Source organism: Galleria mellonella, unplaced genomic scaffold, assembly GCF_026898425.1.
Source record: "Galleria mellonella isolate WM207_F2 unplaced genomic scaffold, CSIRO_AGI_GalMel_v1 utg3104, whole genome shotgun sequence".
In the NCBI taxonomy this organism is placed as follows: Eukaryota; Metazoa; Arthropoda; class Insecta; order Lepidoptera; family Pyralidae; genus Galleria; species Galleria mellonella.
Window position 1 is genome coordinate 1 of NW_026442072.1, and position 480,110 is coordinate 480,110.

General features: G+C 35.3%; 1 protein-coding gene and 1 non-coding gene across 3 annotated transcripts; one reads left to right on the forward strand and one right to left on the reverse strand.

The window, feature by feature from the left end:
- Window positions 1-9,504: 9,504 nt before the first annotated feature.
- On the reverse strand, window positions 9,505-9,588 carry Trnal-cag (transfer RNA leucine (anticodon CAG)). Its single transcript has one exon. It is a non-coding gene; the product is annotated as a tRNA-Leu (tRNA).
- Window positions 9,589-35,944: 26,356 nt separating this feature from the next.
- LOC113510286 (kinesin-like protein CG14535) lies at window positions 35,945-439,688 on the forward strand. Of its 2 annotated transcripts, none has more exons than XM_052895783.1 (8): window positions 35,945-36,129; window positions 104,788-105,155; window positions 336,253-336,415; window positions 419,767-419,973; window positions 430,068-430,161; window positions 434,353-434,550; window positions 435,496-435,711; window positions 436,013-439,688. In XM_052895783.1, exons 1-8 carry the CDS (start codon window positions 36,037-36,039, stop codon window positions 438,709-438,711), a joined length of 4,038 nt encoding a protein of 1,345 aa, XP_052751743.1. In that variant the 5' UTR covers window positions 35,945-36,036; the 3' UTR covers window positions 438,712-439,688. The 2 variants fall into 2 exon arrangements, with proteins under 2 accessions (XP_052751743.1, XP_052751745.1); XM_052895785.1 differs by lacking the exons at window positions 35,945-36,129; window positions 104,788-105,155 and adding exons at window positions 253,183-253,315; window positions 267,394-267,548 and having other exon boundaries at window positions 436,013-439,687.
- The last annotated feature ends 40,422 nt before the right edge of the window (window positions 439,689-480,110 follow it).

Here is a 480,110-nt window from a genome sequence, read left to right on the forward strand (position 1 = left end):
TTGCTCATGCCTTATTACATTTAGAATGCTTAGCTAAGATTAGGTACTTTGCATTAAATGGCGTTCGACATTATTATTAGCAGAAAGCAAACAGCAGATTCTAATCAAATGTCTTCAAGATGCAATATGGCAATGAGGCCAATACATTTTGCAGCATATATTCTAGACCCCAGGACTCTAGGAGTCGAACTTACTAAAGAGGAAGAACTTAAGGGTATGGAGTTTATCTACAATTTAAGCCAACACTTAAGTTTGTCAAATGTAATGGCAGATTTGGCGTGTTATAAAGCTAAAGAAAACTTTTGGGCCAGAGGATTTGTATGGAGCTCATTAGATAGCATTGAGCCCCTAATATGGTGGAAAGGTATTTGTGGTTCCACTGAGTTAAGCAAAGTAGCGATTCGTATTCTATCAGCTCCCTGTACTTCGGCAGCCACTGAGCGTTCCTTTAGTATCCAAGGCTACATACATAATAACAAAAGAAATAGACTTACAACTGAAAGAACTGAAAAAATTTCATTCATTTGTTATAACTGGAATCTTAAACATAAAGCTGAATGCGAGGACATTCAGTTTAATGAGGAAAATACCTTAGAAGCTTTCATTGAGCAAGTAAATGAACATAACAGTTTAGACGAAATAGAGCCTATCGAACCTATACAATTCATCGCTTGTAATAACTCTGAATCTGACAGTGATTGACTGTAGTTTTACATTTTACTTTCATCTCTCTTTCTTAATAAACTCAAAATCAAATTAAAAGTTTTTATTCTGTAGGCTGCATAATAATATTGTCTATGTCCAGTATAGTGGACGTCTTGCGGCTGAGATGACGATGATGAAGTACAAAATCATAAACACCCAAAAATTTGGGTGTTTATGGGGTTTAAGCCCAATAAACCCAAAACACCCGGTTTTTACCCACCAGACTTTAAACCCACCCAGGTGGATTGCCCATCTCTACACCTGAGTCCTCAGGAATGGCAACACATTTATCATGGGCGAGAAACAGTGTACTCTGTTATGTCCATGGTACTGCTCATGTCTATAGGCGACGATTACACCACTTTCTATCGGGAGCCGTCAACACTTTTGCCATTCTATGATTGCATTAAAAAAAAACTCGTTTTGGGTAGTTGTGTAAAAAATAAAGTATATACACTTAGTGGTTGGTCTGTCGGTATGAATCCCGTGTATCATATAACACATTATTAACTGCACTCCTACAACTGCAGCGTCGGGTTACGTAGTATTTCGTGAAGGTTGGACATAATTAGACTGAACTCCGTCTACACCGCTTCTATTATACTTGTCCACGACAAGCTTCGATGTCCCGTGTTTTGGTGAAGAATCCATACAAAAAAAAACACAAAATAAAATATATTACATCTACATACATATATTTAAAATATATGTATTACATAGACAAAAGAATGCATTATTTATTTATTTATTTATTCATTAGTACAAATATGTGTACATGGCGGACTTAATGCTAAAAGCATTCACTCCCAGTCAACCATAGGCAAGTGTCAGAATACTCGAATGCGGTACTAGTAATTATTGATATACATACATACTAAAATTACATATATAAACGAATAAATATATATGAATAACAAATATACTTACACATATATGATATATACTATATTATACACGAAATTGAGAATAAATATAAAGCACTTACTGCTCGGATAAAGATAAAAAGAGAGCGTGGACGCTTTTTTGAAAGACGGTTTAATCGGTAGTCTCTTAATGGCATTAGCCGTTATTTATTTCAGCCGTTAGCTGTCCACTGCTGGACATAAGCCTTCCCAATGAGGGGAGTTTTTCCAGTAGTTGCCATGCTACTATTTTAATGATATTTTAAGAGGGACGCTGCTGCCTACCTCTATCTGTCGACCATTAAGTTCCTTTAGTCGCCACTTACGACATGGGAAGGGAAGGGGTGGCTCAAAGGGGGGGGGGTATCATGGGTGAAACAGTATACTCTGTTATGTCCATGGTACTGCTCCTGTCTATAGGCGACGGTTACCACTTTCCATCAGGTGGACCGTCAGTTTGTTTGCCATTCTAAGTTGTATAAAAATAAAAAAAATCTATGCCGGGACCACACGACGATAAACACACACACAAAAGCATTCATACAGTTTGTTAATATTACATTTGAAAAGCGATGGTGATCTCAAAAATTAACTAAGTGATTTTGCAAAATTGTTTCACCTTTAGAAAGCTATATCATCAGTATGGGTTTTTTTTTATACAACTTAGAATGTCAAACAAGCTGACGGCCCACCTGATGGAAAGTGGTAACCGTCGCCTATAGACATGAGCGGTACTACGGCAACACCCCCAAGGGGAGGCTTATGTTCAGCAGTGGACAGTTAAAGGCCGACATGATGATGTTTATTACATTATCTGTGGTATTGTTACAAGCTTTATAAGTACCCTTTGTTATTTTACTTTACTAAAAGTACTATATAATATTCACATAATATATTAAGGAAAGACATTACTGTTGCGAGTCAAACGACAATGTTGTTCCGTTCCAAATCGCGATTCGCATGAAAATAAATATTTACAAACACAGAAAGTAAACATTTGCGTCGTCTCGGGAGACTGCTTACTGATATACATACATACACGTATACATACATACATGGGAGTTGATCTTTTATTTACAAAATTGTCATTTCGTACGTTGTCATACGAATTGTCTATTTTAAAAGATATTGTCTGTTTTAAATATTCATTCTGTAATATACTAATGGATTTATTAATGTATGATTTAAAAAAAAACACTTCTTATGTATACTACGAATAATTCGACTTTTCCACGATTGCAAGTATCTAATAGCAATTGCAAGGCTCTAACTGTCTCGTTGTTAGCAATACACCCTATCAGGTCGACCTCCACGTGGTATCCCCTGGAAACCATCGTGTTTAATTCTAGTGCAATTCATCACGATGGGCTAAATGATCTGCTTTCCCAGTCAGCGTTTACCGACAGCGCAGGCGGGGTTACCATTTCATTAGCATCCATTATAAAAATATATATATTAGATACTAGCAATCGAGTCCAGCCAGTAAATCGATTTTTTTTTTAAATAAACCATAGCCGAGTGGGAGACTTTGTACAAAGTCGATGGCTTGGAGTACCTCTGTCCCATTCGTGTTTCTACCGTGAAGCAGTAGTGTTTGCATGGCTGTATTTCGGTTTGAAGGGTGGGATATGGCGTGAATTTACATGGTATAAAAGAATAACATCTGAGTCCTCAGGAATGGCAACGCATGGGGGGTATCATGGACGAAACAGTATACTCTGTTATGCCCATGCTACTGCTCATGTCTATAGGCGACGGTTACCACTTTCCATCATGTGGGCCGTCAGCTTGTTTGCCATTCTAAGTTGTATAAAAAAAAATTATCTAAGTTTTAGAAAGGAAGACTCTTGTTATTATAATATATATCTTCGTATTACTTATTTGCATAATATTACATACATAAAAATTGTATAACACAATACATGCAACCGGTCCTCTATACGGCCTGTTTATTGGATCTTAGCAGCTCATCCTGCCCGCATCTTCCTCAATAAAATTTCATGGAGGGAGATGCTGCTTAAAATAGATTACAGAAATACTTTCAATTTTTTTGCAAAAGGATCGCTTGAATATGAAATATGGTTGGTTATGAAGAGAATGGCCCATTTTTATTTAACTTTTTAAAGGTAAGGATCTAAATTCGACTATATCTTTAATGAATGTATTTTTCATGCAATTTAGAATGGTAAACAAGCTGACGGCCTACCTGATGGACAGTGGTAACCGTCGCCTATAGACATGAGCAGTACCATGGACATTACATTACTGTTTCATTCATGATACCACCCATACGTTGCTATTCCCGAAGAATAAGATGTTATTCCTCTGTACTCTGTAAATTTACTGCCATATCCCACCCTTCAAACCGAAACACAGCCATGCAAACACAACTGCTTCACGGTAGGAACACGAATGGGACAGAGGTGCCCAAGCAATCGACTTCTGTACAAAGCTTCCCTCCGGTGAACAATACACAATATAATCACCAAATCTAAAGTCGCTTAATGAAAAGGGATTAGTGGCGTAACAATTACTGGCAAAATCCCCCTTAGGGGAGGCCTATGGTCTATATATATAATTATTTATGACTGTTCTTAAGTCCCTTTAGTAAGAAATTATAAATCTTAACGGCATTACAATTTAGTTAATTTAATAGTTAACTAAATGTAAACCTTTCAAGAGTCGATTGAACACGTCAATATAGGTGCACCATTATCCCACCGTAACAAGAGCAGATGCATCAACCCCGTTTTAACGGGGCTTGTTAAAAATAAATATTTCGCTTTGACCGGCATGGTAATGCATGTAAAAAATTAAATGCCCACCGGCATGTAAAACTCCGTGCGTTTCGATGACAGAAAACACAAACATACAAATAACACACGTGCGTCGACATACGCGCATGCTCCGAGTCATGAGCTTCGAGCGGACATCGTAATCAGACGTACGTGAACTTTAATTAATTTAATTAGTTAATTTGTAATTAAATTTCCACCGTTAATACTATTTATGTGTATTAAATTGAAATATGGTGCTGGTGAATTAGTAACGAGAAGATACTACTTAGGGTTAAGGAAAAGAGGTTAATTATGAAAACTATTGAGGTGTGAAGGGAGAAAATGTTGGGACACTTGTTACGACACGAGGAACTTATGAACATTGTAACAGAAGGTAAGATAGAAGGAAGGAGGGGAAGGAGGAGACTAAGACATAGTTATATCAGGCAGACCAAGGAAAATGTTGGTGTCATGTCGTATCAAGAGGTGAAAGAGACTCGCTGAAAATCGTAATGAGTAGAAAGAAGTTACCGACAAGAGCGCAGCTCTTAAATAGGAAAATATATTGTAGTTGTAGATCTTATAAATGGCAGAGCGACCTGCCCTTCCTACTGGACACAGAAGTTAGAATCAGGAGTGAATGTATAGAAACGAATGTAACAGTTGGATATGGTGGGTCTTGGGGAACGAAATTGTTTTTTTATACAACTTAGAATAGCAAACAAGCTGACGGCCCACCTGATGGAAAGTGGTAACCGTCGCCTATAGACATGAGCAGTACTATGGACATAACAGAGCACACTGTTTCGCCCATGATGGGGTGTGCGTTGCCATTCCTTAGTACTCAGGTGTTATTCCTCCGTACCCAGTAAATCCACGCCATATCCCACCCTTCAAACCGAAACACAGCCATGCAAACACAACTGCTTCACGGTAGAAACACGAATGGGACAGAGGTACCCAAGCAATCGACTTTTGTACAAATGTTAGAATAATTCACATAATTGAGTGAATATTCTTCAGTGACATAAGAGTGTGGTTAATATAAATGAGTACAGTGCTTTACGTTACAGCGTCTCGCCTCGCACTGCTGTTTCCAGTTTGCTGAATCCATAAAGACTAATTGTCTAAAGTATTGTACTACACCATAAAGTACCGTATTCAAACTGAAGAAGACTTCTGGATGAAGTTGAAATAATTGTCAGAAATGACAAATAAATTAAGTTCGTAGAATTCCGATTACACAAACCTCACACAAGACATCACTTAATTTACTGAATCACTTTTTTATGCAACTTGGAAAGTAAACTAGCAAACTAGCTGACGATTGAAAATATTATTGATATATATATATATATATATATATATATATGGAATATCCCTTTTGTAACATTTCTTGTACACTTTGTAGTTAATTATTCATATATATATTAATTATATTCAAAATTATATATATATATATATATATATATATATAGTAATATATTGCCATTCGTGATCATACATGATGTGTTTTAATAGGCGATGATGAAATAGTAACTCTGCCTAATCGGTATAGCTGAGGATGAAGTGAGGCCAGTTGGCTAGCCGTGGTGAATTTACCAGGAATCAATCATGTTTTCTAGGGAGACCGCATGGAGCTCGACTTGATAAAGTGTAAAGCTAGGAATGAGGCTTATAACCTTTATTATTTATAATCCTTGCCTCCTAGCCTTAAAATGCTTCTGTAATGAAATTTCACAGACATATCTCAAATCTGAAACTGCACTGTAATACAAGTAAATTATGAGAAACAATTTGTACGATTATGTACAACGAACATTTTACAATACCATCAATATTAGCTGAGATTTGGAGGGAAAGGATTGTTAGCAATGGAGTTTGACAGCCCCATTGCTAGCAATATGCCTTATTAGGTCGACTTCCATGTAGTTCCCCCTGGAAACCATTGTGAACAATTCTTGTTGAATTCGTCACGATGGGCTAACTGACCAACTTCATTCTCACCTATCATCATTCACTGGTGCCCCGCCGATGTATACCGATAGTGCGGATGGGGTTACCATTCCATTATCATCCATTAAAAAAAATATTAGCTGAAGTAAAATGGCGACGTGGTATCCGCTTCGCTGGTTTCCTATCGCTTGGGCTTGGCCAGTTCGATTTACAGACGCCATCTTTACCATTACCGCTCTAAACCGATTCTATTCAGCGGTTACATTGTTGACAACTTAAATGCCCATGACTCATGTAAGATAAAGTAGGTTTAATTATAAATCACTACCTTTTTGTACCTCGTTTACTTTATAATTTTTTTAATAAATTCCAAAATATGTATATTGATTTATGCATCGGGCATGGTTGAGGAGTCCAGAGTGAATGAAAACTTCGCTATGATAATACGGTATAGTTAATTGCTTGGATTCGTGTTTTAACTGTGAAGCAGTTGTGTTTGCATGGCTATGTTTCAGTTTGAAAGGTGGGATATAGCAATGAAATTTCAGGGTGCAGAGACGAAACACTGTAGTCCTCAGGAATGGCAACACATGAGGAGTAATCGATGATAATGGAATGGTAACCCCGCTTGCGCAGTCGGTATACGCTGGGTATCAGAGGGAGACTTTGCACAAAAGTCGATTGCTTGGATACCTCTATCCCATTCGTGTTTCAACCGTGAAGCAGTTGTGTTGCATGGCTGTGTTTCGGTTTGAAGGGTGGGATATGGCGTGAATTTACTGGGTACAGAGGAATAACACCTGAGTCCTCAGGAGTGGCAACGCATGGGGGGGTATCATGGGCGAAACAGTATACTCTGTTATGTCCATGGTACTGCTCATGTCTATAGGCGACGGTTACGACTTTCCATCAGGTGGGCCGTCAGCTTGTATACCATTCTAAGTTGTATAAAAAAAAAGATAGGTAAGTAATTAAAAAATTAACTGCAATAGTTTCCAGGGGACCCGAGTGCAGCTCGACCTGATAAGGTATATTGCAAGCAATGGCGATGTTAGACCCCCATTACTAAGAATCCCTTTCCCTCCAACACATGGTTATCATGATGTAACACCGCCATATTCTGCTCAGATTATTGTTGTTCATATCTATAGATGAATTGGTAACCCAATTTCCAGGGGGGAAAGGGATTGTTAGTAAAGGAGACTGAAAATCCTATTGCTAGCAATATAACTAACCAGGTCGACCTCCCGCGGTTTCCCCTGGAAACTATCATGGTTAATTCCTGATGAATTCATCATGATGGGCTAACTGACCTATTTTCATTCTCATCTATCACCCTTCACTGGTGCTCCGCCAGCGTATCCCGTTAGCGCAGGCGGAGTTACCGTACCATTTTCACCCATCAATAAAAAAAAACCAATTTTCATCAGGTGAGCCATTAGCTTGTTTGCCATTCTAAGTTGCAAAAAAATTCCTCTTTTAAAATTTTACCGGTACTTGGACAATAGTTATGTCAGCTATAAATGTTACATGTATTTTTCTATATTACTCATTCATCGAACTCTATTCAAATTTTAAACTCTACGTACAAGGAATTACATAGAAGCAATGATAAATTAAAAACTGTAAATCGTATGATTGTCTCCTTTCTTCTTATGCAACTACGATTAGTAAACAGAAGACGGAAGATACACCGTCAGTTGCTGCTTTTCTCAATTCATAGCAGGCTAGTGTAAAGAAAATCTTTGATGTCAATGACAAATTTTACATTACTAGATTATATATTCGACACAGTTTGTGTAGAAAGTATGCAAGCGGATTGTATCTGAATTTGGTAGGGTTATACGGCCGTGTAACATTTTCTATTACACTAGCCAGCTATGAATTGTCAATTTTATCACTCCTATGTAATTCCTTGTTTTTAGATCAAACTTTAATAAAAAAAAAACATAAAAAAATAAATAAAAAAATCGATTAGTAACTCGATACCCGTGATGTTAGCGAGTGCCGAGTGCCTAGTTCCGTGAAATAGCCATTTGGCGCATTGTGTTTCTTTGAAAATGCGGCTTCAACGTTGTAAGTGGTCTCAAGAGTTTCTATGCTTCACCTGGCTAGAACAGGCATCCGACGTGGATAATATAGCATTCAGACATGCAATACCTAAGCAATGGGATGGAAAAAGCATATTATGTAGTTTTAAAGACATAAAATGCCGCTTTAAATGCATCCATTCATCCATCCGTCCATCGAAAGGATATACTTACAGGTTGTTCCCATGGAAATGTTAACAAAATCGGTACAGTAGTTTAGAATTTAATCAAACTATCAGGTTTTGTCAAAATTTATGTCGGTTTTATTGTAGAACACATTTTAATTTTATGATAATTGAAATATCCATTTATCTTCGTGGAGCACAAAATCTACATGTAAAAATGGGATTTGCGTTCTAAATTTAAATATTTAAGTACCAATTACAATGTAAGGTATCTAGTAGTATCGTCTATCGATGTGTGTGTGTGTGTGTGTGTGTGTGTGTGTGTGTGTGTGTGTGTGCGAGCATGCGTGCGTGCGTGCGTGCGTGCGTGCGTCCGTACGTGCGTGCGAGCGTCGTGCGTGCGTGTCTCTCTCTCTCTCTCTCTCTCTCTTTGTGTGCGAGTGTGTGTGTGTGTGTGTGTGTGCGTGTGTGTGTGTGCGTGTTTGTGTATGTGTCTGTGTGTGTGTCTATTTGCGATTGAAACCTCTTTATTTTGCGGAGCAATAGGTATACATATACTTGTTAATTCGAATGAATATAATTCTCATATTATTTTATCTAAATAGAAGTCGGATTTATTATTCTTACACTTACATTATAACATTATTATCTTATCTAAATGATTAATTAATACAACTATGTAGGTACAGTATTTTTAGAATAATATTAATACAAACAAGATGCAGTTAGTGTCTAGCATACATAATGCACCGTATTGTGTGTTAATACATTCCCGAGATAAATGCATAATATCACGAGTTGTTAAGAATACAAAGACGGTCAGATGAAACAGTAGATGTTCTGTTAGTTGCTTATCATTTTCTGTGACGTAATGAGATGTTTCATTACTAATTGCTATGGCGGAAACTAGTTAAAAATAGAATACTCTTTTTATTATTGAACAAAAATTTGTCAGAAGAGGGATTCGAACCCTCGCCCAGAAGACTGGACTGCGACCTGAACGCAGCGCCTTGGACCGCTCGGCCATCCTGACATGATTTCATTTGCTGAAATTTTAGATTATGTTCTATAGTAGTTATAATATTCTTCTCGATTGTTCGATTTTCCAAAAACTGATCACCAATGATGATACAGGAATCATAATCAACATATATTAGATAGATAGATAGAGTCTTTATTACCAACAACGTTAAAAAAAACAATAATAAAGAAAAAAAAATCCAATTAATTTTGCTGGTATTAGGAGCCGTCTCAGCTGTTGCTATGTATGCACACCTCCAGCGAGATGTACCAATGGCGGCCCCTTAGGCCGCCTGAAAATCAGCGCTATATAGGTTATAGGAGGTTATAGGACGGCTCACCTGATGGAAAGTGGTAACCGTCGCCTATAGACATGAGCAGTACCATGGCCATAACAGAGTGTACTGTTTCGCCCATGATACCCCCATGCGTTGCCATTCCTGAGGACTCAGGTGTTATTCCTCTGTACCCTGTAAATTCACGCCATATCCCACCCTTCAAACCGAAACACAGCCATGCAAACACAACTGCTTCACGGTAGAAACACGAATGGGACAGACTAAGTAAGCAGTCGACTTTTGTACAGTCTCCCTCTGTTCACTTATGTCTGATATAAGTCACTAAAATAATTATTAATAGAGAATTTATTAATTAATTAGAGGAATTTATACCTATTTGCATTTGGCATGTAGTTTACAAATAAAGGACTCGTTCACACTGACCGGAAACGGCGTTCGTTGCAATAATTCGCGTGTTGACTTAATACCTGTAGCGAGTGTAGCGCAGCGTCCGGCGCGGTGCGGTGCGGCGGCGTGCCCTTTGATCTGACACGCCACGCGCGCTACCAGTTACTTACTCCGCACGTGCTTGTAGTTTGTAGGGTTGGCAACAGAATGTTATTAAACGAAAACAATGAAAATATCTCACCTTCTTGTATATTATTTGATGTTATTTGTATATTAAATATATTTTAAATATGGAAATTTATAATAAGATTTGTATGATCAGATATTTATATATTTGGATAATTGTCACCAGATTTAACTTCAACGGTTGGAATTAAATAAGTTTTTTTTTAATCGGTGAAAGTGAGGATGAAGTCTAGTCAGTATACATATATATATATATATATATATATATATATATATATATATATATATATATATATATATATATATATTAATAAAAAATCTGTTAAAATGCACATTGAATTTTTTACGTAGTTTTCAAAGTATGTAACCTCTTTCATTATAATTTAAAATTAAGTTATATAAGCATTCCAATTAAATTTAAAATTTACATTCTTGATAAGAGAAGACAAAAAAAAATATTTAAAACTGACGCAATTATACTAAACATAAAAAAATACAACTAAAAATGAGAACTTTCTTTATGAAGGCGGCTGAAAAATGAAACGTTTATTTATTTTATTTTGTTCTAATTCTACATAATTCATTTATTATTCATCTTTTAATTAAGATTTACTTAGTATATTCTGTCTCTTTAGCAACAAATATGATAAAAAATTTATATCATGCACGAGTAAATATATAACTGTAACAAGTTTGTGCCAACCCTAATTAGCCGTCGGGCAAAAATAACTTTATCAGTTAATGTTCGCAAATGGTCATCCAAGTGCCCATTACAGCACTTCAGCAGTCACTGAAAATGTTTGTGAATTTTTTATACTTGTTTACTGTTAAAACAGATCTGCGCCGACAAATTGCTTCAAAGTTTTAAGCGTCTAGTTTCAATTAATTCGCTAAATATGTATCAAGCGGGTAAACTACATCATAAATGGTTTATTTATTTATTTTTTTATGCAACTTATTATTACTTGTATGATAATGGAATGGTGGTTCCGCCTGCGCTAACGGTGTACGCTGACGGAGCAGCAGTGAGGCATGATAGGTGAGAATGAAAAGGCAGGTTAGTTAGCCCATTGTGATGATACACCTGGAATTCAGCACGATGGTTTCCAGGGGTACCGCGGGGTGGTCGATCTGATAAGATATATTGCTAGCAATGGGACTGGTAGTTGGCATTACTAACAATCCGTTTTCCCCTTGTTACGTGAAGTTATTAACATCCATTTAAGTGTATTTGATTAGTAAAAACAAAAAACATAGACTGACGAACATTCATTTAAAAATTTAAATTTAAAAATATAAATCTGCCAATGATTATTGATGTTTCGAGTCTGGCTGAATCGAATACATACCAAGTACTCAGATAATCGATTACTCAATATACGGAATACGGAAATAACGACACTCGAATATAGGTTTCGAGTACTTGTCTCGAATAGTAGTTGCATGTTTGTAGTAAATTTTTGTTCCTGTTTTATGGTAACGTTATTTTATTTTTAAATATCAAAAGGAAACTAAAATAAGAATCAGTTAAAAGAAAATATCCAAGTCTGATGAAGTACTCGAATACCCATACAAGTACTTACTCGAGTATTTGTCAGTGTTTGGAATCGAATCGAATCGAGTTATGATTCGATTATTTTAACGAACATCAAAAGGCAGAGATCGGAACATTATTAAAGTGTTTTATTTCCACCGTACAAAGTTATATAAATTGATCCAGCTACGTTCCCACATTTAATATCGTAACTGTGATATATTACTATTGGATTAACAAGGATATAGTGTTTCATATTAGACTATGATGTAGTTCCTAAAATATGTATGTCAAGCCAACATAACCCATTCATTAGAGATAAGACGATGAGAACATATGACTTGGTAAAACGAACAGATAAACGGGTAATTATCTCTTATAATTAATTATCTCTTGTGTAACATATGGGTTAACAAATTTGATAAAAAAAAAATATATTAAGATAAGAAATTATATTTAGAACAGGTAGAGTTGTACAATGGACTTTGTTTAGAGGAATTGTTTGACACGAAACCCGCGGCCACTGTCTAACATCGTATCGCCACTGATAGGGAGTTCACCGCCATACCTTAGAACTTGAATGGTGGAATACAGCGCGGTTTCAGAGATGCTTCCTGCCACGAATGCTTAGGTTATGATATGTAGTCTCTGTCAAGATTTTACCAAGAGACTACAGTATGGAGTTTTTCAAAAAAAAGGGGCAAAGAGGTTTCTTCATGGTCGGCAATGCGCGTTTAATGCCCCCGGTATTGTAGGCGTTCATAATCTACGGTAACCGATTACTTGGTGGCTTACTTGGTAACGTTTATTGACACCTCAGTGGCATAAAAAAAGAGATAGAAATTTCATTCATTGATTTGGAAAAAAAGATGGTATTGAATTTAATGGAGTCATCGGCAGATCAAATTTTTCAAGAATATTTTCGATTCCTAAATTCAGGGGCAGCCAAAAATATAAACGTAAATAAATTTTGCATAGGGATAAAATCAAATTGTTCTTGATTTTTTATTACTGATACTTTTTGGCATGTGTTATTATTGATTAATAATTTATTGTAATATTTTTTTAAGTCACGAAGTACCAGATGGAGACTTTGTACACAAGTCGATTGCTTGGGTATCTCTGTCCCGTTCGTGTTTCAACCGTAAAGTAGTTGTGTTTGCATGACTGTGTTTCGGTTTGAAGGGTGGGATATGGCGTGAATTTACTGGGTACAGAGGAATAACACCTGAGTCCTCAGGAATGGTAACGCATAGGGGGTATCATGGGCGAAACAGTATACTCTGTTATGTCCATATCTCATATCTATAGGCGACGGCTACCGCTTTCCATCAGGTGGGCCGTTAGTTTGTTTGCCATTCTAAGTTGTATAAAAAAAAGCTGTGTTTATTTCAATTTGAATAATTGATAGGACGCGTTAGTTTTTAAACTATTTTCTCAAAGTTTTCACTCCTTTACCTTTCGCTCACAGATCAACACCTTATTGTAAACACAGATAATTTAATACAATATTTAGCTGAATACAGTTTGGAACTTGTGGTCTATCGTTTCGGACGAATTCACCTTTAGAAGACTGCAGCGCCCGCATTGTGGAATTTGATAAAGCCGTAATTTTTGCGCACAATTACCCGACACCCTAAAGGATTATCGGTACACTGTAGGGGTAATACCCCATGCCGATATCTGGCCGATAAAAAGAAATAATGCGACTATCATTGTGGGGATGATTGTACAGTCAGCATGTTAATGAACTACAGTTTTTGGTCCATAAAATAGAGGTAGTATGGATTTTTCATGTTTACTTTTTCAAGTTTTAATAAGACCAGCGGGAGACTTTGTACAAAAGTCGATTGCTTGGCTACCTCGGTCCCATTCGTGTTTCAACCGTGAAACAGTTGTGTTTTCATGGCTGTGTTTCGGTTTGAAGGGTGGGATATGGCGTGAATTTACTGGGTACGGAGGAATAACATCTGAGTCCTCAGGAATGGCAACGCATGGGGGGTATCATGGGCGAAACAGTATACTCTGTTATATCCATGGTACTGCTCATGTCTATAGGCGATGGTTACCATTTTCCATCAGGTGGACCGTCAGCTTGTTTGCCATTCTAAGTCCATTGCTAATTTTATGTTATAAACAATGGTAGTCTATGGGGAAGGCCTATGTTCAGTAGTGGACAGTTAATGGTTGATATGATGATGAAAGAAAAGCAAAAAACTAATAATTAATGGTGATATTTCTAAATAGCTATTTTTTCCAGGTAACATCCAACAATTTAGCAGAGGAGTGAAACAATTAGACAATGTTTTATTGAATTGAATTCTTCACAAGATCTCATAAACAATACTCTACACTTAATATAGCCACGCCTTTACTTCCAGACAAAGATGTACTGTCAAAGGTCTCATATGTTTTCAATAAAATGAATATATCTGACCAATTCCAAGTTCTTGGAACATGCAATTTCCACTGCAGTTAGTACAAGGGTGCGTTGTTTAGAACTACCGTCACCCACGTGGCAGATCAAACGCACCGTGCACCGGATGCGTCGGATGCATCCAGGGATGTCTGTGAAACGTTTATATTCTGCACTCGGTACAAATATACGTGTCAATTGTTCGGTATATTGATTTGTCTGCTATTGTTTTTTTAAATTATTTTGTTAAATTCCTCTAGCATTAGTAGTAATATCAAGCGTGCAACTGCCAATATTTGAGGATCGATTACTCTTATTAGAAGAGGTTCTACGACTTTCCCTATTAGTCATCTATTGTTATTGAAAGATGAGCTTTTTTAGGTAGAAAAACCTGTGACACTATCACCTTTCCATCATCTGTGCTCGCACTTTTTTTATAGCTCGCTGCTAATTCCTATCAATGAAAGGAATTTCAAAATGTCTTTTGTAACGACGTTTTTTATCTCCTCAGAATTTAGAGTCTGTTTTCCAAAGGAGATATATCGTTTATGTATGAGTGAGCTGTAGCCACACATTAAGTGCTGTGGCGTTTCTTTCTCATTGTGACAAAATCTGCAAACAGTTTTTGGGGATAAGACTAGTTGGGCCGTGTGATTTTTTAGATTCATTTTATTAGTCGTCTCTCTCATTTTCGCTTATTCAATTATTTTGTTAGGAACTATTACGACAATGTTATTGTTGTCTTCGATGTAGTTACGAGATAAACGAGGTTTGTTTCTTATCTTATCTATCGTTGTTAATTTATCAATAATTGTTTTTTGGTCAGTAATTGTTAGGAGATAATTTACTAGTACTGTTTTTGTAAACATCGATACTACAATTATCTAGTTATTTAATTCTTCACTTATTTATTCTCACCTATGATCCCTCACTGATTATCATTAATTTCACCAAGTTTTGGTGACATTCTCACAGAAATATATTTTAAAGGAATTATTAGATATCAGCTGACTGACAGCGGTCTGATGATACTTGTAGTTCCGATCGTAATAATAGTTGACTCTTGGTCAATTATTTTTTTGTTGGTATTTTCATTAATTTTTTAAACAGAACGGTGTTAAACTGGTATGTTCTAAGCAAAATGTTTAGAACATTGCGTGCACAATGCGGATAATATTGGCCTCCTGTAAACGCACTGTCTTTCTAAACGCCGTGCAAGTTAAATACCCATCAATGCACTACTGCATCTTCAAGTCCCCTAGTCGAAGCGTAAAATAGCGATAAAGTGCAGGGGCGAGGGTGCACTTTCTAATTGTTAGGGACGTGCTTCGTAAGAATGTGGTCGGAGCACGATTAAAGTTTTACTAGTCTCTCTAGGTGCATCATTATTTATTTGTTGTAGTGCTTAGTATTTTTTTTTATGGGATATAAAAGGAATAGTAACTCCGCGACCGTTGACGGTATATGCTGGCGGAGTATCAGTGAATGATGACAGGTGAGCATGAAGTCAGATCAATCGGATGTATTGACGAATTCATCGGGAATTAACCACGATAGTTCCCAGGCGGATAACTCGGAGGTAAACCTGTTATCTTGCTATTAATAGGGACGAACCTCATTATTATAATAAAATCTTTACCTAGTATCTGGTAGTATGATTTATTAACTGCAGAACAAAGCGCCAGTGATACTTAATCAACAATTTTTGACCTTACAACACTATAATTTATGACCTTAATAGAGTATTTTAAAATGTATGTCGGGACAACTATTTTTTCGTGAGGAACCCTCATGGAGCTCCATTCTTTTTGAGGGGACGAATGGGTTATGCCAGACTCTTTTCGGTGAAAACACCATCAGTGTTCTTTCTTTTTGCTTTCTATGTTATTGTATGTTATGTTTATGTATGTTTTTTTTTTTACAACTTAAAATGGCAAACAAGCTGACGGCCCACCTGATGGAAAGTGGTAACCGTCACCTATAGACATGAACAGTACCATGGACATAACAGAGTATACTGTTACGCCCATGATACCCTCCATGCGTTGCCATTCCTGAGGACTCAGGTGTTATTCCTCCGTACCCAGTAAATTCACGCCATATCCCACCCTTCAAACCGAAACACAGCCATGCAAACACAACTGCTTTACGGTTGAAACACGAACGGGACAGAGGTGGCCAAGCAATCGACTTTTGTACAAAGTCTCCCTCTGGTACATATACATACTGTATAGATTCGTATATCTAGGTATATCAATTCGATCAGATACCAAATGTTTTTGGTTCCCTCTATTTTATCAACATTCTATCTTGCGAACGTGTACAATCAGTAATAATGCTGGACTTAAAGAAGATTGAATCTGAAATATTAAGCAGTTCTACCCATTTTCAACGTGGGATCCTCGGGCGAGGCATCTACCCCAGCTCTTAAGTTTTCCTTGAATTGAAAGTGGTTGTTCGTGCTCTACTCAGAATAATTTGTATTACACGGTAGGTACAGCAATATAAAAAGTAGTTGTTTTTTTTTCCATTCATATACTTATTTCATAAACATCCAAATAGGTAAAATGAAAAATACTTCAATTGAGTTTATATCCCAGTCTGTGCACGTAATATTATAATAGACGTTATATATAATTGTACACACACACACACACACACACACACACACACACACACACACACACACACACACACACACACACACACACACACACACACACACACACACACACACACACACACACACACACACACACACACACACACACACACACACACACACACACACACACACACACACACACACACACACACACACACACACACACACACACACACACACACACACACACACACACACACACACACACACACACACACACACACACACACACACACACACACACACACACACACACACACACACACACACACACACACACACACACACACACACACACACACACACACACACACACACACACACACACACACACACACACACACACACACACACACACACACACACACACACACACACACACACACACACACACACACACACACACACACACACACACACACACACACACACACACACACACACACACACACACACACACACACACACACACACACACACACACACACACACACACACACACACACACACACACACACACACACACACACACACACACACACACACACACACACACACACACACACACACACACACACACACACACACACACACACACACACACACACACACACACACACACACACACACACACACACACACACACACACACACACACACACACACACACACACACACACACACACACACACACACACACACACACACACACACACACACACACACACACACACACACACACACACACACACACACACACACACACACACACACACACACACACACACACACACACACACACACACACACACACACACACACACACACACACACACACACACACACACACACACACACACACACACACACACACACACACACACACACACACACACACACACACACACACACACACACACACACACACACACACACACACACACACACACACACACACACACACACACACACACACACACACACACACACACACACACACACACACACACACACACACACACACACACACACACACACACACACACACACACACACACACACACACACACACACACACACACACACACACACACACACACACACACACACACACACACACACACACACACACACACACACACACACACACACACACACACACACACACACACACACACACACACACACACACACACACACACACACACACACACACACACACACACACACACACACACACACACACACACACACACACACACACACACACACACACACACACACACACACACACACACACACACACACACACACACACACACACACACACACACACACACACACACACACACACACACACACACACACACACACACACACACACACACACACACACACACACACACACACACACACACACACACACACACACACACACACACACACACACACACACACACACACACACATACACACACACACACACACACACACACACACACACACACACACACACACACACACACACACACACACACACACACACACACACACACACACACACACACACACACACACACACACACACACACACACACACACACACACACACACACACACACACACACACACACACACACACACACACACACACACACACACACACACACACACACACACACACACACACACACACACACACACACACACACACACACACACACACACACACACACACACACACACACACACACACACACACACACACACACACACACACACACACACATGTGTATATATATATATACATACATACAAATAAATAAAATACGTTTATAGTGATAGAAGATGCTCTTTAAGTCTACTCTTAAAATTATTTGGGAATTGACTCTCACGAATAGACGAGAAACGAGAATTCCATAATCTAGCAGCATGGACCGTAAAGGATCCGCTATAGTGCGTAGACTAGTAAGGAGAGGTTTCGAAGATAAGAGACTTCATCGGACGACAGGATACACCATGGGTATCTAAGAAGTAAAATTCTCACGAATTTAGGACAGAGAAGAGAAGAGAAGTTCTGTACAACCCTACAGAAGAGAATATAAAACCGACGTTGTGTTAAAATCTCGACGCCTGCGAATTGGTAGCCATTTTAATTTTGTTCTATAGGTAAACGGATTAGTACTTAATCTTCTCGACAATTATCCAGTCCTAGGCAGTGTCAGCACGACCGTGGATCGTTCCACGACTTCTAATTATGGTTTACAAATAAGCTCTTTGTAGGCAGTTAACACGTACCACGGTACGTACGTTAGCACCCCTTGCACACTTGATGGGGGTGTAAACGTATGTAATTGTCAACGTGTAGGAATGTGGCAGTAACTCGGATTGTGTGCTCTGGGGAACTAGGGATGAATTTGTCTCTAGTACAGAGAGTTTTCATTTTAAGTAGCTACAATGTAAAACCGAAATGAGTTCTACCAGTAAAACCAAATATTTTCCTAACATGTGTTTTTTTATGGGTGATAATGGAATGGTAACCCCGCCTGCGCTAACGGTATACGCGGCGCCAGTGAGGGATGAAAGGTGACGATGAAAGCAGTTCAGATAGTCCATCGTGACGAATTCATCGATAAATAAGTCACGATGGTTTTCAGGGGGAACCTCGTGGAGGTCAACCTTAGAAGGTATATTGATAGCGATGGGGACTAACCTCCCCATTACTAACAATCCCTTCTCCCCGACAGTTAACGGCTGCAATGATGATGATGAATGTAGAATAAATGGAATTTACCTTACCGATAATTATGATACCGCGTGGAGGTCAATCTGGAAGGGTATATTGCATGCTATAGAAACTAGCACTCTTTCTGTAAACAGGTCTTTTACTTTTTTAATTATTTTAATTAAATTTACAGACACCTATTGAATTTAGTGTATTCAATTCGTGCTTTGTAAAAATAGTTAATGTTTATTTTAGGAGAGCATCTTTTTTATCGAACTTGGTTAGAAATAATTGTTTAAACCACTGAATTAAAGTCCAACTTCATTGTTTATGATGTGAACATTTTGAAGGTTTCATTTTGAAATTGAATAGTAGTGAATAGCTTTTATGTTACCGCCATCTAGCGTAAAACAAAGAGAATTTGTTTCACTCGAGTAGCCTCAATATTACTCTAACGCAACAGATGGCGTGCATACCATGTTAGTTTCGTTTTTATATTACTTCTACTATCTTTGAATAGATGGCGGTATAACATGATTTTTCAAAAATGGATATTTAATTAAATTGTGCATAAAAAAATCTAATTCAATTGTGGCAAAACTAATTACTTTAATTTAAAAACTAAATATCTGAATCCGTTTTTTAAAACCTTTCTATGGGTCGGATATCTTTTCAAATAAAAAAAAAAAGATTTATTAAATTGGTTAACAACTGACGGAGTTATGAGGTAACAAATATATAAAAAAAATCATACAATCTCCTTCTTTCTGAAGTTGGTTAAAAATAAATTTGATAAAATCAAAAGTTTCGTTTCAATCGTTTAAATTAATATGCATTAAAATATAATGTGTAATTACTTACTAATTTTTTAATAGAAAATAGTGTTTTTTGTTTTTACTTTTTTATTACACTATAATTATCGGAAACCTTTAACAACTCATGTGAGTGTTAAATAAATAAATATGTGTGATCTTGGTAGGTTACCATAACAATCCATATCAGCCATCAAAACTTTGCTGACGTGGGTGGACGCTGGGTGACGAGTAAACCCGTCATTGCACTACCATGTAGGTACGTCCTCCTACCACGACCTGCAACACCGTTTGGATTACAAAGCGTTCATGACAAAAAAAAAAAAAACTTTTCTTTGTATTTCGGTTTTTATCACAATTTTAGTTTAATTCCAAAGATTTCAATCACAACGGAATTCCCGGTCAACAAAGTGTTAATAGATGTCATTTATATCTAATATCCGTGTAAGCATAGTTTTACTTATTTTTCTCAAACATGCTTGAAAATGTGAGCATTATTTTGACAATCTTCTTAGAGATAAATCAAAATTGCCGTACTGGCCAGATACATGCGGACAGCGGCCGGCAAAAGTTGTATGAAAATCCATATCTGTCGTGTTTTGTGGCCAGATAAATTACTATGTAAACTCATATCTGTCCTGTAATTTAAAAATGGAATGACCTTTTACTTCGAAACATGGCTACCAAGGAGGTAACTAATAAAAGGTTTTATTTAAATTTCGAACTGGCTTGCAAATAGAAAGCTGTTTATTGAAGAAGAAAAAAACAAAGGAACATTATGGCGCGTGAAAAATTAGTATTGTTCGTTATTCGTCATTGAACTTAAAAAGTAAAATTGTTTTTGATTTCAGCGCATAGTTTGCGAAAAGTACTATACAAGTCTTGGCCACAACTAGGCATTGATGGACTCACGTATCGTCATAGTCGTAGAATACTGACGGATCTGACGAATATTACATATATAGATCCGTCAATATTCTACTACTAGTATGACGGTTTGTGTGCTTCGGCTACGCCTCGGCCCACATTTGCCCATCAATGCCTCAGTTGCTGGCCGCTGCAGTGATGTACTATAAACGAGCTGTATGCTTTTCGCCATTTTCGTGGCATAAAAAAGCAATATAAGCGAACGAACAAATGGTCAGATAAAGTTAAAGACCGACCGTATCCTAAACAAACCTATGTCGAAATCTAATGAACTCATGGATCACAAAGTCACATGTTTGTACTTTTGACATTGTCTAGTGTGTCTCGTAACAGCATCCATTAGAACGTCTGGACTGGAGTCGTAGATGTTAATAAATCAGCTGTCGGGTCGGTACTGTGCTCAGAGGATGGCCAAGTATGTGAGATACATTTATAACAGACTATCTATTTACCGCGGCTTCAACCGCCTCTTTAAATTCATGATCGGAGCTTGACACGACACGATTACTGGTAAGTAGTAACCTAGATACCTGACTTTAAATCCACGTTTTTTTTTATACAACTTAGAATGGCAAACAAGCTGACGGCCCACCTGATGGAAAGTGGTAACCGTCGCCTATATACATGAGCAGTACCATGGACATAACATAGTATACTGTTTCGTCCATGATACCCCCATGAGTTGCCATTCCTGAGGACTCAGGTGTTATTCCTACGTAAACTAGTATATAAAGTATCTTAGGTGAGTAGTTATTTTTGGATAAAACCTATACATGTATTAAATTTCATTCAAATTAGTTTAGTAATTTTTGCGTGAAAGTTTCACGTTTATAATAGTAATAGGATAATGTAATGTTTAAAAAAATCAATCAATACACATCACCATCATCATCATCATCATTCCAGCCATTATCCGTCCACTGCTGGACATAAGCCTCCCCCATAGACTGCCATAAAGAACGGTCCTGAGCCACCTGCATCCACTGACTCCCTGCTACGCATTTGAGCTTGTCACTCTATCTAGTGAAAGGTCATTCTACATTGTTTTTTTCCGTAAGGGGTAGTCACTCAAGAATCTTTCTTCCCCATCGGTTGTCGGTTCTTCAAGCTATGTGACCAGCCCATTGCCACTTCAACTTGCTTATCCTTCGGGCTATATCCTTTACTTTGGTTCTTTTGCGGACATCCTCGTTTCGTATTCTATCAAGTAATTTATACACGATTGAGATAAAAAGATATATTTTTTTTTAATTATTATTATTTCTTTTTTAAATGATAACAATGGAATGGTAACTCCGCCCGCGCTATTAGTATATACTGACGGGGCACCAGTGAAGGATGATAGGTGAGAATGAAAAGGCAGGTCAGGTAGCCCATCGTGATGAATACACCTGGAATTCAGCACGATGGTTTCTAAGGGGGTCCATGTGGCGGTCGACCTGATAGGGTATATTGCTAACAATGGGACTGGTAGTGCGCGTTACTGATAAACCCTTCCCCCCTTGCATTGTTATTAATAAGAGCAACAATAATATTTATATTTATTTGTTATTGTTATTAATGTGGACTTTATAATATATCACATCTAGGGGGAAAAGGATTGTTAGCAATGAAGTTTGACAGCCCCATTGCTTACAATATACCTTATTAGGTCGACCTCCACGTGGTTCCCCTGGAAACCATCGTGAACAATTCTTGTCGAATTCGTCACGATGGGACCTACTTCATCCTCACCTATCATCTTTCACTGGTGCCCCGCCGGTGTATACCGATAGCGCGGGTGGGGTTACCATTCCATTATCATCCATTTAAATATATATATATATATATATATATATATATATATATATATATATATATATATATATATATATATATATATATATATATATATCACATCTCCATATTTAGAATTAACAGAATTTGTCATCGTGCCTCCCACCAAACTGTTTATAATTACTCCTCTCCATCCAAAGGTTGCCTGGAAGAGATCGCTCTTAGCGATAAGGTCGCCCATTGTTTTCTCATTGTGATTATTTCTTGTAATTGTTTATATCTATAATAAGTTTACTGTTGTAATCTTTTGGAGGAAACAATAAAGAGTATCTATCTATCTATCTATCTATCTATGATATATAGTGGATATTAAACAGTAATTGATCCGTGAATAACGGTCCAACAGGCGTCGAATTATTGCTCGGAACAGAAGCACACTGCATCCATCATGCTAGTATCGGGTGATCGCTGATAGCATCTCATCACGATAATGGAACCGCGCTGTATGATCTAAGATGTACTGTACTATAGTTGCATACTGCGTATAAATATATATTCATTATTACATTTGATAAAATATACAGCGATTACTTTAACAACTTGTTAACAAGGATGGGTTTATTTCTAAAAAAAAATCTCTTCCAGCCAACCCAATGCATAAAAGGTATACCAGGCACCATCTTTTTCTTCCTTCCCAATCATCTGGACGAGTGGCGGTCCTCCACCGTGCGTTTTTCAAGGCACTTTCTTCCACGCACAACCATTCTTTCAAATCAACTTCCAGCAGCAGTATTTCCGAACCGATACGACAACATAACCTTCAAGAAAAGAGTATATTCCTTTTCAAAAGGCCGGCAGGACACCTGCAATGCCGCTGGTGTTGTGGGTGATCATGGGCGGCGGTAGTCACTTACCATCAGGTGAGCCGCAAGCTCGTTTGCCCCCTGTGTTGTAAAAAAAATCCTTTTTTTGAAGGAAGTGATAGGATTATCCTGTATGTTAGAAGATAGTCTGTTCCACAGATGCTCAGCGCGGAATGACAATTAATTTCCAAAAAAAAAGGCGTCTTACAAATTGGCAGTTCTAATACTTTGAAAAGGACCGGGCAAGCATGCCTGAGGCGTAAGGGAGGGGGCAGGATTCGAAACTGGGAGAGAAGGTAAGACGGAGAGTTGGGATCATTAAGTATATTATAAAGAATGGAAAGGATATGCATGTATCCTATTTTTAAGTCAGAATATAATCTATCCGTGTACAAAATTTTTATTAGAATCCATTCAGTAGGGTTTGCGTGAGAAATATTGGCGTAATGGTGATTATTTTTCTGGCCCCTCGATAAAGGAGCTTATGTAATCTCAGTATGTATTTATGATGCTATACTCTTTTAATTACCACACTTTTTACATAACACCTGAGTCCTCAGGAATGGCAACGCATGGGGGGTATCATGGGCAAAAACGTATACTCTGTTATGTCCATGGTACTGCTCATGTCTATAGGCGACGGTTACCACTTTCCATCAGGTGGGCCGTCAGCTTGTTTGCCATTCTAAGTTGTATATAAAAAAAAACATAAAAAAATACACAGAAAACAATTTGATATTTACTATAGCACAGCACAATAGGGAACCACTATATTATCATAATTATAATAATAGGAGAATAATATGTATGCATTAAAATGTCCCGTGTGTGACTTTCCCGTGAATGTCGTAAGAGGCGACTAAGGGAGGGCGAAGGTTAGGCAGCAGCATCCCTCTTAAAACATCTCCAAAGCCTAACTGCGGTTGCCAATCCGCTAAGCGTGGCAACTACTAGCAAAACTCCCCTAGAGGAGGCTTATGTTCAACAGTGGACAGTTAAAAGCTGATATGACGATGATGATGATGAAAATGTATGCAATTTTTTTTTAAATGGGTGAGAATGAAATGGTAACCCCGCCTGCGTTTTCGGTATACACCGGCGGGGTACCAGTGAGGGATGATAGGTGACGATGAAGTAGATCAGTTATCCCATCATGACGAGTTCCACTAGAATTAACCACGATGGTTTCCAGGTGGAACCACGTGGTGGTCGACCTGATTTTGTATTGCTAGCAATGGATCAGTTAGACTCCATTACCCCCTTAATCCATAATCCCTTTCCCCCCAATGTATGCAATTAGGTATATGAAGATACTTTCGGTTTCACAGATGTTTTCTCCCACGAACACTCAGGTTATGGAATGAGCTCCCTGCCGAGGTTTTCCTAAGAGACTACAGCATGGGGTTCTTCAAAAAAAGAGTAAAGAGGTTTCTTCAGGGTCGGCAACGTGCGCGTAATACCTCTGGTATTGCAGGCGTTCATAGGCTACGGTAACCGCTTACCATCAGGTGGGCCGATTGCTTGTTTGCCACCTCAGTGGTATAAAAAATAAAACTTTTGACATTTTCGGTATTACGGTAGAAGTAAAGGAACATCTTCATATATTTTATTTTTTATTTTATTTAAAAGCTATACACAACAGGTTTCAATCAATGACTTTATAAACATTTATAGACAGACAATAGTATGAACTAGATTGAGACCCAGACAGATGTACACACAGCATGGTTAAAGCAGTTGGCAAACAATGTTAAATTATAAATTATATAAAGAAAGCATATGAATGTGGTAAATAACAATGAAGTACATGCAAATAATAAAAATATATAAAAATATGGACATGTCAAAGAGACTTGATGGCTGAGTGTATATAGTTTATTCTCACATTATATTGACGGTGTTCGCATCCACTTCATAGAAAACAATAAACGCGTCTCAATGATAAATCTCATAAACAGAGGAACATTATCACGTCAATTTACGGAATCAATGGAATCACGCCACCTCTATTGGCCAGCACAATAGCCAAGTATTAAATCTAAGCAATAAATCGTTGAGAAATGCTCCAGACAACCGCCACCAACCAACATACTTTTACAGTTGCTCAAACGACACTGTATCTTATACCTTTATTGTTAAGAACGATTCGTAAAGTTGTGATTGTAGCTGGTAACAGAGAAGTGTGAAGGTATATCGATTCCACACTCGATAGCCTGTGCCGTGATACATACGTGAATAATGTCTTACGCTCCAATTATGTTCTTACATTTACATAAGATATCAAAAGATTGATAGTTATGTATCAGAATCCAAAAGAAGTAAGTTCACGTGCAGATGACAAGGGATCGTACCTTATGGCAGTCTATAGGGGAGATCTGTGTTTTTTTTATACAACTTAGAATAGCAAACAAGCTGACGACTCACCTGATGGAAAGTGGTAACCGTCGCCAATAGACATGAGCAGTACCATGGACATAACAGAGTATACTGTTTCGCCCATGATACCCCCTATGCGTTGTCATTCCTGAGGACTCAGGTGTTATTCCTCCGTACCCAGTAAATTCACGCCATATCCCACCCTTCAAACCGAAACACAGCCATGCAAACACAACTGCTTCACGGTAGAAACACGAATGGGACAGAGGTACCCAAGCAATCGACTTTAAGCTAGATATAAGTTAGGTACTGTGAGAAATTTGAGGTCTTTGAAGTGGGCTTTACATAATTCCCGTTATGGTATTCATAACATAATATACAATGCACTTTTCTGCAATATAAACGCTCTATGCACATTGTTGTCGTAGCTATGTCCCCTGTATTTAAATAAATAAATACTGTATTTCAATTTAGACTCAACAAGAGCAAAATAGACCATCGATCCATGTTTTTTTTTACAACACATGGGGCAAACGAGCATGTGGCTCACCTGATGGTAAGTGACTACCGCCGCCCATGGTCAACCACAACACCTACGGCATTGCAGGTGTGCTGACGGCCTTTTAAAAAGGAATATGCTCTTTTCTTGAAGGTTATGTTGACGTATCGGTTCGGAAATACTGCTGCTGGAAATTGATTCCAAAGAGTGGTTGTGCGTGGGAGAAAGTGCCTTGAAAAACGCACGGTGGAGGACCGCCACTCGTCCAGATGGTTGGGATGTTCACTTCATCCCTGAAGCTTCTTAACAATTTGAAGGCCATTTACGAGTAGATAGTAGATTTAGTTCGATTAATAATATTTTTTATTCTCGAACGTACACTAGGAAAATAATAAAACCTCGAACCTATGATCAGTAATGATTTAGAATAACATCTGAGATAACCCATAGAAGCCATCGACTATTTTCGCTAGAAACGAATTACTATCGCCATTATTACCAAAACGCGAACGGAACAATAATCTGCCGGCGAATTCATAGATATCTTTCCCAATATGATGAAAGCATAATACTTAATGATATAGGAAATATCGGATATCACTAGAGAGCACTTCTGGCGGTATTGTTTGAGGAATAGGTCATTTATCTGTTGGCTCATGTCACGGGATCGAGCGAGACTTCTGGTTTATTGCTTTTATGGACAATGTTCCTAAATAAATCAGTAACGTTAATAAAGATTTGATTGTTTGTACTAGATAAAGTATAGAAGCGATTTTAAAAATCTTTGATTTGTAGAAGTTTCAGGGTAGCCTTCTCCCTTAAGGGGGTTTTGCTAGTAGTTGCCACGTTTGGCACGCAGGTTAGCTTCCGCAATTTGGCTTTTAGTGATGTTTTAAGGGGGACGCTGTTACCCATTTCTTGACTATAAGCTTCCTTAGTTGCCTCTTGCGACACCCACGGAAAAGGAAGGGGTGGCCTATTCTATGCCGGGACCTACACTAATTAGCGAGCAACATAAGCTATATATATTATTTTCGAAAATTATATTTACTCATGCAAAGTCGGGCTAGATCGCTAGTTTTTAATATAAGAAGAATATCAGATAACTTGATACATTTTTTTTTGATGGATGAAAATAAAATGAGAGCAGTAACTTCACTAACACTAAGGATCAATTGGCCCATAGTGACGAATATCCACAAGCATTAACCACGATGGTGTCCAGGGGAAATTATGTAGAAGTCAACCTGATATATACTCTATACTCTATTGCTGGCAATGGGGTCGCTAGTCCCCGTTACTAACAATCCCTTCCCACCTGACAGACGATAGTCGTCCATATTTGTATGTGACGGATGCCAATTTCATCAGATGAGACAAACTTGTATGCTATCTTTGATATAACACTGAAAGTTCTCAACGGTATTTTAAATTATAATTTTGTTTAAGTTACCATCCACTTGCCAAACTGTATATATTCTTCGATTCTCAAGCCCACGCATCTGTCTGTATCTTATGAGATCTCCCAGGCGTATATATGTCGTCATATTGGCGTATACTTACAGCTACGTCAAAATCTGTCGCCACTCGTCCCGGGTGTTGTAAAAATAAACTCGCCTCCCCAAGGTCGATCCTAATGTGAAACCGATATGTTTTTCAACTGCGTGCGACATCCTTCGAGGGTCGAAGGTTAGCAGTGAGCAGCTGTACTGAATCACCAATAATAGCAATAAAAATAATGTTAAAATATAAATAATTATTATTATTAATATAAGTGATTAGACGATGGCTTCATGTGACTATTGAAGGAAGAAATGTGTGAGAAAAGAAAGAGGTTCAATTGTGATTGATGCGTGCGTGCGTGGGTGCGTGGGTGCGTGGGTGCGTGCGTGCGTGGGTGCGTTTAGATTAAAGTAGCTTTTCTTTACGAGGCAAAAAGTACTTTGTTAAATGATTCAAAAGTAAACTTTTTTAAAACTTTCGAAATTTAGGCTGATATTCGATCTTATGTCCCCCGACAACCAAGCGCTATCTAAGATATGCTAGTGTATATTTAGTTAAGAGCCCTTACCTATGAGATTAGACTCGTATACTACGGGATCGTTGATAATATCACAGTATAAATAGCTCTTTCGTGCAGTAGTCTCATGATAATAGTTTTCTAAGGCCAACAGACTACTGTAAGAAGCTCTTTACACTGTGATAATGTAGTAATGATGACACAGAATGTTTCGGAAGTTTCAATCATCTAAACCTTTTGGTGATCGGAAGGGTGGCTTATACTTTGGTCTACGCATTTGCATAGCTATTCAGCGTGGAAATGCAGCAAGTCTCCTAGGTACCGTATCAGTTGGCAGTGATCTCAAAGACATTTTTTTTTATCTTTAGGTTATTTTTTAAGGTCTTTTTTATATTTACAGTATATAGATGTAAGGTGTGTATATAATAGGTTTTTTTACAATATAGGGAGCAAACGAGCATGCGGTTCACCTGATGGTAAGTGACTACCGCCGCCTATGATCACCCACAACACTAACGGCATTGCAGGTGTGCTGCTGGCATTTTAAAAAGGAATATGCTCTTTTCTTGAATGTTATGATACCGTATCGGTTCGAAAATATATAGAAAATAGATTATATTTATTACATATTTGTATATAATATACATAATTTTGAATATAATTATATATATATATATATATATATATATATATATATATATATATATATATATATATATATATATATATATTCCCAAAGAGGGTTGACGTCAGGCAGGCGACCGGTCGTAAAACTAAAAGCCAAATCTTTTTGTAATATGGATAAAAACATTACGCCGACCCCATACAATAATTGGGATAAGGGTAGGAAGATGATGATATATATATATATATATATATATATATATATATGAATAATTAACTACAAAGTTTACAAGAAATGTTACAAAAGTGATATTCCATTCTAATTTTAAAAGGCGTTTTATATTATTATCTAAATATATCAATATTCAAACGAATGTTTGTGTGTTTACTCACAAATTGTCACCCAGTAATGGCGCTCAGAAAACTTGTACAGCTGCGAAAACACCAGATTGCTGGGGGCGTTTATCATAACAGTCTCTCAATAACAGTGTGGCGGAGTACAGAAATTGATAATATGGATGCTGTTTACGCTCATAAAAATATATACGATACCTTCGTATTTTGTGGGCTAGATATTTTTTTAATTTTATTTATTTATTCCTTATTGACCATATTACAAAAAATGTCTAGTACAAAAGGCGTACTTAATACTATATAGCATTCTCTCGCAGTCAACTTTTGGCATAACAGAAATTTAATTATACGGTAAAAAAAAAAATTAAAATTGTTGCAAATAAATATTTACACTTACGTATCGATATACTTACAAATGTCAATTTTTCCATTTTACTTTGTACAAAAGTCGGTTGCTTGGGCACCTCTGTCTCATTCATGTTTCTACCGTAAAGCAGTTGTGTTTGCATGGCTGTGTTTCGGTTTGAAGGGTAGGACATGGCGTGAATTTACAGGGTACAGAGTAATAACACCTGAGTCCTCAGGAATGGCAACACATGAGGGTATCATGGGCGAAACAGTATATTCTGTTATGTCCATGGTACTGCTCATGTCTATAAGCAACAGTTACCACTTTCCATTGGGTGGGCCGTCAGCATGTTTGCTATTCTAAGTTGCATAAAAAAAATACTAAACCGATTTCACTAACATTTCTATGGGACCAATGTGTAAGTATATCCTTTCAGATAAATATTTACCAAAATCGATTTAAAAACAACGAAATTTTTGAGTAATATAAACAAAAACTAATTCAGACGAATTGAACATTTCTTATTTTTGATGTATAACCAATCGATTATCAGCTTTATTCTTTTAACAATAAAGTATCACATCCAGTAATTTTTAAGGAGGATGTCGTGTGAAAAATATAACAAGTGAAGGCATGCCTCTTTATTGTTTCCAACGACATAAACTGTACACTTGCATAACGTGAAGTGTAGCGTTTATTGGGTGAGAGGTCGATTGTGGTAATCGATTTATTGATATGAATGATTGGCAATCGATGTCGACGAATCGAATTGAGAACGCGACATCGTTTTTAAATTTAAACCGCCTCCAAATAAAGGGAAGTACATACTTTGTTTTCTGTAATTTACATGTGAAAAAATGCTGTTGATTTACTATTTGCTTTTACCCGCGACTTCGTTTCTGTGGTCGGAATACAATCGTAGGAAGTAGGTATAGAGCCTTCTTCGTTTCATATACTATGTGTATATCAAACGTGAAAAATCTTGTCAAAATTTCAGAATTTGGCGTAAAACATGCCTTGTGACGTCATTACGTCGATCTATAAATTATAATACATCACTGATGACATTACACTGTGCCGTTCATTAGATCCCTTAAGTGTGGGCCGGTAATTGGCAGGCAGGTGTTACCGGGCCCCGGCTCAAGGGCGGTCCTCGAGACGAATATTAACTAGCGCCAGCAGACGACCGCGCCGCGGGCATTTTGTCTGGTGTCGTCTTACTTGTACGTACTTATCATTGTACGACAATCGAGGATCGACTATTTGCATGGTTTTTTTTTTTGATGGGTGAAAATGGTATGGTAACCCCGCCTGCGCTAACGGGATACGCTGGCGGAGCACCAGTAAAATGTGATGGATGAGAATGAAAACAGGCTAGTTAGCCCATCATGATGAATTTATCAGGAATTAATCATGATAGTTTCCCGGGAGAACCGCGAGGAAGTCGACCTGGTTGGGTATATTGCTAGCAATGGGATTCTCAGTCTCCATTACTAACAATCCCTTTCCCCCCACTATTTACATGGTAATCATTGATTTAATTATAAATTTATTGCATAAGAATGATTGTAGTAAGGACTATTATTTTTCTGTGCTTTACACATTTACCAATACATTCACCAAAAACCAAAAATAGAACATTATAATAATACAATAATGGAAAAATAATAATAATAATAAAAAAAAATATAAAAAATGCAATTCTGCACAATTTGTCTACCAAATGGAGGGTTTGTACAAAGGTCGTTTACTTGAATACCTCTGTCCCATTCGTGTTTCTACCGTAAAGCAATTGTGTTTGCATAGCTGTGTTTCGGTTTGAAGGGTGGGAATATTACATATAGCAATGAATTTACAGGTTACACAGGAATAACACCTGAGTCCTCAGGAATGGCAACGCATGGGGAGTAACATGGGCGAAACAGTATACTCTGTTATGTCCATGGTATTGCCATTTAACTTGTATAAAAAACCATTCTAAGTTGCATAAAAAAAAATAAAGAAAAACCATAGAATAAGAAAACAAAACGTCAAAAGCAATCTCCTCTATAGCTTTCGTAATAATAATTCTATTTTAAAAGTATAAGGTTGAATTTCTTACCGCATAAGCGTCATAAATAAAACACATCCGTAAACTTTCTGCCGTTAGTCTCGACGCTATCGTGGCCTTATTCTGTAGTGTAAATAAAAAAAGTAAATCAACAAGTTTTGGCGGGAAATCAGAGCGACTTCCCGCCATATTGCTGACTTACTTAATCTATGTATTATATTTAATAACAGTCATAAATTGTGTATAACCTAAAACTGTTGAGGTTTTATCTATGTTAATTTTAAAAATCTCCTTATGGGAAAGCCTTACATTTAGCAGTGTACAAGTAAGGGCTGAAATAATAATAACAATAATAAATATTGATAAAACTTATTGATTGTGAAATGAATTATCAGAAATATTGGATTCTCGAAGAAAGACACATGAAGGCGACCCTTCCCTTTTGGACATTATAGCGTTATCGATACAATGGCAATAAAAATTAGATCCCGCTGGCGTATGAGGTCAAAGGCGTCATTTCCCGAATAAGGCCTCCCGCGGTACAATATTATTTGTCGGCGCACGGACGCTCGCCGCGCTCTCCGCAGGAAATGAGCGTATTTGTCTTACCTGCACGTACCGGGGCGCCACTTCGGGCTTTCAGCGATAATTTATTTATATACCTACTTTATTGTTAAAAATGAAGGAAGCACATATACTATTTCACTAGCTGTATCCCGCAGATTTGTCCGCGTGAATTAGTACATATAGTATCCTATGTGTTAAGTTAGGATATAATTTATTAAATTTAATTCAAATGCATCCAAAAGTTTTTCGTGAAAAAAAAAAACTACTATTCTACCATTAAAACTTATAAACTTTCGCATTTGTGTATTTATACTTTATTGTACACAAAAATTACATAGTTAATGTCCACATTAAATAAATATATACAACAGGTGAGCTGAACTCTATAAGAGTTCTCTTCCACCAAACTTTGAGTGGAACGGAGCATTAATTACCAGCGGGCAGTGTGTGTACAATAAGAGGTGTGTGTGTACAATAACAGTATAGTACTAGTACTTACATATTATATATATATTTATTATTATATATGATAATAATATGATTGTAAAAACAATAAACCAAATTGCTTTTGCGTGTATTTTTGTAAACAATACTTGACTATATTCAGATAGCAGATTCGGGACCATTCAGAATCCTTTATCTTGATGATTTTTTTTATACAACTTAGAATGGCAAACGAGCCGACGGCCCACCTGATGGAAAGTGGTAACCGTCGCCTATAGATATGAGCAGTACCATGGACATAACAGAGTATATTGTTTCGCCCATGATACCCGCCATGCGTTGCTATTCCTGAGGACTCAGGTGTTATTCCTCTGTACCCAATAAATTCACGCTATATCCCACCCTTCAAATCGAAACACAGCCATGCAAACACAACTGCTTCACGGTTGAAACACGAATGGGACAGAGGTACCCAAGCAATCGACTTTTGTACAAAGTCTCCCTCTGATGATCCCAAATCTGGTTATTATTTTTGCATTAAAATATACACTGCCTAATGGAAGAATTACAACAATCTTTGTTAATAATAAACGTTAAATTAACTGACGGGTCTATTAGAAATGGAAATCGTCGCCTTTGGAAATGTCTAGTTTTATAAAAGTTGTTAAAGGTTAGGATAGCATGATTGAGATTTTATGAATTTAAATTGACCACCATTTGAAATACATAGATGAAGTTAATACCAATAATTCTTAAGTTTGACCTTAAGGATCCAGCAATTTAACTGCAATATTTTACTCTGTAAATTGAAACACTGCTTTCGAGAACAGCTGCTTTCTAGCAAGAATAGATGAGACTGAAGTGAGTCATGGAAGCAGATTTATGCAGTCTCTCCGTGGAAAAAATTAAACACATTGTTTGGCTCTCAGATTTTTCTCCGATAAGACCGCATTTTCAAAAATAACATTCAAAAGACAAAATTTAAAAGAGAAGAAATATTTTCAAGTCGGTTGTTTTTTTTTTCATGTTTGTTACCTCATAACACTGTAATTTGTAAACCGCTTTAGGAATTTTTTTATTTTTAGGGGGCTATACTTTTAGATTGGGTTTTTGGAAATTTTATGCAGTTTAGTTAAATAGCTTAATTTTTAATTCAAAATAACTGTTTTTGTCACGATTGAAGTTGGTTTTTTTGTGAAACAAAGTCGATAATGTATTACTTTAATAATTTACTGCCAATTAATGCAATAAAGAGTAAATGAGTGAAAAATGCACAGACAAAAACTGTAAACGCTGTCAGTGAGACCACACCTGCCGCCCGGGGCCATACATTCACAAATTCACTTACCAACATTTATGAATGTTTATAATTAAAGAGGCTATATCGTGCCAACTCGCACGCTACCAAATGGCTTATGCGTATTATTATAATTTGGGTCACTATTTTTCATTGGCTACATTATTTAGATAAAGTTGCGTATTTTTTATTAATTTTTACCTGCGATTTTGTCCATATGACCAGGATATGTTTACCTACTCAGAGAAAAAGTGGCACCTACATATGTCTTTCTCCCTCCTACATATAGTACGTGTATACTGAATTTCATAATGTCTGGTTGAATCGTTAAGGTGCTAAGAGGTAACAAACAAACAAACAAATTTTCACATTTATAATATTATGAAGAACTAGTAAGGATTATTTATTATACAATAATACATTTACTGATAGTTTTCTTAATCTAATTACACGTAAATTAAACTGGTGGTTATTACATTAAACATTTTGTATGCTCAAGAACTTTTAATAATAAAATAAATTTTTCGCTAAACAATTTACTTGATATTTTGTTTCAAATGGGCCGTAATATGCTTGTTTAATTATTTTTTTTAAGTAATTTTCATAAAATCACACTAATTCGTTTGATCTTCAAGCTGCGATACTTTTTTTTTATTTGGATGGTGATGAAATGGTAACCCCACCTGCGCTATCTGTATACACTGGTGGAGCATCAGTGAAGGATGATAGGTGAGAATGAAAAGACAGGTCAGTTAGTCCGTCGTGATGAGTTCCCTGGAATTAAGCGCTATAGTTTTCAAGGGGTACCACATTGAGGTCAACCTGACAGTGTATATTGCTAGCAATGGGATTGGCAATTCCCGTTACTAACAATACTTCCCCCCCTTCCAAAACTCTATGTTATGAGGAACCAAGATACGAGTAGTAGCAGCAGTATTTCCGAACCGATACGACAACATAACCTTCAAGAAAAAGAGTATATTCCTTTTTAAAAGGCCGGCAGCCTGCGATGCCGTAAGTGTTGCGGGTGATCATGGGCGGCGGTAGTCACTTACCAGCAGGTGAGCCGCATGCTCGTTTGCCCCCTGTGTTGTAAAAAAAATATATAACTTAAAATTTTGCTAGACAAAATAAACAGCGAATTCAGTTGTTACAAAATAATCAACACGGGAGATGATGAAATAAAATAATCATCATGCCAGCTATTATTGACAGATGCTGTGTATTGTTGATGATGCTTCACCATTGCAGATGTATCTCGTTTGCAAATACCCCAAACTGAATTGTAAATATGAATGCTTTCGTTTCCAGGTGCAGTCTGCGACTGGTGGGCTCCGACGCTTCGTACAAGCTCAGCTCTCACGAAATGGATGCTTTGAATGCTGTAAGTACCCTTCCGATTGTTTTATTTTAATATGTAATACGTTAAACAGCATTACCAGTCTTAAATTAAGTAGAGCTTATACTGTGGGTACTAGGCTCTTGATAGATATATTAAACTTTTTTTATTTTGTTAAGACAACATATTATGGTTAATTTTAAACTTTCTCGTTATTTTTTCACTATCATATCAGCCTTTAACTGTCCACTGCTAAACTTAGGTGTCCCCAATATGGAGAGTTTTGCTAGTAGTTACCACGCTTGGCTGACGGGTTCTTTTTTGTTGGGTGAAAATGGTGTGGTAACCCCGCCTGCGCTAACGGGATACGCTGGCGGAGCACCAGTGAAGGGTGATAGATGAGAATGAAAACAGGCCAGTTAGCCCATCATGATGAATTCATCAGGAATTAACCATGATAGTTTCCAGTTTCCACAATCCATTGTACAGGCGGTAGAACACGCAGAGTGAGGCAAAATCTCTCCTAAGACTTAAGGGTTCGATACCGCTTGTGAGCCTGGGATCATCGACAATTCTCATAGCTCGTCGTTGCAACGAGTCGAAAGGTTCAAGCTGGTATTTAGGTGCTGCGGCCCATAAGTGACAGCAATACTCCATGTGGTGTTCCTTGTATAAAATATATATTTTACAACAAAGAAGATTCGTTTAATAAATAGTGTTAATAAAATAGGCTTTATAAAGAATTTGGACCATATATTTTCATCTAAAATCGTATTTAATTAGGGGAAAGGGATTGTTAGTAATGGGGTTAAATAATCCCATTACTAGCAATATACCCTGTCAGGTCGACATCCACGTGGTTCCCCCTGGAAACCATCGTGACTGATTCTAGTCGAATTCGTCAGGATGGGCTAACTGACCTGCTTTCATCCTCATCAGCCATCTATCACTGGTGCCCCGACAGCGTATACCGTTAGCGCACTATTTCATTATCACTCATTAAAAAATATGGTTTTTTTTAATGGGTAACAATGGAATGGTAACCCCACCCGCGCTATCGGTGTACACCGGCGGGGCACCAGTGATACATGATAGGTGAGGATGAAGCAGGTCAGTTAGCCCATCGTGACGAATTCAACAAGAATTGTTCACGATGGTTTCCAGGGGGAAATACGTGGAGGTCGACCTAATAAGGCATATTGCTAGCAATGGGGCTGTCAAACTCCATTGCTAACAATCCTTTTCCCCCCAAAAAACGTATATTTAATTATATAATTTACATTACTAATCGTATTTAACTTGGAAATTAGAAATTTCTGCTGATCCCCTCGCGAAAGAGAGAAGACTAGTGTGATTGTCGCATTAAATTGGATGCAAAACAAACACAGCTATCTCCCTCGAGTTATTGCGTAATTAATAACTATATGTATGTGTAGGTATAGTAATGGAGAATGACGCACCTACAGCCTCCTTTTGCTATATCATAGCAATGAGGTGTGGCATGGGCGGTACAGTATATACTGTGATTACAGAATATACAATTCTTTTTGACGTTTACGGTGTTGGTCTCGTCTATGGGTGTTTATATGTTTCAAGAGATATTGTCCATTCCTCAATAATTAAATTCATTTAGTCGCCTCTTACGACATCCACGGGAAAGGAAGGGTTGGTCCATTCTATGCTGGGACCATATGACGATCAGTTATATAATAACAGATTAATTAGGAAATATGAATTTGATTTTTTTTTATACAACTTAGAATGGCAAACAAGCTGACGGCCCACCTGATGGAAAGTGGTAACCGTCGCATATAGACATGAGCAGTACCATGGACATAACAGAGTATACTGTTTCGCCCATGATATCCCCCATGCGTTGCCATTCCTGAGGACTCAGGTGTTATTCCTCTATACCCAGTAAATTCACACCATATCCCACCGTTCAAACCGAAACACAGCCATGCAAACACAACTGCTTCACGATTGAAACACGAATGGGACAGAGGTACCCAAGCAATCGACTTTTGTACAAAGTCTCCCTCTGGTAATTCATTACTCATTATCATTTGTTCATTGAATGATTTCTACACACAGATTTAAGTAGCAGATAGCTTTTATATTTATAAGGTGTTTAAAAATAGGATTAAAATAAATACATGTAACCTATTCCTTTACCAGCTCGAAATTTAATGCTAAATACTTGTATTAGTCGTGACTATTTAAAATGGACCCTATAGTATCAACGTTAGGTTGAAATTTCTTTATAAATAATCACAAGATCTTTCTAATTCTGGAAAGTTCCTTGGTTTTATAATTATAGATACAGCCTTCTGGTGTTAGTCGGTTGCACATAAGTTTTAACTTGCGTTCAGGCCAGCTGCATCGCGTTTCTTTACCAAACATTTTGAAAGCAGTTTAAAAAGATTTCTTTATTATATTTTACTGTGCATGTTACAGAATGTCTTTGTTCATTTTAAACTAATGTTATTTTTAATAGAATGATTGTACTTCTTTAATCGTTTTATAAGTATTTAGCTAATATTTGTTGATTCATTGTTGTTTTGATTATTTATATTGTGTCATTAAAATCACTATTGTACTTAGTGTTATTTATGGAATATATTATATTAACTTTTATTTGTGTCTTTATAATATAAGTTTATTAAAGTATATAAGTAGTCTTATTTTCTGATATTGCTCACAACTTAGTTTATATGTTTATTTTTATATATTTATTTACTTAATTTTCTTGCTCTGTATAATTATGTTAAAGTGAATGCTGTGAATACCTATAATAGGCATGTGCATTAATATTGTATTGTATTTAATGTTTGTTATATATATATATATATTCTTATCATTCATTATATATACATTGCATTTAATACTTATAGCGATTAGTTTAACATTTAATAAGTTCTATGTTTAATTCTAATAGAAAAAAAAAAAAACAATGAGGACCAATAGTATTTTAGTTAATATAATTTCCTAAGGCCTCCAATACGTTCACCTATCGACTAACACTGCTAGTGTCACCCCATTAGGTATTATATTCGTGAACATATATTTATTTATATTTTTTTAACACGAAATAGCAATGTTGTCTCGCTTTTATTTTTCACTAGCTTTCACTCACGACTTCATCCACATGATCGGTACTTATTTACTATCCGAGATAATAAAGGTAGCCTATATACTTCTCCATCCCATATAGTGTATACCAAATTTCATATTGATTGGTTAAGCTGTTAAGGCATTATAAGGTAATAAATAGTAGCTATGTGTTCCCGGCATAGAATAGATTTCCTTTCTCGTGTCGTAAGAGGCGACTAAGAGAGGGCGAAGGATAGGCAGCAGCGTCCCTCTTAAAACATCTCTAAAGCCTGACTGCGGTTGCCAATCCGCCTGCCAAGCGTGGCAACAAATAGCAAAACCATCTAAGTTACAGTTAACAGTTAAAGGCTGATATATAAAGTAACAAATATACAAATATATAGTATACGTATTTATCTAATATTTTATTATCTATCTTAATATTTTATTTAACTGTATATTTTTTTATGTACTCTAAATATTAATAGTCGTAGCACTTCAGCTACCCGCTAACAACATGCTTTCTAACTGCATTGGGTTGACTGGAAGAGATCTCTGTCGGAGATAAATCCACCCTTGCTTACAACATTTATTTATTTATTTATAAAAGACACACCAACAATATGTTCACAATAATTAAGTAGACAATATACAATGTTATTAGTAAGTAAAAGAGAAAAACTACTATTCAAAAATGCTTAAATCTAAGTTTGAACAAAAAAATCTTACTCCTCACTACCAAGCTTAAGACCATATGAACACATCAATTAAAGGTGTATACAGCTCTCACAGATAAGCGTCAATGTACACTAACTAACAATTATACAATTAGAAATGCATTAACAATGTAATTTTCAAGTGCAGTAAAAAATATGTACAAACTTACTTTCACATTTATATGCCATAATATTATTAGTAAAGATTTTTAAAGCTCTTTCGAATCGTGGTTGCGAAGTTAATCTCGCTCACTAACAGTAGTTTGTGCGACCTGTCTGTTATTGTACCACAGTTTAGGACAACCCACGGGTGCCACCGTGGTCGTGTGGCGCCAGACCATATTGGCTGGCTTTTGTTTTATTATATTAAATGGAAAAGCCTACAATTATATTCATTGTTTTACTTGAGAGAGCCTTTGTACCTCGTCTACATCCGTATAGTGATTACCTTTCACCTACGTCTGTCGCTGTGCTCGCTTTAAAAAGGAATAAATGTTTTTATATAATTTTTAGTTTGAATATCATTAAAATTCGTATTGTCCCTCTAGACAATTATATAGCAAGAATTGACAATGTGCAAATGATATATTTGATGTTTAACGTTTTTATAACCTTTTTTAATATACCTTTGAGTTCAAATGATACTTTAAAATTAAAAGTTATTATCCAATCAGAATGATGCCATTAAGAGACTACCGACTAAACCGTCTTTCAAACAAAACGTTCACGTTCACTTTTTTACGTTATCCGAGCAGTGAGTGCTTCATATTATTCTCAATTTCGTGTATAATATAGTGTATATCATATATGTGTAAGTATATTTGTTATTCATATATATTTATTCGTTTATATATGTAATTTTAGTATGTATGTATATCAATAATTAGTAGTACCGCATTCGAGTATTTTGACACTTCCCTATGGTTGACTGGGAGAGAATGCTTTTAGCATTAAGTCCGCCATGTACACATATTTGTACTAATGAATAAATAAATAAATGAGCCATCCCTTCCTATCCCATGGGCATCGTAAGAGGCAACTAAGGGTACTAAGGGAAGAATGGGCAGCAGTGTCTTTCCTAAAACGTCAACAAAGCCTAACTGCGGTTGCTAGCTTGCCAAGTGTGGCAACTACTGGCAATACTCTTCTTATTCGGAGGCCTATGTTCAGCAGTGAACAGTTAGCGGTCGATATAATAAAAAAATGCAATTTAATGTGTGTATATATATATATGTGTGCATATATATGTATGTATGTGTATATGTGTGTATACATTTCATATATATTAGTATAACTACTTAATTTATTATTGATATAAGTAGTATTTATGTGTTATATGTGTATTTCTTATGTATTATTATGTATAATTACTTCAGTATGTTGCTATATTTATGTCACATATTTTTCACCACATCTGCCCTTCATACGCTCTCTGTTTTTACCCAATGGTTAGCTGGTAGAGAATGCCATATGGCATTAAGCTCGCCATTTGTACAAAGTTTTATTGTTCAATAAAGAACAAATAAATAAATCTTATCCACTATCTAGCTATTTTTTTTATTCAGCTTAGAATGGCAAACAAGCTGACGGTCCACCTGTTGGAAAGTGATAACCGTCGCCTATAGACATGAGCAGTACCATGGACATAACAGAGTATACTGTTTCGCCCATGATACCCCCATGCGTTACCATTCCTGAGGACTCAGGTGTTATTCCTCCGTACCCAGTAAATTCACGCCATATCCCACCCTTCAAACCGAAACACAGCCATGCAAACACAACTGCTTCACGGAAGGAACACGAATGGGACAGAGGTACCCAAGCAATCGACTTTTGTACAAAGTGTCCCTCTGGAATCTATCCATACATACATTCACATTTATAACATTAGTATATTATTATTATATACATATTTATTGCTAAAAAAGAAAAGGGATTCTTACTAAATCTTTAGTAACGTAACTCAAGGTGTAAGAAAAATGTCTTTATAAAATATCTTTAATCGCGTGCGCTGCGGTAACTATTGGTGATAGAACAAAAGTATGTTCTACAATATTGAAGAAAATATCAATAACTACAAAAAACTTCGCGTTACTATATGTCTAACTATTATCATTATGTCACAATAACCACTTTTTAAAATGTAAAAATGCCCACCCGTGCGAAGCCGAGACGGGGCGCTAGTGTAGAATAAAATCAAAACGGCGCGATCTCTACGCTCACAGCTCATCGCACCACAATCGGCCTTCATTGCCGTGATTATTCAAACGCCATCACTTTGGCGGACTTCGGAGTCGGCAGTCGGCACAGAAAATCGTGATTATACATCAAATCCCTCTGTGGTTTCCGCCACGAGTGCTCACAAAGGCGTCTTAATGAGCTAATAGGGGAACGTGTAACGCACAAAGCCTATTGGCCTCTAACGACATTTGATTTTCTTTCGACACCTCGCAGTGTGGTAGCTACGGAACCAACGGATCTCTGATTTAATTAAGATTAAACGGTCTTTTAACTAGAGATGGAAGAAACGGCTACATGTTGTAAACATGTAAGGGTTGAACTTTTTTTTTATTAAAAGCATGCTTTTAACGTTTTTTACACTAGACGATTAAAAAGGTTTATCTAAATAGTCGTTTATAAAAATAAATATAATAAAGTTAAGCATCGAAGGAAGCAAATTCTGCAATTTTGTGATGTTTACGTATCAAAATTTTATATCTTTAAACCTATTATTATTGAGAGACGGACTTTTTCAGGCAAAATAATCTTTGTTTTTGCCCTGTTTTAAAATTCGCTGCTAATTCCTATCAATGATAGGAATTTTAAGATGTTTTTTTTATAGTGATATTTTTTATTTCTTCAGGATATACGCACTATAGTGCGTTTTCCAAAGGAGATATGTTATTTTTGTATGAGTGGGCTACATCTACTAATTAAATGCTGCGGCGTTTCTTCCTCATTGTGACAAAATCTGCTAACACTTGCTGTGTCCAGTGAACACTTTTTGTGTATACATATTAGTTTTACTTAAAAGTGTTAATTGCGTAGAGTAATTTTTTGAAAGCCAGGGCTTTGGAGTAATTTAATCCTAGCAACAAGAGCGAGCTATTATTACGCTTCTAAGCTTTCGAGTTTGGGTGTCCGAGCTTTAGGCTTCGAGGCACGCCACAATTCTGGTCCTATTTGTGTATTCTTTTCCCTTTCCTTCACTAATTGGTCAGCTGACATCTAAATCTATACAAAACACTATAATTATTTTGTCAATAGTTATTCGATCACAGATTTAAATTAATTTAATTGCAAACATAGATTGGATTCCTAGATTAACGCACTAGGGTATTTTCTATCCTATTTCCTATGGACAAAACCGTAGGTTGCAAGTTTACAATATTAGTACTATGACGGTAGCATTATTCAAATATTAACGGTATCAAAGTAAATCAGGACATTATCACCAGATAAAGACAGTCATGGAGAGGTTGAATAAATAAATTTACAGACTATTAACTGCGGGTGATTCAGCAAATGGTATTTAGAGGTGAGGGGAGACCGGCGCCGAAGCCTCAGGACGAGACGGGGATAAATCAGCGTTAATAAGTGCACACAGTTAGTACATGGGTTTGGCGGAATTCAATGATATTCATTATCACGCTGAAATTTATTGGCAATTTAAGCATTGGGTAAGGGATGAAGTGGGAATGTGACTTAGGAAGTATGTGGATTATAATGATGTTATATTAGAAATATGTATGCGTATTGAGTGCAAGAGGCAGTTTTATTAATAACATTGTTTAGGAACTTACTGTTAGAAGAATGACATTGTTGAGTACAGTATAAGAATTTGTTGCATTTAATAATATACCGAAACCACGTATTTTTATGAAAAAATCTGATACATCATGAATTTATACCCAACTGCCAAAAAAGACCCCTGTGGGCGACAGGACTGTATGCTGGTATGGAAATACGGTGTTTTCAGAAAGATAATATAATTATATAAAAAATATACAAAGCAAACCAACGGAGCAAAAAAGCAAACGAACAAAAAACTGAACCGATACATACTTCAAATCACAAACAAAAACTTCTTTTTAATAAAATTAAAACGAGTCCTAAAAAGGTGCGCCGTGCACAACTCCATACAAAATCTAAGATATGTAGCTGTTATGCTAATAGAAGGCTCATTTCTACCTTCTCTGGGGGAGTCATGAGCAGTAGTGGAATACGATGAGAAGTTTCATAATGATTCTAAAAATATATTTGTTACTATATAGTTTTATTCCTAAGCAGTTTTTATTTTCATTCGCTTGTTTATTGCTTTCCACATAACAAGTAGTTGAGCAAAGAGCTTAACAAGACAAAAGATTCTTTAAAAGAACAAAATGTTCGCAAATAAAACGTGAAATATTCTTCTGCGGGAACTAATTACTGTGGAGTCCATTTACTGCTTTCGCTTTTTACTGCAGCTATAAAGAAGACAATCAATTCGGCCACCTAACAAGTGAAATGACATTGTTTGCCAGTGGTTTCGGTTACAAACGGACAGCGGTGACGGTGATTACCAATAGTAGAAAAGAACAAATAAAAACAATGAGATATAAAACAAAAAAATAATTAGAACAACAAGAAACGAAACACCTTTAGTTAGAGTAACAAGAGGTAAAATATTAAGAAACAGAATATAAGAAATTGATACCAAGATCTCAATGATATTGAGACTAGTAATAGAACCTTGTCTGAACTGAGTTGAGCTCTCGGTGTTTAAGGTACAAGAACTAAATTAATAAGAGATGAAATAAATAAAAATAATACATTAGAACAATAAGAGGTAGAAAGAAAAAGACCAAGATCTACATTAATATTTTGCCTTTTGAAATAAAATATTCAAAGATATAAGTAATATCGAGTTAAATACAAGATCAAGCACATGTAGATGTAGAACAATAAAAGCATATAAGTTAGAACTAGAATATATAAATAATGTTTACAATAAAAGAGCAACTAGCTAGATATTGAACAAAGAATGCTCTTGAAGTACTTGTAAGATTGTGGTCATAAAACATTAGTGTCACAATAAATTGTCACTTGTGAATTAGAGCACTAGAGTTAAAATTTTGACGACTGCTTACTCCAATCCCATTTCACGTTTCAAATATAGTAGTAATTCCGTAAAGAATTTTGAGTTAAACCCAAAAGTAATAAAAACTTTAGGGAATCTCGATTTATAATAGCAATTATATAGTTTTATCTCCTGCTGCATAGTAATCGGAAGCTGTTAAAATTCGAATAATGAATCGACAGTACAATAACTGGATAATTATGTGTCTGAAAAAACATCTTGTCATTTGTTACTTTTGTTTAATTGTTTTTTTTTTATATTTATTATAATATGTAGCGATTCGCTCCGGATTCGCACGGGTAACTAACTATCTAACATATCTACCTGTGTGAATCCGGGGCAAGACACATATGTTAGTTAATACACAAATTTTTTGCTACCTTATGTTTCATTATTGTAATTTTTGTAGAAATGCAATTTTTTTTAAATATTATAAAGCTTGTCACTTATTGATAATGTAGCTTTTTAAAGGTGAAAGAATTTTTAAGATTGGTCGAGTACTTCTCGAGTTTATCCATTAAAAACAAATAAATGTATATTTTTTTTTGGTCTTTATAATATTAGTGTAGATATAAATAAATGTGATTAAGTGTATTTGTTACTTCATTTACTCTATTGTGTCCATAGTACTGTTCATATGTATAGGCGACGATTGCCACTTTCCATCAGGTGGGCCGTCAACTTATTTACTATTCTAAGTTGCATAAAAAAACCTACCATTTACTATTATTTGTACTTCACAATAAATGAAAATCAAGATCAAGGATCAATTTTTTGGCAAATAAATATATCTATCTATCTATATAATAAATATAATATATTATGGCAACAATAGATACCAGAGGGAGACTTTCTACAAAAGTCGATTGCTTAGGTACCTCTGTCCTATTCGTGTTTCAACCGTGAAGCAGTTGTGTTTGCATGGCTGTGTTTCGGTTTGAAGAGTAGGATATGGCGTGAATTTACTGGATACAGAGAAATAACATTTGAGTCCTCAGGAATGGCAACGCATGGGGGGTGTCATAGGCGAAACAGTATACTCTGTCCATGTACTGCTCATGTCTATAGGTAACGGTTACCACTTTCCATCAGGTGGGCTGTCAGCTTGTTTGCCATTCTAAGTTGTATAAAAAAAAAGATATGTTCATTTATGCATATGTAACATATTTCTAACTCTAACACTTACCTCATTGATTGATCTGTCTCGACAATAGATTTAGTATATCCCCAAAACTCATGTAACAGGTACCTTACCTGCATATTATAATTTCGCATTTGACTCCCATTTAGGTTCACAGAGAAAAAAATATCAAAGGGGAACGTTAATGCATCGAGCGAGCAATCTCTAGATCGAGGGGTGCATAATTTATCATGCAGAGGCCACTACCTTATATCTGAAGCTATTTTTATTACATCACACGTTGTTGTGAAGAATGAATTTCAAATGGTGTCGGAAGTTTGTCTAGGGGGAATAAATCCTTGGTGGTGGTACTATGGAAACACGATTTCTTTATTAGCGCATCTTTCGTAAGTGACTTTCGAGTGAGAATTGTGTTCGAGTGTTGAGGAAACCAAATTTTAAGCTATAATACCTGATTAGCTTTATTTCTCACGATATTAAAAAAAATGGAAATTCTCAGAATATGTTTTTATAATATAAATATGCTTTGAATGTCGACCGCTTTACCCCATAATTATATTTCATAGGACAATATACTAAGAAAGTTACTGAAATAAACTAATCAGGTAGTCTCAATTAGTATACTATTTAACCCTGCGTAGTGTATACACCATGGAACTTAATTTAGTTGTAAGATTTTAGACGCGAGGACCCCATTCGCTTTATTATCAAGAGTGATTCCAAGGAAGACAGTAGAATCTATAAAATCAATAGGTTCATTATTAAAATTCGAAGTGTGATTTTTAGAAAGAGAAAAATTTACGCATTTTATTTTTTTAGCATTTAACATAAGATTATTAGTTGTAAACCAATGCGAGAGACACAGCAAAGCATTATTTAGAACGTCATAGTTTTTGATCAATTTGTAAACATTAACAATTAAAGAAGTATCATTTAGTATTAACAATTTTAGGACCCTATTGATGGTATAAAAATGACAGGACACAAAAATTTTAATGTATACATATTAAGTACATAGTATAGAGCAAGGTAACTTTATTGTTAATTTTTTTTAATTGTTCAATCAATATAATAAATTTGAATAAATGCGAGAGTTTGTAACGATGGATGAACAGATGGACTGGTGTATGGATATGTTATTCTTTCAAGCATAAACTACTAAACGAATATAAACGAAATTTGGTACACAGCTAGATTATATTTTAGCTTAGCATAGAATACTTTATGTACTAAATTACGCAGTCGAAGCAGCATGATACAGGGAGTATATTAATAAATTGTTATTAAAATTAAATGGACACGTAGTAGTGGTGTTTTCAAGGTGTTCGAGGGTGTAAGAATCTTTAAGGAAAATACGCTACTAGTTGTGAAGTATGACATTAAATTTAGAATGATAAGTGATATGTAAGTCGGTTTTTTAATATTTATTTATTTATATACTTTTATATATTCACTTATAATATAGATATTGGGTCATAACAAAAATGTACACAGATGGACTTATCCCTTAAAGGGATTTCTTCCAATCAACCTTGAGACCCCGAAAGAATATAGTAATAATACTATCCATAAATATTGTATATTAAATAATATATTATTTATTGCTATAAATTTAATCAAATATGACATGAACATGGCCAATAATTATCATGGATATGTCCTACATTATTGTTAATAGTTTTTTCTTGTACATATAATTCCGCGTTCATAATGCAATTCTCTTTCTAATTTAACTTGTGTCTATGAAACATTTCGTTTTGTTTTGACGCGTTTTATTCATTAAAAATAATAAGTATTTTTTTTTTATTTAATTTGTTATATCTCTCATTTAGAGGTAGTTTTAGATACGGGCCAAAGCCAAGTGTTTTTGAAATGTCAGCTCAATGATAGGAACTTACGGGCCAGGCGACATGTATTTTTTTTTTTTTTTTTTTTTGATGGGTGTAAATGGTATGGTAACTCCGCCTGCGCTAACGGGATACGCTGGCGGGGCACCAGTGAAGGGTGATAAATGACTATGAAAACAGGCCAGTTAGCCCATCATGATGAATTTATCAGGAATTAACCATGATAGTTTCCAGGGAGAACCGCGAGGAGGTCGACCTGGTTGGGTATATTGCTAGCAATGGGATTCTCAGTCTCCATTACTAACAATCCCTTTCCACCCCAAAGCGACATGTATTTAAAATGGCTGCTTTTTGGAGGAGTATATATGTGGAGGGTTTTATACATAACGTATGGAGACTTGTGTGTAAGGTTTTTGGAATAACACCCTTTGTAGATAAAACTATTGGTATTGTTTTTTTTTATTATTATTTATTCATAAAGTTTATTGATAATAACATATATTTATCATTACTTTTTACCAACATAATTTAAGTAGCTATCTATTTATCTATTTTATCGAGAAGTGAAACTTTTTACTACAAATAGATATTTTCGTTTTATATACTTATTATTAAATATTATTAGAATTATATTTTAATTGTACTTTACTAATTAATTATTTATATTAAGATTATGTTTGAGATATTTTTTTTTAATAAATGATAATGAAGTAATAACCCCATCGCGCTATCGGTATACGCTGGCGGGGCGTCAGTGATGGATGATAGGTGAGAATGAAAAGGCAGGTCAGTTAGCTAATTGTAATGAATTCACTTGGAACTGAGCACGATGGTTTCCAGGAGTTTCGCGAGGAGATCAACCTGATTGCTAGCTATGGAGTTACTAATTTAGCATTACTAATAACCCCTTTATCCCCCTACGTCTGAAGATATTAGTTTCCTATTACTGTGGTCAGTTACTTTAAACTTTTACCTTCTTCTTGTAATTTTTTTAATTGTCAAGGGTTTGGTTGGAATTATGTACCTCTATACAATGTATCTTTTATATCAAATTTGCTTTATTTTGTACTAGCATATTGTGCTTTGTTCTTATAGACAGATACTCTTTATTGTTTCCTCCATAAGGTTACAATAGTACTTTATATTATTCTCAATTTCGTGTATAATGTAGTATATGTCATATATGTGTAAGTATATTTGTTATTTATATATATTAATATCGTTTATATATGTAATTTTAGTATGTATGTATATCAATAATTAGTAGTACCACATTCGGGTATTCTGACACTTCCCTATGGTTGACTGGGAGTGAATGCTTTTAGCATTAAGTCCGCCATGTACACATATTTGTACTAATGAATAAATAAGTAAATAGTAAGATTTTGTTTTTAGTTTATAGTTATCTCTTACAACAAAGAAATGGTGATATGTATTTTACTCCATTTTTGGAGGGAAGGGTTTGTTAATAATGCAGATTAAGGGCTCCATTGCTAGCAATACATCCTATCAGGTCGACTTCCACGCGGTTCCCTCTGCAAACCATCGTGCTAAATTCCAGCTGTATCCATCGCGATGGGCTAACTGACCTGCCTTTTTATCCTCACCTTTCATCACTCACTGGTGTCCAGCTAGCGTATACCATTAGCGCAGGCGGGGCTACAATTACATCATCACCCAATAAAAAAAAATATCACTACACGGTGATAAAACAAAAAAAAAATATGCAGCGTAAATCTTCGCGTGCATATGATAAAATGGTATGAAGCGTGACATTTTTTATCGACTCTTATCACCGGCGCGCATCGGTGTGTAACTGCGCGCTTCTGGTCGTAGACGGATGTAGACAGTGCGTGCTCCGGCGCGGCGGAGGGGAGCAAAAATTAATAAGAGGAAACGCGATTTTAACGACTTCCAGACAAATTGATGCGGAACGATCATTTGTTATGTTCGAACTTTGGGGACTTATTCTGGTTTGTTGCAGTGACGCTGTTTTTTTATACGACTAAGGTGGCAAACAAGCCTATCAGCCCGTCTGATGGTGAACAATTATTGTATTGTTTCGAATGTAAAATTGTAATAAAAAATTTTTAACTTCATTAATTAGCGTATGCTAATTAATCGTGTGTGTTTACATATACTCTCTCTTTCACACACACACACACACATACATGCACGCACGCACGCACGCACGCACGCACGCACGCACTCACGCATGCACGAATGCACGGACGCACGCACGCACGCACTCACGCATGCACGAATGCACGCACGCACGCACGCACGCACGCACGCACGCACGCACGCACGCACGCACGCACGCACGCAGAGAGAGAGAGAGAGCATGTGAACGCTTACTTTTTAATAAGAAATATTTTAAAAAACGTAAATTTGAAATGTAATCCGCGTTGTAAGTACTAAATTTAACACTAAAATATAGATTTTAAGAGCTCTATGGCTTTTGTAATAATGAATAAATAAATAAACGCTCCACTGCTGGGCATGGGCCTCTTCGTATCGTATCAGCAGTTTAGTTTTTAATTAAAAAAAACTGGTTTTACAATAATTGAAATCGGATTTTTTTAATGGAACACAAATATATATAATAATATGTCCAATATTATAACTGTGCCTATCTTCACCTGAACTGGTACTCAGAATACGGCCGCCAGTTAACCAGCTGCCCCTCCCACACTACTGTAAACTAACGGTGCCGTTCAGAACAATATTGCACACTACTCGTACAACTGGTGGCTGACAAGAAAACAATTACAGTTAATTAAAGATTCGGCCCGTCTACTCACAGTAACACTGATAGAACCCTCTTTGAAATATTGAGTATTTCAGCGCTGTACATATACAACTATTATAAAGTCGAAAGTTTGTTTGTAAAGACTTTTATTATGGTATTCTCAATTTATTTGTATTTTTCGAAAAGAAGTCAGTTCTTAATTCGGTTTTTTTTTTTTTGATGGGTGAAAATGGTATGGTAACCCCGCCTGCGCTAACGGGATACGCTGGCGGAGCACCAGTGAAAGGTGATAGATGAGAATGAAAACAGGTCAGTTAGCCCATCATGATGAATTCATCAGGAATTAACCATGGTAGTTTCCAGGGGGAACCGCGAGGAGGTCGACCTGGTTGGGTATATTGCTAGCAATGGGATTCTCAGTCTCCATTACTAACAATCCCTTTCCCCCGAGACATTATGGTTAGAGACAATCATATAATGAATAAAATTAGATAACTCGAATAAAAAAAAAAGTAAAAACAAAACCGTTCTTTTTTTATCTGAAAGGATATTCTTACAGATCTTACAGATTGGTTCAAAAAAAGTTTGATCAAAATCGACTTAGCGGTTTAGTTTTTAAATCAAAAGAGCTCGTTTTGCCACAATTGAAGTTGGTTTTCTTTTGTGAAATATATATATGTAATCAAATTACATATATATTTTTTCTAATACATTTTAAGGTTTTAATTTCCCAAACATTTCATTTAAAATCATTACGAAATTAATAAAAAATAATAAAAAAAAAATTTTATCACTGTTTATGTTTATAATAAGTTTGCTACTGTAATCTTTTGATGATTCATAAAAACAACCACGGGTTACCATTCCGTTTTCACCCATTAAAAAAAAAAACCATAATGTCTCTGAAAATAACGGAATTTAATTAATATGAGGTGTTACAAACGCAGCGAATAGCAGTGTTGATACTAAAAGTAAGGGACAAAGTTGCAGCATCTATTTACATAAGTTGGAATCGCGGGCTGTGTGATGCGGGCGGACTCTGCTGTTGGATATTGGGTACTACGATCTCATAAGACGTATTTACTTATAGGTAACGAGAATCGCACGAGTTTGTTGTTTTATATAAAGTTTTACGCAACTAGGAATAGTAAATTAGCTGACGGCCCACCACATGGAAAGTCATCGTCGTCATTTCAGTCATTATCCGTCCACTGCTGGACATAAGCCTCCCCATAGACTGCCATAAAGAACGGTCCCGAGCCACCTGCGAACAAACCCCTATTCGCATCCACGAGTATAGGTACATTAGATTTAGATTTCAATAAATGTTACGTTTATTTTGAGGTATTGCTATGAACTGGGTACATAATAAAAATATTAAAATGCGGAGCAGGGTGGGGATTGTAATGGGGGGATTGTTTATAATGGGGAGTAATCGTCCCATTGTTTGTCAAATTGTCAAGTCAATCAAGTTGACCTCTACGGGATCCTAATTGGCAACGTTTCCTTTTAATTCTTTGTGCATTTTTCACAGTGCTCTAACTTGAACCTCACCTATGACCTCTCGCTAGTGCCTTGCCTGCATATACTGATAAATAGGGATGCCATGCAATTTTAATTTCACATAAAACCGACAGTGTAAAATAAGAGAGATTGAGTCTTTGTATAAACTAAATTGTTTGGGTACCCCAATCCCATAGTTTCTATTCCGCTAAATAGCTATACTTACATGGTATTATAAGTACAAATTTACATTAGTAAATAAAGTTATCAATAAAAAACACCCGTTCATTAGAATGACGAATTTGTCATTCATCACGGTGCAAGTATTATAAGCAGGCAATATATTAAAATATTAAAATTTTAACCAGCGTACATTATGTGGTTAACATGACTCGACTAGCACAGTGAGTTCTGTGAATTCGCTAAAATATGTAGTAGGGTGTGTCGCGTTCATGTGCCGCGTAGACTCTACTCACATTTGCATCCTTGTGTGGACGTATTTGTGAATCACATGTTACGCTAACTTTACATCATATTTGTCACAGCTTTAGTTCTAACTACGTATTGTAGAATTGAAACTTAAATATTATACGAGTGTTAGTTTTAGAGTTATAATGTTAAAGATAATGAATTCAGAAATCTGTCAACACCAAGAACTTTATGTCAATTTCCGAGTCAATTACTGGCAATGTAAAACAGAGGGAGGGAGAGGGAGACTTTGTACAAAAGTCGATTGCTTGGGTACCTCTGTCCTATTCGTGTTTCTACCGTGAAGCAGTTGTGTTTGCATGGCTGTGTTTCGGTTTGAAAGGTGGGATATGGCGTGAATTTACAGGGTACAGGGGAATAACACCTGAGTCCTCAGGAATGGCAACGCATGGGGGGTGTCATGGGCGGAACAGTATACTCTGTTATGTCCATGGTACTGCCCATGTCTATAGGCGACGGTTACCACTTTCCATCAGGTGGGCCGTCAGCCTGTTTGCCATTCTATGTTGTATAAAAAAAAACCATTGACAAGACAAATTAATCCGAATAATCCGTAAATATGCCCCCCTGCCATACGAGTATATGATTTTATTATAAAAGTGTATATGACAAACTTTTCATGGCGCGACCCACTTAATATGTATAAAATATTTTGCAACACAGTACCCTAGGGGGAAGATTTTGTTAGTAATGGGGAAGTTAGTCTCCATTGCTATCAATATACCTTATCAGGTCGACCTACACACGGTTCCCCCTGGAAACTATCGTGACTAATTTATCGTTGAATTCGTCAATTGGGCCAACTGACCTGCCTTTTCATCCAAACCCTTCATTCCTCACTCATTGTCGTCCATAAAAAAAAATACAGTACCCTCCGCGCGTCCGCGTTGTATGCGACCATTTAGGCTGTAAGGTATGAGGGTGAACTCCCTGTCGATGGCGAGCCGTACGATGTCGTAGGCATCATATTGAATAATTCCTCGAGCACAATCCGTTGTATTAGCTTTGTTTTTTTTTTTTTTTTTTTTTTTTATAAAACTTAGAATGGCAAACAACCTGACGGCCCACCTGATGGAAAGTGGTGACCGTCGCCTATAGACATGAGCAGTACCATGGACATAACAGAGTATACTGTTTCGCCCATGATACCCCCCATGCGCTGCCATTCCTGAGGACTCAGGTGTTATTCCTCTGTAATAAATTCACGCCATATCCTCTTCAAACCGAAACACAGCCATGCAAACACAACTGCTTCACGGTTGAAACACGAATGGGACAGAGGTACCCAAGCAATCGACTTTTGTACAAAGTCTCCCTCTGGTTTCAAATAAGAGTTAAGTATACAACAAAATCTTCACGTCAAATTAATACAAAACTAAACATTTCAGTAAAATATGATATACGTTGTATAAATAGAAAGGAATCCTTAATCCTTTCAGATTATATGCAGGCGCAAGGGTAAGATAAATATGCAATTAGTCCTTATCAACGTTCGTACATCAAAATCCAAATGTCGGGTTTGTTTAACTCGGGGAGAATATTTTGACAGGCCTCCGAGAGAGGTCGCCCGATCTCGCGGCTACGGGAGTTGCGTGTATCGATTTAGAAGTAATTTTAATATGTTTCAAGAAGGAGGAATTTCTCAATTCGACAGTTGGTGTAATTTCTGTGCCACATTTGTCAATAATGATTTTGTATTGCTGATTCTTTTTTTATCTTCACCTGTGAATCGATGCTTCTATTTTTAATATAAACAGTTTATTTCCACAATCATTAATTACTAATTAGATTAATTATAAACATTTCTGTTCTTGTATTATTGTTTTTTTTTTTATAAACTAATAAAATAAATTTTTACGTTTAATTAAATTTGTTATAAAATTGTAAAAAAGAAATTAAATAATTTTTAATGGTTATAATTTTAATACTTACAGTTTTTATTTTTAGATTTAATTACTATTAAAAAAAAAACTGTAAAAATTTGGAACAAGAAACATTAAATTGTACACTAAGATATTTTCAATGACGTTAGATAAATAGAATGAAATTATTGTAAAAATTAAAAATAATGATCACAAAAATCAATTAATAATTAATAAATTTAAAATATATTTTAAAATTTGGATGCCGAACGGTTTACACTAGGCTACGAGTAGCGATCGTAATAATTTGCCTGAAGATGCTTGTTTTAGAGGTAAAACACGTGTTGCAAAACGTGCGTAGACGAAATGGAAGTCGGAGATGGAGGGCTAATATGGAAGATTGAATAGAATTTCTAGTAATAATAATGGTGGTCAATCTTCGAATGTTGGCAGTCACACGCATACTAATGGTAGCGGAATTAAACAAAATAATTCTAATTAAATAACAAGTGATATGGATTTCCGTAAGAGAACACCATATAAAATACGCAACTCACACCCCAAAATAAAACCATTTTAATGGGAAATATCCTTTCTAAATTTAGATAGATTTTGTAATAAGAAAAATAAATTGATACTGTTTTCCAAGATACCGAAGGGAGACTTTGTACAAAAGTCGTTTGCTTGGGTACCTCTGTTCCATTCGTGTTTTAACCGTGAAGCAGTTTTGTTTGCATGGCTGTGTTTCGGTTTGAAGGGTGGGATATGGCGTGAATTTACAGGGTACAGAGGAATAACATCTGAGTCCTCAGGAATGGCAACGCATGGGGGGTATCATGAGCGAAACAGTATACTCTGTTATGTCCATGGTACTGCTCATGTCCATTAGGTGGGCCGTCGGCTTATTTGCCATTCTGAGTTGTATAAAAAAAAAGATATATACATACGTGTACATAATACGAACACTAGATATTAATATAGATATTTTCTAAGCACCGTACCAATATGGAGAGCGCATTAAACCGAGATCGGGCGCTCCACGTAATGACGAGTGGTGTCGCCGCACACCGCACTTGTTACGATGCTGTCAATATGGCTTTGGCTGGAAGAGATCACTACTGGGCAATTTTTTATAATACATGTCACAAACAAGCATGCGGTTTACCTAATTGTAAGTGATTATCACCGCCCATAAATACCCACAACACCGGAGGAATTCCAAATGTTGTGGGTATTTTAGGAATAGATATGCTCGTTTCTTGAAGGTCCTAATGTCGTATCTATTCGAAAATACTTTTTTTTTTATACAACTTAGAATGGCAAACAAGCTGACGGCCCATCTGATGGAAAGTGGTAATCGTCGCCTATAAACATGAGCAGTACCACTGACATAACAGAGTATACTGTTTCACCCATGATACCCCCCATGCGTTGCCATTCCTGAGGACTCAGGTGTTATTCCTCTGTACCCTGTAAATTCACTCCATATCCCACACTTCAAACCGAAACACAGCCATGCAAACACAACTGCCGCTTACCATCAGGTGGGCCGTATGCTTGTTTGCCACCTCAGTGGTATAAAAAAAAAAACTGCTTCACGGTTGAAACACGAATGGGACAGAGGTACCAAGCAATCGACGTTTGTACAAAGTCTCCCTCTGGTTGGTCTGGTTGGGACTATTAATGTTCTACCAAAACGCAGTAAAGAGGTTTTATGTATTTTTCCCTTCAAGGGGGATGTCTATATTCATCAGACACATAGACAATTAACGCGGTCAATAGGATATGAATGAAATTTATTTAAATTAGGTATTTATTTTATAAAACTTCATATCCTATTTAGTTGAATTAAAAAAAAAAAATCTAAATTTTAATCTATTAACAAGTAAAGACTTTAATTCCTTCTACCCAAAGGTTGTCTGGAAGAGATTGCTTAGCAATAAAACCGCCTTTTGTACTACATTGAAGTTACTATTGAAAATTGTTCAACAAATCCTGTTATGTTGGTGCAATAAAGTGTTAAATAAATAAAAAAAATAAAATAAAAGACTTCCACATCTAGAATCTTACCACATCTTTAAATCACCACAGAATCACCTAGACAAATTCACCCTCCCGCATTGTCGCTTTGATCTCAAACGCCGTGTTTTGGTTTTACACACGCAAAGCAAGGGGGCGTACTAGTATCGTATCGATGTTGGTTTCAATTTGAGACCGCCTCACCAGGATTAACTTTTGCACAAAGCATACCTCTTTAATTTGGTGTCTATCCGTTTGTACCTGTTCAGGTATCTAAATTGCCTATATGGGACACGTGTATTCAGAACTTAATACGATGGGGTGCAGTTAGCTTCATAAATACATATTGACAGTCGAAATTTGGTATTTCTCTGTATTTGTGGACTTAATACCCTTTTCACTTCAATGGTTTTAAAAGGATAATGTTAAGCGATAACAAATATAAAATCAGACATGGATCGCTATAATTGTAGTGTTATAAAATCCCATAACACACAGTTTTTTTTTTTTTATACAACTTAGAATGGCAAACAAGCTGACGGCTAACCTGATGGAAAGTGGTAACCGTCGCCTATAGACATGAGCAGTACCATGTACATAACAGAGTATACTGTTTCGCCCATGATACCCCCCATACGTTGCCATTCCTGAGGACTCAGGTGTTATTCCTCTGTATCCTATAATTTCTATGGGGAAAATACAATTGGGTTGAGAAATGAACACTGTCACAGACTCAAGTATAATTTAATATCAGACTCAAAACCTGGGTCTTGGTTGATTAATTAACGATTTAGTTGTACACTATAAAATCGAAATTATTACCGGAATATTTTTTATAAAGAAGCATAAATTGAAAAACTTTGAAATATTGAACACAAATCAAATAGAATAGAATAAAATTTTTTATTTGCTAAAAATATAAGTTATTATGGAATAAGGAAATATAAAAAGTTTATGCGGCATTTTGCACCATAACGTGTATATTTTACACACCTTATGGTGCAGGGGGGAAAGGGATTGTTAGCAATGGAGTTTGACAGCCCCAGGTAGCAATATGCCCTATTAGGTCGACCTCCACGTGGTTTGGAAACCATCGTGAACAATTCTTGTTGAATTCGTCACGATGGGCTAACTGACCTGCTTCATCCTCACCTATCATCCTTCACTGGTGCCCGCCAGTGTATACCGATAGCGCGGGTGGGGTTACCATTCCATTATCACCCATTAACAAACCTTATGGTGCTGAAAGTAAGAAAAATATATTCGAATAATAATTCTTACTAAGTAAATTCGATATTAACGCTGCCTTAACTCACGCAATACGGTTATTAAATAATATTGTAAACATCATTGATATATTTAGTAGTAGCCTGCCAAAGATATTGGAAGCGGCTCAAAATATATCTGAGGGCCTACCATGAAGTGTTTTCCGAAATTTCGGAGCCAAACGAAACATAAATTTGATGTTAAAATTACATAATACATGTCGTTTGGAAATATTAAAAATTGTTCCTTTGGACTTTTATGATAGGATGTATGATAAACGAAATATTAAATTCCATTTATTGATCCGATTTTGGTATAAACAAAAACACGAAATTGAGTCCCAAATTTCGGAATTTCATTTTATGGTAGACTCGCTGGTGTTGGGTTTAATACATTTATTATAATACTAGCTGACTCGACAAACGTTGTTTTACCATGTACATTATTTTAAGAACTATACATGAAAATTTATCGTACTACAATTACTATATTCAATCGCCATCTTGCAACCCTATAGCGGAATATAAAAATTGCGATTAAAAAACAGGGGTTGATCGTAAAAAGGTGAAAATTTGAAGTTATATGTATTTTTCAATGCTAAATCATACTAAAGTAAAAATATAAAATTTTGTAAAAAAAATAAAAAAAAAATTTTTAGTGGTGGGTCACCCTTATCATTGAGGGGTATAAAAAATAGATGTTGGCCGATTCTCAGACCTACCCAATATGTACACAAAATTTCATTAAAATCGGTAAAGTCGTTTCGGAGGAGTTTGGTAACAAACACCGCGACACGAGAATTTTATATATTAGATTGTATGTTAGCACACTAGATTTATAACATTGATTTGGCTTTTTTTATATCACTGAGGTGGCAAACAAGCATACAGCCCACCCGGTGGTAAGTGGACGCTTGCAATACCAGAGGTATTACGCGCGCGCGCCTACCCTGAAGAAACCTATTACCCCCCTTTGAAGAAGGCTTTTGCTGTTATAATGTTGTAATTGTTTTTAATAAATATTTAATAATTAGTCTGCTAACTATTATATACCCAATAACTATTATATCAAATAATTATTTTACTCACACTTCATTTAATAGAATGTTATTTATATTTAATTTCAAAAAATCTTCTAAGCCATTACACGCTGCTTACAAAATACCATATAAATTGAAATAATACGCAACATATTTGCAGTGTATATCGTATTAGTTGCCATAGAGATGCTAAATCCCCCATTAATCAGGAGCCAACCCCTAGCGGAGACGTGCGAGAATGTTTTTTATTTGATTCCGCACCAATTTGCCCGCTCGTTTGGCAGAAGCGACCCGACCGCGTGCGTTTACTCGATTACCAACTTTATCGATGTGTGGAATGGGTGTCGATAACTATAATGATACTGAGAGACACCAGAGGGAGACTTTGTACAAAAGTCGATTGTTTGGGTACCTCTGTCCCATTCGTGTTTCAACCGTGAAGCAGCTGTGTTTGCGTGGCTGTGTTTCGGTTTGAAGGGTGGGATATGGCGTGAATTTACTGGGTACAGAGGAATAACACCTGAGTCCTCAGGAATGGCAACGCATGGGGGTATCATGGGGGTATACTCTGTTACATGTCTATAGGCGACGGTTACCACTTTCCATCACCTGAGTCCATTCAGTTGTATAATGGACACTTCTTAGTGGCTAGTAAAACTAACTTCGGGGATTAGAGAAACTGTAAAAAATTTCAATACAAGAGGAGACCTTATCAACGACAAAATGTATTGTTAAAATCAATTTAGAATTAAAAATAGGAACAGCGGGTCTACCATGAAATGAAATTCCGAAATTTCGGACTCAATTTCGTGTTTTTGTTTATACCAAAATCGGACCAATAAATGGAGTTAACATTTCGTTCGTCCAGTGGAACAATATTTTAACCTAAACTTTCCATCAAATTTGTGTCGTTTGGCGAAATTTCGGAAAACATTTCAGCCCTTGTAAAATCATGCCGTTCTAAGTTGTATAAAAATGTTATACAAATTTGTAAGTTTGTAAAATAAACCTATGGCTCACTACACGTTTTGGGAAACTGTAAGTGTGGTGAGTAATTTTCAAATATATATATATATATATATATATATATATATATATATATATATATATATATATATATATAGATACACTTATACATTACATACAATAACCATTATACATATAAGTCACTCAACAGTCAATTGTAATGTATTTTATTAGGTACTTAATTGTTAACAATTGAATTAATATCTGATGAGTGTTGTACGCGAGTTATACAATTTAATTAAATGTAATATTTTATTAAATAATAGGCTTAGTTGGCGTGCTTATATTATTAAAATAATTGGAGAAATTTATACCTAACAATAGGGAACGACGAAAAGTTAATTAAAAATAAATTTTAAATCGATTTTTTTTATACAACTTAGAATGGCAAAACAAGCTGACGGCCCAAGCAATCGACTTTTGTACAGTCTCCTTCCGGTACATTAAATTACATAGTTTAGTCACAACAGTAAAATAAATTTATTTTGATAAATTTTATTAGCTTTACTGCTATAAATCTGAGTAAATTCCACTATCCAACTAGTATTATTTGGCATTCTCTAAAGTGCATATAATAAAATAAATGTTCTTCTATTCTATTCTACTTTCTCCAATTAATAATATTAAAGACAGTGGGCACCATATGTAAACTGTATAAAAAATAACAAGAGCAATTCGAATAGTTAATTGGGGTGCAGGTGCGAACGGGACCCTCGGCTGCGTTAAGTTACTTCATCCGAACGTGACGACAGTACGTGTTGATTAATGTAAAGGTCATACGTCAATACGTCTCTTGAAATATAGGGTCCTTCAGAAAGGGCGGATTTGTATTAAGGTTCGTCAGGGTTGATAACTTGTAGGTGACAACCCTAGTGTTGCAGGCATCCATAGGCTACAGTGATTGTTTACCATCAGATGGAGTGTATGCCTATTTAAAATGAGGGGGTCTACCATGAAATGAAATTCCGAATTTTCGAACTCAATTTCGTGTTTTTGTTCATACCATAATCGACCCAGTAAATGGAGCTTAACATTTCGTTTGTTATAAATCCTACCATAAAAGTCCGAAGAAACGATACTTTAATATTTTTAAACGGTATGTATCGTGTAATTTTAACATCAAATTTGTGTTTCGTTCGGACCCGAAATTTCGGAAAACATTTCATGGTAGGCCTTCAGATTGTCTGCTCAAATTACGTCAGAGTCACTGGTGTAAAAAATTGTCCTTATTTGCCTTATTCTCTTAGTTGCGTTGCGTTATACACACACATACACACACCACGCACGCACGCACGCACGCACGCACGCACGCACGCACGCACACACACACACACATATAGTATATGCAATAATAATATATAGACAGAAAGGAGTGGGTCACTCTATACCGAGATCATACGTCAAAAAAAGACAAAAATCGTAAAGTCGTATTTTCTTATAAAAGAAATCCTTACACATACATTGCTCGTAAAGTAGGCCATTAATGATACGAAAAACAGGTCTACAAATAAAGCATTCAAACATGTCTTTATGTCGTCTTGGAGAGAAGGAGACTCCATTCGGAAGATCATAATCGTTTCAGCTATGCATTCGTGCATTTATTAACTCACTGTAATGTAAACAAATATTTGGGATCATATCTCAATCTAGGTCGAGAACATCTTTTGCATTTTCAAATAGTTTTTTTTTTGCCTTTATATTGTCATAAGGATAAATTTCTTTCAAAAAAAAATTTCAATAGTATGTATTAATTAGTATGAGAAGAACGAAAGGGAAAATTCTGTCGATGACGAAAAATATTATCAAAATCAGTTTAGAACTGACGTAATTTAATATTTTTATTTCACAAAAAATACAGTCTTTACGTAATAGTAACAAAATCCGTTATTTAAAAACCAAACTATTATACCTAGTTTGATAAAATTTTATATAGGATCAATTTGAAAATATATCCTTCCTGGTCTATCTATCCATTTAAGAGCTGCGCTCTTGTCGGTGGAGCTCTTGCCACTCACTACGATTTTTAGCGATTCTCTTCACTTCTTGATACGACACGACACCAACTCCTTCCTTGATCTGCCTGATGTAACTATGTCTCGGTCTCCCTCTCCCCCTTCTTCCTTCTATCTTACCTTCTATTATAATGTTCATAAGTTCGTCGTGTCGTATCAAGTGTCCTAACATTTTTCCCCTTCTGTCCTTCCTGGTATAAAAAGAATTTTCCAAATCCGTTTATAAATGACAGAGTTTTGAGGTAAGAAACATATAAAAAAAAAACAAGGAAAATACAACCGAATTCCTTTTTTTTATACAACTTAGAATGGCAAACAAGCTGACGGCCCACCTGATGGAAAGTGGTAACCGTCGCCTATACACATGAGCAGTACCATGGACATAACAGAGTATATTGTTTCGCCCATCATACCCCCCATGCGTTGGCATTCCTGAGGACTCGGGTGTTATTCCTCTGTACCCAGTAAATTCACGTCATATCCCATCCTTCAAACCGAAACACAGCCATGCAAACACAACTGCTTCACGGTTGAAACACAAATGGGACAGAGGTACTCAAGCAATCGACTTTTGTATAAAGCCTCCCTCTGGTATCAGAGCCATATTCGTTTTTGAAATTTGCTGAAAAATAATGATTTAAAAAAAAATACCATCGAAATGAACACCTATCATTAATATCTTTCTTACAAAATAAAAAATAAATACAGACATGAGGGTAGGCGCGAAATACCACCAATATAAATATGCAGTGCGTAACGGTGCGTGATTTAACATTTATTCCGGTAATTATTCATCGGATATGCAATTATTATGCAAGTCGAGTTAATGGACGCTGCTTGATCGATTGTTATGATAACGGACGCATATGAAATTGTTTCTCAAAAATCGCGATTTAATCAGCTGCGTTACGATGCACATTTCGGAGGCGGTGTTTATATGAAACTGCAGTATCACTTTAAAATAAACTAGCTGCCAGACCCGGGTTTGTATGGTTCTTTTTAAAATAAAATACAACCCAATATGGATAAACGAACAATAACCCAGTTTGTCGATAATGAAGGTTTTTACACGAAAAACAATTTTTAAAGTCGGTTAAGAATTTTTTTAAGTAGTTACTTGATTAAAATTATTATCAGGCAATATGCTTACACACACACACACACATATATATATATATATATATATATATATATATATATATATATATATATATATATATAACAACTTTAATTGTAGATGTTTTTATATAACAATCGATTGCTAGGGTATATTTGTCCCATTCGTGTTTCAATTTGAAGGGTGGGATTTGGCGTGAATTTACAGGGTCCAGAGGAATAACACCTGAGTCCTCAGGAATGGTAACGCATGGGGGGTATCATGGGCGAAACAGTATACTCTGTTATGTCCATGGTACTGCTCATGTCTATAGGCGACGGTTACCACTTTCCATCAAGTGCGCCGTCAGCTTGTTTGTCATTCTAAGTTGTATAAAAAAAAAAAATTTTTTTACTAAACAAAACCTTAATATTATTTTGTTGGTTAATATGCATTCGGTCGTGGGAGCGAGTCGAGAGCAAGCGTGGATTATGATAAAATTGGAAACGTGTCTATTGCAATATTTCGGCAATCGCAAATTAATCCCGGAGTGTTTGTGGCGACTCATCCCTTACGTCGATACCGGGACAAAGTTATACGAGATACCAACTTTAAGCATTCTACAAAATTTATATGTATATATCGACTCGTTTCATAGTAAAACTGCTTCTGTGGTTAAAAATAACTGCTTAATTTAATGAATATGATAATTTTTTTTAAATTAATAATAAATTTATTTGCATTAAATAGGGTAGGTATCGGTAATCTTATATTACATAAAGTTTCAAGCCTATTTAGCCATTACAGAATAGAATGCAAATGTCACATTTTTATGTCACAGTTTCATGAAGAACGGAATGCAGGTGGGTCTAATGTATTTAATATTCACACACACGCACACGCATACGCACACGCACACGCACACGCACACGCACTCGCACACGCACACTCACACGCACACGCACACACACACGCACACGCACACGCACACGCACACGCACACGCACACGCACACGCACACGCACACGCACACGCACACGCACACGCACACGCACTCGCACACGCACACGCACACGCACACGCACACGCACACGCACACGCACTCGCACACGCACACGCACAAACTTCATAATCATCATCTTAGTCATTCTCTCTGTGCTCTTTCTTCATCTCTGACTGCTGATGTATGCATAAGTCTTCCCCATAGACCGCCGTATAAAACTATCCCGATCCTTCTGCATCCACTGACACACTGCAATGTATTTGAGGTCGTAAACTCTATCTAGTGGGGGTCGTCCTACACTGCGTTTCCCCGTACGAGGTCGAAACTTAAGAACCTTTCTATATTATATTACAGATAGAGACAGATAATATATCAGGGGTGGCCAATCGGTTGATCGCGACTATTAGCCCAGTCGATCGTGGCAAGGGAAAAAATATAATATTTTGCTAATCTAACAGAAGATGCTCAGGCGCAGTGCTCACACTAATATAAATAAGTAGTTACCAAGAATAATTTACAGTTTTATATTTTCCCTCTTAATAAAATAAAAAATACAACAATACTACATAATTGTGCACTGAATTATGTTGAACGTGTTTCATTTGTGATTTCAAGAAGTATGTAATTGGTAGATCGCACAGGGTTTCGTCAGTAAACAGTAGATCTTGGGTTTAGTCAAGTCGGCCACCAAGTGTAGCACGCATGTCAAAGTATAAAGTACTTAAAAGGATAATTAAAAATCTTTTTCACGTTGTAAAAAGAGCGTGGTAAAAACGCGTCAATGCGCCCTCGAGTGTACTTGTGCGGTGTGTACCTGCTAATTTATGAAAAAATATTATTTGTTTATATTTCGTCGTACAGCTGTCGGCCGCGTCGGGTGACGGAGCGGTGTCGGCGGCGAGAGCGACAGGTGCGACCGATTACGACCGCACTCGGGGGAAAAAATGTGCCATGAATATTGTATTTATTGTATGGCCGTATTGTATGGATATGTTTGGGCATTTTTAATTATAATTACATACATACATTTGCTTCATGATCTGGTATTCTACTATGAAAGGAAATTTCGAATTTTCGGACTCCATTTCGTGCTTTTGTTCATAGCGAAATCGGTACAGTAAATGAAGTTTAAGATTTGGTTCGTCATAAATCCTACCATAAAAGTTAAAAGGAGCGATATTTTAACATTTTTGATATTTTTAAATGGTTCGTATTATGTAATTTGACATCTAATTTTTGATCGGCCCCGCAATTTTTTTTTTTTTACAATATAAAGGGCAAACGAGCATGCGGCTCACCTGATGGTAAGTGACTACCGCCGCCCATGATCACCCACAACACCAACGGCATTGCAGGTGTGCTGCCGGCTTTTTAAAAAGAAATATGCTCTTTTCGAAATACATTTCATGGTAGGCCCTCAGAGTTCCGGTTGAGAACGAATTTGTTCTATAATCTATGCTCTATAGTTCGAGGAATAAGCTGTATTTTTCAAACAGCTTCAAATGGAGAAGGAGGATAAGTGAAAATGAAAGAGCATATCAGTTAGCCCATTGTGATAAATATACCTGGAATTCAGCACGATGGTTTCCAGGGGGGACCACGTGGAGGTCGACCTGACGGGGTATATTACTAGCATTGGGACTGATAGTCCGCATTACTAACTATCCGTTCCAACCCCCATTGGGGCAGTTAAACCCCAATAAAAAAAAAGTAATAAAAAAGTAACAGTAAAAACTAATATCTCACCCGAGCTTTAAGTGCGCTTAAAGCTTAAGTTTAAAAATCTATCATATCCACATTAAGCTCACCATAAGCTTTATAAATAAAATACAAAAAAAAGGAACATTACAGGTCGTTTCGTTTACACGCGGAGGCTTTTATTTAAGTTCGTAAAATGCGGTCGCGTGCCTTGAAAATGGACGAATCCGTCGGTTGTGCGTCAAATTGGCCGATACGTCGGCGCGGTCAATCATAATTGGTAAATTAATTGAACTCCCGCTAGGGGGCGCAGTAGGACGAGTTTTTGCGGCTATTTGTGGAATTATCATGTGGAATAATTGATTGTTGGTGATTTGTATTGAATAAAGAATTATATAGAAACGCCTAACCAACGTAGTTTTTTTTTCATGGGTTAAAATGGTATGGTAACCTCGCCTGCGCTAACGGGATACGCTGGCGGAGCACCAGTGAAGGGTGACAGATGAGAATGAAAACAGGCCAGTTAGCCCATCATGATGAATTCATCAGGAATTAATCATGATAGTTTCCAGGGGGAACAGTGTGGCGGTCGACCTGGTTGTGTAGCAATTATATATATATATATATATATATATATATATATATATATATATATATATATATATATATATATATATATATATATATATCGATATATTCATGAAATTAACAATAAATGAAATTAAATATTCACATAATCCGTGGTCTGTCCAAATGCAATATTCCAACCGTCTGTCCACCCCCCTCCCGATAATACGCCGTGATGTTTCACCACCTGGGGTGCATTATCCCATGCGACAATCAGTCGGCTCCCTGCCGTCGAGGTGATTGCTTTAAAATGAATATTTGTGGTATATCGCGTTTGCCAATCAATCTCTTTATAAATTGGTAAATTTATTCGCGGCTTCCATTTGGTTGCGTTGTGCCATACGCCTGTACCGGATTATATCTAGTAAATATAGTTGTTTGTTTGTTTAACAAACAGTAAACGGATCCGATATCAGGAGATCGATTGACATTTTGATTGGCTACTCAAATTTTAACTAAATAAATATTATTTTACAGATAGTCGGATAAATTGTATTTGAGCCACTGCGGTACACTTGGTGAAAACATATTTTCATACTTTACCTTTTGTTTTATATTAAAAAAAAGTATAAATAATCTGATTGTATAAACTCATTTGGTAATTTACGTATCATAAATGGAGACTTTGTACAAAAGTCGATTGCTTGGGTACCTCTGTTCCATTCGTGTTTCTACCGTAAAGCAGCTGTTTGCATGGCTGTGTTTCGGTTTGAACGGTGGGATATAGCGTGAATTTACTGGGTACAGAGGAATAACACCTGAGTCCTCAGGAATGGCAACGCATGGGGGGTAACATGGGCGAAACAGTATACTCTGTTATGTCCATGGTACTGCTCATATCTATAGGCGATGGTTACCACTTTCTATCAGGTGGGCCGCCAGCTTGTTTGCCATTCTAAGTTGTATAAAAAAAATGGCTCAAATCAAGTGTTTATTTATGTATCTATCTTTTATCATCGCACCGCTCGCCATCGACACGGAACTCATCCTTACACGCTAGAACCTAAATGGTCACGTACAGTGCGGTTCCAGAGTTTTTTTCCCCACGAATGCTCAGGCTCTCTGTCGAGGTTTTCCCTAGAGACTGCAGCATTGAGTTTTTCAAAAAGGGTGTATTAAGGTTTTTTCGGGATCGGCAACGCGCGTACGGCTACAGTGACCGTTTACCATCAGACTGGCTGTATGCTTGATTGCCACCTTTGTGGTATAAAAAAAGTCGGTTTAGATCCCTCTATTACAATCTGTAGTAGAAATTTTAATATAAACAATGTAGCTCTCGTCATGATTACACTACAAATCATGATGTTGCGACTCCTTACAGCACGTAGATCGACTCTCCATCTTGCGATAAGTCGCCTAACCTGCACTTGCCTGTACGGGGTCGCCACTCGACAACCTTTCATAATACTACATAAATACAATCTTTGTATGTTTATATTTTTATCCTCATGTCATAAACTCTATCGAACATCAAAAAAGTGCGTTTGTGAGTGCAATAACGTAAAATCATTACAGTGATGACGTCACAAATCATCTCTGCTCACAGCGTCCGGCCGGACAATGAGTCCAACATTGTTCGTCCCGGGGTGCCGCCGCAAGTGCATTGTCAACACCCTCTTGCAGTAAATCTGCAGGGTTGTTTGCTTTACCCCTACCATAGTGCAGTCACGTTGGCAGAAGGAAAAATGGCCGACAACGAGTGAATAGTTAGTGAGATACTTAATATTACCAAAATGTCGAAGGATTTTTTGAGAGAAGGGGTTGTTTGTAATGGGTACAATAGTCCCATTATTAGCGATATATGCTATTAGATTGACTTCCAAACAAGGCCCCCTGAAAATCATCGTGGTTCATTACTGTTGAAATTGTCACGATGGACCAATTGATCTGATTTTATTCTCACTTATGTTCTAGTATAGCACGTACTGGCCCATGATTCGGTTCCATAAGTCATTTTATTTTATACAACTTAGAATGGCAAACAAGCTGACGGCCCACCTGATGGAAAGTGGTAACCGTCGCCTATGGACATAACAGAGTATACTGTTTTGCCTATGATATCTCCCATGCGTTGCCATTCCTAAGACTCAGATGTTATTCCTCTGTACCCAGTAAATTCACGCCATACCCCACCCTTCAAACCGAAACACAGCCATGCAAACACAACTGGTGAAGCAGTTGTGTTTGCAAGACTGTGTTTCGGCTGAAACACGAATGGGACAGAGGTACCCAAGCAATCGACTTTTGTACAAAGTCTTTCTCTAGCATCACGCACTGGTTAAAGATCTTCGTCTTCAGACATTGAGATGATTTGGATGAAGAAACTTGACGTAGTTTTCCGAACGCTGCTCAACCGAGTTGGTTTCGTCGGTTGACCACTCGGTCGAAGTTGGACTTCTCTATTCGGACTTGTCCCAGGTCTACATACTCGTCGTCAACTTCAAGCGTAGTATTCTCAATTGTAACCGGTGTAGGTGTGACATGGACGTCACACGAAGAAAATCATGTCTAAGATTTTGGTCTTGTCCATGTTCATCTTAAGACCTACCTGTTGAGAAACACCATTGAGGTCAGTGATCATAGGGAAATTGTTCACTATATTTTTTTTTACAACACAGGGGGCAAACGAGCATGCATCTCACCTAATGGTAAGTGACTACCGCCGCCCATGATCACCCACAACACCAACGGCATTGCAGGTGTGCTGCCGGCCTTTTAAAAAAGAATATGCCCTTTTCTTGAAGGTTAAGGTATCGTACACTACATGATAATAATTCAAAAGAAACAAGACACTCATCTACTATAAAAATTAAAAATAAAGTATTTTTAATCTTTTTTTTTGGTGGATGAAAATGGAATGGTAACCCCGCCTGCGCTAACGGGATACGCTGGCGGAGCACCAGTAAAGGGTGATAGATGAGAATGAAAACAGGCCAGTTAGCCCATCATGATGAATTCATCAAGAATTAACCATGATAGTTTCCAGGGGGAACCACGAGGAGGTCGACCTGGTTGGGTATATTGCTAGCAATGGGATTTTTAGTCTCCATTACTAACAATCCTTTTCCCCCCTATTTTTAATCTTTAGGTGAACAGACACGTGTTTAATCAACTTTGAGTTTATTTATTTTATCCTATAACTTGACAAAGGCTGATATGACAATCCGACGCGTTCGGACGCAACCTCTAAATGGATCTGACAGCGGCCATATATCGTTAATAACTACGAATAACTCGAGCTACACACAAACTTATACAACTCGAAATATTATTATTTGGAATTAAATAGCTTCTTCAGCTTTTGACCGGTATATGTATCTAAATAAATCTATACTTATAATAAATCTGTAGAGAGTTCAATTCTGTACATGAAATATATTTCCAAAATAACTATCAGGGGGTGATTAGTGATCGATACTGATGCCAAAAATGCAATCAGTAAAGTTTTTGTCTGTCTTTCTGTATGTTCGTTATAGAAACAAAAACTACTCGACGGATTTTAACGTAACATGGTACAATTATTCTTCATACTCCTGGGCAGGTTATAGTATACTTTTCATCACGCTACTATCAATAGGAGCAGAGCAGTGAAGGGAAGTGTTGGGAAAACGGGAGAAATTACTCCATTTTTGAGCTTCCGTCGCGTGTGCAGCCTTAATGGCAACTTTTTAAAATGTCCACCTGTGCGACGTCGGGACGGGCCGCTAGTAGATAATAAAATGCGTACAAATTTAGAGTGAATTAAGAAATCGAGTAACCATAGTTATTGGATGCATAGCAGGAATTTGTTTTCTCCGTAACGACTCAGCAGTATTGCTGTATTATTCGAAACCCCGTCGACTCAGTATCGTTTGTTAGTATCAGTCGCTGTAATTAAATGTATTGATAGATTTATTGCAGTCGACGAAGTGGAAAATTTGCAATTTAATTATTAATTTATTTTATTTATCATAATAAGTTATTTATTTAAGAAAAGTCGATAAGTCTGTACGTGAAGGTATCAAGAAACATTTTAGGCTGAACTAAAATAGCTATGTTATTCATACAAGCTTAATTGTAAAGAATAAAGATGATATTTGTTTATTTATTTATACATAGGAAAACTAGGGCTACACTAGAGCAAAAAAATACAGTTTAAGATCACAAAATAAGCCACTAATTGGTTTTCACAAGTAGCAACAATATAGATACAAGGCGCTGTACACAAAGAAACAAAAATAGGAGTTAACAAAAAAAACACGAACAAAAAAGAACGAAAACAAATAAAAATGATGTATAAAATACAAAGTAAAAATTAATTACAAGTATTTGATTAAAATATGTCCTTCTTGTCCATACAATTTTTTTACAAATCTATTTTTTTTAACGCGCCACCTACCTTTATTTCTATTTATGATTTAATTCCTTCTACCCAAAGGTTGTCTGGAAGAGATTGCTTAGCAATAAGACCGCCTTTTGTACTACACTATACGTATTGAAAATTGTTTAACAAATCATGTTAAATAAATAAATAATACAATAGCTATTCAAAGTGACTATGAATGAAAAAATTGCCTACTCAGTTGGTCTGATAATAAATAATTATGTATAGTGAATAACATCTGAGTCCTCAGGAATGGTAACGCATGGAGAGGGGGTATCATGGGCGAAACAGTATACTCTGTTATGTCTATGGTACTGCTCATGTCTATAGGCGACGGTTACCACTTTCCATCAGGTGGGTCGTCAGCTTGTTCGCCATTCTAAGTTGTATAAAAAAAAATCTATAAATATGGAATTATTTGCTAAATTAATACCTGTATTTTTATGGAAAGACAGAGTTAGACATAAAAATGTTACACGTTCCATAATAAATTTTTGGTGAAGTAAAAGTGTCCATGATTCAGATTTCGCGTGGACTACTACATGATAAATTTGCAACTAGTCGAAAAGTGGGGTCGAAACAGTAAGATGTCGACCTATAATTTTTCAATTTCCCCAAGTTAAAACGTTTAGAGATTGATTAATAAATCTCTCGCGCCCTCGTAGGGGATGTTATCGCGTTAACGTGCCTCCGCTCACGGGGCCCCACTCGCCCCTATTCTGGGAACTACCTTAGTTCACTATCTTACTCATAATATGTACAAGTATGTCTATCTACCAGATCTCTTTAGACATTGATCTGTTAATAAAAATTATAAAATAATTATTTTTAATATCACATAAATTTCATGACAACTAAAATTGTTTTTTTTTCTTTACGAAGCAAAAATCTTTGTAAATTTACGATTCTATGATTATAAATAAAAATGTTCAACTTAATGTCTCTATTATTTTAACTGTCCAAGCTGAACATAGGTGTTCTTTATGGGATTTTGCCAATAATTGCCAGACATTGTATAGACTAAATACAGTTTAACATTTTCATACCTCTGCGGGGTACTGCATGCTATGTACCTACTTGCATATGTAACATCTTATTGTACCATGTAGCAAGCGAATATGATTTGATTTGATGTCACAGGCATTTCTGTCAGAAAAAAAGCACCTCTTTCAAAAATAATCATAAAACCGAGTATTACATGTTTCTACAACAAACAGTCAGCAATGGCAGTACCATTCCAATGTACTCGTAGATATATCCGATGCCATCGCATCGATGACTGTTCACACGACATGCTTATTCGTCACCATCACAGCTCCCCCACAGCGGAGCGTCCCCTATTTCTTCGTTGTTTAATTTGCGACACTGTTTAATTAATCAGAGTTTGTCTTGTTGATTGTTCTAATGCCAATTATAAGTTGCGCCATGTGTTTTTGACGTTGATTTGTGAAAGGAGATAAACTGTTGCACGCTTAGTTCTGTATTTGCTAAATCTTCTGAGAGCGTAAATTTAACTGGCGGATGTCAAAAATGGAAATATTTGAATGCATTCTAATGAATGCCGGTTTTTAGTTCAATGTTGTTATGTGTATGAAAATAATTTATTTATTTTTTGGAAAACGTCAATAATAATCAAATTTATATCTATGTTAAGCCATGAATCGTTTTCACATTTGAATAATGACACAATTTATTGGTTTTTATATATGCAAAATACATACATACATACACATACACACACACATACATATATATACACACATATACATATATACATACATACACATACATATATATATATATACACATACATACACACGCATGATGAGACACCTTTTAGCTTTATATATAATAACAAAACAAAAACAATATAAAGCAAAACAACATTACCAAAATAGTGGAAAGGAAATTCTATTTTGTGTTTTTTGTTTGTTTTAAGATATTATATCAAAGATGATATTTTAGAAGCAAGGACAATAAATAAGTTTAAGTAAATTATGACAGGCTTTCGGAACTACTCTTTTTTCTTTGTATACCTCAAAAAGCGTAAATAAAGAGATCTATGTAATACCAAATGGATAGTTTGTGCAAAAGTAATTTTGGTTTTTTTTGGTGGGTGAAAATCAAATGGCAACTCCCCGCTTGCGCTACCAGTATACCCTGGCGGGGCATCAGTGAAGGGTGAATGATGAGAATGAAAACAGGCCAGTCATGATGAATTCATCAGGAATTAACCATGATAGTTTCCAGGGGGAACCGCGTGGAGGTCGACCTGGTTGGGTATATTACTAGTAATAGGACTGGCAGTCCGCGTTACTAACAACCCCTCCCCCACTGCGTAGTAGTTTCATACAAGTTCGTTATTTACACAATTGGACTTTTTGAAAAACAGCAACATCTTAGTTTCTTGCCATTTCTCTTGCTTCTTGACTGAAATTGCATTCCGAATGGGCGGTAATGAAAAAATTGCTAATCAAAAGTTCTTAAATCTAAATTTACTCGAATAAATTTTTTTCTTTCTCTTAATTCCTTGGTATAGAATTTTATTTCTATTAAATTTTTTTGTTTCCATCGTCAATACTTAATAAATATCCCTGATGGTGTAAGAGAACGCAGAATGTAAGGATGCAGGCGCGTGTTGGTTGTATGTGTAGTATAGTTTCTTAATATTTATCAACAGCCGAAGAAATTAGGAAGCATAGAGCAAATATGAGGGTGAGACAGGGGTTGGAATTCTTCTAACTTCATACTCACAATATAATAGGCGCAGAGTGGACATCATTACATGCCTACATACCTACCACGAAGAACCGACAACCGAAGAGAAAGAAAAGCTCTTGAGTGGTGACCTCGTATAGGCAAACGCAGTGTAGGACGACCCCCTCTAAATTGAGCGACGACCTCAAATGCCAATGCACAGGGAGTCAGTGGATACAGGTGGCTCTGGATCGTTCCTTATGGCAGTCTATGGGGGAGATCTATGTTCAACTGTGGGAATTTAACAGCCGATATGATGATACCTTGATTGGATTGAGTTGTGTAGGTCCCGGCATAGAATGGGCCACACTTTCCTTTTCCGTTGGTGTCGTAAGAGGCGACTAAGGGAGGGCGAGGGATGGGCAGCAGCGTAATGTACACCCGTGCGAAGCCGGGGCGGGTCGCTAGTAATAAATAAATAAATAAATAAAATACCGTAATATCTCGATTTACAATATAAAACAATATTGACTCCTCTGCGTTATTTTCTCATTTATTCTTTATTTCCTGACTGCGGAACAAAAACTATGACCCCTAATTGATCGACGAGCTCAAAATTTGTTCGTGATAATACAGTAATGCAGGAGAGCTGCTGTGAGGTTGCCGGTACATTCGTTTTGTGGGTAGATAGATGTCAATAACCTTCACACAATGCAGAAACACAGCGTGTTGTTACAAGTCAATTTCTATTGTGTTTTATTATGGAAATAATTGAAGAAAAATAATTTTCATATTTTTTTCTTATACAACTTAGAATGGCAAACAAGCTGACGGCCCACCTGATGGTAAGTGGTAACCGTCGCCTATAGACATGAGCAGTATCATGGACATAACAGAGTATATTGTTTCGCCCATGATATCCTCCATGTGTTGCCATTCTTGAGGACTCAGATGTTATTCCTCCGTACTCAGTAAATTCACGCCATATCCCACCCTTCAAACCGAAAAATATGAAGTAGATAACGAAATATATAGAACACAAAACCTGTATCTTTAGTTCGATACCACATCTATACTCATTTAAACTTTGCAACAAAGATCGTTAAGAGCCTTTTTTGAGTGGAACGAATTAAATCAATTCTCAATATCGGAGGATAACTCGAGAAAACTTTATACGAACCGCCGTCACGGAGTCACAAAACAGTTCAACGAGTCGCAATGGAATCACGCGATTTTCTATATTATTTCTAAATCCGATTTAAAACTAGTTCTGAGAAGAGGCGAGCTTTCTACGAGGTACAGTGTGAGTTTATTATTTCAAGTGGCTGCAGTATAAGGTGTGCTTTGTGGGGCACTGTCCGCTGGCGTGGCTTTGGTTTGGTACTTTCAGATTGCGAAGTAACACCAAAAGATGATAAGATCTTGTTTTCCAGTGTTGGACAAAGATTTAATGTAATCTGCTGATTCTACTACTATTGATATTTTTAAGGATGTATGGATGTTGATGTGAAGGATGCGTGTTTATAGTATGGCTGCGTTGATAAGCCGCGTAACGATGATGTTTATCAAGCGATGAAAATAAGCAGTACAAGTAGCTAGCACAGTGGTTTAATGCACAGGAAGATTACACACAATACAGTCAACAACACAATAGATAGAAGGTTGAAAGAAAAATGATACAGTGATAGACAAAGATAATAATTTGACGATGTTAACATTTAGAAAGCAGTGAGATATATACACAAGTTATAAACAAGGCGGTAGAATTTCGACTCTCGCGGTAGCTGTTTGTTTAAAAACCGGTTTTGTGCACATCTCCAATGCACAACGCGGTGTGTCGTCCGATACGACATTTTTGTCAGTTATAGAATAAATATATAATAAAATATAAATTATGTATGTATGTGTGTTTGTGTTTATAATGTTTATATAATAATTATTGATATAAATATGTGTTAGGCTATATCACTCAATTTTCAAAGACCGTAACTACGGGCGATGAAAAAATATGCTCACGACCACATTTCATGATGGGGTAGTCAGAGGAATAATGGGCAATAGTAAAGATCGAACTACGCGTCCCGAACGGGTCTTTTTAATGGTACCCTGAGCAAGTTTATCCTGCTGAACAGGATCTGGGTTTGGGGGAATGGGATAGGAATAGGTACGGATTGAGGCGAAGGGGATGGCTCTGTCAGTATGTAGGCCGGTTTGAACATCATAGTTTGTACTGCTTTCATTAACCAATATCCTAAATGTTTTATTGTTACTCGACCACTTCGTATGGACCGGTATATTAAAGCACCTCGAACTGAATCGTCTCGTAAGAAGACGTGACTAGATGACTGCAGATCTTTGTAAATGAAGATTTTATCTTTATTGTGACGCGACGCAGATATTCATTTAAATTGACGTAAACGGGTAGTGAATAAATGGACTTTTCGCCTGGAAAAATTCTCCTGGGAGACGTAATGGTTCGCCATACACTAATTCGGCTGATGATGCATGGTCCTCTTTATAAGCCGACCTTAAGAGCACTAACGGTAAGGTGTCTTTTGTGGCACATAATGGCAGCTTTTAATTGCCGGTGAAAACGTTGTTACATGCTGGGTGATAATATTCTACGATGTTTGAATCCAATCATTTTTCCAAGATATTGGAAAAGTGATTCTATACCGCGATCAGTGACAATATCAGTTGGACATCCAAATCTGGATATCCACGATAATAATGCCTTCCCAACGGTTTCAGCTGTCATATCTGTCATCGGAATGACTTCGGGCCAGCGTGTGAAACGATCTACTACTGTAAGGCAGTAGCGATAGCCTTGTGATGGTGGTAATGGGCCTATGATGTCCGTATGGATAAAAGCGAATCGTGCGCGAGGTAGATTGAACGTGCCTAAGGGAGTTGACACGTGACGATTTACCTTTGCACGTTGACAGGCTAGGCAATTTCGTGACCATTCTCGACAGTCTTTACGCACTCCTGGCCAGACGAATCGCTCAGCGACAAGTTGAGCGCTCGCGTTAGCGCCTGGGTGGCTAAGACTATGTAGACTATCGAAAAGTTGTTTACGAAATTGCTTCGTCACAAAAGGTCTTGGTGATGGAGTGCTCACGTCACAAAACAGTTCAATGTTACTGTTAAGCATTTTTAACTTCTTTAGGCGGGTGATAAATCACCACCTAATATTTCAGTTAGCTCATTATCGGAAGCTTGTGACTTTGCCAATAAACTTAAGTCGATTGGCATCTGCAGTTCATCGATACGGGACAGTGTATCGGCTACGACATTGTCCTTGCCTGAGATGTGTCGTATGTCAGTTGTGAACTGCGAGATGTAATCGAGATGACGGAACTGACGGGGCGAACAGTTGGCTTTTCGTTCACGGAAAGCGAAACTGAGCGGCTTGTGGTCAGTGTACACCACGAAATGTCGAGCTTCCAGCATATGGCGAAAGTATTTAATGCTTTCGTAGATGGCTAAAAGTTCGCGGTCATAGGGCGAGTATTTTTGTTGAGAGGGACTCAATTTCCGCGAAAAGAAAGCAAGGGGTTGCCATTGATTGTTCTTGAATTGCTGCAAAACTGCACCCATAGCTAAATCAGATGCGTCTGTTACCAGAGCAAGATTAGCCTGACAGTCTGGGTGTGCGAGTAATGCAGCATTAGAAAGGCTTTCTTTGCATTGTTCGAAAGCAAGAAGAGTGTCGTCGCGTAAATTGACTGGATGGGATCCTTTCACTGAACCAGCGAGTAAGGCGTTTAAGGGAGCTTGAATTTGAGCGGCTTGCGGTATAAATCGCCTATAAAAGTTCATCATCCCCAAAAAGCGCCTTAGTTGCTTGACGTTTATTGGTGCAGGGAATTTTGATGGCCTGAACCTTGGAATCTAGAGGTTTAGTTCCTGACGCAGAGATATGGTAACCTAAAAATGTGACTTCACTTACACCGAATACGCACTTTGATGTATTGATGAGGATACCGTATTCCTTCATGCGGGTGAAGAGCTGCTGAAGGTGGGATTCGTGCTCGGCTTCATCTCTGGAGTACACTAGAAAATCGTCAAGATAACAATAACAAAAATCAAGCCCTCTAGTCATTTCGTCGACAAATCTTTGAAACGTTTGGCCAGCATTACGTAGACCAAACGTCATAAACGGGAACTCATATAGTCCGAAAGGTGTGGCAATTGCAGTTTTCGGTATATCTTCCTCAAAAACCGGGATCTGGTTATAAGCTTTAACTAAATCTATTGTGGAAAAGATCTTACAACCAGAGATGCTATGGGCGAAATCGTGTATGTGCCTAATAGGATAACGGTCTGGTATCGTCCTTGCGTTGAGTAACCTATAGTCACCACAGGGTCGCCAGCCGTTATCCTTTTTCGGAGCAAGGTGTAGCGGCGAAGCCCAGGGACTTTTGGAAGGACGTGCTGTACCATTATTGAGCATAAGTTCGAATTCCTGCCTAGCTATTTTTAATTTGTCGGGAGCCAGTCTTCGAGGAGTGCAAGATATAGGTGGGCCTGTTGTTGTCTTAATGTAGTGGACGGTGTTGTTTTGGAGTCAACGGTGTGCCTGAAGGGCGAGTAATTTCGGGAAATTTGTTTAAAATTTGATGAAATCTTGTGTTGCCCGTGACAAGTTTTACAGAAAATGTATCATTATTAGCAGAACATGCACTAGTATGTAAATTGGTAATGTTATCAATAAGGCGATGCTTACGACAATCTACTATTAAATTATAGTGACATAAAAAATCTACACCGATAATAGCTTTGGTTACATTTGCAACAATGAAGCGCCATGTAAAATTACGCCTTAAGCCTAGATTTAAATTAAGTTCTACGTAACCATATGTCTCGATGTTTGTTCCATTAGCTGCGCACAATTGAAAGTCCGTCTTGACTCGTCGTTCACGCAGCGCAGATCGAGGGTAGACGCAAAGGTCGCTACCGGTATCCACCAGAAACTGGATCTTCGAACTGCGGTCGGTGACGAAGAGGCGACCAAGGGGGGAGGAGCAATCGTCAGTCGCCACCGACTGCCCATGGAGTTTCCCGCCTTGTAGTCGCACGGCTTCAAACATTTACGTGCGTCGGCTCCATGCATTGAGTGGTACCAACAAATAGGGAACTTGCGGTAGCTGGAGTTCGATCTCGATCGTTGTCGTGAAGAATGACGACGTCGTGGCGTTCGAGAACGATGGCTGGGTCGATGTGATGCCTTGGTATGTTCTTCGAGCTTTAATGCCAGGTGCTCAACCATCTTCTTCAGCTCTGCGATCTCGGGATGAACTATTAGAGGATGACATACTTGATGAAGTGGCTGCAACGTGACAAGGTGTGGTAATTTCCTGAATTCGGTCAGCCAGGTCCGAGAGTTGTTCCAATGAATGGGTAGTTTGCGATGCCAACACGGTCTGGATACTTTGTGGTAGTCGGTTGCTCCAAATAGTCCTTAATAAATCCTCAGGAACTGATGATCCAGCAAGATCTTGAAGATGCCTCAGAAATTGGGACGGTTTTCTATCCCCAAGTTCCTCGTGTGTCAAAAGTTGCTTGACTTTTCGTTCTCATGCGAGGCAGATAAACGTTTGATCAGCTCGGTTTTAATTTTATCGTAGCGTTTACTGGCCGGAGGATTTAAAATTATGTCCTTCACGGCTTTTGCATGCTGTACGTCAAGACTGGAAGTTACGTATGTAAATTTATCTGAGTCATCTGTGATATTATGCAAGTTAAACTGACCTTCTAGAAGAGCAAACCATATTTCCGGGTCGTCTGGTGCAAAAACGGGAACTTTCAAATTTATCGTTGAAATGTCGGACGTCATTTGTCGTGCAGTGGAAACGCGCACTTTGGGCGTTCGACGAAAGGTCACCTTTTCGCTATGTCCATCTTGAAATTGCGACGTTTTATTTGAATCACTGCTATCACTCATGATGAATTTCGTGTCCTTGGAGGGTCACCAGTATGGATGTTGATGTGAAGGATGCGTGTTTATAGTATGGCTGCGTTGATAAGCCGCGTAACGATGATGTTTATCAAGCGATGAAAATAAGCAGTACAAGTAGCTAGCACAGTGGTTTAATGCACAGGAAGATTACACACAATACAGTCAACAACACAATAGATAGAAAGTGAAAGAAGGATGATACAGTGATAGACAAAGATGAAAGTTAATAAGCACGATGTTAACATTTAGAAAGCAGTGAGATATCGAGCGACACAAGTTATAAACAAGGCGGTAGAATTTCGACTCTCGCGGTGAGAGGGGAAGCGCTCACGCAGTTGCCCTGTCATGGCGGCTAAAAACCGGTTTTGTGCACATCTCCAATGCACAACGCGGTGTGTCGTCCGATACGACATTTTTGTCAGTTATAGAATAAATATATAATAAAATATAAATTATGTATGTATGTGTGTTTGTGTTTATAATGTTTATATAATAATTATGTAGATATAAATATGTGTGAGTAGGCTATAGATGCATATATAGATTTTAATTAAATTTGGCATACAGATAGGTTTTTTATGGTGAAAATGGAATGGCAACTCTGTCTGCGTTGACAAAAAAATATGGCCCAAATAATAATTTGACGACGAATATTGTTATATATATATAAATTATAATTCTTTAGCTGTTTTTTAAAAGTGCCTCTAAGAAGGAGCTTGCAAATTTATCACAAATAGACAATAATTAGCTTACGTCTATACTTATAATAAATCTGTAGAGAGGTCAATTCTGTACATGAAATATATTTTCAAAATAACTATCAGGCGGTGATTAGTGATCGATACTGACGCTAAAAATGCAATCGGTAAAATTTTTGTCTGTCTGTCTGTATGTTCGTTATAGAAACAAAAACTACTCGACGGATTTTAACGAAACTTGGTACAATTATTCTTCATACTCCTGGGCAGGTTATAGTGTACATTTCATTACGCTATGATCAATAGGAGCAGAGCAGTGAACGGAAATGTGTTTGTTACATCAAAACCACTGAACGAAAAACGACGGAAACGCGGATGAAGTCGCTGGCAACAGGTAGTTTTGTAAATAAAATTGTTCTTACATATTAACTTTTCGCAACAGTATTTAGAAAGTATCTACTTATAATAATCGGCCATAATAAAGATATTCTACGAGCCATTAGCTCTCGTTCTCGCCTCTTATGATTTATGAGGTGCACAGTGCAACATCATTGTTTGTATTCATTTACTTAAAGGGAACTCTAATGCGAAGATTCACGCACTGTCTGACCGCGTCACGGTATACACTGTGTCTATGATATTCATTTAAAATCTTAGTAATAAATAGATTTTTACTAAAGAAAGTCATTACTAGGTGGTTTTATGTTTTGAGGAACAATTTTTTGTCTCCTTTTTATCTTGAATCTACGCCAAATATTCTCTTTGTTAATGATAATGATTCTATAATCGTCATCGTTTACTATTTCCACAATTATCTGTATATATATATGAAGCAATGGCTGTGTTTCGATTTGAATGGGATATGGCGTGAATTTTACAGAGGAGTAACACCTGAGTCCTCAGGAATGGCAACGCATGGCAGGTATCTTGAGCGAAACAGTATACTCTGTTATGTCCATGGTACTGCTCATGTCTATAGGCGATAGTTACCATTTTCCATTAGCTGGGCTGTCAGCTTGTTTGCCATTCTAAGTTGTATAAAAAAAAAACTGTTATGTCCATGGTACTGCTCATGTCTCTAGGCGACGGTTACCACTTTCCATCAGGTGGACCGTCAACTTGTTTGCTATTCTAAGTTGCATAAAAAATACTTTAGGATTTTGTATTCGCTTAACGTATGTCGACTGATTACATTACATTACTTCATTGATGTTTGCTTTCATCATGCATCATGTTGTGGACAGTCCAATCCTATTTTCGCAATTCTACCAGGTATTGTTTACTGCCCTAAATTCCAATATAAGTAATACGTATTATTGTTTTTAATAACATAGGAGGTAAATGTGCATGCGGCTCACCTGATGGTAAGTGACTACCACCGTCCATGAGTACCCGCAACACCAGAGACAATGCAGATGTGCTGCCTTTTAAAAAGGAAAACACTCTTTTCTTAAAGGTTATAATGTCGTATCGGTTCGGAAATACTGCTGCTGGAGATTGATTTCAGATCGTGGTTGTGCGTGGAGGGAAGTGCATTTAAATACTTTTTTTATACAACTTAGAATGGCAAACAAGCTGACGGCCCACCTGATGGAAAGTGGTAACCGTCGCCTACAGACATGAGCAGTACTATGGACATAACAGATTATACAGTTTCGCCCATGATACCCCCCATGCGTTGCCATTCTTGAGGACTCGGGTGTTATTCCTCTGTACCCAGTAAATTCATGTATCCCACCCTTATGTCATGCAAACACAACTGTTTCTCGGTTGAAACACGAATGGGACAGATATTATAATCGACTTTTGTACAAAGTCTCCCTCTGGTACTTGTTTCTCGGAATATAGCACTGTTCGAATACTAGTGCATACGTTTCTACCGTAACATTAATTGCTATAAACTTGATCAATTGCATGTTTCATGTATTCGATACTCATAAGTTGCAGTTGAATATTATGAATCGGTAATCGATATTTGGTTTACTGGCTTCGTTTCATGCACTGAAAACGTTTAACCTCTGTAAGTTTCCAGATTATTATGAGTTATTTTATATTTAACTAGCGATTCGTCCTGTCTTTGCACGGGTAGATGGATAAATAAGTAATTTGTGGGGGGAAAGGGATTGTTAGTAATGGAGACTGAGAATGCCGTTGCTAGCAATATACCCAACCAGGTCGAATGGCTTTACTAACGTAATTACTCACCAGTAATTACGTTAGTAAAGCCATTATGTCCTGCTTAATAACTATATTATTTTGCGGCTTTGGTCACTTTGAAGTTTCAAGTAGCTACTAGGCTATTAGTTTTATATGCAGGTAAAGATATTAATTTTTTGTTTATTTGAATACAATGTTTTTTTTTTATACAACTTAGAATGGCTAACAAGCTGACGGCCCACCTGATGGAAAGTGGTAACCGTCGCCTATAGACATGAGCTGTACCATGGACATAACAGAGTATACTGTTTCGCCCATGATACCCCCCATGCGTTGCCATCACTGAAGACTCAGGTGTTATTCCTCTGTACCCAGTAAATTTACGCTATATCCCACCCTTCAAACCGAAACACAGCCATGCAAACACAACTGCTTCACGGTTGAAACACGAATGGGACAGAGGTACCCAAGCAAGTGTCCGTGGGCTACGGTAATCACATACCATCTAGTAAACCGCTTGTCCATTTATCACTTTTTCACATAAGATTAACACATTTTAAATTATAATAATAATTAATTATACCATCCAATTCAGAATGCAAATTCAGCTGAGAAGAACTGGCATGAAATTCAAATTTTTGAGAGATTTTTATGTGAATATAAACTACCAAATCCAAGATTAAGATCTCACCGTTTTCTAAATCTTAAAACTTTTGACGCAATGCGCTTATCAACTGCTACGAAGGTGCGCAATATATCTCTTCTATTTTAATTATTCTATGTGTTCTTACAGAGGATTAGACAGGATTTCTGTAAAGCCAGCTCTTAAACTGTCCCGCTGTCATAAAACTGTGCCGAACGGAACGGTAATGGAAATGTCAAAGAATACACTTATATTCAAGTCTTTTATCTACTTGGAACACTAAATAAAATAAATTGGTTATTTTTATTTGATTTTTCAAAACCAGATGTAACTTTTTTTTATACAACTTAGAATGGCAAACAAGCCGACGGCCCACCTGATGGAAAGTGGTAACCGTCGTCTATAGACATGAGCTGTACCATGGACATAACAGAGTATACTGTTTCGCCCATGATACCTCCCATGCGTTGCCATTCCGGAGGATTCAGATGATATTCCTTTGTACCTAGTAAATTCATTGCCATATCCCACCCTTCAAACTGAAACTCAGCCATGCAAACACAACTGCTTCACGGTAGAAACACGAATGGGACAGAGGTGCCCACGCAATCGACTTTTGTACAAAGTCTCCCTCTGGTGACCCTATAACACAGGGGGCAAACGAGCAAGCGGCTCACCTGATGGTAAGTGACTACCGCCGCCCATGATCACCCACAACACCAGCGGCATTGCAGCTGTGCTGCCGGCCTTTTAAAAAGGAATATGCTTTTTTCTTGAAGGTTATGAAGTTGTATCGGGTCGGATATACTGCTGCTGGAAGTTGATTCCAAATAATGGTTGGTCGTGGAAGAACAGTGCTTTGAAAAACGCAAGGTGGAGGACCGCCACTCGTCCAGATGGATGGGATGAAACTTTAGTTTATGGCGGGTTGTACAGTGGTGGAAATCAGCAGGTACAAAACACGAATTAAAACGTTTATCGTTTAAGTAATCGTTTAATGTCTTTTTTTTGTTTTTGCCAACACAGAGGGCAAAGGGGTTTCTTTTTATAATAATAACTTTATTATAATAAAAAACAATTTACTTATTAGTGATTACTACATTAGGCTCGCTCCTATTCAGAAATTTATTAAAAGGCAGATCCAAAATATCCTTCGATATCAATATTTAATTTTAATGCCCATTCTTTTTATGGGTGAAGATGGAATGGTAACCTCGCCTGCGCTATCGGTATACGCTGACGGAGCACCAGTGGAGGGTGACAGATAAGGATGATGACAGGTCAGTTGGGCTATAGTGACCAATTGAACGAGAATTAACCACTATGGTTTAATCTCATTACTAACAATTCCTTTCCCCCCTTTTAATACCCATTAAACCATAGACTAATTATCTTTTTTAAGCGATACTTTAGAAGTTTTTTTTTGTTACTCTCAACTCGTATGAGTTGTAAGTCGATCATGTACGTACTTTTTAATGCCCATGTTATTTTAGATATAGTACATTTAAATAAATACCCACACATAATGTTAACAGAGATTTAAAATAGTAACTGTCGAGTTTCTTGCTGGCTCTTCTCATCAGATAATAATATTCCAAACCCAGCGGTAAAAAAATAAAATATGATGATAAATTTAAAAGAGTTTGAATAAAAAATATTAGAAATAAATATGATTTCTATTTTCTATTTAGGATATTTTTAGTTTGTGTTATTTTTAAATACAAATAACAAATTCTTTTAGATTTGCGGAGGTTTACGAAAAGATAACGGCATTCAGATTTATTTATTTATACCTCATTGTACAACAGGCGAGCTTAACTCTGTAAGAGTTCTCTCCAGCAAACCTTGAATGGAAAGGAGCATTAATTACCAGCGGACAATGTGCGTACAATAAGAAGAGGAAACAGTATGGTTGTTTCTATTAAGAAATAATAAATATGCTGATCCTGAAACTAACTTTGTATACTTACATTCAAAATACATACATATTTGTATATAATAATACATATTAATAAAATGTTATCTCTACAATACAAAATACATACATATACACAAACATAATAAGTTTATAAGGACAAAAGATGCTCTAATTGATTTTTTTTATGCAACTTAAAATGGCAAACAAGATGACGGCCCAAAGTGTTAACCATCGCCTATAAACATGAGCATTACCATGGACATAACAGAGTATATTGTTTCACCCATTCCTAAGGACTCAGGTGTTATTCCTCTGTACCATGTAAATTCACTGCCATATCCCACCCATCAAACCGAAACACAGCCATGCAAACACAACCGCTTCACGGTAGAAACACGAATAGGACAGAAGTGTACAAGCAAACGTACAAAGTTTTCCTCTGGTATTATAAATGTTTTTTTTTCTACTAGATGGCGCTTCTTTGCCCACGATAATCTGTGCTCGGAAGGTGGACAGCATTAATTTAATCATGTTTCATTACGTCGTATACTGCGGTCGTAAAATAGCACTTTTCACCCGGTGCGGGCTTTCATATTCGATTTTTTCATGCCCCGCGCCTCGCAATAAAAGGAAACACTTAAAAACTGCAGCTGGTCTGCGATGAGGGTTGTTCTGTTGTTTGTATCTCACACACTGACGTAGGGAATCGAAGTTGCTTTAATACGAGACTGAAGCCAATTCACCATTTGTATAAAATCGTCTACATACATGGGTGCTTTTGTATGTATTTGTACTGCAAAACAGACTTATGTAGTTCTAAATATTTTCAATCGACTTCGAAAAAAGGTTTTTAATTTCGTTGTACTTTTTTATGTTCGTTACCTCATAATTCCATCAAATATAAACCGATTTGGATAAAACATTTTTTTTGTTCTTATCTAAAAGGATATATTTACAAATTCGTTCCATAGAAATTTTACAAAAATCGGAGCAGTTGTTTACTTTTTAATCAAAATAAATGTTTGCCTAATTTGAAATCAGCTCTTTTTTTCTGTGGAACGTAATCTTATATTGAACTAACTATATGTTATTTTGCGAAAGTTCATATATTTTTGTTTATTGATTAATAATTATTTTGTTCTTTTTTTATACCACTGAGGTGGTAAACAAGCATTCGCCCACCTGATGGTAAGTGGTTACCGTAGCCTATGAACACGTGCAATACCAGAGGCATTACGCGTGCGTTGCCGACCCTGAAGAAACCTCTTTACCCTCCTTTTTAAAGAATTCCGTAATGCTGTAGTCTCTTGGGAAAGCCTCGGCAGGGAGCTCATTCCACAACCTGAGTGTTCGTGGGAGGAAACATCTTTGAAACCGCACAGTACGCGACCATTGAGGCTGTAGAACATTCCGCTATTATTAGTATACTTGCTACTGCGAACATTCGAAGACTGGCTACTATTTTTATTAATAGAATTTCTACAACCATCCATATTAGCCATAAATCTCCGACCACTATTCAGTCCACGCACGTTTTGCGACACCCGTTTTAACCTCTAAACGTAGTTGGATTTATGTTCTAAGGTAACTTTAGGTTTTCATGTCATATAAAGGTTGGCAATATGCAAGTGAAACTGCTGGCAATACGTATTCTGGGTTAGTAAATAGTATATATGATGCTAAGACGTAGAATTATCCATCGTTCTTATTGTATAAAATACATATACATACATATATACAAGGACAAGTCAAATTAGAAGATTTGCATCTTAGATCTATCGAACTTAACCAAAAATTAAATGTGAAACCTAATATTTTACGTCACGTGACCACAACACAGTCATTGTGCGCTTTAAAATTTAACAAAATAATAGGTACTAATCAACTAACCAGTGATATGAATTTCTACAAAATAAAACCTGGTACAGTGAAATATTACAAACCAGAGGGAGACTTTGTACAAAAGTCGATTGCTTGGATACCTCTGTCCCATTCGTGTTTGTACCGGAAGCAATTGTGTTTGCAAGACTGTGTTTCGGTTTGAAGGGTGGGATATGGCGTAAAACAGGGTATAGAGGAATAACATCTCAGTCCTCAGGAATGGCAACGCATCATATCATGGGCGAAACAGTATACTCTGTTATGTCCATGGTACTGCTCATGTCTACAGGCGACGGTTACCACTTTCCATCAGGTGGGCCGTCAGCTTGTTTGCCATTTTAAGTTGTATAAAAAAAATACAAAAATGGTAGTTTTAAAGCAGTGATACAATTTATTTCTTCAATTATTAACCGAATTTGAAAAGAAAAAGATTATGCAATAAAAAATATATTTTTTGCAGTTTAAATCCTAAATATTGTTCTAAATTATTTTCCCACAGTAAAAATCCATATTCTACAAACTAACATTCGACGCAGCAATGTGTCACAGAAAGGAACACCGCATCGAGCCATTGAATAGAATCTATATGCAACCACCGGGGGGTGGTTCGATCCAAGTCGTGATAGATTAATGCTATTTCTTTATGTGTACACACCAAACAGGGGCCCCGGGTGCCCTTGAAGATGTTGGTGCATTGCAACTGGAGCTTATGGGGAGAAATGGATTGTGGACTTGTTCTTCAGAAATGTTTTTTTTTTTTTTTTTTTATGTATAGAGGGAAATGCGTTATTCATTGTAAACGTAAAAATGATTGCGACGTCACGTCGGTACGCGTACATTTGTTGAATTGAATTGTAAGAAATGACAGTGTTGAGCATAATTAGATGTATTTTTTTTTAAGAAAATACACTTTAGTAGACTTCAAAATCAAATAATTTAAACAAATTTCACCTTTTTTTTTTTAACGTCTGGAAAATGCTTTATGCAGACCCATACACCTTGTGGGAGGTGAATGGGTACTGTGGGAATCCCTCCGTAAGGTGGGGCTGTACCCACTAAAAACCAGACGGTATACCCTCGAGGTACCATATGTCGGAAACATGGGTTCGCACTCACCACATCTTCGACGGCAGCGATCCGCCCCCAGATGGTAAGAACAGGTCTCCTCTTTCAAGATAGGGTGGATGGCGTGCTCACCCTACCACAAAAACAACTTTCACCTGGATTTTGGTTTCAGTAATTATTTTTGCAAAGAATTATTATTTTAGTTAATTTTTTAACTGTTGCGTTGTTTATCCATATTTTAAATATCGCGAGCTGCCAGACGAAAACGCTGTCCACTTCAGTCCTGTCGTGACCACGACTTGGTTCAATCCACGTTGAAACGTCGCCAATAAAGTAGCAGGTATGTAGGTACTATTTACCTGTAAAAGCTTTTACATCGCGTTAAGTCCCGTTTGTATATTTAAATTATTTATCTTTATTTTTATTATACTAGACGCGAGCACCAAGTCAAAGAACAGGCTGGCGTTCTTTTCGCTCCTCACGTGCCTCTTCTGCGTCTCGCGAAAAAATTTCTTCTTCGCTAATTGGTACTGTTTCTAAGTGTTGTCTAAGAGAAACGCTGCTGGTAATTTGTATTAAAAATTAAAAAAATGCTTATAATGTTGACTAAATTCTCAGGTTATTACGTGACTGAAAGTGCGAAGTAAGTTAGTTTGGATGAGATTTATTGCGTTAAGTTTCACTCAGGCGGGAGTAAGTAGTGGTGGATACCACTTCATACGTTACTTGACTAATTTCATACTCGCTCGCTTATTACAATAATGAAGATGGCATTAATTCATTTAATGCAGTCCCTAAGTAGGTGTTTGCTTCTGTAAAACGGATTGAAAATTGAAATTTGAAAAAGAGAGCCGAGTTTAATATTAAGAATATGCGAAGTTTGCAAAGAATTGAAATTTAAATAGGTGCCAAATTTTCTAGATAAATCGCATACATGTTGATTAGATTGTATTATACATTCTTATAATAAAATATTAGTTTTCTAAAATAAATTTTACACATAATTTCATGCCTTTCTTCCGCTACAACCCTGTTCACTAGTTAAAAATATAACTTTTTCAGTTTGAACAATAGAATTAATTCATAAAACAGACAATTTAGTATAAATGGAAGCTTAAGATTTGACTTGGATAGTTTTCATATTTATGTTATTGCTGGCATACCATTACTTTTTCTGAATAAACAAATATAATTATTCCACAAAAAATGATCTGTTAAATTAATGGCTGAAAAACAAAGCATAAAGCTAAGGTTGAACTTGGCTTTGACACGCTGCCACGTATTTACGCGTCAGAGTCTTAAAATTAATTTAATATTGCTAGTCTAGATACATAGATTTTAATTTTAATGCTAATATCCTACGTACTATTGCTGACAGATGTTGAGAATGTGAAAAAACGATCCCGTGTTTGTTAACTTGTCGTGTTTATTACAATATGAATTTTCATTTGATCTCAGCTCACCTTTTTTTATACAACTTAGAATGGCAAACAAGCTAACAGCCCACCTGAGTAGTAACCGTCGCCTATAGACATGAGCAGTACCATGGACATAACAGAGTATACTGTTTCGCTCATGACATATGTGGCCATGCGTTGCCATTCCTGAGTACGCAGGTATTATTCCTTTGTACCCTGTAAATACAATGCTTCTGCTAGCTCTCCCCAGCTTATGTTCAGTTAACAACTGAAATAATGGTTAAGTAAATTATACGTTTGTTTAAATTTTCATCGCATTATTTTGAAATACACTATATCTAATATTGAACGAAACCCGTAAGCAAATTCAGAGGTGCATTAGTGCATAGGCACGTTGCATGTACCATCGACGGTTCTGGAAAGTACAAAATGATGTAGTGCCTTGCAATTTGAAATACGACGCGCGGCCAAAATCAATCAATTTCACCGAATCTCCCCTCCGTAAGCTGATTGACTTCAGCGAAATTTTACAATGAAAATAAATGAAAACAATCGCTATTGTTGATAATGGAAATCGGATTTAAAATATGTTAAATATTTCTTTATTTATTGAGGCTAGGTGAATATGTCGGCGCGTTTACGCTATCTCTGTTCAACACAAAACTATTTGATGAATGAATGAATATACTTTATTTGCATTATACAATATAGGGAATAAGCAAGACAATTAATAGATATACAATTGTATAAGTACAGTGAGGCGGTCTTATTGCTGAGAGCAATCTTTTCAAGACAACCTTAGGGTGATGGACTAATTGTTGTACAAGTAGGTATGATAGTACTGTATAATTAATAGTCTCTTTTGCAAATTAAAAAAAAAAAAAAAAAAATTATATATATATATATATATATATATATATATATATATATACGAGGTCTGTCCGGAAAGTTCGTATAAAAGTGTTCTGGAATGCGAGAAAGAGGAGTGGGGAGGCCAGGTAAGCGCAGGACCCCTTCCTTATGTCCCTAACAATGCTTCAGTTCTGGTCTGACCGCCGTGCGGTGCTAACTGGCTTGTCACGCCATCTGTGAAGTTACCTCTTAACGAAACCCCGTCGGCATGGAGCCCGCTTCCGTTGAAGAGCAGCGCGTCGTAATCAAGTTTCTCTCGAAACTCGGCAAGAATGGCCGTGAAATTTTTGCCGATCTCAGAACAGTTTATGGGGATGATGCTGTGAAGGAACCAACTGTCCACAAGTGGCTAAAAAGATTCAGAGAGGGCCGAGAAAGCGTTCAAGATGACCCACGTTCAGGACGTCCTTCCACTTCACATTCCGACGAAAACGTGGAAAGAATTCGAACTTGTGTTAATGGGGACCGTCGTTTAACGGTCAGACAGTCGTGTGGCACGAGTTCGTCCAGAATTGGCGCGAGAGGGGCGTTGGATTCTTCACCACGACAATGCCCCTGCCCACACCTCTCTTGTTGTCCGTGAGTTTTTGAGTAAAAATTCCATTACGGTGACCGAACACCCCCCTATTCGCCGGATTTGGCCCCGTGTGACTTCTTCTTGTTCCCAAAAACCAAATTGGTACTTCGGGGGCGGCATTTGGGGGACATAAATGAGATAAAAAAAGCTACGACGGGGCAGCTGAGAAACCTACAACCAGAGGACTTTCAAGGAGCCTTCTCACAGTGGAAACGGCGTTGGCACAAGTGCATTATGTCACAGGGGGAGTACTTTGAAGGGGATAAAATTGATTTACCTGAATAATTGTAAAATAAAATTTTTAAAAAACTTTTATACGTACTTTCCGGACAAACCTCGTATATATATATATATATATATATATATATATATATATATATATATATATATATATATATATATATATATATATATATATATATATATATATTCCAATTAAAATTAAGTTTTGTAAGAATGAATGGATAGATGTTTTATACAGAACCAAATTTGGTACACGAGTAGGTATGTATAGGTATATATGCTAATTGTATTTTTTAAATAGTTAATAAGGGAATAATAATTCCACCTGCGTTATTCGCTGGTGTGGCATCAATGGAGGATGATAGGTGAGAATGAAAAGGCAGATCAGTTAGCCCATCGTGATGAATTCACTTGGAATAGAGCTCGATGGTATCCGGGGGGAAATCGCAAGGAGATCGACTAGACAGGCTGTATTGCCAGCAATGGGGCTACTAATTTCCATTATTAACAATCTTTTTTTTATACAACTTAGAATGGCAAACAAGTTGACGGCCCACCTGATGGAAAGTGGTAACCGTCGCCTATAGACATGAGCAGTACCATGGACATAACAGAGTGTCCTGTTTCGCCCATGATACTCTCCATTTGTTGCCATTCCTGAGGACTCAGGTGTTATTCCTCTGTACCCTGTAAATTCACGCCATATCCCACCCTTCAAACCGAAACACAGCCATGCAAACACAACTGCTTCTTCTCCCCTCTATATGTTAACATTGCGTATACGATACGTTATGAACTGATTCAAGCGCGTAAAACCACGGGATACTAGCTCTAGCTAGTACGTGATAAAGTTCAGGATTACTCTTTAGCTGAACATTAAGAATCTCATATCAATTATTAAAGAATACTAATTTTACAAAGTATCTACTTGAGGCTCCAAATATTTATTATTTTTCCAATAAGCCAACATCAAAGGGCAGTCTTCCAAGACGCCCATACGAAACCTCAGAGTTTTCATAAGAAGCACAAAGGACTTGTGCGCTCGGTGCACTGAAAATAGCCGCTTGTAATAATAATTGGGCTCGTCTCGGAGATGCTCTGAGACATTTTATTAGTTTACGGGTCAAGCGAAGAAATAAATATATAAATTTTTCACATCAAAGGTTGCAAGCAATAGTTTTGGGGTTCTGTTGTCTCTTTTAAGGTATTTAATTCGTCATGAACGTATTTGCAGACTGTAGTGTTCCACTGCAGGTCGAGGGCTACCATCAATTGTGGGGGCAGGAACTGTTAGTAATGAGTCCCTTATTTGTAACAATAAACCCTGTCAGGTTGACCTCCATACGCTCCTTCCTAGAAATCATCCTGGCTGATTTCTTTTAAAGGTGAAATCGTCATAATGGGCTAACTGACCTGTTTTCCTCCTCACATATCGCCCATTACAGGATTACTATTCCATTTCGATCCTATTAAAAATACCCTCAACTGTTTACTTTAATGATCTTTAGTCGAAGTGTAAGTTGCATCTTCAAGCCATAATTTTTTTAACAAAACCCTCTGATTCTTTATTCAGTGTAAATGTAATAACTTAAATGCAAATACATTTAGAAATATTTCCATTGTAATTAATTCTTTATATTAACATCTGAAATGTACTGGTATTAACCCCATTTTTAGTGTTTTATCAGTTTAATTTATTATGCAGTGTTTACATAACAAACAACATTGGGTTCGCTTTCAAACGATCTAGTATCTGATGGCACGAAAATATAATCACGGAACCCCGAGGGTGCACTAACATTGGGCGATTTTTATTATTTAGTAGTTAAACAGCAAAAATGGTAACTTTATCATTTTTACGGGATCGTCACGATGGTCATCTGAAGTGTGATATTTTTGGTATCATAACTTCTGCAGGTTTAATTTAATTGAAATTGAAATCATTTATTTGCTGGAATAAGGTACATTTTTATAGGTGTTACTTTACAAGAAAAATAGTCCAATCTTATTCTGCCACACTGTAGGCGTGCAAATATAAAAACTTATTAAACAAAACATTAAAATAATTTCATTATAATAACATATATACATTTGCAATAATATTATGTCACTTTTTGTATCTATTCATGTCAATACATTGTAATATAAAATCATTAAAAATATACACAACACAAAGTGAACACATATCTAATCATTTATAATTATTTTATCATTTAAAAATTCATTTACTGAGTAGCAAGTTTAATTTAATCTTGACCTAAGATCACAGATAGTGCTTGTTTCGTTTTCAAATGTATTGTATGAAATCAAGAATGATTATATATTACTTAATAAAAGTTTAGGACTTTACATACAACAAAGAGGTCTTTGTTTCATCATCACCAATATCATATTAATCATTAACTGCCCACCGCTGAACATAGACCTCCTCCTATTGAGAAGATATTGCCTGTAGTTGCCACGCTTGGCAGATTGGCAACTGCAGTCAGGCTTTGGTGATGTTTAAAGAGGGACGCTGCTGTCCATCTTTCGACTATTAAGTTTCCTTAATCGCCTCTTATTTTTTTTATACAACTTAGAATGGCAAACAAGCTGACGGCCCACCTGATGGAAAGTGATAACCGTCGCTTATAGACATGAGCAGTACCATGGACATAACAGAGTATACTGTTTCGCCCATGATACCCCCCATGCGTTGCCATTCCTGAGGACTCAAGTGTTATTCTTCTGTACCCAGTAAATTCACGCCATATCCCACCCTTCAAACCGAAACACAGCCATGCAAACACAACTGCTGAAACACGAATGGAACAGAGGTACCCAAGCAATCGATTTTTGTACAAAGGCTCCCTCTTATGACATCTATGGGAATGGAAGAAGTGGCCATTTCGATGCCATGATCACATGGCGTTTGTTTAGCAGTGGTTAATGTCTAGTTAAAATGATGACTATATAAAGAAAAAAAAAATCGTAACAATCTGTTAATGTACGATAAGAACGTTCAAATAACCTTTTTATAAAAGCACTGTTTTGCAAGATAATTACGTCTCCAACCGAAGTGTCTAAGTATCAAAGTTCACATCTTTCAAGGTAATTTAGTTAAATTAAAAGTTACCCTTTGTTAAGGTAACTGAACTGTACACATTAAAACAATGTCTTAAAATAATTTAGATTTAGTAAACTTGTGATACGATCTCATGAACAAATCTAATGCTCGGTTACATTTTAATATTGCGGCTGTCAAAAGAACTATTCATACTTGACGGAGCGCACTGAACAAGATAGTAGTGCATAGATTATATTACGCTATGCCATAGTAAGGACCGACTTAAGTTTTCACTTCAGCTTGTTTGATATAGATCACAATGGTATTGTAACTGCAAATTGTATGCTACACAGGAAAATGGAAGACAAAATATATTTTTAAATTACTATCATCGTTGTGATAAATTCGGTATTTCCATATTTCGCTGTCGAGCCATATTTCGATAGTGAGTTATTTTTTTATTAATTTGGCTTCTTAGTAGTGTTTTCCATTTTTTCCGTCATAAAAAAAAACAAAGTAACTGGTCTATTTTAGACGTTTATAGCAAAAAAAAAAAAAACACATATGAGGTTACCATTTCAATTTTGTATTTTTTAAATTTATTTCGACGCACTCCGTCGGCTGTGAATTGTTCTTAACACTACCCTCTCAGAAGGCAAGAGCACGCGATAAATGCATTAAGAGTTTAACCCGTACAAAAGTGCATTCACTCTACTAACTGCTAATTAATGGTTCCCTTACAGTGTCAGGTGTTGGATGTTAATCACTTTCAAATGATTAAGCGCTGTGTATAATTACTATAAATGATAAATTATTGCCAAATTGAAAGTATTATAGTGCTAGTCACATCTTAATATGTAAATAAAAGCTTTTTAATATGTTAACCCTCCTTTGCATGATGGTGGAAATTTCCATCATAACATTGAATGACCAAAAATTATATAAGAGAACAAGTTCACTTTAAGTTGATCGTGTCTGGATACCATGTTAATATCCATTGCAGAAAAAAAACATAGCTGTCAAATTTATTTTATTAACCATTTTCCTTTAATTTTGAACATGGATTATATCACCTTGATTTATTTCGCCAATATAAAAAAATCATGCATAGGTTAATCCTATATTTCATATTAGACTACCTCTGGTGTAATACTTAGTAAGTACATTGCTTTGTCTAATAAGATCTCTATATGTAAGGCCCTGTGATCCCGGCTTACAGTTGGCCTAAGAGTATGGGAGGTCAAGAGATGGGCAGCAGCTTCCCTCTTAAAACATCTCCAAAGCCTAACTGCGGCTGTCAGGAGGAATGGGACTGTTAGTAAAGGGGTCTAACTGCCGTATTGCTAGCAATATACCCTATCAGGTCGACCTCCACGTGGTTCCCTCTGGAAACCATCGTGGTTCCTCATGGAAACCATCGTGGTTAATTCTAGTGCAATTCATTACGATGGGCTAACTGATCTGCTTTCATCGTCACCTATCATCCCTCATTGGTGCCTTACCAGCGTATACCGTTAGCGCAGGCGGGGTTACCATTCCATTATCGTCCATAAAAAAAACTGCGGTTGCCAATTCGCTTGCAACAAACAAATTATGTTGTTTTGGTTTGAAGGGTGGGATATGGCGTGAACAGGGTACAGAGGAATAACACCTGAGTATTCAGGAATGGCAACGCATGGGGGTATCATGGGCGAAACAGTATACTCTGTTATGCCTATTGTACTGCTCATGTCTACGGCGACGGTTACCACTTTCCATCAGGTGGGCCGTCAGTTTGTTTGCCATTCTATGTTGTATAAGAAAAAGGAATAAATTAAAAGAGGAAATATCTGAAATAAAAGATTTAACTGATCCTTCTAAGTACATACGAGCATTGTCCACATTTCGTCGTGTCGTATACTCGTAACTATTCGAATCTATTAGCAAATAATTGTAACAAATTCTGCTGTTTCTTTTCCTTCCGAGAATCACACGCCATTTGCAAATATACTTTTGTTCCAAAACTACCTACTGTTTCAATTAATCTTTGTTTGCCAGTCTAATAGCCCATTCTTCTAAGTATCCCAATGTTGTCCTGCCAGATTGTATGATTCGTTTGTTTAAGCCAAACAATTTAAGACCTTAATTCCTAAAAAGCAGGTTTCAATTTTTAACAAAAGAGGGGAAAGGGACTGTTTGTAATGAGGATCTGGCAACCCTAGCAATATACCCTATCAGGTTGATCTGTACGCGGTTCTCCCTGGAAACCATCTGGGTTAATTCTTTTTGAATTCATTACGATGGGTCAACTGATCTGCTTTCATTCTCACCTATCATCACTTACTGGAGCCTCGCCAGTGTATACCGGTAGCGTAGGCGGGGTTACCGTTCCATTATCACCCATTGAATTTTAACAAAAGGAACGTGGAATTAACATGGAAATAAACGACTACTTGGTTAAATTGGTCTACTTGGTTGTAATTTTACAAACAAATTAAGATTCGGATTCCGATACTGCGGTACTACCTAATACTACCTGATGTCAATCCTTTTGAAGTTCCCGGCATAGAATGAGCCTTTTCCGTGTGTGTCGTAAGGGGCGACTAAGGGAACCTAATGATTGAAGAATGGGCGACAGCGTTCTTCTTAAAACATCGCCATAACCAAACTGCGGTTGCCAGTCCGCCTGTCAAGGGTAGCAACTACTGACAAAACACCCTGTTAGCGGAAGGTCTATGTTTAACAGTTCAAAGCTTCCCCTATGGGGATTTTGCCAGTAGAAACCTAGTAGTAGTCCACAATCGTTTACCATCAGACGGAATGTATGCTTGTTTTGTCATCTTCGTGGTAAAAAAAAAAAAAAACTATAAATGGAATATAGTTTTCTCTTATTAGTTAAGTCTCTGCTAAGAATTATTGTTAGTCACTTGCTTTGTAATTCGGTTGACACATATTTATGATATTATATGATACCAGAGGGCGACACCTGTATACAATTAGTCGTAGTGGATAAGGATTTCCAAAAACTAGAACGAAATATGAAAATGTATCATACAAACAACTGGGCATTATTGTTAAGTTTTAAATTCCAAAATATGATCATAGATTACATTCAGCGTCGAGAGATAAAAGATTTTACAAAAAAGTGGCCAGTACTCTTCAATAGTATTTTTCGTCCAACATTAAAGCGATTAAAACTGCAACTGTAGCGTGCCCTTTGTTAAACACTAAAAACGATCAGACGGTAATCTAAATCGCACAGAAAAATAGCCGCGGGGTGGAGCTGGTATCAAAGTGGAACTCCTCATAGAGAGATGTCGCAGATAGAGCCTTTGCCAGCATTGAGCGGCCAGTTAGCATTCAGAAAGACGCCGCGGGCGGAGGCGCGATAAAATCGCAATGTGCGGTGACAGATGTGACCTACGAACTATAAGGATATACAACATGCTTTAATAAACAATTTTTGAACGCATGAAAAGTAAACAGTTGAGGGAGGGGATGTTCCTGGGCTACTGTATATGATAAATGGGGATGAAGGCAGGTAAGTCGACCTTTATGTCGGATTAACTACGATAGTTTTAAGAGAAACCGTGTTCAAGTAGAAATATTGATATTAATCCTCCCCTCCTCTCAAATGACTTGTTACACTATTGCTGGACGTGGATCTATCCACTTTTTTACTCCGTTACAGACACATTAAATACTTAAAGTTACACTTGTTTTTAATATTAAACGTGGATATATAGGTGCTTATTTTATTTATCAATAATTAAATCAAAAATCAAATCTATTTTATCGTATTAATAACATTTTGTCGTGTGAACTCGGCATAAAATGGGTTAGCCCTTCCTTAGCCATGGATTTCGCATGAGGCGATTGAGGCAACTTAATGGTCAAAGGACGGGCAGCAGCGTCTTTCTTAAAACATTACCAAAATCTAACTGCGGTTGCAACCAGCCTGCCAAGCATGGCAACTACTGGCAAAGCTCCCCCAACAGGAGGAGGCCTACATTTAGCAGTGTACAGTTAAAGGTTCATATGATAAGCATTATGAATATCACTTTATAGTATTTCTAATATGGCTGACTTGGCTAATATTCTTTTACCACCCATGGAGGCACTCATTGACAGAATTCATTTTATTTTCTTATTACAATAAAAACTATCTTATTTTTTAAGTTTAACTTACATCATCTATATATGCAAATAATACTCGTTTCCAAATTTCATTAAAATCGATACAGCAATTTAAAGATCATCGTAAATGAATATGACACGACTTTTAAGATATAAATACGATGTCGTACTCATTGGTTACGTGACAAAGCAAATTCAACAGTAACAACGTGTTGTCCATCCTTGATAACAGTGTGTCACAGTTGTATCGTACTTAACCGAGTCGTACATCCGAAGGTAAATCGGGAGCGAAAGCATACATTGCGGAGTTAACACCCGGGAATAGCACATTCCACAATGTTAAGCAGCAATGGACATTTAACCTAGTATCAGCCCGGAAACACAATATAGTCGTATTATCTAAGTTCCATTTAACAGTTTTGACATTTACACCTACGTTAGGGTTCTCACCCAAAATGCCATTAAATTTAAAGACGTTTTTGAGCCATTTATGACACACGTAAATTAACAAATGAGTTTATACAATCAGATTACTCGTATTTACATTTTTTTTTTAAATATAAATCACAAGATGAAATATGGAAATATGTTTTCACCAAGTGTGTCGCAGTGACCCAAATAGGCTACAGCTCAGTGATAGATTTGCTTAAAAGCAAATCACTGATTTTCAGCTACAGCCTATTACTGTCTTCCACTACAAGCTGTATTAAAAGCTTCAAGTAAATTACTGATGTTTTTTTAATGGGTGATAATGGAATGGTAACCCCGCCTGTGCTTTCGATATACGCTGGCGGAGCACTAGTGAAGGATGATAGGTGACGATGAAAGCAGGTCAGTTAGGCCATCGTGACGAATTCCACTAGAATTAACCACAATGGTATCCAGGGGAGCTGCGTGGAGGTTGACCTGATAGAGTGTATTGTTAGCAATTATTTATTATTATAGGAAATTGGGAGACAATATCGTTAACAGTTGTACACGAACTAAAAAAGAGTTTAATGTGAACTTAAGATTATGGATAGTAAATCATAATAATATTTTTATTTATACAACTTAGAATGACAAACAAGCTGACGGTCCACCTGATGGAAAGTGGTAACCGTCGCCTATAGACATGAGCGGTACCATGGACATAAAAGAGTGTACTGTTTCGCCCATGCGTTGCCATTCCTGAGGATTCAGATGTTATTCCTTTGTACCCTGTAAATTTACGCCATATCCCACCCTTCGAACCGAAACACAGCCATGCAAAAACAACTGCTTTACGGTTAAAACACGAATGGAACAGAGGTACCAAGCAAACGACTTCATCATATCAGCCTTTAACTGTCCACTGCTGAACATAAGTCTCCCCTTGGGGGATTTTTCCAGTAGTTACCACGCTTGACAGGCGAATTGGCAACCGCAGTCAGGCTTTTAGAGATGTTTTAAGAGGAACGCTGCTGTTCTTCCCTTGCCTTCCTTAGTTGGCTCTTACGATACCCATGGGATAGTAAAGGGTGGCCTATTCTACGCCGGGACCACACGGCTATAAACAATACTATAAAGTTCATTAAACAACATAGCGGCGATCAATATCTCGCCTGTTTTGCCATAAAAATAAATTACAACTTATAACTTTAATATTATTTTTATACAAATGAAATACGTTACGACAACAAATAAGCGTGACCTTGCGGTGACCGTTAATCACAACAAACTGTTGTAAAAAATGGCCGATAAAATGGTAACAGTAGTAGTAGGTAAAAAAATCAGCACTTGCACGTATACAAAGCTCTTTTATGGCATGCTGGCAACGTTATAGGGCTGCTATTGATTGGGCTTAGCTTACTTTACTTTTTATGTAACAGTTTTTATCCATGACTCTATTTATGTACATGGTATTGAGTAAATCATATTATATTTCCTTTATAGTATAAACCGGATGAACACTTTCATAAACAAATTTTACCAAAATTTCATTATTTCAGCTCTTATCCGTCTACTGCTGGACGTAGGCCTCCCCCATAGATGGCCATAAGGAACGGTCCTGGGCCACCTGCATCCACTAACTACCTGCAATGCATTTAAGGTCACTCCATCTAGTGGGGAGTCGCCCTATACTGATTTTGCGCGTACGGAGTCACTCAAGAACGATCAAGAATCTTTCTTGCCCATCGGTCGTCGGTTCTTCGAGCTATGTGACCAGCCCATTGCCACTTGAGCTTGCTTATCCTATCGAGCTATGTCGGTTACTTTGGTTCTTTTGCGGATATACTCGTTTCGTATTCTATCAACCTCTTTGGTTGATAGAATACTCCGAGAATAGCCCTCTCCATTACTAAAATTTATTTAACATTATATACCAGTGCGACTTGAATTTGTTTTATAAAATACCTGCTAAAGAAAGCTCAACCAAAAAACTCAGTTTCTATGTATTCCATTTATGTAATGAAAATTGCACAGTTTTTAAATAAATTTATACTTTTAATAATACATTAGTATCTATTGTCGTAGTATTTAATACTTTAGGTCTATAATAGTAGTAAATATATCATCTGTAGCTTTATAAAAACAAAATAAAATAAACATATTAATTTAAATAGTTATTTAGTGAACACAAAGAATTGAATATTTAAAAACGATGTCGATAATATAAAATCATTGTTTAAATATAAGGCCATCACAATAACAGATAAGACTGACGGATAATAGATACAGCCAAGAAAAGAGCAAATTTTCAATACTCGTGTATTTTCCTTTTGTTCACAAGTACTACTTGCGAACAAGAGGAAAAATAAAAACGAGACAGCCCTACGTCGAATGCGACAAGCAAACAATGGGGAAAAAGCGAATCGCTTTGCACCTTTGAAATGTGTCAGATAGAGCAGCTATTGTTTCGATGACGCGAAAGCAACGTGATATGCAAAACAACTATCAGACGAAAGTTGCCAACAATTACGGTAGAAATACTTAGATCGTTTTTAAGATGAAATGAACTGAAACAACAAAAAGTTCAAAGAACTAGAACATAGAATCAAAAAGTTTAAACTACAAGAATAATGCAAGAACAACATTGTTTGCGAATGCAGTCCAGGAATAAAAGAATACGTTGAGAATGCTCTCGATACGTGTATACGGAACAAACATTGAAGGAATAGGTGAAGAGTAAAGATAAGCAAGTGTAATCTAACTTCACTTGGATATAACTAATTCAACCAAAAGGACACACCCAATGGAAAAGGGAAAAATTTCAAGATCAGAGAATTACATTGATCCCTAATTCCAACGTATTGCGCTCTCTGTCTTATTTTGTCCAATACAAGTATACCAAGTATGCAAAGAAAGCTGTCTTTAAAAGATAGACTTCATTTAATAGCATTATATTGTACAAAATATCAAAGAAAGCACTCATGATGAAATCGATACCAACATTCAAATCTATTTACTGCAGAGAGAATTTATAGTTTTTTCTTTCTTTAAACCAAATCCAATAAAGCACCTGGTTGTATTTTCACATCTTTTACTTATTTATTATAAATAATACAGCAGATATTCCTTTGATAGTGTAATAAATTGCTATTTTTAATTGAATACAATTAATACACTTAAAGTAGAGCCTTATCCAAAGGATAATTTAACAATACAGACTTGTATTATTGCAGTTATCATCAGGCATTAACTATCCACTGTTGAACATAGGTCTCTTGTTTGGGGGTTTTGTCAGTAGTTGCTACACTTAGTAGGCGGGTATTATCACATTCATCATCGTCATCATCTCGGCCATTATTTATCCAAACCTGTACATATAGATCTCCCTCGTAGACTGCCATAAGGAATAGTTTGAGCCACCTGCATCCACTGACTATCTGTATTGCATTTGAGGTCATCACTAGCCGACATAGCTAGATGAATAAACAAGGTGAAATGGGCTGATCATTCGAAGATCCGACAACTGATAAAGTGGCGTTTAGTACGGGCAAACGCAGTGTAGGACGACTTCCACCATTATCACCGTATTACGATTAATATTTTTCTATTTTTCGTCTTTGAAAAACACTTCACAAAATTATTTTTGTAGCAGTTCTTCACAAACGCTATAAATCTTAAAATCAATTTTTTTTTATACCACTGAGATGGCAAACAAGCATATGGCCCACTTGATGGTAAGTTGTTACCGTAGCCTATGAACACCTGCAATACCAGAGGTATTACGCGCGCGTTGCCGACCCTGAACAAACCTCTTTGAAACCTCTGAAAAAAGGGGGGGTACCCTTTTGAAGAACCCCGTGCTGTAGTTTCTTGGGAAAACCTCGGAAAACATCAATATTTAAATGTTGTAATAAAACTCAATAGTTTGTTTGTTGTAATCAATTTACATAGGTATCCAGTTAATAAGAGGAAACAAGTAATATAAAAGTTTTATCACAGCCTTAAATCTTCGTATTTCGGATAAGAGGACCAGTTGCCTGGGTGCATGCTTGATTAGATTCAAATAAAATTTTGACGGTTATGGATAAAGTTTGCAACTACTTGGCGAAATATTTCCATAAATATCTTATTTTAGCTTTTACCCGCGATTTCGTCGACGTGACCGGGAAAAAAGTAGCCCATTTTTTTCTCTATCTAATGTCCACGGCTGGACATAAGCCTTCTCCGTAAGGGGAGTTTTGCCAGTAGTTGCCACAATTGGCAACCTGTATAATATATGTATACTAAATTTCATAATTATTGGTTAAGCCGTTATCAATTGACTTCAAAAAGATAGAGGTTCTTAATTCGGTTTCATAGCTTATAACTCCGTCAGTTATAATATATAAACCGATTTTGAAAATGTTATCTGAAAGAATATTTTTACAGATTAGTTCTATAGAAATTTTATTAAAACCGGTTTAGTAATTTAACTTTTAAATCAAAATAACTGGTTTTGTTACAATTGAAGTCAATTATTTTTTTGTGGAACGCAATCTTTAAAATATCAGTATTTACGTAATCTATGTAAATTAAATTAATTTCCAAAATGGGTTTAAAATTAGAATTATTAGAATTAGAAGAAGAAAGAAGAAGAAGAGAAGGAAGAAGAAGAGGAGGAGAAGAGGATACATTTTGGGACCTTAGAGAAAAAAAAATTACGAAAACTTTTTAAATTTGACAAATTAGAAGGAGACCGTTATAATAGATCGACTTGTTTACGTTTACGTTAGTTTTAGAGTATAGCGAATACAACTATCTATACATAGTTATAGACAAAATGTATTATGTTAGTAATGCAATGCAATGCAATTGTAAATTGTCAAATGTATGACGTGACAAAATACATTTAGTAGACTGTATTAATTTTTTTACTCATTTTTCATACAATTTAAAAAGATGAAATAAGCTGACAGCCTACATGCAGGAAAGTGATAAATAATCGTTCTAATACTTCGAATGCTTACGTCAATTTCAAATATTTTGAATTAATATTTTTTTTACCTCTTTTTGAAATTTGTTGCCTCTTTATCTGACTTTTATGTAATTAAGTTTATGTAATGAAGTATTAATTTTGTTTGCGTACATATTGTTAACCTTTATAAACTGTATCATTCTTTGAAGGAAGCAATAAAGTTTTCATTTATTCATTCCTCTATTGATTTAAATAAAAAAATTAATTATTTGGAAACTAGATTACGAAATCGCCATTTCTGTATATTAACATTTAAAAAAATAATCTATAATTTAATATTAATTTGATTGAATAATAAATGCTTCATTAAATCCGATGCAAGAGCTATTGTATTTGGCAGCAAATAAATGACATTGTACGCTACGTAGTTTGGTTTCCAAACTTTGTAACAACAACGACGGATGCCGTAACTTTTTTATCATCTTCCCCAAACACAGCACTCGTAAAGTTAACACCCAGTTCACTAAAGTTATTTTTGTGACAAATTATACCCAATTTACTACAGGTATACTAAAAATTCAAGTAGCTACAGTAACTAGAAGACGAGGGGAATGAAGTATAAGTCTGTTTTCAAGAGACTTCTAAAAGGATATGGTTTTTTAATCCATTGTATTATTCGTTTAAAATTCATATTTACGAATTTTAATTTATGTAATAATATTTTTTTTAATTTTATCGTAATAAAATAGAATTCTTTTCTTGTATTTTTTTTTTGAAGATTTTGCATCTTAAATGTATTATTTATCTGATAATTATTTGATTTTTTCCCAAATTCATCTATATATCTACATAATCTTAGATTCCAATTCTACATTCAGCAACTGTATTGTATAACTTTACAGATTTACTGTAACAATTAATTTCGTAAATTAGTGTAATAAAATCTAATTTTTTAATACTATATTCATCTTGATTAAGATGGTAAAGCGCCGTCTAATGAAATAAAGTTTCAATTATCATAATAACAAAGCATCTTTAGGAATGTCATCGTCAAATATAACATTTGTTTTGCGAGGGGAAAGGGATTGTTAGTAATGGAGACTGAGAATCCCATTGCTAGCAACATACCCAACCAGGTCGACCTCCTCGCGGTTCCCCCTGGAAACTATCATGGTTAATTCCTGATGAATTCATCATGATGGGCTAACTGACCTGTTTTCATTCTCATCTATCACCCTTCACTGGTGCTCAGCCAGCGTATTCCGTTAGCGCAGGTGGGGGTTACCATACCATTTTCACCCATTAAAAAAAATAAATTTGTTTTGCGTCCACAGGTAAAAGCGACCGCGCCAAAAATGGACCGCAACGGCTACTTCTTCTACGTTACATCTACGGCGAAGAAGAAAAAGATAAGCCTGATGCAACCAAAACCACCCCGTATTGCTTTCGTCGACGAAAAGCGACGTCCCGGCTACGTTGAGAGGGTCCAAACGCATGGCAGTGTCGCACCGACCGCGACGGAGTACGAACGTGTTGAATTTATGTCGCAGCGGCTGCCATCGCCCGCGCCACGCGCGCGTTTGTACACGCAACTGGAAAGTTATCAGCCGAGATACCATACGATACGTGACAGTGATAAGAAAGTGGACAGTGAGTGCAGGAGGAGGAAGAGGGAGCAGAGGATCAACCCGCCGGCCTTGAGGTAAGTGCGCTTTTGTTTGTAAACAAGGTAATAGACATTCACAAATTTTGTACTTTCAACTATAGACTTAGTAAACAGACAGCTTTAGTAAAACTTATAAAATATATACGTAATGATGTTGATTACTAACTTGTTGACCAATAAATAAATAAATCAATGTAAACTGTGTTGAAATACCGAGTATTTTAAAATGTCGAAGTCGAAATCGATTCAAAAATCCAAATCCCATTGGTAAAATTAAACTAGTTAGGTTAGTTAGTTAATTAAGTTAGTTAAGTTGAATAAAAAAAAATAATGACAATAATATAATTATTTATTTGTAGTTTCTTAAACAACAAATAGTTTTACAAGATACACGTTACCCTAATTTGTAACTTAGAGTAAATATATGTTACAGTCCAAACCTGTATTTGTTAATCGATGCTTTATTTTTACTTTCAATGACTATTTATTTTAAGTTTTTTTTTTTTATACAACTTAGAATGGCAAACAAGCTGACGGCTTACCTGATGAAAAGTGGTAACCGTCACCTATAGACATGAGCAGTACCATGGACATAACAGAGTATACTGTTTCGCTCATGATACCCTCCATGCGTTGCCATTCCTGAGGACTCAGGTGTTATTCCTCTGTACCCAGTAAATTCATGCCAATCAATTATTATTATAAATATAAAAAGTACAATAAATTACTGATAGCAATTATAAATCCGACAACAATAAGCACGGATTGGTATTAACTGGTGTTCAAAATTAAAAGAAATAAATAACAACAGCAAATGTTGGAATAATGTCGATTTTAAAGTATTAATATGGATACTTCACGACCTTAATATCCCTTGAAACTGGATTATCTTATATGTTATAACAGTTCTCTGTTAGTTTGGTGAACATTTATCAATTTATTTATGAAATATTTAATTTTAATTAATAAATACATATAGTAAAATAACAAGGCATAATTTCAGATATGTGTCTATATTTCTAGATATATGTAAAATTATATATTTACTCAAAAAAAGAAATATACTGTAATTACAAATTGAAACAATGCACAATTTCATATATTTTTATTATTTTATAATAATTATTCCATGCAATGCAATTGATGTTAAATTAAAAAAAAATTGTGAACAATTTTATTGGCTTAGCATTGCGAGTGTCAAGTCAGTCTTCTAGTCCTGCATCCTCTACCAAGAATAATTTCAAAATCTATGTATTTTTATAATAAACTTTGCTAACGAAGATTTGTATCCATTGATTCATATTTGGCAATATTTAGCAATATAACTAACAACATACTACATAATAATTCGATGCTAGAGATTTTTATATAATACTATCTGTATCTCGCGGCTTCTTCCGTGTCAAACAATATACAAAGTATCTTACGTATCTGTGTAGCAAATTTCATTCGAATCCGTTAAGTAGTTTTTGCGTGAAAGAGCAACAAACATTTATACATCGTTACAAACTTTCGCATTTATTGTATTAATAATAGGATTTATAACTGTTAGAAAAAATTGGTTCAGATAAAAGATAAGGAAATAATTTTTTTTTGTACAAAATATTTAAAATAAATAATACAAGGCAACAAACAATCTCACTTGCACCTTTATATTATTAGTAAAGATTTACTTACGTTTAACTTCAGAGCAGATCGACTAGTATCCTATAGTTCCATTTGTCTGCTAGATAAGCTGTCATATCTGTCTGTTTACTGTATATCTGTCTATTTGCTGTACGGATAGTCTGGTGGTATTGTTTTATCGTTACTCTATTCCCTTTGGCCGCAACAGAATATCAGTGCTTTGCTCTTTTGAGGGTGAAGCAATAAACTGAGTTGTGGCCATTTTGTATTGCTATGGCACACTCACAAACGAAAATTGTATTTAGCTTTATGTATTTTTTTTTTGTCATTTATGTTATCTCGCTTTTTTTTTTGTGTATGTATGATGTAATTTGTGTGCTGTAAGTAATGCAAATAAATTATCTATCTATCTATCTAGTATCGAACTTGAAATGAGCACTATTTACGTTGATAATCATACTCTCACCATGAAGTTTCGGCCCAAAGTCAAGTGTTAAGGCAATTACACTAAGTCGAACTAGGAAAACTACTTTGGCAACTTGAACACTTAAATGAGATGGGAACAAAGTTAGTACAATTTCATCTAAAATTGAGCCGGCCGCCACTGGATCCCTGACCTTAACAAGGTGAAGTATGTTGAACACTTAATTATATAGACAGAGCATCGAGCCTCAAAAACGGGTCAACTTTTTGGCAGTTAATTGTCAAATTAGCTATATACCCGTTGCCTATTCTTGATCATTAGGATATTTTTTTTTAATGGATGATAATGGAATGGTAACCCCGCCTGCGCTATCGGTATACACCGGCGGGGCACCAGTGAGAGATGATAGGTGAGGATGAAGCAGGTCAGTTAGCCCATCGTCACGAATTCAACGATAACTTAGTCACGATGGTTTCCAGGGGAAACCGCGGGGAGATCGACCTGATAGATTATATTGATAGCAATGGAGACTAACATCTCCTTTACTAACAATCCCTCCCACCATCATTAGGATGTTATGCCTTCATGCCTAGTAGTTTTACTGTTACAAAATATATTAACATATTTTTAAAGTTATTACTACAACATTATTAGGAACATATCATAACTTTTTTTTAATGGATGAGAATGGAATGGTTACCCTTGCGATATCGGTATACGCTGGCAGGGCACCAGTGAGACATTTGTTTTTTTTTTTATACAACTTAGAATGGCAAACAAGCTGACAGTCCACTTGATGGAAAGTGGTAACAGTCGCCTATAGACATGAGCAGTACCATGGACATAACAGAGTATACTGTTTTACCCATGATACCCCCCATGCGATGCCATTCCTGAGGACTCAGGTGTTATTCCTCTGTACCCAGTAAATTCACGCCCTTCAAACCGAAACACAGCCATGCAAACACAACTGCTTCACGGTTGAAACACAAATGGGACATAGATACAGTGAGACATACTTAGTAAGGATGAAAACAGGTCAAGTTGTCTATCATCACTAGTTCAACAGGAGTTAACTATGACGGTTTCTATGGGATATCGCGAGGAGGTCGACCTGATAGAATAAATTGCTAACAATAGGGTTGTTAGACTCCATTACTAACAATCCTTTTCCCTCCATACCTGGATAGTTACAACTATTCAGGTATGGAGGCAAAAGGTAGTTACAACTATATTAGACTTGTAATATAAATAAATGTATAAAAAAATATTAATTTTCAATTTGGATTCTGTTAAAATATTATGCTATAACTAATCGCTGTGTATTATGCAAATGTAATTAACGGACAATTTTACAATACATTTCAGTCAATGGAACAATTGTTTGTGTCACTCATACGCTAGATTCGAATACAAAATTAATATTTACGAGTTGGTATGCGTGCTCTAATGTATTTAAATTTTAACTGTTACCGATATGTAACAATGTGTCTACTTTAAACGTTAGAATGTAGAATTTATTGGAAAAGGATTCGGTATTGTTAAATATAAGACCACACAAAATACATACATAATTGCTAAATACAAACAATTACGCTTGTATGTAAAAATAATTGTGTTTGCATGGCTGTATTTTGGTTTGAAGGGTGAGTATTGCAGTGAAATTACTAAGTACAGAATTATAGCATGTTAATTTTTAACCGACGCAAAATGAGGATTGTTATAACTTTGACGTGTCTTTGTGTCTGTCTATGGCATGGTAGCTCCTAAACGGGTGGACAAATTATGATGCGTTTTTTGTTTGAAAGTTGATGTAATCGAGATGGATCTTAGCTATAATTTATTAAGATCTGTCCAGATGTTTTAAGGTCATCAGCTTTTTTACAGTTTTATAGGCTTTCTTAAATTTTTAATAGCTAGAATAGAATTCTTTCATTTAATTGTAACATATATTTTTACATGTAATAATATATGTAATTATTATTACATATATTAATAATATAATTTATTAATATATTGTATTATTAATATAATTTATAAATAATTCAATATATTAAATTATTAAATTCGGTTTAATGATTTTATATATTTTAAACAAAATTATAGACTTATTTTGTTTATTTCCGTTAACATTAAACAAAATAATTCTATTTAAATAATTAGTAAATTGGAGTTTTACAATATAACATCTAGTAAAAATAAAATATTTAAATATAAACAATTTATAAACGAATAATCGAAATATCTCGTTGGTTATCAGTGCGTTTTATTTGTATTGAATAAGAAATTTGTCACAAGAATCACTCATATATGGTATGTACATACATATATGAGTGATTATTAATAAAATTAGATTAGTAATTAGCTATCCACTAATTGTATAATTGTTACTTTATTATACATTAACACATAATTTTGTTTGATTAATATGTATATGTATGTATGTGTGTGTATGTATGTATATATGTATGTGTGTGTATATGTATATATATGTATGTATATGTGTATGTATATATTTAATTTTTATATATTTTTAATTTGCAAAAGATGCTTTTTTAATTATACAGTACTATCATACCTACTTGTACAACAATTAGTCCATTACCTTAAAGTTGTCTTGAAAAGATTGCTCTCAGCAATAAGACCGCCTTACTGTAATTATACAACTGTATCGTTACATTTTTTAATTGTCTTGCTTATTCTCTATATTGTATAATGCAAATAAAGTATACTCATTCATTTATTCATACATTAACACTTATCTGTAAAAGTTGTAATACCTCTAATTGATATGTTCATCTAGCCTTGTTTTGTTCAAGTAAACTTAGATTTAAGCATTTTTCAATAATTATTTTTCATTACTTACTTATAACATTGTACATAGTCTGTTTAATTATTGTGAACATATTATTGGTGCATCTTTAATAAATAAATAAATAAATGTGTATGAATAATATGCATCTGTCCACATATATTATGTATGTAGTTATTAACACACACTATTCCTTTTCTATACGAGACTTCTGTACGCTAATGTATAATGCGACAAGATCCGTTCAAAAGGGCACCCCTGCCTCCATATAGCGACCATATTATATTCAATAGATACTCCATCTACGGACATCTTACAGACTTGATATCCGCCCACCCATTAATCTAAATATCTGTCATACAAAAAAATGATAAAGGTCATGTATTGTATTCGTACCATACAATTTTAAATACATCATTATAATCCTCTTTACCTTAAATTGGTAAGTGATTAATAATGCAACTCCAATGTACGAACGAAAGTCGAACAGGTTCTTTGAATTGAAGACAAGTACTCGTAGATAATACAATGGCAACGCATGGGGGGTATCATGGGCGAAACAGTATACTCTGTTATGTCCATGGTATTGCTCATGTCTATAGGCGACGGTTACCACTTTCCATCAGGTCGGCCGTCAGCTTGTTTGCCATTCTAAGTTGTATAAAAAAAGGTTAATATTAAAGGCGAATATAGACTCGAGAAAGTCGATTTGATAACCAAATTAGGTATGGCGATCTAAGATCGATTAATTGGAGAATTGATTTCTTCGACTAAATGGATCGATTTTTAATCGATATGTAGCACTGAGTCAGTTTAGCTAATCGGAATTTTACCATAGAAAACCGAAATTCAATATTTTATATGTTGATAAAAAGTATAAAATTCTTTATATTTACTCTAATGTATCCAATACACAGGGCTATAGCTGTGTGGTCCCGGCATAGAATGGGCCACTCCTTCCTTTCGTGTGAATGTCGTAATATGCGACAAAGGGAACCTAATGATTGAGATGTGGGTAGCAGCGATCCTCATGAAATATCACTAAAAGCCTATTTTTCACAATTTGATTTAAAATTATATAAATTTATTTTTATATTCAATTTTATTGACATTTTTAATGTATGACTGTAAAATAATTAATGTTTTGTAATTAATCGTATTGTATGCCCGATGTATGGGTAGGCTGTTTTCCTTTAAGACGTTAATAACATCTCACGAAAAATTGTAAGATACAGCTCACAATAAATTTATTCTATTCTATTCTATTCTAAAAAAAAGTATAAACTAAAAAAACTATTTTTCGCAAAATCGACCTTCTAGATCTTAACCTCGAGGCGTTAATTGGATAGATAAATAAGGTAGTATTATTGTAGGTAATTTTTTTCTTTCTACTTAATTTAAACTACCCTCTAAAAATGGGGGGAAAGGGATTGTTAGCAATGGAGTTTGACAGCCCCATTGCTAGAAATATGCCTTATTAGGTCGACCTCCACGTGGTTCCCCCTGGAAACCATCGTGAACAATTCTTGTTGAATTCGTCACGATCGGCTATGACCTGCTTCATCCTCATCTATCCTCCTTCACTGGTGCCCTGCCGGTGTATACCGATAGCGCGGGTGGGGTTACCATTCCATTATCATCCATTAAAAAAAAACCTTCTAAAAATAAACATAATATATATAAGTCTGGTATACAAATTGGGAATCTGTAATTAGGTAATGTATATTGTAAATATAATATTTTTCATTATTTTAGATAAAGCTGTTGATTACAGATGTAATATTAAAATAAAATGTAAAAATAAAATATTTCCTTTTAACATACGTTATTTGACTACGAATCCCGAAAATAGAAGATTTTTTTATTAAAATTCAGGGAAACTGTTAATCTTTGAATATTTTCTTTATTTATTTTCAGTTAGTTAATATAAGAGATTTTTCCAAACTATAAACTAGAGTAGCCAATATATTTAGGTATTTGGATGGACAGTTTGCACATAGATTTTTCCCCAATACGCTTGCAACTGCGCCAGACTGAGCCATCTGGGTAAATCGAATGGAAACATACCGAGTGATTGACAGAATGTCAACGTCAGAGTACAGAAAACACGGATTGCTTTGATAGATTTTGTTGTTGGGTTTATTTTTATTTCGTTTTTGAATAAAAACCTTCGAAAAATCTATGACGAATGAACACCTATAGAGTTGTCGAAATAATACAATTGTGAGCAGCCAATGAGGCTTTCGTTTCATTGTTGAGTTTTTTTTTTATAAGTAAAGCTCATTTCATTTGAAATAATTTAAATTTATTCGAGATTGAAAATTTAGTTCCAAATTACACTTTATTAATGTGGTATAATATTATGTATATCCATGGGTAAGTATTAGGCGTAGTGCGTGCGTACGTGCGTGCATGTGTGCGTGCGTGCGCGCGAGCGTGCGTGCGTGCGTGCGAACATGCGTAAGTGCGTGCGCGTGCGATTGTGCGCGGATGTGAGTGTGCGCGTGTGCGCGAGTGTGCGCGTGTGAGCGTGTGTACGTGTGTGCGTGTGTGTGTGTGCTTTGTAACAGCCACTGATCCTTTTCTTACTAATTTGCAATACTAGTTTAGGAAAATATTTATAATTAATAAATCTTTGTTGTAAATAATACTGGAACTGAAATAAATGAGTTTAAAATATTGTAAATGTATATTGGATCAATATGTAAAATTTTAAATTTAAATATCTCAACTCGGATATTGTTTAGCTGTATGGTCATCATAATATATTTAACTTTCTAAAATTGATCGTTCAAATTCCTATGAGTGTCCATCGAAGTCATCAGTCACATTTAATTACTAGAGGGAGACTTTGTACAAAAGTCGATTGCTTGGGTACCTCTGTCCCATTCGTGTTTCTACCGTGAAGCAGTTGTGTTTGCATGGCTATGTTTCGGTTTCGGTTTGGTGGGATATGGTGTGAATTTACAGGATACATAGGAATAACATCTGAGTCCTCAGGAATGGCAACGCATTGGGGGTATCATGGGCGAAACAGTATGCTCTGTTATGTTCATGGTACTGCTCATGTCTAAAGGCGACGGTTACCACTTTCCATCAGGTGGGCCGTCAGCTTGTTTGCCATTCTAAGTTGTATAAAAAAAAATGCCTATATCGTTATTTTTTTTTAATTAATTAACAGACAGTTATACGAGAGGCTTTTGTATGTTACATATAAACCCTATTGTTCTAATAACATATCTAACATCGTTAATTAACGTGTACATACACAACAATATGTGTAGAAATTGTCTAACATCATCCACACTTCAATGAGTAAGCTATGTTTCTATTCGTATAGGTCAGCCTTTCTCAAAGTGGGCGACAACGCCCCTTTGTGGGCGCTGCAACCCTAAGGGGGGGGGGGGGGTAAGAGACCCAGTAAAAAATTATCAATTTACACAATCATTGATTTTTTTAAATTAAATTAATTTGAAGTAATAGTGGTTTTTAAGGAGGTGAAAAAATGGAGGCGCTAAAAATAATTTATTCTCAAAGTGGGCAGTAGACAAAATGAGTTTGGAAACCCCTGCTATAGCTAGTACGAAGCTATTGGGTGATAACTGAATAGTAGTAATACGTGAGGGGTTTCATGTTTTCCAATTGCGTTTACACTGAAATCTTTACCACAGTACATATATTTAGAAGTTTTATTGGAAGCCATTTAGGTATTTTCTCTCAAGCTTATCAATTCCAAAGCTTTTACCCGTGATTTTGTACACGTGACCGGAATAATCACTAATTTCCAATAAAAAACACCTTTTTATCCTTTTTTTTCCTATATAGTACACGTATACTGAATTTTTTAATGATTGATTAAGCCCTTGCCAATAGTTGCCACGCTTGGCAGGCAGGTTAACGACCGCTGTTAGTCTTTGGTGATGTTTTAAGAGGGACGCTGCTGCCCATCCCTCGATCAAAACTTCTTTCAGTTGCCTCTTATATAAATTGTAAATTGGACTCTCTTTTCCGCGCTTAGCCTCTCATTTGGGCCGTTGTGCGTATGAGTCGTGGCAAGAACAGAAGCTTCCCGGAATCTTCACAGACCTCACGGAGCGACCTCACCGTTCCGAGGATTTCTAAACGTTGATGGGTCACAGACAGACGGACAGAGGTGCCCATGTAAATTACTTTTGTACAAAGTCTCCTTCTAGTAAAGTTTGCAGTCGGATAAAAATAAATTCTCTTACAAGTCATGCTTTACTTTGTAGCCATATGTCTAACTATATCTTTGAACTCTTACTTTAACATTTTAATTAACTGCTTGAAACTATGCAATTTATTAAAGAAATATTACATTAGTCAAGATAAAAATTGCTTCTCTACCCATAGCCTGACTCGAGGTGTGAAATAAACAGTTCTGTAACTTTTTAAACAAGAAAAACCTGACATCTGCCCCTGGGTGCGGTCACGAACGTCTTGACATGCGATTTAAATAATAATGCGCTTTACTCGTATATAAACCATAGTAATTAAACAGCAAAATAAACTTTTTAATTTAACGGTAATTTCATTTAATCGTGATGGAATAAACGGAATATTTAAAATAAATAAACAAGTAGAAAAAATAATAGCTCTTTTAGGAACACGTAATATTTCACATTTATTTTATATAAAGTTAAGTAAAGTTAAAGTTTCATCCCAATCATCTGGACGAGTGGCGGTTTTCCACCGTGCGTTTTTCAAGGCACTTTCTTCCACGCACAACCACTCTTTGGAATCAACTTCCAGCTGCAGTATTTCCGAACCGATACGACAACATAACCTTCAAGAAAAGAGTATATTCCTTTTTAAAAGGCCGGCAGCACACCTGCAATGCCGCTGGTGTTGTGGGTGATCATGGGCGGCGGTAGTCACTTACCATCAGGTGAGCCGCATGCCCGTTTGCCCTCTGTGTTGTAAAAAAAAACCTACTGACGTCTCCTCTAAATTCATAAATATTATATGTAAAAATGAAACTGTACAAACTTCTGTGCTATCAGGATAGAACGTAAATACAGGTCACACATTTTTATATTACTTCTTAGTACTTTAAAATGTATTGTAGTTTACTAAATATTATAAAAATATACTGGCAATTTATGGTAAAGGGCATAAACTACTCTTTGCCGTGGTTAGGCAAAATGCACGTGGAATTGTTCACGATGGTTTCCAGGGGAACCACGTGGAGGTCGACCTAAAATCTAAATCCCTTTCCCCCCAGTAATTTATGGTTAAGGGCATAGACTACTCTTTGCCGTGGTCAAGCATATTTTGCCTGGGAATGCTCACGTGGGAAATTTAAATATTTTTAACAGTAGATTTAAAGAGCATCTTTTATCCATACGAACATATTTTATTTATACACATATATGTATATGTAAATATATATAATTATGTTTATGTATACTTGTGTATATATACAATATAATTGGTTATGTTAGTTATTATTATGTAGTAGTTATAAAGTTAGTTAAGTTCGCCTTTGTACGCTTTCCACTATCATATTCCTGTATTTTTTTATTAGTGTGTATAATAAAGTATAATTAAATACACACAAAAAAGTCCCGGCCGCAGTTTCTAATATTAAAAAAAGGTAAATAAGTATTGATGTAATTGTTTATTATTAGTTTTACTATTGCTTCTAATTTATTTATGATAACTCTAGTTCTGCCGTCTTTCTGCTATTTTACTCGATTAAAATATCATCGTGGTGAGACCAGCTCGTTTTAGGACATCTATTTTCTGCATGAATCAGTAAATAGAAGTCACAATTATAAAAAAAAAATAATAGTAGTAATACCTGTGTGACCAATGAAAATAAAATCCTCTAATATTTCTACCTCAGAATGCGATGAATTTTCCAAGGGTTACAGTCTATAACTGTACTTATATATAAAAGCTTTGTCGTCCAAAGATTTCTGCGAACAATATGCGATGAACTCTGAAAGCAGCTGCCGAGTTTAATGAGAAGTGGGCCGATCTGCTATAGAGGTGCCTTATTATAATGCTCGTTTCTCATAATAGAACCCTTCGGAATTAAAAAAATAACAATGTATAAAATGTTCAATAGCTTACGTATTTGCAATTTGGTGGCAGAATTATCTATTGATCGGAACCTATAGAAGTATCATTCTATACATAATGTCCTTAATCTATGATACCTATAAATTGATTCTAAATAGAGAATATGACTTAAGAAACCAGGAAAAAATGGCGGGAATGATGAGCATTTAGTTTAAATTGAAGAACTGTAGTTTGAGTATACATAAATACGCGTAATTGTTTGTTATGATTGCGGTGTGCTCTGAATATTACTTGGAAAAAATAATAATTTTTAGTTACGAGTCTCTTATATATGATGCTTGTAGGAATGGTTGTACAAATGGTTAACAATTGTCATTAAGGAAAAGAAGAAGAGGAATATGACTTAGAGTGACGCGGATCTAGTGTCACTTCAAACATATAAGTATTTTTTTTATAAAATCTATGCAATCAGTTATCATATCATAAACAGTTGAACATCAATATGAATATTAATTTTTATTATTTTATATTGATACTTTTAGATAGTTGCATAGATTCTTTTTCCAGTTCGTCAATATATGGGTAGTGCAGACTCTTAAATCGTATAGCGATATTTATTCTGTGGAACTTACAGCATTGGGCTATAGCCCAATTCTTAATCTTATAAGATTAAGAACGTTAACTCTAGCATTCTCTTTCTATGCAATTATATGCATAGTAGCGTAAAATATTTTGGAGGGAAATTTAAATGTAGAACATACGCAAATTTTTATTTCGGCCAGTATCAATACGTGCCATTATCTTATAATAAATCTTTTTTAATGAATATTTTTTCATGATCTAATAGTAATAATCCTTAAATCTAGTTTAAAGAACTGAAATTTAGTTAAATTTTCAGTTTTTTTTTATTTTATTTTCATTTTCCATAGAAATAATAATCTTCTTATGCCTTATTAAATTGTTAAAGAAGAACAATGAAGAGCATTAAGTCTTTATAATTCGATATAATTATACAGTATAACATTCTCCGAAATATGGGCAATTATTCAAGGCAATACCATGATTTAAATAGAAATAAATATACCTTTTGTGTATACTGCGTAACCTACCTTAATAGAAAGCTCCTGAAGATAGCCAGTATGCTATACATCTACTTACATACTCTTCATCATTATTACAAGTAATTTATCGTTCAAAAGGACGGTAATAACATAATTCTACATAAAGTGCTATAAGTGTCGATTTATGAAGTCTAAAGGTAATTTTACATAATTCTTAACGTCTCGCAAGATAATTTGGCATCGTCCGTCGAATAAATCCCTCCTTAATAATATGTCGGGTGACACGCTCTCCCAAAGAATTTCACCGTGATTTTTAAGAGGCCTCGGAGAATTTATAAAAGTGACTGTCAAATTATATTCTCTGCTGGAAGGTTAATAAAATATAAAAGAGCTCCTGACAATATATCATTTTTGGGGAATTTACCATTTTCTCATCTTACGTTTGGCACTTTAGCCGTCCATCTTTTGTCGTACAGATGATTTACCTGAATAACATTAAAAAAAGAAAAAAAAGTGCGCTTTTTTTATTTGAATTCGGAATCGTCTCAACCGATTTTGTAAATGGAACACAAAATTTATTTGCACAGTCCATAAAACGACGTATTATGAAAGTATGATGAGAAATTGTTATGATTATGTAATATGGATAGTACTTAAGTGTATATCATGGTCGTAACATGAATTATTTGATATTTCGACTAGTATACATTCAAGACAAGTCGTAAGGATAATTCAGTTGTACATTATATAAATAGTTTAAATGGAATATCTCCATTTAAATGCTTCTCCAAAAACGGGCCAACTTTTTTATCTATTTGAGATACCAGAATATATAGTTATTACTAAGTACCTGAGAGAAATTTATATTATAAAGTTAAATTAAATATTCTATTGAATTCAAAATATTTACGAATATATTTGAAAGAACAGGGTGAACATAGCATAATGATTTGTAATGATAAACATCATTAGTATAATATATTTAGACAAGCGTCTTCATTAGCTATTTTTGTTTACAAAGTGGCTGCCATTTTAATGAATACATGTATATTATGTTTTGAACAATATGTAAATATGCATATTTATATTACGTTAGAAAAAATTGGCACGGATTTAATATTAAAAATTCGAGAGGGAATTTTTATTAAAATTACTTACAACACTGAAAAAATGGCGCGCATTGTTCTTTTTTTTTTTAAATATGTTAAAATTCAATAGGACAAATAGTCGTTTATCTAAGTTTTAAACTATTTTTAATACTTAACGCGATCCATATAATATAAGATTTCGGTATATACAGTACTCGTTAACGATATTGATATCGGCCAAGTGGCTAACCACTTGGCCGACTAAAACTAATGGCTGATAGGTAAGCTAATAGGTTATTAATGGTAGTTTTTTAAGTAATGATATAGGATAAGTATTACTAAAATTATAACAGCGATGGAGGTAATAAATTATTTCACTTCATTATTTCTAAACTATACAATTGTAGAAACTTTGAAAGTGTATCGTTTAAGAAATTTATACCTATATTGATTTGAAATTTACGCCCATATTGATAGGCTGCAATATTTTATTTTCTTTTATCTGTCAGTTGTAAACCGAAATGGAATTTTTTTTTATTAAAAAAAATATAGTTACAGATTAATTTCATAGAAACTTTATTAAAATCGGTTCAGTAGTTAAATTATTAAATTAAAATAACAGATTTTGTTACAAATGAAGTAATCTTTTGTGGAACACAATTTTTAATTATCTTATCATGGTAGATAGATAGATAGATGCTCTTTATTGCTTCTTCCAAAAGATTACAATAGTAAACTTATTATACGAGGTTTGTCCGGAAAGTACGTATAAAGGTTTTTTAAAAATTTTATTTTACAATTATTCAGGTAAATCAATTTTATCCCTTCAAAGTACTCCCCCTGTGACATAATGCACTTGTGCCACGCCGTTTCCACTGTGAGAAGGCTCCTTGAAAGTCCTCTGGTTGTAGGTTTCTCAGCTGCCCCGTCGTAGCTTTTTTTATCTCATTTATGTCCCCCAAATGCCGCCCCCGAAGTACCAATTTGGTTTTTGGGAACAAGAAGAAGTCACACGGGGCCAAATCCGGCGAATAGGGGGGTGTTCGGTCACCGTAATGGAATTTTTACTCAAAAACTCACGGACAACAAGAGAGGTGTGGGCAGGGGCATTGTCGTGGTGAAGAATCCAACGCCCCTCTCGCAATTCTGGACGAACTCGTGCCACACGAGCTTTGAGGCGTCTGAGCACATCGACGTAGAATTTTCCATCAATTGGAGGGACGAATTCTTGATGGACAATCCCCCGAACATCGAAAAAAACAATCAACATTGTCTTGACATTTGAGCGGGATTTTCTTGATTTTTTTGTTCGTGGTTCCCCGGATGTCTTACTCTTTGCTTTGGGATTTTTTCGACATCAAATTCGTAGAACCAAGACTCATCTCCAGTGATGACTCGGTTCAAAAAGTCACCATTCTCTTCGGCTTCCAACCAGTCCTCACAGCAAGCAACTCTTCGTGATTTTTGATCCGGGGACAAAAGCTTGGGAACGATCTTGGCGCAAATTTTTTTCTTTTGAAGTTCGTTTCTTAGAATTTCGTGGACCACGGTTTTGCCCAAATTAAGCTCTTCAGCCACCTGTCTGACCGTTAAACGACGGTCCCCATTAACACAAGTTCGAATTCTATCCACGTTTTCGTCGGAATGTGAAGTGGAAGGACGTCCTGAACGTGGGTCATCTTGAACGCTTTCTCGGCCCTCTCTGAATCTTTTTAGCCACTTGTGGACAGTTGGTTCCTTCACAGCATCATCCCCATAAACTGTTCTGAGATCGGCAAAAATTTCACGGCCATTCTTGCCGAGTTTCGAGAGAAACTTGATTACGACGCGCTGCTCTTCAACGGAAGCGGGCTCCCTGCCGACGGGGTTTCGTTAGGTATTCACAGATGGCGTGACAAGCCAGTTCGCACCGCACGGCGGTCAGACCAGAACTGAAGCATTGTTAGGGACATAAGGAAGGGGTCCTGCGCTTACCTGGCCTCCCCACTCCTCTTTCTCGCATTCCAGAACACTTTTATACGAACTTTCCGGACAGATTATAAGATATAAACAATTACAAGAAATAATCACAGTGAGAAAACAATGGGCGACCTTGTCGCTAAGAGCGATCTCTTCCAGCCAACCTTTGGATGGAGAGGAGTAATTATAAACAGTTTGATTGGAGGCACGATGAAGATCCTATTATTTCTAAATATGGAGATGTAATACATGTAATAATTTACAATTTTTTTTTATCTGGGCAGCAAAAATTGAATACCGAAGATTCCTACCATTATTGTTCTTTTTGATTCTCGAATCAGTAAATATTTCTAAACTACAATTAGGTATACAAAAGAATCTTTTTTATTACCATTGGCAGTGCTACCCAAAGGTCCGTTCACAGTTCATTTTAATGGGTCCATAGTAGATAATCCGTCTAAGGTTTTAAAAAGTAATTAAAAAGTTTAATTGAATAGGAAACAGGCGGATTTCGTCCTAAATTTAATTAAACAAAACTGCTATATCATTGACAAGCCTTAACTGTGAAATAACGAACCGTTTTATGTTACGTGACCGGGTAATTGAGTTAGGTGGATAAATAATAGGTCAGTAACGTTATTTCGTTAGTTTATTTGGAATGCCGTTTAAAGGATACCAAAATATAAATAAAGGTAAAGAAATTACGTCATATACCTAAGAGCATCTTCTGTCCTCACAAACTTATGTTCCTGTATGTATATGTACGTATTTTTTGTATATGTAGAAATAATATTTTATATAAATCTATCATTATATACATTAATACACATTTGAATGGGGTCATTCAATCTCATTCATTAAAAAAATGTATAAAAAAAGAAGAAGTTCCTAAGTGTCTAGAAATGGCGTATGAGGTAGATTGTAAAAGTGATAAAGTAAAAGAAGTGTATAAGGACAGAGGTCATTGGCACTTTGTTCATTTTAATTCCTTATAAGGAATGTAGCAAATATATACATACAATAGAAATAATATATGATAAATATTCTTAATTTTACAACTTTGTACAAAAGTCGATTGCTTGGGTACCTCTGTCCCATTCGTGTTTCAACCGTGAAGTAGTTGTGTTGCATGACTGTGCTTCAGTTTGAAGGGTGGGATATGGCGTGAATTTACTGGGTACAGAGGAATAACATCAGAGTCCTCAGGAATGGCAACGCATGGGAGGTATCATAAGCGAAACAGTATACTCTGTTATGTCCATGGTACTGATCTTGTCTATAGGCGACGGTTATCACTTTACGTCAGGTGGGTCGTCAGCTTGTTTGCCATTCTAAGTTGTATAAAAAAAATTAGAAAACTTTGAAATTCCGAAAACGAAATATATGAATGCAAATAGAATAATGAATCCGATCAAGACAAACGCAATTAAAATAGCGTTCGACGACCTCTCTCTTTTTCAAAGGCAAATTAGCGTAGTTTTATTATACAAAAAGATATGATATTATTTATGTACCTAAATTCCCGTTATATATTTAATTAATTGTCATAACAGAAATAACTTTTTTCTTATTATTTTTGCACCAAAATAAAAAATAAAACACGTCAACTGATCAAGGTTTTTTTTTAATGGATGATAATGGAATGGTAACCCCGCCCGCACTATCGGTATACACTAGCGAGGCACCAGTGAAGGATGATATGTGACGATAAAGTAGGTCAGTTAGCCCATCGTGACGAATTCAACAAAAATGAAGCTGTTAAAGCCCATTACTAAAAATCCCTTTCCCCCAACTGTTCAAGTAGGTTAACATAACGTCTTAAATCGCTGTATTTTTTTTAAATGGGTAATAATAGAATGGTAACCCCACCCGCGCTATTGGTATACACCGGCGGGGCACCAGTGAAAGATGATAGGTGAGAATGAATCAGGTCAGTTAGCCCATCGTGATGAATTCAACGAGAATTGTTCACGATGGTTTCCAGGGGGAACGTGGAGATCGACTTGATAGGGCATATTGCTAGCAATGTCGAACTACATTGCTAACAATCCCTTTCTTCCCCAATCGCTGTATTGTAGCAACTACTTTAGAAAATTATAGACCGCGTGACCAGGATGATTTTTTTTATATTCTTCTGCATCCCATAAACGACTGATTGAGCTCATAAAGGGCCAAGAAGTAACAAAAAAAAAAAACAATATTAGTAAAGATAGAGTACCTTGTCTCCAATAACATCTAAACGTTATTAAACCGAAATATCTAGTCGCAGATTTTAGGTACGCGTATTTTCAGAGATCACAGCATTACGTCTCATATCAATAGACTAATTATATCGGTGAATACTACAGCGTGTGAGGCATTAATTAATTGCTAGGGCTTTCAATCGGCATCAACTGATACGACGATCTATTGAGGCCGACGCACCTGATACGCATACTTGTATTATGCCGAAACGTTACACGTCAATACAAACTACACGTGTTGTGCTGAAGCAGTGTTCTTGAATTTGGGCTTAACGATGTAATCTGATATTTTACGATGTTACAAGAGATAAAAAAAATACGATTTAAAAGAGTTTGTAAACAAGTGTACTTATATAGATAATTTCTATTTTATTCTATTCTAGGAAAAAATAGAAAATTTGAGTAATTTTAGAAAAAAAAGACTTCAAAATAAAGTTTTATGATTATTGAATACTCTATATTGTCTAAAGACTCTGTATGTATGTATGTATCCGAGTAACACTGGTATGCGCGCCCCCTGTCGGTGGATTAAAATAATTATGGTAGACGAAATGTGGGCGTGTCGAATGCTGCATTCACCATAATGATAACAATAGAGAAATGTCTCCGACAACCCCATACGGGACTGCATTCGTTAATTACACTTTTTTTTTAATTAATGCGTATCCTATGCATTTGTTTGTGACAGAGTTGCAATACTTTCACCACCGTACAACCCGCTGCAAACTAAAGTTTCATCCCAAGTATCTGGATTAGTGGTCCTCCACCGTACGTTTTTAAGCCACTTTCTTCCACGCATAACCACATTTTGGAATCAACTTCCTGCAGTAGTATTTCCGAATCGATACGACAATAAAACCTTCAAGAAAAGAGCATATTCCTTTTTAAAAGGTCGGCAGCACACCTGCAATGCTGTTGGTGTTGTAAGTGATCATGGCCAGCGGTAGTCACTCAACATCAGGCGAGCCGCATGTTCATTCATAAGTTCAGAAGTCATTTTATTACTAAATTTATTTACTTATATTATGACAAGCTTTTACTCTCGACTCATCCAAGTGAGAGGGATATGTTTGCTAACCGGGATAAAAAAAATATCATTGATGTAACCTGTCTTTGCACATTTATTATAATTGTCTAGACTGTAAGTAATTTTCATGTATGATTAATTATTAAGTTATTACAGCTGGAAAATTCCGTCAAAAATTTTATATATAAATAAATAAATGATTAGTATCATAGGCGATACAATATACTCTGTTGGGGGGAAAGGGATTGTTAGCAATGGAGGTTGACAGCCCCATTGCTAGCAATATGCCTTATTAGGTCGATATTCACGTGGTTCCCCCTGGAAACCATCGTGAACAATTCTTGTTGAATTCGTCACGATGGTCTAACTGACCTACTTCATCCTCACCTATCATCCTTCACTGGTGCCCTGCCGGTGTACAGCGATAGCGCGGGTGGGGTTGCCATTCCATTATCACCCATTAAAAAAATATATACTCTGTTATGTCTATGATACTGTTCACGTCTACAGGCGACGTTTACTAATATCCATTAAGTAGGCCGTCAGTTTGTTAGCCATTACGTTACATTTAAAAATTAAAACAAAAATTAAAACCTAAAGAAGAATATCACACATATGCACAGTGATTTCATTTTGTTACCAAAAATTACTGCAACTGACAAAATTTTACTCTAAATTGCGGAAACAATAGTCTCTGTCTGTAAACGTTGATTGGTAATAATAATAATAACATTTATTGAATCCAAAAATACATGTTTCAATTTTACATTTGTTCCCAAAACTTCACACTAAGATTTCCTGTGTCGTGAAGTCTTGGGCCCTCTTCTAATTACAAAGCTTATTAACTAATATATAAATTACTAACTAATATATAAACTTTAGATACATTTAAGAGAAATGTGTATAAATCTAAATTTAGAACAATTTAGATTTATACACATTTTTACACACATATCCTGTCACACACACACATATATACACATATACATACATACATACACACACATGTACACATACATACACATATACATTTCATTCATATATAAATTTATCAAAATTACGCAACAGTACATATTTACATATAAATATAATGGTAATACACAAAAAAAAAAATTAATTGGTGAGTACAATTGGCGAGTTACAAATCGATAACTACTGCATTACATTATTAATACTCGACTGATCGGAACAAAACGATTAGAGCTAAATGTGGTGGTCGTCTGAGAAAAAACTGCGTCGCTTTATTCACCAACTAAAGTATTCCACCAGCTTTTCAAAGTACATAATTGCGTGTAATAACTTACCGAGAACTGTACTACTTAGTAAGACTTAATGCACAGTTTATAAATCCTTATGTTTAATTCAACCTTGTTGTGTGACCTTTACATGGCTTTTTTTTTTCATAAAAAAAAGTAAAAAAATAACCTCGCCACAATCAAAGTAAGGGCCATTAGCACTTTTTCGGAGTTTCCCGGCGATTTCTTTGATTTATCGCGACTGGTGCATGCCACTCGAGGTTTGGCTTTGAACTTTCTATTCGAGCGACGCGAGGTTACATTTTAGCGCCCGCTTCTAATTAAATATTTTGGTGTAACGACACTTGTATGCAATGGTCGTTTTTAAATGAGATTTTGTAGTTCTTTGATTTTGTAATGTTATTAGGTAGCTATGTTTTTTATTTGATCTTGGGCTAAATAGTTTGGCCCAAATTGGAGGCGGCGTGGTGGGCCAGGTCGGTGAACTCCCTAAAATATGGTTGAACACAACAATGGCTGGCTCACAACAATGGCTGGCTCACTCGTCATACTCGTGAACGGATACTTCTAGTAGGGACTGATCTGTTCAAGAATATTGTGATTGATTGTAGGTTTTATTTTTAACAATTTGAAGTTTGAGATAGTCATTTTATATTTTCACATTTTTATAGCAAACTCAACTTTTATTTAAAAAAATGCTACAGCTGTGTTTCTTGCTTATTCTTCTCAGCTGTTTTTGCATTTTTTGCATTCCGAACTAGGCGGTAGATTAATAGAAAAGTGACTATTCAAAAATATTTATAATTAAATTTACTTGAATAAAAAATATTTTATTTTTAATTTAAGTTTTTGTTTACCTATTGATTTTCACGAAATAAAAACAGTCATCATGCTTGGCAGGCGGATTAGCAACCCCAGTTAGGTTTTGGAGATGTTCTAAGAGAGACGCTGCTGCCCATCCCTCGCTTTTCCTTAGTCGCCTCTTACTACACCCACGGGAAAGGAAGGGTGGCCTATTCTATGCCGGAACACCACGGCCAATTCTGCCACAATGTGGGCGGGCAAATATTAAAAATTATTATACAAAAAATAAAAATATCTCATCAGAATTACACATACATGGCAATAAGGGAGGGGGGTTAATAATGCGGACTACCAGTCTCATTGTTAGCAATATGCCCGAAAAGGTCTACCTCCACGTGGTCCTCCTTGGAAACCATCGTGCTGAATTCCAAGTGAATTCATCACGACGGGCTAATTAACTTGTTTTTATTCTCACCTATCATCCCTCACTGGTGCTTCGCCAGTGTATACCGATAGCACAGGCGGGGTTACCATTCCATTATCATTCATTATAAAAAAAAAAAAAAAATATTTTGCCACTTTTGTATACTTCTCTAGTTAATTCATTATTAATATAATTTCAATAAAAATACACAACTATAAAGGCTGCAACATAATGAACACATATCTATTTATCATTTATATTTTTATTTTATCGTTTAAGAACTCATTTACTGAATTAAATTTACTAAAGAATGAAGATACTGATCGCTTGTTCTATCTAGATTTAAACATTCCTAATCTATCACAAGAATTGTATATAAATGACGATCTAAATGTACTTTGTAAACAAGTTCATTTATATACAGATTATTTATATTCCTAAGGCCCGTTTGTGTTGACGTTTACAAGTACGTCGGAGTTAAATTCAATATAAACTTGTTGCCAAAAACTTCGTTATGTGCCACTGGAACTTTTTAATCATATAAAAGTGCCTTATAACTTTTACACGACATGCCAAAATAACAAGCGTGTACACATTGTTCCCAAAACACACTTCCAACACAAGCAACTCTTAAAAGAAATCAGACTTCGTTTGCAACAATCTTTCTTTTTTTCTATCAAACGCTATAAGCCTGGAGCGCCATTAAAAATGTATGCAAGACGTTTGTGTGTCACGGGAGCGGTTTAGTGATGGGATTTGCCTGTTAGTCGACTTATTCGAGTGATTATTGATTAATGTATTGTTGAAAGAATGTAATTAACTTGGTTGGCACTAAACAAACTTAGACAAGAAATAAGTACATGGCCTGGAATCGAGACTTGTGGTTTTTTGTTTATTATTTTGTAATTAAAGATAATTTCAAGTTTTTTTTTTTAAATTAGCGAGTGATTTTTTACTAGTGTTAAGTGATAGATAATATGCGATCTTTTCCGGAATGAATTTTAATCCACAAAATAGCAATGCTTTTTGTTATATGTTTTTTAATAAATTGTACAATGCATAAGAATCTTTCTCTTTTAATTTAAGAGCTTCTTTAATTCTTTATTTAAGAGCTCTTGTCGGTGCAACTAATTCATGCATCTTCTCCCAGCCAGCTCTATCCCAGGCCATATCTTTGGCGTTCCCATACGACATGACACCTATTGTCTAGTGTGTAGTGTGTGCATGAGAATACAGACAAAAATTATGACAAATTATTACTATATCGGTAAAAATAAATAAAATCACTCGCTAATTCAGAAATTTTGCCTCAAGTTATCTTCAATTACAAAATAAAAATACCACAAGATTCTAGCGCCATCTAGTATTTCGTGTACAATTTTGTTTAGTGATCAACTTTAGTATTATTAAATTATATTAATATTTATCTTTAAACTTCTAAAATATATACTAGCTTCTTTCTATATGAAGGTTATGTTATCTGTTAAACAATTTCTCAATTCGTCCAATTTTTTGTTATGACGTTATATTAGTCGTTTACGTTGCTTAAGCTGTACCGATTTTAATTATTCTTGCAAATGGTAATGTGTAAATCTTACTCCCGTTTTAATCTCATATCAATTCCATATAAAGCTATTGTTTTTCTTTGAGAAGTAAAGAGTGCTTCTTGAGAAACAACTAACATGCTATTTCGTGTTCTAAATTTAAATGTAAGATATTTATGGAACATCGTCATTTATTATAATATGTTTTTTTTTTTTGCGAAGCCATATGTATAGAATAAAAATTCATATAGTGAAAAATTCTATTATCTGCAGCAAATCGAATATAATACTCTCAAATCGCATCACTACTCCGACCTATGCCTCCGCGCGCTCAGTTTGGTAACTTTGTCGTTTTCAATAAAACTTGCCTCGTGTAATCTTGTGCATGAGATGAATACTGATAATATATGCGTGCCAGTATGCAATATAAGGTAGTAAACCATTTACAATTTATAACTTTAATAACGTTCTCTTTTAACCTCGCGAGAGAGGTTCTTTTTTTAAATTTCTACAATATGGATTCAAGCATATTGTATTTATTTACTTCCTCAATGTACAATGTTAAATTATTTTCCAACTCCATGATTCCACTGATTATCTTTGCAATTTGGAATACTAAATAAGCTAAAGATGTCTGATAGAAATTGGTAACCATCATTTGTAGACATAATCAGCATTATATGCCTCTCAGAATACTACCATTCTACTATCAATCCCTGATGCATCATTCCTGATAAATAAAGGGTTATGCCTTGCTACTTTGTAATTTCCCAGTACCCCTTCCTTTTCCATGATTGTCGTAAGAGGCGACTAAGATAGCTTAAAGTGGAGGGATGGGCAGCAGCGTCTCTCTAAAGAACATCACCAAAACACAAACTGCTGTTGTCAATCTACCTGCCAAACGTGACAACTACTGGCAAAACCTTCCTTATGGGGGAGGCTATGATCAGCAGTGGTCAGTTAATACAACAAAAATGACTCTGTAATTTCATTATCATATCGTACCTTTGAAATACAACTATGTAAATACAGCTATTTAGAGACAGAAAACAAGTGGAACGAGTTAGGTATCTTGTATCCGCAGATAACTTTAAAAATATTTCTTTTTGTCTGCAATCTAAACAAATTAATCCATATTCAACTAGATATTTACCATATTTTACCAGAGGGAGACTTTGTACAAAAATCGTCTGTTTGCGTAACTCTGTCCCATTCATGTGTCTGCTCTGAAGCAGTTATGTTTGCATGCCTGTATTTTAGAATTTACAGGATATTCAGGCATAATATCTTAGTTCTTAGGAATGGCAAAGCAAGTGTTATTGGCGACACAGTATACTTTGTTATATTAATAGTACTATTCATTTCTACAGGTGACAGTTACCATTTTCCGGGGGGAAAGGGATTGTTAATAATGGAGACTAAGAATCCCATTTTATCCATCAGGAAACTATTATGGTAATTCTGATGAATTTATCAACTGGCCTGTTTTCATTCTAATCTGTCACTCTTCACTGGTGCTTAGCTATCAAAAAAAAAAAGTTACCATTTTCCATCAGGTAGATCGTCAAGCTTGTTAGCCATTCTAAGTTACATAAAAAATATTTCAAATTTGGAGCTTTAAAAATATGCGCATTAAATATAGTGATTTTAATTGCAAGTTCCTTTTAAATGTTTAAGTTTTACTTTAAAAATAAACAATATGGCTAGGTGAGTTCCATTTCATTACCGCGGAGTACATTTAACATTCGCTGCTTGGGCATACAGACTTCAAAGGTCCGTAATAAAAGCTAGTGCCTGTAAATTTAAAATATTTTCAAATTGTGTTCGCTAACATTGTTTTCAGTGCTTGCAGCCGGAAAAAAAAAGTGGAAAAAATGTTTTACCACTGACTTGCGTACTTGGGGCACGTGCGCGATAAATATTTTTTTTTTGCTCGTGCAACTGCCTTTATCGGGTAACAGAAATATTTTTGCAACGATCACTGGTTTTTAATTCGACTCAAAACCGTTTCGGTATTTCGAATATTATTTTATAGTTGTTAGATAGGTATTTTTTCGTACTAATTTTTAATTGCATTGAAAAATAATTATCCAACAAAATTTTAGTAGCTTACTTTCTTTTTTTTTTTTGTTTCATTCCTTTATCAATTCTTTCTATCTTCTTTTCTTTTCTTCTCTTCTTCTTCTGCCTTAATCTTTTCGCCATCTTAGTATGCACCTTCATCCACAATATTTAACCATTTCATATCTTTATAAATTGTTGTAGCCATATCGTTTGAAATTATTTTCCTTCTTTTTTTTCTGTACAATAATCCAATGTAGTTCTACTAATGAAAGTTCAAAATAACCAGATAATTTAACCTCACTACACTTTTGACTACACTCCAATATTTCAGAGCATCAATTATAAATTTCTTACTTAATCATCATCCAAATTTTCAAATAGGAATCACGCAAGAACAAAAGTTAAATCTTTTGAAACAGCAATATCGGAGTTAAGGGAGCCCGGCCTTTTGCAAGTTTAAACAACTTGGAAATAACAAATCAAACCGTTAAATCCTTGCACGTGGTGAAAGAGGGTTAATTCGTACTTTCCCAATAAAACTTAGCCAATACTGAAAGAAAAGGCTTAGTAAGGAAGTTGTCAGACTGGTAAAGACAAGCGAAATAACCGGGCGTCCTTTAGAATATCATTAGGTATATTGTATTGAGTGTATTGTTAATTAAAATTTATAAATTGAATAAATTGACAAGACTCAATGCAAAGTGAATGCGAAAAGGGTCTCAAATAGAGAAGAATGAAAGAAAAAACATATTACGTCCATCCCTAATAATATTTACTTATTTATTTAACTATTTATGGCACCGTAAACAAAAATTAGCAATGACAATTGAACAATTTAAATGAAATACAGTAACATAAATACAGATTGAAATATACACATAAAGGTACAAAATGCGGTCTTATCGCTAGGGCGATCTCTTACCTTTAGGTTAAAGGAGAACAGATAGAAATGGGTAGGTGGCGCAAGAGTGAATTAATAATTTTCATGGATAAAATAATAAGGGTGATGATGATGATGATGACATGACTCAATATGGGAATACAGAACAGGATTTAAAAAGTTGAAATTCTAAATTCGTATATGTATTTGTACAAAAAATGAAGGGATGGTTTATTCTATGCCAGATCACATGGCGGGATCATCCATGCATTAGCATTTTTCCATCATTTCAACAGTTAACTGTCCACTGTTTAACATAAGCCTTTCTCACAAGGGGAGTTTTGCCAGTAGTTTTTATGTTTGGCAGGCGGGTTGGCAACCGCAGTTAGGCTTTTAGAGATATTTAAAGTGGGACGCTGCTGTCCATCCCTTTACTATTGCGGGGGGAAAGGGATTGTTTGTAATGGAGACTAAAAACCCCAATGTTAGCAATATACCCAACCAAGCCCTCTTTTTAAGAAATTAAATATTCTTCCACTGCCATGTATGTACATTAGAGACCTTTGTATATTTGTAAGGGAACATGCTGGCTATTTCCCTCAAAAATGTGTAACTCGACCAAATGACAAATTACGTGTACCAAAGTGTAGATTAGATTTACATAAAAGGAATGCATATTGTATGGCTATTAAAGTTTACAATTATCTACCAAATTACATTAGAGAAATAACAGCTCATACAGTGTTCAAACATAAACTTAGGAATTGGCTGTTATGTAATAATTTTTATACCATCAATGAATATTTAAATAAAAAAAACAAATGTACTTGACAGTCTATACTGGAGATGTGATTAACGCTTTGGCTCTTGTTTTCTTTTCTATTTACTGTAATAAATTATGTGTGTGTTAATAGTATGGGGGGAAATATAATGTAGAATTATGTAACTTTTTCATATTATTAATAATTTGCACGCCGACATAGAGGCAGAATGTATATGGGAAATGTAAACATTCTTTTATCGAAAACTTTATTCACAAAATAAATTCATTTCATTTCACTGGGGATCCCCCTGGAAACTATCATGGCTGATGGATTCATCATGATCGTTTTCATTTATTTATCTGGTGATCCGCCAGCGTATCCCGTTAGCGCAAGCGGGGTACTACCATTTTCACCCATAAAAAAAAAGCCTTCTACTTAGTTTACTTAGTCGCCTCTTACGACATCCACGGGGAAGGAAGGCGTAGCCTATTCTATGCCAAAATCACATGGCATCCATGCACGAAAATCTGAAAATGCGTCATATCTCGCCTTCATCTTAAATTAAAGGCAAACTTATTAACGCAAACTTGTTTCCGCTGTAGATGCCGAGTGAGACAAAACATTGTATCTGTATTGGAATGGTTGACACATTTATATTGCGTGACTCAATTTCATTTGAGTTTGAGTTGTAGTTAATGAACATTAATTACTTTTATATTATTACCAGCGACTTCATCCGTTTGACCGAGATCTGCTTACTGTCTAGGGAGAAACCTATGTCTTTCTCCGTGCCATATAATATGTGTATGTCAAATTTCATAGTGATTGAAGCCGTTAAGGTACTAAGAAGTAACAAATAAACAAACACAATATCACTTTTATTTTATAATATTTTTCTTCTTAAGGTGCTATCTCCTATCATCCTCCGATCCTCCGATCATTATAGTGATTTTGACCTTGTTCACCGCCATTCTGAAAAGGGATTTGGTGCTCATTCCAAACCACTGCCTTTGGGGGGAAAGGGATTGTTGGTAATGGGGTCCAACTGACCTATTGCTAGCAATACACCCTGTCAGGTCGACTTCCACGCGGTTCCCCCTGGAAACCATCGTGGTTAATTCTAGTGGAATTCGTCACGATGGGCTAACTGACCTGCTTTCATTGTCACCTACCATCCCCCACTGGTGCTCCGCTAGCGTATATCGATAGCGCAGGCAGGGTTACCATTCCATTATCGCCCATTAAAAAAAAACACTGCCTTAGATTTTTTAACTAAGAGGTTCGATGTCTTCCCGGTCTTCGGTCTTTATAATATTAGTAATAGTTATTTATTTATTTATTAACCACATTAAAAAAAATTTTGGTACAAAAACCGGACTTAATGCTATATAACTTTCTCATTCTTAGTAGCAAAAATTACAAAAATATTTTATTTACTGTTTCCTATGGCTTTCCTTCGTTTCCTTCGTAAATTAGTTTTCAAACAGATCAGTTGGTAGCATATATAATGGTTATCATCATCATCACCATTCCAGCCATTATCCGTCCACTGCTGGACATAAGCCTCCCCATAGACTGCCATAAAGAATGGTCCTGAGCTACCTGCATCCACATCCATATAATAAGTACCTACATACTTTTTATGGGGATAAAATATCTGGCATGAATATTAACAGCTCTTTTTTATGCAACTTAGAATGGAAAACAAGCTGACGGCCCACCTGGTGGAAAGTGGTAACCGTCGCCTACAGACATGAATAGTACCGTGGATATATCAGAGTATACTGTTTCGTCCTTGACCCCCCCATGCGTTGTCATTCCTGAGGACTCAGGTGTTATTCCTCTGTACCCTATAAATTCAATACCATATCCCACCCTTCAAACCGAACCCCTATAAGGAATAACCTTTTTTACTGAACTAGGTTGTTATCTTACGGAAATCTATGTCCTATGTGTGAGGGGCTGCCAACATTCAACTAATAATAACTTTTCAATAAATTTCCTTCTCTCTCTTTCTCTCTTTATCTCTTTATGTATGTATATGTATGTGTGTAGGATTACAAATTTAATAATATAAATCAAGCCACTATATTTCTCTCGCTTTGTTCCGTGTTAGCTTTCATATTTCATGAGTCTGAGTTATTTGATAGTGGAGTAATTGAATATTAAATTAGAATGAAATCATAACAGAAACGCTATACTAGTATAACGAGCGTATTATAAGTAATGTATTGGAATTAAGGATTGTAGCAATCAATTTCTATTTCCAGGCAAATAATTTAATTATTTATAACACCAGAGGGAGACTTTGTACAAAAGTCGTTGGCTTGGGCAACTCTGTCCGATTCGTGTTTCTACCGTGAAGCTGTTGTGTTTACATGGCTGTGTTTCGGTGTGAATGGTGGGCATATGGCGGTGAATTTACAGGGTACAGAGGAATAACACCCGAGTCCTCAGGAATGGCAACGCATGGGGGGTATTATGAGCGAAACAGTATACTCTGTTATGTCCATGTTACTGCTCATGTCTATAGGCGACGGTTACCACTTTACATCAGGTGGGCTGTCAGCTTGTTTGCCATTCTAAGTTGTATAAAAAAATAGTATTATAGCCCTGCAAAACAAAATGAATAAAATAACTTACCTTATTGATATCGCAATTTCCAATACACACAATTTCCAAAATAGCTGAGAACATAAACAAATACGCTGAACTTAAAGATGAAATCACAAAAATCTGGAAATAGGAAAAAGTTTACATAGTACCGATAGTCCTCTCATCTACAGGTGTCATGCCCAACCATTTACACCATAGTCTAAAACAAATAGGTCTACGAAAAAATCTCTACATCTCCTTACAAAAGGCTGCCACATTAAATACTTGCAGAATAGTCAGAAAATTCTTAGATATAGATGAGGATGAAGTAGCCACCCGTCATACACAAGCATAACCTTCCATTCAAACATACACACTGCACTCACTTGGCCACGTACCCGTAAGTGTAGTATATTTACCAGCGCTAAGAGCTGAGAAATTTAAAAGACTAGTATTATATATATATATATATTACTTAAATTTTAAAGAAATGAGTATTAAAATGATTTTCAATACTTTTTTGAATAATATCTGTGTAATAGAGGTAAAAGATAATGATTCAACTTTATTAACCCTTTTAATTATATATTTATTTATTCTTTATTGCACAATAAAACTTTGTACAAGTGGCGAGCTTGCCATGTGGCATATGGCATTCTCTACCAGCTAACAATTTGTAAAAACAGAAAGCGTATGAAGGTTAAATGTGGTGAAAAAATGATAATTATAATAAAATGAAATAATTATACATTTATTATGTACATAATAAATACACATATAACACATAAACACTACTTTTATATGGTTCTACTAATATATATGAATTTATATATATATATATATATATATATATATATATATATATGTCCACAACAGAAATATAGGTTAACTAAAAACATAATCACTCTTAAATGAAATTGTCAAACAGCAACCTTAAAAAAGAGACCTTAAATTTCTCTAACTACGCAGCGATTTTTGTTACAGTTTTTATCAATAGAATTCAAGAGGAAGGTTTTTACAGTACGTACGTAACGTACAGTTTTATATTATTTTGTATTAATTTGTTGAGATACGATGACAATTGTTCAAGACGTGTGAAAAAATCAATTAAATCAATAAAAAATTTGTCAGTAAACACATATGTATGTGTTGATATCTAAATTGTTGGATCTATATATTTTTATTTCAATTTCTATGTAATTTTATATTAAAAATCAATCAAGGAATATTAGTGGGTGGGTGGCTACTAAAACAAAATAAGACATAAAAACAAGAACTCCTCCCGGGGTCCCCGAACTGAAGTATATTCGACCTTTTTTTGATTTATAGCCAAGTTCCCTTACGTGTATAGTTGGCAAGTTTTATTATGCGCCCCCAAAACTGAGGAAGTGCGGACTTTTTACTAGAGTTAACTTTATTGAGCGTGTAATCGTCGCCTGCCGATATTTTCCCCACTTTATTTTGGTCTCGGAGTTTTTTTTTTTTTTCTGTATCCTTTATTTAAATACTGTCGTCAATTGTTGGTTGGAGGCTTCGAGTGTCCGGAATTTGGTCCTAACCAAGCTGTGTTGATCCTTCATACTGAATTTTACTGAATGGTAGCAACTTTGAAGTAATCTATGAATTTTCTAAAACATATGCATATACATATATATATATATATATATATATATATATATATATATATATATATATATATATATATATATATATATATATATGTAATTTTTTTTATACAACTTAAAATGGCAAATACGCTGACGGCCCACCTGATGGAAACCGTCACCTATAGACATGAGCAGTACCATGGATATAACAGAGTCTGTTTCGCTTATGATACCCCCCTGCGTTGCCATTCCTGAGGGCTTAGGTGTTATTCTTTTGTACCCTGTAAATTCACGCCATATCCCACCCTTCAAAGTAAAACACAGCCATGCAAACACAACTGCTATGTATGTATTATATGTACATCATACCTAAATCCCTTTGGGATAGGTAGAAACAATGGCCATTATTATATTAGCCATTAGCTCTCCACTGCTAGATATAGACTTCCGTTATAAGGGGGGGAGGGGGATGTTAGTAATAGTTGGCATGCTTGGCAGGCGGGTTGGCAACCGCAGTTAAGTTTTGGTAATGTTTAAAGTGGGGCGCTGTTGTCCATCTCTACTATTAATTTCTCTTAGTCTCTTCCTACGAAGAACACCTACTGTATAAAAGGAAGTGGCTTATTCTATGTCAACTCACACGGCAACCTCCACATTCATCATTCATATATTTTTTCAATTATAAACTATTGAAGATTTTTCAATAATTCTGATAAAATGATTTTTTTTTATAATTCTAATTATGCAATATAAATATAAAACCATGCTAATATTGCTCAATAAGTGAAATTTTTAACTACTTAATATAAATGGAACTTGATTTAAAATTCCGTTTTAATATTTTCAGAGCGTAACTAACGCTTTGAAAATAAATCGAAATTATACAAAGTAATACTGAAAAGTTAATAAATGCTAAAGAGTAATTTAGTTAGTTAGTTAATAAATACAAGAGAGTAATAGTAAAGAGTAAGAGAGTAAAGGCTTGACGCATAATGTAGTATAATAATAATAGAAATAATAATAAAAGATTTATTACACATCATCATATCAGCTTTTAATTAAACACTACTGAACATAAGCCTTTCCTTGGGGGGGGGGGGGGGGGGGGGGGGGTTGAAAGTAGTTGCCACGCTTGGCATGCGGATTGGCAACCGCAGTTAGGCACTAGAGATGATTAAATTGGATTGAAAAGGGACGCTGCTGCCTATTCCTCGCCTTCCCTTAGTTGTCTCTTACGACGCCCACGAGATAGGACGGGGTGGCCTATTCTATGCTGGGACCACACGACCATTATTGGACATAAAAATATACAATTTTGAGCTTCAATAAATTTAAAGTTTAATATATAAATATAAGACTAGTCCGTACTCTGATTTTCTCGATAGTTTAGTATGAAGTCGAGTCATGGACAATAAGAGTGAAGGAGCGGAAAAATATTGATGCTCTCGAGATATGGTGCTGGCGAAGATGCTGCGAATTCCCTAGACAGCAAAGCGCACGAACATATTCACCTTGCAACTCCGAATAAAAGATAGAGTCTCGACAGTCTATCAGAGGATTGTCGGATACTTCGGTCATATTGCTTGTCGACAGTCCAACAATCCGGACAAGCTAATGGTTGTAGGCAAGATAGAGGGAAAAAGACCACAAGGGCGATTACCTTCTAGTCGATGATCGGACCAAGTAACCGCCGTTATGGGACTGTCAACTGCAGCTGCCCTGCGAGAGGCTGAAGGCCGTGTGAAATGGAAAAATATCATAAGAGAGGCAACAGACACCTTTCAAGGACACGACCCTCAGCAGTAAAGTGGACAAAGAGGGAGAGAAGTAAATATAAAATGTAACCTTATGCCCAGCACATTAATTTCTAAATTAGGCCTGGCCTGTACCTTAGACACCAAAGTATAATGGATGTCTGCAATATAGATAGATATACTTTATTGTTTCCTCCAAAAGATTACAATAGTAAACTTATTACAGATATAAACAATTACAAGAAATAATCACAATGAGAAAACAATGGGCGACCTTATCGCTAAAAGCGATCTCTTCCAGGCAACCTTTGGATGGAGAGGAGTAATTATAAACAATTTGATTGGAGGCGAGATGAAGATCCTATTATTTCTAAATATGGAGATGTAATACATGTAATAATGTAAATATATGGTATATCCCTGCTCACTATTATATGTATACACATACACACACACACACACACACACACACACACACACACACACACACACACACACACACACACACACACACACACACACACACGCACGCACGCACACACGCACACACGCACACACTTACACACTTACACACGCACACACTCACACACGCACACACGCACACATGCATATAAACACCTACACAATAAAAATATAATTATGTACTACCATAGATAATATATTACTGGTACTACTTATCACTTTAGCTGAATCTCCGTCAAGTTAAGTTGTAAGGGTAAACTAGACTTTCGTTCGCCACAGTACGACTGAATACATTTACGATCCCCCGACGCTGGTCGCAATTAACAAGTATCGCGATGCGTTTTTGTCGTTAACATCTGTTCTCGAGTTTTAGCGATAAATCTACAAATTGGTCGCGCGGCCGCACGGTGCGTTTTTTTTTTGTTTCCCGAACGATATTTTACAAGCCGCGTTTCGTTTATGACACAAGTGATTAATATGTCTGATCGTTAAATGCTCTTGATTGGGATTTTGGCGGGAAAATCGATTGTAAATAGTGTAGCTGTTCCCTGTGACCACGCCTGTGTTGACAAATTTCTTTTTCTATATTGCCTTGTTCTTGGTAATAATTTACTATTGGAAACTTTTATATAAATGTATTTGAATCGTTGGTACTTAACATACTTTGCATACTGACTAGTTTTTCTCCGCGACCTCGTCCGAGTGACCGGGATATGTTTAATGACCGGGATATGTTTAATGACCGGGATAAAAAGTAACCTTATATCCTTTTCCATGCCATATAGTAGATGTATACCAAATTTCATAGTGATTGGTTTAGCCGTTAAGGCACTATAATGTAACAAACAAATAGTCACTGACAATTCTAATTTTACTAAGTATTGACATGAGCAAGGCCACGGGAACCATTAAATATTTTTCGACAAATTTTTCTTAGTGTTATTTTTTAATTTGACTGATAGACTGTTTACCAGAGGGAGACTTTGTACAAAAGTCGTTTGCTTGGACACCTCTGTCGCATTCGTGTTTCAACCGTAAAACAGTTGTGTTTGCATGGCTGTGTTTCGGTTTAAAGGGTGGAATATGGCGTGAATTTACTGAGTACGGAGGAATAACACCTGAGTATTCAGGAATGGCAACGCAGGGGGGGTATCATGGGAGAAACAGTATGTTATGTCCATGGTACTGCTTATATCTATAGGCGACGGTTACCACTTTCCATCAGGTGGGCCGTCAGCTTGTTTGCCATTCTAAGTTGTATAAAAAAAAGAACACTCTCTTAAGGGGGTATTAAAGGTTTTTCTAATTTCATTTTGTATTTAAAAAAGCTATTTACATTCATGAATCCCATAGTTGGGCTTCCGATTGAACCGTTCCCGTTCATTCCAAAGCCCTAGTTTATTTGAATCTAGTCCTATCTTTGTACAAAAAACAAGCTAAACCATAACTTTCATTGTACGATCCAAACCTCGCGCTAACCAGTTTTTTATTCGCAAACTTAGCCGCAATAACTCAATAACCAGTTCCATTAGTTGCCATGTTTATGTACCGTTTTGATAAACGGCGGAATTGTTGGTAATTTCAGCGATTTAACGCGATGATTGCGCGCCGGATGCTAAAATGTAGTCATATTGAAACACGCTCCGGCCACGGCTCTAGGCAATCTGTTAATGTACATATCTGTTGTATTTCATCGCGGAATAAATTAACTATGTGATCAATAATATGCATGATTTAGAATCGAAATATCATGATCATTTACAATGCATAATCTAACTAGCAATCCGGCTCGACTTCGCACGGGTATTTGGAATTTTCGAAAATTATAGCCTATGTTTTTTTTTATACAACTTAGAATGGCAAACAAGCTGACGGCCCACCTGATGGAAAGTGATAACCGTCGAGAGACATGAGCAGTACCATGGACATAACAGAGTATACTGTTTCGCCCATGATACTCCTTATGCGTTACGATTCCTGAGAGAAAAAATAGAATTTTCCAAATCGGTTTACATCTGACGCAAATATGAGGTAACAGACATAAAAAAAACCGAATTGAGAATCTTCTTTTTGAAAATGGTTAAAAATGGCATACAAAGTGTAATAAATGTTTTTTTTTATACAACTTGGAATGGCAAACATGCTGACGGCCCACCTAATGGAAAGTGGTAACCGTCGCCTATAGACATGAGCAGTGTCATGGACATAACAGAGTATACTGTTTCGCCCATGATACCCCCTATGCGTTGCCATTCCTGAGGACTCAGGTGTTATTCCTCTGTACCCAGTAAATTCACGCCATATCCCACCGTTCAAACCGAAACACAGCCATGCAAACACAACTGCTTCACGATAGAAACACGAATGGAACAGAGGTGCTCAAATACACGACTTTTGTACAAAGTCTCCCTCTGGTAAGAGTAAGAATTCTATCAGTAAGCTCTGAGTGGATAGGAGCATTATATACAGTCAATTTATTTTTTCTTTTATTTTCAGGTATTTGTAGTTATTGCGATTATAATTTACTTTTAATTAATTTCAATTTTTAATAATTAAAAAAGCAATAAAGAGATAAATAAATAAATGAGTAAAGTAGGTGAGTAATTTAATTTTCATTCGAGCCAAGCCACGGGCTGTACGTTGTATAAAAATGACTGTTTTAACGAGATTAGATTATAACGTAAGTGGAGTACTGCAATCAATTCACATTGATTGAATATACTGGGCCGACATGAATGTCATAATACCGCAAATTGATCGTAACTACTAAATTACATGTAATTTATTGGTAAATGATTTGATTTAATGGAAATAAAATCTAAGTTTAACTAGCGAAGCTTATATTTTTTATGTTAGTCGGACAAATATAAGAGTATATTCCTTTTTAAAAGGCCGGCAGCACACCTGCAATGCCGCTGGTGTTGTGGGTGACCATGGGCGGCGGTAGTCACTTACCATCAGGTGAGCCGCATGCTCGTTTGCCCCCTGTGTTGTAAAAAAAAACACTTTTAAATAAGTTCACAATAGATTTTTTTATTTATTTAATAATGTATGTTAGCGATATTTTTGTTGGTTATAAATTGATTTGTTCTATTAATTCTTTTTGGTAGGATTTACTCTCTTATTAATTTATACTTTTATAACACAAGATGCAAGTGGGCATGCGGCTCACCTGATGGTAAGTGACTACCGCCGCCCATGATTACCCACAACACCAGCGGCATTGCAGGTGTGCTGCCGGCCTTTTAAAAAGGCATATGCTCTTTTCTTGAAAGTTATGTTGTCGTATCGGTTCGGAAATAATGCTGCTGGAAGTTGATTCCAAAGATTGGTTGTGCGTGGAAGAAAGTGCCTTAAAAACATACACTGTCACGCCACTCTTCATACTAATTGGAAACATAGTTTTTTTAAACAATATTTATTTTTACATTTTCTTTCTTTAAAAAATATTTTAACTAAGATAGTGCTTAAAAGACTGAAAAAAAAAATGCAGCAAAAATAAAAATTCTTATCCTTGAAATCTCTTAAAAATCAGCTTCATCCGAATTCGAGACGCAATAAAGTCAACTATTAGCTTAAAACGGTATAGGATTTACAATTTATTGAAGCCTTAAGGTCAAGTTCTGAGTTCACAATCGCTGCAATATTTTAGGTCGAGACGTATCTTATATATTATTCAATGCAAGTAATTTGTCTCGAGAACAATGAGGGATTTTTCGCTTTAAGCTAAGGGTATTGTCGGTAGACGGGCGAGTCGGGGCCTTATACACACGGACTGTGGTGCAAGTCATAAACGGAAAGCGTTTTTTGTCGAAATTAAGAAGTTTATATTGTATAACTGATACAAATAATTAATTACATAAAAATAATGCATCATCGTATCATTATATTTGCCGTTAACTGTCTACTGGTGAACATAGGACTCTCCTTATTGGGGTTTTGCCAGTAGTTGCCACGCATGGCTGGCGGGTTGATAACTGCAATGAGGTTTTAGTGATGTTTAAAGAAGGATGTTGCTACCTATTTACAGTTGCCGAATATATGTAAGCGTATCAATTCAGAACGTCGCACCTAATTGGCTATTTTTTTCTTGTGTTTGTAATTTTTAGGACATAAGTTGACAAAAATGTTTAAAATATCATATGGAAATTATAGAAAAATCACTTTCCCTTTAAGCTTCTCCTGCTGGTTACTGTTTGAGTCATAGATTACTATTTGCTCTTCTATTGCAGTTGTTTTATTTAATTGTTTTATATAGTAACATTTTATGTATTTATTGTATGTATATATTATTTATTTATTTAATATATTATGTGTATGTTTATATTATATGAATTTATCAAGTATTTCTTTATTTTCCTGTATTCAAAAATGCACCGCCTACGTATTTCTCCGTTTATCCGTAGAGAACACCGTCCGATGTTAAGTCCGTCAAATGTACATAGAATTAAAGTACTGTGCATTAAAGATAAATATATAAACATGCAAAAATAAAAAGTTTGATTTCAATAAAAAGGGAAGATTTGATTTTTAAGTGCACCAGTGCGAAGTCAGAGCAGGTGTTAGACTACAATAAAAATATTCCATTTCAAAAGTGAGAAGTCTTCCGCTTGTACCTTATCACTTGGCCCACGCTTCAAGTGAAGAGCTTACAGATACAGATAGCATCGAGCTATCGCGCGCTATCGCTCCTAATCGTCTATTGTGTGATAAAGATCAGTGATCCATAGGAGACAGGCCGCGGGATCACGTATAGCTTTCTAACGGCGTAAAGTCGCAAGTTTGCGGCCCTTGCTGCGAGACAATTCTAAGATGCCTGCTGGTATTGACGATGGGAAAGTATCGATGTTTAGTAGCTGCCCTGATAATGGGCTGAACGTTTAGTAAGTGGTGGGGATTCTTATTTCTGATTTTTTTTATTAATATAATAAAATTGTAACTGAATGATGTTGGGGGAAACGGGATTGTTAGTAATGGAGATTGAGAATCCTGCAGGCGGGGTTACCATACCATTTTCACCCATTAAAAAAAAATCGAATGATGTCTGTATATGAACTATGTATGTTTGTGTATGAACGATGGTAGGTTTGGTCCCAGCATAGAATGGGCAACCCCTTCCTTTCCCATGGGTATCGTGAGAGGCGACTAAGTGAGGGCGAGGGATGGGCAGCAGGGTCCCTCTTAAAACATCTTCAAAGCCTAACTGCGGTTGTCATTCCGCCTGCCTAACATGGCAACTACTGGCAAAACCCCCCAAGGGGTTATGTTCAGCAGACGATGTTATAGATAAAGATATTAATAAAATTCTTAAGCTAAGTTACAAACTTCGAGACCGTTCGATCTAAGCTCATCGGTAATATAGACTAGTTAAGTTACCGAAGTTTGCGGCTAAAATATGCAGGTTTCCAAACTTATTATACTCCATTGATATGGGGTTATTTAATTAAACTGCATAACTTTATGGTCTTCTAGTTGTTTTAAAATTAAAATTAAATTTCTAACTTGTTTTTTTTTTATAACTTAGAATGGCAAACAAGCTGACGGCACACCTGATGGAAAGTGGTAACTGTCGCCTATTGATATGAGCAGTACCATGGACATAACAGAGTATACTGTTTCGCCCATAATACCCCCATGCGTTGCCATTCCTGAGGATTCAGGTGTTATTCCCCTGTTTTTGAGTACCTTCAAAATTGAATTGTAAATCTCTTACTGTTTGAAGACATATCAGAATACTAAGGGAACTCTTTTTTAGTTAGAGTTGTAAACACGGATATTCTTTATTGTTTCCTCCAAAAGATTACAATAGTAATATTATTATAAATACAAACAATTACAAGAACAGATTACATTGAGAAAACAATGCGCGGTCTTATCGCTAAGAGCGATCTCTTGCAGGCAACCTTTGGATGGAGAAGAGTAATTATAAACAGTTTGACCGCAGGCAAGAATGTGTGTTCGTTTCTTTTTTAAAAATTCATACAGAAATATAATACGTACGCCCAATCATCTGGACGAGTGGCGGTCTTCCACCGTGCGTTTTTCAAGGCACTTTCTTCCACGCATAACCATTCTTTGGAATCAACTTCCAGCAGCAGTATTTCCGAACCGATACGACAACATAACCTTCAAGAAAAGAGTATATTCCTTTTTAAAAGGCCGGCAGCACACCTGCAATGCCGCTGGTGTTGTGGGTGATCATGGACGGCGGTAGTCACTTACCATCAGGTGAGCCGCATGCTCGTTTGCCCCCTGTGTTGTAAAAAAAAAAAACGTACAATAATATGAATATATGTACATTTACTGATACATACTTAAATAAATCCATGTTATTACTGTACAACAAATAGACAAGTTAGCATTTAATTCCTGGAAATTTTCCTAGAGGAAAACTTTGTATGAAAGTCTTTTGCATGAGTGCCTCTATCTCCTTGTTTTTCCGTGTAACAGCTGTGTTTGTAAGGCTGCGTTTTAATATTATGGGAAATGGCAGTAAAATTACAGTGTATGGAAGCATCCCACCTTGGACCTTAGAAACATAACGTGTGACAGTCGACGATAACTATTGTCTATCAGGTAGACAGTCAGCTTTAGTTCTAATTCCTAGTTCCATTACAAGTAGATTTTGTTCCATAAAAAATATGGACTTGATGACAAAACCAAATATTGATTTAGAACTAAATTACTGAATTGATATTTATGAAATTTCTATCCTTTCTCTTAAGAATCTTTTTAGAATTTTTCAAAACAGTTTATAAATTACGATGTTGTGAGATATTTAACAAACATAAAGATATACGACCGAATTGAGAACTTCTTATTTTTTAAGTCAGTTAAAACAATAAAGAAACCTAAAAGCTAGCTTTAGAAAAATAGAATTTTCTTTAATTCCCGATACAGGTGTTATTCCATTATACGACAATTGCTGCGGTAACGTCTCAACGTCTTGCCAACTCACACAAAACTTAACAATGCAGGCTCCTTGCCAAATGTGTGAAACGAATCATTGAAAAATCTCATTTAAAAACTCATTCCCTTTGTGGACGAGGCTAATTTGAATCAGTGTACACAAAGAGAAAAAGACAAAGCTTTGTACAAATATAATTAGTGAAAAATGCGTGTACACTCATGTCATAGTTTTTAGTCAACTTTGAAGAGAAATTTTGCTATATTCAGCCTTTTTACATTAAACTTTTTATAGGCTTTGAGTTGTATTTTGCTGTTTGTTAAAACAGTTTTGCTTATTATTTCTTTACTACAATTACCCAAATGCATTTTTCTTTACCAAAAAAAAAAAAGAAAAAGCAGATTACGGTATTACATTAAAAATATTTGGATTTAATGAATCCGAAAATTTTAACCGTATAGGTTCTGGCATAGCATAGCCTACCCCTTTCTCCGTGGGTGATCCTTAATCCATGGTTGTAACAAGAGGACTAAGGGAGCTTATAGTGGAAGGATGGATAACAGCCTCCCTCTTAAAAAATTACAAAAAACCAAACTGGAGTTGCCAACCCGCCTGCCAAGTATGGCAACTACTGGCAAAAACCCCTAATGGGGAGGCTTTGTTCAGCAGTGGATAATTAACGGCTGATACATGTCGATTTTGTTTAGCATTGCATGCAATTTATTGCTTCGCTTTAGACATTACAAACCTATGATAAGATATTGTGTGAAGTGCCATAAAGATTCTACATGGCTGAAACTGCAGTAAACAACTAATTTATATAACAGAAGAAACAAAGCAATTGCACGTTCAAAATTGCTGGGTTTAAAACATTTTAAGAGAGAATCTTTGTAAAAAAGTCGTTTGCTTGAACACTGCTGTGCCATTTTTGTTTCTACCGTAAAGCAGTTGTTTGCATGTCTGTGTTTCGGTTTGAAGTGTGGAATATGGCAGTGAATTTACAGGGTACAGAGAATTTACACTTGAGTCCTCAGGAATGGCAACGCACGGGGGTATTATGGGCGAAACAGTATACTCTGTTATGTCCATGGTACTGCTCATGTCTATAGGCGACGGTTGCCACTTTTGCAACAGGTGGGCCGTCAGCTTGTTTGTCATTCTAAATTGTATAAATAAAAATTGAAAAGCAATTTTTTTAAATTTAAACGATATAGGCAAACAAATTTCTCCAAGCAAATGAACTTGAGTGGAGAGGGAATACAAAATAAAATTGCTATGAAGAATTATGAAAGAGCAAGACTTATCTTGGAAAAGGCGAGGTCGAAACGTAAGCTTACATGTAATAAGTCTGAGTACTTGAATGCAGCATGCATAAGACGGAGTAACACCACTCTCTGTTATAGAATGCTGTACATAATTGAAGTCTTGCGAACAAGCGGGTTAAACATTTACTATTCAGACACTTGCATTATCTATGTTCCAATTCGCGAGGTCCCACAGTTGGGGCGTTCAGTTATTAACTTGTAAGAGTTCAGTGTTTGTTTTAAAATTATAATTGAATTAATTTTTGCTCACAACTTCGTTCATTTGCACTAAAACAGTCTTTCATGATATTAAATTTTTCTACAATCTTTATTTTGCATTTTTGTTGTTACTAATTAGATGTTACTTGATAGTATACATCATAATCCTCATACCAGCCTTTAACTGTCCACTGCTGGACATAAGCCCCCCTTGGGGGGTTTTGCCAGTAGTTGCCACGTTTGGCAGGCAAGTTAGTAACCGTAGGTAAGCTTCGGACATATTTTAAGAAGGCCACTGATGTCTATCCCTCGTCCTCCTTTAGTCGCCTATTATATTACCTACGGGAAAGGACGGGATGGCCTATTCTATGCTGAGGCCACACGGAATAGAATAGGTCATTCCTTCCTTTCCCCTAGGTGTCGTAAGAGGCGACTAAGGGAGGGCGAGGGATGGGCAGCAGCGTCCCTCTCAAAACATCTCTAAACCCCTAACTTAAACTAATTAAAACGTTTTATGTGTAATATACAAACAGACAAACACAAGACCAGAGAAAATTTTCAAGAACCATTTATTTATTTATTTAAACTCTTTATTGCACCATAAATAAAAATATACAACGACAAGTGAATAATTCAAGTGAAATACAGTAACATAAATACAGATTGAAATATACACATAAAGGTACAAAAGGCGGTCTTATCGCTAGGGCGATCTCTTACAGACAACCTTTAGTTAAAGGAGAACAGATAGAAAAGGGCAGGTGGCACAAGAGTGAATTAATAATTTTTCGTGCATAAAATACAAAAACATGTAATGCACAAAAATATCAAATACATATAATTTATTAAACTACTTACTATAGCAATATATATATATATATATATATATATATATATATATATATATATATATATATATATATATATATATATATTGCTGTATCTTATTATCTCTAAGTAATGCAAATGCAAGTATAAAGCATGTTTGAACAAATTAGACGACTCATAGCGAAGCAGTGCTAACTGAAAATTGAAACTTGAGTAAAACAGTGTTACCATGTCTTAAATTTATAATTTTTTTGGAAACAAATTTACAGAGGAAACTGAGTCCTCAGGAATGGCAACGCATGGGGGGTATTTCATTAATATAAATATACTCACTTTCCATCATTAAACTGAAAAAAAAACATGTTCTTAGAAATATATTATTAAAGAGAATAGATATATTTTGGATATAGAAACAGAAATATATAGTAATTTGCATGATTAGCATAGAATAAGACATTGACTGTTTACCATCAGACGGGACGTATATTATTTGTCACCTTCGTAGTTTTAAAGAATAAGATTTTTTTTATACAACTTAGAATGGCAAACAAGCTGACGGCCCACCTGATGGAAAGTGGTAACCGTCGCCTATAGACATAAGCAGTACCATGGACTTAACAGAGTATACTGTTTCACCCATGATACCTCCCATGCATTGCCATTCCTGAGGACTCAGGTGTTATTCCTCTGTACCCAGTAAATTGACTGCCATATCCCACCATTCAAACCGAAACACAGCCATGCAAACACAGCTGCTTCACGGTTGAGACACGAATGGGACTGAGGTACGCAAGCAATCGACTTTTGTACAAAGTCTCCCTCTGGTAGTAAAAAAAATCTATTTACAACTGTGATATTAAAATAGTGAATCTGTCAAGAAGGTGTCCAAGTCATAATAACTTCTTTATTTATTAAAATTCCGTTTAATTTGGATTTAAAGTTTGTTATAGGTAATTGTTTTAAGTTATCTGGTAGTTTGTTGTAAATTTTTGGAGCCATATTGAGTATACTTTTTTGTCTGAAAGTAAAATGGCATTGGATTACTTATAAATTATTTTTCTCTTAAGCAAAACGAAAATACTGGGAACTAAATGTGGATTTGCTTTGTATATGATTTAGCCTATCGTGCTCTCGATTCTGTTATGCTATATCTTTAAATGGCAAGCAAAATGTTTTTTTTTTTTAAGAATATTTCTAATATAAAGAGACCGATAATATGACCAAGGGCTTCCACAATTCACATCAGAAATTAAATCACTAATCTTGTGACAGAAGAACGGGACGGTAAAAACTTAAGATATTTATGGCAACACCAAGCTAGACTTTCGTATTTATGTGATGGAAGTCGAGTAATTTATACAGAGCAGTGACTCCAGACTAGTCTAGTTAGGGTTGTCTATCTATGTAAAAACTTTTCACAATATTAACTATTTTTTTTTATACCACTGAGGTGGTAAACAAGCATACGGCCCACCTGATGGTAAGTGGTTACCATAGCCTATGAACACCTGCAATACCAGAGGTATTACGCGTGCGTTGCCAACCCTGAAGAAACCTCTTTACCCCCCTTTTGAAGAACCCCACGCTGTAGTCTCTTGGGAAAACCTCGGCAGGGAGCTCATTCCACAACCTGAGTGTTCGTGGGAGGAAACATCTCTGAAACCGCGCAGTACGCGACCATTGAGGCTGTAGGACATGAGGATGAACTCCCTGTAGATGGCGAGCCGTACGATGGTAGAAAGTGGCTGTGGGCATCATATTGAAAAACTAAGCATATAAAATGTATTATTATTCTCAATTTCGTGTATAATATAGTATATATCATATATGTATAAGTATATTTGTTATTCATATATATTTATTCGTTTATATATATGTAGTTTTAATATGTATGTATATCAATAATTACTAGTACCGCATTCGAGTATTCTGACACTTCCCTATGGTTGACTGGGAGAGAATGCTTTTAGCCTTAAGTCCGCCATGTACACATATTTGTACTAATGAATAAATAAATAAATAAATAAAATGTATTACAAATTTTAATTTTCGTTGATTTATGTATGAAAGTGAAGCATTCATACGTTGTTGTTTCCGTATCAAGAGTAATTCAACTATAAAAGATACATCATCTGAGTCCTCAGGAATGGCAACACATGGGGGGTATCATGGGGGAAATACTGTTTCGCCCATGATACCCCCTTACTATGTTATGTCCGTGGTACTTACTGCTCATGTCTATTGGCGACGGTTACCACTTTCCATCAGGTGGACCGTCAGCTTGTTTGCCATTCTAAGTTGTATAAAAAAATAAAATAAAGGGTATTATGGGCGACAGAATATACTCTGTTATGTCCATGCTGCTGTTCATATCTATAGACATCGGTTACCACTTACCATCAGATTAGTCGTCAGCTTGTTTGCCAGTCTAAGCTGCATAAAATAAAATACATGTATCGCTTTGTCACTGCACAAATATTCACTAGTTGCGACTACTAGCAACCCTAGTTGGGCGTATTTGTGATGTTCCAACCATGTACTGAGTTAAAGTTCACGTAATAAACGTACATCCGTTGCATGGATGTTGATTCGGGAACTTCGAAGCACCGATGCTAGCCTAGTAATGTGAACCACTTTTGTAGGGAAATGGAACACACAGACTAGCCCACAGACAAAAATTTCGATCTTTCTAACTATTTTACTTTGGTGTGTGGTTGAACAGATAATGGGGTGAAATACTTTATTTCGAAGACGTGGAAACAGGATTTTAATTATCTGTTTTTTTGTCTTTTTTTAAGGATATAATCCATCTGAGAGTAATTTCTAAAGCCCCTGAACACTTGCAATTCAAAAGACATTATTTGCTCATTGCAAATAATTCTAATATGAATATATTGTCCTTCATATTGATATGTTCTAGTCAAGTATAGCTGCACGACTTCAAAAATAAATTAGACAGAGCTACACAAACCTCATTGTATTTCTTTCTCTCTCTCTCTCTGTCTCTCTAGTGAAGAAATAAAAAAAGGTGATTACTATCGTAATCTATTGCTGGGTATAGGTTTTCGACTAGGTGGTATCTAATAATATTGTATCTTTTTAAAAGCCCACAAAAAGTTGTTCACTCTTAGTTTACATTTCGTCTCAATTTTTTTTATGTAATAAACAGAGACGTGAAATGTTTATTACAAAAACGCCAAAACTCTTTTAATTTCTTTCTTTTGCGCTAATTTCTTAATTTGAATGATAGTAACAAACAAATATAAAAGGTAAAGTAGGTTTTAGTTTTTACGAAAAAGGAGGGTCTCGAAATTATTTTATCACAATTGAAAATAATAGTTTAGAAATTCTGTATAATGTTTTAGTACATTCTATCACGATATACGAGTACTCCATGTACTCGTAGTTAAATATTAATATACCCAAACTGTGGCCACCAGCGTTGGGATTATACCAATAATATTGAATGAGTTAAATGCAGGTGGCTCAGGACCGTTCTTTATGGCAGTCTATTGGGGAGGCTTATGTCCAGCAGTGGACGGATAATGGCTGGAATGATGATGATGACGTGTTAGTACCTCTGTTCCACCTATCATACCGTCATCCTGTATAAGTCTGTAACGCATACATTATGTGTAATTATAGCTTATTTAGTATCGCCGTTAACTTTATTTCGCCGTCGTTTAGTTAGTGAAACGACTTCTCTTTACAGCTGAAACGTTTAACGTTAATGTTTCCGACGTTAAATACGACGTTAAACCGAATGAATCGTGAGTAAAACGTTTTAATTCCGTCTCGTATAGTGCACGGGCGTGTATCGGAGACGATACTAATGAGGTACAGCGACTTTTATGGGTGACACTGACACCTCGACCGCTACATAAAGTGTTGTGTCGTCACTCGGTGAAAAGAATCGAAAGTTGCCTGTTGAAATGGAATGAATGAATTTATAACTCACTATTTATTTGAATTTAAATTTAATAAGAACTTAATTTTAATTAAATAACAATTTTTTAAATTTAAGAAGAATAATTTAATTTAAAATTTAATAAGAATAATATTTAAATTTGATAATTTATAATGTAAATTTAAGTTTATCAATTAATAATATATTTTACCTATAGTATATGTAACATTACATGTATTTTAACTAGTGCCAAAATATATGTAATGAATAAACATTGATGTTATTTACTGACGCACGAGTTTTTACCCACAATTATTTGCAATTTTTTGTAATCCTTATTATTATTATTAATTAGAAACGACATACACAGTAAGTTCATAAAATTCTTGTAAAATATATAAGTAAAATATATTATTAATTGTTAAACATTTATATTTATATTTATAATATAAATTACCAAATTTAAATTATTCTTATTAAAATCGAAATGAAGTTATTCTTCTTAAATTTAAATTAAACCATTATTATTAAATTAAAATTAAGTTCTTTTTAAAAGTTAATTAGAAAACCTTACCGATATTATGACTGTGAAAGTGAGTTTGTTTACTTTACAGCGACTTAACCACTTAACTAATCACTATGAAATCTGGTATACACATACCATGTGTATGGGATGGAAAAGGATAGCCACTACATTTTATCCCGGTTTGTAAACATTTCCCTATCACACGGACAAAGTCGCGAATGTGCAGCTAGTATTTTAATATTTTCAGATGACTTATGCATGTGACATTATTTAATTCTACGACCTTAATCCTCTAAACGTTTTGTTAAACAATTTTCGTCCTTATTTCTAAACCAGTTAGGATTAAAAAACACAATGGTTATGATAAATCACGATACAGTTATGTGAGACTCGAAGGAAATGAGTTCTCCACACATAAGAACTGAAATAATATAGTTAAATGTATGGTGATATACTGGAGATAGCAAGGTCACGTGCATTTTTTATTCTATTTTATTTATACTTTATTGTACGCAAAAATTACATTGTTATAATTTATTTTGAATAAAGATGTACAACAGGCGAGCTTAACTCTGTAAGAGTACTCTTCCAGCGAATCCTGAGTGGAGAGGAGCATTAATTACCAGCGAGCAATGTGCGTACAATAAGAAGTGGAAACAGTATTGTTGTTTCTACTAAGAAATAATAAATATGCTTACCTAAAAACAAACTAACTTATATACTTACATTCAACATTCACATAGCTATATATAATATATATATATATATATATATATATATATATATATATATATATATATATATATATATATATATATATATATATATATATATATATATATATATATATATATATATATATATATATATATAATAATATTATCTCTACAAATTCAAAATATATAAATATAAATATACAAACACAATAAGTTTATGAGGACAGAGGAAAAAAATTTAAAAGCAAAAATGTTTTGTTAAAATAATCAAAGAAACACTCAATAAAATAATTAATAATTTTTATTAAGTAAAAATATATTTTAAGATAGCAAATTCAATATTTAATTAATTTATCGATTTCTACTTTACATTATTGGACGGTCCTACGGTCAGATCAGGTATTATTTTATTTTTAAGGTACACTGAAACAGACTTACACTTTGCATATTTATTTTTCGACAATTAATATTGCCTTTAATTTTATATAAAGTGTTGCTAGATGGAGTAATGATCACAAATGTGCTGCTGGGTGTCAATATATATGGCGTGGGTGGCTCGAGCTAAATTAAGTAATTTTCAATAAAAACGGTATCAATTTGAAAATTTTCCTATTAAATGTTTCGTGAGCACACGCTATATTTTAATGTTGTAACGACCGGTTTGATTTACGTGTAAAAAGATCGAAAAAGCTCGACACTAGTCGAATTCGAAATCAATTCGTGATCTTAACTCATGAGCGTCTGTGACGTGAACAGTTAGGATCGTGCTTTAGTCACAGTTGTTTGTGACTAAGGAGCACGACTTGATTCCGAAACTAGTGGGGCTTTTTCAATCTGATTACACGTAAGTGTTGGAAACACTAAATTTAGTATTATAATATGGCAACTCTGAAATTGCTCTCTCTTTCTTTCTCTCTTCCGTTACAACAAGCGTCTAATGTGCAAGTATGTGTGTAAAAATATAATTAAAATAAATATATTGTAAAATTAAAAGGTGGTTTTGCAATATAGAAGTACAAATTCCAAACAGTAAGTTAACCAAAGACTATGTATAAAAGCCGATTGCTTGGGTACCTCTGGCTGTGTTTCGGTTTGAAGGGTGGGATATGGCGTGAATTTACAGGGTACAGAGGAATAACACCTGAGTCCTCAAGAATGGCAACGCATGGGGGGTATCATGGGCGAAACAATATACTCTGTTATGTTCATGGTACTGCTTATGTCTATAGGCGACGGTTACCATCAGGTGGGCCGTCAGCTTGTTTGCCATTCTAAGTTGTATAAAAAAACTGGTAATACATTAAATTTTGAAAATTGAAATCATCTTTAATAATCGACTATGTTGCTTACAATATGGGCGTTACTTCCTATTACCAACAATCTCAATTTTATAAATTATAATAAAAAATATTGTCTGAATCGACGCGAACAAAGCCTCAGTATACAATTAGTATTTATGTTAGTTAAATGTTATAATTATGTGTATGAATTGCGACATCACAGCCGTATAATATACCTTTTGTTGTTCCTAAACAAAGACTTACTACAGTTAGACTTTATTGCACTAAATTAAACGCAGGCATCCCAAGTATTTAATTAAAGCCAGTTTAAGTCTTTCATATTTGCAGGCATGAATTTTGAAATAAGCTTTTATGTGCCTATATTCTCGTTTTATTTCACTAGTGGGTTTAATCAAATATTACAAAAATTTTAGAAATATTTTAATTTAGCAAACGTTTTGAAGTGAAAAAATATTAACAATGGTATTATTCATTTTGCTTTCCCATACATACGAGTACATCTATATGTATAAAAATTAATTTTATAACTCAAGAACGGGCTCAGCTATCCAAACAAATGTTTAGGCTTTGTTCGGACTATTTAGTAGATGGTTTATGTGAAGTTTGCACAAAATCGGTCGAAGGGTTCTTCATTTATTACATTTTTTGTAACAAATGAATTCAATAAATGGCGGATCATTTTGTTAATGGGGATTTTTGTGTCGAATTCAAACTTTTTTTAAGATTGGGATTGTGCTGTCAAATTGAAACTTTTTTCAGTGTTGACAGTACAAGCATGTTGTTTTGTCTTTCATGCGGTCATTTCATTTTGGACGTGCTTCGATTAAAGCAAATTGTCAGCGATATTGATGTTAATTTTTTTTTTATTATTTCACTTTATACGTAGCGAAGCACGTACCGGGTAACTAGTCTAAAATAATTCTCTGTTTTAAACACTATGAATATATCAAATTTTAAGAGGTTCAATAGTTATCAATCTTTAAGAAGATTCTATAACAATCTCTTTTTCAATTAAACTAATTTATTTTATTAGTTATACTTTATTGTACATACTAGTTTTATTATTTCAGCCTTTAATTGTCCACTGCTGTACATAAGCCTTCCCCATAAGGGGAGTTTTGCCAGTAGTTGCCACGCTTGGCAAGCGGGTTGGCAACCGCAGTTAGACTTTTCGAGATGTTTTAAGAGGAATACTGCTGCCCATCCCTCGTCCTCCCTTAGTCGACACTTACGATACCCACGGGAAAGGAAGTGGTGGCCTATTCTATGCCGGGACCACACGGCGAATACACATGGTGTATAGACTAGTAACACGTATTTTTTATGCAACTTAGAATGACAAACAAGTTGACGGCCCGCCTGATGGAAAGTGGTAACCGTCGCCTATAGACATGAGCAGTACCATGGACATAACAGAATATATTGTTTTGCTCATGATACCCCCCATGCATTGCCATTCCTGAGGATTCAAGTGTTATTCCTCTGTACTCTGTAAATTCATTGCCATATCCGACCCTTCAAACCGAAATACAACCATGCAAACACAACTGCTTCACGGTAGAAACACGAATGGGACAGAGGTGCCCAAGCAATCGACTTTTGTACAAAGTCTCCCTCTAGGATCCGTCGCCTATAGACAAGAGTAATACCACGGACATAACAGAGTATACTGTTTCGCCCATGATACCACCCATGCGTTGCCATTATATCAAAAGCCATGCAAAACCGGGGCAGTTCACTAGTTTATACTGTTAATAACGATTGCCACCAATCAATTTTTATCAAAATAATTAGGTAGTACGTAATTAAAACAATTAAATTAAATTAATTAAATTAATAGGTGAAACAAAACTGTAAAGCTGTGCTAAATTTGTTTAATAATATATCCTAAACGCTATCTTATCTAAACCTTGCCTGCGGCTATTTGGCAATTAGTCTAAAAAACGTTTATCCAGCCTGCGCAAGCAAGCCTCGATTAGTATTAATCTGTCTAGATAACACAGGACTGTAGTTCGATCCACCATTTTAGGTTAAGATTACTGAGTTCATTCGTTGTTTTTTTTTTTTTATTTTCGCAAAGGAAATGAAAATTTTTATAATTTTTTTTTTAATTGTTAATAAATCCTCACACTGTATTAGAGACTAAGTATGCCCGCAACATCATTGTCGTAATTAAGAGATAGGTATTAATTGATCGGTATAAAAAGTAGTTTGTGGCCATTTTGTGCCAAGTACCAACACTCAGGTTGTGGAATGAGCTCCCTGCCGAGGTTTTCCCAAGAGACTACAGCATGGGGTTCTTCGAAAGGGGGTAAACAGGTTTCTTCAGGGTCGGCAACGCACGCGTAATACCTCTGGTATTGCAGGTGTTCATAGGCTACGGTAACCACTTACCATTAGGTGGGCCGTTTGCTTGTTTTCCACCTCAGTGGTATAAAAAAAAAGTACAATATGTATGCCAAATTTCATGGTTGAACCATAGATGTCAAGAAGTAACAAAAGGAATTGTGTACCTTTGTGAAGATTTTATTGAACTAGGTGTTTTTATAATTATAACTAGTAAAAACTAAATTTCTGTGAGATAATTCTGAAAATATATCCTTTGAAATAAAAAAAAAGAATTATCTAAATCGGTTTATATCTTCGTATATCATAGTTTTAAGGCAACAAAAATAAAAAAATCCATCGAATGGAGAACCTTCTTGTTTTTTGAAGTAAGATGAAAAAAAAAACTATAAATTTACGTTTTCTTTGCAAAAGTTACACTAAAAATTGTCCCTAATTAAAATTAAAAGAAATAAATAGACAATGTAGATAATAGGACATGGGCTAAGTTGATTATTTATCGTAAATATGAAGCTACATATCTTTTGTTTTTTATATATACAACTTATAACGGCATACAAGCTAACGGCCCACCTGATGGAAAGTGGTAACCGTCGCCTACAGACATGAGCAGTACCATGGATATAACAGAGTATACTGTTTCGCCCATGATGATACCCCCCATGCGTTGCCATTCCTGAGGACTCAGATGTTATTCCTCTGTACCCAGTAAATTCACGCCATATCCCACACTTCAAACCGAAACACAGCCATGCAAACACAACTGATTCACAGTTGAAACACGAATGGGACAGAGGTACCCAAGCAATCGACTTTTGTACAGTCTCCCTCTGGTATTATATACGTATTATTTTTATAAAATTATTAGATATATAAATAGATATATAATATTATTTACAGCACACACATAACAATGGCTACTGATATATACACAAAAAAGAAATAAAAAATAGGTTTTTTTCCACCTACCTTACTAATTATGCCCACCAGTTACACTGTAAACACCACTCATGAATATAAAAATTCCTATAGGAACGCACTTGAAAAAGTGTCTCACTCCACTCTCCAGAAGCACTTCTTCATTCATGGCATCAACTAGAAAATTAAGTGAGCAAAAATGTTTTGTGGCCCGAAGACGGGATTCAATGGCAGCCATCTGAGAGTCACATTCACGGAATGAACAAATTAGTCCGCAGCTAAGTGGCTTCCACGAATGCTTTATTATACAATAATTAAATCAAATTCAGGAGCTCGCCTTATTAGAATTCAAAAGGAGGGTCCAACTGATCCTCTTAATTTTTTTAATTTCACGTCCATCCCGTGCAGCGTCGGGATAATGAGATATCATTTTATATTTCATTTCTTCTCCATTACACCATTATTTGCCTTTTGAATACATACATATATATCTGTCACGCCTGTCTCCCATTAGGGTAGGCAGAAACAATGGAATGCCAAATGCTTCGATTCAAACATACCTCTTTCGCTTCTTCCACATTCATCAATCTTTTCATACACGCTCGCCGGTTACAGGTACTTTTAATTTGGCCCTTCTTCAGCACGTCGCCTATTTGGTCAACATACGTCCGTTTAGGGCGGCCCCTATTGACATCTCCATTCATTTTTTTTATTTATTTTTGTCTTTTGAATGCCTAATTATAATATACCTACTGTTCATTTACGACTGTTAAATTCAACATCATCATTTCAATCATCATCCGTCCACTGCTGGACATAAGCCTCCCCCATAGACTGCCATAAGGGACGGTCCTGAGCCATCTGCGTCCACTGACTCCCTGCAATGCATTTGCACTCCATCTAGTCGGGGATCGTCCAACACTACGTTGACTGTTTATTTAGTATTATTTATTTTTGTCGTGCGGTCCCGGTATAAAATAGGCCACCCCTTCCTATAAAGGGTAAGAAGCGATTAATGGAAGGTTAACGTGCTGATAGAATAATCAATTATGGAAAAACCAGTTATTTTTATTTAAAAACTAAACTACTGAACTATTTTTGATATTTTTTTTTACGGGACAAGTCTGTAAGTATATTCTTTCAAATAAAAAATAGAATTTTCCAAATCGGTTTACATCTGACGCAAATATGAGGTAACAGACAAAAAAAACCGAATTGAGAATCTTTTTTTTGAAAACGGTTAAAAATGGCGTACAAAGTGCAATAAATGTTTTTTTTTATACAACTTCGACTGGCAAACAAGCTGACGGCCCACCTGATGGAAAGTGGTAACCGTCGCCTATAGACATCAGCAGTACCATGGACATAACAGAGTATATTGTTTCGCCCATGATACCCCACATGCGTTGCCATTCCTGAGGACTCAGGTGTTATTCCTCTGTACCCAGTAAATTCACGCCATATCCCACCCTTCAAACCGAAATACAGTCATGCACATGAACACAACTGCTTCACGGTTGAAACACGAATGGGACAGAAGTACCTAACCAATCGACTTTTGTACAAAGTCTCCCTCAGGTCTAAATTACAAATATATAATATGGTAAATATACAAAATTATAATGGATATTTAATACAGGTCACGCGAACGAAGTTACGGGCGTAGCTAGTTTCAATAAAACGAGTGGTGTCTTACTGGAGTGAAGTAATAAATTGGTATATTTCAGTTTTATTGGGCAATGAAAATTATCTTCCAAGTGAAGGCCTCTCTCTCACGGGAACCGAGTTTTGGAATGGATATTTAGTATATATATATATATATATATATATATATATATATATATATATATATATATATATATATATATATATATGCTGGACATAAGCCATTTGGGAGATTTGCCAACAATTGTCACGCTTGGCAACCGCATATAGGCTCTGGAGATGTTTTAAGAGGGACGTTGCTGCCCATCTCTTGCCCTCCATTAGTTTCCTCTTATAACACTAACAGGAAAGGAAGGGATGACCTATTCTATTCCAGGATCATATGGCTATTATATGTAATAGTTTTAATAAAATAGCCAGATAAGAAAACAAGAAAATAACATTAAATAAAGTCGTTAATTTAGCTGTTACATATATGAAACTTGAAAGTGATGTTTCTGCCAAATGACCACCTATTTATTTGTCTGTTAAAGATATTTCTTTATAAGATCCATAACCGGGGGGAAGGGATTGTTAGTAATGTAGACTATCAGTTCCATTGCTACCATGTCCCATAAGGTCGATCTCCACCGGGTCTCTTCTGGAATCATCGTGCTGAATTCCTGGTGTATTCATCACGATGGGCTAACTGACTTGCCTTTTCATTCTCATCTATCGCTTTTCACTGGTGCTCTGCCGATGTATACCGTCAGCGCAGGTGGAGTAATCATTCCATTATCATCAATTAAAAAAAATATTCATAACCCATAAACTATTAAAATTTACAAATATAATTCCCACATGCGCCTTGTGTAATTATGTTTCTATTATATTTATCGTTGAAATTAGATGTTAGCGCTTCATTGAAAAAATCTTTTTTTATATCATTGATATAATCCTTTGGAGGAAATAATGAAGAGTATCTACCTATCTATCATTGTCATCAAGAACGATGACAGTTTAATTAGACAATGTTAGACTGTATTTTGGTAATCCCAATATGGAATCCCAGCTTAAAACATAGATCTTTTTAATTTCACCTTTGGATTGTTTAAAAATAAATGTCACTTTGTGCCGATAAGAGTAGTGTATAGAGAATAGAAGACGTAAAATGCTGGGTGACTTTATATGACATGACGATTTTTTAAAGAGCATAGTAGAAGAAAAAATAGAGGGCAAAAGAGAGGAAGACCGAGGAATAACTACATGGGACAGATAAATATCGTTAAAAACGTCAAAGACATGGCCTGGGATAGAGCTGGCTGGAAGAAGATGCATGAATTAGTTGCACCAACAAGAGGAAACTCTTAAGTGACAGAAGAGAAGAGCGGTTTAGTGTAATAGTGATTGGTTAAGCTTGTTAGGCGTTAAACGGTAATAAACAAACTTTCACATTTAATGCATTTGTAATATAATGTATTTATAAATGTTGTGAGCAAGGGTGGACTTATCTCTGACAGAGATCTCTTCCAGTCAACCCAGTACAGTAAGAAAGCATGTCGTTAGCGGGTAACTGAAGTGCTACAACTATTAATATTTAGAATACAATAATTATAATATTAATAAGGATGTTTATAGAAAATTAAATAAAATACCTTGTTGATCATAGTGCGTTTGTACAAAGGAAGTAACAGAGATGCCCAGCTAAATTGTATAGAAACAATTATCTAACTACTGCTAGGAGTTTCGGTGTATTAAATAAATAATGTCGGTGCCTGGGGTCGGGTCCGCCCCGTATTACCATTCGGGGCCCCTAACTCTGGATACGAGACGAGTTCGAATCGAGATAGGCCTTCTTTCTGTTGAAACATCCACTTATACGTAATAAAATGTTTCCTTTAACGTCCCAAGTGAGGTTTATGTCCGATGAAACGACTGCGCCAATCGAGTTGACTTAGTATGAAAAATAAAGTTTTTATTCGGTAACATTAAAATAAATAGGTCCCGACTGGACTAACGGGACCTTCGGCGATCTGTCTGCGTTGGGTACTGCGCAGGCGAAAGACAGAAAATTTTTTTGATACAATTGATGTTGTGTTCGTAAGAAACTTTACACGAGCTTCAATGCTTTTTTTTTCAATGGATGATAATGGAGTGGCAACACCGCCCGCGCTAACGGTATACACTGGCGGGGCACCAGTGAGAAATGACAGGTGAGAATGAAAAGGCAGGTCAATTAGCCCATCGTGATGAATATATCTGAAATTCAGCACGATCATTTCCAGTGAAGACAATGTGGAGATCGACCTGACGGGGTATATTGCTAGTAATAACACTGGAAATCCACATTACAAAAAATCCCTCCTCCCGCTTCAACGCTTTAGGCGTTGTCCTGCAGCACGATGTCCAGCCGAGAGATAGATAATATCCGATATCTATATATTCAGTTCTTCTAGATAATAACGATCACCCATTGCGGTATCACCTACAGCAGTCGAATATATATATTCAGAACGAGCGCATTCTCTTTTCGAGTATATATTGGATAACGTGATTGGGCCAATACATGTATAGATATAATAACTGAAATATATAGATATTATATATATATATATATATATATATATATATATATATATATATATATATATATATATATATATATATATATATATATATATATATATATATATATATATATATATTACCTACTCTTAGTCCGTCAAGGCAAAATAGCATCATGAACGACACAGAATATACTGTAATACTTGCAGTATACTTGACAGACGCTGCCATTCCTGAAGACTCAACACAACAGAGGAGTAACATCTCATGTTACTCCTCTGTTCTCTGTCATATATCGAAGGCATCGCGTTACTTATACTTGCAAAACAAGTATAGGCAAATCAATTCTTTTTTACCTTTTCGACCGATTTAAAAAATAAATGTTTTCTATTTGGTTGTATTTTTATTTATTTATTTATTTATAGCAAGGCAACAGATTACAAATTAATACATTTATAAAATAAATATTACATAAAACGGCATTAAATTTACACTCCAATAACTGCTCTGCATAACATTCGATATTATATACATTAAAATAATGACGGCTATAAATTTAAAGTAACATATTGGCAGCCTTAATGTAACATTGCAAGGATTGTTGGAAGATATCAAGCTCCTTGCATACATTGTTATATTTTCTGCACATGCGGATAATTGGATTGTGATACGATACATTATTATTACAAATCGGTATATAAAATAATTTTTGTATTCTTTTATTACCTGTACGAAATGAAACATTATATATTTGTTACTTCATATATTTATTTATTTATTCTTTATTGCACAATAAAACTTTGTACAAATGGCGAGCTATATCCATCAGTTATGAATTGATTTAATATCCTTTATATTTGAAACGATTAGAAATACATAGATATTGATTGGTCTCAAAGATATTTCATCAAAATCTCTTAAAAAGTTTAGTTTTTAAATTAAAATAACTGTTTTTTCCATAATTCACTCTCATTTTCAAAATTCAAGGAATACTGACATCAACACTCATGTTGAAGGGAATCGAAGTATGGCAGAAGAAGCATGAAAGTAAGATAAGTCTGTAGAGATGAGAACTCTGAGAAGTATGTGTGGTATTACATTAAAAGATAGAGTGAAAAACAGTGTGATTAGAGAGAAGTGTGGACTGAAAGACGATGTAGTGACAAAAATCAAAAAGTTGAAGCATTTGGCGTTTTATTGTTTCTGCCTACTCTAATGGACAGGCGTGACAAATGTATGTAATATATATGTATATATAAATAAATGTATGTATGCAACGCAAAAACAACTCCTATCGTGTTACAGGTGTTCATGGGTGACGGTAGCCGCTTGTCATCAGGTCCGTCACCTCGTTTGCCTCCTTAACAATAAAAAAAAATTGAGGTCGTGTTCTTTTGTATAATACAGTCTTAAATTACGAAAATTGCTTTCAAAACGATTATACATCGAGAACGTATAGTAGGAGCAGAGTTTATTTAGGCCGAGATCTAACTCGCATTTCTTTGTCAGCCTCTTTACCTTCTCGAATAAAATATTCAAGATATCTTCACTGGAGCACGCCCGTGCAATATTAAAGGGCCGCCAAGTTATTGATAAAAGGCCCAGAAGGATATGTGTTATCGGCTGCCTATTTATTTATTAATAGTTTTATAACTTTCTGGAAAACACTTGTGTTAAATAATAAATGCTTTTTTTTACTTTTATTTTTTATACTATTGAGGTGGTAAATAAGCATACAGCCCATCTGGTGGTAAGCGGTTACCGTAGCCTATGAACGCCTGCAATACTAGGGGAATTAAGCGCGCGTTGCCAACCCTGAAGAAACCTCCAAATAAATACTGAGGTGAATATGTCAAAAAAGAATTTTTTTTTATATATATATTTTTTTTATGCAACTTAGAATGGCAAATAAGCTGACAGCCCACCTAATGGAAAGTGGTAACCGTCGCCTATAGACATGAGCAGTACCATGGACATAACAGAGTATACTGTTTCGCCCATGATACCCCCCATGCGTTGCCATTCCTGAGGACTCAGGTGTTATTCCTTGTAAATTCACGCCAACTACTAAAAGTCGATTGCTTGGGTACCTCTGTCACATTCGTGTTTCTACCGTGAAGCAATTGTTTGCATGGCTGTGTTTCGATTTGAAGAGTGGGATATGACGTGAATTTACAGGGTACAGAGGAATAACACCTGAGTCCTCAGAAATGGCAACGCATGGGTGGTATCGTGGGCGAAACAGTATACTCTGTTATATCCATGGTACTGCTCATGTCGGTTACCACTTTCCATCAGGTGGGCTGTCAGCTTGTTTGCCATTCTAAGTTGTATGAAAAAAAAAATATTGTAATATAAATAAAATTCCTATCTGTCGACTTTTACATCGGAAACGTGGCCTACTTGGTGCGGAATGTTTAGACGCACAAGCGTACTAATTATATTAATTTTAATCACCGTTCTCGCGTGCTTACATACATTAACTCTCACACAAAAACGTAGCAGTCAATAAAAATAGCTAAAAACTACAGTTATATACTTTACAGCCCCTTTAAAATAACATTAACCGCATATAATGCGATAACACATTGTTAATGAGCCACGTTAATATAATGCGTTCAACTGTGTTATAAGGTTAGAGAAATATACACTTTTATAATATTAACGTTATGTTTGATGCGATAAGATTTTTTTTTTTTAATTTATGTCTACTTTTGTAGATACTAAACAATTGGCCATTTAATTTGGGCGGTTTTTAAAATTCACCAAGTAGGTACATATTCAATTCTGTAAACACATAATAATTTGTCGTTTACAATTTCCAACATTTTTTTCTAAATTTCTTATTTTTATTTCAGTGTAGAATTAGCAACAAATAAATATTTCTTTCTTTGTTTCCTTCTTCCTTTATGTCTTTTTCTCTTTGTTTTTTCCTTTCTTTTATTGTTTACTGTATACATACATAGTGATTAAAACAATTTTAAATGTAATGTACAAAGGCGAACTTATATCTAATAAGAGACTTCTTCCTTTTCATGCAAAGTAAATTGTTATTTAAAAATAAAAGTAGGCAGTCGTACGATTTGTGCACATTGCAATAAATATCACACTTAAGAATATTAGAATTATATATATATATATATATATATATATATATATATATATATATATATATATATATATATATATATATATATATATATATATATATATAATATTACCAGAGTAAGACTTTGTACAAAAGTCGTTTTGACACGAATGGGACAGAAGTGGTAAACCTCTGTCTCATTCGTGCCTCTACCGTGAAGCAGTTGTGTTTGCATGGCTGTGTTTTAATTTGAAGGGTGGGATATGGCAGTGAATTTACAGGGTACAGAGGAATAACACCTGAGTCCTCAGGAATGGCAACGCATGGGGGTGTCATGGGCGAAACAGTACAATATACTCTGTTATGTCCATGGTACTGCTCATGTCTGTAGTCGACGGTTACCACTTTCCATCAAGTGGGCCGTCAGCTTGTTTGCCATGCTATATATATATATATATATATATATATATATATATATATCGAACGTCACCAATTTCAACAAAAAATACACGAAATGATAACCTCTTTTTGAGCGTCGCCCAACAAATACGATTACGTATTTATTGTTAAATATATAAATGTATTCTTCCATTGCATGAATCGTTTACAATAATTATATTCTAAACCTTTCAGCGCGTCGTGAAATGACCCGAAAATTTCACAAAGCGATTAATAAGGATTATATCAGCTCCTGATAACATGAAGCAATCACGCAAAGGAATCGGTTTGTAAGACAAATTTTGTTAAAGTTGAATTAAATTCGTTAGCTATTCTATTCACTGTGTAGCCCGTGGCAGGGGAATAAATCGGAGTTTTAAACGTGAGCCACTAAAAATAGAAGGTTTTGATAATTTCCTTACGATGTATATTGCATTAATTTGAATACTAAATAAATTTTATTTTTAAAAGTCTACGAACATCTTTTGAAAAAGCTGTGAAAGCAGTTCATCATCTTCATCATCATCTTTGACTTTTGATCTCTATCATTGTTTATTTGTGTTATCGTATAAAATCTATAATTCGTCATAGTCTTAGAATACTGATGGATCTTTATATGTAATCTTCGTCAGATCCGTCGGTAATCTACGACTATGACGAATTGTGTATGTATAAATATACATGTATATATATGTTTTTATTGTATATATTTGTATATTTATGTAATATTTGTTTAATGTATTCATGTATGTATATTTATATTATCATAATGTGCAGTAGTTCTCCATGTGTATGTGTGGTAATTTGTAAGTCAATATCGATACGTACGTGTCATTGTTTATCTGTAACAATTTAAAATTTTTTCACCGCATAATTACATTTCTGATTACATCAGAGATTGACTGCGAGAGAATGCTATTAATTTTTTTTGTAACGTGATCAATGAAAAATAAAATAAATAAATAAAAATAAATTTAATGGAACATAACTAATTGTAGTATACGACAACAGCACTATCTCGAGCTTAGATTGTAAGTTATATAGATTGACAATGTAAAAGAGAAAAAAAAACAATAACATATACGTTTGAGCGAGATGTACAAGTAGGATACTGGCCTACAAAATATAAGCTCGAAGCGGATTTAGCTGGAGTATAAACAAAACAAGTTATAATTATTATACGTTTTGAAATAGAATTAGTTTGAAGTGAATGTTAACGACCTAAATTTCTGACCTGTCAGATGCACACATTTACAAAATACGCACAATGGTGTAACCATTTTCCTCATTTCCATCATATAATCATGGGAAAGGAAGGCGTGGTCCATTCTATGCCGGGACCATGTGGCAATATAATAATACATCAATTCGGGGGGAAAGGGATTGTTAGCCATGGAGTTTAACAGCCCTATTGCTAGCAATATTTGCCCTATTAGGTCGGCCTCCACATGGGTCCTCCTGGAAACCATCATGAACAATTCTTGTTCAATTCGTCACGATGGGCTAACTGGTCTGCTTCATCCTCACCTACCATCTTCCACTGGTGCCTGCCAGTGTATACCGATAGCGCGGGTGGGGTTACCATTCCATTATCACCCATTAGAAAAAAATACATCAATTCGTTTAATATAAAGCAAGTATTTTTGGTTGTAAATTTTATAGAATAGAAATCACATGGGATTGTTAGTAATGGAAACTGAGAATCCCATTGCTAGCAATATACCCAACCAGGTCGACCTCCTTGCGGTTCTCCCTGGAAACTATCGTGGTTAATTCCTGATGAATTCATCATGATGGGCTAACTGGCCTGTTTTCATTCTCATCGATCACCCTTCACTGGCGCCTCGCCTGCGTATCCCGTTTGCGCAGGCGGGGTTACCATACCATTATCACCATTCAAAAAAAAATTACGAAATCTAATATCTTATATACTGTGAATACCAGAGGGAGACTTTGTACAAAAATTGTTTGCTTGGGTACCTCTGTCCCGTTAGCGTTTCAACCGTAAAGCAATTGTATTTACATAGCTGTGATTCAGTTTGACGGGTGGAATATGGCGTGAATTTACAGGGTACAGAAGAATAACACCTGAGTCCTTAGGAAAGGCAATGGAAGGGGGGTATCAAGGACGAAACAGTATACTCTGTTATGCCCATGGTACTGCTCATGTCTATAGGCGACGGTTACCACTTTCCATCAGGTGGGCCGTCAGCTTGTTTGCCATTCTAAGTTATATAAAAAAAATACAGGATTATCGCATCGATAATAGCTTATAAAATGTAGTAGAAACAGACAGTTAATGTTAAACAGTCAAGTCGAATTAATATCCAAAAAGTATACACCGTAAAGATATGCACAATCCAATTAGATATCTGGGGACAAAGGGCACGCCCGCATCGACTCGGTGAAAGCGGCCCACCTCGGTGGAATGTTGGCCATTGGCTTTGTAATCATTTCTTTGTCTATTGTCTGATACCTCCTTATGTTTATTATATTCGATATAATTGGTGGTGTCACAGTATAAGATCATCATATCGGCTGTTAACTGTCCACAGCTGGACATAGGCCTCTCCTATTAGGGGGATTTGCCAGAAGTTTTCCTGCTTGACAGACGGGTTGGCAATTGACGGGTTAGACTTTGGTGATGTTTTAAGTGGGACGCTGCTGCCCATCCCTCGACCATTATCTTCCCATTAGTGTTTTCTTACGATACCCACGGGAAAGGAAAATGTGACCCATTCTATGCTGGGATCACAGGTTTTTTTTAATAGATAATAATGGAATGGTAACCCCACCCGCGCTATCGGTATACACCGGCGGGGCACCAGTGAAGGATGATAGGTGAGAATGAAGCAGGTCAGTTGGCCCATAGTGACGAATTCAACAAGAATTGTTCACGATGGTTTCCAGGGGGAACCACGTGGAGGTCATAATAAGGCATATTGCTAGCAATGGGGCTGTCAAATTCCATTGCTAACAATCCCTTTCCACCCTGGGATCACAGGTTAAACATCCCTGTGAGTGCATCTAGTCACGCCATCGAAGTCGAGTAATATACTGATTTTGTACATATACTCGTATATGAAGAGTACGATAGATATTATACAGTGAATGTAAACAATATACTGTGACGCACGTGATATCAGCCATGCGTACCATTCGAAAGACAGAGAACTAAGGTACTGCGCCTCTATGCACTGCCATACACAACAATTGGAACCAAAACAGCCATGTAAGTGCAGCTGCTTAGCAACGGAATCGCAAGCGTTAGTTCAAGTTATATTTAGTTTCTCACAGTTTTTTTTTATATGCAACTTAGAATGGCAAACAAGCTGACGGCCCACCTGATGGAAAGTGGCAACCGTCGCCTATAGACATGAACAGTACCATGGACATAACAGAGTATACTGTTTCGCCCATGATATCCTCGTATGCGTACCCTGTAAATTCACGCCATATCCCACCCTTCAAACCGAAACACAGCCATGCAAACACAACTGTTTCACGGTTGAAACACGAATGGGACAGAGGTACCCAAGTAAACGACTTTTGTACAATGTCTCCCTCTGGTAAATTCATTTACTAATATGTACTAATTTAATTCCATTTATTAATGTTTCACAAACACAGCATGCTGTGGTTGCCTCTAAATGTAAGGACAGTTAGACCTAATCCACTAGTGTAGGGTGTAGTAATGAGGTCAAATAGCCCCCTTACTATCAATACACCCTATCAGGTCGACCTCCACGCGGTTCCATCTGGAAACTGTCGTAGTTAATTCTTGTCGAATTCTTCGCGATGGGCCGACTAACCTGCCTTCATCCTCACCTATCATCTCCCACTGGTGCCTCGCCAGTGTATACCGATAGCGCAGACGGGGTTACCATACCATTATTACCCATTAAAAAAAAAACATTATTGTATTGTACTGAAATATTTGTAGGCATTTAATGTTCATGATTCTATAAATAAATAAATAAATATAGATACTTATTTTCTGTTAGAACCAAAAGTATTTTAATAAAACATCAAAATCCGTCTGTTACTATGAGTTATTCCAATATTTTCACTTTGACGTGGCAAAGGGAATTTCTAAATGCAACGAAATAATTAGTTAGGAGGCGAGCGCATTGTGTTCCATACACACAGCTGCCGCCGTCGGAGTGCAGGTAACCCCTACCAATATTATGAAGGTGAAAGTTTATTTCATACTAATTGTTTCCGTGTCTTTGCATGCGTGCATCAGCATACTCGTATAAAATATTCTATGTACTAAATTATGTTCTACATAACTTATCGTTGTAACATGGTTTCTATGTTATAATAACAAGCTTTTTAAACATAAGTTTCTTTTTTATACAACTTAGAATGTCAAATAAAGTGACAGCCCACCTGATGGAAAGTAGTAACCGTCGTCTTAAGACATGTGCTACTCATGTATAATACAATAGAGTATACTGTTTCGCCCATGATACCCCCCATGCGTTGCAATTCCTGAGGACTCAGGTGTTATTCCTTTATCTATCTATCTATCCTATTTAAGAGGTGCGCTCTTGTCGGTGGAGCTCTTGCCACTAACTACGATTTTCAGCGAGTCTCTTCACCTCTTGATACGACACGACTCCTTTCTTGATCTACCTGATGTAACTATGCCTCGGTCTCTCTCTTCCCCTCCTTCCTTCTATTATAATGTTCATAAGTTCGTCGTGTCGTATTAAGTGTCCCAACTTTTTTTCCTTTCTGTACTTAATACTTTTTATAATTTGTTTTTTTTTTCCTTAACCCTAAGCAGGACTCGTTATTAATTCGATCTCTCCAGCTAATTTTCTCCATCCTTCTCCAACACCACATTTCAATTTTTATTCATCTGTATTCCTCTGTACCCTGTAAATTCACTGGCGTATCGCACTCTTCAAACCGAAACACAGCCATGCAAACAACTGATTCACGGTTGAAACACAAATGTGACAGAGGTATCCAAGTAAACGACTTCTGTACAAAGTCTCCCTAAAGTTCATAGAAAAGAACTATAAAGCTTTTACCCTCGACTTACCGGGATATGATCACTGACCGGGATAATAAGTAAGCTTCTCTACCGCGTTTAGTACGTGTATATCAAATATTGTAGTGATTAATTAAGTCGTTATGGCGATAAGAGATATCAAACATTCAAAGTCCCTTTGTTGAAATATCAAAAATATGCTACCATTATTCAACGCGAAAAATAAGTGGCATAACGGCAACTGAACTAAATGTTCATATTATGCATGCATATGTTCAGCAGCGGACAGTTTAAGTTTACTATGATAATGACATGTAAAACAAAGAAAGAGATAATATTTATTCAAGTAAAATTAAAAAGCATTCTTGTATAAACATTTTATTTGTTTTCCCGCTCACTCGGAATGTAATTTCATCTAAGAAGAACGGGCAGGAAATTTCAGCAATTTTTTTTTATTTAATTTTATAAATTATTAATCTGTGTATACAATATCAAGCAGTACCAGATCCTAAAATTTAAGATATTAGTATAGAATTAGAATAAAATAGATCAATTGCAATAGACTAGAGCTGACCAGTTCCTCCAGGCGTGGGAGGAAGCTGTAAATTTCATGGATCCATGAATATGGTTTTTTTGACAAACGAGCATGTGGCTCACCTGATGGTAAGTGACTACCGCCGCCCATGATCACCCACAACACCAACGGCATTGCAGGTGTGCTGCCGGCCTTTTAAAAAGGAATATGCTCTTTTCTTGAAGTTTACGATGTCATATCGGTCATATGTTTGTCATTCGCTACGACTGTGTGTCACAGGAGTAAAGGATGCATTAATAATGCAGTGACGCGGCTCGAGCCGAGACGGGGGATGTTGCGCGCCAATCACATTAAAAAAACCCCCACTCCACGCTCACCGCTGTGCTCATTGTTCTCCGCGGCCGTGAGTCTTATATTATTGCTTGAAGATAATTACTTTTAATGTGTTTGGATTATATTGAAGGAATGTGATAAAAGAACGGCTTCGCAAAATGTATCGTAGATACATTAGACACATTTTTTTTTTATTTAAAAATTGAAATCTTGTATCTACAAAGAGAACATTTTTAGCTGAACATAAGCCTCCCCCTTTGGGGGTTTTGCTAGTAGTTGCCATGCTTGGCCGGCGGATTGGCAACCGCAGTTAGGGTTTAATAGAGACCCTGCTACTCATCTCTTTTACTAAATTCCCTTCTTAATCGTCTCTTATGACACGGAAAAGGAGTCTGTGGGGTGGCCTTTGTTTAGCAGTGGATGGATAATGCCTGATATGATGATGGTGATAGCTATCAGGCCGCAACTTCATCCGTATATCCTTCTTCGTCCAATAAAGTACGTATATATAGAAAAAAATCTATCAATTAGACTCGACCTACGGAAACTGCGTAGAGATGTTGCTTCTGTGTGCATCTTCTACCGAATTTATCATGGGGAGTGTTCTGAGGAATTGTTCGGATTGATACCTGCTGCAGATTTTCACCACGGTACAACCCGCTATAAATTAAAGTTTCATCCCAACCATCTGGACGAGTGGCGGTCCTCCACCGTGCGCTTTCCAAAGCACTTTCTTCCACGCACAACCACTCTTTGGAATCAACTTCCAGCAGCAGTATTTCCGAACCGATAAGACATCGTAACCTTCAAGAAAAGAGCATATTCCTTTTTAAAAGCCGGCAGCATATCTGCAATGCCGCTGGTGTCACAACACCCGCCCCACACCTTACCCACAGGTAATCATGGGCGGCGGTAGTCACTTACCATCAGGTGAGCCGCATGCTCGTTTCCTCACTGTATTGTAAAAAAAGGTACTTTTTTTAATGGATGAAAATAGAATAGTCACCTTGCCTGCGCTAACGGTATACACTGGTGGGGCACCAGTGAGGGATGATAGGTGACGATGAAAGCAGGTCAGTTAGCCCATCGTGACGAATTTATAAAAAATTAAGCACTATGGTTTCCAGGGGAAACCGTGTAGCGGTCTGCTAGTAATGGGTCTGTTGGGTCTCACTGCTAACAATCCCGGTCCCTCCATTTTTTTGTTGGATGAAAATGGCCTGCGCTAACGGGATACGCTGGCGGAGCACCAGTGAAGGGTGATAGATGAGAATGAAAACAGGCCAGATAGCCCATCATGGTGAATTAATCATGACAGTTTCCAGGGGGAATGTGAATGTGAATGTGAAAGGAACTCCATTTTCCGCACTTAGCCTCTCATTTGGGCCATTGAAGTTTCCAGGGGGAACTGCGTTAGGTATATTGCTAGCAATGGGATTTTTAGTCTCCATTACTAACAATCCCTTTCCCCCCGGTCCCCCCATTAGGCGGTACTGATGGTGGAATATCGATCAGGAAATCACGATCTTCCGATAAAAGTTAGAACACACTGGGGTCGCGGTTCGGACCGTCCGGAATTAACCGAAACAATCCATTGCAGTGACGACCACCAATAGGCGCGAACTCTTGGTATTCCGCTCACAGTGGCGTACGGCGTAACTCGTGAGTCAGATTGACGCACGTGTCGGTCCTCTTTGAGCCTTTGACACAGTCGTAACTGTCACGAGGTGGCGGCGACGTGAATGTTAATCGTGCACTTGGCGTACAACCGCCTTTAAAAGTGTTATTTATTTATTTACTTAGGTTTACCATAAATTGTTTCCACAAAATAACGTAAATGTATATACAATTATGGAGCTTAGAACTAAGTGTAACAATTTTTTATAGGCAAACACAACATATATTGATACATGTATAACAATAAGTATGGAGAAATATATATATATATAGCTTACAACTATTATTAAATGCTTAACAACTAACAAGTAAAGCTACCATATCCATAAGCAGATCCAGCAGCACGACTCATTTTATATATTTATAGATATTTCGTACAAAACAATTGGAGTATCAAAATTAATATCGACCTGGTCACTGCAGCTGTTGATAATCTTACAGAACCTTACGATTGGAGAATTACCACCTAGAACAGTTCTTCTAAATGGAGGTATTAGCGGAGTTATAGGTCCACGAGGTAATCTAGAAGGGACTCGCAATTTTATAAGGCATAGTAACTGAAGACAATGTAATTTATATGTTTTTATTTATTTATTTTATTTATTTATTTATTTACACTTTATTGCACCAAGTAAAAAGAGAAATAACAAATACAGTAAATATTAATGAGAAGTGATACAAAAGGCGGCCTTATCGCTAAGCAATCTCTTCCAGACAACCTTTGGGTAGAGGACATTGAGAAAAAGACAAAGAGTAGGTGGCGCACTATTATATAAATATTATCATATACAAACATATATAGATACATACATACATATATACACATACATATATAATATATACACAATTAAATATATACATAACATACATACATACATACACATACATATATAATATATACACAATTAAATATATACATAACATACACATACTTAACAGCATACATACAACAGAAAAAAATGATGAAGGAAAACGAAGAGAGAACACAGGAAAATAGTACTAAAGTGAGAGGTAGTAAGATTTAACAGAGGTTTTGAATCTAGTAAGAGTTTGAGCGCACCGAATAGAGGTAGGCAGTGAGTTCCATAGACGAACTGCCTGAACAGTAAAGGATCTAGAATAAAAGGAAGAAGAATGAGTGGGAAATTTAAGTCGGAGGTTATTGACACTGCGTAAAGTATGATCATTAGCCTCACTGAGAAACAAGAATCGGTCTTTTAGATAATCAGGAGCAGCAGGATTAAAAAGGATTGTGTAAAGAAGAGACAGGATATGCAGATTACGACGAAAACGGATAGAGAGCCACTTGAGTTGAGTACGAAATTGAGAAATGTGATCATATTTGCGAAGACCAAATATGAAGCGGATACATAAATTTTGGAGACGCTCAAGCTTGTTTAATTGCTCTTCGGTGAGGTCTAAATAACATGAGTCGGCATAATCAAGAATGGGTAGGAGTAAGGTGTGTGCGAGCGCAATTTTGGTGTTAACTGGGAGGAAATTACGTAGTCTATTTAAGGCAAAAGTTGCAGCAAACATTTTTTTACTGACCTCCGAGATTTGTGGAGACCATGACAAAGTGTTATCAAAAATAATGCCAAGATTTTTTACTTTTTTCTGGTAATCTATCATAACCCCATCAAAAACCACAGGCGGAAGACTGGTCGAGGAAATTTTGGAAATAAGTATGGGACTCCCAATAATAATGGATTGTGTCTTCAAGGGGTTTATAAGAAGACCATGACATTTACTCCAGGCAGATATACGTTTCAGATCGGCGTTAACAGTAGATATTGCTAAAGAGATATCAACCAGAGGGGCTAAAGAGTAAATCTGTAAATCATCTGCATAAAGGTGGTAGGAAGATTGAAGTTTCGAAGTGATAGTGCTAATAAATAAGGCAAATAGAAGAGGAGATAAGACGCCACCCTGCGGCACGCCAGCTGACGTATGGCACCAAGAAGATAAAACGTCATCAATGCGAATACGTTGCCGACGTCCAAACAGGTAACTACGAAACCAGTCAATTGCCGTTGGAGATATGTTGAGAGAGGTTAGCAATCCTAACAAAATATCAAAATCAACAGTATTAAAGGCATTGCTAAAGTCCAATAATGTTAAGACCGTTAATTGAGAATTCTCCATGCCAAAACGGATATCGTCAGAAATTTTAATAAGAGCAGTAGTCGTACTATGACCAGGACGGAAGCCAGATTGAAGAGGATTTAAGAGATTGTTTCTTGATAGGTAAAAGTTAAGTTTTTGTTGGACAAGGCGTTCTAAGGCTTTGGATAGAAAAGGGAGTATAGAAATTGGACGGTAATCTGAGAACGAGGAAGGAAGTTTCTTTTTTGGTAGAGGGATTATGAAAGCTGCTTTCCAAGCTGAAGGAAAGAAACCGGAGGACAGGGAATTGTTGAAAAGTAAGGTAATGGTGGGTAAAAGGATATCAAGGATAGGTAAAATCATATTACGACTAATGCTATCGGTGCCAATGGCGTTTGACGATATAGACCGTAAACTCTTTTCAACATCACAATCGATCAACTGATCAAAAATAAAAGGAGTACAATTAGGGGCGATAGTGGATGAAAGATAGTGCAATGTCTTAGATTTTACATTGCTGTCCATGACAGTAGAAGTACAAAAATGATTATTAAGACACTCAACATCAAGATTACCAGGATTATCGTTATGACTCTTACCAACCCCTAATGACTAATATGTTATAAGTTTATACATAAATATGGCATCAGAGGCTTTCCTGCGTTTTTCTAATGAGATCATTTTAAAGTAAGTTATGATTTACAACCGACTTCAAAAAAGAATTAGGTTCTCAACTCGGTTGTATTTTTGTATGTTTGTCACCTCATAACTCCGTCAGTTGTGGACCGATCCGGATTTTTTTTTTATCTGGTAGGGATATAAATACAGATTGGTCCTATATTAATATTATCAAAATCGGTTCGGTGATTTAGTTTCTAAATAAAAATAACTGGTTTTTCCATAATTGAAGTAAATTTATTTTTAATAATCTTATTTATTTATTCTTTATTTCAGTTTCTTAATTATTAAATAATTGAATTTTGGCATATGTGTAATATTTGGGATGGTGAAAAACATAAGCTATTTTATCCTAGTCAAAAATATCTCCGCCACGTGGACAAAATCGCAGGAACAAACTGGTATCAAATAAAATATCCGTGGCAACTACTGGCAAAACCCTCTCCTTGGAGGGTTTTGCCAGTAGTTGCCACGCTTGCCACGCTTACCAGACGGATTGGCAACCGCAGTTAAGCTTTGGAGATGTTTTAAGAGGGACGCTGCTACCCATCTCTCGCCCTTCCTTAGTCGTCTCTTACGACACCCTCGGGAAAAGATAAGGTGGCCTATTCTATGGTACGACTATACGGCAAACCTCTCTACAATACCACATTTGCGGGGGAAAGGGATTGTTAGTAATGGAGACTGAGAATCCCATTGCTAGCAATATACCCAACCAGGTCGACCTCCTCGCGGTTCCCCCTGGAAACTATCATGGTTAATCCTGATGAATTCATCATGCTGGGCTAACTGGCCTGTTTTCATTCTCATCTATCACCCTTCAGTGATGCTCCGCCAGCGTATCCCGCTAGCGCAGGCGGGGTTACCATACCATTTTCACCCATCAAAACAAAAATACCACATTTGCGTTTACTCGATGACTGTACCTGCATTGTAAGGAGATAGTACAGTGGAACAAGCGAAAATAACACATTTTTAAAAGGCCTCCTTACACGTAATGTTTTGCGGTAACACGCCGCGAATAATAATAGTGTTGGTTCGTTAAGTTTGTTTACTTTTCCGCGAATGTTTTTTTTTCTTTATATACAACTTAGAATGGCAAACAAGCTGACGGCCCACCTGATGGAAAGTGGTAACCGTCGCCTATAGACATGAGCAGTACCATGGACTTAACAGAGTATACTGTATGATGTATCTCAATAAAAATAAACTAGATAGATAGATACTCTTTATTGTTTCCTCCAAAAGATTACAATAGTGTAAATACAATACAATACAATAGTACAATAAACAATTACAAGAAATAATCACAGTGAGAAAACAATGGGCGACCTTATCGCTAAGAGCGATCTCTTCCAGGCAACCTTTGGATGGAGAGGAGTAATTATAAACAGTTTGGTGGGAGGCACGATGACAAATTCTGTTAGTTCTAAATATGGAGATGTGATACATGTAATAATGTAAATATATATAACTACTGTAATCTTTAAGAAAAAATTTAAGTCTTTATTATTAGGACACTGTAGTGCGTCACACATGTTTGCACGGGAGCGTACGGATGATTTTTACGCAATACGGCGCAAACGAATTGTTTCGCTGTTGGATAGAGTGGGTGTACGAGTATAGCTCAAACAGTGTCCTGAAAACAACTGCTGATAAAATGGACTGTCCCATCCTAAAATATTGGATGGGACAGGTTATCAATGTAAGAGCGTCATGACCGCTCATTTACTAACATAGGTTAAGTCAATTTGTAACTAACAAAATGGGCCTTATGTAGTCTTATTAAATAAATATTATTATTATTATTATGTCTATATGTAATTATAATTATTATTGGAAAAGTTTTTTTTATTCCGTTAAATGTAAATATATATGTTATTACTAGTGACAATTTTAATAAAAATTGGTCGCCTTTTTATAAAGTTTTATTGAAACAGTAAAGTAGAAGTTGAGCTGTGAAATGCATTGTCTAGTACGGCAAATGTTTACCCAGACGGGGGAAAAAGCTAAATCGAGACACGCTGCCTGGCCTACACTTAAAAGTAACATCTTAAAAAAAACATTGTTTAAGATTAAAAAAATAAATTTAAAAGGTCTAATAATAGATAGATAGATAGACAGATAATATATTTGCATTGCTTACAGCACACAAATTACAATACAAACATACACATAATACATAGTAAAAGAGATAAAAGAATGAAAAACAAAAAAAAAAGCAACAAAAAAGTAAAATATATAAAATAACAAATTCCTTCTTTCATGCATGTGTCATAGTAACACAAAATGGTCACAAATAATTTTTTTTTTATTTCTAAAAAACCCTGCCATATCCTCACAGAAGATTCATTCAAGTTTCTGAAACCCATCGTCTATTTTCTGTGTAACCACTGGTTTCTGAGATATCGATGAACAAAGAGAAAATGATTCATTTTTATTCAAAGTTCGATAGCTCAACGAAAAATGGTCAAATCGAGACGAAAAAAATAAAGCTAAATAAACGACCTATCTAATCCATAAGTTGGTTAAGTTAGAAAATTGTTTTTTAAGTCTGTACACCAAAAATAAGGTAAAAAAAAAAAATCCTTAAGTTTTTTTTTATGTAATTCATTAAGTTTGCGTGAAACGTGTCATTTGACGTATACGACGACGTATACGTAATACGACGATGTTTTTTTATCAAAGATACAGCCGTTTGAAAATCGCCGAAAATTTTGTTTTTTTTTTATCCTTTAATTTTTTCCTCTAATGTATATATAGACATACTTGCTCAATATAGGATTATTTTTTCTCTGTATCTCGACAGATCTGGGTTAAGTGAGACTCAACGCACAAATCTCGGATTATTGACGCGTTTACCATGTCAACCTAGTGTCTTCGGTGGCACGGTTAAAAAATGATGTGCACGAGTGACAAAAAATATGCTGTATGAATACATTTTTACATATATTATTTTAATAATATATATAAAAATTTATAAGACCAATATATGTGTGTGTACACAAATATTATGAACAATTAATTTTAAACGTAATGTACAAAGGCGAGCTTATATCTAATGACAGATTTCTTTTAGCCTTAAAACTTTTCGAGTGAATTGAATTACTATTTAAAAATAAAAATTCATAAGTCATAGGATTTATGTACATTGCATAAACATATTAGTAAAATAAGTATATTCAAAGAATAACACAAACTACATATTCATTACACAAAATACATAAAGCCTGTAAACATGTAAACATTGAAATTGGTACATAAAAAAATACAACATACACACGCACGTACGCATGCACACGCACACGCACACGCACAAGCACACGCACACGTACACGCACGCGCTCATGCACACGCACACGCACACGCACACGCACACGCACACGCCTTTAGACGACGCTTAAAGATGTTGATGTTGGGATAAAATATATATTTTATTTTATATTACCTATTATCTTTATCCTATTTTTATTATACCATATTTATCATTATTATATATATATATTATACTTATATACTTATACATTTATACTTCGTACATAAATTAGTCAATCCGTGAGTCACGTATTTACAGCTGAAAATCGACGTCGTGGCTTTAGATATGAAACCGCGACATACGCTGAGTTGGGTCCTTTACACGAACATCACAAGTAAACACTACATCTCTAGAACCTGTATATACTTGTACAGGCGGTAGAACCTGTATGTTTTTTTTTTACAACACGGGGCAAACGAGCATGCGGCTCACCTGATGGTAAGTGACTACCGCCGTCCATGGTCACCCACAACACCTACGGCATTGCAGGTGTGCTGCCGGCCTTTTAAAAAGGAATATGCTCTTTTCTTGAAGGTTATGTTGTCGTATCGGTTCGGAAATACTGCTGCTGGAAGTTGATTCCAAAGAGTGGTTGTGCGTGGGAGAAAGTGCCTTGAAAAACGCACGGTGGAGGACCGCCACTCGTCCAGATGGTTGGGATGAAATTTTAGTTTATGGCGGGTTGTACGATGGTGAAAATCTGCAGCAGGTATCAATCCGAACAATTCTTCAGAGCACTCCCCATGATAAATTCGGTAGAAGATGCACAGAGATGCAACATCTCTACGCAGTTTCAGTGGGTCGAGTCGGACTGTAAGACGCCGATCGTCAACAATTCGAGCTGCCCGACTTTGAATGCGGTCTAACGGAAGGAATTGGTACTGTGGCGCTCCTGCTCACAGGTGTACTCTGTATACTCATATTGTCTTATTCTAGAGCACGCTATATGTAAATACACAATATAGTATATACTTGCTAATATCACTACATAGTGTAAAGTCGCTGTCGCTGTTTTTTGTATACAGCATACATTTGTTGATTTTATCTTGATTTTATCTTGATTGACATCTTTATTGTTAGTAACATTAATTTCTTACAATGTTTTCTAGTGTATTTACTAGGAAAGTCTTCTTTATTTTTCTATGTTTTATATTTTATAGTATATAATAAATTTACTTTGATACAAATTTAATAAAACTAAGTTTTATAAAAATTATATGGCCTTACTAAGTCCTCATTCTCAAAATTGGTTCAAAGAAGAAGAATCAAAATCTCAGTTAAAAGAATCAAAGTTTAGTTAGTTTACAAAGAATTAAAACAGTTAAAAACAAACTATTAAATCGCGCCACCATACTGAAACTCACAAACAAGGCATCACAGTAAAGAGTTACAGAGAAAAGCATGACCTGAGCCTAGGTGGCTCCGTCTTGCGGCGAACTTAGTCAACTTATAGTTCCCGTGGGAATAACGAGACTTAAGACCGAATTAACACGCGCCTCGCAGAATAGATGGCGCTGAATTGGCGTTCTAAGAAAAAAATAAGATTTCACTATAACAATTTAACGTCAACTAATAAATTCGGGAATTTTTTAAGTCATACTTAATGTGCATAAAGTTAGTTTTTAATCGAACCTAGAAAGGTAAACAAAATTTATCATGAAACCATCATTTGCATCACAGAAATACACTATGACACCTTCATTATTATTATTTTCAAAAGGAGGTAAAGAGGTTACTTCAGGGTAGGCAACGCGCGCGTAATACCTCTGGTATTGCAGGTGTTCATAGGCTACGGTAACCATTTACCATCAGGTGGGCCGTATGCTTGTTTGCCACCTCAGTGGTATAAAAAAAACTTTTACATTTATTATATTATTGATTGAACCCTAAAATACTTGATTTGTATTGTTATTAATGAAATGCGATTACTTTGTTGGCCCACATGCCAACACGTGCCGCCCTGGTACTGTTAAAACACAATGTAATATATTAAATTTCAATACAATATGTAATATTAGTGTATTGTCCGTCTGTGTGTACAGCGATTGTGGTGTGATTGGACACGAATTAAATTTGCACACATTTGAATATTTTATAGCTATCATGCAAAGTTTGTAGACGGATGGATTGGATGGCATTACTGTATTTTGTACTAGCTATATTTTACGGGTTTCTCCATATTATTTAGTATAAAAATTAATCCATGTAATACCATTACAGTTACCACTTGCCATCAGGCGGGCCGTCAGCTTATTTGCCATTCTAAGTAGTATAAAAAAAATTAGGGCACGGATTATCTATGTACTAAATTCCATTCAAACCATTCAAAGCCTTTAAATGGTAAATTTTACTGATTGAGAATCGAACCTGCGACCATCGGAAGATAAGGCGACATCTTAAACCGCTACACCACAATGATTTTTTTTAATGGATGATAATGGAGTGGTAACCCCGCCTGCGCTAACGGTATACATTGGCGGGGCACCAGTAAGGTATGATAGGTGAGAATGAAAAAGCAGGTCAGTTAGCCCATCGTGATGAATTCATGATGGTTTCCAGGGGGGACCACGTGGAGGTCGACTTGGTTAGGCATATTGCTAACAACGGGACTGGTAGTCCCCATTACTAACCCCCGCCCCCCACCACTATGTTTATCAAATGTCGAAATATTGTTACCATTGAATTATTCATGTCATATTAAATTAAGAACGCTTTTATAGTACATGTCAAGTGGAGATCGTGCTCAGACTGAGCGGAGTCAAATTGTCTGTCTGTCACTGAGACGTGACTACTTGAGATTGCTCTCTCGGATCGTATATGTTGCAGTCAAAAGTCTTAACCAGTCAAAAGTACTATTGACTAGCGAAAACAGTCAAAAGTAATTTTGACCGTGTGCTTTAGTCAATAATACTATTAATACTTATACTTTGAAATTAATTTAATTTATTCGATAATTTTGTCATGCCGTCTTAACCGTAAGGTCCCGGTATAGATGGACCACCCACTTCCTTTCCTGTGTGTGTCGTAAGAGGCGACTAAGAGAACGAGGTCGAGGAATGGGCATTAACATCCCCTTTAAAACGTCACCAAAAGTCTAAACTGCGGTTGTCAACCCGTCTGCCAAGCACGGTAACACAATTGGCAAACTCTCCCCCCCTCCCCCCTATTTAGGAAGAGGACAATTTAGATTCGTAAATATAATTAAATTAGTTTACTAAATAATATAGATTGATTTACTTCTCTGACACGTTACGAATATTTAGCAATTAGAAATGTTTCGAGTCATCCGCTGTCTACGTTCATAGGTTACTGTTGAGCGGCTTTTAAACTTTAAATGAAATCTGACAGTTAAATTGAAATAGATGGTCTTGCAAATCTTAATATTACATTTAATTACTTTGTTATAAGTGGGAATTGTTAATTTTAAATTTTCACGTTTTTTTTAACTATATAACCCAGAGGGAGACTTTGTACAAAAGTCGTTTGCTTGGACACCTCTCTGTCCCATTCGTGTTTCAACCGTAAAGCAGTTGTGTTTGCATGGCTGTGTTTCGATATAAAGGATGGAATATGACGTGAATTTACAAGGTACAGAGGAATAACATCTGAGTCCTCAGGAATGGCAACGTATGGGGGGTATCATGGGCGAAACAGTATACTCTGTTATGTCCATGGTACTGCTCATGTCTATAGGCGACGGTTAACACTTTCCATCAGGTCCGACAGCTTTTTTTTTGCTATTCGAAGTTGTATAAAAAAATTCTTTGTATAAATTGCACTTGTAAATTACATGTAATATAATGTATTTATAAATGTTGTGAGCAAGGATGGACTTATCTCTGACAGAGATCTCTTCCAGTCAACCCAGTACAGTTAGAAAGCATGTCGTTAGCGGGCAGCTGAAGTGCTACAACTATAAATATTTAGAAAACATTAACAAATGTACATTTTTACGAGTACATACATTTTAAATACATAATCGGGATTTAAAGTGATGTAATAAAGTCTAATTGTAACATGTATTTTTGGATTCAATATATTATTATTATTATTATTTTAAATTTACGATATCTCGGCTCAAAACCGATTTTGCAGGTATACACGGGCCTAAGCCAAGTGCATAACTGTGTGCTGTTTTTTTGTATAAATGTAATTTGTCTGGTAATCTGTTTGTAATATTATGTTAACCTGTAGATGTACCAGGAACTTCTAGTCCAATTTGCTTATTATTACAATAGTACCAGCTATAAATCATACTCAGGTAGGTACAGTATTATAGTTGTGTTTCTATATCGTTCACATGGACCCAGCGTCTCTACTATAGGGTAGGGCTTGGTAATTCTATTTTTAGATTATTTTGCGACGCTCCCTTGACATATTACCTGCCGTATTTTCCGTGGGAACTGGATCGTAATATTAAATAGGGCATAATAATGTAGCCTGCCAAATTATCTGAGTAATTTAACCCTGATAGCTGTGTAAACAGGCAGATTTGGCTGAAAAAACAGTCTCTGAAAAAAGTGACTAAATCAATATTTGACTAGTATAACTATTCTTATCAGGGGGGAAAGGGATTGTTAGTAATGGAGACTGAGAATCCCATTGCTAGCAATAGTGGGTATATTGCTAGCAATGGGATTCTCAGTCGACCTCCTCGCGGTTCCCCCTGGAAATTATCATGGTTAATTCCTGATGAATTCATCATGATGTGCTAACTGGCCTGTTTTCATTCTCATCTATCACCCTTCACTGGTGCTCCGCCAGCGTATCCCGTTAACGCAGGCGGGGTTACCATACCATTTTCACCCATCAAAAATCTATTCTTATCAACCGACTTAAAAAAAAAGAGGTTCTCCAGTAATCTCGGTGATATTTTTTTTATTCGTTTATTACCTCATAACTCCATCAGTGGGGGGGGGGGGGGAAAGGATTGTTAATAATGTGGACTCATTGCTAGCAAGCCCTGTTAGGTCGACCTCCACGCGGTTCCCCCTGGAAACCATTGTGATTAATACTTCTTGCATTCGTCACGATGGGCTAACTGACCTGTTTTCATCCTCACCTATCACCCCTCACTGGTGCCCCGCCGGTGTATACCGATAACGCGGGCGGGGTTACTATATCATTATTACCCATAAAAAAAACTCCATCAGTTGTAAATCAATTTGAAAAATTCTTTTTTTGTCATAGGAATTTAAAAATCGGTTTAATAGTTTAGTTTTTATGTCAAAACAACTGTATTTTTTTTTTAGTAACAATATTCTTAACTTATTTTATATACATCAATGAATGACAGGATGTTATACTGATCTATTAGCTATGTATACTAGCTATATCTCGTGGGTTTGCTCGCGTGAATCAGCCTGTAAGTTTGTACAAAAGTCGATTGCTTGGGTACCTCTGTTCCATTCGTGTTCCTACCGTGAAGCAGTTGTGTTTGCATGGCTGTGTTTCGGTTTGAAGGGTGGGATATGGCGTGAATTTACAGGGTACAGAGGAATAACACCTGAGTCCTCAGGAATGGCAACGCATGGGGGATATCTTGGGCGAAACAGTATACTCTGTTATGTCCATGGTACTGCTCATGTCTATAGGCGACGGTTACCACTTTCCATCAGGTGGGCCGTCAGCTTGTTTGCCATTCTAAGTTGTGTAAAAATAAAATATTAAGAGTGTATCAATTTTCATTCTAATGAAATTTTACGTAAAAACTGTATATCGGAGTTTATACGTAAAATTACATTTATAATAATAATAGTATATCTATTCACGCCTTGTGTGGTAGACATATTAGATTTATAATCCTCGCGTCAAGTTTAACAGAAAAAAAACGGCTACATTATGCAGACAAAATTATATGTAACTAGTGATCTAACCCAGCTTCGCATGTTTAGATAGAATATCCAAAAATAATAATTATCTTATGTTACGCGCTAAATGTTTTTAAAAAGTTTTTTTTTTTAACTGATTAAACAGTTTTTGAGTTCATCCATTACAAACAAACAGTCAAATCTTTCCTCTTTATAATATTAGTATAGACTAGTGCGGGAGTGAATTGCATTTTGAAAATAATAATCAAAATCGGTCCAGAACGAAGGAAGATATCGCGTAATATACACAGAAATTCAAGACGAAAAATTGAGAAACTACCACAAAATCTTTCTTCGTTGTCTCCTTTTAAAAATCACTTTAAATCTCAAAAAGTTTTGTTTTACTATAAACTAGATTAGTGCTTGTACACTTTAATTAATTGCTGTAATAAATTAAACGGCGAAACCCAACCAGTTACGTCGCTCAAGATCGATTTGTCGTTATTCTAAAAACGTATGTAAACACAAAAAAAAAAATATTCAACAATTTTGTGAACCCGTATACATCACAAATCCGGCCGCCGAATGTAATTTATTTATTTTTGGATGTTACGCCTATTAGGGCACCGTGATAGCTGTCTGTCTCCATCTTTCGTCGTCTATTTAAAAAGTTACCAAACATGACTAACTACTAAACAAACAATTATGTGCATTAAATTCATCGGCATACGGATCAATTTAAACTACTCGGTCTTAACGCAACATTGTCGACGCATCCCAGTGTATTTATGGTAACACCTATCACCAGCCTCCCATGATCTTCTAAGTCTGTCCCGTCCTTAAGTTTTAAACACCATTCGGGGAGATACACGTTTCTTTACAAATAGACCTTAATAAAGTGGTCGTGTTGCGGTACATTTTTGTACCATCTACAAGGGACACAGTCAAGCGCAAACATGTTTTAAGTGGTAATATATGGACATTATTTATGGATTATCGGAAGCAAAGTGCCAAGTACAATCTGTAATCTGATTTATTAAAGGAAAATGACTGTTAAGGATTATGTACACTTATTCTAGCTAAACAAGTTCCGTTTCGAAAGTTATTTTCAGAATTTGATTAATATTAACATGTAATTTTTACCACTAATGTTTGTTTTTAACGTATCATTTCTCTCTTGTAATATATGTTTTTTGTTTATTTATTGTTCTTACGTGTCCCTTGTAGCAATCAACTCGATACTATCTTGACATATTACCTTTTATATCTATCTATCATACAATATTATATTTTTTTTTGTGCAATTTAGTTTTTTGAATTGAAGAAGAATAAGACCGAGAAATAACTACATGGGACAGATAAAAGAAACACTAGGTATCATGTCGTATAGGGAGGTCAAGGATATGGCCTGGGATAGAGCTGGCTGGAAGAAGATGCGACACGAGGAAACTCTTAAATGAAAAAAAAAAATTGCATGCAAGCAATCAACAGAAACACGAAAAGGACAAAGGTATGATACCTTTGATATTTGTACGAAGTCTCGTTCTTGTAAAATTCATGTAAGTTCATCTAAAATACTCTTGATCGACTTAGGTTAAAAATAAATCAATTAATTAACATTATTTAATTAATAATTTATTAATTAAGTAATATTTATGTAATATATGTGTATTTCTTATGTATTATTATGTATAATTACTTCAGTATGTTGCTATATTTATGTCACATATTTTTCACCACATCTGCCCTTCATACGCTTTCTGTTTTTACCTAATGGTTAGCTGGTAGATAATGCCATATGGCATTAAGCTCGCCACTTGTACAAAGTTTTATTGTGCAATAAAGAATAAATTAAATAAATCCTACTTTTACAATCAATTCATTTAAATTTTTTTATATTTCTGGACTTTAGTGACAGTAATGAGAAATAGATTTTAAACGTCAATTTATTAATACTATTTATAAAAATCAAAGCACGGTCTCCTTTGTATCTTTATTTATAGCTAGATAGTAAAGATCTTTAATATTTTAAACCACTATTCTTAGCCTAGCCTTCTGAATTCTGCATTGATAAATTAAATGTATTCTGTAGGTTTACGAGAAGTTTGTGGATACGATAGTAGACTTTCAAAACAACAAAATAATGGTTTCATTATATTTGGAATATGTTCGACCTCATTTTTGTTCGGTTTTTGAGGTCATCTACAAGTAATATAATAAAGGATTATGAACGATGTTAAGACGATGAACTCACAGCTTCGGTTTTACAGAGTATATTTACGAAATATTGCTTTTACTATATTATACTTGCTATAAGATATTTTCTCATTGTCCTATATATAAATTACAAACTTTGTCTTTATGTATAAAGATATCGTGTCACGGCCTACATTTACGCTAATCTCCGAAACCGGATTTTAATAAAATTAAGCAGCTAAATTTATATTTTTTCAAGATGGTTGGTCGCTAAACAAAATTAGACTAGAGGTACTACAATAGATGGTGTTGGTATCGAGATTTGTAGTTTTTATTGATTATTTTGTACTTAATGATAATTTGAAGTAAATCTTCTAAATTGGCGAATAATTTTTGAATGTTAAGTGACAAATAATACGCGATCATTTCTTGAATCGATTATAAACCACATAATCACAATGTTTCTTGCTAGTAGTTGGTTTTTTTTTATACAAACTTTTACAATAATATTCTTACAGGTGCATCAGTAAATTTTTATGACATTATTACAATATCAAATAGCTAACAAAACTTAATAGGCACAACAGTGGATGGTAATTTATGATCATAGGCAATATAGACATGAAAGGGCCATCAAATTCGCCATTGCCCACAATAACAAGCCATAAATTACAGTGTAATTTATCAGTGAGATGGAATTATACGTCTTTGTGTTCATGACGTGCCTGTAATTGCGGTTTAATGTTTATATTATCATTTGGAAACGTAATTTGATGATATTAATTATATTTGTTTAGCAAAATAAATGTAAATATGTTCAGTTTAAATAAAACTTTATGAAAAAGTAAATTCAATTCAAATTCAAAATTCAAAATATCTTTTTACATGTAGTTCTATTACAGACTCTTATGATATGTCAAATCAACCGTCAGTTCGTCTGTCTACATACGAACTGTGACTGACTATTTTTTTTTTAAATAACAATAAATTCACTTGAAAGGTTTTACTGGAAGAAATCTTTTATTAAAAATTAGCTCGTCTTTGTACATTCCGTTTAAAACAATTGTTCCTAACATTATGTTTGTGTACAAAAAAGAATAAAAGTATTAAGTATTTTGTTACGATTGAAATCGTCTTTTTTTTTGCTTAAAAAGCATATTACTACATTATTTTGTCGTCGACTGTACGAAAAAAAAATAAACTGTAGAATAATAAGCCAACAGATCCCACTTGATCTCTCCTCAATCCAGTGTTAAATATCTCGCAATGGGAAGTATAAAATCTATCATGAAACCCATAAAACATACAATGTACTTTCTCGGGATCATATTTAAACTGAGTTGATTATAAATAGATGTTTTAAATGCAGTCAAGGTCCTATACTCACTACACTATATTGCAATTGACTGCTATGCAGCCAGTGAATAAATCTGTACAGTAGGATGGTTACTTTTTAACACGGTAGAGGGTGCTAACGTCGAACTTATCGAATTTAAAACTCTTTTACATTAAAACCTATTTAATTTTAGATAAACGTTGATACTGGTATAAAAAATTTTCGATACGTTAGTAAAATCGCAGGGTATGAAGGCATGACAAGTCCTGTAGAAACAGGTGGAACCCAGCCAGGAGGAGTGCCGTGGGCGTCACCGTTGATTATGACAATCTAGAAAACTTCATGATGATAGGTCAGATGGAAGGGAAAAGACCAAGAAACTGCAGTCTAAGGCACTGGATAGATCAAGTGCCAGAGGTATAAAACATGCCAGGAAATGCAGCTATCGATCTGGTACAAGATAATGGCAGATGGAGGAAGAGAATAAAAAAAAAGAGAGGGGACCGCGATCCTCAAGAATAAGACCCTAAGAAAAATATGTATATAAATATAAAATATCACCTACATTAGTAACTGTATAGAAACAATACTTGGATTGCATCACTCGGTGTCGTGTCTTGGTTGAATAAAACACGACGTAAATGGGTTACACAAGTTTTGATGCGTTCTAAAGTAACAGTAAAAGGTTTTTAAACCACTCTCAACTTTGCTTGCAGGCACGGCAGCCGCACTAAGATTTTTCGTGGAAAAAGTTTCGCCACTTCGTAGAGTATTATCTTATATTTAGTTTTATTTCCAACTCAAAATAATAGAAAAACTACATATATTTTTAAGTCTTTCCAGAAAACTAGGTTTTCATTAATCGTGTCAAATATTTTTAAAATTTAATGGTTTAGCTACGATTGCTGGTTTTGGACTCCCATTGATTAGTCCATGTAATAGAACCTATTCTATGTATGACGAATGAGCTAGCTTTATTTAGGTAATTTTGAAGCCACTTCGATTGTGGCAAACAAACTAATATTGTAATGAGGGATTACCATCGCCTATAGACATAAATAACACAATAGATGTGAAAAAAAGTACTCTGATGCCCACGGTATCCTTTATGTGTTAACATTCCTGAAGATTCCTGTATTGCTCTCAAACCCAGTAAGTTTAAGGTCAACTCGCCGTAAACTAAAATTTCATCCCAATCATCTGAACGAGTGGCGGTCTTCCACAGTGCGTTTTTCAAGGCACTTTCTTCCACGTACAACCACGCTTTGGAATCATCTTCCAGCAGCAGTATTTCTGAATCGATACGACAACATAACCTTCAAGGAAAGAGCATATTCCTTCTTAAAAGGCCGGCAGCACACCCGCAATGCCGCTGGTGTTGTGGGTGTAGTAGTGGGTGGGTCGGCGGTGACTACTTACCATCAGGTGAGCCGCATGCTCGTTTGCCCCCTGTGTTGTAAAAAAAAATTATACAACAATTTGAACTGTAAAATAGTCATGCAAGTATCTCTGCCTGACAGTAGAAATACGAGGACATAAGTACTTATCGATAAGACCAAATAATTAAGATTGTTATCCACAAAAAACCGCCTTCAATTGAGGCAAAACTAGTTTAATATAAAAACTAATCTATTTTAATTTAAAAACTAATTAAATATAAAAACTAAACTACTTTAATTTAAAAATAAACTACTGAACCGATTTTGATAAAATTTCTACGAGACTTATCTTTTTTTATGTACAAGACTACACTTAGCATAGACTTGTACATCAAAAAGAATTTTCCAGATCGGTTTACAATTGATGGAGTTAACAAACAGTTATGAGGTAACAAACATAATAAAAGAATTAAGGACCTCCTTTGTTGAAGTCGGTTGAAAAAGGTACAAAGACTCCCTCTAGTTGCATGATATGTTTTTAGCTCTATATTAATATATATTGCTGATGTAAGAGAATTCACCCTACCATATAGTACCTAATTAATGATAATCCTTAAAAAAATAAACTTCGTGCAGCCACACAGCCGCGGATTATGTGGGACTCAGTCGAGTTTATTTCAATGCAAATACTGGTATCCGCCGCTCGACAAAAGGGAATTGATATGAAGTCTAAATAAATATACCATCAAAGGCTGTTTAAATGACACACGGTCGTGGTGTGCATCAAACAATACATTTATCGAACATTAACAAATCTAATGTAGCGCCATCTATCGTGTAGAAAGTAATCACTGCATTGTGCTATTTTTCGTTTAATATTTTTCATACAACTTAAAATGGTAAACAAGCTGACGGCCCACCTGATGAAAAGTGATAACTGTTGCCTATAAACATGAGCAATGTCATGGACATAACAGAGTATACTGTTTCGCCCATAATACGAGTACCTCCCATGCGTTGCCATTCCTGAGGACTCAGGTGTTATTCCTCTGTACCCAGTAAATTCACACCATATCCTACCCTTCAAACCGAAACACAGCCATACAAACACAACTGCTTCACGGTAGAAACACGAATAGGATAGAGGTGCCCAAGCAAACGACTACTGTACAAAGTCTCCCTCTGGTTCATACAAGTCGATCATAATGTAAATATTTTTATGAGCCAATACGTAAATTTTCTTAAAAAATAAGTAGGTATTAAATTCATCCGGTATTTTTTTATTTTTGCTATATAACGCGACCTCGTTGTAAAATCTGAAGGGATTTTAACAATTCTTTATTTTTTTTCCCCTTTTTTGATTTTCTCAGGTATTTCTTTTTATTTTGTTCGGCTAAACGTGAGCATATCAAGTATTCACTACAGTGGTAATATTGAACAAATGTCTGTTAATTTTCCATCACAGATTATTGTGTATTTTTTTTTATTGTATTCCAAATGTCTTGTCTCTATGTCCCAAACTTCGTCACCGACGTCCCAGCATACAATTTGCATATGAAAGCCATAACTCTGTGGAACGTAAAATTTAATCTTTTTGGTAATTAAATGAAGACCCCACGCTCTGCTGACCTAATTAACGAGTGACAAGAGTTTTCCTATCTAATTAATTTGCTCTTTTTTCAGGTAAGCCGTATTTCGAGAGTTTTCTGTAAGTAACATTCTTGTTGCCCTAATGAAAGATGGTTGAAAGGTACGCTTTCAAAGGAACGTCGAAGGCTTTGATGGGAGATAAATACGTAGATTATGTAAAATATTTTATTAAAGCTTGAACCGTGTATACGGAAATGTATTTATTTATTTATTCATAAGCACACCAGCAGCATATTGCATTATGACATATATAACAAATATGAAATCAAGTGTCGGTAGAGTTTTCCTATCTAATTAATTTGCTCTTTTTTCAGCGATTTTTAATAATTGGATTCACATTTCGCATAATATTTGTGATTATATATTAAATGAGTAGCCATTTGCTTACTACTTTGTAGACATAGATTTTAGAATTAAGAAAAGTAGTAAAATTAACAATAATACACCATAGATAAAACATACACCATTTTTAAAGTTAGACCTTCAAGAATACAAATATGATAACCGCATTCAATTTGATACAGTAGTTTTTACATGATGGCGGAACAATCATATAGATAGACCAATGGATAGATAGATATAGTATATAATATATATATATATATATATATATATATATATATATATATATATATATATATATATATATATATATATATAACCATGTTGCTTTATTTTACAATGTAAAATATTCATACATACTTGTATAATCTGAAATATTCTGTATTATAAAATAAATAAATAAATAAATAAGTATACAAAATCCCTACCAGTGTGTGTGTGCATGCATACCTGCGTTTGTGTATGTGTATTTTCATAATAAAACTTACTTTTTTGCAAAACAAACTGTAAACATTTTTTTATATTTTTTTATTATCATGTAAAGGCGACAACCTCGAACTATAGTTGTTAATTAAACGAACCAATAGGAACACTATGAGTTCGTCCTGTTTTTACAATCTCAGCAAGAATACGCACTATAATTTTAAATTTAGAATACCAGTTATGAAACGTTAATTTGTCTATATTGTTTCTAATAGAAAAGACGCAGTAAAGGCTGATAAAAAATAACACAAAGACGGGCAATCGCAAAATAAAAATCTTAACAAAAAATAAAGCATGTTAAATCATATCATAAGCTAATTTTTAATTACTTACTAGTGACGATTGTAGTGAAAAGTAAGCCGTGTAGTTCCGGCATAGAATAGGCCACCCCTTCCTTTCCCGTGGGTGTCATTAGAGTCGACTAAGGGCGAGAGATGGGCAGCAGCGTCCCTCTTAAAACATATGTAAAAACCTAACTGCAGTTGCCAACCCGCCTGTCAAACGTGATAACTACTGGCAAAACTCCCCTTATGGGAAAAGCCTTAGCAATGGATATTTAACGGCTAAAATAAAAACAGTCTTTAATTTCAATTTTTAATGTCCAACTTAACGCAACACAGTTTCAATAAAGAATTATTATAAAAATAATAAGTATATCAGTAAATGTACAGCTAGTGCAGCGGGCTACCAGGAAAGCATTTTACTGAGAAGCGCTAAGGAGCTTCCCATCTTGCAGAGACATAAAGCTTGCAGCAAGGACAGCGATGCACTTCAGGTCGGCCAAATTACATCTACATTTATCCCGAAAGGCCGCCATTCAATTTTCAACCTTGCATTAAAGCAATAAAGAGTCGCATATCATGGTCCATGAACTTTCGACTTTATATTAAACTTAGTTGTACATTTTCGCCTGCCACAGCTATTTTTCAGTCGCGGAATCGGTGTCAGTTGCACAATGAATCATATTGCAAATGAATAGAGTGCAATATGTTGAAGGCCGATTGGAATGTTAACATAGTTTCTATTGTTTATGACATATTAAAATCCAAGCTCTAGTTATTTATTCTACGTTAAGGTATGAGTGGCTACAAAAAATGCGTCGTCAACGTTTTGATGCGCAATAAATTCTTTCTCCGAAGAAAATACAATACACATCCATTATAAACGAAACTGTGGGATCGTAGAAATAAAATAGGGGCAGACAGCATTAAAATTTCACCAGAGGGAGACTTTGTACAAAAGTCGTTTGCTCAAGCAAACGACGCACAAGCACCTCTGTCCTATTCGTGTTTCTACCGTGATGCAGTTGTTTTTGCATGCCTGTGTTTCGGTTCGAAGGGTGGGATATAGCAGTGAATTTACAGGGTAGAGAGGAATAACACCTGATAAACCTGACCAATATACCCAAACAGATCGATCTCCCTGTGGTCCCCCCTGGAGACCATTGTGTTGAATTCCAAGTATCACCTCACCTATCATCCCTCATGTGTAAGTTTGTGACTGCTGATTGACGCGCTTTATTCTATTTTTAACTTTATTGACGTTTTCATTGGATGACTTTTACAGTCATCCAATGTAATTAATGTTATGTAGCTAATTGTACTGTATGCCCGATGTATGGGTAGGCTGTGTTTTCCTTTAAGACGTTAATAAGTAAACAAGTAAAAATAACTCTGTTTAAAGCTTTTTGTCAGGTGTTCTACACGAGTAGCTTGTGGGTCAACTATAGTCAAAAAACTTACAATGCTCTTCGAGTCCAATATAATAATGCCTTCAGGGCACTGTTAGGGCTACCTAGTCACTGTAGAGCATCACACATGTTTGCACGGGAGCGTACGGATGATTTTTACGCAATACGACGCAAACGAATTGTTTCGCTGTTGGGTAGGGTGCGTGTTAGCTCAAAAAGTATTCTGAAGACAATTGCTGATAAAATGGACTGTCCCATCCTAAAATATTGGGTGGGACAGCTTATCAATGTAAGAGCGTCATGACCGCTCATTTACTAACATAGGTTAAGTCAATTTATAACTAACAAAATGGGCCTTATGTAGTCTGATTAAATAAATATTATTATTATTATAACATCTTACGAATAATTATTGTACTGTTTTGTTCTATTCTATTCACTGGTGCCCCGCCAGCGTAAACCGTTAGCGCAGGCGGAGCTACCATTTCATTATCGTCCATTAAAAAAATCTTTGCTTCCCTTCTTTAAATTATATTATTACTTCATTATTTAATTTGATTATTTCATTATTCAATTTAACTGCATTTTAGTTAATTGAGAAAAACTAGGCTTTGTTGTTCTTATCGTACTTTTTTTATTATTTCGTGCTAAAGTTCAGAGTGGTGTGCGGACAATAGCTCGGTACGTTCGCAATGGGATCGCAGCGTCTCGAGTAGCTCTCGCGGTCGTAGTTCATCGATAACTGTTCTACAGTACAGTTTGCAAGGAAAATTGCCAATTCCCAATATACACTATTATTATTTCAGCCGTTAACTGTCCACCGCTGGACATAAGCCTTCCTCATAAGTATAGTTTTGAACCTTTCTTCCGCATCGGTTGTTGATTCTTCGAGCTATGTGATCAACCCATTACTTCAGCTTGCTTATCCTTCAGGCTATGTCGGTTACCTTGGTTCTTTTGGAATTATTCTTGTTTCAGATTCTATTACACAAAGAAACTCTAAACAGGGCCCTCTCCATAGCCCGTTGAGTAGTTTGAAACGTTTGTATACAGGCAATCATGTAGGACCAGGTTTCGGTTCCATAAGTCATCACTGGCATTGATTGATAATAATGATATTATTATCAATCAATTAAATTTAATAATGATTAATGATAATCATTATTAAATTTGTCACATCATTCACGTTACTTTTTCTGCCAAATAGTTTGTTAAAAAAAATAAGGTTAAATTTCCTCTAACTCTTAATTTCTCAAACAATAAATTAAACACTCTTTCTTTAACACTGTAAGAAGATATCTAGACTCTTTGGTCCGTTCGGATCGCTATCATAACGTATTACACTTCAAATCAATTTAGTTAATTGTCTACTTGAAGATTTCTGATAATGTTTCTATACCGTCTTCTGAGAAAATGTGAGATTAAAGTCTATTTTAACAGGGAGTATTTTATTTGAAACTAGTTTTGTGTACAAGTATACGGGATATGAGTATATTATGCTCATTATATAGAATATACCAGAGGGAAACTTTCTATAAAAGTCGTTTGCTAGAAGTACCCACCTCTGTCCCATTCGTGTTTCTATCGTGAAGCAGTTGTATTTTTTTTTAATTGATTATAATGGAATGGTAACCTCACCCGCGCTATCGGTATACACCGGCGGGGCACCAGTGATAGATAGATAGATAGATAGATAAACACTTTATTTGAGCCATTTATGACACACGTAAATTAATGAATAAAATGATACAATTTGACCAGTGAAGGATGATAGGTGAGAATGAAGTAGGTCAGTAAGCCCATCGTGACGAATTCAACAAGAATTGTTCACGGTGGTTTCCAGGGGGAACCACATGGAGGTGAACCTAATAGGGCATATTGCTAGCAATGGAACTGTGAAACTCCATTGCTAACAATCCCTTTCCCCCCAGTAGTACACTTTGTTATGTCCATGATACTGCTCATGTCTATAGGCGACGGTTACCACTTTCCATCAGGAGGGCCGTCGGCTTATTTGCCATTCTAAGTTGTATAAAAAAAAAATTAAATTTCTGTAAAATAAAATAAAAAAAAAAATACTTAAACTCATTGGTTAACATTATTATTATTCATTGGTAACACACTTAACATTTACTACTGAGTTATTCCTTACTTTCTTCCGTAGAATTTAATTTTGACTCGAACATCAAAAGGGTCTAATCTCTCACAAATGTAATATACAATTATTCAAACGGTGGTGCTAAACTGGACCGATTCGAAATAACTGTTATGATTATGTTCGAGACGGCCGGATAACGAGACACGTTTGTAACAGTTATTGTTATATCGCTGTAACGTCGTTCGAGACGTATTAAGAGCATAAAGAGTTTTTCGGTTCATCGCCTATTATCAACACGTTGCTACCTATTAGTTGAAGCAGATCGTCTTGTTTTACATCTGCGTCTGTATTCACGTTGGCTTTATAACCATGTTTACGTTTATAGTGTTTTCGTATTATTTCCAGGAAATCTAGATTAATTCTAACGTTATTTAAAAACTGGTTTACACTTTTTTTACACATATTTGGCAACGCACCCCACTCTTTGAATTCAACTTCCAGCAGCAGTATTTCCGAACCGATACAACAACATAACTTTCAAGAAAAGAGCATATTCCTTTTTAAAAGGCCGGCAACACACATGCAATGCCGTAGGTGTTGTGGGTGACCATGGGCGGCGGTAGTCACTTACCATCAGGTGAGCCGCATGCTTGTTTGCCCCCTGTGTTGTAAAAAAAAAACCCTTTAGTTCGTAGTTGTAATTGGTATTATTCGGTAGTAATATTTCCTTCATTTTTGAAATAAAAAGAAAAAACATTTATACTGCTTCTACAAGATTCCTTTTACAGTATGGTTTATTTTTTATCAACTTGTGCAATATCGAAATTAATAATCTAAACCCTTTGAAGTTAAAAGCCTTGGGTCTAATTTACATTACAGGTTGCATAAAAAAATTGAAAATATGCATAAAAACATTGGAGGCAAATTATTGGAACCATGGTTCCTCGTGGCTGTTTATGAGGGTTTTTTTTTTGTTAAAAATGGAATGGTAGCCCCGCCTGCGTTAACGGAATACGCTGGCGGAGCACCAGTGAAGGGTGATAGATGAGAATGAAAACAGGCCACTTAGCCCATCATGATGAATTCATCAGGAATTAATCATGATAGTTTCCAGGGGGAACGGCGAGGAGGTCGACCTGGTTGGGTATACTGCTAGCAATGGGATTCTCAGTCTCCATTACTAACAATCCCTTTTCCAGAGGGAGACTTTGTACAAAAGTCGATTGCTTGGGTACCTCTGTCCCATTCGTGTTTCAACCGTGAAGCAGTTGTGTTTGCATAGCTGTGTTTCGGTTTGAAGGGTGGGATATGGCGTGAATTTACAGGGTACAGAGGAATAACACCCGAGTCCTCAGGAATGGCAACGCATGGGGAGTATCATGGGCGAAACAGTATACTCTGTTATGTCCATGGTACTGCTCATGTCTATAGGCGACGGTTACCACTTTCCATCAGGTGGGCCGTCAGCTTGTATGCCATTCTAAGTTGTATAAAAAAAATACTAAAAAAAAAAAACGAATAACTAGTGCATAAAAATAACAGTTGAAACGTTGCCGGTTAAAAAAGAACGCGTGTCGAACACGGAACCCGAACCCCTGGGCGTTCTAAATTAATTAAACCACGTGCGTGCGATGCCGTCGCCGGCGATGCATAAATCAATCAAGTGTATGAGGACAGTGGTGTTGTCCCGCGGTGTTTTCATTTAATCAAGTGGTAAGCTGTCGCGTACGGTTGGCCGGATGTGTAGTGTGTACGTACAGAGGCGGCCGGCGGCCGGCGCGCGGCGTGGCACGAGACACGACATTACAAAATATTATGATAACATTCAGGGCGTAGCGAAATTTCTAAAATAGAAACCTGATAACAGATTTTTTTATGCAACTTAGAAGACCGAACAAGCTGACGCCTATAGGGGAAAATGGGATTGTTGGTAATGGGGATTAACAACCCTATTACCAGCAATATACCTTATCAGGTCGACCTCCTCGCGGTTCCCCCTGGAAACCATCATGATTGATTTATTGGTGAATTTGTTACAATGGGCTGACTGATCTGCTTCGTCCTCACTTATCATTCCTCACTGGTGCCCCGCCAGTGTATACCGATAGCGCAGGCGGAGTTATTATACCATTAGCATACATTAAAAAAAATCATCACCTATAGATATGAGCAGTACCATGGAAATAACAGAGTATACTGTTTCGCTCATGATACCCCCCAAGCGTTGCCATTTTTGAGGACTAAGGTGTTATTCCTCTGTACCCTGTAAATTCACTATTATATCCCATCCTTCAAACCGAAACACAGCCATGTAAACACTACTGCTTTACAATAGAAACACGAATGGGACAAAGGTGCCCAAGCAATCGACCTTTGTACAAAGTGTCCATGGTACTGCTCATGTCTATAGGTGACGGTTACCACTTTCCATCAGGTGGGCCGTCAGCTTGTTTGCCATTCTAAATTGTATAAAACAAAAAAAAAGTTGATTCCGAAACTAGTTGAACTATTTCGATCTAATTACAAGTAAGATAAACCGGTAGTTATTATATGTGCTTACGAAATTTTTAACAAGAAAATAACACTGTACAGTTGTAAATAAGCAAACAACATCGTATGTTAGAAACGATTCATTTTAAACAAAAGCTTCGGCCGTTATTTCCGCAGGCATTCGAAGTCGGCATAAAACTAGTTATTACAAACCCAAAAACGACACGGATCTATTTTAACGACCAATTTTAAGGCTTATTTCGTAAAAATGTGCAATGGATCATCTCCCCTACTACGAGCCACTGTTTAATATTAATGGGGTTTTTTTATTTTATACCTTTAGTCACTAAATATAAAAATAATTTGTTATTTGTTAATATACGTACGATACGACAACATAACCTTCAAGAAAAGAGTATATTCCTGTTTTGTTATTATATATCAAGCTAAAAGATGTCTCATGAAAATTTAGAAATTTTTAATTATTACAGATGTGTGTATGTATGTGTGTGTATGTATATATGTGTATGTATATATATATATGTATGTGTGTATGTATGTATGCATGTGTATATATGTGTATGTATGTATTTTGCATATATAAAAACCGATCAATTGTCATTACGCAAATGTGAAAACGATTCATGGCGTAACATAGATATAAATTTGAATATGTATTGACTGTAATTTAGCTGTACGTTTTCCAAAAAATAAATAAATAAATAAAAGGCCGGCAGCACACCTGCAATGCCGCTGGTGTTGTGGGTGACCATGGGCGGCGGTAGTCACTTACCATCAGGTGAGCCGCATGATCGTTTGCCCCCTGTGTTGTAAAAAAAATATACGGAACGAATTCTATAAAATATAAAGTGAATATTATAGCCTTCATTATTATTTCGAAATAAATAGCACAGAAATGACGATATTTTAAAATCAAATTGATAACAACTTCGAATAATGATAATAATTCTTAATTTGTCAAAGTAACGAGTAATTTAGGTATTATGGTAGAACATATGTAAATACAAATATATATATATATATATGTATATGTATGTATATATATATATATATATATATATATATATATACATATACATATATACGACTGCTGAAAACAAAGGATTTCCTTAGGGGGGAAAGGGATTGTTAGTAATGGAGACTGAGAATCCCATTGCTTGCAATATACCCAACCAGATCGACCTCCTCGCGGTTCTCCCTGGTAACTATCATGGTTAATTCCTGACGAATTCATCATGATGGGCTAACTGGCCTGTTTTCATTTCCATCTATCACCCTACACTGGTGCTCCGCCAGCGTATCCCGTTAGCGCAGGCGGGGTTACCATTCCATTTTCACCCATCAAAAAAAGCATTTCCTATATGAATCGATATTTAATTTGAAATAAATCCTCTTGCACTTCTTGCAAATTCTTAATAATATTTAATAAAAGTACTATTTTTTTATTAAAATGCTTGTAACCGGCGAGCGTGTATGAAAAGATTGATGAATGTGGAAGAAGCGAAAGCAGTTTGTTTGGATCGAAGCATTTGGCGTTCCATTGTTTCTGCCTACCCTAATGGGAGACAGTCGTGACAGATATGTACTATTGTATTATTTTCTAGTTTTTACCCACCATTTTGTTCACCTGACTGGATGTTTTGGTTGACCGAACTAAAGAATGGCTAAGATCCTTTATCCCAAATACTTCACGCACACCAATCTTTTTGACGATTGGTTCAACGGTTGAGAAGTCAAAAAGTAGAAGGCGAACTCACTTTCCCATTTATAATATTAATAAGGATTTTATTCTACTTAGTGTACACTGTATAGTTCGAGATACAGTGGTAATGGTCACACATATTTTTTAACTGGACTTTATTTATGCACCATTTCCGCGGGGGGACTTTGACAAATGTGCGCAATTTTTGTTTCCGCTTCCTACCTCGCTTCTATCTGGTAGTATCTAGATACTACCTCCGTTTGTTGCCAGTTAATAGCCAGATTATCTCTTCGTTTGCTCTTTTAACTTTATTGAGAGAGCCATAAATCGAGATACTTACTTACAATATTTCTTATTAATACTTATACTCGTAAATATGGATATAAAATATTTTTAATTCTCTTTTATGTTTTAACAGAGTAATTAATCTTAGTGAAATTTGGCTTACACCTAATAGTTTTTTTTGATGGGTGAAAATGGTAATGGTAATGATAATGGGTGTGGTAACCCCGCCTGCGCTGACGGGATACGCTGGCGGAGCACCAGTGAAGGGTGATAGATGAGAGATGAAAACAGGCCAGTTAGCCCATCATGATGAATTCATCAGGAATTAATAATGATAGTTTTCAAGGAGAACCGCGAGGAGGTCGACCTGGTTGGGTATATTGCTAGCAATAGGATTCTCAGTCTCCATTACTAACAATCCTTTTCCCCCCTACATGTAATAGTTTATGAGATGTAAAATTTGTAACTACCCTCCCTATATATTTTATATAAAGCGTATAGGAAAGTCTAGTTTGGATCCGGCTCGAAGGACCAAAATATGTGGACGACAAAGAACTAGAAATATTGGAAACAATAATTTTTATTCAAGTAAACTTAATAATAAGCATTTTTTAATAATTTTTTTTTTAATCTACTGCCCAGTTCAGAATTCAATTTCAGCTGAGAAGAACCGGCAAAAAACACAACTGTTACTTTGTTCTTAAAATAAATGTAAAGTTTACAACAAAAAAAATATCAATAGATAAAATGACTATCGCGAACATCGAATTCATAAAAAAGAAAAAAAATATAAAGCTACTAAGCTACATTAAAACACAGTATTCTTGAACAGATCAGTTCTTACTAAAAGCATCCGTTCACGAGTATGACGGACGAGTCAGGAATCGTTGTGTTCAACCATATTATAGGGAACCCAATGACCCGACCTACCACGCTACCATATAACAAAAAAAACAGAAATGGAAATATGTGTAAATTTTGAATTTTTAAACAATGACATGAAACACTGCACAGCTCTCGTTAAGTGTACCTGAAAAAAAAAAGCACCAACTGAATCGCTAGTATTTAAGTAATAAAAGAAAGCTTAAAGTTTTCACGGCTTCCCCAGTAAGGTACCGAAGGTTAAAAGTTTTCTCCAAACGTGATTTACGCCGCGGTGCGAACTTCTTTCCCGACAAACGTTTTGTAAGATTTTAATAAAGTTCCATGAATCTAGTGTAATTTATCACGACGAGTGAAAAATATTAGTGCTTTATGTAGAAATAGTTACTTAATGTCATTTTAAGTTCCTTATATAATTAACTAGTTACCCGCCCCGGCTTCGCACGGGTGCATTGCCTACTCAGTTGGTCTCTCACTGATAATTTATTTTTCAAAAATATATTGATATTAAGAATTCTAGAAAGAGTATTGAAGTTATTGATAGCTCGCCAAAGGAACGAATTTTGTCTAAAATACCACAAAGGTGGCAATCAAGCATACAGCCCGTCTGATGGTAAACGGTCACAGTAGCCTATCAACGCCTGCAACAGTATGGGTGTCACGTGCGCGTTGTCGACTTTGAATAAACTTTAATATACTCTTTTTGAACCCCATAAATTATGATACGAATGCAAATCCTATCGTCGCAAGTGTTTTTTTTTTATACAACTAAGAATGGCAAACAAGCTGACGGCCCACCTGATAGAAAGTGGTAACCGTCGCCTATAGACATGAGCAGTACCATAACCATAACAGAGTATACTGTTTCGCCCATGATACCCCCCATGCGTTGCCATTCCTGAAGACTCAGATGTTATTCCTCTGTACCCTGTAAATTCACGCCATATCCCACCCTTCAAACCGAAACACAGCCATGCAAACACAACTGCTTCACGGTAGAAACACGAATGGGACAGAGGTACCCACGCAATCGACATTTGTACAAAGTCTCCCTCTGATAAGTGTAAGGAATTATTAGTAATAGAGTCTAACATATATACTAACCGATCTCCACGCGGTTTTTCTTGTAAATTATCATTGTAAACTGCTTGTAAAATCCGTGACGATGGACTAACGAACTTGCTTTCGTCCTCATCTATCATGCTTCTGTAGCATCCAGCAGCATGTACTGATAATGTATGCATTCACCCATTAAAAAAAACCCTATCATAAGCATAAAAAATTTAAAAATAGTGAAGATATTGTACAATTCACAGAAAACCTACGCGCGTGAGTCGCTTAAAAATGGGCAAAAATAAATCGCACGTCGAAATAATACAATTTCCATAAACAAAACCGGCCAGCGAAGACGGCAGCCAGCGACACTTTTCACGGTTTTAATTAAAACTTGAAATTCATTGCGCTGCTTTAATATCTATGCGGCGGCAGATGACGACCCTCCTTGGTACACTCTTTGTAATTAATAATAACAACAGAAATGAAGGCTTTATAAAGAAATATTGTCTGTTTATTTGTTGCGGACTTAATCTAGTTCATCAGCGCATCAGGGTACCATCATGCTGTTAAAAGAACAAATATATATATGAGTATCCTGTGAATACAATAATAATAACCTTGGTGCGTTGATGACACGCGTCCCTTTAAGTACAAAATCAGTCAGGGTTTGTAAGCAACAGATATCATCTCATCGTCTTTTCTTTTTTTAACACAGGGGGCAAACGAGCATGCGGCTCATCTGATGGTAAGTGACTACCGCTGCCCATGAATACCCACAACACCAGCGGCATTGCAGGTGTACTGCCGGCCTTTTAAAAAAGAATATACTCTTTTCTTGAAGGTTATGTTGTCGTATCGGTTCGGAAATACTGCTGCTGGAATTTGATTCCAAAGAGTGGTTGTGCGTGGAAGATAGTGCCTTGAAAAACGCACGGTGGAAGACCGCCACTCGTCCAGATGGTTGGGATGAAACTTTAGTTTGTGGCGGGTTGTACGGTGGTGAAAATCAGCAGCAGGTATCAATCCGAATAATTCCTCAGTCTTGTTTGTTCTTAGAGTTGTCGCGTCATATCGTAAAATTATTCGTTAAAAGCGTATAAATTTGTACAACAACCCTTCCAATATATGCCTAGCTCAAAAGGCAGAAAGGTACATATTGGCGGTATTACGACATTAAAAAAATAAGAATCCGTATATGTATTTTACCAACTCTATTTCTAATTATTCCTATAATCTTGTTTTGATCTTTATTACGAGGTAGCCAGTGTAACGAAGCCAATCAATCAATTATGATACATAAAATTTTAATTCTCAGAGGTAACAATAAATTAGGGTTGTCTTTTTTTGTTTAACAAAAATGGAATGATAACCTCTCTTGCGCTAACGGTATACGCTAGCAGGGCACCAGTGAGGGATAATAGGTGAGAATAAAAAGGCAGGTCAGTTAGACCATTGTGATGACCGACTGATCTGACGTAAAATAATGCTTCGCTCTATTAAGCACATCGAGTTTTTTGGATGCCAGCTTCACCTTACCTTCGAGGTGGCCACGGAATTGTACATCACTAGAAATATCGACACCAAGGATCCTAATGCTTTTAGAGATGTTAATATACATGCCTTGGAACTTTGGAGCCACAACAAATGGGATAATAAAAATATGTAATAAGATAAGATCACAGTGAGTAATCACAGTTAATAATTACTAAAAGCTACAAAAAAATATAAAGAATCTGTCATTCGTCACACTTCTAGAAGTAGAACATTGTACCGACGACATAAAGACCCATTGTGAACCTCAAGAAATTAACGACGCCATAAATTATAAAACTGAATTCACCCAAAGGCAACTTCTTAATGAATTATTGCGTTTTAATTGGAAACAGACGGAAAAAGCCGATAAAACTGCACCCTGATCTAATTAGTGATGATTGTGGAGCTTTACTTTGTTATTTTACGACCTTACGCACCAGCTCTGTACTGAATAATCGTAAAAGAACAGAATTGTGTCACATAAAAAATTACTGAGTATATTATAGAGGGTGACAGCGATATTATTACCATCTTTTAAAGGAATCTTGTATTTTTTTATACAACTTAGAATAGCAAACAAGCTGACGTCCCATCTTTTTTTTTTACAACACAGGGGCAAACGAGCATGTGATTCACCTGATGGTAAGTGACTACCACCGCCCATGATCACCCACAACACCAGCGGCATTGCAGGTGTGCTACCGGCCTTTTAAAAAGGAATATACTCTTTCCTTGAAGGTTATGTTGTCATATTGTTTCGGAAATACTGCTGCTGGAAGTTGATTCCAAAGAATGGTTGTGGGTGGAAGAAAGTGCCTTGACAAACACACGGTGGAAGATCGCCACTCGTCCAGATGATTGGGATGAAACTTTAGTTTGTGGCGGGTTGTACGGTGGTGAAAATCAGCAGCAGGTATCAATCCGAACAATTCCTCAGAACACTCCCCATGATAAATTTGGTAGAAGATGCGCAGAGATGTTGCATCTCTGTGAGTTTCAGTGGGTGGGTGACAGTAAGGCGTTGACTATCAATAATTCGAGCCGCCCGACTTTGAATGCGGTCTAACTGAAGGAGTTGATACTGTGGCGCTCCTACCCATAGGTGAGAACAGTATTCTATATGCGGCCTGACTTGAGCTTTATATAATTTCAGGCGGTGTTCAGGCATAAAATACCGTCTCACCCTATTGAGCACTCCTAACTTTTTGGAAACTATCTTAGCCTTCTCCTCCAGATGACCGCAAAACTGGACGTCGCAAGATATATTGACGCCCAGAACTCCTAGACTTTTTATCAAGATAAGAGCCCTGAAAGTGAGGAGATGCGACAAACGGCGTCTTTTTTGTGGTGATCTGATGGAAAGTGGTTACCATCGCCTATAGATATGAGCAGTACCATGGACATAACAGAGTATACTGATTCGCCCATGATACCCCCCATGCGTTGCCATTCCTGAGAACACAGGTGTTATTCTTCTGTACCCTGTTAATTCACGCCATATCCCACCTTTCAAACCGAAACAGCCATACAAACACAACTGCTTTACAGTTGAAACACGAATGGGACAGAGGTACCTAAGCAAACGACTTTTGTACAAAGTCTCCCCCTGGTAATATGTTTTGTTATATATATAAAACAGCACACTTATATTACTTCTACAGATTTTTTTTTCAGAATATATTTAGCTTTATACTGAACATTACGTGGTACCTAATATATTAGAATAAAAGGTTGACGGTTCTATTAAAAGTTCGGACAAACTGCCCGGGGACAGAAGTCCTTACATCCGACATCTCAGGAAGAGTGACATAACGCCAGGAGTAGAGGGGAGGAAGGAGAGAGGGTCCGAGGGGGGGAGGCCCAACACGAAAACTCAATAAATTTTAAAGTGCTCACACCCTCGCGCCTGCAGCCATGCGCCTGGACGCAGAAATAAATCTCCCGGAACGGACAATAAGACTCTTGAATACTGCTATGGTATGTTTCCATAGAATTTGATGTAAATGTATGTAAATAAAAAAATCATTGTTCCAACTATAACATAATCTGAGTCTGTTGATGTCTAATAGTAATCATCATCATGTCATACCCCCCCCCCTTGGGGGGTTTTGCCAGTAGTTGAACGTTATGTACCCTTGTCAGGTGGATTGGCAACCGCTGCTGTCTATCACTCGCCCTCCTTTAGTCGGTTCTTAGTCTCCCTTAGTCTGACACCTACGGGAAAGAAAGGGGTAGCCTATTCTATGCCGGGACCACACGGCCAAATAAATAGTAATACAAGTCAGTAATCGTTTAATTGATTAAATGTTTCGATTTGTAATTAATTCCATTTTGAGAGAGGTTCTGTGATAATACCAACAGATTTTGGCTACCTTTCTATTTAGTTCTATTGAAACAAACTTACAGCTATTAAATCAGTAATTCTATTACAATTGTTAATATAATAACGATGACAACTCACAAACAAGCAAGACAAATAAGCATTTATATATCCATTGTTTGGAGAAAATTTATTTAAAATTTTGCAAATATCTCTATAGTAAAAATACTGGACCTCGTTTTAAAAAATTTAATAAAATATAGTATTAAATGATTCTTAAAGCGGTATTTGATTTTGTCAACTTATCTTCATACAACGCTCCGTCAGCCATTCGACTTGTTGCACATCTCCGATATTAAGCCTGCAGCTGCCAAAACGAGTCGTTTTTGAAACTTCATTAATATTGCGCGAATGCTTTATTGTTTGCTATATTCGACCCTTTGAATAAAAAACTACGAATGGAATGTGATCATGATATTATCGTAATTATTTATGGCTTTCTTTTATTATTATTATTATATATTTTTTTATAGTTTTCTTGATAATTTTAATTAAACAACAAATTAAAAAAATGTTCAAAATCTATATAATCATGCATAAAAACTAGCAACAATCACCTTGTTATATAAATATATAACTTATAGTCAAACGATGGGTAGCAGCGTTCCTCTTAAAACAGCATTAAAAGCCTAACTGCAGTTGGCAACCTGCCTGCCAAGTGTGGCAACTACTGGCAAAACCCTCCTTAATGGGGAAGGCTTATGTCCAGCAGTGGACAGTAAACGGGTGATATGAAATGGTGTGGTTATACAAATACCCTCTACAAATATTTACAAATAAATATTATATATGAAATCTTTTTATGTGTCCAGTGCAAAGTATGTACAGTAAAGATTTTTATAAATAAATACATATAAATACTACGATCGATTATAAAAAAAATGTTTAACTAATAGCGAGCAAAGCCGCGCCATATAACTAGTTCAGTTTAATATCGATTACATATGTACTTTGGTGTATTTTAAACGAGTGACGGGCAGTATGACGACCCCTAAATGTGGACAGGAGTTCACCCCAGCAGACAGACAAATAAAGATTTATACTGAACAATGTCGGCTAATTGCGAGTCAGGTGTCGCGCGTGTCGCTCTGCTGACATTTTATTTAGCTCGAAAACTTCGCTTATTTACGTACTTTTTGGTACTTAAACATTTTATTAATATTATAAACGTGACATTCGTTTATTATCTGTTGGCGTTTTAGCGACTCGATCTGTCGTCAAACGTACTATTTTGAAACCTTTTTGGATTCCAAAAAGTACCTTTATTTTTAAGTTAGTCAGTTTATGTCTTAGTCAGTCAATATATCAGATTGATTGTCCGGAACAAAGAATTACTTCATCTTTTGCTATTTCAAGTACTTTTCATTCTCATATTGTTACTTACTCATTCATTCTCATATTGTTACTAATTCATCTTATGTGCGGTTACTCTTCTAATTTTGCGGCTCCAGTGTGATCCGTTCTGGTGGATTCAGATAATTCCTGTTTTAGTAAAAGTTTTGGCATGCTGGTAAACCAGGTATTAGAGGGTCTCTAATCTCTTCATTGTACATAAAGATGTAAGATTTTTCTGACTGTATATTCTTTATCCATCCCCTTTTTGTGACCGAAACACCAAAGACAGCGTTCTATAAGTTTTTTTTTTGCAATTGGAGCAACTTTTGAGCTGCCTCAAAAAGTTTATTCTTAACTTTATCTAGCTTCATTACACCTCTAAACTATCTCAGGGATAAGGAACTTTAGTAAACAAGAAATAAAACCCAAACCATACCATCCCTAAATATCAAATTGCAAGACGCGTTTTTTCCCATCCCCTTATAATTATCGCAAATACAATAATATTTACTTAGTTGTATGAAGACAATAAAGATTCGAAAAGGCACGCTGTATCATTTTCTATCGTCAAAGCTCACATTACATTAGTGACCTTAATCCAACCACACAGAACTTGTACTCGCCTGATCCTGTGATGCAAAGCCCGCGTAACCCGTGTCTACCTCGTTAGGTAATCAAATTTGTTTGGTATTCGCTAACGAGCGCGACGGTCTTCTGTCCAGCCGCTATGCAGGCGCTGTGACTTGTTTGCTAATGCAGGTAGACATGGAGCGACGTTAGCAAACGCTCTGTGACGCGTTGCCTGATTGCGAACTGTCCGATCGTCTGTGGTCCTTGCAGATTTCGTATTGAAATTGCACTGGCCGTGTTCAATCATTCATTTAACGTATAATTACGTTTCAGCCAATAGAATATTGCATTGGTGGGAATGTCCTTTACAATTAATCTACACTGCAATAAAAACTCTGTTATCAGGAACTTTATCTTTTTCAATTGGCCAAGGCTTAGTTACATCAGGCAATTTAAGGAAAAAGTCGGTATCAAGAGGTAAAGAAAACTCGCCAAATATTTATTTATTTTTTTGTTTCCATGTAATAAAAATTACATCCTAATTCGACATGGTACAACAAACAACAATGGTTAAATTTTACCGTAACAAATAGTAAACATTCTAGTCCTTGTGAATTCCGTCAGAGAACATACAAAGAGAACATAGAAAGAGAACCTCTATTCTAAAAATTTACAAATAAAACAAGTGCTCTAATGAAAGATGCGTGATGGAGCTAATTTGTTTTAGCGTTAAGCACAGCAAATAACACGTGATATCAAGCATGAGTGTACTCGTACTTGTCTGATACAAAAAAATAAAAAAACTTGTAATGAGTAGTAAGAACTTCACCGACAAGAGAGCAGCACATAAATAATGAATTAATGAACAGTACGAGGATCATCAAAAAGGGCGTATTTAGGTTTCTCTAAGATCAAGCGATCAACGCCAGAATTGCCCTAATGTTACAAGGGCCCATAGGCTAAGGTAACAATTTTCTATCAAACAAACCGTATACTGGTTTTTAATTTTTGAAATCACTTTAAAAATACATTCTACAAGTACTTGTGAAAATTTGTAAGACATTTGTTTGGACTCAATCACGCTTAAAAGACCGGTGGCACAAATAGGTGGTACAAACGAAAACCCTTTCTCTTTCTTTCAATAAATAAAGATCTGACAGAAATGATACATGGACGTTCGTTATTAGCACAAACTTGTTTACGATTTAGAATCTCAGAATATCTTTAACATTAGTTAACATCATTTGAAAACTCCCTCATCACGAAACTTGAGCTTACGACGAAGAAAACAGTATGTGGGTGACTATATAGGTCCCTAAAGCGAACTGTAGTGTAAGTAAATTCCTTGGTGCAGTGTCGTCACTAATTCAGTTTCAGAACGTCCATTAAAAGTGGTAGAACTCTCAAGAGAAAACACGAAATCCTCCCCTCAAATTAAAAGCTTTCATTCAAAAAAGGAAATACCCATAATAAAAAGTCAAATTAATGATCATAAGTAGTTTACGAAGCCTTGTAACAGGGAAACGATAATTAAATGCATGTGAAAGCCGCCATTGTGTTTGCGCACACATCCGTTCGAAATTTGTAAAAAGAGACAAATTAACGGGAGAAATAATAATAAAAAAAAATGTCTAAAAGTCAATGACACAATGACAGCCATTGTCGACCACTTGTGCCTCATTAGGATGAGAAAAAACAATTAAACTGAATTCACCTGAACCAAGTTACGATTACTTAACGTTGGTTGCACCGTTGTGCTTATCGTGTCGTGTTAAAGTTCAGGTTCGCTTGTTTCTTGTTGACTTGTCGGACAAAACACGCTATCACCTTCCCATACGTATGTCAGGCGAGTACCCGGGGTCGTTCCTTTATGAGCATTGTGAGCCGTGATCCAGTATGAATGGTATTGTTTAAATCACCTACAGGGCAAAGGAACATAGAGATTGTGTTCCATATATGAGCGTATAATAAGTTGTATGGTTTGTTGTTCCTGGATGACAGACTATTGTTTTGAATGGTGTGAAAACTTAGTAGCCATATTTAGATCTAAACTAGGCCATATCCCAGCCGTGATATATAATATAATATATATAATATATAATAATAGCCGGGATATTATGGTAGTATACATAATTCTTTTATTACATAATGAGATTATTATGACATTTATTTTTTTTAAATGTGATGGTATTTCTTCTAATGTTTTATGTTTGGATTTACCAACTTGAATCAGGAAATGACTTTGTACAAAATTCGTTTGCTTGGGCACCTCTGTCCCATTCGTATTTCAACCGTAAAGTAGTTGTGTCTGCATGGCTGTGTTTCTGTGTATTATGTATTTACAGGGTACAGAGGAATAACACTTTAGTCCTCAGGAATGGCATGGGGGGTATCATGGGCTAAACAGTATATTCTGTTATGTCCATAGTAACGCTCATGTCTATAAGCGACGGTTACCATTTTCCATCAAGTGAGTCATCAGTTTGTTTGACATTCTAAGTTCCATAAAAAAAAATTAATCCTCAAACCTCAATCTCCAATATTCTGCATTCTTATTACATTGCCATTAGAAAACGGGGCTAAATGCTAGTAGGAGTTAATTACATTGAACTAACCGAGAATTGAATCTTGGAATATATTTATTTAACTTCATTTCCTCTTAGCTTATAACTTTATAAACCTGTATGAAACAAATTAAGCCCGCAACTATGTCAAAGACTTGACAACATAACAACCTCAATTAAGTGCGTGAAGATCAAGTCGATTTATCGATACAAGTACATTATCGAGTAGATTCTTATCGATTCGTGGTAAATGTTAATTTAACCATGATCGCGGCCGTTAATCTCACAATCAGAGCGGGACACAGTCAAACACGGTGTACAGTAGTTCAACAAGAATACAGAAACAGTCAAGTTTTGGTTAAATTTGCTTGATGAACTAAACTGTACTGAAGGCTTAAAAGATATTGCGGTACATAAGTGATAAGAAATGTCTCACATGAATATATGTAATTTTTTAAGTTTTTTTTTTTATACAACTTAGAATAGCAAACAAACTAACGGCCCACCTGATGTAAAGTGGTACCCGTCGCCTATAGACATGAGCAGTACCATGGACATAACAGAGTATACTGTTTCGCCCATGATACCCCCATGCGTTGCCATTCTTGAGGACTCAGGTGTTATTCCTCTGTACCGAATAAATTCACGCCATATCCCACTCTTCAAACCGAAACACAGTCATGCAAACACAACTGCTTCACGGTAGAAACACGAATGGGACAGAGGTGCCCAAGCAATCGATTTTTGTACAAAGTCTCCCTCTGGTAATTATAATAAAATTTGCAGTGCCGTCTAATCATAGATAAAGCAGAGCTTGTAGTTTTTTCATTTCGTGATAAAAAATGTATTTATATCATCGTGATTAGCAACGGCTTTTTAGCATCTCACTACTAGATCTCTACAAATGAGACATTAGCCTATTTCTTATAACCCTTCTCTTGCATCAGAATAGATATTTTATTGCTATGGCACACTCACAAACAAAAGTTGTATTTTTTTTTTGTCATTTATGTTATCTCGCTTTTTTTTGTGTATGTATGTTGTAATTTGTGTGCTATAAGTAATGCAAATAAATTATCTATCTATCTATCTATCTATCTATATTGAACAAAGGTCAATAATATACACTTTCCTATAATCAAAAGATAGATACTTTGTCGATCAAAATGTATTTTTGTGTAAGCCATGTACATATCTGCAAAAACCGTGTACATTGTAGTATATGCAATTGTAAGTATTTTATCATACCGTCTAAGTACCTTGCTATTTTCTTTGTAACCTGATATCTACATTAAATTAGAATATATAATAAAGCCTATATAAACAAAAAAAACAAAATTTTCACTATTAGAGATTTAAAGTCTGGGAAAGTGAAGCAAATTTTGTCAACGAATAAGAAGTCCCTTATCTGTAAATGTCATTATGTACATTTAAGTAATTTCCTATAAAGTTGAACTACTGCTGAATTATATATACTGTGTCCAGAACAGGTCTCAATTAACTGAGTGTTTAATGTCTGTAAATAACGCGGGTAGATGTATTAAATACTCAATTGTGTAGCGAAAAGGAGATAATGAGTGGTAAATGGATAGTAACTTTGTCATTTACTGACTTGAGCGTAATACTGTTTAAATAAAAAAAAATACATCCAGTGAAATACAGTTTAGTTACGCGTCGATAAATCAAGGTATGTGACAGACGATTATATTTTGATTTGGGAATCGTACCAACATTGCCATAGCCATGTTTCAAATATAATGTTGAATCAAAGATTTAGTTATTATTGGTAAAAAAAAGTTTGTAAACTGCTTGATTTTCCAATTTAAAGCAAATGCAGTGTACAACAGAAAATAGAGTGAATGAATTTGATTTTCTTTTATACAACTTAGAATGGCAAACGAGCTGACGGCCCACCTAATGGAAGTGGTAACCGTCGCCTATAGACATGAGCAGTACCATGGACATAACAGAGTATACTGTTTCACCCATGATACCCCCCATGCGTATTCACTTTTTCATTTTTTGCAACTCAACTTTCAAGTATCAGTCTCATATTTATTTATTACTATTAATTTTATAGCCATAGAAGCAACTGTTTTTTTTTTAGTGAAGCAAAAAACTAATTGTTCTGAAGCAAAATATATCATACAGTATCAAATATTTTCAATCTAATATTTTTTTTTTATACAACTTAGAATGGCAAACAAGCTGACTGTTCCACCTGATGGAAAGTGGTAATCGTCGCCTATAGACATGAGCAGTACCATGGACATAACAGAGTATATTGTTTCGCCCATGATACCCCCCATGCGTTGTCATTCCTGAGGACTCAGGTGTTATTCCTCTGTACCCAGTAAATTCACGCCATATCCCACCCTTCAAACCGAAACACAGCCATGTAAACGCAACTGCTTTACGGTAGAAACACGAATGCGACAGAGGTACAGAAACGCAAACGACTTTTGTACAAAGTCTCCCTCTAGTGGTCTTGATTTGTTGTTGAATGACAACATACCAAAAATTTATATTTTTAAATTTGTTTTTATGACTTTTTTCCTAATATAATCTCTATCATATAACATGTTATTGGGATTACAAAAAAATTTTCCAAATATTTGATGATTTATTTTTAAAATTTTCAAACATATATTCTCTTATCATTTATTTTGATTTCAATTATTATATTTTAATAGTAATCATGCTGTATAATCAATAACAATTTAGTTTTTCTACACGCGAACAATTTAAATTACATTTGTATAATTGCAAATTTATATTTTAATTTAGACAAATAGTCTCTTATAGTATAAATCTTTGTAAAAGAGGATTATTGTCCCATACAATTACCATCAATTCAATTCCCATAACCTCGCACTTGCAAGTAAAAATGTAATCATTTAAAGATCCCATAACTTACAGTTAAATCACAAATCAGTTTATCGTTTCACCAGGCGCCCCCTCCGTTCACATCCCTGTTACATTTTTCACCAGAAATAGTGTGCCGTAACTCAGTTACATAGCACTTATGAAAGTGATCATAAATAAAATGAAGTTAACTTGTCGACCAAATAACTTGCTCGTTATTGATCTTTGTGTATTGGTGATAGCTTTTTTTTAATGAATGATAACTTTATTTGCTTGAAAACAGGTTATTAGAAGGCTTGTGACTTGTGGCTTGTGACAGCAAATGGGGTTTTCTTAGCGGTGAACGCGCAAGCTTGTGTCTTAAAGGGTTAAATTGTAGTCCATCACAGTTGAAGAAGGTAGGTACATGGTTTTGTCTGTGACTATTGCAGTAGTTCTATAAAAAAGCCATTATAAAAATCGCTTTACTTAATCTTGGAATGACAATATTTGCTCAGTTACACAAGGCACTAGGAAATTCTCAAACCTAATTGGGTTAATATTTGACTAATCTATATAAATTCTATTTCCATTGTATTGGGTGTAAATTAGAGGGATTCAAACCTAGGACTTTTATCTGAAGTTGATGCTTTAAAGAAGGGATTGTTAGTAATGGAGATTAGCAACCGGTTCGACCTTCACACGGTTCCTCCTGTGAGTCATCATGATTGATTTATTGTTGAATTCATTATCATGAGCCAACTGTCCTGCTTCATCATTATCTACCATCCCCTTACTGGTACCCCACCAGTGTATACCGATAGCGCAAGCGAAGTTACCATTCCATTATCACCCATTAAAAAAATCATAAGATCGAGTCGAGAAAGCCAGCAAAATCTCATTTTATGATACTAATTAGAAAGAAATTTAATTAACCAAAAGGTATAAAGTTGGCGCTAAAACAAATACCCCAGCACCATAACGCTGCTAGTTCGGGCTCGGTGCCATGTAAAATTAGAACTGCTAATTATGAGCAAACTTTTACATTCCTGTGTTTCCCTTTCATATTTTTTATTGATCAAAAATTTTAACCTTAATTAAAATTTCTTGGCCACCTCTTCGTGTCTCTACCGTGAAGCAGTTGTGTTTGCATGGCTGTGTTTCGGCTTGAAGAGTGGGATAAGGCGTGAATTTACAGGGTGCAGAGGAATAACACCTGAGTCCTCAGGAATGGCAACGCATGGGGTGTATCATGGGCGAAACAGTATACTCTGTTATGTCCATGGCACTGTTCATGTCTATAGACGACGGTTACCACTTTCCATCAGGTGGGCCGTCAGCTTGTTTGCTATTTTAAGTTGCATAAAAAAAATATGGAAATTCAATTTTAACTTTACCACACAGATGAAACGTTAGAGAAAAAAATAACTATTTAATTCATTCTTTTTTAATGTTTTACGTAAACAATTCGTGTTCTGATGGATGAAGGATATAATTTGTCAGCACTCTTTATGATTCTCAAAATCTCTATCAGGTTGACTTCCACGCGGTTCCCATAGAAACCATCGTGGTCAATTCTTGTGGAATTCTTCTCGACAGGCCAACTGTCTTGTCTTCATTTTCACCTATCATCCCTCACTAGTGCCCCTGCCAATGTATACCGTTAGCGCAATCTGGGATAGGCTATATATATAAGCTATATATATAGCTAGACTATATATATATATATATATATATATATATAAGCCAACAGCCAAACCTCCCTGCCGAGGTTTTCCCAAGAGACTACAGCATGGGGTTCTTTAAAAGGGGGGTAAAGAGGTTTCTTCAGGGTCGACAACGTGCGCGTAATACCTCTGGTATTGCAGGCGTTCATAGGCTACGGTAACCGCTTACCATCACATGGGCTGTATCCTTGTTTGCCACCTCAGTGGTATAAAAAAAACCCAACAATAAAGGAAATGGTATTCTCCATTTCACTTTCCATAAAAAAAAAATACATATGGATACTTTAAACAACAGCACACTCGTTTCACCACATCTTTTACATGCCATCAATAACAAAACACATTTCTGTGTCGCAGTATGCGAGCACAGTACAAAATTCATGCTAATTGCGAGGGGCGGAGTACCGGTCCATTGACAGTGTCACTCGGTAATGGCTTTTAAGAAAAGTAATAAATTATTACCGCCACTGCTGCCAGGTGACGTGGGGGGCTGGTCGCGGGTGGTCCAACGCATAGGCTGACAGAGGTCCGCTGAGTTACCCACGCTGGATAAGAATATGGTAACTGACAATACTAATTTTATAATAATTAATTTTTTTACAATTTAGAATGGCAAACAAGCTGACGGCCCACCTGATGGAAAGTGGTAATCGTCGCCTATAGACATGAGCAGTAACATGGACATAACAGAGTATACTGTCTATATAACTTTGTAGAATGCCATCCCTGAGAACTATTATGGCTGTGTACCCAGTATTTTCACAGCCATATGCCAACTTTCGAAAAGAAAAATAGCCATATGGAAGTACAGCTGCTTCGCGGCAGAAATACGTGTTTCAAATTCAAAGGTATTAAAACGAATTTCTTTATCGCCAGGAATAGTGCCATTTGCCAAGTTTAAACAAAAACAAAGAGTAACAGTTTACTTATCCAATCTTTTTTTTTTAAACTCACCTGATATTTTATCTCTCGTGCTGTCACCTGTCGCTTAGACAACAGCGCACTGTCAGGAGTGCGACATTCGCTCTTATCGTTCTAGGAATTCGTCTTTTACTAAGTAATTTACAAAAAGGATATCTCTTTTGGAGGGTAAAGTTGTTTACTTTAATCATTGGCTACGATTTACAGCGTTGCGTGTAGTGTATGCGTTCTTTTATAAGATTTAATATCAATAGCTTTGCTTTCCCTTTTTAACCGACTTTTATAAAGTTTTTTTTTTATGCAACTTAGAATGGCAAACAAGCTGACGAAAAGTGGACCTGACCGTCGCTTATAGATATGAGCAGTACCATGGACATAACAGAGTTTACTGTTTCGCCCATGATACCCCCCATGCGTTGCCATTCCTGAGGACTCAGGTGTTATTCCTCTGTACCCTGTTAATTCACTGCCATATTCCACCCTTCAAACTGAATCATAGCCATGTAAACACAACTGCTTCACGGTAGAAACACTAATGGGACAGAGGTGCCCAAGCAATTGACAAAATCTTGTTCGTTTCTATTCAAAGCTATTAGAGTCTTGTGAGTCGATACAGTAAGTCTTCCAAGTACGGTGCGTTCTTTAAAAGTCAAATTAGCTTCGTTATTATCAAATTCACATTGTAACTGAATAAATTTTAAACAGAAATAACAGAAAGTGGGAAAATATTTCTAGCGGTTAACAATTTAGCAGTCCGTGATTTTTTTTCAATCGGTTTTTAGGTCTTGTTTGATTCAAAATCAAGCTAATACCTAAAAAATATTAATTTACAATAATGTACCTAATTTTATTTATTTGTTTACTTTATTGTACACATAATGATAATACATAAAAATATGACAGATGTCCGTAAATGTACAAAGGCGAGTTTAACTCTAAAAGAGTTCTCTTCCAGCAGTACCCAAAGTGGAAAGGAGCATCAATGTTAGTGTGAAAATTTTCAAACAAAAAGAGCTAGACTTAAGTTTGTACATACATAACTAATTATAGCACACCAAATCGTGTATAAATACATACATACATACATACACATATAAATAATCCTACACATACAAATAAATAAATATATGTGCATAAAGACAGAAGATGCTCTTTAAGTTACGAATATTTACACATATAGCAATTAATAAAATAAAAGAAAAAAATATAAAAATATAAAAGTATGTAATTCTTCAAGCACTTAGTCGTATAATAACATGCAATAACATTCAATTTAGGTTAAAATATACCCCGAAGTTAACCGTAAAAACTTCAACACAAACTGCCATCAAGCGTGAAACTTGAACTTCAAAATCTGGCCAGCGGATATAAAATAAAGCGAGCCAGCTACTGAGCATTGTGTTAAGTATATAAAGGGAATGTATGTTACGCACAAAGTAGGACTTGCACCGGAGGGACTTCATCAATTCTCGTTAATAATTAAGCCTGTCAAGTTACGTATCATGGCTGCGGCCCGGGACGAACTACAAGGGCGTCCTGGGGTTAGACCAGGGTGAGTATGGGAGCGGACTGACAGATACCGCGATAAATATTTACTGTAGTGCAATATTACTTTTGTTATGATCTTGGGTAGTTAATTTAGTTATATATTTATTACATATAACTAAATATATATATTATATAAATTTCTTATATATATAATATATTTTAATGGACGACAATGGAATAGTGACACGGTCACTTGTGGTCTAAAAAGTAAGATAGATTGCTTTCTACCTATCTGAAGTAGTCAATAATACTAGAAATAAATTTAGGTATATAAATATGGTCATAATGGGGGAAAGGGATTGTTAGAAATGGGAATTAGTAACCCTATTACCAGCAATATACCCTATCAGGTCGTCTCCATGCTGTCCCCTCTGAAAACTATCGTGGTTTTTTTTATTTGATGGGTGAAAATGGTATGGTAACCCCGCCTGCGCTAACGGGATACGCTGGCGGAGCACCAGTGAAGGGTGATAGATGAGAATGAAAACAGGCCCATCATGATGAATACATCAGGAATTAACCATGATAGTTTCCAGGGAGAACCGCGAGGAGGTCGACCTAGTTGGGTATATTGCAGTGGGATTCTCAGTCTCCATTACTAACAATCCCTTTCCCCCCAAATTTTAGTGGTTAACTCTAGTGGAATTCGTCACTATGGGCTAACTGACCTGCTTTCATCATCACCTATCCCTCACTGGTGCCCCGCTAGCGTATACCGATAGGGCAGTTAGTTATCATTCCATTATCACCCATTAAAAAAAAATAGTAATCGCTTTACACTCGCTTAAACAATGAGTACGCTACCGCATTCATACAGAACAAGCAAGTAAGCTCTTTAGTTCCGCCATTTACCTTTTTGTTTTAGGCATTATGACCAACTGCAAAAGAATTTTATCTGGCCTTCCATTATGAGTTTTTATCAAGGTCCTACTTAACTGCACGTTTTCTATTATCTTTCCTGTGTAGTGTAGGTCAGGTTGTTAGTATGAGTTGGTTAATTTATGATCCCTACATGAGACTATGTTTTGTCAGTGAAAAGAGTCTTCGAACGAGCACAGTTGTAATAGTACATTACTGCAGCGGCCAGCAACTGAGGCATTGATGGACGAATGTGGTCGTTCCATTTTTAAATTACAGGACAGATATGAGTTTACATAGTAATTTATCTGGCCGCAAAACACGACAGATTTTTTCATACAACTTTTGCCGGCCGCTGCCCGCATGTATCTGGCCAGTACGGCAATTTTGATTTATCTCTTGTTAATTGAGGATTGCATTGATTCCTATCAAACATACTTTTTTTGGTTTCTTTCATAAATAAATCTGCAAAAATCTACAAACTACATTTGCAGTTATGGTTGTATATTTTGTTTCACAATAGTACTTAAGCCTTGCAAAAAAAAAACAAAAAAAAAATACAGTCGAATTTGGAACCTTTTCCATTTTTGCAGTGAATTAAAAAGCAACAACTTCAGTAGTCACAAAATAAACATGGGAGTAACAAGAGAGCAAGCTCTAACGTAACAAGAATTATGAAAAACAGTTGAAGTTTTGTAAGTAAATCACATAACAATTAAAAAAAAAAAAGAAACGAAGAATTGATTCCGTTCCTGTTTTAAGAATTTCTTACTTCGAAAAAACTCCAAAATATTCAAGTTTCCAGAAGGATTGTTATAAAGGAATCGTTACAGTCTGCTCCCCAAAAAATCAAGTGTTTCCTACAAGGGTGCGCGGACATTTTGAATGTGAAAAATCGACATTTAATAGTCAAAGAGTATTTCGCAAATGGTTGCCGTGAAGGGTGATGATTTAGCGGGGAAAGTCTTAGAAGTGGTTCCGTACACGCTGGGGAGTGAATATTGGTCATTTTGAAAAATCATCGTCACTTGTATGGAGGGGAAAATGAAATGTTTTAACTTTATAGAATACCTGATTGAGAAATAAGACGGTAATTATGCAGTGAATGTTACACATTGCTGCTTCGATATATTATTTTATTTAATACAGTATCCATAAGAGTTATTGAGTTACAAAATAAAATGCATGCTTTGAATCGCTTCAAAACAAATTGCATTCATAATTAAAGTATACCTATATCACGTAACATACAAAAAACAATTTTTATTATTATTTCAGCCGCCACTGCTGGATATAAGCCTTTCCCATAAGGAGAGGTTTGCCGGTAGTTATCATGCTTGGCAGAGAGTTGGCAACTGTAGTTAGACTTTTAGAGATGTTTTAAGAAGAACGCTGCTGTCCATCCCTCGTCCTTCTTTAGTCGCCTCTTACGATACCCACTGGATAGATAGATAGATAGATACTCTTTATTGTTTCCTCCAAAAGATTACAGTAGTAAACTTATTATAAATATAAACAATTACAAGAAATAATCACAATGAGAAAACAATGGGCGACCTTATCGCTAAGAGCGATCTCTTCCAGGCAACCTTTGGATGGAGAGGAGTAATTATAAACAATTTAGTAGGAGGCACGATAAAAAATTTTGTAAGTTCTAGATATGGGAGATGTAATACATATAATAATATAAAAATTATCCCTACTCATTATTATATATATATATATATATATACATACACATATATACACACATACACACATATACATACATGAATATAAACGCCTATAACTTTTGTTTTAAAAGTAACCAGACATTGAAGAAGACAGACCAGACCTGGAAAGAATGGAGTGGCCTATTCTATACCGCAATACACACTAACTATATTACTTACTTATTATTTAGGTATCGTGTCATAACCAGCTGTAAACAGAATGATGAAATATCTGACAGCAATATTTCAATTAAGTTCATGTTGTACTCATTGCCATCAATTGTATTATATTGATAATCATTTAGATGGCTGCGCTACGGATGATTGGTACGTAACATTGTTGTATTCAAGTAAATCGGTCTATCTGTATAACATAATACATAGTTATATGCTTCGTAATGAATTTAGCATGAAGATATATTCTGTATATATATATATATATATATATATATATATATATATATATATATATATATATATATATATATATGTGCATGTATTTTACAATTTCGTATTATTCTTCTTCCTCCAACCTTAATGGTCCCAGCACTATTTGCGGTCGGGTCTTCTTATATATTATTCTCTTTCCTGGATTGTCATAAGAGCTATAGACAATTTTGTATTCTAAATTCAAATATTCTCAATCTATGAGTCAACGAAATATCTTGTCACGATTGAAGTCGCCATTTTTTTTTAAATAATTGAATGGTATTCCATTGTGTTTAAAATTCGACCTCAATTGTGGCAAAACTAGTTATTTTGATTTAAATACTAAACTGCTGAGCCGATTTTGAAAAAAATTCTATGAGGCCAATTTGTAAGCATATGGTTTCAGATAAAAAAATCAAATTTTCAAATTAGTTCACAACTGAGTTAGAGACAATAAACATAAAAAAAAATACAAAAATATACAAAAAATATATTTGTTATATAACAAGCATAAAAAGTAAACAATCGAAACGAGAACCTGCTTTTTTTCGAAGTCTAATGAAAATATCAAAGGTTTATAAATTCTATTGAGTCAAATTATTAGAATACATTGTATTCTAACAATAAACATATTAAATTTCAATTATTCAATTCTACTGTGAATTGCATATTTTAAAATGCAATGCTCCATATAAGCGACATCAAATGCCAAACAACAGAGCAGCGAGTGCACCAGGAAGTGGCACACAGGAAGTCAAGGAAACAGTGCACGCGTGTGGTCTAAATGCTAGAGGTGGCGGAATATTCCTTATTTCCTGGAACGATTGTTTTTTGTTGTTATATTTTTTTTTTAGAAACTGCAGTATGGGATTCTGCAAAAAGAAGGTATTAAGGTTCCTTCTGACATACGCACGTGACATTCCTGGTATTGCAAGTATCTATAGGCTACAATCAGTATTGTCATACGTGCTGTAGGTCTATTTACTACAATTCTAGTATTAAAGAAATTGTAATAGTTCTTAAAGCCTAAGGTATTCTGAACAATGAATGGCAAACAAGCTGACGGTCCACCTGATGGAAAGTGGTAACCGTCGCCTATAGACATGAGCAGTACCACGGACATAACAGAATATACTGTTCTGACCATGATACCCCCCATGCGATGCCATTCCTGAGGACTCAGATGTTATTCCTCTGTATTACGTACACAGCAAAAGAGACAAAAGAATAAAAATAAAAAAAGCACAAATAAAAAAAAAAAATACAAAAACAAAATATATAATCTAACAATCTCCTTTGTTACCATTCCTTCATGCGTGTGCCATAGTAACACAAAATGGTCACAGCTCAGTTTATTGCTTTGCCCTTAAAAGAGCAAAACACTGATATTCTGCTGTGGCCAAGAGTTAAATTAAACATACAAGAACAAACAAGCAATGGATAGTATCCGATATCTATGTATTGAATTCTTCTGAACGTTGATGACCATCCTTTGCAATTTCGTCCATACCAGTCAAATATTATAGCGCTTCGTATAATTATGATAAAACTTCACCCGTGGTAAGTTGGTTTAATCATTAATTAGATACATACATAGATAAACTTTTCATTTGAGCCATGTTATGACACATGCAAATTTACAAATGAGTTTATACAATCAAATTATTTACAGTTTTTAAAATATACAACAAAAGATAAAATATAAAAATATGGTTTCGCCGTGTGTGTCGTAGTGATCCAAATAGGCTACAGCTCAGTGATAGTTTTGCTTAAAGGCAAAGCACTGATTTTCAGCTGCAGCCTGAAGTTAGGCTACACGGACGCGTACAACAAACTCAGAGTGTAACCTGTGTAACCAACTTAACAGCCAAAGATGAGATAATTATAACTAAGCAATACTACTTACTAATTCACTTAAGCACAAAGCAATTTTGGCAGTAGGAGCATGCTCTGAATGCTATGTTCTGAACAATGCCCATATCAAATTTATTAATATTAAATGTTTATTTAAAAAGTTCGCCTTCTTATATGTGTATACCAAATTTCATAGTGATTGGTTAAACGTTTTAAGCACTAAGAGGTACCGAACAAATAAACTAATTTACTTTTACATTTATAAAATGAGTAAGTAAGTAACAATTAGCTTTTCCTGTTAATTTTCCTGTCAATTAACTTCTTTCTTCGTAGCAAAAGGTATCGTTTCTGTTTTTACACAAGAAAATATAAATATATTTAAATTTAATTGTATATTAAATAGTAACCGCTTATATTTTAAGACTTGACGATGAAATGCAGAAGTATTACGGACGCCGCCATTTTGAGATTACCAGCGGACTGAACGCTGCGACTTAATTTATTGCTCACGAAAGTGTTTGAATTGTTAATGTTTTAACCGTACTTAGTGGGACGTCGGAAGCGTACTATTCGCTGTTTTATTTCCAAAACAACCACTAAACATGCAGTTGGTTGATTCTTGAGCACATCTATTTAGTATCACTATTTTTGGAAGCTCTCCTCTACTAATTACGACATTTGAAGCGAGTTAAACAAGGATTCTCAATTCTACAGCAAATTTCTTGTGTATATATTGTAATATCTTCGTAAATTTTGAGTAGATTTTGTTTATATTTTTTGTAAATTTGGTTTAATTTTTCTGCCAAAGTCATCTGCAATGGGTACCTCTATATTGTTTGTGTTTCTATTGTCAACTAACTTAATGATCGAGGGGTAGGTAGCAGCGTCTCTTTTAAAATATCACGGAAGCCTAACTGCAGCTGCCAATCCGCGAAATCACTACATTTTCAGAAACTGCAACGTACACTACATGACCAGACGTAACATTAATTTATTTCTCTCCATCTTAAGGTTGCATGGAAGAGGTTGCTATTTAGCGATAAGGCTACCCATTGTTGGCTCTTTAACTTGCTTCTTGTAATTAAGATTTTGTGTACATATTGTTAAATTATGCATTCTGTATGCACACACATATATACACTGCAATGCCTACAGTGTGCTGCTACACTTCATTAACAAATAGAGGGTATATGACAAATGAATAAACCAATTACAATGCAGTTGTCTGGTGCGAGCGGCCGATAACCTGTCGGTAGACACGGGGGTGCATCAATCGAGAAGCACTCTGTTTTAGTGGGATTGGAGTTATATGGCCGATAAATTACCGTGAGTTGACACTACCATATCGATCAGCTATCGAGAATAGGTTAAGTTTAATACTGGATGTAAGAAGGCAAGGGATTGTTATATTGGGAACTCACAGCACCATTGCTAGCAATGCACTTTATTTAATCGACATTCATGCGGTTCCCCTTGGAAACCATCATGGTTAATTCTCGTGGAATTCTTCACGATGGGCTAACTGACCTTCTTTTATCTTTACTTATCATCTCTCACTGGTGCTCCGCCAGCATATATCGCTAGCGCAGGTGGAGTTACCATTCTATTCTTACCCATCAAAAAAAACTAGAAGTTACTCTCAGAGAAACACTATACTAAAATGATTAACTAAACTAGTTGCTGTGCCCAACAGGGTCCATAATTGAAATTGTTTTGATATCTACCAACCACATTATGGAATACAACAATAAATAAATAGGGGGGAAAGGGATTGTTAGTAATGGAGACTGAGAATCCCATTGCTAGCAATAAACCCAACCAAATCGACCTACCCGCGGTTCCCCCAGGAAACTATCATGGTTAATTCCTGATGAATTCATCATGATGGACTAACTGGCCTGTTTTCATTTTCATCTATCACCCTTCACTGGTGCTCCGCCAGCGTATACCGTTAGCCCAGGCGGGGTTACCATACCATTTTTACTTATCAAAAAAAAAAAAAAGAAATAAATGAATAAAGTACTGTTTGTACTGTTAAGCTAACGAGTCTGTGAGATAGAAGGAAATAACAACGTCGGATGTCTCATTCCAACTTTATTTTTTTATTTATTTCAATTTTTTATTTCAACATTTTTTTATTAATACAATATTATTTTATTTCAACATTTTACCAGAGAGACGCTTTGTACAAAAGTCGTTTGCTTGGATACCTCTGTCCCATTCGTGTTTCTTTGAAGCACTTGTGTTTGTATGACTGTGTTTCGGTTTGAAGGGTGGGATATGGCAGTGAATTTATAGGGTACAGAGGAATAACACCTGAGTCCTCAGGAATGGCAACGCATGGGGGGTATCATAGGCGAAGCAGTATAGTCTCTTATGTCCATGGTACTGCTCATATCTATAGGCGACGGTTACCACTTTCCATCTGGTGGGCCGTCAGTTTGTTTGCCATTCTTAAAAAAAACATAAGTATCTATTTAGATAGATAGATAAACAATTTATTTGAGCCATTTATGACACACGTAAATTAACAAATGTGTTTATACAATCAGATTATTTACATTTTTCAAATATAAAACAAAAGATGAAGTATGGAAATATGTTTTCACCAAGTGTGTCGCAGTGACCCAAATAGGCCAGCTCAGTGATAGTTTTGCTTAAAAGCAAAGCACTGATTTTCAGCTACAGTACGTTTTTACGTAATTGGTTAATAGAATTATAATCACTTTGTGTATTAGACAGTATGTAAGTTAACAAAAACTATCGGATCTTCAATCGATTCTCAATTAACACAGAAATTAAAGAAATTTAATTGTGTCGCATGTTTAGTATTCACTGTTCCAACTCCTCAGTGTTCCGTGATATGCAATTTAAATATTATTAAACAGGATATCGCCTTCATTATACATTATTACTAATCTTGCAGCAGTATAGTTTGAATGATAGCAGTTATAAACACTTTTAAACGATGATCACAGAACAATTAAGCTATATAAAAGCTGCTTAGACAGATTGTCTGCTCAGTGGGTGACGCCCGCTTTAAAAGCGAAACACGTATTGCTTCTAAATCGATTCTGTTGATTGGGAGAGAACTAGCTTTCTACTCGATGTTCGACACAGAACATGATATCACAAATTCACAACGAAAACTCTGAAACAGCAAGTCTTAAATTCGTGACCGTTGAAAACTGAAACTTGTTCAGTCTAATTGAATTGAATATCAAATTAACGTAAGTTGAAACCAAAAGTACTTTTATTTATATTATTATTTCCGAACCGATACGACAACATAACCTTCAAGAAAAGAGCATATTCCTTTTTAAAAGGCCGGCAGCACACCTGCAATGCCGTAGGTGTTGTGGGTGACCATGGGCGGCGGTAGTCACTTACCATCAGGTGAGCCGCATGCTCGTTTGCCCCCTGTGTTGTAAAAAAAAAAAAAAATTTTTTTGTATTTTATTACAAATATAACACAAGTTCGCACAATATTGGACCGTAATAATGTTTTATTTATTTTGTCTTAATCGATTATGCATGTATATGTTAACATAAAAATGAAGTTGTGTATTACTAGCGGCCCGAACAGAATTTATCGTTGCTTCCTACACTAGGCTAGGCCTGTCCTGTAGGGAACAGAATTCGTGTTACCATATACATGCATATAGATATTAAACATAGGCTTTTTAGCAGTACTTATCAAATAACCAGTGATATGGACTTACGCAAGATAATAGGTGTACAGTAAAATATTTGTAATAAAATGGTCATAATAAGGCACACGCGGCCAATGGTATTGCAGGCTACGGTAACCGCTTACCATCAGATTGGCTATACGCTGTTTGCCACCTCAGTGGTATAAAAAAATGGTTTAAGCTACATAAATATATTGTATTTCTGTTAATGAAGCTATACTTATTGTATTATATACATCAAATTAAAGATGTATCGACCTACTGTAATACTAAATTGGAGAGAAGCCGTATACTGTACGAATCACATTTCACCTAATTGTGTTTTAGGGAGTACAATAATGACATATACACTGACTGTACATACAACTATCTTAATATTAATCGTATGTTTCTAATTTAATAAAATTATAACTAAAGGATGTTTTTACATGGGAGATGTTTTTTTTTATGAGTGAAAATGGTATGGTAACCCCGCCTACGCTAACGGTATACACTGGCGGAGCACCAGTGTAGGATGATAGATAAGAATGAAAACAGGCCAGTTAGCCTATTGTGATGAATTCATCAGGAATTAACCATGATAGTTTCCAGGGAGAACCGCGAGGAGGTCGACCTGGTTGGGTATATTGCTAGCAATGGAATTCTCCGTCCCCATTACTAACAATCCCTTTCCCCCCTCATAGGAGATGTTTGAAAAAATTATGTAAATAGAAAACTATTTACATGTTTCTTTCAAATATCTCCATGTAAAGACACCCTTTATTGCTCCTATTAAAAAATAGGAACTATAGAGTAAAAGCAATAATTTTTAGATAATTTTTATACGTAGGTATAAAAATGAACAAACCTATAGATAGCTGTCTATCTGTAAGTTTGTTCCTACGCCAGGCGAAAATTACTGTATTAAATTGCGTATGCATATTGCATTTGTACAGTTGTATTTCTGAATTTCTAACTTAAAAATACATAGGTATTTGATTTATCTTGGTAACTTATCTAGAAGTTGTCCATCTAATTGGGTTTCCCATTTCTAAAATCTACGCATAGGAAATAACGGACAAAAATCTAGGACAAAATATGAATCTAGTGTATGTATAAAGACAGTTGTTACGTTGGACAGTTGGTTGTATGACAGATACTCCGATGACAACATCCATGGTCGATCTAGTTATTTTGCAACTCCAGACAAAACCGATTATTCTCGCTGTCATTATTGTTCTTTATACCATTTAATAAATCATACTGAACTCATTTTTCCCCTGTTTATATTTACATTATTAGTACATCTTAGATCAGCGCCTGCTAACATCTTATTTACACCATAGATAAACTGTCTATATATCCCTTTCATGACATATGCTTCCATTCAAGAAGGATTTGCAAAGTTTCCACTGTAATAAGAGACGATAGACTCTATGCGGCTGGAATCGTCGTAAACAACTTATTTATATATTTATAAAGCCAATTCAACTACTAAAAAACTAGTTTTTTTTTTACGATACAGGGGGCAAACGAGCATGCGGCTCATGAAAGAGTGTGAAGAAGTGGTTTAACAAAGAACAAATATCAACTATCGCCCACTTCCAATTAACTGGGCCATCGGAAATTGATCCCGATAGTGTCTATATCGAAATGCGGGCACGTCTGTCCGTATCACCGTCATTATTCTCTATTAAGACATCATCTCTCATGTGTTTAGCGTTGACAAATATGCGTCCGAGCATGGGCCGGCCGTTGATTTATGAACGTTCTTTTATGGGGACTGTTTTGCGCCTCGAATCGATTGCCTAATTGATTTTATTGTTTGACAAATTGTTGCTTTATCCTTACTAAAAATCGATCGACTTTAGAAAGAAGATAGATAGATAGATAATTTATAAGCATTACTTACAGTACCCAAATAACAACAGACATAGATAGGGGGGGGAAAGAGATTGTTGGTAATGGAGACTAAAAATCCCATTGCTAGCAATATACCCAAACAGGTCGACCTCCACGCTGTTTGCCCTGTAAACTATCATGGTTAATTCCTGATTAATTCATCATGATAGGCTAACTGGCCTGTTTTCATTCTCATCTATCACTCTTCACTGGTGCTCCGCCAGCGTATCCCGTTAGCGCGGGCGGGGTTACCACACCATTTTCATCCAACAAAAAAAAATAGACATAGACAGACATGCACAGTGAAAAAAGATAAAAGAATATATATATAAAAAAGAAACAAAATGCTTAAAAGAAGTTTGTTTTTAGTAATGTGGACTTCCAGTCCCATTGCTAACAATATGCCTTATCAGGTCGTTCTCCATGTGGTCTCCCCTTGAAACCATTGTGCTGAATTCAAGGTGTATTCGTTACGATAGACTAACTGATCTGCCTTTTCATTTTCACCTATCATCCCTCACTGGTGCCACGCCAGCGTATACCGTTAGCGCAGGCGGGGTTACCATTGCATTATCATCCATTACAAAAACTATGCCTCGGTCTGTAGTATAGGTATCTACTAAAATTGAAAAAAAAATCACTAATATGTGAGTCCAATTACTTAGCAATATTGAGACCTAATCCTAGTCCGTAATCCTGCGCAGACGAAGACGCGGGCACCAGCTAGTTTGAAATAAAAATAACTACTCGTAGTTTTGCCACAATTGAAGTCAGTTTTTTCTCGTGGAATACAGTTATTTGATTTAATAAAACAATGTCAAAATCCACGTTAATTCAAAGTTACGTTAGTTTCAACTAAATCATAATTTATGTATGTAAATAATTTCTTTTTTTTTTAATTCAATTGAAATAATCGAAACTTTCTAAGTAAAGGTCAATAACCTCTTATCTAACGTCTTGATTAAATTGCCCAATTTAGATAATTTAGATAACAGCACAATCGTCTTTGAAGTCACAATCGATGGCTGTCCGTACTGTCCCCACTTCCTTTATTAATTCTGATCACCCCCTAATCGTACTATAGCGTGATAGTGTAACACCCAATTCAAGCTGTTTACGTTTTTAATGTAGCATAAAGACTTGTATAATGGCTTCATTGTAAAATAAGGGTGCATTACGATGTTAAATACATTTTCATAACTGGCCGAGGGAGTAATGTTTTCTGCAGTACATTTTTCTTTTTGGCTATAAAATGTTATAAAATGCAGTTGTATGAAAAAGCACTATTTTATATACGTCTGTAGGTTTAATTATATATTTAACCGACTTAAAAAATAGAAGATTTTCAATTTTACTGAATTTAATTAGCGACATGGTCTGAAAAAAAGTAGCCTGTGTCATTCTGTTAAATACTAAGTTTATAGCGTGAATCATCAAAATTATTTGAAATGTTAAGACGCCAAAATCAACAAACGTACAAAGTACACATACATACACTGTCATATCGCACTAATCTTCTTTCTCAATGTCCCCTACCCAAAGGTTGTCTGGAAGAGATTGCTTAGCGATAAGGCCGCCTTTTGTATCACTTCTCATTAATATTTACCGTCATCATCATCATCATCATTACCCTATGCTTATCCTCATTACTACTTGGGGCAGTGTAATATGTTTTTCCATATTACAAAAAGATTTGGCTTCTAGTTTTACGACCGACCACCTGCCTAACATTAACCCTCTTTGGGAATACATTTGCTGGTGGTTTCTGCCATCTACGGTATGGAGAAACGGATTCAGGAAAATGGAAATGGAAGGGATAAGGGATTTGTGTGGGAGAGAAAAGGGGGGGGGGGCACTACAGTTTCGGAAAAGACTGAGACACTGCAGCGGCTTGGAAGGCCGCGGTCGCATACCCGTATGTCCTTTTTCTAAGATCAGACAGATTTCTAGAGAAAGACGCCCCTGACAAATACACTGTATTTATTAATACATTATTTTGTTATTATTAATAATAAAATTTACTTTATTTATTACTTTTATAAACGGTGCAATAAAATAAATAAAAATAAATAAATAATTTCGCCAATAACCAATTGATTTTTGTTGCCTTAATTAAATATAAACTTTAATTAATTAATTATTGAAATTAAATAAAAACCTATTTTAATTTATAGTAAAATAACTCAAATGTTTATGATAAACCTAAACGTTAAAGCACCGCCGTTAATAACTGTTAAAAAACATCTCTAAACCAGTGACATGGTCGCGATAACCGCTGTAATGGTTATTTTATTAATCATAAATTTAACACGTTTACAACTTGATATCTCGACCCGCCGCCGTTATGTTTGGCGGCCTATCAACAAATTTGTTTACATGAAAACATAGCTTTGATGGTAAAAATACAGTCACCTGGTCCTGCAAAATATAACAGGGACTAGAATTGTGACAAAATGCATTTTTATTTTATCATCATCATCATCATCATCATGGTCATCATATCAGCCGTTCCATACTGCTATTGTAAGTAGTATTGAAAGGATTTTGCCAGCAGTTGTTACGCTTGGCAGGCAGGTTGACAACCGCAGTTAGGCTTTGGAGATGTTTTAAGAAGGACGCTGCAGCCAATCCCACGCCTTCCCTTAGTCGGCTCTTCCGACACCCACGGGAAAAGAATGGATGGCCTATTCTATGTCGGGTATATATATATATATATATACAACTTAGAATGACAAACAAGCTGACGGTTATCCTGATGGAAAGTGGTAACCGTCGCCTATAGACATGAGCAGTACCATGGACATAACAGAGTATACTGTTTCGCCCATGATACCCCCCATGCGTTGCCATTCCTGAGGACTTAGGTGTATGGTATTATATATTAAAATATAATAATTTGCTTTAAAATATTATTTTTATTTGTCAAAAGATTTTCAACTCTATGGAAAGATAATACCCGCTTTTGTGACAAAGCCAATCTGGACATTCACATGTAAGAAAGAAACTTATAGAGCTTTGTTTACATCGCGTTTCCTTTGAAAGATAAAAGCGTTATGTTTGTTTGTGTACGTTCACTCCCGAACTAACGGGCGCTTTGAAGAATAATGCGACCTTCCATAGTGATTAAGTTATACACTGGCTTTTTCACATGTTTTACAACATTTTTATGATAAATAGGTTTTATATCTTAATATCAAATTATGATATTGTGATGTCGGTAGGGGCCGCCCTAGACGGACGTATGTTGACCAAATAGGCGACGTGCTGAAGAAGGGCCAAATTAAAACTACCCCTAACCGGCGAGCGTGTATGAAAAGATTGATGAATGTGGAAGAAGCGAAACAGGTTTGTTTGAATCGAAGCATTTGGCATTCCATTGTTTCTGCCTACCCTAATGGGAGACAGGCGTGACAGATATGTATGTATGTATGTATATCAAATTATATAGGAAGAAATACCCATAGCAACATCACTGAAAATAATAAAAAAAAGATATTTTAAATGGTAACAAGATTATGTTCTCTAAAGAAACAGCGAATTTAATCTTAATAAAATGAATATAAATGATTTACAAGACAAGAAGGATATGCAAGCTGAATTGGCAATGGGCTGGCTCATTACATACATATATATACACATACTCGAAGAAACGACAACCGATGAGAAAGAAAGCTTCTTGAGTAGCGACCCCGTACGGGCAAACGCAGTGTAGGACGACTCCCCTTCATTAGACAGAGTGACGACCCAAAGTGCATTGCAGGAAGTCAGTGGATGCAGGTGGCTTAAGACCGTTTTTTATGGCAGTCCACTGCTGGACATAAGGGGGAGACTTGTCCAGCAGTGGATGGATAATGGCTGGAATGACGATGATGAAGTCATTAAGGTGCTGTGAGGTAAGATAAGTAAACTTTCACATTTAACCCTAGAGGCAGAACACACTTAACTAGGTCCCGCAACATGATAAATTACAAGGCTATTTTTGTCCTCCTGAGCAAAGTTAATGTTGTGCCCATTAATATAAATAAATGACTGGGCCAAACCTGTATTGGTTTTGTCTGGCAGGCCGAAACTAATATTGTATCTATTTCTGCATTTAATATGTACAAAAAAAATTATAAAACTCTTAATAGATTTTTTACAAAATGAAAATAGTATCTATTAATATCTAATAATGTAACATATAGCCAAAAAAAATATAAAAAATAAAATTCAACATGGCAGTCTGTTAGCAAATAAACGGGCATGCACGAAATGAAAAAGCTCTTAAAGTCCAAATGATATGTAGCATACAGTGTTGTATCAACAAACGTTCAGGTGCTTCAGATCATTTGTCGAAGTGTAAACTGTAAACGGCGGCCCAGCAGCAGCAGCTGTGAGCCTTGATGGACGTTTTACACTCATTGTTGTTGTTCGTTCAAAGAGATCGACAATTTACTTACTCATGCTTGTTGGAATTACACAAAGTAATAAGAATAGATGTAGATAGATAGATAATTTATTTTCCTCAAACATGCTTGTAAATGTGAGCATTATTTTGACAATCTTCTTCGAGATAAATCAAAATTGCCGTACTGGTCAGATACATGGGGGCAGCGGCCGGCAAAAGTTGTATGAAAATCCATATCTGTCGTATTTTGCGGCCAGATAAATTATTATGCAAACTCATATCTGTCCTGTAATTTAAAAATGGAATGACCTTTTACTTCGAAACATGGCTACCAAGGAGGTAACTAATACAAGATTTTATTTAAATTTCATACTGGGTTGCAAATAGAAAGCTGTTTATTGAAAAAAAAAAAGAAAAACAAAGGAACATTATGGCGCGTGAAAAATTATTATTGTTCGTTATTCATCATTGAACTTAAAAAGTAAAACTGTGTTTTTGATTTTCGCGCATTGTTTGAGAAAAGTACTATACAAGCCTTGGCCATAACTAGGCATTGATCGACTCACATATGTGTGCCTCGACTACGCCTCGGCCTACATTTGCACGTTCGTCCATCAATGCCTCAGTTGCTGGCCGCTGCAGTAATGTACTATACTTACATCACTTAAATAACGATACAAACATACACATAATACATACATACACAGTAAAAAGAAATAAAGGAATGAAAAACAAACAAAAGCAAAGAAAAAAAAATGTAATACACTGTTATGGTCTAAGAGTTTCGTATCTTTTAAAGAGAGAAAATTATAATGTCTTATTAATGACATAAGCCTTCCTCATAAGGGGAATTTTGCCAGTAAGTGCCACGCTTGACAGGCGGGTTGGCAAACGCAGTTAGGCTTTTGGTGATGTTTTAAAAGAAACACTGCAGTTTATCCCTTGTCCATTAAGTTTACTCAGTCACCTCTTACGACACCCACGGGAAATGATGTGGTAACTCATTCTATGGTAGGACCACACAGTAAACACGTCTACCAGTGGGAGACTTTGTATAAAAGTCGTTTGCTTGGATACCTCTGTCCCATTCGTATTTCAACTGTAAAGCAGTTGTGATTGCATGGCTGTGTTTCGGTTTAAAGGTTGGGATATGGTGTGAATTTACAGGGTATAAAGGAATAACACCTGAGTCCATAGGAATGGCATCGCATGGGGGATATCGTGAGCGAAACAGTATACCCTGTTATGTCCATGGTACTACTCATGTCTATAGGCGACGGTTACCACTTTCCATCAGGTGGACCGTCAGCCTGTTTGCCATTCTAAGTTGTATAAAAAAAAAACATATAAAATGAAATAGGAAAAATATCATTTACGTAATAAAATTGTCTTAATATCGTGCCTACGTGCAAATCTATAAGTATAAAAACTGTGACCGGTAGCATGGTGCTAAAGTCATTTTCTCGTCTACTGGTTATTATTCATGCCGGCGCGGGGACGTGACGAGCGCAGCCGCCGGCTCGCGCTAACTTGGTTACGGGGTGTGACAGCAAACTCGTTTCCAAGATTATTAAAGGTCGCGCTGAGACATTCGCATCGCGTCCCCAATGGTATTCTTAATGTCCCTAGTAGTCAAGAGATAAAGCTGAAGAATTGTCATCGACTGATATTTTTATATTTTATTTCTTTATTTATTGTTAAAAAAAAACTATCTTGAGACATATTGTAATTATGTCTGTTTTACTTACGTTTTAAATTCGAAAATGTCTGATTAGTTTTTACCTATTATCATATAAATTATCATCATTAATTCAGCCATTAACTGACCACATAGGCCTCCCTGACTGTCATAAGGAACAGTCCTGAGCCACCTGCATCCACTGACTCCCTGCAACGCATTTCAATATTTAGAAATATTAATTTAATATTTCTAACTAATAAACTGGTAAATTCTATTTCCTTTATGCGACATATTTATAATGGCAAATAAGCTCACGACCCACCTGATGGAAAAAGATAATCGTCAAGTATAGGCATGAACCCTTGAAAAGTACCACAGATGATCCTGTCATACTATTGATCATGACATCGCTCAGACATCATAATTCCTGAAGATTAGGGTGTTACGCCTCCGTATTCTTTAATATATATATATATATATATATATATATATATATATATATATAAATATATAGCCATTTAATGGGTGATAATTGTAACCAATATAATGTAGGATGATATATAGTCAGTTAGTTCATCGTGACAAATTCAACAAGAATTGTTCACCATGGTTTAAGACCTAATATATTAGGGCTATCAAACTCCTTTTATTTCTTATTCAGCCACTTTAATGTGGTTAAATGTCAAACATGTTCCAAATTTTGACATAAACTCTATAGAAATAACGAAAAAATGTAGAGATAATATTTTATATATATATATATATATATATATATATATATATATATATATATATATATATATATATATATATATATATATATATATATATATATATATATATATTGAATATAATTATATAGTTTAGTTTGTATTTAAGTAAGTATATTTATTATTTCTTAGTAGAAACAACAATACTGTTTCCACTTCTTATTCTACGCACACTGCCCGCTGGTAATTAATGCTCCTTTCCACTCAGGGTTCGCTGGAAGAGAACTCTTACAGAGTTAAGCTCGCCTGTTGTACATATTTATTTAAAATAAATTACAACAATGTAATTTTTGTGTACAATATAGTATAAATAAATAAAAATCAAATTTAAAAACGTAAAAATACTCTTAAAACAATTGGATTTCCAATGATTCGTATACACGTACTTATTTGGGAGTCGAGTTGAAAGCACATAATAAATAAAACATCTGTATCTTAAACTCCCGTACAAACTTACAATAACAGCGTGTCTTGACTAATAACTTTACAATTACTCATGTATGAACTTTCAAACCGAGGGGCGTCAACGCATCGAGCGGAACAGTTCCGCTTGCATGCCTCCAAAAATTACTGTGTATTTGGCTAAAAATATTATTTTATTTATGACAAGTTAATTTTAAAGGTTAGAAAAACTGTCAAACATATGTTAACTACTATAAATACCGTTGGCTGTTAAATTTATGGGGATTAATATGGATTTATAAGCAGCTTACTTTTGATTCGATTTGGTCAGTTTTTTAAAAGATTTTTTTTATATATTATTTATTGCTGGTAAGGCAAATGAACCAAGCCTTTGTAACTGATGCCTTTAGCAAAATTCTATATGCATATTTAATATGCAAAAAAGATTTATTTTTTAAACAAAACGCGTTTAAAAAAAATTTAAATAATGCAACTAAATAATACAACTCACAACTTTCCTGGTCATGTTGGTTTTTTTTAATATGCTTCAATCAATTAATGATTGATTAAGAAAAAGCGCTTGCACATTATTTTAATAAGGATAAATATTAACAATTATTTTTGGAGAATTTTATGATTTATTTATTTATTCTTTAATGACCAATGATTGTTTGGGGGGAAAGGGACTGTTAGTAATAGAGACTGAGAATCCTATTGCTAACAATATACCCAACCATGTCGATCTTCTCGCGGTTCTCCCTGGAAACTATCATGGTTAATTCCTGATGAATTCATCATGATGGGCTAACTGACCTGTTTTCATTCTCATCTATCACCCTTCACTGGTGCTCCGCCAGCGTATCCCGTTAGCGCAGTTACAATACCATTTTTACCCATAAAAAAAAACCATCATTGTTTTCAATTCTAAACTCACTTTATGAAGTTTTTACTTTACCATCAAAAAGCAAGTGAAAGCTGTATGTAAAAGTGAATAAACTTACAATAATTTTCGTTTCTTTTTTAATAAACTATATATCAAAATAAATATGAAATATATTATAACAGTATTATGTTTAAACATAAAGTAAAATTCCACGTATAATATTTATTCAATTCTGGTACTTAGATCCATTAGATAAAGTTGATTGTTAAAATTCAAATACAAACAACGACCCTCACAATAAGTGCACCATAATGTTGTTTAATCAGTTGTAAAATGTAAATGATTGTAATGTGAACCGTGACGCCAGGACATCCGCCCACTATGGTCAAGTTACTTCACGTTAATATCTACTTGAAAGTATTTTAATAATAAGTACCACGCCTAGTTCCTTAGAGAGTGGGGAAGGGATTGTTAGTAATGGGGTCTAACAGCCCGATAGCTAGCAATATACCCTACCAGGTTCACCTCCACGCGGTTCCCCCTTGAAACGATCGTAGTTGATTCTTATTTATTTATTTATTCATTAGTACAAATATGCGTACATGGCGGATTTAATGCTAAAAGCATTCTCTCCCAGTCAACTATAGGGAAGTGTCAGAATACTCGAATGCGGTACTACTAATTATTGATATAAATACATACTAAAATTACATATATAAACGAATAAATATATATAAATAACAAATATACTTACACATATATGACATATACTATATTATACACGAAATTGGAAATAATATAAAGCACCCACTGCTCGGATAAAGTAAAAAAGTGAGCGTGAAAGTTTTTGTTTGAAAGACGGTTTAGTCGGTAGTCTCTTAATGGCATCAGGAAGCGCGTTCCAGAGTCGTGAAGAATGTAGGAGAAAACAATTTGAAGCGAAACCAGTACGGTGAGAGGGGATAGACAGATTCTTGTGGATTCGTCATGAATCTAACTGATCTACTTTCATCCTCACCTGTCATCTATCACTGGTGCCCCGCCAGTGTATACCGATAGCGCAGGCGGGGTCACTATTTCAATTTCACAAAAAAGATCCCTAGAGAAGAGGGAAGCCCTTGTCAGGTTGATTTCCACACAGTCCTGTTTGGAAACTATTGTGGTAACGATAGGTCGACTGACCTGAATTCGTCATCACCTATCATCCCTCACTGATGTTCTATGCAATCCGATAGCGTAAAATGATCAACTTAAAGCCGTCCATTGTTTTCTCAGTGTAATATTTTATTATTTTGCACTCTTGTCGACGGAACTCTTGCCACTCACTTCGATTTTAAACTAGTCTTTTCAATTCTTTATACGACACGACACCAACTCCTTCCTTGATCTGCCTGATGTAACTATGCCTTGGTCTCCCTCTCCCCCTCCTTCCTTCTATCTTACCTTCTATTATAATGTTCATAAGTTCGTCGTGTCGTATCAATTCTCAAAACATTTTCTCCATTCCGACTTTAAAAGTTTTTATAAAAAGTATGTCTTTTGTCTCTTCATAGAATAAGTCACCTGTGAATATAATATAATTTTTTTTATACCACAGAGGTGGCAAACAAGCATACGGCCCACCTGATGGTAAACGGTTACCGTAGCCTATGAACGCCTGCAATACCACAGGTATTACGTGCGCGTTACCGACCTTGAAAAAACCTCTTTACCCCCCTTTTTAGCCAAACAAAAATCAAAGAAAAGCCCTATTGTTAGCCAACTATATCTGTTATAATATTCTGAATCTCGCATTTTAAATATCATAAAAACAAGGATTTTTTTTATTTTTAAAGTTCTTTCGAATTCTCGAATATTTCAATTCTAAATTCTATAAAAAGTACAACGTACTCTTTGTAACCATTTATCAAAACCTTAAAAAAAGCAATTTCAAATACAGACAGTGAAATAATGAGTGTGTCTGGACTGTATACTGATTTGTAATAGCCGATAGCTACTTAAAAGTCATATAAACGAGACAAAAGAGAGCTTTACACATCTAATTAAGATAGAGTGCCAGATAAGAGGTACAAATCACTCTAATACGACCGACTTAGCATAGCGTCTTTCAGATGCTAATGTCTGTATTAAATTTGCAAAATAGACCTCGATAACGCGGCCCGTTGTGGTCCAAGTTACAAGATGTTAATATGGCATTGCTATATAAAATACTAGCGGCCCGTCCCGGCTACGCACGGGTGGACATTTTTACGACATTTTAAAAAGTGGTTATTGTGACATAACGATAATATTTGGGCATGTAGTATTGCGAAGTTTTTTGTAGTTATTGATATTTTATTCAATATTGTAGAACATACTTTTGTTCTATCACCAATAGTTTCCGCAGCGCACGCGACGAAAGATATTTTTAAAAAAAAATTTACACCTTGAGTTATATTACTAAAGTTTTAGTAAGGATCCCTAATCTTTTCTAGCAATAAATATAGCCTATGTCACTCAGGGTGAATGTAGCTTTTTAATAGTGAAAGAATTTTTGAAATCGGCAAAGTAGTTTTTGAATTTATTCATTACAAACATACATATACACAAAAATACAAATTATGACAATTGGAAGCTGTTAAACATACAAATATTAATCCATTAAGAACGGATTATATAGGATGAACTATCTGCCTTCACCATAGTCGATAGGAACGCTCCTGGTCCATCTACATGCACTGACTTGCAATGCATTTGAGGTTGTCACTCCATCTAGTGAGGGAGGACGTTCCATACTGCGTTTGCCTATACTAAGTTGCCACTCAAGAACATTTATTCCCCATCGTTTCTCAATACCATAAATAATCCGTTATTATAAGGATAATTTTTTTTAAAAGAATTTTGTACAAAATAGTATATGTTGATTTTATGTATGTATAAATATATATATATATATATATTTTTTTATTTAAAAATGTTTACTCCCGTATTTGTCTGATACTAGTTAAATTCATATCGTAATTGATTTTTTTTTCTTTCCCTTCCCCTCTATGTATCTGTTATCGCTCCCACCCCTCACTTGCACCACAATTAACTACTGGATACACGTTAAGCTTGAACACTATGCAGACAATGAAGACATCGCTATTGTTATGTTCACATGCATTTTATAGTGTATGCGTTCGGATGCACTCTATTAAACGGCGTTATGCAGACGTGAAACGATGCATTTTAATTTGATTCTGTTAGTTATTTATTTATTTTTTTACAACACAGGGGGCAAACGAGCATGCGGCTCACCTGATGGTAAGTGACTACCGCCGCCCATGGTCACCCACAACACCTACAGCATTGCAGGTGTGCTGTCGGCCTTTTAAAAAGGAATATGCTCTTTTCTTGAAGGTTATGTTGTCGTATCGGTTCGGAAATACTGCTGCTGGAAGTTGATTCCAAAGAGTGGTTGTGCGTGGGAGAAAGTGCTTTGAAAATCGCACGGTGGAGGACCGCCACTCGTCCAGATTTGATGTTCAATTTAAATATTTGGATATTTCATCATCATCATGTCAGCCTTTAACTGTCCACTGCTGGACATAACCCTACCTCTTAGGGGTTTTATAGAATAGCCCACCTTTTCCTTTCCCGTAGGTGTCGTAAGAGACTACTAAAAAAGGCATGAGAATGGGCAACAGCGTCCCTCTTAAAACATCTCTAAAGCCTAACTGTGGTTGCCAATCCGCCTGCCAAGCGTGGCAACTAGTGGAAAACCCCCCAAGGGCGAAGGCAGTGGACAATTAACAGCTAATATGATGATGACGATGAAACATGCATACAGACTGATGGACAGACAGACAAAATTTCTAAAAATATTTTGGCATCCATTTGTCTTTTAGGAGCCTCTGACATTAATTTTTTTTTAAATATCTCCCACATACATATTTCGTTTAATTTCGATTTCATTACATTAGTAAGACAGTAGGTTAATTAACAACGTGCCTACAAACGTTTAAAAGGCCAGCAACATACAAGCAACTCCTCTCGTGTTTGCAGGTGTTCATGAGGGACAGTAGCCGTTTACCATCACGTGGACCGACCGCTCATTCATCTCTCTAACAATAAAAAAAGAGATTTTGATATTGTTATAAAAGCTTACTTACGATTCGATCCCAATGAGGTCCCAGTGTCGGTCGGATCGATTTAGAAAACGATTTTTTCTAAATTGGTACAGCTGTAAGTGTTCTGGATTGTTTATCTCACCGGAGGTTTATTGAAAAGTTTGTAGCTTAAAAATCAAGTAATTTATCAATTACCTGATTTTTAGCTAGAAACTAAACCAAAAAAAAAGAATATTATAGTCATACCTGATTATAACATTTATTATTATTTTATTTTATTTAATAGAATGAAAATTAATTTAACTTCAATTTAATTACAAGTTGCAGGGACTCTCTTAAAAAATAGCAATATCTAAGTTTCATGTATTCTTTGATGTTCATAGTAGAACTATTATATTATACTAGCTATATAACGTGGTTATATCCATGTGAATCAACACATAAAGTAGGTATCCTATGTGCTAAGTTAATATATAACTACACGTGTACAAAATTTGGCGTGGCGTGAATTTACTGGGTACAGAGGAATAACACCTGAGTCCTCAGGAATGGCAGCGCATGGGGGGTATCATGGGTGAAACGGTATACTCTGTTATGTCCATAGTACTGCTCATGTCTATAGGCGCCGGTTACCACTTTCCATCAGGTGGGCCGTCAGCTTGTTTGCCATTCTAAGTTGTATACAAAAACAAAACTTCATACAATAAAACTTCATCCATTCAGTAGATTTTGTATAAAAAAAGTATTACCTAAATATCCATCCAATACATCTGTCGCTATAAACTGTCGTATTTATTATATTATAATATAATTCCATATCTATTTATATTTATTTCAATTTTATCAAACACATTATCAGCTTATTTACAATTCTAAGTTGAACAAAAAAATTTGTATTCGAGTGAAATGTCAAATTGCCTAGATACACCCAAAGCTGCAGGTCACCTATAAATTACCGTATTACACGGCCCCCTTACTTACTCATCAGGAGTAAAAGAAAAATGTCCAAATGGGATAATCTGGCTGAGATAATTTCCACTCAAGTGGTTCGATGTCTTCGCTTAGAGTAACTGTGAGTAACGCCGCGGGGCGCGCCAACTGATGGGGACTTAGCAGGAATCTCTTAATTTATAGCTCGGTACATTTGTATGGTCTAAGTCATAAGCTTCACCAGAGGGAGACTTTGTACAAAAGTCGATTGTACGGGTACCTCTATTCCATTCGTGTTTCTACAGTGAAGCAGTTGTGTTTGCATGGCCGTGTTTCGGTTTGAAGGGTGGGATATGGCGTGAATTTACAGAGTACAGAGGAATAACATCTGAGTCCTCAGGAATGGCAACGCATGGGAGGTTTCATGGGCGAAACAGTATACTCTGTTATATCCATGGTACTGCTCATGCCTATAAGCGATGGTTACCACTTTCCATCCAGTGGACCATCAGCTTGTTTGCCATTTTAAGTTGTAAAAAAAAAAAACTAATATCTTTACTGGGCAATAAATTATTTTCTTTTGCACAAACTGTTTCACATCTCTTCATTTGGACAGAACCTAAATGAACTCGCTATACCGTTCACGTGGTTCTTTTTGGAAACCCTATCTTATATTATAATGATATATAAAAGTTCTGAATTTAGCAGTTTCAAAGTTTCAATTATATATTGATCTAAAATCTATTGATTTTACAAATATATAGTCAAAGGGTTTATACTATATGTAACTATGGTTCCGGAAAAAGTAACACTAACGGTCATCTTTGGGTTTTAAAATATCTCAAGTTTATGTTACCTTTACCTTGAAAATTTTATAACAAACAAAGACAAGACAAACTTGCATAGAATTTACTTATTCAATTTAAATGTAGAATCCTCCAGACCTCTAAATTATTAAAAAAAAAACTTTTGGAAAGCGGAAACTACAAACCGCCTGTTACGTTTCTCTATTTTCATTTAAAGATTTCTTCTTGCCGTTGCAACGATATCGTGCATTTTCTTTCAGCCAGCTCTATTCCAGCCTATATCTTTGACCTCACTATACGACATGTTATACTCGTATTTACCATGTATAAAATAACATGCTTCCCAAGCTTCCTATATATTCGTATATCTCTTCATATAGACTCTTATACGTATAGTTAGTTATTTTGAAATAAAAAGCATAATATTGCATATTAAATTTTTTCACAAACGGCATTTAGTCTTTTTTTTATCATCACCAATTTATATACGCGACCGCTACCGCTACCGCTCGTGACTTGGAGCTGCACGTACGTTATCTACAGTCTTATAGCGGGTGAAATAATCTGATTTGTCCATTTGCCGGTAGCACGACAGTAACAAACGGTCACCGTTTCGATTAACAGAATTACTTTTTGTAAACTTACTGTGTTTGGTTTCATTAATAAAATATCATTGTTGCGTTATTCATCATATATACCATCATCATCATCATTGCAGCCTATAACTGTCCACTGCTGAACATAAGCTTCCCTCTTGGGGGGTTTTGCCAGTAGTTGCCACGTTTGGCAAGTGGGTTGGCAACCGCAGTTAGGCCCTAATGCCTTTTTAAGAAGGACGCTGCTGCCCATTCTACGATCATGAAGTTGCCTTAGTCGCATCTTACGACACGCACCGGAAGAGAACGGGTGGTCCATTCTATACCGGGACCACGCGTATTTGTTATTGTTATGTTATAAATAATGTAAAAGAAAAGCTAGACCCAATATGATGGAGTATGACGGATGGAAAAACAGTTAATGGTAAAACTATACCAATTAATCCTATTTGTAATACAATACTTTAAACAAATGCGAAAGTTTGTAGTGATCGATGAATGTTTGTTACTTTTTCACATAAAAACTAATTAATGGATTTAATTAAAAGTTGGTACACGAGTAGGTTTTTTTTTTAATGGGTGATAATGGAACGTTTACTCCGCCTGTGCTGTCGGTATACACTAGCGAGGTACCAGTGATGGATGATAAATGAGGATGAAGCAGGTCAGTTAGCCCATCGTGACGAATTCAACAAGAATTGTACACGATGGTTTCCAGGGGGATCGACGAGGAGGTCGACCTAATAGGGAATATTGCTAGCAATGAGGCTGTCAAACTTCATTGCTAACAATCCCTTTTCCCCCACTCGAGTAGGTTCGCCGTGTGTGCCCCGGTATAGAATGGGCTGCCCCTACATTTCCCGGGGGTTTCGTATGAGGCGACTAAGGAAGAGCTAGGGATAGGCAGCAGCGTCCTTCTTAAAACGTCTTTAAAAGCCTAACTGCGGTTGCCAACCCGCCTGCCAAGCGTGGCAACTATTGGCAAAACTCCTCTTATGGAGAAGGCTTATGTCCAGCAGTGGACAGTTAACTGCTGAAATAAAAATAATAACTCGAGTAGGTTATATTCTAACTTAACACACACTATACATTATTTACTAATTCAGACGGGTGGAGCCGCGTGATATAGCTAGTAGAATGACGTACCTCTAACTTTTGAGTTAATTTAATTTGTTGATACCAAATACCATAATTTTTTATCTTTGATTCTTAAAAAAATTACAAATTAAAAAAGTATAAAAATTTTAAATATCGTACATCCACCCCACTTTATCGCGCCATCCCGGGAATGTTGCAAATCCGGGCGCATTTGTAAAGGAGCCCGGATTATCGGCGGGCCCCGGGCAAAAACAAGACCCATAGTCGGCAAACATAAATTTTCGCCAATGATTCATGATCCGCGGCGTTCGCCGAAACTTTTTGCCTGCTCAATTAATAGGCGCGGACTTTGGATTGTGAGGTGCGGTTCTGAGAGTAAATTTATTATGCTCGTTGTGCCTGCGACATAGTTCTAGTGAAATTTCAACAATACGTTAAGAGATTTATTATATTTTTAAAGCTTCTTCCAAAGAATAAGATTCTCAATTGCTGCGTATCTTTTATTTATATTACACAATTCGGGTCCGTTTGGTCCCGGTAAAGATTAGGCCACCTCTTCCTTTCCCGTTAGTGTCGTAAGAGGCGACTAAGAAAGTTTAACAGTCGAGGGATAGGCAGCAATGCCTCTCATAAAACATCACCAACACCGGCTGTGAATATTAATCCACAGTTTGCCAAGAGTGGTAACTACTGGTAAAACCACCCTGAGGCTTAAGTTCAGCAATGGAGAGTTAATATAATTAGTTTAGTGGTTTAGTTAGTAACTGATATGAATAAATGAATAGCCTGAAACAGAAAAACAATCTTGACCTTTCCAACAAATACAACTTGAATCACTGTGTCCACTAATATCATTGCCATTATCCCGCCCCTCAAACGCGTCAGAAATAGATAAAATCACTCATGTACGTACGATGACGTACAAGGTCATGATATGTCAATGGGTGCATTAACCTCTTCAACACCATAATAACCCATCCATTATGAAGACTCGTTGAAGTATGTATTTAAAACAATTTACATCCCAAACAAACAACTCTCAATGCTAGAACAAAAGCGTTTCCACCACTAACCACAAATGTGTACCATTAACCACGAATCAATCAAGCCGGACCATAATGATCGCGTCAATACACATTTGATTGGCTCTTTAACACAAGTGGGTAAAGGTGAAAATCGTAAATCAGGATCAATCTTCGTACAAGACTAATGCATATATCTACTCGGTGCTATTTAGGCGAACTCTACTAAGTGATCCATGCGCTTTGCTTGAAGGATACCGTAAATGTTTACGTAAAAGGTTTGTAATTCGTGATGAAAAAATTTATAAATAGTATATAATTTTTCGTAAGCATATTTCTTAATTTGTTGATAATTGTAAAATATTAGTTTGGAAGCCAATTGGACATCAAAATCATAACGATAATTAAGAATTGATAGTCTACCGAGTTCTTTCTTTCAATCTATAAGAAATGGGTCAACGAGCTGCTATAGTCATGGGCTAGCTATTTCGCCGGTCAGTTTTCAGACACAATCCTCCGACCTGTATAATAACAGAAATTTAACCGATTCCACTGAACAAATACTAGTCAGTGAATACAATAGCCGACTACAAAGTAATTCCAGCTCGAGCCGAAGTAATTCAATAAGCATCAACGGTAGCAATTCGATCCCAACCATTTGAGAAAGTAGCTAGTTTACTTTACTGCTGTAAATTGACTGTACAATTACGCTTTTCCTCAATTCGCTTTCATACTGAATTTATTACGAACTAAACAATGGAATATTTAAACCGATTTCAAATCATTCACCTCTATTCTTGTATATACTTGTGTCTGTACAGGCTTTTGGCCATGACTTTGTGCGCGTAAATTTTGACCATAAGCAGCCTAGCTAATTACTTTTTTATTCTTTTTTTTATACAACTTAGAATGCTAAACAAGCTGACGGCCCACCTGATGGAAAGTGGTAACCGTCGCCTATAGACCTGAGCGGTACCATGGACATAACAGAGTATACTGTTTCGCCCATGATGCCTCCCATGTGTTGCCAATCCTGAGGACTCAAATGTTATTCCTCTGTACCCTGTAAATTCACGCCATATCCCACCCTTCAAACCAAAACACAGCCATGCAAACACTTCTGCTTCACGGTAGAAACACGAATAGGACAGAGGTACCCAAGCAATCGACTTTTGTACAAAGTCTCCCTCTGGTAAAGTATTCCTAAAGTATTCCTTGATCACATTATATGCTCTCCATATGATTATCTGTTAATATTGCCAATTTACATAATATCTGTATCTTTTATAATCTATGTGCTAGTCTGATATATTAGCTGTAGCATTGCAAAGTTTCATCAAAATCTGTTCAATATTTTTTGCATGCAAATGTAATAAACATCCATGCATCAATCCATCTGTTTTAAACATTTTGTTTTGTTTTTACTTTCCTTCAAGATATATTACTAATTTCATTTCACAACTTATCAGGTTGCCTACTTAAAAAAAAGTACACATTAAGTCGTTTGCTTGGGTACCTCTGTCCCATTCGTGTTTCAACCGTAAAGCAGTTGTGTTTGCATGGCTGTGTTTCTGTTTGAAGTGTGGGATATGGCGTGAATTTACAGGGTACAGAGGAATGGCAACGCATGGGGGGTATTACGGGCGAAACAGTATACTCTGTTATGTCCATAGTACTGCTCATGTCTATAGGCGACGGTTACCATTTTCCATCATGTGGACCGTCAGCTTGTTAGCCATTCTGAGTTGTATAAAAAAAATATTAGTCGTAAAAAAAACTGTATTTGACTCTGTATAACGGCCCACGGACATTTTGAAATTAGAACGCTAGGCTGTTTACTGTCGAGGGCGGGAACAAAAGGCGCGCGCGCTGCCTCATGCGTGCCTTATTGAGAGACGCCTCGGGGTTCGCGCCTCCGGCCCATTCACGTAATGCTACGCAAACTGACGGATAAATACGAGGTTTGTCCGGAAAGTACGTAAAAAAGTTTTTTAAAAATTTTATTTTACAATTATTCAGGTAAATCAATTTTATCCCCTTCAAAGTACTCCCCCTGTGACATAATGCACTTGTGCCAACGCCGTTTCCACTGTGAGAAGGCTCCTTGAAAGTCCTCTGGTTGTAGGTTTCTCAGCTGCCCCGTCGTAGCTTTTTTTATCTCATTTATGTCCCCCAAATGCCGCCCCCGAAGTACCAATTTGGTTTTTGGGAACAAGAAGAAGTCACACGGGGCCAAATCCGGCGAATAGGGGGGTGTTCGGTCACCGTAATGGAATTTTTACTCAAAAACTCACGGACAACAAGAGAGGTGTGGGCAGGGGCATTGTCGTGGTGAAGAATCCAACGCCCCTCTCGCGCCAATTCTGGACGAACTCGTGCCACACGAGCTTTGAGGCGTCTGAGCACATCGACGTAGAATTTTCCATCAACTGTCTGGCCTGGAGGGACGAATTCTTGATGGACAATCCCCCGAACATCGAAAAAAACAATCAACATTGTCTTGACATTTGAGCGGGATTTTCTTGATTTTTTTGTTCGTGGTTCCCCGGATGTCTTCCACTCTTTGCTTTCACGGCCATTCTTGCCGAGTTTCGAGAGAAACTTGATTACGACGCGCTGCTCTTCAACGGAAGCGGGCTCCATGCCGACGGGGTTTCGTTAAGAGGTAACTTCACAGATGGCGTGACAAGCCAGTTCGCACCGCACGGCGGTCAGACCAGAACTGAAGCATTGTTAGGGACATAAGGAAGGGGTCCTGCGCTTACCTGGCCTCCCCACTCCTCTTTCTCGCATTCCAGAACACTTTTATACGAACTTTCCGGACAGACCTCGTACGTGGGCTACGAACAGACGCCGGTGACTTCACGTGGAAAATGGGAACGAGAATTTACTAGTTTGTCTATGCACAAAAAATAAGATTTCCTTCATTTTATTTCCAAAAATAAATAAATAAATGGACAACAAATTTCGAAGTTATCAATGTACACAGTTATAGATACATACCCGAAACTACTAAAACGAAGAAAAAAATTCTGTATGTAGAATTAAGTGTAACTGGTTTATTTAAATTATAAATAATACAAAATCTTGCAAGCTGAGTTATAAGCCCCTTTTCAATCGACTTCAAAAAGAAGAAGGTTTCTATTCGGTTGTATATTTTTATATTTATTACCTAATAACTCCATAAGTTCTAAACCGATTTGGAAAATTCATTTTTTATCCGAAGGTATATACTTTTAAATTGATTCCATAAAAAAATATTGAAATCATTTCAGTAATTTAGTTTTTAGATAAAATTGCCATTAAAACCAGTTTTTGTGAAACACTATCTTTTTAGCCATTACAGCAATATATATGTATGTATGTATACGCTGGCGGGGCACCAGTGCGTGATGATAGGTGACGATGAAAGCAGGTCAGTTCGCCCATCGTGACGAATTCCACTAAAATTAATCACGAGTTTTAAGGAGGGACCGCGTGGAGGTCGACCAGATGGGGTATATTGCTAGCAATTGGTCAGTTAGATCCCATTACTAACAATCCCTTTCCCCCTTTCTATATTGTAGAAGTTCCAAAGTAGTTGAAATCATTAGATGACGGATTACATTATAAAAAGTGTTTTTTTTATTAATATATAATACATACGAGTATTTTTAAACAGACATACATTTTATTTCTTATTTTTAATAACAATCTTAATTTAACAATAGTACATAATACAGTCTTAAATAAAAATCTATCAGTCGATCCCTTTACCATTTCAAATCCATTCAAATTTTACAAAAGAGGGCCTTGATGAGAACAAACAAGCTGGTTTCATTAAAACGGACAGATTAAACACGTTGTTTGCTGTATGACATTTTTTAACCAGCCATATCTTAAAATTTCCTTATTCTTGGTTCTTCGATTTACCTGTTATTACTCGACGAACATTTCCAAAACCATCGCGTGCCACTTTTCAAGGGAATCCACAAATAAATAAGCATCGAAAATCAATATGAAATCGTTCGCCGTCTCGTCTGTCACAAAACACAAGTCGACTAAAGTGAGTGGCGAAAATTCCTCTAGCATTTACCGTAATATCCGAGGTAATTTCAAATTATCTCCAGCCCAGTAGGCGCCCCCTGACGTGGGGACTTCAGATATTTCGCATTGTCTACTGTATGAGTTATTTTATGAATATACTGCTTACATTTTTGGCGACTTTTTAGTATTTTATTCTCAATCAAGTTTATAAATATGTACTCATAAAATACATGGTGTATATTAAAAAAAAAACATTCTGTTAATATTGGAGGGAGACTTTGTACAAAAGTTGATTGCTTGAGTACCTCTGTCCCATTCGTGTTTCAACCGTGAAGCAGTTGTGTTTGCATGGCTATGTTTCAGTTTGAAGAGTGGGATATGGCGTGAATTTACTGGGTACAGAGGAATAACATCTTAGTCCTCAGGAATGGCAACGCATGGGGGGTATCATGGGCGAAACAGTATACTCTGTTATGTCCTTGGTACTGCTCATGTCTATAGGCAACGGTTACCACTTTCCATCAGGTAGGCCCGTCAGCTTATTTGCCATTCTAAGCTGCATATAAAAAACAAAGACGCAAAGAACAAACTTCGGAACACAGTATCAAATTTACGTTATTTATTTTGAAATTATTATCAAAGTGAGAATTATATAAATCCTGTTATTTTATAAATATCTCCATATTGTTACAGGTACGTGTATTTTTAAGTACACCATCAGTCAAACCTGAGATTCCGTAAGTAATACAAGTTAATGGTGAAAAATACACTCCTTATATGACTAGACCGGTTAGTAATCTCCTCCCCAAAATGGCAGGTCACTTAATAAGCTTCACATATCAAGGGGCACGGAAAACATGATGCAACTTGACTTAAATCATCTCCAGGACCAGATATAGCAATATTGATTTTAATGAGACGTGATAAGATTTGTTTTTGAATGATAGCAGAAACATTTTTAATATCGATTGAATAAAGCAGTTTGGACGACTTGAAGATATACTTTCGAAGGATCATAAAATGGAAAATGATCTACTTTAATTGATTTTAATTTAATTTTTATTTATAAAAGTTATGTTAATTTTTTACCAATGTCTATGTATATGTGAACTTACTACACGAACATACGAATTCATCCGGAAATCTACTTCAGGCGGCTCAGCTCTTTGCGTCACAGCGTCTCGTCTTGCATTGTGGACTGCAGCGCTGTCATTGCAGCTGACTGTGAAGAACTCTCACCTTTGCTGCTACTGTCTTCTGAACTGTCCAGTACAATCTTGCATCCACAGCTCACTGTGTCTTCTTTTAATTCGTGAACCAATCTCCGACATTATTACCATGATTTTAATATCAATCACATTACGTATACTGATGAAGAAAGAATACAGCCTGCCGCTACTCCTTTTCTGCCACAAGATGTCGTAACAGGCAAGTAAGAGAAGTACAATAAAATAGATCAAGAAAAGATACTTTTTTTTATACAACTTAGAATGGCAAACAAGCTGACGGCTCACCTGATGGAAAGTAGCAACCGTCGCCTATAGACATGAGCAGTATCATGGACATAACAGAGTATACTGTTTCACCCATGATACCGTTGATGCGTTGCGATTCCCTGAGGACTCAGGTACTCCTCTGTACCCTGTAAATTCACGCTATATCCCACCCTTCAAACCGAAACACAGCCATGCAAACACAACTGCTTCACGGTTGAAACACGAATGGGACAGAGGTACCTAAGCAAACGACTTTTGTACAAAGTCTCCCTCTGGTCATATATATACATTATACATATATAAAATACTATACAATTTCTATTACAATTTTTGATTGGACGACTACGGAAATCTTTAATATTTCTTATAATAAATCCCAACATCTTGTTAGGAATTGATCTTTGTATATAAGAACATATCTTGTCGTTCCTTTATTGCGACCATAAAATTTTTAATTACATGTGTTCATTACAAGAAATGAAAAAAATATTTAAACAGTTCCCACGAGTTAAAACATTATCAAATTACTAGAGCGGGAGCATCCTGCAGTCGGAATATGTCCACCCTTCATAATATTACATACATTTTCATTCCCTTTAATTACATCTAGCATTGAAATTTCAACCGTAACACGTGCATCATTAGATTGGATCCCACGTTTTCAACCACAAACATAAGTTGGTCCTTAAATCTGTTAGAAGTGTTTGGAATGGTTGCATTTCTAAGGTCACGTTCGAAGGGCTAAGGCCGCAGGGCTAGATTAACCGAGCCAGTGAACAGGTAAATAATAATGCAAACAAATTCAAACCCACTTTAATGCACCATTGATATTTATATTTTTTTAGGGGAGCCGTTGGGGACAAGCGGTGGGGGCAAGAGTTGGGGCTTTGCTTTGATTGGAATCAGAAGCGCATGTTACTTAAATGAGCCCTGTTTTTTTATTACGTTAAATTGGCGATAAAATTATTTAGAAGTAAATTGTTTGCGTTTACTTCACGCAATGGTTTTTATGTTTTACTAACTTTTGCCCGTGACTTTGACCCACGCGGTCGATATTGAAATATTTTCACTGACAGGTTTAAAGAGTAGCCTATATTTTTCTCTATCACGTATGGTATGTATAGAACATGTGCACCAAACATACTGAATGGTTAAGTCTTTGAGACAATAAGAGGCAACAAACAAACTTGCTTTTAGATTTATAATATTAGTAAAAAATCTGAAACAAACAAAACTGCTTCATGGTAGACACACTAGTGGGTCAGAGATTCTCAAGCAAACGACCTTTGTACAAAATCTCCTTCTGGTATTGTAGTTAAGACAATTTGAGGTTTTGGTATTCAGAGATATAAACGATTTGAGCCTCATATTTAATTTTAAAAGATGATTTGAAACTAATATATTTTATTGCAAATGCTTATTACGAATATCAATACGTTCTATATGTCTGTAGGCTTGCCAACTAGCAACAATACTATTGGATGGGATGTTGCTATCGATATTGTATATCCAATTAGAGCCCAGGCTTTGTTGTGCCACTTACCTGCCAATATGACTGTGGAATCCTGAATGGTAAGTCTATAATATCATAGTCTAATAAATGTACCAGCAACCACTTCGCGGGACGTCCAACCAAAGTGAAGTCCCAAACGTTTCGCTGTTCCACAAAGAACAAGCTTCTATTAAGTACTGTTTCATTATCATCATGCTTTGTGTATATCTTCAACATTTATTTTAATATATGTAAATTGTATTGTAACCTCATCTAGTTTACGTCAACTAAGGATCACCAAAGAGCTATCAAAGAAGGATGATAGGTCAGAACGAAAGCAGATCTTGCAAGAAATTCACAAGGAGTTAATCACGATAGTTTCCAGGAAAGATCGATTAGAGCTCGACCTGACATGGTATCGTCAGTTATGAGCAAATCTCCGTTGCTGACAATCCCTTTCCCCTGATTTCCAATAATTTGTACCAATTGGCTGACATGCCATTTTATCGTATTAAATTTTTAACAATCTCTCGATAGACCGGTAGAGGTTTACTTCCGTATTGGTCCGGTATTAGTATTAATTTGTTCACTATTTCGGTCCAAAATTTTAAGTACAACTAATCCAATTTTAGGAGTAAGAAGCAGTATTTATATTTTTTTTTTTCTAAAAGCGAATATAGTAGACATTTGATGATTTATTCCCCAAAACCCACTAACTTTATCTTTAGTCTATGTTTTATTATAAAATAGTATGCGGTTAATGATATTCCACATGGAGAGGAAACTTGTTCAACGCCGAATACCTGAAATTTATTACAAGAAATGTTGCCATTTTCAGTTTTCAAAGAAAATGTTCCATTACTTTTACTCCATTGACAAAACGTTTTTACATCGAAAAGGAGTTTGTAAAGAGGTCGATAAAGGATTGCAAATGAGACGCGCCCTACCGGCAGGTCTCCGTTTAATTATAGAGGGAACTGTTTGTCCGAATTCCAACCGTCTGCCGCGGCACATCTTACCGTTCTAATTACTGGGCCCCTCTAAAATCTCCGCACTAAGTAATTATATAATTTGGCACTTTTTTTTTAAACTTTAGGTAATAAGATATCTCTGGGTAAAAGTGAAAAAATCTTTAAAAGATTTTATCCTAATAAAAGTTGGCGAAGATGTTTGGATGTTTGTATCGTTGATTAGTTACGACTGAACATACGTATACACAGATACTTTATTATACTACTTTACGCAGCTAAAGTCACGATGCATATTTAATAAATAATACTTTTGACAGTGAATACTTTTCTTAATTATATTCTTCTTAGCAGGAGGAAGTTAGTAGCTCTCTCTTTTCTTTTTCTCCCTTCCTACTTTCGGCTAGTAGTGGTAGGTTAATGGGTTTTTATGATATCAAGTGGTATTAAACTGTTATTTTTGGACAAATTAATAGTAAATTTTGTCTAAAAATTATAGCAGTCATTTATAATTATGCGTTTTTTGGGAATGTTTCTAGGAGAAAATTTTAGCTATATTCGCTAATATTGCAAAAATAATAATCGATTTTTGAAATAATGAAATAAAAATATATTTTTTTGTTAGATATAGTGTAGTTATTAGATTTTCAAGTTAAACAATTTTTTTGCCAACAGGTAAATTGTTAATGGCAAATCAATTTGCATCGGTCTTTTGTTAAATTGTTTTTTTTTTACAACACAAGGGGCAATCGAGCAAGCGGCTCACCTGATGGTAAGAGACTACCGCCGTCCATGGTCACCCACAACACCAGCGGCATTGCAGGTGTGCTGCCGGCCTTTTAAAAAGGAATATGCTCTTTTCTGGAATGTTACGTTGTCGTATCGGTTCGGAAATACTGCTGCTGGAATTTGATTCCAAAGAGTGGTTGTGCGTGAAAGAAAGTGCCTTGAAAAACGCACGGTGGAAGTACGCCAATCGTCGTTTTTTGTCATTATAAATGTTTATGTTTTATGTATAAATTTATCTAAGAACTTAAAGATATACTCCATAAGGAAAATCAACTTCTTTGACAATAGGAAAGTTCTAACTATATAATTTTCTAGAAGTTTCAACTTTTCCCATTAAATCGTACTAAAACGCATTTAAGAATACCTCTTCGCAATAAAAGTCATCCATTACAATGCAAAAAGACAATTATTATCCGTTCACTAAAATTATCCACGTGGTTTTCCCTTAAAACGCCAGTTTTTCCCCATCGGCATCTCGGCGAGTACTAGGCGCCCAGGAAAACGAGGAAGTGACTACACGAGATGCACTAGATAGAGTGAAACTGAACTTCAGTGTCGCGTAAGCCGCGAAGGGAAACGCACGTGTCTTGTGCGCTTAAAATTTCCACACTCGTGCGTATATTTTCGTGTGCTGTGAATGTATTATGTGTTAGGATTATTTATTCGATATTAGTGTATTTAATGTTACTATCTATAAGGTTGGTTTTTTATTAATATTTTCAAAAATTTTCGCTCTGTTATTTCTTTTTGAATAAATAATAACTTAGTTAAAAATTAATCATTCTAACACTTTAAAATATTTCCAGTTTTGATATTATATTTTCCAATAAATATGAAGTAAAAATTTACCTATTTATAAGACCGAAACAGATTTTTATGGTACTTATTATAGTATTTTATGTCTCCTACAGTGCTCTACACATCTTTTATTAATTTATGCATATTATTAATTTAATAACAGTTAAAAAAAAAATCATATAAATTAAAAATATAGATTTGCTTAGTAAGTTCAAATTATATTTTAATATACAACTAAGTCTAAAATATGTTAAGCTAATTAATGATATTGGTATTACTGTGCATATTTACATGAAAACAATAATTTATATAATAAATACAATAATAAACAGACCCATAAAAATAACAATTTATTAAAAATTGTATCAATTGTGTATCAGAGTTAAATGTAATTGTAATTAATTACATTTTAATAAATTAAAAAATTATTAACAATGGGTAAAGTCACAGAAAAAAGTGTTAATCTATGATAAAGCTGTAATTACTTCTAAATTAAATAGGAGTTAGATCTTAAAAGACAGATAATGTTTGGCATTGATAATTTTAAAGTAATAACATTATTGTAAGGTAAAAATATATTATAAATAAATACGAATCAAATAAATGAGAATTATATTCACAGAGTGATCTTAAAATAGTAATTTTAAGTTTCTTATAACATTTCTAAACATACAATTATTTTATCAATGAATCGAGGGTATCATGAGCATGGGAGGTATCATGGGCGAAATAGTATACTCTGTTGTGTCCATGTTACTGCTCATGTCTATAGGCGAAGGTTACCACTTTACATCAAGTGGGCCGTCAGCTTGATTGCCATTCTAAGTTGTATAAAAAAAAATCGATATTTAAAATGCGTATATTTCTATTATTGCCATATATAGATGTGTCATATATAATATTTTGTAATATATATTCCATTATTATATACTTGAATAGTAGAACATATATGGTATTTATAACTATAACAATATTATTATTGTAGTTGGAAAATTATATGAATTTGTTTTTTTTTTATACAACTTAAAATGGCAAACAGGCTGACGGCCCACCTGATGGAAAGTAGTAACCGTCGCCTATAGACATGAGGATTTGTTTGAATACTCTATAATTGATCGCATGTTAATTATTGGATTGGTTTAATTGAAATTTGAATACATAGATGGACCATATTTTAAATATACACATAAAACAATTTTATATCTAAATATACATGAGCAAAGCCACGGTTTACACATCAATTATAAACTAAGGTAGTAATTTCACAATACGTTAGATTTTTTTTTTTGACTAAATTACATAATAAACTAGTCAATTCTGATTCATTTTTCGTAATTAAATTTTCAAGTATCAGTCTCATATTTATTTATTTATTTATTTATTACTATTAATTTTATAGCGACAGAAGCAACTGTTTTTTTTTAGTGAAGCAAAAAACTAATTGTTCAGAAGCAAAATATAAAATACAGTATCAAATATTTTCAATCTAATATTTTTTTTTTTTATACAACTTAGAATGGCAAACAAGCTGACGGCCCACCTGATGGAAAGTGGCAATCGTCGCCTATAGACATGAGCTGTAACCATGGACATAACAGAGTATACTGTTTCGCCCATGATACCCCCATGCGTTGCCATTCCTGAGGACTCAGGTGTTATTCCTCTGTACCCAGTAAATTCACGCCATATCCCACCCTTCAAACCGAAACACAGCCATGCAAACACAACTGCTTCACGGTTGAAACACGAATGGGACAGAGGTACCCAAGCAATCGACTTTTGTACAAAGTCTCCCTCTGGTAAATATGTCTATGAAACATTCGTCATTCATTGTCTTTTTACAATTATAATATTTTTTTTTACAGAACAAAATATCCTAATAAAATGATAAATGAAAAAGCTCATAAAAATGTTTTGATATTTATTACTGAAACACATTTGTGATGCAGTTTTGTTTGCATGGCTGTGTTTCGGTTTCAAGGGTGAGATATGACAGTGACTTTACTGGGTACAGAGAAATAACACCACAGGAATGGTAACGCATTGGGGGTATAATGGGCGAAACAGTATACTCTGTTATGTCCATGGTACTGCTCATGTCTATAGTCGACGGTTACCACTTTCCACCAGGTGGACCGTCAGCTTGTTTGCCATTCTAAGTTGCATAAAAAAACATGAATAAACTTTATTGAAATTTGCTAAACGACTAAGTCATATCCTAACTTAAAACATAAGCTACATTATATAGTGATTTACGTGCGCAAATCCATAGACAATGCCTTGTAGTTTAAAAGTCCCAATCCCCGTACACATGAGTGCAACGTGTGTACACTTTAATCAAACTAAAACAGTACAGCTGAGAAGCCGAATCGAGATCCATCATCGGCACATCCCGATGCTAGGGTATTTTCATTTTACGAGCCAATCGGCCCCCTCATAATGCATTGTTGCTACCTTACAATTACAGTAAGTGCCGAAGCGCGTTCGCGAGAAACAAACAATAAAATTGTACAAAATATTCAATGGTTACACCTTGTTAGATTTGTTCAAAGTTTACGCTATCGTCGAATCGTAAAAATTGACATCAAGAGTACATTTTGTTTCAAAAAATAGTAGTATAGTTTGTTTAAATAAATAAATATATTAAAATAGTATTTATTTATTAAGTATAAGTATTTTTGAATAGTTATGTTATACATTGTAATGAAATAAATTTTGAGCACAGTCTATTGTATAAACACAGACGTTCGAGTAAATATATGGCAGTGAATTTACAGGGTACAGAGGAATAACACCTGAGTCCTCAGGAATGGTAACGTATGGGGGGTATCATGGGCGAGACAGTATACTCTGTTATGTCCATGGTACTGCTCTTGTCTACGGCGATAGTTACCACTTACCATCAGGTGGGCCGTCAGCTTGTTTGCCATTCAAAGACACATAAAAAAATATGATTATAAATGAGAATCAAACCAAAAGTTTTACCAATCAACAATTTTACAATGTAGGGTATGAAGCAAGAAAAGTAAATCAAGAAACCTTTGGCATAGTTCTTAGCGCCTAGTCTTAGTCGTGAAGAGAGATACTATTATGAATGTCTCTTTTAGACTTCATCAGTTTCTTCTTCCACGACTTGCTTGAAATACGTGCTGTCGAAATTTCTGGAACACCTTTATTATTTTTAATAATAATAATAACAATAACTTTATTGCATAACCATGATTGTAAACAAACTCAGCACTGGAAATTACAGTAAAAGTAGATACAAATTCATTTGTACATTTGGATCAGTTTAAACAACTTGTGTCTGAACTAGGTTATAAAACCTGTATGTCAGACAACAGCGCTCAACCCTCATTACATAGTATAATATTAGTTCAGCTAAATTTTTAGTGCTACATATAGAATGTTGATTTTATATAAACTTAATTTCTCTAATTTATTTTTATATTTTATTTAATAACATTATAAAGGTCATTTAATACAAAGATTGAAATAAACATATTTTTTTCGGTATAACCTTATTTCTCTAGCTAAAGCTATAACAATATGAGGTCATTGTAGCAGCTTGGCTTAGTACAGTATCGGACTGATGGATTAAAAAGAATTAATACCTATTGTTTGATTTAGTTTATATCTTATGATCGCATATGACACATATTTGTTGTATACCATGATCCTAAATCATATAAAATTAATATTATGATATTAAAATTAATGACCTAAACCTTCGCTTGGAATTTGTCTGATATGCCAAAGGTTTGCCTATTTAATTTTGTGAGCCCAATTTTGCAACCCTGTTCGGATTCCGTGGATTTTCTGAATAACTATATAAAGAGGTTTATTTGAACCGCTTTAAAGTTTATCTTTAAAGTGATGAAACTCGAAATTTAATAAATTCGGACAGAGAATGTATGTATTTGTTTGTTTATTTATGATTACCTACAAATAAATTATCTTTAATAAATAAAACATAAGTACACTATTTTCTAATACATGGATATTGCAAATTATTATGTACTTCCTGGTAAGCTACCATTAAAAGTTGCATAAGAAATATCTAAAATCAAAATGCAATGTTTTTTTCACTGAATAATAAATATTCAACACACAAAAATAACAATTTGTCTGAAAGAAAAAAGAAAACAAACAATCAATTAATTATTGTGTAAAACTATGTAAATCATAGTTGTAAACCGGCGAGCTACGCGTTGAAACAACATACACATTGCTCATTAGTTCGTCGAGCGAATACAATAGCATGTTCAGAAAAATATTCTTATGCATGTTTTACATTATACTTTATTTAAAGTGTTGCTTAGTCGATTTCATATTCTTATTTATCTATTAAGAATGTACAGAAATGTCTGTAAGTAAATATAAGTGATCACAGAAAAATATTTCTTAAAACTCCTACAGCAAGGACTATTGTGAAACCAAATTTTGATGTTTCGGACTAAACATTCTCGTGGACGAGCCAAAGAATAATCAATTCGTTATAAAGCTGCGATAGCTGTCTTGTGCTAATAATTCTATAAGTTGTTAAACCTGAGTCCTCAGGAATGGCAACGCATGGAAGGTATCATGGGCAAAACAGTATACTCTGTAATGTCCATGGTACTACATATGTCTATAGTCGACGGTTGCCACTTTCCATCAGGTAGACCGTCAGCTTGTTTGCCATTCCAAGGTGCATAAAAAACAATAAGTTTTGTTTCCTTTCGGCTTTACAATTTCGGAAAAAAGTCATAGTAAACTTACTGAAGAAAGCGCGGTTTTTGCAGCGTTGTTTCCGAATCTATTCGCCAGTCTTCGTTCGCCGTGTGTACAGTAGCAATAAACGCGATCGTCCGACAACATGTGCTAATGAAATTTATAATCCATAAACCCGCCAGCCGGCCGTTGTTTTATAAAGTGTAATAATCGTAAAACCACGTGTGTACGTAGCTCCCTTGGCGTTTGGCGTGGCGCAGTGAAACGCGGTTCATTTGGCGTAGTCAACACAATGCTTAATTGTGTGCGCTAGCGAATTGGATTTTGGATGGCCTTTGAAAATGTATATTCGGTTATATAATTGCATATTAGTGTATTAGTGAGCGGTAATAGCTCAGTCGAATAAAGCGCAACAACTGGTCCGACGATTCCAAGATTAAGTTTTGGCCTAAACCCTTGAATTTTAAAAATTCGAATACAAATTTATTAGAAGGAGACTTTGCAAAGTCGTCTGCTTGGATACCTCTATCCTATTCGTGATTCTGTCGTAAAACAGTCGTGTTTAAGAAGCCCGGAAGCACTGCTGTGTTTCCGCTTGAAAGATGGGATACGGCAATGTAATTACAAGATATGAAAACATATAGCACCTTAAAAAAATAATCAAACAAATTTATAATTTCTTTAATTTCAAATCATTTTCGCTGAATGTTATTTCATTCTTTTACAAATCTTCGGTGTCGTGAGCATGCTTCCTATAATAGGGATTTTCTGTCATTCTGTGGAGAGCTCTAGACTAATCTTATTAAAAATGTCCGCTAATCGATGCTTCCATTCTTAATCATCTTAATTAATAATGCTTTGGCATCTCCCTATGGGGCAGTCAGAGGCAGTCGATCCGATCCAATACATATTTTAATGCCAATGCGAGTCAGAGGCATCAGACAACTTTTTTTTTATACCACTGTGGTGGCAAACAAGCATACGGTCCACCTGATGGTAAGTGGTTACTGTAACCTATGAACACCTGCAATACCAGAGGTATTACGCGTGCGTTGCCGACCCTGAAGAAACCTCTTTACCCCCCTTTTGAAGAGCCCCATGCTGTAGTCTCTTGGGAAAACCTCGGCAGGGAGCTCATTCCACAACCTGAGTGTTCGTGAGAGGAAACATCTCTGAAACCGCGCAGTACGCGACCATTGAGGTTGTAGGACATGAGGATGAATTCCCTGTCGATGGCGAGCCGTACGATGGTAGGATACTGTTACTATTTGGCTCTTTCTTTCCCGATGGTGCCATAAGAGCTGACTAAGGAAATTTAAATATTGATTGATTGGCCAGCTACGTCCCTGTTAAAACATCACCAAAGTCTAACTGCGATTGTCAACCCGCCTGCCAAGCGTGGTAACTACTAGCAAAACTCCCCTTTTGAGGGAGGCCTATGTCCAGCAGTGGACAATTACCGGCTGACGTAATAATAACTGATTTTCGTCAAATAATTATGGTCGCCGATTTAGAAATCGATATTAGCAATCAAAGAATAATACAACTGCTATGGTTTCATTGTATTGGTTGATTTTTCCTTTCCAATGTCTTGACATACATTTATTTTTAGTTCAGTATCGTGTTTCAAGTTATGAGATTGATATGTCCAGGGTATAGAGGAATAACACCTGAGTCCTCAGGAATGGCAACGCATGGCGGGTATCATGAGCGAAACAGTATACTCTGTTATGTCCATGGTACTGCGCATGTCTATAGGCGACGATTACCACTTTCCATCAGGTGAGCCGTCAACTTGTTTGCCATTCTAAGTTGTATAAAAAAAATAGATATTGTAACTATAATACTCAGATATTGTTGTAAATTACTCACAGAAATAGGTCTATAAGGTTTAATATTCCATAAATTAAACAAAATAATGTCGGTTCATTTGTCTAATGTATTTTATGATAGCGTAATATTAGAGTATACTCCGTAAAATTAACAATGCACTTTTATATTTCTTTCTGGAAGCTTCTATTTGTTCATAATTAAACATTCTTTTACGACCTTCTGTCTTCCTTTCTTGTTTTTCACATTTACATAAATTTCAAATGATCCATATTTTCATTAAGAAATATTATTATTGCATAATAAATAGGTAATTTATTAAATTAAATATGAATAATAATATATTAACCTACCTATACCCACAACTACGAGTATACCTGTGTGGTAGTCGAAATTTAATGAAATCAAAAAAATTCGCATTTTTTTAATTCAAAACGGCAAACATACAGACGGCCCACCTTAAGAAAAGTATTGACCATCGCCTCTATACATGAACAGTACCATAAATGTAATAATATACTGTGTCACCCATGGTACCATTCATGCATTACCATTTTTGAGAACTAAGGTATTACGTAACTTTGAGCATTCTTGACTAAAATGTATTTATTTTTATTTTATTTAATTCTTTATTAATATTTTGTATAGACATACTTGGGGTCCCATATTTACATACATATTACCCATATTTGGAGTACCACATATATGTATATATGTGGTACTCCAAATATGGGACGAAGAAGGACAGAGTCTACCAGAGGGAGACTTTGTACAAAAATCGATTGCTTTTGTACCTCTGTCCCATTCGTGTTTCTATTGTGAAGCAATTGTGTTTGCATAGCTGTATTTCGGTTTGAAGGGTGGGATATGGCGTGAATTTACAGGGTACAGAGGAATAGCACCTTAGTCCTCAGGAATGGCAACGCATGGGAGGTATCATGGGCGAAATAATATACTCTGTTATGTCCATGGTACTGCTCATGTCTATAGGCGATGGTTACCACTTTCCATCAGGTGGGCCGTCAGCTTGTTTGCCATTCTAAGTTGTATAAAAAAATAAATAAAAAAAAAAGTCTACTTTTTATCCCGGACGAACGCATGCAGACGGAGTCACGGGTAAAAACTAGTTCATATAGCACGCAAAAAACTGTATATAATCTCTAGACCTTGGACTTTTTTACAGTATAGATGATAGAGAATTCTAGCTAATCGGCTTTCCCTCAACAGCCACGTTGAAAATTATTAACAAGCTAGCGAGACAGGCCACAAAGAATATTATATCACTTTCTTGAAAGCTCCACCGTCGACTGGCTTTGATAGAGGAGGTTTAGTGAGAAACTCCTAACTTTAAGGGCTTAATTTTAAGTGTTTACTTGCCTTTCACGTGTTATGCGGTAGAGAATGACGGTTTATCACGTTTCAACAACTCAGCCGCCATTTTTGTAGCGTTTTCAGTATCGAAACTAAAGTAGTTTTACCATGACACTTGTTTAGTGCATATGTCTTTTATCTATTTATACTAAAGAGAAAGGGTTGTCGGTAACAGTGTAACAGCTTCATTAGTAACAACATACCTTGTCAGGTCGACCTCCACACAGTACCCACTGAAAAACATCGTTTCCTTTTAGAATCGCTAGTCTGAAATAAAATATATTTAAATTTAAATTTTTAATTACACGACACTTTCGTCAATTCTGAATCAATAATTCTTTTATTACAGTTGAAACTATAGTAGATGGAATCATCATCGCCATCATTTCAGCCGTTAACTGTCCACTGTTGAACATAAGCCTTCCCCGTTAGGGGAGTTCTGACAGTAATTGCCACGCTTGGCAGGCGGGTTGGCAACCGCAGTTAGGCTTTGGTGATGTTTTAAGACACACACGAGAAAGGAAAGGGTAACCTATTCTATGCCGGGACCACAAGAATCTAAAACACATATTCATACTTAAACACGTATTTTATATATTTTAATTATATAAATATTATAATTAAAAAAATTTATGAGAATGGCTGTATGGATTTTTATTTATACAACTTAGAATGGCAAACAAACAAACAAGCTGACGGCCCACCTGATGGAAAGTGGTAACCGTCGCCTATAGACATGAGCAGTACCATGAACATAACAGAGTATACCGTTTCGCCCATGATACCCCCCATGCGTTGCCATTCCTGAGGAATCAGGTGTTATTCCTCTGTACCCAGTAAATTCACGCCATATCCCACCCTTCAAACCGAAACACAGCCATGCAAACACAGCTGCTTCACGGTTGAAACACGAATGGGACAGAGGTACCCAAGCAATCGACTTTTGTACAAAGTCTCCCTCTGTTGTTATTACTCGTTCACGCAATTGTGAACGGATTTCAATAAATTCATGAAACTTAATACATAGGATACTTTATGTACTAAATCACGAGCAAAGCCGCGGAATACAGCTAGTTCTTTATACTAGCAGACATTTTAGATACATGTTATAGTTAGGTATTTAAGATGCAGCATTCCACTGTACCACTTGTATATCCGACTACAAAATAGGATGGTAAAGTGGCATCTTATTTGCTTAACCCGCAAGTGACACGCCCGGGTCGACGCTAACCGCATACCCGGGTTTGGATTCGAACCGGCTCAAAGCGGAACTATCTCGTTTTAACCGGACTACGTAATATTATTTACTCAGGAGAGCTAATAGAAATCTGTTATATATGCGTGTAGCCAATCTCGTGGAATTTAATATTATATTTTGTTGCTAGTTTCAATATATTTAAATTATTTTTCAATAGTTTTTACAGGTTAATATCTTTTTTATGCAACTTAGAATGGCAAACAAGCTGCCGGCCCGCCCGATGGAAAGTCGTAACCGTCGCCTATAGATATGAATTGTATAATAGACATAACAAAGTGTACTGTGACGCCCAGAATACACTTCATGGTTTGGAGGTCACCGTTCCTGAGGTCTATTTATTAATATAATGTTTTGAAAAATTATCTCTAACGTACTACCATTTGAAATCAGGTTAATAAATAATACCTGCAAATAACTGACTTCAAGTTTTGTTTTAACTGAACGAGAGAGTAAAAATCCAAAGATAAATTTATTCCAAATTTTTAATATCATTATTGTTACTACTTATCATGACATGACCAGAGGGAGACTTTGTACAAAAGTCGATTGTTTGGGTATCTCTGTCCCATTCGTGTTTCAACCGTGAAGCAGCTGTGTTTGCATGGCTGTGTTTCGGTTTGAAGGGTGGGATATGGCGTGAATTTACTGGGTACAGAGGAATAACACCTGAGTCCTCAGGAATGGCAACGCATGGGGGGTATCATGGGCGAAACAGTAAACTCTGTTATGTCCATGGTACTGCTCATGTCTATAGGCGACGGTTACCACTTTCCATCAGGTGGACCGTCAGCTTGTTTGCCATTCTAAGTTGTATAAAAAAAAACTTTTTTATTTTTAAAAGGTACATCAACAGTGTAAATACATTCATTGATTTTAATTAACATACAGGGCTTGCATCTTGCATTTACACCAATTACAGATGTACACAACATTTTCTTAAATTATCGATTACATATTAACAAAACTGACACCAACAAAACAAAATATGACCTCTTGTACTCTTAATAACTACAATTACATTAACATTCAACAAGCATAAGACTTTCGTATAATGCGAGCAAAATAACGGGAAATAGCTAGTATAGGATATAAACATAATTATTGATAAAATTCACAACGAAACCCTGAGAGAAATTTCTGTCAAGATGTAAATAGGAGGCGGACGTCTCAAAATTTGATAGGTAGGCTTCGCGTTTAATTCATAAATTAATTAAACTTGTCCGGGACAAACTTGGCCGTCCGGAATGATAAGCAGGCATTAGGATTCACCCCACTGGCCCGGCCGGGCCTAACGAGTAGGTCACTGTAGATTTGTCTACTTAATGCCTATTTGGCTTACTTAAGCCACAGTTCTGGGGATAAGGTACATACTTATACTTATTAATATAAAATATATATATATATATATATATTATTTACTAGCTTTTACCCATAGCTGCGCTCGCGTGTGGTATTTAATTTCTTGGACGATTCGCTTTTTTATAATGGATGTATATTTGTTACTTTTTTATGCAAAAACTACCAAATGGATTTGAATCAATTTGAATTTTACTAGAGGGAGACTTTGTACAAAAGTCGATTGCTTGGGTAACTCTGTCCCATTCGTGTTTCAATCGTGAAGCAGTTGTGTTTGCATGGCTGTGTTTCAGTTTGAAGAGTGGAATATAGCGTGAATTTACTGAGTACAGAGGAATAACACCTGAGTCCTCAGGAATGGCAACGCATGGGGGGTATCATGGGCGAAACAGTATACTCTGTTATGTCCATGGTACTGCTCATGTCTATAGGCGACGGTCACCACTTTCCATTAGGTAGGCCGTCAGTTTGTTTGCCATTCTAAGCTGTATAAAAAAAAAGAACAAATTTTTTTATACACAGATAGGCGAAGCCACGGAATACAGTTTTTTTTTTATTTACCATCAAATGGCTTCTATGTTTGTTTGCTACCCTCGTAATAAAAAAAAATCTATATCCACTTAGTAAGCCAGCACGTGTTCATTAGAAATTTTTAATTTATTCAACGCCTCTGTAACATCTCACTTTAGTTCTTACTAGTAAACGTGATGCTCGCAATAAAAGCAGGACGCAAAGAGGTGCAATAAATTCTTAACGTCCTCACAAAACATCGCCCACTTAGCCCCTTAGAGAGTGCATTATGGGGTGGTACGTGGATACAGCATATGGGATTACTGTTCAATTACAATTTAAGTAAACAATAATTTGTTGATGGGATTTTAATGTGGAATTTCTGTGAAGCAACTTAGTAAACCCTTCTATGAGACCGTATTGCATTGAAAGGGAAAACGCTGTATAGCATATATTGTTATATACGCTGTATATTGCTAATTGTATTCCTCGTCTTTGCTCGTGTAAATCATAACATATAGCATTAATATTAATCAAGGATATGGTCTATCCATGTACTGAATTTTATTGAAATTCATTCAGCTATTTGTGCTTAACTGAGTAACGAATATCAAAGTATTGAAACTACTTTACAAATATTTATTATTATTATATTCTTTATTGCACTTGTAAGTTGCATATAAAATAATGTATTTATAAATGTTGTGAGCAAGGGTGGACTTATCTCTGACAGATCTCTTCCAGTCAACCCAATGCTGTTAGAAAACATGTTGTTAGCGGGCAGCCGAAGTGCTACAACTATTAATACATATTATAATATTAATAGTGATAAATAAATTAATACTGACCCTCGGTCTGTAATTATAAAGATCAGCAAAGTTACTTATGCTCAAATTTTCAACAAATTTTAATTAAAGGTGTTGTCTATTCCATTAATATTTTTTAATTTGGCAGTTAAATAATGGAGAATAAAACTCAAATATATCAGTCAAATATTTGGAAGAAAAAATTATCTGATTCAGTTGAGAATGAATTAATTTAATAGCACATTTTATTCTAATTTAAGTAGAAAATGAAAAAATGTGTTTATTTGTACTTATCAAACTTGTACACATAATGTACAATCTTGTACAATCTCTTAATGATATTCTTGTACACTGTATATGTATATGTATTTGTGAGTATGTTTTAGATTACTTTTCTTATGACTTTGCATAAAAGGCAATAAAATAGTCTGCCTTTCTCTATGACATATATATATATATACTACAAAAACAATTAATTTAATTCGCAGTTTGGGTGTCGAATGCTTAACACTAGGCTTCAAGCAGCGATCTAATAATTTGCCTGAAGATGCCTCGTTTACATGTGGAAAACATGTATAGCAAAACGTGCTTGAACTAAATGGCAGTCGGAGATTGATGGCTAATATGGAAGGTTGTAGAACTTTTGACAGTAATAGTGGTGGTCAGTCTTCGAGTGTTGGCAGTCACACTCTATACTATATGTGTGTATATGTATATATATATATATATATATATATATATATATATATAATAGATATATATTTACAATATTACATGTATTACATCTCCATATTTAGAAATAATAGAATCTACATCGTGCCTCCAATCAAATTGTTTATCCTCCTACTTCTCTCGATCCAAAGGTTGCCTGGAAGAGATCGCTTTTAGCGATAAGGTCGCCCATTGTTTTCTCATTGTGATTATTTCTTGTAATTGTTTATATTTATAATAAGTTTACTATTGTAATCTTTTGGAGGAAGCAATAAAGAGTATCTATCTATCTATCCATAAATGCTAAATTTCATGACGATTGAGATAGTTGTTAGAGCGCTAATTTGGGGCAAACATAGTCACTTTCATATTTATAATATAAAAAAAGATGGACCGGAAGACTTCATTGTTAAATCTACTGTCCAAAACCTTTGTATTTTAAGTTCAGTTACTTACTCAACAAATAAAATTATCCGAACTATCTACATCTCTGTTGACGTTAGAAGTTACACTGGAAGTGAATCCATAAATCAGTAATCTCAAACAATACTAAAGCAGCAGTTAAAACTCGATCACGGCACGGTGAAATCTGATTTAATTACTCTATTCTATTCCTTGCATAGCTGCGACTTTAGCTAATAAATCTAAAGGAAATCGGTAGATTTTACGACAAGCGCCGTCTCTTGGTTTATTGCTCGAACGAATGCGTCGACGTTACGCCCTTGTGTGTATAGAGGATTATTAAGCATGATTATTTTATTGTTAATTACAAGTCGACTTTATTGGCCCCTAAAGTTATATACGAATAGGTCGAGAAAGTAACGGTAAATAACACAGAACTTTGTTTTTAAGTAAGCTCACATATGACTTAATTTTTTTACATAATTTTATATTATATTCTGTAGAAGTACATATATAATTAATTAATTTAACTTGAAAAAAAAAATAACGTGATTATTTTGCTAATCAATCATTAAGAAAATTAGATGAAAAATATTTTTGAATCAAAAGTTATAAAAAAAACATCATACACCTACTATTTATTCCGTTTTCAAAGATTTATGAGATCTCTTTATTATGAGACAATACGAGATATAATAAGATACATATTTCATAAATGCAATAAAGTACAAAAAAAAGCTGTCTATGTATAAAAATTTCATAAAGAAAGATTTCGTATACTGTTCACGGTAATTTTGATTTTTTGTATAAAGCGAAAAAAAGATTTTGCTTAAAAATTTTTAGTAAGCAATTAATATACTTATTATATTCTGTCATTATTAATTTTTATTTGAAAAAAATAAATTTTACAATATTTTATAACAAAAAAAAAATACAATACAAAAATATTGTTTAAAAAATCTATGACTTATTTGACATTGATTTATTCATAAAAAGTAGTAATACAATATTTTTATTGCAGTGAGTCATGATGTTCCTATATTAACTAAAACTTGGTGAGTGAACGAGGCAAATACATTAAAGTGATCGTGATGAGTGCATACTGTCAGATAATATGAGCATGGCTTCCGTCAGTCACCAGGAGACGCAGTCCAGCCCCGCCAAGGAGGTGCCCAGGTATGCTGTCTTATTATTGTCATGCTTATGCTGTCCTATTGTTAACTACGATCAATCAACAAAGTGTAACAATATCTACTTTGGGGGAAAAGGGATTGTTAGTAATGTGGTCTAATAGCCCCATCGCTATATACTCTCCCAGATCGACCTCCACGCGGTACCCCTGGAAACCATCATGGTTAATTCTTGTCGAAGTCATCGTGGTGGGCCAACTAACCTACATTCGTTCTCACTTATCATTTTGCACTGGTGCCTCGTCGGTGTATACCGATAGCGCGGGCTGGGTTACCATTCTATTTTCACCCATTAAAAAAAAACAATATAAACTTATGAAATTTCATTCTTTTACCAGAGGGAGACTTTGTACAAAAGTCGATTGCTTGGGTACCTCTGTCCCATTCGTGTTTCAACCGTGAAGCAGTTGTGTTTGCATGGCTGTGTTTCGGTTTGAAGGGTGGGATATGGCGTGAATTTACTGGGTACAGAGGAATAACATCTGAGTCCTCAAGAATGGCAACGCATGGGGGGTATCATGGGCGAAACAGTATACTCTATTATGTCCATGGTATTGCTCATGTCTATAGGCGACGGTTACCACTTTCCATCAGGTGGGCCGTCAGCTTGTTTGCCATTCTAAGTTGTATAAAAAAATAAAAAAATTTTACCTAATTTTGATGTATATAACCGCTTTAAAACAGTATATTAAGATAAAACTTACCAAACATTGAGTTATACTCGTACCTTCAGGAATACAACTACAAATCGCATCCAATTTGATTTAGTAATTTTTATGTAATACTTGAACAGATAGAAAGATAAAATCCTAGAAAAATATTTTTTTTAGTTTCAAATACTTTTATGAAGAACTCTCTTATTTTCTAGTTTCAAATACTATTACGAAGAGCTCTCTTGTAATTTTTTCTAAATATTTCCTATATACATATATTGTTTAGTTTCAATTTTATTATTTACTAGCTTTTATCCGCGACTTCGTCCGCATGACCGGTATATGTTATATAGTATACTGACCAGGTTAAAAGTTACCACACTTGGCAAGCGGGTTGCCAAAAACAGTTAGGCTTTGGTTATAGTTTAGGAAGGACGTTGCTGCCCATCCCACGGTCTTTAAGTTCCCTTAATCACCTTTTACGACAGCCACGGAAAAGAAAGGGGTGAACCATTCTATATCGGGACCACATGGCATAGAATTTTTTTTTTATACAACTTAGAATGACAAACGAGCTGTCGGCCAATTGATCGAAAGTGGTAACCGTCGCCTATAGACATGAGCAGTACAATGGACATAACAGAGTATACTGTTTCGCCCATGATATTCTCCATGCGTTGCCATTCCTGAGGACTCAGGTGTTATTCCTCTGTACCCTGTAACTTCACGCCATATCCAACCCTTCAAACCGAAACACAGCCATGCAAACACAACTACTTCACGGTTGAAACACGAATGGGACTTTTGTACAAAGTTTTTTTGTACAAATTGACATGTTTCCTAGTTTCTTATATTAATTTATGGTTTAAATTGACTTGTAAGTTTTAAATTTAGTCACAATTTGGATATTATCAAATTAGTGTTGCTTTTATTTTAAATAATTTATCTTCATTAAAGTTTACGATAGTACATTATCACAATGATAATTCCGTCAAATTACCGCTGTCAACGTTTAACTGTTGATTGACGATTGTTATTTGTCATTTAAGAGAGTGAATGATAATTACTGTGCGTACAGTCATCCACAAAATAAAAATATTTATATTTTTTATGCAGCTTAGAATGGTAAACAAGCTGTCGGGCTATCTGATGGAAAGTGGTAACCGTCGCCTATAGACATGAGCAGTACCATGGACATAACAGAGTATACTATTCACCCATGATACCGTTGATGCGTTGCGATTCCCTAAGGACTCAGGTGTTATTCCTCTGTACCCTGTAAATTCACTGCCACATCCCACCCGTTTGAAGGGTAGGGGCAGTGAATTTACAGGGTACAGAGGAATAACACCTGAGTCCTTAGGGAGTCCTGGGGGGAAAGGGATTGTTAGTAATGGAGACTGAGAATCCCATTGCTAGCAATATACCCAACCAGATCGACCTCCTCGCGGTTCCCCCTGGATACTATCATGGTTAATTCCTGATGAATTCATCATGATGGGCTAACTGACCTGTTTTCATTTTCATCTATCACCCTTCACTAATGCTCCGCCAGCGTATCCCGTTAGCGCAGGCGGAGAGACCATACCAATTTCACCAATCAAAAAAAAAAACACCTAAATCCTCAGGAGTGGCAACGCATGGGGGGTATCATGGACGAAACAGTATACTCTGTCATGTCCATGGTACTGCTCATGTATATAGGCGACGGTTACCACTTTCCATGAGGTGGGCCGTCAGCTTGTTCGCCATTCTAAGTTGTATAAAAAAATCTTGTGATTCTTTGTATCTATAATAAGTTTACTATTGTAATCTTATGTAGGAAACAATAGTGAGTATCTATCTAAAGATAATAAAGTTGTACAAACTGTAAAACGTAGGTACTTTTTTAACCTCCCAACTAGTCTATCCTATAAAATTGAGCTACACAAATACTTTATTTTTAGCATCCCGTACCTCCATTCCGGTCGACACAAGTACAAAATCGATACGATGAGTGAACGAAAGATCACAAACGCGCTCGATGTTTGTTTATAACTGTCCTCTTGTATTGGAACCGTTTATTGTTTTATGGATTGAAGTAGCGCCAAGTGAGAATGTAGGTGGTATGTTTTGCTTTACAACTGGTTGTTGGAGAATGAAAATAGATTTATAAAGAGAACAATATATGTAACTCGCTTACGGTATGGTATATGTGTGTACGAAATAATCAAATCGATTCAACCGTTGAAACGTAGTGTAATAACAAGTATTGAAAATGTGTTTTAATATATTTTTATTTTTATAACTTATACTTCAGTGATGTAATTAATTTGATTAAAAAAAAAAAGCTCAATTAGAAGTTTCCCAGTTCAGAATTCTTAATTAATTAAAATAATTGAAAACTTTTTTTGCTATAATATAAAAATACATATGTACGTATTGCCGTAAATCGCCATGTGGACCCGGCATAGAATGGATCATCCATTTTTTTTCCATAGGTGTCGTAAGAAATGACTAAGGGAACTTAATGGTCTGAGGATAGGCAGCAGCGTATCTTTGAAACAGAACCAAAAGCCTAACTGCAGTTGCTAACCTGCCAAGCGTGGCAAGTACTGGCGTACCCCTCCCCTCTTACGGGGAAGACCTATGTTCAGCAATGGACAATTAACGGCTAAAATGATGATGATAATGACATTCTAATATTAAATTGTTCACTGCCATGTCCCACCCTTCAAACCGAAACACAGCCATGCAAACACAACTGCTTCACGATTGAAACACGAATGGGACAGAGGTACCCAAGCAAACGACTTTTGTACAAAGTCTCTCTCTAGTAATTTTTTTTATTTTTTTTTATTATTTATCTATTTCTGGCAAATAAATCATTATTATTACTATTCACACTGACAAAGACAGTAAGGCTGAATTTTAACAGAGGGAGATTTTGTACAAAAGTCGATTGCTTGGGTACTTCTGTCCCATTCGTGTTTCTACCGTGAAGCAGTTGTGTTTGCATGGCTGTGTTTCGGTTTGAAGGGTGGGATATGGCGTGAATTTACTGGGTACAGAGGAATAACACCTGAGTCCTCAGGAATGGCAACGCATGGGGGGTATCATGGGCGAAACAGTATACTCTGTTATGTCCATGGTACTGCTCGTGTCTATAGGCGACGGTTACCACTTTCCATCAGGTGGGCCGTCAGCTTGTTTGTCATTCTAAGTTATATAAAAAAAAAAAGAAATATCAAGTATTATAATAAACTATGTCGTAAAAATATGAAATATTTAAGGAATCAATTAAAATATCGCATAATTTGCCCCGATCCTCCCCTTGTAAGTCCCATGAAGTCACGAGGATTAATATTAAAATCAACGATGAAGTCTCGTTTCTCAGTGGAGGAATTTCATTATTCTGTTCTAACATGGCCCTGTGATCGGAATGCCTAATTGGGACTTTCTTTTCTGAAATATCATATAAGTACATGATTATCATAATTTAAAATTTTTCCAAAAATATTTTTTAATATTTACCAGTTAAGTATGCCTTTCTAATTTGGTTTACATTAGAAATGTTTATCGTTTCAACCAACTTCAAAAAAAGAAGGTTCTCGACTCGGTTGTATATTTTTATTGCTACTTTTTTTTATTTGTTACTTCATAACTCTGTCTATTGTGAACCGATTTGGATTTTTTTTTATCTGAAATTATGTATTTACCGATTGCTTCCTTAGATCATCCAATGCGGAGTCCAATGTACTCGTGTTTGTATATTTATTGTAAATTATATATAATAATAATTAATTAATAAAACTTAAATTAAAACAATTTTGCCACAATTGAAGTAAATTATTTTTGTGGAACATAATCTTAATTATCCGGTAAGGAATTAAACTAGTCAGGCTTGTACTCACATTGCAGCCGCTCATGATTAAAGGTCCCGAATTGATCCTGAAACTAATCAAGCTTTCTCGATCTAATTAAACATAAGTTAAACCGGTAGTGATTATATTAAAAGGAATTGAAATACTTTCACTTAATAAAAGAATGATTAAAACAACAATATTTATCGTTTCAGTGCTTGAATGTGATTGAGAGTGACCTCTGACGAGCCCTCTTCGAATGGTATCTGTTTTTTATTTAGATAAAATATTAAATAGTAGTAATGGACACACAATATACTTCCTTTATATATATATAAAGGAAGTAGATAGATAGATACTCTTTATTGTTTCCTCAAAAGATTACAATAGTAAACTTATTATAAATATAAACAATTACAAGAAATAATCACAATGAGAAAACAATGGGCGACCTTATCGCTAAGAGCGATCTCTTCCAGGCAACCTTTGGATGGAGAGGAGAATATATATATAGGTCATAGTGATCAGGACAGTAAAATAAGACAGTAAAAAAAATTGACTTTTCTTTTAAATAAAGATGACAAAGGTTAGTACCTTTGATATATTTTGTTTCGTATTTTTTTAGGACGGCCATAAAATTAACTATAAGACGTTTCAAGGTTATCCATTCATTACCGGACACTCTGTATATATATATATATATATATATATATATATATATATATATATATATATATATATATATATATATATATATATATATATATATATATATATATATATATATATATATATATATATAACAATAATATGTTTATGTATACACCATGGTAGAAATATTCTCGACTGACAAATATCTAAACCACTTTTCCAGATAACATTACGTCCCTTGAATTGGAAACCGGTAGATGGCAGAGGTCGCCAGTACTGAGGCTGGCCTCTCATTTGTTATTGTATCCGACGTTCATTTACCTTCCTTATGCTCCTCAAATATCTCCTAAATTACTATTGAATACACCATGCCTTTCTATAGGCATTCCTTCACCTGTATCCAACAGCGAGGAGAAGGATGCCTTAAATACTATACTGCAAATAACAAAAAAAAATATCATTACGAGCATCGAGGTGTCGTAAGGTAAAACTTTTCAACCAAAATTATTCAGGACTGTCTGAATTGATCACGCCCCATTAACAGGCAACTAGTTTAACTTCACTTTTTATGCACGTTTACCTGAGGGAGACTTTGTACAAAAATCGTTTGCTTGGACACCTCTGTCGAATTCGTGTTTCAACCGTAAAGCAGTTGTTTACATGGCTGTGTTACGGTTTGAAGGGTGGCATATGGCAGTGAATTTACAGGGTACAGAGGAATAACACCTGAGTACTCAGAAATAGCAACGCATGGGAGGTATCATGGGAGAAACAGTATACTCTGTTATGTCCATGGTACTGCTCATGTCTATAGGTGACGGTTACCACTTTCCATCAGGTGGGCCGTCAATTTGTTTGCCATTCTAAGTTGCATAAAAAAACGTACATAAAGGCGTACTATCTTCACGCTTCGGTGGTCTGGAGACTAACAATAAAGAAATAACCTTAAACTTTTATAGAAGACGTATTCCATAGGGATGTTTCCGTAATGCATTGTACGGTGTTAGCCGTATCGCTGTCGCTGTGTCGACTCGTCTCTCCCACAAGGGAGATCAGCGAAGAACATTATTCTATGTATGTACTATATAAAAAAAAAAAAAAAGCATTTCACTGTTCAATATGCAATAAATATTACATTACAATGACAGACAGGTGTTTACTACGATTTCAAGGAAGGGAAATTTATGTACGTCTAGTTTTTTTGGTTGAATATGAAATCTAAATACCTTATTTTTTTTTTGTCTTTTTTCTTTTTTTTTTATTATTTATACCTTATTTTACATCTCTTATTTTATTTGTTAGTTTCCAATCTTAATATTACAGTAGATAAATTAAATCAAATATAAAACAAAATTAGAAAAACAAAGGCGATTGCTTATATCGTCATAGTCGTAGAATACTGACGGATCTGACAAATATTACATATAAAGATTTGTCAGTATTCTACGACTATGACGACATTGTATATACAAAAGGCGGTCTTATCGCTAAAACAAAATCTACCAGGCAACAGTAATATTATTTAAAATTAATATTTAATTATTATTATTAAACAAAATATACAATCTGTATGTCTGTTACTTAAGCAGTAAATTTGGTCTTCATTAATCCACTCAAATATAGTCTAGAGATGATTACTTAACGATAAGATTGCTAAGCAATATATATACATACATACATACATACATATATATATATATATATATATATATATATATATATATATATATATATATATATATATATATATATATATATATATATATATATATATATATATATATATATATATATATATATATATATATATGTAGCCTATATATATGTAGAAAAACAGGATAATAATAAAATAAATAAATGAATATTATCCATACGCTCGACTTAGACCAATTACTAAATACTTGGTTCGTACCAAATATTATGACATTTATTAAGCTATTAAGAGAATCAAACAAACTTACATTCAAATATGAATACAATAGGAAGCCTCATCTCCATGCTTTAATTAACATCTTTGTAATATCTATATACATACATATACATATATACATCTATATACATAACAAACACATAGATATATATATGTATATGTATGTATGTATATATATATATATATATATATATATATATATATATATATATATAATCAAAATCAGTGATTTGTCCATTAAAAAGATCCTCTAATAGAATCCTCACATCAGTAGCCACCACACTGATGTTATGGTATAAATTTTCTACTTTAAAACACATTCGCAAAGATATCGCCATAAAGCGCTGCATTACACGTATTCACCTAACTTAAATGGGTGATAAATTTTTATTTTAAAACCGGCACATTATGCCACGTGGATATTAGTGATGCAGAGGTGCATTTCGAGCTAAGTTATGAGGCGATTATCGGCTGCGGATGAATTATGAGGTGAGTAGGGGCCAGGGAGCCGCGTGTGGCGACGAGACGGGGACGGCACGACGACGGGACGGCACAGAACGTGGAGGTTATACAGAAGTGTACTGGGAACTTTTATTTCGCATAATTTAAAGCATATGCGAGATTTTGAAATGTTATACAGGTTAAAAAGTTTATTGTTCCACTACAAGGACTCTGTAAATTGTGTTAATTTGTAGTTTAATTGTATAAAACATTAGAATAGAACCAGAGACAATGTATAATCCACTAACTGTATCCCGCAGCGTACGCGTCATTCGATTACTGTTCTTAATTGATAAAAGAATGCAGTTCTCGATTCGATTGTATGTATATTCATTCTATGAATAAATGAAAACTCTTTATCGTTCCCTTCAAAGAATGATACAGATTATAAAGATAAACAATATTTACCACTTCCCATCAGGTGGGCTGTCAAGCTGACAGCAAGTTTGTCATTCTAAGTTGCATAAAAAATATATGCACACAAACAAAATTAACCGTTTTCAAATATAAAATTTATTTTTGTTATTTACTTAAATTTCTTACACTGTATAATTATGTTAAAGTGAATGCTGTGAATACCTATAATAGGCGTGTGCATTAATATTGTATTATATTTAATGTTTGTTATACCTATATGTTATAATGCAATATGCTGTTGGTGTTCCTTAAATAAATAAATAAATAAACAAAATAATGACCTCTACGCCTGTTACTTACGCAATAAATTTGCTAATTATAAATTAATTTTCATGATTCTTTTTTTATTGAAACACTCACTTTGTTGACACGATACTCTGTATATTTTAAATAACTGTAGCAATCATAATTTTTTTTTTTTTTATACAACTTAGAATGGCAAACAAGGTGACGGCCCACCTGATGGAAAGTGGTAACCGTCGCCTATAGACATGAGTAGTACCATGGACATAACAGAGTATACTGTTTCGTCCATGATACCCCCCATGCGTTGCCATTCCTGAGGTTATTCCTCTGTACCCAGTAAATTCACGCCATATCCCACCCTTCAAACCGAAACACAGCCATGCAAACACAACTGCTTCACGGTAGAAACACGAATGGGACAGAGGTACCCAAGCAATCGACCTTTGTACAAAGTCTCCCTCTGGTAATATAAAATAATTGTATTATCTTAACTAATGCTGTATGATTCCATTTCTCATTCAAATATCTTAACTTACAATCACATTTTCATCATTATTACAGCCTATCCATTGTCCACTACTGGACATAGGTTTCCCTTATAGTTACAAGCAGTACCACAAACCGTATGTCCCTACATAAAATATATACATATATATATATTTTTTTAATTCCTGAATACGAAGGTTCCTAGAAATTCGAAACTCATTTCCATTCGGGTCGCGAGCCTATACCGGGGCACGTGTGAAATACATAATTTTCAGGAGTTTGGGGGGGAAAAAAACCCGCTGTCATTTGCATCCCGCCACATAGTCGTGTATTTTGGCTTATCTCCTTTCAGCTTGTCTGGAACGTACAAGAAAAGATAAGATGCTTGCGTTTTGTTAAAATTTATCATAGTTTTAGCATATGCGACCGTTTCGAATTTTTTTTTTTTGCTTCTTATATGTATTACGTAATTTTTTCAAGTGTTTTTTAATTGAAATTTTTAATATAATAAAAAAATAATAAAGTAAAGCAGCGTCCCTCTTAAAACATCATCAAAGGTTGACTGCGGTTGCCAACCCGCCTGCCAAGCGTGGCGACTACTGGTAAAACTCCCTGTGCGCCCCGGCATGGAATGAACCACTCCTTCCTTTCCCGTTGGTGTCGTAAGTGGCAACTAAGAGGGGACAAGGGATGGGCAGCAGCGTCTCTCTTTAAACATCTCTAGTAGCCTAACTACGCTTGCCAAGCCGCCTGCCAAGCGTGGCGACTACTTGCAAAACTCTCCTTATGGGAAAGGCTTATCTCCAGCAGTGGACAGTTAACAGCTGAATAATAATAAAAAATGTTCAACGATGAACAATTAATGGCCGATATGATGATGACAATGATGATGTAATTAAAGGAAAGAAAGATTCTTGAGTAGTGACCCTGTATGAGCAAACGCGGTGTAGGATGAACTCCCCACTAGATGGAGTGACGATCTCAAATGATTCCAAGAAGTCAGTGGATGCAGGTGGCTCAGGACTGTTCCTTAAGACAATCTATGGTGGAGGCCTATGTCCAGCAGTGGACGGATAATGGCTGAAATAATGATGATGATGTAATCAACGAATAATATAAACTAATATAAAATAATATAAATATTTCACAGCTACGCCCGTCCTAAACATGTTTTTTCTACATTGTATGAAGTTATCATTACTTATAATTAACGTATTACAACATTTTTGCTATTTGACTCAAAATTCGTCACAGTCGTAGAATACTGACGGATCTGACGAATATTACATATAAAAGATCCGTCAGTATTCTACCACTATGACGAATTCTCAGGTACTATGAAAATTTAACGTAAAAACAAACGTACAGTGTAGTCGGATAGAGTAATTTAGAATTATATTAAAAAAAAAAAATCGAATTGAGGCAGGTGAATCAACAAGAAATTCTTCTATCGTGTAATAGCCGTTGGCTCAAAATAAAGCGGGTTTTTTTACTAAGGCTACATCCACACTAAACGATAGCATACTGTATTAGCATAAAAGATATTCAGAATTATAGCTTTTTAATAAATAGGATCAACTATGATGGGATTTTATTTATGTTATTTATTTATTTATTATTAATATGTATATATTTTGACCGTAAAACGTATCGAACTACTAGTAAAGTATGTATTCCAGTTAGCGTAGTTCCATTTAAAAATCTGATGCATAGTGCCCAAAGGGATTCTGTACTAAAAACGCAGTATCTGCTATTGCTATTGGGAGGAGCAATGATCAGCGAATCTAAATAGAGCGTGATCCATAGATCACTCACTGAATTTGCCAAATTTTTTTACGTAACTTTCAAAAGCCTAAAATTATATGTAAGTATATGTAAAAAGTAAACGAGAAGAGAACATTGATTAAAATAATAAAGAATAGAAGAGGCAAAATGCTGGGCCACCTTATACGACATGACGATTTTTTTAAGAGCATAATAGAAGGAAAGTTAGAGGGCAAAAGAGGAGGAAGACCGAGGATTAACTACATGGGACAGATAAAGAAAACACTAGGCGTCATGTCGTATAGGGAGATAAAGAATATGGCCTGGGATAGAGCTGGCTGGAGGAAGATGCATGAATTAGTTGCACCGACAAGAGGAAACTCTTAAATGAAAAAAAAAATATGTAAAAATAATAGTAACTAATAAAAAATATTATAAATGCAAAAAAAATCAATAAATTTCAACATTAAACATTGAGTATATTTATTTAAGAGTTTTAACCGCGATTTCGTAGAGTGATATGTAATAATTAATTATTAATCGATATAGAAAGTCCTTCTCCATCTACGTGTATGCAAGATTTCATGAGGATTGATGGAGCGTTATTTTTTAATGGACGATAATAGAATGGTAATACTGCCTATGTTAACGGTATACGCTGGCGGGGCAGTGAAGGTTGATAGGTGAGGATCAAAAGGCAGATCAGTTAGCCCATCGTCATGAATACACCTGGAATTCAGCACGATGATTTCCAGGGGGGACCACGTGGAAGCCGACCTGACAGGGTATATTGATATCTACATTACTAAGGAGTGAGAGATTGTTCCCTCCACCCTTAATCGAGCGTTAGGTTAGTAAAGAGGTAATAAACAAACAAACACACTTTCAGATTTACAGTAGTAAGGACATAAAAAGTAATTCGCGTTTCGTGTAGAGCGTGCCGTATCCCGTCGCGTCCGGCTCGCTGGTCCGCGCGCAACGCCGCAATATCCGCGCCCGTACGCATCCGTGGACGCGTCCGTCGCGGAATTGCTTTCAAGACGCTCCCCACGTAATTATCCGCCGATATCTAAACGGGATATAAATCATTAAGTCATCGTTGCACATCAAAAGATATAGAAAATAGTTCTTTGACCACTTAATTTGCTTTAGTTTCATGTTTAAATTACTTTAAATCTAAAAAATCGCCGTGTGTGTCCCGGTATAGAATGGGCCACCCTTTCCTTTCCCGTGTGTATCGTAAGGGGCAACTAAGGGAGGGCGAGAGATCATAAGCCTCCCCCTTGGGGTGTTTTGCCAGTACTTGCCACGCTTGACAGACGAATTGCCAACCACAATCAGGCTTTAGAGATGTTTTAAGAGGGACGCTGCTGCTCATCCCTCGCCCTCCCTTAGTCGGCTCTTACGACCACCATGGGAAAGGAAGGGGTGGCCTATTCTATGCCGGGACCACACGGCCATAGGTAACAGTATAATATAGTACTTTTTTTTTGTTATCAATAAAACAATTCAACACCTTAGACTGAGAATGACAAACATTCCGAATCTTAGACCGCGAGTTTAGGAACTATATCCGGATATATTGGTACGTACCGGATATAGAACGACCGGGTATTCACGTCACGTTCGTCCATTTGTTCCGATGTATTGCCCGGGTGATGTCCGGAACACCTGGCTCTTTTAGCCATTACTATTAGTCGGGTTGTTTTCGGGACAGGATTTGTTTTGGTATCGATTCAATTTTAGTAATCAGAACTGGTTAATCGTCGTTTTGGATTAATAACTTACGAAAGAGGTGAATGGCGACCCCGTACTAGTAAACGTAGTGTTAGACGTTCACATACGAGATGAAGTAATGACCACATATGTTGTGAGAGTTGATTTATGCAATCTTCAACTACAAGAAAAAAAGCACTCATCATTGAAATCAATTTTTCTCAGCTACCAAAATAGTAAAAACGATTCGTCCGTCCCCACCTATCACAGTGCTATATTTTACCAACTAATTCTAATGCTATAATAAGTATTGTGGTGTTCATACCAACACAAGTCCAAGCGACATACCGGCACAATTATAGCGGCTCGCATAATACTACCCTACGGGGGGGGGGGAGGGATTGTTAGTAATGGAAACTGAGAATCCCATTGCTAGCAATATACCCAACCAGGTCGACCTCCTCGCGGTTCTCCCTGGAAACTATCATGGTTAATTCCTGATAAATTCATCATGATGGGCTAACTGGCCTGTTTTCATTCTCATCTATCACCCTTCACTGGTGCTCCGCCAGCGTATCCCGTTAGCGCAGGCGGGGTTATCATACCATTTTCACCCATCAAAAAAAAATACTACCCTACGAATTTTTGATAATTCTTTTTGCGCGGTTGAAACGATACTACTACGTGATTCCTTGAGAGAAACACTGTTACATATTCTATTCTTTTATACTTGTTTTTTAAGATTTGCAAAATATCGAAGATTAAACTATAACTGCATCAACCGGAGTTGATATTTATGCCGCATCTATGCCAGAGGGAGACTTTGTACAAAAGTCGATTGCTTGGGTACCTCTGTCTCATTCGTGTTTCAACCGTGAAGCAGTAGTGTTTGCATGGCTGTGTTTCGGTTTGAAGGGTGGGATATGGCGTGAATTTACTGGGTACAGAGGAATAACACCTGAGTCCTCAGGAATGGCAACGCATGGGGGGTATCATGAGCGAAACTGTATACTCTGTTATGTCCATGGTACTGCTCATGTCTATAGGCGACGGTTACCACTTTCCATCAGGTGGGCCGTCAGCTTGTTAGCCATTCTATGTTGCATAAAAAAAAAATCTAACATGTGGCTTTATTTCTAGATATATCAGACCTGTTTTTTAGAAAAAAGCCCACCTATTGGTATTTTTATTTGCTCTTACAGAAATTCGCGTGCCCACATCTCGAGTCTCGATTTCACAGAACCCATTAAATGTTGTCTTTATTTATACTGACACATAAATTCAGGCCCCCCCAAAACCCTGCCCGTTTCCAGACAATCTACTAATTTCATTCCAGTGGAAACCGCATAGGATAGGGGCACAGACGTGATCCAATCTCTGTATGATTGATATGTAGGCCGTCTCACTCAGGGATACTATTTTTTACCTCCCCATTTTGACAGACGCCCTCCGTTCCGCGAATGATTTATAACTCTTGACTCTTTTTTCCCTTACTCCAAGGTGTTTTTTCACTGTAACATGGAAATCTGATTTGCGAAGGAAATTGTAATTGAGCTGTATTTATTGTATTATCATACATTATTTATATTATACTTTTTATTTTAGAATTTCTTTTTTTTCTGCAAAATGTGTCAATTTCTATTTCGGTTTTTTTTTATACAACTTAGAATGGCAAACAAGCTGACGGTCCACCTGATGGAAAGTGGTAATTACTCGGTACAGAGGAATAACACCTGAGTCCTCAGGAATGGCAACGAATGGGGGTATCATGGGCGAAACAGTATACTCTGTTATGTCCATAGTACTGCTCATGTCTATAGGCGATGGTTACCACTTTCCATCAGGTGGACCGTTAGCTTGTTTGCCATTCTAAGTTGTATAAAAAAACATTCACTCAATAAGATAGGAGTTTCAGAATTAAATTAAATAACTGTTTTAAAAGATTTTAATGATTCTGCCATCTTTATGTTATTAGGAACTGAAGTCCAGAGTTGTACATTATGTACAGTAAGTAAATGATTATGTGTTTAACGAGACCAAACATTCACTCAGAGCTCGAGCCACTTTCGATTCGCGAGCTCGTCTGAAAATCGTCTAATTCCGAACACTATCAGGTAGTTTTTCGGATTAAGCCGCCAAGTTGGAAGCAATACGCCGCCAGAATTAGAATTCATGAATGGATGGAGCACGTAGTGTGAACTAGGGATGTGCCGAGTCAGTCTGACTCGACTATTCACTCGAGTTTTTTTTTTATACATCTTAGAATGGCAAACAAGCTGACGGCCCTCCTGATGGAAAGCGGTAACCGTCGCCTATAGGCATGAGCAGTACCATGGACATAACAGACTATACCGTTTCGCCCATGATACCCCCCATGCGTTGCCATTCCTGAGGACTCAGGTGTTGTTCCTCTGTACCCAATAAATTCACGCCATATCCCACACTTCAAACCGGAACACAGCTATGCAAACACAACTGCTTCACGGTTGAAACACGAATGGGACAAAGGTACCTAAGCAATCGACTTTTGTACAAAGTCTCCCTCTAGTATATATTAAATTATTAAAAATTCTATTGATATGAATGTGAATATTTGTAATGATGTTTGTATGTTTATAACTCAAACACACATAATTCCACGAAAATGGATTTGAATGAAATTTGATATACGGGTAAATTACATCCTAACATAACACTAAGGATGCTTTACGTAATAATGCACGCGGGTAACGCTGCGGTAAACAACTAGTTTATTATCATCGTTATCATCAGCATATCAACCTTTAAATGTCCACTGCTGAACAAAAGCCTCATCCTTGGGCAGTTTTGCCAGTAGTTGCCACGCTTGGCAGACGGATTAGCAACAGCAGTGAGGCTTTGAAGATGTTTTTAGAGGGACGCTGCTGCCGATCCCGCGCCCTCCCTTAGTGGCCTCTTGCGACACCCACAGGAAAGGAAGGAATAACCTATTCTATACCGGGATCAAACAGAGAATACAGAGAGAGGAGATGCAATGAGTACTCGAATACTCGAACTGGAATCGGGATTCTATTCTCTTTTTAACAAGTACCAGAATACTCGAATAACAAAATGGCGTACACGCACATCACTAGATCGAAAGCAGCATCGTTAATATGCGCCCCGGGCTATCGAGGGCTCCAGTTATTCCTCACCGCCGGAGCACTTTTTAACGAATTCCCGAAAGTCACAGAAGATTTTATGCAGCGCCGTCCAAGTTGCGTTTTCGTAATGCTATAACGAGACGAACGGAGAACTTCCGAGTACTCTGTATTTAGTTTGAGGTATTTTTAACCGACTTCAAAAAGAAGTAGGTTCTCAATTCGGTTGTGTTTTTTCTATGTTTGTTACCTCGTAACTGCGTTAGTTATAAGTAGATTTGATGCGACGAAATCGATGTTAACTAAACCTTGATACACTAAGCCATCAGAACCGATTTTCAAGATTCTTTTGCGAACAATAAAATTAAGTCCTGTATATTCCCGTCCCATAGTAACACCTGTGTATTAATTTAGTAAGTGATGTTGTTTTTTCTTGCTAAATGATGTTTGAAAAGCAAAAGACTTCAAGCAATGAAGCAAAGTCTCTTAGACACGCGAATTTAAAATATTTTCACCAACGTTTTTCTTGAAACATCGCCTTCATAGGTATATCATCATCATCATCATCATCATCATATAGGCCTCTCCCTATTGGAAAGATTTTGCCCGTAGTTGCCACGATTAGCAAGCATATAGGCAAGCGCAATTAGTATATTATATAATATGTATATATTATCACCGGTATACCATATGTATATTTACAATTACAGTGCTTTAAGTATCATTGCTTAATTACCTTTACCATGCATTAATATACCTTGTCAGATCGACCTCCACGTGGTCCCTGTAAACCATCGTGCGAAATTCCAGATGTATTTTTTTTTATGGGTGAAAATGGTATGGTAACCTCGCCTGCACTAACGGGATACGCTGGCGGAGCACCAGTGAAGGGTGATAGATGAGAATGAAAACAGGCCAGTTAGCCCATCATGATGAATTCATCAGGAATTAACCATGATAGTTTCCAGGGAGAACTGCGAGGAGGTCGACCTGGTTGGGTATATTGCTAGCAATGTGATTATCAGTCTCCATTACTAACAATCCCTTTCCCCCCTCCAGATGTATTCATGACGATGGGCTAACTGACCTGTTTTTTCATTCTCACCTATCATGCCTCACTGGTGCCCAGCCAATGTACACCTTCAGCGCAGGCAAGTTTACCATTCCATTTTTTATCATTTAAAAAAAAAACCGTGCTTTATTTTGCGAAGTATAATTGTACTTTTTGAAGTGTCAATCTATTATGGCTGATAAGAATTTAGAACCGAGACATACTTGCCGGGTGTGATCGTAACATTGCATCGTTCGTAACGCGAGGGCGACGAGACCTACTTACAGATATCTTGAGTGTATTGCAGATCTATGGCTTATATGGAAGTGGCTGACACTTATTTAAAAACTAACTTTTACAGGCAACTTTTCATATCAGCCTTTTACTGTTCACTGTTTAACATAAGCCGGGAGTTTTACCAATACATGCCATGCTTGGCAAGCAGATTGGCAACCGGATTTAGGCTTTGGAGATATTTCAAAAGGATCGCTACTGCCCATCTCTTGCACTCCTTTAGTCGCCTCTTACGACACCCACAGGAAAAAAAAGGTGGCCTATTCTATGCCGAGACCACATGGCAATTTGATTCGGGATAACAAGTATCCTATGTCTTTCTCTATTCTAAATAGTACTTGTATATCAAATATGACGGTTGCGGTATTAAGACGCTAAGTTGCAACCGTGACGCAGTGTTTCTTTTTAATGGGTGATAATGGAATGGTAACCCCACCCGCGCTATCGGTATACACCGGCAGAGCACCAGTGAAGGATGATAGGTGAGGATGAAAGCAGGTCAGTTAGCCCATCCTGACGAATTCAACTAGAATTAGCCACGATGGTTTTCAGGGGGAACCACGTGGAGGTCGACCTGTCAGGGTATATTGCTAGTAATGGGTCTATTTGACCCCATTACTAACAATTCCTTCCCCCACACTTCGTGGGCACGTTGCTTTGCATCCCGAGTTCGATTCCCAGTCGGGCCAAATTAAGAGACGAATTTTTCTACACTGGTGGCTCGGGTCTGAATGTTCTGCCATGTGGACAACAAATGATTGTTGCCTGGTTCCTCATAACACATGGTATTTGCAATTGAGGATCACACGATTATATGGATTGGCCTAATTATATGGCATTGAGAGAAAGGGATCGCTATTAATGGGGTCCAACTGCCCCATTGCTAGCAATATATCCATACTGTTCCCACTAGATACCCTCGCAGTTAATTCTTATTAAATTTTTTAGGATGGGCCAACTGACCTGCTTTCATCCTCACCTATCATCCCTCACTGGTGTCTCACCAACGTACGCCGATAGCGCAAGCGGGGTTACCTTTCCATTATCATTTATTTGAAAATAATTATATGACATTTATTGTTATTATTGTATATGATAGAGTTATACTTATAAAAGTGGGTATTCCATGGGATTTACATCTTCGCGGTGTAGATGACAAGGTGGAGGGGGCCCCGTAATTTACATAATGTAATCAAGCAGAAGCGAGAACCGATGATTTGAGCGGCCCTCAACTCAAACCGAGCTTGTTAGGGACCCAAATCATGGAATTTTAATTTCGTTAAAAAGTCCACCTCTGGAGGGAACCATTCGATATGCCCTCTGAGTCCCTTGATTGATGGAACGGACGGAAATTGATGAATTAATGTCTTCTTATTACAGTAAGTAAATTCGAGTCGGCAACGAGGTCACCGGAATGAGTTATGGCTCTTTTATCACAGTTTCGTTTGCTCGTATCGGGTTCCGCTGGGCTAATTGAAGGGACAATATTTTTATCAGTCTGCAATGAAGATAAACAGAAGTTCTTAGTATAAATAATTTGAACAGTTACGAAAATATTTAATACATTTTTTATACAGTTTGGAATATCATTAAATAAATGTCAAACTGACGGTGCACCGCTAGAAGGAGATTTTGCAGAAAAAATATTTGCTTGGATACTTCTGACCTAATCACGTTTCTGTTATGAAGCAGCTTTTTTTTTTAAGGAGTGATAATGGTATGGTAAACCCACCCGCGCTAACGGTATACGCTGGCGGGGCACCAGTAATACATGATAGGTGAGAATGAAAGCAGGTCAGTTAGCCCAGCCTGTTGAATTCAACTAGAATTAGCCACGATGATTTCCAGGGGGAACCGCGTGGAGGTCGACCTGACAGGGTAATTGCTAGTAATGGGGCTATTTGACCCCATTGCTAACAATCCCTTTCCCCCCGTTATGAAGCAGCTATGCTTCCGTGGCTGTGTTTCAGTTATAGGATATAGCAGTGAACTTATAGGATAGATTTTCTTGTCTCCATAACCTGTTCCGTGCTGTCTAGTCTTGGCATAGAATGAACCATCACTTTCTTTTGCATGGGTATCGTAAACGACAACCAGGGTGAAATTACTGGTCGAGGGATAGGCTGTAGCGTCCCTCTTAAAACATCACCAAAGCTTAACTGCAATTGCTAATCATTGCAAAACCCCCCAATAGGGGGAAGCCTATGTTTAGTAGTGAATACCAGAGGGAGACTTTGTACAAAAGTCGATTGCTTGGTTACCTCTATCCCATTCGTGTTTCAACCGCGAAGCAGTTGTATTTGCATGGCTGTGTTTCAGTTTAAAGGATGGGATATGGCGTGAATTTACTGGGTATAGAGGAATAACACCTGAGTCCTCAGGAATGGCAACGCATTGGGGGTATCATGGGCGAAATAGTATACTCTGTTATGTCCATGGTGCTGCTCATATCTATAGGCGATGGTTACCACTTTCCATCAGGTGGGCCGTCAGCTTGTTTGCCATTCTAAGTTGTATAAAAAAAAGAATAGTTAACGTCTGGTATAGATAATAATAGTAATAAATAATAGAGAATACAGGTTGTATTTCCATTTGCCATAGTTCTCAAGAGTGGCCATATGTGAACGGTATCATGGACATCAGGGTACACTCTGAGATATTTAAAGTGCTGTCCAAGTGTCCATGAGATTTACCACTTCCCATCAGTTAGACTCCCAGCTTGTATACTTATCTAAGTTGTAATAAAAAATTATATAAATGTATATTTAATATACACACACGTATATATATATTTTTTTTTCATTAAATGTACTATTAGCTTGTTTGTCATTTTAGGTATTATAAAATAATCACTAATATCACAGTTCTTCGTGTCAATGATAGAATGAAGACGATTATCCCTATATATATCAAAGATATATATATGTAAAACATTTGTAATAAATCAAAGCTACCGTATAAAACTGTCTACAAGGCGAAATCGCTTTGTATTCATGGAATGAAAGAAGTTACAGGTGCATCCTCCTGTCCCCCCCCCCCCCCCGAGATCTCCGCCCTCCTACCTCTTACAAATCTTTAGAAAATTTTCGAGTATTTTTAAATTACTGACTGCATCTATAGACTTGAGCTACAAAGCGAGCGGTTAAATATTTTAGGTAGATGTATGAATTAAAATAATTTCTTACTTTATATTAAAAATTCTTTGTAAAGAAGTTGTGATGAAAGTTGTGATTAGATATACAACTTTATTATTATTTTTTTATTAGAAAGAGATTTTCTATTAAGTTAGCAGTATGGATACTTAAAGTTAAGTAAAGTTTAAGTTTAACTATTGTGACAATTAGTAACTAGATACCTTTCAAAGAATGTATTCATGTAATAATACATGAGATTCACTCACTGTATTTTTGTCGTTGCCGACAATTGTTTCAACTTCAAATGCCGGAAGTCGTTTTCAGGAGACATAAAAATAATAATAATAAAATAAAATATTAAAATAATAATGCTTATTTATCTAACAACTTTTTTGAGTACAATGAACAATTTATAATAATACCATAGATACATTAAAGTTGCAGAGAACTGGTGCCTGAACTGGGTATCCGAAGAACCCGTATCACAAGGCACCAGAATAATAGATAGAATAATAAAAAATGTCATCATAAAAATAAACGTAAGCTTTAAAAATAAAAGAGTGTATCACTGTCATGTAGTTAGACGAATTAATGTAATATGTTAATAAATATACATTTTGCGGATAAATAAAAAACAAATCAATCTACAAAACACTTAGTCTTTCATTAGCGTGTTATGCAACTATGTAATTTATAACCTTTTTTCTAAACAACGATTATTTTGATATAAACTTATTTCGTAATCTTTGAATATTTTTGGAAAATTATCACATTATATATCCTTGAATATATCAATAAGAAAATTTACAAATTGCACAATAATAGAAAACTTAAAACCTTTTTTATTGCTAAGTTAAACAGAATTATTTACCAAAAAAAAAATTATTAAAAATGAGTTAATAACATGCCCGTTTAGTAGACAAATGCACCTGTTCATTTTATCTCGAAGCACTTTCGTTACTAGAACTCTTTAATGTCCCCATCTTTGTGTCCGTCTCGTTATTAATCTTTAAAAACACTCGACAATGAAGCGTCACGGACAGAATGCTACGCTATTTCAGTTGATGAAATTTTTAATTAAATATTTTCTTGAACGCTTAATTGAGATTGTAAAAACTGTTTAACATTATCTCTGTTGTGACAACCCTAGAGGACTAATTAGAAAAATACTTGGGAATTCAAATAGGGTACGTCATAAAGGAACAATGGGGTTGATTCTAAGGTATGGTACCTTTTCTTTAAATCTATCTCTATAAATTAAAACTTTAATTTAATATTACAGCGATGTTCATTCGTGTTTCAACCGTGAAGCAGTTGTGTTTGCATGGCTGTGTTTCGGTTTGAAGGGTGGGATATGGCGTGAATTTACAGGGTACAGAGGAATAACACCTGAGTCCTCAGGAATGGCAACTCATGGGGGGTGTCATGGACGAAACAGTTTAGTCTGTTATGTCCATGGTACCGCTCATGTCTATAGGCGATGGTTACCACTTTCCATCAGGTGGGCCGTCAGCTTGTTTGCCATTCTAAGTTGTATAAAAAAATTTTATTTTAAGGACTATTATTAATACATTTAAGTCAAAACGGTGATGGTCATCATATCGATCTTTAACTGTTCACTGCTGGATATAAACCTCCTCCTTGGAGGATTTTGCCAGTAGTTGCCACGCCAGGCGGATTGGCGACTGCAGTTAAGCTATGGAAATGTTTTAAGAAGGACGTTGCTGACCATTCCTCGACCATAAGTTCCCTCATTCGCCGTTTACGACACCCACGAGAAAAGTAGGGGTGACTTACTCTATGACCAGGACCATACTCGGCAATTTTGAGCATGTGTAGTATAAATTAAAGTTCTCTTCAAGTTATAATTAAATTTAGTCACATAAAGCATAATAAAAAAAAATACAAATATTCCCAATAGGGGGGAAAGGGATTGTTAGTAATGGAGACTGAGAATCCCATTGCTAGCAATATACCCAACCAGGTCGACCTCTTCCCGGTTCTCCCCGGAAACTATCATGGTTAATTCCTGATGAATTCATCATGATGGGCTAACTGGCCTGCTTTCATTCTCATCTATCACCCTTCACTGGTGCTCCGCCAGCGTATCCCGTTAGCGCAGGCGGGGTACCATACCACTTTCACCCTTTGAAAAAAAAATCTCAATAATATTGTATTCCCATAGATTACGGTCAAAAGTAAGCTGCACAAATGACATAACTATAGAATAATATTTTACAACAGTTTGTATATGTTTATTTTGTTTTTTATTTTACCTTCAAACTTAATTCATCATGTTAAATACACGAAACTACGTGAAAATACTGTTGAAACCTTGTATTCGTTGATAAGCACATATTGTAATGTTAATTAGTTAAACAACAAACGCCATTTGCCATCCTGCGAACTGAAAATGGCGTGCAGACGTAGAAACAAATCAACAAGCATAAATCACGACATGCGTAATTTATGATTCTTATTTTTGTGCTATTGTCACTTTAGAACGTGGAATATTAAAGTTTTATTTATGTATAGTTCTGCCTTATTATATACAATTTTGTACATACAAAATTATTTATTGCTTACTTAAATTAGGTTGTCTGTAAGAGATTGCTTTTAGCGATAAGGCCGCCTTTTGTATATGCACATTCTGTATAAATACTCCTTGTATACATCTCTACTGTGCGCAATAAAGAGTTTATTATTATTATTATTAAATTGGTTTATAAAATAATTAAAAAAGTTACCAAATATTCATGATATCAACCATTATCTGTTCACTATTTAACATAGATCGCCCCCATAGACTGCCATAAGGAATGGTCCTGAGCCACCCGAATCTACTGTCTTGCTGCAATGCATTTGAGGTCGTCACTCCTTCTAGGGATTGTCCTACACTGCATACGCCCGTACAGGATCGCCACTCAAAAACCTTTCTTGCCCGTCGGTTGTTAGTTCTTCGAGCTATGTAACCGGTGACCCGTATCATAAATTACCAGAGGGAGACTTTGTACAAAAGTCATTTGCTTGAACACGTCTGTCCTATTCGTGTATCTATTATGAAGCAGTTGTGTTTGCATGGCTGTGTTTCGGTTTGAAGATTGGGATATGGCAGTGAATTTACAGGGTACTGAGGAATGAAATGGCAACGCATGGGGAGTATCATGGGCGAAACAGTATACTCTGTTATGTCCATGGTACTGCTCGTGTCTATAGGCGACGGTTACCAATTTCAATCAGGTGGACCGTCAGCTTGTTTGCCATTTTAAGTTGCATAAAAAAAAAAAAACTTAAATTCACTTGTGTAACATTAAGAAAGTCAAAGTTTACAATTAAACAAACATTGTTTTCATTCAAACTTAGTCCTTTAACCATATATCACTTTCCACCGCAACCATATTGTACCCATACAGTTGGAAACTTCGCGAATAAACTTATGAGCGTAATATACACTGTCTCGTAAGTAATGAAATAAAATAGTGCCATCGGATTAATTACCCTGCGACACGGCATTACCCATTAGAGGGTAAAAGTGGGTCGGAATATAATACCCTCAGATTAAACTTGCCAAGACTTATTCAACAGTTGAGAAAGTTCTGAGAAATAATACAATTATCTTCTAATGTGACAATTTATGTTCATTTCTACTCGAATTTCTCAAGAATGGTGTATGGAAAAAGAAGTTTCATGTATGTATGTGTATATATATATATAGGAATTTTTATGACTTTTTAGTGAGTTTTGGATTTATCTTTTACCTATTCATTTAATTTTAAAAATATTTGTTTATTGTCAAATTTATTTAGATTTTGTACTGATTTTTTTTTACTAATATATATAATACTAATAAATATATACATATAATTATTCTGTATTGCCGTGTAGTCCCGGCATAGAATGGGCCACCCCTCCCTTTCCCGTGGGTGTCGTAAGAGGCGACTAAGGGAGGGCGAGGGATGTGCAGCAGCGTCCCTCTTAAAACATCTCTAGGAGCCTAACTGCGGTTACCAACTCGCCTGCCAAGCGTGGCAGCTACCGGCAAAACTCCTCTTATGAGGAAGGCTTATGTTCAGCAGTGGACAGTAAACGGCTGAAATAATAATAATAATAAAAAATTGTACGAAACCCCCATAAGGAGTAACATTAATATCAGTGTCTCACAGGAACTAGAAAAACAAAGATAAATAGTGAGCGTACAAAAAGCGACATCTACCGAGCCACTCTGGTGGCCAGGGTAATGAAGTGAAACGTAAACGAATCTAATGTGTCCACCGCGCCGGAGTGATGCACTGTGTTGCTAATGTCGCGTGCCGAGTGTCTGAGACACACGTGCAGACACTGGAAGTGTTAAGAAAGGTTCCACGATGCAATTTGAAAAATAAATATGATAATTTGTGAAAACTGTTAATTTTTTTCCTTTATTTATTCATTAATACATGTGTCCATGGCGGATTTAATGCTGAAAGCATTCTTTCATACTTATAAATAAAAAATAAATATTATTATAAGCTTAGGCTAATATTATAAATATGTTTAGAAGATTGGAAATTTATGACTTAATCATACTTACTCCTAGTCGGCTGAAAGGATTTGAATGAAAATGGGTATTACATAAGTGTTATAGAGGATTCTGCTGGCTGGAAGACCTAAATTCGAGTCTAACCGGCTTAAATTTATGACACTTGGTTATGAAAGTGTGCTAAAATATTACAATTTTGTACTTATTATACTCCCAAAGGCTGTCGTGGCTAAATGTGTTACAAGTAAGATCTCGATTATTCGAATCAAATAAAACCAGGGGAATCTCGTATAATCGAAAATCCGGATAATCGGTTTTAAAGTCAAATCAAACAATAATTCAACTTTAACATTTTTTTTTTTTATTATGTAAAAGGTAAGAACAATAGAATCTTTGTGTAAAGAGTTTTAATACGATATTTACCTAGACGTAATTAGAGTCGTGAAGAGTAAGTCCGGATAATCGAATATTCGGATAATCGATATTCGAATAATCGAATTTCTACTGTACTACCGAATTATAAATCACAGAGATCGTGAATTTTAGTCTGGCCACATCAAAAACTTTGTGACAATTTAAAATTCCAGTTATTTCGCCAGCGATGAGAAATACCGTCAAATAACCAATTTACTGTAAGAGATTGCTTTTAGCGATAAGGCCGCCTTTTGTATATGCACGTTCTGTATAAATACTCCTTGTATACATCTCTACTGTGCGCAATAAAGAGTTTATTATTATTATTATTACTCCGAATAACTATGATTAGATTGTCATTTGTTATGTTAAATTTGAATATACTCAGCGAAATACAGGTATATCAAGTGTTACCTTCACCAAACAATCAACTTTCGACGGTAACCGTTGACAAATTAAACTACCAAGGATTACCGTTATGAGTATATATACATTTTAATGGATGACAATGGAATGGTAATCCGCCTGCGTTATCGGTATACGCTGGCGGAGCAACAGTGATAGATGATAAGTGACGAAGAAAGCAGGTCAGTTGGCCCATCGTGATGAATTCCGCTACGATTAATCACGATGGTTTCCAGGGGGACCCGCATGGAGGTCGACCAGACAGGGTGTATTGTTAGCAATAGGTCAATTTGCCCAATGGGGTCTACTAACAATCCCTTTCCCCCATATATATTAATTACAATGTCGCATCTAGCACAATTCTATAGTTACAAAACAGAACGTTCAGAAATAATGTCGTAATGAGTGCGAAGCGGGGAAAAGAACGCAGCAACTTTAGTATGCCATTCGTACTGCGTCACGGTGCACGCAATCATTGAAGCGTATCGCGCCGTCGCGACACGGCAATGGATGGCTTTACGACACACAACTAAAAGGAGCTTTAATTATCTTTCAAATTTAATAATTAGATATATTTTTAATGGCTCTTTCATTTATACAAACTTATTTTATATATAATAAACAACTTTTTATTAAGTACATCGACAAGAAATTGATTTACTATCTATGTATGGAAATGTGACGTCGTTTGCTTTGTTCAATTGCCGATTATATTGTGTTATAATTATATAATACTACTTTAGAACTAATATATATATATATATATATATATATATATATATATATATATATATATATATATATATATATATATATATATATATATAAAATATTTTATGACCAAATTAATGAATACTATTACCAGTTTTAAGGAATACATACACAATATATCGTCATAGTCGTAGAATACTGACGGATCTTTATATGTAATCTTTGTCAGATCCGTCAGTATTCTACCACAATGACGATATATTTGCACGCTGTACGCAATCACGGAAGTCAATGGGGAATGTCTAAAATCATATATTGAAAAAAAAAAGTGAACACTACGACTTTCTATTCAATTCAATTAGATTTTTCGAACGACCCAACTGCTTCAATGTCCAAAACCTAATAACCAAAATTTCTAAATAAAATACCAAATCTAATCACGCAATGAATCCAAAAAAAAACTGAAGCAATACGAATAAATACACAATGCACGAAGCTTCAGTTATTTATACTATCTATAGTACATTTAAATACATCGTTTCTTTTTATCGAAATCAAATGAGAGGCATTTTTTGAATGTATCTCTGGAGGAATCTCTGCTGCGGAACGCTTTTATCAGCATTACAATCGTCTGATAAGGCGAAAAGGGAATTTCGACTGTCCTTGTATCCGTTTTGATAGCTATTCCTTTTTAGCTTCGAATAAAATTTACATATTTATTATTTGAAAAACTGAATAGCTTTGGTGAAGCGGAAAGACGTTTAATAGCTCTTACTATACCATACTAGCCGTTAATTGCCCACTGTTGAATATTTTTTTTTATACAACTTAGAATGGCAAACATGCTGACGGCCCACCTGATAGAAAGTGGTAACCGTCGCCTATACACATGAGCAGTGCCATGGACATAACAGAGTATACTGTTTCGCCCATGATACCCCCAATGCGTTGCCATTCCTGAGGACCCAGGTGTTATTTCTCTGTACCCTGTAAAGTCACTGTCATATCTCACCCTTGAAACCGAAACACAGCCATGCAAACAAAACTGCTTCACAAATGTGTTTCAGTAATAAATAAGACTGGCAACTGCAGTTAGGCAGTGGAGATGATTTAATAGGGACGTTGCTGCCTATCCCATAGCAATGGTAGACCTCATTTCTATTAGATTGGTATTACCTCATTGTTGGCAATGTACCCTATCAGATCCACCACCAAGCAGTTCATCACAATAAATCAACTGACCTGCTATATCCTCATTTATTCGTATCACCTCTCATTGGTTTTGTTGTGTCCCTAACAGTGTATACTGATAGTGCAGGCGAGGTCACTATTTCATTTTTACCCATTAAAAAAAATACCTTAGTCCTTAGAAGTAGCAACCATAAACATAAGGGGGAAGGCACTATTACTTATGTGGACTAGCAGTCTAATTACTAGCAATATATCCCGTCAGGTCGACCTCCACTTGGTCTCCTGGAAACCATCGTGCTGAAGTCCAGGTGTTTTTTTTTTGATGGGTGAAAATGGTATTGTAACCCCGCCTGCGCTAACGGGATACGCTGGCGAAGCACCAGTGAAGGGTGATAGATGAGAATGAAAACAGGTCACCAACCAGGTTTCACCAACTCCACCTGATAGGATGCCCTCTGCTTGTTTGTCCTTTCAAATATTATAAAAAAGCCATGCGTTTTTATATCTACTCTGTTGCTTCACTTCGTTCTATAAAGTTAAAGAAAATTCTCGTGTAAGAAGCACTCGGATATTATCAACTGACATTTAATAAAACATTTGCAATAGCAGTCAACGTTTCCGGCCGATTGGAGACAAATGAAAGCCTTCTTATAAGATCCGTCCGGGCGCAAGTTATAACCGGTTAGCGATTATAATAATTATAATAAATTACTTTTATTCAAGTAAACTTAATAATAAGTATTTTTGAATAGTCATTTTTTTTATTAACTACCGCCCAGTTCGGAATGCAATTTCAGCTGAGAAGAACAGGCAAGAATAATAGCTGTTGCTTTTTTCAAAAATAAATTAAGTTAACAACAAAAAACAACTATGAATAAATAAAATGACTATCACTTTTCAATTTCATATTTATTATGAAAAAGAAAATAAGCTATTGTTATTAAATTTGTTAGTTAGCAAGAAAATTCCTGCCCCTATCAGAGTAACTTGAGGTCGACATAAAATTTTTGTTCGATCAACAGAATGTTTTGCTTTTTGTTTTACGATTGGCCACCTATCTGACGTTGACCCTCCTTGAAAATGCATGATATCCGCCACATAAAGCATATAGAAAAAAAAGTGTAACATTGGAAGCTAGTAAAGGAAGTCGATAAAAAAGAAATGAATTATTTAAAGACAAAAAGGAAAGGGGGGAAGCTGCAGTTACAGAAGGAATTTTGGTCGGAAACTGTAGTGGCTGGGAAGGTGGGGGTTGCATACCCGAGTACCCTTATTCTAGAACCGGACAGATCACAGGAGGAGAACAGTATAATAGCTAAAATAGATTTGTACAAGATTTTTGTTTTTATGAATAAAAGGGTTGTTTACTCGTTGATGTACCTACTAAGGGGTTAAAACAAATCGTTAATACATTAAGGGATTGAAAAAAATATCAAATTTTAATATTCATAATATCAAAGTAACCAATACAATACCCAAAAACTTAAATCGATAATTTTACACAAATATTGAAATCACAAAATACAATCCGCTACCTCTTCTCTTTGTACCATAAAGGAAAGAGTAACAGAACTGAAGAGAAATGAGCCCGAAGGTGCGGAACTGTCTCATAATACTGTCGTGGATTTTAATATGAACTTCACGATGACAGCTGAGACTTACATGCAACAAAATTACACATTTTGCATGGAAGCAGTGGCGGGGGGGGGGGGGGAGTAATTAAAATAATGTTTGTTTTTAATGAGTTCATATATAATCACGGATATATATTTATAGATAGATGTCGCTGCAGGCGCTTTGCATATATTTTGATCCTATTAGATGCAAAAATGCCAGATTTTCATTTTTTTTTCTTTATAATACGAGTATATATAAGAACAGTAAGATCTAATCTGTCAGTGTATTGTATTAAAATTTCACTTCCTTACTAATATACTAAATGTGTAAGTCAGTTTGTTACCTTATAGTGTCTCAATAGCTTAATTATATTGGATGGAGAAGGATATACAGGCTACTTTTTATGCCGATCAGTAAACATATCCCGATCGAAGTCGCGTGTAAAAGCTAGCTATAATAAATAATTTCTAGAAAATTGATAGAAACTTGATTTTGGAATGGTTTTTTTGTATGAATAAAAATTAAATGGTAGTTCAGTCTGTAATATCTGTATACATTGGTGGGGTACCAATAAATAGATGAAAATGATGCCGAATCAGTTGCCAGTGGTAACCGTCGCCTATACACATGAGCAGTACCATGGACACAACAAAGTATACTGTTTCGCCCATGATACCCCCATGCGTTGCCATTCCTGAGGGCTCAGGTGTTATTCCTCTGTACCCTGTAAATTCACTGCCATCGCGCCAAGTCTAAAATCTAGAAAAAAAGAGAGTGTTGACCTGTTATTGAGTTGTAATAATTAAATTTTACATTTCTTCTTTTACTGTGGAAGTTGGAATATTTGCGAAATACTAGTACTATTTGTTTATAAATTATTTACCCACTATTAAATTTGTTACAGGTAATATACTTCACAATTTTGCAGCATGGAATTCTGCATAACTAAAGGTAAAGGGCAACAACATCACAGGAATACACAGAGGGAGACTTTGTACAAAAGTCGATTGCTTATACCTCTGTCCCATTCGTGTTTCAACCGTAAAGCAGTTGTGTTTATGGCTGTGTTTCGGTTAGAAGGGTAGGACATGGCGTGAATTTACTGGAGGAATAACACCTGAGTCCTCAGGAATGGCAACGCATGGGGAGTATCATCAAACATATGTCCATGGTTCTCGTTATGGTCCATCACCAGCTTGTTTGCCATTCTAAATTGTATAAAAAAAAAATACAGTGAAGAACGCATTGCTATCAAACATACGGTTCTCGTTATGGTAAACCAGTGTTGCCAGAGTTGGTATTTTTTTCGCAATTACGGGTAAATATTTTCTGTTCACGAAATTTTGGAGAAATGCAATTTTTGTAGAAAAGTGAAAGGGGCTTGGAGAAATTTGGATATTTTTTATTGGGTTATAAATTTATGACTTGCAAAGTCTATATAAAGAGGTATATACCATACCGTATCTGCCGTGAATCCTCTACTGCTAAACATAGGCCTCCCTTTATTGGGGGGTTTTGCCAGTTGTTGCCTGTGTACCCTGTAAATTCACGCCATATCCCACCCTTCAAACCGAAACACAGCCATGCAAACACAACTGTTTCACGGTTGACACACGAATGGGACAGAGGTACCCAAGCAATCGACTTTTGTACAAAGTCTCCCTCTGGTGGGAAACTGTACGATGAAGACCACCGAGGCCGTCAAACAGAACTGAAACCTTATTTTGAAGCGGCAAAGAATTTACTGACACGTGAAACTAATTCCGTTATTGTTTCCCAGTGAAACGCCAGTTTTGCCTATATTGAATTTTTCATGCATATTAGTGACGGTGGATGGGTGTAATTGAGTTGTGAGTGTAACTGACAGCTATTGTCATCCTGAAATATTGGTTTCAGCTTTCAATACCGTAAGCGAGCAGTCTTAGACGCGATGCGTGTAAATGTGAAACTTATTCTTTCGATTTAAAGTTCAAAATAAGTTAGTTGCTGTCTGTTGACAGTTTTAACTTTCCGCAGTTTTTTCTAGAAACCCATCTACCGTTTAATGTGGCTGCATGTTGCAATGACACACATATCCCCTCTTTGTTCAACCGTGTAAATAGTACATATTGTATTCCTGGAGTGTTGTGGTAAAACTGAGGCATTCTTATATCTGTCTTTAATAACAATAATAATAATTTATTTGCCAGACACATAGACAATTTGATGTTATAGTTTGTTTTTTTATATTTATTTTATTTATTTATTTATTCATTAGTACAAATATGTGTACATGACGGACTTAATGCTAAAAGCATTCTCTCCCAGTCAACCATAGGGAAGTGTCAGAATACACGAATGCGGTACTAGTAATTATTGATATACATACATACTAAAATTACATATATAAACGAATAAATATATATGAATAACAAATATACTTACACATATATGACATATACTATATTATACACGAATTTGAGAATAATATAAAGCACTTACTGCTCGGATAAAGATAAAAAGTGAGCGCGAACGCTTTTTTTGAAAGACGGTGTGTTTTGCCATATTTAATAGAATGCATATCCTTATAGGTAGTATTCATTAAATATAATGAATCTGTCACATTTATAATCTTGATATTTATTATTATTACAGCAATTGACTGTCCAATGCTGGATATATGACTTCCCCATACGAGGAGTTTTGCCAGTAGTTGCCACGCTTGGCAGGCGGGTTGGCAAACGCAGTTAGGCTTTCAGAGATGATTATTGCATGTTAATTAATTATAATTCTTTGCTCTTCACTTGTGTTTTTAATTTAATTGATTAATTTTAATCTCAAGCATAATAGGTATATCTAATTTAAAAGTAACCGGACAACCAAAAATAAATATACTAGTATGTACTACACACCATGGCCGTAGCAAGTTTCAAGGTAGGGCATTGAGGGTCAATGCTCTGTCTTAAAATAAAAAGCCCCAAAAAAATTAGACAGATTCACTTTTCGAAGTCACTTAATTATGCCTTCTACCTTACCAAAAAGTTATTTTGACCCTTCCCTAATCATGGATCTAGCTACTGCCCTGAGAGACACCAATATAAATAATTACAACTAGATATCATTTGTTATCCCTAATGAATCCCATGTTATTTCGCACGCACCGAATTGATGTTAAACTCGCGGTGATGCATTGTGTTACACTCTTATCTCGGCAAATAACACACAGTCAGTACTGCCGCGCGTTGCATCTCTAATGGGAATGCAAATGCTACGTGCATCGCTGCCGTTGTTTGCAATAACACGACTCTAGATTTAACGGTTGGCAAAATAAAAACATATATATACACTGTTATAATGGGAGCTATGTAAAAATAGCGAGCTATTGTCTAACTTATTTACGGAGGCAAGGTATTGTTAGTATGGACTCTAACTGCCTTATTACTAAGGGAAAGAGATTGTTAACAATGGAGTTTGACAGTCTCATTGCAGTAATATACCTTATTAGGTCGACTTCCACGTGGTTCCCCCTGGAAACCATCGTGAATAATCTTGTTAAATTCGTCACGATGGGCTAACTGACCTGCTTCATCCTCATCTATCATCCTTCACTGGTGCCCCGCCGGTGTATACCGATAGCGCGGGTGGGGTTACCATTCCCTTATCATCCATTAAAAAACCTGTCTTATTGCTAGGGGAAAGGAATTGGTTAGCAATGGAGTTTGACAGTCTCATTGCTAGCAATATGCCCTATTTGGTCGACCTCCACATGATTCCCCCTGTGTGCTGTTAAATCTCATTACTAACGATCCCTTTCTCCACTTACAATCGGATTAGTTATTCCTTTCTTTACGTTTTCATTAAATCCAGTTGACTATATTTACCTGTATAAAATGTTGCCAACCAAATACACTGGCGTCGAATAGACGACGTATTTGCATACCCATTAGACAAGCGTATTTGTCGGTGTTACGTATGACACTGTTTGACGAATACTTGGGTACAGCATCGATGTGGCACTGTAGTAATGCGACATAGCCGCTTCCACTGCATATAGTGCACTGTTTACTGCAACTTTGTCGTAAGATCTGTTCTTCAAACATTGAACAGTACACATTTTTTCTTCATTACCACATCGGCCTTTAACTGTCCACTGCTGAACATATGTCTCTCCCTTGGGGGGTTTTGCCAGCAGTTGCAGTAAGGCTTTAGAAATGTTTTAAGAGGGGCTTGATTACTTTAAATTACAATTATAAATAATAAGTCATGTTATGTTATTACACTGTTGAGCATAAATCATAAAGTACAATTGTTCAAAACGTCTTTTATATAAATAAGTGAATGTGACAAAAGAATGTTATGTACTAATTAAATTATGGAATGCAATAAGAAATAAATAAACAAATATAAATAAATAAATAAAATAAAATATATTGTACCTACATTCGTAGTCAGTAACAGTTTACTAATTTCATCATGATGACATAATGATTTATGATATAGATTTGTAAGTCATAATTTATCAAACACAAAGTTCAACTTGTTGCTTTCGCGTTGTCATGCTTATTTGTAAAATTATACTGTTTCGGTTATAACTGACTAGTCATGACTTGCGACTTCCTTCGCATGATATATTGATTAACCAGAATAAATGTAGCCTACGTTCTTCTCCATCACAAATAATATATTCTTCATGATGATTAGGCTTTTTTTTTTCAATGTTCTCTACCCAAAGGTTGTCTGGAGGAGATTGCTTAGCGATAAGGCCGCCTTTTGTATTTTTTTTAATGGGTCATGAGCATCACATGAGCAGTACCATGAACATAACAGAGTATACTGTTTCACCCATAATACCCCCCATGCGTTGCCATTCCTAAGAAAGAATGTTATTCCTCTGTACCCTGTAAATTCACTGCCATATCCCACCGTTCAAACCGAAACACAGCCATGCAAACACAACTGCTTCACGGTAGAAACACGAATAGGACAGAGGTGCCAAAGTAAACGACTTTTTTATAAAATCTAGTTCATATAAGCTGTTTCAATATTCATACTTTTACACATAATATATTTTATTTCTAAAGTATAATACATAATCTAAATACAATTTGCCCTCACGTAGGTAGTAAGTCACCCCACGAGCTACTTAAATATTGAATGGACTGGATCGACACAAAGTTTTCAGTTATATTTCACGTAAAAGTTTACATCAATCAAAATGTCTATTAGCCGATCTCCTCCTTTTGTTTTGTTTGACTTTTGTTTTGTGCCGATAAATATTTTAGCGCTGCAGTTTTATCTTCTGAATAATTCAGTTATATATAGTCTTCTGTCTGTTTAAAGTTATTTTTTGTACAATTATAACATTGTTTAAATTTACGAATTAATGAAATTTTGTATACCAAAATATAAGTCGCATTTTTGTTTATGCAACATAGAATGACAAACAAGCTGACGCCTCATTTGATGGAAAGTGGTAACCGTCGTTTATAAACATGAGCAGTACCATAGAAATAACAGAGTATACTGTTTCGCCCATGATACTCCTTATGCGTTGCCATTCCTGAGGGCTCAGGTGTTATTCCTTTGTACCCTGTAAATTCACGCCATATCTCACCCATGAAACCGAAACACAGCCATGCAAACACAACTGCTTCACAGTAAAAACACGAATGGGACAGAGGTGCCAAAGTAAACGACTTTTGTATAAAGTCTCCCTCTAGTAAATCGCATCCTCATCCGCCTCTACATAAATAAGAAGGAGGATATTAGTAATGAGGACTGGCAGCTCTATTGCTAGCAATATATGCTATAAAGTCGATTTCCACAGGAGTGGTTAATGCCTAGCGAATCTGCCACAATAGACCGCTTGACCTTATTTCGTTATTATTCTTCATTAGTTACTATTCCATTAACTGTAACCAGAGGGAGACTTTGTACAAAAGTCGTTTGCTTGGGTACCTCTATCCCATTCGTGTTTCAACCGTAAAGCAGTTGTGTTTGCATGGCCGTGTTTCGGTTTGAAGGATGGGATATGGCGTGAATTTACAGGGTACAGAGGAATAACGCCTGAGTCCTCAGGAATGGCAACGCGTAGGGGGTATCATGGGCGAAACAGTATACTCTATTATGTCCATGCTATATCTATATGTGTATGCTCATGTCTATAGGTGCCGGTTATCACTTTCCATCAGGTTGACCGTTAGCTTGTTTGCCATTCTAAGTTGTATAAAAAAAACTGTACCAATATAATAACATTGTAACTAGATAACGTTTGTACATGGAAGAGATTGAAAAAAAAATGAAAGGTCCCAATACAACTAACAGATGTCAAAACAATAATTTTGAAATTTTTTATCTGTGTGTAAGTTCCGACATTACACATAAACTATTGCACCAAATTAGTTGCAGTTTTCACAGTTGTATTCCTGAAAGCCTAATTTAAATTCTGATGTATGTTTTATGCCATCAAAAAGTTGTCTATTTCTTGGGTTTTCTTACTTCTAAATGTCACGGGTATATCGGGTATATAGTATCTGGCAACGTTAGTTAGGCAAAGAAACGTCAGTGTTATTTGTATTTATACATTTTATTTATCAACACTTCCATGTTGTAAACGAATACAAGCCATTCGCCACGATTATCTTTCTAGTTAATCAAGATTACCGCCGGGATTCCGACCTTGCGTTTAATAAATTAGAGCTTTTAGTTTATTTGCCGGCAAGATTTCTTTGTTGTATTTAAATAATTACTTTTATATAAGTAAAAGTTAAACAGAATAGGTGGGGTATGTATTTTCTAAAATTTAATAGTATTTTGAACATCCATTTAATTTATTTTTCTCAAACATGCTTGGAAATATAAGCATTATTTTGACAATCTTCTTCGAGATAAATCAAAATTGCCGTACTGGCCAGATACATGCGGGCAGCGGCCGGCAAAAGTTGTATGAAAATCCATATCTGTCGTGTTTTGCGGCCAGATAAATTACTATGTAAACTCATACATACATATCCTGTAATTTATAAATGGAATGACCTTTTACTTCGAAACATGGCTACCAAGGAGGTAACTAATAAAAGGTTTTATTTAAATTTCGAACTAGCTTGCAAATAGAAAGCTGTTTATTGAAAAAAAAAAACAAAGGAACAGTATGGCGGGTGAAAAATTATTATTGTTCGTTATTCGTTATTGAACTTAAAAAGTAAAATTGTGTTTTTGATTTCCACGCATTGTATGAGAAAAGTACTATACAAACCTCGGTCACAACTAGACATTGATGGACTCACGTATGTGTGCCTCGGCTACGCCTAGGCCCACATTTGCGCGTTCGTCCATCAATGCCTCAGTTGCGGGCCGCTAATATTACTATATAATATATTCAAAATTTCCTTCACAAAAAATATTTGTTTTATTCGTACATAATAGACACGAAAGTAAAATTGATCGACTGTAAAAGAAACTTATTAAATTTAACAAATAATTAGATGAGTTAAGATCTAATGCCCAAGCATTATTAATACTAGTTTTGTCCTAAATCTTCCCGTGAATTGTAACTATAGCTGACTAACATGTCATCCTGGTATGGATCATCTTTCTTGCACTGTTGTTATAATGTCTTAATTAAGACGGAAACAAATCGACCATTTAAAATCTGTAATAGAAGGAAGAATTAAAAATCGCTTAACGTTTACGAAAAATACAGCCACCTGACGTTATCACCGCTGAAACGGGATATTTTTATAGTGGGGAACGTTAGAACAACGAGTCGCGTACTCTTTTACGACTCAATAACAGTAAACAAACGCCGTCGAGCGTAACCGCCAGCGTTTCGTTGGAAAAAAAAATTTGTTCGGTGTGCACCAGTAATTTGTCCCGCAGTGTATTTACCCACGTCATCACGTTCCCTCGTCTCTTTTTAATCACTGCGTAAAAATGTGCTTTCACTCAGTTTGAACGCTATTGCTTTTTGTTCAAGTGTGGTGCGAAGACATCGCTGTATCAATCATTTTCAATTTGTTTACTAAATTGACGTGACAAAATATATGTATTATTCTAGGATGAAATATTAGTTAGGCTGGTCACATGCTGGAAAAAACAAAAGAAAAATAGACCAAAATTTTTCACAATGGCTACCGTATGAAGACGCAAAACGAGGCCAAGAAAGAAATGGTATTTGACGATGGTTTGAAGAAATATCAAGGCAATTGCAAGTTATTTGAGAATAGCTCTAGACAGGAATATGTAGAAGAAGCTAGAGGAGGTCAGTGTGTTGGATGGATGAATGGACGTACAAAGTGACATATAGTAGATAAACTAACTATATATATATATATATATATATATATATATATATATAGTAAGAAATATCTTTAATTTTTACATTTGAAATATTAATGGAAGAATAGAAGGGAAATTATTAGGTGGGCCGTCAGCTTGTTTGCCATTCTAAGTTGTATAAAAAAAAAGCAATAAAAGGAAAGGTCCAATTTCGAATCTGTCAATTTGTTTCAACTGATTGAAAGCTTGCAGTAACTGCGTGTTGGTGTTAAACTATCCAAAATAGTACGCTGGTTTTAATTGATTTATCCATGTACCAATATTTGTATAAATGTCCATAGAGACGAGAAGGAGAAATTTAATTTTTTTTACCAAGTTTCGTTAAAATTCGTCTAGTAATTTTTGTTTCTATAACGAGCATACAGACTGACAGACAACATATTTACTGATTGCATTTTTGGCATCAGTATCGATCACTAATCACCCCCTGATAGTTATTTTGGAAATATATATCATGTACAGAATTGATCTCTCTACAGATTTATATTATAAGTATAAATTATTTTACTTGATGCAATAAAGTGTAAAATAAATAAATAAATATGACCAATTAGTTTTGTAACACACTACCGGTAGCAATAATATTTATCACAATCGATTTATGATTGGCAATGCGATCGCGTAAAATAGCCACAAAAAATACAGCTGGTTTAAAACCTCATGTTATGTGGCTGATTGTATTGTATGCCCGATGTATGGGTAGGCTGTTTTCCTTTAAGACTTAAATAATATCTTACGAATAATTATAATGGACAGATCACATTAAATATTTATTTATTTATTTCTTATTGCATTCCATAATATAATTAGTAGATAACATTTCAATTATGGACCCTGTTGGGCACAGCGAGTACGAGAGAGGAGGACAACACTTTTTTCACTTTAGAAATAGTCTAAGGATCTGTTACAATATTATCCAGTCATTGATATTGTATCACGATAGCTACGTACTTTCTTATTATTATTATTATTCATTATTTAAGTATTGGTGTGTATCTATTCATATCGTAATTGTTATTAGTATTATATAGTTATTTAATATATATTCTGTAGTTTATAATTATTTATATTCATATTGTAAAATTAATTAATAAATAGTTTAATAATAAAATTTCAGCAATGTCAGTTTTAGCTATGTCTTAAATCATTATCAATTCATAATTAGTTATTTATTTATAAATTACAAGATAAATTCTGTTTGCCATTAAAGTATTCGTCAATAGTATAGTAGCATTTAGTAATTAATAACTTTTTAAGACTTTTTTTATACCACTGTGGTGGCAAACAAGCATACGGCCCACCTGATGGTAAGCGGTTACCGTAGCCTATGAACACCTGCAATACCAGAGGTATTACGCGTGCGTTGCCGACCCTGAAGAAATCTCTTTACCCCCCTTTTGAAGAACCCCATGCTATAGTCTCTTGGGAAAACCTCGGCAGGGAGCTCATTCCATAACCTTCTTGCAAAAATATTGTCATTTTCTTCATTTTTTAGTGTTTCTGGCAATCTGTTATATATTTTTATTGATGACACAAAGGGACCTTTATTCTATTCTATTCTATTCTATTCTATTTAATAACACCAATATCATAATATATGCTAAACATAGTCATATACCGACTTCTTAGTACACTCGCCTCGTATTGTTAGCTATACCCACACCGCCTCAGGGTTGCCACTGCACCAGATGTGATTTACAGCTGTAACAGCCCCTCGCAGAGATCCGTACACCCCGCGAGATTTGCCGCAGTAAATCTCCACCGCAAGTAGCGCGACAAAAATATCATTATGTAAATTTACATAGAAATAAAAACGCCACCGTTTTGAATTGCAATCGCGATACGCCTACGGTCCCGTGCTAGGGTTGGCACACATTCGAATGTTTTATTAAATAGCTTATACATATAAAGTGTGTATATATAACCGTGAACACGTGTATTCTAATACTACCTGTATCCTGCGGTTTCGCTCACGTAAATCCGTAAATTTTATAAAGTATTTTATATTCCAATGTGGACTAAAATCCATTTTTTTACACTACTTAAAATGGCAAACAAGCTGACGCCTCATTTGATGGAAAGTGGTAACCGTCGCCTATAGACATGAACAGTACCATGGACATAACAGAGTATACTGTTTCGCCCATGATACCCCCCATGCGTTGCCATTCCTGAAGACTCAGGTGTTATTCCTCTGTACCCTGTAAATTCACAATCCCTTTCCCCCCAGAGGAAGGTGATGACGGAGAAATAACTACATGGGACAGATAAAGAAAAAAATTGGTGTCATATCGTATAGGGAGGTCAAAGATATAGCCTGGAATAGAACTGGCTGGAAGAAAATATATAAATCAGTTGCCCCGACAAGAGGAAACTCTTAAACGAGAAGAAGAATTACAAGATAATTATTTCTCCAGGTATAATTATTAAATGGTAACCTAATAGTAACATTCGGGGGGAAAGGGATTGTTAGTGATGGATACTGAGAATCCCATTGCTAGCAATATACCCAACCAGGTCGACCTCCTCGCGGTTCCCCCTGGAAACTATCATGGTTGATTCCTGATGAATTCATCATGATGGGCTAACTGGCCTGTTTTCTTTCTCATCAATCACCCTTCACTGGTGCTCCGCCAGCGTATCCCGTTAGCGCAGGCGGGGTTACCATACCATTTTCACTCATCAAAAAAAAACAGCCCCATTGCTAGCTATATACCCTATCAGGTCAACTTCCACGTGGTTCCTCCTGGAAACCATCGTGGTTAATTCTTATTGAATTCTTCACGATGAGCCAACTGACCTGGCTTTACCTTCATCTGCCATCTATCACTGGTGCCCTGCCAGCGTATACCGATAGCATAGGCGGGGCTACCATTCCATTATCACCCATTAGAAAAAATTGTCGGCGAACGTGCATGAATTACATGAAAAACAATGTGTATGAATAAACTGAGTTGTGGCCATTTTGTATTGCCATGGCACACTCACAAACGAAAGTTACATTTGGTTTTGTGTATATATTTTTTTTGTCATTTATGTTATCTCGCTTTTTTTTGTGTATGTATGTTGTAATTTGTGTGCTGTAAGTAATGCAAATAAACTTATCTATCTATCTGTCTATCTATCTATGAAATTACAAACAAAAGATGCCAGTTTAGATCTCATTCCTCTCTGCCTACTCCATACAGATTCAAGGCGTGAGGATAAAGGATCTGTTAGTGATTAACCTTATTAAATTACAATAGAGAGCCGCTCGTACAAAAGTTGTTTGAATGTTAACATGTGAAATATCACCGCCGTCGGTTCGGGAGGTACAATGCAAACAATTAAATCCCATTTATTTGTTTGGAGTGCGAGTTCTCGAGTTGCGTGCGATATGACAGACTGACAGAGAACACTCGTGTACCAGCGGAACACGTAATAAGCTCAGATGCTATTGTTTAAATCGTGGTTAAACAACCCTTGTCTACTCCTCCCGCCGCGGCTCTGTTACATATCTTACATTGGTATATTTGTTTATTTATTTATCTAATTCTTTATTGTACACACTAGTTATAATAATATGACAGAGTAATCAAATTTACTGGGTACAGAGGAATAATACCTGAGTCCTCAGGAATGGCAACGCATGGGGGGTATCATGGGCGAAACAGTATACTCTGTTATGTCCATGGTACCGCTCATGTCTATAGGCGACGGTTACCACTTTCCATCAGGTGGACCGTCAGCTTGTTTGCCATTCTAAGTTGCATAAAAAAAAAATGCGTTGCCATATCTGAGGAATCAGGTGTTATTCCTCTGTACCCTGTAAAACTGCTAAACACTGCCACAAATCGGCAACAGTGTCCTTCTTTTTAACATCACCAAAGCGTATCTGCGGTTGCCAACCTGCCTGCCAAGTGTGGCAACTACTGGCAAAACCCCCCAATAGAAGAAAGCTTATGTTTAGCAGAGAATAATTGACAGCTGATATGACATGATATATCAACGTATCTAAAGTCTATTTTGTACATTTGACATAATTCTCATTGTGATTATTTCTTGTAATTGTTTATATTTATAATAAGTTTACTATTGTAATCTTTTGGAGGAAGCAATAAAGAGTATCTATCTATCTATCTATCTATCTAATTTGTCGAATCCTTATCAATATTATAAATGTGAAAGTGAGTTTATTTGTTTATTACCTATTGGAGACCAAATGGCTAAATCAAATGCTATGAAATTTGATATAAAGGGACTATAAGAAATGAAGAAGGATGTAGTCTTCTTTATATCCCGGTCATCATGTTATCCCGGATATGCGAACGAAGTCGTCAGTCATCAGTCAGAGTGTAAAAGTTAGTATTGTAATTAATATCATTGTGCCGGGGGGAAAGGGATTGTTAGTAATGGAGACTGAGAATCCCATTGCTAGCAATATACCCAACCAGGTCTACCTCCTCGCGGTTCCCCCTGGAAACTATCATGGTTAATTCCCGATAAATTTATCATGATGGGCTAACTGGCCTGTCTTCATTCTCATCGATCACCTTTCATTGGTGCTCCGCCAGCGTATCCCGTTAGCGCAGGCGGGGTTACCATACCATTTTCACCCATAAAAAAAAAGTACCTTTGACTTGTTAAGAATTTTGACTGCAACATATTTATTATCAGATTGTTTCTAACAGATAATTGTTTATTTCTATTGCTATATCAGTACGTAATCGATCAGAAAACAGGGGCCGGCGCGCCCCAGTTAATCCTAGTCGAGTCGCCACAATCTGATATAAGGCAGAGCTCAGTTAGTCATGTCACCCTTACTATAGGTTCACATAGTTATGTTCGAGAAATAACTTTAAAAAAAAAAAACGAGAAGATCCTTGTAATATTTAAGATATATATTTTATATGCAAATTATAATATTAACATTCTGGGGGGAAAGGGATTGTTAGTAATGGAGACTGAGAATCCCATTGCTAGCAATATACCCAACCATGTCGACCCCCTCGCGGTTCTCGCTGGAAACTATCGTGGTTAATTCCTGATGAATTCATCATAATGGACTAACTGGCCTGTTTTCATTCTCATCTATCACCCTTCACTGGTGCTCCGACGGTGTATCCCGTTAGCGCAGATGGGGTTACCATACCATTTTCACCCATCAAAAAAAAATTACATTTTTTATTATTCAAAATGTACATTTTTATGCTTTCTTTAAACTGTACCATTATGAAAGATATATTTTTTGTATGTTTGTTTGTATTGAATAAACTTCAATCTACTGAGTCGATTTAAATAGAAAGCTACATTTTTTTTAAAAGTCGAAAGGTAACGTCGCCTGCACTATCGGTATACGCTGGCGGGGCACCAGTGACAGGTGATATATGAAGACAAAGGCAGGTCAGTTGGCCCATCGTGAAGAATCATCAAGAAGGACCGTCGTGATTTTGACAAGAATTAATCACGATGGTTTCCAGGGGAAACCGCGTGAAGATCTACTTAATAGGGTATATTGCTAGCAATGGGGCTGTTATTACCCATTACTAACAATCCCTTACCCCCAGAAAGCTACATTATCAACGCTTAATTTAGGCTTTATATTATTCTCAAAAATATAAATAGTATTATATTATTAATTGACTATAAAATTTTACATAAATGGAATTTAATGCCCTTGTCTTGTCATGGAATAAATGCATCACTTACAAATAACTAGACTAATTTGGATACTTTTTTCTTCATAAATAGTCGTATTATGGTTACAAAGAAAAGCAAAAATAAAAGGTTAAAATTTGTACAAAGCAACGTACATCATATCAGGTAATTTAAAAAACATATTATTCATATAATATTCATTATAATTTTGTTTCCAAATTAAATAATTATAAATAAAAGTCACTCGATTTGATTTCACTCTCGATTGTGTATATATATCTCGAATCAATTATAATTAGTATATAAAACGGAATCTGGCAATAGTCAACCCTACCGAATTGGGGTTGGCCAGGAATATGGTTTTTCTCATTTCCTCACTACGGAATTCCTCTTGTACATTTATTTTTATACGTATTTGTATTCGTTTCCTGTAACGCCATATTTTTCTCGCGACGCTCCCGCGCGGGGCGCGCGGCCGTTTGTACGGAACCCCTCATTATTCGGTAATGTGGGATACGTGAACGTTGTATTCGAAACCTTTTATCAATTATACGAGCGCGAACAGTGCGTCGCTTCTATAATTCTCCTTCGAGCAAACATATCCAGTTTCCGATACACAGAAATTTACGTTCACGTTATTATCAATAGGGAATAAAAAAAAAAGTTATTGGTTTTAAAAATTGTCGAATTGCTATATAGGAGACGTGCTGGAGAAGGGCCGAATAAAAAGTGCCCGTAACCGGCGAGATTTGCATTCCAGAGGGAGACTCTGTACAAAAGTCGATTGCTTGGGTACCTCTGTCCCATTCGTGTTTTTACCGTGTAGCAGTTGTGTTTGCATGGCTGTGTTTCGGTTTGAAGGGTGAGATATGCCGTGAATTTACAGGGTACAGAGGAATAACACCTGAATCCTCAGGAATGGCAACGCATGGGGGGTATCATGGGCGAAACAGTATACTCTGTTATGTCCATGGTACTGCTCGTGTCTATAGGCGACGGTTACCACTTTTCATCAGGTGGGCCGTCACCTTGTTTTGCCATTCTAAGTTGTATAAAAACAAATTGATTCACTATCAGCAATTTTGAGGTCGTCGCTCCATCTCTCTTGAATGAACGGAGTTACTACTCGAGAAACTTTTTTCTGTATATGTATATATATGTGGGGTATGTTGCATTATATGAATTTCTACCACAAACAAATAACTAAAATCTCACGCACATAACGTGTATAGTTGGGGAAGGGATTTTTAAATATTGTTAATTATATCCTACCCAGGTAGCAATCACTCGTCACATTGACGTCCATTTTCAGTCATTGTCGACGGAACCGTCGTCGTACGACGTCGGACGGTCTTTTGAATAATATAAATTTGTCACAACCTCACGACGTCATTTACAAGGTCACAGTACAGTATCTTTGTGACAGGATTTTAATGTCTGTTATAGTTTTGTAAAATACAAAAAGTTATATGAAAAATATTAAAAATAAGCCCTCCCTTTCTAACAAGTTGTTAAACTAATCGCTGTATTTATTGTTCAAGTGCAATAAAGAATATATTAAAGTTGCCAGTAGGACGACAGTCCTGCTTTTACATTTTTAAGGAAAAAAAATTTTTTTTGATAAATTGAAATCCATTCATAATTGCAGATGTTCATAGTTTATATGGTCTCACCTGCCTAATTTTTTTCATCGCACTAATGACCAGCTGAACAATGCAGAGCGTGACATCTATTTTACTAATAATAGCACATTTCTTGATACAACATTGTAATTTATTTTACGGATACCCTATTTTTGTAATATAAAACATGTTGTTTATTGGATCTTGTACTATTTTAATATAGCGAAACTGCACGAAAATATGTATCTAATTGAGGGCATTGGTGTCTAAGATACAGGCTAGGCCTAGTTTAGACACTAATGTGCTGGGCGTAATGCTACATTTTATACACATATAATTCACTTTGAAATTTCTGTAAGCCCATGACTGTATATTTTTATGTGCAATAAATCTTTATTATTATTATTATTATTTTAAGATTTCATCCTTACTTGTACTCCTTTAGCGTAAACTACCACTAATACGGAGTTACAATTCCATATTCATCCATTACAAAAGGTCAATATTCCGCGCCGATACAACCTAGAATAACAAAATGACACACCAACCGTACCCTCGTAGGTATATATATATATATATATATATATATATATATATATATATATATATATATATATATATATATATATATATATATATATATATATATATATATATATATATATATATATATATATATATATATTACAAAATAGTAAATATTACGTACACGTGTCGACCACTAAATCTGTCCTGAATAAAAAGCACCATACGTAACTCGGAAACTAAGCCGTGTAGCACGTGGAAATTCTTCTTTACAACCTGTTTTCGACGCTCTGGGACTTAGACTCAGGGTTGGTGCTCGATTGTGTTAGGTAGATATCTTAAAAACTTTAAGCAACAGCCCTTTGGAATGTATAACACATCACTGAATTTACTTTTGTCTGATTTGAAAATGAAAAAAAAACTAAATAGTAGTTCTAAATTTTTATTTTTGTTATCTGCTAGTACGTTATGCGATTTATTTCATAAATTCTCATGCAGTTTTTTTTATGCAACTTAGAATGGCAAACAAGCTGACGGCCCACATGATGGAAAGTGGTAACTGTAACCTTTAAACATGAGCAGTAACATGGACATAACAGAGTATACTGTTTTGCCCATGATACATCTCATGTGTTGCCATTCCTGAGAACGCAGGTGTTATTCCTCTGCACCCTGTAAATTCACTGCCATATCCCACCCTTCAAACCGAAACACAGCCATGCAAACACAGCTGTTTTACGGTAGAAACACAAATGGAAAAGAGGTGCCCAAGCAAACGACTTTTGTACAAATTCTCCCTCTGGTAAATGTTTTTAATATTTTGACTTTTTAAAATCCCATTGTAATAAGCTTCATGTATCTTTTTTATTTTTGTCTATATAAAGATTGTGTAATTTATTTATATGAATGCTACTTCATTACAGTTACTCGATCACCGCCGTGCTGTGATACCTTTTTTTTTTCGTGGGGAAATGCCTCATGCAGACCCATAAGCTTCGGGAGAGGCTTATGGGTACTACCGGCTAAAACCACCGCGGCATCCCTCGCCGCGCCATAGTGTTTGGTATCCGGGTTCCCTTTTGAAATTCACCGAGCTCCAACGCCCGCACCGGCTTGCGGGCCCCGACTCAAATATGGGACGGGCACCTGATGTTACCGTGCTGTGATACCTTACTGATTCTCTACGGACTATTTCTATTTAAAAGAAATTATTTTGTTTATTCCCTCACCTTTTTTTATTCCAGTTGACAACCCTAGTTTAGCTAGATTACGATTCCTATTTTATAAATGTCAAACTGAGAGTTGAGGAAAAGATTGCAGGAAATAAATTATCGCCCCGCCCTTGCATAGGTAGGGTACAGTCGACTATAAAGCACTTACTGTAATGTATGGAATTTTTTACCCCGACATTATTGCGAATGGTAAGATTTTTATGCGATTTTTAGACATACATATAGTTTTTTACACAGCATACGTTTATATGTGGATGGACAGCAACGTCCCTGTTACTGTACAGAGGAATAACATCTGAGTCCTCAGTAATGGCAACGCATGGGGGGTATCATGGGCGAAACGGTATACTCTGTTATGTCCATGGTACTGCTCCTGTCTGTAGGCGACGGTTACCACTTTCCATCAGGTGGGCCGTCAGCTTGTTTGCCATTCTAAGTTGTATAAAATAAAAAATACCAACCCGCCTGCCAAGCGTGGCAATTGTGCCACTAAGTAAAACTGCTTTATGGACAAGGCCAATTGATTGATTCAGCATTGGACAGTTAACGATTAACGTAATAAAAATAATAATATAGTTTTTATATAAAACTGGAAATAGCAAACAAACGGACAGTCGATTTAACCTTGTCACCTATAGACATGAACGGTAACATGGACATCATAGACTACAATATGGCATCCATGATACTTTATGTAATAATATTAATTTGGAACCTTTACTTGAATAACCAGAGGGAAACTTTGTACAAAAGTCGATTGCTTGGGTACCTCTGTCCCATTCTTGTTTCAACCGTGAAGCAGTTGTGTTTGCATGGCTATGTTTTGGTTTGAAAGGTGAGATATGGCGTGAATTTACAGGGTACAGAGTACTGAGTCCTCAGGAATGGCAACGCATCATGGGTATCATGTGCGAAACAGTATACTCTGTTATGTCCATGGTACTGCTCATATCTATAGGCGACGGTTACCACTTACCATCAAGTGGGCCGTCAGCTTGTTTGCCATTCTAAGTTGTATAAAAAAAAAGGGTACAGAGGCATAACACCTCAGTCCTTAGGAATGGCAATGCATGAAGGATATCATGGGCGACACAATATGCTTTGTTACATACATGATACTGTCCATGTCTATAAGCCACGGTGACAACTTCCCATCAGGTAGGCCGTCAGCTTGTTTGCCATTGTAAGTTGCATAATATTTCCTTTAGTTTTTGAACCCACTTATAAAAGATATAAAAGAGTAGTCGCGACAAGAATAGGCCAGCCCCTCCTTCTCCCTTGAGTGTGTTAAGACGCGACCAAGGGAGCGTCATGGTCGAGGGATAGGCAGCAACGCCCCACTTGAAACATCACCAAAGTATAACTGCGTTTGCCAACCTGCATGCCAAGCATAGCAACTACTAACAAAATGTATGGGGAAGAACTATGTTCAACAGTGGACAATTAACGACTGCTATGATATTTTTTTTATACCACTGAGGTGGCAAACAAGCATACGACCCACCTGATGGTAAGCGGTTACCGTAGCCTATGAACGCCTGCAATACCACAGGTATTACGCGATATAGCACAGTCCGGTTATAAATAAATATACTTTGTTACGTCTGTATTTATTATATCATCCTACAACCCGCCATAAACTAAAATATCCCAACCATCTAGACGAGCGGCGGTCTTCCACCGTGCGTTTTTCAAGGCACTTTCTCCCACGCACAACCACTCTTTGGTATCAACTTCCAGCAGCAGTATTTCCGAACCGATACGACAACATAGCCTTCAAGAAAGAGCATATTCCTTTTTAAAAGGCCGGCAGCACACCTGCAATGCCGTTGGTGTTGTGGGTGATCATGGGCGGCAGTAATTACTTGCCATCAGGTGAGCCGCATGCTCGTTTGCACTCTGTGTTGTAAAAAAAATCCACTAACATTCGATATTAATCGTACAATCCGCTCTATCAAAAAACCTTCATTATCTAAGGGCGGAACCTTAACAAATTATTCCTTTGTCTGCTGTAGGTAGCTATTGTGAGAACAATACGAAAATCGGCTCACCCTTTACCGAAAGTTTTCCATCAGGCGCACAATGCCCGTCATACATGTGCGTTACGTATAACGTTTAGGGCGAAAATCCTGATCCGGTAACAGTTTAAGTCGTAGCCTTAAAGCGGGAAACGAAAATAATAAAATTAAACGTCAAAAAATTAAAATAATATTCGCGGTAACAAAAAAATATGGTTTGGGAAGCATGGTTTACGAGTAGTAGGGTAATACACATACAGACGCAAAGCGAAAGAGACAAGAATGAGCCAAAGTGTTAGAGAAAAAAAAACTAAACATGCACACTAATACACATACAACACAGACAAAAAATATTTTAAGCAAATCCCTCCAGATTCAAGTAATTAAAAAAAAAAAGTTGTCCTAAATAAGACTAATTGAAAATTGATTCAAAAAAAAAAACAATCTTTGTGTTAACAAAATTGTTATGAATCTACGGATTTACGCTAATCGATTGCAAAATAATTAAATTGTATTCAAGAAAAAAAAACTCTTCAATTATGATAAAACCAGTTTATTTTGATTAAAAAACTAAATTATTATTAAACACATAAATATATATATATGTTTGCTGTTATCGTTCGTAATGTCACGTAAGGGCACCACAGAATATCAGCGCGGTAGCAATTAAATTGCTGCAGCACATTCTGAGTGGTGACCATGTTGGCAATTATAAAAGTTTTTTGTTTTTTATGTCATAATTTATGTACTTTTTGTTGTTGTCAATAAATGTTTTCTTTCTTTCTTTCTTTCTTCTTTCTTTCTTATTGAACTAATTTTAATTTTTTTTTATGGGACCATCTGTATCTGTAAGTATATATCCCTTTAGATAAAAACAGTTTTCCAAATCGATTTACAACTAATGAAGATATGTGGTAACTCATAACTCATTCCTTTTGTCATTTATAACCCTATTTAGAAAATTATAATATTTTTTACCTAAAGAGATATAATTCCAAATTAGTCTAATAGAAATATTATCAAAATAAATTCTAAACCACTGAATTTAAATCATATAAATAATTTATGATTTAAAATAAAGTTTTTAAATCATAAATTATTTAAATCTACCTTTATCAATTTAAATGAGGAAAAAAAAATGCAATCTCTTATAACTTGTGACATATGCATAAGTTTGAAAAAAAACGATTCTCCATAAAGGAAGCGGGCACGCAACAATACTGTGATCTGTCTAATGAAGAGTTTTGTACACAAAGGGACGGACGGACCAACTCTTTTATTAATACTGTGTATTATGGAGCGGGGTACACTCTCGTGGTCGCATTTATCTCGTTATTGATATGTTTTGTTGATATACTCACTGACGACAGGTTTTTACAAAATTCAATACGTATTACTTTATAGTATCTCTGTCTCTGTTATGTCCATGGTACTGCTCAGGTCTGTAGGCGACGGTTACCACTTTCCATCAGGTGGGCCGTCAGCTTGTTTGCCATTCTTAGTTGTATAAAAAAAACATTTACTACATGGTAGCCAATTATAGTAATCCACAGCGTAAAACATAAGCATTCGTTAAGCAAATAAAACCAAACTTTATAATAATAGTAATACGGTGCATTCGCTATAATATTATAATAATAATCATATTTCTTTATTTATAGATTACAAAGATCCATTTTTGTTAGTAACAATTGACTTAAACTATGTTAGTAGAAAAAAAAATACAAAATTCATTTATTGGCCCCTTTTTTTAAAAAAAATAAGTTTTCTTTATTTATAGATTACAAAGATCCATTTTTGTTAGTGACAATTGACTTAAACTATGTTAGTAGAAAACAAAAATACAAAAAAATAATGCTTGCACTTTCTCCTCATATATTTCTCTTTTTCCAAACGACGTTAAAAAAGTTTCAAATTCGACGATATTATCAAATACCATATAGAACTGGACATATACATACCATATAGTACCGCATTCGAGTATTCTGACACTTCCCTATGGTTGACTGGGAGAGAATGCTTTTAGCATTAAGTCCGCCATGTACACATATTTGTACTAATGAATAAATAAATAAATAAAAAACATATTATGAGAAAGAGAAGAGATGTGGTAATAACAATGTGACTGGAGAACTATAAAAACGTACATACTTTCATCACGTATACTGTATATTTGAACTGACAAAATGAAGGTGTTAAAATATATCAAAAAATTTCATATAAAAAAATTCATATGTCTTTTATATGGAAAAAATAGACAGGCGAATTGACGGAAGTAGCACTATAAGCACTACTTTTGATAGAATTTAGACCAGAGCCCTAAAAATAGCATCATCCTATCAGCCTTTAACTGTCCACTGTTGGACATAAGCCTCCCCCTTGGGGCGTTTTGCCTGTAGTTGCCACCCTTGGCAGGCAAATTGGCAACCGCAGTCAGCCTTTAGAGATGTTTTAAGAGGGACGCTGCTGCCCATCCCTCGCTCTCTCTTAGTCGCCTCTTACGACACCCACGGCAAAGGAAGGGGTGGCCTATTCTATGCGGGGACCACATGGCTAAAAATGTACTATGTTTGTAATAAATTATTTTCCTGTAATATGAACATATAAGTATCAATTCAATACACTTGTTATGGCCATTTTATGGTCTCCTTTTTACAATGTTTAACATTGCCAAATGTCAGCGGGTTTATGAATATTAAAATGCAGTTAACGTCAACTCCAATGCATCTACAAATAGTAATGACCTATAAACAAGTTTAAAATTTATAAAGTTTTCATAAGGTATCAAATTACATGCAATTTAATCTTATGGCATTTATCGTTGACCTTTCAAAGTGTACTTTTATTACACCACTAACTTTTGCTCACGATTTCGTACGCGTGGATTTTGAAAGTTGAAAAATTAAATACACTTTTAGTGAATTAAGATTGCCGTGTGATTCCGGCATAAAAATGGCCTACTTTTTACCTTACCTGTAGATGCCGTAAGAGGCGATTAAGAAAAGACAAGGGATGGGCAGCAGCGTCCCTGTTAAAACATCACCAGAGGGAGACTTTGTGCAAAAGTCGATTGCTTGGATACCTCTGTCCCATTCGTGTTTCTACCGTGAAGCAGTTGTGTTTGCATGGCTGTGTTTCGGTTTGAAAGGTGGGATATGGCGTGAATTTACTGGGTACAGAGGAATAACACCTGAGTCCTCAGGAATGGCAACGCATGGGGGGTATCACGAGCGAAACAGTAAACTCTGTTATGTCCATGGTACTGCTCATGTCTATAGGCGACGGTTATCACTTTCCATTAGGTGGGCCATCATCTTGTTTTCCATTCTAAGCCGTATAAAAAAATCAGCACAAGTCAAATTGCGTTTACTAACCTGCTTGCCAAACGTGGCAACTACTGGCAATATTCCCCAATGGTAAATTGCCATAAGGAACAGTCCCCTTCCTTGTGATTCCGTCATATGCGAGTATTTCAAAAAAGGAAAACTAATGATATGACCATATCTAGATGGCGTAATCAAAATAAGACATATACCAAGTTTTAAAGTTAGATCTTGAGAAATACAGCTACGAAAATCACATTTTTGATGTAATCATCATCATCATCATATCAGCCTTTAACTGTCCACTGCTGAACATATGTTTCCCCCTAGGGGGGTTTTACCAGTAGTTGGCACGCTTGGCAGGCGGATTGGCAACCGCAGTTAGGCTTTAGAGATGTTTTAAGAGGAACGCTGCTGCCCACCTCTAGCCCTCCCTTAGTCGGCTGTTACGACACCCACGGTAAAAGAAGGGGTGGCTTATTCTATGCTGGAACCACACGGGAAATTTGATGTAGTATTTCTGCATAATACGAAAACAAACAGACAGAAAGACAAAACCTTACTGTACTTATAAAATTGTATCGTTATATTTATATTAATTGCCTCGCTTATTTCCTATATTGTATAATGCAAATAAAGTATACTCATTTATTCATCCGTTCAAAATTTTCAAAAAGTTTCTCTGGTCATCTATTGATCTTGTCTCTCGTATCGTCATATTAATTTTTTAACATCGCCTGGTTACAATTTTATTGCTTTAGCAAGATTGTTTCATTTATCTTTTGTTTCCTTTCTTTTTATTTCTTCACATCTGAAACAAAACCCAGCAGTGGGACTTTATATGCCAGTTATTATTCACTATTCATGTACCACCATACAATATTACGTTACTAAGTACACTACATGTTCAGGCACTTTACTAGATGGCGGTGTTTACTCGAGCCGAGCTCTGTATACACGAGCAATTTTTAATCGCCGATATAAACGATTAGTCGATTATTCCGTAAATGAATCTCACCTCTCAAATCTTTACTAACTGTTTAAATGTAAAAATTTGCACTTGCACTAGCAACTAAATAGTTTCATATTGTTCTAATGAATACATATTAGTGTAATTTGTTAATACAAACTATAGCATATCGATTCTAATTCTAACCTAATTCCTAACTGTTGTTTCATAAGTGCAGTACGAAATTGTAATTCACAAAATAGATCGGACTGATCGATCGATATTAGATTCAAGAATTATACTATTGTTTATTCGTTTATTATTATTATTAATTTAGACTTTAATTAAGTAGAAAACGCTTTTTATTTGTATACTATTGTTTTTTTTGTGTCTTTTGTTCTTGTTTTGTGCTACTGTGTGAGTCGCGTGCTTGTTTGATTAAATTATTTCTTTCTTACCTTTACCTTTCAAATTTGTTAGCTTATAACAGTTTAAAGGCTTAACCAATCACTGTAAACTATTGTCAATTCTATACTATACTATATGGGATGGAGAAGGATACAGGCAACTTTTATCCTGGTCAGTCAATATACCTCAATCATACGGAAGCAGTCGCGAGTAAAAGTTAGTAGTCATAAAAAATAACACCTTATTTTTTTATGCAAAATTAGAATGACAAAGAAGCTGACAGTCCACCTGATGGAAGGTAGTACCCGTCGTCTATAGACATGAACACCTGTATGGACATTACAGAATACACTGTTATACCTGTATTTACCCTGCAGACGAAGTCGGGAGTAAAAGCAAGTTAGTTTATAGGTAAAGTATAGTTATATAAGTTAGTTACATACAAGTTAGTTCATAAATAATCATCAAAATATTTCATTTCCAAATTGATTTTATTAGATCAATACCCCAATATTTACTCTCTCTCTCTCTTTGTTTGTCGTGACGGTAGACTAATAGACAATGGTATCAGACATTGAGTCCGCCCTGTAGACATATTGTAATGTGTGCAAAAGTATAAATAAACAAATAAAAAATAATAGACTTTTTTTTTATACAACTTGAAAGAATGGCAAACAAGCTGACGGCCCACCTGATGGAAAGTGGTAACTGTCGCCTATAGACATAAGCAGTACCATGGACATAACAGAGTATACTGTTTCGCCCATGATACCCCCCATGCGTTGCCATTCCTGAGTACTCGGGTGTTATTCCTCTGTACCCTGTAAATACACGCCATATCCCATCCTTCAAACTGAAACACAGCCATGCAAACAACTGCTTCACGGTAGAAACACGAATTGAACAGAGGTACCCAAGCAATCGACTTTTGTACAAAGTCCCCCTCTGGTAAATTGACAGAATTGACAACCTGCTCCTTCTAAATAATCGCCTAAAAGTATCACGTGTGCTCGCATTACTTGACGTCGGGGACGCGAGGTTCCGTAGGATGTAAGCAATTTCTCATATAAAATATTCATACGGCTGTTGCGTGCCGGTATGTAGCAGCCGACTTGTAATATACATATATTATACGAATGCGTTTGTACTACCTCCGCTGGGAGGACTAACAAATGTACAGTAATGTATCCTTATTATGTTGTAATGATCGGCATTGCTCTAGTTATGTTGGTACAAGATAATTACTGCTTTAAATGCAAGAAAATTGTATGTAATCTTCATCACCTCAGCCATTATCTGTACACTGCTGAACATAGGTCTCCTTCATAGAAGAAACGGCCCTGAACCACCTGCGTCCACTGACTCCCTGCAATGCATTTGAAATCGTCACTCCATCTAGTGGAGAATCGTTGCGTTTGCACTTACGGGGTTGCCACTCAAGAATCTTTCTCCCAGGAAAATTGTTTTTACATAAATTTACACTATATATATTTCATTTCATTTCATTTCATTTCATTTCATTTCATTTCATTTCATTTCATTTCATTTCATTTCATTTCATTTCATTTCATTTCATTTCATTTCATTTCATTTCATTTCATTTCATTTCATTTCATTTCATTTCATTTCATTTCGTTTCGTTTCGTTTCGTTTTGTTTTGTTTCGTTTCATTTCGTTTCATTTCGTTTCATTTAGTTTCATTTCGTTACATTTCGTTTAATTTCATTACGTTTCATTTCATTTCATTTCATTTCATATATGGGAACAAAATTGATTTGTTTAAAAAAATATACTTATCTGTTTTCACTCTACATCGGACCCTTAGCGATTGAATTTGCGAGTACGACAATAAATTATATGAATGAATGAATGAAGATTTGTTTATAAGAAACATTGTAAATATATAGATGTTAACAATAGGTATAATTATATTATGTACCTATATATTTCATCAAAATTAGGCATGTAAAATTTTAAACCTAAAAAGTATGAATGTTGATTGAATAAGTCATTGAAACAATTAGAAGTGATAAAAAATACAAATACAATATAAATAAATATAACAAATTTATTCATGGTCGAAGGTTTTTTTTTGATGGGTGAAAACCCCGCCTGCGCTAACAGGATACGCTGGCGGAGCACCAGTGAAGGGTGATCGATGAGAATGAAAACAGGCCAGTTAGCCCATCATGATGAATTCATCAGGAATTAACCATGATAGTTTCCAGGGGGAACCGCGAGGAGGTCGACCTGGTTGGGTATATTGCTTGCAATGGGATTTTCAGTCTCCATTACTAATAATCTCTTTCCCCCCAATTGTCGAAGGTTGGGTAGCAGCGTCCCTCTTAAAACATCACTAAAAGCCTAACTGCGGTAATCAATCCGCCTGCCAAGTTTGACAACTACTGGTAAACCCCTTCTTATATGAGAGACTTACATTGTATCATACACCAAACTTTATAACAATTTATTAAGCCGTTAAAGTGCTAACTAGCTTTTACAGACAACTTCGTCCACGTATCCCATATTCTACATGTATACCAAATTTCATAGTAATTGGTTCAGCCGTTAAGACGCTATAAGGTAACAAACAAACTCACTTTCACGTTTATAACATTTATAAGGATTTCATACATGACAATGTTGCCATTGTGTCTTGTTAACAAACAATCCAATAGACAATCTACACGTACATACAACCGTAACGTCTGTCCGTCCGTCCGTCACACGTGCACATTCAACACGCCCCGTACAAGGCGAATGGAAAATCAACTTATTCGAACGTGAGTTATTGGCTAATTTGAAAAAGCCTTTACATTTATTGGCATCATTTTACCAAACAATACTGTATCCTCAACTTTTAATATTACTGCTAAAATATACTGTAAAGTAAACAGATTACGGTTTAAAATTCTCTTTTCGGATTGTATAATGTTTGATCATTTGGCCGCCTGCCACAGTGTTGCCATGAAAAAAATTCGTCTAGTCACAGAAATAAAAGGTGTACGTATACGTAGTTGTGGGAAATGTATGAATTACAAACATTGTGCAAAGCGTAGCGTGTACAAAATTTCAATTATTATATATCATCCATTAAAAAAAAATATAGACTAAGACTGTATTTTTTTTTAATGGATGATAATGGAATGGTAGCCCCACCCGCGCTATTGATATACACCGGCGGGGCACCAGTGAAGGATGATAGGTGAGGATGAAGTAGGTCAGTTAGCCCATCGTGACGAATTCAACAAGAATTGTTCACGATGGTTTCCAGGGGGAACCACGTGGAGGTCGAACTAATAAGGCATATTGCTAGCAATGGGGCTGTCAAACTGCATTCCTAACAATCCCTTTTCCCCCTACTATGACTGTATTTTATTAAATGGCATCATAAATATGTACGTTATTATTATAATGCGATGTTTTGACGCAGTCTGGCGTAAAACGACAGCTTCGTTTTTAAGTCGAATACGCGGGAGTAGCAACAGTATCCTGAACATGTTTGTTGATAAATTAGATAGTCCTATCGTGAGAATGCTCGCCGAGAGGACTAGATCATTATTAGTGATTAAGTATTAACATTGTTTTTAAGTACACTTACTAACAAAAATGGATCCAAGTTATCTAAAAATTAAAAATAAATAAAATATAATACTACATGTGTAGTTATTATTATTGCCTTTTTTATTTAGGTAAAATTAAATAACAAATAATAAAGGATTATTTAGGTAAAAAAATGTATAATTGAATATAGAACCTCCTTCTTTGGGGGGAGAAGGGATTGTTAGTGATGGGAATTAGCAACCTCATTGCTAGCAATAAACCCTATCAGGTCGACGCAGTTCCCCCTGGAAACCATCATGATTGATTCGTCGTTGAATTTGTCAGGATGGGTTAACTGACCTGCTTCATTCTCAGCTGTCATCCCTCACTGGTGTATACCGATAGCACAGGCGGGGTTACCATTCCATTATCATCCATTAAAAAAAACCTTCTTTTCTGAAGTCGGTTTACTATGGTAATTATGTAAATAAACTTATGTAAGTTATCTCGACATTTCGACTTAAAGATTGTTATTTCGTTACAAAAAGCGGGTAGAAATAGAAAATACTTAGGAAGCGGAGGCATGATACAGCTGCATCAGTCTACTCGTGACCACGGCCGGTGTAACATGATAGAAACGTCGTGATAATTCATATAAATTATATAATATACCTAAATAATCACATTAATTCCTATAAATATATCTCTTATATCTTTCATAACATATTGTAACATCCATGGAAAAGATTTACCAGAGGGATACTTTGTACAAAAGTCGTTTGCTTGGGTACCTCTGTGCCATTCGTGTTTCAACCGTAAAGCAGTTATGTTTGCATGACTGTGTTTCGGTTTGAAGGGTGGGATATGGCGTCAATTTACAGGGTACAGAGGCATAACACCTGAGTCCTCAGGAATGGCAACGTAAGGGGGTATCATGGGCAAAATAGTATACTCTGTTTTGTCCATGGTACTGCTCATGTCTATAGGCTATAGTTACCACTTTCCATCATGTGGACCGTCAGCTTGTTTGCCATTCTTAGTTGTATAAAAAAAAGATCTAGTTCCCATTCCTGAGAACTGAAGTGTTTTTTTTTCTATATTGTATTTTTTACACTAGCGTTGCCAGATTATGTATTTTTTTATCAATTCTGGGTAAAAATTTGTCTCTTGGAAAATTTAAATAGTTCCTGAAAAATGAACTTACTGTGTAAAATTTTTGGTAATTTACAAGAATATTGTCATTTGAAAATATGCGTCTGTGTGTGTACGTCTCTGTGTGTGCGTGCGTATATTAATGTGTGCGTGTGTGTATTAAGGGTCTGTAATGCGCACGTGTTACCCTTAATACAAGTGTCTATAAACTACGGGAACCATTTACTATGAGATAGACCGTATGCCGCCATTGTAATATAATATAATATGTATTAAAGAAATAGATTTTCTTACACAAAAAAGAACCGACTTAAATCTTGGCAGAGTCAGTTATTTTGATATAAAAATCAAACTACCGAATTGATTCTGATGAAATTTCTATAGCACCAGTTTAAAAGCATATTCTTTCAAATAATAAGAAGTATTACAAATCGATCTACAAATAATGAATTCCTGACGTAACAAACAATCTACATATATATAAATTTACATATATATATATATATATATATATATATATATATATAATTTAATAATTAATAATAAGAAGAAAATACGTACCTATTATGATACAATTTCAATGACTGGATAATATTGTAACAGATCTTTAAACTATTTCTAAAGTGAAAAAAAGTGTCGTCCTCCTCTCTCGTGCTCGCTGTGCCCAACAGGGTCCTTAATTGAAATTGAAATGTTATGTACTAATTATATTATGGAATGCAATAAGAAATAAATAAATAAACCAAAAAAAAACAACCGAAATCATAATAATAATATAAGAAAACATTTATCTTTAAGTGGACGCAATAAAGAGTAAATAAATCAATGGAAAACTACTCCTTTTCGGAAGTCGGTTAATTATAATAATAATACCGCATCATAGATCGCTAGCTTATCGCGCTAAAATATGTATTACGGCCCGTTACCATTCCACGTCTCGTACAATTTATTTCTAACCGGTACAACCCTCGAAAAAAACGCACAATTACGACATACGGCCACGATTCGAATCACGAACGTAAATAAAACGTTTCGCCCGCCATTTAGCGCCATTAAAGTGTAATGAATTAAAAAGTTACAATATCAACCCACTGGATGTTTAGAATTAATTGTATGTAGTAAATTGAAGCACTGGGCGACACGCTACGCTGCAGCGCTGTTTACTCACCGGGCTGTGTTAACATTGGTTTGAATTCGACGCTCTACCGTAGTTCTAGTCCCAGTGACGATCGACAAGATTTTTTTAATGGGTGAAAATGGCATAGTAACCCCGCCTGCGCGGGGGGAAAGGGATCGTTAGTAATGGAGACTGAGAATCCCATTGCTAGCAATATACCCAACCAAGTCAACCTCTTCGCGGTTCCCCCTGGAAACTATCATGGTTAATTCCTGATGAATTCATCATGATGGACTAACTGGCCTGTTTTCATTCTCAACTATCACTTTTCACTGGTGCTCTGCCAGCGTATCCCGTTAGCGCAGGCGGGGCTACCGTACCATTTTCACCCATCAAAAAAAAAACCCCCCGCCTGCGCTATCAGTATACACAGGCGAGACACCAGTGAGAGGTGATAGGTGAGAATGAAAAGGCAGGTCAGTTAGCCCATCGTGAATACAATGATAAATTAGTCACGTTAGTTTCCAGGGGGAACCGCGTGGAGGTCAACCTGATAGGATATATTGATAAGAAAGGGGCTATTAAACCCCATTAATAACAATCCCTTTCTCCCCCATTGGTTTGAATTAGAACGCTTTACCGTAGTATTTGTTGCAGTGACAATCGACAAGGTTAAACTGAAAAAATAGAATGACCTTCAGGTGCCCTAGTATGTGATTGTAACCGTTTCACAATTAATTAAATGTTTAAGTAAATTGACAAAATATTTTAGTGACAACAATATACGACGATATATTAATTGTTTTTTATACAAATATATATATATAAAAGAAGTAACAATTTTTCCCTTTCTAACATGTGCCATAGTAACACAAAATGATCAGCAGTTTATTGGTCTGCCCTCAAAAGAGCAAAACACTGATATTCTATCTGGATATTCTTTTTATGGGCTTCAAATAAAATAAAGGATTCTGCAAATCGGTTTACAAATGACAGAATTGTGAGGTATAAAAAAACTTAAAAAAATGTAACCAAATTAAGTATCTCCTTCCTTATAAATTCAATTTAAAATACAAATATATAAAGAAGCTGGCTGGCCAAGTTGCTAGCAACAAATATCTCCTGGTTGTCTTGTAATGAAATTTCTAATTAGGCCATAATATTTGAGTTGCGTAGTTTTATAGCTTCACGGAAGACCTGTGAGACCCTGTAATTATAGCATCGTTTCATTCAACGTTTTCATCAAACAATGATGTTTAATAATAAAAAACTTTTCTATTAAAACTAGATAAGTTTTTTTTAATGGATGATAATGGAATGGTAACCCCGCCTGCGCTAACGGTATACGCTGGCGGGACACCAGTGAGGATTGATAGGTGACAATGAATGCAGGTCTGTTAGCTCATCCACTAGAATTAACCACGATAGTTTCTTCACGGAACCGCGTGGAGGTCGACCTGATAGGATATATTGTTAATAATGGGAAATACATCCCATTACTTACAATCCCTTTCCCTCATGTGATCAGCGTTAGATATAAATAAATTTATAAAATTATAACAAATGAAATGCCTGTTCATTGTTCAAGTTGCGTTTTACTTAATACAAGTCTATAGCAGGATTTCTTAAACTGAAGGCCACGGACTCCTTAGGGGTCGGTAGCATTTACCGATGTTCAAGAAAAGAGCATATTTCTTTTAAAAGGCCGGCAGCACACCTGCAATGTTTCTAGTGTTGCAGATCGTTCATGAGCGCCGATGGTCCCTTACCGTCAGTTGAGCTACATGCTCATTTGCCCCCTGTATTATAAAAAAAACACAAAGTAAAGGGGTCCGCAGTAGATCAGTTAACTGAATTAATATCTTTTTTTATGGATGATAATGGAATGGTAACCTCGCCTGCGCTATCGGAATATGCTGACGGGACACCAGTGAAGGATGATAGGTGAGGATGAAGCAGATCAGTTGGCCCATTGTGACGAATTCAACAAGAATTGTTCACGATGGTTTCCAGGGGGAACCACGCGAAGGTTGATCTAATAGGGCATATTGCTAGCAATGGCGCTGTCAAACTCCATTACTAACAATCCCTTTCGCCCCTATAAATATTTATTAGGAAATTATGTAGTAAATTCGACGAGACACATCGCCGTCGTCAGACGGCAAACAGTAGCATTCTTCTTATTAATTTAGTACTAATTGTAATATTTTTTTTTTAATATAAAAACATCTTTCATTCTTTTCCTAAATTTTAGGACCTAACCAAAATGTTTTTTGACGAGGATCCGTGAAATTGTTTAAACTGTGAAAATGGTACGTGACTACAAAAAGTTTAGAGAACCCTGGTCCTATAGCTTCGACCCAATAGATTTATTCAAATAAATATTTATTGGGCAAAGAATATTCAGTCTTCAAATAAAGCATGGTCAAAATTCTTATTTGTATTTATGAAAAAATACATACATTAAGTACAATTTTCCATCGCAGCGCAACAAATCTGTATGATCGAGGTAATCCGACAACATGCCCCTTTTATAATTCTATCGAAAATAATATAATACGGTCCAAAGCGGACTCATTCATGCCCCAAGGAGCATTCTATCAAATGTCAAGACACAACCTTTTCGGGATTGTTTTCAGCGAAGCAACCGGCCCGTGAAATCAAGCGACGGCGAGGTACATATATAAAGGCATGCTTTCACGTCGGTACGTCTGTGTATCCAGTGTTTTGATATGCGCTGACTAATACGAAATAAATATATTTCAGTCTATTGTGTAATACTAGTTGCATACAGCGGTTTTGCCCGCGTAAATCAGTATATAAATTCTCTTGTTCCAAATTAAACCTATTCATGTATAAAATATCATTTAAACACGTATCGAGAAACATGCGTGAACAAAATGGTAGTCGGAAATTGTTGGCTACGAGTAATATAGAAGGTTATAGAACTTCTGGTAGCAAGAGTGGTGGTCAATCTTCAAGTGTTGGCAGTCACACACATACTAACGGTAGCGGAATTAAACAAAATAATTCCATTGAAATACTGTTTACAAAAAAAACTGATAGAAAACTCTTTTAAATTTATGATAATTATTTCAAATCTTTCTTATTTATTTATTTGAACTGTTGATAAAAAATAATAAAAATTAAATAATTAAGTGATATAATTAATTTGGACCTAAAACCTGTTTCTTTATCATTTTAAACATCATAAAAAAGCTATCTTTACAAGAATTTTGACATAAACAAAAAAAAACTTTCAAATTATACTCTACATATGTAAATAGAGTAGAATGAGCCACCATTTCCTCTCCTGTGGGTGTCGTAAAAGGCGACTAAGGGAGGGCGAAGGATGGACAGCAGCGTCCCTCTTAAAACATCTCCCAAGCCTAACTGCGGCTGCCAACCCGCCTGCCAAGCGTGGCAACTACTAGCAAAAATCCTCCAAGGAAAAGGCTTATGTTCAGCAGTGGACAGTTATTGGCTGATATAAAATAGAAAAGAATAAATAATTATTGTTTTTTACTTAAAAGTAATAGGATAACTTGGATTAGTGATCATACAAAACATTCGTTCAACAATAGTACATTACTGCAGCGGCCAGCAACTGAGGCATTGATGGACGTATACGTCGATAGACGTGTTTACTGTGTGGTCCTACCATAGAATGAGCTACCACACCATTTCCCGTGGGTGTCGTAAGAGGCGACTAAGTAAACTTAATGAATGAGGGATAAACTGCAGTGTTTCTTTTTAAACATCACCAAAAGCCTAACAGCGTTTGCCAACCCGCCTGTCAAGCGTGGCACTTACTGGCAAAACTCCCCTTATGGGGAAGGCTTATGTCCAGCAATGGACACGCTATAACGGCTGAAATAATAATAGGACATTATAATTTTCTCTCTTTAAAAGATACGAAACTCTTAGACCATAATAGTGTATTAAATTTTTTTTTCTTTGCTTTTGTTTGTTTTTCATTCCTTTATTTCTTTTTACTGTGTATGTATGTATTATGTGTATGTTTGTATTGTTATTTAAGTGATGTAAGTATAGTACATTACTGCAGCGGTCAGTAACTGAGGCATTGATGGACGAACGTTCAAATGTGGGCCAAGACGCAGCCGAGGCACATATACGTGAGTCCATCAATGCCTAGTTGTGGCCAAGGCTTGTATAGTACTTTTCTCAAACAATGCTCGGAAATCAAAAACATAATTTTACTTTTTAAGTTCAATGACGAATAACGAACAATAATATTTTTTCACGCGCCATAATGTTTCTTTGTTTTTTTTTTCAATACACAGCTTTCTATTTGTAAACCAGTTCGAAATTTAAATAAAATCGTTTATCAGTTACCTCGTTGTAAGCCATGTTTCGAAATAAAAGGTCATTGCATTTTTAAATTACAGAACAGATATGAGTTTACATAGTAATTTATCTGGCCGCAAAACACGACAGATATGGATTTTCTTACAACTTTTGCCGGCCGCTGCCCGCATGTATCTGGCCAGTACGGCAATTTTGATTTATCTCGAAGAAGATTGTCAAAATAATGCTCACATTTCCAAACATGTTTGAGAAAAATATATTAAATGGATGTTCAAAAGGATATTAAGTTTTAGCAAATACATACCCCACCTATTCTGTTTAACTTTTATTTATATAAAAGTAATTGCTCTGCTGCTCCTGCTGAATCCTGCTCGATATATTATCTGTATTGTATATATCAATATAATGATACAATTAGGACATTATAATTTATCATCAGTCACATTGTCTACGACTACTCAACAACAATATTATAATGTTGACATGATAATTGCAAAGTTTCTGTCGGCGTCACGAACAATCCATTCGTTGTAAGCTGTAAGTTTCGTGTCTTTCCGTTTATTGTTATACGAAGGTTTTCCATGAATTCTTGACATATCTACCTACTCGATTTAACTAAAATTTTATCTATTTTAAAGATAAATACGTAATAATATAATTTTCACATAACTACATTTTATTTCTCAAAAAGTAACAACTTTTATCTTGGCAAATATTTGTATTTAGAATGCAGAATCGTGTCTCTCAAATTAGATTTAACTTTTTAACACAGCAGTGTATTACTACGCAGTGAAAACTAGTAAATTTAATGTGACAAGTGAGTAAATTTCAAATATTACAAAAAAAAATATATTAACTTTGATATATAAATATGCAAAGTATTTATATTATATATATGATACAAAATTGCGTGTCGTACCACATAAAAATGCACATAAAAAAAGTAAAGAAATAACTCAAAAGTTAGCCAATTTTTTAAACTAGTCACGTCCTATCTATATGAAAATCTATATAAATAAAACAACCGATAATTATATGATTAAACAAGTATTTTATATGTACAAGAAATGTTGCGTTGGTTTGGTCATTTGGAGAGGATGGATGAAAGAAGAATTACGAAAGAGATTTATCGAGCAAGAATGAATGGAGATGTCGGTAGGGGCCGCCCTAGACGGACGTATGGTATGTCGACCAAATAGGCGACGTGCTGAAAAAGGGCCAAATTAAAAGTACCCGTAACCGGCGAGCGTGTATGAAAAGATTGATGAATGTGGAAGAAGCGAAAGAGGTTTGTTTGAATCGAAGCATTTGGCGTTCCATTGTTTCTGCATACCCTAATGGGAGACAGGCGCGACAGATATGTATGTATGTATTTATATGTGCAATAAACTGTATTTTTACGAGCTATTTGAGTTACTTTATTAATAGTGTGTATTTTTAGTAAACGAACGACACATACTATCTGTTATCAGCTATCGTTATCACTATTCGTTCCTTACCTGTCTGAACTTCTATCAAAATTGCTTCATCGGGTCGTATACAATAACAGCCAAAAACCGTCGTCAACAAAAGTTCACAGTTATCTTAACATTCCCATATAAGAATGTTAATAGTTCTACCCCCATAAAGCATGGGGGACTGGGCACGCGAGGTGTGCACGCTATTCACATTCTGCAACGTTTGTTTGTGCATAGAAACTTCATTATATCGATGCTGTTCCATAGGAATCTTGCAGGTAATTATAATGCTATTAGCTTAATACATTTTACATTAGAATTTACGTTCATTTTATATGAATTATGTATGTTTTTTCTATAAATGTAAACTGAATGGCTGAGACTACACTAATTGTCCCAGGTGACTCTTTAAACTTGATGTCTCAATATATGTATATACCAAAGGGAGACTTTGTACAAAAGTCGTTTGCTTGAATACCTCTGTTCTATTCGTGTTTCGACTGTGAAGCAGTTGTGTTTGGCTGGCATGGCTGTGTTTCGGTTTGAAGGGTGGGATATGGCAGTGAATTTACAGGGTACAGAGGAATAACAGCAGAGTCCTCAGGAATGGCAACGCATGGGGGGTATCATGGGCGAAACAGTATACTCTGTAAAATACATAAATTATTATAATTAGTTCGCCCATCGTGACAAATTCACTAATTAATTCACTAATCAAAAGGCCGGCAGTACACCTGCAATGCCGTAAGTGTTGTGGGTGACCATGGGCGGCGGTAGTCACTTACCATCAGCCGCATGCTCGTTTGCCCCTTGTGTAAAAAAAAAAAAGTTTAACAATCACGATGGTTTCTAAGGGTTTCGAGGAAGTCGACCTGATAGGGTATATTGCTAGTAGTAATAGTGTTTCTAACCCCTATTACTAACAACCCCTTTTCCCCCCACTATTACACTATTATGTTGCTTTCTTACAAAGTGAGAATTTAGCACAAAAGATACAAAACAGTTTAATAGCTAAAATAGGTTATAAGAGGTTTGACGTTTTTTATTATATAATACATTAAGGCCGTATGGTCCCGGCATAGAATAGGCCACGCCTTCCTTTCACGTGAGTGTCGTAAGAAACGACTAAGGGAGGGCGAGGGAAGGACAGCAGCGACCCTCTTAATACGTCTCCAAAGCCTAACTGCGATTGCCAATCCACCTGCCAAGCATGGCAACTACTGGCAAAACCCCCCAAGGGGGAGGCTTATATTCAGCAATGGACAGTTAAAGGCTGAAGAATGATTATATGTATTGTGATATAGTACAAAACGTACATTTATTTTTCAAATTGGAAGATTAATAACTAAATATTCAAAAACATTTACCCAATGCCAAGTGGAGTGCTACAACCATTAGAAGTACATCAATCAACTAATCGCCTCGTGCCTCCAGCCCTTCTCCGATTGTAATCGTCTGTATATATTTGCATATTATATACTATACAACTGTCAAAATTAAGATCCTATCAATATTACTTTCCATTTAATATTCGTTAGTAATCGAATTATATTTTTAGAACACACTCTATCTTTGGGAATGTCGCCTACGATTAGGATTACCATTTCGAAATGTTAAGCCGGATATTTGAGAAAAGCTCCGTCTTTTTCGTAACAATCAATTGAATTGTTTATTTAAAATGAAAATAGTCTTTTCCCGTTTACTTGTGAACCAAAAAGTGCGATTGGAGACAGTTCTTGACGTAGATTTTAGTCCGGGCGTAATATAACCCTTAAAATTTATTTAATTTTTTAATTGAGACAATTATAACATCATGAAAAATCAAATCAATGTTACAATTCTAGCGCGTACATATAAAATTATATTCTCGGTATTTAACCCGACTCCACATATTTCTAAGCCGCTTATAATGTCTTTAAAATAACACAATTTTAAAGATATTAAAATCCTTTAGGAACTTATTTTATGTAATTTAATAACGTTTAGTGACTGACTTAACTTAACCCTTCTTTGCATAATGGTGGAAATTTCCATCATAACATTAGATGCCTAAAAATTATATGAAAGACCACTTCACTCACTTTAAGTTGATCGTGTCTGGATACCTTTTTAATGTCCATTACAAGAAAACAAAACACAGCTGTCAAATTTATTATTTTACCAATTTTTCCTTTAATATTGAACATGATTTATATTATCTTGATTTATTTTACCTATAAAAATAATCTTTGCATAAGAAGGTAATTTAACGTGAAAATTTCACATACATTCAGCTTCTTTCCAAATTTGAACAATTTTAAAATTCGAACGAAGTCCGAAGAAGAAATTTCGGATATTTCCGAATAAAACCGGAGGGGCGGTGACCCTACCTGCAATACATGGAGAATTTTCAATTTTAAGCCTCCTGAGACTAGTCGATGGCATTAAAATAAAATACGGGACGGCATCGTCGCTCGTCACGTATACGCCATCTATCACTCGTCTGCGCGCCCCTTAGTACGGCCCCGTACTACCGACTGGCTCGACGAAAAGTCAGACAGTATTGCACTGCACTTTTGGTATTCTGACTTGAGGAAATGATAAATGGGAGCGCAAAGTTCAATTTATCAGTTTATAGGCATGTTGGGTTTAAAAATGTCCGTCATACAATGGAGCGACGAAAGTATTATTTAAAAAAAGGTTAGGGAAAGGTTTGAAGATCTAAAATGGTTATTTGGCCATTCGTAAAATCCTGCAACAATCATGCTAAGTCTATCCATCTATCCATCTTTGACAGTTACCAGTGAAAATTTTTGAAATGAATCTAATAATATTAAATGCTGTTATTATTACGTGGCGACCCCGTTCGGCCAAACGCAGTTTAAAACGACTCCTCACTAGATGGAGTGACAACCTCAAATACATTGCAGGGAATCGGTGACTACATTCACCGATTCCCTGCAATGTATTTGAGGGACTCAGGACTTTTCTCTATGGCAGTCTATAGGGAGGCCTATGTCCTACAGTGGACATAATGGCTGAAATGATGACGATAATTATTACATATATGTTTAATAATAATGACATGACAACCTCGAACACTTAATGCAGCGCCATCTAGTTTCGAACTAACAAAGTTTGTCTCTTGATACTGTAACTAAACTATAACTAAACTAAGTTTTTATGAATACTATACAATATATAGACATATTTAATAGTACTTTTACCATTGCAGTCAGATACTCATGGGCATAAATGTTTGTGTATTCCGATACTTGTATTTGTGACCATCGAAAAATGAAGCAGTGTGTTTGGCTCCTAGACTACCAAGGTTACCAACTGATAATAATACACTAAGAGAGAATTTCCCAAGAATAATAGCAAGCGTGTGGCCAACCTATTTATCTTTACAGAAATAGGCGCGGGACGAATTTTTGAAAAATGTAAAAAGGTCACTGCAGCGGGGACGTCACGTAGACCTCATTTATCCTGGTTCGACTCTGGGCAGTTTTGGGCACAACATTGACTTTTAAATAAATGTATTTCACTCCTTTTTCAATTACTAAAACATTCCCTTTTATTACCCTGCCCGGTATTGTTATGAGCTTCACAAAAGAAACGTTGCCGAAGAGTATAAGTTGAAAAAGTTGATACATTTATGTAAGGATTGTTCCAGTCTCCATTGCTAGCAATATACTCTATCAGATTTGCCTATACGAAGTTTTCCCTAAAAACCGTCGTGGTTAATTTCTCTCATATTTGCCACGATGGGCTAAGTAACCTGACTTCATCCTCACCTATCATCCCTCACTGGTATCTCGCCAGCATATACCGATAGCGCAGATGAGGTTACCATCCATTTTCATCGCATTTAAATAGCATACTCATACTTCTCGTAAGAGATCATGCGGTAGATCGAAAAACCTTACTTGCTGGTTTACAACAAAAATGGACAACACGTGCACCATATTCAAATACTTAAATCTACAGATAGAGTTGTAAGAAAATTTATGTATTTACATGAAACAATTTCCCCCAGGCATCATCATCATCATCATCATCATACCAGCCTTTAATATGCCACGCTTGCAAGCGTATTGTTAACCGCAGTTAGGCTTTAGAGATGTTTTAGGAGGGACGCAATTTCCCGCACTAAAATGATAAACAAAATACAATAGAATCGAAAACATTTATTGCCAAAAAGCACACAATTATAATATAAAATATAGATAACATATAGAAGAAGTGTCCCATAGTAGGCAAAAGGAACCGGCTCAGCTGATGCTGTGAGTGTCCCAGCGCAATGTGAACAGCTGCACAGCGCTGGTTTTCAGCCAGTCCCTCTCTTAACAAAATACAACCAAAGTGCAGGGTACCACTGTAAATTGCCTCTTACAAGAATTTATTTTAATTTGCCAACAGGACCTCGACGAAATGCACCGGCGGTTCTCCCCATCGGGAGAGAAGGCGACGAGATGACGACGCGTCGAGCGGGTTCAGCGCGGCCCTGCACAGAGCACCGCCTCCACCTCCGCCCGCTCTGCTGCGGAGACTGGGAGTCAAAGAGCCCACTGGAGTTGGAAAGGTATGTGGCTTTACCAAGGATCTTTCTCAAATGTATTTCTGCTGCAAAGTAAGGTTGGGTAAGAGAGAGAGAGAGTGACATCGTTAAAAAAGTCGAGGACTGGTTTTAAAAATAATACGATTACGTTACCATTCAGTAATATAAAGAAATAACTTCCAAGTATTCTTATCTCGTCCCATTACGTCCTCGAGTCGGGATAGTCCGGCCGTCTTGAGTGCCGCTAATTAGTTGAGCCTAATGATACAACTGATGGCCATTACCTAATGAGCCCCCACGGACCCCGCCGGCTACCTGATCGTTATCGGGCCCTCATTAACTCCACTTCCCGGCTTCGCAGTTAAAAGAACCTTTGCCATTTTAAAGCTTAAGTTTTCCTGTCAATATAAATCATTTATATTCGTACCGCAACTGGTTAATTGTATCTATATTTCGTATCTATAGAGATACTTCGTCCGTTTGACTAAGATACGATCAGGATAAAATATAGCTATGTTTAGCCTTTACCAAAAAAAAAAACTTGTAAAGAAATCTGGGTCTGTATCAAAGACACTACATAATAATAGGTGTGTACATTACACTCTGTACTATATAGTGCCCTTGATTCAAATATTAGTTAGATAGATACTCTTTACTGTTTCCTCCAAAAGATTACCAGAGGGAGACTTTGTACAAAAGTCGATTGCTTGTGTACCTCTGTCCCATTCGTGTTTCAACCGTGAAGCAGTTGTGTTTGCATGGCTGTGTATCAGGTGGGCCGTCAGCTTGTTTACCATTCTAAGTTGCATAAAAAAAATACAATAGTAAACTAATTACAGATACAAACATGATTACAACATTGTTAATTTTTAGAAAAGTTTTATATTTTTATTTTCTGATATAAATATATAAATTTCTTTCCAGGAAAAAATATTTTTTTCTAAAACCCTATTAATGAATTCTAATACCAGTTTTAAGAAATGGGTTATGTTAATTAGCATACTATAAATAATTAAAAAAAAAGTCGAAGCGAACAAGATTTGCGACTGCACCTTCTACACTATGCCAAAGCCATTGCTTTTAAATATATAGTTACACATGCCATTGGGCAATGAAATGCTAGTATGTTTATTTAAGTGATTTTATCCTTCACCATATTAGCTAACTTTTTCAATCCTCGCCTAATAATAATTATTTTAGATGTAAGCTCGTTTGAATTCGTAGGACAGCATTCTAAACAGCTTAGTTCACGATTTAATTTAGTACTAATCGAGTTAGCGCAGTCGGACTTCCCAGATATAGCCTCTAAAGTTGAACAGACCGACAGTTCCGGATATAAACTTTAGAAGCAAATCCTGTATTAGTACTTGCCCAAAATTTGTTAATAACTATATACATATTTACCTAACGTTTAGCTGTTAGAGCGTGCCATGTGGCATTAAGCTCGCCGCTTGTACATTTTAACTGTGCAATTAAAAATTAATAAATAAATAACTAAGTTTTGAACGCAAAAATTATACTTATTTTACGTTTCATGAAAATAAAATCAATTATGTATTAATAATTCATACTTGTTAAGAGATATTCTAGTAAAGTTCTACAAAAGTCGTTTGCTTGGGTACCTCTGTCCCATTCGTGTTTCAGTCGTGAAGCAGTTGTGTTTGCATGGCTATGTTTCGGTTTATAAGGTGAGATATAGCGTGAATTTACAGGGTACAGAGGAATAACATCTGAGTCCTCAGGAATGGCTACGCACGGGGGGTATCATGGGCGAAACAGTATACTCTGTTATGTCCATGGTACTGCTCATGTCTATAGGCGACGGTTACCGCTTTCCATCAGGTGGGCCGTCAGCTTGTTTGCCATTCTAAGTTGCATAAAAAAAATCCTTTAAACTTATATTTAAAGTACCTACCCCCAAAAATATTACATTGTTTTATATACATTTCAGAATCTATAATTAGAAAACCATCAATATCATCATGTTAGCTGTTAACTGTCCACTGCTGAACATAAGCTTCCCCCATATATAAGAGGAGTTTTGCCAGTAGTTACCACACTTGGCAGGCGTGTTGGCAACCGCAGTTAGGATTTGGTGATGTTTTAAGAGAGACGCTGACCCCTCGACTATTAAGTTCTTTTAGTCGCTCACGATACCCACAGCAAAGGAAGAAGTGGGCCATTTTATGATGGGACCACACGGCGTATTAGCTAATATCACTACATAGTATAAAACAAAATCGCTGTCACTGCCTGTCCATCCCTATGTATGCTTAGATCTTTAAAATTAATTTTGATGCGTTTTTTTAATAGTTAGAGTGATTCAAGAGGAAGGTTGATATGCATAATACATGCATAATATAGTAGAAAAACATTGATAATTTTAAAGGTTTCTAATGTGATGTGATGTAATGTGCACCAGTATGTATATATATATATATATACTATATATATATATACGTACCGTTTAAAAATAAAACAAGTTTTGTCGTAGCATATCTCAATAATTTAGATCTCGTTGTAAGTATAGAATAATAGATAGCAAAACAAATAAAAAAAAATTATAGCATAGAGATGATTGCGTATTACTTTTTAATCTGTATTTTATTTTAATTGTTAAAATAAATGCTAATGATATTTATAAAAATAACTTACAACTTATCATTATGATTAACATAAAAAGTAAAAAAAATACAATCGTCTAGATGCATTAGAATTTATTTATTTAGTGCTCCATCTACGCCAATGATTCATTATAATCTATGAGATAACCCTACAAACGCGACAGGGCGGTCCGACCGTCCATTCGATCGCGGAACGTGGTCGGCGGACAGACCGCTAATGTCATAAGACAGCGAATAACGAGCCGCACTGCGGGAATCACAACTGCGATCCCCAGACACCGGCCAGACGCGAGTCGGATATCGACTTCGAACACGTACCTCATGTATTCTGGCTATTTCGATTGGAAATAGAAGGGGACTGAATGTTTTATCACAGTACCAAGCTATATTTTAATTATACAGTAACCAGAGGGAGACTTTGTACAAAAGTCGATTGCTTGGGTACCTCTGTCCCATTCGTGTTTCAACCGTGAAGCAGTTGTGTTTGCATGGCTGTGTTTCAGTTTGAAGGGTGGGATATGGCAGTGAATTTACAGAGTACAGAGTAATAATACCTGAGTACTCAGAAATGGCAACACATGGGGAATGTCATGGGCGAAACAATATTCTCTGTTATGTCTATGGTACTGCTCATGTCTATAGGCGACGGTTACTTTCTATCAGGTGGGCCGTTAACTTGTTTGCCATTCTAAGTTGCACAAAAAAATCTTGACTATAACTAATTCAATTTTCGTTAACTAAATATGATAGTTTTTAATTAGCTTATTATTTGTCATACATATTTAATTATTAAGTTGTTATAACTGTAGGTTTCCCTCAAAAATAATAAATAAATAATATCAAAAAGAATTGTTAACATCAATTTTAATATTGTCAAACAAAGTCATTGGGTAATATACATAAAAAAATACCATTGAATTTAGAAACTCATTCTTTTTTATATCGCTTAAAAATAAGTAATAAATAAAGCTAAATTGCATTAACACTGTAACATACCAAGTAGCTGACTTCTTTAAATTAGCTAATCTTTTTATTAGGGAGCTCGTTGCTCGCAGGAACGGCAAACTGTTGCAGGTTAATACTTTAACGCTTGTTACGCCCGTCTCCCGTTCAGTTATTTACGCGTGCTAGCAATTACAGCGGCGGCAGGGTTAATGTGATAAGTGATGCGCTAACTAGATGCAGATGCAACGGCTGATTAAAAAATAACTTTTAAAAGTTCGCTCACAGGATTGTTGTCTGCAAATACATTTTCCTTTGTTTAAGAATTGGATATGTACAATACGTGGGCATTGTTGTAGATGGATTGCACTGTGATAAAATTAAAATATACGGCGATGTTTATTCAATATCTCATCAAATATATAAAAATATGAACAGACAAAGCAAATATAATAAAATTATTGTTTTTTATTTTTATTTTTGGATTGTGTAATATCAGTGGAATGCATTTTCTATTATTTTAACACATATCGGTTGGGGGCCTGGCGATCTGTACTACAGGTCTTAACCTATTACAGACACCAGCTCCTCACAGCAGAGTTTCATATTATTTTATTATTTTAATTTATTTTATAAAAAAAAAATATAAATATCTATCCCCTATTTACACTACATTATTTCACTATCCTTACTAACATTATCAGCTAGCTGCATGGCTGCGTTTCGGTTTGAAGGATAGGATATGGCAATGAATTTACAGGGTACACAGGAATAACACCTGAGTCCTCAGGAATGGCAACGCATGGAGAGTATCATGGGCGAAACAGTATACTTTGTTATGTTCATGGTACTACTCATGTCTATAAGCGATGGTTACCACTTTCCATCAGGTGGGCCGTCAGCTTGCTTGCCATTCTAAGTTGCATAAAAAAAAACACAAAACTTTCTTTATAAAAGTCGCTTAAAAAAGCAATCTCTAGCAAGTTACCTAAAATTCACACTGTATACGCTTTTTAAGTACAATTTACACAATACAATCGCCATTTCTGAAGATGTCCTCGGTGCAAACTGGCACTATGGCTCGGTGTATACTGTACAGTCGTAAAAAATTAACAACGCCAGTGTACGTGGACGCGGGCAAAATTTGCAATTCAAGGAGCAATCTAGGTGCAGATAAAGCGAAATGGTGACCGCAAAAACTGCAAACGGCGATAAGCGAGGCGGCGTTCAGGTGTCTTGTTTACTATAAGAATAGTACTGCACAGAAGTTTTTATTTAACTCTTTATTGCACCAAAAACATAAAAATAAACAATAACATATATAAACAATTCAACTGAAATACAGTAGCATGGAGTACGGATCAAAATATATATTTATAAAGGTACAAAAGACGGTCTTATCGTTAAGGCAATCTCTTACAGACAACCTTTGGTTAAAGGAGAACATATAGAAATGGGTAGATGGCGCAAGAGCGAATTAAAAATTCTAAAGTTGTAAAAATTTTCTCAAAGTGTATTAACGAAATAGAAAAATATTAATTAGAGTTTATTAAATTAATGCCACGGTGATATGGTTTCTATTAAGAGTTCGACAATTATCTTGAATTCTGAATAATCTCCCTGCCTTAGAAACAACAGTATGGGGTTCTTCAAAAAGAGCGCATTAAGATTTCTTAAGGTTGACAACGCGCACGTGATATCCCTGATTTATAACGGTAACCCTGTTTACCATCAAACGGGCTGTATGCTTGTTTATCACTATAGTTGTATTATCATCTCAGCCATTATCTGTCCACTACTGGGCATAGTTATTTAAAAAAATATATAATCCTTATTGAATTACAGCTAGTAAATATAATCTCATCATTTGTATATGCATTAAACATTTCCGAACGCAATGTCCTCCTATCCTCCTTACCTATCCATATTCCCTATCAAATCTGGAATCACATTGGGTGGACAGTGTGACGGTTCGCCTATAGTACAATAGGTTTAATACCATAAGTGCATGGAAGGGAAACAGGGGTTCCTATGGGTGACCGCTGCGAGGGCTGAGCTATTTAATATAAACAAGCTTTGAAGTCAAGGTTCACAATAGTGTACAGAGAGGACGTTACCATATATGAAATATTGACACGGAAGGGAAACTCCTTTGATGTGTTTTCAAGGTGTAGTGGATGTCACAAGAAAATTAAATAAATTAAACAAAAATATATTATATTTTATATATAACCAAATTATAGTTTACCTTTTTCTCATCAGGTGTAAAAAGGATGCATATAACACAGTTTAATAAGGTCTATGAGAGCCTTTAAAGTTTTATAAATTCGATAATCAATTTAATAGAAAATACCAAAATACGTTAACATATAATTAAATTGAATTTAAAGAGGAGTTCAGTTCGAATAATAGGCTAAATCCGATTATTGAGATATCTGCCCTTCGGTGACATAATCGATGACGTTACTAGGTGAGAAAAAAAAAATAGAAAAAAAAGGAGAGCCGGCAGATCGGCGGGCGCGAGAGTTGTTTTTTAGGAATTGCGCAATAAAAAAAAAGAAAAAAAGGAAAAAAAATGGCGCGGGGGTCGTGTTTTAGGAACTGCGCAATATAATAAAAAAATAACTGGGGATATAGATCTAGGAGGGACTGGGTCGATGAAGGAGTTTGAGATCTTAGTGTATCATTATGGATTAAGTGTGTGAAAGGAGAGAATGGAAGACTGGAGAATCCGGTGAGCTTGTTCCATTTGTTACTACATGGTTGGATTTTGACTGTGATCGCAGGCAGTGTCTATACTTGATGTTTTTCCCAACAACTATTAAAATACGTATTTGGTCGAGTCCATATACCTTTAGGTAATGCGTATATCGTTGAATGCAGTCACATTTGAACAAAGTTTACATCAATATAATTTACGTACTTACGTTATTCTACTCATATACAAAATCCAATTATATGGTCGTTTGATAGAACTTCATCAATTTGATTCAATGTTCTAATTGCCCAGTTTTGGAAAATACTTATTGAATCAACTATTGAACTATTACAATACTAACTAGTTTCATATCTAGTTATTATAAAGTATTTATTTATTTATTGAGGATAATAGACTAAAGTGACTATGGTCTGGTCTCATTGTTGGGGAAACAGCCATTGATGAGAGAGAGGGGTTATTGAGTGGCGACCCTGTGAATGCAAGTGCGGTGTGGGCTACCTCCATTGTTTGGAGTGACTGTTTTATGGGTATTGTGGGGCCGTTCCTTGTGTAAGTCGGTGGAAATTGCCTGTATTCAGTCGTGGGTTGGTGATGGTTGAGACGATGATGATGATGAAATATTTGTATTTATTACACTATTACAGTGTTGGTTTGGAATATCTGTTCATACTTAACGCTTCATGGTGAAGTGTTTTTATACCATTACTCGGTCGACCAGATTAATGATTCTTAGTCTATATTTGATTATCCATGACTACATGTGGGGATTTGTTTTACACCAGATATACAGAGAAACAGCTTAACTGTTGCAAGTGATTTTATGTGAATGTATTACTTTTAATACATTATTGTGTTAGTAGATAAATTCATGTAAAGGTGGGATGTTTATGGTAAACAAGCCTGTATTGTTTAAATAGATATTTTGTCTTGATTTATTATAAACTTTAATATTGATTTGTTGTAGTAAGCAAGCTGATAATAACAATTCTGTGTGTATTACTGATTATTAATAATATTTAATTATGCTGATATTATAGGTGTGGATTTATTTCCTAATGGTAATAAAAGTACTAAAAGATTCTCTGACTATAGTTACTCTTAACTAGGTATGAGGTACAGTATAAAATTAGTACTAAATGACAAGTGTGAGTTATTTATTATATTATTTTACTCATATTTAGGAAGAAAGTTGTCATGGCGATAAGGTTTGTATGTGTGTTGTTTGTTCATGCTATATTGACTAGACAAGTTCAGACAGGGTTAAAATTAGTGAATCTTTATTGGATTTATATTTAATATACATATTTTGAATATTTTATGGGAATAGTATGGAGATATACAAGTAGTAAAATATAATATTAGTATTTTATAAATTTAATTATTGAGTTATATGTTTATGTCGGACTGTATCCAAGGAGATATTATCCTATTAATATCAAGTTAGGACAATTACTTTAAATATTAATAAAGCAAACATTAACACTGATTATTCACTTCTTTAATAAATTTACATTAGAGGTTAGGAATCAAATAGATAGCATATTGGAAAATCTTCACCACACATGTATTTGAGGAATGTTCTTGATAATTAGTACTGTATGTATATATTATTGCAAGTACAATTGCAATAAGAATGTTAAATTTCCAAGTCTTCAATTCATTCTTGAAATTGAGAGTTAGCTTGGATACTGATATGAATATAAAACTGCAGCATTGCTGGATACTATTAATTATTTCTGGTGTAAACCATGATTATTTATGTCACTGATAATTTAGTTGTATGTTACGGTTGATATATGATGATTTTATATTAAACAAATACAAATAAACAAACTTGCTGGTATTTGTTACGTTGACAGTTGTGATAGATAATCAAAATTCAATTCAATACATCAATACGTCATTAATGTGACAGATGTCAAACAAAAGGAGATTATACACGTTATGATTCTATATCTAAGTCTATAGAAAATTTATATAATTTTCTGTTATTTTATAATAACTGTAGGGGAAATATTGGAATTATTTATATGAAAAATTTCACTTAAATGATATGATAATTATTTAAAGACCTAATTTCTTAGGGATTTAATCATGAGGATTTAAACACTAGAACACTTGATTATCTGAGAAATCCTCTTAGTAAATAGGTTTACTAAGACACTAAAAGAAAGTAGATATAGTATAACTATAGTACAGCTACAATAATTGTATGGGACTTACTGTCCTTTCTATACAAATACATATTTAATCTATATCTTTCACATTATAATTATGCAATATATTGCCTCTACTACTACAACATACACAAATAGGACTTATTATCTTTCCTACATACCTATATATAATAATTGACCTGGCACTTTAATGTGTAATTTATCAGTACTTATGACAACAACCAATTAGGACTTATAGTCCTCTCTATAAAGCTACATAATTATTTAATCTGATTATTTCACAATGTGATTAATCAAACCTCTACAAATATTACAAAAGATCTCTATTACTCTCAACACAATAATAGCTTGTTGGACTTAGTGTCCTCAAACTTATAGAAAACCCAACTGGTTATTTCACGAGACGTTGTTAACTTGTGATTAATCAGTGTCTTTTAAAGGACTTATAGTTCCTTTAGATATATCTCTCTGAATAAATAATTGGTTAATTCACAATGTGGTTAATCAACAATAATATTATATATAATTGACTGGACTTATAGTTCATTCAATAGCACTCATTACTTTTAGTAGCTCTCGACCTATGGGTTGGACTACTCGTTCTTAGGCTCCGGCCTAATCAACAGATTTAACTTGAACCTTGAGTATTCTTGGTATTAAGTAAATAATATTAAATTGACAATGCTATGTTATGATATAGCAATTATCAACATTATATGGCTTGGCCAATTCCAGGGTGTGGAAGGTATCCCCTATCACACAAATCTTCATCTCTATCGGACTGTCTTCACAGGTGATCTCTAATGTCACATTATAGGGCCGAAGGGTTATGTCCCAACAAAGTAAGTTCTGGTGTCTGGGTGATCTCGCTTCTTGGTCTGATCTCTTGTGGAGCCGAAGGGAAACCCCATTGAGTAAGCTCGTAACAGGGTGACGCTGGGAAACAGTTTCGTACTGTTAGTGGGTGATCTCTATGTCGCCATATAGGACTGAAAGGGTCATCGCCCATGAGTAAGCTCTCGTGTCGGAGTGATCCTGGGATTTCAGTTCCGATCCGTTTGCCTCTGGCAAACACTAATTTATACTGGAAGCATCGTGGGGCTGGTGGAGCCACTGTAATGTTGAAGTAAATGTACTTATGTTTGGTTTGGAACTGAGAATACTCATTCCCTTATTACCATCAGAGTGCATTAATAAATAGTAATACCCTTCCCTACCTTTTAGGAGGAAGAGTTATAGATAGTTGGAAAGTCTTCCACTGGTCCGGGCGTGTGAGGGGCCCGACCGCTCCCCCATTTTTTTATTATTACAGTTATTCTGTAATTTACTATTAAATTAACATAACTTCCTAGTTACACGAATAATGAGTGTAATTCATTAATTATTCTTAATCCTTAAAGATTTATCAATCATCTTCATTATTTAACTCCTATCATATACCAATTAAAGAACCTTTTGGTTATTACACACACAACAGGTCCTACATTACTAGACGATCACACATTTATTTATCTGGCCAAATGATCAAGTGTTCTACTATAAGATCTGTTCAATATTATATGTTTATTGTAAGGGTTTATATGATTCATGGGATGTTTGGGATATATAAAGCAATATAGGTATGGAGTTATATTGAGGGTGTTAGGCCATTCTTTAGGGTAAGTTCTCATTAGATTTTCATAGATTTCATTAGGTAAAGCCTTCGTAGGCTTTTCTTAGGCTTTGTAGGTTTTCCATGTGTAGGTTAGTTTAGAGGGTAATTATTATAAGGGGTGCAAAGGGGGGGGGGACCATCACAATTGGTGCCGTGACCAGGATATAATTGGTTCATGGCTATTTACATATCAGATCAATAAGAACACTTGGTCACAATTGGAGCTTGTGACTTCAGGGATTGGTTATTAAAATATGAAGGAGTATAAAGTTAAACAGTAATATCTGCTAATAGTATAACTCAAAACCAACTTTGATGATTATGACTAAATAATTATACCGTCATAGATCTAGGATTTGGACCTAATTTCATGATTTCTATGTGTATAGGTAAATAGCCTATTTTACTGTTATCTCATGTTCTTAGGATTTAATTTATCAAATTCATTCAGTGGTTACCTATTGGAGTCAATTATACAACAAATTTACATGATTTGGTTTATATTTTATTTTACTCTATATCAATTGAGTAAATAATATTAAGTATTACACTCATAGGTACATAACAATAGCAGCAAGGATAGTTTGCTAGGTTATATTCAGTTCACATTGATCTAAGTTTATGCTATAGGACACATTTATTATTCTTTTGCTTCATTAATTCTCAATACTTACTGAACTATTAATTTAACATTATATTAAATTTATAAACAATAATTATCCTATAATGACTTATACATAAAATTTATTAATCTCATTTTATCATTAAAGAAATAATTTAAGATGAATTAATGACATTATTTATTTATGAGAAAATGTCCAATTGACTTTTATTTCATAAACTTTTATGATGCAGTGAAAAAAAAAAATATATGATTTGATTTTGATCTAGGATGTTTAAATAGCTTATATAATGTTTTATAGGGGGTTTCAAATTGAAAGTTAGACGTTTCATAAAATATCATTAAGGTTAATTAGGGCCTTTAGTTACTTTATTTGATTACCTAAGTTTGAAAATTTAATTAGGTGTTTTCATGTTGTTAAATTTAATTCCAACAATTTATTAGGATGCTATTATAATATTTTATTTATGGTTCTATACATAATTTCTTTATTCCACTTTACAATTATATTTCAGATTTTATTTGATTATTCGCTTATTTTGACTTAGACACTTATTATAAAAAAAAAAAAAAAAAAAAAAAAACTTTATACTTATATCACAGGGAGATTTTGTAGGTTATTTATACATATACACTCTTTACATGCCTAAGCATTTTACATACTTAGATGTTGCGCACACTTAGTTTATTTTGCTCTTTGTAATTGCACATAACACAAGACATTTGTATCTTTTTAAATGATAATTTATTGTACAAAATAAATTAATTGATGTATCTAATATAGTTGGTTGTATTTATGTTGGGTTTGCTGTTGTGATCTTTTGGAGGAGGCGATGGGGGGTGTCTATCTACCTATCTAATGGGGTTACATAATATTTTATTATAAAACTTATTGATCATGTTATTTCTGAGAGTATTAAGAAATAGTCATTGGTAATTTAAGTATATTAAAGGAATTTCTTATAATAAGAGTTTTAAACTATGGGGGCCGTTTGTATTATTTTATGCAACATATTTATAGGAGTCTTAAAATTGGGGGGCCGTGCAAAATTTGTCAGACAGATAAGAGTTTTAAACTATGGGGGCCGTTTGTATTATTTTATGCAACATATTTATAGGAGTCTTAAAATTGGGGGGCCGTACAAAATTTGTCAGACAGGGGGGCCGGTGGTGATAAATTATTATTTATATAAACTTTACGTCTATGATTAAAATTAATAAATAAAATTAAATTTATTTGAATTTTCTTAGGGACTGTTATATTTTTTATTATTATTCAATGAATACTAGGTTTATTTCTTAGATAAAATATGTATTCGTATTGTTTAAATTTATTTTAACAAATTTATTTGAACATCTTCATTTTAATATTTAATTAACTTGGGATTTTATCTAATCATTTATTTACACTTAGACAATTATTTTAGGATTCCTTTTTGCATTTATTACATTTTAATGCTTAAATTATTTCACTTCATTTCGCTTTAGGTTTTTTACTTAGGCTCTTTCGCTTGTTGATATGTTATACTCATACATTTAAGCTTTTAATTATGAACTTCCATTTAGATGTTTTAATTCGTATCTTTTAAATAGATACTTTATCTAAATTTACTGATACAAATAACGTTTCTATTAGGTTCTTTACTTGAAACTCTTCACATATTTAGGTTTTATACATTTAGACTCCTCACATACTTAGGCTTTTCATACATTTAGGTTTTATAGACTCCTTTACACACATTTAGGATTGTATTCATTAATGCTGTTTATGACATTGTAATTACATGCATTGAATTTATTACATATAAATAAACGAGTATAAAAATTTTTATTATAAAATTTAATGGATTCACTCTATCATTACAGCGTATGCAAATTAATTATAAATAATTATTTACAAATCTATTCATAAATAAATATTATGCGTAATTATTAATATATTGAGTAGAAATTTTAAGGCTATTCATACACATAACATTCAACAACACATAACTTCGGGTTTAAAGATCTTTTTAATACTTTTATTGTTTTGAGTCTTAAGAATGTCAGAGTGTTAGGCTAGTATCGATGAATCAATGAAAAATTTAAATGATGATCTTAAGCTCTGTAAAGTTAAATTATATACACATATGTGAAGTACATTTTTAGGGTTGGAAAAAAAAATTTGTAACAATAAACTTATCTTGTTGTAATTATCAATCCGGTAAACTCCTTGATAATTAGGGGGCCGGATGTGACGGTTCGCCTATAGTACAATAGGTTTAATACCATAAGTGCATGGAAGGGAAACAGGGGTTCCTATGGGTGACCGCTGCGAGGGCTGAGCTATTTAATATAAACAAGCTTTGAAGTCAAGGTTCACAATAGTGTACAGAGAGGACGTTACCATATATGAAATATTGACACGGAAGGGAAACTCCTTTGATGTGTTTTCAAGGTGTAGTGGATGTCACAAGAAAATTAAATAAATTAAACAAAAATATATTATATTTTATATATAACCAAATTATAGTTTACCTTTTTCTCATCAGGTGTAAAAAGGATGCATATAACACAGTTTAATAAGGTCTATGAGAGCCTTTAAAGTTTTATAAATTCGATAATCAATTTAATAGAAAATACCAAAATACGTTAACATATAATTAAATTGAATTTAAAGAGGAGTTCAGTTCGAATAATAGGCTAAATCCGATTATTGAGATATCTGCCCTTCGGTGACATAATCGATGACGTTACTAGGTGAGAAAAAAAAAATAGAAAAAAAAGGAGAGCCGGCAGATCGGCGGGCGCGAGAGTTGTTTTTTAGGAATTGCGCAATAAAAAAAAAGAAAAAAAGGAAAAAAAATGGCGCGGGGGTCGTGTTTTAGGAACTGCGCAATATAATAAAAAAATAACTGGGGATATAGATCTAGGAGGGACTGGGTCGATGAAGGAGTTTGAGATCTTAGTGTATCATTATGGATTAAGTGTGTGAAAGGAGAGAATGGAAGACTGGAGAATCCGGTGAGCTTGTTCCATTTGTTACTACATGGTTGGATTTTGACTGTGATCGCAGGCAGTGTCTATACTTGATGTTTTTCCCAACAACTATTAAAATACGTATTTGGTCGAGTCCATATACCTTTAGGTAATGCGTATATCGTTGAATGCAGTCACATTTGAACAAAGTTTACATCAATATAATTTACGTACTTACGTTATTCTACTCATATACAAAATCCAATTATATGGTCGTTTGATAGAACTTCATCAATTTGATTCAATGTTCTAATTGCCCAGTTTTGGAAAATACTTATTGAATCAACTATTGAACTATTACAATACTAACTAGTTTCATATCTAGTTATTATAAAGTATTTATTTATTTATTGAGGATAATAGACTAAAGTGACTATGGTCTGGTCTCATTGTTGGGGAAACAGCCATTGATGAGAGAGAGGGGTTATTGAGTGGCGACCCTGTGAATGCAAGTGCGGTGTGGGCTACCTCCATTGTTTGGAGTGACTGTTTTATGGGTATTGTGGGGCCGTTCCTTGTGTAAGTCGGTGGAAATTGCCTGTATTCAGTCGTGGGTTGGTGATGGTTGAGACGATGATGATGATGAAATATTTGTATTTATTACACTATTACAGTGTTGGTTTGGAATATCTGTTCATACTTAACGCTTCATGGTGAAGTGTTTTTATACCATTACTCGGTCGACCAGATTAATGATTCTTAGTCTATATTTGATTATCCATGACTACATGTGGGGATTTGTTTTACACCAGATATACAGAGAAACAGCTTAACTGTTGCAAGTGATTTTATGTGAATGTATTACTTTTAATACATTATTGTGTTAGTAGATAAATTCATGTAAAGGTGGGATGTTTATGGTAAACAAGCCTGTATTGTTTAAATAGATATTTTGTCTTGATTTATTATAAACTTTAATATTGATTTGTTGTAGTAAGCAAGCTGATAATAACAATTCTGTGTGTATTACTGATTATTAATAATATTTAATTATGCTGATATTATAGGTGTGGATTTATTTCCTAATGGTAATAAAAGTACTAAAAGATTCTCTGACTATAGTTACTCTTAACTAGGTATGAGGTACAGTATAAAATTAGTACTAAATGACAAGTGTGAGTTATTTATTATATTATTTTACTCATATTTAGGAAGAAAGTTGTCATGGCGATAAGGTTTGTATGTGTGTTGTTTGTTCATGCTATATTGACTAGACAAGTTCAGACAGGGTTAAAATTAGTGAATCTTTATTGGATTTATATTTAATATACATATTTTGAATATTTATGGGAATAGTATGGAGATATACAAGTAGTAAAATATAATATTAGTATTTTATAAATTTAATTATTGAGTTATATGTTTATGTCGGACTGTATCCAAGGAGATATTATCCTATTAATATCAAGTTAGGACAATTACTTTAAATATTAATAAAGCAAACATTAACACTGATTATTCACTTCTTTAATAAATTTACATTAGAGGTTAGGAATCAAATAGATAGCATATTGGAAAATCTTCACCACACATGTATTTGAGGAATGTTCTTGATAATTAGTACTGTATGTATATATTATTGCAAGTACAATTGCAATAAGAATGTTAAATTTCCAAGTCTTCAATTCATTCTTGAAATTGAGAGTTAGCTTGGATACTGATATGAATATAAAACTGCAGCATTGCTGGATACTATTAATTATTTCTGGTGTAAACCATGATTATTTATGTCACTGATAATTTAGTTGTATGTTACGGTTGATATATGATGATTTTATATTAAACAAATACAAATAAACAAACTTGCTGGTATTTGTTACGTTGACAGTTGTGATAGATAATCAAAATTCAATTCAATACATCAATACGTCATTAATGTGACAGATGTCAAACAAAAGGAGATTATACACGTTATGATTCTATATCTAAGTCTATAGAAAATTTATATAATTTTCTGTTATTTTATAATAACTGTAGGGGAAATATTGGAATTATTTATATGAAAAATTTCACTTAAATGATATGATAATTATTTAAAGACCTAATTTCTTAGGGATTTAATCATGAGGATTTAAACACTAGAACACTTGATTATCTGAGAAATCCTCTTAGTAAATAGGTTTACTAAGACACTAAAAGAAAGTAGATATAGTATAACTATAGTACAGCTACAATAATTGTATGGGACTTACTGTCCTTTCTATACAAATACATATTTAATCTATATCTTTCACATTATAATTATGCAATATATTGCCTCTACTACTACAACATACACAAATAGGACTTATTATCTTTCCTACATACCTATATATAATAATTGACCTGGCACTTTAATGTGTAATTTATCAGTACTTATGACAACAACCAATTAGGACTTATAGTCCTCTCTATAAAGCTACATAATTATTTAATCTGATTATTTCACAATGTGATTAATCAAACCTCTACAAATATTACAAAAGATCTCTATTACTCTCAACACAATAATAGCTTGTTGGACTTAGTGTCCTCAAACTTATAGAAAACCCAACTGGTTATTTCACGAGACGTTGTTAACTTGTGATTAATCAGTGTCTTTTAAAGGACTTATAGTTCCTTTAGATATATCTCTCTGAATAAATAATTGGTTAATTCACAATGTGGTTAATCAACAATAATATTATATATAATTGACTGGACTTATAGTTCATTCAATAGCACTCATTACTTTTAGTAGCTCTCGACCTATGGGTTGGACTACTCGTTCTTAGGCTCCGGCCTAATCAACAGATTTAACTTGAACCTTGAGTATTCTTGGTATTAAGTAAATAATATTAAATTGACAATGCTATGTTATGATATAGCAATTATCAACATTATATGGCTTGGCCAATTCCAGGGTGTGGAAGGTATCCCCTATCACACAAATCTTCATCTCTATCGGACTGTCTTCACAGGTGATCTCTAATGTCACATTATAGGGCCGAAGGGTTATGTCCCAACAAAGTAAGTTCTGGTGTCTGGGTGATCTCGCTTCTTGGTCTGATCTCTTGTGGAGCCGAAGGAAAACCCCATTGAGTAAGCTCGTAACAGGGTGACGCTGGGAAACAGTTTCGTACTGTTAGTGGGTGATCTCTATGTCGCCATATAGGACTGAAAGGGTCATCGCCCATGAGTAAGCTCTCGTGTCGGAGTGATCCTGGGATTTCAGTTCCGATCCGTTTGCCTCTGGCAAACACTAATTTATACTGGAAGCATCGTGGGGCTGGTGGAGCCACTGTAATGTTGAAGTAAATGTACTTATGTTTGGTTTGGAACTGAGAATACTCATTCCCTTATTACCATCAGAGTGCATTAATAAATAGTAATACCCTTCCCTACCTTTTAGGAGGAAGAGTTATAGATAGTTGGAAAGTCTTCCACTGGTCCGGGCGTGTGAGGGCCCGACCGCTCCCCCATTTTTTTTTTATTATTACAGTTATTCTGTAATTTACTATTAAATTAACATAACTTCCTAGTTACACGAATAATGAGTGTAATTCATTAATTATTCTTAATCCTTAAAGATTTATCAATCATCTTCATTATTTAACTCCTATCATATACCAATTAAAGAACCTTTTGGTTATTACACACACAACGGGTCCTACATTACTAGACGATCACACATTTATTTATCTGGCCAAATGATCAAGTGTTCTACTATAAGATCTGTTCAATATTATATGTTTATTGTAAGGGTTTATATGATTCATGGGATGTTTGGGATATATAAAGCAATATAGGTATGGAGTTATATTGAGGGTGTTAGGCCATTCTTTAGGGTAAGTTCTCATTAGATTTTCATAGATTTCATTAGGTAAAGCCTTCGTAGGCTTTTCTTAGGCTTTGTAGGTTTTCCATGTGTAGGTTAGTTTAGAGGGTAATTATTATAAGGGGTGCAAAGGGGGGGGGACCATCACAACAGATGGACAAAATCACTCTATAATCCAACTGCGCGTCGAGCTGGTCAAGTCCCGCTAAGACCACGAATAAATCTCCGCCAGTTGCGAATTATTCAAACAGCCGCGATCTCCGCGCAACATACAATGACATCTTATACCTAACCATCTGGACGAGTGGCGGTCCTCCACCGTGCGTTTTTCAAGGCACTTCCTCCCACGCACAACCACTCTTTGGAACCAACTTCCAGCAGCAGTATTTCCGAACCGATACGACAACATAACCTTCAAGAAAAGAGCATATTCCTTTCTAAAAGGCCGGCAGCACACCTGCAATATCGTTAGTTTTGTGGGTGATCATGGGCAGCGGTAGTCACTTACCATCAGGTGAGCCGCATGCTCGTTTGCCCCTTGTGTTGTAAAAAAAATCAACAAAAGTGTTGGATAATTTGAAGAGAGAACGAGAACGCGTACAAAAGACCTACACGCGGGGACTAAGTGAACCAGGTTTGTCCTTTACCCTTCTTTTTATCCAACAACTAACAGAGTTATGACGTAACAAACTTATGAAACATACAACCGAATGAAAAGAATCTGAAGAAATCTAAAAGACCGATTCTTGTTTCTCAGTGAGTCTAATGATCATACTTTACGCAGTGTCAATAACCTCCGACTTAAATCTCCCACTCATTCTTCTTCCTTTTATTCTAGATCCTTTACTGTTCAGGCAGTTCGTCTATGGAACTCACTACCTACCTCTATTCGGTGCGCTCAAACTCTTACTAGATTCAAAACCTCTGTTAAATCTTACTACCTCTCACTTTAGTACTATTTTCCTGTGTTCTCTCTTCGTTTTCCTTCGTCATTTTTTTTTCTGTTGTATGTGTGCTGTTAAGTATGTGTTTGTTATGTATATATTTAATTGTGTATATATTATATATGTATTATATATGTATGTGTATGTATGTATGTATATATGTTTGTATATGATAATATTTATATAATAGTGCGCCACCTACCCTTTGTCTTTTTCTCAATGTCCTCTACCCAAAGGTTGTCTGGAAGAGATTGCTTAGCAATAAGGCCGCCTTTTGTATCACTTCTCATTAATATTTATTGTATTTGTTATTTCTCTTTTTACTTGGTGCAATAAAGTGTAAAATAAATAAATAAAAATAAATAAAATACAACTAAATTTATAACTACTTGTTTGAAGTCGTTTGAAAATCACGAATTACATTGGTAACGTATTCGCGTGACTCGACAACGCGGTCGACGCAAGTAAAGTCACGGGCTGTATCTAATATTAACAGTAATCCCCAAAGTGTCCTTTTATTAATAAAAATACCCATATATCCAATAAAGTTCAAACAAGCAACGTGACGGCCAATCCCCTGTAGTGTGTCAAAACAATCTAGCGTAATATAAGCCTTAATGCTATTGCTGCAGCCCCTAGAGCCCGAGGGACGATACACCAGTTGAGTTTTAGTACTATTATTTGGGAATTTGTCGACTGGTCAGCTTTGTATATACTTAATTTAATGAATAGAAGCTTACTCGTGTTACTTGGGGACATTTATCGAACGTCATTGCTTGTAAATTACTGCTAATACCCTTAATCATATCTCATTTTGATTTAAATGTATGGTCAACGATAAAAAATGTTGTATTAAACCTGTATTCGTGTTTGTAAATCATCCAACTATATATATTTTTATTTCAGGTATATAGCTACTATTTAGATTTTATTGTCATGTCCCGATTTTTAATTTAAATTTGTAAATAACGCTTTTATTCCGCTATTATTATAAATATGAAAGTTTATAAAAAAAAATTATGAAAGTTTCGTAAGTACACATTACATTTTATTGTATTTACATGTAATTTAGTCGAGAAACCTCGACTAGTTTTGGAAGTATTTGTGGTCCTTAGGTGGAGGAGGAGGAGGTCGATCTGGTTGGTTATAATGCTAGCAATGAGATTTTCAGTCTCCATTACTAACAATCCCTTTCCCCCCAACCTAACAGGCGGGTTATCAATCGCAGTTAGGTTTTAGAGATGTTTTAATAGGGACGCTGCTGCCCATCTCTCTACTGTTAAGTTTCGTTAGTCGCTTACGACACCTACAGGAAAAGCAGGGGCAGCCTATTCTATGCCGGGACCACACAGCTGTTTGACGGTACACAATATACTATTTTCTACGAATTTATTCAATTAAGATTTTCTATTTTTAGACAGGGTTTTTTTTTCTGAAAATTTAAAAGAAAAATTACTCAATTATCAAGGTCGCTTAATCAGAATTTTTTCTAAGAATTCACTCAAGATTATGAAGATCTTCTATTTTCGGAGAAATTTAATAATAATATTAAATTAATTTTCTATTAAAACATCAGATGAAATTATACGTACCTTTTGCCGGTACGTGTTTAAGTAAACAAGTTCTGTTAGAGAAAAATATATATTAAACTTTCCTCAATTGGACAAAACAACAAAGTGAGTTGTGACCATTTTGTGTTACTATAGCACACGAATGAAGGAAGAAAACTTGCGTGTTTTATATATTTTGCTTTTTTTTTTTGTATATGCATTCTTTTAATCTATTTACTGTGTACGTCTGTTGTTATTTGTGCACCGTAAGTAATACTTACCAGACTTTGTACAAAAGTCGATTGCTTGGGTACCTCTGTTCCATTCGTGTTTCAACCGTGAAGCAGTTGTGTTTGCATGGCTGTGTTTCGATTCGAAGGGTGGGATATGGCGTGAATTTACTGGGTACAGAGGAATAACACCCGAGTCCTCAGGAATTGCAACGCATGGAGGGTATCATGGGCGAAACAGTATACTCTATTATATCCATGGCACCGCTCATGTCTATAGGCGACGTTTACTACTTTACATCAGGTGGGCCGTCAGCTCGTTTGCCATTCTAAGTTGTATAAAAAAGAAAAGTAATGCAAATAAATTATCTATCCATCTGTCAATTTCTCCTATCCCGTTCAACATTTACCGCGATCACAAACACCGTTTCCTCTGTCATTATTGGCCTGCCATTCGCTGCTCTACACCAGCTATTTGTCTCTCGTCGCAGAAGAAAAATGTACAATGTACGTACAAGTATACGGTCCCCCACTACCCCACTAGTCCGCTGTCTATTTGTACCGGCCAATGAGATCGGCGGCCGCTGCCCGCGGGATTAAACTCCTTATTGATTATTGGACCCTTTTTTATTTTTTGTAGTCCAAGTGATTAAATTACAGCGATTGTAGAATAATAATCTTATAGTGGAGTTGATTATGAAGTGTTGAAATTTTGTTGTTGTTGTTATATCGACTGTTGACTGCTGAACATAGTCTCCCGCATAAGGTGGGTTTTGCCAGTAGTTGCCACGCTTGGCAGGCGGGTTGGCAACCGCAGTTAGTCTTTCGGTGATGTTTTAAGAGGAACGCTGCTGCCTATCCCTTGAGCTTTCTTAGTCGCCTCTTAAGACACTCATAGAAATGGAAGAATGATGGCCTATTCTATGGACAAAACATGGCAAAAACAGTATGCCATAATATATAATACAATTCCATTGATAAACACAAATAGAATTTAGAAGAAGGTTACCAACCTTCTATTAGTACCCTAACTAACCAAGCGATTTAGAACAGAGTTTTATTTTGAATTTATTTTTTAATTAATTAAAATATTTTATGTCAATCGTAAGTTTTTATTATGGAAGCCTCAAAATAATAGTTGTAATTTAAAAAATCTTTTAGCAAACAGATGGAAATATTACAAATTTTATTGGCATTAAAATTCTAGTCACAGAATTGTACTAATGATTTTCACTAGTAACAAACGCTTCGAACAATCTATTGAATTAATTTAATTTACAAACATTATTCTCTACTTCTATTCGCCGTGTGGTCCCGGCATAGAATGGACTTTTTTATACAACTTAGAATGGCAAACAAGCTGACGGCCCACCTGATGGAAAGTGACAACCGTCGCCTATAGACATGAGCAGTACCATGGACATAACAGAGTATACTGTTTCGCCCATGATAACCCCATGCGTTGCCATTCCTGAGGACTCAGGTGTTATTCCTTTGTACCCAGTAAATTCACGCCATATCCCACCCTTCAAACCGAAACACAGCCATGCAAACACAACTGCTCCACGGTAGAAACAGGAATGGACTTCACTTCACACTTCCCCTCCGTAAGGAGATAGAGAGATAAGGAGAGTCCCTCACGATAATCACGGGTAACCGTGAAGACTCTAGACGACGAATGGAACTTAATGTTAAGCGATGGGCAGCAGCGTCCCTCTTGAAACATCACCAAAAGCCTATCAGCGGTTACCAATCCGCCTTTCAACTATTATCTGATGGACCACTCCAACTACTGACAAAACCCCCCTTATAGGAAGTTTCAGCAGTGGACAGTTACGTCTAATATGATGACGATGAATTTACTGCCGAATCGGGCTCTCGCTCATTACTTGGGCCGCAGCCCTAGAACATCTCTCAAGTATAGATGATTTTTACATGGAAGGGTCCCGTTATTGATACGAACTACAGACCTAGTTTTTTTTTTCCTTTGATGTGCACGTGATGAGAGGGAACGTATCAATTTGTAGATTGTTAGTGTTGTTCTTCTTTACGTTATATTTATTCTTTCTGTTTTCATAGAGGGCGCTGTTCACTGGAACTGTGCCACTGTGTTTACTTTAGTTGATAATTGTCTTGTACTCGTTTTTTGTTCACTACTTCGTACGCCTGGATTTGTACAGTAGAAAAACCGATTAAATTAAACTTCCAGATGTTGTACCAAGAGATAAAATTTCTAAAAAAATATTATTTTTACATTTATTAGTTATATTAGATACCTTTATAATAATATATCTTAAATAAACTTAATCCTTTAACTAAAGGTTGTCTGTAAGAGATTGCCCTAGCGATAAGACCGCCTTTCGTACCTTTATGTGTATATTTCAATCTGTATTTATGTTACTGTATTTCACTTGAATTATTCACTTGTCATTGTATATTTTTATTTATGGTGCAATAAAGAGTTAAATAAATAAATAAATAAATAAATAAATATCAGAGCGACGCGTGTAGAGATACTAACTTAACAGGATATATTGGCAATGCCACATTCGAAGAATGACTACCATTGAACTTGCCTGAAGATGCCTTGTTTAAAGGTGAAATGATATATCCTAAAATGTGCGTGAACGAAATGGCTGTCAGAGGCTAATATGGAAGGTTGTGGAACTTCTGGTAATAATAATGATGGTCAATCTTCCAGTATAATAATAGTTTTGAGAATAAATTTATAGATAATTGTAGTAACTCATATGTCGCTAGTGAAGCACTTTGAGAGTTCGAAATATCACAATTCCAATATCGATCGATCGGAATTGATTTCCGATCGATCAATATTGAAAGTTATCTTAACTTTACAGATTTTTTTATGATTTCATGACATCTACTTTTCTATTTTCTTTTTTTTTATATGGTAATAGTAAATGCTTAATATATTGGTAGTTATTTATTAAGCACATAATAAATATGAGAGTATCGATTAACTTGACCTATTTAAATTGACGTCCTCAATACAATGGGGCCCATGAATGGGGTCCATTGTCTCACAACATTCCGGGACTGCTGGTATTTCCATTTGTACAATGGTAGCGAGATATTTTCATAAAGACGTGATCCTTATTGTTTTTACCACAAAAGGTATGTTAATTTTGACAGTAGGTAGGCACTTGGGTTTACAGTTCTGAAGGATTTCGGTGTAGACAGTCAGATATTAGAATTTAAATTTTAAAATAATTTTTCTCCAACAAAAACTGCCAATAAATTCGATACTTATTGCTTTCAAATAAACAACTAACTAAACAAGGAGCTGGTTTACAATTCGATTGTATATTTTTTATTTGTTATCTTAACTCCGTCATTTATAAACCGATTTGGAAAATTCCATTTTTATCTGAAAGTATCCTTTTAGATTTATCCCATGAAAATTTTATTAAACGATTCAATAGTTTAGTTTTTAAATATAAATAACAGGCTTTACCACAATTGAAGTTTTTTTTTTTTTTTTATACAACAAAATCTTAAATTGTTGTAGTGGAGACTTCTTTAGGCGCGTTGGGCATTCTTTGAGATGAGAAAACACCATTGTACTCGTGACACTTACCGTAACCAATACCTTTGACGATTCAAAAAATATACACGTAAATATTTAAATTTTTACTTCTGCTAGCACTTTAGAAGTGTCATTGTTCCTTTATCAATATTATTTTAATGAAAATAATTTTATTTAGAATCAAAAGAATTTGTACTTAGGTCTTAGCAGTTCCACTCAGCTACACGAAACAATAAACCTTTTTATTTCTAATGCAAACTGCTTCTGTGTTCCCGAAGAAAATAATTACAATCTATGACTCTTCAAGTCGATGGTGAATAACTTCTTGATAAGCACGATCCATTTCTTATCATCACTTACCATCAGGTTAAATTAGGTCAAGTACAAACCCATTTTGTAATTAAAAAAATAGAATGCAAGTTATTTCTCACTGGTGTTTCTATCGCCACGTAACTGTTTTTTTTTTATGCAACTTAGAATGGCAAACAAGCTGACGGCCCACCTGATGGAAAGTGGTAACCGTCGCCTATAAACATGAGCAGTACCATGGACATAACAGAGTAGACTGTTTCGCCCATGATAACCTCCATGCGTTGCCATTTCCGAGGACTTAGATGTTATTCCTCTGTACCCTGTAAATTCACGCCATATCCCACGGCAAGCAAGCAAGGGTGATAGATGAGAATGAAAACAGGCTAGTTAGCCCATCATGATGAATTCATCAGGAAATAACCATGATAGTCTCCAGGGGGAACCGCAGGGAGGTCGACCTGGTTGGATATATTGCTAGAAATGGGATTCTCAGGCTCCATTACTAACAATCCCTTTCCCCGCTAAGCACTAGGGTTATAACACTGATTTGGTTTTTACTGTTTTAATGAATGAATAATTAAATAATATAATAATACGGTTGCCTGGAAGAGATCATTTTTAGCGATAAGGTCGCCCATTGTTTTCTCACTGTGATTATTTCTTGTAATTGTTTATATCTACAATAAGTCTACTATTGTAATCTTTTGGAGGAAACAATAAAGATTATCTATCTATCTATACTCAGGAATGGCAACACGTACGAAGTACCATGGTGGTCAGTGTATTCCGTGATACCCATGGAGCTATTCATGTCTATAGGAAACGGAATAGATATTAAGGTTAACGGAAATTACCACTTTCCATCAGGTAGCTCGACAACTTATTTGCCATTCCAAGTTATAAACGACTACACTTTGCTTCAAAAACAGTGACTACAGTTGTAACTACACACAGTGATAGGCGTGTTGCGGGTGCAAACCCCTTCCAAACCATACTACAACATACCAATCCATATTGCACAATAGCTGTTCCCACACACAAATTCCCAGAAAGAATGAAGACACACTTTACAATATAAATTGATAAAAGGGAATACCACAGAGCAGGGTTACAAATCCCCATTACTAGCAATCTCTTCTCCTTCCCCCAATGGACCCTATCAGGTCGGTCTCCATACAATTCCCCCTGAAAACTGCTACGGTTAATTCTTGTGGAATTTGTCGCAATGAACTAAGGGACCGGTTTTTTTTTACCTGTCATCGTCTCTAACTGGTGTTCCACCAACGTATACCGATAGCGGGGATATGGACATAAAGAGTATACTGTTTCGCCCATGATACCCCCCATGCGTTGCCATTCCTGAGGACTCTGGTGTTATTCCTTTGTGCCCTGTAAATACACGCCATATCCCACCCTTCAAACCGAAACACAGCCATGCAAACACAACTGCTTTACTATAATGTATTCATTCTCATCCATTAAAAAAAGACTGTTGTACAATATGGTCGGAACAATAATTTGTTTCTTTTAATTTTCATTTAATTCTATTGAAACGGACTCTACGCCTCCTTTCTTAGTTCACATGAATCTATGTTATTTGATATCACATTTATACACAACTCATTGTAGGTAGACACTTTCGAAGGAAACACAACGCTAAAGTGCTTCCGACAAACACCATTTGGTGTCACGTCAATTCTCTACAACTTTTGCTTTTGTTTCGTCTTCTTGTTGCAAATAAATATCTTTGTATATAAAATACGAACCGTCCGTACGAATGTAACTCGTATTTCGACTGTTCTCACATCGTTTTTGTATGCAAGCTACAGTTTGTGGCTAAATCGCGTATTGCATACAGTATTTCTGCCTATTTCGCCTAAAGACATAAAATATGGCGGCAGCCGTTAGCGACTGAGTTTCACTAGGTTATCGTTTTACAGAAATTGCGATGTTCATAAGATTTCTATTATTATTATTATTTCAGGCGTTAACTGTCCACTGCTGGACTTAGCCTTTCCCATAAGGGGAGTTTTGCCAGTAGTAGCCACGCTTGGCAAGCGAGTTGGCAACCACAGTTTTTTTTTTAATGTGTGAAAATAGAATGATAACCCCGCCTGCGCTATCGGTATACGCTGGCGGGGCACCAGTGAGAGGTGATGAGTGAGGGTGAAAGCAGGTCAGTTAGCCCATCGTGAAGAATTCCGTGAGAATTAACCACGATGGTTTCCAGGGGAAACCGCATGGAGGTCGACCTGTTAGGGTATGTAACTAGCTATATGAAATTTATTCATCTTACTTAATTAAAAGCTTAGTTAAATGTTTCTGGGATGTACTTTTTCACTCAAAAAAAATCCTTGTGTATTGAGAAACAATATTTGGATGGAAAATTGACCAATCAAAATCAGTTCACAATTAACATCATAATAAACAAAAAATACACCTCTTTTTTTGAAAGCCGGTAAAAAACTATGTAGCTTGTAAGTGAATGATAAATTTAATAACAAAAATATATAGATACCATACTATACCTGTTTTATGTACAAAATTTAGGAAATATAAGATTACGGAAGGAAGAAATGTGTCAAAAAATATAAAAAAAAAGATTAGCTAGAATCTCCTTTGTACTTTGTGTCTTATTGTTTTTTAACAATAAATTTTAATAGTAAATTTTTTTAATATTTTTTACTCTTCATACTCCTGGACAGGTTATAGTATACTTTTCATCAATAGGAGCAGAGCAGGGAAGTGTTTGTCATATCAAAACCACTGAACCGTGAGGAAGGACAGGAGGCTATTTATTTTACGAAAAACGACGAAAACGCAGACAAAGTCGCAGGCTTAACAGCTAGTGAATAAATAAAATAAATAATTGCATTTCATTCATACAATCATAATTGGTTTTTTTTTCATTGCTTCTGTCGCTATGTTTTAATGCGACAATGATTGTTGGTCCGATCTCCGAATACCACGGACATCTTGGGGGGGAAAAGGGATTGTTAGTAATGGAGTTTGACAGCCCCATTGCTAGCAATATGCCCTATTAGGTCAACCTCCACGCGGTTCCCCCTGGAAACCATCGTGTACAATTCTTGTTGAATTCGTCACGATGGGCTAACTGACCTGCTTCGTCCTCACCTATCATCCTTCACTGGTGCCCCGTTAACGTATCCTGATAGCGCAGGCGGGGCTACCATTCCATTATCACCTATTAAAAAAAAAATACCACGGACATTCGGACAGGGGTTATCGACCAAGTGGACCATAATGCGAGTACGGCCGGGCCGCGGCGCTATCCGGCGCGCGACGGGTTAACTACAAACAATGGCGGGCTCTTTGTCACCGGGCCGTTTACTTTTTTTGTCTGCTGCATTTTAACCCGCCATTAGCGTGTCCGCCATTCGTACAGCAGTTATCGAACACTGTATGCGGATATATTCAGTACTCTTCTATCGAGTTGAGCAATAACAATTTTACTAAGTTTTTTTAAGCGCTTTGCTTTTAACCAAAACTATCGCTGAGCTGTAGCCTATTTTGGTCACTGCGACACACTCGGCGAAAACATAATTTCATATTTTATCTTTTGTTTTATATTTAAAACAGTGTAAAGTCGTCAGCATGTTTGGCATTCTAAGTTACATAAAAAAAAACTTGAACAATTGTTAGTCTCCGAGAGGGAGACTTTGTACAAAAGTCGTTTGCTTGGGCACCTCTGTCCCATTTGTGTTTCAACCGTGAAGCAGTTGTGTTTGCATGGCTGTGTATCGGTATGAAGGGTGGGATTTAGGGTGGCGTGAATTTACAGGGTACAGAGGAATAACACCTGAGTACTCAGGAATGGCAACGCATGGGGGGTATCATGGGCGAAACAGTAGGGGGAAGTCCCCTAAGCCCGGACGGCTCCTAAAGCCGAACATAGTTTAAATCGGAGCGAAGAAGCGCGCCAATTTGTTGCTTTTGCCACGGTTAGAAAGGTTCTCTCAAGTGAATTTCGAGGGAGGGAGAGCCAATAGTCAGTACTGATGACTGGTTCGTCGTAAAACTTGGTCCAAAATATGAGGTTAGTAAAAATTTTGTTTGAAGTAAATTTTTGAGATCTGCAAACAGTATTTAAAGTATGGAATAATATTCTTTATTATTAACAATTATTGCTATTGTTCTAATCTGACATAATTCATGCATTTTTTATGATTCATAAATACACAATTTGAATGAAAATTTTTCTTGTATGTACCTGAGGGTCCTTGAGTTCGGACACTCTCAAAGTTCCCTAATACCGGACAGTTTTATAGCAAGTTTGTTTTCGTTATAGTTATTATTTTGCTGCTGAAGTTCAGTATCAGACTTCAACAGCTAAAGTGAACATTTGCAATGACGCTTATACGGATACACCCGTAGATCTGTCTCAGAAGCCTTTCGACGTCAATGAAAAGGAGAATGTTGATACACAACCGTCAATAAGCAAAGCAATTCTCACTGTAATTCATCAGCTATCACCAGTCTCAAGCACTGCAGCAAAGAGAGTTGTGAGTCGACGACGAAAAGCTGAGAAAAGTCAGATTTTAACATCCTCCCCCTACAAAAATGCGCGCATTGAAAACAAGGCAACAAAGGCTAAACCTCCTGTAGTTAATATGCAACAACTGAAAGGCAAGAAAACTAACGACCCGACTAAAAATATTGATAGCTTGAAGTTTGCAGTCAGTGGGCTCATGAAGCGTGTGCTGATGTTGAAGAGGGTTCAGTTAGCTACATTTGTGATTTTTGCAAATTATACAATTAAAGTTTTGTTATTCTATAAAAATGTTTCTGATTATGACCAAAGTTTATTAGAATTACGATTAGTTTTTTTTATTAACAGTTGAAGTTATTAAATTAGGTTTATACATTAGGTAGATTAAACAGTTATAATAATGTTTAAGTTTGAAAATGAACAAAAAATTGTCTGTCCGGCATTAGGGGACCTTTTTGGACACGTCATTTTTTCTATGTTAATTGTTCCTTAGTATTTACCACATTTAAAGTAACATTTAAGACTGCTGATATATCTGATTAGGTATATAGTTAAAAGCTTATTAAAGTGAAATAAATAAATTAGACTATTACGCGCTTTTTTTTATTTTTGTTATTCCTTAAGTGTCCGGTTCTGGGGGACCTCCCCCTATACTCTGTTATGTCCATGGTACTGCTCATGTCTATAGGCGACAGTTACCACTTTCCATCAGGTGGGCCGTCAGCTTGTTTGACATTCTAAGTTGTATAAAAAACTTTATCACATTCTATTTTAATAGATTTTTTTTAATTGCTATTAAATATTTTTATGTATTAGGTGTAATAAAGTGTTAAATAAATAAATAAATATAGAAATAAATAAACTCCACTTAAAAACCGCTTTTTGCATGGCCCCAACGTTCCGGGTCACAGCTTCCAGATTGAACACTTTCGGTCTTGTTTTTTTTTTAATCTAATTGCCGCTCAATTGGTTCCCGTTCGCTACCCGATTGAGTGAACACACTTCAACGCTCGTCGATATCAATCGAAATTTATTTTGAAATTCCTGTACTTTCATATTCCGTTTAACCCTTCAACTTCGCTTGTCGCATTTATAATATTCATGTTCAAATTTGTTCAACTGATTTCATCGTGTTTTTTTCCCCCCACTTGTTTGCACAGTTAGAATAATTGTATGTCAAAGCTCTCTTTTTTTTTTGCATTTTTAAATTATTTTGCTGTTATTAAATTCAATCTAATAACATAGTTGTTGTTACTTCAGTTTTTTTTTTTATTATTTTATTAAAAATCTTTAACGATTTACTTACTTCTATAAATGTATATTACATTTAATACATTTTATATAATCCGAAACGAGGATATCCGCAAAAGAGTCAAAATAATCGACATACCCCGAAGGATAAGCATGCTGAAGTGGTAATAGGCTGGCCACATAGCTTGAAGAACCGACAACTGCTGGGGAAGGTTCTTGAGTGGCGACCACATATGGGCAAACACAGTGTAGGACGACCCACCACTAGATGGAGTGACGATCTCAAATGTATTACAAGAAGTCAGTGGATGCAGGTGGCTCAGGACCTTTCCTTATGGCAGTATATATATGGCAGTCTATTGGGGAGGCTTATGTCCAGCAGTGGACGGATAATGGCTGGAATGACGATGATGATATAAAATTCAACCGACTTAAAAAAAGGCTTTCAATTCAAATGCAAATATTTAAACAAGAATCAAACTTAAAACAATAAAGCTATGACTCAAAATATAATAAAATATCTTCAAAATCAAAATACATATATACCCCAAATTAAACTATCCAATTAAATACACTTAGACTTCCTATATAACGTTGCAAAATAATACAAATTTGCCTGCACCCAAGCGCCACAATTGAACGTCACGAAATAGCTTTTATTATGTTGAAAATTGCCTTTATATTCGTGTCCATTAAATCGAACGCAGCCATTGTCCTACCGAATGTACGTTTGATAAGCTTATGAGTGCCGCAAATGTCCACGAAATTAATTAGCCCGGTCCCACCGACCCACAACGGCCCATTGACGGTTAACTCTGATGCGCAAGTCATAGGAGATGGAGATTTCACACAAGCATAATAAGTTATTATTTTTTTTTTTTTACAACGCACGGGGCAAACGAGCATGCGGGTCACCTGATGGTAAGTGACTACCGCCGCCCATGATCACCCACAACACCAGCGGCATTGCAGGTGTGCTGCCGGCCTTTTAAAAAGGAATATAATCTTTTCTTGAAAGTTATGTTGTCATATCGGTTCGGAAATAAAATGTAATTAATTACTCCTCTCCATCCAAAGGTTGCCTGGAAGAGATCGCTTTTAGCGATTATTTCTTGTAATTGTTTATATTTATAATAAGTTTAAAGATAAAGATAAATTTATTTGCAAACATGTGTACATCAAGTAAGTGCAAAGACATACTTGTTATTCATTGTAGGATTTATATAGTTCTAACATGTTTTGCTAATGTTAGCGTGCAAAATGTTCTTTCAAGGACACTGGCGATTTCAAGTGCCTTACAAAATAAATCCATGCTTTTTATCTGTCTTCTTCTTTTTTTAGTGCCTGTCGGTGCAACTAATTCACAAAGTGCAGTAGTTTCCCATATTTCGTCCTCTGATCGCTGACTACAAGCCCTTCCCATGCTTTTTCGCCATGTCAGTATCGTCATAAGATTCTTGTAGCTTTTTATAAGTAATCTTGTCCCACCAAGATTTCCACTACATCCTGTTGACACTACCGCTGTTGGTTGGGGGTTCCTTATTCTATATGTTCAGAGCTAACCACCATATCTGATGGTCATTTCACTATCCATCACCCGTGGACCCCGTTGGTAGCTTACAGCTCAGCCCCAACATCTATGCCTTACAAAATAAATCTATGCTTTTTATCAGTCTATGCCTTACAAAATATATTAGTGTTTGGCGAAGATGAGATGAGATATAAACTAAATACTTTATGTCATTGTTAGGATTGTATTTACTATTGTAATCTTTTGGAGGAAACAATAAAGAGTATCATGTATGTATGTTCTATCTATCTATGATTATCATTTTTAATTATGGTAAATTGGCTATTTTACTCGTTTGTTGTTTATAATTTTTTGATGTAATCTATCTACCTATCTATCTATGTATCAAAGTGGCTATTTTACTAATTTTGATGTAATCTATGCCTATAATAAAGTTTTATTGTTATAAGTTTCGTAAATATATATTATATTTTAATGTCACGCTGCCGCACACACAGCCGCACATAACTAAGAGTCCTGGATGATTTCGAAACTAGTCGAGCTGCCAATATTTAATTCCTGTTAAACTCTGGGGTTCAAAATAATGTTTTTTTTTATACCACTGAGGAATCAAGCATACGGCCCACCTGATGGTAAGTGGTTACCATAGCCTATGAACGCCTGTGATAACAGAAGTATTACGCGCGCGTTGACGACCCTAAAGAACCCTCCTTACCCCCACTTTGAAAAACCTCATGCTGTAGTCTTTCGGGAAAACCTCAGCAGGGAGCTCATTCCATAACCTCAGTGTTCGTGGGAGAAAACATCTCTGAAACCACGTTGTACGCGACTATTTAGGCTGTAGGATATGAGGGTGAACTCCCTATCGATGGCGAGCCGTACGATGGTAGAAAGTGGCCGTGGGCATCATATTGAACAATACTATAAATGCATTTATACATACGAAAATTATTTAAACACTATGTACTCGTTCCGCTGTATCTTAATAAATTGAACCAACCCGATACTGGCTGGCTGTTAAAATTTGTGAGTTAACTAATTCGCCTCCTTAAATCAATGCGATGTTGATAAAACGTCAGTTTTTAGGTTACGGCCACCGCGCACGAACACGTAAGAAAAGTGGTGGCTCATAGAACTTTTACATACGATATAAATGACGCTTTTGTCCTTTGAATGGTCCATATTCACGCTAAGCTTTCACGAAGCGCAGTATGTGATCAGTATCAAGCGGTATATCCTTCTATAGAAATATAAAGTGTACTGCAAGTAGTGTTGACAGATTTGAATATAATAAATTGAAATCTGACTAGAAATCCAAATTGATCGAGGAAATAAAGTACTAATCTCTTTATTTATAAACATAGAATGACTATTTTTTTGTTTAATGGTAATAATGGAATGGTAACTCCGCCTGCGCTAACCGGTATACGCTTGAAGGTCACCAGTAAAGGATGATAGATGAGAATGAAAAGGCAGATCAGTTAGCCCATCGTGATGATTACACCTGGAATTCAGCACGATGTTTTCTAGGGGGAACCACGTGGAGGTCGACCTGACAGAGAATATTGACAATAGGACTGACAGATTAACAATCTCTTAATAGAATAACTATTATACATACGAGTATAAGTAACTAAACTGTCAAGTAAAATATTTTAACGCCACGGGGCAGAGGAAGACAGATCACTCGGCTCTTCGTAAAGAATTCGACAAGAATTGGACAACACGATGGTTTCTAGGAAAAACCGCGTGGAGGTCGACCTAATATTACTAGCAATGTGGCTATTAGATCCATTATTAACAATCCTCCCCTCTCCACAGTATTGTTAGATAAATAGGTAAATAGATATTCTTTATTGTTTCCTCCAAAAGATTATAATAGTAAACTTATTATAAATATAAACAATTACAAGAAATAATCACAATGAGAAAACAATGGGCGACCTTATCGCTAAGAGCGATCTCTTCCAGGCAACCTTTGGATGGAGAGGAGTAATTATAAACAGCTTGATCGGAGGCACGATGAAATTTTATTATTTCTAAAATATAGAAATGTGATACATGTAATAATGTAAATATATATTTTTACATGTATCACTTAATTCGCTTTTTTTCTTATATATGTATGTTGTAATTTGTGTGCTGTTAGTAAGTAATGCAAATATCTATCTATCTATCTATCTACTCATTATTATTAATCATCAAAATAAAACTAACTATAAAATAAATAATAAACCAGTTTAATAATAACGTTAAAACCAACTGTGATAACGTACAAGCTATAAACAATAATGTTATCATCTTTATAGAGAACATTACGCCGCCCTAATGCCCGGTGGCTTCTCATAATTATGTTAATTAAAAACTATGGTTATTGCTGAAAAAACAAATGGTGCAGCGTACTGCAGTGTTACTGTATGCAATGTAACATGTTCGAAATAATTATTTATTTATAGCAAGGCAACAGATTACAAATTAATACATTAATAAAATAAATATTACATAAAACATTATATATAAAAAAAATCAAATCATATTTATTTGCTCGCAACATGGTAAAGTATACAAGTAGGTACATAACATGCAGCACCCCGTAAAGATATGCAATTATTGAACTGTATTTTTTTTTTTGCAATTTAGAATAGCAAACAAGCTGACGGCCCACCTGATGAAAAGTTGTCGCTTATAGACATGAGCAGTACCATGGACATAACAGAGTTTCTTCGTTGTTTGACTGTTTCGTCGTTGTTTGAGCACCTCTGTCCCATTCGAGTTTCAACCGTGAAGCAGTTGTGTTTGCATGGCTGTGTTTCGGTTTGAAGGGTGGGATATGGCGTGAATTTACAGGGTACAGAGGAATAACATCTAAGTCCTCGGAAATGGCAACGCATGGGGGGTATCATGGGCGAAACAGTATACTCTGTTATGTCCATGGCACTATTCATGTCTATAGGCGATAGTTATCACTTTCCATCAGGTGGGCCGTCAGCTTGTTTGCCATTCTAAGTTGTATAAAAAAAAATACCTGTCCATCTCTTACGTTGATAGATACTTTCGAACGTGTTCTCAAAAAGTGATTTACGCGGAGTGATGACAATACCACCATAAAGGAAACCCCGTGACCCATTAAACAGCATATTTATAACCCATTGGGTGCATTACCGGGAGTGGAGTGGCGTGGAGGGACGTTCCGTGACTACTTACTATTAATTCAATTAGTCCAATAAATAGCTCGGAGTCAACGGCGTTCTAGTAATAATCATTACAATAATCGTATATAATGTGATATAGAATATTTTTAAACGCGAAACGGCAGTAGTTTATGATGGCAACAGCTAAGTGCTGGAAGGCACGCCTGCGCCAATAATATTCATAAAGCTAATGAATTTGGGACATTTAGAGAGGAGCAAATATTGAAAAACAACTGTGCAACGTCTAATTATATTCTTTGTATATATATATATATATATATATATATATATATATATATATATATATATATATATATATATATATATATATATATATATATATATATATATATATATATATATATATATATATATATGTATATATATATAATTACTATTTTAATTATATATATATATATATATATATATATATATATATATATATATATATATATATATATATTTTATACAACTTAGAATGGCAAACAAGCTGAGGGCCCACCTGATGGAATGTGGTAACCGTCGCCTACAGACATGAGCAGTACCATGGACATAACAGAGTGTACTGTTTCGCCCATGTGTTGCCATTTCTGAGGACTCAGATGTTATTCCTCTGTACTCAGTAAATTCACGCCATATCCCACCGTTCAAACCGAAACACAGCCATGCAAACGCAACTGCTTCACGGTTGAAACACGAATGGAACAGAGGTACCCAAGCAATCGACTTTCGTCTCCTTCTGGGTATATATATATATATATATATATATATATATATATATATATATATATATATATATATATATATATATATATATATATATATATATATATATATATATATATCTTCTTTCTTTCTAATTAGCTAGCTTTTGGTCACGACAGACAAACGACACACAAACCATCGTGGCTAATTCTAGTTGAATTAGTCAATATGGGCTAACAGTCATCTATCACTGGTGCCCCGCCAGTGTATACCGACAGCGCAGACGGGGTCACCATACCATTATCACCCATTAAAAAAAATAGCTTGAACATATATATTAGTTATAATTTTCCAATGACAATAATACGTAACTGAAGCGTTTATCGTTCAGTGGTTGTCATTGCGCGGCATTTGCGGGTCGCAATCGATAAGGCCGCGTCTGCCGCTGGCGGCCGAGTGCATTTTTATGTACCGCCCGCGGGATGCGGTCGAGGGTCGGAGCCAGATAAGGGATGCGCCAGGGACATGATATCAGTTCGAGCCCTTCGTATTTGGAACTGGTTTTACCGATTTATATCTTACATACACATAATACATTCAATGTATTTAAAAATTTTGCATGGCGCAATTGTATGAAAATGTTGACCCGCTTCTCTCGAAACATTTGTATAGAGACACTCTGTCTATATAATCTAAAACTAGACCAATTAAATTACAAAATCGATCTTTTAAATTAATTAATTACTCTAATTTCAAACTGTTAATAATTACTCCTCTCCATCCAAAGGTTGCCTGGAAGAGATCGCTCTTAGCGATAAGGTCGCCCATTGTTTTCCCATTGTGATTATTTCTTGTAATCGTTTATGTATATAATAAATTTGCTATTGTAATCTTTTGGAGGAAATAATAAATTGTATCTATCTATCTAAACCTTACGTGAACGTTCGTAATAATATTTGGATGTTTGTTGCACAATAATACCTAAAATTAGATAAAAAAAAATATTGTTTATTTAGTACATAATATCTAATAAAATCATCATGATTATCATATCAGACTTTAACTGTCCACTATCGAATATAAACCTCCTCTTTGGGGTGTTTTGCCAGTAGTTGCCATGTTTAGCAGGCGGATTGGCAACCGCAGTTAACCTCTGAGAATGGTTTAAAACGGACGCTGCTGCCCGTCACTCGCCCTTTTTTAGTCGGTTTTTACGACACTCACAATATAGGAAGGGGTGGCCTATTCTATGCCGGGACCACACGGCCATCTAACGGGTATCATGGGCGAAACAGTATACTCTGTTATGTCCATTGTACTGCTCACGTCTATAGGCGACGGTTACCACTTTCCATCAGGTGGGCCGTTAGCTTATTTGCCATTCTAAGTTTTTTTTTAAACACAAAAAAAAAAGTTCTAAGTTGCGTAAAAGATCCAGTGCCCTTTCAAATTTTGTCTTTACCGTGTATTATATTAACATACTAAATTCAAGGACATTAAATAGTGTCACAAAACACCAGCCAAACACAAGTGGAGCCGTCGAAAACCTAACACCGATACGTTGGCTATTTACACCACGTGCCACAACACAACACGAAAGAAAACAAACGGAACACAGTCGAGCGTACATTATTAGTTCGCAAAAGCGAACTCTGACCGCAAAGTTCAACGGACTCTCCGGAGGGCAGAATACACAAGCTTATTAAAGTGTAGAACAATAAATTTGAATAAAGCATAGTTATGAAGTTTTCGTGTCCGCCATTTTATAGTTATTAACGGCGACACTGCGCTCTTATGTTGTACCCGACATTGTTTACTTATTCAATTGTTCGGATATTCATGTTTATATTTATTTAGTGTCTTAGTAAAATAAAATAAAATATTTATAAGTTCATTGATTCAAAGCTCAGTCTTAGATTTAATTAAAATATTTTAAATTTGCTGTTACTAACCATCTCTCGGTCAGTAAATTTTCTTAGTCGCCTCTTACGACACCAACGGAAAAGGGAGTGGCGATCCATTTCTATGCCGGGACCACACGGCATTTTTCCTACAGGTCCACACGAATTTATTAAAATTTGAACATTTTTTTTATCAACAATCTGATACTATGAAATATCGTCACTATTATCGTCTTCTGGAGTTAGCTTATATAATATGTTTTTATTTATTTATTTATAGTAAGTCAACAGATTACAAATTAGATAGATAGATAGATACTCTTTATTGTTTCCTCCAAAAGATTACAATAGAAAACTTATTATAGATATAAATAATACATTAGTACAATAAATATTATATAAAACAGCATAAAATTTGCACCCTAATAACTGCTCTGCATAACATTCGATATTATATACATTAAAAGAATGACGGCTATAAATGTAAAGTAACAAATTGGCAGCCTTCATGTAACATTGCAAGGATTGTTGGAAGATATCAAGGTCCTTACAATGAATAATATATACGAGTATGTATACATATATATTATTCATATATATGTAATATATAAAATTCTCGTGTCGCAGTATTTGTTACTAAACTCCTCCAAAACGGCTTTATCGATTTTTATAAAATTTTGTGTATTTCTTGTCGTGTGTTTATTGTGTAGGTCTGAGAATCGGCCAATATCTATTTTTATACCCCTCAATGATAAGGGTGACCCACTTCTAATTTTTTATTTTTATTTTATTATAATTTAGCATTGAAAAATACATACAACCTCAAATTTTTACCCTTTTACGATCAATTCCTGTTTTTTAATCGCGATTTTATATTCCACAATAGGTTATTGCAAGATAGTAATCAAATATAATAATTGTAGTACGATAAATTTGCATGTATAGTTCTAGAAATAATGTGTATGGTAAAACAACGTTTGCCGAGCCAGTATATATATATTATTCATATATATTCATATATATGTATATATATATTATTCATTTTAAACTTACTGGATTAAATTATCGATTCGCAGCTTAAACTATTCCAGTATTAAACGAAAGTAACTTAGCAATAGGTCGGTCAGTTGGTGCCGCGAGAATGACTTTACAACCTAGTACATTGGTCAGGCGCCACACAGCTGTAAACCCGTCCCTCCGCATAAAGCATTGTAGTCGTAATATCGTGTGTACACTCACTGCCATATGTCCTTCTAATTATATTAATTTTTATATATACAAGTATATAAAACAAGCATACGGTCCGCTTGATTCTAATTGGTCATCTTAGACAATAATCGCTAACAAACTGAGAGGAATGGGGAGAAAGGGATTGTTATCAATACAGTTTAACAGCCCCATTGCTAGTAATATGGCCTATTAAGTCGACCTCCACGTGGTCCCCTGGAAACCATCGTGAACAATTCTTGTTGAATTCGTCACGATGGGCTAACTGACCTGCTTCATCCTCACCTATCATCCTTCACTGGTGCCCCGCCGGTGTATACTGATAGCGCGGGTAGGGTTACCATTCCATTATCATCCATTAAAAAAACTGAGAAGAATGAGTATAGCGGTAAAAAATATTATGAAAATTCGAATTAATGTTTCGTGAAGTTTTATTATTTTTAAGAATTCATTTTATATGTGTTAAAAATAAAGTTAAAAAATAGAGCTGTTTCAGTTATGAACACACAACATACATACCAATAAACGACTGAATTCAAATTTATGTTATACATATTATATTAAAAATATTTTAATTTAGAATACGTAACTTAGTTAACTCAGTCACAACAAACAATTTTGAGCAAATAAATGACAGTTTTAATCGTTTTAAACAAAATGATCCGTAATATAAGTCACGTAAGTGAATCATAATTGCAAAAAAAAATGTTAAAATCGGTTTCAAATTGCCGACTTTATCACATAATGTAGTCACAAAAAATAATAAGCGAGAATTGAAAATTTTCTCTTTTTAAAATACGAAATGTATTTATAATACTTTAATACATAACTTAATCATGACAAACAGTTTTTAGCAGATACGAGTAAATAACAGGTTTAATCGTTCAAAATTATCTGTAATATGTATCACAAAAAATAACTAGTGACAATTGAGAAACTGCTTTGTTTAAAATATATAATATTAAATATGAGAATACATAACTTAGTCGAGCTTAAGACTTAACGAGCAGTTTTTAGCAGATAAATAACAGGTTTAACCGTTAGAAAATTATCCAGAATATAAATCACAAAAATAATTAGTGAAAATTGAGAAACTGCTTCGTTTAAAATACAAAATGCATTTATAATATTACAATACATAACTTAATCACGACAAGCAGTTTTTAGCAGATAAATAACAGGTTTAATAGAAAATTACCCATAATATGAATCACAAAAAAATAATTAGTGAGAATTGAAAAACTGCTTCGTTTAAAATACGAAATGTATTCATAATATTGCAGCCAAGTGTACACAACGGTGGCTCGGCCGCCGCTCGTCTCGTCACAAGTCACAAGTGACGCGCGAGCCGAGCTCGTTACGCGACAGGCGTGTCAACGCAGCCGGCAAATTGTGCCCGCGATATATGACCCAACTTAATAACGACATAAGTTTTTAGTCGCGTAAATCTTGACGCACATATGTGTCGCTTGCGCGGCGCGTATGTGCGTCCGACCGCGCCATCGTGCGGCTTATAATGGTCCATAGTTTGGTTTTCTGTCCTTTATTAGTTCGTATAATTAAAGGTCTCAAAGTATCTTAAAGTTTATACACGAAAATTTGTAATCTTAAAGGTATAAAATGTAGCTTTAAAATTCAACTCTCCATCAGTCGTTAACTATCCACTATTGAACATAGGCTTCCCCCTTGGGGGTTTCACCAGTAGTTGCCATAACTGGCAGCCGGGTTAACAAAAGGACGTCTCTGCCTATTCCTAGACTATTAAGTTAACTTAGTCCTTCTTACGACACCGACGAGAAAAAAAGCGGTGGCCTATTCTATTCTAGGACCACACGACCATACCATAACTATAAAAATACCTTACTCATTTATGGAGCAATATATACAATTCACCCTGTTTATGTACTTTTACCCGTAACATACATGTTGAACTCAAAATCTTTGGTATCCTCTTCATTTATGTATTTTATTAGTTAAACTGAACATTTCAAGTCCAAAGAAATGTCGATCAAAGAGCAAACATTTTGAATTTTTTTATAATAAGGATTAAAATGGTTTGTCGCATGTTTTTTTTTACAAAAAACATCAGTTTCACTTAAATCTAATTCATTGGTGTTAAATTACTATCAATATTGCTCTGTATCTTATATTATTATTTCAGCTTTTAATTATCCGCTGCTAAACATTAGCCTTCCCCATAAGAGGAGTTTCGCCAATAGTTGCCACGCTTGGCAGGCGGGTTGACAACACCAGTTAGGCTTTTACAGATGTTTTAAGAGGGACGCTGCTGTCCATTCCTCAACTTCTCTTAATCGCTTTTTATGACACCTACGCGAAAGGAAGGGGTGGTCCATTCTATGCCGGGACCTACACGGTCTGTACCTTATATATTTCTTTATCTAATATATGGCAGCTCAGCTATATCCCAAAACTCTATTAATAAATAAGTTTTTTTTTTAATCTTTTTTATTTAGAGGCTCTTATCCCATAAGGATATGTAAGTCTCATCATACCCTAATCTTAAAAATACCTCACATACTTAAAACATTGATACATAAATAAATAATACACAATATCTCAATAGTTTATTATCATAAAGGGAATTATTGATACAAAAATATAGTAATTAAAGATTTTGCCATTCCGGAATGTGGTTCTGCGAGTATATTTGAAATAATAAATAAGCTATAATTAATAGTAATCTCGAAGAGCCCGACGCGGTGTTAGACAGCCTCTCCTATATATAAGCTCGAATCCATAAATAAATTGTTTTATAAGAAGCCTAAGCAAATTTAAAAAGTCCGTTTTCCCATAATAAGAAAACCCGTAATAAAAGAAAAAAGAAACATAAAATAACATATTATTAATTGGATATTTAATAGGTACATTTCATTTTCAATTGTGACTAGCGACTTTATGTGAAACAAGTTATTATACAGTCCATTCCGCTGACTATTAACTCTGCTTCACACGTACTCAAAACTTCAAAATATTTCACGCGAACAATAAACAATATTAACTTTTTTATGACTAAACTAAATCACTTAGTCGTAACTCTACACAGATGCAATAACGTCGTCACAAATATTGAGGTAAGTGCCATAAGTTTGGAAACTAACTACGCTAATAAACAACTCCATACAACATTTGTTGTAACATATTGGTTCAAAGGAAAAACTGACAGCGGTAATTTTTTTTTTTTTTATTATCAATAAAAATACAAGTTACAGAAAATATGTTACATTAGCATTCAGAAACCACGCAGGTTTATATTAATACTAAATACATTAAAATTATTTTAATTGTATTAAAACCATGCAAGAAGTATCGTTTTAATTTATACTTGATGTTGCTAATAGTAACGTTATCTCGTACATCGGTGGGTAGTTCGTTAATAAATCGAGCAACCAGGTAGTCAGCCGTACGCTCGCCATAATTGAAATAAGTTATGTAATTTAAAATTGCGATGTGTAAAAAATATTAGCTACTTCAATCGTTTTCACAAATTTTAATTTTAGCCTTAATGCAAGCTGTACATGGTGTCCGAGTTGGGGGCCTGGATTCCTGAGATACAGATCTCTGATCTAGTTTAGGGTCCAGTCTCCCACAAGTTTTACAGACCATTTTAATTATACATACATATATTATTGTATTTTTTTTTCATGTAACTTTCTGTAAGATTTGTGGAGAAAATAAATAAATAAATAAATAAATAAAAATAAATAAATCGACATTGTGACGAATTTTATTTAATTTTGACAAATCTCATATTAGTTTTGAGTAACACGGAAGAACATACTATCAAATTCAAATATATTAAAAAATTTGTTTAGTTATTATTTTAGAATAGGTAACAAGCAGACGTCCCGCCTGATGAAAAGTGGAAACTTTCGCCTATAAACGTGAACAATAGCATGGATATCACAGAGATTATACTAAGTATGCCCATGACACCCTTCATGTGTTGCCATTCCTAAGAACTAAGATTTTTTTTTATACAACTTAGAATGGCAAACAAGCTGACGGTCCACCTGATAGAAAGTGGTAACCGTCGCCTATAGACACGAGCAGTACCATGAACATAACAGGGTATACTGTTTCGTTCATGATACCCCACATGCGTTGCCATTCCTGAGGACTCAGGTGTTATTCCTCTGTACCCAGTAAATAAACGCCATATCACACCCTTCAAACCGAAACACAGCCATGCAAACACAACTGCTTCACGGTTGAAACACGAATGAGACAGAGGTACCCAAGCAATCGACTTTTGTACAAAGTCTCCCTCTGGTAAAAATGCCTACGTATATTGTAGTAAATGGTACCACGTACCATTTACTCAAATAAAAATATATTAACAATTCTTTTTGTTATCAATAATATTTACCTCATGTTCGTACCGTATTAATTTTTGTGACTATCAAAGCCGCCGTTTTTTTTTCATATCTATATACTGCTCGTTGCAAAATCTACTTAAAGACATTCCCTGATGAGGATTCCGCGTTCCATATTCAAATATAAATAATAATAATAATAATAATAAAATTTATTGCCATTCTTCACAAATTATAATGTACATATATTAATTAATCAATATATTGTCCATTAATCGTATGCGCCTCGCAATAGGTACAAACTCAGCTTTTGCTGGACTGATGTTCGTTCAGCGCTGATTTTCAGTTTGCACCTACACGGGGCACCGTTTCATTATCAAATATATATATTGATGTAGATATTACATAAAAAATAAAAGAAAAAAATACAAAAACTAAAATAAACAAGTATAAAAATAATGAATAAAAGAAAAAAAAAATAAAACAGAACAAGAATCCAGTGTACCAACAAATCAAATGTATTCACGAAATCGTCCTCATCAACATCATATTGCCGTCGAGGTTTTACTTGTTTTGAAATAATAAAAATTCATATATTAATTAATACAATTTTGTCACAATATTTCATTGTTTTTGTTTATTGGTCTTCGCTTTTCACTCGGACCACCGTCCAAAGGTCGGTAACAACTTGTCGCCTAATTCGGCTTCACCCTAAACTTTCGTCTTCGGCACTCGCGTCACGTAGTTTTTTTGCCAAAACTTGCACAATGCCAGCTTACCCAACTAGTGAGTTACAGAATATAACTCCTTTAACGAAGGAAAGGAAAAGTTGACAACTGTCGTAGTTCATTTGGAGTTAATCAAATTTAGCTTGCTCAAACAAGATTTGAACGTTTGTACTTAAATATGAATTAAAAGAAAATTTATTTCGATCATACACAAAACATACATACACTTAAACTACAAGTAATAACAACAGTAAAAAAAATAAAATAAAAACAGTTTAAATTTACATATAAAGACTAATTGAAATCGGTCAGTGTTATAGAAATGAAAAAGGAAGCCAATTCAGCTTAAAGCTCCTGCAGAAGCAGAAACGCTGATTTTCAATTAGTACCTCATCACCTTGCCTGCTCCATCAAAACCTTAAATTAACATTTAAGGTAATATAATACATAAAAATGCGCAAAACAATAGGTAAACAACAAAAAATATCAGAAAAAACAACAATAACAAAAAAGTTTTGGACTCAAGTAATAGTGTAGAATAAAACAAGTATTACAAAAGGGAGACTGTACAATAGTCGTTTGCTTGGGTACCTCTGTCCCATTCGTGTTTCGAAAAGCAGTTGTGTTTGCATGGCTCTGTTTCGGTTTGAAGGGTGAGATATGGCGTGAATTTACAGGGTACAGAGGCATAACACCTGAGTCTTCAGGAATGGCAACGCATGGGGGGTATCATGGGCGAAACTGTATACTCTATTATGTCCATGGTACTGCTCATGTCTATAGGCGACGGTTACCACTTTCCATGTTCCATGTTTCCGTCAGCTTGTTTGTCATTCTAAGTTGCATAAAAAAAACCAAGCCTTGACAATGATTGTACGATAATTCACAAATAACATTATTTCTATATACAACAACTATTTTCTATTCTATTCTACTCTGTTCTTTTATTACTTAGCATAAGTTTTCTCATTGCTCACCAAAGTTATATCCATTTCGATGTATCTCACCCATGCGAAGCTAGGTCGGGTCGCTAGTATAATATAATATATTGATTTATTTTTTTTAATTTAGAACACAGTAGAATTTCTAGAACATGCAGTTTTTTAATCCCCAATGAAAAGTAATTAGTAGTAACAAAAGCTATGAAAATCTGTTCAGAATTAATGACACAATTGCGTAACATCACCACAAAAAGTCGTACTTGTTCAAAAATAACCTCTTCTCTGAATCTCGCTTAAAAACACTCAACCCCAAAGGGGCATAGCAAAACAAAAAGCAACCACTAGCGCCGGGCAAGTACTAGAACAACATTTAACTAATAATTAACTTTGGAAGTGAGCAGTTCAAATTGAAAACTTGTTTAATTTGTGGCGCTGAAGAAGTGTCCTCCATTTCGTGCTTAGTCACGTAATCGCTCTCAAAACTTGCTGTGTAACAGGCTGTACGCACTGGCCGAGACGTGGCGGTTGAGCATTGGTTTGATTAGATATTACAGATGCCAACCATTGGGTATGGCCAAATTCAGGGTAATGAATAATTTTAAACGCATTTTTTTATTTTGAAATGACTGTGAAAAATTTAACCGGTCAGCAGAACACTTAAGAGTAAAATAATAGACTGTATTAACTATTTCTTGGGTGCCGTATTAGTCCTGGTATAGAATGGGCCTCTTCCTTTCCCGTAGTTGTCGTTAGAAGCGACTAATTAAACTAAATTGTCGAAGGATGGACGGCAGCGTCGTTTTATTACAGTTAATTTCTTAGACGAATCCCATTTTTATGTAATTTTTAATAATAAGATTGTGTTTCGCAAATAATCAGACTTCAATTGTGGCAAAACTAAATTATTTTCATTTAAAAACTAAACTACTTAATAAATAACTAATAAAATTAAATAAAATTAATAATATTCTATAAAATTTCTATGGGAATAATCTGTAAGTATATCCTTTCAGGTAAAAAACGAATTGTCCAAATCCAAATAAACCTGACGGTGTTATGAAGTAACAAACATAAAAAAATACAACCAAATTGGCAAACCAATTCCTTCTTTCTAAAGTCGGTTAAAAATACGAAAGTTCTTAATTTCTTGATATTTGTTTCAGGTCTTAACACTTCTTTCTCATATAACACTCCCTTTAATATAAGTACTTTATTTTTCGTGTCGATACATAATTCGTGTACAAAATCTACAAGTTTCAATTAATATCCTGTAAGATGCACATCAAGTATGCACAGTTCTTAACGACTGTCTCCACTGAGCCAGGTTTGAGACGGTGAGTTTTTGCAAACGCCCTCCTAGGGACGCCCTAATGAGGCACTCACCTCCACTGCCGTTTAAATGTTTCGCCTTTTCTTTCCTCGTGATTTTGAATAACTATCGCTCGTATTGTTTCGCTATAAGCTCTGGTATATTTCTAAATTTATTTATACTAAATTGTAAAATTTAAGGGAATGTCTCTATTACTCTTAACAGTGCTAGACTACATATTTTTTGCATTTATTTTGCTTGTAATTGATACTACATATGAAAACATAGGAAAAATAATAAACTATTTTTGTTTTTTTAAACAAAATTACATGTTGCAGACAATATAAATTAATTTAATTATATATTTATTTAAACTTTATTGCACAGTAAAATTCTATGTACATTTGGCGGAGTTAACACCGGACTGTGTTCTCTACCAGTCAACCATATTAATTTATTTATTTATTCAAGGCATAATATCATGTTTATAAAATTCCACACAATTTTAAGTTTTTTTTTTAATACTACAAATGTAGCAAACAAGCATACAGCCTGTCTGATGGTAAACGGTCACTGTAGCCTATGGACGCGGGGTGACGTGCGCGTTACCAACTCTGAAAAAACCTTATAAATACCCTTTTGGAAAATTTAAAAAATTTAATTAAACTAAAATATAGAGTCTATGTTACTCGATGTGGATTAAATATCTACCATCCAAATTAAAATAAACAATATTCATCATTGTCACCCATTAAAAAAAAAACAATAACTAGATAGATAGATAGATAGATCGTTTATTTGTTTGTTACTAATCACACACAACATGTACATAAGAATAGATAATACATAAAACAACATAAGATTTATAAAATTGTGTTATTATGTGTGATCTGCAGCAATACAAAAAGGTCGAAGCTCAGCGTGTAACATTGTTCAAGGAACAAAACACTGATTTTCAGCTTTAACCCATTTGAGGGTACGTGAAAACTACCTTTACAATGGTGTATGCATCTTTTAGATCTTTAAAGAATTAAAATTACATGAAATTAAAAAGTTTGGTTATTACATTAATTATATTATATTATATGCAGTTTCATACAATTAAATAACATTTCACAAGCTCTGTACACCTGATGTTAACTAAGTGAATACTAGCATTAACTTAGTTCGCCTGCAGCCCAACTTAGGTACATTCACAGTATTTACGGTACTGAAGATGCAGGCTCACTCACCACCTAAAGCTGTATTTATATAAATAAAAATATACATGCCATTTGTTGGTAAGCACAATATTTGAACGGCAGGGGGGAAAGGGATTGTTAGTAATGCGGATTGTCAGTCTCATTGCTAACAATATACCCTTACAGGTCGACCTCCCCGTGCTCCCCCCTGGAAACCATCGTGCTGAATTCTAAGTGTATTTATCACGATGGGCTAACTGGCCTGTCTTTTCATCCACACCTATCATTCCTCACTGGTGCTTGTGACGGTTCGCCTATAGTACAATAGGTTTAATACCATAAGTACATAGAAAAGAAACAGGGGTTCCTATGGGTGACCGCTGCGAAAGCTGAGCTATTTAATATAAACAAACTTTAAAGTCAAGGTTCACAATAGCGTACAGAGAAGACGTTACCATATATGAAATATTGACACAGAAGGGAAACTCCTTTTGATGTGTTTCCAAAGTGTAGTAGATGTCACAAGAAAATTAAATAAATTAAACAAAAATATATTATATTTTATATATAACCAAATTATAGTTTACCTTTTATCATCAAGTGTAAAAAGGATGCATACAACACAGTTTAATAAGGTTTATGAGAGCCTTTAAAGTTTTATAAATTCGATAATAAAATTAATAGAAAATACCAAAATACGTTAACATATAATTAAATTGAATTTGAAGAAAAGTACAGTTCGAATAATAGGCTAAATCTGATTATTGAAATATCTACCCTTCGGTGACATAATCTATGACGTTATTAGAGAAAGAATAGAAAGAAATAAAGAAAAAAAGAGAGACGGCAGATCGGCGGGCGCGCGGGAGTCGCTTTTTAGGAATTGCGCAGTAAAGAAAAAAAGAAAAAAAAAGAAAGGACGGCAAATGGCGCGGGAGTCGTGTTTTAGGGATTGCGCAATAAAATAAAAAAATAACTGGGATATACATCTAGGAGGGACTGGATCGATGAAGGGGTTTGAGATCTTAGTGTATCACTATCGATTAAGTGTGTGAAATTAATCAATAGAAGACTGGAGAATCCGGTGAGCTTGTTCCATTTATTACTACGTAGTTAGATTTTTGACTGTGATCGCAGGCAAAGTCTATACTTAATATTTCCCAACAACTATTAAAATACGTATTTAGTCGAGTCCATATACCTTTAGGTAATGCGTATATCGTTAAATGCAATCACATTTGAACAAAGTTTACATCAATATAATTTACGTACTTACGTTATTCTACTCATATAAAAAATCCAATTATATGGTCGCTTGATAGAACTTCATCAATTTGATTCAATGTTCTAATTGTCCAGTTTTGGAAAATACTTATTAAATCAGCTATTAACCTATTATAATATTAACTAGTTTCATATCTAGTTATTATAAAGTATTTATTTATTGAGGATAATAGACTAAAGTGACTATGGTCTTGTCTCATTGCTAGGGAAACAACCATTGATGAGAGAGAGGGGTTATTGAGTGAAGACTCTGTAAATGCAAATGCGGTGTGGGCTACCTTCATTGTTTGGAGTGACTGTTTTATGTGTATTGTGGGGCCGTTCCTTATGTCAGTCGGTGGAGGTTGCCTGTGTTCAGTCGTGGGTTGGTGATGGTTGGGACGATGATGATGATGAAATATTTGTATTTATTACACTACTACAGTGTTGGTTTAGAATATCTACTCATGCTTAACGTCTCATGGTAAAGTGTTTTCATACCATTGCTCGGTCGACTGTACTAATGATTCTTTTGTATACTTTTAATTACCCATGATTACATGTGGGAATTTGTTTTACAACAAATGTACAGAGAAACAGCTTAGCTGTTGCAGGTGATTTTATGTGAATGTATTACTTTTAATACATTATTGTGTTAGTAGATAAATTCATGTAACGGTGGGATGTTTATGGTAAACAAGCCTGTATTGTTTAAGTAGATATTTTGTCTTGATTTATTATAAACTTTAATATTGATTTTATTGTAGTAAACAAGCTGATAATAACAATTCTGTGTGTATTACTGGTTTCTAATAATATTTAATTATGCTGATATTATAGGTGTGGATTTAATTCCTAGTGGTAATAAAATTATCAAAGGATTCTCTGACTATAATTACTATTAACTAGGTAACTGTACCTCATGTACAGTATTAAATTAGTACTGAATGACAAGTATGAGTTATGTATTTTACTCATATTTAGGAAGAAAGTTGTCATGGCGATAAAATTTGTATGTGTGTTGTTTGTTCATTCTATATTGACTAGACAAGTTCAGACAGGGTTAATATTAGTGAATCTTTATTGGATTTATATTTAATATACATATTTTGAATATTTATGGGAATAGAATGGAGATATACAAGTAGTAAAATATAAAATTAGTATTTTATAAATTTCATTATCGAGTTAGTTGTATATGTTGGGCTGTATCTAAGGAGATATGAACCTATTAATATCAAGTTAGGACAGTTACTTTAAATATTAATAAAGCAAACACTAACACTGATTATTCACTTCTTTAATAAATTTACATTAGAGGTTAGAAATCAAATAGATAGCATATTGGGAAATGTTCATCAAACATGTATTTGAGGAATGTTCTTGATAATTAGTACTGTATGTATATATTATTGCAAGTACAATTGCAATAAGAATGTTAAACTTCTAATCTTCAGTTCATTCTTGAAATTGAGAGTTAGCTTGGCTACTGATATGAATATAAAACTGCAGCATTACTGGATACTATTAATTATTTCTGGTGTAAACCATGATTATTTATGTCACTGATAATTTAAGTCATATATTACGGTTGATATATGATGACTTTATATTTAATTATATTAAACAAATACAAATAAACAAACTTGCTAGTATTTGTTACGTTGACAGTTGTGATAGATAATCAAAATTCAATTCGATACATCAATACGTCATTCAATACGTCATTGAAGTGACAAACGTCAAACAAAAGGGAGGTGAATCACGTTATGATTCTATATCTAAGTCTATAGAAAAATTTATATAATTTTCTATTATTTTATAATAACTGTAGGGGAAATATTAGAATTATTTATATAAGAAAACATACTTAAATGATATGATAATTATTTAAAGACCTAATTTCTTAGGGAATTAATCATGATGATTTAAAACTTGTTTATCTGAGAAATCCTCTTAATAAATAGGTTTTACTAAGACACTAAAAGGAAGTAGATATAGTATAACTATAGTACAGCTACAATAATTGTATGGGACTTACTGTCCTTTCTATACAAATATATATTTAATCTATATCTTTCACATTATAATTATACAATATATTGCCTCTACTACTACAACATACACAAATAGGACTTATTGTCCTTCCTATATACCTATATATATAATAATTGACCTGGCACTTTAATGTGTAATTTATCAGTACTTATGACAACCACCAATTAGGACTTATAGACCTCTCTATAAAGCTACATAATTATTTAATCTGATTATTTCACAATGTGATTAATCAAACCTCTACAAATATTACAAAAGATCTCTATTACTCTCAACACAATAATAGCTTGTTGGACTTAGTGTCCTCAAACTTATAGAAAACCCAACTGGTTATTTCACGAGACGTTGTTAACTTGTGATTAATCAGTGTCTTTTAAAGGACTTATAGTTCCTTTAGATATATCTCTCTGAATAAATAATTGGTTAATTCACAATGTGGTTAATCAACAATAATATTATATATAATTGACTGGACTTATAGTTCATTCAGTAGCACTCATTACTTTTAGTAGCTCTCGACCTATGGGTTGGACTACTCGTTTTTAGGCTTCGGCCTAATCAACAGATTTAACTTGAACCTTGAGTATTCTTGGTATTAAGTAAATAATATTAAATTGACAATGCTATGTTATGATATAGCAATTATCAACATTATATGGCTTGGCCAATTCCAGGGTGTGGAAGGTATCCCCTATCACACAAATCTTCATCTCTATCGGACTGTCTTCACAGGTGATCTCTAATGTCACATTATAGGGCCGAAGGGTTATGTCCCATCAAAGTAGGTTCTGGTGTCTGGGTGATCTCGCTTCTTGGTCTGATCTCTTGTGGAGCCGAAGGGAAACCCCCATTGAGTAAGCTCGTAACAGGGTGACGCTGGGAAACAGTTTCGTACTGTTAGTGGGTGATCTCTATGTCGCCATATAGGACTGAAAGGGTCATCGCCCATGAGTAAGCTCTCGTGTCGGAGTGATCCTGGGATTTCAGTTCCGATCCGTTTGCCTCTGGCAAACACTAATTTATACTGGAAGCATCGTGGGGCTGGTGGAGCCACTGTAATGTTGAAGTAAATGTACTTATGTTTGGTTTGGAACTGAGAATACTCATTCCCTTATTACCATCAGAGTGCATTAATAAATAGTAATACCCTTCCCTACCTTTTAGGAGGAAGAGTTATAGATAGTTGGAAAGTCTTCCACTGGTCCGGGCGTGTGAGGGGCCCGACCGCTCCCCCATTTTTTTTATTATTACAGTTATTCTGTAATTTACTATTAAATTAACATAACTTCCTAGTTACATGAATTATGAGTATAATTCATTAATTATTCTTAATCCTTAAAGACTTATCAATCATCTTCATTTTTTAACTCCTATCATATACCAATTAAAGAACCTTTTGGTTATTACACACACAACGGGTCCTACATTACTAGACGATCACACATTTATTTATTTGGCCAAATGATCAAGTGTTCTATTATAAGATCTGTTCAATATTATGTATTTATTGTAAGGGTTTATATGATTCATAGGTTGTTTGGGGTGTATAAGACAATATAGGTATGGGGTTATATTGAGAGTGTTAGGCCATTCTTTAGGGTAGGTTTTCATTAGATTTTCATAGATTTCATTAGGTTAAGCCTTCGTAGGCTTTTCTTAGGCTTTGTAGGTTTTCCATGTGTAGGTTAGTTTAGAAGGTAGTTATTTTATATAAGGGGTGACACATAGGCAAAGGGGGGACCATCACAATTGGTGCCGTGACCAGGATATAATTGGTTCATGGCTATTTACATATCAGATCAATATGAACACTTGGTCACAATTGGAGCTTGTGACTTCAGGGATTGGTTATTAAAATATGAAGGAGTATAAAGTTAAACAGTAATATCTGCTAATAGTAAAATTCAAAACCAACTTTGATGATTATGACTAAATAATTATACCGTCATAGATCTAGGATTTGGACCTAATTTCATGAGCTCTATGTCTATAGGTAAATAGCCTATTTTACTGTTATCTCATGTTCTTAGGATTTAATTTATCAAATTCATTCAGTGGTTACCTATTGGAGTCAATTATACAACAAATTTACATGATTTGGTTTATATTTTATTGTACTCTATATCAATTGAGTAAATAATATTAAGTATTACACTAATAGGTACATAACAATATTAGTGAGGATAGCTTACTAGGTTATATTCAGTTCACATTGATCTAATTTTATGCTATAGGACACATTTATTATTCTTTTGCTTCATTAATTCTCAATACTTACTGAACTATTAATTTAACATTATATAAATTTTATAAACAATAATTATGCTATAATGACTTATACATAAAATTTATTAAATTCTTTTTTATTGTGAAAGAAATTATTTAAGATGAATTAATGACATTATTTATTTCTGAGGAAATTATTGACTTTTATTTCATAAACTTTTATGATGCAGTGACATTGATATATATATATAAAAAAAAAAATATATTAAATAATTATGATTTGATTTTGATCATCCTAAGATGTTTAAATAGCTTATATAATGTTTTATAGGGGGTTTCAAATTGAAAGTTTGACGTTTCATAAAATATCATTAAGGTTAGTTAGGGCCTTTAGTTACTTTATTTGATTACCTAAATTTGAAAATTTAATTAGGTGTTTTCATGTTGTTAAATTTAATTCCAACAATTTATTAGGATGCTATTATAATATTTTATTTATGGTTCTATACATAATTTCTTTATTCCACTTTACAATTATATTTCAGATTTTATTTGATTATTCGCTTATTTTGACTTAGACACTTATTATAAAAAAAAAAAAAAACTTTATACTTATATCAGAGGGAGATTTTGTAGGTTATTTATACATATACACTCTTTACATGCCTAAGCATTTTACATACTTAGATGTTGCGCACACTTAGTTTATTTTGCTCTTTGTAATTGCACATAACACAAGACATTTGTATCTTTTTAAATGATAATTTATTGTACAAAATAAATTAATTGATGTATCTAATATAGTTGGTTGTATTTATGTTGGATTTGCTGTTGTGATCTTTTGGAGGAGGCGATGGGGGGTGTCTATCTACCTATCTAATGGGGTTACATAATATTTTATTATAAAACTTATTGATCATGTTATTTCTGAGAGTATTAAGAAATAGTCATTGGTAATTTAAGTATATTAAAAGAATTTCTTATAATAAGAGTTTTAAACTATGTTTGTATTATTTTATGTAACATATTTATAGGAGTCTTAAAATTGGGGGGCCGTGCAAAATTTGTCAGACAGATAAGAGTTTTAAACTATGGGGGCCGTTTGTATTATTTTATGCAACATAATTATAGGAGTCTTAAAATTTGGGGGCCGTGCAAAATTTGTCAGACAGGGGGGCCGGTGGTGATAAATTATTATTTATATAAGCTTTACTTCTATGATTAAAATTAATAAATAAAAATTAAATTTATTTGAATTTTGTTAGGGACTATTATTTTTTTATTCAATGAACACTAGGTTATTTCTTAGATGAAATATGTGTTGTGGTTACTTAGACGCTTCATAAAGTTTTATTCGTATTGTTTAAATTTATTTTAACAAATTTATTTGAACATCTTCATTTTAATATTTAATTAACTTGGGATTTTATCTAATCATTTATTTACACTTAGACAATTATTTTAGGATTCTTTCTTTTTGCATTTATTACATTTTAATGCTTAGATTTTTCACTTCATTTCGCTTTAGGTTTTCTATTTAGGCTCTTTCGCTTGTTGATACATTACACTCATACATTTAGGCTTTTATTCTGAACTTCCACTTAGATGTTTAACTTGTATCTTTAAATAGATACTTTATCTAAATTTACTGATACAAATAGAGTATCTGTTAGGTTCTTTACTTGAAGCTCTTCACATATTCAGGTTTTATACATTTAGACTCATCACATACTTAGGCTTTTCAAACATTTAGGTTTTATAGATTCCTTTACACACATTTAGGATTGTATTCATTTATGCTGTTTATGACATTGTAATTACATGCATTGAATTTATTACATATAAAACTTATCTTATTGTAATTATCACTCCGGTAAACTTCTTGATAATTAGGGGCCGGATGTGACGGTTCGCCTATAGTACAATAGGTTTAATACCATAAGTACATAGAAAAGAAACAGGGGTTCCTATGGGTGACCGCTGCGAAAGCTGAGCTATTTAATATAAACAAACTTTAAAGTCAAGGTTCACAATAGCGTACAGAGAAGACGTTACCATATATGAAATATTGACACAGAAGGGAAACTCCTTTTGATGTGTTTCCAAAGTGTAGTAGATGTCACAAGAAAATTAAATAAATTAAACAAAAATATATTATATTTTATATATAACCAAATTATAGTTTACCTTTTATCATCAAGTGTAAAAAGGATGCATACAACACAGTTTAATAAGGTTTATGAGAGCCTTTAAAGTTTTATAAATTCGATAATAAAATTAATAGAAAATACCAAAATACGTTAACATATAATTAAATTGAATTTGAAGAAAAGTACAGTTCGAATAATAGGCTAAATCTGATTATTGAAATATCTACCCTTCGGTGACATAATCTATGACGTTATTAGAGAAAGAATAGAAAGAAATAAAGAAAAAAAGAGAGACGGCAGATCGGCGGGCGCGCGGGAGTCGCTTTTTAGGAATTGCGCAATGAAAGAAAAAGAAAGAAAAAAAAAAGAAAGGACGGCAAATGGCGCGGGAGTCGTGTTTTAGGGATTGCGCAATAAAATAAAAAAATAACTGGGATATACATCTAGGAGGGACTGGATCGATGAAGGGGTTTGAGATCTTAGTGTATCACTATCGATTAAGTGTGTGAAATTAATCAATAGAAGACTGGAGAATCCGGTGAGCTTGTTCCATTTATTACTACGTAGTTAGATTTTTGACTGTGATCGCAGGCAAAGTCTATACTTAATATTTCCCAACAACTATTAAAATACGTATTTAGTCGAGTCCATATACCTTTAGGTAATGCGTATATCGTTAAATGCAATCACATTTGAACAAAGTTTACATCAATATAATTTACGTACTTACGTTATTCTACTCATATAAAAAATCCAATTATATGGTCGCTTGATAGAACTTCATCAATTTGATTCAATGTTCTAATTGTCCAGTTTTGGAAAATATATTAAATCAGCTATTATATTATAATATTAACTAGTTTCATATCTAGTTATTATAAAGTATTTATTTATTGAGGATAATAGACTAAAGTGACTATGGTCTTGTCTCATTGCTAGGGAAACAACCATTGATGAGAGAGAGGGGTTATTGAGTGAAGACTCTGTAAATGCAAATGCGGTGTGGGCTACCTTCATTGTTTGGAGTGACTGTTTTATGTGTATTGAGGGGCCGTTCCTTATGTCAGTCGGTGGAGGTTGCCTGTGTTCAGTCGTGGGTTGGTGATGGTTGGGACGATGATGATGATGAAATATTTGTATTTATTACACCACTACAGTGTTGGTTTAGAATATCTACTCATGCTTAACGTCTCATGGTAAAGTGTTTTCATACCATTGCTCGGTCGACTGTACTAATGATTCTTTTGTATACTTTTAATTACCCATGATTACATGTGGGAATTTGTTTTACAACAAATGTACAGAGAAACAGCTTAGCTGTTGCAGGTGATTTTATGTGAATGTATTACTTTTAATACATTATTGTGTTAGTAGATAAATTCATGTAACGGTGGGATGTTTATGGTAAACAAGCCTGTATTGTTTAAGTAGATATTTTGTCTTGATTTATTATAAACTTTAATATTGATTTTATTGTAGTAAACAAGCTGATAATAACAATTCTGTGTGTATTACTGGTTTCTAATAATATTTAATTATGCTGATATTATAGGTGTGGATTTAATTCCTAGTGGTAATAAAATTATCAAAGGATTCTCTGACTATAATTACTATTAACTAGGTAACTGTACCTCATGTACAGTATTAAATTAGTACTGAATGACAAGTATGAGTTATGTATTTTACTCATATTTAGGAAGAAAGTTGTCATGGCGATAAAATTTGTATGTGTGTTGTTTGTTCATTCTATATTGACTAGACAAGTTCAGACAGGGTTAATATTAGTGAATCTTTATTGGATTTATATTTAATATACATATTTTGAATATTTATGGGAATAGAATGGAGATATACAAGTAGTAAAATATAAAATTAGTATTTTATAAATTTCATTATCGAGTTAGTTGTATATGTTGGGCTGTATCTAAGGAGATATGAACCTATTAATATCAAGTTAGGACAGTTACTTTAAATATTAATAAAGCAAACACTAACACTGATTATTCACTTCTTTAATAAATTTACATTAGAGGTTAGAAATCAAATAGATAGCATATTGGGAAATGTTCATCACACATGTATTTGAGGAATGTTCTTGATAATTAGTACTGTATGTATATATTATTGCAAGTACAATTGCAATAAGAATGTTAAACTTCTAATCTTCAGTTCATTCTTGAAATTGAGAGTTAGCTTGGCTACTGATATGAATATAAAACTGCAGCATTACTGGATACTATTAATTATTTCTGGTGTAAACCATGATTATTTATGTCACTGATAATTTAAGTCATATATTACGGTTGATATATGATGACTTTATATTTAATTATATTAAACAAATACAAATAAACAAACTTGCTAGTATTTGTTACGTTGACAGTTGTGATAGATAATCAAAATTCAATTCGATACATCAATACGTCATTCAATACGTCATTGAAGTGACAAACGTCAAACAAAAGGGAGGTGAATCACGTTATGATTCTATATCTAAGTCTATAGAAAAATTTATATAATTTTCTATTATTTTATAATAACTGTAGGGGAAATATTAGAATTATTTATATAAGAAAACATACTTAAATGATATGATAATTATTTAAAGACCTAATTTCTTAGGGAATTAATCATGATGATTTAAAACTTGTTTATCTGAGAAATCCTCTTAATAAATAGGTTTTACTAAGACACTAAAAGGAAGTAGATATAGTATAACTATAGTACAGCTACAATAATTGTATGGGACTTACTGTCCTTTCTATACAAATATATATTTAATCTATATCTTTCACATTATAATTATACAATATATTGCCTCTACTACTACAACATACACAAATAGGACTTATTGTCCTTCCTATATACCTATATATAATAATTGACCTGGCACTTTAATGTGTAATTTATCAGTACTTATGACAACCACCAATTAGGACTTATAGACCTCTCTATAAAGCTACATAATTATTTAATCTGATTATTTCACAATGTGATTAATCAAACCTCTACAAATATTACAAAAGATCTCTATTACTCTCAACACAATAATAGCTTGTTGGACTTAGTGTCCTCAAACTTATAGAAAACCCAACTGGTTATTTCACGAGACGTTGTTAACTTGTGATTAATCAGTGTCTTTTAAAGGACTTATAGTTCCTTTAGATATATCTCTCTGAATAAATAATTGGTTAATTCACAATGTGGTTAATCAACAATAATATTATATATAATTGACTGGACTTATAGTTCATTCAGTAGCACTCATTACTTTTAGTAGCTCTCGACCTATGGGTTGGACTACTCGTTTTTAGGCTTCGGCCTAATCAACAGATTTAACTTGAACCTTGAGTATTCTTGGTATTAAGTAAATAATATTAAATTGACAATGCTATGTTATGATATAGCAATTATCAACATTATATGGCTTGGCCAATTCCAGGGTGTGGAAGGTATCCCCTATCACACAAATCTTCATCTCTATCGGACTGTCTTCACAGGTGATCTCTAATGTCACATTATAGGGCCGAAGGGTTATGTCCCATCAAAGTAGGTTCTGGTGTCTGGGTGATCTCGCTTCTTGGTCTGATCTCTTGTGGAGCCGAAGGGAAACCCCCATTGAGTAAGCTCGTAACAGGGTGACGCTGGGAAACAGTTTCGTACTGTTAGTGGGTGATCTCTATGTCGCCATATAGGACTGAAAGGGTCATCGCCCATGAGTAAGCTCTCGTGTCGGAGTGATCCTGGGATTTCAGTTCTGATCCGTTTGCCTCTGGCAAACACTAATTTATACTGGAAGCATCGTGGGGCTGGTGGAGCCACTGTAATGTTGAAGTAAATGTACTTATGTTTGGTTTGGAACTGAGAATACTCATTCCCTTATTACCATCAGAGTGCATTAATAAATAGTAATACCCTTCCCTACCTTTTAGGAGGAAGAGTTATAGATAGTTGGAAAGTCTTCCACTGGTCCTGGCGTGTGAGGGGCCCGACCGCTCCCCCATTTTTTTTATTATTACAGTTATTCTGTAATTTACTATTAAATTAACATAACTTCCTAGTTACATGAATTATGAGTATAATTCATTAATTATTCTTAATCCTTAAAGACTTATCAATCATCTTCATTTTTTAACTCCTATCATATACCAATTAAAGAACCTTTTGGTTATTACACACACAACGGGTCCTACATTACTAGACGATCACACATTTATTTATTTGGCCAAATGATCAAGTGTTCTATTATAAGATCTGTTCAATATTATGTATTTATTGTAAGGGTTTATATGATTCATAGGTTGTTTGGGGTGTATAAGACAATATAGGTATGGGGTTATATTGAGAGTGTTAGGCCATTCTTTAGGGTAGGTTTTCATTAGATTTTCATAGATTTCATTAGATTAAGCCTTCGTAGGCTTTTCTTAGGCTTTGTAGGTTTTCCATGTGTAGGTTAGTTTAGAAGGTAGTTATTTTATATAAGGGGTGACACATAGGCAAAGGGGGGACCATCACATGCTCCGCCAGCGTATACCGTTAGCACAGGCGGGGTGGGGTAAACCTTATCATAACCTTTAAAAAAAAATACCCCACCCTGGCTGGATCAATTTGGAGAGTTATTTCTCAATCTTTGTAATGTAAAATTAATACTTTTTTTTTTTTTGTAAATATAAAAATTAAAAATATGAACTGTCAGTCAAGTATAACATTATAAAATATTTTTTTATGAAATCAAAACTTAATCGTCCATTAAAAAAAGTGACTTCAATAATTATTCAACAATTAAAATTATCATGTATTACTAAAGGAGGAAAATATTAGCTATTATAAAGTACGGAAGGTAGTTATAAGCATAACACCTTCGTTTTCAGAAATGGGATTTCATGAGTGGTGCCATGTACATCACAGTATATACTGTGCTGTCTACGGTATTGTTCGTATTTATAAATAACAGTTATCCTGGTGTATTATTATTATTTTTTTTTTATTTAATTTAGAATGACAAACAAGCTGACGGCCCACCTGATGGAAAGTGGTAACCGTCGCCTATAGATATGAGCAGTACAATGGACATAACAGAGTATACTGTTTCGCCCATGATACCCCCATGCGTTGCCATTCCTGAAGACTCAGATGATTATACCCTTCAAACCGAAACACAGCCATGCAAACACAACTGCTTCACAGTTGAAACACGAATGGGACAGTGGTACCCAAGCAATCGACTTTTGTACAAAGTCTCCCTCTGGTAACTAAACGTAGGCCTCCCCCATAGACTGCCATAAGGAATGATGCTAAACTATATGCATACATTGACTCCCAGCAACACATTTGAGGCACTTGCTCCGTCTCATGGGGTTCTACAAAAAAGGGGTAAAGAGGTTTCTTAAAGGTCGACAATGCGCGTAATACCCCTGGTATTGTAGGTATTTATAGACTACGGTAACCGCTTACCATCAGGTGGGCCATAAACTAGTTTGACACCTCAGTGGTATAAAAAAAGTCTAGCAAGAAGGGGCTGTTCTAAACTGCATATGTCTGTACAGATTGGCTACTCGAAAGCTCTATTTCCCCATGTATTATCTATCCTTCTAAATATGCTCATTTTAGCTTGCTCATCCCTCGGGCAGTGTACAAATTCTTTAATAAGTATGCGACAACGTGTCAAACTAGCCGCTACGTACTACGCCAAGCTAATCCAATTTGGTGCAAGTTAGGTCGAAGTTGTCGTAAGTTGCCAGCCTCCGATTTAAATTTACTACTCCGTCACTCCACACTGGCAGTTTTAACGGCCGTGCCACTATTTGAAATCTAGTTTTACTTTATTTAATAGGGGTTTTAATACTTTTCTTTATTGGTGGAAAGTGGAAATTTTAAAATTGGAATTTGGAAGTTTTCAGCTGTGCCCGCTACTTTGTTTGCGTGGTAGTTAAAATTCGTAAAAGCGTAAAGATTATATTGCTTATATGACATCTTTTTTTTTATATAAATATGACTAACCAATATATAAATATTACCAAACTATATCTCATCTATATGATTCCATATTTTACCAGAGGGAGACTTTTCACAAAAGTTGTTTGCTTTGGCACCTCTATCCCATTCGTGTTTCTACCGTAAAGCAGTTGTATTTGCATGGCTGTGTTTCGGTTTGAAGGGTGGGATATGGCGTGAATTTACAGAGTACAAAGGAATAACACCTGAGTCCTCAGGAATGGCAACGCATGGGGGTATCATGGGCGAAACAGTATACTCTGTTATGTCCATGGTACTGCTCATGTTTATAGGCGACGGTTATCACTTTCCATCAGTTGGGCCGTCAGCTTGTTTGTCATTTCAGCCATTCTAAATTGCATAAAAAAACTGTTAAGATATACACTAGTTAAATAGGAAAGATTTAAATTTTTTGTTTGTAATGGATAAACTTAATAAATACTAAACTGATTTAAAATTTCATCTTTAAAAAATGGATGATAACATTCTATGGGTTTTTGTGTAAGAATATAACAAAGAGACAAATAGATAATTTACTGAACTAACTGTTATCTTGCGGACATCCATACCACTGGTTATTTAATTAGAATTATTTTGTTTAATTCCACTACCATTAGTATGTGTGTGACTGCCAACACTCGAAGATTGACCACCACTATTACTGTCAAAAGTTGTCAAAAGTCAACCTTCCATATTAGCCATCAATCTTCGACTGCCATTTTAGAAATAGATAATTCTAAAAAGAAATGACTTTTATTTCTAGCATCCATAAGAATTGTCAATAAAATCTTAATTATTAGTTGACATCAATCTTTAACTGCCATTTTAGAAATAGATAATTCTAAAAAGAAATGACTTTTATTTCTAGCATCCATAAGAATTGTCAATAAAATCTTAATTATTAGTTGACATCAATCTTTAACTGCCATTTTAGAAATAGATAATTCTAAAAAGAAATTACTTTTATTTCTAGCATCCATAAGAATTGTCAATAAAATTCCTATGCTTTTCATTCTACGCGATGCTTATTTACAGAAATAGGACTAGCATAAAATTCAAGACGAAATTCAAATGTTTTTTATGAAACGTTGCAAAAATAAAAACAGGTAACGTGAATAGCCCTCCTTAAATACATTAACATAAAACGCCGCCATTTTATCGCATATTCAAGAAAAGTGATCAAATAAGAGCCAGCCTTTAAACGTAAAGGGTTCTGTACGTGGCTTTATTCTAAATGGAAATAATTATAGAGTATACTCTTTTTTTATACAATTAGAATGGCAAACAAGCTAACGGCCCACCTGATGGAAAGTGGTAACCGTCGTCTATAGACATTAGCAGTACCATGGACATAACAGAGTATACTGTTTCGCCCATGATACCCCCCATGCGTTGCCATTCCTGAGGACTCAGGTGTTATTCCTCTGTACCCTGTAAATTTACGCCATATCTCACCCTTCAAACTGAAACACAGCAATGCAAACAACTGCTTTACGGTTGAAACATGAATGGTAAAAAGGTACTCAAGCAAACGACTCTATATATATATATATATATATATATATATATATATATATATATATATATATATATATATATACCGTGTGGTCCTGGCATAGAATAGGCCACCCCTTCTTCTTAAATATGATTTATACAGAGATTTCATCATCGTCATATCAGCCTTTAATTGTCCACTGCTGAACATAAGCCTCCCCCTTGGGAGGTTATGCCAGTAGTTGCCACGTTTAGTAGGCGGATTGGCAACCGCAGTCAGACTTTAGAAATGTTTTAAGACGGTGCTGCCTATGCCTCGCCCTTCTTTAGTCGCCTCTTACGACACCCCGGGAAAGGAAGGGATGACCTATTCTATGCCGGGATTACACGGCCCAAAAGAGATTTATATAAATATTATTATAAGAGATTTATATTATACTATTAATTTATATAAGTTGTTATTGCGTATATAAAAGACAAGGAAAAGAATTAAAACAAATTGACACATGATAAAACCGTTTCCCCAGTGTAGACGTGGAACACTAAGGAATATTTGAAATCCTTTTAAATTTATAGCCCGTAAACACTTCAAAGATATCTTAGTAAAACTGAGCCATCCCGTTGATGGTACCTTGCGATTATTTAGTCCGCTACCGTTTTAGGGTTCACTGGATATTATTAATTTTAAACACTACTAATATTCTATTTTTTTATACAACTTAGAATGGCAAACAAGCTGACGGCTTACCTGATGGAAAGTAGTAACCTTCGCCTATAGACATGAGCAGTACCATGGACATAACTGAGTATACTGTTTCGCCCATGATACCTATTCCTGAGAACTCAGGTGTTATTCCTCTGTACCATGTAAATTCACTACCATATCCCACTCTTCAAACTGTAACTAAACTTGATGATACTACACAGGATGGAGAAGGATATAGGCCGCTTTTGTCCTGATCAATTAACATATCTAGCTCACGTTACAGTTACAAACAAACAAACTCGGGGGGAAAGGGATTGTTAGTAATGTAGACTGAGAATCCCATTGCTAGCAATATACCCAAGCAGGACGTCCTCCTCGCGGTTCTCCCTGGAAACTATCATGGTTAATTCCTGATGAATTCATCATGATGAGCTAACTGACCTGTTTTCATTCTTGTGTGTTTTCATTCAGCGTATCCCGTTAGCGCAGGCGGGGTTACCATACCATTTTCACCCATCAAAAAAAAAACAAACAAACTCAGTTGAGGGGAGAGGGATTGTTAATACAGGGAATTAACAGTACTATTGCTCGCAATATACCCTACCAGGTTTCTTCTGGAAACCATCTGGTTAATTCCTGATGAATTCGACGATAGGCCAACTGACCTATTATACTTTCATCCTCACCTATCATCTTCCAATAGTGGCCCGCCGGTGTATACCGATAGCACGAGCGGGGTTACCATTCTATTATCACCTATTAAAAAAAACAGTACAACTTCCATCAGCAGTATTTCCGAACCGATACGACAACATAACCTTCAAGAAAAGAGTATATTCCTTTTTAAAAGGCCGGCAGCACACCTGCAATGCCGCTGGTGTTGTGGGTGATCATGGGCGGCGGTAGTCACTTACCATCAGGTGAGCCGCAAGCTCGTTTGCCCCCTGTATTGTAAAAAAAAACCCACGTATAGTTCGCCGCTCTAGCCTGTTATCTATTTTTATTTCCGCCTACTTTATGAGACCGTTTGTGGCTATGCGAGACTCTTTAAATTCACCGTCCCGCCGCAATAGTCCCTACTATCAATTTTCTACTGCTCTGCTGAACTGGCGAAATTCGAAGTTTCACTGATTTAATTCTTTATTGCTCCAAGCTTAACCCGTTTAATTTGGGGCAATCTTAATTAAGTCGGGGGCCCCTTTTACTACAAATATTTTAGTGAATTGAAAAATTTTACTCACTTTAATTTAGTGCGATTTAGACCGGAGGTTTGGAATTTTATGGGCATGATTCGAGATTTTTTTTATTTGTATGTATATATTTCAACCGTGAAACAGCTGTGTTTGCATGGCTGTGTATCGGTTTGAAGGGTGGGATATGGCGTGAATTTACTGGGTACAGAGGAATAACACCTGAGTCCTCAGGAATGGCAACGCATGGGGGGTATCATATATAGAGGGTATGTTGGCCTCCCCTAATGGGAGACAGGCGTGACAGGTATGTATGTGTGTATTGTATGTATGTAACCTTAATTATAATAATAAACCACCAACGCAAATGATTACATGTTTTCTTTGTTGTAATGAGATTTAAATTTCAATATCTCCTTTCAGATCTAACAAAGAAATCAACAATCATACGGCATTGCGTACACAGATCTACCGCGCGCATTCATCATTCCCCCAACCGAGCCAGAAGTCCCCGTAGCTATGTTTGGTTTAAATCTGGCGGCGCTCCCCTTTGATAATTTTCACCTGAGCCGACGCCCCGCGGCGCCCGCCCACCCCCCGAATTTATACCGTGAGATACCATCTCGTCGTAAGAATTCGGGGGCGCACTTAAAACATAAGCCTAGCGTATTCTAGAAACGACAACAAGGAAATAATAGACACATACCATTTAACAACGACTAAATTAAACTTGCAATAGATAAGTTTCCAATAGATAGATAGATAGATACTCCTTATTGTTTCCTCCAAAAGATTACAATAGTAAACTTATTCTAGATATAAACAATTACAAGAAATAACTCCTCTCCATCCAAAGGTTGCCTGGAAGAGATCGCTCTTAGCGATAAGGTCGCCCATTGTTTTCTCATTGTGATTATTTCTTGTAATTGTTTATATTTATAATAAGTTTACTATTGTAATCTTATGGAGGAAACAATAAAGAGTATCTATCTATCTAATCATAGTGAGAAAACAATGGGCGACCTTATCGCATGAATGAATGAATGAATGAAATTAATGAAAACTCTGTTCCCTTCAAAGAATAATACAAATTGTAAAGATTAACAATACATGTTTAGACATCTTACTATGAAAGCATGTCTAACATCTGTTTGTGTCTAAACAAAAGAAACACTGTCTTATGTGCAATAATAAAAAGGAAAGATTTAATGTTTTGTATAACAAACAAACACACAAACAATGTTTATTTGTAATGAATAAATTCAAAAATAACTCAAACTATTTTAAAAAGTTTCAAAGTATCTTAAAAAACTTCTATAAAAAGCTACTGTTACTGCATAATCTATGGTTGCTGAAAGGAGCGTGAAGTGTGAAGCAAATTGCGACGACCCATTAATCAGCAGCCACATTCACGTCATTCGTTACAATTGAATTGCCTTTCATATACCGTCACCTCTTCATTTTCATATATATATATATACATTCCAAATATTGTAAATTTATATAGTTTCAATATTAAAAATCATAATTACAACAACTATTCGTTATTTACTGCCAATCCAGTAAACTTAAATTCGAACTACCCAAGGCAAGGGCAAACCAACACACACATGCTCAAATAGCTACATTATATTATTAATCGCTGAATAATGTAGATATTCATTTTCATTTAAGAGTTTCCTCTTGTCGGTGCAACCAATCCATGCATCTTCCTCCAGCCAGCTCTATCCCAATGTAGATATACATATATTTAAAAAAAAAACCAGTTATTTTGATTTAGAAACTAAACTAACTACTTAAGGAGTAAATTCCAATATATTTTTGAAACTCACGAACCTAACCTTCGTTCCAATAATACTCTCCAATTATCTTTCCCCTCTCACCGTACTGGTTACGCTTCAAACTCTTTTCTCCTACATTCTTCACGACTCTGGAACGCGATTCCTGATGCCATTAAGAGACTACCGACTAAACCGTCTTTCAAAAAAAGCGTTCACGCTCACTTTTTATCTTTATCCGAGCAGTAAGTGCTTTATATTATTCCCAAATTCGTGTATAATATAATTCGTTTATATATGTAATTTTAGTATGTATGTATATTAATAATTAGTAGTACCGCATTCGAGTATTCTGACACTTCCCTATGGTTGACTGGGAGAGAATGCTTTTAGCATTAAGTCCGCCATGTACACATATTTGTACTAATGAATAAATAAATAAATAAACTGCTCAACCGACTTTAATAAGAGTCTTCTCGATAAATATAATACGGTGTTAGAATAAATATGGATTAGGGGTAATGCCACTTCTAGTGCTACTCTACAACAAAATCCATAAGGGTAGAGGGCGTGAGTGTCGCTTACAATATTACGACGTTAACCACTAAGAACGATTTACATAATTCATTCCGGGTCGCGATCGGGGCGTATGCTTTGATTTAATATAAACCAAACGTTAATTGGACTTATAAGTCTTTAAGAGGATCCCGGTATTTCTTACTTGATTTAACAGCATTTATTAAATAAGTAAATTTTTTATACACTATTGATATATATAGCATAATATGAAGAATAGAATAGAATAGAATAGAATGGGCCGCCGCTACCTTTCCCGTGGGTGTCGTAAGAGGCGACTAACAGAAGGCGATGGATGGGTATCAGCGTCCTTCTTAAAACATCTCTAGGAGCCTAACTGCGGTTACCAACCTGCCTGCCAAGCGTGGCAGCTACCGGCAAAACTCCCCTTATGAGGAAGGCTTATGTTCAGCAGTGGACAGTTAACGGTTGAAATAATAATAAAAATAATAATTGACATATAAACTTATATTTTCTTTTTTAATTAATGAAATACAACAGTATTACTGGTTAATCCATTACAAATATTTAGTTTAATTGTCAAACATTTTTTTATACCACGAAGGTGATAAACAAACATACATAGGTAGTATAGATTGAATAACTGTCAAAGAATAATGACCAATTTGGAAAGTTCAGTGCATTGAAGAGAGTCAGTGGATGCAGGTGGCTCAGGACCATTCCTTATAGCAGTCTGTGGGGGAGGTCTAAATTATTTCGAAAAGACAATAAAACGTGGACTAAATCGATAAATAAACCAAAACAAATTAAAATGAAAAAAAATGTTGACTTTTCACAAAATAATTATAAAAAAAAACTACTCATTAAAGACTTATGTGCAAAGAATGTTTTATTTATCACTGATTGTACAATATATCTAAAGATTGAACACTCAATATGGTCACACAAAATGTCGACCAAGTGCGCCTTCTATACATATAACGACAACATAACCTTCAAGAAAAGAGCATATTCCTTTTTAAAAGGCCGGCAGTACACCTGCAATGCCGTAGGTGTTGTGGGTGACCATGGGCGGCGGTAGTCACTTACCATCAGGTGAGCCGCATGCTCGTTTGCCCCATGTGTTGTAATAAAAAATAAAAAAAAAAATATATATTTGATCTAAACTGTTCAACTATAATTTGCGCTCAATAAAATCTTACAAATTGTACTAACGTTTCGTACAATTTTGGCGATAAATTTTGCAAAAATAGGTCAAACGTGGCTTGTACATCGATCTACCACTGGCCTGATATCCCTCAAGTGCGAAATAACAGTAACGAAGCATGCATAATTCATACAATATCACCTCGCACTTAGTATTGCCCTCCCTGCCAAATAGGGTTGTCAAATTTTGCTTTCTTTTTTCGTGATAATTACAAAGTGCGGTACTAAAAGCAATATAAAATTGGTTAGAAACGATTTATTTACATATGACATACCTATATTAAATATTTATAAAGCAAACTCACTATTATTTTTTTTATACCACGAAGGTAAAGCGTACATGCCATCTGTTGGTAAACAATCACTGTAGCCACAGATAATGTAATACTATACTAATATTGTAGCCTATGGTCGCCTACAACACCAGGGTTGTCTACCCTGAAGAAACCTTAATACACAATATTAATTTGTTAATACACATTCCATACCTTCTAATCTATTTAAATATAAAATATGATTAAGTATCACAACCCTACATAGTAACGTAAAAACATGCACAGTATGGCACGTTTATAACAAGCTCTTTTGTTTATGTCTCAAGGGATATTTGCACTTGCGTAACAGTTTCCCGCCCGAAATACTATTTCTCTTTATGAATTCAAAGTGTCTATTGTCTGTGTTTTTTTTTTCATAAGATTTAAAGGCAAAGGAACATAATTTAAGAGGATATGAGTACATAATAAATAGGAATCATATTTATTGCATATTGTAGTTCTATTATTCTTTAATTAGACAGTTATTTCGTTTCGTCATCATCATCATCATTGATTCACCCACTGATATTCCATTCCTGTGCACGAGTTTCTTCCAATAAAAATTTCTAATTTTTTTACTGATATCCTAATGTATTGTGCTTTAAATTGTTTATAATTACTCTTCTCCATCCAAAGGTTGCCTGGAAGAGATCGCTCTTAGCGATAAGGTCGCCCATTGTTTTCTCATTGTGATTATTTCTTGTAATTATTTATATTTATAATAAGTTTACTATTGTAATCTTTTGGAGGAAACAATAAAGAGTATCTATCTATCTATCTTTAATTTTCTGCTCGAATAAAAAAAGATGGATGTAATTTGTAATTTTTTTGTTTTCTTTATTAAAATGTAAAATATATTGTATATCTAAATAGATAGATAGATATATCAGAGCAAGGTATAAAATCGTGTTATTATTTTACAAACCTAGTTATTTTATTTATTCATATTTATTTATTTAAATAAAAAACGTAATGCAATAACAAAACTAAATAATTTTTTAATGCAAACTTTTGAACTTTGTGAACTAGAAAAAGCCTATTTGTGCCCAGAAAGTATACTTCTCGAAATACATTTATATTAATATGCTTCACCTATTATATATAGCACGGTGATTGTATGTTCTGGTCTTTTCAAAAATGCGTCAACCAAAAGTTTTATTAATGACCGCGTTGCTCCATCCAATCTATTATAGATGTATATTTCTTTTTTTTTTTGTTTACTATCTAAAAGGCGGGAAATATACGACGTGACCCAATTAGTCATAAAGCAGATATCATAAAATTATATTTTGAAGCTCCTTTTTCATTCAATCGTGAATATATGTATCTATGTATTTGTTTTTTATATATTTATATAATAATGTATTTATGTGTGTAGGTTTATTATTATTTATTTATGTATTATTATTAACATATATACAGTTATTTTTTGTTGTATTATATGTTTAATTTTAATTAAATATTATTGTGTTTAGCTGTACGGTTTTTGCCCTTGAACATTTTATAGTTTTTTTCCAGCTTCTCAAAGGTTGACTGTAATATTCCAGACAAATTATCATTTTAAAGACTAGGCAGCATGGTCTCCGACCTTAGCCTGTTACACAACGGAACAAACGTACTAAAAAAAAAAGGTTGACTGTAAAAGATCACTTTATAGGATAAAGACCGCCATTGTATATTAAATCTTTTAATGTATCCAATACAAATAGTCTTAGATAAAACATTTAATCTACGATAGTAATACAAATTTTTTAAGATTTAACTAAAATATTACACGCCGTAAATTCACTCGATTTTTACTACGTATGCGTGTCATCTCAGGTACCCTTCCAACAGATAAAACCAAAGTAAACTCACCGAATTTTGTCCCATATTTTATGTTAGATTTACGCCAATGTAAACGCTGTGGGCTTCGATAAATCGCCGCAAGGTTATAAGCCAGTGCACGTCGTTGACGGAACGTCATTTGTGCGACAAATTCGTCCCGAATTTTCCATAAGAAAACGGGATATTTTATGGCGTTTCCTGATGGATTGACAGATCGTAAACAAGCTAGGGACATAAGGATAAGGAGGTCGCTCATTATAGTTTTATACCTCCAGAGTGTTAGCATTTCTGATAAGTGATAAGGCTTGGACTGTTCTGTCGTAAAACAGTAATTGCTAGTAGTCGAAGGAAATTCTTATTGTAATACGAGATATAAAATATTTTATGTCGGAATTTATAACTAAGCCAATTAAAATATTTATGTTTAGGTTAAAATATCGAGGTGTCCTTTTAAATCCATTAATATGTTATTCTCAAAACGGTTATTCTATCACTTGGCAAACAAATTTGCAATCTGAAATGTTTTACAGTATTGTTTTATTTAGCTTTAGATTTCGTCTGCTAATTCCATATGTCATAATATAAATAAAATTAAAAAGTAAAATTATTTATATTATATATTATTTATTTTATTTAAATTATATTTTATTAAATGAATAATTATTGTATTATTTCTAAAACTGATGTTTGTTTTTAACGATATATGTTTTATACATACATACATATTGTTTATTAAGTTATGGTTTACTTTTCAACATCAATGTAAAGTAAAAGAATACACACGTCTTTACTGTAGTGGATATATTTTCAACTAATTAACTAAAATAAAATGTAGGGTCATTATTGCTTTTAAACCTACGGCGTTAAGACATTGGTAATAGAATTGCATGTAAACATTGTGTGTGTGTGTGTGTGTGTGTGTGTAAGTGTATGACGAAAAATTTGATGAACTTGCTATGTTTATTTTTTTATGTTTTTACTTACTCAATTATATCTAATTAAATAATATATGTAAATATTTATATCCTTCATATTTCTTGTACAAATATCAAAATTACAAAAAGTCTAAATTGAATTTAACATCACTAACTCGTCTATTTAACATCCTTATATTCATTACCGCAAACAATTTTCTTGTAAATATTTATACAACATTTCCGACTACATTATAATATGATAAAAGTTCCGCCATCGTACTTACGAGTGCACGTTCCTCCCTCGGTGAAATATCTAATAATTGCTCGCTTCACCTAATTTTTCCGCGACAAACCCGCTAAAGCGACGTCCCCCGAGTTTATTATAGGAATTTCTCAGCTTAGCACATAGGCGCCGTTTCATTACACCGGTTTAATTTTATGCATGAACGCCCGCGCACGATCGATGCACCGCGCCGAAGGCTGAATTTTACCTTAGAATTTTACCAAATATATTGCCGAAACGAGAACAGAAGCGCTGCGGGCAAACCGCAAATATACGGCGCGCAAGTTCGCCTCCCCCATGATAACGCATGTCGCTATATCAATAGTGAGATACCGGAAAAGTTTTCGGTTATTACCGGTAACTTTAATTAACACTGCCAAACGTCTAATTTGGATACTTGAAGATAATATTTGTAATGCTTTTTCTTTTTTATATAATTAAAAAAAAAGAATCATAATATTAAATACATAGATACATATCTGTCACGCCTGTCTCCCATTAGGGTAGGCAGAAACAATGGAACGCCAAATGCTTCGTTCCAAACACATAATATTAAAGTTACTGTTTAATCTGTTTTCGAATACAATTTTAAACAAATACATTTAGCGTTGGGGGGAAAGGGATTGTTAGTAATGGAGACTAAAACTCACATTGCTAGCAATATACCCAACCAGGTCGACCTCTTCGCGGTTCTCCATGGAAACTATCATGGTTAATTCCTGATGAATTCATCATGATGGGCTAACTGGCCTGTTTTCATTCTCATCTATCACGCTTCACTGGTGCTCCGCCAGCGTATCCTGTTAACGCAGGCGGGGTTACCATACCATTTTCACCCATCAAAAGAAAAAATACATGTATCGTATAAAAATATTGTGTCTCACAAAAAACCGACTTCAGTTGTGACAAAATCAGTTATTTTGATTTAAAAACTAAATTGCTGAACCGATTTTGATAAGAATTCTGTGAGATCAATCTATAAGTATATCCTATTAAAAAAAAAATTGCCAAATCGGTTAAGAACTAATGTAGTTACGAGGTAACAAATGTAAAAAATACCCGAATCTAGAACCCCTTCTTTTTAAGTCGATTAATAACTATTAATGAAGTCGAATATTTACGCAAAAATATTAAACTTCATGTCTAAATGTTATAATAATATGACTTATATAAATTTCTTAATCCTTAATCTTTATAATATATATTTTTTGAAGGGAACAATATAAACATATTTAAAATAACATATTTTTCTAAAAACAATGTTTTTGCTGTAGTTTTCAATAGTATTTGTTTGTTTAATTTTGTTTATATTTGTTTAATTTTGTTTATATTTGTTTAATTTTGTTTATATTTGTTTAATTTTGTTTAATTTAGTATTGTCTAATTTTGTGTTTCGTTTGCTTGTATTTTATTTTGTGCAAATTCTAGTGGCTACCAAATTACTATTTAAGTATATAATTATATATTATTTTAGCTGTTTGTTTGCCTTAAATAAATAAGTAAATAGCTTTTATTCATTCCTTCATTCACAATTCAACATGTGTTTGGAACTTTGACACTCAATTGTAGTACACAGACAATGTATTTCAAGTTTTTGTATTACAATGACTCGGAATGGTAAAATGACTAAGGTGGAACAAACGTTACTTTAGGTGACATCTTCATCCATAGACCACAGCTATTGTGCTTACATTTCTCATAGCTTATCTATACTTATAATAAATCTGTAGAGAGGTCAATTCTGTACATGAAATATATTTCCAAAATAACTATCAGGGGATAATTAGTGATCGATACTGATGCAATCGAAATGAAATGAGTAAAATTTTTGTCTCTCTGTCTGTATGTTCGTTATAGAAACAAAAACTACTCGACGGATTTTAACGAAACTTGGTACAATTATTCTTCATACTCCTGGGAAAGTTCTAGTATAGTTTTCATCACGCTACGATCAATAGGAGCAGAGCGGTGAAGGGAAATGTTGGGAAAACGAGAGAAGTTACGCCATTTTTAAGCTTCCGTCGCGTGTGCAGCCTTAATGGCCACTTTTTAAAATGTAAATATATCCACCCGTGCGACGCCGGGACGGGCCGCTAGTCACAAATAAAGACTTATAAGTAATAAGTACTTATGATATTTTCAACTGCCTGAACTTTTTTTTATTATTTATTATTATATAAAAGATTATATACACAAATTATGATAAAACATTATGCAAATAAATGCCGCATAAAAACCGCAATACCACAACCCGACCTTGACACAATAAATCGCCAAATACCCGCCAAATAATTTATATTTAAAAAAAAAATATTCGTATAAGATGTTGTGACAAGATAATTTAAATCCCTATCGTCGCACCAAATGAGTTTTGTCCTTGCGTTGTTTATGTCAGCGGAAGAAAAAAAAATTAAAAATGGCCGCGCTGAAGCCTCATTTCGCGGGTCGGCGACAGGATTTTGTTTTCCTCCGAATCTCACAGACCGTTTGTCATTCCGCGACAAATAGCATGACATCTACATAATGGCGTTGTAATGAATTTGCATAAGTAACTAGCCTACGTACCGCGGCTTTGTCTGTGTACAGTAAGATTTTATTTAATAACATTATTCTCGATTTCAACATTATTGGGAATGTTATATAAATATCAAAAGAAATAGTTCTTAATAAAAAAAATCTACTCCGTTTAGGAAAGTTTTAACCTAATTAATTGCAAAACTGAATAAATGGCGCGTTTTGTCTTAATTTAAAAAAAAAAATACATGTCCAATTACGTCAGCCAAATGTCAATTTACCTGAGTAAATGTTGACACGTTTTTAACACTCGATGCTCTATCTATGGAGGTATAATCTAAACTGTCAACTATATAAATAAAGGATTTTGCCTTCACAAATGAACAAACGGAGCCCAAGTCCCACTTGTTTGCAGTTCTGAAAACAAAAGATTACAAATGTCAGAACTCCTTTGCGTTGTAAAGGCGTGGGCACAATACAGCGTCGGCCGTACGGCGGGTGCAACCATCCGATATCTCCCGGCCCGGCGGACGGCCGGCCGTCACTCAGGCTTTGCGGATTTACTCGTCAACCGAGCTCGATAGATACAGCGCCGGTCGAACGCTGATCTAGTGCTGTGGCTTGCACTAACTGAGAATTTACTAATATAAACCAGTTAACTATATCTTCGTCTGGATTGAGACCTGTTCCCAATAGTGGGATATTAGTGTAAAGATAAAATTAGCATTTTTTTTATGGGTGAAGATGATATGGTAACCCCGCCTGCGCTAACGGGATACACTGGCGGAGCACCACTGAAGGGTGATAGATGAGAATGAAAACAAGCCAGTTAGCCCATCATGATAAATTCATCAGGAATTAACCATGATAGTTTCCAGGGAGAACCGCGAGGAGGTCGACCTGGTTGGGTATATTGCTAGCAATGGGATTCTCAGTCTCCATTACTAACAATTACGCGCGGTAAAATTAGTATTAGCTGTGCCCTCAACTTGGCCTCATTTCTAGTCGAAGTTAAGGTAATTCGTAAATACATGATGTTATTATTTGAAATCAGTGCTAGATGGTGTTTGGTGAATTATTTCTTAAATCTTTGTATCCAATACGAGTATAAAAGGTTTAAGTAACAAATAAAAGAATAAACTCATTTTTATATAATATTAATAAGAATATTATCAACATTCAGTGTCAAAAAAAATATATTAAAATTGTGTCCCACAAAAAAACCGAATTCAATTGTGGTCTAACTAGTTATTGTAGTTTAAAAATTAAACGTATAAACCGATTTTGATAAAATTTCTATGGGCTCAATTTGTAAATATCACCTTTTAGATAAAAAAGAATTTAAAGGACGTTATGTGGTAACAAACATAAAAAATATACAACCAAATTGGTAACCTCCTTCTTTTTGATATCACTTGAAAATAACTTTCCTTTTTTTCCCAATTCCCAAAAAACGGCCAATCAACTGGCAATGACATACAGTTGATTGGCCATTTTTTGGGAACATTTTAACACTGGACTGTCCGATTTAAAATATAAATAATATTGTAACATTCCTGACTTTAATGTGCACATTTCTTAAGTTTTTGTTTAACCAAACATATATAATAACTTTAGGTAAAACAAAAACTTAAGAAATGAAAGGAAAATTTTGATTATTTGTAAATTAATAAACTTAAAAAAAGTATCAAAAGTCTCTACGTACTCTTTTACCTATATAAAATTAAATTATTGGTGTGCATGGACTGTATTTTATTTAAAAAAAAATCCGTGCTAAACCGTAGCTGGTTGCTAATTATCAATAATTGTAACTACAAATCTATTCACAGTTTACCACTATCTGCGACAGTCGCGACATCTTTAATTCGGTACTCTAAATTATTAATTCCCACCACAATATAGAGTCTGACAGATGCGTAGGTATCAGCCAGCTCGCCAGCCGTCACTCAGCTTAGAGGATTTCCCATCGAGTTGGTATCAAACGCACCATTGCCCCCCGATCCTCGCCCTAATTGAATTTTAAAAGCGTTTTCGACAGTTCCCTCGCCGGATTTACAGCATATCGAGCTGTTGACGGATTAAGGCTATTAATATTTTTTTACTGCTGCTTTTTCTGCGATATGGCGAAGTTAATTAACACGTTAAGAGTTCAAAAGGAGGTACTTCTGTATTTAATTGTGTTTATATTTTTACTTATTAATTTATTTATTTTATTCTTTATTCTCATACTATGTCATTTCGGCCGTTAACTGTCCAGTGCTGAACACAAGCCTCTCTGTTGTAGGGTTTGCCAGTAATTGGCATGCTTGGCAGGCGGATTGTACTAGGATACGAGATAAATTGATAGAAATACTATATATATAAAATAATATATATATATATATATATATATATATATATATATATATATATATATATATATATATATATATATATATATATATATATATATATATATATATATATATATCTTTATTTGGAAAAAAAAACATTGGTTACAATATTATTGAAAAACGATGATTGGCAAACAAGCTGACGGCCCACCTGATAGAAAGTGGTAACTGTCGCCTATAGACATGAGCAGTACCATGGACATAACAGAGTATACTGTTTCGCCCATGATACCCCCCATGCGTTGCCATTGCTGAGGACTCAGGTGTTATTCCTCTGTGCCCAGTAAATTCACGCCATATCCCACCCTTCAAACCGCAACACAGCCATGCAAACACAACTGCTTCACGGTTGAAACACGAATGGGACAGAGGTACCCAAGCAATCGACTTTTGTACAAAGTCTCCCTCTGGTATTCCATATACACCTATATGGAGTATATATCTTAATTCCTTATATATATATATACCTTAATTCATAAGTAAGAAGTAACATTACAAAGTACTTTTTGTATGTGTGCTTCATTGAGCAAATTCATACAAGTAAAGTCATAAGATTTCTCGTGTGATCTCGGCGTGGAATTGGCCACCCCTTGCTTTCCCGTGGGTATCATAAAAAACGACTAAGGAAGGGCGAGAGATGAGCAGCAGCGTCCCTCTTAAAACATCTCTAAAGCCTGACTGTTGTTGCCAATCAATGCCAATCGTGGCAACTACTGACAAAACCTTCCAAGAGGGAGGCTTATGTATTTTAAAGAGTATTTTGTAATGCTTCACCATCATCATATCAGCTTTTAACTGTCCACTGATGAATATAAACCTCCAGTTTAATCAGTAGTTGCCACGTTTGGTAAGTGGATTAACAATCGCAATTAGACTTTGAAGATGTTTTAAAAGGGACGCTGCTGCCCATCCCTTGACCATTCTTGCCTTTATAAGTATAATTTGTTTAATGTAACTTATAGTAGCGACTATTTAATTCTTCTATTTATTTATCTTCATCCCGCATTCTTCACGGTGTAAGCAGAACCAAAGTGTCAATGACATCTCTCGCTTAATCCACTTCAATTAGCTAGGCACATGAATAATAACAATATAGCAAATTGGAAACGTACCACGAATGGTAACACAGTATGAATTATTAAAGGTAACTGCCGAATAATGCATCAATGATTCAAGTAGCGACACTTCTCCAATTAGAGGCACATCTAAGCAGCTAATGCCGTAATGGAATTCCGCGATAATCAACTAGGCAACATGGCAGCGAGCAACAATAGATTTATTGACATGCACGTATTCACATGTGTATAATAGTACATATTAGTGTCCGACCGAAACAGGTTTTACAGCCGAAACCGAAACCGAACTTTCGGCCTTGGTCTCGGTTTCGGCCGAAACCGAAACTTACTGAAACACATTAGTACATAGATAAAAAACAAGTATCTATCTATCTATCTATGTTTATGTATAAAAAAACATCGAATAAAAAAAATTACGTAAGTTTTAAAAATAATATAAAAGAATTTTAATAAAATTTAGTACAAGTATAGGTTATATCTTAGCTCAGTACATGATATTTTAAATACTGATCCATGTGAGCGAAACCGCGAAATACAACTAGTCAGTACTAATCTTGAATAGAGTTATATATACATATATATATTTACTACTCGTATTGTAATCTTATGGAGGAAACAATAGAGAGTCTATCTATGAAGGAATGAATGAGTATACTTTATTTGCATTTTACAATATCCTATATTAATTCTAAAATATTAATCCCAATAAGCAAGACAATTAACAAACGCAACGACTCACTTGTATAAGTACAGTAAGGCTGTCTTATTGTTGAGAGCAATCTTTTCAAGACAACCTTAAGGTGATGGACTAATTGTTGTACAAGTAGGTATGATAGTGCTGTATAATTAAGATAGTACCTTTATCAAATTAAAAAATCTATCTTTACTGAGATCTAAGACTTAAATGTATCACACGCATCGGTTATATATTATATGTATATTCAGTGCTAACATGTCACGTACGCGACGCATCGTTTCACAGTACACTGTGGACTGTACATATGGACAGACAAACAGTTATGGTACGCTAGCTGGCGTTATAGTTCGTAATATACTGTTCAAGTTTCATATAGCACTAGTTAATCTCCGAAATAAATCATTTATCCTGCTGGCTATCTTCACGCTGAATTATTTATATGGGGTAGACAGAGAGATACTTGAATATAATCCTACAAATATATTTTATTTTTTAATTTCTATATCTTATGTAAAATTTCATTTCACGATGTTCGTTCGCGTTAATCTCCGAAACAAATTATTTATGATTTACAATAAATTGCCTCAATACAAAAAAAACACAAATATTATTAAATATATTACAAAAGTAAGTAATTAATAAATAAATTAGTAATTAATAAATAAATTCATTCGCAATTAAGTAATAAATTTATTCGTAAATTATTCATTTAGCTTGTTTGCCATTCTAAGTTTTATAAAAAAAAAAAATAGTAATTAATAAATAAATTCATTCGTAATTAAGTAATAAATTTATTCTTAAATTATTCATTTAATATAAAAAAAAAATAGTAACTAATTAGTTAATTTCATTAATTAATTTCATTAATTCATAATTATTTATTGTTGCATAAAGCCCGTTATACCATTAACGAATTCATGACTGACAATTATAAAGATTTTAAAAAATTACAAATATTAAATAGATTATTAGATATTTTGATTATTAAGTTTAAATTTTTATGTTTAATTGTAGTAAATTGAATTGACATAAGTTATTTATTATTGTATTTGTAATTAAAAATTATAATTTAAGGGACATTAGGTAGTCATAATATTTGTATGACCAATGACGGTAAAACATAGCGCTTTACACATCATCTCAACATCAAATGTATAACTGTACCTGTATTTATGCAAGTAAATGACCGATTAATCAATTGTGAAAACTGGACCCAGTAGGTGGTAAGAGGGGACAAAACAATAATTAAGGGGTCAATTATAATCTGTTTCCATTAGACTTAATGAAAAAGTGACCAAGTAATGTACTCTATACTACTTGTACAGTTACACATGTAGTCTGCATTCTATATCATTTTTGGGAGGATTTTTGAACTTCTAAACGCCTTTTTTATACCACTGAGATGGCAAACAAGCATACATCCCACCTGATGGTAAGCGGTTAAAAAAAAGAATGCCTGAAAAGATTTCAATATATGGAATCTCGTTAGAATTCTTAATCCTTCTTATTTTAATGGACAATAATGGAATAGTTATCCCGCTTGTGCTAACGGTATACTCTGGTAGAGCACCAGTGAGGGAAGGTATGTTAGGTGAGAATAAAAAAGCAGGTTACTTAGCCCATTATGATGAATATATCTGGAATTCAACACAATGGTTTCCAGGGGGGACTACGTGGAGATCGATCTGATAGGGTATATTGCTAGCAATGGAACTGGCACTCCGCACTATTAACAATCCCTTCCTCCCCCTCTACTCTTAATCCTCATACAATACACAATACTGTGACTCAAATCATAAGTTTTTTTAAAAAAAGAGTTCATATATGGCAAATTAGTCGTGTATATATATATATATATATATATATAGCTTGCAGAGCAAAATTCTATTGGTTTATTACCCAATTATTCTTACTTTGATTTACATAATATCCCGATCACCTGACGCGCCTCGTTAACGTTCGTGTGACGAGAGGAGTAATTAATTTCAAAGCAATTACTCGGATCGTGATCTGAAGCGCCCCTCAGTGTAATATCTAATATTTGTAGGTGAACTATTTCCCGTCAAAGGAACTTGTGAACCGTAACTAAAGTAGCATATCGGCCTCTAAGCAAACATGGTGTAAAATTTAAGGGTTTACCCTCCTGCATCGGCGTATGACAAACTAGATTCTGTAATCTGCTTGATTTCGTATTTAATCGTCAATCGAATCGAATTTTAGTTTTCAATGTTTATTAATATTTATGCAATTTAAAGTGACAAACAAGTAACGCCCCACCTGATGGAAAGTGGTTAATGTTGCCTATAGACATGAGCAGTATTATGGACATAACAGAGTGTAATATGTTGGCCATGATACCCCTCATAAGGGGGAAGGGATTGTTAATAATTGGTATTAGTAGCCCCAATACCCTATCAGGTGGACCTCCTCGCGGTTCCCTCTGGAAGCTATCTATTCTATAATGTAATTGTATTTTATAAAATAATAATTACTATATATTTATATCTTTAATTAATATTTTATATAATAAAAAAATTGTATACCCTATAATTGTGTAGAGAATGCTATATAGTATTAAGTACGCCTTTTATACCAGACATTTTTTGTAATGTGGTCAATAAAGAATAATTAAATAGTGTTGAAACATACATTATAACATGAAACATACATTTCTACAGCATCAAACTATACCTACGTTTAGCAAATAAATGAATGACTGATTGATTATATTTAAAACAATTTAAAAATACCAAGGAATAACACCTGAGTCCTCAGGAATAGCGACGCATGGAGATATCATGGGCGAAACAGTATGCTCTGTTATGTCCATGGTACTGCTCATGTCTGTAGGCGACGGTTACCATTTTCCAACAGGTGGGCCGTCAGCTTGTCTGCCATTCTAAGTTGTATATAAAAAAAATCCCGTCCTTAGGTTGCCTGTAAGAGATCGCTGTTTACCAATAATCTCCATCCATTCTTTGAAGGGAACAATAGAGTTTTCATTCACTCATTCTTTTCTAGAAGGCATCTACTTTCAAATGAAAAAATGTATTCATAAATGTAATTAAATAAATAAATTTATGTAATTTATAAATGTTTTCATTTAGAGAACCTATAAATTCATTATACTGGGCACAACATGCAAATTCAGAATATATCCATTATGCGCATTACGGGATCACGTCAGAACATTACGCAGTCGGCTAAGTGGGGTTATGTTATTGCACTTACGCCTCCGCCGATAGTTCTGTACTAAGCCACTTAAGTTCTGTCTAATTTGCATATGATATTATTGTGGCGATCGATTATTCGGATTATGGGCGTGTCCAGAGACAAATGGGAAGGGTTGATATATGTGAACGCATTAACGTTAACGTTTTTAAACACTAGTTTTTACCTGCGACTTCGTCCCTGATATTTTCGCTGACCTAAATAAAAGGTAGCCTATGTCCTTCGATATCCTAGACCATCTGTATGCCTAATATCATAGTGAATGGTTAAATCATTCAGGCCCCAAGAAAACAATTAAATTTTGTTTAATTTATTTATTTATAATTATTTCTAACCACAAACAATTAAGGACTTACTATCTATAACTCACAGAACATGCAGAACAGAAATTGGTAGATCATCCCTCATCTGGTGCGCCGCCGGATTGTTTGTCATTCTAAGTTGCATAAAAAACTATGCTTCCTATAGAACAGTATAAGCGGTTTTTTCTTCTATCTAAGAGACATTTCGAAGAGCCCATAACAATAACAGGGAAGCGTTGCCAATCCGCAAACTGCACAGACGTCTATTATTGGAAGCCGCAGCCTGCCGGCTCGTGAGCGCCACTAAATCTGTGTTTAACGAACCGTCCTCGAACTAAAGAAATCCCACCCTCGCTTTACAAACATGAGATTGTTTCACAGCAATTTTATGAATTCTTGCCTGTGATTGTTGTATAAATATTGTTTATTGTAAATATTATAATAATTACACTTGTTATCAAATAAAAGGCCTTATATTGCAGCGGTTCAACATATTGCCTCTCCTTCTGGAAGTTACGGGAGCAATACCTGGGCTTTTTTTTAACTTAAAATGGCAAACAAGCTGACGGTCCACCTAATGAAAAGCGGTAGGTAACCGTCGCCTATAAACACAGAATACTCTACGGGGTATGTACTCTCTACTCTAAAGGGTATCTACCTTGGGTACTATAGTACCATTCTTGAAGGATATGGCTTTATGTTTATATTTGTCTATGTAGATATGTATGTATATTTTTATGTACTTCTCACTATTGTATAGAATATCTGTAGCAGCTATATCCCACGTTAACATAAACATACATAGTACATAAAGTACCCTGTGTGCTAAATAAGGATATAACCTACCCATATACAAAATTTCATTAAAATCCATTAAGTAGTTTTTGGGTGAAAGAATAACAAACTTCCATCCATCTATCCACTGTTACAAACTTTTGCGTTATAATAATAAGGTATACTTATAAATATATACTAAAAATACAGCAAATAATAAATTCTTGTACTATAGGTACTTAATAATTACTGCATGTAATAATCCAGATAATGTAAATTTGTACTTACGAAGACAACAAAAACAATGTGAACGCTACTAAATCTACGCTAAACGAACCATGCTCAAACTCACTCAATCCAGTTTCATTCCAACACAACTGTACGATACTCGTAAACCCCTATGTGGTGCTTGTCATCATTAATTACTTCTCTAATCCACCTGATTATCAAAATTAATTTAGCGTTCATTAATTAAAGATTAATCAGTAATTAATTAAAAACTAACCAGTAATTAATTAAATATTAATTACTAATTAATTTAAAGATTAATCGGTAATTAATTAATTAATATAGTTCCCGTGTAAATAATATAACTTCAAAGTTGTAAGAAATGTAGATAAATTTAGATTTTTATTTGATGTATTTAATATAGTGTATTTAATAATATATATCCCGCGACTTCGTGAATAGACATGAACAGTACCATGGACATAACAGAGTACAGTGGTACCTCGACATACCTAACCTGGCTCGTATGTCAAATTGTCGTATCTCTAAGCAATTTTCCCCATTGAAATTAATTGAAATGCCATTAATTCATACTCCCAAAAAACAACCTCAGTTGTTTTTGTAAAGTGTTAGACGGCAGATGCATAAAGATCATCAGGTCTTCATCATCATGAACACATGATTGATACTGTCAATGCATAGAAATACCATTGTTTTAATAATAATAATATTTATTATTACTAGAGGGAGACTTTGTACAAAAGTCGATTGCTTGGGTACCTCTGTCCCATTCGTGTTTCTACCGTGAAGCAGTTGTGTTTGCATGGCTGTGTTTCGGTTTGAAGGGTGGGATATGGCGTGAATTTACTGGGTACAGAGGAATAACGCCTGAGTCCTCAGAAATGGCAACGCATGGGGGGTATCATGGGCGAAATAGTATACTCTGTTATGTCCATGGTACTGCTCATGTCTATAGGCGACGGTTACCAGTTTCCATCAGGTGGGTCGTCAGCTTGTTTGCCATTCTAAGTTGTTTAAAAAAAAAACATAGAAATACCATTGTTTTAATAATAATAATATTCATTTAATCAGACTACATAAGGCCCATTTTGTTAGTTATAACTTGACTTAACCTATGTTAGTAAATGAGCGGTCATAACGCTCTTGTATTGATAACCTGTCCCACCCAATATTTTAGGATGGGACAGTCCATTTTACCAGAAATTGTCTTCAGGACACTGTTTTGTTAACACAATTTTTCCAATTGTTACAGGTCAAAGTAATGTTACGAGTTGGAGCACCAGGCGAGGGTCCTTTCACGAGTGGAAACCAGACCTTCTCGCTGGACAAACGCAAGAAGCAAGTGAGCCTGTGCGAGAACGCGCCGGCCACGGCCTCAGCGCCCGAGGACAGGAAGGTCGGCGTGGCCGCACCAAAAATGTTCGCCTTCGACGCTATATTCTCACAAGATGATTCACAGGTAATTATAATTCTACATATTACATATATGCTAAAGATCTTTTTTTTTAATGGCTGATAATGGGAATGGTAGCCCCGCCTGCACTATTGATAAACGCTGGCGGGGCACCAGTGGGTAGGGATAGATGAGAATGAAAAGGCAGGTCAGTTAGCCCATCTTGATTAATACATCTGGAATTCAGCGCTATGGTTTCTGGGAGGAACCACGTGGAGGTCGACCTGACAGGGCATATTAGTAGCAGTGAAACTGGTAGTCCTCATTACCAACAACACCTCTCCCCACCTCCCCAAGCTAAAAATCTATTAGATTTATAGTCTACCATACCGCATGTCGCGTACAGTAAGAAGTGAATAGCAACACCGGATATGCCCCAGGATTGGTCCGTCTACGTTACGAAAAGGGAACAAAACTTTGCTGTATGTGTCGACGGACGACTTTCAAATTGAAAAAGTGGATCAACGCAACGACTCTTTCGTCTAAATTTATATTTTTATAACTATACGCAAAATAAAATCAAATAATTCAAGCTTGTTTATATGTGACATGAGCAGTACCATGGACATAACAGAGTATACTGTTTCGCCCATGATACCCCCCCCCCCCATGCGTTGTCATTCCTGAGGACTCAGGTGTCATTCCTCTGTACCCAGTAAATTCACGCCATATCCCACCCTTCAAACCGAAACACAGCCATGCAAACACAACTGCTTCACGGTTGAAACACGAATGGGACAGAGGTACGCAAGCAATCGACTTTTGTACAAAGTCTCCCTCTGGTAAAACGTTTATATTAAAATGTCGATGCTCTCAAAAGTGTACGCAGACGAGCCTCCAGTACCTGCTTTTGGCGTAACGCTGCTATTGTTATTATTAATTCTTACATAACATATAACAATAATATCTTTATAAGCTGTGAATGAAAGTTGAAGTCAAAATATTTCTATTAAAGAACATTAAGAGCCGCAAATCCGCCACTTCGGCGGTATGAAAGTCGACAAGAAATAAGTAGAAAATCCTCTTTACTTGAAATTATATTAACTTACTGAATGCACATTATTAAGAACGGAAACGCTCGTTGTGTTACCATTCAAAATAGAGATGGAGATATGTCTGTGTTTTTTATAACTCCATTTATAATCTGATTAAAATTATAAATATTCTTTATTGCATTAAAATATACAGAAATATACAAAAACATACAGTAAGTTGATAACAATGTTAACAAAGGCGAACTTATCTCTAAAAGAGATTTCTTCCAGTCAACCTAACATAGTGGCATAGGATGTAGTGAGTGAACAGTAGTAGTGTATATATATATATATATATATTTGAAAGATACAATATTAATACATACATATAAATATACACCTACATAAACAATATTATATATACATATATATATGTTAAATACAACATATAAATAATATTAATAGAATCTTATTTAAAATTATAACAACAATGACGTGGGTATAACAAAATTATTTGTTGGTATATAATAAAAAATTTCGTGCGGTCCCGGCATAGAATAGGCCACCCCTTCCTTTCCTGTGAGTGTCGTAATAGGCGACTAAGAAAACTCAGTGGTCGAGGGAGTCTCCAAGGTTAACTGAGGTTACCTGGGGGGAAAGGGATTGTTAGTATAAAAATTTAACAGCCCCATTGCTAGCAATATACCCTATCAGGTCGACCTCCACGAGGTTCCCCCTGGAAACCATAATGGATAATTCTTGTTCAATTGATCACTATGGGCCAACTGATCTGCCTTCATTCTCACCTGTCACCCTTCACTGGTGCCCCGCCAGGGTATACCGATAGCGCAAGCGGGGTTACCATTCCATTATAATCCGTATAAAAAAAACTGGGGTTACCTCCCCCCAATAGAGCGGAGCCTATGTTCAGCAGTGGACAATTCCCGGCTGATATTGTATGGTATGATATAACAAAATTTCAAAAGAATTAAAAAAGAAATCACTTTGAAATAACTCTTGTAATAAAAGAGATATAATTAAATATATGTACTTAATTTATATTTTAAATTCCGTTTTGAATAAATGGATTGGTAATTTTGCATTACTATATGTACTTTAAGTTCTATGAAGAACAGATCCAAATTAATAAATGTATTTAAAATAATATTGCTAAAACTTTTTGTTTCTTTTAAATGAATATATATAATTCTTAATTTTACAAAAAAAAAAACAATTAAAGTATATTTTTTTTAGTCTCTATAAATATTATTGACACTAGCTTAACGTTTAAAATGAATTCAATTAGTCTATATAAATGAAAAATAATCAAGCACTATTAAAAATAAATGATATCGCATCAATTATGGATAGTTAGCAATTTAATATTCGCTATCACAAATATTATAAATTAATGAAATAATAAAATAAAATAAAAATTAAAAACAAATTAATCAGACTATTCAAAGAGTCTGATTAAGACATTTGAAAAAAGAACAAAAATTTATTTTTAACAGTCCAACATCTATCGAGTCAGCTAGCATTTATAAATAACATTTCATAGGGAATGGAGCGAAATATTTGAAAATGGAATATAAAATCGTTTACAAACATTTTCACAGTGTAAAACTTAATAGACAATATTCAAATCGAAGGTGAACCTCCCGATATTTCGCAAGGCAAGCGCCCTCGCTCCGGAATCGTCGTCTCGAAGAAAATAAAAGAGCTCTCGAATAAAACTCTCGAATAAAGTTGCTGATGTGAATTATGAAAGCGTTATCGCAAATAGCACAGTTCGAATACATAAAATAATTGCATACGTATCACTATTGCGATATTCCTGGCTGTAATATAGGTATTTATGTCCAATTAATTATCCTTAAAGTCAGTCCTCAGTAATAGCAATGCATGAAGGGTATTATGGCCGATCCAGTATACGAGTACTCTGTTATGTCAGTAACTTTCCATCAAGTTGTCAGCTTGTTTGCCATTCTAAGTCGCATGGGAAAAAGTTAAAATCTAATGTATACTTACAAAACTGTTAATATTAAAACTACCACTGCGTTTTATAATAATCAATTCATTAAAATTTATGACAAACATTGTCAGATATTAAACAGTTTACTTCTTAATGCATTTTAGAGCAATCTGACAACCAACCTGATAGGAACTTGGATTTAAATTCAAAAAAAAATTTACGCTTTGTGTAAAAACTAATCAATGCTGTAATAAAGCATGACCTAACATGCTGCTATCAATGCCAACAAAAATTCAAAATTAATTAAAAATATACCAAATTTACACATTTCTCTAATGTGATTCTCACTCTAGGTTTAGGTTGTCTTTTGTCACACATGAAATTAAATTGTATTAATTAATCTAAGACACATGTAATACAACACTTGGGCCAATTCTGAGGCGTCATATGCCTACATTCATTTCTTAACCAAATATTTTAATTTGATAGAATCGCTAAATTACTGTTTCATGGACCACCATAAACATAAAATTTATAATTTATAGCCATTAACTGTCTACTGCTATACATAAGAGTTCCCCATAAAGGGAGTTTTGCCAGTAGTTGCCCCGCTTGGCAGGCGGATTGGCAACCGCAGTTAGGCTTTTAGAGATGTTTTAAAAGGTACGCTGCTGTCCATCCCTTGACCATTAAGCTCGTTTAATCGCCTCCTACACACAAAATTTATAACAATTTCGACATATTTCTATTATAAATTTAATTCATTATGGTCCTTAAAATAAAAATTTTACGATGGCATTAAACTGAGTATTTGTTTTAGAAATTATTTTAGAAAAATGGCGTCTCTAGAACGACTCCAACGTCTTCTAAAAATTAAAGGATAATTATCAAAATCGATTTTTTTCTTATACAACTTAGAATGGCAAACAAGCTGACGGCCCACCTGATGGAAAGTGGTAACCGTCGCCTATAGACATGAGCCTATAGACATGATACCCCCCATGCGTTGCCATTCCTGAGGACTCAGGTGTTATTCCTCCGTACCCAGTAAATTCACGCCATATCCCACCCTTCAAACCGAAACACAGCCATGCAAACACAACTGCTTTACGGTTCAAACACGAATGGAACAGAGTTACCCAAGCAATCGACTTTTGTACAAATTAGCATTAGCAAAAATATCATGGAACATACCTGTACATTGGAAAAATATAATCAAATTTTGAAATCCTCCCTTTTGAAAGGCCTTCAGAAAGTGTAATAAAAATTCGCTAGTAACAGCTCGTTCTGGATTAAACTATTCCTATTTAAATAAAAATTATACACAGAAAATGTCGCGAACGAGCACCGACTCCAGTTAGAGTTTTCATGTTGAAATTGTTAAACGCTCCTTTTGTGCAGCGTCCGGATATCACCAACTTTCGCGTCCTCGAATTCCTGGCCATTTTTCGTTGGGATTATTCAAAATTCTATATGGAAGAATGTTTGCTGGCTTGCAAATTCTATAGATGACTGGCATATTTAACTGTGAAAACTGTTTGAATATAAAAATGGACAGCGTTATTAGGGCGGAAGTGTGTATAATAGATTGTGTTATTAAAAAATATATTAAACTTCAATTACAAGTGAAAAGGCGTTTTGTATTTTAACTTAAAGCGGTAATAACACATTAAATTACTCCATCATTATACGACGAAGATGATGGACCGCTTGATGGGCAATGATAATCATTTGATACAAACTACATCATGCATAGAGATCCATCCATTTGTCGTTAAATTTACTCCAAAAGCAATAGAGAGTACATAAAATACAATAACCCAAAGGATAAGCAAACTGAAGTGGCTATGGTCACATAGTTGACATGACATTTTACATTTAAATGAAAGAAATTTTAAGATATATATAAAAAGGACTCTCTGTACAAAATTATAAATTAAATGACTATTTAAATGACAAAACTGCATGGATTTGATTTTGTATTAATGTGATTTGTATTGTAAATGTAATTATTGTAATTATAAATTGACGTATCATAAGAAGATTCTTATCTGTTACAGATGTAACAGATGTATATGAATAAAGATGATTTATTGATTAATTGATTGATAGCTCGAAAAATATACAATGGTTTTTCGGTGGTCAGTCAAACAACGGTATACTATTTTTGCATCTTCTACTGCCTTTATAACGGATTGTGTTCTGAAGAACTCTTCGATCGGGAATCCATCCTCATATCTCAGAATCTAAATGGTCAGAGTGCGATTTCAGAGGAGTTTCCTTCAGCAAACACTCAGATTGATACTCATTCAAACTCACTCACTCGATTCAAACAAACCTCTTTCGCTTATTTATTTATTCATTAGTACAAATATGTGTACATGGCGGACTTAATGCTAAAAGCATTCTCTCCCAGTCAACCATATTCTACATTGATCAATCTTTTCATACACGCTCGCCGGTTACGGGTACTTTAAATTTTGCATATAAATCGTGTACATTATAAATTCAAAATTACATACACCGACAATAAAATGTACGATACAAACGTTCATAGGACAAATTTATCTTGAAATCTAACGCAGCGCACACCACAATCCCATTAATATCGTATAATCCCCTGTATGTAGTGCATTGCGGTGCATTACGATAGCGAGGCTTCATTTGGTCGTATTGTAATTACCCCAATTGTTTGGTGTGGGAGCGATTGTCAAACATACATTATGGGCAATTTACATGAATCTCTTTCGTCCCATGTGCGCCTGGTATCTAAATTGTAAACTATTTAGTGAATAGTATCATTCGACGTTGGATATATCCTACCGTTAGTTAAAAACTGCTCAATTATAAAGAGTCATTTCTTCATTTCCATCCAGTGGCTACTGAAAATATCAATTTACTCTGTTATATTGTTGTGTACTTATTTTACTATAATTAAAAATGTTCTCACTGTCCAAACCTATGCTTATTGGGGGGAAAGGGATTGTTAGTAATGAGGTTTAACGGCCCCATTGCTAGTTCCATCAGTGGGCCGTCAGCTTGTTTGACGGCCCACCTTATGTAAAGTGGTAACCGTCGCCTATAGACATGGGCAGTACAATGGACATAACAGAGTACTGTTTCGCCCATGATACCCCCCATGCGTTGCCATTCCTGAAGACTCAGGTGTTATTCCTCTGTATCCAGTAAATTCACACCATATCCCACCCTTTAAATCGAAACACAGCCATGCAAACACAACTGCTTCACGGTTGAAACACGAATGGGACAGAGGTACGCAAGCAATGGACTTTTGTACAAAATCTCCCTCTGGTCACTAATGTCACTTTGAGAGTGTTCCTATGATATTTTCAACAGAACTTGATTACCTTTACATTAATTTCCATTGAAGCGTACTGTATAAGCCCTCACTGTGTTATGTCATAATGACAATTACATCTGTGTTGTCCACTAAGCCTCTGAATCCGCTGTCATTCCAGTCTGCTGAGTTAGGGCGCCGTAATGCCTGCACAGAAATGACAACTACTGGCTTGCAAAGATAAATAGAGAACTATTCAAATACAAATTTCATAATAACACAAATTTTAAACTATATTATATAGAATATCATATTAATTAAGAAAATAATAACAATAATAAAAACACCAATAATTGATACTTTTTAAAATAAATAATTAAGAAGATTTAAAATATATATGTATATATTTATATAAGTATGTATATGTAGTATATATTATTTGTTATAATAACTAGTCTTTTTTTTTATACAACTTAGAATGGCAAACAAGCTGACGGCCCACCTGATGGAAAGTGGTAACCGTCGCCTATAGACATGAGCAGTACCATGGACATAACAGAGTATACTGTTTCGCCCATGATACCCCCCATGCGTTGCCATTCCTGAGGACTCAGATGTTATTCCTGTGTACCCTGTAAATTTACGCCATATCCCACCATTCAAACCGAAACACAGCCATGCAAACACAACTGCTTCCCGGTTGAAACACGAATGGGACAGAGGTACACAAGCAATCGACTTTTGTACAGTCTCCCTATGGTAAAATGTATAATGTAATAGGATCGCCTTTTACGATATTCTAGGAATACGTATTCTATTTGTTACTACTTTTCTGCTCTTAGTTTCTGAATAAGTCATATAAATATGTATATATACTTTACATTAGTAATATATAATGTCAAGTGAAGGCAAATATAATGGACACATACAATGCAGTTTATTTTTATATATATATATATATATATATATATATATATATATATATATATATATATATATTTATATTGTAAATTTTTAATGAAAAGTTTCGCGACTGACTCTTGGCCACAGCAGAATATCAGTGTTTTGCTCTTTTAAGGGCAAAGCAATAAACTGAGCTGTGACCATTTTGTGTTACTATGGCACACGCTTGAAGGAATGGTAACAAAGGAGATTGTTAGATTATATATTTTGTTTTTGTATTTTTTTTTTATTTGTGCTTTTTTTATTTTTATTCTTTTGTCTCTTTTGCTGTGTATTACGTGTATGTTTTTTTTTTATTGTAATTTGTGTGCTGTAAGTAATGTAAATAAATTATCTATCTATCTATCTATATAATAATCATTAACATTAATAATATCTTTGAATTTAGAACACGAAATCATTAAATACTACATCTCATCGTTTCTTGTACAGTGCAGATAGTCCTCTACCTATACTTTTTTGCACTTGGCTAGCTAATCATTACCACTGAGTTTTATGATTAAAAACTATACCTTATCTTTACATAATACGGAATTTATCCAAGAAGATGAAAAGATAAAAACACATGCATCCATACATTGTATTGTATTATAAAATCTTTATTGTACATAATTTACATTGGACACATTAAAAGGTTTAATATACTTTTATTCGTTTATTTATTTATTCTTTATTGACAACATTACAAAAAAATGTCTGGTACAAAAGGCGTACTTAATACTATTATAGCATTCTCTCGCAGTCAACCTTTGGCGAAACAGAAATTTTATTATGCGGTGAAAAATTACAACACATGCAATGGAGAACTACTGCACACAGTAATGATGTGCCATAATCGTGAACTAAACACGGCGTGTTTATCCAATGATTATTGCATATCGAGTCATTGTAATAATTATAGGTAATTAATACATAATTTCCCATTTACATTACTAAATCGACACAAAGATGTTAATAAATCTAAGAGTTCCCTGCAAATAATAACACAGCTACCTCTCTTACCTTCAATATCCAACCTGAAGATCACTCGAGTCATACTAATGAGGCGCTTAATAGACAAGAATTCATTAATATAAAGTCGGGAAACAAATTAAATATTTACACAGACAATTAAAAGCTCCGCGGCGTCATAACTAAATTGATTTACTGCGCCGTACTCCCCGAGCACTTCGGATTTAAGCTTTTTCAATTAGCGACTCAGGAGGTCATTAAAATTTTCATTCAAAACAATTTAAATGTTTCCGTGTGGAGTGAACTGATCCTTAAGTTGGGGTCGCCAAGCTGCACACACTCTATGGACAAACGACGCGCTACTTTAAAATATAAAAAAAAAATATGCTTACCATTGGAATAACGGTCAACATGCCCATAGTTTGTCAAACATCTTTAAATTCATAACACTGACATAATTATAGATAGATAGATAGATACTCTTTATTGTTTCCTCCAAAAGATTACAATAGTAAACTTATTATAAATATATACAATTACAAGAAATAATCACAATAAATATAATTATATTAAATATAATAAGCAAAATATGTTACTAAACTTGTGTTTTGTAACTTGAAAACGGCTGGACGGAATTGGCATTTTTAATAAAATTTTATTATGAAAAAAAATTGAGAAATTGCCTGGAAAAAAACGTAAAAACCTCAGTCGATTCAAATATTTCAATCAAATATTAATGTCAGGTACATGATAGTTTTCAACGGAACGTCGTTTTTTTTTTTTTATTTGGTTAATTTAAAATAGTTACTTCCTTTTTAATATACACATTTTTTTTAAATGGATGATAATGGAATGGTAACCCCACCCGCGCTATCGGTATACACCGGCGGGGCACCAGTGAAGGATGATGGTGAAGATGAAGCAGGTCAGTTGGCCCATCGTGACGAATTCAACAAGAATTGTTCACGATGGTTTCCAGGGGGAACCACGTGTAGGTCGACCTAATAAGGTATATTGCTAGCAATGGGGCTGTCAGTTTGACAGCCCCATTGCTAACAATCCTTTTCCCCCTAAATATACACATATTTACATTAACATTTCTTATGAAGATTATTGTTAACATATCATCAATTAATATAACTTTTCCGATATAAATCTATGTAAAATCAAAAACATGGAAACCTGAGATGTAATCTGTGCCTCACCTAAGCCCGTTTAATTATCTATGCCGGCGGCCGAAAGGCGCTCCTCGACGGCTTACGGCATAAACACGCTGTAAGTGCCAGATTTGCCTAAATTATTCAGGGTATTACGCTCACCTTTGTTATATTTCGTAGCAAACTTTTCTCTCCTTTATATCGTCATTTGGAATGTTCTGCCTTAAAAAAAAATAAAAAAAGGAAATGCTTTGTTTCAAAAACATAGTAGCAGAATAATTATTAAACTAGTAACCTATCAGGTTTCACAGTGTTTTTTAATAAAATTCTTGTGTTATTCGCTGATAATGTAACTTCATATAGGTAAAAGAATATTTAAAATCGATTGAGTATTTTTAAGTTCATACAATACAAACAAAATATGAAATCGTTCCTCTTTATAATTATCTGAATTACTAAACTCACTTCCTGATTTATTCCTTGTAACACACTGTGCAATTATAATATCAAAATGCATTTTATCTTTACAATTTACTGAATTACATCGCTGAGACACATTAAGTTTAAGAAACACATTACGTTTAAGAAAGCAATTGCTTTCTTAAACGCAAACGGAAATAATCTCCAATCATAGACTATCCTAGTTACAGTTTTTACAAGATCATAGACTATTACACATATAGACATATAGAAACTGAGATCCTGCCCATAAGAAACAAAAATATAGGAATTTGAAAGTCGCTTCTTGTTGATACTAATACTTAGATGTTTTTTTGTTATAGACGGAGATCTGCTCAAGCGCGCTCACTGACGTCATCCATGCAGTCATCAATGGGACAGACGGTTGCCTCTTCTGTTTTGGACACGCAGGCCTTGGTTAGTACATCACTGGATCGAGCATAAATAATTATTGTAAATCAATTAATAACTGAACGAACTAAATTATTCGTTTAACAAAAACGTTCGACGAACTAACAAGTAAACCATGTAACAACGATCTATACAGATCTATATTAACAAATTTATAACTGTACGTAAACTTTTAAAAATATTTTTGAAGACATGCAAAGAAAATCAACAAAATTGTAAAATCATATTCCTAGAGATTTCATATTTTGTGAAAATTTAAATCCTGACCATGTCCAAATAAAAATGATTACCATATTGTGCAAAAATGTACTTCAAATATAATCAAAAATAAGAAAAACACCATTAATGAAGGCATTTTTACTTTTATATGATAAATTTAAGTCTTTCCGACTTAGGCAGTTTACTAACATTCGACTTGGTCTTATAATATATACCTACTCATACAATATATAATACCAAGTCACCCTTTTCTAATTTGCAAAATAAATGTTATTTTCTTTCCTAATTTCTCTATTGACATATTTATGCTTAATTCTTACATTTCGATTATAAAAATACCATATTCTCTCAAGACAACAACTGCGTCTGTGTATCAAACTTTCAATTAAGATCTCGCCACTCTTTCAGTCTCACCCATTTCGATGCAAATTCGCTCCCGAGAGTGCCCAATGAAAACTTCCACCATATTTTATAGTGTCTGCTTAACGTGGCTCATGATAAACTCATCTCCCGTAGGCTTTATTTAAACTTAACTTGTTTATTAACTCTAACTTGTTATAGAGTCTTGTTTTTTGTTAACTTTAAGTCAGAATTTAGTTTTGAAAATGGATTTTGAGAACATTGCGCTACCAATATTGTGGAAAGTAAATTAATCTAACTTTCTAGTATCATAATATGTAGTAAATTGTGTTATCGTAAACTGAAAGGATTTATTTGAAGTTTTCCAAATAAGATTTATGAAACTGATAATAATGTAACTTCGTAATATGATAAAACACTTACCGTAAGTAGGACGCAGTTTTTTTTTTATAATACTTAGAATGGCAAACAAATTGACGGCCCACCTGATGGAAAGTGATAACCGTCGCCTATAGACATGAGCAGTAATATGGACATAACAGAGTATACTGTTTCGCCCATGATACACCCTATGCGTTGCCATTCCTGAGGACTCAGGTATCATTCCTCTGTACCCAATAAACTCACACCATATCCCACCCTTCAAACCGAAACACAGCCATGCAAACACAACTGCTTCACGGTTGAAACACGAATGGGACAGAGGTACTTAAACAATCGACTTTTGTACAAAGTCTCCCTCTGGTAATTAAAATATTTAAAGTTTTATACTAATACCAAATTATTATCTGTACTAGCAATTTTGCAATTGGTCTAATATTAACAGCAATGCGTTTTGAAATTCTGTTTTAACTCAATGTTCTCAATACTATACATAGTCAAGCCCAATCTCCGGAGCGCCAAGTTGTTACTAATCCAGCAGATCGAGATAATAACTTTGACAAACAATAACCTAATCGGCTTATGTTTTCATCGTTCCATTTAATGTACAGACCAAAACAAGCAACTTGCTTAAGAGATTGCCAGTTATTATAGAGATTTGTTCTAAAAATGAATTTGTAAAATGTATTTTAAAGTAAACAATATAATACAAATATTGCAATATTGTCATTCAACCCAATAATAGATGTTTTCAGTATGTTCTATTCAGAGTTAACCTAAAATTTACGCAGTGTAGGATGACTCCCCATAAGATGGAGTGACGACCTCAAGTGCATTGCAGGTAGCCTGTAGATGCAGATAGTTCAGGACCGTTCCTTATGACAATCTATGGGGGAAGCCTATATCCAACAGTGAAATGATGATGATGGCCGTAAAATTTGTCTAAAACCAACGACTGATATAAAATTAATTACGGACCATAAACTATAAAAAATTTGTTAACATGCATTGAATATTAAAATATCATCCGTTAAGCAGCCGTGTTTGCATGGCTGTGTTTCGGTTTGAAGGGTGGGATATGGCGTGAATTTACTGGGTACAGAGGCATAACACCTGAGTCCTCAGGAATGACAACGCATGGGGGGTATCATGGGCGAAACAGTATGCTCTGTTATGTCCATGGTACTGCTCATGTCTATAGGCGACGGTTACCACTTTCCATCAGGTGGGCCGTCAGCTTGTTTGCACTTTCTAAGTTGTATAAAAAAAAATCATTTCTAAGCATTTAACGACGTTTACAAGATATTTTTACTAATTGTTAAAGTACAATAATTTTGTAGAAATGTGACCATATGTTTAAGTATATCTTCTGTTATTTACGGTAAATATTCGGTCACACTCATTTCTTGTAACTAACTATTTATGTTTTCAATTTAATTTCGAAATAGTTTTGAGTGTGAATATTTGTATAGAATTATGAATCTTGGGATTTTTTGTAGTTGAATGGATTTATAACGGTTTATTGTGACGTTGTTACATTCATTTGTCATAAAAAAATAAATAAAAGGAACAACGGGAACTCTTTAATATTTCCCTATAAAAATGAGACAATTTCATTTCAACATATATTTAACAAGATCAGTATAACAAAGAGTAACAATGGGCAGTCTTATTATTTCACAATAATTCTATATAGAGGAATAATTACAATTAAATTATAATTAAACGATATAAATTTTATTTAAAGGTGCAGTAAATTTTACCATCAGCCTCTTTATTAACTGGCATTATAAAGACTTCTTACCCTTACCTACCGGATTACGGGTTTAAATGCAAATTGAATGAGTTGCGTACTCGAACGAAACTTCAGGGAACGTGGTTGAAATCTCAGTAAAACCAAGCTTAGTGCTACATACCGTTTTATTCTAGGCACAGATGATTCTGCCGCTGAATAATTTAAACCTGTTTTCAATTGCTACCACATTTGTAATGTTCAAAGTGTGTGTGTTCAACAGGTGATCGCTTACTTTAGCAAATTAAATAAAAGTTTTAACTTCTTTGCATGATATATATATATATATTCTTTATTGCACTTGTAAATTACATTGTTAATGCATTTATAAATATTGTGAGCAAGGGTGGACTTATCTCTGACAGAGATCTCTTCCAGTCAACCCAATGCAATTAGAAAGCATGTTGTTAGCGGGCAGCTGAAGTGCTACAACTATTAATATTTAGTGTACATGAACAAATATACAGTTAAATAAAATATTAAGATACATAATAAAATATTACATAAATACATATACTATAAATAAATATAATACCTACCTACTTAAACAATGGATGTTAAAATAAATGAATATACTACCTAGAATAGAAATTAAGTTCAATGATTTTAAGGTTTGACAGTTCGATTATAAAAATTACAGTATCCATAACTTGTAGCTTTGCCCGTGTGTTATGTATTATTGTTAGTATGATCTATTTATATTAGATTTGTAATGTTAAATAAGATAAATAAAGAAACTTAACGAAATTGAAATTGAATGAACACACAAAGAGCGGTTTCAGAGGAGCTCCCTTCCACAAACACTTAGGTTTTATTTTGTTTTTTTTTTTATACAACTTAGAATGGCAAACAAGCTGACGGCCCACCTGATGGAAAGTGGTAACCGTCGCCTATAGACATGAGCAGTACCATGGACATAACAGAGTATACTGTTTCGTCCATGATGCCCCCCATGCGTTGCCATTCCTGAGGACTCAGGTGTTATTCCTCTGTACCCTGTAAATTCAGGTTGTGAAATGATCTTCTTGCCGAGACTTTCCCTAGAAAGAAGAAGGTTCTTCAAAAAGGGCGTATTAAAGTTTCTTAAGGGTCAGCAACCTGGTGTTACAGACGTCCATAGGCTACGGTAAAACCATCAGACGGACCGTATGATTGTTTGCCATCATAGTTGTATAAAAAAAAACCAGGAAGATATAACAAAATAGAAGCACATAGCAATCTGTAGTTTCTGCCTACTTCAAACTGAAGAAGGCCTGAAACTATGACAATATAGGTATAATATTCGTCTCTTGCGACAGCCACGAGAAAGAAAATGGTGGTCCATTCTATGCCGGGACCACACAGCAAATCATAAAAATAAATTTATATATATGTATATATAACTTTAACACCATTTTGTTCTATAGGCATCTGTTTAAAAACTAAATTAAGTAAATTATTTTCAGGTAAATCCTACACAATGCTGGGGCGACCGGACTCAACGACGTCTTTAGGGGCCATCCCATGTGCCATCACGTGGCTCTTCCGTGGCATAGCGGAGCAGCGACACAAGTGTGGCACTCGCTTCTCAGTGAGGGTCTCCGCTGTGGAGCTCTGCACCAACACCAACCAAATCAGAGATCTACTGGCGCCGTATCAAAATGGTACATTGATATCGTTTTCTAACTATAATAATTCTGGCATGTCCTTGAGTAATTTCATTTTTTAAATATCTTTGCTACTTTAATGTTCTTTTTTTTTTAATACAACTTAGAATGACAAACAAGCTGACGGTCCACCTGATGGAAAGTGATAACCGTCGCCTATAGACATGAGTAGTACCATGGACATACTGTTTTGCCCATGATACTCCCCATGTGTTGCCATTCCTGAGAACTCAGGTGTTATTCCTCTGTACCCAGTAAATTCACACCATATCCCACCCTTCAAACCGAAACACAGCCATGCAAACAAAACTGCTTCACAGTTGAAACACGAATGGGACAGAGATACCCAAGCAATCGACTTTTGTACAAAGTCTCCCTCTGGTAAAAACTGGTTCTAAAACTAGTAAATTAAATATTTTATTTCTATTTTTTATTACAAAAAAAAACAACTATTTATTATTCAACATTTTAATTTATTTGCAATCTGTGTAAGTCTCATATTATTTTTGCCGTAACTGAAGTCGTTTTTATAATAGAAAAATCTTAAATTATTTCTTAACTGAATTTAATTACTAACACCTGAATCCTCAGGAATGGCAACGCATGGGGGGTATCATGGGCGAAACAGTATACTCTGTTATGTCCATGGTACTGCTTATGTCTATAGGCAACGGTTACCACTTTCCATCAAGTGGGCCGTCAGCTTGTTTGCCATTCTAAGTTGTATAAAAAAAATACTATCTAAAAATTTTAGTGAGTGTGAGCGAAAGAGAGATTATGTTTTATTTATAAAACACTTTTTACATTTGGATAGTACTAAGTAACTATGTTTCATAAACAGACAACTAAAGTGAATACAAGAAGACAAGAAGCCTTGAATACCGTTTTAAAAAAAAAATTAAAATCCCTAACTTTATTGTTATAATTATTTTTTATCAACAGACACAGAACAATCACCTGGAGTATATCTCCGAGATGACCCACTCTTCGGCACTCATCTGCAGAACCAGTCAGAACTTCGCGTGCACAGTGCTGAGAAGGCGGCTTTTTACCTAGATGCTGCGTTATCTACCAGAGGAACAAGAGAAGAAGGAAAGGACAGTCATTTACTATACACATTACATGTGTATCAGTACAGCGTCGGTGGTAAAGGAGCAGGTGAGTCAGGACAAAATAGTTCAGAATATCTTTACTAATACCTGAAAATGGCCGTTTAGGAGTAGAAACATATGCATTAAATTATTTATGTGACTGATAAATCAATGCTTTTCATGCAAATCAAAGCTGTGTACTAAGTTTAGTTTCTAAGTAATCGACCATCCAGGTCTAAGGACTATACTGTATCTGTTGATAAACTTAGTGATAACAAACAGTCCTACTAAATACAGCTGCTAAATTTCCTTTTAGTGTAATAGTAACATTACTATTATTTATTAATATGACATCAACTTTATTTCAGTTGCTGGAGGTCGAAGCCGTTTACACCTAATTGACCTTGGAAACTCTGAAAGAGGAAAAACCAATGGAGGAATACCATTATCAGGATTAGGCAATATTCTGCTTGCAATATTCAATGGACAGAGGCATCTACCTTACAGAGATCATAATCTTACTCATGTCTTAAAAGAATGCCTTGGTTCTCTCACTTGTCACACTGCCATGATAGTGCACGTGTCTCCAAATGTCCAAAATTACTCTGATACTCTAACAACTCTTCAATTAGCCTCGAGAATACATAGGTTACGCCGACGAAAAGTTAAATATTCTGCAAATAATAACGCCGGTTCTGGAGGTAGTTCTGGTGAAGATGCTTCGAAGCCAAGCAGTAGTGAACCTGACCCATCAAGTAGTGATTTATCTGCAGATACTGTCATATACGTTGGTCCAATGGATGATGCGACTGATGGAGAACATCCACCAGTTTACATACCCCACATAAACTCTGGTGATAATAGATGTGTTTTAAGTAAAGCATTAAGAGGATCAGTGGCAGAACAGAAACATAAATCGTCTCTGTCTAAAGTAGTTGAAGAAAAAAGCCCAGTTCACAAATTACATTCATCGCCTAAATCGTCTCCTTTAAAAACTTCAATACAGCCGACAAATCAAACCCCAAAAAGTTCTCCTGTTCATTCAGTGACATCGAAATCTACGCCTATAAAGAAACCTTGTCCAAAACAATTCCAAGAAGATACAAAAAGTAATAGCGATGAACAATGGATCGATGGACCCCGCATATCAAAATCAAAGCTGGTTGAAGCTAGGCATATTATAAAAGAAACACAAAGTAAAAAACGGGAAACGTGGATTGATGGTCCGATGCAAGAAAGTAAATTAGCACATCAGTTTGAATCTGCGCCTGTTCTACCGAATTCTGTGCCCCTTCAAATAGGTATACTTGGGGCGCACGGTAGTGAAAATGTCGGGTACGGATACATGGATAATCACAAAAAGAATATGATAAGAAAATGGGTAGAGAATCAAACTTCGCAAATACATAAATCAAGACATAGTTCACCAAGTCACAAAATACAATCTGGTCATAAAGATCCTGGAGTTAGGACACATGACGATGTGGAAACACCTCACAGAATGGAACTTTTAGTAAGAGATGCAAGACGAGTTCATGTAGAAGAATCTACTATAAGAACTGGTTTAAAATCTGGTTCCAAAGGTATGACAATTGAAGAAGAAAATGTAGGACCACCTGATATTTCTAAAAAATGTAGTAGTTCAAAACAATCATCTAAAAATGAAGTTGATGAAGATGATGATAGTGAAGAATTAGCTGAAATTCCTCCTGCTCTTCCTCTTATACAACCTAGTAGTTTAAGTAGTAGAGAAGTATCAATGGAGAGCTTAGATAATAAGTATAAAGAACGAATGAGAATGGATGATGAAATAGTTTCTAATCGTAGCAGAGAAATTGATCATCGTGGTATAAGTAAAGGTCACGTTGATGATGAAGACGAAATTTTAGAAATTATTGAAGTCGAAGAACCTTTGGAACCAGTACCAATGCAAGATTGCTGTCTACAAGTGACTGAAGAAGACATCGCTTTTTGCATGGGTTTATCTGAAAATCCTCTCCCTGAAGTAGACCAAGAAGATTCTGAAGATCATCCGCTTAGAATTTTGAGCCAAGAAAATCTAACTGTAGCGTCTACGTTTACCGATACATTGTCTTTATACAGTGAAGTTGAACGTCAAATAAGAAAAGAAGCTATCCTTAGACAAACATTTGGGTATTATGCAGAAAATTATACTTGTGGCCATCCTCTTATTGATTTAAATCCTCACGAGAGCTTACCTTCGTCAAGATCTAGGATTGATGAAATCTTAGGCTTAACGGAATTATACGGTTCTCGGCATTTGCTACATGATAATGACGTAGTTGTTTCAAGAATTAATCCTCACTTTCAATCCTTGTCCCTTTCAAATGTTCGAGACACAGAGGAGTATCATGGTGATGGTTCTGTGTATAGCGAGCCTGCATATAGACCGAGTGATAAAATATGTGATAGTTGTAAACGGACTATATCTAGGCCAGGTAGTGCAGTAGGAGATTGTGCATATCAAGACTTAGAAACAGCCAATAATGATTCTTACGGCCCTTTTGAGAGATATCGAGGGAACGACATATCAGATGCTCGTCTAGCATCGCTAAGACATCCAGACGGGGCATCTGATCCTAACCTACGTGAAGAAAGAAGAGTACCAGGTAATGGCGCACCTTCAGTAGATACATTTAGAGAATTAAAATCCAACTTACATCTTGAAGTATCACCTCCTGTAGTTACATCTGAACCACGTATGGATAAGAACGAAAAAGGAGATAAAAGTGTCGCAAGAGTAGTTGCTAGTTCCAAACCCGATGGCTATGATAGCGGTCATGAGTCGACACCAAGAACAGGTAAACATAGTCCGGCAGCAACATCGAGACGGGCGGAATCTGGATACGACTCAGTACCAAGAGATTCTGATGCATCTTCATTAGATTCGTATCCTACAAGGCGTGCAGCTGTAGCGCGAGCTCACGCGAAAAAGCACACAACAGCTAAATACAAGCAACACAGTGATCGCTCCTTCTGTTCTTGGCTTCGAAATCCTTTCACCTGTAAATACGCTGATACAGACCCAGAAATTAGTGACTTTTAACGTGAAGAGATTGTAAAATATAATAATCACATAATATTAAATCCTTAATATCATAAGCTACGTTACCGAATTTAATCTGGAGACTGCTTTTGTACTCTAGATGTACTCGTATTTTAAGCTTGGCACTAATCCGATGAGGTTACCACTGTATTTTTCTAAATCTGAAGCTTCTATGCTCTAAAAAGTATAAGATAAACTTAGCGAAAGTTAGATAGTTGTAACACTGTTGTAAATACAGACGTATAATGCAACGAATGCCATACCGTTAGAGTTAGTACTTCCGCTCATTTTGTACTTTTATACTATCATCATCGACTGTCTTTACTTTAATAAAAGGATGTTAGATTTCCATTGTTGATATAGCTTTTGTACGATTTTCAAAAGCAATTAAAAGTCTTCCTCGGTCTTCCCCGTCTACTACTTCGCCATATCCTGGAATATACACTATATTTTCATATCCACTTCATTGATAACGTCTATTTGGATTATTTATTTCTTATCTTCAAAATTAATAAATTCATTAAAAGTTTCAACTATGTAGTATTGTGAATTGAAAAGCATGCTCTTTACTTATGACACTTCTCAGAAGATATGGATTAAAAATATTTGATTTAAGAATTAAAGAAACACTCTCATGGTGACACTCTAAATATTGGAATTAGATATAAAAAAATATAATTTGTTTCAACAACTATAGATCTAAGACTGTTGTCTGGTTGGCCATGTCATAGCTTTAATATTTTGATATTGTGAATTTCCATCGGTATGTCCGTCTGTACATTTGTATTTGAATAATTAACACTTGATTGCAATCATTATGGCTTTATGGAATGTTACTGATGAAGTTATCGCTTTATATTGTCAATGTTTTGTTATTGTAAGAATACTATTATAAATATATATCCTAAATTCTACTATGCGTTTGTATTAGTTCACATAAAATTGTTCAATTTCAAAATGTGTTTTATTGATTGTAAATTCCCTATACATCGCCTGAGATGATTTTAGATAACTACAACACCACGAGTGTCACGTGCATTGCTAACTCTAAACAAACTCTAAACAAAGGGTGTTATTCCTCTGTACCCTGTAAATTCACGCCATATCCCACCCTCCAAACCGAAACACAGCCATGCAAACACAACTGCTTCACGGTTGAAACACGAATGAGACAGTGGTACCCAAGCAAACGACTTTTGTACAAAGTCTCCCTCTGTTTGATTGTTGTTGACATATTCAAACAAACTCTTTCAATCTACAAAACTACAAGAAACATAACCATACATATAAATATACATAGATCTAACTCTGATATTTACAAGACGGCCCACGCTGTAACTGAATTTCCAGACCATTATCTGAATTGAACCACTGTAATCTACGCGAAACGTTTTATAACGAAAGATACATATAACATTAAGTATTATAGGAAAACCCATGAATAAATAAGTAGAAACTGGGAAGTTAGCATCACCCTAGAGGTGCAATCTCAGAATCTTGGGATATAAACTTTTTTCCCCATGTAAAGTAAAATAACTTCGGCCCGTTAAGAGGGGCGCTATTATCTTTCATTTCTCTTGTAATTTCACATTCTCCGTGCACACCCCACGAAAATCAAGCTATCAAAAGCGTTTACCCTCTTTTTTTTGGGGGGTGACAACTTTTTCAACGAAAATCTCCCAATAATTTGTTAAAGTGGCAGATGCTTAGCTCGTAACGCTTATCGAGTGGTGAAAAGATTTCCCTTTCGCGTATATATATTGCCATGGAGGTCACTGTTAGATATATTTCAAATACAATTACATGTTCTGAACTGGTATTCGATTCCTTGGTTTCTTTGTTATGAAAAGATAAAATCTTTGAGTCAATCTCTTTTTAACGGGGGGAAAGGGATTGTTAGTAATGGAATTTGACAGCCCCATTGCTAGCAATATGCCTTATTAGGTCGACCTCCACGTGGTTCCCCCTGGAAACCATCGTGAACAATTCTTGTTGAATTCGTCACGATGGGCTATCTGACCTACTTCATCCTCACCTATCATCCTTCACTGGTGCCCTGCCGGTGTATACCGATAGCGCGGGTAGGGTTACCATACTATTATCATCCATAAAAAAAAACTCTCTTTTTAACAAGAAAAACAAAATGAATCGAATGAAGACATAGCCAGTTTTGTGTGCAAAAACCCTCAGTATAGTAGACACAATTTGTGTAATATTGTACAACGAACAGATAGAAGAAAAAACTTCTGCCTGATGTATATCGTTGTCATACATCAAGCATGATAAGGTAACGTCGACATAATGGGAGGTAAATTATTATAGATTGCATTAATCCCCATATTTTAAAAATCATAGAGAAAAATAAAACTGTATTTTTATGATATTTAGAATGGCATGTATGCATTACCACTTTCCATAAGGTGGGCCGACAGCTTACAAGCTGACGGCCCACCTTATGGAAAGTGGTAACCGTCACCTATAGACATGAACATTACCATGGACATAACAAAATAGAGTACTGTGAGGACCTGCTCACAGGAAATATTTGATAAGAGATATTTTTTATTTGTCGTATGGTTTCAGCATAGAATGGGCCACCCCTTCCCGTGGATATCAGAAAAGGCGACTATAGGAACTTTATGGTCGAAGAATAGGTAGCAGCGTCCTTGTTAAAATATCAGGAAAACCTAACTGCGATTACCAACATGCTTGTCAAACGTGGCAACTACTGGCAAAACCCCTCCTTATAGGAGAAGCCTATGTTCAGCAGTGGAAAGTTAATAGTTGATACGACATGATGACAGCTTTATGGTCCCGGTATAAAATGGACCACCCGTTCCTTTCCCGTGGATATAATAAGAGGCGACTAAAAGGCCTTAATGGTTGAGAAATGGGCTGCAGCGTCTCATTTAAGACATTACCAAAGCCTAATTGCTCTTGCCAACTCGCCTGTCAAACGTACTAGCTACTGGCAAAACCCACTTATTAACACGACAAAAAACGTGGTCGTCGAAATATCGGCTATAAAGAAATAAAAATTGTTACTCGCTTTAAATCTTGATAAGCGTATTTGAAACATGTGTTGACAACTAGAAAGTTAATTTTAAACTAAAATAATTCTATTTAAATAACTAGATGTATTTTAATATTCTCGCTTCATACTTAGTCACTGCCAGTAATCGATAGAATAAAAGATTTATAGAAAATAGATTAAATGGAAGGAATCGAACCCAGAAAAGGGCTTGTTTGTTGTGTCACCGCGGCAAAGGCACGTCAAATCGGATTGAAACACTATTGCGACCCTTACGTATTGGTTTGGTTATTATTTCCGTAGTTTTCTTTGCGTATCACGTTTCCAATGTTTCACTCGTCTCAACAAAATGTTGATCTATAGACAGGGACCTTATGCTTCGGTAATAAGGTCGCTTTTAACTTGTTGCCCAATATTGGCTACGAGTCAGTAGGTGTTTTGTCTTCCCGTCACGTCCCAGGTTCGACTCCCGGCTCAAGCGTGTCTGCCGTGTTCCCTGTATTATTTTTATCCGCATTTTGTACTTATTGCTCCGGCATTATGTGACGTGGCGGCATTATTAAATGTGGATGTCCGTTTAGAGGTAGTTATGCGATCTCTATCGGACTAAGCCTGATATATGGGACGTATTAATTGGATTTAGTCAGCCATTTTGTTTGTTTAGGTTGAGCAAAGATGTGTTTATAACCTCGTAATGTTGTCACGGTTCGAATTATGTTCTATCTTAGCCCTACAGAGCTTTCATATAGAGTTAAAATAGAATTTACGTACATTAAGTATGTAAATTATATCCGTAGGCAAGTCTAAATTATTTGCAACGCTCTAAGTTAATTTATTTATTTTATTTTTATATTATTAAAATAGCAGACGTGATAGAAAGTGCTAATAATTGTATATCGACTTTAACTGTACCATGGACTTCACAGAATATACTGTGACATCCATAATACCCTTCATGCGTTGCCATTCCTGAGGACTATGATGTTACACCTTCATAACCTTTCACTGCCATATTCTCTTCACCCCATCACTTCCATATTCACACACTTTAAACTTAAACGCAGTCATGCAAACACAGCAGAACCAGGGTGGGAGAGATTGTTAGTAATGCGTACTACCAGTCCCATTGCTAGCAATATACTCTGTCAGGTCGATCTCCACGTGATATTCCCTGGAAACTATCGTGCTAAATTCCAAGTGTATTTATCAGGATGGGCTAACTGACTTGCTTTCATCCTCATCAGTCATCTTTCACTGGTGCCCCGGCAGCGTATACCGTTAGCGCAGGCGGGGTTACCATACCATTATCATCCATTAAAAAAATGCACACAGAGAGACAGCAGAATTAATGGAATTGAAATATTTAAGCATATTTTTTTAAAAAAATTTTTATACAATTTAGAATGACAAACAAGCTGACGGCCCACCTAATGGAAAGTGGTAACCGTCGCCTATAGACATGAGCAGTACCATGGACATAACAGAGTATACTGTTTCGCCCATGATACCCCCCATGCGTTGTCAATATAATACAATAAAAATGGTATAAGTCCGCAATTGTATATTAAATCTTTTAATGTATTCAGTTTGAATTATGTACAATAAAGATTTTACAATACGATACAATACAAAAAAAGTACAAAAAAATTTTATAATAAAAATAAACCAGTCTAACTAAAAATGTTAACTAGTGCGTCCCGGCCAAGCTCTCCAAGTTACGTATTACTGGAAACCTCATTTAACTCCCGTGAGTTTAATCTAGATTAACTTTAAGACAAAAAAAAGAACAAGATCGAGTGTTCCCCGTTATTGTTAGGTGTTTAATTCCCAAAGTTCGTGTAAAAATTAATAAATACTCGCCGAGAAAGTTGGCAAATGAATCCGACCGTAGCGGATTCATTATTCACTAAGAGTTTGCGGATTTCATAATGTTTAGATTGCGCCGTTTATAAAATTGTAAATAAAGTTTTCATTCCTGAGGACTCAGGTGTTATTCCTCTGTACCCTGTAAATTCACGCCATATCCCACCCTTCAGACCGAAACACAGCCATGCAAACACAACTGCTTCACGGTTGAAACACGAATGGGACAGAGGTACCCAAGCAATCGACTTTTGTACAGTCTCCCTCTGGTAAATTATTACTAATATTATAAATGAGAGTATGTATTTGTTCATTTTTCTGTCAGTCTGTCTATTTAATTCTTTATTTTAAAATACTTATTAAGATTACAGTGTACATAACTAACATATATTTCATTTTGTTTTAATAACAGTAATATTACAGTAAATTTGTATGTCAGTTTAAATTACCAACTAACTCTCTATCAATGGCAAACACCATTAACAAACTAAATTATTCGGAATGAGGGCAGTCGGCTCTGACCCCCCTCAGAATGAAGTACCCAGCAAAATGTGAGCATAGTTCCTCTGACTCCAAATATGATACAAATGCATCAAGAAGCATATTCTTAAATTATATAGATATATTGTGTATTGCATGTGGTTCCGACATAGAATGGGCCACCCCTTCCTTTCCCGTGGGTGTCGTAAGAGCCGACTAAGGGAACTTAATTGTCGAGGTATGGCCAGCAGCATCTCTCATAAAACGTCACCAAATTCTAAATGAAGTTGCCAAACCGGTTGCCAAAAGTGGCAACTAGTGGCAAAACTCTCCAGCAGGCCTATGTTTAGCAGTGGAGAATTAACGACTGACATTATTATGATGATGATATAGACAGTGCTTCATCAAAAAGAGGTCCACTTTTTTTTAATGGGTGACAATGGAATGGTTACCCCGCCTGTGCTATCAGTATACGCTGGCGGGGCACCAGTGAGGGATGATAGATGAGCATGAAGGCAGGCCAGTCGGCTCGTCGTGAAGAGTTCAACAAGAATTAACCACGATGGTTTCGCGGGAAAACCGCGTGGAGGTCGACCTAATAAGGCATATTGCTAGCAATGGAAATGTCAAACTCCATTGCTAACAATCCCTTCCCCCCCCCCCGTAAATAGAGTTTTTTTAATGGGTCAAAATGGAATGGTAATGCCGCCTACGCTTTCGGTATACACCGACAAGGCACCAGTGTTGCCACCATGTTGAATTCGACAATAATTAACCATGATGGTTGAACCATAACCATGAAACACGAGGTAGTTGACCTGGTTGGGTATATTGCTAGCAATGGGGCTGTCAAACTCCATTGCTAACAATCCCCTCCCCCCCGTAAATAGGATTACATTCTGAAGTAAAATTTAAAAATAAAAACGATTCAAAATTCTCATGAATATATTTGAAAAAACAAGATGGACAGTGTACAAATAGTGCATAATGATACTTATTTTTACTGTTTTGATTTGTATATGTATATATATAAAGAAAGAAAGAAAGAAGAAGAAAGATTTTTTTTTTTAATACATGCATAACAATTTGTAAGCAATACATATTGTGTGCATATTAATATCAGAAACTACAGATCCGAATTCAAATTTAAAAAGGCAACCGAGTCTTAGAAAATATTTAATTACTTGCAACATTGAAAAAAAAGCATTTTTTTTTATTAAAAATAAAAATCGGTAAAAAAACTTTTAAGTTAAACGGTTTTATTTTATGTGCACTGAAAACTACAAAATAAATAAATAGTTACTTACCTATCAACCTACGTAGGTGATCTCGGTCTCTGATGGTAGTGGTTGTCATAGCATGAACCATGTCAGCGGCCGAAAGGCAGTTCATGAGAGAACACTGACACCAGGGTTTGCTTGGTAGGTAAACTAAGCAGCCCACACTATAACAAGTAGGTATTTTGACCTTCTAGTTCAGAAATATTTTAGTACTAGGCAGAATAGCTTTTAGGCATATTAGACTAAAATAAAAACGTGGGGCCCATTAACTATTTCTGTATTACTTTCTACTATACTAAGTGTGGATTGCATCGACTTATTATAATCGTCATCATCATCATCCTAGCGGTTTATCCCGGTCGCATCCGAAACCTCATAGCTCCGGAGTCCAGGGTCCGCTGAATCGACTTACTATAATCCTTACTGGAGGTTTTGACCATCAATAACCAGCCGTTACGGCTTCACCAGCGAACGCCGAGCTCATGATCTACCAAAGTATAAGATATGCTCTGCTATAGGTATGATTTCAGAGGGGCCCCACGTTTTTATCTGAATGAATTAAATAGAATGAGGAATATTCGGTAAACCGAATATTCCTCATTCTATTTAATTCATTCAGTGCATCATTATTACATGGTTTCTTACCTGATAATTTAGTACAATCTAATTCCTCAATACATAGCCCTTCCAGAGACTTGACTCGACTTAGAGCCACGTACGCTTGTCCTTCCTCAAACCATTTTGAGCCCAAATATACTACTGCATGGTCGACGGTGCTGCCCTGCATTTTATGGACGGTGAATGCTCATGACAAAACTAAGGGCAACATCCTTTTTTCAGCCGTACCATAATTGAATTTTGCTGGAAACTGTATGGCTTTAAGGTAAATAACGTGCATGCCGTCTGTGCCAAAGTCAATTAAAACTGATGATATATCTGTTTCGTACATTTGGGTTCGACGGAACTGAGGCCAAAAAATTTCTGTAATGTGGCCTATAGCGTCATTTACCAATCCTTTTGTAACGTCAATGTTGGGCCGCAACATTACTTTTGCACCTACAAATATTTCAAGTACTGATGGTAAGCCTCCAGTCTTATTTATATTTGTTGGCATTTTTTGTTTATTGTTACCATGTTGTTCCCACAATTAAGGGGCATTTTGACGGTCGACCCCCCCCCCCCCGCAGTCCAGTAAAGGGGCAAGGCTTAATATACAACAAGATGCGCCCAATCTTGAGGGGGAAGCGCTTACGACATTACATTTTTATCCACCCTAATGCCATACAGTCCTCGGCACGTTTTAACCTATTACCTTAGCTTTGAATGTTTACCTTAACCTTAACCTAAACCTTAGCTTTATTATTACCACATTTCTAGCAAATAAATAAATTATTATTATTATAAATTATTATTATTAATGGCGTGAATTTACTGGGTACAGAGGAATAACACCTGAGTCCTCAGGAATGGCAACGCATGGGGGGTATCATGGGCGAAACAGTATACTCTGTTATGTCCATGGTACTGCTCATGTCTATAGGCGACGGTTACCACTTTCCATCAGGTGGGCCGTCAGCTTGTTTGCCATTCTAAGTTATAAAAAAAAAAAAAAACTTGGGTGGTATAACTACCGCTTACTAACGAGGTATCTAATTACCTATTTTTTTTTTATCTGCCCCTCTAACGTCACACAATCTTAGACGCAACTGTTCTCGATACGACTAATATATATACGCCATTTTGTAACAGCGTCCATCTTGAATTTGAAATTTTGACATAATGACAGTATTCTGCAGTGTAGTCCTATTATTTGATACCCATATTGTGGTGGTTGTGGAAAAATATGTACCTAGTCCGCCATATGGGAACGGCGTCCATCTTGAATTTTAAATTTTGACATAATCATCGTGTTTTACTAGTGTAGCCCTTTCATTTGATACCCATATTGCGGAGGTTAAGGAAAAATATGTAATCCGCCATTTTGTATCGGCGGCCATCTTAGATTTATAATGTTATTGATTTTATTATATTGTATTGTCATCTAAATTAAATGTGTGTACCAAATTTCAGATCAATCTGACAATGGGAAGGTGCTTAAATTCCAATTTCTAATTTTGACCCAAATAAATAAATACCGTACAGGTCGAGCTAAATAATAATAAAAAAACCGTTTAATAAAACCGTTTAAAAAATATGTCACCTATTGACCGACTAAATTTTGACATGTTTTTGAGACTGTCTATTCATATAATATAAGATTTTTATTTTGTCCCTTCATACAAAACCACAATTGTAACCAAAACCATTTATTTACCATCACGGAACAATAATAATAGAAAGCACGTTAGTGCAGTGGGCCAAGTTTTGTTTTAAAGCCCACCCGGGTAACATTACTGCGCCGACAGAGACGTGGGCCGAATAAATGCGATGTCGCATGGTACTGTATTCGATTCGCAAAAATGGAATTTAGCATGCTTCCTTGCACGCATAGACCTATAGAGATTATTAAGTTTTGATAAAATAGAATATTCGTTTATATATGTAATTTTAGTATGTATGTATATCAATAATTACTAGTACCGCATTCGAGTATTCTGACACTTCCCTATGGTTGACTGGGAGAGAATGCTTTTATCATTAAGTCCGTCATGTACGCATATTTGTACTAATGAATAAATAAATAAGAGGGAGATTTTGTACAAAAGTCGATTGCTTGGGTACCTCTGTCCCATTCGTGTTTCAACCGTGAAACAGTTGTGTTTGCATGGCTGTGTTTCGGTTTGAAGAGTGGGATATGGCGTGAATTTACTGCGTACAGAGGAATAACACCTGAGTTCTCAGGAATAGTAACGCATGGGGGGGTATCATGGGCGAAACAGTATACTCTGTTATGTCCATGGTACTGCTCATGTCTATAGGCGACGGTTACCACTTTCCATCAGGTGGGCCGTCAGCTTGTTTGCCATTCTAAATTGTATAAAAAAAATCTTTAGACATTTAGGAAGGGAATATAGGTAAAATAAACTACAATCTCTGTAAACAACATTTATACAGCCTGATTTATCATCACCATTTAAAAGTACCTAAATTTATTCTAGCCTCTACATACCGGGTGTTTCTTATTTGCGTTATTTATATAATATAAAAAAAAAAAACTTTTTTTATACATCTACGAATATATTTATTTTAAAAGAAAATACAAAATCACCAACAAAAAATGGCTACAGGCGGTTTTGGCACAGATTTTCCTTTCATTTCATTCTCCCCCCCATCATAAAACGGTAGGTAAACGACCCACGAACGGTGTCAGGCGGTAACGCGAAATCTCACATATATCTCGCTTCAAACCTGGCTGCCTTCGGTTGAAAATCGAATTTGTCTCTTTAGAGTTGAGCCAAATCAATCTGCATTATCCGGATGGGACTATGGTCCAAGTTGGGAACTCCAACGAGCTATACCACGCCGTAGGGTGGCTTCGTAATATAAACTTCTCTCTATTGATACCTCTTTTTCAAATATGTTAATTCTTCAGACATGCAGAGAGACTTTGTACAAAAGTCGTTTGCTTGGACACCTCTGTTGCATTCGTGTTTCTACCGTGAAGCAATTGTGTTTGCATGGATGGTTTCGGTTTGAATGGCGGGATATGGCGTGAATTTACTGGGTACAGAGGAATAACACCTGAGTCCTCAGGAATGGCAACGCATGGAGGGTATCATGGGCGAAACAGTATACTCTGTTATGTCCACGGTACTGCTCATGTCTATAGGCGACGATTACCGCTTTCCATCAGGTGGGCCGTCAGCTTGTTTGCCATTTTAAGTTGTATAAAAATAAATGCAATGTTTTTTAATATTTCTATAACACACTTCCTATTCGAAATAAAATATTAAAAATTCACTATATCTATAGTGAACTAAATAAAAGACTAAAAATATTTTTTTTCTGGTGCGCGCGTAATAATTTCGCATGTTCGTAGAAAATCTATTTAGATCTGAATGAATGAAACATCAGTTGTTATGACTTAAAAAATATATATATATATAAAACATTTTAAACTGGTTGCTATATATTAAATTTGTAATATGTACCTATATATATATATATATATATATATATATATTCTTTATTGACAACATTACAAAAAGAATGTCTGGTACAAAAGGCGTACTTAATACTATATAGCATTCTCTCGCAGTCAACCTTTAGCTAAACAGAAATTTTATTATGCGAAAAAAAAATTACAACACATACAATAGAGAACTACTTGTAGAGAAATAATTGTAGATATGTAATACAAATTTCGCCGTGTGGTCCCGGCATAGAATAGGCCACCGCTTCCTTTCCCGTGAGTGCCGTAAGAGACGACTAAGGGAGGACGAGGATGGGCAGCAGCGTTCCTATTTACATTATTTATTTTTATATTTTATTTCTTTATTTTTTTAATCTCCATATCATACACATGTTTACATAACAATAGAGTTTCCACATTTTAATACATTAGAGAAAAAAATACACATATAGCATGCATTAAAAACTTTTAAAAGCTTCACGCGAGTGGTCATTTCAACAAAAATAAATGCGACAGTTAGCGAAGTAATTACCATTTTTCACACGTTTGTTTATATTATACCATAGAAAAAAAGATATATAAAAACAAAATATTTTAAGCAACTTTTCCATACTAAATAACGATAAAATACATAAATGATTTTTAAAAAGCGAGATACTCAATTCGTCTGTATTTTTTATTTGTATATTTAAATCAAATAATGTATTTTTGTCTATTGTCGATTTGGCAATTCTAAATCCATTTTAACTATTACTTTTTTGTATTGCAAGATTATGTTTTGTCTCCGTTTTTATTTACCGAGCGACAAAAAATGTTGCTTGCTGCAAAGAAAAATCTACCAGTAGACCTAAGAAGTAGACATACAATTTCGTATTCTAAATTCAAATGTTTTAAATTAAATTGTCTATGAAATATCTTCCCATATTTATGAATGAATGAATAAATGAAAATTTATTTCAATTAACCTAATATTTAATATTTTATTCGTTTAAAAATTCAAGTAATTAGATTACTAACTGGGTTTTTTACGAAACAAAATAGGTTATATTATATTTTAGATATATAATTCATAAATGATTAAGAATGGTCCCTATTTACTTAATATTTTATTGGTATCTATCAATTTGCCTCATAAAATTTTATAGACTTAAAAATAGACACAAATAAAACATGCTCGCTACAAATGCTCACTGTTCGAGTGGTAATTAATTGATGTCCGATCAAAGTGAAATATATTTACCTCCACTATGCATGAATAAAATAAATAAATAGTTACGTAACTATCGCCATTATTCTGATGTGGCTTTAGGATGTTGAGACTTGTTCATAATTTTTTTTTGATGGGTGAAAATGGTATGGTAACCCCGCCCGCGCTAACGGGATACGCTGGCGGAGCACCAGTGAAGGGTGATAGATGAGAATAAAAACAGGCCAGTTAGCCCATCATGATAAATTCATCGGGAATTAATTATGATAGTTTCCAGGGGGAACCGCGAGGAAGTCGACCTGGTTGGGTATATTGCTAGCAATGGGATTCTCAATCTCCATTATTAACAATCCCTTTCCCCCCTATCAATCGTGCATTATGGAATTCTGGTCAAAGTTGAATACAACCTTCATAATCTGTAAAGAAAAAGCACAGAAACACTCGCAAAAGCTAGTGTTAAGTGTGGATTAAATATTCTAAGCGTAAAATAATTTTTGAATAGATTTACAATTAAGTTTTTAAATATTTTTTTTTATACAACTTAGAGTGGCAAACAAGCTGACTGTCCACCTGATGGAAAGTGGTAACCGTTGCCTATAGACATGAGATATAGACAGAGTATACTGTTTCGCCCATGATACCCCCCGTACGTTGCTATAAAAACTCCTTAAATATTCCACATAGATTTCCACCCGCCATAGTCTGTCACCTGCACCATCGACGGAGACGTGTCGAAAGACGCCCAAAGCCTCCGCGATTTCTCAGGATTTGGGAGCTCGCTTCAACTTTAAGCGCACGCACTCGCCAGTGTTTACACTTCACCCGACAAAACCAACAGCCAATAGACAAAAATACATTACTACGTATTTTTTATACAAAATACATATGACAGAAAGAAGTAAATGTCGCCTACAGACATGAACAGTACTGAGGACATTACAGAGTATACTGTGTTGCCCCTCGTGCGTTGCCATTCCTGAGGACTAAGGATTTTGCCGCGGTACCTTGTAACAAAACTTCAAACGAAACATAACCATGCAAACACAACCCAACTGTTACTTTTTTGGGGGGAAAGGAATTGTTAGTAATTGAGATTGAGAATCCCATTGCTAGCAATATACCCAACTAGGTCGACCTCCTCGCGGTTCCCCCTGGAAACTATCATGGTTAATTCCTGATGAATTTATCATGATGGGCTAACTGGCCTGTATTCATTCTCATCTATCACCCTTCACTGGTGCTCCGCCAGCGTATCCCATTAGCGCAGGCAGAGTTACCGTTACCATACCATTTTCACCCATAAAAAAAAATCTACTTTTTTAATTTCGTTTATGTACAATTAATTTTACGTTTGTATATGTTTGAAAACCTCGGCAGGGAGCTCGTTCCATAACCTGAGTGTTCGTGGGAGAAAACATCTGTGAAACCGCGTTGTACGCGACCATTGAGGCTGTAGGACATGAGGATGAACTCCCTGTCGATGGCGAGCCGTACGTACCTAAATACCTTTTTTTTTTATTCCTTGAATAATATTAATCTCACTGCAATAGATTTCGATCAGAAAAAATAAACAAACCGCCTTCGAATGCCTCCGGTGGGCGTGCGTGCTGGACAATTTATCCGGATCAAAGGCTTTCGCTGAATTAGACGCGGAACGTGTCAGTCGTCGATAAGTATTATGTACCTCGTCTCACCTGAACCTCGTCCGCACCGCACCGCACCCCACCGCCCCAGATACCAGCGAGGGTGAATTTTAAATGCGTATTTTTAAAAAAATAGTATCTTTTTTTTATGCAACTTAGAATGGCAAGCAAGTTGACAGCCCACCTGATGGAAAGTGGTAACCGTCGCCTATAGACATGAGCAATACTATTGACATTACAAAGTATACTGTTTCGACCATGATACCCCCCATGCGTTGCCATTCCTGAGGACTCAGGTGTTATCTTTGTACCCTGTAAATTCACTGCCAAATGCCACCTTTCAAACCGAAACACAGCCATGCAAACACAATGTGATCCGAAGATCTGGTAAGAAATGGATTGTTAGTGATAAGAATATTAATATATATATATATATATATTGTTAGCGATCAGTCAGTTAGTTAACCAACCAGTCAATCTTTTATTTGCAAAAACATTACATTTTATATGAAACAGATGGTAGGAATCCACAAATACAATGTTTGCCTCAATAGTGAAGTCCTGGACCCTGTTCTGCTTACCGATCTTATTAATTAACTTACAAACTTTAGCTATATAATCTATTTAGACATATACACATCTATATGTGTATATATATAATATATAAAATTCTCGTGTCGCGGTGTTTGTTACAAAACTCCTCCGAAACGGCTTTACCGACTTTTATGAAATTTTGTGTGTATATCGGGTAGGTCTGAGAATCGGCCAACATCTATTTTTCATACATTCATCAAAGATAAAGGTAAATATTTTTTTATAATTTTTTTGACAATTTTTTTTTATATTTATTTTATTATAATTAAGCATTGAAAAATAAAAGCATTGAAAAACCTTAAATTTTTACCCTTTTACGATCAATCTCTGTTTTTTAATCGCGACTTTTATATTCCGCAATAGGGTTACAAGATGACAATCGAATATAATAATTGTAGTACGATAAATTTTCATGTATAGTTCTAGAAATAATGTATATGGTAAAACAACGTTTGCCGAGTCAACTAGTATATATATATATATATATATATATATATATATATATATATATATATATATATATATATATATATATATATATATATATATATATATATATATATATATATATATATATATATATATTACACATCTCGGTTATTTACACATTTTTAAAATATGTTTTTAATTCTATAAATTTTTTAATTTATATATTTATATATATATATATATATATATATATATATATATATATATATATATATATATATATTTTATAGAATAGCTATGCTTAAATTTTTATTAAAATGTCGCTGAAGTTTACGTACGAGATCCTATACGATACGAACCATACCTACCGTTCAATTTATTAGCATTACCCCTACGTTTTTATTACAATCCTCACTTTATTGGGATTACTAACACTTTATTGATATAATCACGTTATTTTTAGCGTGCACGCGCATGCGCACTCGACGCCAGTTATGATAATACCACACATATTATCCACGTGGGCATTAAGTTTCCATTACTGCCTATTAGTGGGAATTTGCTCCCACAGGATTTCAGTATTTTACAATTTAACCATAATAACCTGAATGTAGTCGTTGTGGTATGGATAGATATTTTCATTGCTTATCTAAATCTATGGTGCTGGAGAAAGATGGAGAAAATTAGCTGGAGGGATCGAATTAGCAATGAGGAGGTCCTGCTTAGGGTTAAGGAAAAGAGACAAATTTTTAGAACTATTGAGGACAGAAGGGGAAAAATGTTAGGACACTTGATACGACACGACAAACTTATGAACATTATAATAGAAGGTAAGATAGAAGGAAGAAGGGGGAGAGGGAGACCGAGACATAGTTACATCAGGCAGATCAAGGAAGGAGTTGGTGTCGTGTCGTATCAAGAGGTGAAGAGACTCGCTGAAAATCGTAGTGAGCGGCAAGAGCTCCACCGACAAGAGCGCAGCTCTTAAATGGATAGATAGATCTGAATCTATATTTACTATTGGAGTAAACTTAATTAAAAGAGATAATTCAAATTAACTCATTATCTCTGGAGAAAGGAAGTTGTTACTGAAGTTTACATAGTAGATTCTTTGTATATTTAGGAGACGAGATTAATAAAGGATTTTGCAAAAAAATATCAGCTTAAAATTTGTATTTAGTTGAAATTCGCGTCCTATAGAAAAATTAAGGTGCCTTAAGTAATCCAAATACAGCTAAGTTTATAATTGTGTGTATTTTATAGTATAATGTAAATTTATGATACGTTTATTTAAACTTTAATGCACAGTGAAACTGGCGGATGGCGGATTTAACACCGGACGGTGTTCTCTACTAGTCAACTATTGGGCAAACAGAGAAATATGTAGGCGGTGCATTATTGAATTGAAGAAATATAAAAATTAATACCAAATATATTCATATATTATAAATATATAATCAGAATAATATAAACATACATATAATATATTAAATAAATAAATATTTACATACAGTAATAAATATATAAATATTAGTATAACAAACAATTAACTGCATTAGAAGAGCAAATGAAGCAATCTATGACTCAAACAGAGTAACCAGCAAGATTAAGTAAGAAAAGTAAATAGAAAAAAAAATAACTTTTATTTATTTATACTTTTATAGACATTGGAAAATGTCTACAGGGCGGACTTAATGCCTGATGGCATTCTCTACCAGTCAACCGTTACGATAAACAGAGAAAGTAAATGGCGGTGCATAGATTTAAAAAAAAATTAAATGATATAAATATTTTGAAAGATATCAATTTTATTTTTGAAAGTACTATATAGTCTTTATTATAAACTCTATTACGAATTACGACACTATGTGTATCTGTTGCATATGCAGAGATTTCATGCATACATCGTCGTGTAATCTCGTGTCGTAGCGGAATATGACCCTCCGTGGGACATATTTTATGGGACGCAATCGATACGGCCGAGACGGGTTAATGGGCCGGAAGGTCCCAGCGCTATTCTCAATGCCAAATTTGACTCCTAGCCGTAGGCCTTTTAGTAGTTACATTTATATTACTTACATATCGAGCTAAATATAATATGTTAGATGTAACAGTAATTTTCGATGTGATAATGTAACATGTTGAACAAGAAGCAAACAGTTGTGTTTGCATGGCTGTGTTTCGGTTTGAAGGATGGGATATGGCGTGAATTTACTGGGTACAGAGGAATAACACATGAGTCCTCAGGAATGGCAACGCACGGAGGGTGTCATGGGCGAAACAGTGTACTCTGTTATGTCCATGGTACTGCTCATGTCTATAGGCGACGGTTACCACTTTCCATCAGGTGGTCCGTCAGCTTGTTTGCCATTCTAAGTTGTATAAAAAAAAATTATATAACAAAATGAGTCAGTGTAAGAGATGAAAAACTAAAAATAGATCTATTGTATATACTAACCTGGCCAGAATAGTAATAGTAGAAGAAATATCCTCCTATCCTTCATAGTGAGATACTAATAATATTAATGTGTTAATATTACATTGTTTGGCCATTTAAGACACACATAATATATAAATATTTAAATAATGACGCAATAAGTGCCTGTAATGATTCATTAGATACAGAGTTTATAGCATAATCTTCATTTTTTTTTATACAACTTAGAATGACAAACAAGCTGACGGCCCACCTGATGGAAAGTGGTAACCGTCGCCTATAAACATGAACAGTACCGTGGACATAACAGAGTATACTGTTTCGCCCATGAAACCCCCCATGCGTTGCCATTCCTAAGGACTCATTTGCTATTCCTCTGTACCCAGTAAATTCACGCCATATCCCACCCTTCAAACCGAAACACAGCCATGCAAACACAACTGCTTCACGGTTGAAACACGAATGGGACAGAGGTACCCAAGCAATCGACTTTTGTACAAAGTCTCCCTCTGGTCATTTGTACCTTTATAATATTTAGACCAAGAGTAATCAGACAGTCAGTCAGTCAGTAATCTTTGCTGACTCAATTACTGACCCGAATGTCTAATATCTGAGTATCTATACAAATATTCGAATATATAGAACTTATATACATAGTATTCAGATATAGATATCGAATACTTACTCGAGAGGAGAAAGAGATTGTTAGTAACAGGTTCTAACAGCCCCATTGCTAGCAATATGCCCTGTTAGGTTGATATCCACGCAGTTCTTTCGTTTCCGATGGATCAACTGGCCAGCTTTCATCCTCCCCTATCATCTATCACTGGTGCCCCGCCAGCGTATACTGATAGCGTAGGGAGGGTGTTACCTTCCATTCTCACCTATTAAAAAAAAATACTTACTCGTATACTATTGGTGTTTATTTAAAAAAAAAAAAACAGTCTAATTGACAGCCACTTCTTTTACGAAGTCGGTTAAAAACTTGTGACTTTACTGATATACTTAAATAAAATGACTGGCACGAGCAACAAAAAAAAATGTATCCAAACATCTTGTTACAAATCTCGACTTAGAAATATATTCAAAGATATGTAATAATAAATTATAAAGAAAAGTTTATGGGTAAAATTTAACGGTCGTTATTCCGGGAGCCGGTTACTCGCCGCGAGCTCATCATTCGCATTTTATTATTGCCCCCCTTATTGTCTTCAATAAAAATTCTAGAAGATGGCCTATAAAAATTTACGTAGGCAGTTTTGCTATAAAGTGACTTGCTGCGATAAATTTTGCTGTAAGTCAGTTCGGATAGCGATCATGTCGGGTGTTCGCGGCGAATTACGGCCGTCTAATGATACGAAATTTTACTACGACGGTGCAATATGATCCAGCTTTACATATCGCGTGTAAGGTACCTTCTACTCTCTCAGCTACGGTTACCATTTACCATTTTCTCCCCAATAATAGAGTTAGAAAGAAAGAAAGAAAGAAAGAAAACATTTATTAACAACAACAAAAAGTTACATACATTATGAATAAAAAAAAAAAAAATTTAATTATTACAACGTGGTATCCATGTGCTGCCAATTTAATCGCTACAGCGCTGATATTCTGTGGTGCCCATACGTATGAACGACGACAGCAAACATACGCATATATATATACATATACACACATACACACATATATATATATATATATACATATACATATATATATATATACACATACACTTATACATACACACACACACATACATATACATACATACATACACTTAACAGACATACCCAGATATACCCATATAGATATGTACAACAATAATACAATAACAATACAACAACACTATATTATACAATGAAGCAGCAATGTTATGCAATCACAAGGAGTTACATGCTTTTTATGATCATTATGAGTTAGCATAATGTGTAATTAATAAATATGAATTGAAATCCTTAATGGGATCATAATTATAATTATTACCTATCCATGGTCCACTGCTGATCCCCGTATGCCCCCGATATAGAATAGGCTATTCCATCCTTTCCCATAGGTATCTTAGAAGGATAAATGGAGCGTTCCACTTAAAACATCTCTATAAACCTAATTGAGGTTGCCAACTCGACTGCCAAGCGTGGCAGCTACTGGCAAAACTCCCCTGATGGGAAAGGCTTATGTTCAGATGTTGACAATTAAAAGCTAAAATGATTATCCACTGCTGAACAAAGTATGATCCTGCACGATTTGCAACCAGTAACTTCCTGCAACAATCTCGAAATTGTCACTCCATCCGGAGCTCCCCGACACTCTTGCCTGCACGGGATCGCGAACCTTTCTTCGCTATCCGGTATCAATTGCTCGAGCTAGACAGTCTATTACCACTTCAGCTTGCAGATCCAAACTATACGTTCCTATGCGAATTCTCCGAACATAGCTTTTTCCAAAGCTAGCTGAGTATCTGGGAGAATCCTTATCAAATTATCATACTTGCTTATATCCTTTTATATACATCATGGATGTTCCCCGTCATCTACAGATGACACCGTACACAGTTTTAGAGTAAGGACATTCGGATACGCTTCTGCTACTGCATTGCCCCCTTTTCCCTATAAATCCTTTATTCCTTTTCTACCAACTTCCTTTACTCACTCCCAAAGTCTCCTTTCTTTTTCCTCAATATTTTCCTCCATACCATAGGTGGAAGATACCACTGACTAATGCATTTCCAAGAAGGATTGAAGTAAAGCAGATGGCTGGTCGTAAAATTAAAAGACAAACCCAAAAATGTAATATGAATAAAAACATATTACGCCGACCCCAAAATTCATATAATTGGGATAAGGGTAGGAAGATGATGATTTAAATTTGTATTTTCGTTTGTTCACTTCGATTTGTTTGCTATTATTTTTATGTGCGTCCCATCCACGTGCGTATGTACATATATCGCCATCGATTTAAATAAAGTATGCCATTTCGTTTATGTATCAAATCTGAGCTTACGGTTTTGTAGTGCAGAGAATACGCACAGAGGCGATAAAATTTATAGTCACCCATGCGACATCTGGTGCCAACCCCCTGCTATTGTGGCTCGAGTCACAAGATAACCGAGGTTGTCCAAAGAACTCGTTACAAGTTTTTAGTTGAGGCAAGTAATTAAGAAATTAGACGTATTTGTTAAATAAAATAAATATACTACTTTAAAAAAAATGTTTCACTCTCTCCTGTTGTATGTGTGCTTTTAAGTTTGTGTGTGTATTTGTGTGTGTTTATGTATACATTTATTTATATATGCACATATATATGTATATATCTTTGTATATATTTGTTTATATATAATAGTGCGCCACCTACCCTTTGTTTTTCTTTCTTTTCTCAATGCCCTCTAACCAAAGGTCGTCTGGAAGAGATTGCTTAGCGATAAGGCCGCCTTTTGTATCATTTCAAAAATAAATACTTCAATCGTGAACACACGCAGACACGGCAACTTACTCGTAGACGTTTTGTAGACACATACTATTTAATAAAAATATTTGATTCAGAACGAGGAATCCTGTATTAACGCATATTTACAATTATCATTGCAGTTTTTTGTATGTGGAAATAATTAACTGTGTTACTAAAAAAAAAACAACTTCAGTTATTGCAAATCCAGACATTTTGATATAAAATCTAAACTACTTGACCGATTTTGATAAAGATTCTATGGGACTATTATGTGAGTGTATCCTTTCATATGAATAAAAATCCAAATCGGTTTAAAACATACGGAGATATGAGGTAACAAACACTAAGAACATAAACAAACAATATGAAAATAAAACCTATCAATTATATTAAAAAACTTTACTAATATTATAAATGTAAAAATGAATTTATATATTACCCTACAGCGCCATTACGGTTTATGAAGTTTCATATACACGTACGAGTACTGTTTAATATATACATACACACATAAATACATGTATGTATATATGTATGTATGTGTATATATATATATTAGTATATAAGTATATATATAATAAGTAGGGATATATATTAACATTATAGGAATATATATGTATCACATCTCCATATTTAGAACTAACAGTACATTTCATCGTGCCTCCCACCAAATTGTTTATAATTACTCCTCTCCATCCAAAGGTTGCCTGGAAGAGATCGCTTTTAACGATAAGCTCGCCCATTGTTTTCTCATTGTAATATTTTCTTGTAATTGTTTGTATTTATAATAAGTTTACTATTGTAATCTTATGGAGGAAACAATAAAGAGTATCTATCTATCTATGTTTATGTATATAAACATCGAATAAAAAAATTTACATGTTTTAAAAATAATATGAAGGTATTTGAATAAAATTTAGTACAGGGATAGGTTATATCTTAGCTTTACACGCGGGATATTTATGTACTGATTCGTGCGGGCGAAGCCGTGAAATACGACTAGTCATTAAAAATCTTGAATAGAGTTGCTTATATGTGTATGAATTATATATATATGTATTATTTTAAAAAAAGATTTCGTCCCTCTGTTTTATGACATAAAAAAAAAATGTAAAATAAGAATTCGATATTCAAATTTACATGAACAAACTAACATAGCTCGCCCTTACGAGTACCTATTATCTAATGGCATACTTTTTTCATACATAGGCCCATACACTGCAGCTTCGCTAGACGCTACCGCTCCGCGACACTACATTGGACCAAACAAAGGGAAGACGAACGTAAAACTGTTTCCGGTGCCTACTCAATATTCAGAAGAATAAAATCTTCACATCGCATTGTATAGACGTAACTTGAGTTTTATAAAAATACGACCACTTCGCGTGCTAGCTTCAAACGTGAGTTTTAACTGACATTGATTGGTAAGGATTCTTTTAGAGTACACAAGTGTGTAAAGTTTTTTTTTTTTTTTTATACAACTTAGAATGGCAAACAAGCTGACGGCCCACCTGATGGAAAGTGGTAACCGTCGCTCATGCGTTGCCATTCTTGAGGACTCAGGTGTATTCCTTTGTACCCAGTAAATTCACGCCATATCCCACCCTTCAAACCGAAACATAGCCATGCAAACACAACTGCTTCACGGTTGAAACACGAATGGAACAGAGGTACGCAAGCAATCGACTTTTGTACAAAGTCTCCCTCTGATTATGTTCATTTGCTCATACTAATAGATACATTACTCAATTGTTTAATGTGAAATCTAAGTCACTATTTTCCTAATTACTAATGCACATACTATACAGGATAGAGAAGGTAATGATAATGTATTATTATCATGAACATATCCCGGTCACACGAACGAAGCCGCGAGTAAAAGTTAATGAATTATATTTTAACCCTTAAAGCCTGATTTTTTAAATCAAATTAAAAATTTATAAGAGTACACTTATATTTTTACTGTGTTTACTATTGAGGAAAAATAGTAAAAAAAAATCAAAACGATATTTTTGTATATTTATTTTGAAAAAAAAAACATTTGGTAACATGTAAACAGCCAAATATTAAATTAAAATCTATTGTAGGCGCCCAATGCGATTCATAACCCCGGTATCAAATTTGAAACTTCAGATATTTTAGGGTTAATAGTAGTTTAAAATATAAATATAAATAAGAAAGGTTCTTGATTGGATACCGCGTACAGGTATACGCAGTGTTGGATGACCCCCCACTAGATGGAGTGGCGACCTGAAATGCGTTGCAGTGAGTCAGTGGATGCAGGTAGCTCAGGATCGTTCCTTATGGCAGTATATATATGGCAGTCTATGGGGGAGGATTATGTCCAGCAGTGGACGGATAATGGCTGAAATTGTGATGATGATAAAAATGAGATATATCAGTTTTTTTAGTCGATTTGCATAGCATAAACAAATACGAGACTATATAAAAAGTTCCAAGCAAGCCCAAGAGAGAAGGAATTATTCTTATTTATTCCAATATTCCTTTGCATATTAATTAAAATTTACTGGAAATGAAAATAGGGTACGAAGCAATTGCATTGCTTAATATCTACGCGCTTTGTTATTCTTCTTTTTTCAATTCTTTTAGATAGAAAAATGTTGCCATATTACGTGATATTGTTTTATTGCATATTTTTAATGAACTAGGCATTATCTTGCGGAAATTAATACCACTGGTTATTTGATTAAAATTATATATTGAATAATTTGCCTGAAGATACCTCGTTTAGAGATGAAACATGTGTCGCCGAAACGTGCGTGAACGAAATGGTAATCGAAGCGTGGTACTTCTGATGGTAATATACTTGAACACTTGAAGATATATATATATATATATATATATATATATATATATATATATATATATATATATATATATATATATATATATATATATATATATATATATATGTGTGTGTATAGTTATAGTAAGTTAGTAAGTATAGGTTTTTGTATTTTATGCATGAAAAATTTTTAATTTACTCTTGTGCCACCTATCCACTTCTATCTGTTCTCCTTTAACCAATGGTTGTCTGTAAAAGATTGCCCTAGCGATAAAGCCTTTTGTACCTTTATGTGTATATTTTCAATCTGTACTTATGTTACTGTATTTCACTTTAATTATTTACTTGTCATTGTATATTTTTGTTTATAGTGCAATAAAGAGTTAAATGAATAAATAAAAAAAAAACCTACAATTTGTCATAGCGAATCTTAGTGCTCACTCTCCTGTAGTCGTTATTATCTAGATCCGAACATCGCCCGCAGTTAAAATTAAAGCTAATTAACTTTTTAACTGTGCTCACCCCCGGCCCGGCCGCCGCGGCGCCGGGGTGCAATTAAACAAAAACAAAAGTCAACTTTACGCCACCCCAAGGAGCCGACTATGCGTTTTCCCTTTTTTTAATGTTCCAAAGTTTATGTCGCGGCTGGTTTATTTTATTTAATTAGTGAAAACGTCATTTCAGAATCAGAATTACGGAAATTATAATATCTTAATTAAAATGCGGCTGATGGAACAGCTGAATAGATGATTTATTGTCTTGATGATGTAAAATATAATTAAAACCACGTAAGGGGTGCCCTTTCTCTTTTCATTTAAGAGTTTACTCTTGTCGGTGCAACTAACTGATGTATTTTCTTCCAGCCAGCTCTATCCCATGCCAAATCTTTGACCTCTCTGTACGACATGACACCTAATGTATCCTTTATCTGTCCCATGTAGTGCAGTGAAGGGAAATCTTGGGAAAACGGGAGAAGTTACTCCTTTTTTAAGCTTCCGTCGCGTGTGCAGGTTTTGTTACTTTTTAAAATATAAATATGTCCACCTGTACGAAGCCGGGACGAGCCGCTAGTTACTAATAATTCTCATTACAATATCGGAGACCTTCGTATATAATTAATGTGGAATAGTAACTTTGGACACCAGAGGGCGTTACTCTCACTCGAATTAATAGTAATACTACAAGGTAAAATAAATAGATAAATAATCGTATTACTAACAAAACAAAACACGAAATATGTTTAAGTATAACCATGTTACAGCCGACTGCAACCATATGTTACCGAACTGAAATGTATTGTAATACACTTATATCATACTTGGGTACGTCTAGGGACAAAGGGTCCCTTTAAAATTACGCACTACGTGACACGACAGCGAATTGCATCCGGGTTTTTAATAGTTTCTTCCTGTTATCCGAAACGGTTGAGTTATGGCAGGAACCAATAGGAGGTTGGGAAATTATTACTTGCTTTTGGTAAAGAAATATGCAAGGAAGACAGTACGTAGGTGACATCTTGATTACACTTTTGTAAAGTGTGTATTTGTTAATATTGAAATAGGTATACGTAATTGTACCTAAACACAGATAGATAGATAGATAAACTTTTTATTTGAACCATTTATGACACACGTAAATTTACAAATGAGTTTATACAATCAAATTATTTACACTTTTTAAAATATACAACAAAAGATAAAATATGAAAATATGGTTTCTGGATATATATATATATATATATATATATATATATATATATATATATATATATATATATATATATATATATATATATATGGATAATATATTGGATAATGGAATGCTGAACCCACCCGCGCTATCGGTATACAATGGCGGAGCACCAGTGAGGGATGATAGGTGACGATGAAAGCAGGTCAGTTAGCCCATCGTGACGAATGCAAGAAGTATTAATCACAATGGTTTCCAGGAAAAACCGCGTGGAGGTCGACCTGACAGGGCTTGCTAGCAATGAGTCGACATTATTAACAATCCTTTCCCCTCTATACCTAAGTAAAGGGGGGAAAGGATTGTGGCCGTGTGGTCCCGGCATAGAATAGTCCCTTTCCTATACCGTGGGTGCCGTAAAAGACGACTAAGGGAAGACAAGGGATGGGCAGCAGCGTCCTTCTTAAAACATCTCAAAAGCCTGACTGCGGTTGCCAACCCGCCTGCCAAACGTATCAAATATTGGCAAAACCCCCCTTATGAAGGAATCTAAGTTCAGCAGTGGGCAGTTAACTTTAAAATTTATAATTACTCCTCTCCATCCAAAGGTTGCTTGGAAGAGATCGCTCTTAGCGATAAGGTCGCCCATTGTTTTCTCACTATGATTATTTCTTGTAATTGTTTATATTGATAATAAGTTTACTATTGTAATCTTTTGGAGGAAACAATAAAGAGTATCTATCTATCTATCTATACTCGCGACTTTAGACAACGTAAACTTTTTATATATTTACCTATAAATAAAAGTTATAATTTACTTTTCTAATCTAATTATATACGTGTAGTTATTGTAAAATTTCTTAATTATATAAAATAATATGTTCTTTTTGAAGTCACTATGTCTAAATAATCAGTATCAGTCTATTATGTCTAAATAACTGGAAGTTAACCCAATAGCCGCCGGCGTCATTCGTTCCGGCCCCAATAATTGGGGCACTATGATGCTTTAGATTACACGCGCCAGCAATATGCCAAGCTAAATGGCCATTTTGTGTCGCTGATACGTTGTTATTTGTTACCTATTTTAGATATTGGAGAACTGTTGCTATGTCACGTGCAACGTCATAATAACAATAGTAGCGAGAAATGAGACTGACGCTGATTAAGGTTTAGGGAAAAATTGGCATTAACACAGATATTTTGCACAATATATCTGATAAATACGCTGATGATGATTCTGTTATGTCCGTGATACATGTACTTATTGAAAAAGAAATTTGCACCCGAATGAAAATGTGATCATCTATATTTACCGCAAACTAACTGTTGCGAACTCCTTAGATATTTTTAAAGATTTTATTTTTAATGTATTTTTATACTTTTGTTTTACAATTGTCACTTTTGCTCTTTGCTTTTTGCTTTTGCATCAATATACAATCCATAATATCGCCCACAGATATATTATTTATACATATATGTATATGTATATATACATATATGTATAAATAAGCTTTAGATAAAAATATATATAGGTATACCTTAGGTAAAAATAAGAAGTAAGCCTAAATGGATTAAATAGACACATAATAAATATTATGAAATGAAATGTAATACATCAATTTACATGATTTTTTACAAACGAAAAAAAGATGAGCCATGAGCACCCGTAACACCAGAGGTGTGCTGTCGGCCTTTTAAAAAGGTATACCCTCTTACGTTTTGATCCCAAAGCGATTGATGCGAATCTAGAATTATGATATCTATCAACAATAACAGATTTTTTTTGTAAACAACAAACAAAAAATCCACGTATATTCCTAGTAACACACTTCCTCCATATAATCGAAGCATAAATTGTATTGACTCACAAAATCTTTATACGATAATCCCGTTTTTATCGTCAACAAAAAAGAGATAAGCCCCGGATCCCTAAGACGTTGGAAAATCGATATAGGCAAATCAGTGATAACGGGGCCCAGTAAACTTTTACCGTTTATTTCGCCCCCCTGTCCTTCCCGTGGGCCGGGCGCTATCGGGCACCATCTACAAATCCAATTTCCTAAAATAGGGATCGATCCGACAAATCATCTGGCCAACTCTATTATCCCGTATTCAGTGGGATATCGCACGATGACTTGCTTACGTGCATCTGTCGGTGGACCGGGTGAAGCTCTATAACGCTCCATTTCCACAATACTTGACTCAGAAATATTGTTTTTTGGGTATATTTTGCGACATTTATGTTGATATAAACCGTTGTCCTGGTGTAAATAATGGATGCTCACAGGATGAGAAAGTTTAACATACCAACATGGTCCATAAAGTATCGAAACACCTGATTAAAGTACTAGGATAACAAGACTATGAAGGAGGTGTCTGCCTTTTAATTTTGTCAGTCTAAATATCTGTTAAAAATAAAAAAAAAAATCACAAATTCACACAGTCTTTCACTATATTTGAAATCAGGTGCAAAATTTTTACGACACCGATACAAAAAATAAGACAAGAGTAAAACTATTATTACTAACTATTATACAGTCAAGAACAATTTGGAAGTGGCAAATATATATACCTACTTATCATGTAACATTGTATATGTTCCAACATCATAGTGTATTTTAAATCAAAAGTCTATGCTTCCTGTTATTCTAAATATTACGCTAATGGGCATTTTCTTGTATTTTTAATATATACAGACCATAATTTAAAAACAAGAAAGCATCGGTTTTCATTTTCAAATAAACCGAATGTTTCAGACACATAATATATGTGTAGTGAAATATCGCCAACAAAAGAACGCATAAACCTTATCCACCATTAGAATAAATAACAAAAACGTTAAAAATAATAGCGGGAAAAGCGAAACTGAAACATTTCTGTCGAAACGCCAGCAACTCGGAAAATAACAGAATGAAATTCCCCCTTTGAGTTTATATCTTTTTAAAATAGAGGTGCCCCACGTCAAGGAAAGAAAGGCGGCAGCTTGCAACCGTAATGTGTCCATAATTCTCTATGGAAAAACGTGGAGCGAAAACTTCAAGGCAATTAAACGTCGCGAGGGGCTAATTCCGCGTTTCAATGCAATTTTACGAATCGAAGACTTTCCGCTAACTTCATAATGACATTCCTTTAAATATCTTATATTCAGATTTAAGATGAAAAATGCGCAATGACTTTTTATATATTTGGTAAACGTTAAAAGAAAAAAAATATACTTACATGAACAATATGCGATTAAAAAGTAATATGACAAAATTAAAAAATATGGATAAATGTAATGTTCTCTTAATTTTTATAAATTCTTTTTTTTTTTTTTAATATTTATGACATATTGACGTATTCAGTAAATTACAATATGATATACAATAACAAAACCTACAAAAAAAATCGTCTATATTATATATATAACATAGTAGAAAACTGTACAAAATTCGTCTAAACAGATCATTGAATAACCTTTGTCCTGCTTTTATTTCTGCTGTTACACAAATATTATTCAACAGCTGTATTTAAATTTGAAAAATGTAATAAAGCATTGGAAATTACAAGGTGTGGGAAGATAATACTATGATGATAAAAAAATAATAATGTGTCATGAAATAATTATTCATCAAATGCATCAAACATTCAATAAAATAAGCGAATGCTTCGATATCTTTTATCAAAATACCAATAGTTAAAAAAAAATTACTACATAACTTTAAAATAGTATAAGTCATGATCTGTATATCTGTAAAAGCATTACGTTTACTTTTAATTTGCCTCTAATAATGTTTACAATGTTAAAGTTAGCAAACTGAGTATAGATAAACTTTTGTATTGTCTTCTATTGTATGGTATACTCTTTTCTATTATAAAACTGTTATTGTAACTAATAAATAAATAACACGTTAACCTAAGAGGAGCGTCGCACAGACACATACGTTCACACGTACACAAGCACGCACACACACACACACACAGAGAGAGAGAGAGAGAAAGAGAGAGAGACACACACACACACACACACACACACACAAAAGCGCGCGCGCGCGCGCGCGCGCTAGCGCACACACACGTACGCACGCACGCACGCACGCGCCCACGTCACAGTACATTTTCTGATATAGCATATTCATATCTATAGACTTCAGCAATCAGTTTTCATCCGGTGGACCATCAGCTTGCTTACCATTTTAAAATTGCAAACAAGCATTACTACCTGTACTGTAAGAATAAGTATGTAAATAATATCTATATATACATATATGTGTAATTTGCTGTGTGCTCACAGCATACCACCACTTCTAACCCGTGGGTGTCGTAAGAGGCGACTGCAGCAATGCCCCTCTTAAAACACAATCAAAGCCTAACTGCGGTTGCAAATCCGCCTGTCAAGCGTAGCAACTACTGTTATACCCCCCAATAGGGAGAAGTCTGTTCAATAGTGGACAATAGACGACTGGTATGATAATTATGTATATATTTGTCGTTTCCAACAATTATTTCGACTTCATCCGGAAACCTTCTTCACCAGTGCTTTGCATCGCCACGTCTCGCTTCTATACACTATATACAAAAAAAAATTTTTGCAAAAAAATAAGCCACTTCCAATAAATTTTTTGCAAAAAAATAAGCCAACAAAGCTACAGCTTTGTTGGCTTATTTGTATTTATCGTGTATAGAGAGTATATAAAGACGTAAACCATATAGTTTTGAAAAAGTTTCCCGTGGGTACCACATAAAAGGCGAGTAAGGAAACTTAATGATTAAACGATAAGCAGCAGCGTCCCTCTTAAAGCATCTCCAAAGGCTAACTGCGGTCGCCTACCCACTTGCCAAGCGTGGCAAGTACTGGCAAAATGCCTCCAATAGAGGGAAGCCAATGTTCAGGAGTGGACAATTAACTACTGATATAGTACGGTATGATTTCGAAAAATAATTATAAAAATCGATTCAAAATTAGCGCCATATTCAGACAATATACTCGCTAAAGTCAGACGATTGGAATATCCTTTTTTTTTAAAGTCCCATAAAAATAATATGTAATATATCACAGTGCGGACACCCTAGCGGCGACCGTCCATAGACCCAGCGTCTCCTATCCGCCGATCTCCTTATCTAGGGTCCGCGGACCCTGAGCCACGTGCCGTATTCCTTGAACTATTCTATAACTCTTATTTCATCCGTTAACGTTACTTGTCGTTAAAACGAACCAATAGGTATCTGTGGAGTTAAACGTTAAGTTACACTTCTCGTAGTATTTTGCATTCGTTTATGTAATTCCAAGTTTCACTCTCTCAGATCTGTCTAACCACCAGATTTTATATATGAATAAATGAATGAGTATACTTTATTTGCATTATACAATATAGGAAATAAGCAAGACAATTAACAAATATAACGATACGGGGCGAAAGGGATTGTTAGTAATGGAGACTGAGAATCTTATTGCTAGCAATATACCCAACCAGGTCGACCTCCTCGCGGTTCTCCCTGGAAACTATCATGGTTAATTCTTGATGAATTCATCATGATGGGCTAACTGGCCTGTTTTCATTCTCATCTATCACCCTTCACTGGTGACCCGCCAGCGTACCCCGTTAGCGCAGGCGGGGTGAAAATGGTATGGACCATTTTCACCCATCAAAAAAAAATAACGATACAATTGTATAAGTACAGTAAGGCGGTGTTATTGCTGAGAGCAATCTTTTCAAGACAACCTTAGGGTAATGGACTAATTTTTGTACAAGTAGGTATGATGGTACTGTATAATTAAGAAAGTAAAACATTAATAGATATGTCTTATTAAGGTAACGAATGTATTTTAAATTTTTTTTTATACAACTTAGAATGGCAAACAAGCTGACGGCCCACCTGATCGAAAGTGGTAACCGTCGCCTATAGACATGAGCAGTACCATGGACATAACAGAGTATACTGTTTCGTCCATGATACCCACCACGCGTTGCCATTCCTGAGGACTCAGGTGTTATTCCTCTGTACCCAGTAAATTCACGCCATATCCCACCCTTCAAACCGAAACACAGCCATGCAAACACAACTGCTTCACGGTTCACATTATATACTTTGTTGATATTTTATCAACAAAGTTGATTAAAAATTTGAGAGATAATTATAAAAAAAAAATTGTGCTAATATTTAACTAACCCGCTGTATTTCGCGGCTTCGCCCACGTAAATTAGTACATAGAGTATTCTGTATGCTAAATTAGGATATAACCTATATGTGCACCAAATTTTATTCAGATCCGTCCAGTAGTTTTTCCGTGAAAGAGCAACAAACACCGATCCATCTATATCGTTAATTGATTGATGTGAAACTTTGTTTTATACAAATGTGGGTAGTAGATTATGACGGTAAACTTCAGAACAAATCTGTGGGATTTTATTCACCTGCCAAGAGAACATATCAGGAATCCTTAGAATCCAGTAGAAGAGCATTTGCCGGATACAGAAAGAAGAAAGTGGGACTCACCGACCGGGTTAACTTGCAGGATAGTTGAAGACCTTGGGTGCACCCTATGGCTTTGACTCCCTTTCCACACATTCCACACAATATTGGTGGACTTATCTCTGACAGAGATCTCTTCCAGTCAACCCAATGCAGTTAGAAAGCATGTTGTTAGCGGGCAGCTGAAGTGTTACAACTATTAATATTTAGAGTACATATACAAATATACAGTTAATATATAAATATATATATATATATATATATATATATATATATATATATATATAAATATATATATATATATATATAAATATATATATATATTTTTATATTAACTTTTACTTCGTCCTCAATTGTAGCGATTTTAAAATCAACTATCATATTATCGTAAGCCAATGATGGAACTATCTCCAAATAGCCACTCGGAGCACGTACCTCCCATCGAAATGCGATACGCGAAGGGTGATTGTGCGACACGTGACACAAGTGCTAAAAAGTCCGCGAAACTATATACACAGCCATCTGCAGACAGTATAATGTACTGGTGATACATCGCTTCGCAGTCAGACGATGAAGGGAGCTGATAACACATCCCACTCGACTGTGGCATGTGAAAGAAATTAGAATCAAGGAGGTGCCAAATATTTTTAATATATTTTTTGTATTAACCTATTTACCAGAGAGAGACTTTGTACAAAAGTCGATTACTTGGGTACCTCTGTATCATTCGTGTTTCAACCGTGAAGCAGTTGTGTTTACATGGCTGTGTTTCAGTTTGAAGGTTGGGATATGGCATGAATTTACTGGGTACAGAGGAATAACACCTGAGTCCTCAGGAATGCCAACGCATGGGGGGTATCATGGGCGAAACAGTATACTCTGTTATGTCCATTGTACTGCTCATGTCTATAGGCAACGGTTATCACTTTCCATCAGGTGGGCCGTCAGCTTATTTGCCATACTAAGTTGTATAAAAAAAAAATTAACACAATGACGGATGACAAAGAGAGATTGTTTATTAAAACAGAAATGTAAATTTGTTTGAAGAATGAGTTATAGCAATGAAATTATAAGGCACGGAACCACAGTCCTCGAGAATGCCGCGTCTTTAATCATTAAACTGCTCGCCTTCGAAAAGGCTCACACGCTCATCCAATGCGGTTCCCGAGGAATTTTCTTTCGCGAACGCTCAGGCTGTAGAATGAGCTCCCTGCCGAGGTTTTCCCTAGGGAACCACACTGTAGTCTCTAGAGACTACAGTGTGGTGTTCTTTAAAAAAAATATATTAAAGTTTCTTCAGAATCCAGAACCTGCATGTGACACCACAGATGTTACAGGCGTCCATAGGCTGAGTTACCGTTTACCATTAGACGAGCTGTGTGCTGGTTTGCCACTTACGTAGTTTTGTACGTTCGTTACGTATATTCGAGCACCTGAATATACGTCATTATTCAGTAGTGGATAGTCTACGGATGATGTGATGATGAGGAATGTCTTTTAAATATATAATATATGTGTAAACACACAATTTAAAACATTTGTCAGTAGATAGATAGATGCTCTTTATTGTTTCCTCCAAAAGATTACAATAGTAAACTTATTCTAGATATAAACAATTACAAGAAATGATCACAATGAGAAAACAATGGGCGACCTTATCGCTAAGAGCGATCTCTTCCAGGCAACCCTCGGATGGAGAGGAGTAATTATAAACAGTTTGATCGGAGGCAGAATGAAATTATATTATTTTTTAATATAGAGATATGATACATGTAATAATATAAAATATTTATCCCTTCTCATTATATACTATTTATATATATATATATATATATATATATATATATATATATACACACATATACATACATATATACACATATACATACATAAAAATATACAAATACTGCTTATATGTATACATAAAACACTAAAGTACTACATCAAAAGTAGATAGAATGTAATTGTTTATATTTATAATAAATTTACTATTGTAATCTTTTGGAGGAAACAATAAAGAGTATCGATCTATCTATAGATAAAAAAAAAGCTGAAACTAAACGCTTACGGTAGCATTCGATAGTTAAGTGGCAACATCGCCGCATTTATCCGCCTGAGTGCATTATGTGAAGTTGTGGACGAAATCTCCCGCAGCCCACGCGGCTGTCTGCGAGCGGCAATTACGTATCGAATCCTGTACTTGATAGTACCTACTTCGATTATTTAATATATTTTTTAACTTTAAGGTAAAATTTAAACCGTTAGCAAACTTTATAAGAGTTAATTCTAACGAAACGGAAATTAAACACAAAATGTAGGTGAGAAAAAGACCAAATAGTTTTATTTATATTTTTTTAAATCATAGAGTAATTACTCTGTGATTTTTTTTAATACGTTTTAGAAAACTATTTCCTTCTTATTTTAATATTTCTACTGTATCTAAGCTAAATAAAATTACGTTACAAGGAGTCATTGGATGCAAGTGTCTCAGGACCATTCCTTATGCAGTCTATGAGGGAGGTCTATGTCCAGCAGTAGACGGATAATGGCTAAAAATGAGTTAAGGGGCCACCTGAAAATCAGCGCTATATAGATACATCTCTCTGGAGGTGTGCAGCAACAGCTGAGGCGGCTCCAGCAACCAGCAAAATTAATTGTTTTTTTTCTTTTTATTGTTGTTATTTTTAACTATTACTGTTGGTAATAAAGAATCTATCTATCTAAAATGAATAAAAGATGAATATATAAAATCGATAAATACATAAATATAAAATTCTTTAAATTATATAATGTTATATTATCAACTAGAAACATGCAGTCTAGTTTATTTAAAAATTGATGTAAAACCGGGGCGGGTCACTGGTTGTGTATATGTACGATGCTACCTGTTATGTATATTGTGTTTTAATCAAAACTAATGGTCGCCCAAAGGTAAAAATTCAACCATAACATATATTGTAATAAATGAATTTATCCAGTATATTGATATCCAGTAAGACTATAGACAAATAATATTAAAAAAAGCAAACAATAAATCTAGTCTCAATTTGACCACAGACTAACAATAAACAAAAGAGTATATATGCGTGCGTGTGTGCATGCGTGCGTGCGGGCGCGTGGGCAGGCGGGCGTGCGTGCGTGCGTGCGTGCGTGCGTGCGTGCGTGCGTGCGTGAGCGCATGCGTGCGTGCGGGCGGGTGGGCGGGCGGGCGTTCGTGCGTGCGTGGGTGCGTGCGTGCGTGCGTGCGTGCGTGCGTGCGTGCGTGCGTGCGTGCGTGCGTGCGTGCGTGAGCGCATGCGTACGTGCGGGCGGGTGGGCGGGCGGGCGTGCGTGCGTGCGTGGGTGCGTGCGTGCGTGCGTGCATGCGTGCGTGCGTGCGTGCGTGAGCGAATGCGTGCGTGCGGTGGGGCGGGCGGGCGGGCGTGCGTGCGTGCGTGGGTGCGTGCGTGCGTGCGTGCGTGCGTGCGTACGTGTATGTGTGTGTGTGTGTGTGTGTGTGTAATGTTTTTTTATTGATTTAATGTATTTTTATGCATAATTTCAAAAAAAATATCATTTTGCACTCCTTCTCTATATAAACTATAAGTATGAGAAAATTCATACTCCTCGATCCGCGCAATTTTCGTAAAAAGGGATACAAAGTTTTTATTTCATGTATTAATATATAGATGAAAGGCAATATAATACGAACTGTGTCCTTTAAACTGATACGTAATACGTCAGCCAGTCTAAAATCCCACCGCCGAACTGAGAATCATCCTATTTACATAATAAAACAAAAGGGGACCGTGGAAAAAGCGTAAGTATAGAAAAAACATTTAGAACCCCAAACTTGTGTGGCTTTTACGTTTGTTGAACTATCGCTAAGTACTTACTTAATATATACTTACGTTTCTACTTTGGACCCTGGAAACGAATAAATGTAAAAAATCATTATACCATGTTATTATCTATACCATGGGCACCTCTTTTGTCCCATAATAGGGAGATATTAGTATACTATTTCCATGCTGGTCAAGCAGTTTAGTCTTTGATTATATTTGAGATTTTTTTTTCTATAACACTGGTGGTTGTGGTGAATTTCCCTCGAGATGAAAAGTTTTATTCTGATTATATATATATATATATATATATATATATATATATATATATATATATATATATATATATATATATATATATATATATATATATTTTGTACAAAAGTCGATTGCTTGGGTACCTCTGTCCCATTCGTGTTTCAACCGTGAAGCAGTTGTGTTTGCATGGCTGTGTTTCGGTTTGAAGGGTGGGATTTGGCGTGAATTTACTGGGTACAGAGGAATAACACCCGAGTCCTCAGGAATGGCAACGCATGGGGGGTATCATGGGCAAAACAGTATACTCTGTTATGTCCAGGGTACTGCTCATGTCTATAGGCGACGGTTACCACTTTCAATCAGGCGGGCCGTCAGCTTGTTTGCCATTCTAAGTTGTATAAAAAAAAATAATAAATAAATTATTTTAGTAAACAATAATATAATTTATGTAAATATTTATTTTAATTTCTGTTTAGCACTACTACTGCCCACTCACTACTTCCTATGCCACTACGTCAGGTTGACTAGAAGAGATCTCTTTTAGAGATAAGTTCGCCTTTGCTAACATTGTTATTAACTTATTGTTGTTACTGTATGTTTTAGTGCAATAAAGAATATATATAACAATACGTATTATATAATGTGTGTATGTATGTATGTAATAATGAGTAGGGATAATATTTATATTATTATATATATCACATCTCCATATTTAGAAGTAACAAAATTTTTCATCGTGCCTCCCACCAAATTGTTTATAATTACTCCTCTCCATCCAAAGGTTGGCTGGAAGAGATCGCTCTTAGCGATAAGGTCGCCCATTGTTTTCTCACTGTGATTATTTCTTGTAATTGTTTATATTTATAATAAGTTTACTATTGTAATCTTTTGGAGGAAACATTAAAGAGTATCTATCTATCTATTCAAATGTACTGTGATTCAAAATAACTAACAAACTAATATACTCGCTCCAATAAATCACCAGAATAATAAACCAGAGGGAGACTTTGTACAAAAGTCGATTGCTTGGATACCTCTGTCGCATTCGTGTTTCTACCGTGAATCAGTTGTGTTTGCATGGCTGTGTTGCGGTTTGAAGGGTGGGATATGGCGTGAATTTACAGGGTACAGATGAATAACACCTGAATCCTCAGGAATGGCAACGCATGGGGGGTATCATGGGCGAAACAGTATGTGTGTGTACTGTTATGTCCATGGTACTGCTCATGTCTATAGGCGACGGTTACCACTCTCCATCAGGTGGGCCGTCAGCTTGTTTGCTATTCTGAGTCGTATAAAAAAAAAAAGTTCAGAAACTCAAACATGTCTCTTGCAAATTTTTGATTAAATATAAAATTGGAAATATTTTCTATCTATGACAGGTGCACGCCCGGTCGTCTAATATTTTTAATCAACATCGCAGCCACATAAAACGGCACTCCATCAAAGTAACAGCGTCCCACCGCGAAATACTATTTTTCCATCAACATTTCACCCATAAAAGTTTAATATTAACTTACAGAAAACTACGCGTAGTCTGCTGGTTTATTAAATAGTTTACGAGCGCCGCGCCGTGGCGCTAAACTTTTTATCTGATACATCAGCGATTACATTTTATATTTAAAGCAAAACTTATATTAAAATATGAATGAGTTTCAAAAAATCACGTACAGTCAGCGGCGAAAGTCAAAGATATAAAGAATCCCTAAACAACGTTGAGTGAGTCGATAAAATTAGCAAAAATTTAATATAAACATTGTAATTTTTTTATGGAAAACATTATAATGTATTTATACTTAATTTTTTTTTAGATATTGCATCAAGGCTCAAGAACGGGTCAACTTTTTGTCAGCTAATTATCAAATTAGCTGACTCGAATTTTTATCAATGTTCTTTATACTTACGCACGTAATGTATCTTGACGTATCTATATTTAATTATTTCATAACTAAAATAAGTGTTTACGCATTAAAAAGATGCAAAAATTATAAATTATAAATAAATATATAAATTAAATAGTTTACGAGCGCCGCACCGTGGCGGTAAACTATATGTACGTAAATAATACAGCTCGCCATCGACAGGGAGTTCATCCTCATGTCCTACAGCCTCAATGGTCGCGTACTGCGCGGTTTCAGAGATGTTTCCTCCCACGAACACTCAGGTTGCTGAATGAGCTCCCTGCCGAGGTTTTCCCAAGAGACTACAGCATGGGGTTCTTCAAAAGGGGGGTAAAGAGGTTTCTTCAGGGTCGGCAACGCACGCGTAATACCTCTGGTATTGCAGGTGTTCATAGGCTACGGTAACCGCTTACCATCAGGTGGACCGTATGTTTGTTTACCACCTCAGTGGTATAAAAAAAAATGTTATAAAGGAAACACTCATAAGTATTTATCACGCAAAATTGTATGAAAAATTTAAGCAGTTTTTCTCGAAGCATTTCTATGGAGACACTCTATCTATATAATGTAAGATATTATAATAGTATTAAGATATCTGTTAAATATAATAATAATAATTTATTTAACCACGTGGCCGCTTGATACATACATATATTCGTAACTTTCAAAAGGTACATTTTACATAACCCTATTCGCCTCGTTATGTACCTAACGAAATACATTTTCCTCGTAGTATAATGGCGTCCGTTCGGTCTGGCTGTCCGTCAGTTTGCTCACTTAAATTTTTACGAAATAAAAAGGGTCTTAATATCTTTGTCTCCACACTCCATACGGAGCTCGCTTCGAGGCATTTTGACTGACACTTTTTAATGGACTCCGTCGAATTTATTCAAAGGTTCACACTTTTATAGAGCATTTATTTTACTTTAACATACTTTCTAGAATAGCAAAAACCATACCGTGGTATTCTATATATATTATATTCTATTCGTAGATAATGGTTCATATTATTCATAGATGATCAATATATATATGCCACCTTTACGGGTTAGATAGAAGATACAAAGAACTTGTAACAATAAGTACTATATTTAATCTATGCAGTAAGTAATCTTAAATTTATTTACTTATTTTTAGACGTATGTTAAGGATAGTACCTATAGCATCCTCTTTCTACGTGTCTAAATGAGATTTTTAATTAATATTCAATTTTAGAACGAATCATATAGCTACCATAGATTAAGCATAGTACCATAGATTAAGTCTAGTTTGTTACTTTTTTTTAAATCTTGTTTTCTCTTAATATTGTAAATCTATGTTCTATATTTTGTTCTATGTTTGTTTTGTGGCTGTGGTATTATATTAAACAATTAAATAAACAACAACAAACATACAAATTGCGATTCTTTGTCTGATAGATCTGTCAAAAGGCTACAAATACCTAAGACTAAGAAATTACATAGAAGGAATGTTAAAATAAAAACTGTAAATCATACGGTTGCCTCTTTTCTTCTTATGCAAAGAATTATTTGATATGTCGATTATTTGTCAATAACAAATTTTACATTACAAGATTATATATTCGACACAGTTTATGTAGAAAGTATGCAAGTAGGTTCTATCTGAATTTGATAGGTTTTACAGCCGTATAACATTTTCTATACACTAGCCTGCTATGAATTGACAAATACCAACTGATGGTGTATCTGTCGTCCTCTTTTTACTAATTATATTTGCATAAGAAGAAAGGAGGCAACCATATGATTAACAGTTTTTATTTTATTATTCCTTCTATGAAATTCCTTGTACTTATACAAATACGTCCAATTTGTAAAGAGGCAGTCTCCAACCATTCGCTATCCATAAAAAATACGTGCCAAATAGACTGATAAAGATAATATGTTGCAGCTTGAGTAGGGTGAGCGGGCCAGGTCAAACGTCAATTGGCCACTTTCCAAACGTTCAGATTCTAAGAGCCCTCCATCATGGGTATTCTGAATTTGACCTGATATTAGTGCCAATATCACTTAATGTCCTTACTGAGTATTTTTTTTTAATGAATGATAATGGAATGGTAACTATGTTTTATCTATGATGTCATATCTATGACGTCATATCTTTAATGTCATATCTATGATGTCATATCATTGATGTCATATCTATGATGTCATATCTAAGATGTCATATGTATGTAGTCATATATATGGAGTCATATCTATGTAGTCATATCTATGATGTCATATCTATGATGTCATATCTATGTAGTCATATATATGTAATCATATCTATGGAGTCATATCTATGATGTCATATCGATGATGTCATATCTATGGAGTCATATCTATGAACTCATATCTATGATGTCATATCTATGATGTCATGTATGTAGTCATATCTATGGAGTCATATCTATGGAGTCATATATATATGGAGTCATATCTATGGAGTCATATATATGGAGTCATATCTATGGAATCATATCTATGATGTCATATCTATGATATCATATCTATAATGTCATATCTATGATGTCCTATGTATGTAGTCATATCTATGTAGTCATATCAATGATGTCATATGTATGTAGTCATATCTATGATGTCATATCTATGTAGTCATATATATGTAATCATATCTATGGAGTCATATCTATGATGTCATATCGATGATGTCATATCTATGGAGTCATATCTATGAACTCATATCTATGATGTCATATCTATGATGTCATGTATGTAGTCATATCTATGGAGTCATATCTATGGAGTCATATATATGGAGTCATATCTATGGAGTCATGTCCATGATGTCATATGTATGTAGTCATATATATGTAATGTTAAAATGTCTACGTGCGACGCCGGGATGGGCCGCTCCTCTATAATATTTTTAAAAAAAGAGTCTCTTTGAACGCATTACTCTCTAGAGCTATCAGTTGGATTTGGAAAATTATCTGCATTTTATAGCGTTATATGCTATAAAGTTATATGCTATCCAACAGCATGATACAACCACGAGCGAAACTACGGGCTACAGCTAGTAGTTAATTCAAGTTTTTTATGCAACTTTGGATGGCAAATAAGTTGATGGCTAATCTGATGGGAAATACTCTCGACTGTCTATATATATATATTAACAGTACCATGGATATAACAGAGTATACTGTTTCGCCCATGATACCCCCCAATGCGTTGCCATTCCTGAGGACTCAGATGTTATTCCTCTGTACCCCGTAATTTAAGCCATATCCCACCCTTCAAACCGAAACACAGCCATATAAACACAACTGCTTACAGTTGTTAAAAGGCTCGAGTTTCCCGAGTCTTCGACTCATTGAAGGCTCGAGTCTCCTATGAAGGGTCGAGCTTCAGCCATGAGTCATATTGGGAAGACTCGAGCCCAGACTCGAGCCCTAGTCCCAAGGCTCGAGTCGCGACTCGAGCTCTGTTTTAAAAGCTCACTACACAACATTTTGCTCCAAAATAAATCCAATAAATATGTTTTATTAATTTCAGTGCTGAATAACATATTTTTATTACAATTTTGTACCTCGTCCTATAGAGGAAACTAAACGCGCCGATCCAGTGTTATCGCTAGTTTTTAGAACTACCCACATTACTATTAATAGATATTATTGTAATAATTACTTGTATACGCCATACATGTAGCGCAGTTTTCCTGGTTTAAATAAAAATACATTTTATTGTAGTTTTTACTGGTTAAAGTTTGTTAGATTTACAAATGATTGAGGAAGATAATGTAACATCAGGAAGACATTGAGTTTGATACTTAGCTTACAGAAAATGATATGATATGACTCCTTAAGTGATTACATACATATGACATCATAGATATGACTACCTTATATGACATCATAGATATGACTACATAGATATGACTACATACATATGACATCATAGATATGACATCATAGATATGACATCATAGATATGACTACATAGATATGACTACATAGATATGGTATCTTATAGAT

What these genes read in the sequence shown, in the direction of transcription:
- LOC113510286 (XM_052895783.1), top strand. Translation starts at nt 36,037, where the DNA reads ATGAATGCTTTCGTTTCCAGGTGCAGTCTGCGACTGGTGGGCTCCGAC. An exon ending in AAATGGATGCTTTGAATGCT is followed by an intron (nt 36,130 to 104,787) that starts GTAAGTACCCTT and finishes TTGCGTCCACAG; the next exon opens with GTAAAAGCGACCGCGCCAAA. An exon ending in CGTCGGTGGTAAAGGAGCAG is followed by an intron (nt 435,712 to 436,012) that starts GTGAGTCAGGAC and finishes ACTTTATTTCAG; the next exon opens with TTGCTGGAGGTCGAAGCCGT.